The sequence below is a fragment of the Homo sapiens genome, chromosome 6 (assembly GCF_000001405.40).
Source record: "Homo sapiens chromosome 6, GRCh38.p14 Primary Assembly".
Taxonomy (NCBI): domain Eukaryota; kingdom Metazoa; phylum Chordata; class Mammalia; order Primates; family Hominidae; genus Homo; species Homo sapiens.
The window spans coordinates 89,925,302-90,484,556 of record NC_000006.12 but is presented as its reverse complement, the minus strand read 5'-3'; the positions used below and the strand labels follow the sequence as shown (position 1 = coordinate 90,484,556).

The 559,255-nt window shown below is 40.9% G+C and overlaps 1 protein-coding gene, 3 long non-coding RNA genes, 1 other non-coding gene and 1 pseudogene across 7 annotated transcripts, besides 39 other annotated features; 3 read left to right on the top strand and 3 right to left on the bottom strand.

The window, feature by feature from the left end:
* Positions 4,960 to 5,069: a silencer, noted in NCBI's record as "silent region_17399". NCBI's record gives its function as "represses an Ori minimal core promoter by ATAC-STARR-seq in GM12878 lymphoblastoid cells {active_cell/tissue: GM12878}" and the evidence as "EXISTENCE:reporter gene assay evidence [ECO:0000049][PMID:35858748]".
* Positions 58,992 to 59,281: an enhancer, noted in NCBI's record as "active region_24836". NCBI's record gives its function as "activates an Ori minimal core promoter by ATAC-STARR-seq in GM12878 lymphoblastoid cells {active_cell/tissue: GM12878}" and the evidence as "EXISTENCE:reporter gene assay evidence [ECO:0000049][PMID:35858748]".
* Positions 69,856 to 70,797: an enhancer, noted in NCBI's record as "OCT4-NANOG-H3K4me1 hESC enhancer chr6:91123479-91124420 (GRCh37/hg19 assembly coordinates)". NCBI's record gives its function as "activates a minimal SCP1, AML or CMV promoter by ChIP-STARR-seq in primed H9 embryonic stem cells {active_cell/tissue: H9 hESC(primed)}" and the evidence as "EXISTENCE:reporter gene assay evidence [ECO:0000049][PMID:30033119]".
* Positions 70,798 to 71,739: an enhancer, noted in NCBI's record as "NANOG-H3K4me1 hESC enhancer chr6:91122537-91123478 (GRCh37/hg19 assembly coordinates)". NCBI's record gives its function as "activates a minimal SCP1, AML or CMV promoter by ChIP-STARR-seq in primed H9 embryonic stem cells {active_cell/tissue: H9 hESC(primed)}" and the evidence as "EXISTENCE:reporter gene assay evidence [ECO:0000049][PMID:30033119]".
* Positions 72,761 to 73,120: an enhancer, noted in NCBI's record as "active region_24835". NCBI's record gives its function as "activates an Ori minimal core promoter by ATAC-STARR-seq in GM12878 lymphoblastoid cells {active_cell/tissue: GM12878}" and the evidence as "EXISTENCE:reporter gene assay evidence [ECO:0000049][PMID:35858748]".
* Positions 76,538 to 77,074: an enhancer, noted in NCBI's record as "OCT4-NANOG hESC enhancer chr6:91117202-91117738 (GRCh37/hg19 assembly coordinates)". NCBI's record gives its function as "activates a minimal SCP1, AML or CMV promoter by ChIP-STARR-seq in naive H9 embryonic stem cells {active_cell/tissue: H9 hESC(naive)}" and the evidence as "EXISTENCE:reporter gene assay evidence [ECO:0000049][PMID:30033119]".
* Positions 98,247 to 98,841: an enhancer, noted in NCBI's record as "OCT4-NANOG hESC enhancer chr6:91095435-91096029 (GRCh37/hg19 assembly coordinates)". NCBI's record gives its function as "activates a minimal SCP1, AML or CMV promoter by ChIP-STARR-seq in primed H9 embryonic stem cells {active_cell/tissue: H9 hESC(primed)}" and the evidence as "EXISTENCE:reporter gene assay evidence [ECO:0000049][PMID:30033119]".
* Positions 114,491 to 115,690: an enhancer, noted in NCBI's record as "BRD4-independent group 4 enhancer chr6:91078586-91079785 (GRCh37/hg19 assembly coordinates)". NCBI's record gives its function as "activates an origin of replication core promoter dependent on BRD2, P300/CBP, MED14 and CDK7 cofactors, and independent of BRD4, by STARR-seq in HCT116 cells {active_cell/tissue: HCT116}" and the evidence as "EXISTENCE:reporter gene assay evidence [ECO:0000049][PMID:35650434]".
* Positions 124,751 to 124,951: a silencer, noted in NCBI's record as "peak5961 fragment used in MPRA reporter construct". NCBI's record gives its function as "represses an SCP1 promoter by STARR-seq MPRAs in K562 erythroleukemia cells {active_cell/tissue: K562}" and the evidence as "EXISTENCE:reporter gene assay evidence [ECO:0000049][PMID:32103011]".
* LOC105377891 (uncharacterized) lies at positions 126,965 to 187,318 on the bottom strand. Of its 2 annotated transcripts, XR_942778.4 has the most exons (7): positions 186,821 to 187,318; positions 153,125 to 153,193; positions 139,166 to 139,336; positions 138,436 to 138,581; positions 137,767 to 137,900; positions 128,739 to 128,793; positions 126,965 to 128,177 (listed from the first exon to the last, which is right to left on the bottom strand). It is a non-coding gene; the product is annotated as an uncharacterized LOC105377891 (long non-coding RNA). The 2 variants fall into 2 exon arrangements; XR_007059677.1 differs by lacking the exons at positions 128,739 to 128,793; positions 153,125 to 153,193.
* Positions 156,917 to 157,061: an enhancer, noted in NCBI's record as "145 bp 6:91037287 sequence used in MPRA reporter constructs". NCBI's record gives its function as "activates a minimal TATA-containing promoter with rs6919512 allelic activity by MPRAs in C283T melanocytes {active_cell/tissue: C283T}" and the evidence as "EXISTENCE:reporter gene assay evidence [ECO:0000049][PMID:36423637]".
* Position 156,989: a transcriptional cis regulatory region, noted in NCBI's record as "rs6919512 or 6:91037287 MPRA-significant variant associated with a GWAS melanoma risk locus at 6q15". NCBI's record gives its function as "allelic transcriptional activity by MPRAs in C283T melanocytes {active_cell/tissue: C283T}" and the evidence as "EXISTENCE:reporter gene assay evidence [ECO:0000049][PMID:36423637]".
* Positions 157,937 to 158,081: an enhancer, noted in NCBI's record as "145 bp 6:91036267 sequence used in MPRA reporter constructs". NCBI's record gives its function as "activates a minimal TATA-containing promoter with rs7750559 allelic activity by MPRAs in C283T melanocytes {active_cell/tissue: C283T}" and the evidence as "EXISTENCE:reporter gene assay evidence [ECO:0000049][PMID:36423637]".
* Position 158,009: a transcriptional cis regulatory region, noted in NCBI's record as "rs7750559 or 6:91036267 MPRA-significant variant associated with a GWAS melanoma risk locus at 6q15". NCBI's record gives its function as "allelic transcriptional activity by MPRAs in C283T melanocytes {active_cell/tissue: C283T}" and the evidence as "EXISTENCE:reporter gene assay evidence [ECO:0000049][PMID:36423637]".
* Positions 171,724 to 171,815, bottom strand: MIR4464 (microRNA 4464). The gene has a single exon (NR_039671.1). It is a non-coding gene; the product is annotated as a microRNA 4464 (primary transcript).
* Positions 181,337 to 181,481: an enhancer, noted in NCBI's record as "145 bp 6:91012867 sequence used in MPRA reporter constructs". NCBI's record gives its function as "activates a minimal TATA-containing promoter with rs56353819 allelic activity by MPRAs in UACC903 melanoma cells {active_cell/tissue: UACC903}" and the evidence as "EXISTENCE:reporter gene assay evidence [ECO:0000049][PMID:36423637]".
* Position 181,409: a transcriptional cis regulatory region, noted in NCBI's record as "rs56353819 or 6:91012867 MPRA-significant variant associated with a GWAS melanoma risk locus at 6q15". NCBI's record gives its function as "allelic transcriptional activity by MPRAs in UACC903 melanoma cells {active_cell/tissue: UACC903}" and the evidence as "EXISTENCE:reporter gene assay evidence [ECO:0000049][PMID:36423637]".
* Positions 185,500 to 186,001: an enhancer, noted in NCBI's record as "NANOG hESC enhancer chr6:91008275-91008776 (GRCh37/hg19 assembly coordinates)". NCBI's record gives its function as "activates a minimal SCP1, AML or CMV promoter by ChIP-STARR-seq in primed H9 embryonic stem cells {active_cell/tissue: H9 hESC(primed)}" and the evidence as "EXISTENCE:reporter gene assay evidence [ECO:0000049][PMID:30033119]".
* On the top strand, positions 187,714 to 558,029 carry BACH2 (BACH transcriptional regulator 2). Of its 2 annotated transcripts, NM_021813.4 has the most exons (9): positions 187,714 to 188,077; positions 212,616 to 212,708; positions 231,967 to 232,044; positions 277,876 to 277,988; positions 395,448 to 395,596; positions 475,701 to 475,955; positions 532,695 to 534,287; positions 546,207 to 546,413; positions 551,667 to 558,029. In NM_021813.4, exons 6-9 carry the CDS (start codon positions 475,713 to 475,715, stop codon positions 552,147 to 552,149), a joined length of 2,526 nt encoding a protein of 841 aa, NP_068585.1. In that variant the 5' UTR covers positions 187,714 to 188,077; positions 212,616 to 212,708; positions 231,967 to 232,044; positions 277,876 to 277,988; positions 395,448 to 395,596; positions 475,701 to 475,712; the 3' UTR covers positions 552,150 to 558,029. The 2 variants fall into 2 exon arrangements, with proteins under 2 accessions (NP_068585.1, NP_001164265.1); NM_001170794.2 differs by lacking the exons at positions 212,616 to 212,708; positions 231,967 to 232,044.
* Positions 187,801 to 187,850: a silencer, noted in NCBI's record as "silent region_17398". NCBI's record gives its function as "represses an Ori minimal core promoter by ATAC-STARR-seq in GM12878 lymphoblastoid cells {active_cell/tissue: GM12878}" and the evidence as "EXISTENCE:reporter gene assay evidence [ECO:0000049][PMID:35858748]".
* Positions 188,476 to 188,535: a silencer, noted in NCBI's record as "silent region_17397". NCBI's record gives its function as "represses an Ori minimal core promoter by ATAC-STARR-seq in GM12878 lymphoblastoid cells {active_cell/tissue: GM12878}" and the evidence as "EXISTENCE:reporter gene assay evidence [ECO:0000049][PMID:35858748]".
* Positions 189,319 to 189,408: an enhancer, noted in NCBI's record as "active region_24834". NCBI's record gives its function as "activates an Ori minimal core promoter by ATAC-STARR-seq in GM12878 lymphoblastoid cells {active_cell/tissue: GM12878}" and the evidence as "EXISTENCE:reporter gene assay evidence [ECO:0000049][PMID:35858748]".
* On the top strand, positions 189,351 to 193,307 carry LOC124901361 (uncharacterized). The gene is made up of 2 exons (XR_007059676.1): positions 189,351 to 192,074; positions 192,612 to 193,307. It is a non-coding gene; the product is annotated as an uncharacterized LOC124901361 (long non-coding RNA).
* Positions 198,511 to 199,011: an enhancer, noted in NCBI's record as "H3K27ac hESC enhancer chr6:90995265-90995765 (GRCh37/hg19 assembly coordinates)". NCBI's record gives its function as "activates a minimal SCP1, AML or CMV promoter by ChIP-STARR-seq in primed H9 embryonic stem cells {active_cell/tissue: H9 hESC(primed)}" and the evidence as "EXISTENCE:reporter gene assay evidence [ECO:0000049][PMID:30033119]".
* Positions 211,817 to 211,961: an enhancer, noted in NCBI's record as "145 bp 6:90982387 sequence used in MPRA reporter constructs". NCBI's record gives its function as "activates a minimal TATA-containing promoter with rs969577 allelic activity by MPRAs in UACC903 melanoma cells {active_cell/tissue: UACC903}" and the evidence as "EXISTENCE:reporter gene assay evidence [ECO:0000049][PMID:36423637]".
* Position 211,889: a transcriptional cis regulatory region, noted in NCBI's record as "rs969577 or 6:90982387 MPRA-significant variant associated with a GWAS melanoma risk locus at 6q15". NCBI's record gives its function as "allelic transcriptional activity by MPRAs in UACC903 melanoma cells {active_cell/tissue: UACC903}" and the evidence as "EXISTENCE:reporter gene assay evidence [ECO:0000049][PMID:36423637]".
* Positions 212,547 to 212,691: an enhancer, noted in NCBI's record as "145 bp 6:90981657 sequence used in MPRA reporter constructs". NCBI's record gives its function as "activates a minimal TATA-containing promoter with rs45553631 allelic activity by MPRAs in C283T melanocytes {active_cell/tissue: C283T}" and the evidence as "EXISTENCE:reporter gene assay evidence [ECO:0000049][PMID:36423637]".
* Position 212,619: a transcriptional cis regulatory region, noted in NCBI's record as "rs45553631 or 6:90981657 MPRA-significant variant associated with a GWAS melanoma risk locus at 6q15". NCBI's record gives its function as "allelic transcriptional activity by MPRAs in C283T melanocytes {active_cell/tissue: C283T}" and the evidence as "EXISTENCE:reporter gene assay evidence [ECO:0000049][PMID:36423637]".
* Positions 232,873 to 232,962: an enhancer, noted in NCBI's record as "active region_24833". NCBI's record gives its function as "activates an Ori minimal core promoter by ATAC-STARR-seq in GM12878 lymphoblastoid cells {active_cell/tissue: GM12878}" and the evidence as "EXISTENCE:reporter gene assay evidence [ECO:0000049][PMID:35858748]".
* Positions 252,915 to 253,059: an enhancer, noted in NCBI's record as "145 bp 6:90941289 sequence used in MPRA reporter constructs". NCBI's record gives its function as "activates a minimal TATA-containing promoter with rs2021716 allelic activity by MPRAs in C283T melanocytes {active_cell/tissue: C283T}" and the evidence as "EXISTENCE:reporter gene assay evidence [ECO:0000049][PMID:36423637]".
* Position 252,987: a transcriptional cis regulatory region, noted in NCBI's record as "rs2021716 or 6:90941289 MPRA-significant variant associated with a GWAS melanoma risk locus at 6q15". NCBI's record gives its function as "allelic transcriptional activity by MPRAs in C283T melanocytes {active_cell/tissue: C283T}" and the evidence as "EXISTENCE:reporter gene assay evidence [ECO:0000049][PMID:36423637]".
* Positions 261,292 to 262,491: an enhancer, noted in NCBI's record as "P300/CBP strongly-dependent group 1 enhancer chr6:90931785-90932984 (GRCh37/hg19 assembly coordinates)". NCBI's record gives its function as "activates an origin of replication core promoter dependent on BRD2, BRD4, P300/CBP, MED14 and CDK7 cofactors, with strong dependence on P300/CBP, by STARR-seq in HCT116 cells {active_cell/tissue: HCT116}" and the evidence as "EXISTENCE:reporter gene assay evidence [ECO:0000049][PMID:35650434]".
* Positions 266,190 to 266,848: an enhancer, noted in NCBI's record as "H3K27ac hESC enhancer chr6:90927428-90928086 (GRCh37/hg19 assembly coordinates)". NCBI's record gives its function as "activates a minimal SCP1, AML or CMV promoter by ChIP-STARR-seq in primed H9 embryonic stem cells {active_cell/tissue: H9 hESC(primed)}" and the evidence as "EXISTENCE:reporter gene assay evidence [ECO:0000049][PMID:30033119]".
* Positions 289,633 to 289,927: a silencer, noted in NCBI's record as "tiled region #6453; K562 Repressive non-DNase unmatched - State 23:Low". NCBI's record gives its function as "represses a minimal TATA promoter and a strong SV40 promoter by Sharpr-MPRA in K562 cells {active_cell/tissue: K562}" and the evidence as "EXISTENCE:reporter gene assay evidence [ECO:0000049][PMID:27701403]".
* Positions 299,044 to 300,295, bottom strand: LOC105377890 (uncharacterized). Its single transcript, XR_001744258.2, has 2 exons — positions 300,169 to 300,295; positions 299,044 to 300,042 (listed from the first exon to the last, which is right to left on the bottom strand). It is a non-coding gene; the product is annotated as an uncharacterized LOC105377890 (long non-coding RNA).
* Positions 299,077 to 300,276: an enhancer, noted in NCBI's record as "MED14-independent group 3 enhancer chr6:90894000-90895199 (GRCh37/hg19 assembly coordinates)". NCBI's record gives its function as "activates an origin of replication core promoter dependent on BRD2, BRD4, P300/CBP and CDK7 cofactors, and independent of MED14, by STARR-seq in HCT116 cells {active_cell/tissue: HCT116}" and the evidence as "EXISTENCE:reporter gene assay evidence [ECO:0000049][PMID:35650434]".
* Positions 310,679 to 310,823: an enhancer, noted in NCBI's record as "145 bp 6:90883525 sequence used in MPRA reporter constructs". NCBI's record gives its function as "activates a minimal TATA-containing promoter with rs10455168 allelic activity by MPRAs in C283T melanocytes {active_cell/tissue: C283T}" and the evidence as "EXISTENCE:reporter gene assay evidence [ECO:0000049][PMID:36423637]".
* Position 310,751: a transcriptional cis regulatory region, noted in NCBI's record as "rs10455168 or 6:90883525 MPRA-significant variant associated with a GWAS melanoma risk locus at 6q15". NCBI's record gives its function as "allelic transcriptional activity by MPRAs in C283T melanocytes {active_cell/tissue: C283T}" and the evidence as "EXISTENCE:reporter gene assay evidence [ECO:0000049][PMID:36423637]".
* Positions 326,744 to 327,943: an enhancer, noted in NCBI's record as "CDK7 strongly-dependent group 2 enhancer chr6:90866333-90867532 (GRCh37/hg19 assembly coordinates)". NCBI's record gives its function as "activates an origin of replication core promoter dependent on BRD2, BRD4, P300/CBP, MED14 and CDK7 cofactors, with strong dependence on CDK7, by STARR-seq in HCT116 cells {active_cell/tissue: HCT116}" and the evidence as "EXISTENCE:reporter gene assay evidence [ECO:0000049][PMID:35650434]".
* Positions 327,977 to 328,121: an enhancer, noted in NCBI's record as "145 bp 6:90866227 sequence used in MPRA reporter constructs". NCBI's record gives its function as "activates a minimal TATA-containing promoter with rs7774138 allelic activity by MPRAs in C283T melanocytes {active_cell/tissue: C283T}" and the evidence as "EXISTENCE:reporter gene assay evidence [ECO:0000049][PMID:36423637]".
* Position 328,049: a transcriptional cis regulatory region, noted in NCBI's record as "rs7774138 or 6:90866227 MPRA-significant variant associated with a GWAS melanoma risk locus at 6q15". NCBI's record gives its function as "allelic transcriptional activity by MPRAs in C283T melanocytes {active_cell/tissue: C283T}" and the evidence as "EXISTENCE:reporter gene assay evidence [ECO:0000049][PMID:36423637]".
* Positions 397,733 to 398,027: an enhancer, noted in NCBI's record as "tiled region #1684; HepG2 Activating non-DNase unmatched - State 13:Ctcf". NCBI's record gives its function as "activates a minimal TATA promoter and a strong SV40 promoter by Sharpr-MPRA in HepG2 cells {active_cell/tissue: HepG2}" and the evidence as "EXISTENCE:reporter gene assay evidence [ECO:0000049][PMID:27701403]".
* RN7SKP110 (RN7SK pseudogene 110) lies at positions 483,051 to 483,335 on the top strand (annotated as a pseudogene).
* Positions 549,454 to 549,954: an enhancer, noted in NCBI's record as "H3K4me1 hESC enhancer chr6:90644322-90644822 (GRCh37/hg19 assembly coordinates)". NCBI's record gives its function as "activates a minimal SCP1, AML or CMV promoter by ChIP-STARR-seq in primed H9 embryonic stem cells {active_cell/tissue: H9 hESC(primed)}" and the evidence as "EXISTENCE:reporter gene assay evidence [ECO:0000049][PMID:30033119]".
* Positions 556,453 to 556,747: a silencer, noted in NCBI's record as "tiled region #14578; K562 Repressive non-DNase unmatched - State 22:ReprW". NCBI's record gives its function as "represses a minimal TATA promoter and a strong SV40 promoter by Sharpr-MPRA in K562 cells {active_cell/tissue: K562}" and the evidence as "EXISTENCE:reporter gene assay evidence [ECO:0000049][PMID:27701403]".
* Positions 558,030 to 559,255: the final 1,226 nt, after the last annotated feature.

Genomic DNA, 559,255 nt, shown 5'->3' with positions numbered 1-559,255 from the left:
AATGCAACGTGGTAACAGCAGAAACACCATCACACAGCCATCTTACATAGGGCACTGTGGCTGAGCTGTCTCTTTAAATGAAACTTAAAGGATGACTAAAATTCACCCAAAGGACAGCAAGGACATTCCAGGCAGAAGAGATAACATATAAGCACAGGTTCTGGGGTGGAAAACATCATGTCATGGCCTGTGTGTGTGTGTGTGTGTGTGTGTGTGTGTCTGTGTGTGTGATTCTGTCTCCGTAATGAGAAAGCGTCAGAGTGGGTATGGTTCCGGGAGACTTTACTGAATGGCATGGGCACAGGCCCGCTAACCTAAGCAGGCCGTAAAAGAATTCTCTGAGCTTCCTCTGAAGTAGGTCATAAGGCCCTCGTTCCATGGGTGAGGAAAAGATATGACCTTCCCTCCCCTACATTGTTATTGTGGGGTGTGACTTCTATACGTGAAGCAAGGCCAGCCACATCCTACATCATATATCGGTCTGAGGATTCAAAGGTTTACCTTAACAATCCGGAAAGAAATTTAAAAATGATTCCTGCATAAATAAATTAGACTTTGTGAGTGTTTTAAACACATACACCCCTACTAAAGGATTTGCAGATACCTTTGCTGACCCTGGAGGGAAGAATTACCTTGTCCACAGTTCTCCTGTGTAGTGACTTGAGGGGCACTTGCCTACTGGGGGCTAACCCAGGGCTCAGAAGGAATGACTGGAAATCTTGTTAAGATGAAGATTCTGATTCAGTGGGCCAAGATTTATCATTTCTAACAAGCTCCAAGGTGACGCCAGTGCTGCCGGTCTACAGACCACACTTGAACATTGAGATCTAATCCACTCGCTCCCCGCCCTGCCCCCCAGTCGTGATGGCACAGCAACTGAGATGAACCATAGGGATCCACTGCCCTCAACTCCGTGGCCAATGGTGCAGAGGCTGCTAGAAGACTGTCCAAATCCTCCCTGCACCCGAGGCACAGGGTCCCATCCAGCAGGAGTCCAGCCAGGCCCTCAGGGCTGGCAGAGAGCTGACTAGTATGTAACTAAGTCCACGGACCCAGAATTGGAGGGTGAAAGTGGGGAGGAAGGAGGTAGAAATTGTGGGATGGGGCTGGTGCTTGCCCAGATATCTCCTATGATAGGAGCTAAGAAAGATACTAAGGGACATAAAAAGGATGGAAGAGCTTGGGCAAGGGCCCAGGCAGAGCCTCTGAGTCATGGCATCAAGCAATGATTATGTGCCAGGGACTGTTTGCATGCATCACATAGATGTCACATTTCATCTCCACACAACATCCTTGCAAAACAGATTTTAAATCCCTGCTAACAGATGAGAAACTTGAAGTGCAGAGCAGTTCAGCAAATCACTCAATCTCAGCTGGCACACAGTGGAGCCCAGCTCACACCCAGGTCTGCACAATCTGAAAGCCCAGGTCTTTCAAGTACCCCCCACCCCCACTGTGCACTATCTTCATAAAGATGGATGAGACGGGACGTTATGCCCTAGGGGAGGGTCTTTAGATATCTGAATCTGAAAGCAAGTGATATCGGTGGTGACTGAAAGAGGTGCTAGGCCAAGAGAAAGCAGGTCAAGAGAAGGTGACATCTAAAGAAGACCTGAGTATCTGGAACTGGACCACCTTTGGACAAAGTGGCCTGGGCCTTCCTGGTCCTGAAGGGGATTTGCCTTCATGTGAGCCAGCCAGGGATTCATGGTGCCTCATAGTCTTGGCATGCACTGGTTGGTGGGCATCTTGGCAGAAATGGAATATTTACCTGAGATAAAAGAAGATAGATGTATTAGTTCATTATCACACTGCTATAAAGACATACCCAAGACTGGGTAATTTATAAAGGAAAAAGGTTTAATTGACTCATAGTTCCGCATGGCTGGGGAGGCCTCAGGAAACTTACAATCATAGTGGAAGGTGAGAGAGAAGCAAAGTCACATCTTACATGGTGGCAGGCAAGAGAGACAGCAAATGAGTGAAAGGGGAAGAGCCTCTTATGAAATCATCAGATCTCGTGAGAACTCACTCACTATCACCAGCGAGGCCCATGGGGAAACTGTCCCCATAATCCAATCACTCCCCACCAGGTTTCTCCCTAAACATGTGGTGATCCTATGGGGATTACAATTCAAGGTGAGATTTGGGTGGGGACACAGAGCCAAACCATATCAACAGAGAACTAAATGGGAAAGACCATCACATGACAAGGTGTCTAGAACATAGTAAGCAATCAACACTTGGTAGCTGCTATTTACTATTATTGTTGTTGTGGTGGTTGTTGTTGATGATGATGAGGCTCAAGACATGCTACCGCAATACATAGCACCTCAGCATTTAAGAAAACAGAAGCAGGAAGGTCTCTTTGACCTTTTCCTGCCATTCTCCCCTGAAGCAGGCCATGAAAGAATTCTCTGACCTTCCTCTGAAGTAGGTCCGAAGGCCCTCATTCCATGAGTGAGGAAAAGATATTACCTTCCCTTCCTCACATTGTTGTTGTGGGATGCTATTTCTGCACATGCTTAACAACCAGTCAGCAGTATGCTAGGAACATTCTCAGGCATAATTGTATATAAAATATTTCTGAAAATCCAAAGTCTGAGTAAGTCCAGCGAGGTGGCCAAACAAACCAGCCAAAGCCGCATAACTTATTATGAAGGCACATTCACCCCATGGTGTTTTACATCACTTTTATTTAGGTATCAGGATGATGTTAACAGGTGGTCAGTCACTGCTTATCCCTACTTGTCCCTCCTTACTGAGTTCTGATAGTTTAAAAATTGTGTTTCTAGATGGAGGGAGCCTCCCTGCCGAAAGAGTCTCCGCCTGGAATTGAAAGACCCACTCTGCTCCTCACTGATGTGCTCTCAGTCTCCTCATCTGTAAAATGGAGACAATCAAATCACACCTGTGCTGCCCACCTCAGGATCATTGCTGCGAGGACCGAGCAAGATGACGCGTGTGAAAGAGGGGCAAAACTGCCAAGTCCTCCACACATAGAAGTCATGCGGACTCTGCAGACGTCTCGCCATTCTATTCTAATTTGGGAGCTAATTCTTTATTAAAATTTTATTTTTATACCCTCCGTGTTTCCTCTAAATGCCTCAGATCCTCTGAGGAACCAGCTGGCATTTACTTCCATGTGTACCTCCATGAAAGCTTACATGGAACTTAAATGAAAAATTACATGCATATATCATTCATATGTAGATATACGTATGTATACACACACATAATTTTTACATACACATAAAATTTCTTCTCTGTACTAAATTTAAAGGACTACTCGTTAAAGCGGGTGAGACATTTGTACAATCAGTTTAAAAGATTTTTATTTAAAAACGGAAATTGCCCAAAGCAGACAACAGGAAATCATTCCTCACTGCAACTCAGATGGAGGAAGCCATCTAATTCTTGGGAATTTAGACACTCCTGTAGTAACGTAGCACAAAAATGGGCCTGGCTCAATCTGCTCTTCACATTTTGGTAATTTAAAAGGACATAACGGCATTTTATTTCAATGGTAATTGCAAACTCATGCAGAAAATGTAAATGCACATTTCATGATTAGCTTGCAGCATAAACTATGGCTTCTATTAATGTATTCCAATTTGTAATTCTTTTCACAGTATGAGATTTGAAAGCTGTGATTAAAATTAATTAGGTTAAGTAAAGTTTATCCCCCCTGAGCACTGCTATTGGGAACAAGCAAGAGGAAAACGCGAGCTACATCTGGCTCTGCAGGAAGCTGTGTCTTCACAAGAAGTCGGCTGACTTCTTTTCTCCCCACAGAGGTTGCATGCTGCTTATTTGGCATATCTCAACCACCATGTATCTCCTCAAGGAGCTAATTGAACCATTAAACTATTCTTTGCTGGCTCACAAAACCACATAGGCTGTGACTACATCATCTTCAAATAAGGACAGTAGGTGGATCCATCAATTGTTTAAATACAGTAAATCTTGGAGGGAAAAACACATACACCTAGTAAACCTGAGGTAGTGGTGGTTACCCCAAATCCAGTACCATAATTGCTATAGAAGAGGTGCCAAATGAGGGAACAATCATAAAGACAGTAACTAACACCAGTACAGGCCTCTCTGCTTTACACATAACTGTCTCAAACATTACCTCACTGGATCGCCTTAGCAATCCTGACAAGTTCTTATTATATAGTCCCATTTTACAGATGAAGGTGCTGATGTTAAGTGAGGAGCCCAGAATCAAAGGGCACTGGAGAGTAGACCAAGGTCTTTGGAGTTCCTGTCCTATGCTCCTTTGCGCTCACACACCACACTGGAGAAGTTTAAAATTCCCTAACAGTAGGTTTACAGACTATTGACCCTTAGGATCTTGAACCTATCACTTCAACACAACACCCAAATTTTGTGTATCAAGACCTTGGCACATTTTGGGGTAGAGCTGGTGTAACTGTTGCTATGTCAAGGAGAAAAGCACCCACAGAGAACAGGCCCATGTAAGCGTTGTTTGATATTCTTGGGGCAGTTGATTCAAGGGAAAAACCCACATTCCGAAACCAAAGGGTCTCCATAGATAAAGACTACTTCCCTGAAATTCAGAAATTAAAAAGAAATGCAAAGAACGTGTGCTTAGAAGCCAGAGAACATGGGGCCAGGGAAGCAGCATGTTAGAAAGAGGAGAACAAGTGGCTCCACATTTCAACCTCCCAGCCATTTACTGAGAGGTACACTTGGGGAATTAACTTCCATTTTTTTTCCTAGAGAAAACAGAAGGTTTAAGCCACTTCCTCCAAGTTATATTGGGAGTTGTCACTCAAAGGAGCCTTCGAACTCCTAGGCTGGTGCTCTTCACTCTATTTTGACTCTCACAAACTTTTCAGTGCTTTGTGGGGGGAATGATGAAATTAAATTAGGAAATTAGCATGCCAAGTTTTCAATAAAATATTCATCTTACTAAATTTTCATGAGGAAGATGCTAGTGCTTAGTGATTGACTGCACAGCTCGGACTACGGGATCCAGGACCCTTCCCAAAGCGAGCCGTACTTTTTTAAACCACTAGATGGCAGTACAAGCACAGCCTTCCAAGGACCCCTTAACGTTGCCTGCTCACAGCAGTGACGGGAGAGTTTTCCTACCCAGGCAGGGTGAGTCACCGCACAGCTCCAGGGTGTGGTGTCACTGTCAGTGTGTTTGGTAATCTGGAGTTTTCTCTGTGCTCTCCAGCCTCACCAGAGGCTGTGTAGTTTTGCTGGGGAGATACCTACTATGGGATCTTGAATATAGTCAATGAGAGAAGAGCTTAACTGGACTCCCCACTGTTTAAATACCAAGTCATTTCCATCCTTATGAATAAGCAGGGCCACTCGGATCCAGAAGGCGACACTCCAGATCTCCTCAACTACAGAAGCAACTCCCCAGGCTGCAAACACTCCAATCCCTTCCGCGTTGTGACCACCTGTAGAGTACGAGCTGTTAAAACGAAACCAGAGACTCAGAGGTAGGGATTTACTGGCAGCAAATTTCTTCCAAAACATGATGTTTAGCACGCATCTCAAAGCATCTTTTAGGATCATCCAGCCTGCTTGCCTCTAGAAAGGAGCACCCTGCACCAATGTTATTAATATTAGTTAATGCACATTGAACACACAGTAAGTGCTACATTATATACTTTATGTAGATTACCTCATTTAATCTCACAATGGCTATGAGAGGTAGGTGTTACGAATGGCCCTATTTTCAAACAAGAAGGCTGAATATTAGAAAGGTGAAGTGACTTGCCCAAGCCCCAGAATTTGAAATCAGGGCTCTCTAATTGAAAGTTAGAATTTGACTCGTGATATTAGTGTTTAGCACATTGTTTAACAGGGCATAGCATCTCACTTCTCCCATCTCTGCCACAGAAGGTTGCACACCCATGTTCTGGTTCAGAATTCTTTGGTGAGGTCAAGCAAGATGGCAGGAGGGAGAGCCTGAGCTGACCCTCCCTACCAGCCTGGGACCTGAATGCAGTTCCTACAGGCCTGGTTCAGCGGAGGTTCAGCTCAACAGCCCCATCCCTAGGGCCAAGGAGGCTTAGCAATCATCAGTTTTGTTCCTGACAAACAGAAGGCTGAGATGGCCCAGATGAAGCGGGGGGAGGGGTGGCTCAGCAACACACCCAGTACATATGCAGCGATTCCTGTGTGCTTGCCTCATCTTAGTGAGTGTCCTAGTCCATTTCGGCTGCTATAACAAAATACCTGAGACTGGGTAATTTATAAAGAAAAGGAATTTATTTCTCCCAGTTCTGGAGGTTAGGAAGTCCAAGATCAAGGTGCTGGCAGGTTCAGTGTCTGATGAAGGCTCATTCCTTCCTCATAGATGAGGCCATCTAGGTGTTGTCACCTGGTGGAAGAGCAACAGAGGAGTCTAAGCTGGCTCCTTCCAACCCTCTTACAAGGCACTAAACCCTTCATGAGGGTGGAGCCCTCACTACTTAAACACTTCCCAAAGGCCCCACCTCTTAAGACAATGCAGTGCAGATTAAGTTTCAACACATGAATTTGGGGGACATTCAGACTATAGCATGAGTTTTATCAAATGTCAACCCCTGTTTCTTCTTTGTGTCTCTGGATTGAAACTTTACTTAGCTCTTAGATTCATTTTGAAGATAACATAGTGCAAGATCGATTATCTTAATTCCACTCATGGAAACACAACCTGGAATTATAAATCTTCCTCTAGGTTTATTTCCCAAATGCTTGTTCATGATGATTCTTTCACTGGTCTGCATCAAAATGAGCACAAAAGAACAATGTGGTAAGTTTTTCATAAAGCTACTTTGAGATTTACAAGATAATTTCTTGTTTTGAGATTCTGTCCTTCCTATTTCTTCATGACTAAAATGTTTCTCTTAGGGAGGAATGGAAGTTGATTTATATCTAATGATGTCCCCTGGCAAGATAAAAACTTGGCAAGCCAATGGCTCTCTCCTGTTTTCGTTTTCTTTTTCTTTTTTTAAGGCAGGGTGTCATTTCGTTGCCCAAGCTGGAATGCCCAGAGTCTTGTTTTGTTGCCCACGCAGTGTGATCACGGCTCACTGCAGCCACAACCTCCAGGCTCAATCAATCCTCCCACCTCAGCCTCCCAAGAAGCTGGGCCTACAGGTGTGTGCCACCACACCTGGCTAATTTTTTCTTTTTTGTAGAGATGGGGTCTCACTATGACTGGTCTCGAATTGTACTCAAGCAATTATTCCACTTTAACCTCCCAAAGTGCTGGTATTACAGGCACTGGGCCTTCTTTTCCTTTTTAAAAAATTTTACAGATCAGAATCTGGGAATCGCAGCTCTGGGCAGTATTCAAACTTCGTTCACCTGAGCACCTAAGAGGTGTTTTATATACTGTCATCTAGTGGTCATCCTAGCTCACCCTCGCCAACTCTTCCCTTTGAGAACACAAATGGTAGGACTATGGAGCCCCGACGTGTGTGTGTGTGTGTGTGTGTGTGTGTGTGTGTGTGTGTGTGTACATTAAGATGCTGACAGCAGAGATGTGTTAGCGTAAAAAAATGCAGGTTTTGAAGATTGCGTAGAAATATTCAGAGTGAACAAACCTCTGGCACCAGACTCATGTGGGCCGAATTGAAAGCAGGTGCGTGGGATTAGCACTCTATTTTTTCCAACACACCTAGAGGGCAGTAGCACAGAGACATTCATGCTCAGGAGTGTTATCAGCTAATAGGACATGAAAAGTTCTAGAGGAAAAGCCTTCAAAACTGCAACCAAATATGTTCACAATTGAACAACAGAAAATACCCCTTCAAACGCTCAGAAGACCCGTCAACCTTTCAAAAATGGGTAAGTATATATTTCTTCAAGAGCCTGGCACCCTAGAGGCAGGAGGGGGGTGGTGCGGGTTTGCAAGTGTCAGGCAGTCCTTGCCTTTTGAGTATCCTCCATGTACACATGGCCTGTCCACTAGTGCTCCCACGTCCACCTCTGTCCTGCCCTCCAAGGCTGCTGCAGTCTCTGCAGCTGTCTCCCCTCGGTCTCCCATTGACATCCTCCTCCCAGCCAGCCGCTCCCCGTCCAGACAAAGGGGACTCCATTTCTCACTGTTAACTTTTTTTTTTTAGGTGGAGTCTCGTTCTGTCGCCCAGGCTGGTGTGCAGTGGCGTGATCTCAGCTCACTGCAACCTCTGCCTCCCAGCTTCAAGCAATTCTCCTGCCTCAGCCTCCTGAGTAGCTGGGATTACAGGCACCTGCCACCACACCCAGCTAATTTTTGTATTTTTAGTAAAGATAGGGTTTTGCCCCGTTGGCCAGGCTTGTCTTGAACTCCTGGCCTCAAGTGATCCAACCACCTCAGCCTCCCAAAGTGCTGGGATTACAGGCGTGAGCCACCACCCCCAGCCCACTTCTGACTGTTTAATAACAAAGCAGAGAGATGGCAAAAAGCCCCAAGGCTGGGGTATACAGGAAACTGGTGGTTGGCTCTTTAGAAGGCCTGCATGTGGACAGCCCTTCTGAAACCCAGAAGACCACATATAAAAGGAATTTCAACCATGTGGTGTTCTGTAATTCACCTGAGTCATCTTCAATTGAAACACAGAGAAGCAGTTTTTGGACCTTGGTGCACAAGCAGGCAGCATATAACTTGCTAGCAGTTATGTTCTGAAATGCCAAGTGTATTGCTACTATTTGAAATTTGAAACACATTCACACTTAAAACCAGTGAATGACAGTGCTTAGGTTCCCAGGCTAGCTCAGGAAATCCCTTTAAGCTTTTCTGTATTTCTGAACTTTGGTTCTGACCTCCTTCCAGCCACCTGAGCTTTCCCTATGCTGGGCAGAGGGTGGGGATGAGGAGGTTCTGCAGAAACTTAATTGTTAATTCTTTTAATGATTCTCCAGTACAGACCCTTAGCACATCAGAAAAAAAAAAAAAAACAGAAGTAAATAAATCTAAATATCATTAATCACATTTGCCAAGGGGATGTGTTCAAAGAATTCTTAGAGAAGGCAGCAGCCAACCGGTACAGAAAGAAATTCCAAGAGTGCAAACAGAATTGTTATGACGCCCTGGCTCTCCTGGGCTTCTGGACACCAGGATTTACTTTTACTTGTTTCAGTTTTCTCCTTGACTGTCTGCCAGTCAGACTGTATGCTCCAGGACAGCTCTGCACCCCTATGGGTGTGGCTCATAGTAGGTACACAATAAGCATCTAATGTACCGAACTGCCAAAACCAGACATAATCTATTCCTTTCATTCATTCTATTTACATTAATCAAGTGCCTACTATGAAGAAGGTTTGTGCCAAGTACTAGGATCAACAGTGAGCAAGGCAGATCAAGTCCATGCTTTCATAGCTTGTCTAGGCTGAATATTGAGTCCTCCAAAGATGTTTATATCTCAATCCCCAGAACCTCTGAATATGTTAGCTTACATGGCAAAAGGGATTTTGCAAGTGTGATTGGGTTAAGGATCTTGAGATGAGACAATTATCCTGGATTATCCAGGCAGGCCTGATGTAATCACAAAGATTCTTCTGAGAGGGAGGCAGGAATATGGGTTAGAGAGCTGAGGACCACGATCCAAGGAATACAGGCAGCCTGTAGCCCCTGGGAAAGGCCAGGACACAGATTCTCCTCTGGAGCCTCCAGAAGGAACACAGCCCTGCTAACACCTTGATTTTGACCCAGTAAAACTGATCTTGGAATTCCAACTTCCAGAACCGTAAGATAGTGAATTTGTGTGAACCATAAGATAGTGAATTTGTGTGTACTTAAAGTCACTGTGTTTATGGTAACTTGTTACGACAGCAATACGAAATGAATACAAGCTGAATGTAGCTTTAGTTTATGAAACATCTTGCCTCATGTTTAACAGACATTTAAAAAGTCCCTATACAATGTGATAATGGAAGAAATATAGAGTGCCATTAGCTCATTCACCTTATTATGGCTTCGCAGACTGGCTTAATAATTTATTCTTCTCTTTGCCAATCAGAGTACCTACCTATCTGAGGCTATACCTTCCTTGGGTAGCAGGAATCCTATTTGTAGCTTCCAGTGCCAGGGCCTGAGGCTGCAAATACTTATGGAAGTCATTGGGTAATGAATCCTTCACCATCGTGACAGTTTGTACTTAGGAGGAATGTTGTTCCTTAATTTTCAGTCAAGTTCAACTTGGTTTTCCAGTCATGGCACCTTTAAGAAATAGAGGGGAGCTCTTATTTGCATCCCCTTTTTCCAAAGGGGAAACTGAGGCAGCAATCTCAAGTTTCCTTCACCACCCAGTAGCAAGAATATGAGCTCAGCTCTTTGACACCTAAAACAAGGGTGTTCCTCTGGCCTCTACTTATTGTTTCCCAAGGTAATAAGGAGGCAAGAGAAAAGGATTACACTTATAGGAGGAAGGAGATTATCAGGGTACCAGAGGGAGAGGAGAGGAATTTAGGGGAAAAAAACTAATACGAAATAAGAGAGACCTCCGTTTTAAAACTTAAAACCTGGGGGAAAATTTGACAACTGGATGCATTTCATTTTGAAACTTACTTAACCCTAAAAGTCAAAATGAAACTCCAGGGGTGCAAACCCACAACAATCAAAATAAAAACAAGTTTTTACAAGCCTGCTGCAAAGCTAAATATAGATTTTCAGCTAGACCTACTCACCTCCAAGTTCATGACTTTGAACGATTTCAAACGTTATTTCAAAAAAGAATGTCAAACAAAAGAAAAGTAGTTTTATGTAGGAGGTGGAGGACAGGCTGTATAAATATGTGGGAGGTGGATCTCCAAACCGTCGTGATGTTTTCAAATACCATTTGTGGTCACTACACTGGTAATATTTTCTAACTGTGGTCAAAACAAGCTGACTAAAGGTTCATGTATTTGCTGCAGAAGGAAATGTTACTGTCATGTGCCACTGCCTTAGTGCACAGGTGCCTTCTGTCATCTCCTTTATGACCTGGTTTGCTGGTGCATTTGGATGGAACTCTCTTCATTCTGATATGATAAAAAGCAAAATTAAAATTGGAAACCAGGCTGTGCGCGGTGGCTCACACCTGTAATCCCAGCACTTTGGGAGGCTGAGACGGGCAGATCACCTGAGGTCAGGAGTTCGAGTCCAGTCTGGCCAATATGGTGAAACCCTGTCTCTACTAAAAGTACACACACACACACACACACACACACACACACACACACACAAAGAAGCTCAGTGTGGTATCAGGTGCCTGTAATCCCAGCTACTTACTCGGGAGGCTGAGGCAGGAGAACTGCTTGAACCTAGGAGGTGATGGTTGCAGTGAGCCGAGATCACACCACTGCACTCCAGCCTAGGTGACAGAGGAAGACTCCATCTCTAAAATAAAATAAAATAAAAAGGAAACCGAAGTCCTCTGACTTCAGCTGGGAACACTAGGGCCCTTTCCTTTTTCTACTCATCCCACAGCACCTCTGGGCTGAGCAGAAGGAAGAGGGAGGGTTCAGGACTGACAAAGATGAAGGCGTCTCTAAAACACCCTGTGCCCTTGTGCAATCTGTTCAGAATCACCCATGGCCTGAGGGTTACCCGGAACAATGGCCTCAGGTTCCTCGCCTTGTAGGGAGGGCTTTGAACCAGGGCATTTGAACTGCTGAGCAATTTCTTATTAAGGCATGAACAGAGTCAGCTGGGGTTTTAGGCTTTTATTTGTGGTGGGCTGTTTTCCTGCCACGGTTGTTGTGGTTTACCGTCTACCTGAGTGTTCAAAACTGCTTTGCAAAATCCAGTGACTTTGTTTCAGATCAGGCACCTCTCCTGTGCCTGCCCGGCCTTGGTTCCCCGTGATACGCCATTGTCCCATCTCTCGGGCCTCTGTGAGTTACCATCAGGAGAATCAGCTGGTGAACAAGCACTGGCATTCTCAGACCTTCAGCATAATGTGTGTTTCCAGGAATGACAATTTGGGGAAATCTAAGCTGGATCTCCAGACTGCTGTGCAAAAGATAATTTCACAAATTGGGCAACAAAAGCCAATCATCAAACCATGCAGTGCAAAAAGGAATTTTTTGTTTGCTTGTTTGGAGACAAGGTCTCACTTTGTCACCCAGGCTGAAGTGCAGCCCCAGCCTCCCAGGCTCAGGTGATCCTCCCACCTCCACCTCTCAACTAACTGGGACTACAGGGGTGAGCCAACACACCCAGCTAATTTTTGTATTTTTTGTAGAAATAGGGGTCTCCTTATGTTGCCCAGGCTGGTCTCAAACTCCTGGGCTCAACTGATCCTCCTGCCTCAGCCTCCTACAGTACTGGGATTATAAGCACGAGCCACCGTGCCTTGCCAAGAATTGTTAAATTAAAAGGCTTAACATTTTGCAAACCACTCCTAGAGATTTATGCTAAGGAAATGATCATAAATATGTAAAAAACATTGTATAGTCACAAGAGTGCCCACTAGGAGCTTGTCTATAATAACAAAAATGGAAAAAAAAAAACTCCTAAATAATCAATAGGCTATTGGTCAAATAAATGATGTTAACTGTATTATTGCCATAGTCAATAACTAGCATTTATTGAATGCTTACTATGTGCTAGGTGTTATTAATTGCTTTATGTGTATTATTATCACATTTAATCCTTAAAATACCCTGGGGAAATTACACTTAGAGTGTAAAGTACTCAGAGAAGTAAAGTTCCTTGTCCATGGACACAAAGCCAGGGTAGCAAGATAAACAACGGCTCCCCTCCCCCAAATCCATATCCACCCACAACCCAGAATGTGACCTTATTTGGAAATGGGGGTCTTTCCAGATATAACTTGTTAAAGATCTTGAGATGAAATCGCCCTAGATTTAGGGTGGGCCCTAAACTCAATGACTGGTGTCCTTATGTGACAAAGGAAAGAGCGACTAGAGAAACACAGAGACACAGGGTAGAAGTCCATGTGAAGATGGAAGAGAAATTGGAGTCACGTGCTTCCAAGCCAAGGAATGTAAAAGGTTGCCAGCAGTCATCGGAAGCCAGGAGACAGGCAGGGGACAGACTCACTCTCAGACGCTCCAATAAGAACCAACTCTGCCAGCACTTGGATCTTACACTTCTGGCCTCCTGAACTATGAGATTAAATTTCTGTTGTTTTAAGCCACCTGGTTTGTGGTAACTTGTTAGGGGAGCCACAGGAAACGAACACAGCTAGTGAGTGGTACACTCAGGATCTGAACCCAGAGTGACTCCAGAACCAGAGCTCTTCCACCCCACTATGCTGCCTCTAACAGCAGGGCTCAAGATTGCATGTACAATATCACATTTGTATAAGAAATGTGAATATATGCATGGAAAAGAAGTGGAAGAATAGACAGCAAAATGTTTATTTCTGGGTGGTGAGATTCCAGATGGATTTTAATTACCTTCTTTTGCTTATCTCCTTTTTCTTTTTTCAGCACTGAAGTGCAATACTTTTTATCGTGAGATACACTGAAGTATGTACGAGTAAAGCAGCATCGTGCTATAACTTACTTTGAAATCATTCAGACACAAAACTAATAATGTAGATACACATGGAGAGAAAATGATAGAGCAAATGGGGAAATCAACTGTTGGAGAACCTGGGTACAGAGCATGTGGGAATTCTTTGTATTATTTTTGCAGCTTTTCAGGAATTCTGAAATGAGTTCAAAATTTTAAAGTTACCAAATTTTTTTTTTTAATTTTGAGAGTCTTAACATGAAAGGAGTCCACAATTGAAACAGAAATGACTTTATAAACATAAATACCAAGAGGACTGCCAAGAATTAGAAAAGTTTGAGGGACAAAAGAGAATATTTGTGTTATAGCAAAAATAACTTTCAAAGGAAAAAAAAATGCAGAGCATAAGAGAGAGACAAGGAAAGAGGTAACAGAACAAAACAATGCCCAAACGAAGTCCCTCGCTGTTGAATGACACAAAAGGCTGTGCAGCCTCGCTCAGCTCTCAAATATCATTCTTTGCACATACTTAAGACCCTATAACATAGGGTGAGGCCTGGACAAGAAGTCAGAAGATGAGGGTTCGCCTGACCTGCAGGAAGGGAAGAGAGGCCAAGATGATCTTTACAGTGTTTTCAAACTCTGACAGCAGCTTTAAGTCACTGGTTACTCATCCCCCCAGAGGGTGGTCATCAATAATTCTACAGGTGACATTTAAAAATAATATAGATAGAGACAAGCCAGAAGAAGGTTTTGTGGTCGTTAGAAAATGTTAAAGTATTAACAAGCTACTCGATATTTTTATTTTAGTAGGACAGAGATTCTAATTATGTGCCAATTTTAAAGCTCACTTCCAACCAACATGTCTCGTTTACCATCTGGGCAAATACAGGGAACAGTATGTCCATAATTTGGACTTATCTAAAAGGGGAAAAAGTCACATTACTAAATGGCATTATTTCAGATGGCCCATTTCTCTATCACGGATTTCTATAAAAATCTGTGGCCATTACAAAAACTAACCTAATGTTATTGGCATCATTTGACTTGTGTACAAGATATTGTGCAATGGAGCTAGTTCTCATCCATTTGAAGGAACTGCTTGTTCCTTTCATTCCAAGTTGGTAAGGGCCAGGGCTGGGGCTAATGGGCCTTGGGAGTAGTCCCACTCTCACTCTCAAACAGCAGAGATAAATATATGGTTTGGCAAAAGCAGACTGAATATATTATGTGCACTTAGTTGAGTCAAAGAACAATAGGTCCATTTTTATTCTACTCCCAAGTTGTTTCACGTTCAGCATTCCTTCATCACAAAGGTTTGCTAATTGTTCCAATTTGCAGTGCCAAGTAATTTGTGCCTGGTAATTCCATAAACGTTGGCATTTCTGGGTTCCTACAAAGCAATCCTACTTCACAATGCCTCCAAGTAGCCATTTGTAGGGAAATGGTCCCCCAAAGAGCACAGGTAGCGTCCGCATCCTGTCCTGTCATCACGTGTGAGTATTCTGTGTGTCCCTGGAGATACGGCAAGTAGCACAATGATGTATCGGCTGCACAGGATGCCACCCACAGACCCTCCAAATAGAATGACCAGCCAGGGGAAGGGTGTCTGGGCGGGAGGTTTGTTGTGTGTATATGTATTTTTTCCTGATGTATTTAAAACTGGTTTGAAGTACAAATGGGAAGATTTCTTTTTAGCCTGACTTCTTATGGAAAGAAAAGCGGTGTCTTGTTAAGATTCCAGGCCACCAGCCCCAAACCCACTTCAAGCTCTTTTGAACCCTTTTCTTCTGGTTTTATTAACACTTTCTGCTTGGAGCCATCATCATGAGGTACAAAGAGTTTCCCTTTAAGCCACCAACCCTTCTTTTCAAAGTAAAATCTCCTCCCAAAGCCTGTAGTGGTCATGGCATTTTGGATTTTTGTTCTTATTATGTGTGTTACAGCAAAAGCACTTACAAACTTATGCATAATGCACGACCTACTGATCATAATGAACTCTGGGTCTAAGAGCAGTTTTTAAATCATTTAGGTCAGCCAACCTTAACAGATAAATATCTGTGGACCTGGTGACATGATTAAGATGCCTTCATCCAGCTTGGGCCACTAGACCCATAGTCCTGCAGAGAAAGGACTGAAGCCATTTACTGATAAGCTTTTAGTGGATCTGATGATAAAGTTAAAACCTTGCTTCTGGGAATACACTGGAAACAGTGTTATCTTGTCAAAAATTACTAGTGTTTTCATGATTTTGGTTGAGACTGTGTTTTCATATTTGAACTCAGGGCACTTAGCCTACATACATTCTCTGGTCTGTGTTCCTCTAGTCCACTTATAAGGGAGGGAAGAACAAAGTTGTTGCATTTCTTTCTATACTTCCAGGACACAAGGATTACATACATTGTGTCTGATGAATTCCATTTTGTCCTAGAGTCAGAAAAATGGTTTTCTCTGAAGGTTTACACACTGAGTTCATTACGCTTGGGGCAAAGGTATCCTTTATAGCATTGGACCCCAACCTTTTTGGCACCAGGGACCAGTTTCATGGAAGATGATTTTTCCACATATGGGGTATGGGGAAGGAGATGGTTCCCAGATGAAAATCATCAACTTCAAATCATCAGGCATTAGATTCTCATAAGGAGTGTACAGCCTAGAGCCCTTGTATGCACAGTTCACAGTAGTGTTCTCACTCCTATGAGAAATGAATGCTGGTGCTGATCTGGCAGGAGGCAGTGCTCAGGAGGTAATGCTCACCCGCCACTCACCGCCATTACGGCCCGGGGTTGGGGACCCCTGTCGTACAGGGTTACTTATCTCTGAGACAGTGATTCTTGAACCTGCAGTCAGTGCAATGGTCACCAAGCTAGCAAAAGCGCCTTGGTTCTAGGGAGATGACTCACAAACTCCAGTGTGCATAAGAATCACCCATCAGTGATAGAAGTAGTAAGAGTGTGGGCTCTGGATGGGGGTGGTGACTCATGCCTGTAATCCCAGAACATTGGGAGGCCAAGGTGGGAAGATCACTTGAGCCCACGATTTCAAGACCAGCCTGGACAACAAGTAAGACCCCATCTCTACAAAAAATTAAAAAAATTAAAATGTGGGCCCTAGAGCCCCTACCCCAGGTATTGGTTCTGTAGGCTGGGGGAGATTTGAATGTTTAACAAACACTCTGGGTAATTCTAATGCACATAGTTTGCAATGAGAAACACTGTTCTGCAAATTCTGATGGAGAATATTTAGACATGTGCTTTATGGTTTTCAGATTTTCCCTTCAAAATTGTATTATTTCAAATATTTTTCTTAATAAGAAACATTTAGGACATGAAAAGATAACCAACACCATTAGTCATTACAGTTATGAAATTGAATTGAATTATGCAATAGAAAACAGCAATAAAATACTACTACACACTCATTAGAATGGCTGTAATCAAAAAGACTGACAATACCAAACATAGAGGATGTGGAGGAACAGGAACTCTCACATATTACTGATGGGAATGTAAATGATAAAACCACTTTGGAAAGCAGTTTGGCAGTTTCTTAGAAAGTTAAGCATACACTTACATATTACCCAGTAATTGTACTCCTAGCTGTGTACCCACAAGAAATGAAAACATGTCTACACAAAAACTTGTACATAAATGTTCATATGAGCATTATTCATAATCGCTCTAAACTGAAAACAACCCAAATGTCCATCTACTGGTGAATGGATGTACAAAATGGGATATATCCACACAATGAAATATTATTCAGCATTGAAAGAATGAACTACCAATACATGGTACAACATGGATGAACCGCAAAAACATTATGCAAAATGAAATAAGCCTGACACAAAAGACTGTAGATCATATGATTCCATTTAGATAAAATTTCTAGAAAATACAAATCTATAGAACTAGAAAGCACATCAGTAGTTGCTTGGGGCTAAGAGGAAGGATCGACTGTGAATGGCAAAAGGGAACATTTTGGCGAGATGAGATGTTCTAAAACTGGATTGGGGGAATGTAGAACTCTAAAAAGTTACCCCCCAAAATCATTAAACTATACAGCTACAGGGATGAATTTTAAGGTATGTAAATTACACCTCAAAAAAGGGGTTTGAAAAAAGAGGACTCCCCCGAATGGCAATTGAGTGGTAGATGAGTGAGTGAATCACACAATTAAAAAATATTTCAAAGTATTTAGGAGACAGTGTTCAAAGATACATATATCTCTATATGACTAGGTAGTGCTTTCTGCATTTTGTTATCAGCTATGGTCGAATGTCAGTCTCGTTCGTAGGTGGCTCTTTTTCTTTTCAACTCACTCTGAGTCACAGTTTCAGCCCCAGCCTTCACTAACTTATCCACAACTTGCAAGCAGCTTTTGTCAATTTTAATTACCAGGAGGCTCTTCCCCTTTAGGCTAACTAAGAGGCTATTAGGTCCTTTCAGCTTCTGTAACAGCCAGAAAGGACAGTCCACCATTACCTCTGACTCATCTGCTTTCTTTTCCATGTGGCAGGAGAAGAAAAAAAGAGTTTTCAGTCACATTACATGTCTCAGTGTCAGCAATTCAATTGTTCCCTTAGCAACCATCGCTTTTACCGCTGGCTTTCTGAGACACACTGCCTTCTCAAAGAGCTGAGAGTCACAAAATATCTTGGTGCATGCCAGAAGCTGTTTTCTAAAAAGGCCAGTATGTCTTCTAGAGAAAATCCTTTTTAAAACAATGTTCAAACACAGCATACCATTTTTAGACAAGGGTGATAATGGGGACAACGCTGAGGAGATGATACTTCTTAGGGTCATTTGGCTTCCACTGAGATAAGGGGTGTGTGCAGTCACAGACTCCCTGCTCCCATCCCTGCCGGTGGATGTGATGGGTCACAGGGAACTCAAGAGTGGAGTGGAGGGAGAATGACTCTGGGCAGAAGCAATGCAGTGACTTTCCTGCCCATGGAGGGATCGATGGAGACACTGCTTTTGCGTATGAAGCATCCAAATTTACCATTTTCTTATCTGACTCATGGGAATATACTGCCCCTCCTATATTTCTACAGCCAGGTGACAACTAAGAACAAGGGATAGCTCAAAAGTGTGGTTTCCTTTATTATTCCATCCATGATTTATTTTCCAAGAGGACCTTGTGATGGTTAATACTGAGTGTCAACTTGATTGAAGGATGCAAAGCATTGTTCCTGGGTGTGTCTGTGAGCGTGCTGCCAGAGGAGATTAACATGTGAGTCAGTGACTGGAAGAGGCAGACCCACCCTCAATCTGGTGGGCACCATCTAATCAGCTGCCAGCTCAGCTAGAATAAAGTTGGCAAGAGAAGATGGAAGGGCAGACTTGCTGAGTCTTCCATCCTTCACCTTTCTCTCATGCTGGATGTTTCCTGCCCTGAAACATCGGACTCCAGGTTCTTCAGCTTTTGGACTCTTGGACTTACACCAGTGCTTTGCCAGGGGCTCTCGGGCCTTTGGCCACAGACTGAAGGCTGCACTGTCAACTTCCCTACTTTTGAGGTTTTGGGACTTGGACTGATCCACCACTGGCTTCCTTGCTCCTCAACTTGTAGATGGCCTATTGTGAGACTTCACCTTGTGACCGTGGGAGTCAATACTCCTTAATAAACTCCCTTTCATATATACATCTATCCTATTAGTTCTGCCCCTCTAGAGAACCCTGACTAATACCTGTCCTGTAATTAAAAAACAAAAAACAAATATTATCTGTTTACCACTATTTGAAAAGCAAGGACATCTCAGAATACAGAGATCATGTGAAGGTTCTCCAGAAAATATTTCTCAAACACTTTGAACAGGATGTGGAGTCTGTGATAATTCTATTTCACAGGCCCATCTCTAGGAATAAAATATCTTACTAACAACTTGATAGTTTTTTTTTTTTAATTAGTAAGAATAGAGAGGTATTTTAGCACTATTTAAGGGTACCTGTACTTCAAACAATTGATACCAAATCTCTTTAATGAAACTCTGCTAAATATTAATTCTTAAGTACTAGGAATTGGGTAGATTAATTACAAGATTCTGGTACCTGCCTTATTTTTATTTTTTACAACTTGTACTTCTACTTTTCTTTTAAATCAGTTATGTCAGGTCTTCTTTGAGAAGTGCAAATTAAGGAGATTTCCCTATATATAAATATTTCAAAACTGTTAACCCAGTATCTATTGACCCAGTGGGCTTTCAGAAAAGGGAGGAAATCCTCTGCTGTATTTTATAACCTGCAGGAGACTCCTGGCTGGTAACAGTGTGCCCCTGCTGCGGTGTTGCCAAGAATCCCAGCTTTGGGGTATGCATGTCTCCAAATCAAGATGTTTGGAAAGATTGCTTTTCAGGCCTATCCACTTCCTTAGGTTTTCCCAAAATAATACTAAGTTACCAAGAATGAAAAACCCAAACCACAAGATAAAGTTCTGACTCCACTCAGAAGGCTCTGAAGATAAGATCCACGGGCGATTTATCTTGCAGAGCCTATGCATAAACACATTCAACCATTCCCCACCCACAGAAAGACGAAGAACGATTTACTTTTCAGTTCAGAAAAGGAAAAGGGATTCATAACAATTCGAGTTTGCCTTCAGGAAATCAATACAATTTGTGACCGGGTGCAGTGGCTCATGCCTGTAATCCCAGCACTTTAGGAGGCCAAGGCGGGCGGATCACCTGAGGTCAGGAGTTTGAGACCAGCCTGGCCAACATGGTGAAACCCCATCTCTAATAAAAATACAAAAATTAGCTAGGCATGGTGGTGTGTGCCTGTAATCCCAGGTACTCGGGAGGCTGAGGCAGGAGAATCACTTGAACTTGGGAAGCAGAGGCTATAGTGAGCCGAGATCACACTACTGCACTCCAGCCTGGATGACAGAACAAGACTCCCTCTCAAAAAAAAAAAAAAAAAAATTGTTTTCTTATGACAGAAGAAGAATATATGTCTTCTTAATTCCTCTCTTCTTAATAAAAACCATCACTTCTCACTGAAGCAGGCAGACGTGTGTGGGTCTAATCTGTGGTCATTGAGCTACTGAAGAGTGGGGCTTTCCTAACATCTCTGGGTGTATTCCCTCACCTGCAAAGACAGGGGCTAGAATGAATGTCCTCTGGGGTCCCTCATGGCTACGATCTGTGTTTCTATCTACTTCCTCCTGGTGGACTGTGGAATTTCAAGGCCTTCAGCTCGTCTGTCCCCACTGTCCGCACCTTTTCCTGGAGCCCTGTTTCTGGGCACCCAGCAGCTGCCACATGCGATGTTCCTGCCTTTCAGTTGACACAAGCATTTCTTCCCACCACCAGCAAAGTCCCAGTCAGAGATGTGAAAGGGAAGAAGGAAAAAAATAGACACAGACACATACATGTGAATATATGCACATATAAAAATATGTGTTCTAGAGCAGATTCAGAGGACTGGGATAGCCCTGAGTTTAGTGCTCTGAGTCTCATCAAGGTAACTCTCCTTGGCAGGAAGTGACCCAGTGAACATCCTGCCCAGTTACATGGGGCCTCCCACACATCCTGTTCCTCACTGGGGAAGGCTTACCTGCCACCCAGCCTGGCTTTTTAGGCTAGAGTGACTGACCGATTGGGTATCTCCTAACCATTTCGCAGTTTCTATAATAAAGTTGTAGGGCAGCATGGCTCAGGAAGTGGCATGCTACCACCCAACCCCTCAGTCCCAATCTCACACATGTGGCCTTCCTAGTTCCTTAGCAAAACTATATGTTAAGGAGCTGCATGTCCCATGGTCGTTTGCCCTGAGTCAAAGGCTGATAGGAAAGCCTAAAGCTACTCACTTTCTGTTGTCTGCTTATGTAACAAACAGGAGCCAACTATTATTCCTAGGGGTTTTATTTTGGTTTGTTTTTGGGGCAGGGTCTCACTCTGTTGCCCATGCTGAAGTGCAGTGGTGCCATCTCAGCTCACTGCAACCTCTGCCTCTCAGGTTCAAGTGATTCTCTTGACTCAGCCTCCCTAGTAGCTGGGATTCAGGCGTGCACCACTAGGCCTGGCTAATTTTTGTATTTTTTAGAAACAGGATTTCACCACGTTGGCCAGGCTGGTCTCAAACTCCTGACCTCAAGTGATCCTCCCGCCTCAGCCTCCCTAAGTGTTGGGATTACAGGCATGAGCCACTGTGCCTGGCCTATTCCTAGGGTTTTTCACTTTCATTCAGGAAACAAGAAACAAAAATCTCCCCATGCTCTTGTCTCAGGTTTGGTCATCTACTCCTTTCCCCATCAAAAATGGGTCAGAGCCAGAATGATTCCCATGTTAGGTGGAGGCTTTGAGGCTGTGACTTGCTGTCACTTTTTAAAATAAATGAATTAATGATTGACTGCTGTGTGACTGCCAAAGTAGTACTGATGTTCATTGTAGACAATGGCTTTCTGGGCTATCACAGTGGGGACTGGGTTGGGGTATGGATATTGAAGGTGTAGAATGAAAAGGGGCAGGAAGGAACAATCAAAAGAGGAAAAAAAAATAAAGACCACCGTATGAATGTATGTAACTTATGCATATATACATGCATCTATTAAATCATATTAAAAGATTTGGAAAATGTAGAAAAGTTCAAGGAAAAAAATTAAGTCTATAACTTTGCTTTGCAGAGAGGACCCTTGCTAAAACTAGGATTATTTCATGGACCTTATTTTGTTTGTTTACATAAATGTAACATAAGCGTCCATTTCTGTAACCTGTCTTCTTTCCAGCTATTAATATATCACAGACCATTTTCATGGCTAGTAGCTGTGGGCCCCAGGCAAGGCTGAGCTCCTTGAATCATTCCAGGAACCACTGCAGTGATTTATTGCTTATTTTATGACGGAGGATGCAACCTTTGGTTTACCTGGGTTCAGTGATGGACTCACTCAGTCCTCAGAGCCTCAGAATTATAGCCTATGAGAGCTCATGAGTGATCCTGGAGATCAGGCCTCTCATTTCACAGATGAGAAAACTGAGGACTGAATCAGAGCCAAGCACAGGACTAGATCCAAATCTGCCACTCAAGGTCTATTTCACACATGCACATCCAAAGAAGGAAAAGTCTTCCCTTTCAGCAAACAGCCCACAAGAGGACTCGAGGTGGAAAGGGATGTGCAGCCTTGTACAGGATTTTACTTAGTGGTGTGTGCTCAGCCCCACCAAGGGGAAGGAGAGGCCACGGCTGGGGGACGGGGAGGGCGTGGGCTGGGGATTCGGCAGGATACAGTGGATCAAAAGCCCAGCTGCTCCAACACAGCAAAATACACACTCTACTATTCCAGAGAATGGGGCCTCAGGTGTTGGAGGTGTTAGCTCTGCCTTCTTTGTGAAGAACTGGGCCACTTCTCAGCCCTCTCCTCAGCTGCCACCCTGTTCAGGGCCACCTTCTGTCTCCTGGATTATTGCAGGGGCTCCTTACTGGAATTCCTGCTTCCACTCTGCCGACCACAATCCTTAGGCTGAGCTCTTACAAGAGCCAGCCGGACCCTTTTAAAATACAAAACTGCTCGAAACCTGCAGTGGCTTTCTATCTTACTCAGGCCAAAAGGCAAAGTCCTACAAGTATCCACAGGGCTCCACCCTGCTCATTTGCTTCCTGGTCCTCCCACTACTTTTCTCTCCTGTTTACTGGGCCCCTGCCATGTTGGTCCCCTTAGTGTTTCCCAAACTCATCTCCACTAGAATGTAAGTTCTAGGAAGCCTGGGATTTCTGTCTGTCTGTTTACTTAGGCAAGCCCCTTGTTGCTAGTCATAGAAACTAACTACAGCTAGCTTAAGGGGGAAAAGGAGACAATTTACTACAAGAACTCATGAAATCTAAGGGCAGGAGGGAAGCCTGGACTCAAGAAAGGATTGGAGCTCTGGGAAAAGGCTCTGCTCTCCTGTTGGCCTCTGAACCATAGAATAGGATATGACCACCCTAACTCCAATTCATTTATTTAACTATTAACTTTTTTTTTTTCAGACGAGGTTTCATTCTTGTTGCCAAGGCTGGAGTGCAATGGCACGATCTCGGCTAGGTGCGATCTCGGCTCACCGCAACCTCCACCTCACAGGTTCAAGTGATTCTCCTGCCTCAGCCTCCCGAGTAGCTGGGATTACAGGCATGAGCCACCATGCCTAGATAATTTTGTATTTTTAGTAGAGACAGGGTTTCACCATGTTGGCCAGGCTGGTCTCAAACTCCTGACCTCAAGTGATCCGCCCACCTCAGCCTCCCAAAGTGCTGGGATACTACTAATTTTTGTGTATCGTAGTGGCAGGCACTGGCGTGGGTGCTTGGGCTGCATCAGGAACAAAGCTACATTCTAGTAGGAGAGGTAGACCACGAGTGTAACCAATGAGCACTTATAGCTTGTTAGATTATAAGGGTTGTAGAGAAAGAAGGATGGGGTGGAGTAAGAGGGGATCCGGAGCAGGAGGTAGGGGTGCTGTGGGCAGGATGCACTTTTAAACATGGGCAGAGTAAACCCCAGGGAGAAGGTAAGACTTGAGGAAAGACTTCTGGTCACCACAGAGACTGACTTGGAAACCCCCAGGTGTCCACCTCAGGTTCAATCAACTGTCACTAGGGAAGGCAGGGTCCCACGAAGCAAGCATGGTTTCTGGATGGGGTGGAAAGGTGAAAGCCATTCCCAGAGAAGAGGGAGTTATCCTGAGCTGGAAAGACATCTCCAAATGTATCTTCCACTAGGGGATTTAGGGACCCTCTGTTCTTACTGCACATAGAGTGCCTGCAATGACTTTATAGCTTGCTTTTTTTTTTTTAAGTTGTACTCAAATTAAGCTGTTCAGGTGACTCGCCTGTTGGAGGTCTGTGGTAAACCAGACACCTCGCCCCCCACCCTCACCCCGCAGTCCTGCCGCATTTGTGGGAAGGCGGTATGCTGCTAATTTCCTGCTGAATTGCTGAAGACAAGAGGATAGAAATGGTGATATTGTAAGGAAACTTGCTGAATGCATATTGACTCAGAATGACTGAAAATTATGCACCACATCCCCAACTGACAGGCTGTTCCTGCCTCTGGGGCAGGGTGGCCCATTTGCAGGACAAGTGAACTCCTTTCTCATCCCTACCCTAAGGATTTTCTCCTTGAAAGAGCAAAAAGTCACAGAGAATTAAGGGCTTGAGAGGGAATAAGGGATGAGACATATTGGAGGACATAATGGCAAAAGCTATGCGATTTGGGTTATTTCCTTGTAAGGGAAAAACAAAAATAGGAATGGAAAATTTGATAAACCCCAAGTCCTCCACTGCTTTGCAAGAAAAGCCTGAAAGAATTTTGAGTCTGGAGGACGAGCTCAGAGGACCCTCATATATTTACAACCTTATCTGAATTGTTACCCTTTGAAAAGGAGAGAAGTGATAGTTATAAATTGATGAACTTAGAAATGTCAGGGCCCCATTATTAGAAGCAAGTAATGTGAGACTCTTCTGGAGTTTCATGTAGCTTACTATGGCTGTGAGGTCATGGCAGAGCTCTAGGCTGACCTCTGAGTACAGAAATCTCTCCCCTGCACTTCCCGTTTTACAGGATTTGCAGGCAGCCGACACTAAAGTCTTGACATGTGGAACTCCTTGCTGGTGGAGAAAGATGCTGCAGGCAAGGTGGAGACAGAGTGAAACTAAAGGATGTTCTTTGTTTGCCATGGCCAAAGGAAGAGTGTGTGCATGTTTATGGCTCCAAGTCCCCAGGGCGTTTTTATGGGGGCCGCCTGCCCAAAGCCATCCAAACCTGAAAGAAAGTCCCATTCTGGCTCACACCAGCCTAAGGGAGCTAGAGCCTCCTGGGAGCTTGTTGGTAAACAGAAGATGCATTGTCCCTGGGTCACCCATGATTGTCTGCCTCCTGACAGTAAACAATTAATGCATACAATCACAAGCAACACTGAAGATTTGCATGAGTCAAAATTAGGAAAATGTCTTCTGATTTGCCTTTGAGTCTCAAGAGAATACTAAGCATTGACTAGCCTGCAGATCTTGTTATATTTACCTGGGCTTCCCTTCCACGGTTTGAAGCAGATCCCTCAGAGGCTGCCTCCACCCACGTGTGACCTCTGACCACAAGGGACCATATAGCAAAGACTTCAGAAGCATTTTGGAGAATCCCAAGGCCCTGAGAGATTGGTCTGTAAAGCTAGGGGACCTTGGCTTTATAAACCCAGTAGAAAAATATCCCCATAGGTTTTCTGGAGCAGAAGGAAAGATTCCCAAGTGCAGCTGGCTCTCTCTCTACAGAAAGTTCCATCTGAGGAGCCACCGGAAGTTCTGTCTGCTGCACCTTGGCACAAAGCCCAAAGATCAGACTTCAACAAGCCGGTACCCTCTGCCTCAAGTAGGTCCACTCCCTGTGCCGTGCAGAAGCGTGGAACCCAGGGCTGCCAATTTGCCACATGCTGCTCACTGCTCATTTTACCATTGTCCAGTTTGGGCCCCTCCCAGGAACCTGGGCTTCACCTTGCCACTGTAAAGCTGCTTTCTGTAGAAGTAATATGACCATAGCACTTTCGCTTTTCAAACTGTTTGCCTCCCATATTTCCCAGAGACCTCTCTGAGTTCCTGGAAAGATGAATAAGAACCTGCCAAGCAATGCGTCATCCTGTAGATGCACAAGAACACAGGGGACTGCTGTACTCAGGGGCCGGTGGAGAGTCCCAGGGTGAACTGGCTGCCCCCACTCAGTTCCAGACAGCACTCGGGTGATATCTTCAACATCAGGATGACACTTTTTCTCTTAAATGACATCAGGGAGTTGTAAGGGAGCAGCAAGTGAGTAATACTTGAAGCCTCTATAAAAAGAACGTGTAGGGATTATGAAAAATGTATATTCTTTCCTGTGTAGATTACTCCAGCCTATTTTTGTAGGAGGTATAGAGGCAGTGACTCTGTTGGGAAGAGCATAGGCTTTAGAGCCATGTAAACTCAAGTTCAAATCCTAACTCTGTAATTTCCTCATATATAGTCGTGGGCAAATCATTTACCATCTCTAAGCCTCAGTTTCCTATCTGTGAAATAAGGACAGTGATCATCTTGCAGTGGGGATTATTGTAACTGGATTGGAAGCAAGGTAGAAAAGTCAGCTAGCACAATGCCGGGTACACAGTAGGTAGTCAATAAATGGCAGTTGCAGCTTCTGTTGCCATTTTAAATAAAAATAGTGGCAGTAATGAAAGTAGTAAGAAAAAATGGAATGATCTGGGAAGGTATATTCAGACACTTTCCCCAATGCCAGAGAAGCAAGTTAATAGATTATGCAGAAAGACCTACAAAATGTGGTCATCAGTGTGGGCTGGCCTTTCCTAACCCTCATTCCTTTTTCTTTCTTTTCCACTGTGGGGACAAGAAAAGCTAAATAGCCACTTTTCCAGCAAAAGATTGCCATAAGATATAGTTCTGGCCAAAAAGATGTGGGCAAAGAGCTTCTTTCTTGATAAAAACATGGCTAGTGCAACTTTTACTTTCCTTCCTCCTGCCATGAATGGAGGCATGAGGCATGGAGCTAACATGGCCACGTTGTACCCATGAAGTCATGAGCCAACGTGGTTAGGGTGTCAGAAGAGAACGAAAAAAGGCCTTAAGTTCTTACCAACATCGTTGAGCTGTTGCATCAGCCTTGAGCTGCCTACTTTCAGACTTTTGTGTTTTGTTTTGTTTTGTTTTTTGAGATGGAGTCTTGCTCTGTCACCCAGGCTGGAGTGCAATGGCGTGATCTCGGCTCACTACAACCTCTGCCTCCCAGGTTCAAGCGATTCTCCTGCCTCAGCCACCCGAGTAGCTAGGATTACAGGCACCCACCACCACGCCCAGCTAATTTTTGTATTTTTGGTAGAGATGGGATTTCACCATGTTGGCCAGGCTGGTCTCGAACTCGTGACCTCACGTGATCCGCCCGCCGTGGCCTCCCAAGTGCTGGGATTACAGGTGTGAGCCACCGTGCCCGGCCCAGACTTTTTAGTTTTGTAAGAAAAAATACCTTTCTATCTATTTCAGTGACTCAGATGGGCTTTCTGTTGCTTACTGCTGAAAACGTTCTTATCTGATAAAGAGTTTTGTGATAAGCTTCTAAAATACCTTGCTGACGTACCAGAAAAACTCAGTCACTTTGACTTCCTAATCACACTCTCAAGAGCATTAGTTTTGTAGACATTAGATAATCCTAACTATTTTAGTGAAAATGAATATGTATCTATGAATGTGTGTATATACACATATATTTATATAGCAGTTTATTAAATCTGAGAGATTTGCTTTAGATGCAATTCTTGACCTTTAGTGTGCACATGTGCATCATAATCACAGTGGAATCTTTTAAACACACCCATGCCTGGGCTCTAACCCCAGAGCTTCCAGCTTCACACACCTCTAGTGAGGGCAGGGCATTACAAAATTTTAAAGCTCCCCAGTTACCTGTGTACCAAAGGAGAACTACAATGGAGCCCTCCCTAACAGGGACCCAAGCTCAGCAGACTCTGTCTCCTACATAACTAACTCCTCCAAGAGTCAGGTTGGAAAGGTACAATAGCTTTATGGGCAGCCTGGCATAGCTCTACTATTTTAACTCAACAGAATTATTGTACATAATTACAAAAAGTTATCAAGCTTCATAAAACACAGAATTATTGTACATAATTACAAAAAGTTATCAAGCTTCATAAAACACAGAATTTATATGCAACCCTCTACTGTAAATTATACAGGTTTCTACTTTAATTTTACACAGCACATGGTCTAGATTAACCTCATTCAACCTGTGTTGAATTCTGATATTTCTGTGCAGGGACCAGAAATACCAGAATTGCTGCATTATTATCTTATTTTACTAACTCAGTTAACCATGATAGAAATTCATATGCTAGTATACGTCCCATGAGCTAAGCCCAACATAATCACATATGGCAGAGCAGAGCTATCTTGATGATAGGCAGGCGGCTGACTCTTCGCCTTTTGAAAGGTTGCTATAGTGTGTTGCATCCCTCACAATGTAAAGTATCCATATGGTAAGATGAGAATCCCTCACATTGCTGACCCACTGCATGTTTTCCTCTGAATTTTAAATTTTTTTACACTATCTGTAGCTTCTCTGTCAGAGTTACCCCCTTGCTTATATTTCCTGAATAGATTTTAAATGAGACATTTATGTGCATAAAATAAATATGTATAAATATCTGGAGGATTTTTGTTTTTTGTTTTATCCAGTAGCAAAATGTTTGTTTAATGGGACAAATCTGTTGGCTTGTCAATTAAGCTTCAATTCTAATATAATCAGTAGAAGTTATTGCTAAAAAATCTTAGGAGTGACTTATTAATGCCAGTATAATAATACATGGAGACCAGACATGGTGGCTCATGCCTGTAATTCTAGAGCTTTGGGAAGCTGAGGCAGAAAGATCACTTGAGACCGGGAGTTCAAGAACAGCCAGGGCAAATATAGCAAAACCTTGTCTCTACCAAAAAAAAAAAAAGCCAGGAGTGGTAACACACGTTTGCAGTTCTAGCTGTTCAGGAGGCTGAGTCAGGAGGATCGCTTGAGCCCAGGAGTTCAAGGTTACAGTGAGCTGTGGTCACACCACTGCACTTTAGTCTAGGTGACACAGTGAGACCCTGTCTCCAAAAAAAAAAAAAAAAAAAAAACTGTGGAGTACTGTGTTAATTCCTTCATCAGCCCACCTTTGAAAAATAATTAGTAGGATTCACAATATAATATCTGTTGGTGCAATTTATGGCAACCCATCTTTACATTGCATTTTTAGTTTTCACTAGTAGTAATAATGGTATAGCTTCGAAGAGTTCTAACTGTATACCAATGACTATGCTCTATTCTTTATATGAATTATTTTATGTAATCCCCACTACAACTCAGTGGGAGAAGGTACTGTTATTATGACCATTTTACAGATGAGTAAACTGAGTTTGAGAAGTTAAATTACTTGCCCGAAGTCCCAAAGCCAGTAAGTGGTAGAGCCAGGCTTTGAACCTACATGTGGCCGATGCTAAAGTCCACCCTCTTAACCACTGTGCTCTGTTAGCACCATTTATTATCCATATTTGTCAACCATATTTTTCTCTGAGACATGTTGTAAGAATCTTTGTAACAATTATCCTATCATGAATCACCAGCAATAAACCCTCCAGTCACATTCTGTTTCAGCCTCATCTGTCGGTCTATCAAATCCTTTTCTTTTCATTTCTTTTTTTGTTTGTTTGAGACAGAGTTTCACCCTTGTCACCCAGGCTAGAGTACAATGGCATGATCTCGGCTCACTGCAACCTCCGCCTCCCGGATTCAAGTGATTCTCCTGCTTTGGTCTCCCAAGTAGCTGGAATTACAGGCACCTGCCATCACGCCCGGCTAATTTTTTGTATTTTTAGTAGAGATGGGGTTTCACCATGTTGGCCAGGCTGGTCTCGAACTCCTGACCTCAAGTGATCCACCCTCCTAGGCACCCCAAAGTCCTGGGATTACAGGCATGAGCCACCCCACTCCCAGCCTATCAAATCATTTAAAACCAGCAGTGGATCTGAATTACACTTTACTTGTTTCTGTGACTGTATTTGTTGTAAAGTCACTTCCATAGCTGCTGGTGTGATGGAAGGAGCACAGGTTTTGGAGTCAGATGTTTTATGTGGCTCAGGCTGGAAACATAATCTCTTTAAGCTATAGTTTGCACATCTATGAAGGGGAGGTACCTTCCCACACCCGGGGAGTTTATATGATGACTAGACAAGCTAGCGCATGTCAGAAGTGCTCTGAGGCCGGGCACGGTGGCTCACGCCTGTAATCCCAGCACTTTGGGAGGCTGAGGCGGCAGATCACTTGAAGTCAGGAGTTCAAGAACAGCCTGGCCAACATGGTGAAACCCCGCCTCTACTAAAAATACAAAAAAGAGTTAGCCGGGCCTGGTGGCAGCTGCCTGTAATCCCAGCTACTCAGGAGGCTGAGGCAGGAGAATCTCTTGAACCTGGGAGGCAGAGGTTGCAGTGAGCCAAGATTGCAACATTGCACTTCAGCCTGGGCTACAGAGTGAGACTCCATCTCAGATAAATAAATAAATAAATAAATAAATAAATAAATAAATAAATAAAGTGCTTTGAGAGCAGTGGTGTGAGACACACATGTTATTTTTAACTTTCTTTTAACCCAACTTCCTGACAAGTTTCACTAATTCATGGCCACAAATCTCAGATTGGCCTTCAGTGATGCCTCATAGTCCTATACACTCTCCACATCTCTTAACTCTTTCATTCTTCAAACTAACTATTTCACATCTCTCTTCACATTGTCCCCACTCCAATTCTAGCTGGCGACCTTGCCTCACACTTCATCAACAAAACTGAAACAACCAAAAAGACCTCCCTCATCATGTTGCATCCCCACCACCACCCTACGGACCTGATGACCTTTTCTTATTACTAAGGATCAAGTGTCCCACAGAAACCAACCAGCTTTCAGCTCCCATCATCCTTCCCAGGGACTTTGTTTCTCTCTTTCTTCTCTTCAGCATCACCCATTTTACTTTCTCTAACAGATAGTATGATCCTTTACCTCTCATATTAAATAATAGAAAGAAAAAAGATTAACTCTCTTGACCATGTATTCCTGCCCAGCTCCCACCATTTTACTTTGTTCTCCTTCACAGCAAACCTTCCTAAAGTCCTTGATTATTATCACTGCCTCCACTTCCTCACCTCGCATTCTCCCCTCAACCCACTTCTGCTGAGTTCCAGCCCCTTCGCTCTTTATGCTGCAGAGTCCAACCTGCAAGCCCTGTCCTCATCACACTTGAGCTCTCAGCAGAAGTCGGCAGCCTTTGCCACTCCCTCCTTTTAAAATCCTTTTTTCTCCTACCCAGCAACACACTCTCCTGGTTCTGCTTCCCCCTTGCTAATTGCCTCTTGTCCAGCACTTTTGCCAAATTTGCTTCATTTTCCTGACTTCTGATTCTTCAAGTAGCTCAGGATTTGTGCTCTGACCTCTTCTTCGTCTGCACTCATTAGTCTCACTCAGTGTCGTGGCTTTAAATATTATGTATATACCCATCACTCCCTCTCCCTCGCACCAGCTATTTGAACTCCTTGGCACTGCCACATGGATGTTAAGCAAGTATCTGAAACTTGTGCCCAATCAAAATTTTTGATTTTCCCTCCCAAAGTTCCTCCACCAGTCTTCTCTATCTCGATATATGGCACCATCATGGTACCACCAACTGGAGCCATTAAATGGTACCATTTGCTTATGACAAAAAATCTAGAAATTATCCTTGATAACTTTCTTTGCATCACCCTCACATCCAAACCATTGACAAAACTCTCAAGTTCACCTTAAAACATAGGCTGAATCTATCCATTTATCTCCATCCTCTGCCAACACACATTGGTAGAAGCCATTATTACCTCTCCTGTGGCATACTTCAACAACCTACTAACTGATTTCCTTGCTTCATTTTTACTTTCCTATGATCTCTTTTTAACATAATAAATGGAAGAAAGGAAAGCTCTTCCTTATAGTTGAATTCCAAATAATAAACATAGAAGTGATGTATTTAGAAATTCATCAATGGGTGCTAAAACTAGTAAAAGTTTGATGAGCAATAGGATATTTACATAGTCTCAAAGAAACTCCTCAGGAATGACTTATTAATTACAAAGGGAAAATTAGTCACTTTAAAGAGGACAGACTTGGGGAACATGGCCTTAAGCAAGTGATCAAAGCTAACATCACCAGTATTGGGACAAACAATACTCACAGGTCCACATGGCTGGGGAGGCCTCAGAAACTTACAATCATGGCAGAAGGCACCTCTTCACAGGGTGGCAGGGGAGAGAATGAGAGCCAGCAGGGGAAATGCAAGATGCTTATAAAACCATCGATCTCGTGAGAACTCACTCACTATCACGAGAACGGCATGGGGGAAATAACCCCCATGATTCAATTACCTCCACCTGGTCCCACCCTTCACATGTGGGAATTATTACAATTCAGGGTGAGATTTGGGTAGGGACACAGAGCCAAACCATTTCACTGTTCTTGCAAATTTCTTGTAAGTTTGAAATCATATCAAAATGAAAAGTTTCCAAAACACTATACTCATCTGGCCATGTGATTTTTCTGCTTTCTGCCCCTCAGTAGCTTCCTAACTTCTTTATAGTAAAACTCAATGCCTTGCCATGGCTTACATAGCCCTCTGTGATCTGGCCCCTGCCCGCTGCTCATGTCATGCTGTATCATTCTTTCTCAGCCTCCTAAACCAGGTGTCGACAAAAAGAGTCAAACTCTGTAAAATATTTGAAGAGATTTATTTTGAGTCAAATATGAGAGACCATGGCCCATGGCACAGCCCTCAAGAGATCCTGAGAACATGTACCCAAGGTGGTCAGGGCACAGCCTAGTTTTATACACTACAGGGAGACATGAGACATCAATCAAATACATGTAAGATATACATTGGTTTGGTCTGGAAAGGCCTGTAAGGAGAAGGAGGGCTTCCAGATTATAGGAAGATCTGAAAATTTTCTGATTGGCAATTGGTCAAAAGCGTTACTATCAATAGAAAGTAATGTCTGTGTTATGATAAGGGGTTGTGGAGATCAAAGTTTTATCATGCAGATGAAGACTCCAAGTAGCAGGCCTCAGAGAGCACAGGTTGTAAATGTTTCTAATTAGACTTAAGGTCTGTGTTGATGTTGAATGCTGGTCAGCTTTTTCTAAATTTCAAAAGTGGGGAGGGTATAATGAGGCATGTCCCACCCCCTCTTCTTGTCGTGGCCTGAACCAGTTTTTCAGGTTAATTTTGTAGTGTCCTGGCCAAGAGGAGGGGTCCATTCAGATGGCTGGGGGACCTTAGAATTTTATTTTTGGTTTACACAAGCCAGTGTCTTTCTGTCCCTGAAATATACCAACCTCTCTCACCTTAGTGCCTGAGAGCTGTTTCTCTGCCTGGAATGCTCTTCCCCTCAACTTTGTAGATTTGGTTCTTCCTTGACATTCAGACATCAGCTTCAAGGTCACCTCCTTAAAGAGGCCTTCCTTAGCCACACCCCCTCACTCTCTCTCATCCTACCTTAAAGTGGCTTCCATGTAGAGCACTTATCACTCTATGTTTTCTTTATTTACTGATTCGCTTATTATCTTCCCCACCGTGGACCATAAAACCACGATAACAAGCATTTTGTCATATTCATGGCTGCACCTTTCGTGCCTAGAATAGTGCTAGTCCCTACTACATGCTCAATAAATAAGTGCTGAATGCAGCTCGTGTTTTCTATGCATTTTGGTAATGCTAATAAATGACAATAAAATTCTAAGCCCCTCCCACTGATTGAATGGGTCTTCCTCTCAGCCAAGGGGACACAATGAAACCTGAGAATCTAGTTCAGGTCATGATGGAAAGGTGGGGGGCAGAGATGGGGCTGGAGTCTGTCTGACTGAACAGACTCTCTGTAGCCATAAGACACCAAATTTCAACCTCACTATTATACCATCACATGACAGATAGCAGGGCCCTGAAAGAAACTGAAGTTTTTTGACCCTAAAATATGCTTACTTGACACGTTTTGAAATGGCCCTGCAAAGCTGTTTCTTGTGGGGGGAAGTTAGCATTCTGTAGAGAATCTGCTTCCTTTACCAGGTCTCTCCAAACAGTCTGATACCTTTGGTAAGAGACATTCACATCTATTCTCTCTGAAGCCTGGAGGCTTGTCTACATGATAAAAACCTTGGCTTCCACAACCACCACCCCCCAACCCTTACCTCAAGCCGACTTCAACTTTTCAGGCAGAGTTTAACCCTTTCAACTAATCACCAATTTGAAAATCTTTGAATTCACCTATGACCTATAAGCAACCCCTCCCCTCTTCAAGTTGTTTGGCCTCTCCGGACCTAACTACTGTATATCTCACATACCTTGATTGATGTCTTATGTCTCCCTAAAACATATAAAACCAAGCTATAACCCAACTGCCTTCAGCACATGTTCTCAGGAGCTCCTGAGACTATGTCATGGGTTATGATCCTTAACTGGCAAAATAAACTTCTAAGTTGATGGAGATCTGTCTCAGATACTTTTTGGCTTACACTATGTATTATTTTCATATTGAAATAAGTCTTCTGGTAATAGAATCTCCCTCTCACCAGTCATGGATACCCTTTCCTATGTAACTCCAGAGTTTTCAGTTCTGGGCATCATTATGGTTATATTCAGAACAATAGCTATTTTCTTTCAGTTCTTTTTTTCTAGGGAGCCAAAGCTCATTAAGCCCCTTCCCCATTAGGATCCTTGGGGACCAAGGCAATTACTAAGAGGATAATGGGCATTATGTGCTCCCACCCTTCCCAGAAACGATGGCTGCATCTCATAAATGCCAGGGCTTCAGTATGCAGTGATGATTTTTATCCTCATTGTTTTGATACTGCTGATGAAATACCCTCATATGCCAATTCCTACAAGCCATACAATAGCGATAGTTTTCATAAGTTGGGGCCCGGGAGAGAAGTTTGATCCTGCTGTCTTCTGCCAACTCTGAGTGGGGTCTCAGATTTGCCCTTTGAGTTCTCTGTGACAGCTGCTTCCCTTTGAATTTAGAGAGTGGCTCTTTCAACTTTGTGAATGAAGCATGGGGCCTGCAGAATCAGAAACCTAGGCCTCCTTCCCACTGGTAACCTATCTTCACAATCTCCTGTATTAGTTGCATTCATGAGCGGCGGTGAAACTCTAAGGACTGTGTGTTGTAAAAGAGACCCTTGATCTGATCCATAAAATTTATGCCTGTCATCATCTTTCATCCACTCCAGGAGGCCTTTCAATGGCACTGCCCTTCAAAATCGCCTCCAAATACTCAGGAATATTGCATCTCCCTGTTAACCCACATAAAGGCAGCTAACTACCCCAGGGAGTAAGAGAGAAATGCGTGGACATAAAAAAAAAACAAGTCTCTCCTAGTGCCTGTGATCCCTAAAAGATTGGTCCTGCTTGCTGCAGATTCATAGGAACAGATGTGCCCGGTGAGGGAATATTGCTCAGAGGCACCAATGGGCAGATGGATTAATTACACCATCTAATGAAAAGCAGTGATTTACCGTGGCCCAGGGGAAGGAATTTTAGAGGCATAAAGAAGATATACACACTTGGACACTTTCACACACAGAGATGTGCAGACGGAGAAAATGCCATGATGGTCCAGGTGAGAAGATGCTCGTGCTTCTCCCAGAACTGCCAAGAAGGCCCCAACTGCATCCAGTTTATGTTCACATCCACTGCTGCATGGGAGCTTGTGTGACTGGCAGCCTCAAGTTACCATAACCAGCAGTACTAACTGCAAATTAAACAAGCCCACGTTGAAACAATGGCTGGAAACCGGCTGGAGAGGATTTAGAAGGACTACAGTGTGATGGTATCTTGCTTCCTTTTAATTACCAGCTGAGTGACCTTGGGCATTTAATTAACCTCCTAAACCTCAAATGACTCGTCTACAAAAAGGAGGTACAGTTTAAGCATCCCCAATCCAAAAATCCAAAATCCAAAATCCAAAATGCTCTAGAATTCAAAACTTTTTGAGTGCCGACGTGACACCACAGTGGAAAATTCCACACCTGACTTCATGTGATGGGTCACAGTAAAAGAACAGTTGACACTTTGTTTCATGCACAAAACGTTATTTAAAATATTATGTAATATTACCTTTGAGCTCTGTGTATAAGGTGGATATAAAATATAAACGAATATCATGTTTAGACTTGGGTCCCATCCCCCAGATATCTCATTATGTATATGCAAATATTCCAAAATCTAAAACAATGCAAACTTGGAAACACTTATGTGTCCTCCAGCAATTTGGATAAGTGATACTCAACCTGTAATAATAGTATCCACAGCCAGGCACAGTGGCTCACACTTTTAATCCCAAGGAGGGTGGACCACTTGAGCCCATGAATTAGAGACCAGCATGGGCAACATAGTGAGATCTTATCTCTACAAAAAAAAAAAAAAATTAAAACTTAGCTGGGAATGATGGTGTATGCCTGTAGTCCCAACTACCTGGGAGGCTGAGATGGGAAGATCACTTGCACCCCAGAGATGAGGCTGCAGTGAGCCATGATCCAGCCTGGGCCACAGAGTGAGGCCCTAATCAAAAATAATAACATAAAAATAGTACCCACCTCCTGTGGTTAATGTAGGGTTAAATGTTAATATATATAAACACTTAGCACCATGCCTGGCACAGGGTAACCCTTCAATAAGGTAATAAGGATGTTAGGTATCACCATTACTTCCTTTTAATCATTAGGTGCCTAAATGATCTCAATTGTACCCTTGCTGCTTTAATAAAATTCAAACCTTTTTCATGGCTTACACAGCCCTATACTGTCTCATTCCTACCTGTCTCTCAGACCTCATCCCATATCACTCTTTCTTATTTACACTGCTTGAACCAGGCTAGATGTCTTTCTGTCCCTGAAACATATCAAGCTTATTCTCATTTTAGGACATTTCTATAGATTAGAAACAGACTTGAAAGCCATATTCATCTGCTCAGCCAGGGACTTTGTAATAAATATAATGAAGTTTGAATTCCAAGTGCAGGATCCAAAATAATATATTCATGAAAGGAAATAAATATTCTTTGTGTAACCTACCTTAAGAGGCCAGGGCTGTAAGTGAGAAATCAGTTCTAAAAAATGGACAGAACAAGATTATGCTTAGGATCTCTTGCATATAAAGAGAACTATATTTGAATAACCAGCTGGTAAGCATTATTTTGCCAGTGAGAAAACTGAGGTTTAGAGAGGTTAACCTTGCCAGAAACAGCACGTAACTAATGGACCTGGGTCTTGAACCCAGGCCTGACTCCAAGAACTCTTCTCTGTAATTATTACCCTCTACTGACAACATGGGTTCAACATGGGTTCTCCCATCAGTTTTAAAGGCTACTGGGTCCCATTCCACCCGTGGAAAGAGCACTCAAACTAGGAGGGGCCATTCTGATATCTGTACTGATCCTGCACACGTTGGTCTGATACAAATTGCCTCACCAGAAGAATTTCTTAAGAGGGCCAGCCTGGCCTACTCTGCCCCACAGGTCTTGGCTCACCTGGCACTAGATCTGCTTTCTGAAAACCCAGTCCCCCTGCCCTTCAGCCAGCCTCAGGGACCATGCCTCAACTTTCCACCCAGGATCCCTTCCCCAGTCTTTTCTCTCCATACCCCTTGGCCCACATTTTCTTCCTTTACCAAGAAACTCCCAGTAGCCACTGTATCTCTTGCTACTTAAAGGACAGTTCTCAGCATCACCCAGGAGCTTGTTAAAAATGCAGAGTCTGAAGTCCTCTCCCAGACCTGCTCAATCTAAATCTGAATCTTAACAAGATCCTTGGATAATCCATAAGCCCATTAAGGCTTGAGAAGCACTTGTCTTGCCCATAACTTGGCAAAGCCTCCACCAATTCCAAGGGTTATAAATTAACTCCATTGTATCTCTCTGTCTGATTCCTCAGCCTCTGTGCAATCAAGACATCTGCCCCCAAAAGTTCCAATCAGCATTTTTTTAGCAGCTCCACCTGGCTTCTGCTGCTTCTTTCATAAACCCAGAGGCAATTAGTTGGATTTTATGAACAAGAGCAAAATAGAGATGGGAGACCATCCCTTATAACACTTATAGGTGTCATTCCATGCCAATTGGCATGAGTCCCAGCCAGCATATTATTGTTACTGTTGAATAATACGTCATAAATACATATGAGTTCAGCACACTGTCCGAGGATAGGGGAATGTGGTGACTTCCATTTAGGAAATAAACACAGCAAGCAGGGAATTAGATCATAGGCTTCTCCTGCCTGATTCTGATGTTTTCTTGTTAGTTATGCTATTTTTGGCCAGCCCTTCAAGGTCAATGGCTGGTAGAATAATGTGTCTTAAAACAAAGTTAAAATGACTTGCATTTGTTGCATAAAGGCACTTCCAGAAAGGCTAAGTGTATTGTTCCAGACTGCAGTAAGAGTTCATAAGTTTCTTAATTCTGAATCTGTACACAGTCTAGAAGTAGTAGCGATAACAATGATTGAAGTGATATCGTTGCTTTATAAATATTACTGCCAAGTATTAAGTCAGATATTATCTCCATCTTCACCTCCCAGAAAACCAAGGTCCAGACCAAAGACATGGTGATTATGATTGAACTTCAGTAACAGTTCAGCCAGTCAAACTGCTATCCCTCCCACTACATACAGGCACATTGATATTAAATTTGGCTTCACTGTAAAATGGACTAAAAATAAGAACAGCTTCAGTCAAGTGCAACCACATCAGAGATTTCACACTGAAAAAGTCACTTTCAGAAAAGGGATATACTGAAAGGTCACATGGAAATTTCCCCTTTCCCACCCCTAAGTGCCAACACCTCTGTTATTGAGGCTAGGCTCTTTAAGAAGGTGGCTGTGGGCAAGAGTGATCACCCCTCTTGTCTGATATATATAGAAACTGTCTTAAAAAGAAACATGAAAATGAGTGTAAGGATTCAGGGAGGTGGGAGTTAGATGATTTTCCACCATCTGAGGTCAGGTATAGATAATTCAATTTACTTCCCTTGTAAAGTCAAGCAAACTCTCTATAATAGAGAGAAAAAAAAAGGTGTTACTTGAATTACCTCTGGCCTATTTGATTTTTTTGTTCACTTTACCTACTCAAGCCAAACTCTTATCACTTAGAAAAAGTGAAGAGAAAAATTAGACAATATCTTCTCCCTTTAACACAGCCACTAATACTCAGAAAGTCCAAATTTTTTAATGTTCATTCATGTTTCCTTGGTAGTTTTGATCCTGTTAATAAAGTTCAGGCAATAAAAATGTATTTTGAAGTAAACATTAAACTAAACCAACCCACCACTGGGTAGCCATTTCTTTCCAGGAAATGAAATGAATAATTAAAAAATTTAGAAACATTTTCCACAGCCTTTACTTCCTGCTTTCCCTACCTCCTTTCTTGTTTAATTTCCTCACTGAAAGTACTTTTTATGGTGCTGGTTCTTAATGAGGATCCTTATCTCTTGCCCTGAAATAATTGACCAAGTGAAAGTAGTTCTCTGTTTTAATTTTGCCTTTTGGAACATCACCTTTGTCTCTCTTTCTATTCTGTCTTTCAAAAGAGTTGACTGAACATCTCAAATTTGTCATCTTAATATCCAGCAGTAAGAATATGTGTTCAAATAGTTTCATTCTTCCATCTTGAATGAAAGTCCTATCTAACACATGTCTTCAAATGACCATTTTTCTGTATTTTAATATTCAAAGCATGAAAAACATAAGACTAAACCAAATAAGTTTTATGGGGAGAAAAAAAGCACTAGTTCATTCAGAGTCATTTATTCCATTTCTTGTTCCAACTGAACATTCATTGCCTCCCGCCCCCTCCTCTTCAGTGTTTTCATCTCCACGGACTGGATATTAGCTTCGAATGGTTGAGGAAACAGACTTAGGTATTATTTTAGTAACTTTACACTAACCCGACAATGCAATTTATAGCACCTACAAGGAGCCCTCCATGTTCCAATCAATTGTAGCTCTTCTGCTCTGGGTACCAGCACCAGCTGTTATATTTCCCATGAGTCTTTCATTAACACAGCACCAAGGCCCCAAACAGAAACTGAAAAAGCAACAAAGACATAAAGCTTACTTTTTTTTCAGCACTGACTTCATGCTGCTCTAGCAGTAAAGAACAGATAGAAATTGCATGGAGAAGTTGGCTGTCAACAAAGGGCTGGTTCTTTGCGACTGATCTGAGTTTTCCACTTGAGGGCTTTTAAGCACACAGAATGCGATGCAACACCTCAAAGCATTCCACGCAGTGGCCTATGTTCTTAAAGAAGACTGGCCTCTGGGAGCTTTACGTTTCGAAACAAAGCTGGGGCTAGAGGTCTGTGAGGGTCCATGGCTTTGCTGAAAGGATCTTGTCTGAGGTATGTCAGGAGAGAAACTTAAAATGGCCTAGAGAACATCAAGAACCCTTCTCGCTGTTTCAGAATAAGGAAATGTTAGAAGCCCCAATGTCATATTATTTGGAGTTCAGAAAGCCCTGACTGTGGACACTAACACATTTACAAAATAATCCGACCATTCAAATTAAGCTTTTGTTGAATTCAGACTTGAGCCCTGCTTTTTCCATAATTCAACCTGAAATTATTTTTCATTCGATTCTACTTTTCAAAGAAGGGAAGTCTAGGATTTTAAAATGTTACCCTTAAAGCTCTACACAAAAACAAAGCCGCACATTTTACTAAAATGCATATAATCAAGACCGTTCAAAGCTCAAGCTTTGTATATGGGTTAGGGGTACTATCTACTTGTGCTTGTCTAGCTATTTCTGAGCCAAAGCCCTTAGTCCCTGTCACCAAAACACAGGTGGAGAATAGGTATTCTTACCTTTGTGCAAGGAGGACAGGGATCACAACCCAAGGCTAGGGAAATATAAGACATGAAGAAAAGAAAAACTGGGAAAGGCAAATGCCCAATCTTAAACATGCAGTCATATTCAATATACAATCCTTATTTTTAGCACAGGGCTTTAAAATAATAATTAAGCCTCAATTACTGCAGGCAGATAACAGCAATCCCTCTACCCACACAAAATCACACCAAATGCCTTCAGAAGTCATCACTGATTGCTGTTCTTCTGTATTACACACTCCCTCATCCCCTCCAAGTCTTTCTACTTCTTCTTTGGCTTCATTCTTTGTTCCTATTTCAAGACCAACACTATGATTTCACTAAACTTGAATTATTGCACTATTGCCCTCATTTGTCTCCTTGCCTCTAGTTTCTTATCTAATGCATGCTGGATACCATCACTGAGCTATTTTGCTACAACTCCATTATTTCATCGAAATAGCTTCCTGGTAAAGAACCAGCAATGCCTTCCTATGGTCCACACACTTCAGTGTTCGTTCACCCACTGGTTCTGTTTTCATTTACAGCATCCTTCCCTGCCACTCTCTTTGAGGGAACAGCCACCCTCTGATATCCATGAAGATGCTTTTCTATTAAAAGTATTTCAAGTTAAGACTCTGAGTGTTCACCTCTAGTGGGAGGGAGGGGAAGAGGACACCCAAATCACCTGAAAGGGGCTGAGCTGACCTGGGGCTGGGAAAGACCAGCCGTTCCTTGGGCTTAATCCACCAGACATCTTTGTTCTGCACATGAGCTGAAAGTAGAGATACCTACTTCTCAGACTGGAAACAGGAATTCGGTGGGGTGTTCCCTTTGGGCAGAGGTTGAAAACCAAGCCTTCTGTTGACTAAGTGGGGAGTAGGCTTGAGGTCGATGGCTCCATGCTCACACAGTTCAAGAAAGACGCAGCCTGGCTGCCAACCTAGAATCATGGAAACGGAAGCTAGGCATCAACTTAACAAACCGAGTGAAGACACTTCAGATGCAAGGTGGATACCATGACCTCTGGGAAGCCTTCTCTGACCTTATGCCCTTTCTCTGTGATCTCCACTGGGCTTCCTTAGCATCCCACAGTGATGTAAATCATAGATCTTAGCTCATGTAGGAAGTTATTCTCCTGCCTGTCTCCACTACTGAAAGCTTGTTGCACAATGCCTGGTATGTAGAGCAGCTCAGTAAATGAAACCAAGCTGTTCTGAAAGGAAAAGCCAGGGTAAGAGTAGGATGGATTGGAAGCTTTCCTTGTGAGCAGGACTCTGATACTTCTTTCCTCCTCATAACCCAGCTCAGGACTGTGCACAGAAGAACTTGCTTAGTGAGTCAGTCACTGATAAGCTAATGCCATTTTTTATATTCTGGTGTCCCTTGCATTTTTCTTAGATTAAATGCAAAAGTCGAATACTATTACTACTGTAATTCTAAAAGCCTTATATTTAAAACTAATGGTTAAAAATACACCACTCATTGGGGCTTTGATTTTTAAAACTTCTATGTTAAAAAGTATTCAAATTCATATATTTTGTTTTAATCTTTATTTTTCAAGAATGGGAAATTTGAAAATATTGCCTTTTATAATGCCTATTACTCCTTATTTAAAAGAAAAAAGGCCAGATGCAGTGGCTGACACGTGTAATCCCAGCATTTTGGGAGGCCGAGGTGGGTAGATTGCTTGAGTGAAGCAGTTGAAGACCAGCCTGGGCAACATGGCAAGACCCCATCTCTACAAAAACCTAGCCAGGCATGGTGGCATGCACCTTTAGTCCCAACTACCACAGAGGCTGAGGTGGGAGGATCACCTGACCCTAGGAGGTTTAGAATGCAGTGAGCCATATGCATCCTGCACTCCAGTCTGGGCAACAGAATGAGACTCTGTGTCAAAAAAAAAAAAAAAAAAAAAGATAAAAAGAAAAAATTTCCAAAAACTATTTTTAATAAACATTTCTTTAATATTTTTTCAATAATTTTAATTTTTGTGCCAGAGTAGTTTATTAGAAGCAAAAAGTGGTGATATTGTATTGATTGTTCTACCGCCTGCACAGTGGTCTTTTCTTGAAAAGATAAATAATCATGGTCATTTAGTAGCTTTTATAGGCTTGCCAGGTGAGCTTTTAAAAATTAAGTAGTTATCCTTGTCCAGATGGCTGAGTTTACTAGGTAAAGAGTGAGAGGGAGCCATCATTCAGTAATAAAACTTTTAAAGCAGCTGAATTAAGATTAGCAAGTAATTTAACCACATGCATAAATACTGCAAACTTGATCCTGATCAAATCACAACTCTTTCTTTACTCCAAGAGAATGAGCCTGTGTACTACAATGGTGTATTGTAATGCGTAATCATTATTCACACAAATCCCTTTATCTCTTATATGCTTTAGAATGAGAAGATACCCTCCCAAATTTTAATCGCACAAGCCCCTTCTAACTATTTAAAAAGCGTAAATGATCTTGATAAAAACAAAAAAATTGCACCAATCAAATGTGTAGCTTTAGAGCAACTCTCTTGGTGTGAAGGTAGATCTATTTTGATGTTTTACATCATGCCGCAGATGACTTTGGAGCATTTGCAAGGTTGTCTGTGATTTGATCTCCAGATGGGGCTACAGCAGCACCGTGGTAGCTCTCCTAATTGGATGTGTTGCTAATGAGAGAGAGGGGCTTGCAGTTGCCTGTTTTGTGTACATGGCATCTCTGTGATGCACACAAACTCTAATTTAGAGCACAGCTTAGTCTGCCGGTTGGGGAAATCTGGCCTACAGGGTCTGACTTCAAACACAGAAATAAAGAGAATTCCCAATCCTGGTTTCCACTTTGGCCTTAACTAGCTCCTATTGTGCTCCATATGGCAGGACATATGTTTCTCGCGGCAGAAATTTAAAACATCTGAAAATAATATTTTCCTGATTGGGCAGCCATTAGGGATGAGGCAGCGTTTTCTGAGCAAAAGATTGAGTCAGTGGTGAACCTGAGAGGCGGTGTCACAGGGACAGCTGCCACCCCCTCACCATGGCTCATTTCAAACCCAACAACAATCTAAAAGTCCATAGTAGGTTGGGAGAGCAGGTACCTTTCACTGCTGGAGTATGAGCTTCAAAATAAAGAAAAGAACAGACCACACACATTATGCAAAAAGCAGTGCTGAAATATACATTCTTCAATAGATTAATTTTTGTGATCTTATCTGTGTTTTTCACAAAGTCATTTTTAGGCCCTGGACAGTCTCCTGTACCTTGTGGGGAGAAAGAAGGAATACCTTTCCCATCAATTACCCTGAATTGGACTACATCAGGCCTGGCTGGGCCCCAGGGAAACAGAGTTCAGGTGAGGAAATGTTACAATTTTGCTGATGATGTGGTCCTGTAATTCCCTGGGATTCAGGAAGGGGAATTAGTTGGCAAGGAGATTGAGGGTCTCAGGTAGGGGAAAATGAGGTATTTGGAGACCTTAGGGTTATGAAAGGGTAGGATGCAGGGAGAATTCTGGTAAAACCCAAGGCAGCCGGATTAATAATGGAGGCTGAGCCAGGGTGGCCAAATGCCACATCCTGTAACAGGCCTGGGGCGAGGGAGCCTTCTCATGGGATTCCTAATTCAGGGGACGCTGCAAAGTCAACATGCAGTTCACCTCGAAAGGCAGTTTCAACTAAGCTAAGAGAGCTGACCAGGATCCAGACTAGAAAAAGAAAAAGAAAGAGGAAGGAAGGGAAGAAGCAGCAAGTTAGCACTCAAGGTGCTGTAACTTTCCTGCCACCTCCTTCACTGCTGCAAACCAGCCATCCTTCCCTGACAAGCACTTTTCCACTGCATTCATTTGTCCCCAGCCTTCTCCCAGAGGCTCTCTCCTGCCTCTGCCTCTCCAAATCTTGCCCATCCTTCAGCGCCCAGATCACGCCCCACCTCTTCTGTAGATATCTTTGGTCAGAATTAATCTCTCTCCTCTCAGCTCCCCCATCACTCCATCTGGCTTTTTTCCTCTTTTCCATGATTTGTATGAGAGTGATTTGTGCAAATGTCTTTTCTCTTTAACAAGAGGGATTTTTGATCCCTGGAGAATTCATTCATTCATTCCTGAGACATTTATTGATTGTTGCCTATGTGCAGACACTGTGTCAGGCACTGCATTAGGGGGTTAAGTGTAGGATAAGATATATGAAATTCTGGTTTTTATACTGCTTACCTTCAAGACCTGACATTCAAAATGGGTCCTCAAACCAGCTGCATCAGCACCACTCACCTCCTTATTAGAAATGCAGCATTTCTGGGGTCCCCAGACCTAAAGAAACAGAATCTGCACTGTAACAAGCTCTGCAGTTGGGTTCGTGTGCACAGTAAAGTTTGAGAGAGTGTGCTCTAGAGGGACAGATAATGAACAGATAAATAAGTGTATAACAAAAAGTCAGGGAGAACTACTTTAAAAATTAAGCAGGAGGCCAGGCGCGGTGGCTCACGCCTGTAATCCCAGCACTTTGGGAGGCTGAGGCAGGCGGATCACAAGGTCAGGAGATCGAGACCATCCTGGCTAACATGGTGAAACCCCATCTCTACTAAAAAAAAAAAAAAATAGAAAAAAATAGAAAAAATTAGCTGGACGTGGTGGCAGACGCCTGTAGTCCCAGCTACTCGGGAGGCTGAGGCAAGAGAATGACGTGAACCCAGGAGGCGGAGCTTTCAGTGAGCCGAGATCGCACCACTGCACTCCAGCCTGGATGACAGAGTGAGACTCTGTCTCGAAAAAAGAAAAAAAAAAGAAGCAGGATGAGGGGAATGAGGAAAACAGCGCAGGGTAAGCCGGGCACCCTGGCTTACACCTGTAATCCTAGCACTTTGGGTGGTAAGGTGGGAGGATCACTGGATCCCAGGAGTTCAAGTCCAGCCTGGGCAACATAGTGAGTAGAGAGAGTGTGAATAAATTAAACTAAGGCAGCAGAGTTCACGGAACTTGAGGTGGGGTAGGATGCACTGGGGAGAACTGGCTGTGAAGGGAGAACACATGTAAAGCATGGAGAAGTGACCCGGTGAAGGCCTGGAAGGACATCAGCACCCAAACCTGCTTCTGTAGCAGAGTAAGGGCGCCTCATCCCCTCTCCAACACCTCGTGTCTCCCTCCCCTGCTTTAGTTTTTCTAACATACCATCTATTTTTCTTACTTATCTTGTTTTTTCACTCCCCATCTAGAGCATTAACTCCATGAAGATAGGGGATGGTATTTGCTGTGCCCACTGTTCTATGCCCTCTAAAATTGAGTGTCAGGAAAATTGCTCTCATTCCACGCTGCCTCTGACACCCTTGAATTGATGGTGAAGCTACAGTTAAGCAGATTCAGGAGAGATGGGGAAAGAGTTGAGGACTCCTGAGACCTTGAATTTGCGAGGAGAGGCTCCTGTCCCTGAGGAGAGGTGGCTACACACAGCAAGCATAAGCCACACTCAGTGTGCTCTTGGCCATGCTCAGGCTAAACACCACATCACGCCATTCAATTCTCCCAGCAACTCTATGAGGCAAGCACGATTTTTACCCCTTATATTTTACATCATTGAGGAGCAGAGAAGTAAAAAAAAATAGGTTGTGTCCTATGAAAATGTACATAAAAAATTATCAAAGTCAGCAATACTATATGGTTCAACGTAACTGTATGCCCAAGATAATGAACTTCTTAAGTGGCAGAATGCAGATGCAAATGCACGTCCATCTATCTGACCCCAGAGCTCAAGTTCAAGGGCAAAGCTCTTCCTGGAGGAAGGGCACCACGGGGAAGCCATGCCATTAATCCTCATTAGAATATTCATACAATGAGTCCTGGGAGAGAGAAGAGAGGATTGGAAATAATTGTCTCTATGAACTATGGCCATATGGTCATCCCAAAATACCTCAATTTTAAAATGAAATCTCCTAATTCAGCCTTAAAAAGGAATAAAATTCCGACATAGGCTACAACATGGATGAACCTTAAACTCATCATTCTTAGTGTAATAAGCCAGACAAAAAAAAGGACAAACAGTGTAGGATTCCACTTAGATGAGGGACCTAGAATAGTCCAATTCATACAGATGGCAAACAGAGTGGTCATGGCCAGAAGCTGGTGGGAGGAGGGAATGGAAAGATTAGTGTTTAATGAGTACAGAGTTTCATCTGGGGAAGACAAAACTTCTAGAGATGGACGGTGATGATGGCTGCACAACAATGTGAATATATTTAATGCCACTGAACTGTACACTTTAAAGTGGGTAAAATGGTAAATAGCATGCCATGAATATTTCACTACAAAAAGAGGCAGCCCTTGCTTCAGTTCAGACTTGAGTTAATCATAAGCATTGTTGGATACTTCAATGCTAAAAGATGAGGACTATTATTTCAAGTCTGTATCTTTGTGTCATAAAATGCACATATATGTGCAAATATATTTGCATGTATTATATATAAGTAATAATAATAAGGATAGCTAACATTTATTGAGCACTCACCTTGTGCCAAACTCTGATTTAAATATTGTATATGTAGTAATGCACTCAATGTTCACAGTAGCACTATAAAACAGGTATTTTGATTATCTCTGTTTTGTTTCATACCCACTCCCCTATAACGGATATACATACGATCATCCCTTGGTATCTGAGGGCGATTGGTTCCAGAACTCCTGTGGATACCAAAATCAGCAGATGTTTAAGTCCCTAATGTAAAATGGGACAGTATTTACATATATTGTATGCACATTCTCCCATATACTTTAAATCATCTCTAAATTACTTTGTATAACCAATACAAAGTAAATATTATATGTGTTAGTCTGTTTGCATTGCTATATAGGAATACTTGAAGCTGGGTAATTTATAGAGAAAAGAGGTATATTTTGGCTTACGGGTCTGCAGGCTCTATGGGAAACATGGTACCAGGATCTGCTCCTGGCGAGGGCTTCTGGAAGCTTCCAATCATGGTAGAAGGAAAAGGGGAGCTGGTATATCACACAGTGGGAGAGGGAGTGAGAGAGAAAGGGGGAGGTGCCAGGCTGTTTTAAACAACCAGCTCTCACATGAACTAACAGTGAGAACTCAGTCATCACCAAAGGGATGGCACTAAGCCATTCATGAAGAATCCACCCCCCAGGCCCCACCTCCAACATTGGGGATCACATTTCAATATGAGATTTAAAGGGGACACACCCAAACCATATTCCTATGTAGGTCATTGCTACCTCGTATTGTTCAGGGAATAATGGCAGGAAAAACATGTGTACAAGTTCAGTATAGACACAACCATCCATTTTTTTTCTTGAATATTTCCAATGCACAGTTGGTTGAATCCATGGATGTGGAATCCGCAGCTACAGAGGGCTGACTGTACATGTTAGAGTGCCTTCACCTTGTTTTTGTACTATTTGGGGATCTCCTTGAGGGCTTTCAGTACAAAAGACTCTATAATGAAGACTGATTAGAATCAGAGGCTTGGAACAACCTCCGAGTGAAGTCCTTAATAAATTTTCAAATGAATAACAACATCATAATGAAAATTTCTGCCAAAATGCATCCTGATATTTTTACTAAGTGGAAACGTGACTAGATATAGCCTACAAAAGCTGGCCCTACTTAAAAATGGTCTTTGGTTTGTATGTTTCACCCAAATTATAGTATCATAAAAAGGCCTTTTTTAGATGAAGGAAATTTCATGCAATGGTTTTGTGTCATCTCACCATTTCTGTGGATAATATGACCTCCCCCTCACTAGTTTCAACCCTGCCTTATTAGAAGCAGGACGCTCTATAGTTTGGCCACAGAATATTTTTAGTTTCTTCTGACAGTATTAGAACTGGGTGTAGGACAGTCAGCTAACAGTTCTCTCTAATTGTTGCACCTACTGCATAGAAACTGAAAAAAAATGATTGAAGTTCCAGTCACAATTTTACTGGAAAAGGTGTGATGTCTGTCAGCTCTTCAAGAGTTAAGCAGCAGATCTTGCACTTTCAAAGCCGGTTGTTTTGCAAGAAGTCTTAGGTGAAAACAATGAGACAAAACGATGCTTTGTGAAAGACAATGACATCCATTCAAATGCCTCTCACCAGCTCTTTATACTCACCTATTTTGCACAGACGTGTATCCAGAATTACCCTGTTCTATTAACTAGTCTGGTATAGGCTCAAAGGAAAAAAAAAAAAAAGACACTTTTTTCCCCCTTAAATGCAGGGTTGGGGGTGGAAAAAAATGAAAGCAAAAAGACATCTCTTTCAACTCATTCAGTCCCAGCATTCACTGGGTGGAGAGGTTGTTTCTAGTCAAAGTTCCTTTCAGCACTTTATGGGAAGAGCCAAAAGCTTCCCAGAAGTGCAAATTCCCAAGTGCATGCTTCATGGTTTAAAATAACTCACTTCTCTACAAATGAAGTAGCCCCCATGATAGGGGCAAAGGGAAATGTCCTTTTGTTTCTTTTCTTTTTTAATATGTCAACATGATTCATTGCAAAAATCCTGAAAATTGGAGAGGAAAACAGCTTATTAGGTCTCTGGTCCATTTCATGTCTTTCTCCTTCAACACATTTCTCAGAGATTAATCTCATCTTATATATGTTGAAGGAATATATTAATCCCATCTTAAATATGCCCACCACTTCCCGAAGAACTTAGTGCACAATTTATGAGATTCTGTGGTCAGGACACTTAGATTTTTGGTCTGCAGTTCAAGTTTATTGCAGTTCAAGTTCACAGGGCTCAGAGTGTGAGGGAAATGGCTGTCAGGAAGGTGATCTCCAAGCAAAACTACTCATGAGAGGAGAGGACGGTGGAGGGAATGGCCCATCACTGAGCCAAGCTGGGGTCCTGGGTAAGGGTCCAAGGTTTCCTGGGTCAGGAAGGGGCAATCAGGTCCCTCAGGGCAGCCTTTGAGATGCACCTGTCAGGCATCCATCAGACTGAGGAGCTGTGGACACAAGGCGCTTTACAAATTGCATTTGCAGGAGCGAGCATAACCAACCAATTGCAAGAAAACTGAGTTGAGTATAGTGCCCTGTGTGAAGAGGTCCAGGCTGATGAGTAAAATTCTGGCCCTGTCCATTATGGGCTATAATGCCTCCCATCATTACATCTTTTCACTTAAATAGTCAAAAGCTTGCTTTCATCTATGTCATCACTTTGTCCCTGGTTTCACCAACCTGTGAATGCAAAATAAGCCATGTTTACAATTAGGCCTAACTTATAAGGGCCTCAAGCCTCCACTACTTCTGGTAAGAATTTCAGTCTTTTCCAGAATAATTCACTCCAAATATTTAAGAACTTCCTCAGAGTGTCTTGCGTGTATCAGTGAACTAATCTTTACTGCAGTCCCTTGCAGTGGCTGCAGAAATCCAGACAAGGCCCTGTCTACCTGATACCCCAATCATCAGCCTGCTCTGCCAACATTCTATGGCAGGTGGAGCTAGAAGCCCACTATTGCTGAGTGCCAGGCTGAAAATTCCCACACTCCAGCCATGTGGCTATGACCAAGCCATCCATCTGCTGACCCTCTGCCTTGCTGTCAGCACTGTCACCACCTCCACCAACACAGAGCCATCCCCCTCATATACCCCAGTGATGCAGGAGACACCCTACCCATTCAGCCCACCAGGCCATGCTGGGCTTACACACCAGCTCAGCCTGCATACCTCAGCCCACTTTGTTGTAACTCATACCCACACTGGGTGGTTTCTAAGCTCTTGTCCCTCATCCAAGAAGAATGAAAATAGGCTGACAACTGAAGGGTGAGGAAGGCAGACAATAATTTTATTGAGCAATGAAACAGCCCTCAGAGGAGAGGGGACACTAGGGTGGTCAACCACGGGTGGTTTTTCTCTGTTAGTGTGGCTGAGTCCAGGGCTTTTATGGGCTCAGAATAGGGGAGTGAGTGCTGATTGGTTTGTGAATATGCAAAAATGGTTAAAACAAAGGCACCACTCAAAGGTGGGCACAACAGCGGAAAAAACCAATTAGGGAAGGGTAGGCATATGTAAAATAGGTGAAGGATGGGGATCAATCAGAGGAAAACATGCAAAACCAGAAGACAGGTTCTCAATCTGGTCCATGGATTTAGCTTGTAGCTAGGCTTTTAGGCTTTAAAGTGTCTTTGGTTTGGAGATGGGGTTTCACCAGGGACCCACCCCTGTCTGCCTAGGATTTGTCTGCCTCCTGCCACTATGACCAGGAGAGATCTCTGACAATTTGCCCAGGCTGGTGTGGCTTCTTGTGGTAGGAGTGTAGGTGTTCCTTCTTGTGATTGTCTTCAGGTATGACCTACAGCAACACTGCCTGAGCCCAGGCATTACAGTGTTTCAGTTGAATAGCACAGCTCTTTCAATTGTCATGTTTGCAACCATTTACCCCAAAGCTCTCTCATGGCAACAGGTGGCTGCTGCAGCAGTGTTGCTAGTATCTTTCTGAAGATCAGCACCTCACAGCAAAGATGCAAACCCTGGTATTGAGTTCAGCTTACCTCTTCAAGCTCATCCTCTCTATGGTGAAGTTCTTACCCAAAGCCCTATTACCCTCTCCCTCAAACTTTGATCTGGGACACTGAAGGCCATCAGTCATGATTTTATGTTTTCACTTCTCCTTTTTGGGACCAGGGTTGTACCCCTCCATTCCCATGTACATTTGTGGAGGGACAAGGTTACATAAAGCCACAAAAACACATGGCTAGGTTGGAGGAGAGAGACTTTTTTGGCATCTGAGCCCCAGACCCTGAATTAGGCCATATTATTCTGTTATGAAAACAAATTGTATCAGATTCTTCTTGTGCCCATTCAGACAATGGTTATCAAGTGTCTATTACAATTCACTTATTCATTTATTTATCTAGCACCTATTGAACACCTACCATCTGACCATGTGCCAGGCACTGTGCTAGGCTTTGGAAACACAAAGATGAGTAAAACAAGGTTCTTTAACTCGACAAACAGTCTATGTGAAAGACATCTGTATAAATTACTTACAATGTAATGTTATCTTTAGGGCTGTGAGGAACAGAAGAGCAGAGGATTCCTTCTGTCTGGCAGAGTCAAAGTAAACTTCTCAAAGTCAATGATATTGAGGCTTGGTATTAAGGAATGAATAGGACTACCTTAGGAAGAGAAGTGTAAGGAATTTCAGAGAGTCAGGAATGAGCATTGGCCCTGGGGCATGGAAGTTCCTTGCTAACTTAGAGAAGCACTAGAATTAGATGTGGCTGGAGCACATGGCTGAGGAGAGACTGGAATAGCATGAATGAAGCTGGTTAGTTGCACTGGAACAGCTCACAAAGAGCCTTCCCTTGTAAGAACGTAATTTTGTTCGATTTCAAAAACATTTATTAAACACCTACTAGGTTTCTGGCATTCCGTTCTTTGGGCACTAGGGGTGAAAAGATTACTAAAGCATGGCCCCTATCTTTGAGGGGGTTAAGTCATCTGAAAAGAAAAAGTTATGCAGATCATTTCAATTTGATGTTAGGACAGGGCTAAATACAGGATGCCCTGGGGCACCCAACCTGAGGGGAGAAGGGGTGGGGCTTGTCTGGACCAGGTTTCCTGGAAGCATTACTACCAAAGTTTAATCTTGAAGGATAATCTTCCAGCAAAGAAAAGGGAGAAAAAGCTTTCCAGGCAGATAGAACAAAGAACAAAGACATCATTTATTGTTTTCCTTTATTTTGAAGGAGGACATGATAAGAAGCAGCTCAGTACTGCTGAAATATGAAATGAAAGGCTGGAGATGGCAGGAGGTAAGAATGGGGAGACAGGTAAGAGCTAGAATATTTGAGGTTCTGATACACCAGGCTGAGATCATTAGATTGAGTCTTGGAGGAAATGGAGAGCTATGGAAATGTCTCAGTCAGGGGAGTGATGTAATCAATTCTGCATTTTAGATATGTCATTCCAGTGCAGTGGGAAACAGGACAAATCTGGGGGCAAGGAGACTTGGCTATAGCAATATTCAGGCAAGAAATGCTGAATTCTTGAAGGAGGGGGTGGAGGGAGGAGATTACTTCATCTATGACTTGTTTGCCTAGATATCTTCTATTGAGCTAATTTCTAAATGACACTATTATGTTAAATGTGGCACTTCAGGTTCATGGCTGATGCTAGAACTAGACAGAAAGAAAACTCATGCTTTAAAAATGAGTCTGGAACACATGTTTATAGCAGCATTATTCACAAAAGTCAAAAGGTAAAAGCAACCTAGTTGTCCATTGAGGGGTGAATTGATAAACAAAATATGGCATATACGTACAATGGAAAATATTCAGCCTTAAAAAGGAATAAAATTCTACACATGCTGCAAAATAGATGAACTTTGAGGATATGCTAAGTGAACAAGCCAGTCACAGAAAGACAAATACTATATTATTCCACTTATATGAGGTAGCTAGAGCAGTCAAATTCACAGGGACAAAAAGTAGAATTATGGTTGCCAGGGCTCAGGAGAGGGAAGAATGGTGAGCTAACTTTTTAATAGATACATATTTCCAGTTGGAGAAGATGAAAATTTCTGGTGATGTACAGTGATGATGGTTGCACAACAATGTGAATGTTCTTAATGCCACTGAACTATACACTTAAAAATGGGTACAGTGGTAAATTTTGTGTTAAAATATATATTTTAACACATTTTTTTTTAAAAAAAGAGACAAAGCCATGTATTAGTTATGGTAAATATTGGTCTTGTCAAATAAAAAAGAGGTAGATCTGCTGAAACTAGATTCACAGAAATGAAGAAATGTAAGAGGTAAAATGATATATGGTTGAATAATCCAATCCATGGCAATCCATAGCAAAAGCTTTTCAAAACCAAGACTGAATTCTGTAATACATCTTGAATTATGAGATTTATAAGGCTAAAATAAAATCTAGCACCAATTTTTTAAAATAATAAAAATTCTAGACCATACCACCATCTGTTTCTGTAAATAAAGTTTTATTGGGACCTAACCACACTCATTTGTGTTATGCATTGTCTGTAGCTGCTTCCACTCTACCGTTACAAAGTTGACTAGTTGCAACAGAGAATGTCTGACCTGAAAAGATTAAAATAGTTACTGTCTGGCCCGATACTGAAGAAGTTTGCTGAACCCTGTCCTAAACATTTGAATATAAACTTTGCATTAGATAAAAGCCTTGTACCAATGTTAAATTTGCCTAGTGTGAGACTGTATTTTGGTTATTGGTGAGAATTCTTTTGTTCTTAGGAAAGGAGTGCTGAATATTTATGGGAGAACATTCAAATGGTAGGTAGACGGGTGGGTGAATGGAGAGAGAAAGAGACAGAGCAAATGTGGTAAAATGGTAACACTTAGTGGATCTTCATGAAGAGTAGAAAGGTGTTTACATATTCTTCTTGCAACTTTTCTAAAATTTGAAGTTTGTCAAAATAAAAATAGGAGAAAAAAAAACAAATAAATCTACCTTTAGAACCCAATTCCTTTCTGTTCTACTCTGCACCTTCTTGAGCCCTGGTGATTTTATGACTTCTTATGATTGCAGATTAGCATAAAATGTTCAAGTCAGGGACAAGATCATGCCCTCTCTGCCCTGTAAAGGCACAAAACTATTAAAACCAATCACAACCAATTAGTTCCTGGATTCCTTTTGGTGTTTTTTTTAAAATTACTTTTGGATTATTGTGTTTGGGGTTCTCCACATGCTATACAGATAATGCCAGCAAGTTCTCTTGTTGATGGGCTATAAAAATAACAAATGAGTAGCACACTTTCCCTACTTACATTTCTATAGACACTTAGAAGTAGAATGAGTCTACTTATGTTCCACTTGCCACTTTAAGGCACCACTTATCCCAGTGTTGGACCAGCTTTCTCTTCACTGTTTTTTGTTTGAAGAGCTGAAAGTGACCTCACTGCTCACAAGCTAATTAGGGATATATAACATGCATCCAGAAAGAGATACTTGAGAACAACTGTCAAGGAGTATATAGCTTCATACTGTCTCAACAATTCCACACTTAGAATATATTCTTAAGACTTGCTCAGCACAAGCTTTAAAGTGACATGTACAGGATTTTCTTTGCAAGATTTTTGTTTATTTGTTTATGGTGGTAGGGAATTGAAGGTAATCTGGGAATTGATGGAGGAGTGAATAGATATAATGTGGTAAATGCACACCATGGAGTACTTTGTGTCCTTAAGAAGAACAGAGTAGACATGTCCATAGCAACATGTGCACAGCACAAAAACAGTGCTTGGTGAGAAACAGAGTGACAGATAGTAACACAATAGCATTTGAGGAAATTAGAAGAACTTGCACAGAAGACACTGGTAGACATTTTTCAAAAACACTTAAAGCTAAGTGATACACATTAAATACTTTTCAAAGGTTGTTAGCAGAAAAGGGGAATAGAAAGGAATATATAATTAAATTAAACATTAGGAAACTCTTGAAAAGAGAGAAGAGCCTTGCAGCCCCAATGATGAGGTTTAAGGAAAAGAAAAAATAACTTACAAGAAGATCCAAGCAACAACATACAATATATAAGCGATGAATATATGAAGCCAAGAAGCAGTCAGCAAGAGTAGTTTATCAGGGAATCTTCCTGGAAAAGGTGACTTTTAGGCACAATACTTTATCCCTCACTCATTACCATCCCCCACTAATACTCCTATTAATCCCACAGAATAGCTGTGGCCATCATAGAAACTAATAATACTTAATGATAACACTGACTATGTTCTGGATATTTATTTAGTGCCAAAATACAATCTTGAATAATTTACATGCATTATTTTATTTAACCTCCACAAAACTCAGGACATCAGGATTATTATCATCCTATTTCATAGATGGCGAAACTGAGACTCAGAGACATTAATTTTTCCAAGGTGATATAGCTGGAATGTGGCAAAACAAGATTGATACCCCATATGTTTGACTACAAAGGCTGTGCTCTTAACATATTTTCTGGTGATGACACATGGCAGACACTCAAAAAATGCTTGCTTAATGCCAAACCAAAGAAGGCAACAGTGCTTTTAGAGCTTCCTTCCAGATTTGAAGCCACGCAAGTGGCAGCCAAAACAAATTCCTGTTAATTAACATGCTTGTTATGACAGGTAGTCCCAGTCCTGGATCTCTCTAGGTTTATTCATTCATTGAAAAAAAATGTATTTGATGGAGAATGTACATGTGCTATATTGTTCTAAGTGCTGAGGATACAGCAATGAACAATTCAAGCAAGGTTTCTACTTTCATGAAGTTACAAATATGTTGGGGGAGAGAGAAGGGGGGGCTATATTAAAGCTGAGATTATCACCTATCATAGTAAATCAAAATACAATTGTAAAGTATTAAAAGGCAGCAATATACATGTTATTTAAAGAAAATATACTGGTAAACACCAAAAGAAACTGCTATTTTATGTAGTTGCTGCTGAAGAGTGGAGTGGATCTTTGTGTGTGTGTGGCAGTATTTTGTTATAAACGTTTTTAGAATTATTTGACTTTTTAAACTACACACGTGTCACTTTGTTAAAAAAAAAAAAAAAAAAACACACTACAAAGCTACCATTCACCAAACCAGGGATAGAGGGAGATATGACAAATGCATCATATATGTTTAAATTTATTCACAGCCTAGAAATCATCATAGAAACTAATCTTTCCTTCAAATTTTATATCCTAAAATTTCAGCGGACATACTGTCCATTCAATAAATAATATTAGGCTGGGCATGGTGGCTCGCACTTGTAATTCCAGCACTTTCAGAGTCTGAGGTAGGACAGTTGCTTAAGGCCAGGAGTTTGCAACCAGCCTGGGCAACATAGAAAGACCCTGTCATAAATAAATAAAGAAATGGTTTGCAGCCAATAATCATAGTTTTAAATTAGTTGGGAAAATCTGTAGAGTCATAAAGCACATGTTTGCTCACTATTTGGATTACCAAAAAAAGAAAATGGTATGTTCACAAAGACCCATGCTCAAAGAATTCTTAACTAGTTAAAATCACCAACTATCCATAGAATTAAATTCAATGATTACAGAGAAAGGTTTGAAAAATATAGATAGGAATAATAAAACTATACTTATATGAGATAAAGAACTGGCAAAATATTCAGACTGACTAGTAAAGATTCTGGATTACTTAGAAATGACCAAAATAGACTAAAATCAAAATTGAACTTAACCTTTTTTTTTTTAACAAATTATATTCAAAAATCATAACATGATTGGGGAAATTGCTCATGGTATATGTGACAATTATGTAAGGCTTGATATGCATCAGATTCTTACACTGATGTGCTACCTGCTCTAAACTGTTCTCTTAGCCAATACCAGGAAAATACCTGTAAGTTTTTCTTTCTTTTGAGATGAAGTCTTGCTCTGTTGCCCAGGCTGGAGTGCAGTGGCATGATCTTGGCTCACTGCAACCTCTGCCTCCCGATTATCAAGGATTCTCCTGCCTCAGCCTCCCGAGTAGCTTGAATTACAGGTGCATACCACCACACCCAGCTAATTTTTGTATTTTTAGTAGAGACGGGGTTTCACCACGTTGGCCAGGCTGGTCTCAAACTCCTGACCTTGTGATCCACCTGCCTCAGCCTCCAAAATGCTGGGATTTACAGGCGTGAACCACTGTGCCTGGCAAAGTTTTTCTATTTTTATTGCTAGTACCTACTACTATTTTTCTGATTCTTCTGTCTCCAAAACCTCACTGCCATTCTTTTCTATAGTACTTCTTTTTTTTTCCTCTCTCTTTTCTTTTTCCTTTTGTTTTTTTGAGACAAGGTCTCACTCTATCACCCAAGTTGGAATGTGGAGGCTCACTGCAGCCTCCACCTCCCAGGCTCAAGCAATCCTCCCACTTCAGCCTCCTCAGTAGCTGGGACTACAGGTGCATGTCACCTGTTTAATTTTTTTACAAATTTTTGCAAAGATGGGGTCCCACTATGTTGCCCTGTCTGGTCTTGAACTCCTGGGCTCAAGCAATCCTCCCACTTCAGCTTCCCAAAGTGCTGCAATTACAGGCATGTAATCAGCCTCTTTTCTATAAAAATATTCTATTGCAGTACTTGATTTAAGGAGATTGTAGAAAATTTGGGGAAAGGTTCCAAGATATTGACACTTTGGTAAATAATTCTTAAGAGAAAAACCAAAAGAGCTTGATCTATTAAGTCAGAAGTGAGATAAGGAACATAAGGACTTTTTCTTGTTTGTATCCAGACCAATAACAACAACAAAAAACATAGACCTGTGAGCAGCTGACATGAAATTTGTGGTGACTAATTAATTTTTAATTAATTAACTTGTGCTGCCTTGTTCATCTACTAATTTCCAGGTTCCCAATGGCTTACTGATAAATTAGTCCTAATGAAATCAAACAGATCTAAAAGGAACCAGTGTTTCTCTCTCCTAGGATTATCTCCATGTTTCTAAAGACAGACCAAAACCAGAAGGTTACTTCCAAGATTTAATCTGTACCAACCAGTCCAAATATTATTGGTTTTCAAGCATTCGATTTCCCTGCACAAAGAGCATGTACTTTCTTAACAGTGACTTGGCACTAAACTCCGTCTTCAAATTTAGCTATGCAGTCTTGACTTTGAACTAGACAGGGGATTTCCATATTTTCCCCATCTTCATTTTAATAAAATGCCTCAATTTTCTTCAGTACTACTTTAAAAAATTCAGGCTCTGTCTCTAAGAAACGAAAGAGTAGAGTGTTGTAGTTTTATAGAAATTTAAATTTAAAGTTTCATATATTATAGGCACCATTCATAAAACTACATATGGAAATTTAGAACTTAAATTAAGCATAAATATTTATCAAAGAGAGGAGTAGGGGCAAGAAATGCATACAGCTAAGGATATGGTAGCTTGAATTAGGATCATGGTAGTGGAAATGAAAATTGAAAGCATTCAGTAAGCGTTTCAGAAGTAGATGGATAATAATGGGGATGGTGGGAGATGACAGATGGCAAGAGAGGAGGCAAGGATGATTTCTAAGTTTTTAGCTCAAGTGACTTGGGGGACACAGTGCCATTTACTGGGATATGTAGGCTAGAGTACAGGTATGAGAAAATAACCCTTTCAATTTTGTAGACATTTTACTTTTGAGAAGCCTAGTAGACTTCCAGATGAAGATGTCAAATAAGACATTAGATATATGACTTTGGGGCTTTGGGGTGAGGTCAGGGCCATAGGTGTTGATTTGGTGGTCATAGGCATAGAGACAGTATTTAAAGCCATAGTCCCTGATGAAGTAAGAGTGTAAAAAAAAAAAAGAGAGAGCGAACTGGGGCTAAGAAGCTAACCCTCATACATGTCACAGTTTAGAGGTTTTGGAAAGAGAAGACAGAAAATGAAACTAAAAAGATGTGAATAGAGAGGAGGAACACCAAGAGTATGAAAGATGAGACAGAGACCAAGAAAAGAAACTAACGAATGTCGCTGAGAGATGAGTCAAGTGAGGAAAGAAAATGACCTCTTGTTTGGGCTACATGAAGGTCAATAGGTCTTCAATGACCTCAAGAACCTTGACATGAGTCCACGGAGTTGTGGGGAGAAAAGCTTGAATGGAAGGTGAAGATGCGAAAATTGTGTCTGTAGTCAACTCTTTCAAGAAATTTTTTTAGACAGGAGGCCCAGAAGTGGTATGATTGTGAGAGGGGAATGTGAGGTCAAGGGGTTTGCTCTGTCATTGTTGTTGTTTTTATTCCTTTTTACTTTGGAAATTTAACCTACAAACAACCAGAGAATAATATAAAGTACCCTCATGTACCCATCACCCAGCTTCAATAATGATCAACTTTTTTGTTTGTTTCAACTATTGCCCCATTAAAATTGTTTTATTAAGGTAAATTTACAAAAGTAAAATTCACTGTTTTGGGTGTACAGTTCTGAGTGTGTATAATTGTATACAGCCATATATAACCACCACTAAAATCAAGACATAGAACAGTTCAATCACCCCCAAATGGTGCTTCCTGCCCCTTTGTAGTCATCTTCTCCTTTCACTCACAGATCCTGAGTCTTCATCTAGCTCTTCTAGACTCTAGACCTCCATATCTGACTCCCTGCTGGAGAGCTCTACTTGTATGTCTCATAGAAATGTCAGATTCACTATGTTTAAAAATAAATTATTGGAAATGAAAAGGCAAGCCACAGACTGGTATAAAAAATATTTGCAAATCATAGCTTCAACAAAAAACATATATCCAACAAAGACCTTATTATTGAGCTACTGTGATTCAATAATAAGACAAACAGCTCAATTTTTTAAATGAGCAAAAGATTTAAATAGATACTTTAACAAAAAGATATACAGATGGCAAATAAACACGTTAGAAGATGCTCGACATTATTAGTCATTATGGAAATGCAAATCAAACCACAACAAGATAGCACTGCATACCCACTAGAATGGCTAAAATTAAAAAGCTAGACCATATCATGTGTTGGCAAGGATGTAGAGCAACTGAAGCTCTCCCATATACTGCTGGTGGGAATGTAAAATGATATCATCACTTTGGAAAATGGTTTGTCAGTTTCTTTAAAAGTTAAACATATACTTAACCATATAATTTAGCTATCCCACTCATAGATACTTACCCAAGCTATAAATGAAAGCATGCCCAAGAGAAAGAAAAACATCATCTGTACACACAAAGACTTGTACACTCATGTTCCTAGCAGCTTTATTTGTAACAGTCTAAATTAAAAACAACCCAAATGTCCATCGACAGGTGAATGAATAAAAAATTTTGGTGTATCTATACAATGGAATATTACTCAGCAATAAAAGGAAGTGAACTATTGATACACACAACGTGGATAGATTCAAAATAATTATGCTGAATGGGAGAAGCCAAACAAAAAGGAGTAATTCATATAGTATTCAATTCATGTCAAATTCTAGAAAATCCAAACTAATATACAGTGACAGAAAGCAGATCAGTGGTTCCCTGGGATGACAGGGCACAGATGGAGTGATGGATTATAAAGGAACACCAGGAAGCTTTTGAAGATGATGGAAATGTTTATTATGTTGACCATGGTAATGCTTTCATGGGGTACAAACATGTTAAAACCCATTAGATTTTACATTTTAAATGTGAGCTGCTCATTATATGTCAATTAGGTGTCATGAAGCTATAAATAAAACTTAAATTATTTATCCTTCCCTTAAAACTTGCTCATCCTTTGCTATTCCTTCGGTGAATGGCTGTACCCTCTTCTCAACCACCCAAGTCAGAACCTTGAAGTCATCCAACTCCTCTCTTTGACACTCACCCTCCCATTCAGTGCTTACGTCCTATTCACCTGAGCTATTTTCATACAGAGTTGTAAAAAAAACTCTGCTCACCCTAAAGCATGTTTCAGAGAAACTCCCAGAATCCAGAATATATGGGTTTTAAGACGATAAAACCATAGGTAGAAAGGTTAACAGTGAAGAGTACGTTTTTCTCTTAGCAGCCCTATCCCCTACACTTGAAAACTTTTCCTGAGTAAAAGCTTGGGATGATGATCCAATAAGCCTGAGCTTCCTGTGACCCTTTAGAGATAGAAACGTGTCCTGTGTGCTGCCAGGTCACCAGGAGGAATAAGGGAGTTGAGATTTTGAGAAGCCAAGTTCATATACAGAAGGCACTGCTCTTAGTGGAAAACTGTACTAAAGTTGCTTTCATCCTAGTGTGCACATTGTTTGGATCACCATTTGGAAAAAGCAACTCTTAATATTAATAGGTCTTGGATGGGAATACATGCTTAATTGGGAGGAAACAAAGTAAGTAAATTGCTCAAAAAGAAGTGGAAATAATAGACATGGGAAACCCAGGGAATATATAAAATAAACATATATAGGAAAACTTGAAAAGGAAAAACAAAGGAATGAGAGAAAATAGACCAAACCACTAAAACCAAACCAATGTGACAAGGGGGAAACACAGTAAAGTACTAAAAAATATATATATACAAATGATGTGATGCATAGTTTTTATTGCTTTCCTCTATATGCAGTTTTCCTGCCAAAATATTAAACACATGCAATCATGATTTACATGCTGTGTATAAAACCAAACAAAATATACACAGCCTTCAAATAAATGTTCATTGTATTTTACTTAAAATCAGTGATGTCCCATGATAGAGGCACCTGGAATATCACGTCTAAATACTTTTTTATTCAACCTGAGAAAGCATAAATTTAAAAAGATGAAAATATAGAAAAAATTAAAAACATAAATACTTTTTGAAAGCATGACATGACAAATATTCTTTGATATATGTAATCCCAGCAGTTTGGGAAGCTGAGGCGGGTGGATCACCTGAGGTCGGGAGTTCGAGACCAGCCTGACAAACATGGAGAAACCCCATCTCTACTGAAAAATACAAAATCAGCCGGACGTGGTGGCACATGCCTATAATCCCAGCTACTGAGGAGGCTGAGGCAGGAGAATTGTTTGAACCGGGGAGGCAGAGGTTGCGGTGAGCTGAGATAGCACCGTTGCACCCCAGCCTGGACAACAAGAGCGAAACTCTGTCTCAAAAAAAAAAAAAAGAATAGATATCAGTATATTACTCATTACTCATATAAGCCTATGACTTAAAATTTGTATTTTATTTCTAGGACATTTTCAAGTACTGTCCTCAATATACCTCTTAATACATGATGGTAGAGAAATACAAGCTGTTTGAGAATTAATTATAAAAAATTGGAGGGAGTGGGTTATATGGAGTGCTGCCTATTTTTAGCTCCTCAACCCTAAAACTACACATCTGATATTTAAAAATGAAGATCAAATACAGTTCTCTTGGATGCCTGCCCTCAGCTCCTGCCTCACATGTGATCATTTTGGCCACAGCTCTGCTCTCAGTGTGTCTTTGCATGACAGTTTTTTTCTTCCTGTTTTTAAGCATTACTGACTTCCACTGTCTCTCTGGACCCCTCTAGGCATATTGTGGTCCAGCCTTTAGCTCATAGGCCCTTTAATTATGCCATGTGCAGGAAGCAGGTTGGAAAGGATGGCAACTGTAGACATATCTGCCAACAGATGAGTGAAAATGTGCCTTCACTTGCCTTATGCGCTGGGAATATCTCTGACAGAAAAGAAAAAATATATATCTACATATATATATGACCTCTGTCTTGCTGTCAGGGTAGCGAAATCCATTGTGATCTGTTGTGTAGGTGTCAGCTCCACCATTTTCTAGTGCCTGGAGGCAGATTTAAGTTGAGTACTCAAATGCAACCCGAAATCATCTCTCTGAAATCTAAGTGAAATGCACCTATTTTTTCCTTGCTCCATTTATCAAGATTATCTGGAAATTCTCGACTACTTCTATTTATATATTCATTTTCTGTATTTTATCACTTTGAAGTTTCCCCTAATCACCAGGGAATGGCTCAACATATTACTGCTGCTTGAATGTCACTTCTAGCAGGATGATGTTGTCACATTAATGATCCTGTGACCTTTAGGAATAAGAAATATATAAACACCAACTGCTTCCATTAGAAACAGTGGTTCCTTCCACCGTAAAGAAAAATATAATGTTCACATATTGAGTACAGAGTAATGGAAATCCCATTCCAAGCTTAGAGAAAAACTTCCCTGCATTTATGGCTATAATACCTGAAGTTACCATCTGTTGGATTTTTCCATAAAATCCTCTCTGACTGCAGTGGACTAACCAGCATGCTTTCTGAAAATAAATTGGTATAATTTCCAGTAAATGTGGTAGATGGAACTGACAAGTTCAGGCCACTTTCCCACTAGAAACACCTAAAATTGTGGGATAAAATAAAGCAAAATGATTTACTTACTATATAGTTGAGCTCAAACTAAAGAAAGGAAATTTTCCAGGAGCTGGGAAAGAAGCCGGCACCAAAACCTAAAATGGTAAGAATAGAAGTGTTGGGGACCACACAGCCAACAGACCCAGGCGTGGGCCTTCGGGGCTTGAGGCTAATATTTTAATGTCTTTAGAGGAACAGAAGAATTGAGGCTTCAGCTATTCAGAGGCAAGGCATGGCAACAGCATTATTTTTCACCATCTGTGAAATAGGACCCTGGCCAGCTCCTCCTGCAAGCCCAAGGGAGCATCTATCTCCTGGGCACTAGGCAAAGAGAATCACCTATGAATAATCAGAAAGCTAAGCTTGAGCCTTTGTCTGTGGTATCCAAATTTGTGATACCAGCACGATATAGGATTTTAAAAAACTGGTCCGGAACCGACAAGAGTCCTAGAGTCTCTGCAGAGGAAGACATAAAGGAAACAGCTCAAATGAGACTTCCACAGAAAACTTGATTGCAGCTGAGTTCGCAGTAAAGTATTACACTTACGGAAGGAAATAAACTGCTATGAGGAAGAGCGGGGCATGCAGACCCAGGAACTAAGGTAACAGAACAATCAGAAAAAGTCTATACAGTAAATATGATTATAATACTTAAACAGATTTTAAGGGTAATATGGAAAGCAATCAGCTAAGACTTTCCCCCGCAATGAACTAGGATGGGATGAATATGGGTGGTCACAGATACACTAGCTGGTACAATGTCCCAGGCATTGGGAGAGATGAGGGAAATGAACATTATAAGGACTGTGGAATTTAGCCGCTGTTGCTAAGTACCACTGATTGAAGGGTGAAAGAAAATGACAGACTCAGATTTATTAACCACTGAAAGCAAAGTGTGAGAATTAGGGGGTGGGGGCCTCTTAACAGGCTTTAAAGAGACTAATCTTCTGCAGCCAGAGGGCAGAGGACAACCAAAAGATGGGCACAAAGCTTAATCAGATGAATGGCAGAACTTCAGAGAAGACTGAATTCTCAGCCTAGGCCAGTCTCCTATGTCAAAGTCAGGGTCCCCATGGGGAATGAGAGGGATCCTGAGAGCTGGGATGTGATATCTGGGTAGATTCAAATGAGAGCCTTAGATCTCCAGTTTCTTCGGAAACTTCTGGAACTTAAAAAAAAAAGTCCCCCCTTACTACTTTCCTGAAAACTATTTAGAGGCATCAAATGAAGAAGGAGCTTGACCTCCGGGATCTGCTCTTTCCATGGCCACCAGCTTCATACTTAGGATCAAATCTCAGCAGAACCAAAATGGGGAGGAGGGCCTGCTAAGGGTGGAGAGAGATGATGTCAAGGTTGCTGCAGGACCTGGCTAACAAGAAAACAGGAATGGGGGTGATTTGGCAAGAGTGAGGAGGACATGCAAGGAGAGGATTCTCTGGGTACCAGATCAAGGTGAGTGAAACCTAAAGTTAAATAAGGGGGAGTTTACTGATATGGGGGCACTCTGCCATAACCTTTAACAAAATTTAACATCCTCCCAAGGGCCCTAGGTGACGTTTCTAATACTCTGCTTAGATTCCTCTTAAAATCTTAGAAAAAGTGATAGTTCACATTCAGTAAAGTCGAGATGTGATTATTGTAGTGGCAAACTGTAGAGAAACGGATCAAAAGGCTCAGAGAAGAAGACATGCTAGAATGGATCTAATCCTGCTGGCTGACCACTATGGGGTCAGTCCTTCCTGGAGAACAGTCTATTTTCCAAGGTGAGAAAGAGTGCACTGGTGAGGGAATGCCAACAAAGCTCAAGATGCATGTTCTTTGTAAATGAGAGTGGAAAACAGAAGATGCCAATTCATATCTCAGCTCCCTGAAAGCAATGGAAGCAATGGTATCCCAGAGGAGCAAAGGCCAAATGGCAATATCTAACCATCAAACATAAGATGGGTGTGACTTCAATAACAGGCAGCAAGGATGCAATGGCAGCATAGATCTACAGGGATCTATGAAGGTAGCTCAAGGAACATGGTGTTCTTAGGGCAACACAGATGGGCAACTAACAAAGGCATATTTAAAAGAGATCAAGAATATGGAAGGCCGAGGCAGGAGGATCACTTGAGCCCAGGAGTTTGAGACCACCCTGGGAAACATGGTAAAACCCCATCTCTACCAAAAATACAAAAAAAAAAAAAAAAAATTTGGCCGGGCATGGTGGCGTGCCTGTAGTCCCAGCTACTCGGGAAACTGAGGCATGAGAATCACTTGAACCCGGGAGGCAGAGGTTGCAGTTAGCCAAGGTCATGCCACTGCACTCTAGCCTGAGCGACAGAGCAAGGAGAAGGACTCCATCTCAAAAAAAAAAAAAAAAAAAGATACAGAGATCAAGAATAGAGGAGCAGAAGCCTGGAGTCAGCCAGCCCAGTAGAGAAACATGATCTCCTCCTGCTCAGTGCCCAGGCCAGAACCAGTTTTCTAACCAGAACCCACTGACAAAAGGACAGACTGAGTCTCCATGAGGTTGGGCTCTGTACCACCATGGCAAGAATATACTGTATTGATTCTCCCAGTCTTTCCCAAGACATCCTATGGCCACTTGCTCAGATAAACATATATTAGGAGAAGGGGACTACTCAAAGTACCACCATGGCCCTCCCATTGGAGTAGTAGTAAATGGGGAGGTTAGATAGTCGATGGAGTTCTCACCTAGTGCCATCTCACAGCAGGTTTCACTCATGCACAGACCCATCTCATGGTCGTTTCCTTGGTTCCTAAATGCATATTTGGAGTAGGCATACTTAGGAGTTGGCAGAAAGCTCACATTTGTTTATTTTTTGACCTATAAAATAAGAACTTGAGGTAGGAAAAGCCAAGCAGATGCCCCTGAAACTCTCCTCTGACCAGGACAGAAAATCTAAACAATATCAGCCCTGGAGGGGGTGGCGGGATTATTGTCACCCTTCAAGACTTGGGGGACTCAAGAGTGTTGGTCTTTGTTATATATCCCCTTTTAATTCAATAGATTCTCTCTCATATAAATTGAATGGATGAAGGCACTTGATGGTTAACTGCTCTAACTTAACCAAGTAGGAGCCCCAGTTGCAGCTTCTGTGCCAGATGTGGTGTCTTTGCTAGAGCAGATGAACACAGCTTCAGGACGTGGTGTGAGGTCACTGGTCTGGCCTGAAGGAGGATCAGAGGCAGTTTGCATTCACATGGGACAGACAACAATATAGATTTATAGTTTTGTCCAGGGCTATGTTAATTTTCCTGCTCTCTGTCACAACAGAGTCTGAAGGTACTGTTAGGTGACATGAAAGGCTGCTAGCTTTAATAACAAGACAGAGCTCGGTAGCAGGCCCAGACTTCAGCACTAGCAGCCTTGCCACTTGGGCCACATGACCAAAAAGATCTCTCAGCACTTAGAAGTGTCTGTGATGGAGAAAGACAATCTGTGGAGCCTCTGGCAAGTGCTAACAGAAAACATTTAGGGTTCTGGTGCAAGACCCTGCAGTCTACAGCAGAGAACCATAGACCATTTGAAAATCAGTTCCTGACATGCTTCTAGGCCCTGGTGGAAGCCAGACAATGCCAGGCTCAACAAGGCCTAAACTGCATGGGTCTTGAACAAGCTATTGCAAAATGAAAATGGTATATTTGGGATCAGGCTCAAGAGAATCCAGAGGGTACAAGAGCTTGGTTCGTGGGTGGAGTGGCTTTGTAAACTGTTACAAGCTGAAAATGGAATGTTTCCATACAACAGCCCAATTCAAGGTGTCTCAGAAAGAGTGGTGAGGGGAAATCTCTCTGATGAATAGATTCAGATAATGCACATCAGCATCCGTTTTGTGTGGAAAGAGAAGTGACCCAAGATAAAGCTATATGAGGACTCATGAGCAGTGGCAGATGGCTGAAGGAAAATTACAAAGCATATAATTTTCATGTTTACTCTTGATTCAGAAAAATGGTGTATGCTGGCTTCTTTATAATGTTTATATCATTAGAGAAGAGAAAAGCCCATTTCTCGGTGTCCCGAATAAGAAAAGAACAAGTTACAGTTGCATTCCATCTTTGCCAATTATTCTAGTTTATAAAAAGGGAGTTAGGACACCTTCCCTAACTAGGAAACAGTTGCAAGGTTATGTCCGCTGAATGACAGCCTTTGAGTCCACCTTTCTCAAGATGGGGCAGAACGGAGGACTGGCTCTTAACTATGCAGACTTTTGAAATACAAGTAGGAACTTCAGCAGCAGAAGCTGAAAAAATAGCATAGTTAATAGTTATTTAGATCTAATATTATCTTGGTTGGAAAACAAAAAAGACTTGCTTGAAAAATCTTTAAGTTAATTTTCATACCCTGTTTTAATTTATTTCTCACTGTTATATAAAAGAACCAACTAGTGAATTCAGGTATGCCATTGAGAAGAACACTATCCCTGCTCTTGCCAAGTGTTCCTAAGATAGACATGTAACCAGCAAAGCATCACTGCCCAGAGTGCTTGAAGAGCTCCTACAAATAAATAGGATAAAGTAAACCCCAAAGAGAAACCAAGCAAATAATTCACAGAAGATGAAAACCTGAATGGCTAAAAAACATTTAAAGAGATGCTCACCTTCAATACTAATCACAGAAATGCAAAGTAAAACAGTGGCAAAATGTTCATCATACATTACTAAGTATTGGGAAGGTTGTGAGGGAATTAGAATTCTCATTCAGTCCTGATAGAAGGGTAACCATTTTGGAGAGCAATTTAGTAGCACCCAGAAAGTTGAAGTTTGTACACCATACACAGATTAGAAATACTAAGATACAAGTGCACAAGAATAACTACACAATAATATTTTAGACATATTGTCATAGAAAAATAGTGAAGCAACCTAAATATTCATCAACTGGGGATTGAAACATAATTATGATACATTCCTAGATGGAAACTATGTAGTGGTTTACATGTGAATGAGCTAGTTCTACAAGCATCAAAATAGGATAAGTCTTGGAAACACAATATTGAATAAAAACAGCAAAATACTATTTATTTAAACATTGTAACTACCCCAAACAGCACTACAGGCAATATTGTTTGTGGATCCATACATATACCATAAAATTCAAAAGCATGAAAAAGAAATAAGAACCAACTTCAAGAGAATAGTTAGCTCTGGGGTGGAACAAAGAGAAGATTCCAATTCTATCTGTAATTTTTTCATACCTTTAAAAAATCCTACAGGGCATGATGGCATGCACCTGCAGTCCCAGTTACTCGGGAGGCTGAGGCAGGAGCATCAGTCGAGCCCAGGAGTTGGAGGTTACAGTGAGTTATGATTACACCACTGCATTCCAGCCTGGGAGACAGAGGAAGATCCTGTCTAAAATAAAAATAAAAATTAAAAAAAATCTGAAGTAAATATGGCAGAAAGCTAACATTTGTTAAATATTGACAGTGGGTAGTTTTATGTTTGAAATGTTTTGTCATTTTAAAAAAATAATCAATTCATTAAATTAAAACATATGATGCAATAAAGCAGAGGGAACACCAGGCCTGCAGCAGGGCAGCTATTCATTGTGGGCTAGGGCAGATGGGTGGAGGGACTCAGGAGAGCCAATGGGGCCCCCAGCTCAGTGTGGGTTGAGAGCTGTGGCTGTGGAAATGAGAATGGCACAGGAAGCAGGTGAGCTGTAGGGAAAGTCACCTGGCCTGGGTTGGATACGGCCAGGGTGGAGGAGGAAGGGCTTGGGCTGTCCGGGTCCAGCCAAGTCAGGGCAGGTAAAGGGGAGGGCATGTGGGCTGAGGGTCAGAATTGCCCAGCATTAGATGTTGGGGCACCCATGGGGATGCCTCCCTTCCCCCGTCTCCCCCCAGCCCCTGTGTTGCTCTCCTGCCTCCTCTTTTTCCAGCCCCCTTCCCTACACAGAAATCGTCTTTCCCTTTCTCCAGCTATCCATCATGGGCACCCCTCTTTTGTCTATATTATAGTATCTGTGTCAACATTAATTTATTTATCCTTCTGCCTCAGCCTCCTGAGTAGCTGAGACTACAGGTGCACATCACCACACCTAGCTAATTATTTTATTTAAATTTTTAAGTTAAATTAAGTTTTAAAATTTTTTGGCTTCCAATTCCCCCATCCTATTCAGCAGCTGTTGAAGGAAAAAAAGTCTTCCCTTTTAATACTTCCCTTCTAAGACTTTATTTCAGGTCTTTTCTAGTGGGCTCAGTACTTTACAGAAATGATTTCATTTAATTCTCATTTTTAAACAGTAAAGAAAAAGAAATAACCTGATGAGAGAGTTTAGCCCTGTGCTACGGGTTATCTCCATCTATAGATGTGAAACTGAGGTTCAAAAAGGTGAAGTCACTGAAATAGGGTCCACAAAATCGCCCAGTGGAAACTTAAATTCAGCCAGCTTCTAGAGCTCAACCGCGGGGCTGATGGAACCATGGGGCTACAAGGGAAGGGTTGTCCCAGACCAGAAGTCTGAAAGGGGCTCTGGAGCATAATATTTTACTCAGTGTTATAAGTTTTACGAGTCCTGTTTTCCTGTAAATTTAGGACTTTGTGACTTTTCAGTGTAAGTGCTTAGATGATTCAATTTTCTACACAAAACTGAATTTTATTTGGAAGGTGTCACATCATTCTCAAATATGAAAAACTGTATTGTGGAAGAAACATCAAACATCTAATAAACCCATTTCAGTCTCTCTCTCTCTCTCTGTCTCTCTCTCTCTGTCTCTCTCTCTTTCTCTCTCTGTCTCTCTCTCTTTCTCTCTCTGTCTCCCTCTCTCTCTCTCTGTCTCCCACACACACACACACACACACACACACACACTCGCTCACAGGCACCCACACTTCCGGATCTACTAACCTAGATCAGCAGGCTAAAGGGCTTCTCAGAGACTCCCCTCAGCATTAAGGATGCTAATTGCTACTCTAGCAGTTACTGGAAGATCAAAGGCCCGCCCACAGAGCAGAGCTGCGTTTCATCTTCCACAGACCAAACACTAATACTGCCCATCCCCCGCCAGCCTCTCCCCTCTCAAGCTGGCGAGTTGGACCAATTCCCTTTCCTCTTCCTCACATGCTCTCCCCCCGCCCCTAAAATAGCTCTGCGCCAGAAATAAACACTCAAAAATGCTTGCGGAATGAATGGAGAAAGGTAACTTCACTATCGTTGTTTCCCTTCTAATTACCACGGCTTGTCGATGGATGTGCTTGTTTGTTTCTGGTAGCCATTCAGAAACCCATCGCAGGGAATCCTCTCCAGTCCCTCTCCCAGGAGCGGGAACAGGAATTCTACAGCCTCATCATCCTTCCCTCTGGCACCAAAGGCCCTGGGCATACACCACGAATCCCCGTCCCGCACTCTGGGTCCCAGCCCTCGTGGGCTGCGTGGTCACTGGGCTTTCACTCAGGAGGGTTCCAGTTTTGCTGGAAAGCAGCTCTATGGAAAAAGCTTCCCCTTTCCTGGGGCAAGGCATTGCCCTGCTGGGGTTGGCACAATAACAGGAGGAGTGGGGGGCGGGGGGGTGCCACGCATGGCAAAGAGGAGTCGGCACAACCAAAGACGCCCGGTCACTCTGATGATGTCAACTGTCTGGCTCTGAGATGGGATAAATGAGGTGACCCTCCACACTCCAGGGACTTCAGCAAAGCTGTTCCTAGTTCCATGGAGGCGAATGAGACTGAATGGCAGGACAAGGAGCCCCTCAGTGTGGGGTGAAGAGATGAGAAGTCTCAGACAAGAGGCTTCCTGAGGAGCCTGGGTCAAGGGCACTGTGATGGGGCATTCTTGGTGGAACAGGTGTATCAGTGCCCCTCCCCCGCAGATGGATGCCCATGCACTGCAGTGGGTAGCTGGAGTCTTCAGTTAAGAAGCTGCCCAGCACAGAACTGGGTCCCCCTTCATGCCATAGTCTGCTTCCTCCCTGACCTGTGGAGAAGGAGCCTCTTTCCACTGCCATCCCAGACAGTCAGGCACAGCTCTTACAGCTCTAGTCACCAATGAAGAGCAGAGGCCTGGCCCCACATTCACACTTGGCTCCTTGTCCTGGGCTCCTGGAGTGAGCTCAGTTCTGTTCTCAGCTCAGCTCCTGCTGCCAGCTCAGAATCTCTGTGTCCTGAGGGGCCACAGGTTTCCCAGGCCCTCCCCATGATACTGAGCCTCCTCACTCTGTTCCTGGCCTACAGAGATTTCCATGTCCTCTTTCTTTCCTTCTTTCCTTTCTTCCTTTCCTTCTTCCCCCAATCCCACCTTCCTTTTTTCCTTTCCTTTCCTTTCCTTTCCTTCTTTCTTTCTCCTTTTTTAATCATGGTTTTCCTCTAAAGAAGTGTTTCTAAAACCCACGCCCACCCTTCCACATCTAGCTCAGTTCCTTGGTTCAAGGTTTTTCTCCCTGGGCCCATTATCAGTTTCCTAACAATTTGCCATTTCCCACCTCTGCTCTCTCAAATCTGTTAGGGAACGACTGCCAAGTGCAGTCTTCTCCAAAAGTGGTTCTGCTCATTGCATGTCCCTACTTAAATGCCCTTGATGACCCCCATTAAAGACATTACTATTTAAGCTGTGTTGAGGATCCCCAAGTGGAGGTATGTAAGTGAAATATCAATCCAGAGTTCTAATTTGTGCAATTTTTCTCTCTGGGCAAATGCACTTGGCCCACCAGGGTCCAAGTTGCAGAAAAGTCTTAAGAGACTGAGTACAAGATAGGAGATAAATGAACAGGTGTTGGCTTTTGGCCACCAAGCCTGAGAACCCTTAACCCAAGTGACCATTCCTAGGTGAGGTGCTGGGGGAAAAGAATGTATTCCCAGGGGTCAGAGATTCAGGATGCACAGGTTTCTTCTAGGAACAAAGGTTGCAGGATATTTGACTATAATATAGTGCAGAGTCACCTAAATTGTCTTCCATCTAAAATCCCTCAAACCTACCATCCCTTTTAGTGCCAGCTTTCTGGGCTAAAAACTGAAGGGATGAGCAGGGTGTGGTGGCACATGCTTGTAATCCAGCCACTTGGGAGGCTGAGGTGGGAGGATCACTTGAGCCCAGAAGTTTGAGTCCAACCTAGGCAACATAGTGAGTGAGACCCTGTCTCTAAAGTATATATATATATATATATATTTAAGTAAAGGGATAAGAAAGTCAAGTGAAAGATGAGAAACATCCAAGCTGCTCTCGTAGAGGTGATTGTCAGACCCCGGGCGTTCCTTTGCCGCAGTCAGCAAGAAGACAGAGTAGTCCAATTCTCAGCAGCCGGAAGGTGCCTCAGCACCACAAGCCAGGCCCCTGAGTCAGAGGAAAGACCAAGGCTGAAAGGAGAGAGAAGAATGCGTTTGCTGTAGAGTTCACCTGTGAAGCACGCCAGGGAGCCCTTATATGGAAAGGCAAGATTATAGGGAGGCGCTTTTCTAGATGTCAGTTTCATTCTAGTGACAGCTATCCCTCATTTACATATTCAGGCCGATAACCTAAGGGAAGGTAAATTACAGCTGACTCATTTGTAAATTGAACAGAGAAAGTCCCTTCTCCTTAGCCAGCACTCACATTTGGCCCCTAGCCATCAGACCAAGCATGAACTGTTCACCTCTTGGTGAACACACCCTAAACATCTCTGCCATTGCACTTTTGCTCATGCTATAGTCAGCTGGGTGCCCTCCCTTCCTCCACTTCTCTGGCCTTCATTTTAAAAATATCACCCATCCTTCAGGACCCAAGTGAAATGCTACTTTGGACATGAAGCTTTCCGTGATTGTTTCGTCCTAAATGATTTTCCTCTCCTGGGTTCACGTGGCCCTTTCAACTTGCATTTTGTTCATTTTGTTTTCCACCACATCCTACTTTGTGATGGAGCTATTTGTGTGGGTCTGAGGGCACCAGTGACTTCCAAGTGGCTAATCCCTGTCCTTATCTTTCTTGGTGTCTTAAAGGTATTTCTTTCTTTTTTTTCTTTCTTTCTTTCTTTTTTTTTTTTTTTTTTTTTTTTGAGACGGAGCCTCACTCTGTCACCCAGGCTGGAGTGCAGTGGTGTGATCTTGGCTCACTGCAACCTCTGCCACCCAGATTCAAGTGATTCTCCTGCCTCAGCCTCCCGAGCAGCAGGGATTACAGGCGCCTGCCGCCACAGCTAATTTTTGTATTTTTAGTAGAGATGGGGTTTCACCATCTTGGCCAGGCTGGCCTTGAACTCCTGACCTCATGATCCACCACCTCAGCCTCCCAAAGTGCTGGGATTACAGGCATGAGCCACTGCACCCAGCCTTAACGGTATTTCATACTCTTAAATATACTTTCCCTCTTAAAATTCTTATCACTTCGGCATCTGTATAGACATCTGGGATCTTGCCTGCCTGGCTTCTTCTCAGTTTCTTCAGGTAACAGCACCCTGATTTTCTTTTGAGGAACCATTCCTTTCCCAACTTTCAGTCTATGTGAAGTGTGGGTAGAGCTGATGTCAACCTCTAGCTCAGAGATGGGCATCTAGCCTAAGCTAGGCTAACAATAGTCACACCTGGTGTGGTTGCTGGAACCAATCGAAGAAGGACATTTCTTTACTTTGGGTAGGATGTAAACCTGAAGCCTCTGCTGGTGACCCTATCAGGCCACCACATGGGAATATCCACCTGGCAAAGAAGCCCATCCAGAAGGAGACAGAACTGAGAGATGGGGGGAGAGGCTGTTTCCCAAGGAGCTGGATGTTTGAGCTCTTGAACCCAGGCATATCTGACCAGTCCTGATTTCAGGCTATAGGAGCCAATAAATTATTCTTTTTTTGGTTACATCAATTGAAGATGGATTTCAGTAATATGCATTTGAAAGATTCCTAATTCAGCCTCTAGTATACTACACTCTTCTGCCTTTCCACCTACCTAGCTGTTCCTCCTCAATCTCCTCTGCAGACAAATCCCCCTCTCCTCAGACTTTAAAGGTCATAATCCATCAAAGACTGGTCCTAGTCTCCCTTGTTTTCCTGCTCTTTATATCTCCCTTGGCAATTCCAACCACCCATGATTTCAATCACCATCTCAAAATTCACAGCTAATTTAACCCAGGTCTCTCTAAATATGTACATGCATCTGCCGACTCAGCATGTATACTTGAATGGCTCCCCAAACAGCTCTCCTGTGTTCCTAGCATAGCAAAAAACCTGGAGTCATCTAACCTGTTCTCCAAACTTTAGCCATTAATGTAAATTAGATCATTTCTTTTCTGCCCATATCCTTCCAAAACTTTCCCAGTGGTAGTAGCAGCACAGACCCCAAGGCCCTGCTCAATGTAGTTCCTGCCCACTTCACCTCTCAGGGCTCTTCTCCTTGCTCCCTGAGCTCAGTCACTCTGGCCTCTTATTACTTCTTGGAAGGTCGTGTGCTCTCTTCCACCTGAGGGCCTTTGCACTCATTCTTCTCTTTGCCTGGAACTCCCTCTGCCATCTTCACCTAGTTCACCGCAAATCATCCTCAGATCTCAGCTAGAAGGCCCAAGAAGCCTTGCCTTACTCTTCTAGACTAGATCAGGCCACCATTACATACTCTCATAACATCCAGTAACTCCTTCATCATACTCACTATTCAGTTGATTCTTTGATTAATAGATTTGTCTCTCAGGAGACTTTGCTTCAGGAGGCAAACACCATGTCTGTTTTTCTCATTTATGTTTTCTTAGCACTTAGGCCTGCTGTATAATGGGCACCGGGCATCAGTGAATAATTGCAGAATAAAATGATGAATACTTAATGTCTCCTGCTAAGTGAATAAGCGCTTCCAAACATGTGGAAGCAGGTGGGCGTGCAGGAAGGGCGGCCTCCAAGCAGTGGGACTGCCATGAAAAAGGCCAGAGAATGGCAAAGGGAACTTCCAAGGGAAATAGCACTCCCATGGGCAGACAGAGGCCTGGGAGAGCAGCAGCATGGTAGGACTATGCCTGAATTAAGGTCACACTGATAAGGGGAAGTAGGATGAGACATGATCACAGAATGGTGTGTTTGTAGATAGATATTGACTTGGCTGGGATGTTGAGAATGGAGTGGAAAGTCCCAGGTAATGTCTTCTAATACAGATGAATTTTGAGGATAAGCATTTATAATCTAATTGAAGATCTTGTAATGTGTGTGTGATGTGTATCATATATCAAATTAAAGTAAGATGCAAGACCAGGCATGGGGGCTCATGCCTGTAATCTCGGCACTTTGGGAGGCTGAGGCAGGCAGATCATTGAGGTCAGGAGTCTGAGACCAGCCTGGCCAACATGGTGAAACCCCGTCTCTACTAAAACTACAAAAATTAGCCAGAGGTGGTGGCAGGCACCTGTAATCCTAGCGACTCCGGAGGCTGAGGCAGGAGAATTGCTTGAACTCAGGAAGCGGAGTTTGCAGTGAGCTGAGATTGCACCACTACACTTCAGCCTGGGTGACAGAGTGAGACTCCATCTCAAAAAAATAAAATAAAATAAAATAAGATGCAGTGTTAATGGGCTTGTTGTGGATAATTCTGTCAAATAACCTTCAGATGTTTGATATTCATGCTATTGTTGTGTGTTAAAACTTTAGAAGGAAATGTGAACTAGTACTCTTGGAAAATTAAGAAGGTAGGGACAGAGAAAGCATTAGGCTTTGCAAGCTACCTGTGCCAGGAGATTGTTATGTGCTATCAAACAATAGAAGCTGCCTGGACAGGGGTGTCAGGAACAAAAATAAAGGAATTTAAAATTTTTTAAATAAATATTTATTGTACACTTAATTTATGCTACTTTTGCTTTTGCTTCTTCCTAAGTCTATGATCCCATTTAACTTCTTTGTGTCTCAGTAAAACTGGGATAATAAAGTGTGTTAGGAGGATTAAACGAGCTAATAATACATTTAGGGTCTTAGGAACAGTGCCTGGTACAATATAAACAATCAAAAAGTTAGCTGATATTATTTTTAAATATTTCATCATGCCTACATCCTGGGCCCTTGTGGGAGTTCAGTCAGGCTAGTGGGAAAAATTTTAAGATGAAGTTGTACGATATAGACACAAATCTTCTTGGAATGCCAGAAGGTTTTTGCAAAAGTCTCAGGATAGGGTTATGGCTGAAAGCAGCCTAATCCTTACCTTGAATAAATAACTTCGAGTAGATGTATAGGAATGTAGAGGAGTTTATCTAAATAACTTGTTTACTCATGTGGTCCTAAAACTAACTTTTGATCATTCCGGGGCAGGATGGCTCTCTTGGTGGGGAAGGCAACCAGGTTGATTACCCTCTAATGGTGTTGACACAAAGCCTTTGTCATTTAACATGTGCTGAATAAATGCCAGCAGGGCCAGCTAGTCGCGGAGGCAGGGGTGCCACAGCTGCCACTCTTTACAGCACTCTCCTTGGAGTCTGTAAGTGGCCCAGACCCTCAGCTGGACTGACAAGCATAATATCTGTGTCAGTGTACGTTATTCATCCATTGTTGGGTCAGGGTCTGTGGGACAGACCCCCACAGGCCCTTTCTAGGAGCTGAGGCTACAGTTGTGAAGCCAACAGACAAGATCTGACTCCCACGAAGCTTCTATTCCAGTTAATGTGGAGACAAATTAGTAAGTGGTAAACAATATAATCTCAGAGAAAGATTGATGCAAAGAAGGGTGATAAGCGGAATGTTCTGGGGGCAGAGGCCACTTTTAAAAGGGCAGTTAGGAAAGGCCCCTCTGCAGGGGAGGCAGTGGGGCTGGGACCTGAGTGATGGGAGTCCTGCAGACAACCCTAGCCAGGGTGTTCCCAGCCAGATGCACAACGAGTGCAAAGGCCCTGAGGCAGAACTGAGTCAAAGTGTTAGAGGCACAAGAATGCAGTGTGGCTGGAGTGTGGGGAGAGCAGAAGTTGGTATGAGATGAGGTAATGCAATGAGATGAAGAAACCCACCAGCACCAGGCTGGACTGACCTGAGAGCAAGCCAATGTATCCTGCCACAGTTATCATCTTGACAGGGCATGCCTGCTGATAAGAGGCTACAACTCCGCAGAATGTGACCCTGGAAGTCAGCGCACTGGGCTTAGGGAAAAGACAGCAGCAGTGCCGAGGCAGAGCCTTACCACAGCCAGGCCCCAGAGGATACATGGCCTGTAGCAGGCAGGACCTCTCTGTGGGTCAATTATCTCCCCACCTATTCACAATAACAGACACCACTAGTTGCCTGATCAATGGCCATTCATTCCCTCTTTCTTCCTTGCAGTAGAAGCTTGATTTTGTTCATGGTGGCAATAGACCAGCCCAAAGCAAAACAGCATTAGTCCAACCCAATCAAAACACGCCTGCAACTTGAAGCCTGTGACAAAAGAAGTCCCCAGGACTCCAGCCCCAGGGAAGCAGATCTTCTCCTAGGTGTGAGAATCAAGACAATCTACTCCACACTCAGCCTGGGCACCAAGAGCTGAAAGCACTTCTCACTGTCTACATTAACGCGACTTTGCTTTTGCAGGACCGCTGCCCAAACTTCACAAAAAATTCCTCAACCCTTCAAAGGAAAGCATCAGCAGATCATTTCACCCTAAGTTTTTTTGTATCCCTCCTCCCGGAATCCCCACCTTCCTCTTTCCACTGATCTTACTGCTAACAAACTTCCAATTTTCAAGAAATTCTGATGTCACCTTTCTCCTCTGAGTCATTGCCAAAGCTCTGCCTAGATGGTGTTTGCTCTTCTGTACTATGGTGAGTAATACTCTCTGCTTTGCTTATTAAAGGGCTCTGGTGGTAATGTTCAGGAAGCCAGCCTTTGACAGGTCTGTCAGCAGAAACTCTGCTTAGTGTTGTTTATAAGTAAACACACCCAAGTTTTATATATGTGTGCGTATATATGTATAATATATATAAAATATATATAATGTATTATACTTTATATGTGTATAAATAAAGTATATATTTATATAACATATACAACACATATATAAAACATATATTTATATAACATATATACTTTATATATATATATATAAAAAACTAAAGATTTCAATGATGATAAGAGATTTGACATAAAGGAGTTCAGATAAATATGCATCAGCTTTGGATAGTTCTCTGATACTTGTTGAGATGCCTTTTACCAGAAAATCAGGTTATAAATCTAGTGTTACAGAAGTTCTCAAAGATGTAGGGGAGGAAAAGTGCCTTAGATCCCTAAACAATAAAGAGATTAAAAAGAGAAATGCAGCTGGATGTGGTGGCTCATGCCTATAATCCCAGCATTTTGGGAGGCTGAGGTAGGAGGTATTGCTTGAGCCCCAGAGTTTAAGACCAGCCTGGGCAACACGGGAAGACCCTATTTCTACAAAAAATTTAAAAATTAGCCAAGCATCATGGTGCCTTATGGCTGTAATCCCAGCACTTGGGGAGGCTGAGGCAGGCAGATCAGTTGAAGTCAGGAGTCAAGACCAGCCTGGCCAACAGGGTGAAACCCCGTGTCTACTAAAAATACAAAAATTAGCTGGGCATGGTGGCAGGTGCCTGTAATCCCAGCTACTCAGGAGACTGAGGCAGGGGAATCCCTTGAACCTGGAAGGCGGAGGTTGCAGTGAGCCAAGATCGCATCACTGCACTCCAGCCTGGGCAATAGAGTGAGACTCCATCTCAAAAAAAAAAAAAAATTAGCCAGGCGTGATGCATGCCTGTGCTCCCGGCTACTCCAGAGGCTGAGGCGGGAGGGTCACTTGACACTTGAGCCAGGGAGGTCGAGGCTGCAGTGAGCTGTGTTCATGCCACTGCACCTCAGCCTAGGTGACAAGGCGAGACCCTGTCAAAAAAAAAAAAAAGAGAGAGAGAAATGCATGCACATTTGTTTAAGTTTTACATGACACAGAAGTCTTCATAAGGAAATGAGGATCCAAAGAAATGGTTAAATCTGTGTATTTTTATGCTAGGTTTGATAGATAAAGAGAGGACACTTGTGGAGAAATATGATAGGGCAAAAAGGGCAGAATTTAATGTAATAAACTAGGGGACGGAGGGGACTTAGCAAGGCCTGTTTGTTCAGATTCTTCTCTGTGTCCCTGTGTCTTCAGAGATGAGGTTGTTCCTTTCCTCTGGTATAGGGAGCACATCTCTTACATGAGCGTCTTATGACCTGCTCCTAGGAAAGGTCAGAAAATCCTTCAGGGAGGAAGGGCAGGGAAGGCCAGGGAGATCTTTCTGCTTCCGCAATTTTTTTCAAATTCCTTCAGCTTAAAATATTCAATACGCAAAAGTACCATATTTGGGTGTAGCATGTTGAACCCCATCAATGTCAGATGCCACAAGTCCTTTCCAGAAAATATTTTTCTCAAAGTTTGAAAGCATCAATAACTTAGGCTCTTATCTTTCCTAAATCAGGAAAAACAACAACTACCAACAAGTAAAAGATATTACAAATTAATGGACCTTTATTTTTTCTCTGATATTAGGATCAGTAAGCATGTTAGAAACCTGATTTTTAAAAATTATTTCTACATTTGAAGTTCTAGACAATGGCTTGTTATTTATACGTAATTATTCTTTGGTTGATAATAACAAATTCATGAAATTGATTGATATTATCAATGAACAGAGTTCCACTTCCAATTGACTAGGCAGATTTTACATTTCTTTGCAAAATGAAGCAAAGTGTCACCTAATGTCACGTTAAAACAAAACATTCAAGAGTGAAGTCTTGAAATGCTTTTGCAATGCACAATGAACGCATTGTGGTGGAGTGGTTGATTATGTAAGGTGACCCAGCACAATGCTTGGAATGTGTACATGCTCATGAGTGAGAGCTTGGGGGTGGGAAGTGCCCTGCAGGGGCTATGGTTGACCCGCTGCCAGAATCCAGATACAGACCCGGGGATAAGCACTTTATGTGGGTCTTCTTATCATCAACACCTTGTGAACTAGGTACTAGTTCATGTGCGTTTCACAGAAGAAAAATTTAGGCACAGAGGAGTTAAATACTACAGTGAAGATCACACAGCTAGGAAGGGCTGGAACAAGAATTCATGCCAAGGACATCTGTCCTTGCCTCTACGTGGTAATGCCTGTTAGCGGTAGTGGCGTGGCAGTGGCAGAGAAGAATGAGAGGAAGCCAAATGAGCATGGTGTCTGCAGCCTCCGGGGAGCTGGTAGGAGACTGGGAGGCTCACGTTACACATTGCATCAAACTCTAGGCCATGCTGAAAGAGCAGAGATAAGATCCTCCCTTGTTTCCAGCTGTGAGACTTGGGCCAGACCCAGACGCTGCTGCTCTCTCCTCTAGCAGGCTCCTACTGGACACTGACTGTCAAAGAGGTCTTCTTAATAATGCAGACTAGTAACACAAGCAGGATGTCAGCTTTGAAGGGAGGCTTGCCGCGGCCCAGCTCCGCTGCTGAACACATGTGGAGCAGAGCTATCCACGATGCTAGGTGAGCGGAAGACAGCCGCCGCCAGGGGAAAGAACTGTGAATTCTGTTAGTTGTAATGAGGAAGGAAGTCCAAGGGGGCTATGAGGCTGAGGACATGGGATGTGGCAGAAGCCAAGAGACTGTGGGGAAATGTCAGAAATGGGCCACCTACTAAGACGAACTAAAGGAAAGGGCAGAATAGCAAAAAGCCGCAAGTAACTACCAGGAAGGATCATGAAGAAAACTCCAAGCAGAGGAGCAAAGATGACAAGAGGTGATTCCCTTGAGGGGAGAAAATATTTATTACCTGGACATGGAGGGGCATTGGGACAGAAAAGATTCCCCATGGTTCTGACAGGACACATTTACACAGTCATTGGGAGCATTCTTTAGCCACCATTGAAAATGTGGCTGGGTGCCTCTGCGTCCAACATCACTGGCCTCATCTCTGTAGGAACTTAAGCTACAGGATGGCCACAGCTATGATAGGTTTACTCACCACTGTGTTTCCGGGACATAGCACAGTGCCTGGGATGTGGTCCATGCTCAATAATAGTTCTTGAATAAAAGAAAGAACGAAGAGAGGAAGGGAGGGAGGGAGGGAGGAAAGAAAGGTGGAAAGAGGGAAGGAAAAAAAGGAAGAAAGGAAGGAAGGGAGGGAGGGAGAGAGGAAAAGGGGAAGGAAGGAAAAAAGGAAGAAAGGGATGGAGGGAGGGAGAAGGAAGGAAGGAAAGAAGGGAGGGAAGGAGGGAGGGAGGGAGGGCTGTGACCCAGGATGGCATGCTATACTTAGTCAGCCTAGCTGACTTTAGGAGGGCTACATCACAAATCATCTCCTCCCTCTTCCTGCCTCTCCACCTCCTGTCTCAACACACAGGCAGCAGTCCCACCAGCTCACACACACAGGGCCAAACAACCCAGGGCGTGAATGGCAAAGCTCTCAGAAAGCTCTGGTAGCCCACACCCCAGCTCCTGGGCTCCCAGGGCATGCCAGCAGGGTGCTAGGTCAGTCTCTACAGCTGCTTCGGAGTTAGCTTCTGGTCCTGGGCGGTCTTCAAAATTCAACCCAAGTGAGCTGGTTTAACACCTCCCCATAGGTTCTCAACTGCTCAATGAAGCCAACGCCGTGCCAGGAGCTTGATGGGGCTTCCCTCTCTTCTAAGAAATACTGCCCTTTCTCCCCAGGTTGAAACACTCCTGGTATTATGGTCAAGAGGAAGAGGGTGGGGCAGAGAGTGGTACCTTGTTTATCAGGCAGGATAGGCTAGTCTGCGCAACAGTATCAACCCCAAAACCTCAGTGACTGAAAAACAAGGTTTATTTCTCAGTCTCACTCCCTATTCATCACAGTTTGGCTGAAGACTCAATTCTGCATTGCTCTTTCTCTGGCACCCAGGCTAATAGAGCAACCACCACGTTCCTATGGTAGAAGGAAAAACAGGTGTGGAGGTTCTCAGGCTGATATTCAAATACTCCAGTCTGGACATAACATACATCACATCTGTGCACTGTCATTGGCTGGAATCAACACGTGGTCCCACACAGTCACAAAAGGTTCAGTAGTACAATCCTACCATGGGTAGGGAAGGCAAAGAGCTAGAAATAACGACCCCAGTCAGGAAAGGAGCCTTAGAGCTGTGACCCAATTATTCCTAAGCCCTGCTCCTCACGCACTGGTTGCCCTCCATTGAGGAATTGGCTGGTGGCCTAGCCCAGAGAAGCGGGGTTACTTACTAGTCAAATCTGATGCTGAAAAGGTGTCCTGTTTTATACTTTCTGATCAGAGGATTTCCACTTGTCCTTCAGTCGCAGCTCTCCTGAGAGGGACAGTCCTCAATGAGGATGGTGAGTGTCGGGGCAGTCCGGCGGGCCTCCCCGAAGACTCCAGCCCGGGGAGGTTAGCTTCCTCGCAACGGACCGCTGACTCCCACCAAAAGTCCAGCGAGGATAGCATTGAAATCAACAACCGAAACAATGCAGTTGGCTTGAGGATTCATTTTCTTTATTTAAAAAAATATTTTCAGCTGGGCGCGATGGCTCACGTCTGTAATCCCAGGACTTTGGGAGGCCGAGGCGGGTGGATCACGAGGTCAAGAGATCAAGACCATCCTGGCCAACATGGTGAAACCCCATCTCTACCAAAAATACAAAAATTAGCCAGGCATGCTGACATGTGCCTGTAGTCCCAGCTACTCAGGAGGCTGAGGCAGGAGAATCGCTTGAACCCAGGAGACGGAGATTGCAGTGAGCCTAGATTGTGCCACTGCACTCCAGCCGGGTGACAGAGGGAGACTCCGTCTCAAAACAAACAAACAAATGTTTTCCCCTATGTTATTTTAGGAATCAAGCAACATGGGAGGTGTTGAAGAGACAGCACAATCGGGCAGGGAGGAGGGTTGAAGAGCAGACAGGCTCGCTGGGAGAGCAGAGGACAGGGACGGGGAGAAAGGGTAGGAGGGAGAGGGCATCTGAGTGGAGACGATCAGAGGTCAACTGCTGTCCTCAAGCCCTTTTTCAAAGTCATCCCAGCTCTTTGAACGGCTCATTTGCTATGTAACAGCTGTTGATGTTTCTTTAAAAATGAATCTGAGGGTGTGTGGCTGGGCAGCAGGCACCCGCATCAAGAGGAGGACAAACAAGGTTCCTGGGCTGAGGATCCCACCCTGGGCAAAGCCTGTAGTGCAGAGAAGTGGTGGGAAACTTAGGGCTCAAAGAGGCAAACCTACGGGGAGCTGGCCATTTGCACCCACCCTTCCGATCCTAGTCAAAAGAGGGAGCAAGCTGAGGAAAAGTTAGAACTAGGCTTCTTTAAAGTAACAGATTAAGCACTATTTAATTTCTGGTCTAGAGCTCAAAGGAGTTAAACCAGGTGACTGCCACCAGATTTTCTTGATTCTGTGTTTGTTCCATAAGAAGCTATAGGTTCGATCCTGTGCAAGTTCTAGAACCTTCTGGAACCTGCAGAACCTATATGGGCAGTTGAAGTGAGTGGAGAAAGCAGGAATCTCAAGATACCTCAATCTAAAGACACCACTCCTTCCTCTCTCTTCACTGCCCTCACAAAAGCAGGTCCTCCACGCCACTGCTGCCTTCCCAGACCTCTGCACTCACACTAATGAAGCCATTTCTTTCTTGACTTCACTGTGCTCTTGGCCCAGTGACAGTGATCAGAAATAATCAGGCGCGATCAAGCCCATGCTACCCTGGACAGGGGGTAATATTTCCATCGAGGGCCTCCCTAGTGGCTTTCCCTCTCTGAGCAGCGGGGACATGGAGTGGCTGTCAAAACACCAAGGCAGGCCCAGGAAAGATGCTCATCTCCGGGGAGGAGAAGAGGTGACAGCCAGCGTGTCTTCAGCCAGGAAGGGGGATGATAGCACAGGGCAGTCCGCAGGGGCATGGCGGGCTGAGAAATCTTCCTGTGGCTGTGGAAATCTTGATAAGGTGGCAAGCGTGTTGTGCAGCGGTATCCTGAGGGCTGCCCGTCCTCCCACGCACCCATGGTGGGCAGGCAAGCTGCACGCTGTCATCGCCTAAGTCAGCAGCATTGGGCACACTTAATTACGGGGGAAGCAGAATCCAATTGCACTTTCTGTGCCAGCTCCTGACTTCACTTGCATCGTCATTTATTTTCCCTTTTTCATACCTCAGTGGAATAAATCTGAAAGATGTTTAGAGCTAAATTTTCACCAGCAGGTCTTCAGAAATGAATACAGGGATGAGGAATTTCATTCATTTATCCTTGCATTGGCTAAGCAAACATTTAATGAGTGCCTGTTGTATCCAGGTACTGTGCTTGGTGGTAGAGGGATTCTCAGATTTGTTTTCTAAGGTGAAAGAATTGGGATTTGGAGTCACTGATATTTTCCATGCTCATCACAAGGGAGAGGGGAGCTATAATATGTGGACATCATAATGAGATAAACTGGAAGTAATCAGCCTAGAAGACACTGTCTGGTTCCTGGAAGGTGAAGATTGAGATGCAGGTTCATAGGTGGGAAGCTCTGCCTTAGATCTGGGCTTTTGCGTTATTTCCATTAATGAGGCATAAGGTGGAAAGGTGGTGCCTCGCATCTGGGTCTGACAATCTTCTCAAATGCCCTAGAAGAAAGTCTTCCCTCCTATGGCCATTTCTCTTTCTCTTTTCTTTTGTTTGGAGAGCTTGTCAGAAAGAAGATTATACAGAGAAATACTGTTGATCATTGGGTCTCCTATGTCATGAAGGTAAATGATTGAGGATTTATTTTCCCTGCAGTTAGGAACCCCAAGCCAAGTCTGTAGGAGTCCTTTAAAGGATAGGGATTCAGACCCAAGTTTGTGTTTCTCCTAATGATACAAGATTGTTTTGAAAACTGACTGAAATGGATATTCCCGAACTCTTTGTCCTCCTTGCTAGAAAAGTCTACGTCTTCTTTGGCTGGTAAGACTAGGAAAGCAGCTCTCGTAGAGAGTTTGCAGATCATGAAATAACACAGCTACAGGGCTTTTCCAACTGGAGCCTAGAGGTTCCTGAGGTTCAGGGGCTTCTGGAAACATATACTTCCGACCTCTCTCCTGCTTCGCTTAACCAGAGAAGGTTCATGCTTAATATTCTTATATATATTAGTTTTCCTTTCTTAAGAGATCGCATCTAAAGAAAGGGTTTCTATACTGAGAGCTAGAGAGGAGAGAAAGAAGGAAGGTAGGAAGGCAGGAAGGCAGGAAGGAAAGAAGGAAGGTCCAAATCACATATTTAACAGAGGAGGAGACCAAGGCCCAGGAAGGCACAAGACTTACCAGGCTCATACAGCTTCCCAGAGCTAGCACTGGAGTGCAGGTGGACATCCTGCAGGGAACTTCCTGGATGCCAAGGCCTTTGAGTACTTTCACATATTTTTAGAGGGCATTTAATATGCTGAGTGTTATTTACTTTTAATTTAGCAAGTTCCAAAATGAACTTCTGTTGGGCCTCTACTGCTTTTGCTCTCTTCAATAGATTGTTGAGGGACAAAGCTCTATCTAAATGTCCCTATCTAACTGAAGAGAAAGACAATCCTGTTATGTTGAAGCTTAGAGGCTGTGATGAGCACCGCTTGTCACGCCCTTGTGGTGTCCTTGTTTGGAGAGGGGTGTTTGTAGAAGCAAGAGCATGAGAGAGGCAGTACAGTTTGCACTGATACAAACCCCCCTCCTCCACAATATATTAGAAGAAGAGAACCTCTGTGATGGGAGAGGAGGCAGAAGCTTGGACTAAGCCAACATCTATAATGAGAATGTCTCATTGAAACAAACTCTTTCCTTTTCAACACTACCTTGGTAGTCAACTTTTCCGTTGTTGCCCAGCTTTATCTTCCTGTCAGCATAAAAAATACCATCATAAGGTGAAATGTGTATGATATTCCCATAAATGCATACTGTCAGGAAGTTTCACTGCCATAAACTTGCCCTATCATTCCTCCCATTTCCTCCAGCTCTGTGCTTATATTCTGGTGCCTGGCAACCCTGTGCCTGCTGCAGTCACACACACAGGGGCAGGCAAGAGGTGAGAGCCTTGGGGAATCCCCTGCAAAAGGGCAGATCTGCCAAGGGCCGTTATCAGATGAGGGTGAGGGGTGTGAGGTGACTCAGACACTGTGAAAAGGCATTATTCATCTAGAACCCTACTTTCCTTTATGGTTCAGAAAACGTGCTCTTGAAATGCTATGTCTAAACAAAGTTCTGCAAATCAGGTCCTGTGTTACGTGGGTTGGAGAATCTTGCTACTCAAATGATTTCCTACAAAGCACCCTCTATCTACGAGACTTCATCCATTTGTTTGTTTATTTGTCCACTCAACAAATACATATTTATTCGGGACTTTGAGCAGGGCACTGGCTCAGGCATTGGGAATATGGGGGAAAATAAGATATGTCCCTGGGCTTATGAGCTTCAGATCATTACACAACTACTACAAGAGAGAAATCCAGAGGTTCTCATTGATCTTTTGCAAAATTGGATCTTCAAATGTAATTGCTTACAGCAGATTAGTAACTAAATAGAATTAGGTCCCTGGGTCAGCTTCCTCTCCTTCCTAGGCTCCTGTCAGCTGATTCTTCCAGAGCAGAATCTCCCACCTCTTCCTTCCAAAGTTGTAGTTTTAGTTTTACTTTGATCCAAGTTTTCTGTTGCTGCCTATTTGAAGTACAATGTGATCTGTTGAGCTTGGATCACAAACACATCTGGGAAAATTACTCTTTGAAGAAACAGCAGGAGATAAGAGCACCTAGTTTGAGCGAAAAGATCATTAGCAACGTCTCATTAACAAATATGTCTCTGCCTGTTTAGGGTCAGGTATCTAAAATCAGGTAGACAGAGCAATTAGCAGGAGGGAGGAGGAAAGATCAAACACTGAGGTTGATCCAACTGCTACTGCTGTTGCTGTCTGATCTCTCAGCAGCAGAAACAAACCCCAGGGCTGGATAAGATACCATGCCTGGAGGAGACCAAACAAACACTTGGTGCAAGTTGATTATATCAGATCCCGTCCACCTAGGACAAGAGCTGGGGCAGTAATTTGTCCTTATTAAGATTGATATACGTTCTGGGCCTGGATTTTACCTCCCCTGCCCACCATGCCTGGGCCAGGCCCACCATCTGAGTGCTCTCAGAGCTTCTGACTTGTTCACATCACTCATAACATTGCTTCAGACCCAGGGACCCACTCTATGGCAAGGGAGTGCAACAGTGGCTATACCTGCAGGACCCATTGTACTTTTTATATGCTGCACAAGCTGGAGGCTGCCAGCTTGAGAGTATCCAAAAACCCCCAAAAAGGCCCAGTCATCTTTCCAGATACACAGTATACTTTAGATACTTTGAACAGATGGGAAGAGTGGGTCATTTCATCATTACTTCCACTGACTGAGTTAGGGAATTCATGCTTCCTATTCCTGAAACTTTAGGCACAATCACCAGAGGCAATCGGAGCCTGACAAAAACATGGCCACCAGAAGTTCAGATCCTCAGAGGTAAATTTCAGGGTTATTCCACCAGGCAAGCAACCTAGACCAGAAAGCTGCCTTCTGCAAAGATGAATATTAGCCATGGCCTCAGGGCAACATCAAGGATGGCAGCTTGTGCCACCAGCCCACAAGCACCCCTCCTGTAAAGTTTTCCTTTTAAGAAACTGAGAGGAAAACTAAGTGAGAGTGGGGTGAGCCACCATCACCTTCTTGCAGAATCAGGGATGGGTCAGCGTGAATCTAACAGGGCACATGAGTGCATTTAGGCAGTGGAAGGAGTAGACTGCAGCAGAGGCTATCAGTGCCTTGTCCATATGCCCTCAGCGCTCACTGCTTCTGTGCACAACCACAGCCTCTGCAAACACCTGCTGCTAAGTACGTCAGCTGGACTTAGGATAATGCTTGGCCTATGCACAGGGAAGCCAGAGGTGCTGGGAAATTGATGCACCCAGGAACAGGCCTCAAGTGTAGCAAATGGTATAACTGGATAAGGGACCTGGAGAGCATTAACAGGGAAAGCTAAGTTGCCTAGTGCTCGGGAAAGGCCTCTCTGAGACCTGAAGGATGAGTAGGAGTCAGTCAGACAAAGAGCTGGAAGAAGAGTGTGAATAGGAAGACAGGTAAGATGAAGTCATGGCACACACAAGGAAAGGGCAGGAGAGTGGAGTGGGACACAGAGCAGCAAGAGGGACAGGCAGATCCCATAAAGGGTCTTGGGATTCTTGTCTCGGAATCTCAATTTTATGCTCCAACTTATGTGTTGGGAGATCACTGTGCCTGGATTATGAAGAATGGTTTTGAGGGAACAAGACTGGAGACAGGGAGACCAGCATGCCCACTTAGCATTTGGAGATATATGTCTGATGTGCAGAGGATATCACATGACCAGTGATACAGTAATTAAACCCACTGTAGAGGGAATGAGATATTCCAAAGGGAAGCCTTAAAAACAGCCCAGGCCTGAGCCCTGATGGACACAAACATTGAAGAAAAAGATAGAGGCAGAGGGGATGACAAAGAAGATCAAAGAAGAATAGCCAGAGAGGTAGATGAAAAACTAGAATAGAAAGGCACCTAGGGAGCCCTGGGGAAGAGAGTATTTGTAGAAGGCAGGCATGGTCAGCAGTATCAAATGCTGTTGAGAGGATAAGCAAGAGAAGTCTCATCCACTGCTCTTGGCAGAGCAAAATAACACAATCTTTTGGGAAAACAATTAGCCATGCACATCAGGAATCATAATCCAACTCCTGGAAATTTATTCAGAGGAAATACTGAGATTTAAGTGGAGAAAGAGATCTGTTTTTATAACCATGATGACATTATTTATAGTGGTTTTTAAAAACTTGATGGTAAAAACTTTTAATGCCTCTATAGATAATTTACTAAGTAAATTAAGACATATATCTAATGAAATATTTTGCAACCATTAAAATTGTAATTATGGCTACCATGAAGTAACATTAAAATGCATGTAAAATAACATCAAATTAAAAAATGCAAGAATCTACATAAAGAGTAAACATCCACATGGATAAAGATTGGAAGAACATGGAAAATGTAAATACTTCATATATAAGAGAGGTGGAATTGTTAATTTTAAAAATTATTCTCAGTATTTACTGTTATACTACTTACAGATAATAAATTACAATCTAGAGAAAAGAACACAGTGTAGCAACTTTATAATCAGTAGAAAAACCTAGTACAATGCCAAACAACTTGATGTCTTGTTATGATGAGAGAAAAAAAACCATAAAATTTGCCTCCTATACATAAAAATGGGAACACTGGACACTCAGGACTACCAGAGGTGGGAGGTAGGGAGGGAGACCCCGGTTGAAAAACAACATATCAGGTACTATACTCACTACATGGGTGATGGGATCATTCGTACATCAAACCTCAGAAACACACAATTTACCCAGTAAAAAACCTGCACGTATACCCCCTGAACCCAAAATAAAAGTTGAAAAAAAATTTGCCACCTATAACATGATTTTTTTGCAAGTATCTACTGCTTTCTGGACCAAAGAGCCTCAACCAACTTAACATATACTCAGTGATCATCTAAAGAGAATAAACGTCCAAATAGCCCTTAATGTGAAAACTGTTTACACTTAGAAGCTAATGAAAATAAAAGGAAATTAAGTTAAATGCAGCATAATAGTCACTGGAAATATGGGCTTCTCAAAATCATTGATTCTATGCACCCTCCCACCAGTGGGGAAAGGAGAAAGAGAACTAACATATTTGAGTACCAACCTGTGCTAAGAATGATGCTAGTCACTCACATCCATAGCTCATGCCAACCCAGGAAGCATGAGGACCTGCAGCAGCATCAGTAACATTCTCCAGGCAACAAGCATCAGAGTCTTGGAGTCTGGTCCTGCTTTATTCTCCGTTTCTCATGAAGAATTTCAGTGACCGTCTGCACAAGGGAAGCAAGTTAGACCCAACCTAGTGAAGTGATGGCTTTGTTTCATCAACTTACCTACATTTCCAAGTCAGAATTGGATAGTCACTTCTTTCTTTTATATTTAAACACTTCCTTTCTCTCATCTCAGATTCTTCATCATAGCCCTGAAATTCACTTATGCGGGAGCCTACAGCTGAATCTCTGTTGTGTAATGGTCCTTTATTCTAGTATTTAATCTTTTCATCTCACCTACATACCACAGTGTTATGGAACATCGGGGCAATCCCTTCTAATTGACTAGTAAGGAGGATTTCATTTCATCCCTTGGTAATCACATCCTGGGTTTATTCACCCTTCTAATAATTCTATTAGAATGTTTATAAGATGACGTGCTTTTAATTGTTTTCCTGGTCCCAAAGATCCAGAGAGCAAGTTTCTCTAATGGGCTTTGTAACATCCATCCTTTATTTTTATTGCTAATGGACTCTCCAGTAATATAAAATGACTGATGAGTGCAATCAGAGAAAAGCAGAAAAATCAATACCTGTCCAGACTGCATATTAGTTAAAAGCAGGTGAGAAGCTGAGGCTAGCAGACAATAGGATTTTTTCTGCCTCTAAGTATCAGAAAAGGGGGGGAGATTATCTCAGATGGGCTGTGAAGCTCTCTGCAAAGGAGACTACAGGATGTTGAAACAAGGGAGTGCTGAAATCACTTGGTTATTTCTTAGAAATCTGTGGGAACTGCTTCCAGTAGAGGGCAGTGGTGCACACACACGCTGACCCCAGGCACTACCAAATTAATGTTGTCTCTTGCGGGGTTTCTCTCCTCACCTTCTACATCCTGTAGTGAGTCTGGCACAATCGAATTGGAAAGCGCACCCTTGTTCAGACACGGTTATTGTTAGCAGAGCCTCAGCAGCTGCAGGTTCACATTTGATGAGCTAGATTCTACACAGCAGACATGCTAAACATGGTACATGTATCGTCTCATTTAGTCTTCATAACAACCTTATGATACAGGTATTACTATCAACATCATCATCCCCATTTATAGATAAGAAGAGGTTATCTTGCCCAAGAACACCCAAACAGTGGTTCATAGAGCTGAGATTGGAATTGGCTCTACCCCACAACCCAAGAGCCTAGCTACTGCTGCTGCTACTACTACTACTACTACTAGTACTGCTACTACTGCTACTACTGCTACTATTCAGTGGCAGGCCTTACTATCTGTTCCATTCATGTGTACCCTTCATTATCTTACTGTGTGAAATTTCCAAACAGTCAGACCCTAGGTTACTCATACTTCCACCCATTCATAGCTCACAAATAATTTTATATATTTGGCTGGATGCAGTGGCTCATGCCTGTAATCCCAGCACTCTGGGGGGCTGAGGCGGGTGGATCACCTGAGCTTAGGAGTTCGAGACCAGCCTGGTGAAACCCTGTCTCTACTAAAAACACAAAAATTAGTTGGGCATGGTGAGACGAGCCTGTAATCCCAGCTACTCAGGAGGCTGAGGCAAGAGAATTGCTTGAACCCGGGAGGTGGAGGTTACAGTGAGCCGAGATTGCACCGCTGCGCTCCAGCCTGGGTGACAGAGCGAGACTCCGTCTCAAAGAAAAAAAAAGAATTTTATATAAGTGCACAATAAGTAAATAAATTTGAATAATTCATCATTCAAAAGCCCTTTAGATGTCTTTTACTGTACTGTGATGTATAGAGTAAACTCTACGTGCTCCCTACTTTGTCTTCATTTGCAATCTAAGACAAGTAAATAGCAATGATAAAGATGAACCTGTTGAAGACATAGACAAATGAGAAAGAAACTTGAACAAATACCTAAATGGAGGAAATCTTCATATATATATATATATATATATATATATATATATATATAATTTTATACATGTAAATGGAGGAACTAAGTATTCATATATATATAATTTTATATATGTAAATGGAGGAAGTAAGTATTCATATATATATATATATCAAGGGCAAAAGGCTCAGATGTTTTTCTATGCCTGCTTCTTGAATCTTCCCAGTCTGCTACTCCCAGATTTCTTGAAACCTTTCATTCAAGTCCTGGTTAGTTACAACTTCTGATCATTGTCTCCAGGAGTTTCTGCCAGTGGCCACTCCCAGGGAGGGGGAACTTGGGTGGGTTTCTGCACCCAGCCTTTCCTCTGAAGTTTCCAGCCAACCACTAGTCTCCTACTGTCTCTCAGAGCTTACCCCACTCACCCCAGAATACTCAGCCTCATCCTGATTCCTATCAGAGGCAATGACACTGACTCCTGCCTTATCTGTAGTTGATTACCCTTGCTTGTTAAGACAGTATAAATATTTACATTTCAATGTGTCTACGTGTCATATCTTTTATCATCTTGATTACTAACAAGGGTTCATATCAATTATCTAATATAGTTCTATGGCCTTAGAAAATACCTTATGGTTAACTGAGGTCATTGTGGATAAAATTAGGATATATTTTTATAATTTAAAGAATTAGGCCAGGCGCAGTGGCTCACGCTTGTGATCCTAGCACTTTGGGAAGCCAAGGCAGGTGGATCACAAGGAGTTTGAGACCAGCCTGGCCAACATGGTGAAACCCCGTCTCTACCAAAAATAAAAAAATTAGCCAGGTGTGGTGGCACGTGCCTGTAGTCCCAGTTACTCGGGAGGCTAAGGCAGGAGACTGGCTTGAACCTGGGAGGCGGAGGTTGCAGTGAGCCGAGATCGCGCCACTGCACTCCAGCCTGGGTGACAGACCAAGACTCTGTCTCAAAAAAAAAAAAAAAAAGAATTAAAGAACACCATGCTGTAGTGACTCCTGGAAATAGTAATGGGTTTAAGAGTAGATAATTGAATGTTTGTTCTTCAAATTGGGGTTGACGGATGATTTCTAAGAGGCCCTAACTCTGTTCTAGGGGAATGTTTAATTTTGAGTTTTATTATATTTCATAAAAAAAGTAAGCATATTCTGGATTACAATTACCTGTCGAAGTAGAGCGCAGTGGTTAAGAGCTTGGTTCTGAAACAGGCTGCCTAAGTTTACATCCTGGCTTTGCCCCTTACTCGCTCTGTGACCTTGGAAATTCTCAGTACCTCAGTTTTCTCATGTGCATATGGAGTGACTTCATTTGCACCCCAATGCAATGAGGCGGCAATGAGGGTTACATGGATTAAAACACATAAAGCACTTGGAACAGTGTCTGGCTTATATTAAGCAGCTTATAGCTATTAGTCATTTTTATTATGAGCAAGAAATGCCATATGATTTCAGGGTTTGTGTTTGCCTGAGTATTTATAATCAAATCATTGTCAAATAACACTACTTGAACTTCAGAGCTAAAAGAGAAAAGAAGAAGTTCGGATACATAAATGATGTGCTTACACCAAGTAAAGTCCAAATGCTATAACAATGTGCTATGCAAGGATGGATCTTCAGGAGTTTAAATGGAGAAAATGGGTGGGAGAACTGAGTCACTCCAAAAGCCTACAGTGATAAATATTGAACTGAACAGAATGCATATCATAGTAGGCAACACCATATTCCCATTGCAAGAGGCAATTTATTCTCAATAAAACCTCATCTGTCAATATTAAAATCACATAATAATTTATTATTTTAAAATAATAAATCATTTTAATTTTTAAAATAATATAAAGAAATAATTTATTATTTTAAATTTCATTTATGTTTAGTTTTGTTTTTACTTCATTTGAAAATTTCTTTGGAATTGTATAACAGTTTAAAGCATGAAATGTTTGTGTCTCATTTTTGCTTTAGATATCTAAGTAGCATTATCTCAGATTAAGACTGGGACTCCAATGGACTTCTTCCTTTGAAATGACCCTTAAGTTACTCAGGTTTAAAAACACCGCACTGATTGCTACAGCTTTTCCCTCTGGTTTGAAGTTGACTTTTTAAAAAGTTAAGTCCAGTTTTGCTCTGCTCATGTGAAATTCGAATTCTATAAATCCCTGCTCATATGCAGTGGCCACTTGCATATTGTCATTATTTACTGATTTAACTTTGAAGGCACTTAAATTTTAACATTTGAAAATGTTCTTATCACTTAGTTTGTCTTACACACTATATATTCATTCAAATGTGCAAACTTAAAAAACAAAACAGCAAAGAACAGGACTTTTGAGCTCTTTTTATTTCTTCTTTCTGAAGAAATAAAAAATAATCTATACACCCAGCAGCCCCTGTGTTTTTCACGAGAAGAATTCAGCTGCTAGGAAGCCCCCTGAAGAAACCATACCTCAATAAGACATGAGCGTTCAATTGGAGTGTGGCTGAGGTGACATGAGCCAGGTCATGGCCGCCCTGGGTCCCTCCTCATGCATCACAGTTTGGGCCCATGCTTGGAAAGCCCCTGAACATAGAAAGGAATGGGGCCACCTCCATTTTTTATTTTTTGTGCTTTTACTTCTCTTACCATGCCTGCATACCAAGTGTTCTGGCGCTTGCAGAGGAAGAATTGTATTTACAGAAGCCTTGAAGTTTTAATTAACTGGTCTAAACTGTTGAATAAATGCCTGTGTCCCTAGGGATCAAACCCCCATTGAATAAGAGGAAAGAAGCTAAGTGCATAGACTGAGACAAATTCCTAGGTGTAATGTCTAATTACTGGCTCCTTCTTTACCCGAGTAGTAAAGGACTATTGATGTCACCATAACATTTAAGAGTTTGCATGAAATAGTGAGGAAGGTAGATGTGTAATCAGTCATTTTCAGCATGATGAATGCAAGCCAGGAGTGATATTCAAATTAACAACTGGGAGGGAAAGGGGGTTGAACAATCAACCCAGTTTCCCTGAAGGCCCCAGCTGTGCCACATGTTGACCCTTCAGTTGCCATATCATGGGGGTGCTCCAGGTGGTCAGAAGAGAGGGTGGGGAGGGGTGCCCAAGGGGCTCAGAGAACAGCTATTTATCAGCCAATGGGAAAATGTTAGGATATTCTACTATGGCTATGGCTATACTTGTGTGTACTGGCTAAACAGCAGCCTGAATTTACCAGTCCTCATGCCCCAGGTGTAAACAAGTGACTTAGTGAAACACAAAGGCTGATGGTAGACCTTGGCTCAGGTTAGAAAGGAGGGTAGGAATTTGCTTCTTTTCCACTGGGGCATGAGAATGGGAACTCCTTTCAACACTTGGCAGTTTTGACTAATTGTTGAAAGGCAAAGAAAGCAACCCCAACATAAGAGGGTGTGCCAGAATCTACCTTATTTTGAGGACAAGATCTTAGATTTTAGCTGAAGTGAGCAGACAGTAGATTTTCCATTTTAATTGAATGTAGGGTTGTTTTTGCAGTGAGGGTATCCTCTTATATATTCAAATCAAATTTCAAAGCATTTGTTTTGTGGATGTTTAAACTGCATGTTCTCTAGCTACTATCAAGCCAGTTGCAAAAATAAACAATCATTGATGGATGGGTAAATGGTAAAACCGGTGCTTTTCTATTTGCTACAGGCCTAGAAGCCACTGATTTTTCACCTCTCTTGCCAGGAGCAGGTAGGCTTTTGAGTGAAAGAGAAGTCATGCTTTCATGAATGGGAGGGTGGGTGTTTGCAAGATAAGTACTTTGGATCTGAATGATTGAAGGAAATGACTTTTCTAAACCACCCTTGCAAATAATTAAGTCAGTCAGGGTACAATTTCTTTCATACGACATGGTTCACCCACCCATCCCATCCGCAGCTCCCACACTTCCCACGTGGACCCTGCGTCATGCACAAAATAGCCCACACTCACTTTCATGCTGATATCAAATATCAACACATGAGAACACACAAGCTGTCACCAAATCTGATGTGGTAAACTAAAGCTATCATTATTTCACATCTCTCTTCACCTAAATACTTTTCATTCCAGGCAGTTATTATGCTTTCTTAAACTAAGTTCCTCAAGTCATATTATTTGAAGCCGTTGTCCAAGCTTGTCATTTAATGGAAACTCTATGTAGAAAATTGCCAAGATGAGGATCTTAAGAGTCAAGCAGCCCTTTAACCAGAGAAAGGAAAGAGAAGCAAATTCTTCCTATTTCTCTCTTGTGACAGAAGTCTGTCTATGGGGCAGGTTTATTAAGAATATCACTGCTCCCCTCTCGGCAGTTGGGGGTGGGAACAGTGACTTTGGTGTGGACCTCCCCTTCAAATTTGCAGTTTGTTAGAGCTACCTGTCAATCATCTCTACCTTACTGCCACTCCCTGGGAAGGAGGAGGGGAGAGAGGGAGGAGAACACAGCTCAAGGCAGGTGCCTAAACCCAGGTCTGAAAATAGCCTGGTCCAGAACCTTCTGGTGATTGCAAGTGTTGATATTTATGGTCTCCAGAAACAGGTTTAGTTGTCTTCTGGAAAATGGGCAGTCTTGTGTGAAAAAACAGGACAAAGTTATGGTTTCCTCATGCCCTTATCTGGGCTTTGTTTTGCCGGACTTCGTGTGAGCCCTAATTAGCTGGTCTCCACCAAGCCTTTTGTGGGGCTGAGTGAGGTGGCCCACTCGCTGACCTGGGGAGTTGGGAGTGAAGAGCTGGAGCGATTGCTGCGTCTACCCCTTTCTTCTGCGGCAGCTGAGGTCCCCAGCAGAAGGGCTCCCCTGAGAACCAAACCCCAGCAGAGGAATTGTGTGCCTTGACATCCTTTGCTGATGACTCAGGCAGTATGTCATTTAAAAATCCCTGAAGGTTTTTGAAAAGAGAGAAAGGGAAATGGATGTGGAATGAATGCCTGTTCTATAGTGGGCAGTGCCTCATTTAATCTTCCCCAAAGTTAAATTATTTTCCAGGTGAGGAAACCAATACTCACGGAGAAGCAAGATCAATTAGAAAATATGGATTAGGATATAGAGAAAGGAAGCTCCCCTCTCCCTCACCCTCCCCTCCCCCAACACTCCCACCCCTACTGCCCCCCAAAAACGAATGCCGACATCCAGGCAACTCACACCAGAACAAAAGTACTGTGTTTTCCTAGTGGTGCCAGCGAAGCCTCGAGGCTGGCAAACAGAAGCCTATGGCAGCATCCCAAGATCTCCTCCCTGTCCTGTGTCCAGTCGACTCCAATGCTAAAGGGAACCTATGACTCTTATATTCCACGTGGCGTGGCTCTCACCAGTCCTGCTTCTTCCTCACAACTTCTCTCCTCGTGGTCTTCTTATCCTGTGTCTTTTCCCTTCTTAATCACAGTGTTATAGATAAAGGGTCCCTCGCCTCATGAAATCCAGTCCCCAGCTGATTTGCTTGCCTGGCATACAACTTTTAAGTACTCTCCACTGCAGTCTATAAAGCCAGGACAATAACACTCACCCTCACACCTCAGGATTTTGCACATTAACTTGTTAATGGTTTGGCAAACATTAGCCCCACCATAAAGGCTGAGATAAAACTCTGTCTTCCCTTTCTGTTCTTTTTTTTTTTTTAACTAAAGCTAAAAATCTTCTTGTGCATTAGAAAGCTGATATTTTCTTTATGATAACTGTAAAAATCAGCAAGTTGGATGCACTGGGGAAAAAAACCAAATTGCACATACCTGTACTTCACTTTTTATCTAACCAAACAGTGCAATGTTATGGGGACACAGATGCCTTCTCTGTGTAAGTGATCGTCATCTAGAGCTTGACATCCCTCATCCATCACACTGCCCTCTGTGCATTTCAGGGCTTGGAATAAACAAATCTGGGAAGCCATATATGTTCTTGTTGTCTAAGTTCATTTCACAGCACATTGGTTAAAGTGGATTTTTAATATGTCATCCACATTCATGTCAGTAAGCCAGTCTGAGGAGCTAATGAAGGTGTGTCAGTTGAGGGAGGACTGGCTACCTCAGTGCCCTGATTCCTTGATCCCCTGGGGCTCTCTCTCTGCACAATTCTACCCCAGCGTTACAAACACACACTTTCCTGGCCAAACCTCCCTTGAGTCAAGGCTGTCAGTCATTCCCAGCCCAGCAGTAGTTTTACAAAATGCACAAAGGGTAATTACAGAAAGACCACCCCCACTGATTTTCATATGTAATCTTACCTTGGGACTGGAACCCAAGCCCCCACTTCAACTGCTTCCTATGCAACTTAAACTTGGCAAGCACAATACCATATAACTGCTTGGAGGGGGAGAAGAAAGCAGGGGGTGGAGGTGGGAAAGGGGAAGTTCAGATTAGCACAGCCTTGATCTTGAAGATTATTATAAATCCTTTAGCACTGTTGAAACAATTAGATCACTTGATTGGCCTTAACATTCCTCATCCCATAAATTAGCCTGGTGGGTGCCTCCTACTGTTAAGCAATGCATTACATTGTTCCAACACCAACATCTGGCTAACAGAGAACAGACCAATTTTAATTTTAGCTCTTAGAAATTATACCTATCCCAGTCCTTATGATAACCTCTATAATGAATACGTAGAAATGTGGCTTTTGTCATTAACATTTTATTTGAAAAATTCCTTTTGTTCTAGGTATAACATGAATAAAACTTCTAAATGGTGCTCAGTTTCAAAAGTTGTTTTCTTCCTCAAAATTTGCAAGTAGATATTTTCAAATGGTAAATTTCATTGAAAATAGTTTATTTCAAACATCATCTTTTACAAATTGCAAATACTAATACTTCTGAGATGCGAATATTGACACAGCATAAAGTACAATGCTTTCTACCACTATAACACTAAAACAAATAGAACATATGTTCCCTGATTCTTTATAATTCTCCTAAATTATAAAACCAAATAGACATATAAGCACATATATCAATCATTGAACCCACAAAAGTAAAAAGATAGTGTCAGGTTCATCATTAATTTTCACCTATATTTGAGAGAGAGATGAGACGAAGAGTGATATACAGAAAAGAGAAGGTGAGAGGGAGAAAGAGAAGGCAAGGAGAGAGAAAAAAGAAAGTAAAACTTTGCAGGGGCACCAGGGTGGCACTCACTGAGGAGGAGGCACTGCCCCCGCTACATCCCAGGAGGGCAGAAGCAGCAATGGGATCTCACAAGAGGGGGCAAAAGGTACGTGATAGTAATCAGCCCTAAAACAATGCTTTCTATGTGCCAGATACCCTAAATGCATGAATTGCTTTAATCCTCATAACAACCTTATGAGGTTTAAATCCATTTTTGGATGAAGACATTAAGATACAAGGAGGTTAAGTACCTTGCCCAAGGTCATACAGCCAGTAAATGGCAGAGCCAGGATTAGAACCCGGGAGACAGACTCCAAGAGTCCATGCACTCAGCACCATGCTGTACTCCATCCCAAATGTGCTGGAATTTACCCAGCCGAGTTACTGTTGCTCCATCAGACCAGCCGCCTGAGAGGATCTGCCTCCATTCTAAAGACTGTGCCCCTGCTCAGCCTCTGGGTCACTTCCTTTGAAACTGTCCTGAGACCTGTACCACATTCCTTTGCTCTTTAGTGGTGGCAAGTTTTAAACCTCTTGAGAGTGGATACGACTTTTTGGAACTGCCGAGAATCAGAGGCATGCATAGAGAACAGAGTGAGCTCTGGAAAATAATTTTTAGATTATTTTCTAAAATTATTTTTAGATTAAAATTATTTTTAGATTACGATTATTTTTAGATTAAAAACAGAATGATGTTAAAGGTAATAAAGTAGTTTCCTTTGTGGCCCAGGAATTAGCTTTGCTAGTAACAAAAGCATCTTAATCTCCAATTGTATTGGCAATTGTATACGACTAAAATTTGCATGTAAGGATCATCTAGATCTTCTGGAAGTCTGCTTGTTTTGACCACTTTCCAGTCATTTCCAGACTCTGCTACTCACTGTGTCCGAGGAGACTTTCCACTAAGCTGTAATATTTATCTTTAGTATAGTCTTTTGTACCCTCAGCTTTCCTACAAGGGCTTCTAGAGCATTCTTGTCTTTCCTGATAAGCAGAGAAAGTATTAGGTATAATGACATTGGTAGGACTGAAATAGGAATCCTGATCTTTTAAACTCTGATATCTAATGAGAGATATACCAGGAGATAAAACAACTTCAATAGGCAGACTCCACAGGCCATAGTGCTCGGGGAATTCTCAATTCTGATGCAGGGGCATCAGTGTTGCTTGCTCCAAGACTTATTAGTTCATGCAGCATTAATTAATTAGAATCAGGAGAACTGACTCACACTATACACATTAAAAACTGATGTATAAACTGGAGTAGACATTTATTTGTTTGTTTGGGGGGAATTGTCCTTCTCATAACTATACAACCTGTTGTGATCAAGTACAGTGTATTTATCCAGTATGTTAAAACTTATTTCTGTCTTTCTGGATTTCAAGGCCTTTAATCATTGGTTACCGCATCATCACTTAAGACAGTAGATATTACAATGGATTAGGTTACTAATTCTGCATTAGGTTATCTGCATTATCCATTTCCTTGCATTATTATCTGTGTTTGGTCACCTTAAATGGGCTATTTCCCAGCCCATGTGTAACTCACCTCTTGATTTGGACCATCACACGCTTTCTCAGTTGATAATTTTTGTTCTTTACTTGGTTAGAATTCAAGTATATAGTACTAGGCTTAAGCCAAATAAAAGCAAAATGTTTAACTGTTCCCTCCTCACTAATAACAATAACAATAATAGCTGGCATCTGTTGAGTTCCTCTTATTGCACTTTGCAGGTATTAAGTCATTTAACCCTCACTACTACCCTAGGAGGTAGTTTCCGTTATTATCTACATTTCATAGATAAGGAAATTGACCTGAGAAATAACTTTCTCAGGGTCACAGGGTGAGCAAGTGTCAGTAAGTGTCAGAGCTAAAATGCAAAAGCAGTTTGATGCCCACACGCTTAACCACAACACTGAATTACTCTCTTAGCCTCTTTGCAACTTGGGTGTTACTACTACTACTACTAAAAAAAAAAAAAAAAAAAAAAAAAAAAAAAAAGGAAGTAGCTGTTTTTCTCACTTGCCCTGACTCTAGCTAACCGTTCTTGACTTCTTTGCATTTTATCCATGCAGAACAAAGCTATATTTGTAATCGAACTCCAGATAAATAAGTACCTGTTCTTTAGCAGAGTCAAAATCTGAAAATGTTTAGCTGAAGCTGGTAAAATATTTAAATCCAATAACGTCCTGAATAGAATGTAAGGATTCTTTCCTTTGTTATCAAAACCTAAAGGCATCCATAGGTTCATTCCATTCTGCACTTCAGTTGTTTCCTTACAAACTCCCCACCCTCACCCCTACCCCTAGTTTCTGGGGCCACCAGATAGGGACAGCACCTCCTGGGCAGGAGAACGTGGAGCATAGTGGCTGCGCACACAATCAGCAGTGAGTTAGCGGAAAAGACCACAGAAATGTTGGGCATCTGGAATTATAGTTCGTGTCTGACTGAGAAATCTTAGGAAGCCCATTTAATTGTTCTGCCCCCGTTTTCCTCTCTTTGAAATGGTGTTAACAGTACTTGCCTCTGTCTACCTTATGCAGGGACATTTGACCCTCAAGAGGCAATGTTTAGAATAGCACTTTGCCCCCCAGGGTGTATAATCCAAATAGAAATCACATTTGTTGTATTATTTTCTGCTGCTGTATACCTGCATGAGACTATTTTTAAGTTCGTTTCTTTTAGCCTACTTATAGCAACAGATAGATTTTGAATGTTGACCTTTGCACAGCCTTAAAGAACATTATTAAACAAAGCAAATGGCCTCTCAGTGACAGCTGAGATGTAGTGGGAGGACTCCCAGGTGAAGTCAGGGTGTCTGGGTTCAAGTCCTGAGTCCAGGTTCTAGCATCTGAGTTGGATGCCACTGAGGAAGTCACTTACCCTCTCTGGGTCTCAGTTTCTTCATCTGTACAATAGGAGCACTACTTTGGAGTTCTGATGATTGCACAGGGGAATGAATATGAAATGGCTTTATAAAATGTCATAAACCTTCCAATGTTCATACTACCAGTAGGCAAGGAGAAGCAGAAAAGCCTCAGGACTGGAAGAAACATTTTGATGTTAGCATAGATGCTTGGGGCTCTTGTTCAAATGTAGATTCCATTGATCTGGGGGCAGGTATTGAAATCTGACATTTCTAAAATGCCATGGTTCCACAGGCTAACTCCCAGTCTCCTTTTCCCTGGTTTAAAATGTTCATACTATTCCAAGAGAGCTCAAACATTATCTGGTCCAATTCTTTCCTTTTACAGGTCGGAAAACTAAGGCTCAGAGAGGTCAGATGACTTCTCCAGGGTTGACTCCTCACACCTTCTCTATTTTCTCCAACTTCTGAGTGGTTTCTTACAGCAGGGGGCACAGGCTACCTCTGTGGACAAGGAGCTCCTGAAAGAATGGAGGGGGAGTGGGTACTATTTTAGGACACTAGTCAGTTTGCACCTCAATTGTGTTCTCTGTGCAAAGGAGAAAGGTCTATTCTTAGACATCAGCCAGAGCTTGGAAGAAGTAGACTCAATCATTAAAGTAATCCATGCACACCTCGGTAAGTTAATACAGTCATCCATAAAGGAGCTGGGTAGGAAGGAAACAACAGGTACTTTGAAGGGTTTACAAAATGTATTTGTACCAGGGCCATGTAAAAGCCATTTCCAAGCCAAGAGGAAGGGCATTTATTATTTTCATTTAACATTTATTGAATAAAGTGTGTTGCAGAGCAGGCTCTTATAATCTGAGCCCCCTTTGACTGTGTGCATAAGCTTTTCAGATACCTGCAATTTCTTCCTCTTACTTAGAAAGATGATTATTGAACTGCAAGAGGTAAGTAAACATTAGAAGAGATCTTGGAAGAAATCTGTTAAATAGTTCAAGGGCTCTTCCTGGCAGAAGGAATCAGATACCTGACCTTCAATATATCGCAAAAGACTCCAGCAGAAGGAATTGGACCTTCAAATGTTCATACTACTAGTAGGCAAGGGGAAACAGAAAAGCCTCAGCACTGACTGGAAGAAACATTCTGATGTTGGACTAGATGCTTGGAGCTCTTGTTCAAATGCAGATTCCATTGATATGGGGGTAGGTATTGAAATCTGGCATTTCTCACAAGCTCCCAGATGATCTAATACTGGGTTAGTGACACCACTTTGAGTAGCAACTTCATTCTGTATGTATCCATCCTTAGCTATCACTGGACAGTCTGCAAGCCTTTCTGGGGCTAGCATTAAGCAAAAAATGTAAGTTGATAAAGGTTGCCCCTCAATAGAGGAGTAACAAGTATTACCTCTATCACCAAACATAAAATCTGAAAGTCCTAAATAATATTGAGGAATTTGGAATTTAATATGTCACTCTCTCCAGGGATACTTGCCTTTGACTAACAGCTGGCAGGAGAGGAGACAGCTTAACACAATATTCCTCCAGAGGTGCCATTTCAGGTATGAAGGAAGTGCTGGTGAGAGTCCTATCTTAAGGGTCATGCCCTTTCTAGCATCCCACAGTCACTTTTAAATATTCCAACTTCAGAATATGTCTCTGAGTCCTACACCTGAAATAGCCAAAGCAGATTTGTGTACAGCTCTCTGTATCCACGGGTTTCACATTCATGGTTTCAACCAACTGTGGATCAAAAATGTTTTTAAAACAATATAATAAGGCAAAATAATACAAATAAAAACTATATAACTATTTATATAGAATTTATATTGCATTAGGTATTATAATATTGTATATATAATAATGTATTACATATATTCTATATAAGTATATAGAATTTATATTGTACTCGGTATTATAAGTAATCTAGAGATTATTTAAAGCCTATGGGAGAATGTGCATGGGTTACATGCAAATACAATACCACTTTATATAATGGACTTGAGCATCCCTGGATTTTGGTATCCAGAGGGGTCCTGGAACGAATCCCCCACAGATGCCGAAGGACAACTGTATGTGTTGTATAGGCACTTGAGCAAATTTCCAAGTGTAGAATTTTAACCAACTAGGACAAGGATCATGATAGCTTAAGCAGCTCTGTATCTCCTAGAGTACCTAGCGTAATGCCTGGCTTAAAATAAACTCCTAATAAATATATTTGACTGAAGGAGATGGTGAGTAGATATCTATTCATATCTCTGAGGAAATATGGTGATTGGAAAAAATACTATTTAATTGGTTTTCAAAGCAAAATTACAGAATAAACTGGATAACTATTTTTTTCCTCAAACCATCAACTGATTCCATATAATTAAACTGAGCCTTAAGCCATACTCAGGAGGAGTTCAGCTTCAGCCTCTGTTCTACATGGAGAATTTCTTCTGGTGTTAGGGGACTCATATGACAACCAGTATGTCACACAGGACCACAAAAATTCCAATACTCTAAATATAAAGTCTTCACAAGACAGTTGATCCAGTATGACAGTGGATCAACAAGTATAAAGACGAACTGAACTGACACAGAGAGCTGTACAACCATCGAATAAATGGTTATGGGGTTATCTTGATTATGAATAAATTTATTTCAATTTTTCTTTTTGCATCAAATATTTGTTATACAACAAATTCAAAAAACTTATTTTTTTCCAGTTGAAGAAGTAACTTCAGTTTTAAGATAACAGATAAAAAAACATTTTAAATCACAAACTGTGTTAAATATTTGGGGAAATAAGTTAGGCCGACCTCAATGGAAGCCAAACCTAGAGTTATAAAAATTGAATTGTCTCATATACAGCTGAATCACATATATTTTTTCTAATCAGCTTTACTGAGGTGTAATTTAAAGTGTGCTGCTCGTTAAGCTTTGACAAGTGTATACCATAACCAAGTTATAGAACATTTCCATCATTTCCAAATCTTTCCTCATGCTCTTTTATGGCCAGTCTCCATTGCATCCCAAGACCACCTCCCTGACAACCACAGATCTGCTTTATGTCACTATAATTTTGCCTTGTCTAGATTTCATATAAATGAAATCATATAGTAGGTATATGATTTTTTCTTCAGCTTCTTTCACTTAGCACCTTGCCTTTGAGATTCGTTCATTGGTTCCTATCAGTTCCTTTTTATTGTTAAATAATACTTTATTGTATGGATATATCATAATTAGCTTATCCATTTACTAGCTGATGGACATTTGGGTTGCATTCAGTTTGGGACTATTTCAAATAAAATTTCTATAAACATTCAGGTATAGGTCTTTGTGTAGACATAGCTTTTCATTTCTCATGGGTAAATAGGATTGGCAAGTCATATGGTAACTGTATATTTAACTTTATAAGAAATTGCCAAACTGTTTTTCTGAAAGTGGCTGTGTCATTTTGCATTTCCATCAGCAGCAGATGAGAGTTTTAGTTGCTTTACATTTTCACCAACACATGGTGTTGTCAGTGACTTTAATTTTAGCCATCTAGTGTATGTGTAGTGGTGTTTTGTTGTTTTCATTTTCCTAATAACTAGTGATGTAAGTATTTTTAATGTACCTATTGGCCATTTGTATATCTTCTTTAATTAAGAAAAATTAATGGTTTTAGAGTAAAGGTGGCCCCGCTTCAAAGATTGGTGAACTGAGGCCAAGAAAAGAAAGTATAAACTCTCACATTTATTCCACAGAGCCCCTGAGACAATGTCCTTGGGGAAGAAGTGAAAGGTTTTATTAAATAGAATTCATTTAATTAATGGCTAAAATTAAAACTGGTACATGTGAATTTCCACAATGTTATATATTTGATAGTCTATATATGTGTGTGTGTGTGTGTGTGTGTGTGTGTGTGTGTGTGTGTGTGTGTATATATATATATAGTCAACATAATGGAATAATTTTCAAATGAGAATAGACATCTAAATCCTAAATTAAATGATGGGAAGGATAACCCCTTAATGCTAATTCATAATACAAAAAATTCTAGTTTGGGTCAGACATTGAACATAAAGAGAATATAGCACAGTGGTTAAAAGTGCTGGCTCCAAAGTTGGACAGTGTAGATTCAAATCCTGGCTCTGTTACATGTGGGCATGTAAGCCAGGGTGACATATTGAGTTCTCTGAGTCTCAATATCTTGGTGTATAAAATGAAATTAATAGGCTGGGCACGGTGGTTCACACCTGTAATCCCAACACTTTGGGAGGCCAAGGTGGGCAGATCACTTGAGTTCAGGAGTTCAATATCAGCCTGGCCAATGTGGTGAAGCCCTGTCTCTACTACAAATACAAAAATTAGCCGGGTGTCGTAGGGGGTGCCTGTAATCCCAGCTACCTGGGAGGCTGAGGCAGGCGAATCCCTTGAACCTAGGAGGCAGAGGTTGCAGTGAGCTGAGATCACACCACTGCACTCCAGCCTGGGAGACAGAGGGGAGAGTCTGGAAAAAAAAAAAAAAAAGAAGAAGAAGAAGAAAGAAGAAAGCAAGCAAACAAGCAAGCAAGAGAAAATAATAATAGCTACCAGGAAAACTTGTTGAGTTTAACACATGTTAAGTGAGAAGGAAGGAAGGAAGGAAGGAAGGAAGGAAGGAAGGAAGGAAGGAGAAAGAAAGAAAGAAAGAAAGAAAGAAAGAAAGAAAGAAAGAAAGAAAAGAGAAGAGAGGAGAAGAGAAAAGAAAAGAAAAAAAGAAAAAAGAAGAAGGGGAAGGGGAAGGAGAAGGAGAAGAGGAGGAGGAGGAAGAGAAGAAGAAGGAGGAGGAGGAGGGGAGGGAGGGAGGAAGGAAGGAAGGAAGGAGAAAAGAAAAGAAAAAAATAATAGCTACCATGAAAACTTGAAAATTTGTTGAGATAACACATGTTAAGTGTTTAGAATAGTGTCTGGCATGTAATAAATGCTCAATAAACATTAGTCATTGTTATTATTATATGGACACTTAAAAGCACAGAATTGCAATAGGTACATATCAAAGCCTCTGAGCTAAAAACATACACAATTCACTCTGATAAATAGGCCTTTTACAAGCCCGACACTTGGAAAATGTCTATTTTCCATCTCAAAACATGTTTAACGAGGATTCGTTCTGCAAAATCATCCCATGTAATATGCTAGGTAAGTTGTCCTCCTTTCTAACAAGAGCAAGCACCAAGAAAACAAGGCTGAGGATAAGGTTTCCCGAAAACAAACCCCATAATTTGACCCTCTTCAACCCAAATAGTTGGCCAGTGGCTCCTAAGGAGTTTCTTTATGACATCCTGGACATGAGGCCAATGGCTTTTGAAGCAGCAGCTCCTATTCTACAGCTATACAGTAAGGTTAAAAAAATAATAAAAATTTTAAAAATCAAAAACTTTTAAAAAACACTAATAATTCAATATTGCATTTAAATTAATATTTTAATAATCATTTCAGTATCTACATTCTTGTGGAAAATAGAACACATATGTGTCAGATGGTTATTCATTAAATCATTTCCAAATGCTAGGACCCTTGTAATCAGTCCAAGTGCCCCCAAGGTCTGGAGCTCATACATGGTGAAACTCCATGCTAGAACACACATACAGATTTTCTCAGCCATGGCTCTCCTAACAGGATTTTTTCCATGTTGTGTTTAATGATATCCTCTTGCACTAAGATCACAACGTTTTCCCCGAGAGTTTTATGTTTATCATGGGAAGTCATTGTAGAATGTGTGTACAACCCACAGATGACACTGTGAAGGCCTCCCAGCACAAGGGAGACTGATTCCTTCAAATATACCAATTCTGTTTGCGTTCTTGACTGTGGCTTCTGACTTCTTCCTTCTGATTCTATCAGATCCCTTCTGGAGCTGGTCCTAATTGCTTTTCACAGAGGATGCAAACTGGAAAGTTCCTACCTATTCAGCGAAGGCACTCCAAGTCCTGGGCTCTTTTCTCCTCGGGGGCAAAGATGAGACTTCTCTTCTGTAGAGATCACAGGTGCATCTGTACAGGTTGGAGTGCTCCCCCAACCCTGGACCCCTAGGAGCAGCCGTGATTTGTGACACAAGGCCCCACCCGTTGATCTACTCTTCACACAGCCGTGGAGAGCCAAGAACTGGGAGGGAGGTGAGTCAGTGATGAATTTTTCTTGAACAGCAAAGACCAATTGGTGGTTCGCCTTTTTAGTAAATTCCAAGATTCTGGAGTCATTTAAGTCCAAAGGGGAAATTTGTGAGACTGGGGGAAGGGGAAGTAGTGAGAAAATAGAAGCAACAAAAATATGCCTCCAGTGTTCTCACTGCTCATTAGACCAGCACAGAGCCAGTTCTTGTATGGCCTGAATAACTGGTACTTTTTATAAGCAACTGAAGAGCTATAAAAAGCTTAACATTTAAGAAAACAACAAACAGCTGTGGCTAGTGAGCAAGGAAAATCTGAAGAGTGAGCCTGTCTGGGTGGCAGGAGGTCACACTGCTTCATGAGGAAGTACTAAAACATCACTAACATTTGCTACATCAGTGTGTTTCCCTGGTTGGTCACACTTCTCCTTCCCCCCACCTCAGCCCCACTCTCCTATCAAAATAGAAGAACAAATATACGTCACCAGAATGCTCAGCAATTATTTCCTGAAAACAGCATTTCTTTTACATGCGCTTAATCATGTGTTAAGCAGCGGTACACACGAGGGGATCCTGATCAACAGAGTGAGCAAACACCCATGTGTGAGTTTGGTTCCCAATGCATTTGGGCTGAGCCTCACTGACCCGGGACCCCTGGGCTTAGTTCACGTGCACCTTGAGGTTCTGCACAGCTGCCTTTCCCTTTAACGGAAAATGCCATCTGCAGGACCAGAGCTAGCAACAGGCAGCAATAGCTCTCCCAACTTCCTCTCATACTAATCCATAATAAGCTCAATGATAAGGCAATTACCAGTGGGAGGCAGTAAGGTAAAGTGATCAAATATATCGGCTTTGGCTTCTCAATTCAAACTCTAATGCTTACTACTGGGTGACCTTGAGCAAGTTAACTAGCCTTTCTGTGCATTAGTTTCCTTAATAGTAAATAGTAAGTCAAAATTATCTTCCTCTGGCCTTCAGCTGAGTCTTAGGTGGGCTTGTTAGACAATGCTCTAGGCTGACTTTGAGAGGCACACAATCATCTTTCCTTATTTCCAAGCTTTAGATAACTTTTCTTAACAGCACATAATAAATGTCACTTGGGACAAATAGAAAGTGAACAAGAAAGTGGTAGGCCTGAATTCAATCATATCAACAATTACGTTAAATGTAAGTGGACTAAACACTTTTAACAAAAAGGAAGAAATTGTCAGAGTGGACACAGAGCAAAATTCAAAACTAATACATTTCCTATAAGAGATACACTTTAAATGTAAAGATTCCAATCAGTTGAAATCAATTGGATGGAAAAAAGATACGTTATGCAAACAGTCTATATAGGAAGGCTGGAGTGGCTTTCATAATATCAGATAAAGCAGACTTCATTACAGAGTTTTGCCAGAGGAAAAGAGGGGCTTCTCATAATCACAAAAAACATGACAATTACAGATGTATATGTACCTAATAACAGCTTCAAAATACACAAAGTAAAAATTGACAATCTAGACAATTTACAATCACAGTTAGAGATTTTACTCCCCTCCCATAGCAATTGACAGAAAAACTAGACAAAATATCTGTAAAGATGTAGAGGATCTGAATAACACTATTAATAAATATCAGCTGCTATAATTTTCTCTTTCGTTTGATTCACATCTTCAGACATCTGCAAAGCTGCCAGTTCTGGCCCTCTAGACTCTGTGAGGAAGCCACTAAGGCCACTGTCCCTTCAGGAGACACAAACACATGGATGGCATCATGCTGCAGGAGACTTTCAGAGCTTAGTCTATGGAGAAAATGCTGAATGGTGCAAGGCTGCATCTTTTTTCCTCCTGAACCTGTTTCATATGAATCGATTCTAGGATCACCAGTCTGTCCCCACAGTCATCCTGCCATCTGCTAGGCTTGGTAGCTGTTGCCGGAACACTTAGGATCCTTCCCTAAGATGTCTAGAGTGTCGTCACAACAGATGTTTAACCATCAAATTCCACACATGTTGCCTAGGGCAAGTCTTCCATATGAGGACAATGCTGGAGGTCATGTGGGATTTAAGAATCTTTGAAAGTGTCCATAGCAAACGAATTTATTATATTTTGGCTCTGTCTTTTAGGTGAATTCTAAACAAATATAGCCCTCATTTATCTTTATATCCTTTACCAACTACTCTGATCTAATTGAAGTTTGTCTTTGAAGGAAAAAAATAATTGACAAAAAGTTCGTCCTTTTGAAGAGTGTGAAAGATGAGGTTTCTCTTTAGAAATCTTTTCTACCAAGGGCTGTGTAGCTACATTGCAGTATTAGAGCCTCTGGGGAATTATATGTGTGATACAATGGCCTTCTTATCCCAGGTGAATTGGGCAAAGGCTTCCCCAAATAACTTATTTTTCATTCACTTGAGACACATAAAGTTTCAGTTAAAGGATATGCACACAGAGAATTTCACATTTCCAAGTTTTGTGGCTTCTGTATGTTGGCATCTCTAACCACCATCAATCCCCTTTCCAGAAATTCCACTCATCCCAGCAGCCGTTACCAGGCTGAGGCCACAATGGAGGGCAAAAGCTAGGGGGTATGAATGTGGGCCATTAGAGGGGCCTTTGCAAAGGTTCTCTTTAAGATCCATAATTTAAATGGATACCTTTTGTCCATTCAGGCACAGATGGGGATAACAAAAGATCATGGCATTAATGAGGTAGAAAAGCCATTTCTGAATTGCGAGGGCTCTAGTCTCAGGATGGCCTCCTAACACAGCAGCACTCCCAAGAAAGAAGTGCCTACTACATTTCAAACCCTTCAACTTTAATCTCGTCGACAATTTTCATGTTTTCTCCTTAAAAAGCATTATGAGCATACACCTCCCAAATGACAGTACCAAAACCTAGTCAGCTACAGAAAGCTTGGCCATTGATAAGATATATTTCCCCTTCAAGAACTTGTTCACCTGGACTCTTCCTCCATGGATATACCATTAAAAATATACAATTCTAATATTCTCCACTTCTTTAAGAGAGTATTATACTTTACTGACCAAAAGGAGAATCCAGATGAGTATTATGTTTTACTGACCAAAAGGAGAATCTAGATCATCCCATGATTAATCTTTTCAATGCTCTGGAAAGGCAAATAGGTGGCAGGCACAAGGGGAAAGTGCTTACATGAACACATTTTTTACTGGAACTTGTCCTATTGCAAAGCTCTTCTGCCAGATTCCATTAGGAAATTGCAAGCAGATTCATATATCCAAGTGCTCCTCTCTCTCCTACTCATAAATATATAGACATCATATGGCAGGGAGGGGGGATGAAGCTGATTCTCTCATGGCATACCCTTGCACAGCAGACGTGTAGGCAAATGCAAATACCGAACATAGTAGTTCATGCATATGTGCACATGAATATATATCATGCTATTACTACTCATCAATGAGATTCCAAGTAGCTACCAGAGGGGAGAGAAAAGTCACAATCAATATAGCAGTACTTCAGAATGTCAATTAAAGACAGCGATAAGAAGACAGGCAGGCTGCCCCCAGCAATACAAAAATAACAGGAACACCTAATGATTGATTAGGGGCTGGGCCAAATTTCAGGTCTGAACTCATCACAAATTATGCTACGAGCTCATGGGGGAAGGTTCCAATTGGCATTTTTGAGCCACACGTCCCATTCCTTTGATACAGACATCAGGACTGTCTGGGAGATGATTGGAGAAAAAGCCCAAACAAGAAACGAATTCAGGAAGAGCTGTTTCCCATCCAAATGCTTTCAACTTTCCTGAGAACTCTCTCAGATTCTTTAAAACGGGCCAATAGTATTATTCCACTTTACCATTCTGGTTCTTATTGAAGGGCAAAGCCAGCATGCAGAAAGATAAGGAATAGCAAATGAAAATGTCAGTGGGCAGGTAGGAAGGTTGTAACACGGGAGAGTCTTCCATCTGGAATTGTGGATGAAAAAAAAACTATTTTTAAAGGAATACCTTTTAAGATTTTTTTCCATATTCTTCCAGGAACACTTAGGTCTTGTCCTTTTATAAACAAAGACCTACATTTAATTATAGGCATATTGTATGAAATAAAAATGTATAGAACTTCTAGACTCCAAAATATATAGCAGTGGTTCCAGTTTTCATTACCAGAAATAGCTAAAGGAAATGAAAAGCAGGTGAGAGAAGGTTTCCCTGAGCAAGGCCAGGGCTTCATTTTAATTCAGCTGCGTGGATGGCCTGCCATTGCCCCCTGGCCTCACTGCTCGCACACTCAGAGGTCAAGCTATTAAAATCAACCAAAATGCTCAAATTAATTTCTTTTAGACCCCAGCCCTATAATGCTTGCCAACAAAAGAACACTTCACTGACTTCTGGCAGGAGCGGCACTAAATCTCTGCAGTAGGAAATACAGTTTCTTCTTAGATGACACAAAATGTTTGGGACATAAGCTTTGGGGATCTCAGAATTAAAGAGAACATAAAATTATATTTGGGTGGGTGATAGAAATCTAAAATTAGTTCCGTATTTCTTCTATTGGTAAATTAAATTTTAATGGAATATGGTATAATGTGGCTTGTCGATATTAGCAATTGTTTATATCATGTTAATATCTGATAATGTCCCTTGTGACTACTGCTTGGAGAAAAGGAAAAGTGAAGTGGATCTGAAGATGTACCTTTTTTCCTTCTTATAAATAACCCTCATTTGCTTTTTTTATGTTCTTTAAGCAGCCCTTTTAATTCTTTGAAAATTTAGAATTGCCCAAGGATTAAAAAAGAAGTCGTTAGCATCTGCTTTGAATATATATACCAGAGATTAATGCCCACAGAGAAAATATAAGGAATAGCATATTCATTGGACAGGATTCTATTTGAAGTGCCTGTTGTAGGACAGTCCTTTCTTCATTTGCAGCCCTGCTCTGGCACTATCATTAATGGTGATTTCAGTAGAGAAAAAGGATCAGGAAATGGGTTTAAGCCCTGGTTCTGCGACTTATTGGTCGCTAACCTTTGACAAGTCACTTAACCTCTATAGAACTTAATTTCCCTATCTGTAAAATGAGGGATTGAACTAGATGATTTCCAAGGTCATTTTCTGCTATAACATTTTATGATTCTAAGTATCTGGCCCTCTTGGAAAAAGCATATATGGGCTGTGCTTATATGAATTTAGTATACTTCACACTCTAATGAGCTAAAAAGACCTTAAAGTGACAAATGATTATAACTAACAATAAAAGGATAAACATGATGTTAATGAATGAGTTTGCTCAAAATTCATCTTCTTGTAAGAAACATTAGCACAATATTGGTTTATAGCTATAGTAAACTTTAGAACCCAGGCCCTAGCAAAAGAAGTCCCCAAAAAGAGAGATCAGAATCTTACCTTTAGTGCTTAAACTCACTTGCTCCAGTGATCTCACACAGTGAATGTCCCAAGAATGCTGACTCTCCCTTACTAAGCCTCTAATCCAACCAGGAGAAAGGCAATAACTTCATACATGGATGTGCAAAGCTCATGGATGGATAGAAATGAGTCCCTATTAAAGGAATGAGTTCTTACATCAGCTGATCAATTATACCTTCAAGGCCAATATGCTCTTCTTTTGTAGCTGGAGTCAGAGATAAAGAGCTTCAGTCCACAAGGCTGACACCTCCCTAGTACCCAGAACTAACCCAGAACTCCATTTCCTGTGGAGCCATCCTTTCTGCTCATCTTATTCTTTGACTTCAGTGACTCAAGTGAACCTTTATTGCCTAGGTTCATTCTGATTCACACGAGGAACTTTTAAATGTTGTAAACAGCACAGATAGAGATATGTACACTGCACTCACAGGGGTGTGGGTATACATAGCTGTGCTCAACCACGTGCATGCTCCCTTTACAAGGATTGATGTCAAAAAGAAAAACAAGCTCTTTGAGCAACCTCAAAAGCTAAACTGAGTCTTAAAATTTTAGATACCAAATTTACCTTCTAGTCCAACAATTTTGTTAAAATTTCATGTTTTGCACTGTTAATGATGGCATGCTTGTGTGGCATTTGCATTCATAAATGCAAATGTATTTACATGGCATTATACCCAGATGATTAATAAATTGTTTGGTTAACTACTTTGTTTTAGGCTAGTGAGTCTCTATTATTTTTAAATAGTTACTCCTTCTAATATGAAATATATTCAAACTTTTTTAAAACTGAAATTTTCTTCTGGACTTAAAAAAGAGACTAACATTGATTAGCACAAAATTTCAAATGGATCCACTAGTTTTGTAATAAATTAGCTCTGGCTGATATGGAGAAGGCGATGGGTTGAATTCTGTCCCCCTCCTGTCCATTCTTATGTTGGAGTCCTAACTGCCAGGACCTCAGAAATGTGACCTTATTTGGAAATAGGAGCATTGCAGGTACAATTAGTTAACATGAGGCCATACTGGAGCAGAGTGGGCCCCTCATCCAATGTGACTGGTTTCTTCTAAAAGGAGGAAATTTGGAGACAGAGACACACAGGGAGAACGCCATGTGGAGGTGAAGATAAAGAACACAACGGTGCTTCTACAAGCCAAGGAATGCCAAGGACCTCCAGCAAACCACCAAGAAGCTCAGGGGGAGGCACAGAACGAATTCTTTCTCACAGACCTCAGAAGGAACCAACGCTGCTGACGCCTGGATCTCAGACTTCCAGCCTCCAGAACTGCCAGGGAATACATTTCTGTTGTTTAAGCCATTCAGTTTGTAGTATTTTGTTATGGCAGCCCCCAGGAAACTAATACAATAACTAAATTTGGAAACTTTCTCTTGGCTTTTTTTTTTTAATTATCAAGAACAAGTGCCTCTAACAATTTGTATAAGTCTGACTTGTTCATCCTACTAACTACAAACATGCACACATATGACCACGTCCAAACACAGAGATAAGTATCTGGACTCAGTCTCACTGAGCGTAGTTGCTGGGAATGCCCTGGAGAGCATGCTGTAATAGTGGGCGTCAACAAGGATGGTGTTTTCTTACTCTCAGTCTTGAATTAGTAAAAGACGAAGAAAAAAAGCACACTTGCGTATTCGCTGGTGTAGGCCCAGTCATGATTCTTTTAAAGACGCTGCCAATAGATTTTAGTCATTCTCTGGCCAAGGTTTCTCTTCAACCGCAAACACTACATAGTTGCTGAATGAGTCACCACCTTGAGTCATCTAATTCCTTGACCAGTACATGCCTGCTGCTGACAGCACACAGTGTCTCTGGTTGTGTATTTTGTTTTGCTCCCGTCTCTGGATCTTCTTTAATACTTTCTCAAGGGCAGGGTTAAAGATTCACTGTGAATCCTTAGAGGATGAATCTCACTTACTTAGTGGCATGTGCACTGGCTGGTCATCAAGAACCAAGACATTAAGTTTTATTAAGCTTTCTCATACCTGGATCTCAACCTTATGTGGTCTTATTACTGAAAAAAAAAAAACAGTAAATGTAAGCTGAAAATATTTTTCCCCCTTCAAACTGTAAACCTATGCTCAAAAATTCAGGGGAAAACAAAAGGAAAGAAGAATGATGTTCCCAGGAAGGATGCCAGTGGAGCACAGCCCACTAAAACAAATAAACCTCAGAGCTTATTTTTGCATGACTTTTAAAAAGTGTGGCTTAAAGATATTTTCTCTATCAACATAACCACAAGATTCTTTGTTCTTGAATAGGAAAATATTTTATTCTTCAAGGTTGGTAGACTGAAGCATTTTGAATATTTGTAACTTTCTTTGTAATTTCTATCACTTACCTAATTTTTATTTTTCCATGAATGGGTACTTATATTATGGAAATAGAAATTAGAAAAATGGAAAAAAAAGTTCTTTTAATTCATTTCAACTATGCTGCCCTAGCTCCTAACTTTACCAAATACAGGGAGGAGAAAGATACATCTTAAGTTTCTACCTTAAATGGATAGGCTTCCATAAGCTGAAGAATGACTGTTCAAAGGTATTATTCATAACATATATTTGCATGGCAATACACAATTCTCACAAAACCCAATTCATCCTAAAAACGACCCCAAGAACCATATTGAGGAAACAGAAGTCCTCAGGTTATATGGAAGGTGGTGGGGCCAAGGACTCTTGGCTCAGTGCTCTTTGTTCTCCAGCCTGCTAAGGCAAATTGCCCTGGACAGGAGGCACAGCCATCTGCCACGGAGAATACTATAGTTAACTCTCCATCAGACTCCTCTCTGCCTAAGGACAGCAAAGCAAGCCACAAAACGTCTCTGTGCTTCTGTTTCCTCATCTGCAAAATCAGAATAATGTCACCAACCCTAAAAAGATAAGGTGAGAGTAAAATTAAACAAGGCCAGTGAAAGAAAGTTAATAAACCATAACGTGTTGTACACATTTTATACAAATCCCTTCTTAGAAGTTATGTCACAACAGAACACAAATAGCCAAAGCAATCTGAAGAAAAAAAAAAAAGTGAGAGGCATCACACTTCCTGATTTCAAATTATGTTAAAAAGCTATAGTAATCAAAACATGTGGACACATAAACCAATGGAACGGAAGCCTAACCATATATAGTGAGAACAATTTTCAACAAGGCCACCAAAAGGTTGCAATGGGGAAATGTTGGTCTTTTCCATAAATGGTGCTGGGAAAACTGGATCTTCACATGCCAAAGAATGCAACTGGATCCTTATCTTACACCATATGCAAAAAAATCAATTCAAAATTAAAGACCTAAACATAAGCCCTGATACCATAAAACTCCTAGAAGAAAGTGTAGGAGGAAAGCTCCTTGAGATTGGCCTTGGCAATGAGTTTTGGATATCATAACAAAAGCTCAGGCAACAAAAGCAACAATGAACAACTGAGACTACATCAGACTAAAAAGCTTCTGCACAGTGAACAATTGGCAAAATGAAAAGACAGCCTACAGATTTAGGAGAAAATATTTGCCAACCATACATCTGATAAGGCATTGATAATTAAAATATAGAGGGAACTCACATGACTCAATAGCAAAAAAAAAAAAAAAACCAAATTTAAAAATGGGCAAAGGAGCTGAATATATATGAATATATATGCATATATGTATGCATACATATATACGTATATATGAATATATACGTATATATGTATGCATACATATATGTATATATAGAGAGGTATAGATATATATATAGAGGTGTATATATATATATATACTTTATACATATACGATATATATATTATATATCTCTCTCACAATTTCTTCTTTAAGAAGAAGGTATATATATATACACCTCTCTCTATATATATGTACATATAGAGAACATATATGAATATATATAGAGAGAGAGGTATAGATACACATATATATAGAGAGAGGTGTATATATAGAGAGAGGTATGTATAGGTATAAGTGGAACTTATACATATATAAAAACACAATTTCTTCTTTATCCATTCATATATATATATGAGAGAGGGAGAGAGAGAGAGTGCCTATTGAAGGAATGAGTTCTTATATCGGCTGGTTGTGTGTGTGTATATATATATATGTTGTATATATATATGTGTATATATATGTGTGTGTATATATATAGTGTGTGTGTGTATATATCTATATCTATATATATATATATATATATATAGAGAGAGAGAGAGAGAGAGAGAGAGAGAGGGAGAGAGAATGGAATATTATTCAGCCCTGAAATGTAGGATATTCTACCATTTGTGACAACATGGATGAACCTGGAGGACATTATGCTAAGTGAAGTAAGCCAAACACAAAGAGAAAAATACTACATGATCTCACTTACATGTGGAATCTAAAAAAAAGTGAAATACGTATAAACAGAGTGAATAGGGGTCACTGGGTGCATAGAGGGGCGAAGGAGGAATTGGGGAAATGTGGACCAAAATGTAGGCCAAAGGGTGCAAAGTTGTTGTTACATAGGATGAATAAGTCTAGAGATCTAATATGCGGCATGAGAACTATAATTAGTAATATTGCATTGAATATGAAAAATGTGCTAAAAGTTTAGATTTTAGATGCTCTTACCATTAAAAAGGTAACAATGTCAGGTGAAAGATATGTAAATTAGCTTGACTGTAGATATGATTTTACTATGTATATGTATTTCAAAATATCATGTTATATTCCTTAAATGTATACAATGTAAAAGAAGCTCTATTACAGAATGAAGAACGGCACTCATTTGGTGTTTGACCTTAGGCAAATTTCTTAATATTTCTAAGGCTTCATTTCCTTATCAGTAAAATGAGGATAATACTAGAACCTTGCCGATAAGACTGTTGTTGAAGAGTAAAGGAGATAAGCCATGCCTAGCACTTAGCACTGATTAGCGGATGGACATCGCAAGTCCTCAGTAAATCTTGGCTATCATTAGGAAAGCCATCCACATTTGATCCCAGCCCTTTACCGGCTCAGACAAGTAAAAGCAGATGAACGAAGCCCAGAGGGACTCCATATTGCAATCCTATCTGTCCAGGCTCTTTGCTCCAGTGGCAGTTTCAACACTATACTCTCAAAAAACATTTTTGGAAAAGTTCCACTTATACCTTGTTTTGCAAAGTTAACATCCCAGGTCCACAGCAAACATTCAGCCACTGAACATGGGTCACTGTCCGTTTAGCTCTACTGCACTGGATTGCAGGGCTTGGTTGGAAAATATTTACACCCAACCTGACACCAATATCCAAGGAATAAAACTGACCTACTCTACACCTCCATATTCCTCCTAAAAGAGGAACAGAGTGACAATACTACTTCAAAAGATATTTGGCAGTCACAGAACCAAGTTTTATGAACATACGCAAGATTAAATCATCTTATGTACTAACTAGGAAAAGCCAACTCAAGTTGTCAGGGAATAAAGGAATGTAAAAACCAGCAAAATACCTGACATATCATTGGCACTTAAGACAAGCAGGGATGGAAGAGAAGAGTAACATGGAGTATTTCTGATTGGATTTGTGTCTGATCATAGCTTTGAAGAATGTTTTAAAAGGAAAAGGAGAATAAACACCAGCACAAGCTAATCTTAAAATCTCACCAGTCTCTGGCTATGTACACTACCTCTTAATTTAATCAGGTAACTACATTTTTCTGTAACTTAGATCATCTGAATATACATCTTTTCGTATTGCCGGAGGGTGAGATGAATTACACAAAGCAACACACACATGAATGGAAACTGTTTACCTGTCTTAAGGTATGGCTTCAGCATCCGGGCCAGTTCCTCAGGATTGCTTTCAGATAATGTTAAAACCCTGAGAGGCCTCAGTGACTTTTAGAGAGGAGAGGAATGTCAGCTTGGAATGGTAACCACAGATGGATGCATCCTGAAACGCTGGCGTTCTCTTGTTTCCTTACCGTTCCAGAAGCAAATCTGTTAATCTTTCTCAAACATTTTATTTTCCTTAATTATTTCCTCTGGGAGGTCCTAAAGGATCTATTATTCAGATCCTGGACTTCTTACCCTGTCTGCCTTGTTTTTTCAGAATTTAAAAAATTTGAGCATGTGACTTGCTGTTGAATGGGGACCTGATTCATTCAATGAACGTCCATTAAGTGCCTGCTGCTTCAAAGGCATCATACAGGGCAGTGTGGTGGATACTGTAAACCCCCATTCATCCGCAAACACTATTGAGGACCAACTATATATCCACCACTAAAGAGGTGCATTTGAATAAAGCCCAACCCTTGTGCTCCGATTTATAGACTATAGACGAGTGAGGGAGGTAGGCTATACTTGTGTTGTAGGAATTACAATGCAATGTGATAACTGCAGAACAACAGACTTGTGAGGTTCCCCCCTTTGCTGACCCCTCCCACTGAAATGTGAGAACAGATGTGGTGGCAATGCCAGAGCACCCCCAGAGAAGCCGGTCACAGGCCTCCAGCAGCAGTTCATCATCACTCAGCCACGATGGAAATATAAGCCAAGCACTAGAGCCCCTCATCCTCCCACACTCCCACAGAGCTCTTTGGGGTGTTTTTCTTTCTTTCTTATAAAAACTATAGAATTTTCATTTGTCTCTGGGAAGGAAAGCCTTTCTCTGGGGCCCCTCGTTCTTCCCCTCATTCTCTTTCTAGTCTCGTTTTTCTTTTTTCTCATGTCTGTTGGTGTCTCTGATGTCCTTCTCCTCCACGGTTCTGACACCACCATCCTCTCATCATGCTGCCCCCCACCCCTAAATGACACCATGTAAACTGCCAAGTCCTGACTACACAAAAGTATTTCTTTTGCAGTGTGCTGTATATTAAACATTTAAAAGGTTTGACACTACAATATTTACATTTAGCATTTTTAATTGAAAGCAAAAATCTACAGATAAAATCCATCTTCTATTAAGACTATTAAATAATGATCTAAAAAAAAAAACCCAGAAAGAGTTTTTCCTTCATGAATCTGATTCAAATGAAAGCCCTGGAGAAAAGAAAATTGTCTAATTGTGAGCACTTCCTCCCTGTCTCAGGATGTGTACATTTCTGGAAAAATCGAGAAATGAAGAGTTATGTATGAGATGAGCTAAGCCAAGGGTGGGCATCCTTTTTTGTGGCATCTCCGTTGGATGCTGTGGCTTTGGGGTGCTTTGTCTCTCACTGGGTGAGACAAGAATGCCATTGTTGCTTTCACCACAGTTCTGGGAATGAAGAATAGCAATGTTCTTTATTTTTACATCTTGGTATAATCTCTTTATTGAAGGCCTACATTTCAGAAGTTCTCAATTTGAAATGTGGATCTTGGAAAACCCTACCTAGTAATCAGGAAGAAATCCAGGGGCTACATAGGAGATGGAGCCATGCTCCCAGCTGCACTGCTGTGTGGATGCTCTGACCCGGGGCATGAGGCTTGGGGACCGGGGCATGAGGCCCGGGGACCGGGGGTCCAACGCCATGGCTCCAGTGCTGGGAGGTAAGAGCAGAGGCTCTGGAATGTGACTGACTGCAGGTCAATCTTGGCTTTATCACTTTCTAATGTGACTTTGAGATACCGCCTTAACTTCTCTTTGCCTCAGTTTCCTCCCTGTGAAACAGGGGAGATAATAGAGCCTGCCTCATGGCATCCTCGTGAGAGGTGAATGCATTCGTATTTATAGAGTTCTTAGAGCTGTGTTCGCATGTGGTAAGCACTTGTGTACACACTATTATGATTCCCAAGACTCCAGGGGAAATCCAGTTAATGGCAGAATGGTCTTCTTTTTCTGGACATAAACCATGAATTCCTGGCATTTAATACACTTAAATCTCAAGTCCCAGAATTCCAGATCCTGAAGACAGGTTTTTAATAAGGCGCCATTTCATCATAATACCGTAACAAACAGCAAAACAGACGTAACAACGCAATATATAGGATGCTGCGGAGCCGTTTCAAGGCAAAAACAGTAATCGACCAACAGTATTAAGGTTGTGACATTGCCCTTGTGAGACATGCCTTTTAGGATTTGGGTGTGTTTGTGCTTCAGAAAATGGCACCTTTGAGACAGACAGACTTTTTCCTCAGATTCCCGGGTTCAGAGAAACCCACAGTTCACCAAGGCAGTTTGCTCAACTCTAATTAGGAATCTGATTGCTGGTTGGCCTTGCACAAAGGACTTTTAATTAGGGCTGAGAACGCTTAGAAAAATCCACTTGGCAAGTCGACTCCCTCCCTCTATCTCTTTTTTAACATCTTGCCAAGATCATAAGGAAAGGGAGAGCTTAATTACAGTTGGTGTATATATCTTTAAGAAAAAAAATACATTAAGTGCTTTAAAATAGGCTCTCTTGGCTCTGTGATCACAAGGATTTTACTCACTTCTTATCCCTGATTGGTCTCATTCTCAGTTACAGATGAATCAGACACATTTTGAGCAGCTTTAAGATTTGCTTTTCATCCGAAGCCAAGTAGGCAAATGGCAGTGAATTCACAAGCTTTTCCAAATGATCTCATAGGTTCCTCTGGCTCCACTTTGGGGGCCGTTTGCACTCTGCAATGCTGTTATCTTAAACACTCCCTGCCTGTTTGTGTCCAAGGAGAGGCCACGGTGTAGGACAAGGCAAGGCACTTCACTTTTTAAAAGACAAGTTTGAGCCTCTTTCTTTTTTTTTATTATTATTATTTTTGAGATGTAGTCTCGCTCTGTCGCCCAGGCTGGAGTGCAGTGGCACGATCTCAGCTCACTGCAACGTCCGCCTCCTGAGTTCAAGCAATTCTCTGCTTCAGCCTCCCGAGTAGCTGGGATTGCAGGTGCCCACCACCACACCCAGCTAATTTTTTGGGGTTTTTAGTAGAGATGGGGTTTCACCATCTTGGCCAGGCTGGTCTTGAACTCCCGACGTCGTGATCCACCCGCCTCGGCCTCCCAAAGTGCTGGGATTACAGGCGTGAGCCACTGTGCCTGGCCAAGTTTGAGCCTCTTAACATGTGCATATGGTAGCTGTGAATCAAAAAAGAATAATAAAAAGAGCACATGAAAAACCTTGAGCCAGAAAGGTGAGCCTGGAGGAGGTGGGGGTGGAAATACAGCCTTGGAGATGGATGCTGTCCTTAAATCCTTCACGAGAGCATCGTCATCTCTCAATGCCTTGTCCACCCTCTCATTAAGTCTCCCAGCCTGAAAACAGGTGACCCACGCTCCTTTTCAATCCATTTAAACCTGGCCCCAGCAGCCAGTGGCTTTTTAATTATTTATATGAAATACCTGATACTACGTGAAGCAGCGAAACCCAGTATAATGTATGCTCAGGACGACTCTGTGAAGCTCAAAACAGCCACTCTGATACACAAGATTTTTCCGACTGAAGTTTGCTTCTTACCATTCCTTTCGTCTCTGACTTTTTTTCATGTCTTTGTGCCTTGGTGCTAAGGATCCCTTTCATCTAATCTCAGGAACCTGAAGCTCTGCTATTGAATTACATTTCTTCACTTACTATTTATGTTTGATGCAAAAATAAGAAAGCGGGTAGAACCAGAAGATGCTGTCACTTACTTCAGAAAGGGATATGTCGATCATTCTTGAGCTTCATCCAGCTCTTTCACACTTTCTAAATGTGATGCTTCTGTGCACTCTTGAGTTTGGCTTTGTGGGATTATCTTAAAATTCAGGCACACCCTCCCTGTTGAGTTTGAGACACTCGTGGTCAATAGGAATTTTAGTCTTCTGCCTTTTGACTGACTACTGGGTGAGGGGTGTAGGAGGCAGGCTGCTTTGAAATGTTCCCCACCACCTGGGAATATCTGACGGCTGTAGAAGGCTTTCCTATGCAAACGTCTTTCTAAGGTCACTCTGATTCTGCAGTAGCAGCTGCCACAAATACATTTAATTATCTTTACAGTGAATGTCATTGGGCTAAAACCCCTTAATGTCAAAGAAAATATTGGAAAGAGAACAGCTTTCCCATTCAAGACAGGTGAATTTCCAAGATATTTGGCTGATTTATTACACCATACGTATGTCTCTCCTTTACATTGTTTTTACCCTGTCGTAAGAGAGACCAGACATTTATTTGTCATTGTTAGGTCCTTATGCTATTAAAAATAATCAGGTTTATTAGTTACCTTCTTTCCCAGCTGCCAAGAATGCTCTCCAGAATTTCGTGTTAGCTCTTCTGATGAGCTGGAGAAGGAAATATCATTACCCTTGTTTTACAGATGGAGAAATCTGAAGGCCCTGGAGACTGTTTTGCCTAAAGGTGAAAGTGTTTTAATCCTAGACTTTATTTTTATCTCTTCAATTTTCTTCCTGGGGGTAGTAATGAGCTTGGAGGATTCATAAGGACTAAACCTTGTCTGAAGACTTGTTTATAAAATTATTTCAATAAAATCCACAATCAGATTGGCTGGGGCAGGTCTTCAAACCAAGTGGCTTCCCTAATGAGCACACTCATCAAGGTGGCAAAAATCTCATTCCCAGCCAGCTTCTCCCACACTCTGTCAAGGCAGAGGATGGGGGCTGGTGGAAATTTATTAGTAATAAAGACCAAAGCCCTAGGAGCTTTTACACTTGAAGAAAGGAGGTTTCTTTTTCATTTGTTTAATTATTTAAAAAGTTAGGTTGGAAAATGTTTGGGGAGCAGCTAATAATGTGACTTCAGAGAGGGATGGCTTGGGCACATCCTACTCATTAGCTCCAGAGGCCACTTAAAGTTGGACTTTCCTCAGTTTAGTTGCTGTCTCCTCATTTCCCTTCCTTTTAGTTGTGCTATTTTTCCCTCTGACTTCTCCCTGCCTCCCCGACTCAACTCACACACTTATTTACAGGAAAGACTGAATTTTAAATCAAAAGGAATCTAGAAGGAGAAGTTTTATGCTTCAGAGCCCAGGGTTTTTGTATACGCATGTATATCCTGGTACTATATGTAACATAAATACATTGGTAATTTACAACAGGTCAACAGCATTGAATACATAAGGCCAAAATGTGGCCCATTGTGTGACTATGTTGTTAGGAGGCTCCATCACTCAAAGGTGGGAAGGTGCATCTCAGTTCTAAAGATCCAGCATTGCGTGCGCGCGCGCACACACACACACACACACACACACACACACCACCCTCCCCCAGGTTGGCTTAGTTGTCCCTGTGTCTCTGCTGAAATGGGAAGAAGGCTGAAGAGAGTAGGCATCATCATTGACTGCCTTGTGTAATGGAAGCTCAGCAAGTCAGGACTGTTATATAGACTTTCTACTTACTACTTGAAAACTGCATTTGGCACAGATGGACAGTTGTAATTCATTTCCATCCTATTTTTGTTATTTTCAATAACATTTACTGTTTTCTGATAAAATTTCTGATTTGCAAATGATAAAGCAATATATGCTCATTGCCAAGAACAAAAGAAAACAGAACAAAAAGTATTGAGAAGAAAATTACATTATCCATAATTACCCCACTCAGAAAATAAATGTTAACATTTGGTTTAGACCCTTCCCATCATAAAAGACACTTTTTTCCATTTAGGATTAGTATGTATATACAGTTCAGATCCTACTTTTCCATTTCACATTACTTCTTGAGCATTCTCCCATGTCATTGTCTTTGAAAATATGATTTTTACCAACTTAAATTCCATAGTATGATATGATATGATTTATGTACCCATCTCTCTAATGTTGGGTATTTAGGTTGTTCTACTTTTTAGTTATCATAAAGAATTCTGTAATGCACATCCCTTTACAGCAATATTTGCCCACAACTCTATTTTTGGAGGAATAGATTTTTCAAATAGAATGAATGAGTCAAAGCCTGCTAACATTGTAATAACTCTTAGTATCTGTTTTCAAAAAGCATTCTACCAATGTATATCCCAATAACTATATTTGACAGTATCCATCAAACTGAATCTTTATACCACAGTAAATTTTTTTAAATCTTGCTAATTGGATATATATTTACATCAGTAAATGATATCTTACGGACGTTAATTTGTATGTCTGTGATAACTAGCTATTTTTAACAGTTTCATTGAGGTAAAATTTACATACCATAAAAATCACCCAGCTTAAGTATACGATTCTAAGATTTTTTGGAAATTTATAGAGTTGTATAACCATCACTAATTTTAGAATGATTTGCAGAAATTCTAATTTTAGAAAGGTTCCTAGTATCCCCCTCCACCTCTACTCCAAATCCTGTCCCTGTGTAGCCACTGATCTGCTTTCTGACTCTGTAAGTTTGTCTTTTCTGGACATTTCATAGAAATGGAATAGAATGTAGTATTTTGTTTCTGGCTTTTTCACATAGCATAATATTTTTGAGGTTTATTCATGTTTTATCATGCTGTAAAAGCTTGTATCCATATTTAAGTCATTTTTTAGGGTTGAATAGTATTCCTTAGTATGGCCGTATTGCGTTTTTATTTTATTTTATTTTATTTTGAGATGGAGTTTCCCTCTTGTCGCCCAGGCTGGAGTGCAATGACGCGATCTCTGCTCACTGCAACCTCCACCTCCTGGGTTCAAGCAATTCTCCAGCCTCAGCCTCACGAGTAGTTGGGATTACAGGCATGTGCCACCATGCCCGGCTAATTTTTGTATTTTCAGTAGAGGCAGGGTTTCACCATGTTGGTCAGGCTGGTCTCGAACTCCTGACCTCAGGTGATCCACCCACCTTGGCCTCCCAAAGTGCTGGGATTATAGGCGTGAGCCACTGCGCCTGGCCTGCATTGCATTTTTATCTTATCAACAGGTGATGGACATTTGGATTGTTTCCAGTTTGGGTCCATTATTCATCCTGCTACTATGACTTCGTGTTTTCACATGTTTGCATTTCTCTTGGTAGAGTCCCAGGGGTGGAATTGCTGATTCATCTAGTTTTTAAAATGTCCATCAACTAACTTGTGAATAGATAAACAAAATTTGTTAAATTTTAAATTTCACTTATTTTCTTGAATGGTTTCTATAACATATTAAATCATACATTTTCTGAAATTTTGAAGAATTTTTTAGCAAGCCAGCTGGACCCAGAAAGCTTTTGAAAGGAGATATTTTGATGATTTCATAATTTCCTTCTCAAGGTTATTGGCATGTGTGTGTGTGAGAGTGTGTGTGTAAAACTTACTTTGTTTATATATTACTTAATCAACTTTAGCAATTTTCCCCAGAAAAACATCTATTTCATCAATATCTTCAAGTTATTAGCATAGAATGTAATCTTATTAAATTTAAATATCCTCTGTGGTATGTTCATATTCTTTTTCTCACTTCGAATATTGTTGGTTCATATTTTCTCTTTTCCTGGATTCAACAGATAAAAAGCACTTCTATATTGTTAGCCTTACAAAAATTAAAAACACTTGGATTTATCAATTATACTTTATTTTCTGATTATAAATTGCCATATTATCTTTCTTTTCCTTTTATTTCTGCTTAGTTGGATTTTATTCTTCTATTTCTCATTTTTTAGCCATATGCTTTAGTCATATGTTTACTCTCTGGCTTAATAATGATAGCATGTGGGGGCCTCAACGTACCTCTTTTGTACTGATCTAGTCACATTCTATGAATGCTTATATATAACTTTCTGATTTTTATTACTTTCTAAATAGCTGGTGATTATAGTTTTCATTTTCTTTTTAATGCAGTCATAATACATATTTTTTTAGTTTCTAAGTGGTGGAAGGGTGAGTTTTTAAAATTTTATTTACTTTGGTAATTTTTGTCTAGTTTTGTTGCATTTTGGACAAAAGTTCTCTTTGTGGCCTTTATAGTATTTGTTTTGCTCTGGTTTTCAAATAATACATCAGAAAGGCATATTCTTTGTTGCTAGGGAACAAAATTCAATATTTGTCTATTAATCAACTTTGATAATTATGGTGTATCAAACTTAGGTGTCTTTTTTTTTCCTCTGCTAATTGTCAAAGTCTGGTGCTTACGTCTCTTATAACAATTGTTTTTCTGCTGAATTCCCCTTTCATTCCTGTCAAATTTTTGTTTTTTATATTTAATATTGTGCTTTTATTGTGTGACTTTGATCATTATAATATCTTCATCCTGCATTGTACCTTTTATCAACATAAAATGCCCACAAATGGCTCTTTTATTCCAAGTGTTGCTTTATGATGAATTCTACTTTGTCTTATTATTACTGCCATTCTTCTTTTATTTTAATTTGCATTGGCTTGAAAAATAATTGGTTATCATTTTATTCTTTTAACTACTTAGAATTAACTCCAATATTTATTAGTGTTTTTCCTGATTTCGAAGTGAACTCATGTTCATTGCAGAAATCCTAGCAACTATAGAAAAGCACACACATACAAAATCATCCTTTACCCAATATGCAGACTTTTCTCCTTTTTTCTCCCCTCTTCTTTTAAAATTTTCTTTGGTATGTTCAAAGCTGGAAGAGTCTTACACAGGGGTCTGCAGGTCACAGACCAATTAAACTAGAAACTGTATCATTCTACAGACCATAGCGTAGAAGAACAAAGTTATCAAGAAACCAGCTCTTGTTTCTGTTTCATTTCTTGAAATCCAAAACAGCAAAACACATTCCTCCCTTGTCTCCTGTGGGAGCATAGAAACAAAGCGATTAGATTGCCAGGGATTCAAAGCAAGAATGACTTAAATCTGCAGCGGTCCAGAGACCTGAAGCCCAGGCGGCTCCCTTGTGTCAGGAGTTTAGAGAAGGTGAGTCTAGCGGCTGCCACTAAGAAACAAAACCCCAGCTTCAGCAAGGGCCTGGGGTGTGTGTCGCTGTGGTGGGAGTGTGAGCGTGTGCGTGAGTATATATTGCTGGTGGTGGTGTGTGTGCATGCGGAGGGGTGAGCCAAGAGGTCATAGCAGTAGAGAGAGTTCGGCAGCAAGCCCAGAGGTCCCGCCGAGGATAAGCAGATAGTCAACACACCTGAGTCCATTTCCTTGCCGACCTCTCCGGAGGGCGGAGAAACCCGGGGTCTGAGAACTGCCCCAAGTCATGTTCTGGCTTAAAAAAGTAAGGCCCGGAGCTTGAGCAAAAATGTTTCCTATGTCAAAGAATCTGCAAATAGGCTCCCCTAGGAAAGGTGAAAAGGATTGACTGCCTTTAACATAAACGAAGAAAAGACTAAGTGACTACTTAATTACTACCATCAAATCCATGAAGGTGTTCTTAAACAGAGTACTCAATGGTTTTCCACTTTCTCTGGAAGACAAAAAGGGTTAAATGTGATCACTTAACATAATGGAAATGTCAAGGAGTTTCTTAACCCTCAGATTTACACAACATGAAACGTCCAGGTGCGGTGGCTCACGTCTGTAATCCCAGCACTTTGGGAGGCTGAGGTGGGAGGACTGCTTGAGCCCAGGAGTTCAAGATCAGCTGGGGCAACATAGAGAGACCTCATCTCTACTAAAAGTCAGAAGTCAAAAAAATTAGCCCAGTGTGGTGTTGTGCACCTATGGTCCTAGTTACTCGGAAGGCTGAGGCTGGAAGATCACTTGATCCCAGGAGATCAAGGTTGCAGTGAGCTGAGGTCACAGCACTACACTCCAGCCTGGGTGACAAAGCAAGACTTTGTCTAAAAAAAAAAAAAAAAAAAAACCATGAAATGGTCTACAGGGAAAGACAGTAGCATTGCCCTTGTCATCCCCCCAGTGATTATTGAAGAGAGAGAAATAGCCATCCAGAACCAGAATGCAGGGTCTATAAACTCCTGGGAAACAGCACAGGCCTCTGGGTCAGGCAGATCTAGGCAGTAGCTTTGCACAATCTCAGAAAGATTACTTAACCCCTTTACCCTTAGTTTCTTCATCTGTAAAATGGGCATAATATCACAAGTATTTGTTGGATTAAAGCAAATGACATTGTAGGTGCTCAGCAAATTTTACCTTCCTCCCCCTTTCAACTATCATTTGATAAATAATTAATCTTGCACACTGACTACTAAAGAGGATACTAATTAAATTTCATTCTCTAAAGATTTACTGAGCATCTACTTTATGTAAGGCACTAGTGTGAACATTTGGTATTTCTTGGCTCCCCAGTATCCATTCACCCTCCTTTTGATAAGCCTCCAATTTGTGTGTGGATGTCCATCCCACCCTCCCTCTCTCTTGGTCAGTGTGGTTTTGGTGGAGTTTACTGGGGAGCCAGCCCTTTCTTCTCCTAGACCTGAACCTGGGAGGCAGGGGCTAGTGGAGCCATCTCACCTCCTCAAGAGCCTGAGAATGAAAATACACAGAGGAAAGCAGATCTGAGTTTATAGAAACAGGGAGAAGCCAGCCTAACACCTGGACTTTTCAGTTATGTGACTCAATGAATTCTACCTTTTGTTTAAGTGAGTTTGAGTTGCGTTTTCAGTTGCCAAAAGAGTCCAAACTGATTTAGCCTATGGAGGACATGTAAAAACAAATAAGGCTAAAATCTTATACATTATAAAGAAGACGTTTACAAGAATAATAATACAGGGCAAAACATTTATTATGTGCTATTTATCTAGTGCTTACTCAATACTAGTCACTATGCTAACTTTTTGCACACATTGTTTAATCTTCACAACAACTATTTTTATGGAAACAACAGCATTTGACTTTGAACTTGAGAGATGGGCAGAAACTGGACAGGTGCAAGAAGAGGGTAAACAGGATAAATGGAAGAAGGAGCAAATGATGACAGGAAAACTCGGGGACAGTTGGGGAAATAGTTGGTGTTCCTATTCATTGGGGCACAAAGGGCATGAGAGATGGTAGGGGGAATAATACTGGAAAGGAAGATCGAGATGAATGCATGAGGAGTCTGGAATGCCAGGGCAAGGAATTTGTGCTATTGACAATGAGATGTTCTAAGCAAAGCAGTAAGAGACCCCAAATCTACCCTCAAATAGCTTAGATTTATCTGGTGAAAATATTCTTACAATGTAAAGAAGTCGTGATCTTTTCCAAGGTGAATATAGAAGTGGGGAAATTATTAATACATAAGCATTCACAATTTAGCCCCTGTCCCTAGCTTTTAGAGTGACTTTCCTTTGTGTCAGCAGCCAGATGTCCTCAATTGTGCACAGTTTATATAGTGGGGAAACAATGCAAAAACTTTGAAAACCTAAGAGGGTAAGTTGATCATATAAAGAAGGATTTACCTGGTGGACAAGGCAGAGAGACAGAAAGTCTGAGTGTTGAGGCTGAAGAGGTTGGAATTTAACAAGAAAAGAGAGAAAGATTGATTCTTAGGGAGCTGGTGCCATCCATATGGAAGAAGCTGAGAGTGATAAGGAAAGAGCGTTTTTAGAATGTGATGTCATTTGCTTTGTTAAGAGAAAAAAGCAAAGACTTGAGGCACATCGTTGTAATTACTTTTTCACTTCCAGATTGCAGGTGCTGGGATTTATTATCAGTAGGGGGAAGAGCTTGAGTTGATACTTAGAGAAGGGCATGGTGGTGGGGAAGAGGAGAAGCATTTTGTGTTCAGCTTGCAGGGAGATACAGCTTGGGTCCACACAGGGACTGTGCTAGGAAACTGCCTACCTTGAGAAGAGGCGTCAAAAAAGAAAAGTGAGAACAAAGGTGGAGGTATGTCAAAACCATGTGACAGGCCTCTCCAAAAGTTAAAATTACTGTATGATCCAGCAATTCCCCTTCAAAAAGATTTGAAAGGATAGATTCAAACAGATACTTGCACACCAACGTTCATAGCACCACTATTCACAACAGCCAAAAGGTGGAAACAACCCAGATGTTCATTGACAGATTAATGGATAATCAAAATGTGGTATATACAATGGAATATTATTAATATAATATTATATTATTCAGCTTTAAACAAGTAATGAAATTCTGGGGCCAGGTGCGATGGCTCACACCTGTAATCCTAGCACCTTGGGAGGCCAAGGTGGGTGGATCACTTGAACCCAGAAGTTCAAGATCTGCCTGGGCATCATGGTGAAACCTCATCTGTAAAAAAAAAAAAAAATACAAAAATTAGCTGGACGTGGTTGTCCCTGTGGTCCCAGCTACTCGGAAGGCTGAGGTGGGAGGATCACCTGAGCCCAGGAGGCAGAGGTTGCAGTGAGTCATGATCATGCCACTGTACTCCAGCCTGGGCAACAGAGCAAGAAAAAAAAAAAAAAGAAAAGAAAAAAAGAAATTCTGATATGTGCTACATGAATGAACCTTAAAAACAGTACGTAAGTTAAAATAAGCCAGACACAAAATGACAAATATTGTATGATTTCATTTATATGAGGTACCTAGATAGGCAAATCCATAGACACAGAAAGAATAGAGGTTACCAGGGGATAGAGGAGGAGGAATGGGGAGTTATTGTTTAATGAGTGCAGAGTTTCTGTTTGGCATGATGAAAAAGTTCTGGAAATGAATAGTGGTGATGGTTCCACAATATTGTGAATGTACTTAATGCCACTGAATTATAGACTTAGAAATTGTTAAAATGTTAACTTTTCTGTTATGTATGTTTTACTACAATTTTAAAAACCACATGTGATGTAGGGTTATTGATGCCATACCAGGGAGTGGGAGTTTGCCTACTATCCCCAGAGACAAATCTTGATCAGAAGGGAGGGCTATAAAAATGTTGCTCTAAGAAGACTGATCAATAGCCATGAGGCAGAGAAGCTTGAATCAATGCCAGGCACCAGACTAGGGTGTGAACTTTTAAAACAGATAGAATGTGTTAACTCTAAGAGCCAGACAAAGAAAGAATCAGGGGGATTTGTGATTATTGGATGGGGAGAGAGGTACTGGGGATGCCAGCCAGTTTTCATTATTTCAGCTTTTTTCTCCCTTACCAAATATTTGCTACAGTGTTTGATTTGTATTTTTCAACAAGCCAGATATCTCCTTCTTAATAGTACCTAACGTTACCTTTCTCAATTGCTACCATAGTTAGAACTAATCAGCCACAAAGTCTTTAAATTGTCAACCTCAGCCAACAGACAGTATTTCAACCATATGGGAAAAAGTGGGCAGTCATGACTCAGGCTAAGTGATTCTGCTTTTCTGAATGGAAAAAACGTTCCACGTTTTGATCTTGGCCAAGAATGTTACTGAATGCAACTCTGAGGTCTGTAAATAAACTTTTTTTGTGTGGTAATGCAATGTTTCCTATTGCATCAGTATATGCCATGTCAAAGAGGCAAATGTCAAACTCTCGGCTGATCAATATAAAGCTATTTTCCAACTTGTTTTTCAGGATCTTTTAAATTTCACTTTGTATGATTTCACAACCTTACTATTCAAATAATATTTTAAAATTTCAACATGTTAAATCTTTGTACAAAATCCAAAATGAAGTATATTCTTATATAAAAACTTAAATTCCTGCACAGTCAAAAATGGTTTATTGTTGCTTTCTATAAGCCTTAGATACATCTTAGCTGTGTTTTATTATCAGAGGGCCCCTGGTACCTCTTAACCACGAATGAAGTTAAAACAGTTAAACTGTTTACCCCACTAACGCCCCCATCACCACACAGTAGCAGAGAAGTGTCTTCCAACTTCATGAACTGAGGAAAGAGGGAGGTATGTTTTGATAACAAGGAGAGAAGTCCAACACCAGACTAGGTCAGTGCTAAAGAGATCGGCCTGATTAGGTGCTGCAGTGACAGGCTCTGAGCAAACCAGCAGAAACAGAAAGACAGTCAGAAGAGATGACAAGGAAGGTTGGATCTGATATGAGGAATGAGGTCTACTAAACATTACCTTTGCCTCCAGCAGCCCACATGTTACATGTGTAAGGGAAATCCTAGTGGGTGCCAATCAGACTCGATCAGCCTGACAGCTGGAGATGGTGATATTCCTCCTCAAAGCATCTATTTGCATCCACTGATGTATGCAGAACTTTGGGGGCCTTACAGGAAAAATACGTGAACCTTGTTGTATTAGTCTGTTCTCACACTGCTATAAAGAACTACCTGAGCTGGGTAATTTATGAAGGAAAGAGGTTTAATTGACTCACAGTTCCTCAGGCTGTACAGAAAGCATAAAGCATGGTTGGGAGGCCTCAAAAAACTTACAATTACGGCAGAAGGGTGAAGAGGAAGCAAGTATGTCGTCATCTGGTGGCAGAGGAGAGGGAGGGAGGGAGGAAGAGAGAGAGAGTGAGAGAGAGAGCACAAAGAGGGAAGTGCCACACGTGTTTAAACCAACAGATCTCATGAGAACTCACTCACTATCACAAGAACAACAAGGGGGAAATCTGCCCCCATGATCCAATCACCTCCCAGCAGGTCCCTCTTCCAACACTGGGAATCACAATTCAACATGACATTTGGTTGGAGACACAGAGCCAAACCATATCACTTGTCCATTTCAAGCAAATACAGATACATTTATTCCCCAAATATTTATTGAGTTCTTACTGCTGTGCCAGACACTATAGAAGGTGCTAGGAAGACTGAGAAGACAAGGACCCTGCCCTCAAGGAACTTACAATCTTAGTGGAAGAGACAGCAATAAATAGAATAACAAATACATAAGATAATTAATATTGTGATAACTACAATGAAGGGAAAAAACAAGGGTGAGGCCACTTCAGACTGGGTGTTCAAGGATTGCCTTAGAAGAGGGTAATATCTGAGCTTAATCTTCAAGGATGAGAAAGGGCCAGCCAGTCTCCCCTAGAAGGTCAAGCATTCCAGAGGTGGGAGAACAGAAGGCAGAGTAGCTGAAGCTGGTGAGGTGGGTTTGTGGAGCTGGCAGAAGCTAAGTCTTGCAGGGCCTCACAGACCATGTTAAGGAGGGGATCAGAAGCCGCTGAAAAGTTTTAATCAGGGAAAGACATGATATGATTTACACTTCTGAAAGATCATTCTGGCTGCTGTAAGGAGAATGCAGGTAAAAGTGGAAGTAGATTAGTTAGGAAGCCAAAGTGATAGTCCAAATAAGTGATGATGATGGCTCAGACCAAGAAAGTGGTTCTCAAAGTGGGGCCCCTGGACCAGCAGCAGCAGCATCCAGCAACTTATTATAAACGCAAATTCTCAGGCCCTACCCCAGACCCACTGAATCAGAAACTCTGAGAGAGACCAGGCACAATGGCTGGCACCTGTAATCCCAAAACTTTAGGAAGCCAAGGCAGGAGGATCACTTGAGCCCAAGAGTTCAAGACCAGCCTGGGCAACATACTGAGACCCCATCTAGACAAAAATAAGTGTGATGGTTCACACCTGTAGTCCCAGCTACTCAGGAGGCTGAGACAGGAGGATTGCTTTACTCTGGGAGGTCAAGGTGGCAGTGATCCGTGATCTTGCAAATGCACTCTAGCCTTATTTTTAGAGACAGAGCCAGACCTTGTCTCTAAAAATAAGTTTTAAGAAAGAAACTCTGAGGATGAGAGCCAGAGATAGGTATATTAACAACTCCTCCAGTTGATTATCATGTACCCTAAAGCTTGAGAACTTCTGGACTAGGGGTATGGAAATAGAGAAGGGCAGAAGTGAACTGTGGTGGAAGTAAATGTTGATGGTTGAACTTGGTAATGTGTTGAATATGAAGGATGAGCTCACTATCAAAGCCAGAACTAAGGACTCCAGCTTAACCAGCAATGAGAGCAAGAGGCTAACTCAGAATAACAGTGCAGGCATATGAGTCCCTGTCTTGGACTCTTTGAAAGATGAGGAAGAAGCATGATGGAAGTTTGCCTTCACTGTCCAGCATCTGGCCGCTCTTCCTTATTCAGAATATCACCAAGAGTGTAGGTCCTAGTGGGAGACACAGCCCCATCTGTCCCTCTGTAAAAGTTAAAAGGGGCTGAGTTAAACAATAAAAGAGTTAAAATGTCCCCCATTTATTTATTTATTTTCTTTTAGAGACAGTGTCTTGCTCTGCTGCCCAGTCTTGAATGCAGTGGTGCTATCAAAGCTCACTGCACCCTCAAACTCCTGGGCTCAAGCAATCCTCTCCCACCTCAGCCTTATAAGTAGCTAGGTGTACAGGTGCACACTGCCTCACTTGGCTAATTTTTAAAATGGTGATGAGGTCTCACTACATTGCCCAAGCTGGTCTTGAACTCCTGGGCTCAACGGATCCTCCTTCTGTAGCCTCCCAAAGTGCTGGGATTACAGGCATGAGCCAGGACACCCAACCTTGATTTCCCTCCTGTAATTCACTACAATCCAGGGCTTACGAAGATGACCTAGACTCAGTCAATCAGATGCCCACGTAAGACTTTGGCTCTGGAAGGAGTTTATTCATGGCTATGACAGTGGAGTCAAGGGTTCATTGGGAAGGATGGATGACATGAACTTGGCTGTTATTTTCCCAGCCAGTTTTCCCACACTTCCCATCCATGTATGAGCAATTAGATATGCTTCTGATAGACTCCTTTTCTGCCAATTTACTAGATTTTTCATCCAAGCTCTCTGGTCAAAAGAAGAACTCTATGGAGACTATGTGTACATGGGAGCTCAGAGTTCTTAATATCTGGGTGCTAATTTTTATGTGGTGGTATTTTCACTCACAGGCTGCAGCAGCCAGAGACATTTGGGTTGCAGGTAGCTAAAGACCACAGCTTCTGGCAGTTGCTTCCCTGGACACAGTCAACCGGCAACCGAGACTTTAAATAACAGAGATTTCCTTTTCTTTCCAAAGCCTTTTGACCTTATCTCCTCATATTCGAGCCTATTGCCCATGATACTGGTCACATTGTAATGGTCTCCCCATAATCTCTGGCCTCCTCCACTGCAGAGGGTGATCCTAGAGCATGGCCCTGACCATGCCATGCCCTTAGCAAGCACCATTCACACAATGTTCAGAATAAAATCCAAACTATTTAGTTTGGTATTCAAAGTCCTACACAATTTCATTTCTACCTATTTTCCCTAACATACCTTTCTGTACTTTCCAACACACAGCTTATGCTTAAAATAGTTTGGTCTATTCACTGTGCCCTGGGCATGTGTCATGTATTCCTATTCTCCTCTCCTCCCCTCTTTCTCTCCAAATCCTTCCCACCCCTCAAGACCCATGTCCATCCCCACCTCTCTTGGGCAATACTTCTTGCGCTTAGCCACTATGATCTCTCCTCCTCTAAATGTTTAAAACCCATAATGCCCATGCCAGTCATCTGATGCTCAGTAGGCACTGCCTGATAGGTTTTCCTTTTCTTGGGCGTGTGCCTTATTGCATCAACCAGATGATAAACCCATTTAGAGCAGATGCCACACTCTACACAATGACTCCCTGCTATGATTACCCAACTTCTATATACTAGACTAGCTCATGGAACATGATTCAGAACAGGATGGAAACATGGGTCAGCAAGGATATAATAAACAGGTCTCCTTGCCTGCCCTACTCATGGCCCCTTCTGGAGAATCTAGTCTGCCAGGTTACCTAGAAAGAGCATCACTCCCTACCCCATAACCACCCTCCCCATCTCCTCCAACCATGGCTGAGTGTACCAGGGTTAGACATCTAACCCCAAAGCAGCTGCTCCAATGTGAAGCAACACGTGATCTGGACTGATCAGTCTTCTCCTTATAACAATTTGCCCAGGAGACACAGAGACTGTCATCAATTGCCAATGACTACTGGAGCTTGGAAATCATGAGACTAAGGTGGACTGGGAGCTGCGTGGGAGGAAGTGAGCAAGATGAGTATGCAGAGGAAGCAGGTTTAGGAGAAAGGATGAAGATTTTCAGAGACAGAGATCTCTGTAGCTCCTGAAGATAAAGAGAATGGCTTAGCTCCTGGTGGCTTTCTGGTTCTCAGGTCCAATCTTTCACAGGGACTGATTGCATATCCTGTCCATGAGATTTCTCTTTAACATTTCAGGAAATTGGAGCTAGCTTGAATAGCTTTCTGCTCCTTCTCATCCCCCACCCCGCCGCCCTTTTTTTTCCATCAAAGGAACCGTGACTAGAAAGAGGCACCACAGGCTGATAATAATTCTCACCCTCCATTCTTTATACTCTTCCCAGGGTCCTGCCCCTTCTCTTCTCCTAGGGCTGTCACAGCAAAACGTGACTACTAAATTCCTAATGTGGAGAATCAAGAATCAATTGCTCGAATGCTGTCAAAAATGACATTCAAGTTTGAGTGACAATGATGTCTCTGGTCCTGTCCCTATCCACTTCTCTATTTTTAGTTCTGTTCCTACTATCTGAAATTACAATGCCTGGTGCTTAAGCAATTGCCAGGAGTTATTTAACAAGTACCTTACCCTTCTTTGAAGACGATGCTTTGATCCTGAGCTTACATCCTTTTCTCAGTGACAGAGATTTTGGAATGTGCCATTTCACAAAACACCAAGTCTCTTCTGGTGTTTTCTTTGAATGAGGGGCTTGAGTCCATTGGCTGGTAACAGAAATTGGAGCTTGTCAGAAGAAATTTCCTATAACCCACTTCAGCAAGTTACTCCCCATATATTAAATAGGGCTAACATGGCCAGGCTTTCTCAAGGATGCGGTGAAATAAATCAATATAATGGGTTGAAAGTGCTTTGTAAACTAATTCCATATAGTACTATTATTCTTATTGTCAATGCCCATCTATCTTCAGAAGTATTATTCCAGGTGTAAAGGTCATACACAGACCTTTGAATAGCTCAGAGCAGAGCTATTCAATGTTCAGAGCTGTGTGAGGATGCAGAGGCTACATTAGACCTTCAAGTAAATGATGGCTATTTGATGTGCACTCAAGCATGTATATGTATATACTTCACGTTTGAATTTTTTACATTAAAGACGAATTATATCTTCCATCAGAAAAAAAGAATGTCAAATTTTTAAAGCCTATGTGTACAATTTAGGAATCAATTAAGACTAGGGAACTTGAGGAAGGAAGGGACTGGGGAAAGAGTTTAAGTAAGTAAAAAATATATTACCCTTACCCCAAGAATTTATGAAAGTTCATATGAATCTTACTCCAAAGTGTATCTCCATCCTTCAGCATTCAGAACATATTGTCAGGAGTTACAGGTCAGGTCCTCCAGAAACAGATTGGAAGTGTATTTGGGAGGGTCCCTGGGAACCACACCTATGGGAGAGTAGAGGAAACAGGATTGGACAGAAGGAGAAGCTGGACTACATTCAGGCATCACAAAAGCCTCAACTGACCCCCACGGGATGCTCTGAAGCTGAGATGACCCTGCAGAGTTGTTCCAATCCAAATTAAGAGGCAGGGTCTTTATGTTCTCATATGTCAGTCATCGAGTGCAGGCTACCCCCAGAAAGGGGCCCAATGCCTCTCTTCAGCCAAGGGCAATTACCAGGAGGGATTACTCCACTACAAGCTGTCAGCCATCACTCCCAGCAGCTGAGGGAATGAGCACCTCCATCCTGAAGCAGGGGCTATGAGGAGCTGGGGCACATTCAGCATTGACCACACCAGGTCAGAGCTACCATTGTGGGGTTTTGTGTATCAGTGAAATAAGAAACTCCATGAAGAAAATGTGCTCTTCACAATAATATTCTTGTCATTCCACTGGCACACTGTCAGGGACAGGAGCATACCCCAAACTAACTGGTATTTGAGATTCAGTAGAATCTGTGACCAGAGCAAGAAACCCCCACACAATACCCTGCACCTATACTCCAAGCCCAACAAGAAACACATCATACCATTGGCTCCTTAAACCAAGAACTTGCATCCTTTGTCAGTTTCTTAATTCCAAGAGTGAGGGCTCAGCTTTAAACCAGCTGAAAGGATTATTCTTGTTTCTCAAGTTTGCCATCTCCTTGGGCACATACAACTGGGGGTCGACAATATTATTATTTCAAAAAGGCTCATGGCTATTGAACAGAAAATTAAAGAAGTAGTATCAGAAACAATGTGAGGAATTAAAAGATCAAAAATAACATCTAGAATAATTGCAGTCCCCCCATTAAATGATAAGATATGCTAAAATTTATCTATACACAGCTTTGCAGGATTAAAATCCTTCTAGGTTTTCTTTAAAGTTTTATAAATACTCATTGCTTGTAAGACTTGTATAAAACTTACTGAAATATGTTACAAAAAATCTTACCTTAATTTTAATCAAAACTGTATTTTTCTTGTAAGATTTAAGGAAGGAATCTTTTTTCACTCAGTGAAATCTTAGAGTGGCATTTCTAGTTGTCTCTTTGTCCCTTCTTGCTAATTATCTTAGCTCAGAAATTTATCAGTGCAAGAACGTGTATTAGCTTCCTGGTTAATTCAAAGTTCACAGGTGTATGCTGTGATTTTTATCACACCTATCTATAATGCGCAATGTGTCCAGCTTCTTATATCCCAAGAGGATCACCATTTAAGCTTTTCCTGAATGCTCAATTCTTCTTTGTCCATCTGCTAGGATTTTCATCTTCAGCCAAGAAAAAATAATGTACATTGTCCTACATTAATGGTCTGGCAGATTACCCTTACCCGAAGAGTTATGAAAGTTCATATGAATCTTACTTCAAAGTGTATCTCCATCCCTGCTCCCTCCCATCCTTTCTCTTTTTGATGCTCTTCAGATGTTTAAAAATGACTTTAACAAGACCTTTGGGTGCCCCCGATCCATTCCAAGTTATTGTCATACTGTTGATGTACCTAATTGATAGACCAGTAACCATTCATTTTATGTCTGAGTATGAAACCAGTTCCTGTCTTCACTCAATGGTATAGATAGAGTCTCACCAGCATGTGAGGCTATAGAAATTACTCGCTAATAGCATGGATTCTTGAGCTAGATTTTCCAACTTCAAATCCTACCTCTGCCACTTAGCTATGGAAAAATCACCACCTCTGTGTCTCAGCTTCCCCAACTATAAAATGGGACTATCTAGTCATAGGGCTATTGTTAGAAACAGTCAATTTAAAAGCAGTGTCTGATATATTTTTTTAAAAGCAAGTACTATTATTGCTATGCTAGTTTTTAGAATTAATTTTGTTAAAAGAAGTACCTGACACATAAGTGCTATATATGTACTAGTACGATTATTGGTATGCTATTTTTACCAAAAAAAACCCCCACAAATTTAAAATTGTTATCACTTACACAGCTAAATTATGGCATTTTAAAAAATGACTTCACAAAATCTATCGTGAGGCTTTATCATTCTTTTCTGTTATAAACAAGATCGTATTCTATGCCACACTCAAGGCACCAAAAAGATGATATCCAAGCTAATGAAAATATGCCTTCATTTACTCCAAACCATCAGAGTGCTCTCTCTGAGCATGGCCTTGGGCTAGGTGCCAGTGCTCCAGATATGATTAAGCCACGGGTTATGTCCTCAGAGCAATTACCATCACAGCTCCTCCTGGAGGTCCACTAAAACTAGCCCTTTGTGAAGGTGAATCGTGGACTTCCCAGCACATTTTCTTATCTCACATTTATTCTCAAGCAATCTTTGTTAGCAAACGCTTTCATACCCTGGATGTGAAGCTTTCTTTCAGGTAATTGAAAGCTTAAAAGAGATACACATTGCATACTAGAGAATGAGAACAGATTCCAATGAAAAGATTTAGCAGAAGCTATGGTATTTTTCTACAAAATCATTGTGATATCCCTGCCAATATCTATTTCTAGGCAAGTACCTTATTAAGATACTACTTTCTACATATCTGCAATTTAAAAGAACTGATATAGCTAATAGTTCCCTTTCCCTGTAATTCCTTGGATAACATAATTTTGCTCACGAAATTGCTTGTTTAATTTGATGGCTTACTGGTGTTATCAATAGTATTTATTGGGCATATCTATCATTACTTGGGTCATGTGTACTCATTGAATGCTTGTTGTGTGATAAACATCATACTATCCAATACGTAGGAAATTTTAAAATACCAAAAAGGATGTTGACTAAATTTTTAAATTCAAAAATATTAATCAGGGAAAGCTTCAGGAATGTAAATTTCAAGCCAGAAAAAGTTACATATATAGATTGGTGATATCAGAAAAGAGGGTTCTGGTATCCAGCTGGGCACAGAAGAAGGAATTAAGAATTAGAAAATTGGAGAATCGGCCGGGCGCGGTGGCTTATGCCTGTAATCACAGCACTTTGGGAGGCCGAGGCGGGTGGATCACGAGGTCAGGAGATCAAGACCATCCTGGCTAACACGGTGAAACCCTGTCTCTACTAAAAGTATAAAAAATTAGCCAGGCATGGTGGCGGGCGCCTGTAGTCCCAGCTACTCAGGAGGCTGAGCAGGAGAATGGCATGAACCCGGGAGGTAGAGCTTGCAGTGAGCTGAGATAGTGCCACTGCACTCCAGCCTGGGCGACAGAGCGAGACTCCATCTCAAAAAAAAAAAAAAAAGAAGAAAGAAAATTGGAGAATCTTCCTATGGTAACACATCTCTCTCTCTCTCTCTCTCTCTCTCTCTCTCTTTCTCGCTCTCTCTCTCACACACACACACCCCTCTGCCCTTCCAAACCTCATGTTTGCATGAGAGCAAAAACAAACCAGTTAATGAACTTTTTTTATTTTTATTTTTTGTTGTTGTTCATTTGTTTTGAGAAGGAGTCTCACTTTCTCATTCAGGATGGAGTGCAATGGCACAATCTTAGCTCACTGCAAACTCCACCTCCCAGGTTCAAGGGATTCTCCTCCCTCAGCCTCCTGAGTAGCTGGGATTACAGGCGTGCACCACCACACTCCGCTAATTTTTGTATTTTTAGTAGAGATGGGGTTTCACCATGTTGGCCAGGCTGGTCTCAAACTCCTGACCTCATGTGATCCACCCACCTCGGCTTCCCAAAGTGCTGGGATTACAGGTGTGAGCCACTGCACCTGGCCCAGTCAATGAACTTGACAGATGTTGTGGAGTATGTGCCACATGGCTGGACAAGAACCACAGATTCTGTGGTCCTGGATGAGGCATGACCTTTTAAACTTTCCCCAGATCACTGGAATTCTACATCAGGAATCCCTGTGAACCCCAGGGGAGCTCTCAACCATCAGAGGAAAGCTTCAGATCCTATAAGATCTCTATCATTGGACACTGAGTAGTAAATTTAATTTCCTAAACTGTTGCTTGGAGAATGTTTCCCATCAATACAAGTATTTCAGGGCTGCCCAACCCAGAAATCTGTCTCCAAGTAGCTCCTAAAGGGCTTTAAAACTTTCCTCCCATGGCCACAGTATGGAAAAGAATAGACACCAGAGAAACCACACACTAAGAAGGCTCAGGTTAGAAATTCAGAGAGCTAAAGCATCTTGTTCCTGTGCCCACCATTAGCACGCAAAGATCAAGAACTCTCCGGCAGTGATGAGGAGGCATCAAGAAGCAAACGTCTACACAGAAAGACAAGCTGAGGACAAGAACAACACAAACACACCCAAGTATCAGACAGGACTAGCTCTCTTTCTGTGGGTCCGACTATGACTGAGGCTTCCAGTAGCTCCTGCAAGAGGAGAGACTGTGGCCTGACATCAAAATCTATGCCTTTTTGCAATCTTAGGATGGAGAGCAAGTTGAAGCATTTTCAACAAATTATTTGGTCTTCAAAAACATCCTAGGTTAAAGAACCATTTTAGGTTATCACTATCTGCACATACCTAGACCCAATGGACCCTACCTTTTGAATTAAGTTTCCAGTGCTTGGTGCAAAGCAAACATAATGGGCATCTCTCCACTCCCTCTACCCTTAAAAAATTGTTCTGAGAGAGTTACCTGTATTTCTTTGTGGCATACAACACAGAGCAGCTACCCGGAGATGAATCAATCATGTGCCTGTATCAGGCTGCTCTGGGACAGACTTTCAGGAATATTCTAAGCACCTGAACCTTCTCTAATCCTGAACTGTTTCTTCAGGGCTGCCCCAGTCAATCTGGTATGAGAAGAAGGAGAAATATACTCATGTTGGTGTTTCCCCAGCTTTCCTAACTTGAACTCGAGTCTACATTTATTTATTCATTTGTTTGTTTGTTTGTTTAACAAGCTCTTATATCATGTTCACTATGTTCCAGGCACTGTTCTAAGCCTTTTGTAGAATTGGCCTATTTAATCTCAATACCCTATCAACTGTGTACCTTCCTTTACACACACATATCACACATGCACACACATGAAAAACCTCCCTTGCCCCTCATGTGTGTCTACTTCTTGTCTATGCTTTTCATATGATAATGTGTTATGCCCTTATTTATGTGTTTATATCATCCCAACCTGAATTATAGGCAAGAACTCGATGCTGACATTAATCTGAATGCTGTGACTTCTAGGAACTTCTACATTTGTTTCCTCTCTGGCAAACTGTTGAAGAGGTGTCCCACTTGCTGTTGGTGTTGTTTCCTCTCAGGAACATGTCCCTCAGGCTTCCTGAGACTCAAATAGCTTGTTTCCTATATTAATCAGGCTTCTTCAGAGAAACAGAACCAATAGGATATTGTGTTCATCTGTTTTGCGTAAAGGAATAAAGGAATACTTGAGGCTGGATAAAGAAACGAGGTTTATTTTGGCTCATGGTTCTGCAGGCGTAAAAGCATGGCACTGGCATCTGCTCAGCTTCTGGTGAGGCCTCAGGAAGCTTTTAGTTATGGCGGAAGGGAAGAGGAGCTGACATGTCACATGGTAAGAGAGACAGCAAGAGAGAGGAGGAGGTGCATGGCTGGACAAGCTTTAAATACCCAGCTTTCACTTGAACTAACAGAGCAAGAACTCGCTCGTTACCCTGCAGAGGGCACCAAGCCATTCATGAGAAATTCTCCCCCATGACCCATATACCTCCCATCAGGCCCCATCTCCAACATTGGGATCACATTTCAACATAATATTTGAAGAGGATAAATATCCAAACCATATCAGATATATATTAAAGAGAGAGAAAGAGAGAGATTGATTTACTATGGGGATTTGCTCACGCAATTATGGAGCCCTATTATTAATTTCCATAATCTACCATCTGCAATCTGGAGAACCAGGAAAGCCAACAGTATAATTCAACCCAATTGTGGAGGCCTGAGAACCAAGTGAGTTGATGTCTAAGGGCAGGAAGGGATTGGTGTCCCAGCTCAAAAAGAAAGGGCAAATTTCCAGTCCTTTGCCTTCTTGTTCTGTTCAGGTCCTCAGCAGATTAGATGATGTCCATCCGCACTGGGAAGGGTCATCTGCTTTACCAGTGCACAAATTCAAATGCTAATCTCTTCTGCAAACACACTGATAGACACATGCAGAAACGATGTTGTGCTAGCTATTTGGGCATCCCTTAGCACAGGCAAGTTGACACATAAAATTTATTATCACAACTCCACCCCTGTCAACTTGACACCTATATGCTTCTCCTTAAACTGTACTTAATCTCCAAATAAAGACAATAACAAGGTAATAACTCCACCTAACATGATACAACTGTCCTGCATGCAACCAAAAATGCACTAATCCCTTCCCCAGAAGAGGAGGTAAAATCCTTGAGTGATGTTTACTCCTCTCTTGATATCCTATAACTTAAATACCATGATGTAAAATTAACAATACTTAAATATTCATTGGTATAAAGTCATCTTATGTTACAAGATAAGGAAATAAGAGGAAAGAAAACAAAGATATTTGCTTATTATATGTATATATACACACAAATGTATTCATAACAAAATAAGGAGGGAATATCCATGACAATTATATTCCTCATTTCTATAACTGGTCATGTGGTTGCAGCTGGTATTTATAACTACTTTCTTCTAGTATGCATTCTGTATTCCCTTTGCCATAAGCAAGAACCATAGGTGGTCATGGTTCTTTAACTGGTGGGATGACCCAAACCTTCATTTCTGAAAGATCTGGACTATTAATGTTCTTGCCTGGATTCGGTTGTTGTCATTTTCCACTGAATGTAATCACAGGGCCATGGTAATAACAAGAGACACCCTAAGAGATCTCCTGTATTCCAGACATACTCTTTCATACTTCTGTGGTGGAGCAGTAGGAAAATTTCTCCCCTTGGTAGTCAGGATCGATCACCCCAACAACACTGTAACTCTTTTTTTTTTTTTTTTTTTTGCCTGTTGACTCAGAGGCATGGAGGAGCCCCAAAGTGGCCAGGTAGAGTCTTAATTTCCAGTTCAATAGAATTATTGTTGAATCTCCTGCCAGAAGCATTCCTCCCTCTGGAACTAAGACCACTAGGCTAGCGGAACATAACATCTCAGGAATAGGAAGCAAGACTTTTGCTATTGGGTTTCTGGGGGTAATAATGAGTGGTGTCATTCCCATTTCTACCCCCTTGATTCCTGAAACTATGAATCCTGACTATTGGAGAAATAGCATCACATATTGACACTGATTCAGAGCATATTAGCCTTCTGGAGAATCTTGCTCCCACCCTGCAAGGTACTGCCACCTATCTGGTGCTGTAATTGAATTTTCAAAATGCCATTTCACCATTCTGTCAAGCCAGCTGTTTCAGAATGGTAGGGAATGTTGTAAGGCCAGCAAATTCCATAAGCATGAGCCTATTGCCACACTTCTTTTACCATAAAGAGAGTTCCTTGACAGGAAGCATTGCTGTGTAGAATACCATGATGATGGATAAGGCATTCTGTATGTCCACGGTCAGTAGTTTTGGCTAAAGGTAGGAACCAATTTTACTTGGGGTGGGGTGACTTCTTCCACTAGGAAAGACTCATCAGAATTTAGGGGTTCAATGTCCTTAGTTTCATCTGAGTCTTCCCACACATCCCCAATCAACCCACAGGATCCTATTTTTTTCCCTAATCAATGTCTTCACTTTAATAGTAGACATCCTATGAGCCTGGGAGTTCTGCTTGCATTGTAGCTCAGCCAATCACAGGATGAGTTTCTGCATTTGATTTCCAGCCATTTCAGCCCTACAGCTATAGGAGGTAAGTCTCCTTCAGGGCACACCTGGAAGCTCTTAGGTCATTTATGCAGTGCTTCAGCTGAAAATTCAAATCCCTAAGCTCATTTTTTTTTTCTTTCACCACTTTGTACAGTGACACTGGGAGCAACCACCCAACATCATTATATTCTCTAATTTTCAAAAAAATGTTCAAAAATATCATATACAGAGTCACTCAGTTCCTGGCTTCTTAAGATTGATTAGGAGTATCCGATGCAGATATTTTATTTACCTCTCTAAACAGTTCACATGCTATGGATTATCAGTGCTCACTTTTTTTTTTTTTTTTTTTTTTCAGAAGGAGTCTTATTCTGTCACCCAGGCTGGAGTGCAGTGGTGCCATCTCAGCTCACTGCAACCTCTACCTCCCAGATTCAAACAATTCTTATGCCTCAGCCTCCCGAGTAGCTGGGACTACAGGCACCCGCCACCACACTCAGCTAATTTTTGTATTTTTAGTAAAGACAGGGTTTACTATGTTAGCCAGACTGGTCTCAAACTCCTAACCTCTGGTGATCCACCTGCTTCAGCCTCCCAAAGTGCTGGGATTACAGGCGTGAGCCACCATGCCTGGCCAGTGCTCACTATATTACTGGAAATAGATACATTAAAGTATTTGTATCTTTAAATGTAATCAGATTAGATAGCCAACTCCAGAAACCACAGAACCAACTTAGAAAATTCATCCTTAAAAGTCTGTCCCTTTAGAAACATTCTTGGTACTAAAATTTGTATTAGTCAGGGTTCTCCAGAGAAACAGAACCAATAGTGTGTGTGTACCTGCGTGTGTGTGTGTGTAGATGGAGATTTTATTATGGGAATTGGTTCACATAATTATGGAGGCAGAGAAGTGCCACAGTCCTGGTCTGAATCTGAAGGCCTGAGAACTAGGAGCACTGATAACTGAGGGCAGGAGGAGATGGGTGTCACAGCTCAAAAAGAGAAAAATTTGCCACCACTCCTCTGCCTTTTGTTCTATTCAGAGGCTCACAAAATTGGATGATGCCCACCAACACTGGCGAGGTCATCTGCTTTACTCAGTTTACAAATTCAAATGCTAATCTCTTCTTCGTACGCCCTTACAGACCCTCCCCAAAATAATGTTTTACTGGCTCTCTGGACATCCTGTGGCTCAGTCAAGTTGACACGTAAAATGAACCACCACACCTCCCTTTCCTCTTCTCTGAGATGGGGTGGGGGTGTCTGTCTAGACCAGCACCACTGCTGCATGTCCTGCTGCTTTCATGTGCCCCACCCCAACTCAAGTATCTCAGCATCACTGGGAATACCTGGAAGACATCATTTTTCTGTTAAATTGCAGGACTGTGTGGATGAGGGTAATGGCAATAGCAGTTTTCTCCACACCCAGGCCTGTCTCTGTCATGCTCAGCTGTGCTGTGGCTGTGAAACTCTCTTTATGGAGTGCTTAATGCAGCACTCTGGGCAATTAGGGGCTTGACAAATGCTTTTTCATGATGCTGAAGCTGAAGATCAGAGGAACAAAACGTTCCCTAAAACAAAGGATGCATTGTGAGTGAATTCACCTTTCAGAATTGGCTGTCTGGCCACCGGGCCCCTCTATACCCAGCATGTACGGGATCATCATCCCGAACATAAGCATAGGACTGCGCATGCAGGCACTAGGGCCACAGCACTAGACTTCAGTGCCAAGATGCCTCTACTGCACGAACAGAGGAATAATAAGATCTTAAATTTAATAACCAAGCTGGGAAAAACATTAACTGACATAAAGAGTTAGCAACTCACAAACTGGCCTGAGCAAAAACCTCATAGATTCCAAACTCAGTAGCAAGTATTTATTCAAAAACACTAATTAGCAGGTAAAATGCAGGTTCATGAAATAGAGCTCATAAGGAAGTAAGGAATGATGGAGAGGTTGGGAAGAAAACAGTAAGACAATTTCCTTAGTGAGAATGATGAGAGAATTACTTGCTCAAGGGCAAATTTTATGGAAAATCATGATCCAGTGCTAACAGAGGGAGAAATCTTTCCAAAGAGTTAATGGAGCAGTTAGAGAAATTCAGGTTCAGTAAATCATGAGGACTGGGAGTATTGATTTGAACATTCTGGTAGATGAAAATATGGAGCTGAGCTGCTGACCAAACTATATAATAGAAGAGCTCTTCAAAAGTGGCTGGGAATTTTAGTTGCTGAGTTGATGCTGGAGTTTTGCCCATGGAGCTCGCCCTCCCAAGCTGATTCTCTTAAGAAATTCTATACACTCTATCCTAGAGGTTAGGAGGCTCTGGCACTCTCATAATTGCATCTTTTATCTCCCTGATGGTTCCCATATCCAAAATTCCCAGCCAAACCTCTCATCTGATCTTCAGGAGAGTATTTTCAAGTCTTTCCAGGACATTTCTACTTAAGGGACTCACTATCATAGCTAATTAGACACTCATCATCCCCAAGGCCCTCAGCATCATAAATAATGACAAAAACAAAACAAAGCAAAGAAACAAACCACAAGACCATCCAAATTGGTCTTGTGGTTTTCTGTCTTCCAGCCTCGAAAACATGGAAATACCTGTGATTCTTCCCACTTTTCCAGTTCCTCTACCCAATTTACCAAAAATATTAGCACTGAATCTCAGCTAGGTATTTAGTCTTTCTCTGATTCAGTTTTCGCATCTGGAGAATGTGAATAACAAATAGTTGAGTGAGGATTGAACAAGGCCATGCATGTAAAGCACTCACAGTGATATCTGGCTCACAGTTATACACAAGCCATCATTTTTACCAAAACTGGCATTATGTTAAAATCTTTCATTACTTCTTTCCTCTACAGACTATATCAGCATCAAATAGACACCTTCATCACCTCCGCTCTCTATTAGAGTACCAAACTTTTAGAGCCAGGAGACTCTTAAGAGAAGTGAGGACCAGTCCTTGCTACATGCCAAAATCTGCTGGGTGCTTCTAAAAAATACGGAACCCCAAGTCCCACCTCCAGACTTACTGAATTTGAAACTTGGAGAAAGGGCTGCTTAGGAAGTGACAATGGTTTGTCTATGTCCCCACCCAAATCTCATCTTGAATGGTAGTTCCCATAATCCCCATGTGTAGTGGGAGAGACCAGTGGAAGGTAATTGAATCATGAGGGCAGTTTCCCCCATGCTACTATTCTCTTGATAGTAAGCGCTTATGACATCTGAGCCCTCTTTGCTTGGCTCACATTCTTCTTCCTGCTGCCATGTAAAAAGGATGTGTTTGCTTCCCCTTCTGCCATGATTGTAAGCTTCCTGAGTCCTCCCCAGCCCTGAAGAACTGTGAGTCAATTAAACCTCTTTCCTTTATAATTTACCCAATCTTAGGCAGTTCTTTATAGCAGTGTGAGAATGGACTAATACAGTAAATTGGTACCACAGACAGTGGGGTGCTGGTATAAGGATACCCAAAAATGTGGAAGCAACTTTAGAAGTGGGTAACAGGCAGAGGTTGGAACAGTTTGGAGGGCTCAGAAGAAGACAGAAACATGTGGGAAAGTTTGGAACATCCTAGAGACTTGGAGTGCTCAGAAGACAGAAAGACGTGGGAAAGTTTGGAACTTCCTAGAGACTTCTTGAATGACTTCAACCAAAATGTTAACAGTGATATGGACAATGAAGTCCAGGCTGAGATGATCTCAGATGAAGATGAGGAACTTCTTGGGAACTGGAGCAAAGGATTAGTAAAGAGACTGGCAGCATTTTGGCCCTGTCCTAGAGATCTGTGGAACTTTGAACTTGAGAGAGATGATTTAGGATATCTGGCAGAAGATTTCTAAGTGACAAAGCATTCAAGAGGAAGCAGAGAATAAAAGTTTGGAAAATGTGCCACCTGATGATGTGATAGAAAAGAAAAACCCATTTTCTGGGGAGAAATTCAACCCATGCAGAAATTTGCATAAGTAATGAGGAGCCAAATGTTAATCACCAAGACAATGGGGAAAATGTCTTCAGGGCATGTCAGAGACCTTCACAGCAGCCCTTCCTAACACAGGCCCAGAGGCCTAGGAAGAAAAAATGATTTCATGAGCTGGGCCCAGGATCCCCCTGCTGTGTGCAGCTTGGGGACTTTGTCCCCTGTGTCCCAGCAGCTCCAGCTGTGGCTAAAAGGGGCCAAGGCACAGCTTGGGCCGTGGCTTGAGAGGGTGTAAGCCCCAAGCCTTGGTGGCTTCCACATAGTGTCAAGCCTGAGGGCACACCAGAATCAAGAATTGAGGTTTGGGAACCTTCACCTAAATTTCAGAGGATGTATGGAAATGCCTGGATGTCCAGGCAGAGGTGTGCTACAGGGGTGGAACCCTCATGGAAAACCTCTGCTAGGGCAGTGTGGAAGGGAAATGTGGGGATGGAGCTCCCATACAGAGTCTCCACTGGGGCACTGCCTAGTGGAGTTGTGAGAAGAGGGCCACCATCCTCCAGACCCCAGAATGGTAGATCCACTGACAGTTTGTGCCATGCTCATGGAAAAGCCACAGACACTTAACACTAGCCATAAAAGCAGCCAGGGGAGTGCTGTACCCTGCAAAGCCACAATGATGAAGCTGTCCAAGGCCATGGAAGTCTATCTCTTGCATCAGCATGCCCTGGATGTGAGATATGGAGTCAAAGGAGATCATTTTGGAACTTTGAGTTTTAATGACTGCTCTATTGGATTTTGGACTTGCATGGGGCCTGTATCTCCTTTGTTTGGGCCAATTTCTCCCATTTGAAATGGGTATATTTACCCAATACCTATACCTCCATTGTATCTAGAAAGTCACTAACTTGCTTTTGATTTTACAGGTTCATAGGCAGAAGAGACTTGCCTTGTCTCAGATGAGACTTTGGACTTGGACTTTTGGTTTAATGCTGGAATGAGCTAAGACTTTGAGGGACTGTTGGAAAGGCATGATTGTGTTTTGAAATGTGAGGACATGAGATTTGGGAGGGGCCAGGGGTAGAATTGTATGGTCTGGCTGTGTCTCCACCCAAATCTCATCTTGAATTGTAATTCTCTTAATCTCCATGTGTAGTGGGAGGAACCCAGTAGGAGGTAATTGAATCGTGGAGGCAATTTCCCTCATGCTATCCTCATGATAGTGAGTGAGTTCTCACAAGATCTGATGGTTTTATAAGGGGCTTCCGCCTTCTTTCAACTCTCATTCTTCTCCTTCCTGCTGCCATGTGAAGAAAGATGTGTTTGCTTCCCTTTCCACCATGATTTTAAGTTTCCTGAGGCCTCCCCAGCTCTGCAGAACTGTGAGTCAATTAAACCTCCTTCCTTTATAATTTACTCAGTCTTAGGTAGTTCTTTATAGCAGTGTGACAATGGAATAATATAGGAAGTAATATCATTTTTGAATAACTTCTCTATGTCTTCTGCTGCAAAGTCAGGTTTGAGAACCACTAAGACAACTATATTGAACTCCCTCATTTTATAGATGAATAAACTGAGACAGGGAGAGATTAAGAGATTTGATCAAGGCTGGGCATGGTGGCTCATGCCTGTAATCCCAGTACTTTGAGAGGCCGAGGTGGGAGGATTCCTTGAGCCCAGGAGTTCGAGATCAGCCTAGGCAACATGATGAGACCCCCATCTCAAAAAAAAAAATTTTTTTTTAATTAGTTGGGTGTGGTGGCATGCACCTGTGATCTCGGCTACTCAGGAGGCTAAGGTGGAAGGATTGCTTGAGCCCAGGAGGTCGAGGCTTCAGTGAGCTGTGTTGGTGCCACTGCACTGCAGCCCAGCAAAAGCACAAGAGCCCTTTCTCAAAAAAAAAGAAAAAAAAAAACACTTGATTAAGAACATAGAGCTGGGTAGTGGTAGTTCCAGGACCTCAGAGCCCATGATTTTCAACTTAGAGTAATTTCACTTTACCACACTAACTCCTCCTTAGCCCCGTTAGTGCCATAGATTTCTCTATTTGCTCTTTGTCATTTCCAATGTCCCCCCTCTAATTAGTTAGTCTACATCAGCCCCAGTTCCAGAGCCTATAGTGGTTCCCCAGGGCAAGGCTAGCCCCAGAAAGTACAATCCCTAGGCAAATATATTTTACAAGGCCACGTCTATATACATGATTTGATTAGAAAATGAGTTTGTGTGAGGTATAGTGATTTACTGGTAAAAATTTAGAATAATGGGTATTTGTTTATTGCCCAATCAGTGCATGTAAAAATTCTTGTCTTCTTCATCCCTCATAAATAAGTTACCCAAAATCAACCTGTGGAAACCATTCTAGAGGTCCAATGGCATGCAGTCTAACAAAAGAAATAACCTGTTGGTCAGTGTCAGTGGGAACATATTTTCATCAGACTGCTTTCTTGAACGAGGCTCCACCTTGGCCCTAAGATCATCTTACAGGTATGCGGTTCAGAGCTTCTCTGGACATCTGGTCAACCTTACCAGATGGCTAGAGAGTAGGATAGTGCTCTGAAGGAGAGAAATGGGATCTGGCTTGGACACTCCACCCCAATAAGACTGTAGGCCAGGCTTCAAGCAAAGCCATTTAAATCATGGGGGTCCCTGAGGTGTGGGGGCCCAAAGCAGGAGTCCGACCCATTGTTAAAGAGCAATACTGTCTCATCAGCTGGTTAGTAGATTGGGATGCTATGGAAGAGTATTTCAGAACCACTTTTCATAGCTTTATGAAGACATCTGGCCGACTGCATTGTATGTTAAATAAGTAGGAACTTGGATGCATTAAAAATTAATGGAAAATTGTATGAATAATGAATCTGTGGTGGTGTATAAAATGATCATACATTACCTCCAGGTTAGACAATGCCTCCCTGAAATGGTACAGGCTATGTGACCTTACATTCTTTTCACTGGTGGCCTGAGGAGGACAAGAACAGAAGAGAAAGTAAATAAAACCTGGGCCGGTTGAAGAACTTTCAGCTGTGCAAGCTACTTGTGCTTATAAAGCAATGTGCCTAAGGGTCTATCCCTGCTCCTTATTTTTCAGAGATGTGACTTAACTGCAGATGCTACAAACCCCTTGAACTGACCCAGCCCCCTGTAAATGAGAGACCCCTCAGGATGTCAGCAAAACTGATTTAGGTCAGCCATCTTGGAGCCATGCCAGCTAAAGATGTGGCTGCAGGAATTGCACTGATGTGGCTTGGCCCACAGAGGGTTGGGTGGAGGGGCACCAAGAATAAGGCAGTGTTTACCTAGTGCCCACCTTCACCCCATCCTCCTCCTCCCCACCAAGCCCGCTCTGCAACTTCCGGAGAAAAATAGTAAAATCCATGTCTGTCTCCAGCCTCATGGGGTTATTTCCAAAGGTTTGGTAGTTTCTCATGTTTTCCTTTTCATCCTGCCAGTATCCAATTACTTGGTTATGTCTCTCTCTCTCTCTCACACACACACTCACACACAGTGCTGGCACATTTTGACTTGCAAAATTTTAGATAATATGTATATATGTATATATATATACACACACATAGAAACAAAACATATATATGTTTATATATGTTTATATATATACATGTAAACATATGTGTATATATACATATATACATAGATATACATATAGAAAACATATATATGTTTAATATATAAAACATATATATGTTTAATATATGTATATATATACATATAAACAAAACATATATGTGTATATATATACACACATAAACAAAACATATATATGTTTATATGCGTATATATGTGTGTGTATATATGTACATATAAACATATATATATAGATGGAGTCTGGCTCTGTCACCCAGCCTGGAGTGCAGTACGCGATCTCGGCTCACTGCAACCTCCACATCCCAGGTTCAAGCAATTCTTCTGTGTCAGCCTCCTGAGTAGGTGGGACTACAGGTATGTGCCAACATGCCCGGCTAATTTTTGTATTTTTAGTAGAGGTGGGGTTTCACCATATTGGTCAGGCTTTTCTCAAACTCTTGATCTCAGTTGATCCACCCACCTCGGCCTCCCAAAGTTCTGGGATTATAGGCATGAACCACTGTGCCCAGCCAACAAAATATATTTAAAAACAAAATGAGAATCCAAAAATGAGCATTTTCTGACAAATTAAAGAGAGAGGAGCACCTAATAACACAAGTGATGGGACAAAGATTCACAAAGTCTGTCTCCTTACATAGTTTATTTGATTCAATTCTTTCTGGCCCTAAAGGAATTTCATGGTAATGAAATCTGTACTCAAAAACCAAGCCTTCCTAACTAGAGATACCTGGGGCCTGTTTGTTCTCTGCAGTGTAGCTGTGTGTGGCATGACCCTCTGAGTGTGTGTCTGAGAGAGTATGTGTATTGGGAGGAGGGGGATGTTGCTATCAGTGTGTGATGGAGTCTGCTTTCAAAGCTAATCCCAAGGGGTAAAATAAGATATGGATCTAATTTGATGAGACACTAAAATCTTCTGACTTGTCTTATCTAACAGAATTCCGGTGCTTGTTTTTCATTACAAAGATCTGGGGTAATAACTTTATTTAGTGCTTGGATTTCTTCCCCCCTGGACTGCTAGTGGAAAGTCAAAGACTGATTTACAAACAGAGGTTTGTTAAGTACTATTTTTAGAACAATGCTGTACCAGATTTACTAGGGGGTTGGGGGGAACAACTACAGTCACTTTTGAGCAAAGTAGCATTTCACTGCATAATAATGAAGTACTAATTGCTCTTTGTCATCACTTTTTATGCAAATTGCCCTGGAGCATTTGCCCAATATGCATTTTACATTTTAACAAAGAAAGTGGAGTCTTGACAAATAAGAATCGTATACCCAAGCAAAAATAAAAATATCAGCTATAAAATAAACTGCTTAAGGTGCATTCTCTAAGATACAAATTTTTCTATTATATCATCCCCATTATTAGATCTATCTGACCAATAAGATTACTTTGAATTCAAGTTAACAATTTGTGTGTTAGGCAAAAAAAAAAAAGTTTGTGCACAAAACTTGCACATTTTACATATCCTACAATTTATAATAGAAGTTTGATGTGAAAATTATGTTTCCAGCAGAATTTAAATAGACCAGGTCAAATAAGATTGTCAAGGGAATCAAACTGTGTCAAAGCATTTATCACAGGTACAAGTCTCACTATTTTAGAAGTTTCAGTTATTCTAATGATTTCATTTTCATAGAGACAGTCAACATTATAAAAAAAGAAATGTGATTTTCATATAATAAATAAGTACAAAGTTTGAAACATACCTCAAGGGTGTGTGTGTTCAAATTCTGGTCTAGAGACCAATACTGGTCACTATCATACTGACACCAGACAAACAGAAGAGTGAATTGTGATTTTAAAATTTTCCAGGACCTTCAGAGAAACCTAAAATTCAAATCTGGCCTTCCAGGTCATTATGAAGATATATTTGTCAAGGTAAGAGGATAGAACATATTTTATTTAACAGTCTGTTAGCTTGATCTATACCATTTAAATATTTAAACATATTGGTATGTGGGCCTACATTTGTACTCTTGCCCTGGGCTCCACAAATCTTAGGGGTAGGTCTACATCTTATAATTACTTTCTTACTTCCAACTCAAAGCTTCAGTGAAGTCTATGCATGCTTATTCTAAAAATTGAATGAAATTGGCTTTAACGGTTGCTGACTTCGAAGGCTATCACCTCTGCTTTCCAGTAAATCCACACTTTACAAATAGAAAAATACAGTATGTGACAAGGTGCTGTTGATTAAACAGTAGAGGATTTCTTCCCAAATGCACTGAAATGAACTACTGCCTTTTATGAATGACCATCATAGAGAGTTATTTCCAAAGTAGGATAATTCCTTGGAATAATAATAATAAACTGTGAAGTTCGTTTAACTCCAGACTTCAAAGCTGTTTACATCCTAAAGTCTACAGCCCCTTCTTCTAGGTTGGGTCTATAAAGTGTTATACACTCACTTTTACTTTTACCCAATCCCAGATCCAGAATAATACTTCCCTGAGGTCACTGAATGAGTCAGGGGCAAGTGGAGTGTGGAATCATCCATCAGTCATGCTCCCAGGCCCTCTCCATTAGACATCCTGATTATGAGATGAAATACTGGTAAACATGAGCTTCTGTACCCAGGAAATGTACTGTGAAGGGCATAATGAATTACTTATGCTGTGTAGTGTATATATAAATCATATTAAAGCATGCTGAATAGTACATTATCATGTTTCTATTTTGCATTACAAAAGTAACTAATGTAAGCTGCAAAGTGTACTTTTAATCCATTATTCATTTCTAAAAGTAGTCAGACCACTATTCAAGTACCATAAAGGGCTACCAGTATAAGCAAACCTACTTTTCAATTTATGAAGATGAAACAGCAAGATTTTTAAATCAATTTTAAATTAGTCAAGTTGTATTTATCAAAACCTATATTAAATCTATGCATTCCTGTTCAGATGGAGGAATTACAACAAATCATAACTTTTTGCTCAAAGAGTTTATATGTCTCAAGTCCAGAATCAATATAATTACCTTCATTATATGTGATTTTTTAATATTATTTGTTTTACCTCACTTTTAATGCTTACATTGGGTCAAAAATCTGTTTTTAGTTTCCTTTCTCATTTGAGTTCAGCTATGCACATCTGGTTTTCCACCAGTGCTGCCTCAATGGGGTTAGCTTCTCTTCCACAAATGTTTCCCCAGTGCACAAGCAAGGAGTTGGGGTGTGCTGATCTCCCTGGAGCACCCGTCTGCAGTGCCGCTCAAAGGCCTTTCTGATCATAGCTCAAGGTTCAATAACCATGACAGAAAAGGTTGATACAAATCATAAAAAAGCAACATAAGCACAGAATACAAACAACAAACTCAGAAAATGTTTGCAACCTATATCACAAAGGGCTGAGGTCCTTCATGCTTAAGAGTCTTAGAAATTGAGAAAAGTCCAATAACCCAAAGAAACCGAGCAAAGAATGTGAATAGAAAATTCACGGGCCGGGCTCAGTGGCTCATGCCTCTAATCCCAGCACTTTGGGAGGCCGAGGTAGGCAGATCACCTGAGGTCAGGAGTTCAAGACCAGCCTGGCCAACATGGTGAAACCCCATCTCTACCAAAAACACAAAAAATTAGCTGGGCATGGTGGCGGGCACCTGTAATCCCAGCTACTCAGGAGGCTGAGGCAGGAGAATTGCTTGAACCTGGGAGGCAGAGCTTGCAGTGAGCTCAGATCACGCCACTGCACTCTAGCCTGGGCAATGAGAGCACAAGAGCAAAACTCTGTCTCAAAAAAAAAAGAAAAGAAAAGAAAAGAAAAGAAAATTCACAAAGAAATGCAAATGGTCCTCAACCACATGAAAAGGTGTGCAAACTTACTCATATAAAGAGCAATTCAAATGAAAGCTACATGATGACACCATTTCTTACCTATCACGTTGGCAAAAAATTCCCCAAAGTTTGATTAATGCAAATTGTTAACAGGGCTATGGGGAAATAACCACTTACATATGCTGGTGGGACTTCAAATTAGAATAAATCTCATGGATGGCAATAGGACAATCTCTATCAAATTTATCTGCTATGACCCAGTAATCCCATGTCTGGGAATTAATCCTCCAGATGGATACACACACCTACACACTTATGATATGATGTATGCACTAGGTTATTCATTGCAGGGATGGGCATGGTGGCTCACATCTGTAATCCCAGCATTTTTGGAGGCTGAGGTGGGCAGATCACTTGGGCCCAGGAATTTGAGATCTGTCTGGGCAACATGGTGAAACCCCATCTGTACTAAAAATACAAAAAATTAGCCAGGTGCGGTGACATACACCTATAGTCTCAACTACTCAGGAGGCTGAGGTAGGAGACTCAGTCACCTGAGCCTGAGATGTCAAGGCTGCAGTAAGCCAGGATCTCACCACTGCACTCCAGCCTGGGTGATGGGAGTTAGACCCTGTCTCAAAAAACAAAACAAACAAACAACAACAAAAAAACAAGGTTAGGTTATTCATTGCAGTATTTGTAAGAGCAAAAGTTTGCAAACTACTCAAGTGCCCATTAATAAGTATAAAGGTTAATTTTATGTGTTGACTGGGCCACAGGGTGTCCAGATATTTGCACAAAACCCGTTCTGGGTGTTACTGTGAAAGTGTTTTGGGGTGAGATTAACACTTAAATTGATAGGCTAAGTAAAGCAGACTGCCCTAATGTGGCCTGCCCTGATGTGGGCGAGCCTCATCCAACCAATTGAAGGCTTAAATAGAACAAAAAGGTTGACTGTCCCCCAAGTAAGAAAGAAATCCTCCTGCCTGATGACCTTCAAATTGGGACCTTGGCTTTTTTCCTGCCTTCACATTTGAACTAAAATATCGGCTCTTCCTGGATCTTGAACCTGTTAGCCTCCAGATTGGAACTACACTCAGCTCTCGTAGGTCTCCAGGTTGCAGACTTGCTCAACAGACTTTGGGCCTGGTCAGCCTCCATAATCATGTGAACCAATTCCTTACAATAAATCTCTTTCTATGTACAGGTTATGTATCCGTTATCTGAAATGTTTGAGACCAGAAATATTTCATAATTTTGACTATTACAGATTCTGGAATATTTGCATTGCACATGCTGGTTGAGCATCTGAAATCCAAAAATCCAAAATCTGGAATGCTCCATTGAGCATTTCCTTTGAGTGTCATGTCCATTTTCAAAAAGTTTTGGATTTTGGAGCATTTTGAATTTCAGATTTGGGGTTTTCTGATGATCAAATATATATTGAATAATATATGTATTTATCCAATTGGTTCTATTTCTCTGGAAAACTATGACAAATACAATAAAGAATTGATTAAATAAGCTATAATACATATATTAGGAATAGTATAGGCATTCCTCATTTTATTGCACTTCACTTCGCAAATATTGTACTTTTTACAAATTGAAGGTTCATGGCAACCCTGAAGTGAACAAGTCTATTGGTACCATTTTTCCAACAGCATGTGCTCACTTTGTTTCTCTGTGTCACATTTTGGTAATTTTTGCAATATTTCAAACTTTTTCATTATTATTACATCTGTTATGGTGATCTGCAATCAGTGATCTTTGATGTTACTATTATAATTGTTTTCAAGTGCCACAAACTGCACACATTTAGGTAGCAAATTTCACCGATGAATGTCTATGTTCTGACTACTCTACTCACTGGTCATTCTCGTCTCTCACCCTCTTCTTGGGCCTCCTTATTCCCTGAGACACAACAATATTGAAATTAGCCTAATTAAGAAGCATTAAAGTAAAAGGAAGAATTGCATCTCAAAAGCCAAGCCAGGCAAAAAGCTAGGCCTCTTGCGCCAACAATTAGCCAAGTGATGAATGCAAAAAGTTATTGAAGTGGTGAAAGTAAAAGTTATTGAAAGAAATTAAAATGCTACTCCAGTGAACACATGAATTATAAGAAAATGAAACAGCCTTATTGCTGATATGGAAAAAGTTTTAGTGGTCTAGGTAGAAGATCAAACCAGTCACAACGTTCCTTTAAGCCAAAGCCTAAGGCAGAGCAAGGCCTTAACTCTCTTCAATTCTGTGAAGGCTGAGAGAGGTGAAGAAGCTGCAAAAGAAAAGTCTGAAGCTAGCAGAGGTTGGTTCATGAGGTTTAAGGAAAGAAGCCATCTCCATAACATAAAAGTGCAAGGTACTGACATGATCACTATACATTATATGATAACATCACTATGTACCCCATAAATATGTACAATTATTGTAAGTCCATTTTTTAAAATGCAAAGTGAAGCAGTAAGTGCTGATGTAGAAGCTGCAGCAAATTATCCAGATTTAACTAAGATCATTGATGAACGTGGCTACACTAAACAATAAAATTTCAATGTAGACAAAACAGCCTTCTATTGGAAGAAGATGTCATCTAGGACTTTCATAGCCAGAAAGGATAAGTCAATGCCTGGATTCAAAGCTTAAAAGGACAGGCTGGGCCAGGTGCGGTGGCTCATGCCTGTAATCCCAGAACTTTGGGAGGCTGAGGTGGACGGATCACGAGGTCAAGAGATCGAGACCATCCTGGCCAACATGGTGAAACCCCGACTCTACTAAAAATACAAAAATTAGCTGGGTGTGGTAGCATACACCTGTAGTCCCAGTTACTCAGGAGGCTGAGGCAGAAGAATCACTCGAACCTGAGAGGCAGAGGTTGCAGTGAGCCGAGATCGCACCTCTGCACTCCGGCCTGGCAACAGAGCGAGACTGTCTTAAAAAAAAAAAAAAAAAAAAAAAAAGGACAGGCTGACTCTCTGGTTAGAGTCTAATGCAGCTGGTGACTTGAAGTTGAAGCCAATGCTCATTTACCATTTCGAAAACCCTAGGGCCCTTAAGAATGATGCTAAATCTACTCTGCCTGTCCTCTGTAGATGGAACAACAAAGCCTGGATGACAGCACATCTGCACATCTGTTTACAGCATGGCTTACTGAATATTTTAACCCTAATATTGAAACATACTACTCAGAAAACAAAATAAAATTTCTTTCAAAATATCACTACCTATTGACAATGCACCTAGTCACTCAAGAGTTCTGATGAAGATGTACAAAGAGATTAACGTTGTTTTCATGCCTGCGGACACAACATCTATTCTGCAGCCCATGAACCAAAGAGTAATTTCAACTTTCAAGACTTCTTATTTAAGAAATACATTTCATAAAGCTATAGCTGCCATAGATAGTGATTCCTCTAATGGATCGTGGCAAAGTAAATTGAAAACCTTCCGGAAAGAATTCATCATTCTAGATGCCATTAAGAACATTTGTGATTCATGGGAGCAGGTCAAAATATCAACGTTAGCAGGAGTATGGAAGAAGTTGATTCCAAACCTCATGAATGACTTTGAGGGGTTCAATACTGAAGTGGAAGAAGTAACTGCAGTTGTGATGGAAATAGCAAGATAAGTAGAATTCGAAGTGAAGCCTGAAGACGTCAGAGAATTGCTGCAATCTCAAGATAAAGTTTGAACAGATGAGGAGTTGCTTTTTATGGATGAGTAAAGAAGGTGGTTTCTTGAGATGGAATCTACTCCTGATGAAGGTGCTGTGAATGTTGTTGAAATGACAACAAAGGAGTTAGAATACTATATAAACTTACTTGATAAAGCAGCAGCAGGGTTGGAGAGGATTGACTACAATTTTGAAAGAAGTTTTACTATGGGTATAATGCTGTCAAACAGCATTGCATGCTACAGTGAAATCTTTCATGAAAGAAAGAGTCCATTGATCCATTAATTATTTTCTGATTTTAAGAAGTTGCCACAGCCATCCCAACCTTCAGCAACCACCACCCTGATGAGTCAGCAGCCATCAACATCGAGGCGAGGCCCTCCACCAGCAAAAAAAAATTACGACTCACTGAAGGCTCAGATGATTGTTGGCATTTTTTAGCAATAAACTATTTTTTATTTAAGGTATGTACATTTTTAAAGATACAATGTTATGGCACACTTAATAAACTATAGTTTAGTATACACATAACTTTTATATGAACTGGAAAACAAACAAATTTACGTGACTGGCTTTATTGTGATGTTCATTTTACTGAGATGACCTGGAACCAAACCTGCAATATCTCAGAGGTATACACGTACTCCGCTATAAAAAAACAAGTAGAGATGATCTCTATTGACATTGAAAGATCACCAGAACATGTTAAATGAGTAACTGTAAGGTCTGGAACAGGATATCTTGTATGCTAACCTTTGCAGAAAATTGAGGTGGGTGGGTAGATAAGAATATACATTTATAATTGCTTATATTTGCATTAAGAAACATTGAAAAGAAACACAAAAGTATAAAAATAAAATTATCCTATTGGGGGTCAACAGGAACCAGGACATACACTTCTAAATGAATACTTTTTCAATCCTTTTGGGTTTTGAATCATGTGACTATATTACGAAAAAAATTTAATTAAAAAATCAATAATAGGGTCAGGTGCGGTGACTCACACCTGTAATCTCAGCATTTTGGGAGGCCAAGGCAGGTGGATCACTTTGAGCTCAGGAGTTTGGGACCAGCCTAGGCAACATGGCAAAACCCCATTTCTACTAAAAATACAAAAAATTAGCCTGGTATGGTGGTGTGCACCTGTAGTCCCAGCTACTTGGGAGGCTGAGGCATGAGAATCACTTGAACCTGGGAGGTGGAGGTTGCAGTGAGCCGAGATTGCACCACTGCACTCTAGCCTAACCTGGTGATAGAGTGAGGCTCTGTCTCAAAAAAAAAAAAAAACCAATAATGGTGTTTTGTTATCATATCACCCTAACTAATTTGTTTATGGCACTTACCACTATCTGATGTTTTCTTGTTTAATTATTTGTTTCCTTGTTTCCTCCCCTCTGGAATGGAATTCAGCAAATTATAACCCAAGGGCCAAATCTAACCTGCCTATTATTTTGGTAAATAAAGTTTTATTAAAACACATCCATGTCCATTCATTTATATATTTCTGAGGCTATTTTTGTGTAACAGTGGCAGATGTGAGCAGCTGTGACTGAAAAACATATTGCCCACAAAGCCTAAAAATGTACTATCTGTCTCTTACAGAAAAATAGTTTGCTGACCTTTGCTCTAGAATGTTAATTTCTTCCTAGTAAAACGTATGCACAGAAAGTTTATTTGGTCTCCACTCTCTCCCTCACCACCTGGAATAGTGTCTAGCACATAGTAGGTTCTCAATCCATACTGTCTCAAGTTGGGTTCATGGGGAAACGAACTGAGCTGCAGATTAGCGTGCCGGAAGTCCCTTCAGGAACACTCTGAGATCACCACGTGAGCAAGGCAAAGGAGCAGGCCTGGGCAGAGGGAGAAGTCAAGCTTTGGTGCAGTCTCCATGGAATGCCTCACCTAACCTGATGGGAAGTTCTGAAAATGGATGACTCTTCAGAGCCATCTGAATGAGCTGAGGGCTGGGCCTTTGTAGTCCTGCTTGAATCTGTCCTTGAATGGGGGCCACACTGGGAAAGAGGGGTGACCTTAGGGGAAGCAGCTTTCCTCAGCCAAAGCCCCTCCTGAAGCAGCGCTGCCTGCTGAGGGCTGTCTGCCAGCAGCACTCCCAACAGTTGGGGGTAATAAGTCCTTAATTCCTGGGGAGACAGCAGCACAACATAGCATCCATCACAAGTATGAACTGAATCAACGCACAACTGTGTGAGTATGTTTGTACGCACCTGCTCTGGTGATAATTCCAATGCCTTTGGAAGTACCATTCAATACATTTCATTTTCATAATCTTTCTTTGGACTTCTCAGTATGTGTCTGAGTTTGTGTTCTCTCAAAAGCAGATTGAGACAATGACTAGGTTTCAAGTAGTTTTTTGCAAAACACAGGGAACACCAGCGGAGGAAAGAAGAAGTCAGATAGGGAAGGGAAAGCAGTCGATCCTGCTGGCTGTGGGCAATAGAGAAACGTGCTACCCGACATGGGGTTCAGGGAATAGTGCCCATCCAGCAACTGTTTGCCAGTTTGACAACCACTGCATTTACAACCACAGTTGTTATCAATTCCACCTCATTCTGATTCTTGGTTTCTGATCAGAACTAAGCAGATTTTTTTTCACTCACTCCGAATCATTAACTTAAAGTTAACAGCCTATAACTGGACGGAAAATGTATGCTGGTACTTAAGTGCTCCAGAGCAGCTTAGTATAAAAATCCCTTCCCTTTGTTCCCTTCTGTAATAAGAAAACCAAACTACCATATCAAATGGAAAGTGTGGGCTTGCCTTTTCTGATGTCTCTGCTCTAAGAGGCCAAGGGGAGTTAGAGTCATCTTCCCTCACTCTCCTTCCATGCATCACCACGCATCACCATCAACACGAGGGAAGCAGAAAGAGAAAACAGCCACCTAGAACATTTTCACCCATTCAGAAGATTGCAACCCCATGACAATACTGTTCCAATCAGGGGATAGTAATTTTCACATTTTTCCAGGAAAGGTAAGATATTTCCCATCCCAAACCTAAGTTTTTATCCTTTGAAGCTAGAGATTCTATATTTCTCATTTTAAAACAATGGTTCCTATGGGAACAAAGTATCAGTTTCTCTTAGCAACCACTGAGCGTTTACAACATTGATAAAACTTAGTTTCCACATGAAACTACCTTTAGTAAGAGCTTATTGTTACTATAAAACCAAGGTTACCATAGTATAAGTAAAAAAAAAAAATCGAAGCAAGATACAAGATTAGATATAAATTACAATAACTGTAAAAAGTAACCTGTGTAGAAAACACAAAAAGACTTCAAAGAAGCATATTAAAATAGTAACTTACTTTCTTTGCATGCACATTTTCTAAATTTTTGTTTCATGTATAAAATATAGTAGAAAACAGAAAGATAACTAGACACTGTGTAATTGGATTTTAAATTAGAGATGGAGGATGGGAGTATTGAATCGTGCAATAAAAGCTAAGCTGACCAGCAGAGCACTTTTCTTCTAGCTCTGACTTCATGGCTACGTTACTGGGTGGCAGGGCCCAAATCACTTCTTCACGGGCCTCAGGCTCTTCCCATGAAAAAATTAAGTCTACGTTTCTTTTGAACTCTAAAACTCAAAGACTTATAATTTTACTTTCCCACAATAGTTTTATATAGGAGTATTGACCCAATATTGCAATGGTTCTCAGACTTTGGAGAGCATGAACATCACTAGGGGAGTGTTTCAAAAACAGATGCCTTGGTTGCAACTTCATTGATTCTCCACTATAGACTGTTAACCAGACATCTGTGCAAGTCTTGAAGACTTAAGCATTGCCTAATAAAATAAACCACTGGGCACATCTAACACTAAGTGCTACAATTAGAAGTTGGGGCAGTTTTTGTCCTACAATATTTTACTCAGACTCATCTACTCACCCCAGTCACCTTGTTCTGTTAATTTTCAGTCTTGGATCCATTAGTATTTTTTCACATCTTTGAAGCATCACTCTGCACCATCTGTAGCATCCTATATGACTCATCACTGAAACATAACAGACTCCCTTCACATGTAGAGCCTGACTCTCAGAAAATGCATGCTCTTCCAATGGCACTGGAGGCTTGCACGTCATTCTCTAACAGCAGCAGTGCTTTCTCTATTGTATACAACAGCAGCAGATCTTCCACTGGTGGAATGAAAGCTACAACAAAGCATGGGGACAAAAGTAAAAGAGTTTGCAAATTATGTTTAATACTCCATATTCAGGAGTAAATGTCCCATATGTTGACAAATCAGAAAATGAAACAATCAGGCTTTGGCTAGGACCTTTCTTCTCCTGTGAAAATGAACTCCAACCCACTGGTGAGCAAACAAAAAAGTCCTCATAGAGGAGTTTCTTCTTGAAGATAATCAAATTTTAAAAATTCAAAACAGAAATGTCTTTACAAGACATTCATTTAAAAAAGCTAGTTTTAAATTTAATAAATAGGAAAAAGCGGTCCAAAAATTGTATAATGCTGTTTTGATGTGCAGTTTGGGTGGGAGATGCCTTTATAACTTAGTGTTTACACTGTTCAAAATAGGTTCTCTTTAAATGCATCATGGATGTAAGAAAACACAAGCTATAAAGCAAGCGTGGTGGCTCATGCCTGTAATCCCAGCACTTTGGGAGGCTGAAGCAGGAAGATTGCTTGAGGTCAGGAGTTTGTGACCAGACTAGGCAACATAGCCAGACCCTGTCTCTACAAAAAAAATTAAAAATTAGCTGGGTATGGTGGTGCACACCTATAGTTCTAGCTACTCAGAAGGCTGAGGTGGGAGAGTCACTTGAGCCCAGGAGTTCGACACTGCAGTGAGCTATGATCAAACCACTGCCTCCAGCCTGGGTGACAGAACAAGACCCCAACTCTAAGAAAAAAAAAAAAGACACAAGCTATGAAAACCAGAATATATGAAACATAGTGAAACACATTTCAAATTTGTTCTTACCTTTACAAAAATTCTTTACATAAACTTTGAAATAGGAATATCCCATTCAGCATGTAAAAAATCAGTGGGGCCAGGCACTCTGGCTCATACCTGTTATCTCACCATTTTGGGAGGCTGAAATGGGAGGATTGCTTGAGCCCAGGAGTTGAAGGCTGCAATAAGCTATAACTGTGCCGCTGTGCTTCAGCCTGAGCAACACAGCGAGACCCTGTCTCTAAAACAAAAATGAATTAAAATGAAAATATCATTGGATTTACTGGCAGTATTCTTTTTTTTTCTTTCTTTTTTTTGAGACCGAGTCTTGCTCTGTCACCCAGGCTGGCGTGCAGTGGTTCAAATGATTCTCCTGCCTCAGCCTCCTCAGTAGCTGGGATTACCCACCAAAGGGCCTGGCTATTTTTTGTATTTTTAGTAGAGATGGGGTTTCACCATGTTGGCCAGGCTGGTCTTGAACTCGTGACCTCAAGGGATCCACCCACTGCAGCCTCCCAAAGTGCTGGGATTACAGGCATGAGCCACCATGGCCAGCCAGTAATATTCTATTTATTGATCTAGGTGCTGGTTATATGGATGTGTTCACTTTGAGAAGATGTATTGAACTGTGAATTTGTGCTCTTCATAATAAGTATGTTATATTTTAGTAAAAAGTTTACCTAAAAATTCATTAGATTTATAATCCCATATGCATGCAACTTTTCATGGATGAAAAATTGCTGTATCTTTGTAGGTGGTATGTAAGAAAACTAAACAAGGAAGGAAAAAAGGAACAGGATAGAACCAGCTTCTGAAATACATGAATGAGGCCACGTGAGCTGAGAGCAAAGGACCAAGTTGGAGTAAAGCATAACCCAATGTCTATAAGATGGTGTAGCCATCCAATATGACCATTTTTAGGGTAAAGTCAAATGTCAGAGTTGACCATTATTATTAGTCCCCTTTTAAAAGAAGACTAAGGGAGAGGAACTTCACACACCGGGGCCTGTCAGGGGGTGGAGGGCTAGAGGAGGGATAGCATTAGGAGAAATACCTAATGTAGATGACAGGTTGATGGGTGCAGCAAACCACCATGGCATGTGTATACCTATGTAACAAACCTGCAGTTCTGCACATATATCCCAGAACTTAAAGTATAATAAAAATGAAATAAAAGAAAACTAACAAGCCGGGCATGGTGGCTCACACCTATAATCCCAGCACTTTGGGAGGCCGAGGAGGTTGGATCACTTGAGGCCAGGAGTTCGAGACCAGCATGGCCAACATGGTGAAACTCCGTCTCTACTAAAAATACAAAAATGAGCTGGGCGTGGTGGCACACACTTGGAATCCCAGCTGCTTGGGAAGCCGAGGCAGGAGAAGCGCTTGAACCCAGGAGGTGGAGGTTGTAGTAAGCTGAGATTGAACCACTGCACTGCAGTCTGGGTGACAAAGCAAGACTCTGTTTTAAAAAAATAAAAAAATAAAATAAAAGAAGACTAACAGATAAAGATCCGACCTGGGGCATGAAGCAACGTAATTTTTCTCACAAGAAGACTGGAACTCTATTTCCAGAAATAGTGTGAAATCACAGAACCCAGGACTTGGATATAGAACTGGCCACTTATTAGCTGTATGATATTGGGCATATTTAACCTATCTGAGCCCTAATCTGTTCATCTATAAAAGGGAGACAATAAAACCTACCATGTGGAGTTGTGAAGATTAAGCAAATAATATATATGAAGTGCTGATTCACTGTCTAGTTTAAATAACAATAATTATTGTTCCTGTTCTGTCCATTAAGTGTAAATACTTTGAAGAAAAAATATGCCTCTACTTGGAATTATTTAAGTTTGTTTAAAGGCAAAATTGAATGTTTTGGTCAAAAAAATCATTTTATTTTTCCATGGTAGCACTAAACACATTTTTAGTACCAAAAATGATTTCTACATGCTGAAAGAATGTGATTTGGTGTTTTTCCCTTCTAGTTTTTGAATATAATGCAGTACACGTAGCTAAAAGGCTTCTAAGTGGGTACTGACTGTTGATGCTTACGCTCTCCATAGTTAATATAAACCCTGGATTTACATGGGCTTCAATTTCCTTTACAACAGTTGCCTGAGTAGGATTTATCACCCTTGTCCTGGTGCACTCGGGAGGATAGACAAGGTGAAAAGAACAGCCTAGCTAGTTAGACTGTCTTAATGTGAAAGTGTCTTTGAGCAAGCACTAGCTTTAATTTTCCCTCCCAAATCAAAATATGATGCAGTTGTGTTTACACAGGGCTTGCATCTAGATCTTGACTTTACTTGTATATACTTACCTAAATGCTTAAGTATTTGGGATTTCCCCCTATAAATTACCTCTGTGGTAATCATACGCTGTTTGAGTAGCATCAAATAGGTCCACATCTACAAAAAGCTTTGTTAATTTAAGCAGAAGTCTGGTAACATAAAAACCCTTTACAATAACATGGAGCCCAGATGAAACCCACAAATGCAAGTTTAGAGGTTGAGCGATACTCCCTCCTTCATTTGCCCTGCTGCTTTGATAGTTGAGACTCGGTGAACCGGAACCAAATTCACAAGGGGCAAGCTTGCCATTTCCAGTCTCTTAGATTAAATTGAAGTCTTGTTTTTAATTTCATTTCCTTTTTTATTTAAAAAAAGAACTTGTTATTCACTTTTCACAACTATGCTAAAATGTAAGTTAACTGTCCCAGTGTTGCCTCTCTGCCTGGTTGCTCATTGGATAAAACACAAATGTATTATCAAAAATAGCCTTGGTGCAGGCAGCCCAGCACAACCATTACAGTTAGCTGAGGAGGACTCTAAGGAATGACATAACCAGTATCTGGGAATCCCCTACGTGGTGTTATACAAAAAATCATTAACATGTTTATACTCAAGTCCATTTCAGGTATTGGAAAAGAATAGCTGGGGTTTACACTATATTTTAAAGAGAAAATTATTGGGAAAATAGAATTAATCCTTGAGTTGAGCAAAGATTCATTGCCAACAGTTTTCTAGTTTTGAACCTTGACTCTGTTATTGATAGTCCTTGTCATTCTCAGCAAGTTTTTGAGCCTCAATTTTACCATCTATGACACAGGAATAATACAAGCATGCTTTATTTTCTGCAGTTAATGTACCTGTGAAAACTTGTGTGAATTGAATTGTGGAAAATAAAATTACAAGCTTTGAATATATTAGAAAAAATCAATATTTTAAGAAACCTCAAGATGAATCCTTTTGTCAAGTGAAGAATCTTCTTTATACCTTATTTTTAAAAATAAACCCAATTTTAGTATTATATTTTTTAAAACTAGAACACATTTTAAAAGGGAAAGAATGGTGATTTTTGTGGTCCTCATGGCCATGGGCTTCCCTCTCCTCTTGGAAGGTTTCTCAGGAACCACCTTGCTCTGCTCAGCTCCTTGCCGCAGTGCTGGGTTGGGAAGGTAAGGTGGCCAAAGAAGGGTCTGTGCTTGCAGGATGATTCCTCAGGCATTAAAAACACTGTGTGTTACTGAGAGGATTAAGGGAATGGGCAGTAGAAACCAGCGCTGGGGAGATGGAAGGTAAGAAGAATAGGCGGACTTAGGGCTGATGAGGAAGTTTAAAGCAGAACTGGTAGAGTGCTTGATGTGTTTGAGAAACAAATCGTTGCATGTGATTTAGATGTGATGAATGGAGAGTGACTGAAGGTTGGAGGTAGAGGTAAGGGCCAGGTTACACAAAGCCTCATAGACCAGGATATGATGGCTGTCCTTTATCATAACCTCAGTGTGAGACCCTGTAGGGGCTCTGAACAGAGGGGTGACATGACACCATTCACATGTTAGAAAAATCTTTTTACTGCTAGGTGAGTATGGGTTGGACATAGGAAAGAGTGGAAGCAGAGACTGTTTAGGAGCCAGTGCACTTGCAGTAGTAAGGACAGGAAAGTCTACAACCTGGATGGAGATGGATAGCAGTGGACAGGTTCTATAAATGGAATTTGAGGGTAGAATTATCAGGTATGGCTGAAAGATGGAATATGCGGCAGTGAGGGGAGGAGGGAGCCAATGATGACTCCTAGGTTTCTAGAATGAGTGACTGTGTGCCCTTCACTCTTCCCTTATTTCTCTATAGTCTTTTGGATATAATATCATTATTTCTGTTACTCCAGCTGTCACTCTATTCACAGCTATTCTCCAGCTCGAACCTCCCTTCTGAGTTTCAGACCCATATTTCCAACTGCCTGCTGCACATCAAATGCAATATCCCCTTCTTCATCACCCCCGTGCTCAAAAACTATGAATGCTTCCTAATTGATGAAGAAATTGAGAGCAAAGATCCATGTCTGGTACTCAAAATCCTCTGCCACATAGACACCAGCTCATTTTAGGAGCACTGTCCACAGAAGTGGCATGACATTGTGGGAAAGAATATGCAGAAGGGGATGGGTAGCATCCGCTTGGGTTGGACATGAGCACATTGAATATGGGGCTGTGCCTGGATTATCCAAGGAAATGAAGAGCTGCTCCTCTTTAAGAAGGCTTTTCACAAAAATACTGTTCATCTTAGAATCAGACGCATCCCAGTTTATAATAGGTGTCTGAAGGAAAGTCTAGTGGAAATTGGCTGCTTTTGTCTGCCCAACACCCCTCTGTCCCTTAAGATGGAAATGTGCCAGTCATAGTTTCTGTCTCTCTTTCCTTAATGGCAGTTCCATGGCATAAGCATGTGACCCAGCAGGGCCACACAAAGGCCCGCCAGAGGTGTGCATATGGACCCTGGGAGAGGAAGTGTTGTTGCCCCTCCCCAGAGATGTGGAGCATAAGGACCTGCAGTAAGGAGCCTGGAGCTGCTGGTGACCACCTTGCCCTTCACATGGCGAGTACCAGCTTGAGTATGAGACCAGCAAAGAGGAAAATGAAGCTGAGAGAGTGTCAGGGACCCCAGATTTGGCAGTCACACTAGGCAAATAGTGACTATAAGAATGGTGGCTTGGAGGGAAATGTGAAACATTCCAGCCCACTGTCCTCATCACAAGGAGTCAATGTTTCATTTCCCCTAAACCTGCTCCTTGCCTTTGTGGTGCTCCTTGTCCACTGCTATCCACCCCAGCCCTGGGCCTCCACTCAAGCCAGGGTAGGGGCCACTGAGGTTTCCTTACCTCCCACCTCACAGGCAGGCATCCATGTAGGCAGCAGTCCTGGTTTCTCTCTGGCCATTCCATGCATCCCTACCACACTAGGGCTTTGAGAAGCATGCATGACTACTCCACTACCTCTGCCCCCTCAATCACCAAACTGCGCCCACCCTGGGTTCCCAGTGGATTACTTCAATCCTAAACAGAACTAATTATCTAAACATTTTGAGAATTGTTCAAGACAAAATATGGCACCAGTATACCACAGAGTTGGATACAAAACATAACCTTATTTATTGGAGATCAGAAGCAGGAGCATTGAAACACACACACACATACTCCTACTACACACACATACACGCAGCACAAAACTCTGAATTAGTAAGGTTTGGATACATGCAATAAAGTATGTCCTTTCAGCTGTGGACATACTTTATTGCATCTATCCAAACCTTACTAAGGTTCCTGATTTTTAATAAACTTATAATAGATTGAAGCAATTTTTATTTGCTGTTCCTGATTTTTAATAAACTTATAAAATAATAGATTGAAGCAATTTTTATTTGCATTCGATTCCACATTTGGGGCCAGATTCTCTTTGTGCCTTCTTCTTTGAGTGAACATCGAATGTCTTTGGATGAGCACTGGGCTCTGTCAGGCCATTACAGTTACTGTTTTAGAATACTAAATGTGACACTAGTGACCTAGTGGCATTAATGCACCTTTCAAAAGTGCCCAGTTTTCTCCTTGGAAGTAATTTCAGCAGTGATAGGCTACAACTGAGTAATTTCTGATAAGCAATTAGCACATATCAAATCAATGCACATTACTCAAGGTTTTATACTGCTAGTGGAGATATAGCAGGGGTTACCCATTAAAAAGCATCTGTGAAAAACTTCTGCTGTTATTATGGAAGCAGTGGGCAATATTCAAATCGAGGCAACTCAACCATTAAATAAATGTATTTTTAATCATGAAATGTCACTGTTCTACAGACCTGTTTTTCCTATTAACATGTGGGAGATAATGTTAATGAGATTTAGTTAGTGTTTTAAAAGCAATTGAAGTCTTATTATGAAAGGCAGCAGAAAAGGACACAGCAATATTCTTCTAAGCTGTGAATCACTCCATATCTGTGTGAAATCGAATAGTGTAGAAATCTACATGGGAATCATCTAAGCAACAAAAACATAGAAGACTCCCAAACACTCCTACTCTATATCATTTTTCATACCTAAAATGAAATAAGAAAGCACACTACGGTTGGAAATTTTAATGGGGGGAAGGCCCCCATGTTGATATTTCAGAAAACAGTTCATTCTTGAAGTATGAATGTATTTGAGGTATCAGTCATTGTGTTTACCCATCAATAGTGACTCTAAAGAAAGAGTATCCTATGCACAGCAGATGCTGAACGTGAAGGCCTGGGTGACCATGATTTGTTCCTTGGGACACCCCTCCCCTCTCGCCACCCACCTCAAGCTGGTAAATTGATTGGACCAGGGTTGGGCCAAGGCAGCCAATCCATGCCCGGCCTGTGTTAAATCATAAGTGGAGCCAATCAGATTTTTCCTCACATGCATTTGAACTAAGATCTAATAAATAAGAAAATAGGAGTTGAAGCTAAAAGGACAGATATAGAATGGTCATGAAGAGTCATATCTTTAAAAAGGGACACATTTGTTTTTAAAAGTTTTAGAAAACAGAAATTATGAACATAAAGGGATATCTTGGCTGGACCCCAAGCCAATGCTCGAATTGGCTTGTCTGTGAGGTGGAAGAAGCCCTAGAGATCCTCTGTACATTCACAGAACATGCAAGGGCCATGCAATAAGAATCCAGCCACATTCCTCAGTTTTCCTGGGTTTGCACACACCAGCATGTCTGTTTGACAGGCCAGAGAAGGAGAGAAGGAAAGTGACACGGGCTAAATTGCAGGGAGCAACTAACCCCTGGAAGGAAAACCCCCAAAACAATGAAGAAATCCAGTAGGGTGGACTAGAAGAAGGGCTTGGGTGTGGGATGAGAAGAGTGGCTTTGAATACAGTCTGAAGCGCCATCTGAAATCCAGACTTTCCTTCACAATCTCCACTCCCAGGGAGGAGTGGTGTCATCCAACCAAAAGAACTCACACACACATACACACAGCACACCACCCCACAAAACTCCAAATTAGTAAGGTTTGGATAGACACAATAGAGTGTGCCTCTATTGTGCTTCCCATGCTTCCCATGGGAATCATCGTCCCCCACATCACCTAGACCAGAGGAGGCTAGCAGAAGCAGCCATTTCCTTAGGAGGGAGATGCCCGCAAGTGAGCGAACAGAGGTCCTGGGGTGTATTAGAGGTCAGGGTTGGCCAGCACCTCTGTGGAGCAGCATGGGCCGTGCTATCAAGCAACATGAACGAGGGCTGGAGTGGCAGCCAGAACAGCCATGGCAGAGCCACAGAAGCTAACAGAGCCATCTCCCCAATCCCCCACTGAGTCCAGGCAGAGCTGACGTTCTGCCACTTGGCAAGTGGAGACTAGTAATCCAATGGATGCATGGACAAATTACTCCAGGAGACTTACCCAGATGCTCAGTGGATGGGGCTGAGATTCACATCATGACTTCCCAAGTAAACAGAGAAAGCTGGTCAGAAGTTCAAGGAATGGAGCAGAGATACTCAGAGAAAAACAGAACCCCATAGCCCTTGAGAGACGAACCTGACAGCTTTAAAATTCTAGTTTCAGATTGAATCCATGTGTTTCCTTACCATTACTCCCCTGACCTCTTTCTCATAGTGCCTTGGAAAGGTCTCTACTTCTTGCAACAGAAGAACAATCTAATTAAATAAGAAAATTAAAATATCCAAGTACAAATAACCCCATCATTTCTTTGACCTCCAGCAAATCGCCAAGTTGCTAGTGTTTGCCTGTGTGACTAGCACGCTTGTCCTCCTGCTCTGTGCTTCTCCCATTTCCTTCCCTGAGCCTGTCCTGGTAGCTGACAGGTTTACAATCTTCTCGAGCTGGCATGTGCCAGGCTGCTCACCTCTGGTCTGACTGTGGAGTAGAAGTAGCATTACCAAGTTAGTGCTTCTGGGAGTGGGAGAGAGGAGTAGAAAAGGATACATAAATGCAGCAGAGAGGAACTGCACAGGAAGTAGAAGAAAAGAAGCAAACCAAGACTAGATATGGTGGCCGCTAAGTGGTTCCATAGAGATGATAGAGTAAGTGCAGGATATGAAAGCCCTTCAAGGAGAGCCAGAATCCCACCTTGCACCACTCCGCCTTGAAGCTACCTATCCACCATGCCAATCTGGTCCATATTTCCCAATCTCATGCTTACCAAAATTAAAGGCACCACCAATATTAGAATCAAACGAGACACCAAATCTGACAGCCAGTCAAGTCTAGAAAGCAATCTTTGGCATTTTGTCAGCAACAAAGTACAAGTCTCCATTTTTAATTTTGGGAACTTTCATACTGTACAATTTACTATTTTCCCCATAGCCACCAGTGCTATTTGCCATCTACTTGGTATCTGGACCAAACCCAAACATTTGCTGGCAGAGGCAGCTTATACTGGCTTGGGCAGCCTTGCATGTTGGTCATGAGAAGAGGCCCTGGAGCCAGAATTCGTGAGTTCAAATCCTGCCTCTGGTACTTGATAGGGGTATGTCATTAGAAAATCATTTCACTCCTCTCTGCCAAGCTTCCTACTTCCCAGGGTGCTTGGGGTGACCAAACCTCCTGAATTGCCCCAGACTAAGGGGCTTCTTGAGATGTGGGACTTTCAGTGCTAAAGCTGGGAAAGTTCTAGGCAAACTGGAATGAGTTGGTCATCCAGAGATAAAATAAGATACTGCAAGTAAAGCACTAAGAATAATGAGTGTTCAACACATGTTAGCCATTGATGTTACATGAACCTGCAGCTAATGTGACTACTGGAATGGTCATGCTTTCCCCTAGACTTGGGACTCTGGGACAAGGTCCTGGACTTTTCTCAAAAGCAGGACCCCTTCCATTTCTACAAAGTCCTAGTACTGAGAATAGGACCAAGATGAAGGTGGGTGTGCCTGTGCTGATAGTGAAGTCCATGAGAAGATGGAGAGTGAGTCAGACCCCAGGCTCCTCTTCTGGCCCAGAATAATGCTAGAAGCCAACCCTCCTTCACCATCCTCCCCTAGACCTGAGCCATGCTGGCTGTCTGGCAGATCTACAGACAGAATTTGATCTACTGAGCAAAAACGTCTAGTTTGTAGAGTCAGATTGCCTCTCAGAACCCCCTGACTTCCCTGATAGGAGTTTCAAGGAGTTTCTGAAGAATGAAAGGGGCTGGCAAAATCAGGACAACCCTGCACACTCTGTTCTGCCATCCTGGGGGTTCCATTTCTTGCAGACTCTCCAGACATTTTATTTCTGAGGGCCTTGTGAGTTTCCTCACCTGGTCTCAGATATAGAAGCGAATGGTGTACACTTCAATGCAGGGCTTAAGTACTTACAAGTTCTAGACTGCCTGAGTGTGATTGAAGGCAGCTTATCCTTTTTAAACCTTGATTCCACATTTGAAAAGTTGAGATAATAATTATCAGTATTCACTAAGCACTTACTATGTCCTAAGGATCTGACATACAATATCTTAATTAAACTTCAAGACAAGCCAAAAAGGTATGCATTTTAGAAATCCCTTATTATAGGACTCTGAGGCACAGAGAGATTAAATAACTCAAACTCAGACAGTCTGACTCCAGAACTCAAACTCTCAACTCTATGTCTGCCTCACTGGGTTATTGTGAAAAACAAATTAACACATGCATAGACACTTTGTACATCTACATGCTCAATAAATATTAGGTGTCTTTTTAAAATTTTTATTTTACTTTAAGTTCTGGGATACATGTGCAGAATGCGTAGGTTTGTTACACAGGTACACATGTGCCATGGTGGTTTGCTGCACCTATCAACCCGTCATCTAGGTTTTAAGCCCTGGGATGCATTAGGTATCTGTCCTAATGCTCTCCCTCCCTTTGGCCCCCACCCCTCGGCAGGCCCGGGTGTGTGATGTTCCCCGCCTTGAGGTATCACTTTTTAAGAGGGAGGAGGAGGGCTGAAAAGATAGTCAAGGTAAGTGGTTCAGCATCAGTATACCATTTGTTCACATATAAGAATAGACAGTGGGTCTACTAAGCTAATCTAACACTATTAGACAATTTTAACAAGTGTTTATTGAGCACATACTCATTGACAAGTGCTATACAAAGAACTTGGGGTCTAGCTCTGAGCAAAACCAGACGCCGTTTCTACTGTCCTGAAGCTTATGGCCCAGAGAAAAAGATAAAAAATGAGCAGGTGACTCCACTTGAAAAAAGAGGAATAAATGAACAATTCAAAAAGGAAATTTAAGAAAACAATTCCATTTATAATAGCAATAGAAGAATAAAATATTTGGGAATAAACTTAACCAAGGAAGCAAAAGACTTGCATACTTAAAAATTATAAAGTATTACTAAAAGAAATTAAACACAAAATAAATGGAAAGATATCTCATGTTCATGAATTCAGACTTAATATTGTTAAAATAGCAATACTATCCAAGATTATCTACAGACTTAATGCATTTCCTATGGAAATCCCAATGGTGTTTTTTGCAGAAATAGAAAAATCCATCCTAATTCATATGAAATCTCAAGGGACCTTGAATAGCCAATTCAGTCTTGAAAAGGGACAAATTTGAAGGTCTTACACTTACTGATTTCAAAACTTATTACAAAACTATGTTAATCAAAACAGCATTGTACTGGCAGAAAGACAGACATATATACAAGAGAGTCTAGAAAAAAACCTCTCATATATATGGTCAAATGATTTTTGATAAGGTTGTCAAGATCATTAATGGGGAAAGGAGAGTCTTTTCAACCATGCTGGAAAAATCAGATATCCACATACAAATGAATGAAGACAGACCTTTACGTAATACCATATACAAAAATTAACTCGAAAATGGATCAAAGACCTAAACATAAGAGCTAAAACTATCAAACTCTTAGAAGAAAATACAGGGAAAAAACTCCTTGACATTGAATTTGGCAATGATTTATTGGATACGACACCGAAAACACAGGCAACGAAAGTAAAAATAATCAAATTAGACTACATCAAAATTTAAAACTGTCCATCAAAGGACACAATCAATAGAGTGAAATGGAAATCTAAAAAATGACAGAAAATATTTGCAAATTATCTATCTGATAAGGAGTTCATATCCAGAACATATGAAAAACTCCTACAACTCAACAGTAACAACACAACAACCCAATCAATAAATGGGCAAGCTGAACACAGTGGCTCATGCCTGTAATCCCAGTACTGAGAGGCCAAGGAGGGAGAATCGCTTGAAGCCAGGAATTCAAGACCAGCCTTGGCAACAAGTAAGACCCTGTCTCTACAAAAAGATTTAAAAATTAGCAGTTTAAAAACTACAGGTATGATGTGTACCTGTAGTTCGAGCTACTTGCGAGAAAGAGGCAGAAGAATCACTCGAGGCCAAGAGTTTGAGGCTGTGGTAAGCCATAATTGTGCCACTGCATTCCAGCCTGGGCAACAGAGTGAGACCTTGTCATTCATAGATAGATAGATAGATAGATAGATAGATAGATAGATAGATAGATAGACAGGAAAAGGAATGTAATGGACATTTCTCCAAAGAAGATATACAACTGGCCAGCAAGCACACACACAAAATTCTCAATATCACTAATCATTAGGGAAATGCAAATCAAAACCACAATGAGATACCACCTTACACCCATAAGGATGCCAACTATTAAAAAAAAACTAACGTGAAAAAAAATAAAATAAAAAGTATTGGTGATGATGTGGAGAAACTGATACCTAGAGTAGTCAAATTCATAGATATAAAAAGTTAAAAAGTGGTTTTCAGGGGTTGGGGAGTTGTTTCATGTTTTGCAAGATGAAAGGCATTCTGGAGATTGGTTGCACAATATGAATGTACTCAACTCTCCTGAACTGTACATTTAAAAATGATTAAGATGATACATTTTATATTATGTGGATTTCACCATAATTTAAAAAGTAAATTTTAAAAAAGAGGGGGTGGATATAATTATAATAATTGCTGCAAAGGATTTAGGTCCAAGGTACCTATAAAGAGGATCTGACCTGGGTAGTGGTGAAGAAAGCTCCACTTAGCTGAGAGCAGAATGAGTAGGAGTTTGCTGGGGGGAAGAAAAGAGGTAGAAAGAACAATATATGCAAAATCCTTGTGAGGTGAGTGATCTTCATGCACATGGGATGCTTTCTTAGGTATCAACTAAGTATAAACCTTTATTTTCACTTGACTATTTCTGTTTTTAAAAATGGAGACATAACTTATCAACACAGATTGCAAAAACCTTAAGTGAACAGCTCAGTAAATTTAGTAAAACACTTTGAATCCAGTAACAGTCAAAAAAGGTGCAGTTGTGCTTCCTTTATCCCTTCCTGCCCCTTCCCCTAATGCTTCCCTGGGCTGAGGATATGTCAGGGGGAGCTTTCCATACTGAAGGAGACTAAAGAGCTAGCACAACTAACTGTACCCCATGATCCTGACTCAAACTTTGCCCTAGAAAGGAAAAAAGATATTGTTGGTACAGTTGGTGAAATTTGAATAGGGTCTCTGGATTGAGTGGTATTGTTATACTGATGCTTACTTTCTGATTTGGATGTTGTATTGTGGTTATGTACCATTATTCCTTTTGAAAATGTGCACTGATGCATTTAGCAGCTGATGGAGCATCATTGTTGACAACTTACTTTCAAATTATTCAGAAAGAGAATAATGGTAATGGGTGTTTATATTAGATATTTCTGCAGGCATACGGAGAGAGAAAGAGAGAACAAATGTGTTAAAATATTAACAATTGGGATATCTGCATGAAGGAGATATGGTAGTTCTGTGTATTACTCTTGAAACTTTTCCTAAAGTTTAACATTATTCCAAGATCAATTATTTTTAAAAGATACTGTCTATGATGGCAATGGACTCACAGGTGAGGCAGCAGGTAAGAGAAGTGAGATTAGACATAAAGATAAACATTTTATCTGTCACTGAATTTGAAAAAGCAAAGTGTCAGAGAAAAGAATTAGTGTTCACTTAGCGCTTGCCAGAATGAAGTAGGCTATCCTGCAAATAACCCACTTATGGTTATCATAAATTAATAAGCATTCCGATTCAGCATCTGCTTTCATTAGCATAAGTTGGTCATCAGGCTGGGAGCACGGGTTCCTCCTCTAGACAATGGCCCAGCCACCAATCTTAAGACACCTTATATCCCAACCCACTTCCCTAGACCATCCTTTCCAGCTTTAGAAAATTAAGCACCAAGGAAATGTACCAATAGAAGCATGCCTGTTGACAAGACCTGGGAAGAGCTGTAAATCCAGAGGGTGCTGAAGTGCAGCTGGAACAAACACAGCACACCTCCATGTTTTCAGCCTTCTGCAAAATCACCAAAGGCTCAATTCAAGTTGGGGCACGAAACACTGGGTTTCCACACACACCTAACAATCGAAAGGCAGAGAAATTAGCTCCTCAGTGTGTGGTACTGTGGGAGACCTACTTAGAGAGCACCTGGGGAAAATGGAGAAACCGATGACACCTAAATGTCTGTCATTCACATAAGCACTATGCCGGATGCACACACGGGGCACAGAACAGCTGTGCTGACCAGCACATTGCTGCAACCACTGTTCAGGTTGGATGCCCTTGCATAATTATATCACATAAACAGATTTGTGAAAAACAGATTAGAAACTGTAGGTGCCATCTTACATATTCTTTGGGGAAATTGCTATAGGGTTAGTGAACTCAACTTTCTGTGTCTCTCAAAAACTCATAAGCTGAGTTGAGAAATATAATTCAATCGCAAGTATATTTTTATCAAAATAAAAGCATCAAGGCTTTCTTTTCACAGTAATTTAAAAATTGTCAGATTACTTCTGTCTACGACCAAACTTTTCCAAGTTTCTTTAAGCAAAGATGTAATAAAAGCTAAAACTCAGACCACTGATCAAAAACATCTTTTAGAGGTGGGCAGAATAAAGAGATGGACATTTAGTTAATGGAGTAGTTTAGAAAAAACTAGGCATCACAAACCCTGAGGGTAAAAAAAGGGAAGCATTGTTAGAGCTTTTTTTAAAAAAAAAAAAAAAAAGGGAAAAAAAGAAAGTAATCTTGTGATTATTATAAATTTTATTATTATTTTGCTTACCTGAGCCTGACCTAATCACCTCCTTCCCTGTTTCCCAGGTAAAAAAGAAAAATTAAGCTCTTACCCGAAATTTCATGTCTCTTGGCCCTACATCTTATCCTGAAGCTTCAAAATCTTTGCATCATCCCTTTCTTGGATGTCCCTGTAATCCAGACAGTTTTCAGAGGCGAGATCTGAGTGATCCTCCCCCGTCCTGCAAATTCTGTTTAATGCTCATGTTCTGCCTTTCTTCCACCTACCCATGTTTACCCCTGCCCCAGAGTTCTGCATTCTTGCCATTTTTTTCCTCTACATCAGTGCTCCTTCTGTTATCTGCTCCATTACCTTACCTTCTACCTCTTCCTTCACTCAGATTCCTACCTTCCTGCCTTTCTCCATCTTTCCAGGCCCCCACTTCTCTCATTCATTCCCCCCCTCCTCTGCAGTGGGTCTAGAAGCTCCTTGCTGTCATATCACACAGCCCCCATCCCACCAGACCTTTCTTAATCATGGGATGCTATTCCCAGGCCCCTCATTGAAATGCCCTTTTCCTTACCTTCCTCAACTTCCCAGTCTCTGCTTGATTTTCTACCTTCCTGTTGGCTCCATTCCTGTCTTTTTCATAAACTCCTTGTTCTGTGCCCACATCCATCCCCAACCCAGCTATTCCTCAAACTTCAGCATTGAGGAAGTCAAACTTCCCTCCTTTTGACTCCACCCTTTACCAGAGTGATCTTAGCCTCCTCCTGCCTCCCAGGGCCAGTTCCCTCCTAGTCACACAGGCTAGAGGTCTCCATTCCCTCTTTCTCTTCTTCCTCCCTCTCCGTCTCCTCCCACAAGCAAATGACCCCTAAACCATAAGCGCTTCCCAGCCCTGCTCACTGCCTTAACATAGGCTGTAGGACTTGAGCTACTGTCTTATAGTCTCCAGCCTCTTCAGGCCCCTTCATATGGCCAATGCTGTGTTCTTTCCAAAACCAGATCTGATTATGCCTCTTTGGCAACTGGGGATCACTCATCGGCTTTCTACCCATGCAGCCAGGCTTTTCAGTGTTTCTGGGGAAATTAGAAGATAAACTCGGAGCATTTTCCTCAAGTACATCCTTCAGTACTTTGATTTTGGGTGTGGGAGAGGAACTTTTAGTCCTGATCGTCACAAATTGTTAAACTTTTTTAGTAAAATCAACCCATGTACTTCAAAGAGAACAAAAGAAGTTCAGGTGATTTTTTAACATGTAACAGGAAACTGCAAAGACATTTTATGCTTTGAAAAGGCAATTTGGGGCCATGTTCTCAGATCCCTAGGAAGTTAGCATTCCATTTTCTCTGCCATTCTGAGCACTTCACTGGAAAAGTTCAATGAGAATTTTGATCTGTGGATAAAATTACACCTTCATGCTGATTTCCCATGTCTACCTTTCCAGTCCCATATTCCACCACTGGCTGTCGCTGCTAACCATCTCAATTCCTGCACTTTCGCTACTCCAATTTTCCTGCCTGGAATGACCTTCCAACATTTTCTTTTCACAAAATCTCATCCTTCAGAATCCAGCTCTGTTGTCACCTCCTCCAGGAAGCCATCCCACATTCTCCTAAGCAAAGTCACTTGCCAGAAGACTTTTGTCCTATTCAGGCCCTTAGCATGGTGTGCTGTGAGGACTTCTTCACCGGTTCACCTTCCCCACTAGTCCAGGAGCCCTGACTTATGCAGTGTTTTATCTCCAAAAGTTAGAATAGTGCTAGTACATAGGTTGTGTATGCTCGAGGTGTGTCTGGAAAAAAAGAAAACAGGCAAGTAACAGGTACAAGGTCTTGGCCATTGGGAGGGGAAAGAAGGAAAAATCTACATTTTGAAAAAATGAGTCATGATCACAATGGCATTTTGTCACCATGGTACTTCAGTACTCCTTGCTAGCCATGACAGCAGGCACAATCCCCCATACCTTCCACTTCTGACCTATCCTTCTTGACATCACAACCTCTCACTCTTTCCCAACACTGCAAGATATGAATGCTATAGTCAGATGAAAGTGTAACCTCAAGGGGTCCTTCTGCATTAAAAGTCCAGCCACCTTCCCTCCTCTCTGACTCCTTCCTGGCCTTGAGGTTCAACTGAAATTCCACCTTCTCAGTGAAACCTTTTCTGGCTACTTTAACCTTCATAATTTGTTTTTCCTCTTAACATCTACAATACTTAAGTTCTTGTTAGAATTTAATTATGCATATTTTGAATTTTACAACATTTATTGGCTACCTTTATTACAGAAGTAATATATTTATATTACAGAAAATTTTTTTAAAAAGCAAAAGTAAAACCACTTATAGGCTCTTTATTTCAAGAGAACCACTTGAACACTGTGCATATAGCCTTCCAGATTTTTCCTATGCATGCACTGGCAATTTTTTTTCACAAATAGGATCCTATTGTAAATAGTTATACAAATTATTGTTAAACTATACTAACAAAATATTAATATATCAATATACATAAATTTTCATCACTAATTTTTTTCATTATTATTATTATTTTTGGTAGAGATGGGGTTTCACTATGTTGTCCAGGCTGGTCTCAAACTCCTGAGCTCAAGAAATTTGCCTGCTTCAGCCTCTCAAAGTGCTGGGATTATAGGCATGAGCCACCGTGCCCAGCCACCAATATTATTTTTGATGGATCCATGATATTCATATTTTATATATGAACCACCATTTATTTAGCCAATCATTTCCTGTAAGGCATTTGGATTTTTCCATTTTCTTTTTGCTATCATACAAAAAAGATCTGTACATTCTTAATTTTTTCATTAGTATAAATTATAACACATACAATTTCTATATAATTTTAAATATTAATATATAAAAGTAATAAAATCAAATACAAAATTACATTTTTCAATTGTTTCATGTATATTAGTTTTGACTCCTTATGTAGATTTAAGTTCCTTAAGGATACAGTCCAATGTTTCTTAATTTTTCACCTCAACATGTAACAGATGCTCAGTAGTGTATGTTGAAAAATTAGTTTATTTCATATACCATATTTTACTAGTTTATTTCATATAAGCTTTTAGATAATAGTGGCATCAATTCTTTACTATAGAAGAAGATCACTATAGATAGTAATATAAGAACATCACTTTCTTTTAGGGACTATTTCCAAAGTCCTTCTTAGGAACTGAGGCAATCTTTGAGGAGATGAAGATGGGACAGATAAGAGATATACAGTTTGAAGGAAAAAGGCTGCCAGCCAAATTTAACAATAGCTAGAAGCAAAATTTTTGCTTTTCTGGTTTGGATTGCCCTGATCATTTTTCAAAACTTGTGTGAGATTTTGTACAATGAGAAATCTCTTCTTGGCAGTGGTGTGTCCAGAAAGCCCCCAGGAGTGGGCCCCCAAGGTCCTCTGTGCCGTCCAGCAATTCTGCCACATCCCTGGCACTGGTTCACATCTTTTCTCTATCCCCTAAATCTATCCTTCCCTCCTCCACTATCAGTGAACGGTCTATCTTCTTACTCCACTAAGAAAACAGAATTCCTCAGACAACGGCTTCCCATACTTCCTACCATGATATTCCAGCCTCCCTGCACTTCCCCACCTGTGCTGCCCTTCCTTCTGTTGGTTGGGATGAACTGGCCCCTTTCTCTCTCAAGGAAGCTTCTCAGCTTCCTTGTGGGGATCTTTTTTTCTTCATCTTGCTGACCTCTAAATGTCGGAGTGCCCCAGGTCTTAAACCTTAGACTTCTTCTCTTTGCTCCTCTTCTCCACCCATGTTTCCAGTTGCTGTGTTGATGACACACAGATTTCTATCTCTAGTCTGGACTTCTCCCCTAAATTCTAGATTCCCATGTCTGATTACCTGCTCACCTTTTCCACTTAGATGTCTGATAGACATCTGAAATGTACTATATCCAAAACCAAATGTTTCAGCATTTCCCCCATACCTGCTCCGCCTGGATAAATGAACTCTCCATTAATAAGCTGTTCAGTCCAAAATTCAGAATTTCCTTTGACTCTTCTCTCATATCCTACAATGGAATCATCAACAAATCTTGTCCGGTTTATGCTGAAAATATATCTGGATTCCATTTATGGCTGTCATTCTAGCATTCTATTAATAGTTTAAATCACCATCACCTCTCTAATGACTTATCTCAATAGCCTCCTACTTGGTCTCTCTGCTTCCATTCCTGTACTTCCCGTGACCCAGCAGAGTGATCCTTTAGGAGTTGAGGCCAGGACATGTTCCTTGTCTGCAGAAACCCCTACAGCATCCCACTCCATTCACTTTTGTCAGATTTCATTGGATGTTAAATTTGCCCTGCCATGCCTTATTCAAGGTACCACATTTGAAATTCTGTCTACTGTTCTGCCTAAGAAAAAATACAATATTTTCTCAACATCATCAAATCCTGTACAGGGTGCTGGAGAGCAAGAAAATCAAAGGCTCAAGAACTGCCCATGTCTTTAGTCCGTCTTCCTTTCCTCATCTGTTTCCTGTATATTTTAATTTTTCCTGTTTTATTTTCTACAATCAAGAAGATTTCTATTATAGAAATAAAGTTTATTTGTTTCAATGCCATGATACAGATTTATTGTCCCTGGAAATATCATGCTTAGAAATGAATCACAGACAAAGCCCATGCTCTGGATCAACACACATGTGTAATTATGTAGGAAAAAAATGTATATCAGGAAAGGTTGAATGCTCCAGGCATGAGAAATAAATTGACCTCCACTCAACTTACTGCCATGATTATACAGAGGGAAGGACCTGGATCTGTTTCACATCATAAACGCCTAAATTGCCAGAGCAGCACAAGCCCAGGAGTGGCCATGCAAACTCATGATGGAGGTGCTAAGGCTGTCCACAGCCCAACCTCTGCAGCAGTACTGTTAAATGAGTGTCTAGTACTTGACTTACCATTTTAATTTCACATAATTCTGAATGTATTTTTCGGCTTGAATTCAAATAACCCACTTCTAACTACCGAAAATAAAGTAGAAAAATGAACTCACTACCAGACTTCAAAGCTTATCCAAAGCAAAGATTTCGTCTTACAGCCAGAGGTGCATGATTGCAGAGCTGGATGTAACCTGAGAGGCTAACTACTCCTAATTCAGCCTCCTTGAATGACTGGATGATGCAACCTATCACAGGTGTTTTAGGTTTTTTCATCTCTATTTAATGTCCCACCTCATGCTTGAAAATCTCAAAGTGAAAAAGCTCCAGTCTGAGTCTTTGGGCAAGCAGACTAACTGAAATGACCTGTTAGCCTTTGTTGTATCCATCTGACAAGATCAGCTTGTAGAATCCAGAATGGAGGTGGGAGATCAGCTGGCAGCCTCATTTCCCTCCTCAACCACCCCTACGCTGATGTGCCCAACTCCACTCACAGCTGGGCAGCCACCGCTTGCTTGAAAATAAATGAATCTACACCACTCTCATACGGATGCTCTCAAGCATCCCTTGTTGTGAGAAAAACATTTATTGCTGCTACTAAAATGCGTAAAGTTATCTCACAAACACATACTTACAAGAATGAGGAATGAGAAACAGAACCATCCATAAAACTATAAGAAACGGCCTGGCCAGGGCAGACCAGGAATTAGTACTCTGTCCTTGCCAGGGGTCAGGCAGGGACCTCAGAAGCAGGGTGTTTTGTCCTAGGGGGCACCAGACCAGAGGTCAGGAGACTGAGGGCTACTCCTAGCTCTAGGACTTTTCCTTATCTGAAGGCCGGGTCGGTTAGCAGAGAAAATCTCACAGTCCCGTGCCAGACCTCCACGCAGGGACTCTGCAGTGCTGTTAGAAAAATTAGCTCAGCACCTTCAGCTTGCTTTCAGCCATCACTTAGCTTTCCACACAGACATTCCAAATGGGGCCTTTCAAAACTCTGCCCTCAAATGAAGGTAGTTCAGAGCAACACTTTAGATGATATCACAAGACTCCCAGGACGCTTCACTGCTTCCTCAGCATACGCCAGTGCCCGTTTTACAGGGGGGATTTATGATCCTTCTCTCAGTAGAGCGAGCCAAACTTTTATAATATTCATTAAAAATCAGCACCACGTGTAATAATATGGAATACTGCCTGTACACAAGAGGGCCAAGTTATAGGTGTTTAGGGAAACGTGGCAGAATTTTCTGGCCTTGGCAAGAGGTAAAGTTGCAGGCACCAGCACAACACTAACACAACCTTATTTTATTGCAAATGTACATTCAGCCTAAATCCTAATTACCTTCTGTAAAATCCTAACCACCACCAAGCTTTCTTCTGACAGGGCACTCACACGACGGCCTTTAAGGGCAGCAACAACATCCTAAGAGCCGCAGAAAGGAAAGGCAGGGGAGAGTGGCTGGAAGGCAGTAGGAGCTGGGGCTGAAGCCCGGGAGGTTGGCTTTTAATGTCCTCCTGAAATTGACCACTCTCTTTCCAAAAACACTGGCTTGGGGGCTTAAAGGTTCGCTCAGTAGGGCAGGCGGAGGGCCTCCTGAAAAGGATTGAGAAGTCAACATTCAAAAGGCTGCTTTTACTCGCCCGGTCCCCACCCAAAAGGGAGTCCGGTCAGCTTTGTGGGGGCCAGTGGAGCATCTTTTCTTGCCCTTCCGGGAAAACGCTAGCTAACCCTGGGATCCCCGGTCCCGACGTCTGCTCTCCTTCCCCAGGTGCAGCACCTAGGGCTCTGGCCCCCTCCCCACGTGCCACACCAGCCCTCACCACTACTCTCACCCTGCTATGCCCCCAACCCTCGTCTTTCGTGGCCGGGAAGGCCAGGCCGAGCGGGGCGGTCAGCCGGGCCGGGAGGAGGGGGCTCTCCGGGCCGCGCGGCCGCACAAAGCGGGGAGATCTGCTGCTGCGGCGGCATGAGGCGCGCCCCCTCCCGCGAGCCAGCGGAGCGCGCGCGCCCGCCCCCGTCCCCCGCCCCCCGCCCCAGCCCCCGGAGCGCCATTCGCGGAGCGGCTTACGCTAGTCGCCGGGCGTACCGCGCCCCAGCGGCCGGGGAGGTGCGCTGCCCGGCTCCCGTAAAGTTATTGTGAATGGGGAGCGGGTGACGTCAGCGCCGAATGTCAACAATGTAGCGATTGAGAGTGTGGGCGTTCCGGGGAGAGCGCAAGCCGCGCGGCGCGGAGCAAACAGCGCCGAGCCGCCGCCGCCTCAGCAGCAGCAGCAGCAGCAGCAGCGGCAGCAGCGGCCGTGCACGCCCGGGCTGCGGTCGCACAGCGCTAACGTGAGCGGCCGCCGCCCTCGCCACCCCGCCTGCCCACTCCCGCCGCCGCCCCGCTCTCGCTTTCCCCCCGGCCTCCCCTCGCCCCTTCCCCTCCCCCTTCCCGGCGCACTCGGGGGGCTGGGAACGAGCTGCCATGTGATGCGCGTCCCCTCCGCGAGCTTTCGGTGACCCACGAACTGCCCACCTCGCCGGCTGCCGGGAGGGGGCTGCGAGCCGGGAAGACGCGGGGAAGAGGAGGCGGAAAAGGACGCAAAGTTCTCCGGCGAGGTGAGTCCCGGGCCCCGGGCCCCGGGCCCCGCCGCTGGGCGGGGTGGCGGGGCAAGTTTGCGGGGGGAGCGGGCGCGCGGGGCGGGCGGGGAGGCGTGGGGAAACGGCGCGGGAAGGGAGCCCCGGCCGCCGGGCGCGCAGCCGCCCTCCCCGCGCCCTGCCCGCTTTTATGGCATTTTCTAGGAACGGGAAGGGGGTGGGAGCCGAGCCGGCGGCCGCGCCGCGCCGAATGTGTGCTCTCCCTCCCGGCTGTTTACGGCGGCCGAGGCGCATTGTATTTTGCTGGCGTCGAAGGGTGTTTTGGAACAGCAGAGGGAGGAGGAGCAGAGAGTAATAAGTCAGGCATGGGGAGGGCGGGCTGCAGGAGGCGCGCGTCCGCGCGAGCCGCAGCAGCTGTCAGACCCGCGGCCCTGCCCCCGGCCCGGCGAGGCCCGGGTGTCCCGGCCCCCAGCCTGCGATCCCAGCTCCAGGCCGGGCGGCCTCCTCCTTAACCCTCGGCGTGCGCATCCCGGGCTGCTCCGCGAGGACCTTGGCCGCGGCGCCTTTGCGCTCAGCTGTCAGCCGCCGCCGGGTGGCCCGGACCACCGCGACCGGCGGGGAATCAAAGCCCAAGTTTAGGGTCGCAGGAAGAGGCGAGCTGGGGGCCTCGCGGCGCAGACCTGGATCGAATCTCTCCTAGCGAAAGATCGGGTTGTCGGAAAGCGTCCCGCGTAGCTAAGACCTAAGGGCGCCAGGCTTCTGAGAGGGAAACCTTGCACCTCCTCTCCCACAGATCCTCCATGAAGTCAAGGTGCAACACACACACACACACACACACACACACACCCTACACTCCAGTCTCCAAGCCCCAGAAGCTTCACCCAGGAGACTGGTTTATGAAGGGGACACTGCCCTCCCCGTCCCCGCGTCGAGGCGCTCCGTGGCCCCGCTGTGCTTCGCTCACCCGGCGGGTGTTCGGGAGCCCGGCGCCGCTGGAGACGGCGGCGGGCGGCGCTCACGGGCTACCCTAGGTGCCCACGAGGGGAGAGACTGGAGCGAGCATCTCGGCGACCTCGGTCTGGCCAAGCATTTGCAGGAACTCGGACCGTGAGGGGAAGCGTGCAGGGCCGGGAGTGAGTGTGTGAAGGGGTGGCACACTCCTGGCTTCTGGGGTCGCGGGCGCATGGGGCATCCCCAGCACTCTCCCGCGCGTAGGCGAGTTTGGTAACTTGAGGGAAGTTCCGGCGCGGCCGCTGCCGGGGTGGTTTGTCTGTGGCCCGATGAGGCGCGCCTCGCAGCCTGCTCTCCCGGTCACCGCCGTCGCCGTGACCTGTGGCCTCCAGGAAACGAGAGGGACCGGGGCGCCCCACCCGCGAGACGGACCCGCAGTCTCCCGGCGGGCCCGCGGGCGGCGAGACGCGGCGTTCCTGGTTTTCACCTTCGCTGTCTAGTGCTGCAGTCTCTCACTCTCTGTAAATTTCATCTGTTGAGTGTATTTAACTAAAAAGGGTAATTACTTTAGATAAAAATCCTTTCCTGCCTAGTGGGAACCTTGGCGGAGATGATGCCTAATGAGATATTTTGCTTTTGTCTGTTTAGAGTAAAATTAGAGATGTTAACGCTGATAACGGTTTTCTCAGATCATTAAAATGTAACATGTAGGAAAGGCACGTCTTGCTGCAAAGGCTCGGGCTGACATGAAAGAAGCTGAGCGTGAAAGGCTGCCCCTCCTTTGGCGGAGAGGGCTATTTTGGTAAGGCAGCGGGCGTCTTGCTTAAAATGTGAGATCGCCCCACCCTGGTTCTCGGGCACCTCCCGAGTAAACGGCGTTTTTCATTCTTGCAGGTAATAATAAACGTGAGTCAAAATGACATCTTGTTAGAATTAGTCTTTAGTCTGTAAGAGAGATTGCCAAATTACAGTGTTGCGTTCAAACTGCTCCACTGAAAGGTCTGTCAGCATTTCCATTATAAATTCAGTTTTTCTGGAGTTTATAATTTCACCACAAAACTTTGAGTGGCTGAAATGTTTTCCCTTCTAGTATTCTGGTTTTTGAAAGAAATTTATTGATTGCCCATTTCCAACGTTTTTTTTACTCTCGAAACCTGAATATCATTGAAATAGAGCGAAGTCCCAGAAATGGAACACACAACCATGGAATAAAGTATTTTTGTTAGAACATAACTTTATTGGTGCAGAGCCGTATTTTCGTTTTGCATTGCAGGAGGCTTCAGGTTTGCCATTTGGTAATCATGAATGTGTTGAGTAAATTCTTCTGCTGTCTGTCTATTCTGCAGGTGGACTGAAATGTCAGTTGGTAGTGTGTTTGCCAGGATTACATGGAGACACACACTTCTCAGTTAAGTGTGTGTCTGAACTCATAGCTAAATTGTGAACACTCCTGTTAGTTACTTTTTTGGTTCTTTGTATGTTGCATGTCAGGATCTGCTATGAAGAAGAAGGGGTGAGGTGAAAGAGAGGGAGGGGATCAGGATTCACTTTCTGTATTACCAGTGCCTGGGAGAAAGCCATTTATTATTTTCCTATTGAATTATGCCCTTTGACTTAGTATCTTCAGGCAATTCTTTTCCAGTAGCTCACCTCTGGCTGCTGTGTAAGGGGCTTAATTATTTGCAAACTGCCTTGAAATCCCTGGATGAAAGGCACTGAATAAGTGCACAGTATTGTTATTCAGATATGGAATTTAATGATCCATTATAGTTCATCAGGAAAATGCACTTTGCAGTGATGGTAGGAAATGTTTCCACCTGATAGAGGGTAATAATAACTGCTTAAAAGTAGATTCAGATTACAGATGAGACAATTAACTCTAGCCATGTGCTCTTCAATTTGTTGCAATTCATTTTGTGATCAAAGTGAGTCACAGAGGGCCAGATGGTCAGGTTCATGTTCAGATCTCTCCTAGGCCAGCCCTTCACTTCTGGGCCCACTGTCTGCACAGCCGACAGGACTTAGTTATTCATTAGCGCTTGTGAGCTGTTTCTCAGAATTCCTAATCGAGGCTCCTGTGATGCCAACAAAAGGGCTCAAGCCAATCTGTATTGTTGAGAGCAGTTTAATTTTACTTGGATTAACTTTCAGTGTCTCTGGTGTGGATCCAGTCTTAACAAAAAGGAAAGAGACCCTAGTGGCTCTCTATCTCTGCTGTGCCTGGCCCCTCTACTCTAGTTTTTGAACCTCAGATTTCAGGGGTGTGACATCTAGCTTATTGTAAATGCAGGCTTGATTGTTAATGAATGAGAGAATACTTAGATAAATAAATATCTTCCTGTGTGTCCAGGGGGTGAGAGCCAGTACTAGCTTCATGGGCATAAGACCTGTGCAGTTACATAGGCCCCCTTCCTCTTCCCTGCTCAGAAGGACCTCATATTTGGTATAAGGTTCTGCTGTTTTCTTCGGAAATTCTTAATAATTTTTGAACAAAGGGCCCCTCGTTTTCATTTTTCACTGAGCCCTGCAAATTATGTACTTACCTGGTTCTGGTGAGGAGCAGGGCATAGTGTGGAGTGGCAGGCCGCCCCTACTCAACTCATTGTAGACTCTTGCTAGGGAACAGTTGGTAGGACTACTGGCTTTGTGTTGCCACATCATTTGATTTTTCCAGGGGAAGCTGAATATTGGATATTTATGTGGAATTTCCTGATTTTTAAATATTGGCTCAAATCTTTAAAAAATTTTTGGATGAAAGCATATGTAAGAGCTAGTGTCGGCCTGGGGGCTGCTTGTCTCCCACTACTGAACAGACTGAAACATCTTTTTTTGTTTAATATCTTTGTGTGTCTCTGTTTTCTAAAGGCCTGGCATATAGTGGATGATTTGTGAGTATGCACCCAATGAATGGTTACAACTACCTGGAAAATAGAAAGATGCCAAAAAAACAAAACTTCAAATCAACATTGAGTCCCACTCAGGGATTGATCAGCTTCCTTTTTAACAGAGAATTCGACATGAAAGGCCGAATAATTTAATACCATGAGTACAGTGTGATTCCTTGCAGGTGAATAATCCATTACTTTTGAACCACCTGCCCTCTATTTAGTTGTTACTGACCAGATGGGGTAACTTGGCTGGGTAATGCCTGAGGACCTCCATGGGAGTTTGACATTTGAGAACACTCACCAAAATAATAGTTTTGATTTACTGAATCCGCACCATGTGCCAGACCCAGTGCTGACTACCTTGCCTGAATGTACTTCATTGATTCCTCAAAGCAACCCTTTGAAGTAGGTGTCGTGCCTGCCCATTCTGCAGAGTTGGAAGAACTAATCTCATGTTGGAATGAACTTAATCTGAATATAGTGCATGTTTTCTTGAATGTCTGAAGGTTATTTCCCCATTCCATTACACAGTCCAGTCCTGAATCAATGACTGGGCATGGTGTAGGACTGTGACATACAGAGAACATGGTCCCTGCCCTCACATAGAACAGAGAACAATATAAAATGTAACATATTTGTCAAAATCTGCAATTCAGATAGCAGACGCTGTAAATCTGCCTCCCTGTTTTTCTCCTTTCCCTGTCTGGATGTTGAAGAAGTTTCAGCGACATATGACCCTGTCAGAGGTACTCACAGTTCAGAAGTCAATGCTGGTTGCAAAAATTGGAATTTCTTTGGAAAAGAAGACAAGCTTTTGGCAGAGCTGGGGCCACATATGGGAACGCAGCACCAAGGCCTTGGGAATGACGGAAAATCGCTTCTGTATTGTTAATAGCAATATATGACCTCTGCTGTCCTCCTATCTTTAAATTTTATGTAAATATTTACAAACTGTTCATGTCCAAACTGAAACCTGCTATGAACTAAACATTTTGTAAACTCAGTAAGATTGCCCAAAATACAACTCAACTTTCACCTTTTTTTTTTTGTTTGTGATGACATTTAATTTAAAAAAAAAAGACAGTAGTTGCTTTTTTTTTTCTTTTTTTTTGTCAGTTCAGGGTCTTTTAATTTTTTCCCTTTACTTTTTTTTTTGTTAATTTCAAATGTCAGTCTATCTAAAACTGAAACTTAATTTTACTATCAGCATGCTACTCAGCTTCCGTAAGGCTGGAAATGTCCTGCGAATCTTACCACTATGTCTTTTCCAAGGGCCATTTCATTTCTAAAGAATGTATAAATTGAACCTCATCCTGCTAGTGACACTACTTCAAAATTCAGGCAGGAATTTTGCCATTTGTTTTTCCTTGAGCTATTTTTTTTCCAAAATAATAAATCTTCCCAATCCAAAAGCATTTCACATCATCCTTCATTCTAGTCATTGGAACTACAGCCAAAATGCCTCTCAGTCTTCCCCAGTGACTTCATAATCACCGTTTCTTCAGCATATTCCCTGGTTGACTTCTCCTTTGTTCCTTAGCCTCATAATGAATTGCCCTTTGGTTCTGAGATGTGTCATTTTCCTCCCTGACCTTTTTGTTCTTTTCCTGAAGGCTGTAGGACATGCTGCTGCTGATGTGATGAGAGCCGGCGCTTGGTTGCTAGGTCCCTCCTGTCCTTGTGTCAGCTTTCATTGGCTCCTTTCCTAAGCATTTAAATCCTCCACTTTCCAGTCCTCCCATTCATCTCATTATTCTCTTCATGTGTGCCTGAGCCTGTAGCTGGCATGTAGACAAAGTCCCAGTTAGTTAGAAGAAAGCTTTTCGAGTTTCCAAGTCTTCCATCACTCTAGTCTTGGGCCATCTTCTATTCTCCCTCCCCTGTCACTTTCTGCAGATACTTCAGGAATTTCCTCAAGACTTTCCAGGAGTCTAACCCAAAGACAGCTTAGACCTTCACTTCGGATTTTAAAGTTGGGAGATCCCAATGTGATGATTTCCATTCCACAAGTAGGAAACAAAGTGAATGTACATGCTCAGCATCTTTCCTTAGTATTTCAGTATCCATAGATTTTTGGCAATTTTTCTTTTTTTCCTATCCTGTATTCTTCTAAGCAACAGAAGCTCGTGGATAGTGCAAAATGGGCCAAGTGTCCAGAAATACTGTTGCTTAGAGGCAGATGCCTCATTCATTCATTAAACAAATATATACTGAGTATCTCTTACATGGCAGGCATAGTGTTAAGTGACCACAGTGCTAATGGGGAGCAAACCCAGTCCTGGCCCCTGGTCTCATGAAGCACGTCATCTGGTAGGAAGAATGGCACTGATCAGTTAGTAACAGATAACCCACTGCTCGTGAAGGAAAGTATTTCATACACCAGAGTGTCTAATGGGCAGATTTAACCTGGTCGGGAGGTTGGGGAAGCCCTCCCTGAGGAATTGTGGAGTGACCTTCCATCAGGGACAGTCTGAAACTTGAGATTCACTTTTTCTCCAGCTTCCTAATCCTATTAATTCACTACTATCTTTGGCCCTTTGGAGTATTGCCTAAGCCATGCTGGAACCTCTGGGGCCATTTTGGCAAATAATAGTTCCTGTATACAGAGTCCAGAATTGATTTATTTACCTGGGTCTTTAGAACCTGATAAAAACAGAAGTTAACTGCCAAGAGTACTGTTCATTTCCATACTTGGAAAAAATACAAGTTAACATTCTTATTTTGAACATATTTAGGTTGGTTTTGACAATATTTGAATGATCAGAAGCTACAAAGATATTCTCTCCCAGTCAGCTGATGTGTGTAGGGCCTTTGGTGAAAAAGTGAGTCTAAATAGTCTGTCTGAAGTCCCTGGCTACTCCAGAGCAGAGGGTCTCCATCCTCTGTGGCCCGAAGATTATTCCAAGCTTGTCCAACCCATGGCCAGCAGGCCTCTTGCGTGTTGAATGCGGACCAACACAAAGGTTTTTTGTTTTTGTTTTTGTTTGTTTGTTTTTTGTTTTTTGCTATTTTTCTTGTTTCAGCTCATCATGTATCATTAGTGTTGAGTGTATTTTATGTGTGGCCCAAGACAGTTCTCCTTCTTCCAGTGTGTCCCAGGGAAGCCAAAAGATTGGACACGTCTTATTTAGACCATTCTTAGATGCAAAATTAAGGAATTTTGACAGCATCTATTTAAAATAAATTGATTATACTTCATGCTAACACCCCTCTATTTTCTTTTTCTTTGATGATAGTTAACTTGTATTGAGAGCTTCCTCTGTGTGCTGCTCATATTAACTCACATAATCCTCAGAACAACCCAGGGCTAGGTGTGATCACTAGAAGCCGCAGCATAGGTGTCGCTCAGCTAATGAATGGTAGAACTGGAGTTGGACACTAGCTGTCTGATGCTTGGGCCTGTTCTCTTACCATGTTATGGCTCTCCCTTTTCCTTTTCTTCTTCATTTGAAGTTGGAACTCTCTTTAGCAGTTCCCAGAAGTAGAAATAAAGGTCATCTCACTCTAAAATATTGGATGTTTTGTTGACATCTATCTTAAAGTTAAAAAATAATTTCTCAGTAAATCTGAGTGAGTATATCTCCTGTCTTTCACATGGCCTGCTTTCTAATAATTGCATTCCTTAGGTTTTAGTGTCCATTTAGGGATCGGAAAGTAAAAGTGATGCATATAAAGGCAAAAGAAGTACTAGGCATATAACTGAAATACCATGGCTCTGTCTCCAGGGTTTACTTGTAACTCACACTCCTACCCTCTTGTTAGGTGGAGGGAATTTGTTTTTTGCGTTTTGTTTTTTGTTTTTTGTTTTTTTGGTGGGTAGGAAAAGGTAAAAAACTATACCTGTAAGAGGTAGAGTATTCTACCAAGGAGGAAGATGTTCATTCAGAACTAATTCCATCAGAAATCCTAATTAGAAATATTAGCTACCAGTAACAGATAAAAGGAGGTAACCTTTGTTCTCATTCTGGTCAATTTCAGGAAGAGATTATCTTGCCAGATTAGCATGTTGCAACTCTCAGCTGGAGATTTGAATGGTTTTAAAGGACTCAGGCAGTTGGTATGGCAGTAACCCCCAATTACCTCAGGTTTGCAGGGTCACTGTTTAGAATGCTGACTCAGCTCTGCCTGGGCCAGACACCGAAGTTGTCATCTTTAGTCAAGAAGCATCATTCTCAGGAGCCACTTGAAACATTAAGCACACATTTGAAGCTCAATTTGGGAAATGATCAAGTGTATGAATGTATAGTACTGTGCTTATTTTTCAGCATTTAGTTCAAATTTTGGAGAAAGCTAAATGGGAGATGCTTAGTGTGTCAGTGTTGGAGGTTTTAAGTGATTTAAAAAATCAAGCAGATGAGTGCATAAAGATTTCTATGCAAACAATGTTGAGCTTAAATTAAAGCTGCTGATTTAGTGTGAGAATTACTTGCATTGATTTGTAGAATATCTATGTGGGTTCAAGATTCCATATTATGCAAATGAATAAGCCCTGAAGAGTCAAACTGAAAAAAAAATGAAATTAACTGTGAAAGATATTATTACCCATTCAGCAAGAGGAAAATGTAGACAGAGTTAACCCTTCCTTTTCATACATTTTCTTGGGAAGATAAGTGCCAGGGATGATGGTCCGTGTCCCAGATGTAAAGAAGCTAGGCACGGTTTGCAGCCAGTTCCCCCATCCTCCTTCTGTGCTCACTTTTTTGTTTCATGCTCTCTTACCTTTTGGCCACCCAGTCCCCTCAACTAGTCCTTGTCCTTCCCTTCCAAAACCAATCTCAGAGAAAGATTTTATGAACACAGTTTTACTAATATATAAGTAACTGAGCATACTTAATGTGTTACTTTTCTGAAGCATCAGCATGTTAATAGGAGACAAAGCCAAAGAAGTAAAACCCTAAAGATAAAAACAATAGAATTTCGCACACTGGTAACCTGGTGATAGGAGACCATTTCTGAATGGAGAGAGGGCTCGTGATAAATAAACACAACCCTAGGCAGAGAATATAGGCAAATGGATTACAGTATTTAAATCAAAGTAGTATTAAAATACAAAGAGAAGATTATTTTTAATAATACATTTGTCAGTGAGCATTTCCCGCCTTTTGCCGTACATTGGAGTTGATCACATAAACCTCTATAGCAAGATGGTATGTTATTTAACATTTAAACAAAGCTTCCAGGGAAAGCCATTTGGTTTGTGGTTAGGGATTTTTGTTATTCAGTAGCAATGAACCTGAAATTCTATATTATCTTTGCATGTTGAATTTTAGAAGAAAAAAAAAGCAGCGGATCCAACTTCACTTACCTCCCCACCCCAGTTGCATTGATACAAATTGAATTGATAAATTTATTTCAAAATTGGTGTGTCCCAATTTGACATACCACAAGCATAGTGGTGTCAGCATGGTGGTGACATCTGGACATTAGGAGAGTTGGTTGATTAATTAAACTATACTTATTTTAGATAGAGTTGTTGGCAGGTAAATACCTGGCTGTAGAGTCAACGCCCTTCAGTCCCACCTCTCCCCCACCATACCCTTCTCCAGCAACCATGCTATGTTGAGTTGATGGCTCCATCTAGTGCCAGTCTGTGGAACTGTCTTGCAGGACTTCACTGTCACCTCCAGAGCTGGGTATGATGAAGAGTCCTCTTTCTCTGGGAACACACTGTCTAGCGGGGAACTGCCCTCTAGTTCCTACCTCTCCTTTGTTTTTGCAGTTTAGTTATACCTCCGTGTCTTTCTTTGTTCCAGACTTAATTTGTTTCCCTCTCTCTAGTACCCCCTCTTTGTACTTGTTTCTCCTCCTTTTTTGTTTTCCAAGTCTCAATTTTTTTTTTGGAGAACAAAACAGTACTTAAAACCGGTAAGTATAAAGATTTTTTTTCTAACAATACTTTATGCCAAAGTAAGAGAATTCTATGCATTTTAAATGAAACTATCAATTGAAACCATGTTAGAGAACCAGAATGACCCTAAAGTTGAAGTCTGAAAGTGTCACTTGGAAGACTGTGTCCCTTCATCCTCCTGTAGTTAGACATTTCCTCAAACACAGTTAATCAAGAGTATTTTCTTTTAAATGGTTTTGGAACTATCATTGTAGTATCATTTTCTTTTTAGATTATAAATTTAACCTCTCATATTTTAAGTTCAAGACATTTTCACGGACTATCAAGGAATCCTAGCTCATTGGCCTGGCCCTATTTCTGTGGGAAAATGTATTCTCAGTTCCAGACAACCAGTGTTCCTGCAGATTTTTAGGTCCCGTATAAAACGAGAGAACATAGATGAATGAGAGGCATTGTCAGACAAAGCCTGGCACATGAGATCTCAATTAGCATACAGGTTTTAAATTTCCCACATTAAACAGTACATTTTAAATTTCCACTTATGTTAAGCGTGTTGATATTGTGGGTTTGAAAGTAAGTCCCCTCTGAAAAACAGGAACTGTGCTTGTCTGTTACCAGTTCTTGTGGTCGATATGGTAACTATTTTGATTTTTCAGAAGGGAGGAAAAGCAGTTAAATCTAGTTAAAATTAAAACCAGTTAAAATTAACTGGCTCGTGAGATTTCAGTGCAGCTGTTCCACACATAGCAACACTAAGAGTGAGTTGTTTATTACCATGATTAATTATTATTAGTTGTTACTTCTTTTTGAGCAGTGGCATAGATTATTTATATTTTTGGTCTAACCTTGGAAAATAGAAACTGCAAGCGTAGAGAGGTTCCCGTTTGCTAATTTGCATGTACCCTGTTTTTGTTTTTGCCAGGTAGGTGTGTGCATCTCAAGTACACGAGAGTAATTTAGCATGTCAGCACTTTCCTACCAGCAGTGCTTGCTGACTCATGCAGCTGTTGTAGCACTCAGCTGGCCGCACTGTAAACTGCCCATAGTACCAGCACCGCCCTTGGAGAGCTCCGGGCTGCTGGGCTGGTTAGCTACTGGGAGGCTATTTTCAGATCTGTGGTCACTGCTGAGCTGGGTCCTCTTCTCCTGCCAGCAGCCAGACACAGCCTTCTGGTTGCAGGGGAGAAAATTGGACAAATTTCTACCTTTGTAGGGACTGCATAAAGATTCATAGCATTTCTGGATATGCCTCAGGAAAACTTTTTTTTTGCTTCACTTTATTTTTCTGGGAATATTTAAGGGGAGAGGCAAAAGGGGCTGATAATAAATGAAAAGGGAATGTGCTGTTATTTCCTACTAAGATCAGAAAGAGTTTTCATAAACCTTTAACTTAGTTAGGCTTTCTTGGCGTAACTGAAACCTGACCCACTTCTCCCTCAGTGCAAAGCAGTGTGTCCTGAGTAGGGAAGCAGGGGCGAGGGTGCAAGTGACTAGCCTGACATTGTTTTATGTGGCTGAAGTCCCTAAGTGATGACAGCTTTTGTTTATATCCGTTCCCTGTTATTGAGGTTAAAAAACAAAACAAAAAACTTGACCTCAGGTCATTTTAAAGCTAGCATGTATTTTCAGAGATGGTTTCACTGTTTGTTTTCAGAGTTCAGTTTTGCTTATTTTCATCGGAAAGTGTGAAATGTTGCTTTTCTGAGGCTTCTAAATAAACTTCCTTTTGTAGATACAAGTTGATCCAATCATCATAAACTGTCTTGAAAAAGGATGATTAAAGTAAGATCAGCTGGGGAAGGGAAAGCTTTGCACACCCTTGAGGAGTTTGCCTTCTTTTTCTTAAGTTTCAATAAGCATTCTGAAGCAGCTTTGACCAGTAATAAAGAAAAGCCACAGTGACTGTGTGTAACATGATGTTGATGGAAGTTCTTGGTTTCCGCCGATACGAATGACTCATCAGTATCAATAGAATTGTGACTTCTAATAATAACACAGTGCAAGACCTTCAAAACATGTGGTTTTAGCCCTTGCTCTTAGTGAAAGGTTGGAAAATGTTAGTTTGAGCTTTTTTTTTTTAATCTCTTGATTTTGCCCAAGTATAAAGTTGTTTTTTGTAGGAATGATGATCCCCCTGTTGTTTTCTCATCTTACTGTTTTTAGTTTCATTATGATTAAGGAGCCAAACTCAGATCATTTCATCGTTTAGAAATCTCTGCGCTAAGCATCTCCTGTCGGGGCTGTGTTTGAGGGAAATGTGGCTGAAAAGCAAATCCTCCCTGAATGCAGAAAGGAAAATACTGGTGCAGACTACAATCCACTGAGCTGCGTCCCTCCTACACAGCATCTATTGCGGAGGGCTGTGGTATTGCTAAGTAGCCCCATAACCCTGTGAGTCATTGTCAAAGGATTCCAAGAGGAAGGTTAACAGAAAATGCGAGTCAGAGGAAACAGCAGAGTGGAGCAGCTAGCTCAGGAAGAACTGTGCTACCTGCTGAGGGGCTGCCCAGATGTCACCAGGAATTCAGGTGTACGTTCATCTTTTTGCAGCCCATTTCCGTATGTCTACATATGGGGACATTTTTGTTTTTTGTTTAGTTTTGGTTGGTTTTGCTGCAGTTTGGCCAGACTATCAGAGATCACTATCTTAGCTTCGTATCACAGTGGTCTTATCCCAGAGCCTTTGCTTTTTGTATTTTATAGTCAAAGCAACTGAATTTCTAGACTGTAAGACCAACATGTATATTTAACATAATTCTTTTCCTTTCTAAGTGCTTTATTTATTTATTTATTTATTTATTTATTTTGAGATGGAGTCTTGTCCTGTCACCCAAGCTGGAGTGCAGTGGTGCGATCTCGGCCCACTGCACCCTCCACCTCCCAGGTTCAAGTGATCCTCCTGGCTCAGCCTCCTGAGTAGCTGGACTACAGGCACATGCCACCATGCCCAGCTAATTTTTGTAATCTTAGTAGAGATGGGGTTTCACCATGTTTGCCAGGCTGGTCTCGAACTCCTGACCTCAAGTGATCTGCCTGCCTCAGCCTCCCTAAGTGCTGGGATTATAGGTGTAAGCCGCCGTGCCTGGCCAGACCTAAAAAATTCTTATAAAATAGTTCAAAAGTTAAAAATGCATGAGGAGGCCGGGTGTGGTGGCTCACGCCTGTAATCCCAGCACTTTGGGAGGTCGAGGCGGGTGGATCACGAGGTCAGGAGATCGGGACCATCCTGGCTAAAACGATGAAACCCTGTCTCTAGTAAAAATACAAAAAATTAGCCGGGCATGGTGGCAGGCACCTGTAGTCCCAGCTGCTCGGGAGGCTGAGGCAGGAGAATGGTGTGAACCCAGGAAACAGAGCTTGCAGTGAGCCAAGATCGCACCACAGCACTCCAGCCTGGGCAACAGAGCGAAACTCCATCTCAAAAAAGAAAAAAAAAAAAGCATGAGGGGTCTTTCACTTATTGTTGGAAAAAAAAGTGAGTAGGACTTCTGTTCACTGAGTGGTAACTATGGAGAATGAGAAAACAAGCCCAAAGTGGTAAAGACGTTTGTGGCACATAAATAATACTGGTTCAGCACACATGTGAATCAATAAAAAAGCCAGATAACCAAAAAGAAAAATGATACTGTACATTCATATTCTTAAACATGCATTTCACAAAGGAAGAAACCCAATTGGCTAGTAAATATATAAAAAGATGCTCAGCTTCATTAATAAACAAACACATGCAGATTAAAATCATAGTAACATATGATTACACACTCTCTGGATTGGCAGAAATTTTAAAACCTGACAATACCATGTAAGGATGTGAATGAATGGGAGTTTTTGTATTTAGTTGACAGGAGTCTAACTTGGTACAATTATATCGGAAAACAATTTGCTGTTACCTAACCAAGTTCAACCTGCAAATAACTTACAACACAGCCATCTTACCCCTAGGTATACACCTAAGAAAAATGATTACCTATGTGCTTTAAGAAACATGAACAAAACAAAAAATAATTGATGCTGGCAAGGTTATGGAGAAAAAGGAACACTTACACACTCTCGGTGGGAGTGTAAATCAGTTCAGCCATTGTGGAAGACTGTGATGATTGCTCAAAGTCCTAAAGATAGAAATACCATTCAACCCAGCAGTTTCATTACTGTGCATATACCCAAAGGAATATAAATTATTCTAAGACACATACACGTGTATGTTCGTTGCGGCACTATTCACAATAAGCAAAGACATGTAATCAACCTAAATGCCCATCAGTGATAGACTGGATAAAGAAAATGTGGTACATACACCATGGAATACTATGCAGCCATAAAAAAGAATGAGATCATGTCCTTTGCAGGGACATAGATGGAGCTGGGGGCCATTATCCTTAAGCGGACTAACACAGGAACAGAAAACCAAACTGCACATTCTCACTTATAAGTGGGAGCTAAATGATGAAAACGCATGGACATATAGAGGGGAACAACGGACACTGAGACCTATTAGAGGGTGGGAAGAGGGAGAGAATCAGGGAAAATAACTAATGGATACCAGGCCTAATACCTGAGTGATGAAATAATCTGTATAGCATACCTCCATGACACAAGTTTACCTGTGTAACAAACCAGTACATGTGCATACCCCTGAACTTAAAAGAAAAAACATGGACAAACATATTCAAAGAAGCATTGTTCATAAGAGCAAAAAACTGGAAGCAACCCAAATAAATGCCCATCAACATTGAATCGAATCAGCACATTTTGCTGTGAGGTATTTATACACTGTGATACTATTTGGCAATGAAAAATCAACTAGTATAACCACATATAGAAGGGTGTGGAGAGGCAGCATTTCTTGGTGGTCAAGAGGAAGGATTGTGCCTGGGTTCAGATTTTGGTTCTGCCACTTATTGTGTGACCTTGGATGAATTTCTGAACTTCAGTGTACCTTAGTTTTCTCATCTGTACATCAGGGAAAATGATGTCTACCTGATAGTGTTGTTAGGAAGTTTAAATGAGTCAATGTTTGTGACATGCTTAGGAGAATGACTGGCAGACAATACATTCTATATGTGTTTGTTAAACAAATAAAAGTGCATCAAAATGGATGAATCTTACAAACAATATGGAAAGAAAGAAGCAAGATAGAAGAATATATACAGTGTGATTCTATTCATGTAAAGTTCAAAAGCATGCAAAACTAAATATGTTATTTAGGGATACATACATAGATGGTAAAACTATAAAGAAAATTAATATGATTTAATATGATTGTCACAAAAAGCAGTATAACAGCTACCTCCAGAGGTGAAGGAGTGGGTATGATAGAGAAGGGGCTCACTGGGGGCTTCTGAGGTCCTGGCAGTGTTTTATCTCCCAACCTGGACAGTGGTCCCAAGGATATTCTTTCTTCTTAATTGTTTTTAAAAACTGTCTATGTTTTTTATATATGTGTGACCTATTAGTAAACATTTTAAAGGATTTATGTGAGTTGTTATAGTAGCAAGATGACATTAAATAGAAATAACTGTAAATTGCTACATTTTAGTTAAAAATAATTGTTCAAGTGCACATGGGAACACTTGCTTGGTATTATTTCCTCCACAACATTGTGAGCCACCAGTGCAGTGTGATTCTTACAGAAGGCGACACCTCCTTAAGGCCACATTAAGAGAGCTGTCCCCTTTAGATCAGGGAATGTAATGTTCTCACTCAACTACTCTCAGGTCTGGATGTCCCATGTGTGGGATGCTATGTCTTGTCCCAAGGGATTTATTTTAAGAAAGATTTTCACCACAGAGGGAGCATTTTCTGTGATAAAGATGTTTAGGGGTCTGGAAACCTATCAGTTCTAAGAGTGGCCAAAGGAAGTGGGGATTTTCAACATGGAGAAGAGGAGATGTTGGGAGAGAAAGAGTGTCTTCCATCACTAGAAGTGGAAGCAGCCTTTCCTTGTTGCTTCCCTCTCTGTAATATACAAGTCCCTCCCTGTAATGTCTACCCTTGGAGGCAGGTTTCAAGTCCTGGATACTGGAGATGCCCAAGCAGAGGCTGTGGGACCTCCCTTAGACTTGACTGGGGCCACAATACCCACTGCCTGGTCCCTGGACCAGCAGCATCGGCATCACCTGGAGCTTGTTAGAAATGAAGTCTCAGGGCCACCCACACCTACTGAGTCTGAATCTGCACTTTCTCAAGGTGCCCCTGGGGTCTCACATAAACATCAAAATTTGAGAGGCACTGGGCTAAATGTCTCTAAGATCCCTCATGGTTCTTAAGATTTAATGATTTTATAGAATAAACTGTATGTTCAACTGAAAATTATCAGTTCATATGGTGACATTATCAATTTAAAACACCTTGGGATGTTACATGTCCACAGAACCATGTAAGTATTTGTTGCTAAATTAGTTTTAAATGGATTTGTCCAGTTTCCCCCGATGTCAAAGTTAGGTTGCTTATGTATTTGGGCACCTATAAGAATTAAAATATTACATAACGTTGTATTTTCTTCTTTCTAACATACAGGATTAGATTCTTGCTTTAAAATTCTCCATTAATGTCTTCAAATTTTTCTTTTATATTCATTGAAAATTCAAAAGCAGATTAGGGTTCTGAATACCTGTTAAGAATACTCAAAAGGGATATTTAAATAAATATATCTCATTAATACATTGATTTTATATTTAGCATATTTTTTCTTCTTATACATAGTCCATATTTTGACCTTATGGGAACCTTTGAAGTCTGAGTATTTTATAATGATTCTCCACAATACCTCTTTATCTTTTAGATTCTAGATCTGAGATCAGGCAAGTAAAATAGTTTTACCTTTTTCCCCTCAAAAGGCCATGACTAACAAGCTCATTTACTTTTTCCTTAAATATTTTGCTAATTATCCTTTTAACTGATGAAGTTCAAGTGGAATCCATGATTCATTTAATCTTTTCCCCTTTATGTAATTAGTCACTTGTTCTTTTGATGTTCCTAGCAAAACTAATATTTAAAGGGCTAGTCATAAAATTCCAAAATAAAAAGTTCTTAAATGACTTAAAATAAGAGATAAAATATGCTTTACTGTATAGTAAAAATGGAGAAAACGTCTCATGAATAGATGTTCTTTAAGGCTGTGAGTTATTTGATTTAAGCGTGTGTTACCAGGTCTGTGTTCTTTTGGTATATAGGACCAAGAAACTACTTTATGGCTTAATGTTTGCTGTACGTATGTCATCTAGATGAGATAATGTATGACAGAGGGCTTTATAAAATGATAAAGTAGTGTAGACTTTTTTTTTTTTTTTTTGAGACGGAGTCTCGCTCTGTCGCCCAGGCTGGAGTGCAGTGGCATGATCTCGGCTCACTGCAACCTCCACCTCCTGGGTTCAAGCGACTCTCCTGCCTCAGCCTCTTGAGTGGCTGCGATTACAGGCATGTGCTGCCGTGCCCAGCTAATTTTTGTATTTTTAGTAGAGACGGGGTTTCCCTATGTTGGCCAGGCTGGTCTGAAACTCCTGATCTCAGGTGATCCGCCCACCTCAGCCTCCCAAAGTGCTGGGATTACAGGCATGAGCCACCGTGCCTGGCCGTATTCTTTTTTTTTTAAGAGCAAGATTTAGGAAGATTACTGCATATTCCTATAGCGTTTGTTCGATTTTAGATTTTTTCAGAATGGTTTGAAATCACATATTCTAGCTTGAACTCTAAACCTGGTCTGTCCAGTATGGTAGCCATCAGCCACATGTGGCATTTGAGCATATGAAATGTGGTTGAGATGTGCTGTGCAATATACACCAGCTTTCAAACAAAAAGGATATATATCTCCTTGATAATTTTTATTATGTTGATTACATGTTGAAATGATAATGTTTTACATATATAGGATTAACTAGTAAATATTAAGATACATTTGGCCTGTTCCTTTTTACTTTTTAATGTGGCTACTAGAAATTTAAAATTATATGTGGTTCACCTTATACTTTGATTTCAAAGTGCTGATTTAGTCTCTAAAGTCTAGAGTGATTGAGAGCTCTCAGAGAAAAGAAGATCAGAGCTTAACAGAGAGTTTTAGAGATGAGGTGCCACCGACAGAATCCACTTACTTGAAGAAATCCCAGTCTGCACCTTTGCCCTACTTTTAGAGATTACTGCTTTCTTGAACCCACAAAGTAGAGCACTGGGTAGCAAGCATTTAATATCTACAATGTACAGAGCATTGAAGGGGGATTAAAATAAGTATCACACAGGTCCCTGCCTTTAGGGAAAACATATAGTCTACTGGGGAAGCAAGATATGAGCACATGAGTTGTTAAATCATGGCTTGAGAGATACATAGCTGTTCAATGCTCAGGTCCAAGACTGTTGCAAACAGACGGTTGAGGCACTAAAAAAAGTGCTTCAAAGGAAGGAAAGGTCTCCACGGCCTGGAAAGGTCTCCATGGCCTGGAAGGGTGTCCCACCAGAGGAATGCCTTGGCTGGGCACTGACGAGTGGGTAGAATTTCAGTGGGCAGAGAGAAAGGGGGCATGGCCAGGTAGGAGGCAGGGTAGAGTGGGAAGAAGGAGGAAAACATGGAAAAGCACAGAATGGTTGAGAAGTCAGTGAGAAGAAGAGATGGATTGAACTGTGAGCTGTGAGTAGAATCATTCTCTAGTCCACTTATTATTGAAGCTTTAATATTTGACATCGTCTCCTATAATATTATGTATCTTGACACTCTTCCGAAAATTATTTACCAAGTGTCTCAAAGTAGAGGTTAGGGCAGGACACTTTAACTTTGGGTAGAATAAATGTTGCATATCTTTGATTGTTAGGAAGTTCTTTAAATGGCAAAACTGATAATATTATCTTGCCAGTTATGTTTATACTAACATTTTGTGTAGAACCATGTAACTTTAAAGGCTTCTCGGATAAGTACATTATTAGTATTTCAGGCAGTAGTGCTCAGCATTTGTATATTCTTCTTGCTTAAAATGCCTTCAGTGTTATGTCATTTGATCTTTGCTGTTGGCTCCATTTTATAGAACTGGAAGCCAGAGAAGCTAAGATTGAATAATTAATGGTAGAGTCTGGAATTTGAACCTAGCTCTTAAGCTTCTTCCATTTTACTGTGTGAAACACACTAGTTTTCATTCCTGTAAGTCTGTTTCTTAAGAGAAGCTGATTAATTTTATTTCTTTTTAATTGAATGATAATATAAATAGGGAAAAGTATGCATATAACATATATTCATCTTACTGACGAATTTCCATAAAGTGAACACGCTGTTGTAACCAGTTCCCAGATTAAGACACAGCATTATCAGCGCCCTAGAAATCCCTCAGGCTTCCTTCCAGTAACTACTTCACCCGTGGTAGCCACTACTCTGACTTGGGAAAGCATAGATTTGCTTTGCCTGTTTTTGAACTTTATATCAATGGAGATACAGAATGTACTATTTTGTGTCTAACTTCTTTCACTCGATAATATGCACAGTTAACTCATATTGTGCATGACACCATATTGACTATGGTAGTTGATTTTTCATTCTCCATGCTATATAGTATTATATTGTGTGACTATACCACTATTTATTAATTTGTATAGTTTCCAGTTTGGGGCCATTATGAGTAGCAATGTGAAGATTCTAGAACATATCTTCAGGTGAACAACATAATTATTTGTGTTGGGCATATTTAGGAGTTAAATCAGGAAAGCAGTGTAATTTTTAAATGTCTTGTAGATGAGGCTGAAATTTGACTTTGTGACACTCTTCAAGAAAAGAAGTGAAAACCTCAAACTGTTGGTGTCTTGAATAGTATATCAAAATAAATACTAAGGCAGCCATTATGAAAAGGTCCAAGGTAGAGGAATTTTAATGCCCGAACACATTTTTTCAAGGGAGGATGAAAATAGTCAATTCTCATATAGAGAGAATTTGAAAGGGTTAGGATGTTAAAATACTGACGTTATATCACTCAGGTTTCTCTTACAGTTATATTTTTTTTCTTCAAGAGAACTTTTAGCAGGTGATAGTGGAAAACTAAGGTGTGATTGGTACCAAAATGACCATTGTCCCAGGGTATAATAAGGGATGAATAACTGGGGAGTGTATTTACTAGGAAATAAGAAAATGGGGTTGGGTTAAATGGCAGGAAGGTACATTCCAAAATCTATAATGCAAGCTATGGTTCTCAAAATTTTACTGAAATTTCCTCTCTCTCTCACTCTTTTGCTTAGCGTAATCTGTAGGCAAAAGAATTTGCATTCTTTTAAAGAAGGCAATTATAAATACCATAACTTGTTTTTAGAAAAAATCTTAGACGTTTATCCAGAGGCAACCTGTCTGAATGAAAATGTAGTTCTAGGATTTGCCAACACAAAAGACTTCAGTGTCTACCTTTAATGCTTATTAACATTAATGGTGATCATTTAAAGGTGTGTGTTTTATGTTTAGACTTATAGGTGTTGTTGATCTTAAGCAGACTAGGCAGAGAAATCCTTCACATTTTCTGTGCTCTCATTCAGGATGGCCCTAGGCATGTTACATGGGAAATGAGAATATGTGAATAAATACTCTCATACTTTCTTGGGCCTCAATGAAAAGAACATTTGTTACCATTTTTAGTCATAAATTAAAATTATTTCAGAGTAGGAAATATAACATTAATTTAGAACATGGCTGTCATAGATGAAACGTTTTACACATGTATTGCTGTGGTAGACATTCCTTGCATTTATTGAAAGCCTCTCCTTTATAAAGTTAGTGAAGTGTGACTACTCTGACCTCCAAATACTGGGTGTATTTGAACTATGAAAGTAGGTTTAAAAGTTACACTTTTCTTTAATGCCCATTGATGATTTCTTTCTTTTTTTTTTTTTAAGACGAAATCTAGCCCTGTCACCCAGGCTGGAGTGCAGTGGTGTGATCTCGGCTCACTGCAGCCTCTGCCTCCTGGGTTCAAACTGTTCTCCTGCCTCAGCCTCCCAAGTAGCTGGGACTAAAGGTGCACACCACCATGCCTGGCTAATTTTTTTGTAGAGACTGGGTTTCACCATATTGGCCAGGCTGGTCTCGAACTTCTGACCTCAGATGTTCAGGCCGCCTTGGCCTCCCAAAGTGCTGGGATTACAGGCGTGAGCCGCTACGCCCATCCAGAACAACAGGCACTGGGGCCTACTGGAGAGTGGAGAGTGGGAGGAGGGGGAAGAGCAGAAAAAAAAAAACCTATCAGGTACTAGGCTTAGTACCTGGATGACAAAATAATCTGTACGACAAACCCCCATGACGCAAGTTACCCATATCACAAATCTGCACATGTAACCCTGAAGGTAAAAGTTAAGTAAATAATAAAATATTTTACATTTATTTAAAAATTCTAAAATGGTTGTATTTTAAAAGTAAAAACAAATTTTGGTTAGGATTTGAGCTTATTCCATTTTTCTTCTAATTTTCCAAATTAAATGTAAAATGAGAGCATCCCAGGTAGGGGGAGGTAGGGGAGAAACCAAATAATTTTCAAGTCATATTTGAAGAGCAGGTATGTTCTCTCACGATTTACAGTGCAGGTGCATTTTAATTTAACTGCTTTAAATGATGATAAAAATTGTTCAAGTAGAACAAAGCAAAGTTTTAGAAGTGACTTGTAAACAGCCATTCTTAATTTTTTCCTGTTTTCTCTCCACTTATGTGACTTGCATGAATTTCTGAAGCAGTCCTTTCAAATGACACTGCTCCAAACATGTGAATTGCATTCATCAACAAAATCCAGCCTTTTCCTTTGTAGGACAATGTGGGGTCACGGGGCAAGGGGTCTTTTCTTTGTCTAGCCTGGTGCCAAAGCAAAGACTAGTCCTCCCTGCGTTTGGACCCAGTGACATGTTTCCATTTGTCATTGAACACTAGGGGGAGGAACTGTAGCCTCTGAGGTACCCCCATTTGGTCCTCACCCTCTACCAGAGGATTTGCTGCTTCAGCCTCTTCAGTGCCCCAGGTATTTGATGCAAAGATTATGCACTTATGCTGCCAGTTATCAGGGTTGTGTGGGTGTCTTTAGAGGGGTCTCCCCTTAGCATCAGGTCTCAATGACAGAATCTAAATAACACAGGTTACTCATCACGAGTTAAAGATTTTTTCCCTTTTCACATTGATGCTTCTGATATACTTTTATACGTTAGCTGATTGTATGTGCGTACTTTGTGGCTGCAAAGATGCAGCTGGAAAGTGTGTGGGGGTTGTCTGCTTCCTCTGAGGCTGCTACAGGTGGTCAGGTGGGGGCGGCTGTGATAAAGGTACAGCACCCACTTCCGCCAGCTTGTCTTGTGCGCCCTGTAACCCACTGCATGAACCCGAGTGGCACTTCAACCGGATTTTCTTGTTGGCACTTTTATCTTTCACTGCTTCTGACTTGCCTGTTGAGGTTTATGACTAAGGTTGTGATTAAAAATTCCCTTTTTAGGTATGAAAAGTCTTTTCAATTACTTTGTGTTCCTTTTTTTGTTTTGTTTTGTTTTTGTTGTGTGTGGACTTTCTGGGTTTTGTAAAAATGAATCTTAAAAAAATCTTAATATTATGTAAGAGTTAGATAAAGGTTAAGTAGCTAATATATTCTCTCATCAGGGCATAGAATCAACGTATGTTCTTGGAAGATTAAGTGTGTCAAAATGCATTTTATGATGGAAGCACTGTCAGTTGTTTAGAATAGGCATGGAAAAGCCCTTTTCAGAATATTGTCATAAAATCAGACTTGGAAAGGTTTTCGTTTATTCAGTCTGTATTCCCCTATCTGTCTGTTTAATCTCTGCATATTACTGTCCTTGGAGCACGGAGAAACGTGAGCTACCCTTGGAGGTTTATAGTCCCACTGGAAGGGAACTAATGTTTACGCCTGATTATATGATAGGAGCTTTACATGTTCTTATTCAGTCTTTGAGGAAACCTTATAAATAAGATAATAACTTTTTCAGAGAAAGAAGCTGGGGTTCTGAGACATTACCCACTTAGGGGCACCCAGAGGAAAGAGCAAGACCTCCAGCTCCATCACCAGTAATTTCCAGCCTGTGAGCTTCCCTCCACACTCAGTAATTTAAAAAACAACTTGATTTAGGGACATCTAGTAAATATTCTAGAAGTTCAGAGGCAGAAAAGCTAGTTTGCAGCTGAAGTACTCAGATTTCCCACTGGCTGAGTGGGAAATCAGACCCGAGCCTTGACAGTGGGCAGAATTTGTATAGAGGAGCCAAGAGAAGAAGAGTTTCCACACTGTATAAGCCAAATGATGGAAGGTGTAATAACAAAGGAAGGGTGAGCACACAGGTTTAGGAGATGCTGTGTGGGCCAGTCCAGCTGGGAGCCATTACCATTTAACACTTAATGGAGTGCTTACTGTGCTAGGCACTCTTCTAAGTTCTTCACACCTTTTAACTATTCTTATCTTCACAGCAAGCCTTTGCAGGAGATATTATCAAGTCCCTCCTGCCCCCACTTTTTTTAGAAACAGAGTCTTGCTCTGTTGCCCAGGCTGGAGTGCAGTGGTATGATCGTAGCTCATGGTGGCCTCGAACTCCTGGGCTCGAGTGATCCTTTTGCCTTAGCCTCCTGAGTAGCCAGGACTACAGGTGTGTGCCACCATGCCTGGCTAATTTTTTTTCCCCATAGAAACAGGAACTCGTTATGTTATCCAGGCTGGTTTTGAACACCTGGCCTCAAGCGATCCTCCGCCTTAGCCTCCCAAAGTGCTGGGGTTACAGGTGTGAGCCACTGCACCTGGCCTTCATTGAGGGATGAGGAGACTGAGGCACATAGCAGTTAAGTTGTGGAACTGTGATTCAAAGCATGGCCACCAGGATCCAGAGCCTGAGTTCTTAGCTACTCTGCTGTCTTGTTTTCTCTCTACTGGGCAATGCAGGTTGCTTGTTAGAGGGGTGATGAGGATTCTCAAATTGCTGGGGATAGCGAGAGGAAGATGAAAATGGCAGGGGTAGTGATAGAAAGATCAAAATGGCAGCAGCACGCTGGCCAATTTTACAAGAGGAAACATTAGGAAAGAAGAGAAGAGGGAGTTTTTCTCAGCTAAGCAGGATCTGGTCAGTGTAAGTGGGTAGCAAAAGATAGAGGTGAGATGTAACAAATCAAGAGGCCTTGATGAATGACTGGAATTGAAGAAGAGGGAATGAGCAAAAATGAATCTAAGATTTGGAGCTTGGTTGGCTGGGAGGATAATTCTGCTATTGCAGAAATCAATGAGGTCAATAGACAAGCTCATTTTTCCACAGCAGTAGTGTTGCAGCAAGAAATGAAGGCTTTTGAAGAGCATATGCAGTAGAGATACCATATGCAGGAAAAATGGCTCACTGGAGAGTTGAGAATAAAGGAGAGGAGTTCAAGGGAGGGAATGGGGATGATTGGGGGGCTATCTGCAAGGAGAGAATTGATGTGCTGGGAACAGACGATTTCTGAGGGAGAGAGAAAAACCCAGGGCCTTAAAAAGTGTCCTTGGTCAAGAAGCAGAAGGAGAAAGAGGAGCAGGAAACCATAAAAGAAACAGGCGAAGCAGGAGAGAGAGGAGAATAAAAAGAGGAAAAAAAAAACTACTGAACAGTGTCAGACACTACAAAGAAGTCAAGGAGAACAAGAGTGAAAGGGGGACATAAGATTTGACACGGAAGAAGGCCATTTGTACCCTGCACAGTAAGTCTTGGTGACATGAGGAGGTGAAATCCAGTTGCATTAAAGTCTGTGGTATTGCTGAGTTCTTCCTCATGGGCAAGTCCCTGGACCTTTTCTAAGCACTAAATTTGCAGGTAGTTCAATGTCAAGCAGAGAAGGAAGTTGGTTAACAGCACTTGGTTGCATGATACTACGTTTTGTTATAGTGACCTAACTGATCTAACGTGTTTTGTCTTTCAGCGCGTTCGTTCACATAGCTCCCAGTTTTAACATTTCGCCACCTACTGAAGACATCATTTGGGACCAAGCTGATGAGCCCTTGAAGCACAGCAGGTGAGGCAAGGACCTCAGCTTGGTCTTTGTTTCATAAGTTTACACAGCTAGCTTACATTCCCACCAGCAGTGTGAAAGTGTTCCCTTTTTACCAGATCCACGCCAGCATCTATTATTTTTTGTTTTTCAGTTATGTCCGTTCTTACAGGAGTAAGATGGTATCTCGTGCACTTTTAATTTGCATTTCCCTAATAGAGATGTTGAGCATTTTTTCTTATGTTTGTTGGCTATTTGGATGTCTTCTTTTGAGAATTGTCTGTTCATGTCCTTTGCCCAGTTTTTGATAGGTTCTTTTTAAATTAGTTTATTAGCTTTTAATATAAACATGAGAAAAACCACATAAATTGTAGCATTCTTTTCAAAATAAAACTGCAATCAATACTTGAATGAATCTCCAAGCTCTGAACTTCATAAACAATGTTTTTTCTTTTCTTTTTTTTTCTTTTCCTTTCTTTTTTCTTTTTTCTTTTTTTTTTTTTTTTAAATGGGGTTGTTTTTATCTTGCTGATTTGAGTTCCTTGTAGATTCTGGATATTAGTCCTTTGTCAGGTGCATAGTTTGCAAAGATTTTCTCCCACTCTGTGGGTTGTCTTTTTACTCTGTTGATTTTTTAGTTTAATTAGGTCCCAACTATTTATTTTTGTTTTTGTTGCATTTGCTTTTGGGTTCTTAGGCATGAACTTTTTGCCTAAGCCAATGTCTAGAAGAGTTTTTCCAGTGTTCTAGAGTTTTTATGGTTTCAGGTCTTAGATTTAAGTCTTTGATTCATCTTGAGTTGATTTTTGTATAAAGTGAGAGATGAGGATCCAGTTCATTCTTCTACATGTGGCTTGCCAATTATTCCAGCACCATTTATTGAATAGGGTATTCTTTCCTCACTTTATGTTTTTGTTTGCTTTGTCAAAGATCAGTTGGCTGTAAGTATTTGGCTTTATTTCCGGATTCTCTGTTCTGTTCCATTGGTCTATGTGCCTGTTTTTATACCAGCACCATGCTGTTTTGGCAACTATAGCCTTGTAGTATAGTTGGAAATTGGGCAATGTGATGCCTCCAGATTTCTTCTTTTTGCTTTTGTTCTATTGGCTATGTGTACCTTTTTTTGGTTCCTTGTGAATTTTAGGATTGTTTTTTCTAGTTCTATGAAGAATGATGATAGTATTTTGATGGGAATTGCATTGAATCTGTAGATTGCTTTTGTCAGTATGGTCATTTTCATAATATTGATTCTACTCATCCATGAGCATGAAATATGTTTCCATTTGTTTGTGCCATCGATTATTTCTTTCAGCAGTGTTTTGTAGTTTTCCCTGTAGAGATTTTCACCTCCTTGGTTAGGTGTATTCCTAAGTATTTTATTTGTTTATTTAGCAGCTGTTGTAAAAGGGATTTAATTCTTGATTTGATTCTCAGCATGGTCACGGTTGGTGTATAGCAGTGCTACTGATTTGTGTTCATTGATTTTGCCTCCTGAGACCTTACTGATCTAGGAGCTTTTTGGATGAGTCTTTAGAGTTTCTTAGGTAGTACAACCACTCTGGAAAACAGTGTGGAGATTCCTTAAAGAACTAAAAGTAGAACTACCATTCCATCTAGCAATCCCACTATTATCTACCCAAAGGAAAAGAAGTCATTATATGAAAAAGACACTTGCACATGCATGTTTGTAGCAGCACAATTCGCAATTTCAAAAATATGGAACCAGCTTAAATACCCATCAACCAATGAGTGGATAAAGAAAATGTGGTATATATACATCATGAAATACTACTCAGCCATAAAAAGGAACAAAATAATGGCATTCACAGCAATCTGGATGGAATTGGAGACCATTATCCTAAGTGAAGTAACTCAGGAATGGAAAACCAAATATAGTGTATCATAAGAATGATATAATGGACTCTGGAGACTCAGAGTGAAGTTCCACTAGGGAACTTATCCATGTAACCAGAAACCATATGTTCCCCCAAAACTATTGAAATAAAATAAAAATTAAATTAAAATTTTAAAAGTTCACACAGCTGCCCAGCGTGTGTCCCACTCACCGGGGCCATCAGCTTATTCTGTGTATTTCTAAGCATCTTATGAACACACTGATTGTTATAAGGAATCCAAACAATATAGCACTGCCACACTTGGGGCTGCTATTTGTTTTAGGGCTCTTTTATTATGGAAAGTCCAACCGATATGAAAATAACCTAAATTTTCTCTGACTTCTCAGAAATTCTCAAAACATCAAAATGTGCCCTGTCTTTTGATGCTGGTTACCCCTTGGTGGGAATCCAGGATTTCCTTATTTCAGTGTCACAGCTGTGAGTTGTAAAGCATTTCATTCACCACAATGCTAGTTACAGTTGATTTTATTTAAGCTGCCAGATTTGGAAATGCACCTCACTATAGCATTAGTTTAAAAAATTTAGGAAGGGGAGAAGAAATTTGTATGTACAAATGATATTTTTTACTTTTGGACTGTAAGTATGTTTTTTGGTTCTTTATTCTTCCCACCAGTTTTTCTGGGTAACTGTAACTTGGTGTATCAACTTTTAGAAAACTCAGAAGACTTAGGAGTATGTAAGCTCTCTCCCTTCCCTTCCCACCCCTCACCCCCAGCATAGAATATTGGTAGGTGAAACTTTATTAAATAGAATCTGCACGGAGTAGTCAGACCTTAGCCCCACCTAACCCTGCCACTTGTCTCTGTTACTGTTTTCTGTTGCTATTAGCATCTTCATTCAGAAGGACGAGAGGGGAGAAAAAAATGAAAATGAAGTTAATTTTGTTCAGCAAAAGTTAAAGTGTCTGGCTGAACTCTGGGTAGCTGGTTTTGGAGTTGTATGGGGTTTCATTTATTCTCCAGGTCTCTTAGTCTTCACTTGAAAATAGAAACTAGAGTTCATTTTTCCTGACAAGAATGAACTTAATTATTTACCTAGAATGGTTAGTAATCTGTTCTTATTACCAGAAAGCTTTCTTCTGATCTATTTAGTATCTTTTTTCATAAGAGTTTGAATATATTAGCATGTATTCTCAATAGAATCTAATCTTTCATTATTAAAGTTCCTAAATATCTTATATTACTATGTTTTATCATTATGAACATTGACTCTCATTGTTTAGAGTTTTGCTTCTCTAATTATCTTGGGTGAAGGACCAGTTTTGTTTTTAATTTCCAGTATGTCATGGATTGATAATTTTATAAAATACAATAAAAATGATTTACTAGAAAAATGAAATACTAGAAAAATGAAATTTAAAGAAACTAAAAACATAAGCCTGATTAAACATTTATTATTCTTATAGTCAACAGACATAAAATTACTCTGGCAAGCTGCTGTAAAAAAATTCTAAAGGTCTACTCTCAGTTTCTGTGCTTATTCTGGGACTAGGGCTGGTCTGCAGAGTCCAGTTCGAGTTGCACTGTTGGACAGAATATATACAACTTAGGAGACTGAAGTTCAGTAGATACTAATTTCAGAACATATCCTCAAAGTGGGTTTTTGGGGACTGTCCCCTTCACATTTCTTGCATGTATAAAAGGCAAGTGCAGTTCGGGTACAGTGGTTCATGGCTGTAATCCCAGCACTTTGGGAGGCCAAGGCAGGCAGATCACTTGAGATCAGGGGTTTGAGGCAAATTTGGCCAACATGGTGAAACCTCGTCTCTAAAAATACAAAAATTAGCTGGGCATGGTGGTGTGCACCTGTAATCCCAGCTACTCAGGAGGCTGAGGCATGAGAATTGCCTGAACCCAGGAGGCAGAGGTTGCAGTAAGCCAAGATCATGGCACTGCACTCTAGCCTGGGCGACAGAGCAAGACCCTGTCTTGAAAAAAAAAAAAAAACAAAAAAGGCAAGTGCAGAAAAAAATGCTGTTTACTTAAACTTTTTCTATTTTAAAAAAAATTGTAGGACAATGCATAAAATAATATTTAGGTGAATATAGAAAAAGTTGATTGTCTTTCTCCCACTCCTCTGGTTCTTTTCCTTTCTCTATACATCATATACATACATACAAACATATACCTTTACATGGAGAAGGGACATTTTTTCTGCTATGAAAATGGCATCATAAACAATACTCTGCAACTTTCTTTAATATTTTGTTACAACATTTATCCTTATCAAATATGAATCTAGTGGCTCTTTTTAACAGTTGCATAATATCCTATGGTATCGTTGTACCATAGTTTATTCAATTATTCCCCAGCTGATATACCTTCAAGAGCATTCTAGGTTTTTACCATTCCTAACAACACTGCAGTTAAATTCTTGTACATATATTCATGTGTATCTACTTTGATATTTGAAGGATAGATTCCTAAAAACGGAGTCAGTGACTCATGCATGATGTCAGATGATACTCCAAAAAAGTTGCATTGCTGTAGAGTCACACCTGCAAAATATGAGAGTACCTGTTTGCCTCACCCCTGCCAGGTGTTAGGAGTCTTTTTAAGTGTTCTCTCTCTGCGGTGTAAAGTGATCACTAGCTGTTTTAATTTGAGTTCCCCTGATTGCCAGCAAGAGTGTGCTTCTTTTCATATGTTTAAGGGCCTGCTGGATCTTTCTATTCAATTTGGGGGCAACAAAACTTGACAGATTTTATTTTATTAGGTCTTTTGTGTACCAAGTTTTCTGTCTGTGGTACACTCAGTGGTTGGGGTTTATATTATTTGTTCGTTTTAGTAGGGTAGAGGACATGGGAAAAGAACAAAGATACAGTGTTGAGGGTTTTTTGGTGGGGGGGAGATGTCTTAGTTCTGATTTTCTTTGTCTAACATGTTTTTTTTCTTCAAGATCAGCTTACAGGAAATCCGTCCCTATTTGTGTGTAATGTAAAAAGGGCACAGGGTGGGGCATCTTTATAGCTTGGCATAGTGTATATCGTTATTCAAGATTGCTCAAAGACTATGCGTTGCCATGTGTACTTTTAAAAAATTGAGGTAAGTTCATATAGAATTAACCCTCCTCAAGTGTACAATTCAGTGGCATATAGTACATTTACAGTGCCGTGCGACTGGGACCTCTATCCAGTTCTGAAACATTTTCCTCACCCCAAAGGAAACTCCGTCCCCATTAAGCAGTCACTCCTCATTCCCCTTATCCCTCAACCCCTGGAAACCACTTCTCTGCTTCCTGCGTCTATGGTTTCACCTTTTCTGGATATTTCATATAAATTGAGTCATGCAGTATGTGATTTTTTATGTCTGGCTTTTTTCATTTAGCATAACATTTTTGAGGTTCATTTGTATTGTTGTGTGTATCAGTACTTCATTCCTTATTGTGGCTGGATAAAATTTTATTGTATGCTACAATATACAATAATTTGTTTATCCATTTACCAGTTGATATTAGGGTTGTTTCCACCTTTTGGCTGCTGTGAACAATTGCCCATGTGCACCTAGATGCCAAGTTAAGTCATAGAGAGGCATGAGGGAAGAAGAAAGACAGCTGAAAAGAACCTCCCAGGGAGCATCTTCTGTCTTCTAGAGCCTTCCTCTCTCTGTAGTTGGTCATCTACAGGCTCTTTAGGAGGCTGGGTCAGTCGTGGGGCCAGATTTGGGATCTGTTTTCACTGGCTTCAGTATCTTCGTTAAACCAGAGATAGACCCTCCATATCACACCCTCTGGATTTAAAAAGGAATTTACATCCCACCCTCAGGGCACTAGGTCTGCTCTAGCCTCCATGGGTGCAGTGGCCGCAAGGAACATTCATGGCTATTCCTCCATGGTTGTTGCCTCTACCTTTAGCATCTGGGTTGGAGCTTGTAGAATGTGGTGATCAGGAGGAATTGTGCCCACATAGTACCTGGGCATATGACAGTATAGGCTCATTTCCCATCTCTGCAGCCTTAGTCCAGTTATGTATCTCTCAGTTTTCTCCCTGGTAAAATGGCATTACTAATACTTACATCATAGGGTTGTAGAGATAGTTACATGGGATAATGTATAGAGAGCACTGTTACAGTACCATGTGGTAGTACTTGATAAATGTTCATTTCTTCTGTTCTCAGTGCTTCTCTGTCCTCTTCTATCTGGTGCCCAGGACATTACATACTTCACAAGGTAGTATTAAGTTTAAAATGAGTTGATAATGCAGAGGAAGTCTCTTAGCACCATGCCTGCAACGTAAGTCAACACTCACTATAGATAGAAAGGTACCTTACCTTGCAGTTAGGATTTCTCATTGGGAAAATGCCATCCAATTGATTACAAGCCGTCTAAAGTGTTTTAAGTGGTAAAGATTTCACCTGGGTATATTGAGTTGTTCTGCAGCGTGGTGTTTATTACCATAGACACATCGGGCTAATTAAGACAGCCATGTTCAGGATAGATGCACTATCACTAAGATCCTGATGTGTGAGTTGGGCATTTCCCATCATGTTAGCACAAATATATTAAAGAAAGTTACTTTTATATCAAAGTGTTTGCATCCCAAAGAAAATACTTGTACAGCCTAAAGTTCTCTTTCTTGTGGAAGCTGACAAGAGACTTCTGTCTTGCCCTCCAAAGTGGTTTAGTATCCTATTTTGAGCACTCTTTGGGTGCTGTTATTTAGAAATTCTATTTTAGAGCAAATGGGAAGGATTTTATAAAAAAGGGAGAAGCAACTGTCCTCCACCATGCTCTCTCTCAGCTGTGTAACAAGCCTCTCTGAGGGTGAAGTGGATCCCCATAATGTGGGCCCCATGTGTGAACCTTTTACAAGGTTTTCTTGTTGTAATGGCTGATATAATTAAAGGAGAGAGTTCATGTTTTGTCTGAAATGGAGCATGCCTTGAGTTACAATGTTTTGTTTTTCTCACCAAATATATCCTGACTATAATAGCAAACAGCTTGTATAAGATTTTTACATAAACATTTGAAAAAGCATTCTTGTCTTCACTGAAATTTTGAAAGCCTTTTAAGAATATTTGTAGCACTTATGTTTTTAAATGTACAGGTCTAACATGCAGTTGTTTATTTGGTAAATTCATTCCATGAGGGTGCTTTGAATCTACCTCCAACCTCTCACGGGTCTCCCAGACTTCCCAGGAACCACTGCTTGACAGCTGGAGAGACAGCAGGTGAACCAGGGTCTCACTGGGAGGGAAAGACGAGGAAACCCCAAAGGGACAGCTTTCTGGAGAAAAATGCCTGGCTGTGAATGCCTCTTCACCTCCATCCCAGATACACACTTCCAGGATGTGCAAATTGAGTCAACATCATGTCTGTAGAGGACAACAACATGTCTTTTGTTAGTCTTGACATTTCTTTAGCCCTAGGCCTCTCAAGTTTTGGATATGTGATGCTCAAGAAATGCATTTACAATTTGAAAACCTGGTGCTCATTAAGTAATTCTTTTAAAATTTTTTTCTTTTCCTTTTGAAAAATTCAAACCTAGAGAGGAGATGAAAGAATCATATGAAGAACATTTATATACCCTTTGTTTATATTTGCCAATTATTAATATTTGTTATTTTGTCTCTGAATTTATAGTTTTGTATGTGTGTTGGCAAGAGGGGTTCATTTTTTAGAACTATTTAAAAGTAAGTTGCAGACTTACTTTCATGACATTTTTCCCTGAAGACCTCAGCATCATTTCTGAAGAATAAGAACATTTTCCTACGTAACCACAATCCTGTTATAAAGTAAGTCTTAATTGAAAACTTCAGACAGAGGACAAAAGAGTAAAAAAGGCAGAGATTGAACAAAGCTGTAATTGAACTTGGAAAGTATAAGGAGAAGAAATATAGGGAGGTAATTAGAACTCCTGTTTGGTTCCTTAAAGGATAAATTTTGTATATACCAGCAAATCACTCAATGAATGCAGATTTTCTTCAAATATTTACTTTATCTAGTCCAAGGAGTTTCTCCTGGTGCTCTGAAGTCAGTGTTTTGGCCAGGGTTATAAGCTTTTCAGCCTGTAAATACATTTCTTCAGCATCATCAATCTAAAACCTGAGTGACCACATCCTACTTAGACTTGTGGTTAGGAGCAAATTTTCAAGGGATTTTGCTGGTGCCATTACCTTGAGAACATGGGACCTTCAGTTATTACAGTCAGAAATGTTTACTAATGGGCAGTTAGTGTAAACATGGGAGTCCTTTCCTGACATTTAATTTAGGTTTGAGTAAAAGCTGATGTGTTAGCACACTATTTTGAGAAATAATTTTACAGGCTTGGCAAAATGTTAAGCTTGATGTCATCACAGACTTTTGCAGATTTAGGCTTCAGGAGTCAGCGCAAGAAAAAATGCTACTCTTATAAAGGCTGAACAGCAGGAACAAAGTTAAGTGGATGGCATGTAGATGCATCACTAATTTGTCTATTTTAAAACAAAGATATACATTTTCTTGATACCAATAGCTTATAGAACATTAAACAAATTAAAAGGTTTATTTGGACTGTTTCCCTGAAAGCCTCCTTCTTCGGTAGGATTTAATATTTTGCCAGAAGAATTATGTTTGGGGATTTATTTTTCAAATTTTTTAAAAAAGCTATTTTCACTAAGCTTTGGGAGGGGAACCATATTAAGCTGTCTGTCTAACTAAGCACATCAGGCATCATCATGTCAAGAATGAGAAACTATGTGTTTCCTTTAACAGCAGTGTATGTCATAGAGATGTTTGACCCATGATTTTTCATGAAAAGGTCCATTTTCAGTAAACTCTTGTGCTTACCTAGTGTCTTCAATGTGATAACTGGCTTCCCACTGATCAGGGGTGAGATGCATCACAGAGAGTTTGAAACTACACATTTTGTCTTTTATTTCCTTTTTCTTTTTACTCTTTCAGCCTTCAGTGGCCATGGAGATTTTTTATTTTAAATTCCAATTTTACATATCAAATTTACAAACTGTGACTTTTAAAATAATTGTTGTACTCTTTTCTGTGAGTGAATTTTAAAAAGCATTTAATGTAAAATGCATGTGTAGTTTCTTGTGTATCAAAGCCATGCTTTTCCTTAGATCAGCTTAATCGTCTCCTGTTTCCAATTTGTGTTAGAAAGTTCTGTGTGAAATGTGAACTCTAGTTTATATACTTACTAACAGTTAATGCGTGTCCCTTGGGATAATAGCTCTTGAGCTATCTTTGTGGCTGTCTTACGTAGACCATTTGAATCTTTCTCCTTTAATGCCAAGTATCCACTTTTCACGTGTAAATTGGAGATGTCACTACCTGCACTTGGACACCAGTGTGTGCATGTAATGTTGATTGGTGTCATCATGGTTTTTGGCTACTCTGTGATAATTTTGTTTTTCAGAGGCAAATTTTGTGAGGCCAAACTTCGGAGATTGGGTCTGTACATCATTCATTCTTTCAGTCAGTAAACATCCATTTAGTGCCTACTCTGTGTCAGTGCTAGTCAAAAAGGAACAGGGCAGGATTGCTGTCCTGGAATCATGTGCACGCATGGTACCCATGAATGGGTACTAACAACACAACAGCCACTTGAATGGCCTGGGAATGGGGCGTGGGGATGGGAAGGGGCTCCACAGATAGGTGAATTGGTCTGTAAAAGTCATCGCTGTACAAATGAATCCCAAACCAAACATTGAAAGAATGCACAGTAGATTCCCCCAGTTAGGGCAGGGTCATAGAGCATTTTGGGCAAAGAGCCCATACAAGGCCATAGAAGCATGAAACATATGCCACATTGTATGAATTTCAAATAACTTCATATAATGAGAGTTTGGGAACATGGAGAAGGTAGTGGAGGAAGATCAGACTAAAACTGATTATGAAGGACCTTACGTACCATGCCAAGGAGGCTGGCCTTCATCCTGTAGTCAGTGGGGAACAACTTCAGGAATCTCAATGCAGAGGTTTCATGATGAAATTTGTGCTTTAGAAATATTCTCTTGCAGCACTGTGGAGGTACAGATAAGTAGGAATGGAATCCAAGGCGAGAGGGTCACTCTGCTCCTACAGAAGTTCATGGGGCAGTGGCAGTGGGGAGATAAGGAGATGATGGTGCTGAGAGCCAGTTAAGAAATAGAATCCTCAGAACTTGGTAACTGATTGGTTATGAGTATTGAGACTACATGGGTGACTACATGAGTGATCTCATCAGTATATAAGTATATAAGTGCTCAATTAGATCGTGAGATCAAGGGGCGATATTAATGTAGGAAACAGAGAACAGAGAGAACCAATGATATAAGCCCTAGGAAGTGGACTTTTAAGGAGGAAGCAAATAAAAAGAAGCTTTAGAAGGAATGATCTGAGGGTATGAGGAAAACCTGAGGATAGGGTGCTCCACGAACCCAAAGCAGGAATCTGCAGAAGGAGGGAGTAGTCAAGAATGTTGAATACTTCAGAGGGGTCAAGCAAGGGTTCCAGGATGTGTCAACTGGTAGGTTCAGTAATCCTAGCAAGAGCAATTAGTGGGTGGTGAAAAATAAGAAATGAGATGGTTCATTTATACTACTCTTTCAAGGAGCTTAGATACTAAGGGAAGGAGAGCAAGAGTTGTCAAGGAACATTTTTTTAATATTCTTTTTCAAGGTTAAAATCTCAAGCAAGTTTACATCCTGGAGGATAGATATAATCCATTAGACAGGAAGAAGAAGGAGATAACTGATGGAATAATGTCTCTAAGCAGATCTGATGGCACGTAAGCTAGAACACATGGCAAGATTAGCTTTGGGCTAGACAAAGGACAACTCAGTTTTTAATAGATGGGAACAAAGGAGGAAAGACTGGGTGTGGATATGGATAAGGGATTGTAGGTCTTGAAAGTTGGAAGTTTGAGGGGTGTAGTGTCCATGAAAATAAGTGCTTAGATCTACAGCTAGAAGCGTAGTTGACTGATGGCCCAACTGCTGCCCCTCTGCAGCCACCCTTGCATTGTACTAAACTACAAATTGCCACTAGCGTCTCCCAGTCATGACCAAGCACAATAGGGGCTCCTATTTCAGGCTCATTCCTGTGGGACACAGGACTTTTCCAGTGGGCCAAATTGGCTCAAGAACTCCTATTGGCCTGAGCAGACCTTTCTTGGAACTGTGTTGGAATCCAAGACTTCCTAGCCATTCCTTCTTCCTTTCCTCTCCATGTCCATAGGTGTGGTTTGAAGGACCTCCCACATTCTGTGGCTTCCTTTCTCAATATATCTTTTGTATTTCTAGTTCTATCTTGGTACTTGCTTCTGGGTAGACCCAAACTAACATAAAGAATTTGGTCGAAATGTGTATATTATTAAGGTAATGCTAGCTGCTGTAAAAATAACTTCTCAGTTCAACAACATGTACATCATTCAGACAGAAAATTAGTAAGAAATGCAGGACTTGAATTGCATTTTTGGCCAAATGGACCCAATAGACATGTACAGAATTTTCCATCCAACAGCAGCAGAATGTAAAGTTTTTCTAGAGTATACATAGAACATTCTCCAGGATAGACCATATGTTAGGCCACAAAATTTAAGATTGAAATTATGTCTAGTATCATTTCAGATATAACTTCAAACCACAGTGGTATAAACTAGACATCAGTGACAGGAGGAATCTTGAAAAATTCACAAATATCTGGAACATAAACAACATGCCCCAGAACAACCAATGGGTCAAAGAAGAAATTAAAAGATAAATTTAAAAAATGCCTTGAGACAAATGACAACGGAAACACAATATACCAGAACTGATGGGATATAGGAGAAGCAGTTCTGAGAGGAAAGTTTATAGCAATATATGCCTACATTAGAAAAGAAGAAAGATCTCAAATGAATAGTGTGACATTACACCTCAAGGAACTAGAAAAAGAACAAACTAAAACCAGATTAGTAGAAGGAAAGAAATAAAAATCAGAACAAACATAAACTAAATGGATAATAGAAAAGCCACAGGAAGAATCAATAAACTTAAGAGTTGGGTTTTTTTTTAAGTAAAATTGGCAAACCCATAGATAGTCTAACAAAGAAAAAAGAAAACTCAAGTAAAACCAAAAATGAAATTGAAGAAATTACAACAGACACCTCGGGAATAAAAAGGATGATAAGTCCCTATTACGAACAATTATATGCCAACAAATTGGGTGGCCTAGAGGAAACAGATAAATTCCTAGGAAAATACAACCTACCAGGATTGACTCAGGAAGAAATAGAAAGCCTGTAACAGACCAATCACAAATAGATTGGAGAAGTAATGAAAAACCTCTCAACAAAGACAAGCCCAGGAACAGATAGCTTCACAGCTGAGTTCTACCAGACATTCAAAGAATTGATACCAGTACTTCTTAAACTCTTCCAAAAAAATAGAACTAGAAGGAATACTTTCAAACACATTTTATGAGGCCAGGATCACCCTGATACCCAGCCAGCCAAAGACATCACAAGAAAAGAAAATTTAAACCCAATTTCTCTGATGAATATTGGTGCAAAAAGCCCCAGTAAAATATTAGGAAACCAAATCCAACAACACATCAAAAAGATTACATGTCATGACTAAGTGGGATTTATCCCTGGCATACAAAGCTGGTTTAACATCTGCAGATCAATCAGTAGTGATACATTGCATTAACAGAATGAAAGATAAAAATCACATGATAATCTTAATTGACACAGAAAAAGCATTTGACAAAGTCCAACATCCTTTATTGAGAAAAATGCTCAATAGTGTATGTATAGAAGGAAAGCTTCTCTGTGTAATAAAGGCCATTTATGAAAAACCCACAGCTAACATTATAATACATGGGGGAAAACTGAAAGTTTTTCCATGAAGGTCTAGTATCAGGCAGGCATGGATGCCCACTTTCACCACTTCTATTCAACATAGTACTGGAAGTACCAGCAATAGTAATTAGATAAGGAAAAGAAATTAAAGGCATTGAGGTCAGGAAGAAGTAAAGTTATCTCTATTTGCAGATGGTGTGATCCTATATTGTAGGGGGGGAAAAAAGCCCCTGCAGATTCCACACAAAAAAACTGTTAGAACAACGAATGAATTCAGTAAAGCTGTGGGGTGCAAAATCAACATGCAAAATCAGTTGCGTTTTTTTTCATACCAATTACAGTCTGTTTGAAAAGAACATGAAGAAAATGGTCCCACTTAACAAAGCATCAAAAAGAACAAAATACCTAGGAATAAATTCAACCAATGTGAAAGATGTGTACACTGAAAACTATAAAACATTAATGAAAGAAATTAAGCACAAAAAAATGGAAAGATATCACATGCTCATGGATCAGAAGAATTAATATTGTTGAAATGTCCATAGTACCCAAAGCAATATACAGATTCGGTGCAATCTCTATCAAAATTCCAGTGACCTTCTTCACAGAAATAGAAAAAATGCTTCTTAAATTTGTACAGAACCATGAAAGACCCTGAATAGCCAAAACAATTATGAAAAAGCAAAACAAAGTTGGAGGTATTATACTTCCTGATTTAAAAATTATATTACAAAGTTATAGTAATAAAGACAGTATTATACAGGCATAAAAACAGACACATAGACCAGTGGAACAGAATAGAGAGTCCAGAAATAAATCCACGTATATATAGTCAACTAATTTTTGACAAGGGCACCAAGAAGACACAATGGGAAAAGAATAGTCTCTTTGATAGGATGTTAAGAAAACTGGATTTCCACATGCAAAAGAATGGAATTGGACTGTTATCGTATACCACATACAAAAATCAACTCAAAATTGATAAAAGACCTAAACATAAAAGCAGAAACTATAAAACTCCTACACAGGAACATAGGGGAATAGCTCCTGGACATTGGCGTTGGTAGTCAGCTTTTGGATATCACAACAAGAGCTCAGGCCACAAAAGCAAAATTAAATAAATGGGGGCTGGGCGCAGTGGCTCACGCCTGTAATCCCGGCACTTTTGGGAGGCTGAGGTAGGGGGATCACAAGGTCAGGAGATCGAGACCATCCTGGCCAACATGGTGAAACCCCATCTCTACTAAAAATACAAAAATTAGCTGGGTGTGGTGGCGCACACCTGTAATTCCAGCTACTTGGGAGGCTGAGGCAGGAGAATCGCTTGAACCCAGGAGGCCGAGATTGTAGTGAGCCGAGATGGCGCCACTGCACTCTAGCCTGGAGGACAGAGTGAGACTCCATCTCAAAAATAAAATAAATAAATGGGACTACACCAAACTAGAAAGTTTCTGTACAGTAAAGGAAACAATCAACAAAGTGAAGTAGCAGCCTACAGATTGGGAAAAAATTCCAATCAGTATATCCCAATATTCCAATGTACATCAGATATATTGTAAATCATGTATTTGGTAAGGAGTTAGTAGCCAAAATTTATCAGGAACTCATACAACTCAATAGCAAAGAACAAACGAATTACCTGATTTATAAAATGGGCAAAAGGCCTGAGTAGACATTTTTCTAAAGAAGACACAAAGATGGCCACAGGCATATGAAAGGGTACACAACATCATATCAGGGAAATGCAAATCAAAACCACTGTGATTTACCTCCTCACAACTGTTAGGATGGCTGTTATCAAAAAGTCAAAAGATAACAAATGTTGGTGAGGATGTGGAGGACTCTTGTCCACTGTTGGTGGGAATGTAGATTGGGTATAGCCGTTATGGAAAACGTTATAGAGGTTTCTAAAGAAATTAAAAACAGAACTACCATATATGACCCAGCCATTCCTTTTCTGGGCATATACCCAAAGGAAATGAAATCACCACCTCATAAAGATGTCTGCACTCCCATGTTCACTGCAGCATGATTCACAATAACTAAGATATGGAAACAACCTAAGTGTCTGATGATGGACAAATAGAGAAAGAAGTGGCTGTAAGTATACCACATTTGGTTTATACAAAATGAATATTATTCAGCCCTAGAAAATAATGAGAGCTTGTCATTTGCCACAACATGGGAAAGCCCATTGTGCTAAGCGAAATACGCCAAAGAAAGACATATTATATGATCTTACTTATATGTGGAACCAAAAAAATTTCAAATATGCAGAGAGAATACAACAGTGGTTACCAGGGATATGGGTTGTGGGCAGGAAATGGAGAGATGTAGGTCAGAGGATACAAAGTAGTATGAACAAGTATAGAGATCTAATGTGCAGTATGAAGACTATAGGTATGGGATTCATGCTAAGTGAGATTTTAGCTGCTCTTAACATAAAAACAAAAATAGGGTAACTGAGATGATGGATATGTTAATTTGCTTCACTACAGTAACCTTTTTACTATCTATATTAAGCCTATAACATCACGTTGTATACCATAAATATACGTAATAAAAATTATTTTTCAAAATAAAAAAATACAAGATAACTTCTCAACATTTCACTGTTCTAACACAAGTTTCTTCCTTATTCACATGAGGTCTTAAATGGGTGTTGATGAATGGTAGGTGACATTTTCCTCCTGGAAATCCTTCAGGAATTCAGATTCCTTCCATCTTGTAGTTTCTCCATCTTCACCATGTGACTCCCAGAGTTACTGTGCTTGTTTGCATCACATCAAGAGAGGGGGAAAAACATGGCAGGTTACACATGGAAGGTTTTTATGGAGTAGGCCTAGAAATTAGCATAGAAATTAGGCCTAGAAATTAGCATAATCACTTTCACTTATATTTCGTGGTAGAACTCAATCACATGTCACCAACTAGCTGCAAAGGAGGCTGGAAAACGTGGCCCAGCTGTGCACCAGGAAGAAGACACTATAAGTTTCATGGAATAGTCCCTGTGGGAAGTGGGAGGACACAGCTAATGCTATGAGGCCTGGATTTATCACACTGTACGTTTTATGTGAGATTTTTTTTTTCCCCAGGAGCTTCAACATTGAGTTCACTGGTGAAGTTGCTGAGAAAGCAGGTGGTTGAGTTTGAAATTCAGAATTTGGAGGTTCAAAACTGAATAGTTTTAAAAGGAAAACTTGGGCAAGTCTCCGTTGGAAAATGTCTTTTCAGTGTTTCGGTACATTTTGGGGTTGATATGAGAAGGGCATAGTCACAACATATGTCACTCTGTGTGTTGCTGGTTTTGGGTCCTGCACCTGGACAACCAAACAGGACTGGCCCCTTCGTTCCTGCTTCACGTTGGACCCTTCAGTCGGAGATAGTATGACTTACAGAGGGAGAGATGTTTTCAAACCCTGTGAAACCACCCATTGTTCAGATGAACCATTTATCTTGCACTTTTCTCTAATACAAATGAATGAACCTTGCTGCTTCTAGCTAGTACCCTTATTCACCTGCTCTTCTGGTGGTATGCAATGCTCATTACATTTTTTGCTTTTGCAAATTTGTCTCATTGTGTTTCCTTTGCTTAAAGTTGGCTGTTTTCTTCTTCCCTCTTCTCTTCCCTTAAATCATTGTCAATCCAAATCCTGGACAACCTGTCCTCTCAGGCCCAACTCAAATGCCATCTCCTCTGTCATTCTCCCCATTTACCACAGTTGAGTGCCTCCTGTCTTCCTGACACTCTTTGGGTCTCAGTTTCACCACTCAGGTGGCCCATGGCTGCCTTGATACTTCTGTATGAGTCTTTCACCTACTAGATTTAAAACTTGATGATAGAACTGTGACTTCCTAGTACTTACTTGCTCTTAGCACAATGTCTTACACACAGTACATTTTTAGTAAACAATTGTTGAGTGAAAATGAATAAATATTGCTTATTGTGGAGCAGATAGAATGAAGTTCAGTTTGGAGAATCAGTCTTGTGTGGCCACAGATCACATGAGGAATGTAAAAATTAAATAAATAAAACAAGCCTAAGATAATGTGTTAGAAGGGGAGAAAGGCCTGTACCGATTTTTTGCATCTCTAATGATCATAGAGATATGATTTGTATTATTTATGTGGGCTAGAAAAGGGGATCTCTATTAGGGCTCTGAAGTTTGTGAAGGCTCCAGCCACCCATCTGATGTTGAAAAAGTCAATTGATTGAGAACCCACTGTATTTACAATCTTGACTTATTTTGGAGCGTTAATGGAGGCAAACTGAGATTTGGGTTGGTTGGTTGTAGGGAGTATAAGTTATATCAATGCTCAGGGGAGTAGTTTTGAGTTTGAAACATTACAATAACTTCTTCAGGCTTTTAAGATGTACATAAAATACTTGTAAGTGGATGATAATGAATTGACAAGAGACCTCTTTATACAGCTAGAATATATCAAGTTGTTACTTTTCTACAAATCTCCTTATAGATTGGGTTTTGCTGGTACTGTTTTTATGGTTGTAGTTGTTTATTGTAGGATAAAAGTCCAAGAGGAAATGTCTCTTAAATATAAAATGTATATTCTAAATATAATATATAGATACTATGTATAAGCTATTTTTCTGCTCTAGGTCCTTTTTATTTTCTTAAAGCCAAACATATTGTGTGTGATTCAAACAGGTAGAGAGCAATTAATTTAAAAGTGGCCTAAAACCCACCTTCCTCTACTACCTTTGAGGGGCATTATACCATTATATGATCCAGGATTTATATAGCAGATTATTTTATCACTACTCCCTTAGAGCAACCAATCAATCAGCTTCATTTTATTAGGATGCTTTAATATACCCATTTTAAAAATGTTTATTTAATATTTTTAAGTAATTTTTGAAAAGATCTAGGAAGATTCACATACTCATTTTTTCATGAACAAATTATGCTGTATACTTAATTGAGTCTGTCTGTAGGGATCATTTATTTCTATTCATCAACTCTTTACCAAGCTTCATACTAGATATTGAGATGATAGTCTATTGATTTTGTTTCTCTCTCTCATGTTTTTCTAGTATGTCTTATCTTTTGGGGTTTATTTCTGGCCCTGGAGATCATTCTTTTATGTCAGTTCTCAGCTAGTTGTGATTTGTTGCTAAATTACCTGCATTCAAGTTTTTATAAATGAATGTAGATATTTTGAAAACTATTTCTTTTAGGATACTAAACAGTAAGACAAAGATACACTGCACAATTGTGTACAAAAGGTCTTTTGGAATATGACTTCTTTGTTAAAAGCAATTTGTGCCATGATAGTTTAAAAAAAATAGTTCGGCAATGATGTTTTCATTTATGACTATGTACATACTGCATTTGAGCAGAGAGAAGTTTTTTATTATGACTAAGGCCTCTGTGTAACCAACTTCAGGTCAAATATGAAATATATGGTGTAACAAGTGCTGTGTTTTCTCTTTAAAATACACTTGGATTCTTCCACGAGGTATATTAAAAATGCTTTGACATCATTATTTCATCTTGAGTTACCCTTTCATTCACTAGCTTGGTTGGAGAAAATTAACTCTTCAATACATGATACAGAAAATCTGTTGATGCAGCCTCCCTCCAGTTCTTAGTATTTAATTTCATGAGGGACATAGCACTTTTCCCCATGTAATTACAGATTGGTAGAGTTGAGCAAGACCTTAAACATCCTGAAGTTTAACACCCATCAAATGCAGATACCTCTTCTAAGGTATCCTAATTTCTATATCGAAAATAATTCTAATTATCAGTTTACTTGGCAAATCTGCCATAATAAAGTCTTTTTCAAAGTTATCTATGCCCAGTTCCCCTCAATATTTCTCATAATATTAGTTCCACAGTCATTCTGATCTCACTCCTTTTTGCTTTCTCCAGTTTATCAGAAAGTTCCTTAAAAGGTAGTGGACAAATTATAGAAGTACCTCCCTTTTTTTTTTGAGGCAAGATTTCACTCCTGTCATCCAGGTTGGAGTACAATGGCGCAATCTTGGCTCACTGCACCCTTCACCTCCCAGGCTCAAGCAATTCTCCTGCCTCAGCCTCCCAAGTAGCTGGGTCTACAGTTGCATACCACCATGCCTAGCTAATTTGTGTATGTCTTGTAGAGACGAGTTTTGCCATGTTACCCAAGCTGGTCTTGAACTCCTTACCTCAAGTGGTCCGCCTGCTTTGGCCTCCCAAAGTGCTGGGATTATAGGCGTGAGCCACTGCACCTGGCCCTAAAGCTACTCTTTCTGAGCAGTTTGAGAGGGACTGTGGCTTATCTGGCCTTGAGAACAGTGTCTTTATTAATGCAGCCTAAGAGTACATTTTTGCAAACCCATCACACTGCCTGTATTGAATCAAGAGGCTGCTGGACCTCCATGTACTGACCATACAGGACCTCACATTTGAGCCTAGTAAACTTGACTATATTCATTTTGGTCTATTTTTAACCTTGTGAGAACTTTTGTAATCCTGTTTCTGGCATCCCTGGTGTTGTGTTTTTGTACCAATACAGCTTCTGGATCATTGTCTCAATCATTGATAAAAATGGGCAAATACAGACTTTCTGTCCAGAGTGATAATCATATCCATTACTTTTGCTTTAGATAAGAGTGTTGCTGTTGATCATCTTTGCCTGGGAAGTTGAATGATAAAGCCAGAAGAAAGCATGCTTTCTGATCATTGTAAGTTTTACTTTTAAGGAAAGAGACTAAAAAAATTTAGCAGGAAATTTAAATTTTATTAATATCATCTCATATACTTTAGAAGATCTAAAACTGTTAAAAGAAACAAAATGGTTTACACTGGAGCCTGGTTATAACCTTTCTTTGGTAGCCCATAGCTGTGGGGCCCATAGCTTTGGGGCCCAAAGCTCTCTTTGATTTGAGTCAGAGACCTTCCCATGTGCCCAGGAATTTTGATTATGGCAGGTGATATTATCAAGTCTTCATCAGATTTGGCTGGAGGGAAAAGCTGTCTGTCACCAAGTTGTGTGAATCTTTGTATTGCTAAAAAGGATACCCGGGCAGTCTTAAAACTGGTGCCTTATGTTATTTGAACTTTAAAATATTGTGATGTTCATGTTTGCTCAGGCTGGCTACTCCAGTTTTGTTACAACATAGTGCTGCTCAGACCATGGTTGAAAGTTTGATGCTAAAAAGCACAGTGTATTTGAGCATAGTCAATTCTAAAAAAAATTTTGTTTTCTTTCTTCCTTCCTTCTCCTTTCCTTTCTTCTTTCTGTCTTGAAATCTGTGGATTGAACTTTCCCACCCCTGGAAAAACAACTCAGAAAGTATATCATGTGTCATCACTATCATCTTCCTTTTATCAGTGCAGGTTTATAGAAAGTGTTCTCATATCATCCTGAATCATTTCTACAAACTATAAAACAAAATTAACTTTCCATTACAATCCTAACAATTGTAATAAATGCTCCTATTAGAAGCTTTTACTTCCATCCTGTGAAGTATATCATGCTGAGGGGAAAGTTGCATCTTCATTAGTCACCCATGACTTACTCCAGGTGTTACCCTCTAAGTTAGAAAGAGAGAGGGCAAAATACCCTGGTGACACATACGTTTTTTAAGGGAAAAAATTCTGAAAGCAAAAGGGTTCTCTCTTTTTTTAATATGACTAGCAAAAGAGTGTTGATTAAGATGTGTCAAGCAGGTGCTGGGTATGTGCTAAACTAATGGTTTTCAGAGTACTGAGTGGCTATTTTTAAATGTTTCTATATCATTCTCAGTTAAGCTGCTGGATGAAAAGTACAAAAGGCTAAAAATATTTACAGTTTCAGTAATGTCTGTTTTAAAAGAAACCATCCGCGTCTATGGCCACACCACCCTGAACGTGCCTGATCTTGTCTAAAAGAAACCATCCTGTGTGATTTTTCTTTATTTCCATTTGAAGGAAAAGAATATTATGGCTTACAGAGAAGTGGTTGAAAGCAGTTTGTTCAACACTGAGGTTTTTAGGAAAAAATGGCCATCAAAAGGACAGTAAGTTGGGTTACAAATCATCAGGATTAAAAAAAAAAAGTTGATTATTATTCCTTGTACTATATTATTATTACTATTTTTGTATTATTAACTGTAGTTCCAACTGAAAATAGTATTATCTTTGAAACTTTTTGTATGGAGTTAGGAGACAAGTTGCTGGTATCAGATTACTTGGGCCTATATCTCAGCTCTATCCCTTGGATATGTGATCCTGGATAAATTGTTTAACCTCTTTGTGCCTCAGTGTACCCATCTGTAAAACAGAATAATAATAGTGCCTTCCTGCTAAGGTTGTTGTGATTAAATGAGATGATGCTCTGCCTAACATGGTAAGTACTCAGTAAATGTTTGTTATGCTTATTTTTTTCATTTAAAAAAATTTTTGGTTAAATGAACACATTTATTCTCTTAACCATTTTTGAGTATATAACTCAGTAATATTAGCTATATTTACATTGTAGTGTAACAAATCTTTAGAATTTTTCATCTGGCAAAACTGAAATGTTTATTATGTTTTAAAAGCTCATTTTTCTTCAGAGTCAGTTACACAGCTGTGTGGACGTAACACAGGAATGCAAGCACCATTGGGGCAGGGAGTTTAGACTCTTCTGTTCACTGCTGTATCACAAGTGCCACAATCAGCATCTGGCCCATAACAGGGCTCAATCAATATCTGTCGAATGAATGAATGAATGAATGAATGAACAGTGAGGCTTCATTTGACAAACTACATGTGTGTTTGAAAATTATTTCTTAAATGGTAAATCCATTTTTATGAGTGATTTTAAGTATACATGGAAAGTTGACTCCTTTCGGAGGGTGAAGTGATTTCTAAAACAACTGTTTTGTAATTATTTAGCAGTTCTGGCTTTGGTAGGTCAACTTTTCTTAAACTGGAAAAAAAAATAGTATTCTTAGTGTAGATTGCAAAAGGAAAGAGGATATGTTAGATGATTTGCCCAAAATTTAAACAGGATTCGCTTTTTAAATTCAAGCCTTTTTGCTTTCATTCAGATCTGGTCACCAGACTTACTTTTTCCTTAAGGCATATATGAATCATCTTGTTCTTTCATTCAGAAATCAAAAGTTCAGGCCTAGATCAGTATTTACCAAAACTGGTGGAACACTACCTTTCCACTGAGAGTGCATTACCTTTTTTTGAGTCTTTGAAAAGAATGTCAGCTGAACATGGTCTGGAAGTGGCCAAAACTCTGTGGGTGGGGAGAAAGGAAGAAATAACCTATCTCCCATTTAAAAACCTACCACCTATTAAATAAACGGCAGTCTTGTTCTGTGGAGTATTCATTTGGGTTATCTATTCTGATGAACAAATACAAATTCTTGGTAGGGTTTTCTTGCTTCTGGATAAAATGCTTAGTGTTGCTTTTTGTTGTTCAATCTTAGGTTTTGTTTCATTTTGTTTTTCAGGGTCTCACTCTGTCAACCAGGCTAGAGTGCAGTAGCGCAATCATGGTTCGTGGCAGCCTCAGCAGCTCCCTGGGCTCAGGTGATTCCCCCACGTCAGCCTCTCGAGTAGTTGAGACTATAGGCACGCACCACCACACCCTGCTAATTTTTGTGTTTGTAGTAGAGATGGGAGTCTCACCATGTTGCTCAGGCTGGTCTCGAACTCCTGGACTCGAGTGATTTGCCCACTTTGGCCTCCCAAAGTGCTGGCATTACAGGCATGAGCCACTGCGCCTGGCCTGTTTTTATGATATGTATTGAAATGCTCCAATAGCATTTTATTTTTATTTAAACATTGCTGTTAGGTAGTTGGCACAAAATGTGTCTTATGCCAAAGTTTACTTCCTTCTACCAAGGAAAGGGGACTCTGTCTCCTGGACTTTGCAGTTATGGGAGGAAGATGACAGGAAGCTACATCATCTGCCAGGATTTTTATGGGGCCACATCACATACAGTGCCTGTCTGTAACTAAGAGCAAGAGCACATCTCTCCTTTCAGCTGATGTTTAGCAAACCCTCACTCTGCTCCCATGGCAAAGACAGTCACTCATCTTCCAAATTGTGGTATCTTGAGTCATTTCCATTATGACTTGTCTTCTGAAAAGTGATAAAGGAAAATCATCTTACCTAGTCATTTTTTCCCATTCTACAAGACAAAGTTTATCTCTGAATCAAAGAGCATAAATCTCTGTTGCCTCTCTGAGATAATAAAATATTTTTATATTTAAATTTTCTGTTAACAGGAAAATGTATAAAACCTTCCCAAATTTTTAACTCCTTCTTTTGATTCTATACCTACATAGGTTTTTATTTGGATTTGAAACCAAATAAAAGACCGTTTCATGGTCTGGGCCCTTGGGACAGGGTAGTAGTGAAGCAGCCAGTTCATTTATTCTTCATCTGCCCTGCCATGGCTTCCTGTTGCACTAAGAATCCAGCCTCCTCCCCGGAGTTGGTGGGAGTCTGCTGACCTGGCCCCAGCCAGGCTCTCTGGCCTCATGCAGCCATTTTCCCTTCATTGACCCCATACCACCACTGTGACCAGGTGCACCAGGCTCTTCCTGAGGCTGCTTTTCTCCCTGAAATGCCCACCCCACCTCCCACTTTTCATTTTTCTAACTCTCGTTCATCCTTCACTTGCATTTTAACATCACATCCTCTGAGAAGCCTTCCCTGATCTCCACCCTTAATGAGCACCACCCAGTTGTCCATACTTTGCTTTCTCCTTTCTTTCCCAGCCCTTATTAGAATTTTAATTTCATATTTGGCCATACATTTGTTTCTTTAATAGTTTTCTCTCCCATTAGTCTATGAGCCCATTAGGGATCACGGCTATTTTGTCTGCTGTATGTAATATCCACTTCCTAGCAAGCAGGACACACTCAAGGAAGAGTTATTGAATAATAATTTAAAAATATTTTTTATTAAATGAAAAATATAAATATCCAATTCTAAGAATGTGCAATTCTGTCAGGAGTGTTAAGTACTGAAAAAACGACAGCAGATTAGTTAATTGGTTGATTTCACAAACATCTGTAGATTGTTGACAGTGCACTATGATGTGCTGTTCTAGGTGCTGAGTACATGTGGACGGGTTGTTGCCTGGCTTTGCAGAGGTCTCACCTTGGGGAGATAGCAAAGAGACACAATGAGGAATAAAATTAGTGCCTTTCTCTCAAGGAGCATATGTATTCATTCATGTAACAAACATTTGTTGAGCACCTATGATATACTCTAAGCTAGAAGACACTTGAATGTGATGAGTATAACATATAAGAGAGTAAAATTAATCTCCAAGAAAGATACAGAATGCTGTAGGGATGAAGATTAAGAAATGCTGTCTGATTAGGGACATCAGAGAGCATCCTGGATAAAGCAGAGACCGAAGTGCTACTTGAAGAATGGGTTCAACTTTGACAGCTGAAGCTATGAGGGAGGAAATTCTAGGCATGGGAACCACTTGGGTAAAGGCATGGAGATGGGAAGACATTCCAGGGATAGCTATTAACCCTTTTTAACTGAAGCATAGGGTGGATGATGGTGAATAAGAAGAAATTAGACTAAAAAAGTAGGTAGAGGCTATACTTTAGGGGAGTGAAGAATTCCTCTAAGTTTAGAAAAAGTTGATTTTAATTACCTTAAATAAGGCAGTAATGGTACTAATATTGCTGTTTGGTAGCCCTTAGGAAAATGATACTTGTGACTTGGTACAGTGGCTCACACCTGCAATTCCAGCACTTTGGGAGATTGAGGTGGGAGGATTGCTTGAGGCCAGGAGTTCAAGACCAGCCTGGGCAACATAGCAAGACCCCATCTCAAAAAAAAAAATAACTGTACATGGTGGTGCATGCCTGTAGTCCCAGCTACTAAGGAGGTTGAAACAGGAGGATCACTTGAGCCCAGGAGTTAGAGATTGCAATGAGCTATGATGACCACTGCACTCCAGCCTGGGTAAGACACCATCTCTACAAAAAAAAAAAAAAGAAGAAGAAGAAAGAAATTGATACTTGTTTAAATATATTACATGTCAAATGTACTACAACAGTCCTCTCCAAATGAGAATATAAAGAGCTTCATCCTTGTAAACTGCAGTCATGTTCTCGTTATAGTGGTAGTTAGTATGCAGGTCAATAATTTATATGTGGTCTTTAGCTTTGTCTTTTTCATTAAACAGTAAAAACGGTAACCTGACATTTGAAGGTTTTTTTTTCACATTTGTAATATCAAAAACTTGATTCGTAACAAGTATCGTAAATTTACAAGTATGTTTTTCATGCATATTTTAAGAAAATTTTCATAGGACTTTAACGTCAGGTTTCTTTTGAATACTTCCACATGCTCTACCTAACAATTTTAGTGTAAAGTTTCATTTTCCTTATCAAATTCTATGTAAGTGAGACATTGGTGTTTTAGCCAAGGTACCCTGCTTTATGGAGTATCTGTGTTCCTAGAAAATTTGTTTTGAAATATGATTTTGTAAATCAGATTGTATTGTAATATACTTGGTGACCTTTTGCTTCAAATCACCTTAAAATAAATTCATTTATATTATCTAATTCATATTTTATAAATCCTAATTTTTATATGTACTCATTTTTCTTGAATTGGGGGTAATTCTACAAACAATAAACAAGGTAAATGATTTTTTTTTGCCAGTTTGTACTAAGAGAACATGTTATTTTGTTTCGGGTGAATGTATGTATCTTAATACACTGTACTACATTAGACATCAATAGGGAGGAATGTAACGCATTTTTCTTTTGTATGGAAATCTGTTGAAACCTATCTTAAAGAGTTTTGAGCAGAAATTGAAGGATGAGCCTGAGGTTTTCTGATTAGTTGGAGAATATTGTTTTCAGTAGACAACAGTAAGAATAAAAGTGGAAAAATTGTATTTAAAATTGATGTTTTATAACTTTCAGAAGTTGATGTCTCCATTTTACACATTATACTTATAAAAGTACAGTAATCAACTCTGCTTTATAACTGTTTTGTGAAGATTATTTAAAGGTCAAGGGAGTGTAGTAGAGGCACAGAAAAACAGAATAAAATTGGAATCCTAGAGTTTATGTGCATTTAGGTTAATTTTGACTTAGTGGCTCCTGGCTCTCACCAATCTGGGTTGAGTGAAGGACCCACTGTTCATTGTGTTCCAGCAGTAGTCACTCAGACCCAGCTTGCCACGTTATCAGTCCAACTTAACTTCTGCCACGTCCCACTCCTCCTCCCTTGATAGCTTCTCTTGCTGACATCCTTTCCACCCCTTTGTGCTGCATTCCTCTGGCACTGCCAGCCTCCTGTCATGGAATGAGGGTCTGGGCCAGGAGACCTTTGGAGAAAATTCCTGGAGAGCAAGTTTTCATAGATTTTTGTCCAATTTTTTCTGTTTCCACCCTGTTACAAATATTTTAATCCAAATATGAAAAATCTTTAAATTCAGACTTCTCTTGTTTCAAATTCAGACTTCTCTTGTTTCAAATTCAGATTATTTCTGATCACCTCATAGCTAGTTCTTGAAGTTCATCTTAGCAGGAACAGAGCTAACTAAACTACTGAATGATGTAAATGAACATATAAAGGCTATGTTTACCTACTTAAGAAATTGCTTTTAGCCAGTTTAGAAATGTCTGCTTACTCTTTTGTTTTTAAATTTAAAAAATTCTTCAGAGATGGGATCTCGTTCTGTCAACCAGGCCGGAGTGCAGTGCCACCGTCACAGTTCACTGGCTACCTCAGCCTCTGGAGTAGCTGGGACTACAGGCACGCACCACAACACCTGGATAATTTTTTTAAATTTTCTTGTTAGAAACAGAGTCTCTCTATGTTGCCCTGACTGGTCTTGAACTCCTGGCCTCAAGTGATCCTCCTGCCTTGGCCTCCAAAAGTACTGTGATTACAAGTGTGAGCCACTGAGCCTGGTTGAAATGTCCACTTACTTTTAAAAATGAATTGTATTTTAAGGAAGAGTTTGCAATGCTTAAATAATTTTCATCAGTTTACTTAAAAAGTACTAAAGCCTTTTTTTTTTTTTAAGACAGAATCTCACTCTGTCACCCAGGCAGGATTGCAGTGGCATGATCTCAGCTGACTGTAACCTCTGCCTCCCAGGTTCAAGCGATATTCTCCCACTTCAGCCTCCCAAGTAGCTGGGATTACAGGCACCTGCCACCACACCCGGCTAATTTTTTGTGTGTTTTTAGTAGAGACAGGGTTTCACCATGTTGGCCAAGCTGGTCTCGAACTCCTGACCTCAGGTGATCTGCCCACCTTGGCCTCCCAAAGTGCTGGGATTACAGGCGTGAGCCACCACACCTGGCTAAAGCCTATTTTTAAAGCATAATTTATATTAGGTATTGTTAATCCTTCACGGTTCTTGTTTGGTTAATTTCAGCAGCTTAAGGAAGATCACTTGGAGCTAGAAAGGCCCATGAGGGTGATGATGGCTCAGAGGGGGCAATAGAAGCAGCTTTTAGGGAGGAGTCAAGTGCAGTAGGTAAACATGGGATGTGTCAGATATGATACCAGCCAGTGGTCCCCATAGCACAGGCAGCAAGTGTGAGGCACAGCACAGAGCACATGTACACGAGTATTTGTGTGCGTGTGTGCGCATGTGTGCGCGTGTGAAGGGGGGAGGGGGTGGTTGCTGTCAGGTGAGCAATATACCCAAATGGAGACCCCAGAAGCAGCTGATACTAATCCATCCAAGTAGGCAGCAGTGTCTGTCCATGAGAATGTTGGGCCCAGCCATTATCCAAGGATTCTAGACCAGATTCTGGAGAGATCACAGCAGAGTTTCTGCTTGACTTCACTGAGCTTCAGTGTTTGAATCTGTAAAATGGAAGCAGTAATAGTAATTACCTCAAGGGGTTATTTTGATGGCTAATTGAAAACATGTATGCGAAGCCCTTGAATACCATCTGGTACATAGTAAGTATTTAGTAAATGTTAGCTATTACTGTATTACATGAAATTGGGAAGACAGTATTTCTTTTTAAATGTCCTATAAATAACCGGGTGCAGTGGCTCATGCCTGTAATCCCAGCACTTTGGGAGGCCCAGGCAGGCGGATTGCTTGAGGTCAGGAGTTCAAGATCAGCCTGGCCAACATGGTGAAACCCTGTCCCTACTAAAATTGCAAAAATTAGCCGGGTGTGGTGGCACATGCCTGTTATCCCAGCTACTCAGGAGGCTGAGGCATGAGAATCATTTGAACCCAGGAGATGGAGGTTGCAGTGAGCTGAGATCATGCCACTGCACTCCAGCCTGGGCAACAGAGCGAGACTCTGTCTCCCAAAAATAAAAAATAAAAAATGAATGTCCTATGACTGAGGTTTATTGCTCCTCAATTGAGCTATTCCAATCAATGAAATTTTACTACATAAAGGTAGATGCCTTCTAATGGTTTTCTTCCCACAGGGATGGTGGGGTGAGATGGGGAACTGTTCAGGTAGTAGACCTGTTCATGAGGAAAAAAACTATTTAAATGCTGAGAAAAGGATGCTAGCTTTTTTGGATCCATCATCATTTTTGCCAAATTCATAGAATTTTTGGCCAGTGGTGTCAAACTTTAAAATTCATAGGAAAAAGAGATTCAGTAATTACTCTGTAATATTAGGGAGGGTGTGGAAATAAGGAATGAACGTTATGTAAAGACCATAATGCTAGTCAGAGAATGTTCCAATGGAAAACTGATGTTTCCTTCTGCCACCAGGACAAAACTTTTGTGATCTAAAGGCAAAACAATAACAAAAACAGCAACAGCAACAAAAACCAGCCTAACAGTCCCAAGTGGTCTTCACTGTCATGATTATTAAGCATTTTCTCCAAAGTCTGAACTACAGTTTGTTGAGGTTTCATTGAAAATGATACTAAAACAAATTTGCTTAAAAGTAAAATGGAGTTATTGGCATCACAAAGATCATAGTCACCTTCTTAAGAATTGCATAACCTTTAATGACTGTAAAGGATTTTTAAAGACGATCCTTGCGACTAGTTATTAATACATTTTTTTGAGGCTGTGGAAATCAGATAATTTGGGCCGGGCACATTGGCTCACGCCTGTAATCCCAGCATTTTGGGAGGCTGAGGCGGGCGGAGCACCTGAAGTTGGGAGTTCAAGACCAGCCTGACCAACATGGAGAAACCTTGTCTCTACTAAAAAAAAAAAAAAAAAAAAAAAAAAATTAGCCGGGCATGGTGGTGTATCCCTGTAATCCAAGCGACTCGGGAGGCTGAGACAGGAGAATCGCTTGAACTCGGGAGGCGGAGGTTGCAGTGAGCCAAGATCACGCCATTGCACTCCAGTCTGGGCAACAAGAGCTAAACTCCGCCTCAAAAAAAAAAAGAAATCAGATAATTTGCCCAAAGTCAACAGCCCAAAGTCAACAACTCCTGAATTTTTTGATCACATTATCTTTCAAGTTTAGTTAGAACCTGAAAGTTAACTGTCCTTCACTTAGGTAGATCATAAATAATGCACTGGTCACATTGTGTAGATATTAAGTTACACTTTGGTAGATGGATTTTTAGATATTGAAAATGATAGATTGGTACAACTGCTTTGAAAGTTTGGCAGCTTCTTATAAAGCTCAAGATAGGCTTAACGTACAATTCAGCAACTACGCATCTAGATGTTTACCCAAATGAGTTGAAAATTTATGTCTGCAGAACAACCTGCATGCGAATCTTGATAGCAGCTTTATTTATAACTGTCAAAAACTGGAAGCAACTAAGGGATCCTTCATTAGATGAATTGATAAACTGTGGTACATCCAGATAATGGAATATTATTCAGCACTAAAAAGAAATGAGCAATGAAGCCACAGAAAGACACAAAGGAACCTTAAATGCATATTGCTAAGTGAAAGAAGCCAGTCTGGAAAGGCTACATACTGTACGATTTAAACTATAGAAAAGGCAAAAGTCAAAACCATAGAGACAGTAAAAAGATCAGTGGTTGCTAGTTCAGGGAAGAGGGGACAGGATGAACAGGTGGAGCACAGTGGATTTTAAGGGCTGTGACACTATTCTGTATGATATTGTAATGGTGGATAGATAGGTGTGTCAAAACCCATACAACTGTGTAACATAAAGAGTGAACTCTTATGTAAACTATATTGACTGTTATGACTAGTTAATCCTATATCATCATTGGCTCATTAATTATAACAGATGTACCATACTTGTGCAAGATGGTTAATAACAGGGGAAACGGGGAAGAGGGAACTTTTGGCTTAGTTTTTCTATAAACCTAAAACTGCTCTAAAAAATAGTCTACTAATAAAAAAAAAAAAAGAAAATCAGGATAGATTGTAGCTTAGAAATAAAAAAACAATACTCCAAGACAAAACAAAACAAAAGCCTTGTATAATGTCTTTCATATAATATTCCCCACCTTATTTCTCTAGTTGTTTTTTAATTTTTTTTTCATTTATCTTATGTGTTATCTCATCAACCTTTAGTAACGGGCAGTTAAAAAAATAAGCAGTTTGGCAACTTCCTGTGGCATACATTTCAGATTGTGAGCAGAGATGCCCACCATGTGACTGGCAGGTGTCCCTCTCCCTAGCCACACCCTGTCCCTCTTTTCCACCTACCCTAGCATTAGTTGTCTCCTACCTTGCTTTTGACAACAGACAGGGTGAAAATGTGGGCTTGTGGCCATTGTGCTAAATGTTTTATTTCTATGTATTTTTTAATCCTTACAGCAGTTCCCATTTTGTAGATGAGGAAATGAGAGCACTGGAAGAGAGGAAATTCCTACCCTTGCAGTCTGACTCCATTCTGATCCTCTATCAGGCTAATGTGAACACACGTGACTCTCTGTCCCAGCCTGCCCCCTGTTGAGTAGGTGGGAGGGGGAGCCATTTGGAGGATTTGGTCCCAGTCCAGGTGCTATTTAAGTGAGCGGTTGATTTTAGCTGTGGTGAATACCACCACCCTACAGGCTAGTGTCTGCCATTGAGAAGTATCATCTCATCATTTTCAATCTATTAAGTGATACATTATCACATTATTATTATACATATATATTATTATATATTATCTGGAAACCATATAACTATAATTTTAGTCAACTCTTTTTTTTTTTTTTTTGAGTTGGAGTCTCGCTCTGTCACCCAGGCTGGAGTGCAGTGGGGCGATCTCGGCTCACTGCAACCTCTGCCTCCCAAGTTCAAGCGATTCTCCTGCCTCAGCCTCCCAAGTAGCTGGAGACTACAGGCGCACGCCACCACGCCTGGCTAATTTTTTCTATACTTTTAGTCAACTCTTAATTTCTAGCCTCATATTGACAAGTGATAGGGTTCAAAAGTAATATCTGTTGGCTTTGGAAATAATATTATATTTAGTATTATATTTAATGGAAGTTAGCAGATTTAGCTTCTTAATAATGTTTGGCTGGAGGCAGTATTAACCTTTGGTTGCTGTCTTGTGGCCTGCAGATGTTTGTAATGCAAGAGATAGGAATTTGGTCCCTAGGAGGGTAAAGCTAAGGTTCACTCTAAGAAAGCCACAAAGCAGACAGTCTACATGTTGAGGATTAAATGTTGATTTTACGTGGGTCATCATTTTTAAAGTCCATTTGCCTTCTTATTTTGTGATGAATATTTAAGATTTTGAAGTACATCTCCTCTTATTTGCTTTGTAGTTCTTATGAGGAAGAATTCCCATTATAGTGGGGCTGAGGAGATAACCATTATTTTTCGTTATGCTTGTTTTCTTAATATCGTAAAGCAGACAATAGCAGGATATTTAATGAAATACATCATGAATTTAATCCTAGACCAAAGCAAAGTATTTTCAAGTATTTTTCATTTTCACATAAATTATATTAAAATTCATATTTAAGTTAAAATTTTTGAGACAGTTTACTTGAAACATAGTAGCATTCTTCACTGATGTTAGAATTACTTTATAAGTTATTTTGCATTTCTTAGGAGGCAAAATAGGTTTTCAAAAGGATTAACATGTGTTAAACTTTTTGATATTTCATTAAAAAAGATAGTATTGGAAAAATGCAGTATTTTTTCATTTACTTCCAAATGTTTTGTATTAAACTTTTTTTGACCTAGTAGATGACTAGTACAAATAGAACTTTTAAAGATTAGGATATACCTGTTACTTGTAAGATGAATTTTTTTAATGCTTAATTCAAATAATAAAATATATCTGTTTTTGTATTTTCTGTAACAATATAGAAGTAGTTCTCAGATTTCTTTTTCTATAAGATGAATTTTTAGATCTTTATTTTACTTGGCAAGTCTAAAATAGTGGTGGTTCTGGGGTTGATTCATGTGTTCGTTTTTCCTACTGTTTGGCTAATTCTTGTATGTGGTTTTAATTTTTTTAATAGCAAATATATATTTCTGTATGTGAATAGTCAGCGTGTGTGTGTGTGTGTGTGTGTGTGTGTGTGTGTGTGTGTGTGTGTATTCCCCCCCCCTTACTATGGAGATCATGCATGTCAGTGCTGAGCTTGGGGAAAACAGAAAAACAAACGTGACCTTTGATCCCTTCAGAGATAACATAATCTCTTAGTCATATAAAGATAAGGTCCATCTCTTAGTCATATAGACGAGATTTATATCTTAGTCATGTATGGCTATATACATAAATATGTGCATATTGCCAGAGATTATTAAAGCATGTACATGCATACATAAATAATTTTTAAAGTGAAAAGAGAATCCTCCTATAACACCTTACAGGGTGGCTATGTTCTTTTAATGTTTCATGGGGACCTTGCTGTAATTTTAGAGCCAGCACCTGGCTCAGGTTCACCCATGACATTTTCAGCTGATCTTTCGCTTGTTTTCTAGTTGACCTTCAAACAGAAAGTTCATAGCCTCTTCTCAGCTGTTAATGTGATTTACTTCTTATGTCTGGGAAGTCAAGATTGTTGCTGAATTCATTGTTTTAAGGGGATTGAGGTCCTTGGTTTAATGCCAGGACATTCCCAGCTGACAGAAAACTAAATCCGCCAACCCTAATTTCAAAGATTACCAGGTTTGTGGCTCGTGGACATCTTAGATCCTAGGTCGAGCAACTCTTAGGCTGTTCCTGGCACACCACATACATATGGGGTTGTGTATTGATTTTAATTCAAGTATCATTTTAGCATTGATTGGCAAACACCCTAGTGGCTTTCAGTCAGTAAAATTCAGTGCAGCAGCTAACCTGCTGCTGCTCCTGCCTTAAAATCAGTATTTGAGTTAGTGGTCGTTTAACTTTGCAATTTTGACTCTGTGTTAAAATGTATACTTTTTCTTAATTTTCAAAATAGGAAGTGAGGTGTGCTCTTCAGGTTCTTGGGCTCACAGCAGGGAGGTTATGAAATATAAATGAAAGGAGACACTAGATGAGCTCCACACAAGGCAGTATCACAACTCACTCCCCCAAGAAGGAAGCACATCATCATTTCTTACACCGTGAGAAACAGCCATCTTGTCACAGGAAAATGAGATTGAAGAATTAGTCTGATTAAAAACAAATTACCAGAGTTGCTGTTCAGTTAGGTGGCCTGCAGAATATTAGCAGCTGTGGTTGGAAAGCCATCAGGAGTTTCTCTCAAGCAAGACCAAGCTGGTTTCCTTAGATCCCTGTCTTGTGTCCCAGCCTGTTTTATGCCTTCACCACCCTCACTTTAGCTTTTTCCCAGTAGGAAACAATGGCAAGGTAGAGGAAGAGTTTTTAAATTCATTCTTATTAGGAGTGAGTTTTTTTCTTTGTAGATATTAGTAATCTAAAAGTAGAAGTAGTGTAAATATTTTTTACAGCATATAATTCAATTGCACATCAGCAGTTGCGCTATCTGTATATGCAAATACTCTAAGAAATTTAATATTTTATCAAAAGCCACAACTCCAAAAATGAAATCTAATGACTTGTTTCTATGGTAACCACTATCGAAATATGTCTAGCCAGTGTGTGTCTTCCCATAATTTTTCTCTAAGAGTTTCAGGGAGTTCATTAAATTTGCTTTCCCAACATAGATAGATGATCGATCGATCGATAAGAGAGAACAGATACATTTTTCCCCCTAATGGGGTTATGAGACTATTATAAAATTCTCTTTAGCTTCGTATAGAGTATGACTTCATTCTTAGACATGAATGTATTTGGCTAAGGGACAAGCCTATTGTTTTATAAATTTAGTTTAAACCAGTAATAAAGCCAGGTTAGTAATAATTTCTAAAACGAGATTAATCTTGCTTCATAAATATTTTCTGGTATTTATATATGGAACTGTTGGATTGCACACACATTGATTTCTAGAATGACCCATGTCCTTTTAAAATTGAAATTCATTTGCTGTTCCTTTGAGACCTTGTTAGATTTCTTTATTGCTCGTCCACCGTTGTCTTTGTTATCTACCAGGGCGTTGAGTGTCTGTCCACCTTGATGGAGTTCTGACCTGGATTTGATCAACATCCCCTTGTGGCCTTTCTTCCTTGTCAGAGGTTGTGTGCTGCAAATACAATGAAAGTCACAACTTATTTATTTAGAGATCTTGACATTTCCCAGCAGGTTCATTCAGAAAAGCTGACTACAGTGTTTCCAGAGGTACAGAAGAGATTCCATTGCATTTTACATTTAAGAGAAAGTAAACTATTGGTTTGGTAAATTTTTCACCAGTCTCAAGGCCTGTCATGTCACAAAACAAACAGATGTGGTCAGATATTCTAGTGATATAAGTGTGCATTCACCGTGAGTATTAACATTATGGCAGGGTTCATGGAATTCTCTGGTTACATTCAAAGGGAAACATTTTGTAAAGTAAAGTGGCAGGAAATAGATACTGAGGAAATAAAACTACACTGGGTCTGACAACCTGGAACTTTCATTTAGCCTACAAAGTTGACAGACAGGCTAGGATGTCTCTGAACCTGTTAGATATGGTTGGTCATAATAACATTTAATTGTTTGTTGAGGAGGGATGACTATTTAACTTAAGGGCCCTTCCTCTGTACTTTCAAGCTCTCCCAGATTTCTAAAACAAGAGCACTGGGCTGGGCGCAGTGGCTCACGCCTGTAATCCCAGCACTTTGGGAGGCCGAGGTGGATGGATCGTGAGGTCAGGAGATCGAGACCATCCTGGCTAACACAGTGAAACCCCATCTCTACTAAAAATACGAAAAATTAGCCGGGCGTGGTGGCAGGCGCCTGTAGTCCCAGCTACTTGGGAGGCTGAGGCAGGAGAATCGCTTGAACCTGGGAGGTGGAGGTTGCAGTGAGCTGAGATTGCGCCACTGCACTCCAGCCTGGGCGACAGAGAGAGACTCTCTCAAAAAAAAAATAAGAACATTGGCCTTCCTGAGTCCTGGAGAATGGGTTTGTACAATTTCACAGTGGAATCATGGACATAGTATAAGTGCATGTAGTTTTCAATTTTAATTTGTAGTCTCAGTTCTTTCAAGAAGTAGCTGAACAGTGACAGGCACAGTTTTCTATACAGTGAGCTAAAGTAAGATAGCTTCATGGAATCAGGTGGTTTCATATCCTGAAATCCCAGAGACTCTCTTTTTTGCTCCCTCATCTATTGCCCTGTGTTCAGGCTTTACCATTTCTCTTCTGGACAAACACAGGAAACTCTTTACCTGCCTCCTGCTTTGCACATATGGCCAGCCCCTTGGTTCATCTTCCATACTGCCAACCAAATGTTCTTTCTAAAGGCAAAACTAAACATCATGGCATGACTTTGCTTAAAATCTTCCGAAGACTTCTCTTCCTTTGCAAGGTGTCTAAATCCCAGAATGTCTCAGACCTATGTATCTTTCCAGTCTACTCTTTCTGTGCCCTGGGTAAACTGTTCGCTTCCCAAGTGCTTTGTGCTAATTGTGTGAACTCTTTCTGGGTCCCACCATGCAGGCCTGAGGTCCCTCATGGCTCAGGTTTGTCTCTGGCCTAGCATACTGTTTCTAATCGTTAGTTGACGTGCCTTCCTCACTAAACTCTAAAAAGCATTTTGAGCACTGTTTATTGCTTGCTTTTGCTTAACAAATACTGAGCCCAGCACCTGGCACCTAGGTGGTGCTCAATAAATGTTTCTTATATGATTGAATAAATGAATGAAGGAATGAGTTAGTGATATCACACAGGAAGCAGTGGTGAAGGAGACACTGCATTTAGTTAGTAAAACAGGCTTGAGCTGCAATTAACAGATTTCAGCAAGAGTGAGGCTGGTTGGTTGCTGGGTGGCCCCCATAAGGGCATAGCCCTGGTGAATAGCCACAGGACCAAAATCAGTTTTATTAGTTCTTTTTGAGAGATGTGACTTGCAAGAATTGACTTATAGTTAAATTTATGAGAGATTAATTCATAATTGATATGCTCATGTATTCTTGACAATGAAAAGAGGAAGGCCAGGCAGCACAACTGACATGGGTCATTTGCTCAGGCCACATCCTGCTGGTCAGTAAGTTCATTCAGGAGGCCCAATATTAGAACTTACTAAATTCTGAGTAAATGCATCCTTTCTAATTGTCTCTAAGGGATTGTCCATCAAGCTGGATTACCCAGAAGAAGGATTATTTTCTTTTCCTATTTAAAAATGTTTTTAAATTTAAAAAAATTTTTTAGAGACAGGGTCTCACTATATCGCCCAGGCTCAAACTCCTTGGCTGAAAGGATCCTCTTTGCCTCCACCTCCCAGGTAGCTGGGAACTACAGGCTTGTGCCACAATCCCTGGCTTTTTTAGTTGAAGGGCATTTCTCTATAGATCACTGACTTTTACAACATCCTTAACAGTAATCAAAACAGTTCTACCTTTGTAATAATAATGGCTAATTCTTGAATGTTTACTGTGTTGGGCACTGTTCTAAATGCTTTATCTACTTTGACATAATCTTCACAACCCTGTGATGTAATTACTATTATTAGCTCTGTTTTTACAGACTGGGAAACCGAGAGCAAAGATGTTAAGTGATTTATCTCTGTTCTAAGGGGTGCTGGAATTTGAACCCATGCAGATGGACTCAATACCTTTGCTTTTAACCACACACTAATCTTCCTTTCTATGAATGCAACCAGCATTTCTTGTGTTTGCTTTGTGTGACTTCGTTTAATGCTCCTAGCAACTTCTGCAAATTAGGTGTTAAATCTCTTTTGCTTGCAGCCGAAAAAAGGTCTTGGTTTTTTGGTTACAAGCAACGGACTAAAGCAAAAAAGATTTTACCATGTCTTATACCTGAGCTATCTTTAGGTCAGGTTGCTGACTATGATGATGGGTGCCCCAGTTGGTATGGGGAGGGGCAACTTTTCACAAAGGAAGGGGAGCCAATGATGGAGAAACAAAATCACATGAAGAAATGGAAGTTTAAATGACTTGCCCAAGGTCACCCAGCTAGTGAGTGCCAAAGGTGGGATTTGGCCCTAGGCTGCCTCTAGCACCATCTGGGTTCACTCTGATTTGAGTGGACCCTTTGCAAACTGTACATCCTGCTGCTGCTGTTCTTTCATCAGCAGGTTATGCTATCATAACCATAACATGTATCATTTTCTTTATTCCATTCTGGTTCTAAGAATACACTGTGACCACCTTCTTTGAACCTGGCTGTTTCCCAAATGTAGTGCACATTGTTTTATTTAATTCTAAACTATCTTTTAGGATAGTTGTATAAACAGTTTAGTTCATCTAAAATTTTAACTAAAATTTGTACTGCTTTCCACTTCTGAAAGTGACCTTTTTTTCTGACCTGGCTGCAAATTCTGGAGAAGGCTTGACTGAAGCTCTGTGAGCAGACCAGAGCTTTTTCAGGCTAAGGTTTATACAAAACATTGACCTTCATGGAAATTCTGGTTCTTGATCACTTGGGTAAGCAAGTAAGTTCATGGGAATGCCCATCTATTCACTGTCAACTCACAGCCCTACTGTACAGGTCCTTGCTGGGGAGCATGCTCTCTGGAAAGTGGCTTATACTTTGCACTTCTGAATCTGTTTGTGAGGAAATGACAGTATTTTTCCGCACTTGCACCACCGACTGAAGCGCTGATCCTTGATGTGTTTAGTTTTTACCTGTGCTCATCTCTACATCAAAAACAGAGGAAGCCACAGGAAATTGCTGCCTGTATTTCCAGGAAACTTAACTACATCATCGGCTCCCCAATCCGCACAGCCCAGAAGACCCTGATGCTGGCCTCAGTGTTGCTGATGTGGGTGGTGATAAGGGGCCGAGAGTGTTCTCATCCTGTGGCTCTGCCAGTGAAAGCCTAGAAGAGATGAAGCACTCTTCAGACTAACAGGAAAACCCTGAGTCTGGTTCTATAAGCACTTAGTCTCTGAACATGCCGACAGTGAGGGTGAAGTGAGGGATAATTCTATCCCAAGGCTAGTGGTCCTCTTTCTTTCTGCTCAGGTGTGCTATCTTGTCCCTGGTCCATAGGGCCGTGGCTGGCATTCTCTCTGATCGCAGAAAATTGAAATGATCCTGGGAAAATTGTCACATGAGCCTGTGGATGGGGTCAGGAGAGATAAAGACCATAGGATTTACACTGGCCACCAGCAGTTCCTCAAAGAATTATAATAACATAATTGTAATACCAATCGCTGATATTTATTGAGCATTGACTTTGGTGTGCCAGGCATTTTGTCGAGGACCCTATGAGCATTAATGTAATCCTCACATAAACCCCAAAAGGGACTCTTTATTATTCCCAATTGTCAGGCGAGGTACCTGAGACTCATAGAGTTTGATACCTTGTCCAGGGTCATATAGCCATTAAAGGATGCAAAACTTGAACCTAAATCTGTGTCATTCTAAGCCAGCACTATACATAGTCAAGTAGGTTTTACTGGAGGGTGGAGTGGGGCTGGCAGCCTGTGTGCACAGGCAGACGGAAGCAGACAAGATCCATCCAAGGCAGGCTGAAGACTTATACCCAGAGAAGGCTTTGGTGTACATCTGCCAAAGTGATATTCTCATGTAGAAGAAAGGATTGGGTGATAGTCCAATAAATACTTTACCACAGGGAACTTATGTGTCTTCTGGGGTCTGGCCAAAGTCATGAGTGCAAGCTCCCAAATAAAAAAAAGGTGGCTTCTCACCTCCTCATGATCCCAGCTTCCTAGCATAGCACTCTTCTCTATTTTAGCTTATCAATTCCAAATGTGATTGAAACAAGTATGAGAAATTGATGTTGCTTCAGCTTCTCTGTGAACTGAAACAAATTCTTGTTGAAACATGATATCTCCTGCCTCATGGATCAAAGAGGGATGGTCTGGAAGAGAAGCCCCCATAAATATTTGAGGCTTAATGAAGGCTATCTGTTGAATAATACACCTGTATTATTGTAAAAAGTTTTAATTTGGCCTCAGAGATACTCCCCACTAAAGCAGACAACAAAAAAGTGAGAAAATGAGGCTAGGAATTAATAAAAGATGTCAAGAAAGACCATTTAAGGACTTCTTAGAGACAGGCCATAAATGTGGTTTTGAACTTTTTGGCAGCTATTATGAAGACGGAAAGAGAAGTGTCATGGGAATCAATTTTCAAAACTTAAAAGTTCTCTTAAAATTCTAGCAGAAAAATAGTTTGCAGCTCTACACAGGTATTGGCTAGCATTAGTTTAAAGTGGTTGACATGCAGCCCTACTGCACACCTCTTTATATTCCCTTTGTGTTTAGGATTAGAAAAACTCACATAGTATGATCTATCATATGTCTACTTCTGGATTATTTCAAGATTGATAATCTGGTTTGTGTATTATCTTGGTCTTCATTTCTCTTTCCTTCTGGGCCTGTTGTTCATCTACTGGACATTTCTTTTCTTATTAACATTTCTGCTAAATTTTAAACAGAGAAAAGAAAAATAAATACACAATTCCAGCTATTTGCAGAGGTGATTTCAATGCTTTGTCAGCTAAAGGGAATTTCAAGAGAGATCTTTCTACATCAGTCTACTCATAATAGAACTCCTGGCTATCTTGGGTTGAGCCTGCCTGCAGGTGTGCTTAACCTGGGCCACAGATTAAGGCAGGTAAGGGAGAAACACCTGCAGAGGTAGGTTTTGACCCCATTATACCTAAGATGAAGGTCACTCCTTGTGAATTGATATAGAATGTGAAAAGGGTAGAAACTGCTGATTAAAACAAAGTGTTTTGATTATCTGGATTTCAGTAATAAGTGTTTTCCTCTCTTCCAGTTATAAAGAGTTGAAAACCTTGCAAGGCACTCTTGTATAATTGTGTCCTTAAAAGGTTTAGATAACGGTTGGGCTTCTCTCTCTCTCTCTCTCTCTCTCTCTCTGTCTCTCTCTCTCAGACCAAATATATCATGTCTATTGAAAGTCTGAAGATCAGTACATTTCCTCCTGTTTGGAAAATAATAATGCCTAGGTTTCACTAGAATTCTTTTTATCTCCAAGGCTCTCTTAAATATTGACTAATTAAATAAAAACTAAGGAAGTCTAGCTAAATAGCCTCACTTTGAGGACCAGCCCAGTGGACTTAGAATACACAGTGATTTGCTGTATCTCTGAAACAAGCAACTAGAAATCTTTTATTATTGGCTATAATAGCAAGTGGCATCTCTTATTATGTTTGGCAGCTGACATTTCAAATTGCATTTTGGTTGGTTGTTATACATGAAATAGTAGGATATGAGTAGACTAAAAATGAGAATTTGCAGCCCAGGGATGACATGAAATATCTAACATCTAGGGGTTGCCATGACAACTCATCAGAAAGTTGCTTTGTAATCTTTTGGATTAGGCTCTGGCCCAGGGTCACTGGATTGGAGTTGGAGAACGCTTTGGTAACAGGATGTGAATGTTGTACCTTTACTCAATGGCATTTGAATTTGCAGTTTGGTCATGTTGCTAAGGTCAAGTAGAAATGACATTGAGGGAATTTTTAAATTCCCGCAGAACCTAGACAAGGTCACATTTGTCAGCAAAAATACTCAGATGGAATAGTCTGAGACTTAGCAACTGAAAGACAGGATTTCCTGTCCTTGATAGATAAAAAGTATGCACATATCCATTTATATATGCCTATCTCTAAACAGTTGTATGTAATGAAAATTTGGGAAATTAAACCCTTTTCATAATTGTCTTCTGTTATAAAATTGGAACTGAACACCCCTAAGAAAACAGTTTGGCCACAAACAAACCACAGCTGCTTTCTAGTGCTCTGTGTCCTCCCTTTCAGCTGGAAATGGCCTGCAGGGTGTGGAATTTGGACCAGGGAAGGGAATTCGGCAGAGAGAGGAAGGAAGCAATTGGGAAACAGGGTACCACATTCCTCATCCCCCACATTGGCCTTGACCACAAGGACAGCATCTTCCACATGATAATGCACCTCTCAGGCATGCTTCTCACCAGGGATGATCAATGGAAGCAACCTGGAAACTAAAGAGCTCTGTTCCTAAGTCTGATCCCAGTTCTGCCACTCACACTGTGATCTTGAGCAAAACACATTTCAACTCTGGGTTCCCCTAGGAAATGAGGGGGCTGAGTTTCCTCTGGCTGTCAAGTTCTGCTATTTATCATCATGTGGGGGCAGAGCCAGGTCTCCACATCGCTTTTCTTTGCCATTAAGCCCACATTCCCATCATAACTTTGCAGTAGAAGTACCGTTCATTGTTAGTGGGACCTCTTAATAATTAAAAGAAAGAGAAAAAATGATTTATTCTTATCCCCATACCTTTTAAAGTTGTGGTTTTCTGAAGCAAAGGCTGCCATGCAGTGAGGAAAGGATGAAATTCCAGACAGAAGACAGTCAGTTGCAATAAGTTGTCCTACGACCAGTACTGTCAGCATCAGCTCAGCTTATATTTACTGAGTATTTTCTATATGGAGACAGTGCTAAGCCCTTTATATGCATCAAACTGTTTAATCCTTAGGACATATTCACATGTACACATGTATAGGTATGATGCATGTGATTAAAATTGAACATTTGCTATGTACCAGGTGTTATGCCAAATCCGTACAATAATCCACTGAGATCAATAAATGGATTCAGTCAGTCAAGCCTCACAACAAAGGAGGTGTTATCAGTTATCTCCGTTTTTACAAATAAGGAAACTGAGCCATAGCTAGTAACTAGTGGAGCAGGGATTTGAACCCACGTAGTATGGCCTCAGCATCCTTTCTCAAAACCTCTCTGCCTGTGGTTCTCCTCACTCATATGACATAACCACACCTGGGGAACTTTAGAAATATAAGGATCTTGGGGCCCCATTCTGGATCAGTCAGAATGTCGGGGATTGCGTCCCAGACCCAGGTTTGCTAATATGCAGCCAGGGCTGGGAACCACTGCCTCAGATGGAATACCAGGGTTATGTTGTTGGAGAGTTGCCTGTAGCTCTACAGCCAGCAGATGACTGACCTAGGACTTGCATCCAGGCTGTAGGCTCTCAAGCCAAATATCTCGACGGCACAATGGGCAACAATTCAGTTGTTATCTGGGCTCATATCTACCACCATGCCTAGTTTCTCTCTCCTAGTCTAAATCGCAAAGCCGCAAGTTCATTTAGGGCTGTTTAAAGACTGTATGCTACACCAATTATGAGAATCAGAGCACAAACTTCTTGTTGCAGCCAAAGCAGTGATTTCCTACTTAAAAGTTTCAGAGGTAACCTTTGCTTTTACCTGTCACCAACTTAAATGTAAGTTATCGTGCTTTTTCCTCATTGAGCAAAATCTTGTACTGACAGAGTCTAGGACAGTGGTTCTAAAACTCTGATGCACATTAGAATCTCCTGGGGATCTTTAAGAGCTACAGATGGCCTGGCTTCCACCCCAGACATTTTTTTTTTCTTTTTTTTTTTGAGACAAAGTCTCGCTGTGTAGCCCAGGTTGGAGTGCAGTGGCATGATCTCTGCTCGCCGCAACCTCCGCCTCCCAAGTTCAAGCAATTCTCTGGCCTCAGCCTCCAGAGTAGCTGGGATTACAGGCGCTGGCCACTGCACCCGGCTAATTTTTTGTATTTTTAGTATAGACGGGGTTTCACCATGTTGGCCAGGCTGGTCTTGAACTCCCGACCTCAGGTCATCCGCCTGCCTCGGCCTCCCAAAGTGCTAGGATTACAGGCGTGAGCCACCGCCCAGCCTCTGATTTTATTAGTATGGGATGTGACCTCGGCAATGGGAGTTTGTAAAGCTCTCCAGGTGATTCTGATGTGTAGCAGAGTTTGAACAGTGGTTTAAGAACTTGGTCTGTGAGTTCACAGATGTGTTGACTTGAGAAGACTGTGGAATCACCTCATGGATAGAACTCACTTTTTAACTCTCTGACAGTGTCTCTTGCGTTTCAGCTGGCAGGATTAATTTGAGTTTAATTCCACCCATTTCACTACCTGACTTGGAATTGTACCTCACTGTCAAATGATGGTTTCTCCCCAAAGGTTGTTCTTATACTTAGGCTCATGCAGTGATATTGGCGACATGTCTGTAAGATCCCTTTGTAAAGTTCTCAGCCTCATTTGACTCTCTTATTTCCACTATAGAATATTTCTTTTTATGTTGTTTTACCTTTTAAAACTGTTTTTTCTTGAGACAGTGTCTTGCTGTCACCCAGGCTGGAGTGCAGTGGTGCCATCTCGGCTCACTGCCCCCTCCACCTCCTGGGTTCAAGCAATTCTCCTGCCTCAGCCTCCAGAATAGCTTGGTGTGCCACCAAGCCTGGCTAATTTTTGTAATTTTAGTAGAGACAAAGTTTCTTTTCACTGTGCTGCCCAGGCTGGTCTTGAACTCCTGGTCTCAAGCAATCCGCCTGCCTTGACCTCCCAAAAAGTGCTGGGATTACAGGCGTGAGCCACCACGCCCAACCTAAAAACATTTTTATGATTTTAATACATGTTGCTTTTTTTCTTCCAGGAGCAAAATAAACACCTCTTCCACATAATGCATTATAGTAATAATCCACCTATGGTTCTTTTCCCAAAATGGCTGACCATCAGCCTCACTATTGGGAGACAGCAGCTGATGTGCCTGTAGTGTTTAACGGCTGATAGCGTCTTACAGATAGATAGTGATATGGTGGAAAGTTGGAGATTATGTAAAGAAGAATTGACTCAGACTTTATCCTCAGAGATTTTAGTAAAGTCAGATTAATGTAATCAACTGGAAAATATAGATGGATTATAAAAGTATATTAAAGCAGAAGTGTAAATTTGTTGGCAAGTTTGCAAATGTACTGGATTAATCTAGAAATCATTTTTGCAGTAAGTCTTAAATAGATTTTTAAACAGAGATGTTATTTTGTGGATAAAAAGAGACAGGTAATTTACAAGTGGAACAATTCTTGATAAAGGCTGGGGATGGCAAATGGAGTGTTGCAGGCCACTAGGCCAGCTAGCTAGGCTGGTATGAAAAGTATAAACTGGGTGTAGCAGTTAATGAGGAAGGATTGCTGAGGTGGATAGAGCTAGCTATTGCATGAGATTTAATACCAAGAATACTTTGGAAGAGCTTTTTTTTTTTTAAAGGGATATATCAGGAGTTTCTGTTTTCCTTTATGTGGTTGTTGAAGTCTAGTTGATTTCTAGTCTGTAATTTTGTTGATATTTCAGATCACCAAACAAGGCTGGTAAGATGGGTTAGTTATGCTTCTCTTGAGGATAAAGCTTTTGAAATTAACTCTGCTTCTTTAGGTTTAAGAATTTCTAATTCTGTCTGTCTACATCTTGCTGCTGTAATCTCCAAGAAAAGAAAAAGGGGTTAGGATGCCTCTCTTTTGAAATGGAGGGGTCAGAGCAGGCAGGGGGCTGTCACTGTTGTTTCTCTTTGTTCAGAAATTAGAACATGTGAGCAAGTGGTTCCACCCCTCATTTTGTGAGCTGTTTTCCTCTGATATTTCCTAATTTTTCCCATGACGTTTTAGCCTGTTTCTTCACAAGATTGTAAGGCCTGAAAGACCCCATTGTTTGACAGGAGTGCAGGCTTGTGCACATTTGCTGATCTGGCTGCCCGGGGTCTGAGTGTGGGTGGTATACCGCCCGAGGGATCATGCAGACGGGAGAATGCGTGGAGCAGACTCCTGGTAGTTGCAAACACTTTATGTGTATTAAGAGTTCATAGAATGTCTTTTTGTAGACAGAAGATGCTGCACTTTGAAAATGTTATTCACAAACTGAAATCTCATTGACAGAAGTAGGGATATTCCATTAGGCTAAGAAAAGTTTCTTAATGGCAAATCAAATGGATGAAGGCCTTATTCAAACTTCATTTCATCTTCAGATAGATTCAAACTTTTATTCTTGCAGTTCACGCACATTCCTTGATGGCCTGTCTTGGATTTATGTGAGCCTTTGGAGCAGCAATCTCACATACTATGCATGGCAAATCCTAGTCAATGCATACTTTTTGAGAGTGCAAGATGTTAATTGTAGTAAGAGAAGAGAAATTCAATAACAAATGTTTTTGAATAAAGGAAGCTGAAATTTAATACTAATGGTGTTTTCTCTAAATGAAGTTAATATATTATTGTTGTATTAACTTTTCAGGAGTTTGAGGCTGCAATGAGCTGTGATTGCACCATTGCCCTCCAGCCTGGATGACAGAGTGAGACCCTGCCTCTTAAAAAAAAAAAATTCTAAGGACTTGGGCTCTGTGTTTGATTGACAGTAATAGACCAATAGAAGACATTGCATTTATATAGACTTATAAAATAGCATTCACATTTCCAATCAGATTTACAGAATTCTCCCTTATTTTTAAATGTTCTCAGTGGTAACAGTGACGTTGGGACTAGAGTCAGTATTGTGAGTCGTTTATGCACATCTCTTCACAACTCCATGTTCAGTGAGTCATACTGGCAGCTTGAAATCAGCCATGGTGGGAGAGTTTACACCATGGAAATCAAACACTACAAATTGGTGCTCCTCACCCTCAGAGTCTGTTTTTAAACATTTAGCAGCATACCACTGCCCAAAATGGAGTTGAGCAGTCAGGGAGTCTCCTCTTGAGGCAAGTCATGCAGTGCTTCCACTCAACCAAACAGCCAACATGAACATTTTGAAATGTAGGCTGTGTGGCTCCTGAAGAAAAGTCCTTCATAGCTCCACATTTTTCTGAGCCAAAGCCTTGCTGTGATCATAAAGCTATTCATGCTGTGGCCACCACCGTCCGTCCTCCTGGCTCTCACCTCCAGATGCCTGGTTTCACCCCTTTTTCTGTAGAACATCCTAGACCCACTCCTATTTTAGGGCCTTTTCTGTAGGGCAGTGGTTCTCAAACTTTACAGCACATCAGAATCACCTGGAGAGTCTGCAAAAACAGACCACTGGGTGCCTCTCTAGCATTTCTGAGCTAGTGACAAGTTTCAGGGTAATGCTGGTGGCCTTAGGACCCCGCTTGGAGAACCACTGCTTGAACTGATGGCCTCTTGGTTTACCTCTCCCCTCCAGATCTCTGATCCTCTTTTTCTTTCTCTCAGTAAGGCACACCCTGACTATCCTATGTAAAATTGCAGCCTTTCTCCTCCACCACAGTTCTAATTCCTGACTCCAATTTTTATTTATTTAAGTTCCAGGATACACGTGCAGGATGTGCAGGTTTGTTACATAGGTAAATGTGTGGCATGGTGGTTTGCTGCACCTATCAACCTATCACCTAGGTATTAAGTCCCAAATGCATTAGCTATTTATCCTGATGCTCTCCCTCCCCACCCCCCTCTAACAGGCTCCAGTATGCGTTGTTCCCTTCCCTGTGTCCATGCGTTCTCATTGTTCAGCTCCCACGTATAAGTGTGAACATGTGGTGTTTGCCTGACTCCCAATTTTTTTCAGTGCACCTGTCACCTGTTACCTTACAACAAGTTTCTTATTTGTGATTATCGTCTGTCTCTCCCCACTAACTCTAAATTTCACAAAGATAGGGAATTTTGTCTGTATTTTTTTAAAAAACAGGGTATCACTCCAATTATCCAGACTGGAGTGCAGTGGCATGATCACAGCTCACTGCAGCCTCGAACTCCCGGGCCTGGGCTTGGGTGATTCTCCCCCATCAGCCTCCCGAGTAGCTGGGACTACAGGCATGCACCACCATGCCCAGCTAATTTTTTGTATTTTAGTAGAGAGTTTTGCCATGTTGCCCAAGCTGGTCTTGAACTCCTGGGCTCAAGTGACCCACCCGCCTCGGCCTCAGAAAGTGCTGGGATTACAGGTGTGAGCCAGCATGCCCAACCTTGTTTGTTGTTGTTGTTGTTGTTGTTGTTGTTGTTATGATGTATTTCAAGCCTCTAGAACAGTGCCTCGTGGCAGGTGCTCAGTAAATTGTTGAATGAATTAATGGATGAACAACATTGAGATATGAATAATGTATTTCAAATTTTGGTCCCAGCCTTTTAAATTCTAACTCACCAGAGAATCTGAAAACACTTTCTGCAGTTTTGTTTCTCAGCTTCACTGCTCTTAGGATAATGAGGAATGGTTTCTGCCCTGGGCTGAAGTTTGGGAATGACTTGATGAGCCTTAAAATAGCAGGTGCACCAAATTGTTGTTCTTCCATTTACATTTTAACCTCAAAGTCCCTAAGCCAGTGATCTTCAAACTCTGGTCTGCAGAAGTTCCCTGGAGATACTTCAGAGGCTCTGCAAACATCTAATTTGCATTTCATTTTAATATATTTTAAACTATGTTTTATAACTATAATAAAAGAAAATGCACACAAATGTGCTACCTACCAAATTTTAACACATTAGGACCACCAGCACATTGAATTGGACTGCCAAGTCAACCTTGAAATAGTGTTTTCCACTATTTTGGCTTACATATTTGAACTTCTTATAAATAAATGAATCATTGATTAGGAACTTCCATCCCAGTATTTTTCATATTCCAGCCTGATCATAAATTGAACAGGCAAATTCCTCTTGTCACACATATTCAGCACACTTGATGACATGCCAGGCAGCGTTTCAGAGCCTCTGTGGGATGGAGGCTTCTGTGTGGATTAATGGCTAGTTGTACAATAAGTGAACACCACACACATCACTTAGTGATGTACATTCTGTTAGAGGATCATGTCTACCCACTCTACATTTTGGATACTCTTTTACCTTAAATAGTTGTCAAATTATCATTAGTGATTAAAATTTGAAATAAAATCTTGACTGCTGCATTTTCTCCAAGCTTTTAGATTAGTTTTGAGGCATATTATGAGATTATCAAATGAAATGCTAAAGAACTGTTATAATTTCCAATACAACTGTGCCTTACAATTCAAATCTGCTCATTTCCAGAATTCAGGTGCCAAAATTTCCCATTGTAAATTCCAGTGCAAAGGAATTTGAACTTGTTATGTTCATGTCAGCTTCGTTTCTCAGTTTCAGATAGTAAGTAGTAAGAGTAGCAAATAGCGAGAGATTTGTCTGAAAATTTGAGTTTTGAGAGCAGAGATTCAGATAGTGTTATCTGTATTTAGGAGTATCAGGATTCTCTTAATACAGTGAGTGCAACCAAATACAGACACAGAAGTAAATCATATTCTGGATCACTTTTAAAAATCAATTGAGGCTGAGCCTGGTGGCTCATACCTGTAATCCCAGCATTTTGGGAGCTCAGGGCAGGTGGATTGCTTGAGTCCATGTTTTCAAGACCATCCTGGGCAACATGGCAAAACCCTATCTCTACTTAAAAAAACAAAAAAAAAATTAGCTGGGTGTAGTGGTGTGCACCTGTAGTCCCAGCTACTTGGGAGGCTGAGGTGAGAGAATCACCTGAGCCCAGGAGGTCGAGGCTGCAGTGAGCTGAGATCACGCCACTGCACTCCAGCCTGGGCAACTGCAGTGAGGCCCTGTCTCAAAAAAGTCAGCTGATAGAAGCCTTACTATCTGAAAGCCCCACTCCATCTCACAAGTGCCATTGAATACATTATATGAAACAGTTCTAAGTTATACATTATGGAACATTTTGTAGGCCTCTTTGCATATCTGTTTATTAATTTACTTAATGCTCTGTTGTAATTTGTTTTGTCTCCTACACTGTATTTGAGCTCTTTGAAAGTAAGAATTATGTCGTAGCTTTGCTTCCCCAGTGCCCAGCGTTGCCTAACATGTGGTGGGTACTCAGCACATGTTTATTAAGTGTTGGAAGTAAATGCTCGGTGCCACCAAGTGAAAATAGCACCCAGGCAAAAGTTTTCTCAGCAAGGCAATTTGCTTCTATAGAAGGGTGCGTCTCATGGATGGAGCAATGGCGAGAGCACACTGGACAAGGAAGGGGAAGTGGGTCTTATCCTTAACGCAGCTAGTCCCTACTGCTGTGTCTTTCCCCTATTGGCTAGGGTTGGACCACACAGTCTAAGCTAATTCCGATTGGCTGTTTTAAAGAGAGCAGGGGTGCGCGCCAGAGTGGCGGGTTGAGTAGTTTCGGCAGGAAGGACTGTTTGAGAGCAGGTGACAGAGGATGACTAAGGACAGTGCAGGTGACTAAGGATGACTAAGGACAGAGCAGTTGACTAAGGACAGAGCAGGTGACTAAGGATGACTAAGAGCAGATGATAGAGGCTAAGAGGGGGTTGTTTACTGAAACTAGGGGCAAGGAGACATAAAGAACGAGGAAGTTTTAAACTTTAAAATGGAGAACAAAGAACAGGAGAGCTGAACATGCTGAACGTACCATATTGGTTCTTTGAAGAGGAATTTACTATATCCTACATAAGTGACACTGCATTCTACTGCAGAAGGAAGCAAGCTCAAAAGGAACAATGAAACTTCATATTAAATACACAATCAGTGAGCTTTCATTCTAAGCACAAATTTCAGCATGAAAAAAATGTAATGGTTCTGTGAGTCCTTCACTTGATCCCTCACATACAGTCTTCTAAAGTTTTCTGAATTCCTTTTACAAGTATCTTCTGACTCTGACTCTTCCATGCCATCCTACTTGCTCTGAGCCTTGTTCTTCTCTGTGTCCCTTGCATGGACTGTGGAAGCCACCTCAGAAGCCTTCTCCCAGACCCAATGTTTCTGCTTCTTCACATTGTTGCCATTGTCTCATGAAATAAAACCAAGCATATCCTTTGGTCTGCACTGCCTGCAAAATAAGGGCTAAACCTGTGCTTTCCAAATATAATAGTCACTAGCCACAGGTGGCTGTTGAGCTCTTAAAATGTGGCTTGTCCAAATTGAGATGTGCCGTAAGTGTAGAATCCACACCCTGTTTCAAAGACTCAGTATGAACAAAATTTGTAAAATAGCACATTAATACTTTTTATATTGATAGCATGTTAAAATAATACTTTTTTCTATAATATTAAGTAAATTTCTCTCTTTTTATTTGTTTAATGTGGTTATTAAAAAGTTTTAAATTACAGGTTTAGTTCACCTTGTGTTTCTGTTGGCCAGCACTGGTCTAAGCTATATCATGACATTTAGAGTTTCTTATAACCTGGACTCAGTTACCTCTTTGGCCTCATCTCCCAGCCCTTCCTGTCCCTTGCAGAATTTCTCATAACCCCCAGACTCACCAACCCTGTTTATACTTACGGGTTTTAATTTTTTTCACATTCAGTTTCTTCTTTCTGAAATGTCCCTCCTTTTTTAGGTGTCAAAAATCCTGCTCACACTTTTAGGACCTGACTTAATTGTCCCTTGCTGGTGATGTCACGCCCTATTTCCTCAAGCAGAATTAGCCACTCCTTCCCATATAGTGTCTCTCAGCACCTCCATTATTGCATTTGTCTTGCTGTTCTGCCATTAGGTGTCGTCTTAAGTAGACTCCTCAAGGGAAAGGCTGCAACTTATTTCTCTGATGACCACAGGGCAGTACCTCGTGTGTAGTAAGCACTTAATGGATGTTTATTACATTAACTTATGAACTAATTTTCATCCTGCTATACACACTGCTATTTTTATATACATCAGACCTTGATCATCTTAACCATTGGCCATGGAAAAAATTAGATGCTGAGGTGTATAGGACTGGACCTTTCAGCCTTAACCTCAATTTCAGGTTTTGTGTTCAATAAAATGGCCTCCTTTTTCTCACTGGGTGGCTTATGATTAAAAAATTATAACTTTGAACTTAAAAAATCCATGAATATTGTACAGACTAAAAGTATAAAAGGACAGTATAAATTACTGCTTTTTACCTATCTTGCTTATAGGGATTTCATATAAGATTTTGTTTGATTGAAGATTTCACTTCAGAACAAGTTTGGAAAGCTACTGTTCTATTCCTAAATTTCATTTACATTTCTATACCAAAGGTTTCATTTTTATTTTGATGAGATGGTTTCTACTATCATGTTAGTTCACATAAGGCAACACTTCTCAACTTTAGTTGCACAAAATTGGGAAGCTTTTCAAAAATACCTCCCCACTCAGGGATCCTTGTATAATTGAGCTGGAGGAAAGGGGCCCAGGCACCAGTATTTATGAAAAGCACAAATACCTGTAATAAAATGATTCTGCAGTGCTTAGAAAACCAGGTAGTTAACTATGAAAATACTGAAGTTTTAAATTGCTAATTTTTCTTTCTTTTTATTAACTATGCTGTTATTGTTTTTCTTGGCAGTCAAGCTAATGCAATTTAAAGTTTGTATTATGGTTTTGAGACCTCAAACAGCATTTAATAGACGCCATCATCTGTGGACAATTTTCCTAAGGCTTCTGAAATTAAAAATTTCCTTTTCTGTCACTCTCTAAAAACCTACATGCAGCAGAATTTTAATGTCCCTTATTGATAGAAATAGCTAACACAACACCTATTTCAGATCATGGAAATGAGGACTGACAAGGGCTGTGGGTTTAAGAAGTTTACATAGGTAGTGGCCTTCCTGGCACCCTTGTTAGCCTGAATAAACAGTCCTCCCCTGACAAATCCTCTGTAGCTCTGCCACATTGATAAAATCTGACATTCTGGTTAGTCACTTTTTAATGATATTCTTTCTTTTGTTCTTGATATGTTAGAAACCAGCCCTTATTTTTTTCAGTGTGTGGGAAAGAATTAACTTTAATTTCCTAATTCGGTAAAATGGGCTGCTAATGCAGACCTTATTCTTAGGGGGACAGGAAGAAAAGTGACCTAATTTCTATATATCAAATACATCTTCCTTCATACATTTAAAAATGTATAGAGTTATAAAGGACCTTAAATCCTGTAGCGGAGAAACTCTGGGGTAAATACTTTGGAAACATTGTGAAAAAATTCTATAAATTCTGATAGTAGGTTCCATTTCATTGCTGTGTACTATTAAAAAGTGCAGATGTAAATAAGCATAAGTTTTGCAGGTTGTCAATTTGTTACAAGCGGCTGCATGTTCTTATTCTTCTGAAGTGTCATCTCTTTCAATGTGGGCTGTTTAGGCGGAAAAAAAAAAACTCAGAAAAATACACACTTGGGATCAAACCCTTAGTGCAGAAAAAAGAATCAAAACCTGTAGTTAAGTTGGTTATTTGCAGTGGTGGTATGTCATCCTGTGTGAGACTGACGTCAGGCAGATTGAATGCAGAGGCAAACTTCGGGAGCGTGTGTGTGTGTGTGTGTGTGTGTGTGTGTATGTGTTTTAAAGCCCCACTCCCAGAATATGAAGTGAGTATGAAGGGCACCACAGCAACCCCTGGATCTCTCAAGAATGTACCTGTTTTTAACATGCTGGATCAAGTGTCAGCACTCAGTAGATGAGGAAGGGGTAGAGCCCGACTTGTACAGATTCCGCGGATGGTAAATGGCCCTCTGGCGTGTTTACAATACAGCTGTGCATTCTTAATGGCTCTGCCGCTGCCATGTCAGGTAAAGTTTTCTTTGTACGTGATGAATGGCAGAGAATTCTTTAGCAGAAGGAACCAAAGGAGCTGGGAGGAGGAAAGGGGAAGAGAAGAGCGGAAAAGAGAGAGAAAAAGAAACACACAGCTCCAGAGGGACATAGCCTGTGCTTTGCAGTTGCTTGTGTGGATAGAAACCAGATGGTAAGCTGGAACACCCGCTTGGCTATCTGAGGAGCCAAACATATGGTTAATGGTCGGGAGAAATAGCTTTCAGAGCCAGGGCTTTGCTGACTGCCTCATATTACAGATTGTTACAGTGTGTCATTACATTGCCAACCTAAGTGCTTAATACCCACTGCAGGCGCTGGGCATACACTTACAAGAAAGACTTTTAGCTCTTTGCTGGCTCTAAACAGAGAAGTGACATCATAGGGAGGCTGAAAATGTCTGGTGTTGGAGGTGGGGAGAAGGATAATTTTGTAGTGGAAACAACAATTTTTTTTCTTTTTTTTACAAGCCTTCACTCCACTGAAGTCTACTGTTTTCTGAGAACCTTTTAATACTAGACTGGTTCTCTCACTCTCTCAATCTCTCTTGCGTGCACTCTCACTCTCTGTGTCACACACACACACACACACACACACACACACACACACGGAAAGGAAACCGAAATTCACAGCCCAGGCCATGTCCCCCAACTCCAGTGGATTTGACAGGCCTCGTTCACCTGGAAGCCACATCACTGACTCAGAGGCCCTGCATTTGAAGTTTCTGTTTGGGGAGCTTTGGGCAACAGCAGGCCTGTGTTATCTAAGGAACTGCTGAGCCCATTCATCTGCTTTTCACGGCCCGTTTCCTTTTATTTTTAGCCAAATCCGTCAGGCCTGACAGGCGGGTAATTCGAGCCAGAGAAAGGGCAGAGCTCCAGGTCCTTTCCACAAAGCAATTCTTCTCCTCCCTCCTGGGAGGGCTCCAGACTTGGCCTGCTTCAGGCAGATGGATTTGTTGAGTCATGTGAGATCATTTACACAAAAACACAGTGAGGCAGTGGAAATTAAAAAAAAAAAAAAGAAAGAAAAGAAAAAGAGGAGGGTGGGGGAAGAGGAAAGAGGGGAAGCCAGGGGAATGTGCGCTGCCCTGCTGCTGAGGAGCATAGGAATTTTGCAGTGAGGCAGCTAGACTGAGGAATGCCTAGAGTCATTTGTGTATAAGGTAATGTCTAGTTTACAGAGTGGGGCGGGCCAGGCGAGGACGGCGCCTCCAGCAGCTTGCCTCTGTTTAAAAGAAGAAGGTGTTGGGAAACTTTAAAAAAATTTTTAGAGCAACACCCACCAAACAAAGACCACACTGTTGACAGCGTTGGGTTCCAGTAGCGGTAAACTACCAAGGGGCTGGTTTACAGAAAATGAGTTTGCTCTGTGATGTCATACAAGTTTGCTTTGTCCTGACGCCAACATGACACTGAGGCAGCAGAGGAGGGAGAACAGGAAAATTGGAACCGTACTCTTAGTTAATGGTTTCCAGAGATTATTTAGCAGGACTTGAACAGAGGGAGGAAAATATTGTGAAGGATTGCTGCGAGGTGTACCATAATTGCGGTAGGTAAAACAAAGTCATTACTATGGTTTTCTTGCTCAAGAAGGATTGAGCAATGACTTCAAAATGCCAAGTAAGGTATTATTTTTCCCTACCACAGTATTTATTTTCCTTTAGCTTCTGGGGCATTAAAAAAAAAGACCAACTCTCACATCATGGCAAACAGTATTAATGTTAGTGAATCAATTTTGTTTACTGTTTATACCACAAGCCTTTAAAACATTCCATTAAAAAATTGTCTCCCGCTCATTCATGAAATTCTTTTTTTCCTTCAAATTTGCTTACATGCATTAGCTTTGTTTGGATAGGGACTTTTTCCCTTTTTGGCTGGAGTAAAAGAATGCATAAAAGAATAGTGAGTAGATTATCTAAATGTACATTCTTACAACAAATGTAATGAAAATATGCCGCGTGGATGAGAGGGAATATTTGAAAACAGAAAGAAAAACAGAAATGGGGAGCATTTCAAAATAGTCACCCTGATTATCTTTGTTATGATGCATTTCTTCAATTCTGCATTTATTTAGAACCCTATTGTGCAGCTATTTCTTTTAGCCACCCTAGATAGAATGTAGGTCAACATCAACATTGTTCCTCATATTTTGTTGGTATTTTAAAAGTTGAAACATTTTGCAGTTTTTTCCAGAGCTAGATATTCTTAGGTTATTTAGACGGTTTTAGTGACCATAGAACTTCACGTATAAACTCCTTCTGTTAATAGCTACCACTGAATTTTGATAGTAGACACTCAGATCACACCTTGACCTGGAGTAAACAAGGCACTGATGATATTGATGATAACATAGTCCAACACTGAAGCTGTTCCACTTCTTCCAGGCAACTCTGATGGTCTTACTCTGTGTAAGTTACAGCTTTTACTTCGCTCAAGGAGAGAACTGGTAAATTTTTATGGTTGTTAATTGTTTACATTTTGGGGACCCCAAGTTGCATGGTGCCACATTATTATAATGTGATTATGAGTTGGCATGATTTTAAGTCTACCCATATCCTTGAATGTTCCCTCCCCGTCAGGATTTCCCAATCTCAGCACTATTGACATTTTGGACCAGTAATACTTTATTATGGGGTGTGTCCTGTACGTGGTAGGATCTTCAGTAGCATCATTGGTCTCACCCACTAGATGCCAGTAGCACCCTCCCCCGGGTCATGACAACCAAAAATGTCTACAGCATTGCCAGATGTCCCCTGGGAGACAAAACCACTCTGGTTCAGAACTTCTGCTCCACATTTCTTACTCTGGTTTAGAAGCTCACGCTTTACGTCATGAGCTGGCTGCTCAGTTACTTCTAAGATTGAATTAAAGGATATGAAATAATGTTTTAAGTTGGAATTCCAAGTTAAGTAAAGTTTTTGAAGGTGCAGGCAAGAGTACTTTTGAGTATGGTTATGCAGAACAACCTCTCTCTTGGAATTGCGACCTTAGCAGGTGGATCCCCTCAGGACTCCCTTACAGTGAGTTTCCCAGTGCTGTTTAAGAGGAAATGACCCCACCGTCTGAGCCGAGGGAAGTCGACATTAGCAGAAAGGGAACTTCCCCTCAGTCACCTGAGCAGACAGCCTAGGCCCCAGGCTCGCTGCCTGTATATCCAGCCCCAGAAAGAGGGCAAGGCAGCAGCCACAGTTCTTTCTTGGGAGCACAGCTGACCTCCTCCCCATTCCAGCGGCTGTGGTCTCAGAAGCTGAAACTCTCGTTAATAAGGAATGTGGAGCTTTCCACAGCTAAGGCAAGCATAAATTTCCTCTGTTTGTTTTGTGAGGACTAGTGTCAACTGCTGTAATGAGATCAGAGAGGACCCCAGGGTCAGCTGCTGGAACTGCTTTCTGTGGCTGTTCTCTTGGCTGCTTGCTGTCGGAGAACGCAGTGACTCCCTGCAGACCTCCCTGATGTGTTAAGGTGGTTGTGCCCTTGTTGCATTTCTTGCTGTCTTTGCTTCTCTCATTCTACTAAAACATCAGTGTGCAGTCATCCAGTTCTAAATTATGGAAAAGTTAATGGAAGGCAGATTCCTTTCCACAGAACTGAGGGCAGACTTGGGTGTGGAAAATGCAGCCTTGGGAAGGAAGGTGACCTGTTTCCTTGGGGTAACTGCCTGGACCTGCTGCTTCTGGCTAAGGGTAGGTTTCTCAAGGCCTGGGCTACCCGTAAGCACTTTCTACCCCCAATGGCACTCTGTAATGAGGATGAGTTAGTGAAAGAGTCACAGCAATTAGCTTAGGCTACAAAGAACATAATTCTAGTTGTAGCCTAAATGACAGCTAGAATTGGCTACATATGGAACCTAAATATGGCAGAATTGCATTTAGGGAACCCAATTCTGGCAGAATGGTATACTGAGCTCATGCAGCCTGGCCTACTTCTGACCACCCACCCCAAAAAGTCCTAAGCCTGGCCTACTTCTGACCACCCACCCCAAAAAGTCCTAAGGTATTATATTGGTTAAATATTTTCAAGTACATACGAGCTTTAAAGCAGGACAGGGAAATTCTTAGGTGCCAGAAGACATTGATGCCACTGGCCTTAGAGTGTTTCAGACCCAGCTGTAGGCTCTAGGCTCTAGGGGCTATGGTGTCTATACTCACACAGGAATTGCTTGTGAAAGGGGGGCAAGAAGATTTTCCCCAGTCTGTTTGGGGCTTTAAGTCTGTGTGTTGGGGCACAGACCAGGGGGATGGAAACCCAGGGTTACACTGTTTGAATAGCTCTGGGGTTCATAGTTACACTACTACCTGCATGGTATAACTTCAACTGTTTTGGCAGAAACTGGTTTGAGAGCATTGAACGCCCTCAGGCCATAGTGGAGGCAAACACTAGATCCCTGTGGAGAGGCTTAACAACCTGGGACATGGTACTCCCTCAAAAAGAATAAGCTGCACTAAGGAGATGCTGATAATAAGTACAGAATATGGCCAGATACAGTGGCTCATGCCTGTAATCCCAGCAATTTGGGAGGCCAACACAGGAGGATCACTTGAGCCCAGGAGTTTGAAACCAGCCTATGCAACATAGCAAAACCCTGTCTCTACAAAAAATTATCTGGGCATGGGTGGTGCACACCTGTAGTCCCAGCTACTTGGGAAGCTGAGGTGGGAGAATCACTTGAGCCTGGGAGGTTGAGGCTTCAGTGAGCCAAGATGGCACCACTCCACTCCAGCCTGGGCGACAGAGTGAGACCCTGTCTCAGAAAAAAAAAAAAAAAAAAAAAAAAAAGGAACAGAATCTAAGCCCCAGAAAAGCAGAGGTTAACAGTGAACCTTCAGGCCAACTAGAGTTTTCTTCTGCAGATTAATGAAAGTTTCTTCTCAAGAGGAACAAGGCATATAACCCATTCTGGCTTGCTAAGCAGTTTCAGTTGTAAGCACTAGCCCCAATTAAGGTAACATCCTACTTATAGCTTGTCCCCAAGATCTTCTTGAGAATATTTTAGTTCCTTAATTAGAAACTTTTTATTGGAGAGATAGCTGGCCCCCTTAACGCTTCTTTAACAGTGCTCCCATTGCAGTGGATCACTCTGAAGTAACCCATCAGGCTGTCTGTTATTTCAGTTTCTCACCAAATCATAGGAAATATGTTTGCCTGAATTGTACAGCAACCCCCTCCCCCCGCCCCGCCAAGGGAGAGGGAAGTTGAAATTATTTGGAGGGGTCTGGGATTCTTTCAGCATAAAATCAAAGAAACCCAGGTAAATAAGACATGGTTAGTAAACATTTGTTCTAGATGAATATAATTCAGCCTTCTCAATCCAAAGTGAACAAATGGATCAAGAGTTGCCTGGAATAGCCACTGTGTACTCCCTTTGCAGTGACGTGCACTATTGGCAAACATGAGTTGAGAATGCTAAACTTAATGCATGATTCCTTAATTTATTAATAGGACAATGAAATCTCTTTTGTTTAGTTTTTTTTCTTCTAAAGTGCGCAAAAAGCTGTCACCAGTAGTACCCAAATAGTGCCTTGCTGACCTAAAAGTGTGCCATGCTTCTTAAGAAAAAACTTCAGTATTTATTCTTAATTTGGACTTCTATAAAGTTTAATTTCAAAATATTCTGACCAAGCGAGAAGTAGATATGAATATTGACATTAAAGCATCAGAAGAGGAGAGAATGAAAGGAAATAGGTTCAACTGGTGCCAGACTTACAGGAGATCTTCCCAAACATTATAATTAAATTTGGCATATATTGAGTGCCTACTGTATGTATGTAAGGCAGCGGGATAGGTGCTGGGTATTTGGGTACTAGTACAAAATAGACAAGATCTCTTCTTGTGAAATGCTCAAAACAATCCTCAAAAGAATCTCCAGAGATATAAAGAATTTCCCCCAGCTTTAGGGATAAAGGAACAGAGACTGAGAGAGAGCCAGTAACTTGCCAAAAATCACATTCCGAGAGGTGGAGTTGATATTCAGACTGACTTGGCCCCTATCTCTCTTTGCCTACTCTTCTCCCTGGCTTTCTGTGGGCAGTGAAGCCCTAGCAGTACAACCCAGAGGGGCCAAGAGGCAGGTAGAGAGTTTTCTCTCCCGGAGGTTTACAGGAACAAAGAATCCCCTGACTGACATGGAAGGTGTGCAGTAGAAGAGGCAAACTAGCCAACCAGACCCAACTCCTACAAAATTTCCAAAGTATTAGCATGAGTTTCCAACATTAAAACAGCAAATTATTTTACACAGTCTCTCAACTCCGTTTCTTGAGTATCAGAAGCTCTTGGCACATGGGGCTTGTTCCTGCTTTGCTGGGGCTAGAGCTGAGTAGCAGACTCCCCGGATGCCCCATTCCTCACTGTCTTCCCAGACCTGACCTTTCACTCATCTCATTCTTTCTTGACCCTTGCAGTCATCTGAATTTGTGACCCCTGGTTTAAATAGTCACTTAGGCAAGGGAAGTGGGCCAGGCCAAGTAACCTCTTGGGGGCTCCTCTGTGTTGTGCCTTTAAATTGAGATAGTCCTAAATCACTGGAGACTGCGATTTACATTTTACAGTGATAGCCCTGAATCTAAAGATTAGATATCCTGACTTATCATTTGACCAAGTGCAAGAACCCCCTAGCCTGTGTGCCAGAAGTGGGTGTATGAAAGTGATGGACCCTCTACCACTTGTCACTCTTGGCCCTTCCTGGCCTCTGTTTCTCCCCATCTGGCTCTCAGACTATTTGTGTGCGTGTGTTACCAACAATGTGTCTCTCTTTTATAATTTATAATCCTCTTGTTTCCTCCTCTTTATTACCATTTCCTATTGAACCATAACTCATATATTAGTTAAAATTTCAGAACATTCATTTTCAAATTACCTAACCTATCCTTGGGGAGGAAGGCTGTTGTTGATGCTTGATGGGAAGATGCTCTTGTTGTTCTGGCTTAGAATGTCTGTTTTCCATGGTATGCTGTGAAGGCAGCGCACAGGGGAGCAAAGCAGAATGGCAAACGTCTGGTCTCTTGGGGCAGAACCATGTTATAGTGTGTTTGCTGCCTCCATGTGGGGTGGCGAGGACACTGAAGTCATGGAGAACCACAGCCACACATCTGCTGTAACTTTGAGGATGGAGAGGGACCTGCAGGAATCTCCTTGGCAAGCTCCACTCTGTTCCTCTTGCCTCTTCTTTAGGAAGCAGGGAATGAGCCAGCCACTTGGAAAGAAGGTGTGTATGCATTGGGGGAAGGGGGCAGGAGTCTAGTTTCTTTGCCTTTGGATCCTTCAATCCCAGCACCATGCCCCCTATGGTAGAAGGGAGGGATTAGCTTTCTGTAATAAAATGACCTTATATTTTTTCAGTTGAAAGTCTCCAGTTGAAGATTGTCCAGACTTAACTTCAAAGCCATGTGAATTACTCCACCCCTTAAAATAGAGTAGAGGAAATTTGGGATATTGCTCTCACCTGTCCATCTGATTTCCCAAGTTTCTAAGTCCTAGATGCAAGAGCATTTTTTTCTAGACTTCAGAGCCGGTTCACCTTGTATTACTTCACTTACTCCTTCTCCAAAAGCTCTTGGGCCTGGCATAGGCCCTCATGCCCCAGCCCTCTGCCTAAGCTGCTGGGCGTGGTGGTGGGAAGGGTAGGAACAAGAGTCCATCCCACAGACTGGCCTCATGGTACGTTATGTCTAAAAGCTAGTGAGACCTTTAACACTGCGAAGAGTGACCTGCTTGCTCTTGTTGGCCTATCTATCTCCCACAGGAGTGCCTGAGCTACCCAGCTTTGACATATATTACTGAAGGCTTCTAGAATGGACATCATAGAAGGGGGTGGGAGTTGGAGTGGGGAGAAAAGCCCAACTCACCATATTCCATTCAGTATTTGGCAGTATTAGTTGCATTTTCAAGGGTCAGGAGAGCACACACACACACACACACACACACACACACACACACACACACAGCCCTTGACACTTTTAAGCTTCTCTTTAAAGAGCATAGGATTAAAGGTGGCTTATGTTATTCTCAGCATACCTCTATACCACATTAACAGTGATCCAGGTAAAATAGGCTTCTCTCCATGGTAGATGGAGGTTGATGGTAAATAAATAGTGGTGAATCAGGTACGCCTGGTGTTTTCTCCAACTCCCATTTGCTGACACCCAAGACATCAGAGTATAACCCTCAGAGAAGCCATAGGATGTGGAATTGTCACCAGGAGCCCAAATCTCTGGGTCTCTTCCATAGCGAGGACCTGGCTGGTGAGGGGCACTTGGCCATGTTACCAAACCTATCTCTGAGTGTCTTTGTTTGCTTGCCGCCCTTTGTTTTTCTCCATTCTTTATATCTTTCATCTTTTCTTGTCATTTCTCTCTTCTTCTTAGACTTACTTTGTCTCTGCCTTTTTTTTTTTTTTTTTTTTTTTGAGATGGAGTCTCCCTCTGTCACCCAGGCTACAGTGCCTCTGCCTCCTGGTTCAGGCTATTCTCCTGCCTCAGCCTCCTGAGTAGCTGGGATTACAGGCCTGCCCCACCATGCCCAGCTAATTTTTGTATTTTTAGTAGAGATGAGGTTTTTCCATGTTGGCCAGGCTGGTACTCCTGACTTCAAGTGGTCCACCCGTCTCAGCCTCACAAAGTGCTGGGATTCTGTAATTCTGGACCACCTTTCTTCTTACCCATGCTTCTATCCACCTGGAAAGACAAATTATGTTTCATTAACCTTTTAGAAGTCTAAGATTGACCATTGAACCAACTGTTAGGATCAGCTGAGTGGAAGTCACACGGGCTTATGGGATTAACTTTCTCAAGGCACCCTTTAAAGACGTCTGTAGTTTTCCTTTTGTTCAGTACTAGAGGAATCCAACTTCTTAAAACAATAAAAAGAAACATTGAATAATAAACTAAAAAAGAAAACATTCTTGATTCCACCATGGTAACTCAGGTATCTTTTTCCCTAATGCTTTATATTTAAGATGCAGTCTCCTTTTTTAAGCTGTAGATTTTGCTAAGCTTCTTCATAAACTGAATTGGCTGCAAAACAACCAGGTTCCCTCGATTTCAAAGGAGATGGAAAGTACTTGATAGAACAAGGCCAGTCTTTTTGGTTGCTGTCCAGAAGTGAACTGACCCAGTTTCTAAAATTGTCATCTGTTCTCTGAGGCGTTTTCTGTTAAATGGTGGTCTTGGTGTGTGCATGTGCGTGTGTGTGTGTGTGTGTGTGTGTGTGTGTGTGTGTGTTGTTTTGGGGTGTGTGTTGTGTTTATTTTTTATTTCTGGTCTTTCACATGCTTTATTTCCATAGCGTCTTGAAATGAAGTCACTTCTAGTCCAGGGTCTATTGCTTATTATAGCAAGAACCAGGAAAAATTCTTTTACCTCTCTGTGTCTGGTTTCCAAATTAGGAAAACTACCACCCAGATTGGTATTAGTATTAAATGAGAGTATTAATATATAAAAGTGCATTGTACAGTTTGGGGTACTATACAGTTGTATGACATTCTTAATATTTTTTAAAAGATTTACAACCCTGGCATTAAGAGGTTTTCCTTTTTAAAAGAACTCCAAAGGCAGCTGCAACAATTATTAACATTGTTTTTAAGACCCCACACTTAAGAGTCTGTATCATCCTAGGCCCTGTGAGTGACAGCAAAGAAAAAACTATCGTAATATTTATTTTAAAACGTTCTGTGTGTCTGATGTTTCCCTCAAAGGGTTTTTAGCCTGTTTCGGTTGTAAAACAACATACATGAAAATGACATAAGAACAGTTGGGGCGGGGGCAGGAAGGGATCCGTAATCAGTTTAGTGCAAGCTATTTATCCAAGTTCTGAGAGTACGGGGATTGTGGCATGATTGGAGCTGGGTGGGGTTCCTCAGGGAAATGATGTTCAAGAATCCTTGTCTGTTATTATCTTCTTGTGCCCACATTTCCTGTGTTGATACCAATGTGTACATAGAAATTGAATTGTGACATGAGGCATCTCTGCTAGGCATTTGGGCAAGCTTTCCAGTTAAGTGCTAGGCTGTAGTTTTTACATGGATGGATACATACATTGAAAAGGAAACAGCATGTATAAAGTTCTACTTTAAAACTAAGAAATTTATTAGCACATGCTTCTGGAAATTGAAAGAGTAAAAGTTACATGCATTATTTTTTTCAGTCACTTTAAGATCAATTACAATTAGATATTGAATTTTCTTGACTTTGAAGCCATGATTACCCAGGCATCATGTACATGTGGAGATGTTTGGATGTATTCGTACTACAAAGTTGGAATTCCAAGATCTGTGTTGTACATTATTGTTAAAATATGCTATTGCTATGACTGAATGTGGTATTTTCTTTTTTATTATACTTTAAGTTCTGGGATACATGTGCACAACATTCAGGTTTATTACATAGGTATACATGTGCCACGTTGGTTTGCTGCACCCATCAACTCATCATTTACGTAAGGTATTTCTCCTAATGCTATCCCTCCCCCAGCCCCCCACCCCCCGACAGGCCCTGGTGTATGATGTTCCCCTCCCTGTGTCCATATGTTCTCATTGTTCAACTCCCACTTATGAGTAAGAACATGCGGTGTTTAGTTTTCCCTTCTTGTGTTACTTTGCTGAGAATGATGGTTTCCAGTTTCCTCCATATCCCTGCAAAGGACATGAACTCATCCTTTTTTATGGCTGCATAGCATTCCATGGTATATATGTGCCACATTTTATTTATCCAGTCTATCATTGATGGGCATTTGGGTTGGTTCTAAGACTTTGCTATTGTGAACAGTGCTGCAATAAACATATATCTGCATGTGTTTTTATGGTAGAATGATTTATAATCCTTTGGGTATATACCCAGTAATGGGATTGCTGAGTCAAATGGTATTTCTAGTTCTAGATCCTTGAGGAATCACCACGCTGTCTTCCACAATGGTTGAACTAATTTACACTCCCACCAACAGTGTAGAAGTGTTCCTGTTTCTCCACATCCTCTCCAGCATCTGTTGTTTCCTGACTTTTTAATGATCACCATTCTAACTGGTGTGAGGTGGTATCTCATTGTGGTTTTGATTTGCATTTCTCTAATGACCAGTGATGATGAGCATTTTTTCATAAGTTTGTTGGCTGCATTAATGTCTTCTTTTGAGAAGTGTCTGTCTATATCCTTTGCCCACTTTTTGATGGGGTTGTTTTTTTTCTTGTAAATTTGTTTAAGTTCTTTGTAGATTCTGGGTATTAGCCCTTTGTCAGATGGGTAGATTGCAAAAACTTTCTCCCATCTGTAGGTTGCCTGTTCACTCTGCTGATAGTTTCTTTTGCTGTGCAGAAGCTCTTTAGTTTAATTAGATCCCATTTGTCAATTTTGGCTTTTGTTGCCATTGCTTTTGGTATTTTAGTCCTGAAGTCCTTGCCCATGCCTATGTCCTGAATGGTATTGCCTAGGTTTTCTTCTAGGGTTTTTATGGTTTTAGATCTTACATTTAAGTCTTTAATCCGCATGTGGTATTTTTTTTGGAATCTGTATTTCAAATAGCCAAGGAGTGATTTGCAATTTCCTCTCTCTATCATCTGATTTATAAAAGGAACGTAGTAATATTATGTTCATAGAATAGTAATGTGCATGGAGTAGGAGTTTATCTTTGAAAATGTAAATTGCAAAATCATTTTCTTAGCAGTGAAAGATGTTAATATGGGGAATACAGCTTTGGAATTCTCCATGTCCTGGACTTAGTTAGCAGACATGTTATTCTCCAGTGTAGACAAAGGCTGATTACTAAGAACTAAAGATGGTTATGGTGGGCTTGTGGGGTTATAAGTACCTTTTTCTTTTCCTGTTGAACATTTTCTATAGTCTTAATATATTATAATTAAAAATAGTATATTTTTCATTTTTAAAAGCACTGCAGTTCCAGTTAAACCTCCGATTCCATGTATTATGGGAAGGTGCAGATATATAAATCCCTCCTAGATGCAACTTAAAAAAATAACACACAAATTGAGTATCAGGAACCTTACAATATTTTGCTCTCCTCTCAGTTCCACCTGTAAACACCTTTCAGAGGAAAAGGCTACAAGTCCATTTAAGTAATTGAAGTCATTTTTAAAATATTTTCCCCTAATATTTGACAAATTAACCTTGAAACTGGCCAGGTATGGTGGCTCATAATCCCAGCATGTTGGAAGGCTAAGGCAGGAGGATCACTTGAGCTTAGGAGTTTGAGACCAGCTTGGGCAACATGGCAAAACCCTATCTCTTCAAAAAATACAAAAATTAGCTGGACATAGTGGTGCACGCCTGTAGCCCCAGCTGCTTGGGAGGCTGAGGTGGGAGGATCACTGTAGCCGAGAAGGTTGAGGCTGCAGTGAGCCGTGGTCATGCCACTGCACTCAAACCTGGGCAACAGAATGAGACTCTATGCCAAAAAAACAAAAACAAAAACAAAAAAGACAAAGAAGAACCCTGAAACTGTACAATGACCCTTTTACTCTAAAATGTAATTCATATGAATCAAAAAACGCCATGTAAAGAATAAATAGCATGAATGAAAACATGGTGGGGGGAATTGGACTGTTTGGGGGGAATTGGACTGTTTAGTTCATTTGGCCCATGGAAGACTGACCTCCTGAATTCCCTTATGGTACACTGCCTTTCTAGGAAATCTGTGAAAGTTCTAGCTGTTGAGTCCTGGCAGCCCCCGTTTGCACTAGCTGCTTTTCAAGTGCTCAATAATAGCCACATCTGACTAGTGGCTACCATGTTGGACAGTGCAGACTTGGATCATTGCCATCATGACAGCAAGTGCCACTGGACATGGCAGTGCTCTATGCCTTCCTGGGCACCAGCTGATGGATTTCTTCTTTGTTTATATTCACAGTGCAGCTGTCTGCTTCAGAAAGTGAGGGCTCCAGGAATGAGGAGAATCTTCAAGAACTTCCTCGCACTGTGACATGTCTGATCCCTTGCTCCCATCCCTGCAGCATGAACAAGGTAAGAGGTACTTTGAGGAATCAGCACTTGTATTTCCTTTACGGTACCATGATTTTCTGGAGTACATATGTCTTTCCATGATGTGAAGAGGTTGCTTCTCCTGCCAGAAGCATTTCAGAGTTGGAGAGTCGTGTGATCCCCCACAAGCAGGGTCACAGGTGCTGGTGGCTACTCTGGCTGCGTAGTCCTCTGGAGGTGTCATTTATACTTGCCAGGGGCCTCTGAGTGGCTGAAATACTGGGTTTTAGTGTAACTGCCTTGGCATGAATATTGGAATATTGAGACTCTGGGGCTAGATTTCCTGGGACTAAATATCACTTTTTTGGGATGCTAGTGTCAGTGACCCTAGACAAGTGGCCTGACTTCTTGGTTCCCCAATTTCCCCATCTGTAAAATGCTGATAATAATGATACCTACCTGATAGGATTATTGCAAGGATGAAATGAGTTACTGCGTATACCAGTGCTTAATATGGTACCTGTCCACATTACAAGCACTTGATACATATTTACTGCTGTTGTTTTTAATGTTGGGGACACTGTTATCCCTTAGACATAGTTCCAAGAGAGTGTAAGGTGCATCTTTTCCATTTTGATTTATTCCCTGATTAAATTGGTGAGTGGTGATTTATTACCAGATGGGCCCTATGGGAATAAACGAAGAATACAACTTGAGATGCCTTTAGCGTGTGCAGACTATCTTGGGTCAACATAGTGAGTATGTTCTAGCAAGGTGTGTACCAGAAGCTTTGGAGGCACAGAAAAAGGAACATCCAACTCTGGGGAATCTGGGAAAGACAGTGTAGAGGAGGTGACATTTGAGTAGGATCCTAGATGGGAAATGGTAATTTCCTGGACAGGGAAGGTGGGGCAAGGCATTCCAGGTAAAGGAATGTGTTTAGGCACAAAAGCATATGAGAAAGCCTGGTGTGCTCAGAGAACAGCAAAGAGTTTGGTATGGCTGGAGCAGGGATTCTCAGCCTTGACACTTGGTATTTGGACCAGGTAATTCTTTGCAGTGAGAGACTGTCTTCTGAATTTTAGGATTTTTTGTAGCATCCCCTTCCCTTCACTCTAATTGTGACAACCAAAAATGTCCCCAGATTATTGCCCAATGTCCCATACGGGGACAGAATTACCCCTTGGTTGGAAACTGCTGCACAAGTGGAAGGTGGTCAAATATAAGCCCAGAGAAGGAGGCAAGGGCCAGATCCTATGAGCCACTGAAGGATTTAAAACAGGGGAGAGTTGTTTCCGGAGCCTACAAAAACAGGTGTGTTATTGTGGGCCTGTTGTATGGATTGTGGTAGAGTTGGACAGCCCTGTTCGATGGTTTGGTTGTGAAAAGAGCATATGGAATCTCTAGACTTTAGAAAGCCCATTTCCCTGTTGAAATTCTTCTACTAAAGGACCCTCTTCCAGTGGTGACTTTTCTCATGGTCATTTACTCAGCCTTCTCATGGGCACGAAGGGCCCTGGGCAGCTTCAGGGGTGGGAGAAAGCTGGAAAAGCCCTCTGTGCACTTACCCTCTTTCCCTAGATGCAAGTTTTATGGGAGACTCTGGCCGCTTTATCCTATCTGAAGAGACCAGCAAAAAAACAAGCAATTGTTTTTGAGGAGTTTTTGTTTGGCTGAGCTGAGCCAAAGAGAAAGAAACCAGTGCTGAGTTTTCCCGCTTCAACCCCACCCCAGCTTAAACACTTGGCGTTAAGCCTCCTTTGAGAAGTTAGCTGCTAGAATACTGGAAAGTAGGCAGGTGTTCTGCCCCAGGGTCATGACTGGAGGTGGGGATGAGGGGAGATCCATGGCTGCAAACCTTTTTTGGCTCCTAGTATTTGGAGTTTGGTGTATTGAAAAGCTAAGGCAACTCGGGAAATCTGTTATCAGCAAATGCAGTTTGCTGTGACAGCTCCGCCCTAAGTTTCTCCAGGGCAACCCAACATCTAATGTCATGGATTCACTCTCCACACACAGCTGGGAACCAGACTCCTCGGAAATGTCAAGTCTCAGTAGGTGTGTCTGTTGCTTGGGATATTATGTTCTGCCTGAGTGGCTCAGTACGTTCTTTATTTTATATTGTTTTAATTGAAAGTAGTGATTAAGCATGATGTGTCACCTTCATAGGTCAGCATTTTTCTTATGGCTTTCTTGGCATAAGACAAAGAATAGGTCACTCTCTGGGGAGGAAACAGCTCTTCTCAGCATGAATAAAACCAGAGAATCTCCTCCTCAATTATGGTGTTAGTTGGAGTGCTAGAAATATTGTTGTGGGTGTGACTGACGTTCTAAGTGGATTTGTTCCTAGAAAGTTGGAGACATTCGAATTGTGCACTCTCCTCTTCCTCAGACACACACTGTAATGCTCTCCTTTCTTCCTAAATCCCAGCTCACTGACGGGGCACTTCAGTTAGGGAGGTGTTCGGATGGAGGGTGGCCCTGGCGTTCTAGGGTCCTTGTTATTCCTTTGAAGTGCCAGGGCGATGCTGATTGCAGTTAGACATTGACAGCTCTCTTTTGAATCCATTAGAGACCATCCCTCTAGAAAACACAGAATCCCCCAAATCCCGTGCCACAAAAGGATTAGCAGTTGGCCGCACTAATTTAACAGGACTACCCTGATACCTCATGAGTTGCTGTCCATCAGGTAGGGCCTTCATTCCTCACATTCTTGAACTCCTATCTGTGCCAGGGTCTGAGGAAACACCAGAAAGGGGTGTACTTTGGGACTTTGGATAGCTCGCATGTTGGTGTATCAGTGCCAGCTAAAAAGAGAAGCAGAGGGCATTCCTGCGCATAAGGCCCATCAAGAATCTGCTGTCATCCCTGAGGCCAGTCTACAGGGAATATGTTAGTGTACGTGGAATATGATAACAAACTCATGGGTTTACACAGAGTAGACAGCCTCATATTTATTTATTCACCTTTTAAATATTGTAAACAGGCATTAATGGTTGTAAATTCTGACAACCATTGTAAATTCTTACATGTTAAAGAAATTGTGGGGCACATATTTTCCCAGGGTGTGCATTCTCCCAAACCCTCATGCAGACTTGACCATCTTTCCAGTGTTCATACATTCTTCGCAGCTTTTTGCAAGAGCTGACTTTCCAATCTTTATGTTGATCAAAAACTTCATAATTAGAATTTAACTCTTTTTTTTTTTTTTTTTTTTTTTTTGGAGAGAGAGAGAGAGGGTCTTGCTCTGTCACCCAGGCTGGAGTGCTCAACCTCCTGGACTCAAGCAATCCTCCCACCTCAGCCTCCTGAGTAGCTGGGACTACAGGTGTGTGCCACCATACCTGGCTAATTTTTGTATTTTTTGTAGAGATGGGGTTTCGCCATGTTACCCAGGCTGGTCTGGAACCCCTGGACTCAAGCAATCCTCCCATCTCAACCTCCCAAAATGCTGGGATTACAGGTGTGAACCACCTCACCTGGCCAAAATTTAACTTTTAAATTCTGTCAAAAGTATTTCTACTACTTTCTTGGTTATTTTCTTGCTAATATGTGTAAATATATATTACATATAGTATATTTGCCAGTAAGAAAAACCAACATTTCTGGTTTATCTGTGTTACTGCTGCATTATCATGCTATAGAGAAAGGATTTCAGTGTGTCACTTAAAAGCCATAGCCAAATGGGAAGCCAATTGAACAGGATTCTGTAGAGGCAAATTGTGCAGGATGGTGTACGTTCAGTGCATACTGACCACTGTGTACATTCACAGAAAACACACTAGCAAGAAAAGTGTTGTTCTTCTCTTGAAAGATCTTTCCTTCTTAGTAGCAACTTTGGGATTATGATCCTTTACTCTTCTCCCTCATGGTCATTGTTTTTTATGAAGGCATGTCACATGCTGTTCTGTGCTTTAAATTTATGAGGACACTCCATCTGATTGAAAAATAATTGATTTTTCCATTATTATACAAAATGACCCTCTCTCTTCCCCCATCATGAAAAAGGATCTTCTTGAGAACTGTTTCTTCCTTGTTATGTTCAGATCAAGCTGGATCTGATTTTTATTGCTTTGGACAAATGCCAAAGCATCCAAATGAAGTAGAGTAGTGCCCCTTGTCTCTTTTAGTGGGTGGATGCCACTGTTTTGCTTAATGATCTGCCCAGCAGAATTTTTTTTTCTCTGAATATTTTCCAGTATTCAGCACCACATCCTACTGTCCCAGGTCTGAGGCAGTTTCACGTTTACACGCAGATCAGTATCTCTACAGTCAACTAAAAAGTAAAACTGAAATTTAGTTTCTACCTTCATTTGGAGTTTTTCTTTCATTGCACCTCCTTCATATGAAGCTGTGAAGTCCAGACTTTATTATCCCTGCCTCTCTCACCCCAAACCTGGCATATACAGAGCTCTAGTTGGTAAAACATCAGCTCCAACACATATTTGTCAAGTGCATACTATATGCCATGCACTGTGCTTGCAAGAAATACATTATGAACGTAGCAAAGGTATTTTCTATCTAAGACAGCTGCTGTTCTGGCAAAGGTAAGAAGAGTCATCACGCCCACTGGTTTAATATTTTAACATAAACCTAATATGAACACTTTTTTCATTTTAAACTTCTTAAAGAGCAAGTTAACAGAGCTACTGGAGGTTGTGTAAGGAATTGGTGAATAATAAACATAAAAGATCTCTCTCCTTTCCAGGACACCCTCAATGGTTTGTTTCACCAAATGTCCAATCTATATTTAATAAGCCTCAACAGTCATTTTTCTGAAGGCATTGGCCAGGTCCTCCTTGTGGCAGACTTTGAAGAGCTATTGCAAGGTCTAAACTTGTGACATGGAAGAAAATACAACTAAAAATTAAATGATCTTAGAATAAAGAAGGCCTTATTAATTTCTAGTGTCAGAAATTATCAAGGAAGAGAATGTACTTAGCTATGTAACACCTCAGAACTTCTTTCAATCAAAAGACATTCTGAACTATTCTGAAAGATAAAAGACAAGCTGGGGCAGTATTTACCCATGTATGAGAAAGAGTTATTAAGAGTTCTTACAAATTAATATAGATTTATAACATAAAGATAATTACACTAATAGAAAATGGGCCAAGAACAGAAAGGTAAGACCAACAAAGAAAGAAATATGATCAACAAAATAGAAGAAAAATGTTCAACCTCAACAGCAATCAAAGAAATGCAAATTAAAATGATGAGATAGTATTTTTCACCTATACAATTGATGAAGATTTGTAACATTTACCCAGTGAAGTTGGGAGTAGGGAACATCAGGCTCTGTCATACACAGTTAATGAAAGAACACCTTTCTTAAGGGGACTTAAATAAGGTGTATCAACGCCTAAAAAATTGACATACCTTTTGTCCCAGAATTTCCATTTCTAGAACATTAACTCAAAGAGAACCGCCATGGATGTGTTCAGAAGTTTAGCTAAAATGTTCATCACAATATTCTTAAAATAGTAATTTTTGAATAACCATAGTACAGCCATATAATAAAAATGCCAAGGAGGGATTGAGGAATACTGAGTGACATAAAAAGATGTTCTAAATAAATTGCGAAGAAGACAAGTTATATAACAGCATGTGCAGTCTAATCATTTCATTTTTTAAAAAAAGGTACAGTATGCACACAGAATAAAGATTGCTTATACACATCAACATATTATGAGCATTATCTTTATTTTGCTTGTATGTTCTAGATTTTCTTAAGCAATGTGCATTTCTTTCATACTAAAAATATTTTTAAATAAAATATACTAATTATCTTTAAAATATGAACTTCATTGCATTTTTAAAATATACATGATAAAAAGACCGGAAGGCTATTGCCCAGAATGTTGACCATGGCCTTCCCAGAGGGTGGAAACATAGGACACCTTTCTTTCTTTTTTAAAAAATACTTTTTGGTATTTTCAGCTTTTCTACAATATTTGTGTATTTCATTAACAACCAGATTAGTAACCAAACATTTAAAAAATAAGTACTATTTTAGCTGTTTTGCATTTGAGGTGCAAATGGATGAAGATATTTAGTGAGCAGATAGAAAACAGAGAGTGGTCAAAACAGAGATTTGGACCTAGGGTCATTCTGCTTGGCATATTACCAGGAAGGATCATTTTAATTTACTAATGGTTTGGGGGCAGTAGTGAGTAGAGAAATGCTCTAGAAAAAGATGCCATCATTTGATTCAGTGCCTCAATTTTTAAAAATTAACAGTACATCCTCTTACTCGGTACTGTGCCATTTCTTCATTTACGTGTTCAAAGACACTGCCGATGTGTACAAGTTTGAACTAGACCAGTGGTTCCCAAACTATGGTTTAGGGACCCTTGGGAGGGGCACCCTTAGACCCTTTCAGGCTGTCTGCCTGCAAGATAAAAGCCATTTTTATAATAATACTAAGATACAATTTACCTGTTTCACCCTTTCTCTCTTGACTATACACAACGGTGTTTAAAGAGACTGTGACATGCAATGACATCACTTCTGGGATGTGTGCCTGTGTCTTCATGTTGCAAAACTTTCTTGGGTTTAACCTCCAGTATGGTAAACACTGATAGAAACAACTCACATAAACAAAAGCTCTTTAGGGTCTGCGATCATTTGTGAGCCTGTAAAAGGGCCGTGAGATGAGTTTGAAAACGACTGAGTTAGACTGTGCCTATGTCTTATATGTGGCAGGCTTTCCTCTAACAAGAATCTGGACCCTCAGTCCTGGTCAGTGAGTGCCCTTGGACATTGTAGCACTTCTATTCTCACTTTCTACATTTTTAAGGAATAATTTCCCTTAGCTCTTCAAAAAACTTCATTTTTATAGAGTTTGTGAAGCCAAAAAGAAACATTGCTGGCACCAGGCCACTGTAGCCCCTCTGTTACGTGTACATTGAGTCCTGTCGAATGTGAGGTGCATGGAAATGTTAAAGGGCAAGTTAGACCTCCAGACTCTGTCTCCACCTGCCTTGTACTGGGAAATTCTGTGAAGTTTCCGGAAGAAAATAGCACTATAACTCCCTTCTGAGAGGTATGGAAGTGCAAATTTAAAATACAACTTACCATGTAATTGAGTAGAGGGTCGATTTGGCATGAAAGAGAGATAAGATAAATTTAAAATAATTAACTGAATATGTTAACGCTCATTTGTCTTTAAAATGCGTGCATGCATATAATGTGTGCGTGTGTGTGTAAATATGTATGAAACATATACATTCCAGAGGATTGCTTCCTAAGTTACGTAGACTTCTCTTTGTACACAGTCATCTTGACTATGGAACTATGGTAATGCTTCTACGTCAGTCCCATCTCTTCTCCTCCTTTCTGTCTAACCAGAAACACATTTCCGTTGTTCTCTCTTTGTGTGCATGGCTCACCACCAAATCTCAGAGCAGTGTGTGGTGAAGCACTGGCTGGTGTCTACTTCTCCAAGAAGCAGTCTGCATTAGCTTGTTCTCACACTGCTAATAAAAGACATACCTGAGACTGGGTAATTTATAAAGAAAAAGAGGTTTAATGGACTCACAGTTACATCGGAGGCCTCACAATCATGATGGAAGGTGAGGAGGAGTGAAGTCAAAGTCACATCTTGCATGGCAGCAGGCAAGAGAGAGCATGTGCAGGGGAACTCCCCTTTATAAAACCATCAGATCTCATGAGACTTATTCACCGTCACAAGAACAGCATGGGAAAGACCCACCCCCATGATTCAGTTAACAATTACCTCCTACCAGGTCCCTCCTATGATATGTGGGAATTATGGGAGCTACAGTTTGAAATTTGGGTGGGGACACAGCCAAACCATATCACAGTCTTCATGTTCCAGGGCTTATGCTGAAAATCTGAACCTTTTTGTACAGAGAGTTTGAGCATCTGATGAATGATTGTGTTGGAGCACCTCAAAGTGAGCTCTAGCCCTGAGACTCTGTGCACCCACTACCGTGTCATATGGATATGGCAATGCCTTGTCTTGAGTGAAAGGGTCATGTGGCCTGACTTAACATCTGATAATGTCAGAAAAGATGAAGGAGAGTCTGAAGAGGTAGGAGGTAAATTAAGTCTTCGGAATAGAAAAGCTGGACTTTGTGTTAAGACCCTATAGGCCCCAGAGAAGAAAGGATCTGTTTTGACATGACTGTAATATAATTTCAAGTCTGAGAGGCCTAGCTGTGAATCATGATAACTTCTTTGAAATATGGCTGCAGCTACTGACCATCTGTCGGGTTCTAACTGAGGTCGGAGGAGAGTCGGTGGATGAGTGGCAGGCAGCTGAAAGACCAGTCAAGGAATCATGGGGGCATTTCAACATGGCTTTATTCTCTGGACACACGGGAGCTGTGGGTGCAAGCAAGCCATGGGCACAAGCAAGCCATGGGTACAAGCCTGAGGATGAGCCACAGGTGCAAGCCGTTACATACAGCATTAGCAGGGTAATTATACCTTTTACAGACAATAGTGGCTCCGAGTCAAGCATGAGCACACATGAGTGGTTACTTAATGCACCTCACATGGCATGGTTACATAACAGGCAGAGCTGTGTGCCTGCACTCCAAACTCGCTGAGTCATGCTGGACTAGATGTCTGCCTCGGCCTATTCTTGACCACAGCTCATCCATTTTCCTTACACCATCAAACAGGTTTCATTTGTAGGAAAGCACATATTCAGTCCCACTTCATTCTTGTTGCTGGTACTTTCACACACATTGTGATTGTTGGTTTTGGAATCTTGTTCATCCTCATTTTTTGAGGATTTAAAGAGGAGTGCCTAGTATTTTCTTAATTAAAACAGGCTTTGCTTCTCTGCGTCCCCTGCCCCAAACCAATGGACTGCCCTGGGCCGTCCTTCATCAGGAGTTTTAATTGCATGTTGATTGAACTGGTAGGTTCTTGTCCTACATCATCATGTTGGACTAAGCCCACAACAGCCATGCAGCCTCAGTAAAGAGGCCCTTTGGATACTCAAAGTGTGCTGCTGCCTTTTTCTTTGTGACTGGTGATGGCTGGGTTCCTACAACAACGGCCAGGGGATTCTGACCTTTATGAATCAGGCAGAGGAATGCTTCTGTCTTCTTTCTCCAAGTCCTCAACTCTGCCCTTTTTCTGTCAATTAGTAGGCCTTAATAGATACAATTAAGAGAATTCTACTTAGTTAATTGGTGATTGGAAACATGATTATTTAGGTACTTAATCTGTGGTTTGTCCATCTCTAGAATATTAACAATTGATTTTTGCCTGATTTTACAAAGGTATCATCTCAGTGGGATTGCTATGTATGAAAGGAAATTTATAATGGAATGATTGCTTCCAATCCAGTTTATTAATTTAAGTACGTAATACTTTAGATTGGCTTTATTTTCCCTTCATTTTTGTGATACAGAGGCCTTATAACGTATAGCTGTTTGCTGGTATTCTTCCCAGCTTCCTATTGTCCTTTGTCTTCGTAAAATAAGCCTAGCAGTATTTTCTATATTTTCAGAGAATCTTGTGCTTTTGAATATATGTACATCATTGGCTTTGTTTTTAAAAAAACTTCATACTGTGTGATAAAATTAATGTAATAAAAAGGTAGAGATGCCTATTTACAATTTGCAGAATAATTTGCAGAAACTCCTCAGTTACTGTTCAGAAGACACATATTTCTAGTCCAGTAGACATCTAGTAAATGATGTTTACTTTTAAATGCAGAGATTTGATTTGACTAATCATAGTTTATATGTTCTTCTGGTTTATTTGGTTTTCTTTTCTATTTTTTTTAATGGAATAGTTTTGTAATTTCTTACCACTCTCAAACTTTAATAAAGTGGCATCTTGAGGCTAGTTTCAGTTAAATATAAATATAAGCAATTAATTAAGATAACCAACCCTAACCAGAGAGATAAAGTATCATCGCGTGTCATAGTGATCAAGGAGCACCTGTTAATGAGAACTGTAGGAAAACTGCAACCAATCATGAAAAAAAAAGTGTTGGGTGAAATTAACAATGTCTGTGTTTCTTGTTATTTCTTAAATCCAACCCATAAACAATTTGCTGTGACAGCTCTAGGCTGGGATTACGGCATTTGGGATGAGGTCTGATTATAGCTAAAAATAGACACGTGTATTGAAGATAAGAAAAGGAATATTAAACAATTGAAATTTTGTGAAAGACTGATGCTGTTTCATTGTAATAATTTCCCCAAAGGCACATTAGTAATGCTGCTAAATACAGACTTTAATAGACTTTAATAATGTGTACTTTAGAGGCCTGATACACAAAGGAATAATGTATAAAACATTCATTATGAAAAATTGCTACCTTTTTTATTTAATAAGAAATCTGTTGAAACAAAACCTATGGCATTGTGTTCTTGGCTATTAGCAGGCTGAAGAATAATTGCTACCTTCTTTTACATTTTTTCACCTATTCTAATCAAGTTGCAATCATATTTTCTTATTTGTTCCATGAATGAAATGGAGATTAAAAAAAAAAAAAGTACTTGCATTGAATGGACCCTTGTTCAAATTGTGGCTCATTCTCTCGCTACCTTCATGATCTTGGGCAAGTTACCTAAAGTCAAAACTCCGTTTCTTTATTTGCAAACTGAGGATTGTTCTACCTATCTAACAAGGTAGGAATAAGTTAAATGTTGACACAGTGGAGTCCCTATGTAACAGACACTCAGCAAATGCTTTCTATTATGATTACTTTCTACATCTCTTTCTCTTTATGTTGCTTGTTTCTTTGAAGGACTGTAGTGGAGGAGCTGGAAGGGGGTTGAGAGTAGGAAAAAGCAATTAAAAAGATACCTTAGCTGCTCTGTAGCCAAGCCTTGCATTGGATTTCAATTTGATTTTAATGTGCTGCTGCTGAGAGCCATGCTGTTGAAAAAGAGAGAAGAGTAAGAAGCAGATGCTCTTAGAAGAACAGTGGGGCATTTATCTCTTTTAATGAGATAACATCATTAGAGTGACAAAGTGCAGCGAATCAATACTCGAAATGGACTGGCGCTATCTTCCCAAAGTGCGCTGATTGTTACACTTCACAACCTTAGAATCCGCTGAATCACGAATTCTGTCTTATCTGTTATTAGAGCCGCTGGCTTTGATCTCACAGACTAGATCCACACCTTAGGGATCTCCAGAGGAACAGGAAAACAGACTAATAGGATAAATGAGAAAAATCCAAGGTGATTTATAAACTGCCCTGTAATCAAGGAACCTCAGAGAAAGGTGGTTGTGCTTGTTTTTTCCTTGGACTTCTTTAAATGGCTACTCATAACTGCCTTCCCCTCTGCTCGCTCTCCTTGCTCTCTGTCTGCTTCTTGGTGTAATGTCAGAAACGCTAATCATGTCAGACTGTGACACTGACAGCCCTGACATTCACAACAAAGAGACAAGGAGGAGAGAGAGGAAAAGAGATGGGGGAGGGGGGAGGTGAGGAAAAGCAGCAGGAGAAGCATTTTTTTATTGCACATAAAATCCATAGCTGCAGAATCACCCACATCTGGACATGTCATATCCAAGGAAAATCAAGGAAGGCACAAGGTGAATTCCAATAGAGATTGAAACTGAGCTGGGGATTTTCCCCTCTTCTTTTAGATTTCATTGTGTAGTTTATATTAGAATTACTGTGACTATGATTTCTTCTCATCAAGAAAAAGGGCATTTACATTTATTTTTCCTTTTTCTTTACTACAGTTTTTCTCTTCGAAACAAAGCAAAGTTAAACACAGATCTTAGCAGGAAGTGTGTGCTGTCAGAGGTTTTCCAATTTATTACCAGATTCCCATAGTTTAATCTGAACAATAGCCAGTTCAGGAAAGAAGTCATGGGTGAGGGATGTTTTCTGACCATGGCAAGGCTGAATGTCATGACAAAGCTGTTCAGTGTCATCCTCAGGCCCTTGGCTTCTGCGGCACCTGCTTAAAGCTGCTGGATGCAGAAAATGCTGATGTTACCTGTTCCCTAACAGTTTGGAGTGGGCTTCCAAATACCTTTGAGACTTCTGTTTCTCTCAGGCACTTTCTCCATTTGGAATAATGCTGGTGAGTGGTCTGCAATCTCTGTCTTGGATCAGTCATGACCTGAAAATCGGCTGCCACATCTCACATGTGTTTTGAATCCAGATGCTATGATCTAAATTGAGCTCTGAGCTCAGGCTGAATCATCCTAGCTTTTCTATAAACATGAGAAGCCAGCTGCCAGCTCGGCTTTTGAGGTATTTTGAACTATAACTCTAAGTCTTACCGAAGATAGTTATCATTTCATTTTTTCTTCATGTCAGAAAAAAAAAATCAAAAATGGAAAATGGTATCCAGTATTTATTCTGTATCAGTTACCCTGTCATAAAAGAGGGTACATTTTTTGTCCATATTCAAACAGAAGGTATTCTGTACCTAGTGACTTCTTTTCAGATTGATTATAAAAATATTGAGAACTTTGGAAAAGGCTGATAACTCATTTCACAGTGTTCTCATCTTTAGTACCCAAGTAAAATTTTACATACTTGGGCTACTTGATAGAAATGCTCCACTTAATTTCAAAAAAAAAAAATTAAGTGGATTATGTGGCGTAGTTGAAGTTCCAGCAACTTTGACATTGTGACTTGTTTAATATTCTTGAGGAAATTCTACTTCTATTGGCAGAAGAGAGTAAATTTATACCCTATGGAGGATTTGAGAGAATTTACCCCAAAATATCTTCCTGTAAATTCAAATTTTCTTTGAAGTGTTTTTAATCCTAAAATTTTACATGGATTGTTCCCTGTGATATGTGATAGGTCCATGTTTGTTTTCATGTAAAATAATTTAAAATTACTTGCCACTTAAATTAATTAGGTCCTATAGTAGGTAATGACAGCTGGTATAACAGATAAGCCCTCAAAATTGAATGGTTTGACACAACTAGTTTCCTTTCTTGCTCAGCTCTCAGCCCAGTGGAAGTATTTCTGATCAGTGAAGTGCTTTTATTGAGAGGTGATTCAGGAATCCTGAACTCAGGTGCCTTCCGTCTTCTGGCCTCACCATCTATTTTGTCTGCTCAGGCTGCTGTAACAGAGTACCACAGACTGGGTGGCTTAAACAACAGAAATGTGTGGTCACACAGTTCTGCAGACTAGGAGTCGAAGATCAAGGTGTCAGCAGGGTTGGTTTCTTCTGCGGACTGTGAGGCAAGGATCTCTTCCAGGCCTTGCTCCTTGGCTTGTAGAAGGTCACCTTTTCCCGAGTCTCTTCACATCATCTTCCCTCTTTTCCTGTGTGTATCCAAATTTTCCCTTTTTATAAGGACACCAGTCATATTGGATTAGGGGCACACTCTCTTCCAGTATGACCTCATTTTAACTAATTACATCTGTAATGGTCCTATTTTCAAATAAGGTCACTTTCTGAGGTACTGGGGGTTAGGACTTCACCATGTGAATTTTGAGGGGACATAATTCATCCTGTAACACCATCTTGCAATTGTCTGCACCTCACTTCTTAATCACAGTCGCCTTGAAGTAAAGCACCATCTTTTCTCATATTCCTTTGTTGAGCACTAGTCACGTGGCTGCACCTGGAGGTGAAGTGGCCTGGGAAATGTAGTCCCGTGCTGAATAGTGATTGTGCTAGATGGCCACATGCACACACAGGAGCCACCCCATCTTTCTCAGAATGTGTATCAAACTCTCCTGTATCTTCCAGTGCTTCTGAGCACACCTGTCCAGAGAGCTCTCAAAAAGGTAATCAGTGTTCAAGTTTGAGAATCCTATTCTAGCATGGCTAGGAATGCTTTTCAGTTAACACCCTAAGGATTTATATGTAAGTGAGTGCCTAAGGTTGCTTACTGTTTTGTTTTCTTAAGAATCTAATATATTCTCAAGGGAATTTTACTTACACTAGGGTTAATCACTTTTTCTTCTTGTGAAACTAGTGAAATCCAAATGAATGAAGTTTAACTCTTAGCCAAAAACTTAGCTTGTGGTTAGAGTGATTTTCTACAGTACAGTAACTTTTTTTGTTACATGTTCTACTATTGCTGAAAAATGATATATTTCCAAGAGGGAGAAAAGGATATTGTGAGTGCAGAAGACGGTTGTATAACCTGCTTTGCTTATCTCAAATGGCTAGACTTTAGTATTTAATTAAAGAAGTCTTGCCTCTCCTATCAAGTTAGTCATTATTTTGAAGGTTGAACGTGGGTTTTGTAAGTGACTAATTGCTTTGTATGTTCCTTTTCAATTACAATAAGAAGTTATGAATTCTCTACATTTAGAACTGCTAAAAATTATTTAGATTTACCTGTTGAATAGGTTTATTCTTTAAAAAAAAAAAAAGGAATCGAGAAAAAATTTCCACTGTAAATTTTTGGATTCTCCAAGGAATTTGTAAGAAATCTCCCATGAAAAAGAGAGTGATAGCAATTTGAAAAGGATAAGTAGTTGCAGTCTGAAAACTCAGTAGGTAGTGTGAAAGCACATTAATACTGAACCATAATATGTAATGTAAGATTTTAGTCATTAAGAAACCACTATATTGCTGTCTTATTGTTCTGTTACTTTAAAACACAGTTTTTACCTAAAGACTTAAAACCCACCAATGGTATTATAAATTTCCTTTTGGTCAAAAAACTGACAGTTGTACTGTAGCAAAGCTAGTCATTTGAACAGTGGCCTTTTCATTTATAATGGTTATAGTTTTTAATATGTCAAAATCTTAGCAAGTATTCGAGTCATTTTAAGAATGAATTAAATCCTCATTCATTTTGATATTATGAATTCAGATTTTAGAGAAGGGTCTAGGATGAAGTTTGTCCTTTGTAGATATTTGATAAATAATCATTATTTTAAGTATTACCATTTTATGGAATCCCTGTTTGCCAGATACTGCATTAGCCTCTTTACAATAGACTATATTATTGCTAATTTTCAAACCCAATTTGCACAGTAGTTGGTATTATTCCCACTTTACAGATGGGGAAACGCAGAGACCCTTAAGTAATGAGCCCAATAATCACGTGTCTAGATAAAGCAGATCCAATATTTGAATTTGGATCTTAGTGACTCCAAAATCCATGCACGTTTCCATTCCGTCACATTGGAATGTCCTAAGCGTATTTGTTGAATTGAATTCGAAATATATTGAGTAAATTTGCAATGAACTAAACACAAATACAAAATCCCAGAATGAATGTTTTAGTTCTTAAAAGAATGAGCCATTTGCAAATGTGCGGATGAATGCAGTAGTTGAAAATTTGTTCCATCTAATCATTAAAGCAAGTCTCTAGGACTTTTACTCGGTGACAGTTTAGTAGACTGCCACTTCCTTAAATATGTGAGCAGTGTTTGATTCAGAATACTTCTTAAATATCCATTATGTGACCAAATTAGAGTTCTTTAGAACTCTTACAGTTCCTTAAAACTGGTTTCTACTTCACACTCTCACACTTGCCCTCCTTTCTGAATGTGGCCAGGTTATGCAGGTCTTACTGATTTACAGAAGCAAACACAAGAAAAGGTAGCCTTAAGTCACGGATGGGCCTGGCCCGAAGGCAAGATGAAGAAAACCAGTGAGAAGCTCAACCAGAAACCTAAAATGAAAGAAAGCTCTCCTCTTGAAACACTTCACCTTTTCTCCTTTCCTAGCAAAATGATAGGCCTGATTTGTGATGGTTCAGAGTTGCTATCTGCATCATTTTCAGTTTCATCCAGTTTACTTTCTCATAGTTTCTGCCGAGCAATTATGGCCAAGCCACATCCCCTGTTTGGAACTTGGTGTCTCCATATGTGAAACAAAGCAGTGGAATTAGATCAGAGTCGTTGGTCTGGGGTCTTAGCCTAGGTTGGCTTCAGGGGTTGTCTCTAAAATGCTGGGAAGTGAATACAATATTTGGTATGCATATACATTTTTCTGGAGGGAGAATGGTTCATAGCTCCCATCAGATTCGCCAAGGGGCTTCAGCTTACAAAGAAATCAGTGGGCCAGATTATCTTTGAAGTCTGTAGGGACTCTAGCATTTTAGTTTTCTATAAATTTTATCGTACACAGACTATCACAGGCAAGATAGTTGAGAAAATAAATGGGTTTTGTTTCCTTTCTACAGTGTGACATGTAAGGGAAACTTGGAGTGTTTTTACTATAGACAACTGCTTTTCTGTTCTGTAAGATAAGTGTTCTGGAATGTTTGTGGATAGTGACAAAATTCTGTTATTAGCAGAAGAGCAGAAATAGTAAATCAATTAGAAGTGATTCACATTTTGGTGATGAATGAACATTTTTTCAGGCCTGAATATTTCTTACAGTTATCTGTAATGGTAGCTTAAAGAGTCATTTAAAATAGCACTTTCCTATTTGGAATCTCAGACGCTTGGAATGTTAGTGCCTAAAAATGCTCAGAGTTGGCTGCTTGCGGTGGCTCACGCCTATAATCCCACCACTTTGGGAGGCCCAGGAGGGCGGATCACAAGGTCAGGAGTTCAAGACCAGTTTGGCCAACATAGTGAAACCCTGTCTGTACTAAAAATACAAAAAGTTAGACGAGTGTGGTGGTGTGCACCTGTAATCCCAGCTACTCGGGAGGCTGAGGCAAGAGAACCACATGAACCCCTGTGACAGAGGTTGCAGTGAGCCGAGATCATGCCGTTGCACTCCAGCCCAGGTGACAGTGCAAGACTCCATCTTTAAAAAAAAAATGCTCAGAGTTAATAGACCAATTCCTACCCCAAAGAAGCAGAGGCTTCAGAGGGGAGATGATATATCTTTGGTTCTTTCACTGCCATAGTCTCTGTTTGGAGAGCATACTGTCCTGCCAGAGAACCTTCTCATATGTGTCATGGCTCAGCAGATTAACCAACCTGAAGCAAGATCCCTATTGCTCAGCAGATAAACAGATGAAAGAATAAAGAAAAATACTTGAGCACCTCCTCCTTCTGGTAGGGAAGAAAAAGAATTAAGTAGCATCCCCTGTCCAGCTGTTTAGTTTGAAGCCAAAGGAAGCCCACTCTTTTTTTTTTTTTTTTTTTTTTTTTGAGACGGAGTCTCGCTCTGTCGCCCAGGCCGGACTGCGGACTGCAGTGGCGCAATCTCGGCTCACTGCAAGCTCCGCTTCCCGGGTTCACGCCATTCTCCTGCCTCAGCCTCCCGAGTAGCTGGGACTACGGGCGCCCGCCACCGCGCCCGGCTAATTTTTTGTATTTTTAGTAGATACGGGGTTTCACCTTGTTAGCCAGGATGGTCTCGATCTCCTGACCTCATGATCCACCCGCCTCGGCCTCCCAAAGTGCTGGGATTACAGGCGTGAGCCACCGCGCCCGGCCGGAAGCCCACTCTTGAAGTGTTAACTTGCACATTCACTATACTGAAACAACATTTTACTACTCTCCAGGAAATCCTAGTTCAATTTAAACAAAGACTGTCTCTTAGATGTTTAGATATGCCTTTTAAACAATCTGTGATCTTTACCTACATTGTTGCTTCTCTCCAAAAAATGTATTTGTTTTTTTCTGTTGGTGAATTTTAAGAAGTTGCTTTTAGACCAAATGTAAATATACAATATAAATTTCTATATGTGTATGTTTCACAGCCATTTACTCTCTCTGTTTCTGTTTAAATTTTAAGCATTTTGGCTCTGTTTTCTTAGGAAACTTTGTAAAAAGAGAGTAATTACGGGTAGGCTGCACTAATATTATTTGTCTTCAAAGTTGCTATGTATAATTCACTATTAAGATTTATTCTCCAGGGTGAGCCCACAATTTAAGGTCAAGAGGAGGCAAAATGTTCAGAGCTAGCCTTTGGAAACTGATGTTGTTTTTTATTTTTTTTTAATCCAATGCTAAAAAACGTAAATACTCAGTCCCCTTTCGCTTTTTTTTTTTTTTTTTTTCATTTTGGGGCCACCAGACCTTATTACTAGATTGGTAGTATGAAGTAACTATTAAGATGTCCAGTTTTTCAGTAGGAGCAGAAAAAGTAAGTATAAAATATTAGCTATATTATTTTATTCAGTTTACTAGAATAAGCTTACAAATGATCAGTGTCTTTTGGTCATGAATGAGTACACAGTATGGCACACAATTTTGTACCGTGTATACTTGTATATGTATTTTTTTTCTTTTTTTCTTCGTGTTTTATTTTTGTTTTTATATATGTATTTTAATAGATATGAATAAATCAGTGCCCGGGTACCAAATAATGAGCACCCTCAAAATTTGAATTTCAAGGAACAGTGGCAGAAAATATCATTTGAAACTGAAACTATCACAGATCAACAGAAAAATGACTGAAGTTAGCTATGTATAAAATTCCCATAAGTTAACCCACACTTAAACAAATTCATGGTGTGTCTACTGACATTCTATACAAATTCATGGTGTGTCTACTGACATTCTATCAGGAAAAATAAAATAAAATAAATGTAGATAATTAAACTTTACATTTTAGAAATTAGAACACATTTATATCAAAAGCAAACAGCTGGCTGCTGGTCTGTATGACAGTCACCAAAAGGAGTTGGGGAGCCTGAAAGTTTTAGGGATGTTCCTGATTATGACAGCCCAACTGGCAGCCATATGTCACCAGTGCATTTTAAGTCTTTAGGCTTGATGACAGCAACCTATGACCACTGGGCTCCCTTGCCAGCACCTTCTGAACTTTGTGATTTTCCGCATAGTGAGACCCGTAGCCTCAGCACTGGGGCACTTGTGCTCTTCTGGGAGCTTTGCTGCTCCTCTAACTGCATGACCTCAGCAGAGTTCCTCTGCCTCTCCAGGCCACAGCCTCTATCTAAAATGTACTTAAAAAGTACTCACACCAAAGATCGGTTGTGAGAGTTAAATGAAACCACTAATGTAAAAGTGCCTACGACAGATCCTGACCCATAGTAGGTGCTCAGGAAATGTTTTAATTTTTTAAAAAACAGAATAATCTGATCCTAATCCTCTGCTCTTCTGGGAAATTCTGGTTCTCAGATTGGTTGATAAGCATTTCAGTTAATCTGTCAGCCTGGCTTTTATGAGTTTGAGTGGAATGACCCGTCTCTGTGAACAGATCCAGATGATTTCTTCATCATGCAAAGCAGAGTCCTCAGTGAGCCTGCGCTCCTGGTGACCCATCACATAGTAGAAGCAGATTGCAGAGAAGACCCTACCAAAAGCCTCAGCTGGCTCGCCCTGCTTCATGACTGCACGGTGATGTTAGTCCTTGTCAGAGTTTTATAGATTGGGCTGAAAAGTTGTTTGTTTCTTTTTTAAACAAGACAATTAAACTAAGTATATTCGTGTACCATAGTAAATGAGAGAAGTATGCATCTCACTCACAATATATTTTTTAGATGCTGTTACCCTGATTTATTTTTACTTTGACAGATACTTCCGTTTAGGGGGTGCTTTCCACAGATAGATTCTGTTGTGCAATAGAATATTCGGTACATTTTGCCTCTAGGTTTCCTCCAGATCTGTCAGGTGGCCACACCCAAGCCTCTCAGTATTGCCGTGTTCTCAATAAGACACTTGATTTATTTATTTAGTAGATGTTCTTAGTTTCCCTCAGGAGGTTTTTGTTGGCAGAATTTCTAATTTTTTATAGGGCATCCTTCTTAATATAGAGGAAGACCAATTATGTATATGCAACAGACTCAAATTAAAAGTGGCATAATTGCGATTATTCATTGCTTTTGATTTCACACTTAATTAGCCCTCTGAAGTGAACAAGTCCTTAGTGGTTAAGAGTTTGCACTCTGAGAGTTATCAGACCTGGGTTCAAATTCCAGCTCTGACACAGAGGCGTTGTGAGACCTTGGTCAAGGTCCCTAACCTTTTCCTAAACCTATCATCTGTAAAATACTGATAGAAATGCTTACCTTCCAGAGCTCTTTTGAGTATTATGTTACATCATGCAAGTGAAGCACTTAACACTCAGCACCTGCTGAGAGCACTTGGTAAATGCTACCATTGTCACGGGGGCAGGGGAGGGGCATGAGGACCGAGCTCTCAAAAAGTGACTTCTCCAGTTTAATTTAATAAGCACTTGGGATTTCACATTTCCTGCATATTTTACGATAACCTTGAAAGGAACAGACTTAGGCCAAATTTGATAACACCGTGTTTTAAATTTCTAATAAGAATACCACCTGAAACCACACTGACAGTCATTTGTAACTTCTTACAGCCACCGTACTAAAAAAACAAAAAGCTACTGTTTATTGATAGGTACATCTTGAGAGTGACTTCAAAAGTTACAGTAACCTTGGTTATATTTTAGGGAATATAAGAACTCTGAAAAGAACTTTGTGGGGTCTGGAAAACACTGTAAATGGAAGCCGCTTCATTGGATATTACTCTAGTGTTGTAAGAGTGGTTTGACTTAGGGCTGTTTTGGTTTCTTAAGTGGAACATTTTTTGTGTGTGTCTCCCTGTATTTTATATTAATTCCAGGTCTGAGTCAGTGGCGAGTCCAGTAATTGAATTAATATGGAAATCAAACTGTAAGCTCATCCTTGGAATTACATTCATTATATAACATGGAAATGGGCTAAAACAGAGAAAATTACAGTACTGTTTTACTTTCTACTTTAAATATGGTAGAGGATCGGTCTCTTCTATGAGTGTATATGCTGCAAAAAAATTTTTTAAAAGTAGCCTATTAATACACTATGATTTTAAAGGGGGAAAACAATGTATGTTCTTATTCTGTGTCACTGTCCAAGCATCAGTAACACTAAACTGGCTGCCAGAGTGAAAAAGAACCAACTACATTTGCGTAATCATCATAAAAATTATATTCTGTCTACATTTTTAATTGAGCCAGACATTGCACAGAATTAGACACAGCCTTTGCTCTCTGGGAGTTTACAGTGTAAGACAGAAGATACTAATGTGTGTAGACGTGAAGACCAGTTGAATTTAACATTTTATAAACGTGGTTGGTTCTATTTTATGCCTTTCTGGCCTTCCCCAACCCTCATAACCCATCATCAGATGTCGTTTCATCCACAGGTAATTTTCTTCTTAATTTAAGTAACCTTATTTCTTAACTATGAAAATAATATATGTTAATTTTAGAAAAATTGGAAAGTAAAGTAGAAAGAAAAAACAAAAATCATGTATAATCCCACAACCACAAAAAGATCGTGTTATATTTTAGTGACATTTTTAATGTATCATCTTAAATGTATCTATATATTTTACATAATTGGGTTCTATAAATGCAGTTTTGCCCTGTGCTTTTTTCACCTAATGTATCTTTGCATGTTTTACATATTAAGAATTTTTTTAAAACACCATTTTAGTGATTTTATAATATTAGGATAATTGGAAAATTGAGAATCCAGCTTTCGGTCCCCTGAAACAGACATTTAATGTGTAAAAAGTCAAAGGATCATTCCAACTGTTCACCAGCCCATCCAGACCTGTTTCCGAGACAGAGCTATTGTTCACCTAAAGTGGAAGCTCACCCGGCTCTGCATATTTCCTCAGGCTGGTTGGCTGTTCCGTGTCTGTCTCCCCCCATTGACTTATCAGGCTCTATGCATACATGCACATTTGTTTATAGCAGTCTTCCTGATACGCAGCCACGCATGGGTTTTGGAAAATTGCCCAGCTACATACCATTCATACCGGCTGACATTCAGCTTCTGGTAGCTAAACAGGTACTCTTAACTCCTTCAGTCTCTAAAGAACTCACTCTACAGTGCCACAGGCCATGGAGCTAACATACTATCCTCTGAGAGTTTCTATTCATGGACACAAATGAAAAGAGAAGTAATGGCGCAAGTATTGTGAGAGGTTACTTGTAAAAATCACCAGCCCTCTGTTTGCCACCCCCTTAGCCATACCATAGGCAACTGCTTGAGTTTGTCCTCCTTCAACCTTAAGGTGATGTTTCCTGAAGCACTTGGAAAGCAGGTAGAGTCTGCAGGGACTTCCCAGGAGTGACAGAGACCATCCCTGGCCTCCTAGAGGATGGGTGTGCCCCTGGGCTAGGGCTTACCCCTTGTATTAGGAAGAGTTGCCTCATCATCCCTGAAGCCATTTCTTTCATGAAACTTCATATGGTCCTCCACTTCCCCCGGGAGCCTGCTTGTCTTCTTACCACTTCTGTTTCTTGTGGAGCATCAGAGTAGAAAGTCCAGTCTGGGTGAGTGGCAGGAAAGCAGCAGTGAAGGGGTGGAGGGAGGAAGGTTAGCCAGAGAGGTGAGTGAGATTGCAACAACTGTTGATGAGGTTCAGAATCTTTCTTTTACCTCTGCCAGCTCTTACCTTTTTTTCTCCAAAAGTGATTTTTACTCTCTTTCATCAGTCTTCCTTGTATGCAGGAATCTGAAGAGGAAATATTCACAATAATAGCATGAGGAAGGAGGACCCTAGATAAAGAGGAGATGTTAAAATGGCGTTTATTCTAGCTACAAATATCTCCACTGAGCATGTTTCAGTAGTTAATCAGAGCTTTCTTGCCTGGCACTTTTTTAAATGATATCATTATCTGGCTTGCTATTTCAGCAGTTCCAGGAATACCTTGCCTGTGGGTCAGGGTACTTGGTTTCACATAAACAACTCATAAGAACCCTTTATAATTTCAGAACGACAGACAAGAGAAGAAATAGCTATAGAGGTTATATGGACAAAAAATAAATTGGCAACATTCCTCACCTGTCTAACATAGACACTGAGAAAAGACGTCCTTTGCTACCTCTCATGGTTAAATGTTGTTTATTGTTTCCTTTCAGACCACACTGAATTTAGTTCCTTGGTAGACTAAGGCACCTTTGAAATTCCAGTGGGAGATCATGAAGTACATGCCTAATTGCTTCATGGCTGATATGAAGTCCTGGAATGAAATCCAGCCATCACTCATTAACTAACTCAGCTTAGTAAACCTTGACAGCTAACAGAACCCAGTCAAACATCCTTGATTACCAGCAGCTCACAGAGCCTGGGGAGTAGATCAGGAAGAATGGTAGAGTAGAATGAGTTATTCCAGTAACATCAGCTTCATCTGTTTGAACTTCTCTTCCTGAAATCTGAGGGTGACAGAAATAGATTTGCCAAATGCTTTTCCTGCTTTCACTGGTGGCAGTAGGAACAAATAAATGACCATTGTCTTAATTGGGATACTATTCACGGTTATTGACAAGCATAATCAGTTTTTGTTAAAACTTTTTGCCTGGCTTAAATCTATGCTAGATCATAAGGGAATAAATGTTATTAGGCATGTTAGAATTTCACAGATCACACTTCTCACAGCAGGAACCTACAGCCAGTCAACAGTTTTACTGACTGTATGTTATATATGGACATTTGGTCAAGGCATAAACTCGGTTACTATCTACTGCAAAATCAGTGTAAACATAATGATAAATCTGGTTGATTGATTTGCTTTCTGCTTCATACAACAAACCAGGTAATGTCTCTGAAAGCAAATACATTCTAAGTTGTATATAAATATCAGTCATTATTATTTCAGTAGATAATCTCACACTGAGGAGGTAAAGGTTGGTCTGAATTAGTAAAGAGGCCTTCCGTGCACACACACAATACACATCTGTCACATTCCAGCTATGATTTCACACTGAATGCCAGCATTTGAGAGGGAGTGAGAGGATTTTCCCTTTGTTTTATAAAAATGAAAACATTATGTGGTGTGTTCTCAAAATATTAGTGCAGTTTTAAGTTCAAAATATCAAAGGTATAATTGCTATACCCAGGTAACAAACCTGCACATGCGCCCCCTGAATCTAAAATAAAAATTGAAATTATTAAAAGAATTATTATTCCCATAAACTTACAAAAGAACTTTTCATAGCTTGTCCTGCTGTTGCTGAGTTGGGGAAAGGCGAGAGTGAAGATCCGCTGTGTGAGGTGTAGCCTCTTTCCTGGTAGTGATTTGGTTCATATTATTTAAAAGCAAGGGATTCTTGGCCTTGTGCATGGAAGATTGCATGTTCATTTGCCTCAGTATTGGACCTATGACTTATTTACCTTGTGAATTAATACGTTCTCAATCTCACAGTTTCATGGAACCAATATTTAATTGAAGGCTATAATGTGCCAAGCACCATGCTGGCCACTGGAACAAGGTGAGAGTGAGACCATACTCATGAGGTCTCCAGTGGAAGATCAGTCCCTAAGCCCATAATCAAAGCCTCAGTGAGCACTGCTAAGAGAAGCCTGTCCTGATTCTTGAGGGCATGCAAAGGGTGAAGCAGTTCTGCCTGGATGAGGTAGGAAATCCTTGACGGAGAACGTGATATTTGAGCTGCAACTTCAAGAATATGGAAGGGTTTTCCCAGCAGAGGAAAAAGATGAAGGACATTCCAGATAGAAGGAACAGTATGTGATGGGCCTGAAGGAAAAAAGCACACCACGTGTTCAGGGATTGACAATATGTTTCCATTTTTAATTTACTTGAGAGAGAGAGAGAGAAAAGTGTCTTTGATTCTGAGAAGAACAAATCAATAAGAGTTACTTAGCAGTGGTGATTAAAATTATGTATCTGTGCAACAGAGGGTTGCTATCAGCATCAACCAAAAGCCTCATGTCTGCAGCATCTACCATGCTATCATGCTCCACCCCAGAAGTGAGAGGTTCAAAGGACGATTGGTTGTTTTGAAAGCAGCTCCTGAGATTGACGAATAATGGTCAGGAACTCCATGCTGGAGAGGCCAATTGCAGGGCTAGTGAGTCCTGCCTGTGAATCCATAACCATCCTAAATCACAGTGTAATCCTTCAGGGCTCAGACTGCAGAGTCAGAGAGACCTAGGTACAAGTTCTGGTTCTTCTGCCATTAGCTTAGTATGGGACTTGGGGCAAGTTTCTTTCCTTTCTTAAAAAACAAAATAATAATAATAAGCCTGAGCAACAAAGTGAGACTGTGTCTACAATCAATGAATCCATCAATCAGTAGCCAGGCATGGTGGTGCCGTAGCTGGTCCCAGCTACTCAAGAGGCTGAGGTTAGAGGATTGCTTGAGCCCAGGTGATCGAGGCTGCAGTGAGCTGTGATTGTGCCAGTGCAATTGTAGTTCACTGCACTGTAGTTCAGGTAACAGAGTAAAACTCTGTCTCTAAAATAATAAAATTTAAACATGTAATATTATATAGCTGTACAATACAAATGATTTTATATAGGTACATAAATGTGATAATAGCATATACACTTTTTGGTTCCCCATTTTTAAAAAAAAAACAACAACTTTTCCTCTTTTGTCTGGATCACTCTCCTCCTCTTTTCCCTTCTCCCATTTTAACTGCACATATAGCCTTCCATTTTTCCCCTGTTTATGTAAATGTACAATTACACACACACACACACACACACACCACACAGTGGGAGTGAGGGGACTGTTATTTTGTTTTTAAAAAACAAAAACATGTTATAGAGTGTTCTCAAAGTGTTAATGCATTAAAACCACAACAACATACCACCTTACCCCAGCCAGAATGGCTATAATGAAAAAGTAAAAAAACAATAGATATTGATGTACATATAGTGAAAAGGGAACACTTACACACTACTGGTGGGAATGTAAATTGGTACACCCTCTGTGGAAAACAATATGGAGATTTCTCAAAGAACTAAAAGTAGATCTACTATTCAACCCAGCAATCCCACTACTGGGTATCTACCCAAAGAAGAAGTCACTATATAAAAAGGACACCTGCAGGTGTATGTTTATTGCAGCACAATTCACAATTGCAAAGATACGGGTTCAACCTAAGTGCCCATCAGATGATGAGTGGATAAAACATGTGAGGAATGTGTGTGTGTGTGTGTGTGTGTGTGTGTGTAATACACATAATTCCATTTCATTCTGTTTTATGGCTGAGTAGTATTCCATGGTGTGTAAATAGAATGCATTCCATTCCATTGGACTGGTGTGTATTCCACACCACACATTCCATTCACACAGTATGGAATACTACTCAGCCATGAAAAAGAATGAAATAATGTCTTTGCAGCAACTTGGATGGAACTGGAGGCCATTATTCTAAGTGCAGTAATTCAGGAATTGAAAGCTAAATACCATGTTCTCACTTATAAGCAGGTGCTAAGCTATGGGTACACAAAGGCATACAGAGTGGTGTAATGGACATTGGAGACTCAAGAGGAGGAGGTTGAGAGGTGGTTGAGGCATGAAAAGCTACCTGTTGGGTACAGTGTACACTACTTGGGTGACAGGTACACTAAAATCCCAGGATTTACCACTATACAGTTTATTCATGTAACCAAAAACACTAGTATGCCTAAAGCTATTGAAATAACATTTTTAAGTATTAGTGCAATTTTAAGTTCATAATTTTAGAGGTATAATTGCTATAAACTTAGAAACATTTAAACATTTAGCTATTTATATTTCTTTTATACTTATTTAACTTTGGAATTTTGAATAATAAATTTTACTCTTAGTTTTTTTGTGCATAATAGTTTTTATATTGATTTTAATAAGTAACATCAATATTTTAAAAAGTTAAATTTTTATTTTTCATATATTGTTTCTTGAAAGTGTATAGCATTTATACTTCTGAAATTATTAAAGTTTAAAATGCACTAAGACTTTTAGAATTCCCTGTTAAACATTCTTTTTTTATGTTTTGCTCTTCTCAGAAAACTGTGTTGAAATCTCTTCATTCAATTGATAAAGCTCTAGAACATTCTTTTTAATGGGTGCATAATATTCCAGTGGGGTAACTATTAGAATTTTTTATTCTACAATTGCCCTACTCATGGATATTTACTTTGGTCTCAGTTTTTTTGGCCATTGTCCACACTGAAATCATAAACATCTTTGTATTTGTTCTTAGATACAGTGCTATTAGTTCTATGGCATTGGTTCCCAGGAGTGGGATTGCAGGATTAAAGAGTAAATGTAATTTTAAATTTAATAGATGATACTATAAATGGCTTTAATTAATCATAATACCTTAGATTTTAGATTCATTGAAAATAACATTCACATGCATTATTTCTTTGATGCCCACAATAACCTTTGAGGTAGATAGAGTGGATATTATTCCCATTTTTCTGATGAGAAGATGGAGGCACAAGATGCTTCATAGTTTCTTATAGTTACTCAGTTAGAAAGACCTTCACTCCAGTCCAGAACTAAGCCTTATCCTCAATAAGCTCCATACAGTCTTTCTTTACCTACATTTTTTGTTTTGGTAGATCAGTTAGAAGAAAACCTTCCAAATCCATCAAGTTAAGAAAAAGAAAGGTACCTTTGGTTATGCCACCAGGAGGGGGCAGTAGTTGAAACACATTTATTTTTCTAAATATTAGCACCCCAGCCCCTTTTAGGGGTTGTATCTTTGTTTCTTTGATATTTGTAATGTCTTAATTTTAGTTTTAGGTTACTTGTTTCGTCATTAAAATCTTCATTATGACAGATGGATACATTTCATTAGTGATCAATTTCTTCCCATTTTTTTTTTAATTTATAGAAATACACACTAGAGTGTCTCCCAAGGGTTGTAATGCACATTGTTTCCTTGGTTCCCTTAAAGAACTCCTTCACATATTCGGAGTCTGACTGACTGTTCAAATGCCACTTTTGCAAACTTACTGGCAATGTGATTCGGGGCAGTTCATGTAGTGCTCAGTTTCCTCATCTGTAAAAAGGGGAGAACATACCTTCCTCCTAAGTATATTTTAACGAGTCATAAAAAATGTAAACCATTTAGCACAGCATGTATCCCAGAGCACAGGCTCAGTACCTACATGTGCATATGTGGTCCCCTGCGGAACCAGGCTAACACTGCTGATAGTAACATGTTGAGTCCAGCCATGTCTCCCAGGAACACACTGGGTGGTATGTATTTTTTAAATACTTTGCATCTGTGCCATTCTCAAAATGCCATCAAGCTCCTCTGCATTTTGTGCCCAAAGCAAGTATTGATGCAGCACAGCTCCTTAAATAAAAGTGAAATTATAGGAAGTCTCATGGCATTTCTGGGTACTTTTTTTTTGAGTGACAAGTGTTTAAACCACAGTGAATACTTTGGTTCCTGCAAGGGTTTGATTGAGAGGAACAGCAAAAAGAAATTTAGTTTCTCTTCCTCCAAGTGAACATTGTTTTCTTAGCTGTCTTTTTTGGGAGTTGGGAAGGAGTGGTTACTGAAAACTAATAGTGTGTGTAAATAGGAGCGAGGAGTACAGTTAGCGTTTACGCACTATTACTAGTAGACACGCCCCAGAAATGGGCTCAGGAGACATCTGGGAACAAACAGATTTTTTCCCTTCAAATATGTTAAGAATCTTTTTGTTTCTAGTGGGAACAGCTGTAGGATTCAGCTGTTTGTTTGTAATCTGATGTCTGAGTGAGGGATGATGTTTAAGATGTAGTATACTAATATACAGAATGTCATCTTAGGTAATAGTGAGGTGGTGAGGGAAGTGGAATGAAGCTGGGAAATTCAGTGTTAGAGCTGACATTTCATTCTCTCCGAGGTTTGTGAAAAGGCCACAGCAAACTTTGCATTTCCCCAGGAAGGAGGGCGGAGGTTCGGTTGGTATCACACCCTGCACATTATTTAAACACTAGCTTGTTGATTTTCTCTTCTGTGAAGAGCAGTTATAGAAAGCGTGTTTCTGGCTGACTTCATCCTGGTTCCCTGCTATTTTGGTCTACAGCACTTGGGAACAGGGAAAGTCCGGGTACCTGCTCTGTGCTGAGAACAAAAGTGGACATTTTCTTGACCAAAAGTGGCTTCTGGCATCCTTTTTCAGAAGCAGTTTTTCAGTGAAGGAAGAGATGTTTCAAGGCCAATATCTAGAAAGAGTACCTAGGTTTATGATTCACAGTACCTTCTTATCAGCTTTAGAGGTCCTTAAGAGTGAGGATATGACATGGGATCTGTTAAGGATGGCATTTCCCCCATGAGGAAAGTGAAGCCCAGAGAAAGCCTGCGACAGCCCAGAGTTGAGGTTAATCAGTGGCAGAACCAGAAACCCCATGTCCTAATGCCTCCTCTAGCATTCTGCATAAGCTTCACAGCCTTCAACCCAGGGTGTAAGTTGGGGGAGATTTCATACGATCCGATCCACATTTCGTGCATTACGTTTCACCAGAGGCCCAAGGAGCTAACGTAGGCAATGGTGTCAGAGACCCAAGTCCTAATCAGAATTCTACCACTTACTAACTGGAAGGTCCTGGGGATGTTAACCTCCTAAATCTCAGTTTCCTCGTTTGTAAAAGAGGTAATTATAAATAGTTCATTGAGTTGTTGTGGGAACTCACGTCATAACATTTGAAAAGCTTAGTATGGGATCTGCTGTACGGTAGGTGCTCAATAGATGATAGTTTTTTTATGGGTCAGGTGCTGTGCTACCCACTGGAAATACAAAGAAAAAATAAGATACCATCCCTGCCCTCAAGTAGTCTGCAGTGTAGTTGGGAAGACAGACATACATGTGAATAAAATAGTGTGCATTGAATGTAATGAGAGCAGCAAGGTGGTCCATAAAGCGAGCAGACTGCAGTTGTTTGAGGAGGCTTCAGAATGAAGTGTTGCACAGATTTTTGAAGATGAATAATAGTGTTAAGGCAGGCAAAGATTCTTCCTTTCAGAAGGAGAAAAGAGTACATAATGTGCTAATACCTGGACCCATGAAATAATATTTTAATATTAACATATTAAATTAACATATTAACATGGAGTTGGAATCAGTTTACAGTGCTGTGGTCTAAAGTCTCCAGCCAGAGAAGCCAGAAGGACGGCAGAAAGGAGGACAATCTAAGTGGCTTGGAGGCTACTCTGGGTGGATATGGGTCAATCCTGAAAGGTTTTTAAGCTGGGAAGTAATATGGTGATATTTGTGTTCTATAAAGATTACTCTGTGGCTACGTGAAGCATGAACTGGAGGAGGCAGGAGCAGGAGGGCTGGTAAGACATAATGAGGGCATTGCATCTGGTTTGGGCAATTGGACTCTGTCACCAAAACTGATTTGGAAGTGATGATGTTGAGCAGTTCTGACGCTTGTAGAAAAAGTGGAAGGAGGTAAGGGTAGGTGGGGATACACACACATTTTTTGGATGGGCCCCTCTTTTCTGCCCCTACATCCCTCTCCTCCGGTGTGTCGTTTCCCTGATCTACTTCAACCTGCAGATCTATCTAGCAGGCACCTCACTTGGGGATTTGTTCCCATACCAGCAAGAAGCTTATAAATTCCTCTGTTAGGCACCTTAAGCTGGTTGAGGTTGTCCAGGTGCCGTGAGGTGCCTCAGAGCTGCCCCTTCCCAGTGTGCACTTTCCACAGCTATCTCCTGTTTTTCGACCACTGAACTCTCAAACTCTCAGTATTTGCATATTCTTGTTTCCTGTAAATTTGCTCCCTCCTTCACTAATCTCTGCTCGCCCTGAGCTCCAGAATTGTCATTCCTGGAGACCTTGGTTAACATCTGAAACTCCTGCTTTGCTATGTGTTTTAAGAATGTACATGTTGGATATGTGATAAAATCAGTACAGCCACTGAAGGGGAAATGAGAACAGGGCTTGGAAGGAAGAAATTTGTTACATTCACAGGTCCCATAGAGGCGTGTCACCACATGCTACGCAGGGCCACAAGGGAAAACACCCGTGTTAGTCAGGAGGCAGAAGGCAGGAGCCAGGGGAGAGCTTGGGCCAGCCACAGCCTTTATTGGAGTTTCCAAGGGAAAGGCAAGGCAGGGCAGGGTTAACAGTTTAGAATTGCTAGTTGAAGTAGTTTGGTTAGGCTCCAAGCTTTCTGGGTGGTCCCTGCTTGCTTGGTACCTGGCTGTGGTATAGTAAAGGCAGAGAAATATTGCCTCTGAGGGCCAGATAGAGGAGGGGTGTCTCTAGATTGGTGAATTTTCTTGTCAAAGGCATGCTACCAGCCGGGCTCTTTGTTATCTCTGAGAATCGGCTAGCCTTGAAAGAGACAGTCTCTCTCTAGCCAGAAAGGTAGTTTTAAGATGTCAAAACATCTAATATGCAGAAAATACAAAATATGTAAAATACATAATGATACCTTCTATTCTTAGTCAACCTGTTTGCCTGTTTATTGATCTGAGATCTGATTTCCCAACCCCCAGCCACTCACCCCCCACCGCCCCAACACTGAGAATTTTGAAAAATTCTCTTTCAAAAGAAGGGATTAGGTTTTTTCCACCAAAAAGTTGTTTTTAATATGAGAAGTCAAGCCTTTTTGACATTTCTTATTAGTTAATATTCTTTCCTTACCAGTTAATTGTTCATTTGTTGTTTTTCTTCTGTCTTATACAGGCAGTTGTGAAAACAAAATGGTTGTATAATTTACCTTTAAAACCTACCAAGAGAGTTTCTTATGATTTCAGTGTAATAGGAAAACCATTGTATAAATGAGAACTCTCAACTTTCCTAGAATAAGGAATAAGAAAAAATAATAAATATTAATTTCAAAACTTAGATATAGAAAAAGAACTTCCTAAATGCCTGTGTTTTCCAACTTGAAGTAACATTGACTTTAAAATGCATTTCTAACAAAGTTCACTCAGGTTCATTTACTTCTTTAGATTATGAAGTATATCATACATGTGGAAGGGAATATATAACATGTAGATACACTTTAAAGGATTAAATAAAGAAAACATCCACATTTCTGCTACTCATCTGAAGAACATTATCATTGCTACTGAAACCCTTATGTACCTCTCTCCTATTGTTTTCTCCTCTCCCCAACTACTTTCCTGGATTTTGAGTTACTTACTGTCTTGTTTGTTTGCTTTTTTTTTTTTAGTTTTACTACATATGTACCACATATAATTTTACCATATATATATCCCAAAGCAATATACTATCTCATTTTAGCTTTTATGTAATAGAATCATACTGATTATTTTGTGACTTGCTCCCCACAAAACACAATGTTCTGAGTTTTATCCAGGTTGACCTGTGTAACTTTAGTTCATTCATTTTCATTGCTATAGAATATTTTATTGTGTTTATTTTACTGTAGTTTATTTAGCCATGCCACTGTCAAAGGGTCCTACATTTTATCATGTATATGGAAACCTTATTGGCTTCCTTATTAATAAAAGTAATTTGTAGATTCTTTATATCATTTACAAGTAATGATAGTTTTTTTTCCCTTTCCAACCCATAAAATGTTAATTCTTTTTTCTTGTCTTACTGAACTGGCAAGAATCTCCAATGTTAAATTAAAATAGTGATAGATAAAACTTTAACTTTTCATTTATATTATAAAGTATGGTATTTGTTATAGGGTTGCTTTGTGATATCCTTTATCCAGTTCAGGAAGTTTCTTTCTATTCTTTGTTTTAATCATGAATGATGAATGTTGTATTTTATTGAATGCTTTTTCTATATTCTTTGAGATAATCATATATTTTCTTCTTTCATCTAGTGAATAACACTGATTGATATTGAAGCAACCTTGAATTATGGAATAACCCAAATTTAGACACATTATTTTTCTTTGGAAATTATTAGATTTGAATTACTAATATTTTGTTCAGGATTTTTGCATTTATGTTCATAAATGAGACTGTCTTATGGTTAGTTTCTCCTTGAGGTTCTTTTATTTTTGGGTTTATATATTTTTGAAGATACATTATTAGGAACATATTATATCTTCCCAGGGAATTAAATATTTCTATTAATATGTGATGGCCCTTTTTATCTCTTTGCCTAAAATTAACTGTGTATGGGTTTAATTTAGCTACACCAGATTTCTGGGTTATTATTTGCCTACGCAGTTCTTCCCCCAGCCTCCTTTATTCAAAGACACAAAAGGCTTTAGATTTGTGCTTTGTAAATCACATAATTGGAATTTGTCTTTTTACTAGCTTTATTAAGGTATAATTTTCATATGATCAAACTCACATATTTTAAGTGTACAGTTTGATGAATTTTGGCAGGTGTGTATAGTCATGTAACCACTACCACAATAAAGCTATAGATATTTCCGTCACACCAGAAAGTTCCTCATGCTTTTTTGCTATCAGTTTCCTTCCCTCACGTCTGGCATTAGGAAACTACTGATCTATTTTTTATCACTATGTTATTTTGTCTTTTCCAGAAAGTCATACAAATGAAATCATACAGTAAGTAGACTTTTGTGTTTGGCTTCTTTCACTTAGTATAATGCCTTTGAGATTCATTTATGCTGTTACACATATCAGAGTTTCATTCCTTTATATTTTTTCAGTATAATTTCACTGTATGGATATACCACAGGTTTTTCGTTTGTTTGTTTTTTAGCTATTCACAAGTTGATGGATATTTGGGTCATTTCCAGTTTTTTCAACTATTGTGGATAAAGTTGCTATGAACATTCACATGCAAGTCTGTGTGGACATATGTTGTCTATTTTTTAATTCAATCAGTCATTGTCTTTTAAGTAAAATATTCAGTTGATGTATGTTGTTTAGCAGATTACACTAATTATTGATTGCACTAATGCATTTATATTCATTTTGACCATATTATTTTTTGCTATTTGTCCTGCTTTTCCTGAGCCTTATTTTTTCTTTATTGCCTTCATTTGGATTTTGCTTTTGTTTTTTTTTTTAAATATAGTTCCATGGTTTTTCTTCTACTAATTTAACAGTTGTACACACCATTCTCTTTTTTCCACGCTTACCCTAGAGATGTTGGCATCCTATGTAACTTAATAAAGTGTTACACTAAACAGTATTCATTCTTTTCTCAAACAGTTCAGTAACCTTAGAGTTCTTTAATTTGGATCATTCTTTTTCAGCCTAACATGCCATGGTTATTTGGTTTATAGTTTTATATTATTTTTTATATTACACATTATTACAATTTGTATACAGTAGCAGCTGTTTTTTATACTCTATTTAAACATAGTCATGTATTTACTATTTTCTTTTCTCACCATTTCTTCTTCTCAGATCATCGCTGTTTTCTGAAGCATGTCCTTTAGAAGTACCTTTAATGAATGTTTTTGGAAGTAAACTTTCTTATTTTTTGTTTGATTGAAAATACCTTCTATTCATGCTTTATTTATGAAAGGTAGTTTTGCTAGGTATACACTTACATATTCAGTATTATTTTCTTTCAGTGTTTTAAAGACATTTTCCCCAGATTTCCCCCAGAGCTTTTTTTATGATGGTCTTCTACAGTTTTACCAGGCTTTGTCTGGGTGGGCATTTCTTTTATTTAACATCCTTGGGATGCATTTGGCTTTCTGAATTTGATGATTACTAGTTCTGAAAAATCTCAGAAAAAAAAATTATTTTGAATGCTGCCTTTCCCACATTGTCTGTTTTTTCCTTCACATTCTGCCCTTTACATCTCTAAATATTTCTTTTATATTTTCCTTCTGTATGTTATGTATAATGTCTTTTTTTTTTTTTTTTTTGAGATGGAGTCTTGCTCTGTCACCCGGGCTGTAGTGCAATGGCATGATCTCGGCTCACTGCAACCTTTGCTTCCCAGGTTCAAGCAATTCTCCTGCCCCAGCCTTCCGAGTAGCTGGGATTACAGGCGCATGCCACCACGCCCAGCTAATTTTTGTATTTTTAGTAGAGGTGGGGTTTGCCCATTTTGGTCAGGCTGGTCTCGAACTACTGACCTCGTGATCCACCTGCCTTGGCCTCCCAAAGTGCTGGAATTACAGGCGTGAGCCACTGTGCCCGGCCATATAATTTCTTAAACGTAAGATTATATTTTTCATTTTTGTATAAGTTTATGTACAATTTCTTTATATCTGTTTACCAAATCACTCATTCCTACTTCAGCTGCATCTATTTTGGTATTGGACTTACTCATGTGAGTCTCTAAATATAATTATTATATTTTCATTTCTAGAAGTTATTTTTGGCTGTTTCTTAAATCTGCCTAGTCATTTTTGAAATCTTCCTTGTTCATATTTTAAGATCCTGTTTACTTTTTTAAAAATGTTAAACACATCTATTTTATATCTGTGTTCAATACATTCAATAGCTAAAGCCTTTGATGATTTCATTCTGCAGTTTTGTTTTTTCTCATTCATGTTCATGACAGCTTGATTCTTTGTTTTGTGATTTTTGATTGTGAACTTAATTACTTGGAATTCTTATGAAAATCTCTTGAAACTTAGATTTAATATTCATTATTCTAGAGAGGCTTTGTATTTGCTTCTGCTATGTGTTTGTAGTCATTTCCAACTCAGGACTTTTTACCCTATTTGGATTTGGAAAGGGCACATGGATATGTAATTTCTGGGCTTTGTTTTTGTTTTTTTGTGGGGTTTTGTTTTTTTTTTTCTTCTTGAGACAAGAGTCTCACTTTGTCACCCAGGCTGGAGTGCAGTGGTGAGATTTCAGCTCGCTGCAACCTCCACCTCCTGGGTTCAAGCGATTCTCCTAGCTTGGCCTCCCAACTAGCTGAGACTACGGGTGCACACTACCACACCTGGCTAATTTTTTTGTATTTTTAGTAGAGACGGGGTTTCATCATGTTGGCCAGGCTGGTCTCAAACTTCTGACCTCAAGTGATCCTCCTGTCTCGGCCTCCCAAAGTGCTGGGATTACAGGCGTGAGCCACTGCACCCAGCCTGGGCTTTGTATTTTTTGAGGAAATTTTCTTCTTTTTTCTCCTCTCCCATCACCAAGACTTATTCTGTCTTCTATTTCTGGGAAGATTTTTTTTTTTTTTAATTTACCCACTGAGGATTTCATCTTTCAAGGGTATTGGCTTTGACCTTCCTGTGTGGACATTAGGCTGTCCCTTTGTCTCTTAATATCCCCATCAGGGATTGACTTATGCAGGACTTACCTACTTACTTCTCTAGGTTCTAATTTCCTTGTCATTTTCAACTTTTAACAATTGCTGTTACTTTCTTGCTGCTTAGCCATATCTTTAAAAATATTTTTAGTACTCAGCATTTTTAGGCATTCCACATGAATTTGCCATGCTTGACAATCAGAAGTCCTCTTTATTTGAAAGTTGAAACATTTCCTGGAAGAGGAGCAATAGTAAATTAGTTAGATCCTTGCCATTCATGGATTTCACTACAGTCAAAAAGGTAACTTTACATCACAATAGAATCATATTTTACCTACAAAAAGTAGTATTTGGTTTGTATAAATATTAATGTTCAAGATTTTGTCTTTTTTTCTTTGGTCTTCTAAAATGGAGTTACAAAAAGGTCTTTAAGAATCAGTCACTCATTTACTGACTTTTCAACAAATACTTGTTGAGCCCCTACATTTTAGGTGCTGGAGACAAGATGTATCAGTGATTAAAGCAGACAAAAATTCTTGCTCCTACTGAGCTTACATTCTGGTTGGAGGAGATGGACAGTTAACAAGATAAATAGGTAAAGTGTATAGTATGTTGAAAAGGTGATAAGTGCTGAGGGAACCCTGGGGCAGGTAAAGGAGAATTGGGAGCTGTTCTCATTATTCTTTTTAAAATAATTTTATCCCAATAGTAAGCAATATTATTTATTTTTTAAAGAAGATATTTTAAAAGTAAGACCTATATTAACTGAAGTTTATGCAGAAAGTTCCTTTAAATATTCTACTACAGCATTATTCCTAAACTTGTAAAGGTTAAGTTGCAATTGATGTATACATTTGTAGAAGTTTCTAAATTAGAAAAAAAAAGTGTTTTATAATTCCTTGGACACTTGTTTAGTAAGAAAGTAAATGAATAGAAATATTGATCACAATAGAACTTCAACTATACGATGCCAAAACTTGTAAAAAATCCTCAGGTTTTAAAAATAGCATGAAACTGGAAAATGTTTTTTTCTGCCCACCAATTCCCACAAAGGCAAAAACAAACAAAATATCCAGCAACAACTGACTATCAAAGGGGGCTAAATATCTGTTAGACTTAACTCACTAGGCTGGTTCTGAAAGTCCCAATTGGTGAAGGTATAAAAGCCCATTCATTTCTTTAGTGCAAAAACTGACAAACAGGGCAAAAGTAACCAGAAGGGAACAAAGAGAGCAGTGGAGACCTTTAAAGACGGCAGCAGTGTACACCAGGGTGCAAAGCAGCAGGCACTGTTTTAAAAGGAGCACCGTTAATCCAGAGACTAAAGCTCTGCAGACCAAGAGCAAAGCACCATTTATAGCTCAGTTCCCACAAGGGCATGACCATGCTCTATTACAAGCACATCAGCTGAGGGACAGAGAGTCTATTATTAAACAATTGTAGTGGCTACCCGCAGGAAGTGGGGTGAATGTCTGGGTTAGTGTCCTGACACCAGTGACTTCATTGATCCAACCTGTGCAAGTATCAGGGAGGGGGTCAGAATAGGAGGAGTTATTGCAGAACGTTATTCATGAGGGAGTTTTTCATCATTAAGGCATCATCCAAGACTCCATTTTTACTGTTGTTTATGCTTAGACTTTTCTTCACAGTAAAAAATTGGGGAGACTCTCCATCTTCTTGTAAAGATAAAGAACTCTGAAAAATACATAAATCACTTTAGTGGTTTTTCTAATTGTAAAAAATAACAGATGTTTATTGGGAAAAAGTTCAGAAAATCTTTTTTTTTTTTTTAATCACCAGTAACCTGAGAGAAAGCAACTGTTAACATCTTGTTATATACCTGCAGCTCCAAACTGTGTGCCAAGATGCTCTGGGGCACCACAGCAAATTCTGGGTGCAGCTCTAGGGTTGGCACAGATACTTTCCATCATTAAGGGAAACATCGTACAACACTCTGCCAACTATTAGCTGGAGATAGTTCACAGTTTCAGCATTAGATCACACTACATTCCTTTTGATGACATCATATCTTTACAAAACCGAGTTTTCAGTGATTGCTGAGTGTTTAGTGATAAAAAGTGTATCACATGAAAACCAGCGTGGAACAGGAAATAAGGTAGTGGTGTCCAGCGATTCCAAGATTTAAAGTTATGCAGTGCCCAACAGGTGTATACATTCTATAAACAAGTTATAACAAAGTTACTTGAGAAGGAAATAGTAGTTTTCATTTATGTGTGTTTTTTTTTCAGCTGCTAAATCATTCTGACATAAATAGTTATTATGTTGTTTGGATCTAACTACTTAACAGACAGCTCTATTAGGTATTTGTTTGGGCCTGGAGGCATTGTGAAAAATTACTGAGACTCTAAGGGCTACCAGAATCATTTGGGAACCTCTAATACAGATCCTTTCGGACCTTCCCCTATATACAACCACACATATTTTTGAAACCTATTGTTTTCTTTGGGTTAACAATATATTGTGGAAATCTTTGCATGTCAATAATATGTGGATCATTATTTTAAAATTTTAATGGCAGAATAGTTTTCCATTGTTTGAATTTCCATGTTTTTTAACCAATCCTTTAATGTTAGAGGTTTAGTTAAACTTCACTTTTATGCCCTGTTGCACAGGCTGGAGTACAGTGGCATGATCATGACTCCCTGCATCCTCTGCCTCCTGGGCTCAAGCAGTCCTCTGGCCTCAGGCTTCCATGTAGCTGGGACTATAGGCACCACCACACCTGACTAATTTTTCTATTTTTGTAGAGATGGGGTCTCACTATGTTGCCCAGGCTGGTCTCAAACTCCTGGGCTCAAGTGATTCTCCCACCTTGGCCTCCCAAAGTACTGAGATTACAGGCGTGCAGCACTGCACCAGGCCTACTTTACTTTTATAATCAGCGGTGTGGTCAGCCTCTTTGCACATCCTCTTTGTTTATATAGCCAGTGATTCCTTAGGCTAGATTCCTAGAAAGTGATTTTCTAGGTCAAAGAATATGTACTTTTTAATGACTTTTACATCCATGTGTAAAATACAGGGAGAGAGAGCCCAATTGTCTTTTCAAAGAGGTTACACCAGTTTCTTTTAACCAAGTTTACAAGCCTACCTCAGCAAAAAGAAGTGAAACATTGGAGAACTCCCAAACATCTAAATTCAGATTTGTGAACTGGCCAAGCATGTTTCTCTTTCTCAATCATTGAATAAAGTGAATGAAAGCTGGGGAAATGTGTACTTTCCAGGAGCGCCTGGGAGCCCTTACAGATGAAGCTCCAGCTGAAGTCAGAGGTAGCTGATAGCAGGCCAGGCGCAGTGGCTCATGCCTATAACCCCAGCATTTTGGGAAGCCAAGGCATTTTGGATCACTTGAGGTCAGGTGTTTGAGACCAGCCTGGACAACATGGTAAAACCCTGTCTCTACTAAAAATATAAAAAATTACCTGGGCATGGTGGCAGGTGCCTGTAATCCCCAGCTATTTGAGAGGCTGAAGCAGGAGAATTGCTTGAACCCAGGAGGCAAAGGTTGCAGTGAGCTGAGATCATGCCATTGCACTCCAGCCTGGGCAACAAGAGCGAGACTCCATCTCAAAAAAAAAGAAAAAGAAAAAAGGAGGTAGCTGATAGCAACATCCAAAATGACACCCACCTAGGGAATAGGAAAACCATTTGCAAGGAAACTTCTCCAGCCTTGGTTCACTAACTAGTTTTTTAAAACATTTTACTCCTTGCAAAGCCATGCTCTACCACATAGCTTCACTCTACCTCTGTGAGGAAGAGGCAAATGATACAAATAGGAGTTGACATCAGGAATTTTTTGAGAGGACAAATTTCAGAATACTGTGAGGGTCAAACAGACTCCTTCCTGTTCCATGGTCCACAGCACATAAATTTATTATTATTATTATTATACTTTAAGTTTTAGGGTACATGTGCACAACGTGCAGGTTAGTTACATATGTATACATGTGCCATGTTGGTGCGCTGCACCCAGTAACTCGTCATTTAGCATTAGGTATATTTCCTAATACTATTCCTCCCCCCTCCCCCCACCCCACGACAGGCCCTGGTGTGTGATGTTCCCCTTCCTGTGTCCATGTGTTCTCATTGTTCAGTTCCCACCTATGAGTGAGAACATGTGGTGTTTGGTTTTTTGTCCTTGCAATAGTTTGCTGAGAATGATGGTTTCCAGCTTCCATCCATGTCCCTACAAAGGACATGAACTCATCATTTTTTATGGCTGCATAGTATTCCATGGTGTATATGTGCCACATTTTCTTAATCCAGTCTATCGTTGTTGGACATTTGGGTTGGTTCCAAATCTTTGCTATTGTGAATAGTGCCGCAATAAACATACGTGTGCATGTGTCTTTATAGCAGCATGATTTATAATCCTTTGGGTATATACCCAGTAATGGGATTGCTGGGTCAAATGGTATTTCTAGTTCTGGATCCCTGAGGAATCGCCACACTGACTTCTGCAATGGTTGAACTAGTTTATAGTCCCACGAACAGTGTAAAAGTGTTTCTATTTCTCCACAGCCTCTCTAGCACCTGTTGTTTCCTGACTTTTTAATGATTGCCATTCTAACTGGTGTGAGATGGTATCTCATTGTGGTTTTGATTTGCATTTCTCTGATGGCCAGTGATGATGAGCATTTTTTCATGTGTCTTTTGGCTGCATAAATGTCTTCTTTTGAGAAGTGTCTGTTCATATCCTTTGCCCACTTGTTGATGGGGTTGTTTTTTTCTTGTAAATTTTTTGGAGTTCTTTGTAGATTCTGGATATTAGCCCTTTGTCAGACGAGTAGATTTCAAAACTTTCTCCCATTTTGTAGGTTGCCTGTTCACTCTGATGGTAGTTTCTTTTGCTGTGCAGAAGCTCTTTAGTTTAATTAGATCCCATTTGTCAATTTTGGCTTTTGTTGCCATTGCTTTTGGTGTTTTAGACATGAAGTCCTTGCCCATGCCTATGTCCTGAATGGTAATGCCTAGGTTTTCTTCTAGGGTTTTTATGGTTTTAGGTCTAACATTTTAAGTCTTTAATCCATCTTGAATTAATTTTTGTATAAGGTGTAAGGAAGGGATCCACTTTCAGCTTTCTACAAATGGCTAGCCAGTTTTCCCAGCACCATTTATTAAATAGGGAATCCTTTCCCTATTTCTTGTTTTTCTCAGGCTTGTCAAAGATCAGATGGTTGTAGATACGCGGCATTATTTCTGAGGGCTCTGTTCTGTTCCATTGGTCTATATGTCTGTCTTGGTACCAGTACCATGCTGTTTTGGTTACTGTAGCCTTGTAGTATAGTTTGAAGTCAGGTAGTGTGATGCCTCCAGCTTTGTTCTTTTGGCTTAGGATTGACTTGGCGATGCGGGCTCTTTTTTGGTTCCATATGAACTTGAAAGTAGTTTTTTCCAATTCTGTGAAGAAAGTCATTGGTAGCTTGATGGGGATGGCATTGAATCTATAAATTACCTTGGGCAGTATGGCCATTTTCACAATATTGATTCTTCCTACCCATGAGCATGGAATGTTCTTCCATTTGTTTGTATCCTCTTTTATTTCATTGAGCAGTGGTTTGTAGTTCTTGAAGAGGTCCTTCACATCCCTTGTATGTTGGATTCCTGAGTATTTTATTCTCTTTGAAGCAATTGTAAATGGGAGTTCCCTCATGATTTGGCTGTTTGTCTGTTATTGGTGTATAAGAATGCTTGTGATTTTTGTACATTGATTTTATATCCTGAGACTTTGCTGAAGTTGCTTATCAGCTTAAGGAGATTTTGTGCTGAGATGATGGGGTTTTCTAGATATACAATCATGTCATCTGCAAAGAGGGACAATTTGACTTCCTCTTTTCCTAATTGAATACCCTTTATTTCCTTCTCCTGCCTAATTGCCCTGGCCAGAACTTCCAACACTATGTTGAATAAGAGTGGTGAGACAGGGCATCCCTGTCTTGTGACTGTTCTCAAAGGGAATGCTTCCAGTTTTTGCCCATTCAGTATGATGTTGGCTGTGGGTTTGTCATAAATAGCTCTTATTATTTTGAGATACATCCCATCAATACCTAATTTATTGAGAGTTTTTAGCATGAAGCGTTGTTGAATTTTGTCAAAGGCCTTTTCTGCATCTATTGAGATAATCATGTGGTTTTTGTCTTTGGCTCTGTTTATATGCTGGATTATGTTTATTGATTTGCGTATGTTGAACCAGCCTTGCATCCCAGGGATGAAGCCCACTTGATCATGGTGGATAAGCTTTTTGATGTGCTGCTGGATTTGTTTTGCCAGTATTTTATTGAGGATTTTTGCATCAATGTTCATCAAGGATATTGGTCTAAAATTCTCTTTTTTGGTTGTGACTCTGCCAGGCTTTGGTATCAGGATGATGCTGGCCTCATAAAATGAGTTAGGGAGGATTCCCTCTTTTTCTATTGATTGGAATAGTTTCAGAAGGAATGGTACCAGCTCCTCCTTGTACCTCTGGTAGAATTCAGCTGTGAATCCATCTGGTCCTGGACTTTTTTTGGTTGGTAAGCTATTAATTATTGCCTCAATTTCAGAACCTGTTATTGGTCTATTCAGAGATTCAACTTGTTCCTGGTTTAGTCTTGGGAGGGTGTCTGTGTCGAGGAATTTATCCATTTCTTCTAGATTTTCAAGTTTTTTGCGTAGAGATGTTTGTAGTATTTTCTGATGGTAGTTTGTATTTCTGTGGGATCAGTGGTGATATCCCCTTTATCATTTTTTATTGCATCTATTTGATTCTTCTCTCTTTTCTTCTTTATTAGTCTTGCTAGCAGTCTATCAATGTTGTTGATCTTTTCAAAAAACCAGCTCCTGGATTCATTGATTTTTTGAAGGTTTTTTGTGTCTCTGTTTCCTTCAGTTCTGCTCTGATCTTAGTTATTTCTTGCCTTCTGCTAGCTTTTGAATGTGATTGCTCTTGCTTCTCTAGTTCTTTTAATTGTGATGTTAGGGTGTCAATTTTAGATCTTTCCTGCTTTCTCTTGTGGGCATCACAGTACATAAATTCTTATCTGTGACCAAATTACCTAGCACATTTTGATCTACATTCAATTTGTACACATGAGCTGGTGTCTTCAATTATAAGTTATTAAGGAAAAAGTATATTATGTGTCTTAGACTGTGATCGTGGAAGCACAGATATATGGTACATTTTAGAAATATTTCTATTTTAAGAAAATTTTGGAGCCCTTCAGCTCTCTGGGAAACTAAGCTGTATAGAACGCCTCATTCCCAAAGTATCCTGAATGGATAAAATTTGGCTGTAATTTCACAGGATGGGAATGTATAGTATCTTTTTCTTTTTACAATGAAGATATCATCTACCTTTAGTCTTGATTTAAAATATTTTTAAATCAATTTTATAATTTTATAAAATAGTCTAGATTAATGCTTTTTGAAAAATCAGGGCTTAGCTGCTTCTGAAAAGATGAATGTACTCTTAGGGGTCCACATTTGACTTTTTTCCAAATTCAAATAAAAATTAGTGGGGCAGGATGTTAAGCAGGATAACTCTACTTAAAGCAGAAAATCTTTAAAATTTTGGTGTAGATAAATTAAATCTGTGTTGTAAATACTTATCACTTCATTGTTTTTACCTGCCTTCCATACATAGTACCAAGGACTTATTTTCACTTATATCAGAGGAGAAGTAAAAAAACGCCACTGTGGTCTGTTTATCAAACAATTGCTACAGAGAGGGCCTTTCCCCTTTTGTGTAGAAGGAGAATGTCTGAGCTGTTGGAAGTCTTCATGTGACTCTCTACTGCCACGAGATATTTTCTTTTAAATCTCCGCTAGAGAATTCTGCCAAAGTCTGGTGTGTTTGTATGCATCATCTTTAGAGAAGTTGACTGTATTGAGAGAGGGGTGATTTCTGCCTTTATCTGAGATGGGTACACTTAGGAAAAATAAGCTTTTCGGGAACTTAGGAAAATTTGAAGGCCATATCAGTTATTTTTATTTGAGTAGCAAAGTTCTCTTTATCATCTTTAAAAAACCAACTACAAGTCCGCTTTCAGAGCACTAGATGTGTTTGCAGATTTCGGAGACACACGCCAGAGTGTGTAGCGTAATTACTTAATCCTCATCTGTCATGCCCAGAGCAGTGTTCCTTCAAGATAAAAGAATGGGCAGCATCAGAGATGTCTGGGTAGTTCCTTCACCCCTGGATTTTAAATTCAGAAAATCATGATCATTCTTTGCTTGCTTGTCCTTAGAAAATTAAAATGCATATTAGTAGACAAATCTCTGGTGTCTGAATTTTTTGTTTTTATTTTATTTTTTATTTTTTGAAACAGGGTTCTTGCTCTCGTGACCAGACTGGAATGTAGTGGCATGATCACAGCTCACGGCAGCCCCAACCTCCTGAGCTCAAGTGATCCTCCCACCTCAGACTCCCAAGTAGCTGGGACCACAGGTGTGTGCCACCACGCCCAGCTAATTTTTAAAAAATTTTTTGTAGCAGCAAGGTCTCACTATGTTGCCCAGACTGGTCTTGAACTCCTGAGCTCAAGCAGTCCTCCTGCCTTGGCCTCCCAAAGCGCTAGGATTACAGGCATAAGCCACCACACCTGGCCCTGGTCTCTGAATTTTTTGTGATAATCAGGAACTTTCTTTTAACCCACACCATTTTAATTATATATTCACCGAAAGAACAAATTTTCTGATAGATGAGAGCACTAGTAATTTAAATAAATTTAGTCCTATGCTCATTGACTTATTCAACATTTATAAAGCTCCATCAATTTATAAACATTGTCCAGGCACAAGACAGTATGGCTCCTGCCCTTAAGAAGTTTGATCCTATTGGGAAGCTTTCAAGAAAGCCAGTGTCCAAAAATCGTGAAGAAGCTCTGGGGTGGAGTCTGAAGACATTCTCTGGAGCAGCATTGTTGGGTCCGGCTCAGGGCTCAGAGAAGCTTCTCTGAGGAACTCCTGCTCAGTCTGAATCTCAAAGGTTATGTGGAAGTCAGAGTACTAATAGCCATGAAATCCAAATAAATTCATCGGCCAGAGGTTCCGCTTCTTTTAGTACACATTTTCAGACCTATAACCACCATCGAGACGCTGGTTGGTACCATTGTCTATTTGAATGGTGCCTTCTAATGGTTCCAGAGCCATCCATCCTGTCTGTGGTTGGCACTGGCATTGTGGGCCACTGGCCGTTGTCTGTTACAGGTTGCAGTGGAAAGGTAGGATGTTAAGCATTCTGAGTTGCTAAGCATTCTGATATTTTTTTTCCCCAGAATAATGCCAACTGATGGTACTAGGCCTGTATTACCTAGATTTAACTTGATTGGTTTTTAAGTGAGACCTTGAATGACTTTCTAATCAGTTGCTTAACTATGCCTAATCATGATGCTTTGTATACTCACACATGCAAATAAGCACATGTGTACTTTATTGTTTATATTTATTTAAAATAAATTCTGATGTTAGTCATCTGTGATTTGGGGCAAATCATGAATAGTGATATCAGTATTACCATTTGTAAGATGTGGTTAAGAGTAGCTGTAATTTACCTAACAGGGATTAAATACTTAATGTTTGTAAAGTGCTGTGTTTCATTAGAAAAAATATCATTATTATGGTCATTAATATGATTTGCAAATCATTAGTACCAATCACAGATAATACACCTGCAAAAATAATCACATTTCTATACAAACCTCAGTTTAGATAGCTTTAACTTTTTTTAATCCCAAACTTTAATTGCTGAGTTTTTTGGGGCACAGTGCCTAAAAGTATATCTTTTTTTTCCTTCCAGTTAGATCTGTCCCATTGTAAAAGGGCTGTGTAATGATTTGGCTTCTTTAAGGGCAAAAATCCTTTTTTTTTTTTTTTTTTGAGACGGAGTCTCGCTCTGTCGCCAGGCTGGAGTGCAGTGGCCCGATCTCGGCTCACTGCAAGCTCCGCCTCCCGGGTTCAAGCAATTCCTCTGCCTCAGCCTCCAGAGTAGCTGGTACTACAAGCGCACGCCACCACGCCCAGCTAATTTTTGTATTTTAGTAAAGATGGGGTTTCACCATGTTGGCCAGGATGGTCTTTATCTCCTGACCTCGTGATCCACCGGCCTCGGCCTCCCAAAGTGCTGGGATTACAGGCATGAGCCACCGTGCCTGGCCCAAAAATCCTTTCATAAAGACCATAAGTGGTTTAAGTGAAGACTCCAACTTAGATGTCGTCTCCATGGGGTTCTTTTGTCTCAAGAGAAACCAAGTCTGAAGAACCATATAGTCTGACTGAAAATAGTGTGGCCTTTTTGGAATGCTTTACAGAAATTTCTAATTAAGAGGTGGTGTTTGTCTTAGGTATACAGACACTGTTTTTGAAAAGTCTGCAGTACAAAATTCCCATTTAGTTTATTTTTAGCTTGAGTCTACTCTGCTAGTAAAAATAAAACTATTTTTGTACGTGCTGCTTCTAGTACTTAGATCCTCATTTTAAAAGAATTCACAGAAAACAGTCCATAGTGATAACTGTGTGCACTGGCCAGATTGTTATAGAATTGTGTTTTAAATAAATGTTATGATGGCTGCATTTTAGCTGCATCACAGGATCCAGCTCACATGATTCCTGTCCCCTACAGCCCACACATGCACATACACAAAGGGCCTCATCCCCGCCTTGCTTACTTAGAGTAAGGACTTGGCTTATCTAATTTCTGTATTTGTCCAGTGTGCAAGTGCTGACTGTCCTTTGTGTATTGTCTAAGGCCTCACGTGCACAGAGAGATACTGAATACATGTCTGTGATGACGGTTCCCCTTAAGAGATGATGGACTGCTCTTTTAGGGAGTTGTGTGTTTCTATGGTAACTCCCTTTTGAAAACTTCAATTTTATCCACATATATTTTGCAGATACTGAAAGCAAGCTTATGTTGAATTTAGAGAAGCTTTAAGTTTTTAGGAGGAAACTGCAGCTTATCAGCAGATGTCAAGAGCATACATACTTTGAAAGCTCGTTGAAAAAAATTATGATTCCTTTTGTGCTTGACACTTACCAAAAACCAATGTTCCATTCAGATAATCTTTTATTGTCAGTTTTTTATGCTCCTTAGGGTAAAAGTCACAAATATATACACAATTTGATAAAATTCAAAAGGAACAAAATAAGCACTATTCCTCCTTTGGCCTGTATCCGCCTCTTTCCCATCCCCAGTTTTGTACAGTACAATGTCACTAGCTTATTGAATTAGATTTACTTTAATCATCCATTTCCTTTTCTCCTGGTTACCACAATAGCTATGGGCTCTCAGTTAGCCAGCTACATCTGATCTAGAGAAAATAGGTTATGTCCCTATTTTGAAAAGAGAATTATCTGCATGGCTCAATGCTTTGTGTATTTAATAGTTAGAATTCTGGAAGAGATGTGGACTTCCTTCCTGAGCAATAAAATATATGTATAGTGACCATTTCTTAATTCTCTAGAGAATGCAGACAAAGGGATTTGTGTAGTCTATGAGGTCTGCGTATATAAAAGTTTTCCTTTGCCTTTAGTTGCCTTATTTTACTTTTAGGATGTTTTGTTTCTTTTCTTATACTTCCATATATTTTCACTCTTTTCCCTTTCTTTCTGAAACACATATTCAGTTGTCTTAAAATCAAATCAGCTGTGCAGTGGATACTGTATTTGGCTTTTTCCACATGTGTTAATTGTTCTGTTGGCTTGTTTTGTTTACTGTTTTTGCAGACCTGATTTGCCATGGTCCGTGCCTTTCATTCTACTAGACCACGTAGTTGATTTCCCAGTAGGGAAACGATTCTGCTGTCTTACCCAGTAATTAGTTATCTCATTTCAAAAGAGACAAGTTTATCTGAGAGGACTTTGTCACACGTTAAATGTCTGCTTTAGAAGATAGAGCCCATTTAGTTACTTGCCCATCCATGTGGTAAAAGAAATGCATAATTAGTCACCATGGAAATTAAGTATTTGAAGGGCAGAAGATGGTTAATTCGACCATTTATACTCAGCTATTGAGAGATTATGATGTAGTTTATTAGTGCTAAGAAATCAAATTAAGAGATGATATTTTTCAGCCCCATGAGGGAGTGGCAGTGTTGTTTATTTCTGAAGCATATTTTCATTTGCTGAGAGAGGACTTTGTGGCACTTTCCCTTGAATAGTTTTGTGTAACCTCTTGCTATGTGAGTAAGTGCCCCCCCCCCACCAAAAGAAGACACAGAGGGAGACTGAGTTCTGCCATCTCCATATCGTTACCTCCCTAGAATAGGAGAGGGAAGTAAATTCTGGACTCTGCCCTGTGCTCCTGGGTCTTTTCCCATCCCCCAGCTCAACCACCCGTCTCTCGTTACTTACTACACATCATGAAGCCCCTGCCCAGGCCCCTGATCCTGTTCAACCCTGTCTCAAAGCCACGCTCTTCCTGATGTCCCTTTCCTAGCTTGGCCTCTTTAATTATTTTCTTCCTGTCCCAATCAGTTATGACTGTGTGGCTTCATCTTTCAACCCCGCTCCTGGGTCTACCTGTGCCTTGCCTCCCACACCTGCCTTTCTTCTCGATGAGATAGTGTAAGTGAAATGGCTAGAAGTATGCATTTTGCAAGGAAGGGGAATGGCCATTTGATAGTCACACTACATTGTGCACCAAGGCATTTTAGAGCTTTTGTTTGTGTAAAACTTTATGTGAACAAATGGTCTAATATTTTTAAAATTTAAAAAGATGTTTGTTAATCTTATCTTCTGTTGTATACAACTCATATGGACTGGCTCCTGCCTACCTCTTTAGCTCCGTCTTACTCCAAGCTCACCCTCACTGTCTTCCATCTGGGGACAGTTTTTGAATGTGCCATACCCCATCCTTCTACTTGGCCACTGCTTGTGCTCCCTTTGTCTGAAATGTTTCTCCATGCCCCTTCCCCAGCAGCTCCATATCCCTTCATCAGAGAGGCATCACCTCCCCCTCAGTTAACGCTCTCATGACACCACATACCTTTCCAACATCGCACTTAATACAGTTGCAATTTTATCTTTATTTGTATAATTATTTCATTAATGTCTGCCTTCCTCATTATTGTCTATGTGCAGGCAGTTCCTGGTCTCTGTGTTTCTAGTGATCAGTACAGGAGTGGACATATAGTAGGTGCTCAATGAATACCTTTCAAATGACCATCGTGGATATCTCCAGGGGCTCACTCAATGGCCATTAGCCCCTTTCTAGCTGGTGCAACCCTGATTTGGTTGGAGTATTTCCTCTCCTCTAAGCGGCCATCTGCTCGGGCAGCTGGTCCCAGCCCCAGTTCCTGATCCAGTGGGTGAATTTGTTGTTAGATATACAAGATCTGGTCATCAGCTTGGCTCATGCACAGCGGTATGGGTTTCCCTGGAACCTACAAAATAGGACCGAAAGATGGAAAGAACCCAGGCCCTCGAGGATATCAGTGAGCTGTGGGCTAAACCAGTCCTGGGTTGGCTTTACTTCCAGGCAACTCTGTCGTGTAAAATAATAAATTTACTTACTGTTTAGGTCAATTCAAAGTTTTTTGCTTCTGAAAATAATCTGATGCAGAATATCATGAGTGAATGAATAAATTAACAACCCAATCTCACTTCTTCACAAATTTTTGTGCCCTTAGAGTTCCTTTGTAATTGTTTTCTCTTTTCTCATTTCTGTGAAGTGTTGGTCTACCAAGTGAATATGTTGATTGGCATTGAGCCCAATGCTAAATCCCAAATAACTCATATGTTTCGAAAAGTGTTTCCTTCCACTAAATGCCCCACACCTGGAATGTGAGCTCGTATTCTTCTTCACCTCTTGCCCTTTGGCTCTGCACTTTGTTCATACCTTTTTGGGGCAAGCTCTTCTCTAAGGAGGTTGAGAGTCAGGTTAAGTCATACCCAGCAATTTCCTGTTTGTGAGCCTTGAAGCTCTTGAAGAGTGCGGCAGGTTTGACAGAATCTGTAGGTGTTGTCAGACGTGAGCTGATTCATCCCCTTTGGTAGTTAATTCTCCAAAGGTCTCATCTCCCCAGCTACCATCCCTTCTTCTCTCTGGATGCTGCACAGTTCTTCTTTGTGTGAGGATGAGATTTTCAGGGCCGCCTGGGTCATGTATTCCATGTCTTTTTTGGGTTTTGGTGCATGTATTTTAGACCCTACTTTTCTCCATTTTTATGCAAGAGTTACTCCGTGTTGTTTCATAGCATTTTTGTTGTTGTTGTTCCTGCAGGGCTTTGAATGGTCCCTGTGAAATCTGCTGCCTTTCTTTTTCATAGTCCTCCACCTCAGCTCAATATAACACAACTTAGCCTAAGAAATGCAAGGCCCTAAGTAAAGACCACCTGAAATGCCTACTTGTTTGGTAGTAGAAACTTTGGTGTTCTCTCATTATTTTCTTTATTTCCCAGCATATTGGCAATGAAAACTAGACAATCACCCATTTTTGTACAATGCTCCCCTGAAGTAAACCATGAGAGTGGGGCAGCTAAGTAACCCATCTTTGAGAATGTTATTTTTGGCCATGCCATGTAGAAAAAGGACTGAATTTGTAACCCAAAAACTTGCATTCTTAAACCAAAATAGGAACAGTCCCACTTTGGCCAACCACCCTGGGCAAGTAGCACACTCTCCAAGATTCAGAATATAATTCTTACTGCCTACAGGGGTTGTTATGAAAGTAGAGTAAGATGCAGTGGAAGTGTTGCTTATGCCTGGGAAGTGCTATACAAAAGTATTAAAATTGTAAGGCTATAAAGAAAAACTCTTGTGAAGCGTTTTTTTTACACCACTCGATACCTACCTCAGTTTCCCTCCCCACCTTCAGATATGCAAGGCTGGTCAGGAGGTTGGGCCCCATGCACATTGGGATTAGGTCCCCTGGAACTTTTCAGGTGAGTCACTGCTTCATCAGATAGCGGAACTCCCTCACTAACCTTGGAATTCCAATCTTTTTTAAAACTTTGGTGATTTCCATTGGGGAAAAAAAATCTCTTGTAGTTAGTGATGAGGCCACCTCAATTGTCATCTGAGAATAGGACTTTATGCAATATTGACAACCCATCCATGACTTTTTTTAGTCGGCCAGCATTTTTGCACACCTGCTTGTGCCAGGCATTGTTCTCAATGCATGGGATGTGTCTGTGAACAAAACAGACACAAATTGCTGCCCTCTTAGAGCTTCTATTCTATTGGAGGAAAACAGAAAATAAGCAATAAACAAGCAAATTATAGTAAGTTAGAAGGTGGTAATTGCTAGGAAAAAAATTTAAAAACAGAGCAGGAAAGAGGAGGGCCAATTTGGGGATAGGAAGAGGCTGCAGTTTTAAATTAGGTGCTTGTTGTAGGCCTCCTATATTTCTAGTCTTTTGTTATTGTTGTTGTTTTTACAGAATGTTGTGATGATTTACTATTGCAAATGAATCATCTCTGTATAAATTAAATATTGCATGAAATGAAAGGAGTTCAGCTAAAGGCGAAACCTGATTGCTAAATGCTTGCAAAAGGATGGGAAGTTGCTCTAGCCCTTGCATGGCATTCTCAGGTTATCTATTCTTAGTTTAGTTTCCTTTTCCAAAAATGATGTTTATTATATAGTCTTCGAATGGAACATATCGCTGACACCTACTGCCATGTGTTTATAGTTAAACATAACTAGCCTCCCTTCTTACAAGACCAAGAGGTTCATCCAGAATGTTTCCCTTTAGAAGTCCTAAGAAGGCTCTCCTGGTTGGCTTTCCAGCCCATAACAGTGATAGATTTTGCAGCCTTCTTAGTCTAGCCATGTGGAGAAACCTGATGTTTTGGGTAATTCACCCCTTTAAACATGTGCTTTGTGTTTTGGTGGTGGTTGTTTGGGGCTGCGGTGTCTTAGGCATGGAGCTTATTATATCCATATAAATTACAGATCGCAGACACTCCGCCTCAAATAGCATTGGATTTATGATCCCTAGCTCTCCCTTTGCAGTGCCCCTTCTCCTCATGTCTGCTGTGCAACCTGACTTATGGTTGAGCCTGCTTCAAGTTCTTCCTGCCAGTTTGTCCCCTTTTCCGCAGTCTGCCTTGGTAGCTGACTGGGAGGGGCCAGCATGTGGGTTATCCCATTGTCTGTGGCTGTACACAAGAGGCTCTCAGTGGGTCTCTTTCTACGGACAGGACCCTGCCAAAGTAACACTTGTGCTTCCTGTCCAGTACTGACTAACGCAGTGCTATTCAAAAGGCAGGCTAGAACTAGGGCCATCAGAATGAACACGTTTTGAGCATTGGCAGATATACTTCCTCCCTTCCTGGCCTGTTGTTCCCCATCACTCACCAGATTCAGAAGGTGCAGTGCTCCTTGGGAGCAAGGCTGGGGCGCTTAGAGAGAGGGTCCCTTAAAGAGGAAGGGGGCTACCCTGGCTCATTATGAACTTTTTGGGTTCTGAACCTACCACTCATTATTCTGAATTGTGCAGCACATGTCTGTCACCTCCTAGTATAGAGTGGCCTTGAGAAAGTCACCTACTCCTTCTAGGTCTCAGTTTCTCATCTATAAAAGGAGTAGATTACTCTTCAAATGACCTTCAAAATTGCTTCCACTTCTAATTTTGTTTTAAGACACTATTGACTACACTTCTCCTAAAAATTGATCTTTTTGACGTGATTGGGCTCTTGAGACTTTTTTACCCTTTGTCCTGATCTGATTCTCTCCATGAATCAATTTTGTTCATCTCATCTGTCACTCTTCCTCTGTATGCTTTGTAACCTGCATTTCCTCTACTTCTGGCACTTTTTTGCCAATGGAACCTGCAATTCTACTCTGCAAATAGCTAGGGTTGTTTCCTCCCTCACTCCCAGCCAAAATACAGCTTTTATAGTAGTATCTCTGAGTAGGGAGTTGGGCTATTGAGAAAAACATGCTATAGCCCAAAGTCCCTATTTTAAAAGAGATAGAGATTGGAATGATATGTTCTTTTTAGGGTGTGGATGTTTTAGGCTCCAATGACCATAATCAAAATAGATCTATAACCAAGCCGTAAAAGGGTAATATATGTGAATTTTCTCATAATATGAATCCTAACACAAAAGCAGTTACAATACTTTAAGCGTAAATTACATAGTCTGCACCATGATTTTTTCAAAATTTGTCTTACGAACCTCAAGGAGGAAAATGTACCCCACTGGTTAGGAAAGAATTATTTTCTCTAGGTTCCATAACATAGAAGGAGTGTTTTATTTCCTCACTGCCTTGTGCCTGGGAATACTGAAATGATAGATTCAGCCATGTTTTAATAAAATTCCTCTGTAAGAATATTAGCATGGAGAGAGATTGGTATAAATACATGAATGTGCCTGGATTTTGAAGGTAAATCCTATAGCTATCAGATTGCTATTCACTTAATTGCCACAATCTAAAATTTATCTGTTAGTGTTTCTTTTCTAATTGTTACTAGTGTGATAAAAAGAAAAACTCTTATTTATATATAGATTATTTGTTTCAGGACATTAACTGAGAATATAGTATTGAAATGACTTGAAATTGAAGGAATCAGATTTTCTACTGCTTATTTATTCAGAATATAACTTACCCAACAAGGTCTGATTTAATTTATTTTGAGGAGTAGTATTTAGAAGCAGGATTACTCTTATTTAGGAAAAGAATCTGGATCTTAGATATACAGTGACTTGCCCAGAGTCACCTAGTAAATGAAAGAACTATAAGTCACCACTTGGGCGTGTGATTCATGATCTTGACTATGAATTGATACCAGTACTTTACATGAAATGGCCATACTCTGAAAATTATATTTTTAGATATAACCTTAATAAATATACTTGCCTTTCACAGAATATTAGAACCAATTCCTCCTTATCTTCATGGAGGAGCATACTTAATGATATATGTACTGATGAGATTTCGTCTTATTTTTAAAAACTTCCAAGAAAGAATGTTTCATAGCTCCCTTCATTCATCTACTCTGGTGCTTAATTAGATTTGATACGAGAACGCTTTCTTTCTTATCTAACTTGAATCCCTCATGCTGTAGCTTAAGTCTGTTTTCTCTCACTCTGCCTAGGATGCCAAAAGCAGCTAATCACCATTATCCATAGTAATATTCACAAAGTCCTCCTTATGTTTGAAATGTTAGCGCTATAACTGACAGTAAACATAACCCCCAAGTATCAGCAAATTATAAACTAGAGAAGAGGGACTAGCTTGTAGTAAATATAGATGACATATTAGTATTTAGTTGTGATGAATGAATAACACTAAATAACGTGACTTAAGCATTAAGCAGACTAAATGAAAGGCATTCTTCTGTTAACTCATTCACTTAAATATTTATTAGGCACCTACTTTGTGATGCTATGCTACATTCAAGACTTTCAATGAAAATGATTTTTAAAAAGTAAAACTTATTAAGTATATTTCTCAGAAATGTGAATGTACAATAGCCTAATATTAACAAGATAACCCTGTGCCTTATCTAATCATCCTGTGGAATTTACCCATATTTTGGAGGTGGGGCTGAAAAATAGTCTGATTATTAGAACATTTGTGTTTATATTTACAGCTGCCCTATTACTAAAATATGCAGTTGGCATCAAAATTTTACCATACACAGTCACTGAGCCCTTCACCTGGAAGCCTCTTTATTTCAGCATTACTGCTGAAGAGTTACCTGTGTCTTTCTGTGTGCATTTGAACATGTGTGAGCATGCAGCCAGTGTAGCACTACAAGATGCTTATCGCTAGAAATAAATTATAGAGTCGTGCAGCATGAAAATTATATGCCCGGGAATGCAGAACACAGGGTTACCTTCTGCCTCCTTTCTTTGTCATGGACAGCAGAGGCAGAAAGGAGAAAGAGATTTATTCTAAAGCCATTTGAAGCTGACCAAGCAATTTATAACAGATGAAATGCTGATTTATTGCTGCAGAGAAAATAATGGGTGTTCTTGCTAAAATGCCATTAATAGCTTTATTGTTTAAAGTGCAAATTATATTCAGCAATTTGTTAGTCCTCTTTTGAGGCAAAGTTGAAGTAATTCAATGTAGGCTTTTAGCAGAAAAAAGGACAAAGTAATTAACAAATCGTAAAAGAATTCATTCACCAAGATTGGCTGATAGTTGAATTCTCTGTCTGAACTATAAAGACATAGGGAAAATTTGCACTTAAGAAATACAAGATGACTCAAGTATTTGTTTAAAACTGAAAAGCCATAAGGAAGTTGGAGTTGGGACACTACAGATTTAGGAGTATGCCTTCTGTTGGTGTCCACTGTGTCTGCAAGATGTGGTAGTCAACCAGAGAAAAACTGAAAATCACATAGTTCCTACCCTTACAGATCTTACTGTCTTATGGCAGGAGCAGATAATATAAAATTAATTAAAATATATAGCAGAGGCTAGATGTGGTGGCTCATATCTGTAATCCCAGCACTTTGGGAGACCAAGGTGGGAACATCGTTTGATCCCAGGAGTTCAAGACCAGCCTGGGCAATGTAGTGAGACCCTGTGTCTACAAAAAAAATTTAGTTTTTAATTAGCCAGCCATAGTGGTATATGCCTGCAGTACAAGCTACTCAGGAGACTGAGGCAGGAGGGTCAGTTGAGCCTGGGAGGTCGAGGCTACAGTAAGGTGTGATTGTACCACTGTATTCCAGCCTGGGCAACAGAGCAAGACTCTGTCTCAAAAAAATAAAATATATAGCAGGAAAGGGTCAGTATTTCAGGAAAGGGACACACGAAATGATTCCAAGGAGGAAAAGACAACATTCAGAAGATGACATTTGTCAGTTTTAAAACGCATAGGATTTCTGTAGCCATGGTGTGGGTTATAAAACTGTTCCAAACTGATAGAATGCCAAAAAGTGGAAAGATCTATGCTAGTCAACACTGAGTAGGCCCTTTGATGCATCTGTTGCCATAGAGTGACAATAAATTCTAGTTTGCCTAGATGGACCCTGGTTCTACCTGTCTGCCTCGTGTAATTATTGATAGGTCCCTCTTCTACTCTTAAAAGTGTCCCAGTTTAATGGTGAATTATACAGTGACTGTGGTGGCCATGAAAATGCACCGCTCAGCTCTCTTGCTTTAGGCAACACCGCTGACTGACTGACTGACTGACATCCCAACTGCTGCCCCTCTGAACCCACCACTGTTTTGGCACCAAGGCTATGCTTCCCAAGGGCTACTCCCAGCCATTGACCATGCATGGTGGGGGTGCTAAGTAAGGCATGCCCATTCCAGCAACACAAGGGGTCCTCCACTGAGAAGCTTGGGCTCAAGCACTCCCCATTGACATGGCTAAACCCTTCTCGGAACTATGCTGCACTCCAAGACACTTCACAGCCTATCCTCCTTCCTTCCTCCTCTCCTTCCCAGGGGCCAGACCTGCATCTCGATCTGAAGGCTTTTCTTGCCTCCTCCTGCACCCTACCCCAAGAAATCTCTAGCACATCGAATCCCATGTTAGTGTCTGCTTCTCAGGACATTTGAAGTAATGAAGTGGCCGTAGTAATTGATAAGTGTTAGATAGTAGATGTGAATAAGACTAGAAAGTAAAATTGAGACTATATTGCAAGCAACTTTGAAAACTGCATGGAAGAATTAAAACTACCTTTAACTCAGTAGACTCTGAGGCTCCATTGAGGAGGGTTTATCCATTGTAAAATAATTATTATTTGGTCTTGCTGATGATGTAGAAGGGTAATTGAAACAAGGAGACCAGTTGGGAGGGTACAGCAATTGTCCAATAAAAGTCCAAACTAGAGTAGTGCATGTGATTATAAACACTGGCACGGGCATGAGAGACGCTGCAGGGGTGGGCTTGGTTGCTTATCACTGTAGACAGGGATAACTACAGAGAAGGCTCTGGTGCTAATCAAACCCCTCGGAGATGATCAGAACAATAAGAAAGGGAAGAGGAGGAGACCTAATGTTTTCATTAACCCTGCAGTGAGAAAAGTACTGGGGGCTTGAAGGAGAGTAATCATGTCTTGGTTTCTGCAAGTAGCTAATAGGTGATTAAGACCTCCCATTTAATGGCATCTGGACTGTCTGCTGCCCATTTCCCAGACCAAAGAGAGGTGATATTGCAGTGCCTGCTCTTATGCTCCTCCCTAAATGATAGCCAGGATAGCAGCAGCTCACTGTTAATGCTAAGGACTTCTGGCAGTTCAAGGACAGACTAATTGGAACCCAGTGAAAGATGCAGGCTGTGTTTTAGAAGGAAAGGACCCCACATTTCTTGATACCTTTAGAGCAGGATGAAAAGATTTTCATCTGCCTATATATCCAGCAATTGGATTTTTGTAATACCACTCTTCCCTTCTCTCCATCATGCACAGGGGGAGCTGGCCTTTCCAGTTCCATGAATATATCCTTTTGAATGTTTCGTTTATGCTGGATTTTACAATGGGCATCCCCCATGTTATTGACTCACCAACTGAGATGTTTGATGCAATAGAAACTCCAGATGCCTCAGCTGATAAGTAACCTGTATGAATCGAGATATTTCTCTCAGGAGATCAAACAGAGGAGACAATGTGTAGCACGGTAGGAAGAAGATGGACTTTGGAATTTATCCTGAGAGCAAATGATAGCTCTGTTACTTGCTAGCCCTGAGACCAATGCTAGTTATTTTAACTTCAGTGTCCTTAACAGTGAGTTGGGAGTACTGGTATTTTCTGAGTTCTTTTGAGCATTACATGAGTAAACATGAGCCTTTTACATAGAAGCGCTGGAAAAAAATGTAGGTTACTTGCCCCTTATCATATCTCTGTTGTCCTAATTTTCTTACGTTCTTATTTGTTCTTGTTCCCAAGCCCAGCATCACCTTGGACTCACACCTCTGTTGAACTCACACTCTCAAATCATACATCCGCATCACTTCCACTCCACCTACTTACTCAGCCCTGCTGGGGCAACCCTTAGCAGCCTGTGTCCCTCTCTTGTTCTGCCTGCTGGGATGCCTTGCCTAGCTTTTCTGAGGTCAGAACCTTCCCACTCTGGAAGCATTTGGTTCTTCGTCTCTCAAATGAGAGAAGCAGCTCAGGGAGCCACAAGGCCCTTCCAGCCCTGGTGTTTCATAGGTCCCTGTACACGAGACCACCACCTGATTGTGTTCCTTTTTCAAAACCTATTACTGATTTTTCTCTTTATCAAAAAACAACATGTTTTTATAAAAGATGTTTTCAAAAAAAGGCAAGTAAGGAAAGAATCAAAACACTTATAATTTTACCATTCCTGAATGTGTCTTACAGTCCTGACTGTAGGTGTGCGTGTATGCGTGTGTGTGTGTGTGTAAAACAGACACTTAACCATTACATTCCCACTTTTTGGTCACATCCTTTTAAATGTTGTAATCTCTTCAATTTTTACCATGTCACTTGAATATTCCTCTAGAGCATCATTTCAAGTATCTGTCTAGAATCCATGTATGAATGCTTCATGGCTTATTACTGGACATTTTTCCACCGTTGTCTAGTTTTTCCACTGTTGGAAACAAGGCAGAGCATTATGAAAAGTGCAGCAAATAGCATCTTCTGTGTATCTATCTTTTCAGATATCCTTGAAATGGAATTACCAGATCGAAAGGCATGCATATTTTTAATGTGTTTGGTACAATATTGTCATATTTCCCAGCTGAAAGGATGGACCTGTTCATTTCCTCCCCTCTGGGCATCTGAGGCTTTGACCACCTGGTTTCTGATTAGATCAGTAAGTCCTACTTGGGTACGGGAGAGAAAAAAATAACATTTTTCCTCACTTGGGTGGATGTGGCTCCAAGTCTCCTATGTTTTTAAACTCCTTGAATGGAAAATCTTCCTGGCTAGTGCACGATGCTTCACTATTTGTCAGCCATTAGCTCCTCTGCCTCCTGTAAATTGCCACCTTTAAGTCAATGAGGTGTTCCTTTAAAGTTGGACTGTTTGGGAAGAGCCTCTCTGTACCTCTGTCTCATCAAACTAGAGGATTTCATCTGTGTGTCTTTCTGTAATCTCATCTCATTTTGCAACAAGATTTTCTATTTCCTCTGTTATTGGCCTTTTGATTTAATGTTTTAATTTGGCATGTAGGTTCTTTGTATTACTGTTTTGGGTAATTCATGCCATTCTAGATAGAGTATTCTGTAAAAATTTTTTGAAACATCATTTTGTGAAAGATGTCTTACAGACCCAAATTATTTATTTGCAGAAACAAAAACAAGATGAAAAGCTGTGCACTTGTGATAACCAGATAACTTTATTTTTTCAATTACGGTGCTCAGGAGAAAACTGCCTGTTCTTTTATACAACAGGAAGAAGACAAGCACAATTTTTTTTTCTAATTGACTATCTGGCACATGGGTTGTTGCTTAAACAGGTTGATCATAGCACATTTCCTAATTTTTAGGGATGTGAACCCATATGCTCCTTAGAAGAAGACTAGGTGGGTTGGCCTTGCTCCTTCTAGACAATGAAACTACTGTTGTAGGGTACCCTCGTGCACCCGGGATCCAGGATACCAGCGAGTGGCTGCCGCGGAACGGCTCTCCAAGTGTACTGTTACGGCAGCATGTGGGAAGGCTTATGGTATAGTGATGTGACAAGCTGCGAACAGCAGATCAGAGAAAAACGTGAGATAATTTAATTGAGGAGTTTGGAGAGAGGACAGCTGAAGAGCAGAGAGCAGGGACGTGGCAGAAAAAGGCCATCTGAGGAAGGGATAAATTATGAAATAACATTCTGAGGACAGGGTGAAAAGGGTGCTTCCTCATTCTCTGGCAGTTTGGGTCAATTTCCTACCCTCAGATACTTTGCAATAAGGAAAATAATTTATTTTTATTACTGCCCCTTCTTGCAGTGGCTTTTTTTTAAATATTGCATATAGCAAGTTACCCATTTCTATGTAAGAAACCAACTTCCTCTTTTTGCTGGGTTTGGTACTTACTGTTTCTGCCATATTCTACCCTTTCGGGAAAAATTTTTTTCTTTTTTATTTAAGTAGCAGTAGAAATGAAAGAGTAGGATCGAGCTATGATATGTTCACTTTGACTTATCCTACGTCTCCTGGAGGCTACTGCAAGATTTTTTATTTCTTCACTGTCATTGGCTCTAATATCTGAAATGAATAGTTTTAATCGTCATTCACAAACCACTTGTAAAGTTAGTTTTAGAAGTTATTTCTTATAGTTTACTCCCAGAGTTTCCTTACAGGACAATTGTTAATTTAACATTATCCTATCTTTTAGTAAATCTTAATCCTAATATCTGAGTGCTTAAGAAACAACAAAGAGATCAAAAAGAGTTTACCTAGAAGTATTAATGTATTTGATTATTCACATTGAAACAATTCACCTACTAATTTTTCAATTTTCTATTTTGTGTGTGTGTTGAGACCAGTCATCTATTTAAGTATGTGTGATCATCTGGTTTAGAACAAGGTCTTGGAAGAGTTGACCATCAGTTATGGGTCATGGAGTAGTTACAGCCATTTCAGACACTTCTGATTTTATATTTCATTTTAGAAAACTTTCATATATGCCAGTGACAGAATCTGTGCCTCAGAATCGTATAGAATAATCAACTTTGGTCCTTGAGGACAGACACCACTGGAAAACAAGGATGAATACACAGAGCACACGCACGCAAGAGAGAGAGTGCTAAATAAATATACTTTGCTTTGTGTTGTGCTCAATTAACAGATGTGGTTTGTCCAAAAGGCAAGCCATAGGAATCAGAGTCATGACCTTGGTCAGTACATTATGTCATAGAGTTCAACAGAGTCAGGTAACATCACTTCTGCGGGTCATCTTTGGTCACACGTGGTGATGAAAGACTATTGATTCTAGCTTAGATTTAACCCCAAACCTCACTACCCCTAAATTTAATCTTAAAAATAAATTATTCATCTTTCACATCTTCAGAATTCTCTTTCTGTGCACATGCACATAAGTCTATACATAGAATTTAATGTAAAAATTTTAAAGCAAAAATTCTAGCTTCAAACTCTTATTGAAGTTTAATGTGTTATTGGTTACACAGTTGAAAATATAAAGTGTGGTTGGAAGTCAAAGAGAAAAAGTCACAAAATGACACTGCCAGACACACAAGGACATTGTCTTCCTCTACCGGTTTCTCCCCAGCTGCCTTCTACACTGTCTTCTCTTACTTAAACCCATGTGTTTTACCTCTCTGTGCAAATCCAATCATGTACTTTCGGAAGATGATATCCTACTCTTTGTAGTGGAGTGGGTCAAGATGTCCAAATTCGTCAGAGGGAGACTTAATGCGTTCACATATTATAATATGAATGATTTGATTTAAAGACCTGGCACACCAGTCATATTTGGGAGAATGTCACTTCACACAATTTTAAAGGATATATCTGCAGAAAGAGACCCTCGAGGGAGCTTCAAGAAGCCTTGTCAAGCATTTTTCCATCATTCTGGGAGAGCTTTGATCCTATTTTAAACTCTTCACTGAAAAGTTTATATGTGTGTGAACTAGTTTCTAAAAAGCTGACTATGTACTAGTTTTGTAAACACTTTTTCTATTCACTTGCAACCCCCACATCTTCCTAAGTTTATCTCCAAATGCTTTATATTACCCAAGCACTTGAACAAGATTGCAGACATTTTCATCTAAGCTAGTAGCAGTTAATTACCTATCTTTGTCTGTGTTTCAGCACTTAATACTATTTTGACAGGGGTTGCATACTTTCTGTCTTTCTGGATTTTTTTAAGTGCTCTTATGAGTAATTTGAGAAATTCCAAGTACAGATTAGATGAGCTATTCTTTCCTTTGTTGCTTTTTTCTACTTTAAACATTTAAAGAGGACCCACTATGTGTCAGGCAGTATGCGCTTGTCTCTCCCACATACAGTGTCTGATTTAGTCTCTTCTTACCCTGAAACTGCATCTGCAATCACCACCATAATCTCAGTTTATATGTGGTTTATTTGGGGGGTGGGAGGGAGTGTTTGAGAGAGTGGTACAGAAAGGTCACGATCTCTGGGAACTATATCCTTTTTTATTAGTGATTTCGTCTACAAGGATGTTGCTGCTCCCATCTTTATTTGTCTCCTTGGTAAAATCCAGACAAATAAATGGAAGAGAAGTTGGTTAATGGAAGAGAAGTGTTTTACAATCACGGATGATCGCTCTCTGGGATCTTTCAACATAAGCATGTTTCTGTTTCTTTTGAAAAACTTGTGTTTACTCACCTGCATTGTAGGTGAATAGGAAGCCTAACTCCCCAAATGGAGTGTGTCAGGAAGGATTACGAATTTATTTATGTTTGCTTCTAGAATATTTGTAAGAAATTGGTTTTATTACTCTCTTCAGTGGGGCTTACTCACCCAGTCATTGTTTAAATATCTCAGGACTGTCATTCTGAAACAGTGGTGTTCCTGAAGGTGCTTTCCCGAACCTGAGGAGTGAAACCTGCCTCAGATGCGGGCAGGCCCAGCCAGGATCTCCCTTTTTTGGCTCAACCCCTGCTTTCCTCCTCTGGGGCCAGACCCATGGCAGCTCTGCCAGTGCCTTACTGGCCTCAGGGATAATGCTCTGTCTCTTCCAGCTCTTCTCTTGGCTCCCAAACTTTTCTCCTTCTCTCCTTCCTCCCTCCCTCCCTCCTTCCCTCTGTTTTTCCCTCCCTCCTTCCCTCTGTCCTTCCCAATCCTTCAAAAAACATTTATTGAGTGCCTACTGATGACACAGCACTGTATAAAGTTCTAGGGATCCAGAGCTAAATAAATAGACTTTTCTTTGTGTTGTACACAATTAACAGATGTGGTTTTCCCAAAAGGCAAGCCATTGGAATCAGTTTTTTAAATAAAGGAAAAAATATCTCTAGATGAATCATCTCTATATTCCTATTTAGAGTTGCCATCAAAGTAGTTGTAGGTGAGCATTTTCTAGCATGAAAATTTTTCAGGATGACATTCATCCAACGAATACTTATTAAGTGCTTGGTGTGACAAGTTCTGTGCTGGACACTAGAAACATAAAGACAGGTAAGATCAGGCCCCTTTCTCCAAAGACTTTCCTTCTAACAGGGGAAAGAGTTCTATAACATATATAGTAATGTCATAGCAGATCTCCACAGGGATGCTGAAGAGTTCATGATTATGAGTGTTGAGCAGGGTCGGGGCAGGAGTTTCATTCACTGCTGTATTTAAAGTGCCTGAGACAGTGCCTGACACATAGTAGGCTCTTAATATTAGTATTTGTTGACCAACCAATGGGGGCAGCCCTCAGTCAGGGCTTATTCAAGGAGCTGACGTTTCAGCTGTTTCATGAAGGATGAGGAAAACATTGCCAAAGAGGAGAAGCACATTCTAGATAGATAGAATGCCAGCAAAAGTGGAGGATGTGGAGGTGCACAGGGGTTCATGGAATGGCCTCAGGGTACCTCAGAAGGAAGTGTTGAAGAGATGCTTTCAGAAAGGCAAACTGGGGTCAGAGTATGAAAGGTTTGAAGGCTTTGGCCTTTTTCATACTGCTCCTACCAGGGTGGGGAGGTGTGGTTCAGGTAACCTTGTGGAGTGGAAACTGTTTTCCTTATTCCACAGATGAGGAAACCAAGGCACAGAGAAGGGAAGTAACTTGCCCAGCGTTGCACAACCGATAATGGGCAGAGGTGAATTTGAACCAAGCAGGCAGGCAGGTTCTAGAGACTGCATTCTTAACTGCAAGCCACACTACCTTCATATTGTCATCGATGTTACTATTAATTTTTCCTTCATTGTACCATCTCAGTCCTATTCCCCAGCTCTCTAGCTGCCAAGACTTTATGGGGAGTAGAAGGAAAGGGGTGTCTGGTGCCTGACCTTTCTGATCATCTCTCTTCACATAAAGCAGACCTATCCCTGTCACTGTCTCGTTCCCTCCAGACCCTGTCTGAGGCTGGAAACGAATTTGATAAAGGAATCTGCAGTGAATGGAGGATAGTGGATAAATGAGTTAGCCTTCTAAGAAACACATCTACATTTTAACTAACTTGCAACTGGCTGTCACCCAGAAGAGTGACAAATTTCATGCCAATAGGGAATTCTTTTTAGCTGGAATACCTTAAATCACACCCAAGGCTAGCTTAGCCTGCCTCTAATCATGTCCAATGTATTATTTGTATAATGTCTCTTCCTTTTTTTTATTATTCTTAATACTATTTCCCTAATTATCACAGTCACTCTTACTCATTGAAACTTTAGAAAATAGAAGCAAACAGAAGAAAATTTAAATCTTTTATAATGATCTTCCTACCCAGCAGTAACCACTGTAGACTTTATAGAGATTTTATGTCTATAATCTTTTTTTCATTGTGTATACATGAAATATGTCTGAATATAAGGCAAGAAGGGGGTTTTGTTTGGCCAAACATTATCCTTAAAGTGGGCATCATCTTATAATCAACTCCCTGTAAGTCTCAGATTATGGACACTCCTCTATTATTTTATTTTGAATAACAAAGTACTGTTTGGGCAAATAGTCCTGAAATTATCCTGAAATCACCTCAATCAGCTTGAGTTTTGGGTGCTTATAGAGGTCACTTGATAGAATTGCTGTAAAAATAAGTGTTGAAATTCAACAGAAACTTGGCCATTATAGCTAAAGATGTGACCCCATAGCCTAGGATTGGATGCCATGCTGAGCAAGTCTTTTTTATATAGAGCACTTTTAAGAACAACACAATAAGTGATGCAATGGCAGAGATCACATACAGCCCAAATGATAACACCAGCTTTCTTAATATGATGGAAATGGATGTTTCCCACTCAGGATCAAATATCCAGTGACAGCATCACATACTAAGTCAAAGATTCTATCTCAGACAATGAGAGGTGTTAGATGACTCGAAAGACGTTCTAACAATGATGAAGACATTGAAGATGAATGTGAAACATTTGAATTAAAAAAAAATTTTTTTTGAGACAGAGTCTAGTTCTGTCACCCAGGATGAAGTGCAGTGGTGCAATCTCAGCTCACTTATAACCTCGACCTCATGGGTTCAAGTGATTCTCGTACCTCAGCCACCAAATAGCTGGGATTATAGGCATAAGCCACCACACCCAGCTAGTTTTTGTATTTTTAATAGAGACAGGGTTTTGCCATGTTGGCCAGGTTGGTCTCGAACTCCTGGCCTTAAGTGGTCTGCCCTCCTTGGCCTCCCAAAGTGCTGGGATTACAGGCGTGAGCCACTGCACACAGCCTGAATAGAATTTTTAATAAAATATGATTTCAGAAAACACTTACAAATCAACCTATTATCATGTGTAAAATCTAATTTGAAGTATGTATATACAACTAAATAAATTAGGTATCATAAGAAGATGATTATTTTATCACATTCCTCAGAGTTTATATACTCAAGTTAGCAAAGCTGTTTGTCTTTGTTATTGTTGTTTTGTTTTGTTATTTTGTATTCTCATTGGTAAAATGGGAGATCATTTATTGAGGCTACCTTATATTCAGGTATATATGGTAATATAGATTCATTGGTTTAAAAAAAAAAAAAAAAACGGGATCGGGGCGGGGTATGGTGGCTTACACCTGTAATCCCAGCACTTTGGGATGCCGAGGCAGGCGGATCACTTGAGGTCAGGAGTTCGTGACTAGCCCGGTCAACATGGTGAAACCCCGTCTCTACTGAAAATACAAAAATTAGCTGGATATGGTGGCATGCGCCTGTAATCCCAGCTACTCAGGAGGCTGAGGCAGGAGAATCGCCTGAACCCAGGAGGTGGAGGTTGCAGTGAGCCGAGATCACGCCCCTGCACTCCAGCCTGGAGGACAGAGCAAGACTCCATCCCTGGGTGGGGGAGCAGTTGGAAAAAAAAATGTATCACGCAATACATTTTATTTTATAACCTACTTTGTACATTTTATAAAATTATGACTATTTTCCATGCCTTAAGTTTCTTAACCTTATCATCCTTATCATTTGTAATGGCTGCACTAGAATTTGTGGACTAGCATCTATTTAGCCAGTCCTTTCTTGTTAGATATTGAAGGTTTTTTCATTTCCTTACTATGATAAGTAACCTTGATGAATATCTGCATAGATAAGTCTCTAAGTGTATCTATGGCTATTTTTCTTAAGTTAAATTTCTAGAAATAGAATTGCTGAGTCAGGAACTTGCAGAATTTTAAAGTATTTAATATAAGTTGCCAGGTCGCACCAACCAGGAATACTTTCATTGTATCTTAGGGAATTATTCAATTATCATTCCCTTGTGACAGTGTCTTAATTAATTCAAAGTAACTCTTTAGCATGATCATTTTATTGCTGTAGAATATGTTTGTTTTATCTCCCTTCTTCCTCCACCTCATATGTCTGAATTAGTATTAAATACAAGTTAGAGGATTTCATGTCTATTTCACTGTCCAAACCTATTGATTGAAAATATTTGCTACCACCTGGGCTCAGCCAAAGTGTTTCTGTAGTACCATGTGGTATATTACCCTTTTCCTGTGAATGACATTAAATCATTAGAAAGTATCCCTGTGTCTTTTGAGGTGGAAAAATCTATCATTTTCCTTCAATTCAATGGAATACTATTACTATAGTTTACTGTAATTGTGTTCTTTTTATTCCCATTTGTTGCATATGTTGCTAATCTTCCCATTATACAGCCTCAGAAGATAAGGAAGCTTGCAAAGCCTTCATTATGGGAGACACTGCTAGTTTGACACCAAGTAGCTTTCTTCTCTTTGTCTACCAATTAGCAGAATCCCTTGTATAGTTGAGCTGCTAACCAAAATTGTGTTTCCCAGCCTCACTGGCCATGCGACTAAGTTATGGCCAATGAGATGTAAGAAGTGTGCGTCAGAGTTCTAGGAAGTCTTAAAGGGATGGACTGCACCCTTCTTCAGCCCTTTTCCATGGGGTTCCTTGGAACATGAGTGTGATGGCTGGAGCACCAGCATCATTTTAGACTTGGAAGAGGAGGAGGACTGTATCCTAGAACTGGTAGGAAGGAAAACTGGCAGGAGCTTGGGTCCTGATGAATGAGGAAGCTCCGTATCATCCTGGACTGCTTGCCCCTGACTTATTTTACATGAGAAAAATAAACTTCCATGTTATTTAAGCCCTGATTTGGGGAGGGTGTCTATTAGCTGGAGTCTGGCTTAACCGTCTGAAACAATGATCTTGTAGATTTTATGGCCACTTATCTTCCTGTTCCCTTTCCTACATTTTACTTCTCTAGTCTCATTAGCTAAAAGGGATTTCTTAGTTGAATTAGAGGACCTCCACCCCCACCTGTGTGGAAGTACAACTGGTAGTGTTCAAATGGAAGATAAGGACACATCCGAACACTGTTACACAATCACGCTTACCGTGTTCATTCACAAATACTGTTGAAGGACTGTTGGTTTGTTGAATATCCCCAACCCCTACCCCTCCTCCCCAGAAAAAAAAGGGAGGGAGATTATTGCATAAAGAACTAACAAATGAACTCTGCTCTATCAGAAAGTAAGTGGGGCGTGGCAACCTAGAGGTGATGAGGCAGCAGCTGGTCTATAAGCGAAGACAGCTCCACGTAGTCAGCTTGAGTGTCTTCAGGGAGCCAGTCACTGTGCATGCACACAGCCTGCAGGGGACCTTTCCCCACCTTCTCCCTCACTTTTCTTACTAAATTATGATCACGTGTTAGGTCTGTCTGGCTCTTCCAGCAAACAGCTCAAGGCACACCACTTTTTACATGGAACATTAAATATTATAAAACATAATCATGAGGAACATGGCAGAGGATGACTAGAAGACGTAGAGAAAGAAGAAAAGGGTGGAGAAAGGATAAAAAGAGAAAAATTCCAGATTTTAGCCATGGGCATATAGAATCACTGTAAACAGACTTTTTAAAAATCTGGTGATGGATTCATAAAGGCCTTTGATGCCTTTTTTTTTAGTGAAGTCACCCTGAGAGCAAACAAGGAAGTCAAGTAGGCATATCCTGTTTATTCTTCTTGCTAAAGTGCATGTGTACGGGAAGATGATGAGGCGGAAAGGACAATCCTTCAAAAAGATGAACCTGGCTCCCATTCTGATGTGTCCTACTTGAGGCCCGCAGGTTTAACTTCACCCCAGTCTCCTTCCCATTCCGCTTTCTTGTTACAAAACCATGTGGTACGTGAATTAATACATACATACAGACATTAAAGTGGGGTCTTGGTATTGAGTTTACTATGCCCCAGCTCATTGTGTTTGTTTCCATTCCTGATAGAGCTGTTGGGAGTTATTATTTAGTGGCAAGAAATCGGTAGAGCTGGAGAGGTGGGCCTGGAAGATGTCTTCTCAGTTTAATATGTTCTATCTCCTAGGATGTGTCCTTCGGTGGATTTAATGAATTCGCCTCAGTAATTCATATTGGCTTGTCATCTCCAAGCTATTATAGTGATTTTTTTCAATGATTTTTTTTTTAAGGAGAAGACTTACATGGATCCTTTTTCTACCCACTATTAGATTTGTCTGTATCCCCCTGCTGGTTTATTTTATTTTTTATTTATTTTTTTGAGATGGATCTCACTCTGTCACCCAGGCTGGAGTGCAATGGCACCATCTCAGCTGACTACAGCCTCTGCCTCCCACAGGCGATTCTTCTGCCTCAGCCTACCAAGTAGGTGAGACTACAGGCACACGCCACCACGCATGGCTAATTTTTGTATTTTTAGTAGAGACGGGGCTTCACCATGTTGGCCAGACTGGTCTCGAACTCCTGACCTTGGGTGATCCACCCGCCTCGACCTCCCAAAGTGCTGGGATTACAGGCGTGAGCCACCGTGCCCAGCCTCCCTGCTGGTTTAAATGGACTCTCACTGTCCAGTTCGTGTCCATGTTTCTCCCATTTGTATCTTTGATTAAATCTAGAATGAGCCTTTGGTTATGAGAAAACATATCAGAGAGGGAGAGAGAGAGAGACTGTGTGTGTGTGTGTGTGTGTGTGTGTGTGTGTGTGTTTTATGATTAGAATAGTCATGATCTCATAGAGTATTAGGGCTGGGAGAATCTGCGAAGTCATCGCTGTCACCACTTCTTATGTTTTATTGTTGCAAACCCAGAGTCCCAAAGAGGTGAAATCACTTGCTCTGATCACACAGAGTCAATCTAAGCCTAGTCCCACTCACTTCATCCAGCTGTCCCACACTGCCTGGCTTTGCAAGACAGCAGCCGAATCTTATTAGAAGTCTGGGCATCGAGTCCTCCTTCTTGGTTTAGAATTGTCTTGGAATAAATCATCCTGGTTGGGGAGAGCACCAGAGAATTATAGAATCCCACAGGCTTCTCAAAGATAATTCACTTTAAACTGTTCTCCGTAAAAGCCACATAAAAATGTCCAACAAATCATAGAAAAATGAGCTCATGGAGTTAACCACAAACTTGAATAAGAATGTGTTTGTCCAGAGCTAGAAGTATGTAGAAGATGTTTTCAAAAGTGTGGCAAGTAGTAAAAATTGGGAGAAGAAAGAGACTGGAGCCTGGTTTGGTTCTCATTGTTTTTCTGGGAAAGAACGGAGAAACTAGTTAGATCCAATTCTCCTTGCCCCACCCTAATTTTTGATGTTCTCAGAATTTGTTTCTTTGAAGTTCAAGCTAATAGATTTATGGCCTCTTTAAGCAGTTGAAAACCATCACATTACACTCAAATGCACATGTTTTTTCTCACTCCAGCAGAAACATCTGAAAGTTCTGTTTAGGTATTTGCAAAGAACTAGTATGCCTCTCAGATAGCATATACTTTAGGCAGAACTGCTCTTGTCTAACTTATTTCATGTGACATGCAGTGGAGGGATTGTTGAATGAAATGTTAGTGTGAGTATTCCTTAGGTGTTATTGTGTCTTGGGTTTAAAAATGGCAGATGGAGTCAAGACAAGCCTGTCCCTCTTTCTGTCTGTGTCAGGCTTTGCCGTCTGTTCTCTTCCTGGCTTCACTGGAACAGACATTTTTTTTTATGTATGTGCACAGTGCTAGTGTCACAGGATGACATGACATGCTACCAGGACTGCCTCACTGTCAGGATGGGTCCAGTGACTCTACAAGTTCCTTTTTGAAATGGGAATCTGGTCTAGATTTTTGCACATCTGTTAGCTTCTTCACATAAGTCCAAGTCTTTCTCACATGCTAATTTCCTTGTATCCTATTTCTTTGTAGGATTTAAAAAAAAAAAAAGAAAGAAAAGAAAAATAGCATGGTTTAGTGCTCATTATTGTAGGGCCTGGCTGTTATGTTCACATTTGGTGACCACTGCTTTTTGCTGCTCCTGTGGAATTAATTTTTGCCTTTTTTTCATCTTAATCTGTGCAATTTTATGATACACCAGCCCTGGTAATATTAAGTAGCATTTGTAGTTAATCTGTTCATTATTATTAGCTTTGCTTAATTTTGCCGGTGATATCCCCTCTCCTTCCTAACAGTTCACTATAGCCATTTTCTGCATCACATTTATAAGGAGAAGGTAAATAGTGGGCCAGGGGAGGGGTGTTTCTAGGGTGCCTTCTATGTGTAAGGCATTTTATATATTGAATCCTTATCAAAATAAACATATGAGGTAATAATTATCAGTCCCATTTTGCCAGTGTGGCAGCTGAGGCTGAGAAGAACTTAAATGATTTGTCAGAGATTCCGCAGCTACTGCTGCAGTTGGCAAGGATTTGAAATCAGATCTCTCTGACTCCAAAACCAGGCTCTTTCCATAATGTTACATTCACAAAGCAGCCACCAGTGTTAATAGTCCTATTTATCCATAATAGAACTGACCCTGAAGTTTATAAAAAGAAGAAGAAAGTCAATTATGTAGGTATCTCTGGAGATAAAGAAACTCAGCCGTAGCAGTGAGCAACAACAAAACAGCGCAGAGTCACAGCACAGGATTGTGCTCGTGGGACTGACTGATCACAGGAAGGAGAACCCTGGTGGCTAGGTGATGTCTGAGGAAGGGTAACTGGCCTTGGAGAAATTCAGGAAGCTTGGGTGAAGTGACAAAAGAGAAAGAAGGAAAGAGGCAGAGCAGTAGAAAACAAGAAGCAGCCAAGATAAGAAGTAGGGATGATGAGCTGGCCGTGGCAGAGTTGAGAAACAGCAGTGGAGGTGGCCACAGACCTGGCGGCAGTGGAAAGGGTCAGAGACGATGATAGAGGCTCAGTGTATCATCCACATTCCGCCAGCCATGAGACCTGAGTCAGCATATGATGTGTGCCCAGTGAATGTCTGGTGAGTGAGGAAATAAGTGGGAGGAGGGCTAATGCAAAGAGAATACAAGGCTCCTAGTAATCTTGATCATAGTAGGGTCTGCTCTTATTAGACGGAGTCTTGCTCTGTTGCCCAGGCTGGAGTGCAGTGGCATGATCACAGCTCACTGTAGCCTCAACCTCCTGGGCTCCAGCAGTCCTCCTACTCAGCTCTCGAGTATCTGAGACCACAGGCGTGTACCACCATGCCTGGCTAATTTTTTGTGTTTTGGGGTAGAGACAGGGTTTTGCCCTGTTGCCTAGGCTGGTCTCAAGCGATCCATCCACCTCAGCTTCCCAAAGTGCCGGGATTACAGGTGCGAGCTACTGTGCCCAGCCTAATGCTTTACTTTAAAGGTTGTTTGTGAACAGAATTCTGATCAATGTCAAGCATTCAGTAAAACTTAGGCGAGAAGTGTAGCCGAGGGTTACTGGTGCAGAAGCATCATAATCTAAAGTCTTGGTGCAGATTCTCAAAATGTGAGCGATAGATGGCAAGGTGTAGGTAACAAGGAGGGAACATGTTATGATGAAGCTAGAGATAAGGTTTTAGTTGGCTGTGTCAGGAGGGAGGACAATGGTAGCAACAAGTACAGAAAATGTTTGTAGGATGTGAAAACTACTTTGAAGAAGGAGGACAAGGCTGCCTCAGTTTCATTCTCCATTCGGAAGAAAATGGCTTTAGCATGCTGCCAGGGAGGTGATACTGTTGCACGGTCATCACTCCATTGGGGCAGGAGAAAAATTACTCAAGGAGGCAACTGAAAATTATTCCAGGAGTATAAATCTCAGGGCCACTGCTAAGGCTGGATCTGTTCATCCCATGTTTCCTGCCATCTGCTCTGCCTGTATCTGCCATGTAGATCTCAATAACTGTTAAAGACTCAAGGCCCCAGAGACAGGGAGGCATGACCCTCCTAAGTTGATGGGAAGGAATTGCCCCAGCCCTGTCAGACCCTCTCCCACAGAGGCTACCTGCCCTGACCAAAGCACATGCCAGTTATTTGCACAAGGCTTCAATTCAACCAGACCATACAGCTCTCCATTTAGACATAAATACCAGCTCCTCTAGCAAATACCCTGACTTTTGGTCAAGAAGACTGGGCACTGTGAAAAGCCTCACTCTGGAGGCTGCCATTCTGGAGATGGTCACCATTCAGATTATTCTATGCACTGCCTGTTTCTGCTGCATAATTATTACCATCCCAGTGAAACTTGCCCATAGGCCCCTGACCACCTGAACTATACATCCCATGATTCCAGCTCTACCAGGTGCTCCAGGCTACTCCTGCCTCACTAACCCCATCCGACCAGGAAGGACTCTTCTCATCCATCCTCTTGTAAAATGTCAGCCTTCATCACTCTTCATGCCTAGGTTGATACTACAAACAGGGCACTGATGTACATCATCAAAATATTTCTATACTGTATTACAGAAATATTTCTAAATTAAAATGGATTAAAAGCGAAGTCATGTGTTTGAAGTGTTTGGGCAAAAATGCATTTCTAATGCAAATCAAAACCACAATGAGATACCATCTCACACCAGTTAGAATGGCGATCATTAAAAAGTCAGGAAACAACAGGTGCTGGAGAGGATGTGGAGAAATAGGAACACTTTTACACTGTTGGTGGGACTGTAAACTAGTTCAACCATTGTGGAAGTCAGTGTGGCGATTCCTCAGGGATCTAGAACTAGAAATACCATTTGATCCAGCCATCCCATTACTGGGTATATACCCAAAGGATTATAAATCATGCTGCTATAAAGACACATGCACACATGTTTATTGCAGCACTATTCACAATAGCAAAGACTTTGAACCAACCCAAATGTCCAACAGTGATAGACTGAATTAAGAAAACGTGGCACATATACACCATGGAATACTATGCAGCCATAAAAAATGATGAGTTCATGTCCTTTGTAGGGACATGAATGAAGCTGGAAACCATCATTCTCAGCAAACTATCGCAAGGGCAAAAAACCAAACACCGCATGTTCTCACTCATAGGTGGGAATTGAACAATGAGAACACTTGGACACAGGAAGGGGAACATCACACACTGGGGCCTGTTGTGGGGTGTGGGGAGGGTGGAGGGATAGCATTAGGAGATATACCTAATGTTAAATGACGACTTAATCAGTGCAGCACACCAACATGGCACATGTATACATATGTAACAAACCTGCACGTTGTGCACATGTACCCTAAAACTTAAAGTACAATAAAAAATAAATAAATAAATAAATAAAATAAAATAAAAAGAAAATGCTTTTCTAAAGAGGAATTATTTTCTTTCTTCTTCTCCCTTCCTTACATACTGAATTATATCTCAAAGCCTGAGTTTAAGATTACCTGATTTAACGTAGGTGAGGGCATTTGGCAGCATTGAAGATGTGCTGGCAGCAGATGTACTCAATTCTGGGTTTATTCAATTCTGCTGTGTCTTCCACCCAGAGGGGCCAGTTACATCTCTGCTGAGTTTACTCTTGCATTTCACTTCAATTTCCTTCCTGGTTTCTCCTTAGGACACAGATAAAAATAAGTCCTTATTTAATATTATGATTGCTACATGGGTTTTGAAGGAGGAGGAGAAGGACAAAGGATGAGGTGGGCAGAGAAAATATAAAAAAGTAGAAAATATAATCTTCTGGGAGCTATGATAAATCTAGTTGAAGAGACAAGAAATTAACTAATTTGCATTTGAATAGCCATCAAAGCAGTAAGTGCTATAAAAGAGATCAAAAGGAAGTACTCTACTTATCACCAAGTGAGTGATCCAGATCTGGGCTGCACGTTCTCAGGAATGACCAGAGCTGTCTTCCTGGAGGAGATGTGGTTTAACTGGGTCTTGGAGCGTAACTGGACAGAAGTGGGCACTTTGGGTGGGAAAAGATGATATGCAAATACAGGGAGTGGGTACAGTGCAGGGCTCAAGAAGTGGTTCAGCCAGGCAGAAAGGGGAAATAGGATTGGAAAGACAGGCTGGCACCAAGTTGTTGGGGGCCATGAATACAAGCTGAGTTGTGGACTGCCCTTTTGTAAGCCCAGGAAAACCATTACAGTGGCTTAATGGTGGTGTCCCTGACAGGTTGCTGGGGCACAAACCAGAGATGGAAGACCAGTGAGAGGTTCTTGTAATGGTGTAGCCACGGTAGGGGTGGGAGGAGGAACCTGCACAAAAATGATGACTGTAAGAGTAAAGAGACAGAGATGGACTCTGGGCACATATCAAAGGAGTAATCTGTGAGATGTTGGTGAAAACTGAATATGAATATTGGTGGGGCCAGGACAACAGAGGAACCAGAAAGATAAAATCAGAGAAGACCCTGAGGCTCCAAGTCTAGGAGCCTGGAAGTATGATTGGTAGACATAGGAAGGTGGGAGGGGTGGCTGGTATGTAACCCAGGCTGGTTCTGATGCTTGGTATATAACCCAGATTTGATCAAAGCTGTTTAGGGGGTATGACCAGCCCTGTTGCATGCTGGAAGGATAATGTTCTGCCTTAGGAAAAAATAGACGAAGACCAAGTCAGGTTGACTTACGTAATGCTACATTGCTTGCAAGTAGAAGTCGTAGCCACTTGGCAGAAGAGCGTGGTTTACACTCTTTGGATGAGTCTCTAGGACTTAGATAGCTTCCTCTCTTAACATCTACCACATTGTTGTATCCATTTTTACTGCTACCTGATTCACAGTAGTGTGTGTTTTCATTTACTTTTTATTAGCCAGCAGTGGCTTCTAAATGGGATAAGCCTGGATGTGGTTATGTCCATCATCAGCAAAAGTAACAGCCTCTTGACCTCCTGGCATGAACATGTAATACTAAGGAGGAGCAGTCTCTGAAGCTCTGTTTCCACTTAATTTAGGAATGCAATCACTTTCATTGGCTGGCATAACAATGGTGAGCTTAATTTTTTAGTTGTGAGTGAAAGCAGCTTGCTCAGCTTGGCATTCTCTTTGCCGTGGCAGCTGGCCCACTGACCTCATCATTTGGGTTCCCTTTCTTATGGTGGAACCAATACCACAAAATTGAAATGCTGTATTTTCCACAGAGTCACGCTACATGTGATTGTTTGTTTACAATGACATAATGCTTTAAACTTTAGTTCAGCCCGCCCAAAAATGGACATAAATGTGGTATTTGAAGGGTGAGCTCATGTGTAGAAAAAGAATTGAGATTCGCCATAATAAAGGGTTACGTTAATGACCACAGTCTGTCCTTCTGGAGCTTGCCTATCTATTCAGAGGCTTTCGCTGAGATTTGGGCCATTAGAAGCAGGAAGTTTGGTATCCTGATGGCCTCCCCTGGTTCTCAGCAGGTTGGTGTCTTTGAACTACTTTGGGAGAAGCTACTGCATTTTGGAATTATTACAAAATGAGGAGTCAACTACACAAAGGTGACCCTTTCTTTTGAAGCCAGCCGGCAGTGTACAAAGGCATAAGTGTAATCACCAACAAGAAAATGATGCCTCCTACTCTGATTCAGCAGCTGACACAGGACTTGAAGCAGGCTGTGAGTGTGGAATTTCTGAATTCATTGAAAGTTCATGTTTCTCATCCACATGTCACAGAATTCATCTTGTGTTGTTTTTTAGGGTCAAACTTCACTATTACTAGTAAATGCCTCTGATAACTGGTACATGCTTCTACTCCCTTTTCCCCAGTGGTCCTCCAGAGAGCCCACTCCTGGATTTGTCAGGTGGGGTAGGTGATACTGATGTGAAAGTCAATCTTCCGCTCTCAGGAGTGACTCTTCCCACTAAAAGACCATATTAACACTAATAACATCTAAGAGTTTATGCTTCCCAAAACATTTTGCATGTGTATTACCTTATTCAGTTCTCACAAACAACTCTGTAAAGCAGGTAGTATCAGATGAATTTTATAGATGGAAAAAACTAAAGTTCACAGATTAACCGCAGGTCTTAAAGCAAAGCAACAAACAGGGCCAGGATTTTAACCAGATTGTTTGCCTTCAGATTTCATGCTCTTCTAACTTCACCACCTTCGCGTAAGCAAAGCCTCTGCATCTGCAGTATGGCCTCTAGCTGTCTTAGTATTGTCCCATGGTGAAGCAGGGGGTGCTGGCCTGTACCAGCTGTTCACAATTGATGGTTCCTATTGGGATGAAACCACTGGAGGTAGATAGAAGTCCATGAGCTCCAGACAGCTGGCTTTCAATTCCAGTTCTGCTATTCTGTTAGCATGATAACCATAAGCAAGTTATCTAACCTCTTCAAGCCTCAATTTCCACCTTGGTAAATGAGAATGCTAAAAGTACTCACGCTCAGGGTCATACTCTACTGAATGATAACCACATTTGTAAAAGCATGTGGTACATATGTTACAGTGCCAGGCAAAAGAGAAAATGCTCCTTCGGTGTTAGCTCCTGTGTCAGCATCACCCTAATCAGGTAGGACCAGTGCATCCTAGCTGGTGGCTGCATTAACACCTGTATCCTAGGTCACCTGTATCCTGGGCATGGGCCTATACTGATCAAGGAGACCTCCTCTATCTTGGAGGATGTCTTACGACTTCTCACTGCATCTCATCACACCAGCAGGAATTCCACCAGTCAACGGTGTACTCTAACAAATCCCAAAAGCTGGCCAGGCACCGTGGCTTACTCCTGTAATCCCAACACTTGGAGAGGGCAAAGCAGGCAGATCACATGAGGTCAGGGGTTTGAGACCAGCCTGACCAACATGGTGAAACCCCGTCTCTACTAAAAAATATAAAAATTAGCCAGGCACAGTGGTGAGCACCTGTAATCCCAGCTACTCGGGAGGCTGAGGCAGGGGAATTGCTTGAACCCTGGAGGTGGAGGTTGCAGTGAGCTGAGATCGCGCCACTGCATTCCAGACTGGGTGACAGAACGAGACTCTGTCTCAAAAAACAAACAACAACAACAAAAAAAAAACTTCTTGAACTGATAAGCAACTTCAGCAAAGTCTCAGGATACAAAATCAATGTGCAAAAATCACAAGCATTCCTTTACACCAACAGTAGGCAAGCAGAGAGCCAAATCATGAATGAACTCCCATTCACAATTGCTACAAAGAGAATAAAATACCTAGGAATACAGCTAACAAGGGATGTGAAGGACCTCTTCAAGGATAACTACAAACCACTGCTCCAGGAAGTAAGAGAGGACACAAACAAATGGAAAAACATTCCATCCTCATGGATAGGAAGAATCAGTATTGTGAAAATGGCCACACATTCTGCACATGTACCCTAGAACTTAAAGTATAATAATAAAAAAAAAGAAAGAAACCACATGGACACAGAGAGGGGAACAACACACACCATGGCCTGTTGGGAGGTGAGGGGAGGGAACTTAGAGGACATGTCAGTAGGTGCAGCAAACCGCCATGGCACGTGTACACCTGTGTAACAAACCTGCACATTCTGCACATGTACCCCGTTTTTTTAGAAGAAAAAGAAATATGTGACAGAGAAGTAGGAAACCACTTAATGAAGTTTTTAGGGCTCCAGTAGTCTGGGACAGTGGTTCTAAAACTATTTGATATCCAGAACCCTTTATAGATTTTTTGTTATTATACTTTAAGTTTTAGGGTACATGTGCGCAACGTGCAGGTTTGTTACATATGTATACATGTGCCATATTGGTGTGCTGCACCCATTAACTCGTCATTTAGCATTAGGTATATCTCCTAATGCTATCCCTTCACCCTTCCCCCATCCCCACCCCACAACAGGCCCCAGTGTGTGATGTTCCCCTTCCTGTGTCCAAGTGTTCTCATTGTTCAATTCCCACCTATGAGTGAGAACATGCGGTGTTTGGTTTTTTGCCCTTGCGATAGTTTGCTGAGAATGATGGTTTCCAGCTTCATTCATGTCCCCACAAAGGACATGAACTCATCATTTTTTATGGCTGCATAGTATTCCATGGTGTATATGTGCCACATTTTCTTAATCCAGTCTACCATTGTTGGACATTTGGGTTGGTTCAAAGTCTTTGCTATTGTGAGTAGTACTGCAATAAACATATGTGTGCATGTGTCTTTATAGCAGCATGGTTTATAATACTTTGGGTATATACCCAGTAATGGGATTGCTGGGTCAAATGGTATTTCTAGTTCTAGATCCCTGAGCAATCACCACACTGACTTCCACAATGGTTGAACTAGTTTACAGTCCCACCAACAGTGTAAAATTTTTTGTTGTTGTTGTTGAGACAGAGTCTCGCCCTGCCACCAGGCTGGAGTGCAGTGGCACGATCTTGGCTCACTGCAACCTCCGCCCCCCAGGTTCAAGCAATTCTCCTGCCTCAGCCTCCTGAGTAGCTGGGACTACAGGCGCCCGCCATCACACCCAGCTAATTTTTATATTTTTAGTAGAAACAGGGTTTCACCATGTTGGCCAGAATGGTCTGGATCTCTTTACCTCGTGATCCACCCGCCTCGGCCTCCCAAAGTGCTGGGATTACAGGCATGAGCCACGGCGCCTGGCCTATAGACTCTTACCACCAAACAAATTAAAACTGAGGGAAAAAAAATCCCCAAAGCCTAGTAGGATGAATACCTTAAATTGTCAGTCATTTGCATCTTGATATGGATTCTTTCCTCCACTTCCTTCCCAAGACCAAAAGAAAGGAGAGTTTGGTGCTGAGGAGGAATAAGAGGGAAGGAGAAGCATAGGCCAGGATGGGGTAAGGGGCAAAGCCAGAAGAGCTCTTTGGGCACCTGTGGACCATGGCTGGGGAAATGGAGATGGGGGGGCATAAGGGAAAAGTGCATGGGAAGGCTGTGAATCCTGGTCCACAGTTTTCCTTGGGGTTAGCTCCATGCAAACCTTACTTTCAATAGATACTTACATATCACCATCTAAAGAAAGTCCTTGCACTGCGTAGTTTTTACACATGTGGCTACTTCCAATTGCCAGAAGCACCTTTAAAGTGTCAACGGTCTTCATTTTTCAAGTCCCGTGACTTCTCAGAGAGGACGCTGCTCAGCAGGAACTGTTCAAACGCAAGAGCCTCACACCACAGCAGATCGCCGAGCTGAGCCAAAGAGTCTGTACAACATCTTCCACATGAGGCCAAATACTAGCTGTCCCACCTGGCTTCTTTTTTAACTCTAAACATCTCAGGTAACTTGAGATAATTAAATCACACTACATTCTTTCTGATTTTTTAATGTAAATCATTTCTGAGCAAGAAAGTCACATCTTCCCAGCCTCCCAAAGCCATTTTAAGTGCAGGGTTATTGTTTTTTAAAGGAAGAGGAAGATGAATTATTTGTGTCTCAGAAAGCTGTTATCCTGGCGTCTCCTTTTCTGCCAAGGCGGTATAATAAACAGCTCTACCCCACTTCCCACCCTGGTGCCTGAGGCTTGCCCTAGAGGGAAATGCCTTTGAAGGAAAAACCACCAGCAAGGCCAGTTGTAACAGAGGCCGGGGGAGAGGCTCGCAGCCTTGCTTCACCTCAAAAAGGGGGTCCACGTCTTCTCATGCCTGCAGCCATCAACCCCGGAGCGGAGCGGGAAATCCTTACCTGGAGGGTGGCATTTACAATCTCAGACGCATTTCACAGTCTCTCTTTGGAGCAACTTCAGTGTGTATGGGCTGGAAAAGAGGGTAAGTGTGTTACTTTTTTTTATGCAACAACGTATAACTGTGTCAACACATAAGACAGTCTGTCAAAGCTTTCTGCTGGTGTTGCTGCTGTGAATTAATTTTGAGCGTCACTTGTGAGCAGTAAACACTTTTGCAGTGTGAACAACTCTTTTGTACAGTAGGAGTTGTCAACAGCTTGCCATCCCCCCTTTAAAGGGAGGAAGGAAACAGAGGCTGCCTCCTCCCTGTCAAGTTAAGTTGGCTGGAGTAGGAGGAGCAGAAATTTGTGGCACTCCCATTTTGCAGTTTTATCTTTTCTTTTGACCACTCGGCTGTTAGATTTTCAGTGAGACTGGAGGATAAATGTAGTGTGTAGAATTAAGAATCTGATTAAGCCACTGGGCATCTGGCCACTTCTTGCTGTTTTAGAATTGGTTCTAGAATGTATGGTCTACATCACTTTTGCCCTTAAATTTGTTAGAGATACCACCATAAAGAGCAAGATGCAAAAACACAACACATCTGCCAAACACTGACTAGAGAGAGATGCTTCTCAGTGTTTTACATTTTATTGCTGTTATGTTGAATATTTAATTGAACTTTATTTACACAGTTAAAACATAATCACTTCACTAGGGTTGACACTTCATGTAGCTCTATGTTCATGTTCACTCTTTTGTTTCTTTTTATTTAAAGGTCTTTGTTCCTTCTCCCCTCTTCATCCCGTAACTAAATATTGAAGTCTACAACTCTTTGTAACTGTGGCAGACCCAAAGCTTTCTCTTCTGCCCGTGCCGTATCTGCCAGTAGCACTGAGAGCATTGTTGACACTGTAGCAGCAAGCTTCCTTGACTCTGACCCACATTTTTGAGATGTGTTCCCGAGTCCCTATCCCTTTCAAACATGTTAATAATCTATTGTTCCCATTCTAGCAGCTACTGAAATACGTTTTAGCATGCACAATCCTTAAGGTATATGTGCTTTGTGTGTTTACATAGAACCTGTTCTATAAAGTCATGCTTCTCCTTTTGTCCTCAAATTCCTTCCTTCAGGTTTTGTAATGGGACCTGCTTGTTCTAACATCCTAAAATATGTTTATTAAAGACCTTATTCCACCTGTTCATATCCCACAGATCGCAAAGTGGAGCCTAGAGACTTTCTCTCTCCACGCTTTCCTCTGTTTCCCTGCAGCCGGCCCTCCTGGCCACCTGGCATAGTGCTCTTGCTGTACTGTATGCAGAGAATGGTCAGCAAATGAGGATGACTGATTTGTCTCAATTCACAAATAAAGCAGCAACTAGAGGGTGGCAGGGGTGGATGAGGTGGGTTTTCACCCATTTGGCGTTGTCTTATGGGTTGAAAGAGTTCCAGGGGCCCTGTGAGAAGACCCCTGCCACTTGTTCAGTAGAGAAGTTGCGTGTGCTGGGTATGGAGCCCAAGGTGGGTGCCTGTGTGACAAAGCAGGCCTGAGGTCACCCTGGGGGTGTGAGGGATGCATGTGCCCGGTGGAATGGGCATGGTCTGCACATGCCACTGAAGTCAACCAGTACACAGCATCTGACCCGTCCCCCATTTTTTTCCATTGGTTCTGAGCAGAGAAGCAGTTTTACACCCAGTGAAAAGGATGCAACTGTTCTCTTTCCTAAGATGTGAACGTTTGGAGAGGATTGGTCTTTTTCAGAGGCAAACGTGCTGTTTCTCTTGCCTACCTGGGAGGGTGGTTAGCTCACCCCATTCCTGACGGCAGAGGATAATCCATATCATGAGAACCTTCAAAGGGTTAACCAAGAAGGTTTTTAAAATGGAAATCATCATGAAATATATGTAACATGAAAGGCAAATGCAAAATACTTAAATGACAGGTGGCATCATTTGAAAAGGATGTAGGGGCTGATCCCAGAGCTGTGATCATACACAGCTGCATTAATTTGCCTAATCACTGGATTGCTGTAACTGGTGTCTATAAATAAACACACAAACTAATCTTTTGATTATCTTTTTTTATGGCACATTTTCTTCTCTCTTCCTTTTTTTTCTTCTCCGTGTCTTTTCATTGTGACTAAACCATATTTCTAAACTCTGTAATTCCACAGATTCTTTTATAACTGTTATTTTAAACAACCAAAATAACTTTGGACAGTTCACAAAATGAGAAATACAGATGGCCGATAAATGTATGAGAAGCTTTTTTATTGCTTTTGGAAAAATGCAAGGAAAAAAATCAATGAAGTGTCATTTTTAAGTATCAGATAGACAAAGGTTAAAATTATTAGAAAAATTCCAGTGTTGGCAAGAGTGTGAGGGAACAAGCATTCGTGTGCAAGGTCACTGGGCATTCTTGCTGGTGTTCTGGCATTAGGTATCAGAATGATCAGTGTGCGTAAAATTGCACACTGGTTGACTTCTAGGGATTTACCCAAAAATAATAATGACAAAACAGAAAGATACTTTCTCAAGGATTTTTAGGTGAGCATTGTTTACAATGGTGGGAAAAATGGGAAACTAGAAATGATCATCAAATGAGAGCTCATTAAGTAAATTCTGGTACATAAAAGAATACCGTACATATATTAAGAAAGATCATAAGGTTTGTATTTATTACCAAGGACAGAGGTTACAATACATTACAGTGTGGAAAAAGCAAGTTACAAAACAAGGGATATAACATATTTGCAGTTTTAGTACATCCTGCTGTGTCAGGGCCCGAAATTCTGAATTGTTAACAATTTCCTTAGTGTTGTCAATGCTGCTGGTCTGTGGACCACACTCTGAGTAGCAGGTTAAAGTGTACACAGACATCTCTGTGTGAATAAACACTTGGAAATACACGTGGAAAGTTTCCTGAGATGGTGAATCTGGATATTTACTTTTGTCTTTGTGCTTTTCTGTATTGTTTAATACTTCATAATGCATCTGTATCAAGCTTTACATAAACAATAAAGCTGGGTTTTAAATAATAAATAGCCTGTTGGACACGTTTTTTTAAAAGTTGGCTGCAGCTGCAGATCTGCTTCTCAAACACTGAAAGCGGGAGGGAGCAGACCACCTGGGCCCATCATTTTTAAGGATGGAAGATCATTAGAATCACATGGGAGACTTTGAAAAACATGGATTCTCCAACCTGACCTCTAGAAATTCTGACTCAGCCACCCTTAAGTGGAGATATCAGTTTTTGACAAAAGTTCCCCTGGCGACTCTGACTCACACTAGGTCTGGCCCCATGCAGCCATCGGGTTTCTTCATCAGCTTTGGGGCCCAGGCCTGCATTCGGAGGAGAGTCGCACCCTCCCTCCTGCTCCCCTCAGAATCATTGTGCTTTGGGGCATCAGGAGGCGATTTTGGTGTTCTCACATAAGATTTCTATTTCTAATAGAAATTTCTTTATGTTTTCCCACCGGTCTTCTTTTTTTTTTTTTTTTTTTTTTTTGAGACGGAGTCTCGCTCTGTCGCCCAGGCTGGAGTGCAGTGGCGGGATCTCGGCTCACTGCAAGCTCCGCCTCCCGGGTTCACGCCATTCTCCTGCCTCAGCCTCCCAAGTAGCTGGGACTACAGGCGCCCGCCACTACGCCCGGCTAATTTTATGTATTTTTAGTAGAGACGGGGTTTCACCGTTTTAGCTGGGATGGTCTCGATCTCCTGACCTCGTGATCCGCCCGCCTCGGCCTCCCAAAGTGCTGGGATTACAGGCGTGAGCCACCGCGCCCGGCCCCCACCGGTCTTCTTATAAGCTGTCCTAGCCTTCAGTGTTAGTGTCCTAGGTCTGCTTAACAAATTATCACAAACTGGACAATTTAAAACAATGTTTATTCTCTCACAGTTCTGGTGGCCTGAAGTCCAAAATCAAGGTGTTTCAGGGCCACACTTCCTCCAAAGGCTTCAGGGCAGAATCATCCCTTGCCTGTCCCAGCTTCTGGGGAGGCTCCAGGTGTTCCTCAGCTCATGGCTAAATGACTCCAATCTCTGCCTCCACTTCTGTCTTCTTCTCTTCTCTTGGCCTTCTCCTCTGTCTTCTCTTCTGTGTCTTCTAAGGACACCTCCCCTTGGATTTAGGGCCTACTCAGGTAATCCAGGATGATTTCATCTCGAGATTCTCAACTTAATTACATCTGCGAAGGTCCTTTTCCAACATAAAGTTTCATTTCCAGGTTCTAGAAGTTAGGACACCTGTATTGTTGGGGACCTCAATTCAACCCCCTACTCCTTCTAAACTATTCAACAACAGTTTTGAAGTTAAGCAAAACATTCTAGATTTACCATTTTACTTTTCTCTGCCGTTAAGTTCTCCGGTTTTATGTCTCTTTTTTATGTGTAACTATAGGAAGGTCTCCCATGAAAAAAATAGAACCATTGCCATGGGCAGTCAGTAGCTACACTAGCAATGTGTCTGCCCTGTGAAGCTCAGGCTTCTGTCCTGGTGGGTCTCCCTCTTGTCAAGCAGTTTTCTCAGCCATCAGAGGGGCTGGGAGAGCCAGGCCTCGCCAACACTTTCTCTGAACACATTCACACTTCTTGCCTGTGCTCTTCTTTGCCCAGGCTCTCCTGGGATGCAGAAATCAGGGAGGTGTTTACTGAGGAATAAAACTAATGTCTCAGTAGAAATTTTTTTAAAATGTCATAGTAAGTCTATTATTGATTGTGTTCAGTTGGACTTTGAGCAGATTTGGGGCCACTTTCCCCATCCCAGCCCTCAAGGAGAAAGAGAAAAGACAAGACTAAAATGAGTGTGGCCATGTATCCCATCTTACTGCCTTCAAGAAGTCCTTTCCTGTAAACCTTTTTTTTGATTGTTCTTGTTGTTCTGGTAAGGGAGGGCGAACTGGGTTTGATTCTGAGACTGCCACAAGCCTGTCTCTTTTTTTGTGTTGTACTGACTCGATCCTTGCTTCACGCTACAGATTTCTCACAGTGGGTATTTTTAGTTGAGGAGGAGGTTTCTCAAAAATACTTTGCCGATGTCTGGTCATGCACAACCCCTGGGCATCCCCAGTGAAGTGCTTTGAGTCATGGCCCCTTAAGGGCAGAGAGGATGTGCATTTGGCCCATGGTGTGCTTTGCCTGGACGTGTGTCATTTCCCAAAATATACAGGAGGAGAACCAGATTAGTAAAAGGAAACCTTGTCACACATGGTAGGGTTCTGCTGCCCCAGAATCAACCTTTACAGCTGGAAAGGTTCAGCCTTTCTTACTTGGAAGGGTCATATTCATTGAACTGCAGTTAAAACAGTCTTACCAATAGATAGGTAGCCTCACACCAGAAATGGGGGGCAAAAGGCAGAATCACTAAACATTTAAGCAACACATGAGTAAAAATATTTGGCCTCTTTTTTTCTTTGTTTAAAATATGCAAAGGTGGCCGGGCACGGTGGCTCACACATGTAATCCCAGCACTTTGGGAGGCCGAGGTGGGCGAATTACCTGAGGTCAGGAGTTCGAGACCAGCCTGACCAACATGGTGAAACCCCATCTCTACTAAAAATACAAAAAATTAGCTGGGTATGGTGGTGGACGCCTGTAAGATCCCAGCTACTCGGGAGGCTGAGGCAGGAGAATTGCTTGAGCCCGGAAGGTGGAGGTTGCAGTGAGCCAAGATTGTGCCACTGCACTCCAGCCTGGGCACAACAGAGTAAGACTCGTCTCAAAATAAATTAATTAATTAATTAATAAAATGCAAAGGCTTTTTGCTCCAAGATAGCTGAAATTTAGATATATATCTTTTTATTAAAATAGTTTTTATTTAAATAAGCAAATAATAACCGTTAAGAAAAGTTAGAAAATTTTAAAAATCAGAAAAAACAACAAGAAGGAACCCTATCTACCTAGAGCTTCCCAGGGTTCCAGGCTGGTTACAGAGTCAGAGCCCTCTTAGCTAACCTGACTGGGTGTTTTCTCATTAGTTGAAAAATCAATTAAACAGTGAATCATTTTTTAAAAAGATACTACATAGCCTAAATCATGTATTTAACCTAAAGTTGCAAATGAACAGTTATTTGCCAATCTTTTGATGTGGGCTCGAGGCCTTTTCTTCGAGTTTGGGTCTGCTGATTGGAACTTCATGTAATCTTTCATGCACATTATTGCATGATTTCCATTTTCAGTCTCTTTAAGTGAGGAATTTTTTAAGACACTTGCAACACAGTCTGACTGCAAAGTCATTTTAAATTTTTATTATTTCCCCAATCTTTCACAGTTGTCTCAATCATATCTAATTCAATGGCAGATTTCCTCTAGTGACTTACTTTCATTTCTTTAATTTTACTAAATTTTCATACAAATAACTATTTTCACACTCATATTTTATGGGCCAACATAATATTTAATTTCTGTAATTACAAAGCAAGTATAGCTGACATTAACAGTTTATGCAGAGAGAGCTGATGTGCTCCAGAGTTCGAGAGAGAACATTCAGTATTCGTTTGACCACAGTATTGGTCAGTATATTTTATACAGGGGATGGAGAATGCTGATTGATCCATCCAGTTGATTAGGGCCCATTGGTTAAAAGACTTTCTATTGGATAGGTTCTGAACTCCTCCCAAAAATTCATCAGTAAAAACCCGTTCAAAAAGCAGGTAGCTTTCAGATGATTTGAACGGTTCTGCCAAACATAGATAGGGACCCACTTTGGCAAATTAAGATCATGACAAGTCTCAAGATATTTGAAGGAGGCTTATGGTTATGCAAATATTTGGCTTCCTCTGAAGGGCCATTAAACATATCCATGAAGATGTTTGTGAACTAGGCAAGCTTTGCTCTGATAACCTTGTACTTATTTGATTTTCCTAATGGTTTATTTTAATAAAGTAGGGTTTTTTATTTCAAATTTGTTTAACACATTGTTAAATGCCCACAGAGTTTGGTACCTGCTGAAATAGAGAAAGCAGGTGTTGTACTCATGTTCTATGAATAAAGAAACGAAGCCAAAGACATTTCATCCCATGAGAGTGGTGACCATCATGGACCTCTTCCTATGATGTTTGATTTAAACTTCTTCTCAACTCTACGGTCCTCTCCCCATTTTTAGGGTGCTGGTGAGGCCTTAATGAATAAGCTTTGTGATATGTGATATGTGATATGTCTGTCTTGTTCATTGATGTCCCCAGCAGCTGGCATGAATAGATGAATGAATGAATGAGACCAGTCACACTGCTAGCAAGAGCTAAAGTTGGGGTGAGAGCCAGGTCTTCTGACTCTTGATCCTGTGTCTTTCTAGTACATCAAAATCTCCTAGTCCTTTGCTGGCTTTCCTGGGTCCTTAATGGTCCCCTGACCTGAGCAAGACCCATTGTCTCGTCACAGATTGTGACAACACAAACCAAGAGCAACTCTCTGATTTTGATAGATTTGGCGTTTTTGAGCTTCAAAATTATCTAGAAATGTCCCAGTCAGCAGATTTTTTTTCAAGGTGGATGAACGTTATGTTTAAAGAGATTGTTTTTACTAGTAACTAAGAACTTCTAAATATTTGTTTTATTTAAAATATTTTTACCCCCTAAGAATCTTCAGTAAATGTTAATTATATCCTTTCAACAACTTTTGCAGTTACTGGGTAATATTAAATTCTGATTTTTTTCAATAAATAATTGCTTTTTTATGTGCTGGGTAACAGTATATATTTTTATAAGTTTGTTTCTGCAGCTGTTCAGCTATTCTGTATATTCAAATTTCAGGCTTTTAAGTTTAAATTAATAGCTCAGTAAACTGACACCACAAAGCAAGTGGAAGATTGAAGATAAGCATTTCTCTATAATGTACAGGGTATTTTAAATAATGCATTTCTCAACATTATATTAGTGTGTGTTTAAGTTGATTTTTGGTATATGTGAATTACTCTCATTTGTGTTCCTCATTAAGTCTTCGTATTATAGTTGTCGATTGAAACTAACATAATTAGGTAAAGACAGAGCTGGGCCCACAGGAGACCCTGGAAGAATCATGACTGAATCATTTTAAAATGTAGCCACATGGGCATGAGAGGTATAAATATGAACAGTTCCTACAACATGCAGATAGAAGTTCCCAAATGTCATAGGCACATGGAAGCTTGCAAGTGCCACCTAAAGACTTGCATATAAATAAAGTCTTCATTTTATATGATATCATGTCACATGTTTGTGCAAAGGAAGGTGGATGATAACATATATTTAATTTAGGTAAAATATTCTGAACATTTGATAGATAGTTGAGACTGGGCTCAAATTTTACTTTATATGTATTGTCTCCTTTAATCATCATAAAAATCTTACTTGGTAAGTACTATTATCTCCATTTTATGGTATTGGGTTTAAAGGAGGTCAGGAACATTTTCTAGATATAGGTAGTGAATGGCAGAGCTTAGAACCAAACCCAGGTCTGGTTAGACCCCAGCTCCCACGCCTTAATGACTGTACTGTACTGTACTGTGCTGCCACCTTCTTGGATAACTGCAAATAACAGATGTTCCTTTGTTTATTCCACTTTGACATCAGATACTTACAATGACCCTGTTGGCTTAATATGGTCAACTTTTCTTAAGAGCGCATCTTGGTCTTTCCATGACTAAGGCATTTTCATTCATCAAATGCATGTCTCTTGAATTACTGAGACAATATGAACATGAACAAGTCAATTCTAGCTCATGAGTACTGATCATTGATATGCCTGTATTAACAAGAGGTACATATAGATAGAACAAAATTATTTATCAAAACTCTTACCAGCTGAGAGGCTGGATCTTTGAAAGGAATAAACTCTCCCAGTGAGACTAGCAATGTACTTAGATGCAATAAAGTGGGCTTCCAGAGAGCTGTTTTAATCACTGGAGAGCAACTTTTTTTCCTAACTTGCAAGCCATCTGCTTAAAAAGGATATTTACTTGTGGAGTATCAAGATCCTTTCATCCTGTTTGTATTATCCACAGAGCAGAAAAAGCTAGTCAGTAGCAAAGAGAAGTCAGCTGTGTGAAGCCATTGTCCCTGTTCCCTTAGTATGAATAATAGATGGTTCCCCTTCAGATTTCTTGGTTAGTATGACATTCCTGAAGGATGTCCATAGGAGACGGCTTTGCTTTAAAGCTTATTATCTTAAATTTTAATTGCTTTTGGAACTTCAACTTTAAGGACCCTTACATTCTCTATTAGACTTAAGTGTCTTTAACATAGCCACATAAATGAAACTATAATGAGTCATAAATGAAAAATATTATAGTCAATAAACACTGCAGAATACTTTATAAGTTAGATGCTTGTTAATATGGGATGAAGTAGAAAATAGTGAAAGCAGAGAAGGTGAAAAAGACTTTAGAGGAAAAGGGCCTAAACTTAGGTAAGGTAAAGTTTATTCTCGCTTGGTACGAAAAACACAAAATAATGGAGAAATGTATATTGATCCAAAACATAAGTAAAAGCTAAACAAGAATGCTGAAAATCAAGCACAGGAACTAGGAAGAAGCAAAGACATTAAAGAAAAAGGAAAAGCTAACCACATATACACTCTCTAGAATTACCTGTTTTGTCTTTGATGGGATTCATGGATTAGTTCCTTTGTTCATAATTCCATAATTATTTTTGAGCACCTGTTGTGTCTTAGGTAGCAGTCTAGGTGCTAGGGCTCAGTGATGCACAGGGGAGCAGAGTTCTTGCCCTTAAGGAGCTTACAGTTGAGTGGAGGAGGCTATAAATGAGCATTCATCATAGGAATGACAAATGCTGTGATTGCAGAAGTATAGGATGCTATAGAATTACAAAAAAAAAAAAAAGTCAAGCTAACAGTAAAGAAGTAAATGAGACAGGAAGAGTCAGAAAGGTTCTGAGGAGAAGTGCTCTCTAATCTTACACCTAAAGGTTGCGTTAGCCAGAGAGAGGGAAGAGGGAAGAAGGAATGAGCCTGTCAATCCCAGATGAGAAAAGAATTGAAATTCAAGATGGCTGGAGCAGAGAGCAGGGTAGGAGGAGTGGTGAAAGATGAAGCTGTAGAGGGAGCAGCGTCCTACTCATAAACAGCCTTGGAAGCCATATTTGAGCTTCATCCCAAGATCAGTGGGATGAAGGGAAGTGACATGATCAGATTTCCATGTTGAAAGATTATTGAGAGTGCTGGGCGCATGCACCTTGAGAAGTTGGCCAGAGAGACGAGAAACACCCAACCCTTAGTGCTTTCTTCTGAACAATGGCTGAATTCATAGACAGTACTTCAAGTTAGTGTGGGAAATATTATTCATCTGTGCCAGAGAAAGAAGGAGCAACCCATGTCTATCATTTTCACAGAGGGAAGTTGAAGCTGCACATGTACTTGGACATAGGGAATGGTCAGAGAAAAGACAGAAAAAAGACATCCCTTGGTCCTGGAGGCATCTATCAAATATCAAAGCGTGCTCCAGAGGCATCCCAGCCTAGTGAGAACACCTCTACATAGAAGTGTATCCAGGGACCTATTCTGTCACTGTAGGCGCAAATTACTTAACCAAGAAGACTTATGTGGTAGCAGTTGATTGTAGACAAAGTGTGGACCTGGTCTTCCCCATATGGTATTGACCATCACTGCCATCACATCACCTTTTTTTAAGTAGCAAGAATAACACCACTGTATGATTCTCTTTTTTTAATTTTTATTTTAGGTTTGGGGGTAAATGTGAAGGTTTGTTATATAGATAAACATGTGTCACAGGGATTTGTTGTACATATTATTGCATCACCCAGTTATGCTACTTTCTCTCCCACCCTCCTTCCTCAAGTAGACCCCAGTGTTCATTGTTTCCTTCTTTGTGTTCATAAGTTCTTATCACGTAGCTCCCACTTATAAGTGAGAACATGCCATATTTGGTTTTCTGTTCCTGCATAAGTTTGCTAAGGGTGATAGCCTCCAGCTCCATCCATGTTCCTGCCAAAGACATGATCTTGTTCTTTTTTATGGCTGCATAATATTCCATGATGTATATGTACCACATTTTCTTTATCCAGTCTGTCATTGACGGGCATTTAGGTTGATTCCATGTCTTTGCTATTGTGAACAGTGCTGCAGTGAACATTTGCATGCGTGTGTCTTTATGGGAGAATGCTCTATAATCCTATTAATGGGATTGCTGGATCAAATGGTAATTCTGCTTTTTGCTCTTTGAGGAATTGCCATACAGCTTTCCACAATGGTTGAACTCATTTACAATACCACCAACAGTGTGTAAGGGTTCCCTTTTCTCTGCAACTTTGCCAGAATGTTATTGACTTTTTAATAACAACCATTCTGACTGGTGTGAGATGGTCTCTTGTGGTTTTGATTTGCATTTCTATAATCAGTGATATTGACCTTTTTTTCACATGCTTGTTGACTGCATGTATGTCTTTTGAGAAGTGTTTGTTCGTGTCCTTTGCCCCCTTTTGAACAGGGTTGTTTATTTTTCTCTTGTAAATTTGTTTAAGTTCCTTACAGATACTGGATATTAGACCTTGGTTGGATGGGTAGTTTGCAAATATTGTCTTCCATTCTGTAAGTTATCTGTTTACTCTATTGATAATTTATTTTGCTGTGCAGAAGCTCTTAAGTTTAATTAGATCCAATTTGTCAATATTTGCTTTTGTTGCAATTGCTCTTGGTGTCTTTTTCATGAAATCTTTGCCCGTTCCTATGTCCAGGATGGTATTGCCCAGGTTGTCTTCCAGGGTTTTTATAGTTTGGAGTTTTACATTTAAGTGTTTAATCCATCTTGAATTGATTTTTGTACGTGGTGTAAAAAAGGGGTCCAGCTTCAATCTTCTGCATATAGCTAGCCAGTTATCCCAGCACCATTTATTGAATAGAGTCTTTTTCCCGTTGCTTGTTTTTGTCAGCTTTGTCAAAGATCAGATGGTCATAGATGTGTGGCCTTATTTCTGAGCTCTCTATTCTGTTCCATTGGTTTATGTGTTTGTTTTTGTACCAGTACCATGCTGTTTTGGTCACTATAGCCTTATATTGTAGTTTGAAGTCAGGTAACGTGATTCCTCAGGCTTTGTTCTTTTTGTTTAGGATTGCATTGGCTATTTGGGCTCTTTTTTCGTTCCACATAAATTTTAAAATAATTTTTTCTAGTTCTGTGAAGAATATCATTGGTAGCTTGATAGGAATAGCACTGAATCTGTAAATTGCTTCGGGCAGTATAGCCATTTTAATGATATTGATTATTCCTATCCACGCGCATGGGATGTTTTTCCATTTGTTTGTGTCTTCTCTAATTTCTTTGAGTAGTGTTTTGTAATTCTTATTGTAGAGATCTTTCACCTCACTGATTAGCTGTATTCCTGGGTATTTTTGGTGTGTGTGTGTGTAGCAATTATGAATGGGATTGCCTTTCTGATTTGGCCCTCAGTTTGGTTATTGTTGGTGTATAGGAATGCTAGTGATTTTTGTACCTTGATTTTGTATCCTGCAACTTCGTTGAAGTTGTTTATGAGCTGAAGGAGCTTTTGGGCCGAGACTATAGGGTTTTCTAGGTGTAGAATCATGTTGTTTGCAAACAGAGATCGTTTGACTTCCTCTCTTCCTATTTGGATACGCTTTATTTCTTTCTCTTGCCTGATTGAGCTGGCTAGGAATTCCAGTGCTATGTTGAATAAAGTGGTGAGAGAGGGCACCCTTGTCTTGTGCCAGTTTTCAAGGGAAATGCTTCCAGCATTTGCCCATTCAGTAATATGTTGGCTGTGGGTTTATCATAGATGGCTCTTATTCTTTTGAGGTATGTTCCTTCACTACCTAGTTTATTCAGAGTTTTTAACATGAAGAGATGTTGAATTTTATCAAAAGCCTGTTCTGCATCTACTGAGATAATCATGTGGTTTTTGTCTTTAGTTTTGTTTATGGGATGAATCACATGTATTGATTTTTGTATGTTGAACCAACCCTGCATCCGAGGGATGAAGCCTACTTGGTTATGGTGGATTCATTTTTTGATGTGCTGCTGGATTTGGTTTGCAAGTATTTTGTTGAGGATTTTTGCATGGATATTCATCAAGGATATTGGCCTGACGTTTTCTTTTTTAGTGTATCTCTGCCAGGTTTTGGTATCAAGATGATGCTGGACTCATAGAGTGAGTTGGGGAGACATTTCCTCTCCTAATTTTTTGGAATAATTTCTGTAGGAATGGTACCAGCTCTACTTTGTACATCTGGTGGGATTCAGCTGTGAATCCATCAGGTCTTGCGCTTTTTCGGTTGCTAAGCTATTTATTGCTGATTCAATTTCAGAGCTCACTGTTGGTCTGTTCAGGGAATCAATTTCTTCCTGACTCAGTCTTAGGAGGGTGTATGTGTCCAGGAATTTATCCATCTTGTCTAGGTTTTCTAGTTTGTGTGTGTAGACGTGTTTGTAATCGTTTCTGATGGTTGTTTTATTTCTGTGTGGTCAGTAGTAACATTCTCTTCATCATTTCTAATTGCGTTTATTTGGATCTTCTTTCTTTTATTCTTAGTCTAGCTGATGGCCTATCCATTTGATTAATTTAAAAAAAAAATCCTGGATTCATTGATATTTTGAATTTTCATGTCTCAATATTCTTCAGTTCAGCTCTGATTTTTGTTATTTCTCATCTCCTGCTAGCTTTGGGGTTGTTCTTTCTAACTTTTTGATGTGAACATTTAGTGCTATGAATTTCCCTCTTAACACTGCCTTAGCTGTGTCCCAGAGATTCTGGTATATCTTTGTTCTCATTATTTTCAATAAACTTCTTGATTTCTGCCTTCATTTCATTATTTACCCAAAAGTCATTCAGGAACATGTTGTTTCATTTCCATGTGATTGTATGGTTTTGAGCAGTTTTCATTGTGTTGACTTCTATTTTTATTGTGCTGTGGTCTGAGAGTATGTGGTTATTTAACATTTGTTGAGGATTGTTTTATGTCCAATTATGTGGTCTATTTTAGAGTATGTGCCTTGTGGAGATGAGAAGAATGTATATTCTGTTGTTTCGGGGTGGAGATGTTTGTAAAGGTTTATCAGATCTGTTTGGTCCAGTGCTAAGTTTAGGTCCTGAATATCTTTGTTAATTTTTCACCTCAATGATCTGTCTAATACTGTCAGTGGAGTGTTGAAGTCTCCCACAACTATTGTGTGGGAATCTGTATCTCTTTGTAGGTCTCTAAGAACTTGCTTTATAAATCTGAGTGCTCCTGTGTTGAGTGCATTTATATTTAGGATATTAGGATGTTCTTGTTGAATTGAACATTTTACCATTATGTAATGCCCTTCCTTGTCTTTTTTGATCTTTGTTGGTTTGAAATCAGCTTTGTCTGAAATTAGGATTGTAACCCCTGCTTTTTTTCTGTTTTCCATTTGCTTGGTAGATTTTTCTCCATCCTTTTATTTTGAGCCTATGAGTGTCATTAAGTGTGAGATGGGTCTCTTGAAGACCACATACCATTGGGTCTTGCTTTTCTATCCAGCTTGCCACTCTGTGCCTTTTAAGTGGGGCATTTAGCTCGTTTACATTCAAGGTTAGTATTGTATGTATGAATTTGGTTATGTCATTGTGCTGTTAGCTGATTATTTTGTTGTCTTGTTTGTGTGGTTGCTTTGCAAGTAACACTGGTCTGTGTGTTTAAGTGTGTTTTTGTATTAGCTGATAGCAGTCTTTCCTTTCTATATTTTGTGCACCTTTCAAGATCTCTTGTAAGGCAGGTCTGGTGATAATGAAGTTCCTCAACCTTTGTTTATCTGAAAAGGATCTAATTTCTCCTTCACTTAGGAAGCTTAGTTTGGCTAGTTATGAAATTCTTGGTTGAAGACTTTTTTCTGTAAGAATGTTGAATATAGGCCGTGAATCTCTTCTGGCTTATAGGGTTTCAGCCTTAGAGGTTCACTGTTAGCCTGATGGGGATCCCTTTGTAGTTGACCTGCCCTTTCTCTCTAGTTGCCTTTAACATTCTTTCTTTCATTTCAACCTTGGAAAATCTGACAATTATGTGTCTTGGGGATGATCTTTTTGTGTACAATCTTGCAGGAGCCACTATATGATTCTCTCAAAAAAATAAATAAATAAATGACATACATTGCAGAAGATGGCCTGGAGAAGAAAAGGATTAACAACAGGGAGACCAGTTTGGGGAGAGACAAAGAGATCTTGGACTCTTATCTTGTTTGATCTGCAGAAAAATAGTCAAGAAGGTAACACTAATAGCCTGATAATGTTATCTATGACTTAAATTTGACATGGCAAAGTATGTACTAGTGACGGAGAATTACAAGTTGTAACACATCATTTCCCTTACCTTACATGTGTATATTTTGCAGTATGCAGAGAGCTTTCCTGCATGGTATCCTACCACCCATTGTCACTCACAGAAGCATCCATTCAGCAAATACTAATTAATCACCTGATGTGTTCCAAGTATTGTCTTAGATGGTAAGGATATGGCATAGCACAAGATTCAAGATTCCTACCCTTGTGGAAACTCACTTTCTGTTTTAGAAATACAGACAACAAACCAGCTGTCAAATTAGTGAACAATATCATTTCAGAGAACGATGAGAGCAATCAGGGTAATAAATGGAGCTATGTAATCCAGAGGAGGGCAGTGTATAGGAAGATGTGTATGGGCAGGTTGAGTAATGCCTAACACAGGAGATGAGACCTAAATGAGGAGAACCCTACCTGCTAAAACCTGGGGGAGGAGCCTTCCAGGCTGGAGCACACAGGATAGGTTTAAAGAGATCCACAGGTCAAGTGACTGGAGAAGGGGAAAGAAAAGGAGTACAGGCATGAATGAGAAAATAGGGGCAGCCAGGGCCTTGCAGGCTTGGGCCTGCACCTCAGATGCTATTCTATGAGCAATGGGACATCTGAAGTGGGAGTTTTAAGCAGGAGAGCGATGTGATCTGACATACATTTTTAAAAGATTATCTGGCTGCTCTGTGGAGAAGGGCTTCTACAGAGGCAAAAGTAAAAGCATAGAGACCATCAAGGAGGCTTTTTTGCAAGCCCGGGAGAGAGATGGTGGTGGCCTGGACAGAAGATGGCAAGCTAGTGCCACAGTTCTCAAAGTGTGGTCTGTGGGTTCCTGGGGGCCCGCAAGATCTTATCAGGGAATGCAAGGTTAAAACTATTTTCACAGTAATACCAAGATGCTGTCTGTCTTTTTCGCAGTATTGACGTGCACTGCTAGTGAAATGTAATGGTGGGGAAAACTGCTGGCACCTCAGCACGAAACAAGATAGTGGTACCAAACTGCTAGTTCTTCACCAGCACATGCTTACAATAGAACAGAATGCCAATTTCACTTCAGAATATCCTGTATGAAGCAGTAACAATTACTGTTTTTATTAAATCTCAACTCTTGAGTGATGTCTTTTTAATATTCTGTGTGACAAAATGGGAAGGACACATAAGCCCTTCTACCGTATACCAGAGTGTACTGGTTATCTCCAGGAAAAACCCGTGTGCAGTTGTTTGAGTCGCAAGCTGAACTGGCTGCTTTTTTCATGGAATGCCAATATGACTTAAAAGAACAACTAACAGACAAACTCTAGTTACTCCAATTTGGGTATTTGTTTGACAGATCTTTTATCAAAAATGAATGAAGTGCCCTGATACTTCAAGAAAAACAACTGACAGTATTTGTTGCCAATGACAAAATTTGAGCTTGAGACAAAAATTAGGATTTTGGAAAACACATAGCTGCTACTGTAGAGCTTGATAACTTCCCAATACATTAAGGACTTTTTCTGACGAGATTGATGGTGATATTAATGAATGTGGAGAATTTGGTATTGGATCATGAAATGTGAAACATTCAAAAGATCTCAAAGATCTCCGAACTTAGTGAACAAGTATTTCCAAATGACCAAATGGGTAATGTTATAAAATTATGCACAGGTGAAAAATCCATTCAAAGCGCAAGATAGACCAATAGATTTTAATATTAACAAAGTAAAAAAAGTTTATTGACAGATTTTCAGGTACCACATTTCAGACTCCACATTTAAAAGCTACCACTTGTTGATTTCTGGTGTAGAATCAGAGAATATCCACAGTTATCAAAAGATGATGAAAATACTTCACCCATTTCCAACTATGTATCTGTGTGAGCTAGATTTTCTTCATGTCCTTCCATCAAAACACCATAGAGCAACATATTGAAGGTAGTACCAGATATGAGAATCCAGCAGTCCTCTGTTAAGCCAGATACTAGAGAGATTTGCAAAAATGTAAAAGTGTTAATTCTCTCACTTATGTTTTGTAAAATGTATTAATTTTCATAAAATATGTGATTTGTGTTAATATACAATGTTTTATTGTATTTCAAATACAATGAATTCTATTTTTTTAAAGTTTTGTTTTAATTTCTAATATGGCACATATCAATAGCTATAACCCACATAATCAAGAACTCTTTGGAGATTTTATTAATTTTTAAGGTTGTAAAGGAGTCCTCAGACCAACATGTCTAAACACTGAGCTAATGAAAGTGGTTCATTTCAAGATGTATTATGGAGGCAGGGCAGATGGAAGTCTATATATTCTCTTTGATTCATCTTCAGATATTTGTCCCAAGCAGCTGTGATGAAAAAGACTGGAAAGAAGCAGGTTTGGAGGGAGGATGGAAACAATAATTGTTTTTTTGGCCATGTTATACTTGAGATGCATGTTGAATATACAAGTTCAGGTGCTGAGTAGGAAATTGGATATGGAAATTCAGGAAGAGGTCAGGGGCAACATATAATAAATTTGAGAGACTTCAGCATATAGGTGACAAAAACCACAGGCCTGGGAGTGAGTATAGTTAGAGGAAAGAGAAAGTCCGTGGATGGAGCTCCAAGATAACGCCAGCATTTAGATGGGGAGCAGAGGAGGAGGAGCAGAGGAGGACTCTGCAGAGGAGGGAGCCACAGGTGAAGCTGATGAGAAGCCAGGACAGTGTGGTGCCCCTGAAGCCACAAGAAGAAGTGGTTTCATGGAGGAAGTTGACGACTGAGTCAAGTGATGGTGAGAAGTCTTGTAAGATGAGAATAGAGAGTTGAGCATGGACTTGGCAAGACGGAGATCATCACTAACCTTCATAAAAGCAGTTTCTCTGGAGTGACAAAAAAAAATCTACAACAGGTTAAGGAAAGAAAGAGAAATGAGGAAATAATGGCAGCAAGTAAAGACAACTATTTTGAGGGTCTTCCTTCAGAACAGGGGCAGAGAAAGGGATTGGTTCTGGAGGAAGCGATGGCATCAAGAAGGGATTTAAGATATGCCAGTGGAAATGGTCCAGGAGAGAGAAATTGATGTCCCAGGGACAGTGAAGGTAAATTCAGAAACAGATTCTCTAAGTGAGAGAGAGGGGATGGGATCCAGAGCTCAAGAATAGTGATTGATTCCTGAGGAGGGGAAAGAGCAAACAGAAAGCCCAAGAATGGGGCAGGTCATCCCTCTGTCCTCAATAAAAAGGTTAACTGGGGAATAGCTAAAATTGAAGAAAGTTCCAGAGGATGTAAGACAAGAAGGGCGTAGATTCTGTATTTGGGTTGTTGGTTGGTTTTCACTATCTTAAGTCTAGAGCAATGATAGACATTCTCCACTGCCCCAACCATTTGGTTCTCTTCCTCTGGGCTGCAGTAAGCAAAGAGCCCACCTGATAACCAGCTTGTGAGGTAGCATCCTCTGTCTGATCTCAGGCTGATCTCAGGCTGTTTCCCAAGCTGGGAAGGAAGAAGGGAAGAATTAGACAGAAAGTGCTTTGTGATTTCTTTGGTAGTTCACTTTCAGTAGGAAGCCATGGAAGTGTAATGCAGCGTCCACTAATCTCTAACTAGATTCTTCTTGACCTCTCCTTATTATGTCAATTGGAAGAGGAGATGGCTCTGGAGTTAAAATGTCTCTTTTCGCCTTTTGAGACAATAGGGATTGACAGCTTGAGCAGGTAAGCTTAGTCAGGGCTGTATTCCATCCCAAGCACATGCTGTCCACCTTCCCAGGAGGGTATATTAAATATTATTATTACTAATGATAATTAATACCAATCATTCCCTTGAGATCTCAGGTTAGTGATACATAACTAAGTCTGTGTCATTTCAAGACATCTCCCAGGTGAGGGGGTGGTTTAAGAAACAAAAGGAAGTGAACTGTGTCTGGTTTCATTATGAGACTGGGACTTGTATCAGTCCTCACGCCCCATGGGCAAGACTCAGCGGAGAGCAAAAATCCTGAAATCTGTTTCATCATTTAACATCCTCTTGTCTTATATAGTTCTCAGTAGGAGAAATAAATAGATATGGTAAATATTTATTCAGAGTTTCCTCTTGGAATTTACCAAGCAGGATTTGACACAGCATACACACTGAGCCAATTCCTAAAGGGTATTGTTTACTGAGTTAGTTTTCACCCTGACTGCCCACTGCTTTGTAAGCCTTGTACAGTTCCATGATAAAAAGAAATTCCCTTGAGCACAGTTCTCTTTCATGTGCTCCTTTGCCACCGAGTGAATAGACAGAAGAAAGAAGAAGAAAACAAGGGACGAGACCCAAGTGAGTTGACATTTAGTAATAGGAATAAGTGCCAAGACCTGCAGTTGTATCCCACACCCCCACTAAAAAAAAAAAAAAAAAAATCACAAATAGAGAATGTGGGAAATAAAACACAATAGCAATATGTGAAGACTCCTTGGGGGTTTCATTTCTGTAAGCTCAATCCTAGCCAGAGATGTGATGTAGCTGCCCAAAGCATTAATGAAATCATGGTCTGCATTGTAGGACTAAGAAGGTGAAAGATAGTTCTATGTACTCTTCAGTAATAAAATTGTGCTTTATTTGAGATCACATTTGATAGATATATTGGCAAATGTATTGTTGGCTATAACATGGGGTGTTTTTTTTGTTTTGTTTTGTTTTTTTGTTTTTTTTTGAGACAGAGTCTTGCTCTGTCTCCAGGCTGGAATGTAGTGGCACGATCTCAGCTCACTGCAACCTCCGCTTCCTGGATTCAAGCAATTCTCCTGCCTCAGTCCCCCAAGTAGCTGGGACTACAGGCGCACGCCACCACACCCAGCTAATTTTTGTATTTTTAGTAGAGACGGGGTTTCATGATGTTGGCCAGGATGGTCTTGATCTCTTGACCTCGTGATCCACCCGCCTCGGCCTCCCAAAGTGCTGGGATTATGGGAGTGAGCCACCACACCCGGCCTATAATGTGATTTTAAATTGAAATGATGATTTTTAAATTTAGAACTTAAATATTTTTAAAGGACAGTGGCCCAAGACAGTGATAGAGAACCTGAAACCATGTCAAATAACATTTGAAGGAACTAGAAACAACTATCCAGCGAGAAGACTTGAGGAAAGAGAGGAGGCGGAGCCACCACTTACTCCCTACCATGTATGTAGGTGTTATCCTTCCTCTGGTTGCCCTGTAGGGCAAACCAGTGTTTTTAGGCTACAAGGAGGCAGATTGGCCTGAGAGAGAACTGTGTAATGATGTATGCAGTGATGTGGTACATAATAATTTTCCAAAATTGACTTGGCAGTACCTTTCTTCTCATTAGAGGTATTTAATCAGCGCCACCCACTTGGTGGTCAAGACTTTGATGACACATTGAACTAGCTGATCCCCAAAATGCCTGTCACCTCATAATAGCACAGTCATTCATTGCTTAACGATAGGATGCATTCTGAGAAGTACGTCATTAGGCAGTCTCATCATTGTGCAAACATCATAGAGTGTACCTAATGCAAACCTAGATGGTATAGCCTACTGCACAGCTAGGCTGTATGGTATAGTCTACTGCTCCTAGGCCACAAACCTGTACAGCATATTACTCTACAAAATACTATAAGCAGTTGTAATACAGTGGGAGGTATTTGTGTATCTAAACATAGAAAAGGTACAGTAAAAATATGATGTTAGAATCTATGGGACCACCATTATATATGCAGTCTATTATCAACTGAAATGTCATTATTCAGCACATTACTTTATTTACTTCATGGAAAGTGTAAGTTTGCTTTTCATTAACCATCTACTTGATTAAAATAATGAGCTATGAAGGCCAAATAAAAAGAGGTGGCCACTTTTCCAGAGCTACTTTTGGTACCTGAGGATAATTTTATGGAATAAATATCTTTGAATTGTTCTAGCTTTTTTGAAACTTCAGCTTTAAAATATGAAAAGGCCCTTTCTTAGCAGTCCTTGTCTCAAAGAGAAAAAGAAAAATGTATTGAATGCAGACTGAGGTCAGCAAACCCCTCTGCCCTGTTTCCTTCTTCCCTCTTCTGAAGCTCAGTTGCTTTAGAAAGGAGCTTTGGAGAGAACAGGAAACAAAGTTGATGCAAGAGGCTCACTAACTCTAAGAAAACTGTTGGTGCAATCTGTAGTTGTAATGTGGGATAAGTCTTAAATAATTACTTTGAAGCTTAGAACCCCAAATTTTAAAATTTAAGGTCTAAAAATTCAGTCTTTTAAAGCAGATTTTGGTGACTAAAACCAGGAAAATGGCCCCATCCTTCACTTTTCTTCTTGTTCATTTGGTTAGCAGTAGAATTGCCACCCCCATAAACAGATAAAAGTACTGAAAAACAGGAAGCAACATCAAATAGTTTTAAATTACTTTGGGAAACTCCTGAAAGTGGGTGTAATATGTGTGGGCCTTTAAAAAAGAATCATATTTATGCATTTGATATACAGCTACTTAATTATGTCTTACAGTTCAGCCTAATGTTCATTGGTATTTTTATTTTCCTGCCTATGTTTTGGTCCTTACTTGCCGTGTATAACTACTGCTGGTTTGTCTCCCACTGGTACACCAAGTTGTTCAACTAGCTGCTGATAAACACATTACAAAGTATGTATGGAATAAAGAAACCACAAGAGATGAAAGTGTTAGGTAATTATTTTTTGTAAAAATTATGGTTTGCTTAGTTGGCCTGTAGCAAGACCCTGATGTATTTGGCTGCAGCCAAACAGAGAAATATTTGGCTAAGCTGTCTTCAGCACAGTGTTCCCAAAACAAGTGAAGGAAACCTTTGTTGTGTGAGCACCTTGATATTCTGGAAATGCCTTGCAGCCACCTCCACTTTATCATCCAGAGGGTCAGTGAATGCAACATGGGGCTTGTGTAATGCATAACTGCACATCTGCAATCTGAAGCCTTCCCAGCCCTGATCCACATGGCTCTGGACAGGTCTGGCTGTAATATTTGTAGGGCTCCAGACAAAGGCACAATTGAAGCTCATATGCTGTATGCTTAAATATTAAAATTTATGAATCAGGCTAACAAACTGGTTGTATAAAATACATTCTGTCCTTCTGCCTTGATGTAATGACCTTTCGGAAGGCCAGATTTAAATTTAGAATTATCGGTCTCCTTAGAGTTCCAAATGGGAACATGGTAGTATGGGGGAAACCAGCATACACCTACCTGCTTCCTTCTTTCCTGCTCCTTCTCCTCCCACTCCCCCAGTCCCCCATCCTACAGGGGTCTTGAAACATGCACATGGACACCCCAGCCCACATGTCCAAGATACATGCATATCTCTGTAAATAGCTGCCCTTGGCCATTCTCTCACCCTTCAGGTGGTGTAGCCCACCAAAGGGAGGAAGGACCGAGGGAAAGGGCATACACTGACCCTGGGAGCTCACTTGGAACCATTTGGGTGGGAAATTCTGGAAGAGTTTAAGGGAGAGATCATAAGGCAAGATGGGGAACAATGCCTCCCTGGCCTAACTGAAGGAGAACAGAGTCCTTCCTTGCCTGGGTCTAGGGGCTGTGCTGTCTGTGGGCATTTAAATAAAATCTGCAGCATCTCCCATTTTTTCATGACAGCAGTTCTTTCTCTTCACACAGAAACCGCTCCTGCCTCAACTCCAAGGGCCAGAGCGAGTTGGCACACCCTCCAAGAGGAGCACCTCGCTTCTGGGCACAGCAGGAGCAGCCTCACTGTTGAGGTTTCAGTAAAGTATTTTGCCTGAAGTCCTCTTGTTGGTTCAGCCTCTCCTTCAAGCTTTGTTCCTGTTCCCTCTGAACACCCCACCTCTCCACACACACCTAGATCTCTAACTTGAGACCTGGACAAAGAAACTGCTCTTTTGGGGGATACATCACTCAGCCCTAATATTTGCCTTCTCCAGAATCAGTGATCTCAATAAAATTGTGAAGGATTGTAACATCTTTTTGGAAATAATATCAGGGGACCCTTGATACCTGCGGATTTTATTTGGTGCTGATTAAGGGTCAGTATGTCCCTGTGATGCATTTGGCCCCCTCTTTGCCACTTTGTCGGTCACTGACCAGGCCACTTCACTTCTCTACACTTCATTGTCTGCATCTACAAAAAGTGAACAATAATTCATGCCTGTTTCTATTTCAAATGGATGTTTTCAGGACAAATTTGTAAATACATATATGAAGAACAATCAAAATATCCAGTCAGTCCTTTTTCCAGTAGAACTTCATTTAACTCTCCAAGAGCTTTTGTATATTACCAAGAAATAGGATTCAGACTTCCCTAAGTTGACAGAAAAGCATGAAATCTGTTTCTAACAGATGTTCCCCATGATCCCCCAAACGTAAACATGTTTTCAAGATGATAGTGAGACAACCTGTTTACACAAGGAAGTACTTTAAAAAGCAAACAAAAAAGCATCACCCAGAGCAGTCATCGTGATCAAAGTGCCGTCAATTATTAGGGCGTAAAGGGAACTGATGACTCAACTTAGCACCACCGCGGTCTCCAGATTTCAGTTTCGTAACAGAGTTTCTTTTCAGGAATATTCTTCATTTACACACAAATCCGATTTTCTTTCTAAATTGTTTCTCGATTTTTGTCAAACCGAAATACCAGGATCTCTTCAAAAGATGACTCCGATAACCAGATAATGCTGAGATGAGCATCACACGGACACACTTCGCCATGGAGAGCAGGGTTGCTACTCCCTGGGATCTTGGTGCCTGGGAGGAGGGACAAGGTCTTCCACACAGCAGCTCCTGGCTCTCTCTGCTCCCACACCTCCCCAATTAGTCAGATGCAGCATAGAAACTCTCAGACTGCATGGTGGTAGAAAATAACTTTCTAAATCAATCAAAGTGTGATATTTTGATCCTTTCACATGCCTGGGTATTCTGGGCAAATGCATGCTCAAATCAGTGACTCATGGATCAAGATGCAAAGTAGGTCTCTGAATGCTGGCTAGAAATCAGTTTTTGAACCTGAAGCAAAATATAGTCTGGTAAAAAAAAAAAAAAAAAAAAAATATATATATATATATATATATATGTATTGTGTCAAATTTAGCAGTTTTTGTGCAAGGTAACTACCACTGCCCCTCAAAGTATTGTATATTAGGAGTCAGCCCTGAGTTGGAAAGAAGAAGTAGGTTAGCAGAGGTGTCTACATAAAAGCCCATAAGAAGTCCTAACTGAATGGAAGGTCCTTTTATTTTTATTATTATTATTATTATTATTATTATTATTATTATTATTATTATTATTTGAAATGGAGTTTCGCTCTTGTTGCCCAGGCCAGAGTGCAATGGCGCAATCTCGGCTCACTGTAACCTCTGCCTCCTCGGTTCAAGTGATTCTCCTGCCTCGTCCTCCCGAGTAGCTGGGATTACAGGCACCCGCCATCATGCCCAGCTAATTGTTTGTATTTTTAGTAGAGACAGGGTTTCACCATGTTGGCCAGGCTGGTCTTGAACTCCTGACCTCAAGTGATCCACCAGCCTTGGCCTCCCAAAGTGCTGGGATTACAGGCATGAGTCACCACGCCCAGCCCAGGAGGGCACTTTTTGAAAGGTTCATTCAAAACTCCTTTAGAATGTGGTTTTTCATTGAAACAAACCCTTTAGATTCCCTTTGAGAATGGCGAGGCCAGACCCTGTGGCATCCTCAATGAATGATACCCCTTTAAACAGACTTTAGGGATAGGCTGGAAACCTGACCTCTTTTTATAATACCACTTCTATGGAAAATAGATTCGTGTCTCACCATGTATCCTGGAGTCCCAGGAACTTTTCAAATCATTATATGGGCTGTCAGCAGCAGTAGGAATGCCACCAAGACCATAACCCAAAAGCAGGATCATTACCCAATGCCACAGGAAGGGGACAAATAATAGTATGAGCTCCTTATATTTATAGTGAAGTTTTAAGTCATGGGTTTTTGTGCCAGGATATTCCTGTGATTCAGAATACTTAAAAATACTTGACTGCAATTCATTAGAAGAAAAAATAAACCACACACGAAAAAACCTATTAGAATGAATAATAAGATCATCAGTTTTGCAGGATGAAAGTTCAGTCTACAAAAATCAATTTCTGTACCCTAGCAAGAAAAATGAAATTACAAAAACAATTCCATTTACATAGCATCAAAAATAATTAAATATTCAGGAATAAATTTAAGAAAAGAAGTGCAAGACTTGAACACTGAAAATTACAGAATACTATAGAAAGAAATTAAGGAAACATAAATAAATGGAAAGACATCCAATGTTCATAGATCAGAAGACTTGTTAAGATGGCAAAACTATCCAAACCTATATAGTCAACACAATCCCTATCAAAATTGCAGCATTTTTGCAGAAATTGACAGGCTGATTTTAAAATTCATATGGAAATGCAAGGGACCCAGAATAGCTAAAACAATCTTGCAAAAGAGGAACAAAATTGGAGGACTCACACTTCCTTTTTTCAAAACATCCTATAAGATAGTGTAGTCTTGAATACAGTACACGTATGCTCAAAGTTTTCAACAAGGGTTCCAGAACAATTTGATGAGGAAAGAACAGTCTTTTCAACATATAGTGCCAGGACAACAGGATATTCACACACAGAAGAATGAACTTGGACTTATACCTTACACCATATACAAAAATTAACTCAAAATGGATCACAAAAATAAATGCAAGCAAAAATTCTAAAACTCTTAGAAGAAAATATAGGGATACATTTTTGTGACCTTGCGTTAGGCAGTGGATTCTTAGATATAACACCACAAGTACAAAAGACAAAAGAAAAATTAGATAAATGGGACTTCATAAAATTAAAAACTTCATGCTTAAAGGAAACCATTAAGAAAGTGAAAAGATGGTCCACAGATGGGAGAAAATACTTACAAATCATGTATCTGACAAAGGATGTGTATCCAGAATATATAAAGAATTCTTACAGCTCAATGCTCAAAAGACAACCCAGACAAGTAATGGACAACTAAAATATGCATTTCTCAGAAAAAGATATACAAATGGCCAGTAAGTGAATGAAAAGATGTTCAGCATCATTGGTCATTAGGGAAATGCAAATCAAAATTATAGTGAGTTACCACTTTACCCCCACTAGGATGGTTAAAGTCTAAAAGACAGTAATAAGTGTTGGTGAGGATGTGGAGAAATTGGAACCCTTATACATTGCTGGTGGGATTGTCCTGCTACAGCCATTTTGGAAAACAGTTCCTCAAAATGTTAAATACAGAGTTACCATTTGTCCCAGTATATTAGTTAGGGTTCTGCAGAGAATAGAACCAATAGAGGGTGTGTGTGTGTGTGTGTGTGTCTGTGTGTGTGTGTGTGTGTGTGTGTCTGTGTGTGTGTGTGTAGAGAGAGAGAGGAAAGGGACAGATTTATTTTAAAGAATTGGCTTACATGATTGAGGAGACTAGCAAGTTCAAAATTTGCAGGGTAGGCCAGCAGGCTGTAGACCCAGAGAAGCATCGATGTTGCAGTTAGAGTCCAAAGGGAGTCTGCTGTCAGTATTCCTTCTTCCTGGGAGAGGTCAGCCTTTTTTCTTAAGGCCTTCAACTGATTGGATGAGGCCCACCTCATGAAGAGTAATCTGCTTTATTCAAAGACTACTGATGTAAATGTTAATCTCATCTAAAAAACACCTTTGTAACGACACCCAAACATGTTTGACCACAAGTCTTGGTATGGTGACTTAGCCAAATTAACACATAAAATTAACCATCCTACCTAGCGATTTCACTTCCAGGTATATATCCAAGTAAATTGAAAACATGTCCAAATATGTCTAACCATACAAAAATGTTCTTGGCAGCATTATTCATAATAGCTAAAATGTGGAAACAATCCAAATATCCATCAACTGATATAAATGGATAAACAGGATGTGGTAGATGAATATAATTGATTATTATGCAGCCATAAAAAGGGATGAAATATTGACATTTGCTACATCAAGTGTGAACCCTGAAAATATGGTAAAGTGAAAGAAGCTAGACACAAAAGGCCTCATAATAGATGATTCCATTTATACAAAATGTGTAGAATAGGAAAATCCACAGAGACAGAAAGTAGATTGGTGGTTGCCAAGGGTTGAAGGGGAAAGGAAATGAAGAGTAACTACTATGGGTGTAGGTTTTCTTTTTTGGATGATGGAAATGTTCTGATATTAGATAGTGGTGATGGTCGCACAACTCTGTGAATATACTAAAAAACATTGAATTGTATATTTTAAAGGTGTGAATTGTATGATATGCTGATTATATCTCAATAAACCTGTTAAAAAATGCCTAAGCCTCCAAACGTAAGTGGTCCTGGCCACCTAATAGAAAGCAGCAGGAGTTGCTTCTAAAATATAGAATGTATGCTGAATCCCATATGTGAAGAGTTAGAAGGGAATGAAATGATCATCACCATTTACTAGATACCTTCTGTGTTTCAGAAGCTGTGAACATATCAGCTCTCTTAGTCTTCCTTAAAAAACAAAAACAAAAAACATAGCCAGTTTTAAGGGCACACACCTGTAGTCCCAGCTACTCAGGAGGCTGAGGCCGGAGGATCGCTTGAGCCCAAGAGTTCGAGGATGCAGTGAGCTATGATCACGCCACTGTACTCCAGCCTGGGTGACAGAGCAAGACCCTGTCTAAAAAAAATAAAACAAAAGCATATGTTGGCTTTAATCTTCCTTGTTTGTTCACATCAGGAAACTGAGCCTTTGTTCAAATTGCTTGGCCAAAGTCAGCTATGTTGGGACTAGACCTGGGTCTCTCTGACTTTAGGCTTATTCCTAATTCACTGCCCCACACTTCTCCTGGAGGAGAAACCCTGTCCCGAACTGAACAGAGAGTGGCACGACCTGCCACTTAGAGAGGTGGGCAAAGTCTTCCCAAGAACAAAGGTATGAAGGCTGAAGTATGCTTTTGGAGAAAAAACAAAGGAATTAAGTGCAAACGGGAGGCCGTTGCTTTTATGATAAAGAAAAAAAAAACAGGTTTAATTTTTAAAACAAAAGTTCCACAAGGACCACAAGGAAAGTGACAGGAAGACAGAAGGGACCACAGGATCCAAGATTGCCAATTGAAAAGCAAAACCTAACACTGGGGTAGAGCCAGCATGTCATGGACCAGTAAGAGAAATGAACGTTCCCAGAGTAGCCAGCTGAATTGGGGAGAGGCCTAGCCGTGTTGACAGTCAGTTGGACCAGAAGCCACGTAGGGGTGTTCCGGAAGCTGAAACAAGTCGTTTCTCATCCAGAGACAAAAGTGGCCCCAGAAGAAGTTACCCTGGATGCTCCATGGATCAGGATCCAGTACAGGGGCTTGTAGACAAAGAGAAGTACTGGAGTTCTTTTACAAGAGATTTTAACCTGAGGTTTATGGATTCTTAGGGGGCCTACATCGTCTTCAAAGGGTCCTTGAGCTCTTGCTATCATGTGGAAATGTTTTGTGTCTATGCGTCTGGTTCTGGGGAGAGAGTCTTCAGGTTTTTAAAGAATCTATGTCAGGAAGAAGATATTTAAAAGTTATTTAAATGTTTCTCTTAAAGCGCTAGGCTAATTTTCTGGCTGTGTGATAGATTGTGTTAAATGGTCTGGCACTCCTAATTTTTGGAATAAAAATGAATTCTTAGTGAATGATCTCACAGCCTGCAGTGCTGTCTGATTCTGTCCTGGCATTTGATAGAACTTGTTAGGGGATTAGGTAAGACAGGATGTTGGTACATTTGAGGTCATTAAACCAAGAAGGGAAGGGTGGGGGTTGCGGGGGGGGCAAAGAAATCTTGCTAAATATATTGTGGAGCTGAACTAAATGCTGAATAGCTAAGGGACATTCTTTGTGTTCTGTGCCAAGACTTTAAAACCCTGTTTAGAAACAGACTAGAATGATGGAGACAGCTCCATCTAGATGCAGTGCATTGGTAAATGCCTGTCTTTCCAAGAAATACTATTTTACTTGTCCTTTTATGGAGGAGGCGTGGAAGGCTGTGATGTACTGGGTTGTATAACATTTTTGTAAGCGGATACAGCTAGTATAGAACCTAGAGAAACAATAAAAGCCGCCTTTTCACATGGTGTCTCACAGTTCCCGTTTCATTACTAGGAAAATAATGAATATGTCACAGAGAAGCTAATTCGTATGAAAGGTTTTTGTCAGCTGAAATGCATGCCCAAAAGTTTATTTTCTACCTGTCTTTTCTTTCTACTTCTTTTTTGTTTCCTTCACTCTTGTTTTGGATGTATAGTTTTAGAAAATACTCACTTTAAAAATGTATTGGATGGATAGTGGTGAAGGCTGTACAACGAAACAAATGTACTTGGTGCCACTGAACCGTATACTTAAAAATGATTAAAGTGGTAAATTGTACGTTTTGGATATTTTACCATAATTTTTAAAAAGTATATCGGCTAATACAGAAGGAAAACCCACTTACCCTTTGAGGCAAGAATTCCAAGTATCTTTATGTGGTAAATGCCACACCCTTTCCCACACGTGGTATGAATATGTAAGTCGTAGGGCAAAGTGTGTATGGGGTAGAAGTGCTCATTTAAGCATTGCATGGTCCCCACTCTGCCACTCACTGGCTATGGGACCTGGGACCCTATATCCCAAAGCAGATGTTAAGCCCTCCACAAATGCTGCCTTCTTCCTCCTCGGTCCATTACTCACATGTTGGTTTTTCAACAGTACAGTGAGACAGTGGGACTCAGTGATCTCCAAGGTCCCTTTCAGCTCTGCTGATCCATAGTTTAAACTCACTATTTTTAAAAAAAATCTATAGAACACTATGAAAATTCTCGTGGACAGATGTAGTCCACGGGCTTCCCATGTGGACACACAGCAGCTTTTGCTGCTTCTGACTTTCTCTCTCCTCTGTTCCACATTCTTTCTCTTCCCCAGCCTGCCAAGAGTCATCCATGAGCTTGGACCTGGGAAGAGAGGGCAGACAGGAGAAAGAAGTGAGGTGGCTCAGGACAGAAGGCTGGGAAAGAGCCTGGTGCTGGATGTCAGGCTGGACTAGGGATGCATGCAACAAGCCAGGAGTCAGCCCTGACAGTGCCACATGGTTATGGGTGTGATGGAACCCAAGGCCGTGGCCCCAGATTATCTGAAGGGTATGTGACCACAGGAGAAGTAAGCACGATTGATTTTTATACGAGGTGGATGGTGGTGGGAATGTAGAGATTAGATCCAGGGAGAGAAGCTGAGCTCATCGTGTGAGGAAGAGCCTCTGTTGGGGAAGAAGAGGCTATGTCAGGAGGTGCAGCAGGAGAAGAGGGCCAAGGGCCAAGTGCAGGTGTATGCTCAGTCTCCAGGCAGGGTTCAAGCTGAGAGCAGATGAACTCTGGCCTAGGACTCGAGGGCTGGCAAAGGCAGATCCCCAGGGCAATGTCTCTCCTCTGGTTCCTCTATGTGTACCTGTCACTGTACTCTGCAAACACTGATCTTCATTCATGTATTGGTGTAGCCATTCATTCAAGTTTGTGCCAGGCACTATTCCAAGTGTCAGGTATCAATGGTTAGCAAGAGAAGCTAGGTCCCTGCTGCTGTGGGTCTTACATGGACCAAGAGAGAAGATAGGTAATTATACAGTAAATAAACATGTGGATTTTGGTTATCCCTTGATGGAAACAAGCAGGGCAATGCCTAGCTGTTTGGGAGAGGACAGAGCACATTAAGGACAGTGTCTCTGCAAGTGACATATTTGAACTAGACCTAGTGAAGGAGAAGTAACCAGCATGGCTAAGGGTTGTGGGAGGGAATTCTAGGCAGAGAGAGAAGCAGGTGGCAAGGCCAGGCAAGGGCTTTGCATAGTCAAGGGACAGAAACGACACTGAAATATATAACAAGTAAGAAATTATGCTTCATGAACTATAACCATTTTAGCACTAAAACTCTTCATACAAATAGTTAAATTGCTGTGGGACCTGCAGCCTTGTCAGTTTACTTTCATGTTTTACTGGTGGCACATGGGAAAGTGGTCATGTTTCCTTCGCAGAAGAAGGATGTAGTCTCCCCACATTGTAGAGGAAGGCAGTGTTGTACAGGAAAGGAGGTAGCCTTGACAGGCCAGCTTGGATTCAGATTGCATGTTGTCCTGTCTCCAGCAGTATGACCTTAAGCAAAACACGTTGCCTCTCTGAGTCAGGGTTCTCTCATGTACCAGAGAGGCTAATAATTCCTGTAAAATTTCTAGCACAGTTCCTAGCAAATAGATATTTTCAGTAAATGGAGATGATGAAGGCGGCAGTGGTGGTGGTGGTGGAGATGATGATGATGATGATGGTGATGGTGATGATGTATCAATACAGGCTAGTATTCCAATTTTTATGTATAAAGTCTGCAGAAATCCAAGAATTATTTCAAATTATGTACTTTCAACACATTTCTATCACACTTTTTATTTTTCTGGCTTGTTAGTGGCAAGTAGTTCTGCCTGCACCATCCTTTTATGATAGAAGTGAAAATCTGATAACCTCTTTGTTGTATTTGGGAACTTAAACACCTTGAATGTCAAATAAGTGAATTTTCTAGCTTTGGTTCTTCAGCTAGAGTCCCAGAACCTGAAATGTTGAAGTGGAAACTTTCAGAGCTGTTTAATCTCAATTAATGTTCGCCATCCTGTCTGAAATAACTGCATCTCCCTCCCCACTTCTTTCTCTGTTGCAGCAAAAAAGCCCACTTTCTTTCATCACCTTTCCATGCCAGTAGAATAAAACACAAAAGCCACAAGATCTGTGGTTCAAAGGGGTTCTGCCTTATACAAGTGTCTGTTTAAATTCTGTTTGAAAGATAAGAGTTTAAAAAAAAAAAAAACTTCATCTCTGAATTTCCAAAAAATTAACAATTAACATCAATTGACCTCTTTCCTTTTGAACCCCTTCAGCCATAAAATGGCGTGCGACTACTCCACTTAGTGTTTCTGAATATAAATAAGGATTTCAGGGCCACTCTCAAGATGTTTGTTACCAAAGCTGTCATCAGATTTTCAGTAATATTTTTATATAGCCTGGAACCAGCTGAACGTTTGAGATTTGACCTTTTTAAAAAGAAGATAATGGTATCTAAATGCAATTTGTATTTTTAGAACTAAGTTTTGAAGTCTTATTTTGTTTTCTAACCATTGTATTAAATTGTCTTTCTACTCAATCCAGAGGGGAAAAAAGTGTGTGTGTGTGTGTGTATAGTTGTGGAAGAGTCACTTATTAGCCCTAAAAATCAAAAGTCTGACTTAGGGCAGGGGAACCAGAAGTGGCATGGTGAAGCTCGAAAGATTGGCTGACTGGTGTCATTCCCATTGAGATGCTGAACATGATCCCCTTGGGATGCTGAGCAAAATCAGATTGTTTTATTTGGTAAATTTTTTACCTCCAGTGATAATATTAATACAATGGAGAGAATTAGCTTAAAAATTCTGTATCCCAACATGCAGTGTCCCGTCCTTGAAGTTTAGGCAAACCTGGATTCAGTTCAAACCTGAATATCATGTTTTGTGTTTTTTCTGTCACTCCAGATCCCAATAAGGTAGGAAGAGGTGATTAGGATAGGAGAGAATTGACAACAGGAGGACATTGAGAGCAACACTGGAAATCAGATCATTAAACCACTTTTGTGTTTCTTAGAAATTATGTTCTTGGTATTAGATTTGTAATGTAAATAGAAATATTTTCACCTGTAGTTTCCTGGGGACAGGCAAATGGGGCTTTCCTCATCAAATCCCATTAAAGCCACTAAGAAAATCCTAGCTAAGAGTTGAGTTGGGATAAAGAATTCAATCAGCCTTACTTATACAAAAAGTACCTTCTAGAAAACCTGATCATTTCACAACTAATTGGTAAGAACACTCCCTTGCCCACCATTTGCAGCTGGAGACCCACTTGTACTTTTTCTACGGCTGTTGCTGTAATTGAATACCATTTACTTTTCTTAGCTTCAGAATGCGGTTCCTCGGACTTTTCTTTTTAAGTAAGGTTAAGATTATGCAAGAGGTAGTTACCTACAGATAATTTCCCATATCTGGGATATGTTACTTTACTTGTAAGAGAATGAATAGTAACCATTCAGATACCTCTTTTTAAACTTTCCCCCAACTTCTCTAACAGTAAATACGAAGAAATGAAAAAGCAGTGCTTTCATGCTTAGTGTAGCATTACCATATCTCCTCACCCACCTTTTCCTAAGAGCAGTCTGGTGAGCTACTTCAAGATTTTGTGAGGTCTTCGGAAATCAATCTAGCCGCAAAATGCCACAAGGCAGGAAGTGTCCATGGTACTCTTATTCACCATTGTTCTGAGACACCTAAACATGGCCCAGCACCTAGGAGAAGGGCAGTGAATACCTATTGAAGGACTATATTGGGTATTGTCCTGTGGGCTTCTGGAGTCTGAAATAGGTCCAAGAAAACTAATATGTGAAGCCACCTAGGGCTGCACTGTCCAATCAGCTAACCACTAACAATATGTGGCTATTTAAATTTCAGTTGATTTAAATTGACTAAAGTTAAAAATTCAGTTCCTCACTCTCACTAGGTACTTTTCAAGTGCTCAGTATCCTCATGTGGCTGCCATATTGGACAGCAGAGATATTGAATATTTCCATCATTACAGAAAGTTGTGTTAAACAGTGTTAGTAGAATAGCATTAGTAGAGGCCTAAGTTAGTGTCTTTTTAAAGTCAAATTCCCATGTGACCCTGATGTGCACTCATAATACCAAAAAGAGCCCTCTTACACATCTCCCCCCATGCTGTAGGAACTTAGCCAAGCAAGGTGGTTGGCCCTCAGTGGTGGCCGTCTCTTTGAGACTGATAGACAAACAACAGTAAAACTGTTAGCAAGACTGACAGCTGGTATATACTTACTTGGCTATACCAGTTGTTAAAGTTATAAAATACCTGTACCAGTTAATAAAGACCTGCTGTCCTAAGTTTCTTCGGTATTTCTTTCCAATGCCCAAGACACCCTGGCCATTCCTTTAGGATTCCACCAACCTCCCCTCAGTCCAGCAAAATGAGTTAGTTAATGTCTGTCTCATCTCTGGGAGTTGGGGGCTGCTCAAGGACTCTGCGCCAGCACTGCAGGCCTCAGATTGATGGATGCTACCTTTGGCCTCATGGTTCCTTGGCCTCCAGGAGGGATTACTTCCTAAGGCACTCCCATCACTACCATGGCCACGTCCTACATCACAGATCCATTGGCTTCCAAAAGACCTTACAGTCATTTCATCCAACCCCCTTGTTTTACTGAAGAAATCAAGTCCCAGAGAGTCAGGCAGCTAGTTCGTAGCCAATTTAGAAATAAAACTCAGATCTTCTAACTTAGTACTTTTTTTGTTACATCTTCTTGTGTTCTTTTCCAAACTATGAAATGGCGATTAATATCTTTATGCCTCACAAAGTTGTTTAGTTTAAAAAAAAGATACCTAATATTTTATGTATGTCTTATAATCTGCAAAAAAAATTCTGTATACATTCTCATGTGATCCCCACAAGAACCTGTGAGAGGTAGTAGGCTCCGAGGCAGTGAGTGGGGTGCCCAGCATAACAAAGCTACTGTGAGTGGGAAAGTCTGTATCTCTGTGGCTTGGAAAACTATAAACTCTTTTGTAAATGTAAGATAATATACCATGTGGCATTACTTGCTTTTAGCTTGCGGTGTTTTGCAGTTCAGGATTTAGTGACATTGAAAGTAATAACTTTGTTCAAGTGCAAGTGATGCAATGTGTGTGTGTGTATATATATATATATATATATATATTTTTTTTTTTTACTTTGACAGTGTGCCAATTGCACAGACTTTGGTTCAGCATTGAAACAGAAGTGGGTTGCTTCGAAGTATATTTTTAAAATGAGAGAATCCAAATTTGTAATTAGCTTTGCAATGATAGTTGTACAGTTTGAGTATCCAAGGAGTGTCTGGTAATCGTTTGCGTTATTAATGGTGGTTTGTTTTTTGTATTTCCCCTGAAGCAGTTAGGCCCTTTGGAAAAAACAAAGTATACTCTTTGAGGGTTTATTTCTTCTATTACCATTTTATTTTTCACTCCCTGTAGCTCTGGTCTGCTTAGAAACTTAGGCATATACCTGAATGTGGCAAAGAAAAATCATTTATAAGCTATTCTATCTGCGTTGACACCTAATTATCAGGAAAATGATGCTTAAATTATGAAGTAAAGCCACAGTGAAGGAAATGGTCCACTTCTCTTTGGTCTTTTGATCATTTTGATAGAAACAATCCTTATTTTTAGATAAGATTGTTGGGAAAGATCAATTTAAATCACTCCCAAAATAGGATTGAAATTTTTTGCACCCCCCACTCCTCAAACCATAACCATCTTATAGTATTAGTGGGTGCAGAAATTTGAGTTTATACATAAGTGAAAGAGTGAGGTTATTTCATTTAATATAACAAACAAACGTCACTTCAGTTTGCTTTTATTAGCATATGAAAATTGTGGCATTCTCTATACCAGTTATCCTGTAAGGTTAAATATACATAAAGGGGAAAGAGAAAGAGAGATTATTAGAAAAAGCTATAAATCTAAAAGAACCTGGGGCTGTAAGACCTGCTTTAGCATTCCTAATTCGTAGCCACATTTGGGAAGAATGTGTTTGTATGTTTCTTTTTTCAAGTGTGTATTTTATCTGTGTCTTCATGTCTTTCTCCATGTATAACCTGTTTTGTGTTATATAACACTCTTACCTCACACTTCTCTATTGTGCTCAAAGAGCTATAGCCTTCCCCGTGTCAATATAGGACTTTCAAAGGGTTTACTATTGTCTAGAATTTTCTTAGACTTTCTCTGCTTCGTTTAGATGCTATAGATGGTACTGACCAAAGAGTGGAAAGATCAAGCTTGTGATATATAGCTAGGCAATGAGTCAACATAGTAATGAGACACTAGGCTTGAATACATCTTTGGAATTCTGAAGCCCAAATTCCTACAAACTTATTGGGGAATAAGGAGGACCAATGAGTGGGCACATACTTTCAAACTTGCCAGCCACCAGTTTTGTTACCAATGCACTTGGCGTTAAATGAGATAATACATACAAGGACCTGGCATTGGAGTGGACACACTGTAATCATGCATAAGGGTTAGCCATTATTATTAGCTATTCTGATTTGATTTTGTCTTTGCATCTTTTTCTGCTTTTTGATGCCATCCTGAGGAAGAGCAAAATGTCCAAGAAATAGGAAAACCCCAGAAGGAAGGAAAATACAAGGCCTCACTACTCTAGAAGATGAATTATCAACCCACAAATAATCAGTGGTTTTTCTTCTCACGATATTATGGGAATTATTTCTGAATTCTCTCACATGCTTTTCCATGTGGAGACCCCATGGACAAGTCACAGCTCCCCCACTGTCCACATCTAACTCAGTCTGGCCTAATGAGGGTCATTTGATGGTAAACTAAAATTAACTCCATTTCTCTCTTGCTATGTCAAAAACAGCAAGCTGTTCACTATCTTCTGTGTAAGGAAAACAAAAATAAAATATCTTACATTTGATCATCATTGATTAGAATTTTGTTAAGTTGCGTGAGGAGCAAGTGTATTTTTCTCTGTCTGTGATAAGGTTCATAATTAACCAGGCATTCATGCTGCTGAAAAAAAATATAAATTGGTGCAATCTTTCTAGAAAATCAAGACTCTCAAAGTTTATGCCCTTTCATGCAATAATTCCTTTTCTGGGAACCTGCGTAAGAAAATGTTCAGAAATTCAAGACAATCTGATATTCAGAAATATCCCCTAAAGTGTTATTTACAATAACAAAGAAAAAAACAATCTGCAACTCCAAAAATGAGGGAAATAAATACATAAGATGTATTTCTATGGGGTATAATACACATGAACATTCAAAAGCATGTTTTGAATAATTTTTAATAACTTGGGGAAATACTCATATTCATATAACTCACATTTTATTTCAGAATTGAATGAAAAAGTAGAAGCAATACTTTGAGTATGTGCATGTATCTGAAAAGAATACTGGCCCACAATCCCTTATCTCTAATTCTAAATCTAAAAGTTTTCAGAAATCAAAAGGGGTTTTGTTTTGTTCTATTTTTAGTAACTTCTTTGGTAGGAAAACCTGGCCTGAACAAATGTGAGGCTCTATTTTACCCCCACTTAATAAGAATATGCATCTATTTTTGTGCACAAATATTTAATGTTTAATATTTAATATTATAGGGTGCTGCTCCATACTCTCACAAGATACTAATGTAATAAATGGTAGCTGCATCTCTAAAATCCAAAAATTCTGAATTCTGAAATATATCTGGCCCCAAGAGTTTCGGTGAAGGAGTTTCAGACCCATACAACAAAACATCATTAGTGATTTATCGGTGTCAAGGTTACCATTGATCTTTATTTTTTTCTTTATTTTTCTGTATGTTTCAAATGTTCTACAATAAGCATGTATTAAGTTATCTGAAAAAATAAATATTAATTTTAAAACGAAACACATTTGAGGCATCAGGGAATCATCTCATTTCGGTCAGAATTCTTAAATCATTTGCTTCCCAAATCTCTTCTATTTACAATGGCCACATGTGTCTTTTAAACCAAGGTGTTCTGATTTGCTGACAGAAAACGTGAGATGAAATATAGAAGGTGATAACTTACTGGACATGGACCTATCTCCTAGGCTGCATTTGGATTCAGGAGAGCCCCTCGTGAGGGCTGCTCACCTAAAGGAGATACCTCAAGGAATAGGGCTTCTAGTAGGCAGAGCCCAGGCGTTTCTACCACGGGCTATGGTGTCTTATTCTGTTCATGAGGATTGGTCAAGAGGCCGACAGCCAGAGACACAGACAGTTGTGTGAGATCATAACAAGCAGAACGGAGTATGGCGAGATAGCAGGAGAGAGGGGGAAACATTCACATGCATACTTTCATCTGCTAATGGACAACTTTTCCTTCCCAATTAGGTGGACACTCACTGACCTGTCACAAGGTTGCCCCACAAAACTTTGGGGTCCATGTCTGAATGGATTGCCAGAGCCTTCTCATCTCTCCCTTCGCCCAGTTCCCTGCATCCTAAGACTCGAAGGCAGCACAGGACCTGGAAAAATTACATGTAAGTTTTGACCAGGGTTTATTTTCCTTAATTAAACAATGATAAATATTTTCTTAGGTGATAGTAACAAATAGCCCAAGCACACATGAATTACTTTTTTTTTTTAACAAAGGAGCTGGAGAGTTATCATTGAGCAAAGGTTGGAATCTGTATATTGGTGGTTCCTTAACTCAGTGGCTCTTAAATTTCAGCTTGAATCAGAATCACCTGGAGGGCTTGTTGAAGTACAGCTTGCTGGGCCTCAAGCTCAGATTTCTGATTCAGTAGATTTGGTACAGGCTAGGAATTTGCTTTTCTAAGAAGTTTCCAAGTGAGGCTGATGCAGCTGGTCCAGGGACCCCAATTTGAGAATCACTGCTTTAACTCATGTGCTTGAAATAATGAAAAAGGTAGAAAACTGTATATACTTGAGTAATAAATAGCATTAAATTAAGAAATTTAATGCTTTGCTTAATACACTGACTTATGTCTCAGAAAAGAGTTTTAAGGTTCACTTAGCACCTTCACATTTGGAAGTCCAGCCCAGTTGATGCCATTATTCTGTGCCAGCTTTACCCCAGAGCTGCTAGTACCAGCCATTCTTTGCCCCTGGTTTTCAACAAGTGTGACTAATAGTGCTGTTATTAGGCTAAAACAACAGCTACAGTCCTTTTGCAGGTGTGCTCATCATGCTTTTAGACACACTCAAAAGAGAAAATCTTTTTTCCCCTGAGTTGGGAAATACATTGTTCCCTTTCAGAGTGAGTCATCATAGCATTATCCCTCCCCTCACACACTTAAATGTGATTTGATTTACAAAACACATGTGGGACAGAAAGGCAAACATCACATGTTCTCACTTACTCATGGGATCTAAAAGTCAAAACACTTGAACTCCTGGACATAGAGAGTAGGAGGGATAGCTACCATAGGCCAGGAAGGGTAGTGGGGGTTGGGGGCAGGGCATGGAGGTGGGATAGTTAATAGGTACAAAAAAAAAAAAATAGAAAGAATGAATATGGCCCACTATTTGATAGTACAGTAGAGTGACTATAGTCAATAATAACTTACATTTTATAGTAAAATGTGTAATTGGATTGTTTGTAACTCAAAGGATAAATGCTTGAGGGGGTGGATACCCCATTCTCCATGACGTGCTCATTTCATATTGCATGCCTGTATCAAAACATCTCATGTACTCCACAAATATACACACCTACTGTATACCCACAAAAGTTAAAAATAAAAAAAAAACACACACATGGGAAGGGAAGCACACCTCCAATGAGTAACTCAAGCCAGCAAGTCCAGGTTTTGTGAGATTCTAAGTTCTCAAGACTGAAAAACTTTGTGAATCATCATGTTGTGGTGTTAGCTTTCGAACAGGCCCGTTGCCTAACTGCTGAGGACAAGAACAATTTATTCCACGTTAATAGAAAAAAGTAGAAGAGTTTGACTAAACAAATGTACATTTGGACACATGTAAGCATACATACAAATGTACATGTGTACCTGTGAATAGATATATGCATTGTATATTTCTGAGCTTTGACTGTAGGAATTTGAAACAGCATTTTTTCTTTTGTTTCATTGAGTCGATGTGAGTGTAAAAATAGTATGAGTGATACTGTCCAGGAAACATTTGAGAAATTTCTGGGCATTTTAAATCTGTGGATAAGCACTGTGATTTATAACATTTTACTTGGATATGGTAGATGTTATCATTCAGAGTAGCACTTAGGATTTACAGTTCTCTTATTATAACTCTCTGGAGTTGAGAATAATCACTGTTAATAAAGCAATTGCCAAGCAAAGAAAGAACATATGTATTGCCTCAACATTAATAGAGTCAAAAATCCTGGAGATAGACTTAAATGTACAGTAGGTATATGTTAAAATGTTTAAAATAAAACCCCCAATATCAGAAAAATAAGACAAAAACCAGTAAGTGTTAAAAGTGATCTATAATGGAATTAACCCAGAGGTGCCTTCTGGGGGCTGCCCAAAGGGTAACAGGGCTGGGATTAGGGCTGATAGAGTTGTGAGTGATGTAATTATTATTACTCCACCCTCAAAAATATACCATCTCCAACAAGCACTAGTTTATTCTGCACTGCATTCCTGGAAGGAAGGTTATCAGTTTATGAGACATCTTCACCATAAAGTGAAAGAAGGAGGTTGGATCAAATGCCCCTTAGCGCCCTCTCCTGCTCTGCCACTCCGCAGATCTCCACGTTTACACATCCAGTGTTCCTGTGGGATGACCTTTGCTGTCAGTCAGTTTCCTGTCTACAGGTCAGGAAGGAAAGAAGTTGTCATGACTCCTTAGGTGAATCATGGCTTCAGGCTCCTGCTGGATCTGGCAGGACCTGCCTGGATCACTCCCCATGTCTTTGGACGAGCGTTCAGTCACCGAGTGAGTAGGGTGCCTATAAAACTGAATCTTGTGGGGCAGAGGGCGACAGGGGGCATGTGGGAAACTTCTGTACTTTCTGGTCAGTTTTACTGTGAACCTAAAACTGCTCTTTATGATAAAGTGCATATATTTAAAAAATTAAATACTAAACAGTACGACAGTTCCTCAAAAAAAATTAAACAGGATTACCAAGTGATCCAGCAATTCCACTTCTGGGTATATACCAAAAAAAGTGAAAGTAGGGAATTGAGCAGATAGATGTGTGTACAACCATGTTCATAGCAGCATTATTCACAGTAGCCAGAGGTGGATGCAACCCAGGTGTCCATCTACAGGTGAATGGATAAACAAAATGTGGTGTATATTAATACATACAATGGAATATTATTCAGCCTTTAAAAAGATGAAATTCTGACACATGCTAACGACATGGAGGAACCCTGAAGATGCTAAGTGAAATAATCCAGACACAAAAAGGCAAATATTAAATATCTCATTTATATGAGATACCTAGAACTGTCAGATTTACAGAGTCAGAAAGTAGAATGGTGGTTGCCAGGGGATGGGAGGATGGAAAAATTGAAAGTTGTTGTTCAATGGATATTAAGTATCAGTTTGGGAAGATTGGAGAGTTCCGGAGATGAATGATGATGACAGTTGCACAACAATGTGAATGTATTTAATGCCACCGAAATGCACACTTAAAATGGGTAAAATGGTAAATTTTATGTTGTATATATTTTACATAATTTTTTAAAGCTTTCCTCCTAAGAGTGCTGTGCAGAATCACTAGCTAGTGCTTGATAGGGATGCTGCAGTTTGTGAGGGTGCAGGAAGAACAGATCATTATGTCTCTCACACCTCCCTCATTCCTGTTACCCTTTGGGCAGCCTTTAGAAGCCAACAAAGGTAAGGGATCCACTGAATGGTATATACTTCAGTCCCAGGAATGAGTTTCCTATCAGAGTAAAGACACAGTTGTCAGAAGCCATCAAGGGAATTTGCCTTAAACAACTGTGGTCTCTACTAAAATGCCATTTACACATCTAGAAGACCTGCTTCACTGGGGCGAAGGAAAGCGTGAGCCACCCATGCTCCAGCAGTGGGGCTGCTCCAGTTCCTCCAGATGGGTGTTTGTAAACCAGTCCATGCACAGAGCACAGAGAGAGTCCCAGAGCTGTGTGCCTCACTGTGGCTTCTGAAAGGTCTTAATCAGCGGAGGTGGACATGGAGGCAGGAACCAGGGAATGCAGACTTCCCGTAGATTCCAGCGCAGTAGAAAATGAAAGCTGTGAGAGGAAATCCACAGCAGATAGTTCTCCCGCTGTAGGGCCTATGATTATTATGATGCCTGTTTTACATTCTCCAAGTGAAGCAAGATTTATCCCCCATCACCAAATCTCTGTACTTATGGGTATTATTGTACCCGTAAGTCACAGACAGGTTAGTGAGTGGCCGGTAGTCCTGTGAGGAACACACAGGATGGAACTCACTAGGTTAGTCCATTGTACCCTACTTTTTTTGGCTTTTGTGTTTTATTCTACATTTCTAGAAATTTGGCTTTGAAGAACAATCAACAGTTTTATGGGGCCCAGTAGCCATACTTTATTCAGGTCGTCTTCACTACCTTTACCCTCTACCCCTAGGGCTGACCAGGGGTTAGAATTCCTGAAGAGTCATCTATAAGGATCCATGGTTTCAAAAAGTTCACAAACTGCTATCCTAAATTATCCTACTATCTCCTTAAGATACCAGTATATATATAGTCTGTTACAGAGGCCCTATAGCAGAACCATTATATATAATTTTGCTTAAGGAAAAGGTGTAACTGAAAAGAGGTAAAATGAATTTGTTAAAGTACAATATATATAAATTAGTCCACTCATTCTCACGCCAGACTTTCCAAACCTGCTTAGAAAGAAACTCTTCATGATTTTCACTTAGGTATTGGAAAACAGGGCAAAGGAAAAGAGGTTTCTGAGTCAGTTGCTATGGGGAGCCGCTGAGATACCAAAAAAAAAAAAAAACTGGAATTAAAGATTTTTGTAGAGGAGAAAATTCAGGTCAGCAAGTCTAAGGGAGAGGAAAGTAAGGGCTTATTCATCTTTGACATCCACCCTAAGCTTGAGTTGAAAGGGCATGGATATGGAATCTAATCAAAATAAATTCCCCCCCCATGAGTTCATAGACCAGAATTTTTAGATAGACACACTGACACATTTTCCACAGAGAAGAGCATCAAACCAGCAGTCACCGAGACAAAATGACATAAAGTAGAGAAGACCAACAAAGACAGACCCTAGTGGGATCTCCTTGTGTCCTTGTCTCATCATTCGCAGGAATCAGATGTGCCTGGTTCCAGACATTGAATTTGTGTTTACTGACGGTTTTGCTACCTGGAACCCAACTAGCCAGAACCCTGAATTAGCTAACCTTCATACTTCCCCACCCCCTCCCCTTCCCTCCCACACACCCCACCCTACCGCACACACCACACTTCCCTTTTTCAGCGATGAAGAAAACAAGATAGCTTTGGTTTTGAGTAAAGGTGGGGTGTAAACCCTGGAGGATACTTGTAGCTGATGACATTGACCTGCTGAATCATTGAGAATGGTTAGATGTTTTATAAAGAGGAAAAGAAACTGCTTTGGAAAAACTTCAACAAAAAGCATTTTGTAGTTGTCAATTAACCAGAAAATCAAAATAATAAAAAATATTCTTGTCCTCAAATAGTCTAATTAACTGAGGTTTTAGTATACCTATTTCCATGCTTTAATAATAATCTAAAAATTTTGACTGAGGACAGAACAATATACCATTCATTTTTATCCTTCTCGAGAAACTGCAAGTTTTGGCTTTTACCACCTTTCCAGTGCCAGAGGTTAAATGTTGAATGTTCTGTTTATGTTAAGCACTCTAAAAGTTGTGATATTACTGGTTTTAAAACTAATATATGAAATCATTTTATGAACCTATGTATTTAGCTCCTATAGTCATTGGGAACCAACGGCATACTTTTGAAGCCAATTCTGTTTCTTTTTAAAAAATAAAAAGAACCTATGATATGATTATTTGTAATATTCCATTTCAGATTCAGATTATGTTCTGCTCAAGAGATCATCAAAATTAATTTTCATTCTCTGCTAATGGTACAGAGAGGAGTGATGTTACCAGCATGGTTGTAAACATTAATATATAAATCAAAAATTTCAAAAGATAATTCTCTGAGTCGTGAGTCTCCAAATAATCTATGTTTTATTATAAAGCTGCCTGCCCAGTGACATCAGTTGTAGTACAAATTGTTTATCAATTTATTCTAATAGTTTCCAATCTGTTGATTTTTAAGAAATGGTTTGTGTGCTCTTTTTTGGATGCACCTGTCACTAGTGAAATGATGCCTCTCTGTGAGCCCAGATTTAACCCAGGGCATTGCAGCATGTTTTTCCAAGGATGTCCCATTAGCTAGATCTTGTAAGAGTGTGTGCCTGCAGCCTTGTGGCAGCTGGAAGTTGCACAGACTGTGCGTCATGAGGAGGAAAAGCACTTCTGCTCTTCTGCCCCAGAACAGTATTTACAAAGCTTTGCAGGATAGCAAGATTTTTAGAGTCCTTGCGGTGCTTAATTAGAAGCTATAATCTGTTATTTCTAGCATGTTTTTCCTGTATTCTGTGCCTTACTTGTCATCAGTTCAGTTCAGATTAGTATGCTGGGTCCTTGATTTCTTGACAGAAAGTGTCAGAAACTTATTGATGAAGTGTTCTTGATTTCTAGACAGAACCACAATCAGAAAATAATTGTTTCCTTTTATCTGAACAGAAGTAGCTTTGTTTTCCTTATTATCAAAGTGATACATGTATTCTACATAATTTATAAAATAGCAGAAAATTGAATAAAGGTAGAGATAAATTACCTATAATCTGGCTGCCCAAATATAACCTACCTGTTAACTCATACTTTTATGTATTTTTCCAGACTTTTTTCAAGAAACTAATTAACTAATTCCAAATTTACAAGCAGTGCTCTAGACTGATTACATCCTACAAGCTGGTGGCACTTAGGAATGATGCCTTTAAGTGTCATCTTATAGGACAGTGATCTCCTTGTTACTTTTTTTTTCTTCCTTCTAATTATATTAATCAGCTCTTATAAGAACAGATAGCTGTGTGGACTCACTAGTATCTTTATCAGGTGGAAATTCCTGTCAACCAGTATTTTCATTTCTACCTTCTGTCAGTCAAAATGATAGTGAGTGGCCCTGTAAGATCCTAGTGGGCCTCTGGAATCATAAAGGAAGATTCAGTTATGTACAAGATGGCTTTGGTGTTAGGTCAACTGATTGTGTTCTGATTATTTAGAAATTAGTAATCACTGTACTATAAGGCAATTTGGCAGAAATGGGAAAGGTTGAGTTAGCCAGATCTTCCCATTCCGCATTCACAATCCAAACAATATGAACTCCAATCAAATTCTGATTTTATAATTTTGGTAACAAAATTTCATTCAAATATATGCCTTCTTGTGCTGTGAACAGAGTTTTCCTTTAACTTTGCATCCTTTATCCCCCTTTAAAGATGCATCTCTTCCGATTGCTGTGGTGTGATTTTATAGCTCCTTGAGTTGTGCTGGTATCTCTGTGCTTCCCTTTGGAGAGTACTAGGCCTTCAGGTTAGGATGAATCCTAACACTTGGCCAAGGTTAGGAAGGGCTTTGAGCACTGAAAGAAAACCAAGGTAAAATTTAAGGAATTGTTAGAAGATTCATCTGAGAAATGTAGAATTGTAATCCACAAACTTTATGTCCGTAGAATAGGAAGTATTTAGTAAGCAGCTAGCTGCTAGAAGGGATTTTGTTTGTTTAAAAAAAAAAGAAAAAGTCTGTCTTTGACATTGGTTATATCTAGGTTTTATCATCCCGTGTAAAGGATTCTTAAGTTCCTTGAAAGCAGTGACTTTGAGAGCATCCCTTCATGTCCTCTGTGTCCTTGTATGTAATAGGAACTCAGTGTATATTGGATTAATATTTCTGTGGCTCTTCAGTGACAGATGAATGAATGTGCTCAATTCAGGTAACTACATTTGACCTTTTTCCTACAGCAATTGAAGGGTGTTTGGGTAGCATCTGCGATTGTGTTGAATGCCCTGGTTGGTTACGGGTGTGGGGAAGTGGTATACAGTACTTTGATCCTCCTTTGGAGAAGGAGATGCTAATGTGGATAATGAGAATTTGGTTCTTTATCTTTAGTTTCGATTTGGCCGCCTTCCTTCACTGAGTCACAGTGCTCACTTGTTTAGTGATGGGCATGTCATTTAAGCCTGAGACTGTCCCTCAGACTGTTTATGACATTGGATCTGAATTTCCCATTAGATGAACAGCCAGCATTTGTCATATAAATTCAAGAACACACTAAAAGTTTGTTGGCTTTGTAGTTGACATTGAGATTAACTTTCTCTAACCTAAACCAGTGAAAACTAAAATGCTCCTCACCACATAAAAGTTTTGCTTTCGCTGCGTTCAGACCCCTCCTACCTTGTCACAGCACAGTCATTTGGAGTCTGATTTGGGGGCGGTGTGGTTGTCTCAGTGGCGTATGACCCACTTTGTGTAATACTTAATTGCCTGTGTTTTTACAACACAAGTCAGAAGTTCTGGCGATAGTGGACTATCACCCAAAAAAGATTTTCTGAGACATCTCATCAGAGCTGCTCGAGTACCGCGCATGAAGACGGTGTTAGCTCTGCAGGGCATGTGCTAACTACCAGACGATGAAAGAACATTTCCTCTAGTTTCTGGATAATGAGCAGGCACACAGGTAAAGATGCCTTTCTCAGGGTTGACGCCTTTTGTTTCCTAATGATTCTGATGATTTTGTTGAACTAGACTTTTAAATATTAATTGTTACCTGCATATGTTTGCTGTTGTGGTTTGCAGAGGGCTCAGAGGAACAAGCATTTTAATTGGTATCCTGGGACTGTAATAACTTTTTATTAAAAGTCTGGAAAGATAGTAATCAAAAATAGACTCTCATCTCTATCTTCTCTGTGCCCCTGGCAAATATCCTCTTCATCAATTTTGTTTTTATTATTTGCCGTCAAGATGGTTATCTCTAAATATCAGATGCTTCAATCCACAGTGATAACCATGTGTGAATTAATGCTTGATAAGCTTCAGGTTATCAGGTGGAGAAGTGTGGTTAAGGCATACAGAAAGAAAAAATGCACAGAAGGAAAGGGATAGCAAGGGGATACTGTGCCTTGGTAAGCGTGGTGCCACCGCAGACTAAAAGCAGATATAAGTCAAGTGCTACTGACTTAAGTTTGGCAAAATCACTCCTCACAGCCCGCTCTGTTTTAGAAATGTTTATATTTCTGATATCACTTTTGTTAATTTGAAGAACTTTTAAAATACCATCATTGTTTCAAAACAAAATGTGGAAGGTGTGGATCACCTTCCTGAATTTACAGAAAAGTTTTTGGGTACATTTCTTTGCGGAAGATTGGCTGAGATGTGGTTCACGGCAGGGTGGTGCCCGTGCCTTGCGGATCACGTTGTCTGTACACTGACTGACATACCAACTTAGAGTCTTTGAAAATGCCCATTGGTAAGTCAACATTGTTTTCCCTGAAAGTCCTGAGACAGAAAAAAAAAAAAAATGAAAGTACAAACACTAACTGGAAAAAATGTCACACATTTTAGCCACTTTGCATCCCTTGTTAGGACAAACCCTGGTCTGGGTTTTTTTACATTTTGAAGTTGTGTGGTAGGTGGGGCAGTGTGGGTGGCCCAGAAAAAGTAGCGGTTAGAATAAGATTTTCCATTTATTGCCCTTTGTGCATGGCTAAAAATAAGAGTCATACAAATCAGAATATGTAGTGCAAGCAAAATCACTCTGTTAATTCTGATGACTGGTTTGCCCACATCTTTGCATCTGTCTGGTAAGTGGTATATTGGGAAATAATTTGTCTCTGTTTAAATAGCAAAAGGCAACCAAGTTTTTGCGTTGTGTGTCTACACATGATAGTTTATCAGCACTTTTCTCTTCCGAAGGAAGAAAGATCCAACTCATACATAAACAAATTGTGTTGATGGAAGGAAGAAAGAAGCGTGAAACCCTTGAATCTTTTTTAAAAAGGAATTGCCTTATTTGAAATGCAGTTTTACAACATCCATCTTCTTGGCTTATTGTTAGAAAGTTATTTCTTGTAAACTCATAGCACAGCAAGGAAAGGATATCTTAATGGTGTTGCCCTAGAGATTGGAAAACTTTTTGTGTGTTTGGTTGGAGGAGGGAGAAGGGACAAGGATGAGCACACGCCTGCCCTGTAGTATCTTCTGTAGACACAGATGTTGGAGGGACAGTTAACCAAGTAAAAACTCCCCTGCATCTGGCTGCTGAGTCGAATGCAACCACAGTAAGTGATAACGTGTCCGTTTGTGGCTAGAAGAAACACCAAAGAGAGGCGGCGCCAGCATTCACAGGGAAATTTGTGCCTTCGCAATCCCATTGATGGTGCTGTCCCATTCCACTGACTGAGTGGTTGTGGCATTTCCAAAGAATGAGAATGTCTGCAAGTGTTCTGAGCCTTTCAGTCTGATGAGCTTTGTAAAATGGATGAGTCAAGAGGGCAGTTCCAGAAGATTCTGAAAAATGAAGACTGCAAATCACATTTTTCTTTGGCATCCCCAACTGTGGCAGACAGTGTGGCACAGTGGTTACAATGAGTTGAGAGCTTTAGGAGGAAAAAAAGACTCCGGATCAAATCTTAGCTTAGCTACTTGTTGACCTTGATCTGTTAACCTCTCCTAGGCCTGGGTGTCTTTATTTGAAAATGGGAACAGAAGTAGTACTGCCTGCCTGAATGAGAGGGTGGTTGTGGGGATTCAGTGAGATGACGTACATAAAGCACAAAGCCAGCACTCCACAAAATGATGTTGGTGTTATCGTCATTTGTGCAGTTGCATCATAAAATGTGTTGGAGAATTTGAGAGCATTTGGGAGTTCTCCTCTATTCTTGGAGTACAAATTTTGGAATTAAATGGACAAAAGATCAGCCTCTGGTTCAGTGTTTCAGAAGAATACAGGCATTTATAGAGTGGTTTGCTTCTTCTTAGGTTACTAATGCCAACTGGGGGATTGTTGTTTTTTTTATTTTGCTGTTAAGTTAGCACAATGTAAGCCTCTCTTTCCTTTTAAGATTAGTGCTGTGTTGAGCATATTCAGTAATTTTTACCTTCTCCCTGTTTTTTATTTAAACATGGATGTTCAGTTCTAACATCTGTGCATGTTAATTGTAGTACCTGCTGGTGTACGTTATGAAAGAGAGTGCTAATGTTGTAATCAAGTAAGGCTAAAAAAATATTTCAGGTGGAAATGGGCAAAACTTCAGGAGCAATAGCTTCCATGGTGGTGTAATTCCCCACAGAAAATATTGCATCTGTTATAATTCTGGTTACTGAACAATCTGACAGATTGACCAGATGCTGACAGGTAGAAAACAATTGCTGTTGCTTTTATTTTTATTTTTTATGCTTTGCAAGTTATTTTCTGTTTAATACAATGTATACCTGTCCTTCTAGAGTCCTTTTCCACCCACCAAAGTTTTGCATTATAAAGTGTATTGTGTATTTCACAGTACAAAGTCATAATTGTGGACATAACTTTTTTGTTAGCCTTCAGGATTAGATGCTGAGACTTCAAATCAGTCTCCCTTTAACCTCCTCCAGGACTTTCCTAGAATGCTGTTTCTTCATTTATCAAAGTTAAAGAGAAGTTATGACTGTATCTTAACTTTGCCTCACCTGAGACCTGACAAGAAGTGATGAATTAAACCTATAAGCTAAGGAATTAAAATACAGGACAGATATAAAACAGTGGTGGCTTAGTTTTCTTAATTGTTGTATTTTGCTGGGTTGTTTTTCAATCCTCTTCAAATTTTCCTTTTCTTAGTCTGTCCTACCATCCCTGTCCCAGATACAACTTGTGACTTATAATTTATATATTAGTATTCTCATCAGATTTTTGGTTTTTGTGTTAGGAACCATCAGTCTGGAATAAAGACATTTCTCAGGTCAACTCTGCCAGGGAAATCTGTCTTGTATTAAAATGATACCCGCTTCTCCAGTGTCTCCAGACAATGCTGCTTTCTCCACTTTTCTCTGTTAACGAAATGGAAGAATGCTTTTCAGGCCGAGCAAATCATTCTAGGTGACTTTCAAAGTTCCTGGCATTGCAGATACAGCTTCTGTTCCCTGTACACACTCATATATTCCCCATTATCTTCGCCGTCCCTCTTGCCCTTTGCCATAGACCGAAGTTTCTGTAAAAATAATAGGTGAGAGAAGGTGATAAATTAGACTCTGGCTGTGATTCCCTCCCACGCTTTCATAAGGAATGACAGATTCTGAAATGCATCCTGTGGATACACTGTGTGCTCCTTCCTGCAAAACTGCCAGTTTTAACTTATCCTTCATGTGCAGTTTGAGGGTACTGGCCAGGCGGGGCTCATTATTCCTTTGGTTGAATAGTGTAAAGTATTTGCAATGGAGATTTTCTCTAATGATGTATTTTAAGTGCATGTCCGCATTGCTGGTTTAATGCACTCAGTCACAGAATGCTTTAAAGTTTATTGCTAATGGATGAATCCTCCGGAAAACGGGAATTTTCAACAAGATTGACATTTGGAGTGTGAAATATAAATCTAATGAGAGTATTTTAACCCAGGTTTGTAATTAGGGCTGAGTGGAGTGAATGTGTACGTGCACACCAGAGAAGGGCACGGAGGAAGGTGAAATTGCATGCTCTCCTCTGAATGAGGGATGAAGGCGGATGGATCAGTGTCAGGCCACGACACGGTGGAGTATAAATGATACTGTCACCAAGTACTGCACAGGGTACCGAGGGAATTCCACTCTAGTAAATTACATTACTTAGACAGACCTGAAGGCATTGTGTCGGAACAAGCAAAGGGAAAGGGGGCTGTTGGCACCATGCAGAAGATATTACAGTACAACTAGCTTCAGGGATGGAATTCACTAGTTTCCATTATACCTGCCTATTTTGTATTCTCCTTCGCTAATTAGTTTACAGAAAGTTACAAATGTGTACATGTGAAAGAACATCATGTGTGCTTGGAGTATGGGTTACCATGGACCATAAGGGAATAAGTATTAGTCAATTTGTATGAATTGGTCAGAGTGAGATTCTTTTTCTTTTATTCACAGCTGGGTGATATTAGGTGTTCAGTAAAAGCTTGCCCTTGTTTTATTTTCTTTTTGTGAGAATCTGACATGCATTATGAAGATTTAATCCTCATTCGCTCGGTAACATAATGCATTTCTTTTCCACCCTTCCTTTACGTGTCTTTAAATCTCACCTATCACTGGTCTCCCCTCATCACCTTCCATCCCTAAGGGAAACAGATTGTATTGTCACATAACATTTCATTTTGTGAAAGAACTCAAAGTTAACAAAGGTGATTCCTAGAGTGGGACTTGTAGAGAAAAATCATTTTTTTCGCTTCTTCTATTTTCTTTTATCCCTCTGCAGCAAAGTGAGGCCAGCCTTTTTGGGTTTATCTGTCTCTTACCATCTCTGGATCGTCTCTTACCATCATCTAGATCATTGCAGATGTGCCAGTCACCATTTTCCAGTTTGACTTCAAATGCTCATTCTTGAAAAAGCCAATACCAGGTGCTCTGGAATTAGTCACAGTCATTTTTTAACTAAAAAGCAAGTGTCTTCTCCTGAATGGATAGAGATCCTGAAACAATATCCATCCTTTCTTAAGTATATGTCATATTTTGTCCTTGGTGAAAGAAACCTGAGAAGTATCTCTGATCAGTTAACAGAGAGAATACATAAGATTCTGAAAAATGTCTCCATAAGGCTTCCAAATGGCAGGTTTTCTGAAACAGGGTCACAAGTAGATTGCAGTTACGATAATAATATCTTGGATTTGACTTTTTTTCTTTCCAAAATAATACTCTGTTGGGGTCAGGGTATCGTAATTTATTTTGTAGCCATAGTTAACAGTCTTATTTTATTCATCCAATCATAAAATAGTAAAGCCAACACACTTGGAAAGCCAGGTTTGAGTGTGGACAGGAGAAGCCTTGGTTAAAAAGAAGATACATCTATTTTATGCCGGGTACCTCCACCTTAAAAACGCTTTTAGTTTATGATTCTAAAATAATATCTAAGTGTAAAAGGCATCATGTAAAATGTTTTTGTGCCATATATCATCCTCAGCATAGAAAGGCTGTGCTTACAGACTTTGCTTTATTCACTGAAGTCCTACAAAAGTCAGGGACTCTGAGTTGTGTGAGAAATGAGGGTCTCTCCCTACATAAACTCACTAAAATCTTTCCTTTTTGTATTCTGTTTACTTTAATGGTAGTATGTGCCTTATATCTTATATGTTCTTTTCGTCCATGACATGCACTGGGAAATAACATTTTGTTGTTTGCCACAACATTACACCTGTGACTTCTTTCTTTCTCCTGTCCTCTTGATGCAGCATGCTGTCAAACTGTATCTTTTGAGTTGTTCTAAATTGAATCCTGGTCAAAGGGATTTAACAACATCTAAAACGGAACTAGCTTAGATTCTCTTCCATTCTGTAGAGGTTCCTTTGTTCCTGCTTACCTACCCATGTCTGTCTGTATTCTATTCTTTTTCTTAGATTAAAATTGGAAAGGGAGAAAGGGGGAGCTCCTTAGGAGAAATAGGTCTGTGGAGAATTGTGAGTACTCATTCAGAAGCTATTCTTAGTTCTAAGGAATATAATGAACTTGAGCTTTGAGTCCTACTGAATCTCCCATTAATGATCCCGCCATCGCTTCCACCTCCCATCTGATTATGTTCTCCCCAAAGGCTACTGATATTTTTCCCCTAATATTCTGAATGGAGTCTCTTCCAAGGAAAGCATATCTCGAAAGGAATTGAGCCCTACTGCAGTAATAGTGTACTGGATGATTCTTAATTATTCTATTAAGTACTTCTGTTTTTGCATTACCATAATGTCTGCTGTAGCGGAAACTTTTCTGTAGACCTTGACTTGTCAGAAGTCAACCCCTTAATGTGAGCACTTCACTTACATTATCATTATGGTGTTTCCAACTGACAACTGCTGCCACACTGCCATCGTCCCTGAGTTCCCAGCGCTTCAGTAAAAGAGACTTTTGTTCTGGCTTGTTGAGGGGAAAAATGCAAACAACAACACTAGCTCTACCACCAGAGATCCTATAAAGACATGTTCAAATGAACAATAAAGTCATTTGTTCACATATGACATAAGGCTATAAGAATTTAAACAATAAGACCTCTTGTGAAATGTGGCAAAATATGCACCACAAACATTGTGAAGTTCTCTGTCTTGTGGAAGGCAGTTTTTACATGGGCTTCAAAAAACCATTAACTTATAAACTACCCTTTTAAAAAAGAAAAGAAAATCACTTGTCTCACTATAACATTAAAGCAATTTCTGTTCTAAGGAAAGCTTAAATGCATTCATTTATACAAAGTGCATGCACTATAATTTATAAAAAGCACAGTATTCTATCAGGAAATGCGGCACCTCTTCCCTCCTTCACCTGAAATGGGAAATTCCTCCGTTTTTGTCAAGTCCCTTTTTTCTTTGAGTAATATTGATTTCTTCAAAATGAAAGAAAAAAATCCTTTAAATCACTTAGATTCAAGACGAAGTTTTAAGGCTTGATAATAATTCTCTAAATACTTCTGACATGGGTGGAGCATGGAGAGGGAATAATCCTGCTCTGAAGGGAAATTTTAATTGAATTTGCTTTAATGTGAACCCTATCCTTTTTTGCTTTGAACCTTTAAGGAAAACTTGTTATATTTTCAGACCTCAGCAAGGCAGAAAAATGCAGAGATTTCCTTGTCCGCTCATGTCAGGGTGTCTGGCAGCACCTTAAAATTGTTCCGATTTTGATGTTTGAAATGTGACCTCCCAGGAAAAGTGGGAGGAGAGGAGAGCATGTGTTAACTGGCCAAAGGTGTTTCATTGAGCTGACTTAGTATTAACCTCTAAAGGTTTTCAAGTATTTGCAGATGGATATGTACAGCATCCTTGCAGAATTCTCTTAATTGAAGAAATGTTTCATCTCGATCTCTGTTGACAGAAAAGATTGCCTACTGATAATTGCTTTCCTTAAGTGTCTGATAATATGCCAGGAATGAGAGCATTCTGTGTTAGGTCATCTTTAATTATGCATGTACCACCTGTCAGCTCTAAATCAGTACCAGATTAGATTCTCGCAGAGTCAGTTTGGGGAGGTTCAGAGGGAAAGCTGAGGTGATCTCTTTTAGAAACAACAAAAATAGACAGTAGTAAACATGCCTTCTAACCTGAAGCTTTTTAAAGGAGCCTCATCTTCATTGTTCTCGAGCAAGAATACGCCATTGGTACATCTGAAAAACGTTTGAAACCTCGCCCAAGCGGGGATAACTTACTGCGAAGATGGATGACTGTGAGCGAGGATGGTAGTACCTCCTCCCTCAGTACCATCTGTTGCATTTCCTTTTTGCTCCTTCTCATCGTTGTAAATGAGCCAGGGAAAAGCTCAGAAACATTTTTATAAGCTATGTGAGGACAGGAAATATGTTAACGATGTTAGATTTCATACATTTCAGGGGTTTTTTCAGTAGCGGGTTGGTTTTTTTTAGAAGGACAAGTGTGGGTTGGAAATAATGCTTGTTACCCTCTGTCAGCTTTTGGTAGTTTTATTCTCACTTTTCAGGGTTGTTTGGGACTTTCTGGTGGGATGTTTAGGGTTCTTTACTGAAGGCTCTGTTCTCTCTTCTTCTATCCCTTGATAGAATGGATTTGTGAAAGGTGTTTTTCTTTGTTCACCTGTCAGAGGCCTAAGAAAAGCCTTGAGTCATTGTGCACTTTTCACAGAGGCGGGGTTGGATGACTGAGAAGCTAAAGGCAGAGAAGGGACAGGTAAAAAAATAACAGATGCGTGAATTATCATGTGGAGGGTTTCTCGAGCTTTGACCTGCAAAGGTGAGGCTCTGAGCCTGTCTGCTAACCAACCTGAGAAAACTGCCTTGATAAGAGTTTGTGACTAACAGCCTTAGAAATAGTTTGGAAATCCTAAAATATCTCATTTCAACACTGCTGGCTGGAGGCATTGAAGGGAAAAACAGATCAGCTCATAATGGGGCAAAGACCCTGGAGCACTGTGGTCCAGCCTGTGGCCCTGAGTGACCTTTGGCTGCCTTTTGATACTTAGGGTACCATTTGCTTTTCTAACCTAATCAAACAGTTCACTCAAGTAGAGGCACAACCTCCAAAACTACTTATTATAGTAACATTGCCAGTGCTTTGGCTATTTGATGCTCACTTAATACAGTAAACAAGTTGAAGAACTTTCAACTCCATGCAACAGATACTTCTTAAAACAGGAGAACATAGTACAATTAACCCTTAAACAACACAGGTTTGAAGTGCGTGGGTCCACATATACGTGGATTTTTTTCTCGATAGAAGTTACACTGAGTGTACCTGCCTCTTCTGCCTCCCTTCCACCTCCTCCACCCCTTCTGCCTCTGCCACCCCTGAGACAGCAAGACCAATCCCTCTTCTTCCTCCTCCTCAGTCTGCTCAATGTGAATACCGTGAGGATGAAGCCCTTTATGATGATCCACTCTCACTTAGGAAATGTATTTTCTCTTATGATTTTCTTAATAACATTTTGTTTTTTCCAGCTCACTTTATTGCAGGTATATAATACATATAACATACAAAATATGTGTTAATGGACTATTTATGTTATCAGTGAGGCTTTCAGCCAACAGCCGGCTATTAAGTTTTGGAAGAGTCAGAAGTGATATGTAGATTTTCGACTGCGTCGGGGATCGGCGCCCCAACCCCTGTGTTATGCAAGGGTCTTCCCAAGCCTTAACTGAAAAGAACATCCGAAAGTGAAGCTAAGTCAGAGAAAGGCTGAAGAAAGGAATTGAAAAGAGAAGCAATGGGGAAGAAAAGGCTGTACTGCCATGTTCTCTCACACCAGCTCATCTTTGTAAAATCTTTTCCATCTGCCTGGAAAGACCTTCCACTCTCTCCACCTGGTTTACTCTCACTTTGAGTTGTTCTTCAAGTGTCATCTCCAAGAAGGCTTCTTTGTTCCTTTCTGGCAAAATTTGCTGTCCCTCCTCTGTGATGCCATAGCCCACTGGCTGCCTCCTTCGCAGAACTTATTATGCTGTACTGCAAGAGCTTGGTGACTTAGCTTTCTCCTCCACAAAGTGGCTGCTGAAAAAGTTAACATTATCCTAACTGTGACAAAAGAGGTCTCATGCCCACAGAAGGAAGAGTCATGATTTCATTAGACTCTGCAGTACTTAGATCACATTAGGAGTATTATACCAGTACATTTGAAAAGGAACATAAACTGGACGTGGTGGCTCTTGCCTGTAATTCCAATGCTTTGGGCAGCCAAGACGGTGGGATTGCTTGAGACCAGGAGTTGGAGGCTGCAGTGAGCTATGATCATGTCATTGCACTGCAGCATGGGTGACAGAGCAAGACTCTGACTTCCCCCCAAAAAAACAAACAAAAAACAAAGGAAAGAAAAGGAAAACAAACAAACTTGAGTGCTTTATGAACACAGCATGAGGAATGGAGAGGGTGTCAGAGACTGTCTTGTAACCAGTGGTTGAAGGAACAGAGAAAGGTTAGCCTGGAGAAGAGAAAAACAAGGGGAGACACAAAAGCTGCATTTAGATATCTGAAAGACATTTGTTATTCTAGCAAAAGCAGAACTAAAAGAAATTATAGAGAAAGAGATTTGGGCTCAAAACAAGAATTTTCTTCCAGATACAGCTAGCCCACAGTGGAACCTGTGGCTTCATTTAGTAACAGTGAACCTCTGCTACTGGAATGAGAGTCATTGTCTTTTTAGGCTATGTTTGGGGGCTGCTGTAGACAAGACTGCTGCACTGTGTGGGAGCACGAACCAGATAGCCCTAAGATTTTAAAGAATCAGAGTCCTCACTCCATGCAGAATTACAGTCAGGAGGACCGTGGGACATCAACCCCAACCGCCATGCTGTGTCTGCTTGGCCTGGTACTCAGCACTCATCTGGCCACAGGCTACAGGATAAAGCTGAGGATGGGGTGAAAAGAAGGGAACCAGCTACTTCCTCAAGGAGGCTGTTTAGTGAAACAGAAGGAGCACTGGATCAAGTCCCAGTCCATGTGCTTCCTGGTCTCTTGCTAGCTGTGCGAGTGGCTCCCTCAAAGCCTGCATTTCTTGCCATGCAAAATGGAAATGATATTGTTCACTTCACAGAATTGCCTGAGGTTTAAGGAAGATGAAGGAGTCCTTTGTGGATGGCAGTGTGCTGTCCGTAGGTGGGTGCTTGTCCAGAACCCCTGCTCCTTGACCAACAACCTCTAAACTCAGTTTTGTCACCAGTACAATGGACATAATTTCCTTCCTTGCAGGTGGCTTTGAACTGGATGATTAAATAAAATGTTATATATAAAAGCCCCCAGCAGAGTAACTGCCACAATGATCGTGTTGTCAGCCTCATTCCACCCTCTGGAGCTGAGGAAGACAGGAGAGGAGTGTCCTTTCTCACCCACCTCTGCCAGTCAAGTTCTCCGAAGGTTCTCTTTTACCTGCCCCCAGACCTGACCTCATGCTCACATTCCTCTCCTGCTTCCCTGTCACCTTAGCATGGAGTCTTCTTCTCTGCTTTTTCTTCTTCCTTCCTCCTCTGCTTCCATCTTTTCCTAAAACTCTTTTCTTCTTTATCTCCTACTAATTTCCCTAATCGCCTTCTTGTCTGCATTCTGTAAAGGATTGTTCTAATGAATACAAAGTTTAGAATAATATTCTCCATAACTTCCTTGTTCAAAACAAGATGTTATGTGTAGCATTTTGGGGAGGGAGTGGTGAGTCCTTTTCCATTTTCCTCTGAATTTGCTTAAAGTCTTTTTTTCTACGTTAACATTTTCCCATTCTTGCATCCCTTGGGCTTGTAGTCATTAACTTGCCAGACACACAGCAACTGATTGTCTTTATGACGTTGCTAAAGTTAGGAGAGTGTCATTCACAGGGAACTTAACCCATATATTAACTCAGACATAGCAAATTGCTAAATACGTGCCTTTAAATAAAGAGCTTCAGAATGCCAATTTGATTCTCTTGTTCACATCCTCTCTCATTGAAAGGGGGTTGCTGAAACAGAAAAAGCAACGGGAAGGGGAGGATAAATTTCAACTGTTTTACTGAGTCAGAAATTGGAACACTGCCATCCGGATACAGGCATCTCATCCATCCTTCCATCCATCCACTCAGTGTTCAGGAACCAAGTCCTTGTCTCAGACCCAGCAGCGGACTGTGGGGCAGATACTGAAGTGAATGATAGGATCCCGTCTTCAGGCTTCCTCCCATCCTAGTCTGCTACTCAAGCATCAGGAACTGTGGCTCATTCATCTGTGGATGCCCAGGAATCCTTATGAGATCTAGTTCAGTAAATGTGGGAGTAACAGTAAAAGCAGAAAGACAGAGGGAAGCAAAGAAGGAAGGAAGGCAAAATAATCAAAGGAAGAAAGGAAATTGTATTTTACTTAGTGCCGGGGTGTAAACTGGTACATGCTGTAAGTGTGATGTAATGATTACGGCGCGAATCCAGGGGAGCATTGCTGCATGTGGAAATTTGAATACAGTTTACAGGAAAACGATGCTAATTATCCTTGTCCATATAAAAGTCAGAACAGAAGCCACACACTCTCCAGGTGCATCCCTTAGAACATGTTGAATTTCTTCTGGTTTTTCTCCCACTCAGCTATGTTGCTTTTTACTTAGCAGAATAACTTTACCGCTCCAGTCATTTCTAATTTTTAGGTCAGAAAACTGAATTTCTTCCCTTCCAAGAAAACAAAAAAAAAAAACAACAACAACCTGTTTCTCCCCACCTTTTATGGAGCATGGTGTTTCTCTGGGAGCCACTGACTACTGGAAAGAGCATGGCTCTTGACTCTTGGGTCAGCTTATGACTCACCAGCAGCCCTGGGCCTCAGCGTCTCCATGGGAGGTACAGGAAGAGAAATGCTTGCCTTGTGTACACCCCCGCATTGTCCTGACATTCACATGAGAAGAGACATATGCAAAAGCACTTTGAAAACCAAGGTGCTAACTATGTAAGGACTTTTATTGTAAAATATAAAGACCTTTGAGGACAGGGATTTTCTGATTCATCACTACTGTACTCAGTGGTGCCTGAGATGAGCTTACAAATTAGGTCTTCCTAAATGGTTGCTTGAGTGAATATATTCTGTACCATGTCATGTTTAATTTCAATCTCAAAATCAATACCACAATTTTTTAAAAGCTCTGAACTTAATTCCATAATGGGATGTTTGATACTTTCACAATAAGTATCTTTTAACTCTGGAGGAAAAAATACAAAGAAATGCTGACTTCAATTCTACAACATAATTAGAATAAGTGCAGTGATTTTGTTTATGCTTTGGGTGTAAACTGAATGCACAGAGATCTCAAGGAACCTCAGAAATATTTGTTATATTCACTGATATATCCCCATTGCCTAGAACTATGCCCAACATGGAATGGGTGCTTAATAAATATTTGTTGAGTGAATGAATGAGTTTAATAAACATTGAGCATCTAGTATATGTCAAGTCCTGTGGTATACTCTGGGGACTAGCTACAATGATAAATACACTGTGACCACACTGCATGCATAGTCTTTTAGAAAGAACGTGTGTGTTTGGTGACACTCCCTGGCCTGGGGAGAAGCAACCATGTCTTGTGCACAGCCGATTACCACCATTTAGAAGTGTTGAGCACATAACAAACAAAGCTCAATGGCAGCTTAACTGAATGAACCAATGAGTCAACCAGTCAGTCTATGTTCTCATTTCATAGTGAACTTCACCTCCACCCTCTCCTTCCCGACCTTCACTGTTTCCCAATGTGGCCAGCTCGTCCTCTGCATCCTCTCTCACATGCCCTCTCCTGCCGTTGCTGTGGCCAATCCCTGGAAGGGGCATGCCTCACCTTGTTCCTGCCCTCCTTGCATGAGTGTCTCCTGCCTCCACACCACTCACAGTGCCACCTGGGGTTTGATCGTGTCACTGGCCCACTCAGGATCCTTCAGCAGCACCTCACTACTTACTGCGTAACATCCCAGCTCCCCTTCCTGGCATTCAAGCCACTCTGCTGTCTGACCCTAACCTGCTTCCCAGCCTCACCTTCCACCTTGCAACAGCCAAACTAAATTCCACCACACTCCACAAGAGGGGCTCCGTCTTTTATCTCTGTTCCCTTCCACAGAACGTTTTCTTTTCCTGGAACGACCTTCCCCTTCCCCTACTTGTCAAAATCGTCCTCATTTTTTGCCACCAGACCACATGCTATTCTCACTCTCAAATCCAAAGTGACTGTCCCAGCCAAAAGTGATTTTTCTTTCTCTGCCCTATTACAGCACTCAGATTATACCATTCATGTGTTCCCTATTACATGTTGCTTTTATTGTAATTGTGAATCATACGAGTGCCTGCTCTATTCAGGGACTGTGCTATGCACGTCACCCATCCTTTCTATAATTCTCAACCAGCCTGCAAGATGAATACCATCATCAGTGGTGTTCATGGTCTGTCCAACATCGCACAGCTAATAAGAATGGAGCCCGGCTCTAAGGCTGTGTGTGTCACTGCAAACCTTGTGCCCTGCCCATTCTAGCAGTTGCCTCACTCACAATTCCTGGTTGTCTTGTGCTTCTCCATGAGTATAGTGGTGGCCTTGACCTTATGTATCTTGGTTCCAAATGTAACATAGATCTACTTAGTGTCTTCATGGGCTCAGAACACATGACTTAATAATACCTTGTACTCAGTAAAGGTGGCATGAAGGAATGCCTGAGATGTCTCTCTTTTCTTTTGTAGTTTATGCTGAAGCACATGATCAGCTCTATTTGGTGTTTATCAGGAGCTGACACCTTGATATTCCCACCATCTCCCAGGCTAGTTGCTCCCTCGTTCCTGGATTAGTAAATTGTCCTAACTATTCTCCTTGCCTGGAATCCACCCTACCGTCTGCCACCAAACTTATCTTCATAAATGTCAGCTAGGTCACATATTCCAGTAACATATAGCTTCAAATCCCTGAAAGTCAGTGTCCTTCATTTTGCCTCATCACCCCCACCCCATGACCCAGAGTCACATGGCCAGCTATAGCTTCTACTTACCCCAATCTCATTCTTCTCCCTGAGCCACTGGTCACCTCTCTTGAATGCACCACGTGAATTCCTGTGCAGTGTTCTTTGATCATGAGGTTTGGTTTTTCCACATAGATGCTCTTTCTCCTCTCCACCTGTGGACTTATTGGTTTCTTCAGTAAGTACATACTGAGCCTGGCTGTGAACCAAGCACTGCACTGGACTCTGGGAACCTAGAAAATAGAAAATAAGACCTTCCCTCAGGAGGCTCCCAGTCTGCTGGGGTACATAGACATAAAAGTAGGCAGCATAAAGAAGGGCAGTGAAAAGGAAACAGGAATCTTTAGGGAACTGTCATATTCTACCCATTCTTTATGAAATGCTGCCCAAGTTTTTTGTGTGTCCAAACTGATTTTTCCCTTTTATAAATCCTTATAATTCTAATTCTCCTGCATCATTCATTTTGACATTTAGTCACATACTGCCTTCTATGGTTATTTAAATGTTTCCCACACGTGTCGTGCTTCCACAGGTGGATTTTAAGTGCCTTGAAACAGGGTGTATGCTTTATGTGTTTTATACCATTTTCATCAGTTAGCATTAGCTGTGTAACAACACTTCCAAATTTAGTGGCTTAAAACAACAAGCATTTACTATTTCTCACGATTCTGTGAGTTGGCTGGGCAGTTCTTCTAGTTTGGACTGGCTCGACTGGGGCTGAATAATCTGGGATAGAGGTAGGCGAACCATAGCCCACAGGCCTGCCACCTGTTTTTATAAATAGGGTTTTATTGGAACACAGCCACTCCCATATCGTCTATGGCTGCTTCTGCACTACAACAGCAGAGCTGAGTATTTGGAATGGAGATGATCATATGGCCCACAGGCCTAAAGTATTTCCTGCTGGTCCTTTAAGAAAAAGGTTGTTACCCCCCATTCTAGGATGGTTGGTCTGGGGAGGCCTCCCCTGGGATGACTCATCTCTGTTCCACATGTTCTCTCATCCTCCAGGAGGCTAGCCTGGAATTCTTTATATGATGCCCTCAGGGGTAAAAAAAAAAAAAAAAAAAAAAAAAAAAAGTGGGGGCGGCAGGGGGTGGGGTGGCAGCAGGACCTACTGCTTTACACCAAACTGCCTGCTGGACATGCCTCAAGGATTTCATATTCAACCTGTCCAGACTGGAACTCGTTAGTTTATCAATGTATAGGCTTTTTTTTTTTTCTCCAAGTTTCTGCTTACCTTACGTTTTCTGTTATGCCTTTGGTAAAAGCAAGTCCTATGGCTAAGCCCCGAGTCAGCTTTGGAGGGACCACCCAAGACTCTGTAAGGAAGGAATTCTTGCAGCCATTTGAAAAACAGTCCACCACATCAGCCCATTCTTCCCGACCCCAGTGTCCAGCATCAAGCACGTGATAGGTACATGCTTGCTGAATTGAATTAAAAATATAAATGGAATTTTTGGAGGAAGGGAGTATATTAAATAGTTATTGTGTAAGTACCATGTACCAGGTGCTGGGATACAATGATGTACAAAGCATGCAGTTCCCATCCTCAAGGAGCACACAGTCAAACATCAATTCAGTGCATCCTTTCTATCCATTTGTGGAATGGGCTTTCTCTCTAGGATTCTCATTAAGGATCTTTAGCGTTTAACTATGGCTCTACCATCCATTTGTTATTTCCTGTCTACCCCTACTACCCACTTATTAGCTGGACTTTTCAAGCCTGCACAAGGCCTGCTTTAGGATGCCCCTGCTTCCAGCCTCTTCTTAACTGGTCCCCCTGTACAGGCTCCTAATGCCCCACTTTCATCAGGCTGCTCCTTGCTCAGGAGCCTAACCCATTCACCAAATTGAGCCCAGATCTCTAATATCCTAGAGCAAGCAGCCCATCATGGTCCCCATGCTCCTTCTTGTCTGGACCGCTTCTTGTCTGGACCATATTCCTCAGAATATTTGCTGTGCATCCTATGTCCATGCCTCACTTGTCCTTTCTGCGTAGGGTATCTCCCCTTCCCATATGTGCCTGTTGAGATACTACGCATCTGTCAAGGCCAGGCCAGGTGCCACCCCCTCCATGCTGCTTCCTTGGTTGACCCTACTGAAAGTTATTTCCTCTTCTGCATTCACAAGGTGCCAAGTTGTGAATGCTACTCAAATGGCACATATCACATTCTGTTTAGCATTTGAGTTATCCTGAGTCATCCACTTCGTGCATTGCACTCTTCTGGAGATTAAGGACCCAATCTTATTCATTTTCATTTTCTTCTGAATGCCTTGCATAAGGGAGACTTTTGGTAAAATTTCGTTTTATGAATAAATAACTGATATTTGCATAGCACTTTTGCCATTTCCCAACTCTTTCATTTGCCATATTTCTAAGAGGCCATTGGTTTAAATATATTATGTACCACCAAGAAAGAAAGAGTTAATTAAAATATAAGCCACCAACTATAAGATATATCCTTATTTCTGAAATATCATTAGATGAAAAAATGTACAGACTGGAATCTGTGACATACAGAATATTAAATCCAGTTCAGATATCTATCGGTATCCAATTAGACATTTATAAAACACCTAAATATGCCAGGCATTAGAATCTCACAACAGCCATATGAAAGAGGTAGGGTGGGTAGTAGTATTCCCATTTTACAGAGGAAAAAATTGAAGTTCAAAAGGGCTCCAATGCTTGTTCAGAGTGAAACAAATATAAGTAAAAGAGCCAAAGCTTATGGCATTAATCTTATGGTTAAAACAAAGCTGCCTTCCTAAAATCACCTGTGGGTATCAAAACCTGTAAGTCACCTCTAAGTCTTATTATCAGTGTGCACCTTTTTCTTTCTTTTTATAGCACTACCTACCCAAAATTATATGCACATCATTTGGCCTTTCAATTTGTTTTTTCCAGCTGTATTGTTTTGTCATGTTTACCCCAAGAACATCCTGTTACTTGGCATAACATAATGTAATGTGATGTGATATTTCATGCTTCTTAGGAAAAATTAGAATGATTGTTGGATGCTTAGATTTTTCTTGGGAAGTAATTAGCAGGCAGAATCTCTGTCACACACACACCCCCATAGGAGTTTCTCAACCATCATTAGCCTCAAAATAGTAGAAGGCTTTCCAAACCCAACACTTCACTTAATTAATTACCTCATCTGAATACTTGCTTTTGGATTTTAAGAAATACTTTGTGGAATATGCAGTTGAGAGACAAAACATTTTATTGGTATATTCAGATATTTGTTACATTTTAGAAGGAATTGGTATGTGCACATTTTGACTTTTACATAAAGCTCAAGCTGATTTTAAAGAATAGGTACACTAAAAACTCTTTTCCCTATACATCTGGTTGTATTTTCATTTTATTCAAATTGCCAGGTAAAAGAAGAAAAACGCAAGTGGAAGAGACTTCTCAGATCAGCAGGAACTGGAATGTGTTCAAGTCTTGGCAGAGCCAGGTCAGCCTTTCATCTGTCTAAAGGAGACGTGTTGAAATACCCACACTGCTCTCAGGATTATTCAGACTTTGTTTGAGTAGTTTGTCAATTGCTGGTCACTACACTTTAGGGAAAAAAAAAAAACAGTTGGAGAGAAGGGAAAGAGGCAAGATTAGCCAAATGATACAAGATAAGATCTGTAAAGGAAAATCAAGAGAAAGAGGTTGTTTGGCTTAGAGAAGAAAAAGTAAAGTTAATTTCTAATTTCAAATACATAAAGGTCTTTGGGTGAAGAAAATTACAGTTCAGCTGTATCCTATGACCATTAATCACAAAACAAGAGGAAATTGCTATTTGTGCTAAATACGTGGCATTGTGACAGCATCCTAGAAGTAATTCCCAAGGGATAGTGAGGTGTCCATTCTAAGACCTTTAGGATTCAGTTGCCTAAAGTGGATACGAGACCAAACTAGAAGTCCTCTAAGACCTCTTTAGCTGTATATTGAGTTAATCACCTACTTTTATAACTACCCAAACAACTTTCAGATCATAATTATCAGATATATTCTTTAGCTTCTACCACTAGCCGTTGTGACATGGGTAAATTTGAAGCTAGGGTGGAGTAGACCTCATGAGAACTTGGCAAATAAAGATTACTCAGCTCCCAAGTCCTTATGTAATATAGGTGTCCTAGCCCTTCTGTCTTGTAGGTCATATGATGGCTCACGCCACACACATGTTCCACGTCACCTCTTAAAGACTTGTGGGTGCTTAATCTTTGAAGAGTATTTTCCCTGAAAATATTCCCTTTCTTTCCTGCATGATCAGTTTCTCCCTTTGTACTAAATCTTTCCCATTGGCATATAAAATCTTTAATACTGCCCCAGGAAAAAACTTCTTGTGTCACATTCTCCTTTAGCTTCTACTCCACTTTACTGCTCCCTTTCACACAAAACACTTCGAACTTCTTGTCTATAGGTATTATCTAGACTCATCTCCTGTTATCCTTGACACACTCCATTAAAGTCTCTGACACCACTGCTTCACCAGAACTGTTCAGATCAAAGCTACCAATGACCACCTTGTTGCCGCATCTTCCTCAGCTTCTCAATAGCTTCCAGCACAGTCAATCACTCCCTTCTTCCTGGAACCCACTTTTCTCTGAGCCTCCATGACAGCTCCTCTCGTGGATTTTTTTTTCCTTCTCAATCACCACTGCTGTCTCCTCCTCTGTTAGTTTCTGAATTGGTGTGCCCTGAGGCTCAGTCTGTCCCTATGTTTTCTCTCTGCACTCTCACTTGTTATCTCCTCTGCTCCCAAACCTTTATGGCAGCAACTCCCCAATTTATATCTTCAGCCCAGCTCTCTCCCCTAAATATCAGACTTAGATACCCAACAGGGTACTTGACATGTCCACTTGGATGTTTGATAATCATTTCAAACTTAACATATTCAAAACAGAACTCTTAATTTCTACCCACGCCCTAACCTACACAAACACTGGAAACTGTCCATCTCCCAATTATTCTTATCTCAATAAATGAAATGACACCACCAGCCATCAACCAGGGATCCTGTACCTCACCTTCCACATCCAAACTATCAAAAGCTCCTCCTGTTTTATGCCCAATCAGATATCGAGTCATTTCACCTCTTTCTGTCTCCTCTGCTACTTCTCTCAGACATGTTGCTTCAATTTCTCACCTGAACTACTACATTAGCCTCCTACCTGGCTCTGCTTTCATTCCTGCCTCCCTGCAGTTCATTCTTACAGAGAATCTAGAAAAAGCTCTTCAAAAGCAACAATCAGATGTCACTCTCCTACTTTCTAAAAACTTTTAAAGAGGACCTCTTCTTCTGCCAGTATAACAGACTTTGTACTCCAAAGGATATCTCTGTTGCATTTTAGAACTCCTAGGAAGTAATGAAAATATCTAAGAAAAAAAATACAAGTAGCTAAGTGCATATATGTCAACAGTAAACAAGCCAGAAAAGGCAGAATTGGCCATCCCTTGTGTTTGTGTGTGACGGTCATGTGGGGGTGCAAATGGGGACCGTACTGCAACTCCCAGTTTAAGCCTGGGATTCTAGAAGGGAGATAAAATAGCCCAGGTTGGTAGTACCACTAAATTCCAGATAAAGCAAATGTAATTTAGGCTTCTAGTTTTTTTTCACAGATTGGGATCTTGAGCTTTCAAAAAAGATTATCAAACAAGGAAACAAACCACCGTGAGTGAAAATCAGCAAAACTAGCGTTAATATATTAATTACTCCTTCCCCACCAAGGGCTTTAGATGTTTGAAGTATCAGATAAGAAGAAACTAGACTACCTTATATAAAGAAAAATTAACTTAAATATAGACTACAAAAATGGTGAATGGTGAACAACAATGGTCTCTCACAATCACCAGGCACTTCTGAAAAAGAGCTAAAGAAAACCTTCAGTAATAAAAAAAAATTATCAAAAAATTTAGTGGATAAGCTTTTTTGTAATGGACTAATTAATGAACTGGAAAATAAAACTAAAATAGTTTCATGCAATGGAGCACAGACAAAGAGATGGAACTATAAGGAAGAGAGGTTAATAAGTTTGGAGGGCAGAATAAGCAAGCCTAACTAAAGCCTATTTAGAGCGTGAAAGGCAACAAAAATATGCAGAATGGAGATGAGACAATGTTTAAAGAGATTGTGGCTCAGAATTTTTCTTTTTTTTTAAGTGAAGAGTTTTATCTTTTGTGTTTTTTGTTTGTTTGTTTTCTTTGTTTTTTTTTTTACTGTTATTATACTTTAAGTTTTAGGGTACATGTGCACGACGTGCAGCTTCGTTACATACGTATACATGTGCCATGTTGGTGTGCTGCACCCATTAACTCGTCATTTAGCATTAGGTATATCTCCTAATGCTATCCCTCCCCCCTCCCCCCACCCCACAACAGTCCCTGGTGTGTGTTGTTCCCCTTCCTGTGTCCATGTGTTCTCATTGTTCCATTCCCACCTATGAGTGAGAACATGCGGTGTTTGGTTTTTTGTCCTTGTGATAGTTTGCTGAGAATAATGGTTTCCAACTTGATCCATGTCCCTACAAAGGACATGAACTCATCATTTTTTATGGCTGCATAGTATTCCATGGTGTATATGTGCCACATTTTCTTAATCCAGTCTATCATTGTTGGACATTTGGGTTGGTACCAAGTCTTTGCTATTGTGAATAGTGCTGCAATAAACATACGTGTGCATGTGTCTTTATAGCAGCATGATTTATAATCCTTTGGGTATATACCCAGTAATGGGATGGCTGGGTCAAATGGTATTTCTAGTCCTAGATCCCTGAGGAATCACCACACTGACTTCCACAATGGTTGAACTAGTTTACAGTCCTACCAACAGTGTAAAAGTGTTCCTATTTCTCCACATCCTCTCCAGCACCTGTTGTTTCCTGACTTTTTAATGATCGCCATTCTAACTGGTTTGAGATGGTATCTCCTTGTGGTTTTGATTTGTATTCCTCTGATGGCCAGTGATGATGAGCATTTTTTCGTGTGTCTTTTGGCTGCATAAATGTCTTCTTTTGAGAAGTGTCTGTTCATATCCTTTGCCCACTTGTTGATGGGGTTGTTTGTTTTTTTCTTGTAAATTTGTTGGAGTTCATTGTAGATTCTGGATATTAGCCCTTTGTCAGATGAGTAGCTTGCAAAACTTTTCTCCCGTTCTGTAGGTTGCCTGTTCACTCTGATGGTAGTTTCTTTTGCTGTGCAGAAGCTCTTTAGTTTAATTAGATCCCATTTGTCAATTTTGTCTTTTGTTGCCATTGCTTTTGGTGTTTCAGACATGAAGTCCTTGCCCATGCCTGTGTCCTGAATGGTAATGCCTAAGTTTTCTTCTAGGGTTTTTATGGTTTTAGGTCTAACATTTAAGTCTTTAATCCATCTTGAATTAATTTTTGTATAAGGTGTAAGGAAGGGATCCAGTTTCAGCTTTCTACATATGGCTAACCAGTTTTCCCAGCACCATTTATTAAATAGGGAATCCTTTCCCCATTTCTTGTTTTTGTCAGGTTTGTCAAAGATCAGATAGTTGTAGATATGCGGCATTATTTCTGAGGACTCTGTTCTGTTCCATTGATCTATATGTCTGTCTTGGTACCAGTACCATGCTGTTTTGGTTACTGTAGCCTTGTAGTATAGTTTGAAGTCAGCTAGTGTGATGCCTCCAGCTTTGTTCTTTTGGCTTAGGATTGACTTGGCGATGCGGGCTCTTTTTTGGTTCCATATGAACTTGAAAGTAGTTTTTTCCAGTTCTGTGAAGAAAGTCATTGGTAGCTTGATGGGGATGGCATTGAATCTATAAATTACCTTGGGCAGTATGGCCATTTTCACAATATTGATTCTTCCTACCCATGAGCATGGAATGTTCTTCCATTTGTTTATATCCTCTTTTATTTCACTGAGCAGTGGTTTGTAGTTCTCCTTGAAGAGCTCCTTCATATCCCTTGTAAGTTGGATTCCCAGGTATTTTATTCTCTTTGAAGCAATTGTGAATGGGAGTTCACTCATGATTTGGCTCTCTGTTTGTCTGTTATTGGTGTATAAGAATGCTTGTGGATTTTGTACATTGATTTTGTATCCTGAGACTTTGCTGAAGTTGCTTATCAGCTTAAGGAGATTTTGTGCTGAGACAGTGGGGTTTTCTAGATATACAGTCATGTCATCTGCAAAGAGGGACAATTTGACTTCCTCTTTTCCTAATTGAATACCCTTTATTTCCTTCTCCTGCCTAATTGCCCTGGCCAGAACTTCCAACACTATGTTGAATAGGAGTGGTGAGAACGGGCATCCCTGTCTTGTGCCAGTTTTCAAAGGGAATGCTTCCAGTTTTTGCCCATTCAGTATGATATTGGCTGTGGGTTTGTCATAGATAGCTCTTATTATTTTGAGATACGTCCCATCAATCCCTAATTTATTGAGAGTTTTTAGCATGAAGCATTGTTGAATTTTGTCAAAGGCCTTTTCTGCATCTATTGAGATAATCGTGATTTTTGTCTTTGGTTCTGTTTATATGTTGGATTACGTTTACTGATTTGTGTATGTTGAACCAGCCTTGCATCCCAGGGATGAAGCCCACTTGATCATGGTGGATAAGCTTTTTGATGTGCTGCTGGATTCAGTTTGCCAGTATTTTCTTGAGGATTTTTGCATCAATGTTCATCAAGGATATTGGTCTAAAATTCTCTTTTTTTGTTGTGTCTCTGCCAGGCTTTGGTGTCAGGATGATGCTGGCCTCATAAAATGAGTTAGGGAGGATTCCCTCTTTTTCTGTTGATTGGAATAGTTTCAGAAGGAATGGTACCAGCTCCTCTTTGTACCTCTGGTAGAATTCGGCTGTGAATCCACCTGGTTCCTGGACTTTTTTTGGTTCGTAAGCTATTGATTATTGCCTCAATTTCAGCTCCTGTTATTGGTCTATTCAGAGATTCAACTTGTTCCTGGTTTAGTCTTGGGAGGATGTATGTGTCGAGGAATTTATCCGTTTCTTCTAGATTTTCTAGTTTATTTGCGTAGAGGTGTTTATCATATTCTCTGATGGTAGTTTGTATTTCTGTGGGATTGGTGGTGATATCCCCTTTATGATTTTTTATTGCGTCTATTTGATTCTTCTCTCTTTTCTTCTTGATTAGTCTTGCTAGCAGTCTATCAATGTTGTTGATCTTTTCAAAAAACCAGCTCCTGGATTCATTCATTTTTTGAAGGGTTTTTTGTGTCTCTATTTCCTTCAGTTCTGCTCTGATCTCGGTTATTTCTTGCCTTCTGCTAGCTTTTGAATGTGTTTGCTCTTGCTTTTCTAGTTCTTTTAATTGTGACGTTAGGGTGTCAATTTTAGATCTCTCCTGCTTTCTCTTGTGGGCATTTAGTGCTATAAATTTCCCTCTACACACTGCTTTGAATGTGTCCCAGCGATTCTGGTATGTTGTGTCTTTGTCCTCGTTGATTTCAAAGAACATCTTTATTTCTGCCTTCATTTCATTATTTACCCAGTAGTCATTCAGGAGCAGGTTGTTCAGTTTCCATGTAGTTGAGCAGTTTTGAGTGAGTTTCTTAATCCTGATTTCTAGTTTGATTGCACTGTGGTCTGAGAGACAGTTTGTTATAATTTCTGTTCTTCTACATTTGCTGAGGAGTGCTTTACTTCCAACTATGTGGTCAATTTTGGAGTAGGTGTGGTGTGGTGCTGAAAAGAATGTATATTCTGTTGATTTGGGGTGGAGAGTTCTGTAGATGTCTATTAGGTCCGCTTGGTGCAGAGCTGAGTTCAATTCCTGGGTATCCTTGTTAACTTTCTGTCTCGTTGATCTGTCTGATGTTGACAGTGGGATGTTAAAGTCTCCCATTATTATTGTGTGGGAGTCTAAGTCTCTTTGTAGGTCACTCAGGACTTGCTTTATGAATCTGGGTGCTGCTGTATTGGGTGCATATATATTTAGGATAGTTAGCTCTTCTTGTTGAATTGATCCCTTTACCATTATGTAATGGCCTTCTTTGTCTCTTTTGATCTTTGTTTGTTTAAAGTCTGTTTTATCAGAGACTAGGATTGCAACCCCTGCCTTTTTTTGTTTTCCATTTGCTTGGTAGATCTTCCTCCATCCCTTTATTTGGAGCCTATGTGTGTCTCTGCACGTGAGATGGGTTTCCTGAATACAGCACACTGATAGGTCTTGACTCTTTATCCAATTTGCCAGTCTGTGTCTTTTAATTGGAGCATTTAGCCCATTTACATTTAAAGTTAATATTGTTATGTGTGAATTTGATCCTGTCATTATGATGTTAGCTGGTTCTTTTGCTGGTTAGTTGATGCAGTTTCTTCCTAGCCTTGATGGTCTTTACAATTTGGTATGTTTTTGCAGTGGCTGGTACCAGTTGTTCCTTTCCATGTTTAGTGCTTCCTGCAGGAGCTCTTTTAGGGCAGGCCTGGTGGTGACAAAATCTCTCAGCATTTGCTTGTCTGTAAAGTATTTTATTTCTCCTTCACTTATGAAGCTTAGTTTGGCTGGATATGAGATTCTGGGTTGAAAATTCTTTCTTTAAGAATGTTGAATATTGGTCCCCACTCTTCTGGCTTGTAGAGTTTCTGCCGAGAGATCAGCTGTTAGTCTGTTGGGCTTCCCTTTGTGGGTAACCTGACCTTTCTCTCTGGCTGCCCTTAACATTTTTTCCTTCATTTCAACTTTGGTGAATCTTGACAATTACGTGTCTTGGAGTTGCTCTTCTCGAGGAGTATCTTTGTGGCGTTCTCTGTATTTCCTGAATCTGAATGTTGGCCTGCCTTGCTACATTGGGGAAGTTCTCCTGGATAATATCCTGCAGAGTGTTTTCCAACTTGGTTCCATTCTCCCCGTCACTTTCAGGTATACCAGTCAGATGTACATTTGGTCTTTTCACATAGTCCCATATTTCTTGAAGGCTTTGTTCGTTTCTTTTTATTCTTTTTTCTCTGAACTTCTCTTCTTGCTTCATTTCATTCATTTTGTCTTCCATCACTGATACCCTTTCTTCCAGTTGATCGAATCGGCTACTGAGGCTTCTGCATTCGACATGTAGCTCTCGTGCCTTGGTTTTCAGCTCCATCGGGTCCTTTACGGACTTCTCTGCATTGATTATTCTAGTTATCCGTTCGTCTAATTTTTTTTCAAAGCTTTTAACTTCTTTGCCATTGGTTCAAAGCTCCTCCTGTAGCTCAGAGTAGTTTGATCATCTGAAGCCTTCTTCTCTCAACTCAGCAAAGTCATTCTCCATCCAGCTTTGTTCCATTGCTGGTGAGGAGCTGTGTTCCTTTGAAGGAGGAGAGGCACTCTGATTTTTAGAGTTTCCAGTTTTTCTGCTCTGTTTTTTTCACATCTTTGTGGTTTTATCTACCTTTGGTCTTTAATGATGGTGACTTACAGATGGGTTTTTGGTGTGGATGTCCTTTCCGTTTGTTAGTTTTCCTTCTAACAGACAGGACCCTCAGCTGCAGGTCTGTTGGAGTTTGCTAGAGGTCCACTCCAGACCTTGTTTGCCTGGGTATCAGCAGCGGTGGCTGCAGAACAGCAGATATTGGTGAACCACAGATGCTGCTGCCTGATGGTTCCTCTGGAAGTTTTGTCTCAGAGGAGTACCCGGCTGTGTGAGGTGTCAGCCCGCCTCTACTGGGGGGTGCCTCCCAGTTAGGCTCCTCGGGGGTCAGGGACCCACTTAAGGAGGCAGTATGCCCGTTCTCAGATCTCAAGCTGTGTGCTGGGAGAACCACTACTCTCTTCAAAGCTGTCAGAGAGGGACATTTAAGTCTGCAGAGGTTACTGCTGTCTTTTTGTTTGTCTGTGCCCTGCCCCCAGAGGTGGAGCCTACAGAGGCAGGCAGGCCTCCTTGAGCTGTGGTGGGCTCCACCCAGTTCGAGCTTCCCTGCCGCTTTGTTTACCTAATCAAACAACTAACTTGGCAGTGGTGGGCGCCCCTCCCCCAGCCTCGCTGCCGCCTTGCAGTTTGATCTCAGACTGCTGTGCTAGCGGTGAGTGAGACTCCATGGGCGTAGGACCCTCTGAGCCACGTGCGGGATATAATCTCCTGGTGTGCCATTTTTTAAGCCCATTTGAAAAGCGCAGTATTAGGGTGGAAGTGACCTGATTTTCCAGGTGCCGTCTGTCACCGCTTTCTTTGACTACAAAAGGGAATTCCCTGACCCCTTGCACTTCCCGAGTGAGGCGATGCCTCCCCCTGCTTTGGCTCGTGCACGGTGCGCTGCACCCACTGTCCTGCACCTACTATCTGGCACTCCCCAGTGAGATGAACCCGGTACCTCAGTTGGAAATGCAGAAATCACCCATCTTCTGCATCGCTCACGCTGGGAGCTGTAGACCGGAGCTGTTCCTATTCGGCCATCTTGGCTCCTCCCCACCGGCATTCCAGAATTTTTCAATGAGAAATACTGATCCAGAGATATAGGAAGCAGTGTATCTAAACAGACAAATAAAAAGGCCTTCACAACTTTTTATACCGTAGTAAAACTGTGAATCACTGAAGACAGCTCTCTTAAAAGGAGCCATAGGGAAAACAGACCACATCCACAGAGGAACAATACTTAGACTGACAGCAGACTTCTCAACAGCAATGACTAAATCCAGGAGATGATGAAATATTTTCAAAGTTCTGAGAGAAAATGATTTTCGACTTAAAATTGTGTTTTCAGCAAAAATAACCTTCAAAATGAGAGTGAAGTATTTTCTTCAGACGTACAAAACCTAAGGGAGTTTACCACCAGCAGACTTACACTGAAGGAACTTGAAAGAATATACTTCAGGCTGGGTATGGTGACACACACCTGTAATCCCAGCATTTTGGGAGGTCAAGCCAGGAAGATTGCTTGAGGCCAGTTCAAGACCAGTCTGCACAATACAGTGAGACCCTAGCTCTACAAAAATAAATAAATAAATTAGCCAAATGGGTGGTGTATACCTGTAGTCCTAGCTACTCAGGAGGCTGAGGCGGGAGAATCACTAGAGCACAGGAGTTGAAGACTGCAGTGAGCCTTGATCACACCACTGTACTCCAGCTTGGATGACAAAGTACAACCCTGTCTCTAAATAAAAGAAAAAAAAAGCGTATACTTCAGAAAGAAGAAAAGAGATAGCAAAAGGTCTGAAAAATAGAAATTGTAAGCAAAGAAATTGGTAAACATGTAGGCAAATCTAAACAAATATTGCTGGTTTAAAATACTGTGTAAAACTCCCTATATATGAGGAAGGAGATAATCAGAGTTTGCATTATAAGTTCCTTTTGTTGTTCTGAAGGGGTTAAACTACTAACTTTGGATTTCAAGGGTAACTGCTAAAAGAAAAGAACTAGTGTATAACTTCTAAGCCTGATTTTTAAAAATCAAAAAAGAAAGAAAAAATACATAAAGCATAGGAAAGTAGGACAAATAGAAAATAATATTATAAAAACAAATGCAGATATATCAGCAATCACAATATATGTAAATTGCCTAAACTTTCTGGCTAAAAAATAGAGTAAACATTAAGATTTTTTAAAAAATATAATACCAATTCAGCTATACAGTGTTTAGAGAAATACACATTTAACAATTCGTATTCGAGCAAATACCAATCAAAAAGGAGCTATGTAGCTTTGTTGATATCAGTCAAAATAGACTTTAAGGGCTGGGTGTGGTGGCTCATGCCTGTAACCCCAGCACTTTGGGAGACTGAGGCAGGCAGATCACTTGAGGCCAGGAGTTCAAGACCAGCCTGGCCAACATGGCGAAACCCTGTCTCTACTAAAAATATGAAAAATTAGCCAGGCATGCTGGCCTGCACCTGTAATCCCAACTGCTCGGGAGGCTGAGGCATGAGAATCGCTTGAACCCAGGAGACGGAGGTTGCAGTGAGCCAAGATCATGCCACTGAACTCCAGCCTGGGTAACAGAGAAAGACCCTGTCTCAAAAATAAATAGATAGATAGATAGATAAAAGACTTTAAGGCAAAAAAAAATCAGGATAGAGAGAGCACTACCTATTGATAAGGTTTTAATTCACTGGAAAGGTATAACATTTCTATATTGCATCAAAACATGTAAAACAAAAACTAATAAAACTATAGAGAAATTTCATGTTTCTCCAAGATATTGCTTGGTCAAGCACATAACAAATAATTAGTAAAGAAATATAACATTGAAGCAGTACAACTGAATAGTTTGATTCATAGAATCTTGCATCAAACAAATAGAATATATGTGTTCTTCATATGGAAGAATTACAAAACTTGCCCTCATACTATGCCCCTAAAACAAGTCTCAACAGATTTCCAAGAATCAGTATAATGACCACATTATCTGATCATAATACAATTTAATTAGAATTCGGTAACTAAAACATAAACTCCCCAAAATTCCCCTTATATGTGGAAATTTTTTAACATTTTAAAATAATTCATTGATCAAAGATGTAATAATGGAAAATTTAAAATACTTAGAATTGAATGATAATGAAAATATGATATATCAACTTGTGGGATACAGTAAAAGTTGTACTTGGAGGAAAATTTATAGTCTCAAGTGTTTTTCTTATTTTTATTTTTTATTTTAAGTTCTGGGATACATGTGCTGAACGTGCAGGTTTGTTACTAGAAAAGGAAAAAGTGAAAATTAAGAAGCTAACTTTGAGAAGGTAAAAAAAAAGACGAATGAGAAAGGAAGGATGAATAAAGATGAGAACAGAATTAATTAAATTGAAATTGTAAATACTATGTAGGGTATCAACAGAGCCAAAAGTTGGTTCTGTGAATGGAGTTCATAATACAGGGTTTGGTAAACTTTTTTTGTAAAAAGGCATATAGTAAATATTTTTGACTTTGTGGGCCATAGTCTCTCTCACTACTACTCAACTCTGCCACTGTAGTGCAAAAGCAGCTATAGATAATACGTAAATGGGTGGATAGAGCTCTGTTCCTATAAATTGTTGTTTTAAAAACATGGTAGACTGTATCTAGTCTACAGGATCATAATTTGCCAGTCCTGTACTAACAGTAAGACTGATGTAAAAGAGTAAGTCCAGTGAGAAAGTTTAGCACAGTGACTGGATATAAGATCAATATACAATATATATCAATAAAAATTAATTGCCTTATATACCAGTAACACAGAAAAGTAATGTTTAAAAAGTTATTAATGATAATAACAAAAATTTAAGTACCTCAGAACAAATCTAACAGAACTTATGCAAGACCTAAATAAACTAAAATTGTATTGTTTAATATGCTCAGGTCAATTGTTCTCAAAATTTTGGTTTCAGAATCCCTTTATACTCTTAAAAATTACCAGCCTGTAAAAGCCTGTAATCCCAGCACTTTGGGAGGCTGAGGTGGATGGATCACCTGAGGTCAGGAGTTCAAGACCAGCCTGGCCAACATGGTGAAACCCCATCTCTACTAAAACTACAAAAATTAGCTGGGCATGGTAGTAGGCACCTGTAATCCCAACTACTTGGGAGGCTGAAGCAGGAGAGAATCGCTTGAACCCAGGAGATGGAGGTTGCAGTGAACCGAGATCGCGCCATTGCACTCCAGGCTGGGCGACAGAGCAAGATTCCATCTCAAAAAAAAAAAAATTACCGAGAACCCCAAAGAGCTTTCGTTTATTTGGGTTTTATCTATATTTACCTTATTAGAAATTAAAACTGAACATTTAAAGTATCTATTAGTTAATTTTAAAATCACAGTAATAAGCTCACTACATGTTAACATGAATAACATATCTTTATGAAAAAACTATATTTTTCAAGATAAAAGTGAAAAGAATTGCATTGTTTTGTATTTTCCCCAATACCTTTAATGTCCAGCATACTAGAAGACATTTAGATTCTAATATCTCTTTTAGTGTTCAATCTTGTGATATGTCATTTTTGTTTCATTATATGAAAAAATTCAGCCTCACAGATGTGTATTTGGACAAGGATAGAGTTAATAGGTTTTTCAAATATTGTGGGTGTTCTTCTTCGATATTACGTTAAAATTTGACAAGTGGTAACTTCTTAAAAGTTAGTTGCAATATGGAATCTAAAGCCATATCAATGAACTTTTCAAACTCCATTATATTAAAATTCATTACTCTGCCTTGCACATCAAATCTTTTACCAAGTATGATTTTGTATGATTGGAACATGTTGCTTTATCAGCTTACACAGATCTTCAAAATGATGACACTATTTTAATGTTCAAAAAAAATCACCTATTAATGTTATTATCATTCTTAACAGAAAAGCCTCTCAAATTTGGGGAAGCTGCCAAGCTTACAGTAGGAAATACACATTTTCCAAAAATCACGTTTTTATTTGAAAGCTTAGATTTTATCAGTGGCAACAAATACTGTCAGTTGTTTTCCTTGAAGTGACAGCTCACTCACCTTGTTCAATTTCAAGAAAATGTCTCCCAAATGCCCAAGTCTGAGTAACCTTAGTTTGTCAGTCATTCTTTCAAGTAAAAATGGTGTTCTCTGAAAACAGTTACTTGTGCAGCTTGCCGCTGAATCCCACAAATGCTTTTCCTTGGGATGACAATCTTACTTTGGTTTGCAGCAAAAGTACTTTATGAGCACATCTCATTTTGTCACACAGAGTGTTAAAATGTTATGTGTTGAGATTTAGTACAAATAATAATTTTTACTGCTTGATCAAGTCCCTTTATAAGTGAAACTGTCACCCTGTTCTATGGTGAGTATATGGTAGTGAAGAACTGATAGTTTGGTGCCACTGCTTTGTTTCATGCTGAGATGCCAGCAGTTTTACCCACCATTACGTTTGCACCAGCAGTGCTCATGTCAACACTGTGAAAAAGACATACAGCATCTTAGTATGACCATGAAAATAAAATTGACTTCACTGGCATTCTGAAAGGGTCTCGGGATTCCCAGGGGTTCCACAGACCACACAGAGATTCATTGCCAGAGACCCTCCTGTGGCTCTCTTCTTCGCGTCATTGAGATCTCAGTTTAAATGTCATGACCTCAGAGAGGTCTGTCATCCGTAGTCACCCAGTGACTTCCTATCATAGCACCCTATTTTGTTTTTATAACACTTATCACTACTTAGTAGTTTATTGTTTACTTACATACATTTATTGTCTGTTTTTCCCAGCTAGAATATAAGACCTAAGAATGTAGGGACTTTGTCTGTCCTGTTCAATATAGTAACTGTCTACAAAACTTAAAATAATAACTTGGCATCTGAGCACTCAATAAAAGTTTATGGAATGATTGGATCAGATTGAGATGGTGCATATGGAGTTGGTTTTTCATCATTTCTCATCAGATGGCCTCATAGCTGCAACTAGCTATTTTTTGCTTACTCTGGATTCTCTGTATAACAACAAAAGGAACTTTTGAGTTCCCCATTTTGCTTACATTAACACAATCCTCACTAGAACCCTGCAAGTTGGGTTCTGTTTACCCCTTTTTACAGAAAAAGTATCTGAAGGTCAACAAGAGCTGTTACAAATCTAAAGAGCTAGTGAGTGTTAGAGCCAAAAATTTAACTTACATCCTTCAGCTTCTTCCCAGGCAAGCAGTAACTCAATGGATACACATTAAGACATACTCATAATTATTGCTCAGAGTGCCAAGGTTTCAAGAGTTGGCTGCCAAATGATGAGGCAGTAGTCATTCAGAAAGTGTGCTTGTTAGAGGGAATTTTTAAAATAATTAAAATTGAAACTCTGAAGTTATAACAAATGAGCAGCAGATTTTCAAAATTAACTTTTTTGCACATTTTAGAAATGTTTACCTCAACCCTCAATTCCCAAGAAACCATTATATTTCTTCAGCCTTTTGCCCAGAAGTTCTTAGGATCTTTCCTAGGAACTGCCACAATGGCAAATTAACATAAAGTTTTGTATTGCATTGACACCAAAGACCTTTCCTTTGCCCTGGTTCCTGGTTGAAACAAGCGTGAAATACCATGTCTGATGACATGCCATGGCAGCATGAAGGCTTAGGCCCAAGGGATACCAAGGCAGGAGGATTGCTTGAGGCCAGGAGTTCAAGACCAGCCTGGGCAATATAGTGAGACCCTGTCTCTACGAAAAACACAAAAATTAGCTGCACATGGTTATGCACACCTGTAGTTCTAGCAACTCAGGTGGCTGAGGCAAGAGGATTCCTTGAGCCCAGGAATTCAAGGCTGCAGTGAGCTATGATCACACCACTGCACACCAGTCTGTGCAACAGAGTGAGAACCTGTCTCTAAATATATAAATAAAAAAAAAATAGAAAGACCTAGACCTGAAACTAATCTCGGTTATTATACCCTCACTTCATAGAATATGCCACAGAAAAGCTACGACTGAATTTCTAGGTGTCACAAGTCAGCAATAGAATGGAATATGAATCAGGCCTCTTATCATCTAGACAGGTGCTCTGTTTGCTTCAGGTTTTATTTGAAATCTTTAAGGAGAGATTTACCAAGAGACTTTCAGGGGAGCCCCTAGATTAGCCCTTTAGACACCAGATGATTTGAGACCTTTGAGAATCAATTGTCTAGGATTGTGTTTGCCAGCCCTGAGATCCATAACTTGGAAAATAAAGTGGAGTGCCAACCCAAGTTCTGGTTTTGGGGTTTGCTGGAGAGAACTCAGGCCCCAGCATACCCCAGGGTTTGATGGTGTGACTCTACAGGAGGCACTGACAAGGCCTTTCTTTACCACAATTATCCACTAACTTAACTCACCCTCAGAATATAAATACTCCTAGGAACGTCAGGATGGGTTATTATAAGACAGCCACGGCTTTCAAAAACTGCGGACACTCGAAGGTGCTCAGCTTCATCAAGGATACTGTATGAGTAGAGGAAAGAAGTGATTCGGGGAAATGGGGCATGAAGTATAGGTTCTGTTAGCAGAAGAGCACTGACATCCAAGAGAATGAACGAGGTGGGGTAGGGCATCTGTGGAGAAGCATTTGCCTGCCTCAGCCTTTCCAAGGCCTTTCCAGGACCATGGACGTGCCAGTATAACTCTAGCTGACATTGGATTCTCACCAGCAACCGGAAAGGAACCTGGCTGTACAGCACAGAACAGTTACATTATAGGCCCCTGCCACCTCTGCCCCCCATCCCTGATAACTTCCTGAAAGCACCAAGAGGATAAAGGTTTGTAGAAATAACATGGGCAGGACAGGCACAGTGGCTCACGCCTGTAATCCCAGCACTTTGGGAGGCCAAGGCGGGCAGATCACCTGAAGTCAGGAGTTCGAGACCAGCCTGGCCAACATGGTGAAACCCCTAAAAATACAAAAATTAGCCTGCGTAATGGCAGATGCCTGTAATCCCAGCTACTCAGGAGGCTGAGGCAGGAGAATCGCTTGAACCCGGAGGCAGAGGTTGCAGTGAGCCAAGATCATGCCATTGCACTCCAGCCTGGGTGACAGTAGTGAATCTCTGTCTCAAAAAAAGAAAGAAAGAAAGAAAGAAATTACATGGGCAATTGGCCTGGGCTTGGCCTCTGTTAATGAGTTGCTTGGGCATAAGAATATGGTTTAGCTTCATCCTTCCCTTTATTCTTGTAATTACAGTGTTAAAAAAAAAAAAGTCACCAAATTCTAGTAGCTCTGATGCATTCATTTTTGAATGCTCGTAAACTTGAACTTGTTTACAAAAGCGTCTCTATAGGTCTGTGGAAAAAACATCTGAAAGAGCCCATGGAATCAACTCTCCAGTGTGCTCCTGCCTTAGTACCTTCCATATTGATATCACCCACAGGTTCACCCAGAAAAATCGGATGCTGCTTCTGGCTAGCTCCTTTGAAATTTCAAAATAGCTACTATGTCTTTTGTCTTCTTTTGGGGAGGAGGTGTACCATATTCATCTTTGTATACCTAGTACCAGGCTTACAAGGGAGAATGCAGTTAGGGATCCACAAATATTAACTGATTCTCCCTCTGTGCCTTCCCTTAGATAATTTCTGTTTTGTCCTTCAGAATTCAGTTTAGGCATTGCCATTGCTGGGAAGAGTCTCATCTGTCCTTGATGGCATTTGTCTCGTTAGCCACTATATTATGAGCTCCAGAGGCTTGTGTTTGTGACCCAGCACTTAGCAAAGTGGCTGGCATGTGGTAGACACATACTAAATGTTTCTTAGATGCTTAAATGACTGAATCTTTCCATGTTTCCAAGTTTCCACACAATTTTGCTCTTTTTTGAGTGTGTTTTCGTTCATCCATGTCAACGTATCCAGAGCTCTCATTGGCAGCCAGCAGTCATTCTAAAACAGAGCTTTCACTCTTTCAGACGTGGATGGGACACTGGGGAAGACATGAGATACTGAGGCTTCATTTTGGGGTCTTTATTTCCTGTTTTGAGTATTACACAGAGATACAGAGGAATATCTTTGATCATAGTGGAGCAGGGGAGCAGATATGAACAGAGTCCTCATGGTTTTTAGGGGAGAGAAGCCTGTAAGACTATGGGAATGAATGGAAATTTTAAAAGTCCATGGAAGCTGGCACCTTTAAAAATGTGCCAACTTTTAGTGCCTCATGATTAAAAAGCAAAATAAGTGGCAGACAAAACCCTGTGTACTTGGAAAGAAATATTAATTTTAGAAAGTATGCAAAAGGAATTTTTCACAGTGGGATACCTCTTGCATCACCATCCTTTTAGTGTTTTTACATGGGATGAGAGTCCTGTGGGCCTGAGAAGTTTTTGGTATTGGTAATATGATATTTGAAGTAACCAAAAGAATTTGGTGAACCCACTGACTTGGTTTTGACTTTTGAGAAATACAGCTTAACTACCCCAAATTCAATGCAACTTATCTCGGACTTACGGCAAAGATTATTTTATCTTAGTTGTGGAAGCTTACCTGCCTGTTTCTTCAATAGAGATGACAAGTTGCACGTACAGTGTTACAGATGTTGTATTTGTGATCTTCCCCCCACCTTTATTAATTTGAAACGTGTTGTGTACATCTGTTGATGTCGTTTCTTTCCTGAAGGACTCACTCTCATGGGTTCCAGCCTGCACAACATGCTGTGATAAGATGCTCACCCAGAAAAGTGCTTAGTTACCAAGACGCCTGAAGTAGGCTGACACACCTTGCACACAAGCCAAGCAGTGGAAACTGCTCCACAGAGTCATGCGGTCTGCTTTGTCCTCAATAATTTAGGATGCAGGCTTTTCTGCGCATGTAAGGGAAAAGTCTGGATTAGCCATCTAGACATGGAAAAAAATTAATTCTGTGCCCTTTCATCCCTGTGTTTATTATCTATTTGTCCAGTCTCTGTAGAGTCAGATGTTATCAACCTGATAACAGTTTCCTTCCTGAGCATAAACTTGCTTATTCATTCATTCAGCCCACATAAGCTTACTCCCTGGTGATCTCATCCAGTCTTGTGGCTTTTAAATACCATCTGCATACTAATGGCTCCCAAATTTATCTCTCTAGAATCAGGCTGTGTTCAGTTGCTTACCTCCACAGGGCTGTCTAATCAACTCCTCAAAGTTGTCATATCCAAAACCAACACTTGTTCTGCCCTCATCCCCCATACCTGATCCTCCTCTGGGGTTTCCTCTTTCAATAAATGACACCCCCATTCATCTGGTCACTTAAGCTGAAATCCTTGGTGCCATCGTTAACTCTTTCCGTTCTCTCACCCCACATCCAATCCACTAGCAAATCCCGTCAGCTCCACCTGTCAAATCCAGGCACTTTGTCACCACTTTTCTGCTCCTTCCATAGTTCAGTCCATCATCATGCTTACCAGGACTGCTGCAGGAGCCTCCTAACATGCTTTCTTGCTTCCAGTCTGACCCTACAGCAACCCATTTTCCATATGGAAGCCAAAGGAATCTTTTAAAGTGTAAATCAGATCCTATCACTTGCCTACTCTGGCTTCTCATAACACTTAGAGTAAAACCCAAACTCCTACCTCGAACTGCATGCCCTTCACTTCCTGACTACCTCTGCAGCTTTCGCTGGCCACTATCCTCCATGCACTCTGGCCTTTTGAGTCATCAGAGCATCAAGCCTACTCCTGCTGTAGGGCCATTGAACCAGCTGTTTATTTCTGCCAGGAAGGCTCTTTTCCCAGATATCTGCATGGTTTACTCCCTCACTTCATTTAGAATCTGCCTAAATGAGATCTTCCACGACTGCAGTATTTAAAACAGGACCTCACCGCCCACATCCTTCACTGCTCTTGCCCTGCCTTATTTTTTTCCTCTACAGCACATTATTGTAGATTCATTCGTTTGTGTGTATATTGCCCTTTTCTCCAATGGAATGAAGGCTCCATGACAAGCACAACTTTGCTTTGTTCATTGCTATATCCTCAGGTACCTAGAACAGTACATGGCATCATGTGTTATACATGGTAGACACTCCATCAATATTGATGGAATGAATGAAAACACTTATTGAGTAGCCATCTTTGTTTCAGGCATTGTGCTCCAGGGAAAAAAGAAGAAAAAAGCATGACTTCTGTCCTTGGGGAACTTAACCAGGTGACAGAGACAGACACATAAGCAATTTTGTGAGACTGAGATGGCTGGGAGGCTGGAAAGCTCCAGCATGAATCTCCCAACTGTGCCTGCAGGAGTCAGAAAGGTAACCAAAGGAGCTGACATTTGAGATTATTCTTGAAGGATGAGCAGGTGTTTGCCAGACAGAGAAGAGTAGGCAGGACACTTTGGGTGGAAACGGAACATGCAACAGCATGGAGCTGTGATAGGACAAAGGTCAGTGACACTTGAATATAACCAACTTATGGGAGAGGTGAATGAGATGAGTGTCTTAGTTTGTTTTCTGTTGCTGTAAGTTAATATCTGAAACTGAGTAATTTGAAAAGAAAGAAAGGGAGTGAGGGAGGAGAGAGAGGAAGGGAGGGAGGAAGGGAGGGAGGGAGAGAGGAAGGGAAGAAAGGAAAGGAAAGGGGGAAGAGGAAAAGGAAAGGTAAGGTATTTTCTTCCAGTTCTGGAGGCTGGCATCACATGGTGAGGGAGGTTATGAGACATGGCCAAAATGGCTTTTATAAAGACCCACTCCTGTTATAACAGACTCACTCCCTCATTAATCCATTAATGAAGACAGAACCCTCATGACCCAATCACCTCCTAAAGGTCCCACCTCTCAACACTGCTGTCGCAAGGATTAAGTTGCCAACACATGAACTTTTGGGGGACACATTCAAACCATAACAGTGAGCTTGGATAGATGAACTACCAGGAAGCAACAATTTATTTCAACCCCAGCCCCCAAACATGATCCTCCCCTGGAGTTTTCCCTTACAGTAAATGACACCCTCATTCATGTAATTGCAGAAGCTGAAATTCTCAAAGTTACCCTTAACTCTTTTCATTCTCTCTCACCCCACATCCAGTCCATTAGCAAATCCTATCAACTGTACCTCTCTGTACCTTTGAAATTCATGCCAAATCAGGCCGTGGTTGCCACTCTTATGCTTCCTCACTAGTCCAAGCCATCATCATCACTCACCTAGACTGTTACAAGAGCTACCCAACAAGCCTTTCTACATCTCTTCTGACCCATATTCTATGCAAAAACAAATATTGTTATTGTGAACTGCTTTTAAGTTGGAAGAGCAACTTAGGTCAGTATAAATTAAATGAATGCCTATTAAAGATTATAGGTATGTATGTTTTGAGCAGAAGAAGGGAAATTATTTTATGTGAAAGTTTGTATCTCTTTATGGTTTGTATGACTTGTCCTTATGTTTCTGTGATATTGTATATGTGAGTATGTGTTTTTATGTGCTCATGTGTGGTTTCCTTACTGATGGAAAGACAGAGACCCCTTCATGTTTATTCTCACAGTAGCCCACACTGTGCCTGGTGCACCTGGTCAATACACCATGAATGGCAGCAAAAGGATTATTCTTGGCTGGGCACAGTGGTCGTGCCTGTAATTCCAGCACTTTGGGAGGCCGAGGTGAGTGGATGAGCCCAGGAGTTCAGTCAATACCAGCCTGGGCAACATGGCCAAACCCTGTCTCTACCAAAAAAAAAAAATACAAAAAACTAGCTGAGTGCAGTGTCCCGTACCCATAGTCCCAGCTATTCGGGAAGCTGAGGAGGGAGAACTGCTTGAGCCCAAAAGGCGGAGGTTGCAGTGACCCATGATTGCGCCACTGCACTCCAGCCTGGGTGACAGAGCAAGACCCTGTCTCAAAAAAATAAAAATAAAAAGAATTATTCTTCACCCTACAACAGACTTACTGCTGGGTTCCTTTAGTGGTCTTTTCTAACATCTTTTTAAATGATCAGTTTCCCATAGTTTATTTATATGCAATGTTTAGGTAAGTATCTGTGTCAGTGTGTCAGTGTGTTTTTAGCAGAATCCAGGAGCTGCAGCTTAAAGCAGTGGTCAGAAGAGAAGCCGTGGCCTAAAATATTTATTTTGGCAAATAAGAAAAATAGAAATAAATGAATTAAGTGTCTAACTCAAAACGTTAGAAAAGAATAATAAAACAAACTTAAAATATAGCAGGAAGGAAATAAAAGTATATCAAAAAATCCTGAATTCAAAAACTGAAAAATTGAAGAATTAATAAATGCAAAAGCATGTTGTTTGAAAACCTCAACACAATCAAGGAAACTTTAGCTGACTTGATTAATAAAATAGAGGAAATAATAAAAATAAGGTAAATAAAAGATTACAAAGGAATCATAAAGCCTGTTTTACTCAACTTTTTACAGATAAATTTAAAAATCCATAATTGTCTAAGAAAATATAATTTAGTCACTGACTTCTAAAGAGCAGGATAATCCATCAGACCAACCACCATAGAAGAACACAATTGTAAAATTCTAAATAAAATATTAGCAAACAGAGCCTAGCACCATTTTGAAAGAACAGTGTACCATAACCAAATGAGGTTCATTCCAGGAGTGATAAATATTGGAAAAATCTTTTAATATAATTTATCATATTAATAGATCTTTAAGGAACACTTATTTGATCATGTTCATAGATGCTGCAAAGGCATTGATGTAATTCAACATCTATTTTCATTAAAAACCACTTTATAAAATCAGAAGTGATGGATACCTCCTTAACATAAAATTATTATTATATATATTATTTATTATAAAATTAGCATCACGCTTTAGTAGATGTAGTGTTTATGGGATTGCAGAGTCAAATTAGCTACCATTTGGCCCAGCAGTCCCATTACTGGGTGTATGCCCAAAGGAATATACCCAGTAATAGGGAAACACCAGAAGCCATGTCAGAAACAATGAAGACAAGGGCGCCCATTGTTATTTCTTTAACATTGTTCTGAACGTACTTAGCCTGTGCAGTACAAGAGAAAGAAAGTAGAAGTGTAAAAAGTCAAAAGGACGAGGTTAAACTAATGTTTGTTATTTGCAGATGATATGATTGCACACTTGGATAGTATGCTTTCTTCTGTGAATCAGCTGGAAGATGGTGGTAACAATAACAACCCATTATGTACTAATGGATTATGTAAAACTAAACATTCTTCATATATGTGATCAACAGCTGATTAGAAGATATAATGGAAGTTAATATCCTATTTACAATAGCAAAAAAGAAAAGTTCAAATAAAATATATACACATGTGTATATATATATATGTAATGTGTATAAATATAGGAATTGAACTCAAGAACTCCTTAAGATGTAAATCTTTATTCTTGTAAATAAATGAAACTGTTTTAAAATCCTCCTGAGATGAAGAGAAAAAACAAAGATGTGAATAAATGGAAAGACAATCCATGTCCTTGGACAGAAAACCTCAACATCACAAATTTAATGTGAATGCAGTAAAAATACCAACAGAATATTTTGTAACCAAACAAGCTGATGCTGAAGTTCATGTAAAAAAAAAAAATCAAAAATAGCCAAGAATAAAAAGAGAGAAAATTGCTCTTTAGATATTAAAATATACTACAAACGTACTCATATATTTGAATTGGCATTAATGGGCAAGTCAGTGGCACCTTATAGAGTCCAGAAATAATCTCAAATACATTTGAAATTTTAGTTTACATTAAGGAAGCATCTCAAATCAGTGTGATAAAAAAGGATGTTCAATAAATGGTGCTGGGACAATTAAATAGCCTTCTGGGAAAAAGAAAGTTTGGTGGTTCATATTTACACCAAGATAAATCCTAAATGGTTCCAAAACTTACTTGGGAAAAAAATTTAACCGTAAAAGTTCTAAAAGGATTCAGGAGAAAATTGTTTATAAGTTGGGAAGGCCTTTCAAAGTATGACAAAAATCCAGAAACCACAAAGGGAAAGTCATAAAATGAATTCAATGACACAAAAATCAAAAATTTCTGAGCAGCAAATACCACCATAAACCACGGCCAAAAAAAAAAAAAAGTGACAAAGAAGGAAAAATATTTTTGCAACTCATCTAGAGATAGAACTGATTTCCCTAATATTTAAAGAGCTTCTCCAAGGCAGAAAAAGACCAACAATGCAATAGGGGAAAAAAATTAAAAGAATAGTAAGACTATTAACAATTTACAGATGTGGAAATATAAATAGCTGTTCATAAACATGAAATATATCAGTGTCATTTATTAAAAATTAATGCAAATTAAAACTATAATTAAACGCTGTTTTTTACTTGCCAAACAGGCAGGGGTTTTTTGTTTTGTTTTGTTTTTAAGTTTGGTAATATAATCTATTAGCAAGACTATGGATAAAGAAGTACTCTTGGCCAGGCGCAGTGGCTTATGCCTGTAATCCCAGCATTTTGGGAGGCCGAGGCGAGCAGATCACGAGGTCAGGAGATAGAGACCATCCTGGCTAACACGATGAAACCCCGTCTCTACTGAAAATACAAAAAATTAGCCGGCCGTGGTAGCACGCACCTGTGGTCCCGACTACTCAGGAGGCTGAGGCTGGAGAATCGCTTGAACCTGGGACGCGGACATTGCACTGAGCCAAGATCGCGCCTCTGCATTCCAGCCTGGGCGACACAGTGAGACTCCATCTCAAAAAAAAAAGTACTCTTGTACATTGCTGGCAGGAGTATAAATTGGTACTGTCCCAATGGAGGACAATTTGGCAGTATCAAAACTACAAAGTTTATATCCTTTGATCCAGTAATTTCACATTTAGGAGAATGTATGGATATGTGTACAAAATTACAAGATTACACGTTACAACCTTGTTTATAATAACACATACTGACTACAACCCGGATAGCTGCCAATAGAGAATTGGTTATATAAATTGTACTATGACCTTCTAGTCAAGTATTATGAAACCATAAAACAAGAATGAAGAAACTATATTTTTAAGTGAAAGCAGGGTGCAGATCATGGCTTAGTATGTAAACTTTTTTTTTTTTTTTTGGAGACGGAGTTTCACTCTTGTTTCCCAGGCTGGGGTGCAGTGGTGCAATCTCAGCTCACTGCAACCTCTCCCTCCTGGGTTCAAGTGATTCTCTTGCCTCAGCCTCCTGAGTAGCTGGGATTACAAGTGTCCACCACCACACCCAGCTAATTTTTTGTATTTTTAGTAGAGAGACAGGGTTTCACCATGTCGGCCAGGCTGGTCTTGAACTCCTGACCTCATGATCCACCCACCTCAGCCTCCCAAAGTGCTGGGATTACAAGTGTGAGCCACCATGCCCGGGCCATATGTAAACTTCTGTGTAAAAAAAAGGACAAAGATCTATCTATAAATATATATATCTTTGCTTAAATAGGCATCAGTTCTCTCTGGAAGGATACACAAGAGACACTCGTGGCCTCTAGAAAATGGAACTGGATGGCTGGGAAGCTGGGATTGGGAGATTTTTGGAGAATTTCAGTATTTACCATTTTATTCATTTTAGGAAATTTGAACCAACCAAAGCAAAACAAAAGAAAAACTTAATGATATTTTTCAAACCATCTTTAGAAGAAACCACTCTTATACACAACAACATGGATGAACCTCACAAACATAATGTTGAGCACAAGAAGCCAGACACACAAAAAATTATATATTATTTCTTTAAAGTTCAAAAAGAGAAAACTAAGGTGAAGGAAGTTAGAATTAGCAGTTCTGTTGGTGGAAATAACAACTGGGATGGGGCATGAAGGAGAATTCTGGGGTGCTGATAATAGTCTTCATTTGGGTGGTGGTTACATGAATGCGTCTACTTGAAAGAAAATCATTGATTGTGCCCTTATGGTTGGTATACTTTTCTGCATGTAAATTACACTTTTGTTTAAAACAATTACCAAAAAGGGGAAAATCTTCTTTAAGGTTGTTCTAGTTTCCTAAGGCTTCCATAACAAAGTACCACAAACTGGATGCCTTACAACAGAAATGTATTGCCTCACAGTTCTAGAGGTTAGAAGTCCAAAATCAGGATGTTGGCAGGGTCATGCTCCCTCTGAAACCTATAGGGAAGAACTCTTCCTTCCTTCTTCCTAGCTTCTGGTGCTGACCATTCATCTTTGGCATTCCTTGGCTTGTAGCCACATCACTCTCACCTCTGCCTCCATCTTCACATGGTGTTGTTCTCCCTGTGTCTCTGTCTCCATATGGAGTTCATTTTAAAAGGACACCCATGATATTGGATGAGAGGCCTACCCTACTCCAGTATGACCCCATCTTAACTAATTACATCTGCAATGATATTATTTCCAAATAAGGCCACATTCTGAGCTACAGGAGGTTAGGGCTTCAACATTTCTTTTGGAGGGAGGGAGAATATTGTGATTCAATCCACAACAGGGGTTAATGAACTTTTAAAAGAGTATCAGAGTTGCTGTAGGAGAGCCTTTTAATGCAGTTTTAGTGACTGATATGTGAAGCGTGCTGTTGAGCTCTTGCAGAAAGAGGTAGGTAATCCAATGCTGTTTCCACCAAGAGTGTTAGCACCTTGACAATAATTCAGCTGCTGGAAAATGAGGGCCTAATCCACACTGACTACTGTAGTTAAGTTTAAAGAAAATAAATGAAGAGCCTTTTGGCTCCTTTACTAGCCTCCTTCATGATTTTATAGTTGTGTAAAACTCGGGGCTGTGTCTTTGTAGGTTACAGGCTTGGCATGTTATAACAGTTCATCTTCATCATAAAGCGATGATATTGGTTTGAAGATGGGCTTTTTTAAAAAGCCTCCTCATTTTTCACACTTAATCCAAGGATCCTGCATAGCCCCATTTTTCACTGGGCATGGGTATGGATTTTAATTTACTATTGAAGAGTCAGCAAGTTTCCAAATGAGTAACAGCCGCAGGGTGTGGTATGTGTCTTCCCTTTTGGTTGTGCATCTAAATTGCCCTTGAAGTATAATGAATCCCATGGTTCTCACCACCATGGAAGGTATTTTCCTAATTTAATGGAATAATTATTTTGTTGTTACTGGCTTTAAGTGTGTGTCTCGTTTTAGGTGCTCAGTTTGTGTTGACTGAAAGAAGAAAAACAGAACACTTAGCTACTTAAAGTTTCAAAATTCAACTGTTTTAGGGCAGACAATTAGTCTGTTAGACAAACTGGAGCACTGATTGCCTTTGGAGGAGGGGAATGACTGGGATGGAGTATAAGGGATCTTTCTGGGGTGATGGTTATAGTCTATAGATTGATAAGATTTGGTTTACATGGGTATATGTATTTGTCAAAACTCAATGAATACACACTTAAGATTTGTACATTTCATTGTATGTAAATTTTGCCTCAAAAGAAAAAAACTATAAACTAATCTTAAACTCTAGCAAGTAATATCCTGCTGAAATGTTTAGGGGAAAGTGTGCTGATTTCTGCAGTTTACTTTGATATGCTTTGAAAAAAATCTGATGGATATAGATGGATGGATGTGTAATGAAATAAGCATAATAAAATGTTAATCGTGGAATCTAAGTGATGGGTATGTAGGTGTTCACTGTAAAATTCTTTAAATGTTTCTGTAAATTTGAAATTGTTCATAATATGTTAGAAAAAATTCAAAGTACAAAATGATACAGGACCTTGCAAATGTGGGACCAAAGTCCACTTGCCATTTTTATCCCCTGTTACAAGCTTGAATGTCTGCTACTTTAACAAGGGAACAATATCACCTGCTAGGGGTCTACTTCTGAATCCAAGAGCAAATTTGCAGGGATATGCAGGGAGCCTGTTTTACTGCCCTGCTGGGAATAAAAGGAAGTAGGTGAAAAAAGGTGAAGGGAATTTATATCTAGTGTGGTGTCCTACCATATGATCTTGTGCCAACTGCCTGCATGTAGCCCAGAAAAAAAAAGCTGATGAGAAGCAATGCCCTGTTTTAGAATTATTTTTGTGACTCAAAGGAAACCCATTTTATTTTCACTTAAGGAAATACATGAAGAGCTACAGTTCTATGGTGTTCTCTTAGAATGGTTCTTCCTCTACCCACCCCCAATCTTACACATAACCCCTTCGTAGAAATGAAATGTAAGTAAATGGGCTTAATTTTAGAACAAAAATTGTCTCCATATGCTGCTCATCATGCCCCTTCTCCTTGGGTATTTTCTTTAATAAAATATAGTGGAAACCTGGGATTCAGACATGCTTGAGTTTTTCTTCTGTTATTGTTACTAAATGGTTCTGCGACCTTGAGTAAATTGTTTAATATCTTTGAGCCTAAACGTCTATAATTTTTAAAAGAGCATATTCAATCAGATGATCTACAAGTTCTTTCTACCACTGAAATGAAACTGTTTTTTCACCCTGTCTTCCTTTATCATCTTGTTGGGGCCAGCTGTAATGAAATCTTGAATTCAAACCCTGGCATACTCCAGAATGAGGAACCCCCGGTCCCAACAAGACACACAAAAGACTCTGCAAGGAACTCATTTAAATAATGCCTAAGATTTTAGTCCCGGTGAATTTTCCATCTGTTTCTCCATATTAGTTGAACATGAAGTTAGTCAGATACTTAAGGCATTCAAGAGAGTAAAGCCAAGATGTCTTACAAATCTCCTCTCTAAAAATAGCGAGAAGAAAGAGCAGAGGAGAAAGTGATTTTTATATCTGTGGAACTGTATGTTTAGTTCACTTGGGCTCATCCCCAGGTGAAAATTCTCATTTAAATACTGGTTATGGGAAGAGGCCATAAATTTCTAGCTAGGTTTTTTCCCATGGAATGCAAGCAGAGCAGAGTGAGTATTTCTAGCAGCTGAGTGTATTTTCATTCTCAGGATGTAATAGAACTTAAAGGCAAGAGTAGTTTGGTGTGTCATAATATGTTAACAACCCAGAGAGGGTAGTTAGATAAACTTTGTATTTTTTCATGTGCTATTTACTCAACTGTGTTGCCAGAGACAGAGATTTACATTATGTGTGTCCCTTGACTTGGTGTTTAATTATCTAAGGGGTAATTATACAGGTATACATATATGTGTATTCATGGTCAGATATGTCACATACCAAATGTGATTGTATCCCTGTAACTTTTCTATAGGTTATGTTTCTATGTTTGCATATTTTGGCATGTATTCCTACATATTGTCTTTCTTTGATTAGCTGTAAACCAAATGTGTGTAGTAGGACTAGTTAAATAATATAAGAGGCTAATTATCAAGGACTTTACTAATGTTCTCAGATTGGAGATGTTTTAGGTGAGGAGAGCATGGGCAAGCCATCTGATTTGGTCCATTATTATATTTTCAGTTATCTTTGGTGCTCAAAGAGAGACATTAATATAGCTGAGGATGACATAGCAAATTACCACAGCTCTCTAACCTTTTAAATTGCTAACACTGTTGTAATCTGTAATTATAGAAATCAGTGTGAGAATTGTGGCACTGCATAATTATCTTTCCTGATACTTTATTGCTGAATGAATTATTAATCAGAATCAGTCTTGTATATTATTTTCAGCAACTCAGAAGAATAATGTATAATTAAATTTCATTATTCCTATTTTTGTGCTAATGTTTTATGATGTTGTAATTGATAATTAATTGGCCAAAAACTCACACAATACTTGGGAGTTTCAGGTGGCTGGAAAATGTACAGTGTGCTGAGTTCATTAAGTAATGATCACTCTGTGAAGACTACAGAGTCTAGTCCAGTCTGTACAATAAAGCTTTTGAAATTGTTATATTAATCATTAAGCATTTCATGTTGCCTTAAGAGAAAGCAGTGACTATGGGCATATAAGAATAATTAAGAGATTTTAATAGATTTCAAATACGGTCAATTGTAAGTAATCAGATGCTAGTTGTTAATATCAGGCTAATACATTAGATACGGTTGGTATGCTTCTCTGTGTATCAGTTTTCCATTCTAACTAAATAACCAGCAGTCACCATATAACTACAGTTTCAAAAAGAGAATAACAGCCATTTCCTTCAGCCTTTGATGAGGGTAACCCAGGGTGTAGCACAACTTTATAGACACAGTGTGGTCTAATCTTCTTTTCCAGTTGTCTAAAATACTAAATGGTTATCCTCCTCACAGACACACAGGATTTAAAATCTGAAAGGATTATGAACTTTTCCTTGACTGGCATTCTAACTAAGAATTCCTAGTGTCTCTTTTGGTATCATTTGCAACCTAGGTAACCAGTAAAAGCTCTGAATCCAAGCATGTCTTTTAGTCAGCTTGAGTTCTATTGAAAAGAAACATTGTCGGGCATTTTATGTGAACTTCTGCTGTGCCATTTTGATTTTTTTTTAAGAAGGTGATGCTCCTTTCTGGTTTTCAAGTGTCTCCTTTAGAAACTTACGTTTTTTTTTAACAGGTGAGCATCTTTTTCTTTCAAAGAATTTTGAAAGCATTGTAATAGGGAATTTAACAACGCATATGCTGTTATTTAATCAATTCTTTGCTAAGCTGCTCAGAAAACCATCCACAGAAGACTGTTCCTATATAAATGCACCTCCATTTTCCCAGGAAGATCATGAGTGGTTTGTTTTTACATTGGTTGTGTTGGGTCCAATGTCTTACAATTCCAAATTATAAGTTATTAAAGAGGACTTTGTCATCAGACCACTGTGAGTAGAACTAAAGCACATTCCTGTGCGTGAGGAAAAGTTGCTCTGTGGCCTTCCTGCTGGTCTGATTTTCTTTTTTTTTTTTTTTTTTTATTTAAGTTTCAGGGTACATGTGCACAACGTGCAGGTTAGTTACATATGTATACATGTGCCATGTTGGTGTGCTGCATCCAGTAACACGTCATTTAACATTAGGTATATCTCAAAATGCTATTCCTCCCCCCTCCCTCCTCCCCAAAACAGGCCCCAGTGTGTGATGTTCCCCTTCCTGTGTCCATATGTTCTCATTGTTCAATTCGCACCTATGAGTGAGAACATGCAGCGTTTGGTTTTTTGTCCTTGCGATAGTTTGCTGAGAATGATGGTTTCCAGCTTCATCCATGTCCCTACAAAGGACATGAACTCATCATTTTTTATGGCTGCATAGTATTCCATGGTGTATATGTACCACATTTTCTTAATCCAGTCTATCATTGTTGGACATTTGGGTTGGTTCCAAGTCTTTGCTATTGTGAATAGTGCCCCAATAAACATACATGTGCATGTGTCTTAATAGCAGCATGATTTATAATCCTTCGGGTATATACCCAGTAATGGAATTGCTGGGTCAAATAGTATTTCTAGTTCTGGATCCCTGAGGAATCGCCACACTGACTTCCACAATGATTGAACTAGTTTACAGTCCCACCAACAGTGTAAAAGTGTTCCTGTTTCTCCACATCCTCTCCAGCACCTGTTGTTTCCTGACTTTTTAATGATGGCCATTCTAACCAATGTGAGATGGTATCTCATTGTGGTTTTGATTTGCATTTCTCTGATGGCCAGTGATGATGAGCATTTTTTCATGTGTCTTTTGGCTGCATAAATGTCTTCTTTTGAGAAGTGTCTGTTCATATCCTTCACCCACTTTTTGATGGGGTTGTTTGTTTTTTTCTTGTAAATTTGTTGGAGTTCATTATAGATTCTGGATATTAGCCTTTTGTCAGATGAGTAGATTACAAAAATTTCCTCCAATTCTGTAGGTTGCCTGTTCACTCTGATGGTAGTTTCTTTTGCTGTGCAGAAGCTCTTTAGTTTAATTAGATCCCGTTTGTCAATTTTGGCTTTTGTTGCCATTGCTTTTGGTGTTTTAGACATGAAGTACTTGCCCATGCCTATGTCCTGAATGGTATTGCCTAGGTTTTCTTTTAGGGTTTTTATGGTTTTAGGTCTAACATTTAAGTCTTTAATCCATCTTGAATTAATTTTTGTATAAGGTGTAAGGAAGGGATCCAGTTTCAGCTTTCTACATATGGCTAACCAGTTTTCCCAGCACCATTTATTAAATAGGGAATCCTTTCCCCATTGCTTGTTTTTGTCAGGTTTGTCAAAGATCAGATGGTTGTAGATATGCGGCATTATTTCTGAGGACTCTGTTCTGTTCCATTGGTCTATATGTCTGTCTTGGTACCAGTACCATGCTGTTTTGGTTACTGTAGCCTTGTAGTATAGTTTGAAGTCAGGTAGCATGATGCCTCCAGCTTTGTTCTTTTGGCTTAGGATTGACTTGGCAATGCGGGCTCTTTTTTTGTTTCCGTATGAACTTTAAAGTAGTTTTTTCCAATTCTGTGAAGAAAGTCATTGGTAGCTTGATGGGGATGGCACTGAATCTATAAATTACTTTGGGCAGTATGGCCATTTTCATGATATTGATTCTTCCTACCCATGAGCATGGAATGTTCTTCCATTTGTTTATATCCTCTTTTATTTCATTGAGCAGTGGCTTGTAGTTCTCCTTGAAGAGGTCCTTCACATCCCTTGTATGTTGGATTCCTAAGTATTTTATTCTCTTTGAAGCAATTGTGAATGGGAGTTCACTCATGATTTGGCTCTCTGTTTGTCTGTTATTGGTGTATAAGAATGCTCATGATTTTTGCACATTGATTTTGTATCCTGAGACTTTGCTGAAGTTGCCTATCAGCTTAAGGAGATTTTGGGCTGAGAAGATGGGGTTTTCTAGATATACAATCATGTCATCTGCAAAGAGGGACAATTTGACTTCCTCTTTTCCTAATTGAATACCCTTTATTTCCTTCTCCTGCCTGGTTGCCCTGGCCAGAACTTCCAACACTATGTTGAATAGGAGTGGTGAGAGAGGGCATCCCTGTCTTGTGCCAATTTTCAAAGGGAATGCTTCCAGTTTTTGCCCATTCAGTATGATATTGGCTGTGGGTTTGTCATAGATAGCTCTTATTATTTTGAGATATGTCCCATCAATACCTAATTTATTGAGAATTTTTAGCATGAAGGTTGTTGAATTTTGTCAAAGGCCTTTTCTGCATCTATTGAGATAATCATGTGGTTTTTGTCATTGGTTCTGTTTATATGTTGGATTATGTTTATTGATTTGCGTATGTTGAACCAGCCTTGCATCCCAGGGATGAAGCCCACTTGATCATGGTGGATAAGCTTTTTGATGTGCTGCTGGATTTGTTTTGCCAGTATTTTCTTGAGGATTTTTGCATCAATGTTCATCAAGGATATTGGTCTAAAATTCTCTTTTTTTGTTGTGTCTCTGCCAGGCTTTGGTATCAGGATGATGCTGGCCTCATAAAATGAGTCAGGGAGGATTCCCTCTTTTTCTATTGATTGGAATAGTTTCAGAAGGAATGGTACCAGCCCCTCCTTGTACCTCTGGTAGAATTCGGCTGTGAATCCATCTGGTCCTGGACTTTTTTTGGTTGGTAAGCTATTAATTATTGCCTCAATTTCAGAACCTGTTATTGGTCTATTCAGAGATTCAACTTGTTCCTGGTTTAGTCTTGGGAGGGTGTATGTGTCAAGGAATTTATCCATTTCTTCTAGATTTTCTAGTTTATTTGCGTAGAGGTGTTTATCGTATTCTCTGATGGTAGTTTGTATTTCTGTGGCATCGGTGGTGATATCCCCTTTGTCATTTTTTATTGCGTCTATTTGATTCTTCTCTCTTTTCTTCTTGATTAGTCTTGCTAGCGGTCTATCAATGTTGTTGATCTTTTCAAAAAACCCTGCTGGTCTGATTTTCATTCGAAAATCAGAAACCTTCCTCCTACCATCTTCTCTCAAACCCAGGCCTTCCAGAGCCACGTCTACTCCCAGGGCAGCAGAGGCCTGGGCTGTGGTCGCTGTCACATTCTGAAAGCATCATCCTGAGGGTGCCATTGAGGGTCCTGTGTGCTGGCTGTTTTCCTGAGGGCTGCGGAAAGGAAGGGCATAATTGGTCCTCTGTTTGGCAGTTTGAGATAGGCCGTGGACATAAGGGGGTGGGATCAGAGCCATCTCTTAGAAGCAAGAGCACACAAGCTTTTACCAGGAGAGAACAGCCTAATTCTACTCTGCAAGGATCCACATTGTATAGAGCCAATGGGCAATGTGTTTCTGGATTTGTGAGTATTTGAGCACAGAGAGCTTCAGAAATAAAGCACACTCAAGACCTTCTACTCAGCATCTCTGCAAATGGGAGCTTTTCCTTCACTGTGTCAATCTAAGCCTTTCTTTTGCTTTTGTACCATCCCATTATCTTGGCTGTGTGTCTTGGAGGTTATATCATTAGTTTTCTCTAACGGTCGCATTGCTTAGAATGGAGTAAGTTTTCTGTGGATAAATGGATAGGCAAGGCGACCTTGAGGCCCAGAAAAGACAAGCAGCTCTGGAGAGCGTAGGGATATGTGTGAAGAAACAGGCTGGAAGGAGACCTCAGCAGAAACAGAAGTGACATATGGACCTGTTGGGATTAGGAAAAGTCTTTTTTAGTCACTTTCTTATTAAGTATGTATTGAGTGTAGCACTTTGAAGTTCTGCGGCTTCAATGGTGAGCAAAACAGGTAAAAATTCCTGCCCTCAATAGAAAAATAGGTCATTAACAAAATATGAGTAAAATATAGTGTGTGTGAGATGTGAAAACGTTATAAAGAAACATAAACAGGGAGGGAGGATGGAGAGTGAGGTGGGAGGCTGGGGTTGTGGTTTAAACGGAGCAGGGTGGTTAGGGAGGCCTCACTGAGAATGTGATGTCTGCACAGAGACCTGAGGAGGCCAGGGATTGAGCCATCACATTTACATCTCCTAACAGTCTCTCGGGAGACAGTCTTTATCTTCATTTCACACATAAGGAGACTCTAAGGACTTAAATAAATTGCCCAAGTCCCCTCGTTCTTGGAATGGCAGGGCGGGGAGTCTTAGTTTGTAGGGTTGTTTGAAATCAGCTGTCATGGGGTTAAAATGCAGATCGCTGAACCTGCTGTGGTTACCCTAAATCTATGCAGTTAGAGAACTATTGTTATTTCCAGAGATAGGAAGCAGGCCGGGAGAGTCTGGGTGTTAGGTGGGCAGGGCCAAAAGCAGGAAATACTTACGTGAAGAAAAGGCAAGCCATTGTCAAACTGGAAATGAAACGTGAATGGGGAAAATTGGCATGGTTGGAAAAGAGGAGCTAATTTGATGGACCAGTTACTATATGTTAAATTGGTGAATTAATGAACAAACAAACACGTAAAATATTTTAATCCTCACAGTTCTATGAGATAGGTGCCCTTTATCAGGTACTTTTAGTACAGATCAGGAAACTGAGGCACGGAAAAGTTAAGTGTCTTGTGCAAGGTTTTGCAGCTAGTGAATGACAGAGTCAGAATTCAAAGCCAGGTAGGCTGGCACCAGAGCCTCCATCCACAACCACTGCACTACCTTGCCTCTGTAGACCATCTTTGTATGCAGTATCTAATGGGTGCTTACTATTCTCCAGGAGTCATTCTGTTTCCCACGTTTGTGTTTTAAGTTGCTTACGCCTTGTGACCACTGGATTACAGATGAGAAATCTTTACAGAGAGCTCACGTGGTTTGTCTGAGGTAGCATTGTGGTCATGGTTCAGATGCAGGCAGGCTGGCCCCAGAGCCTGACCTGTCACCACTGCAGGATCCTGCCCCTCATGATGAAAGAGGATTCTGATTTGGGCAGAACATACATGCAAAAGGTAGCAGAGAGAGAAAATAGGAAAAGCCCGTAATGGGAGGATAGAGTATCCAAAGCACGCACTTTTAACAAATCTGAAGGAATGGAATCTTTTAGGAAATGTTATCAGATGAGAATCAATACAAGTCCCCCATCTGCCAGATGCCTTCTTTTGGCATGAGAGTGAACTATATCAGGGCTAAGTGCCCATAAGAGCAGACATTCTTTATATAATTATGTGTAGGATTAGTCAAATAGTGGTGAGGATAATTCCTGATGCGAGCAGAGTACTCTGCACTTCTCAGGGAGGTCTCAGATCTGTTGCCTTATTTGACCTTCACAGTCATCAAGGGATGTTGCAGAAGGAAGTCTACATAGTGTCATGGCCGAAGTTGCCAGCAAGTACCAGAATGCACACCTATCCCATCATTCTCTTGCAGGTCTTGGATGGAAATTAAGCAAATTGGCCCTTCCCCAGGTTTAAGCAAGAGAATCTGGCAAACAAAAATATACATTATTCTTCATGCAGTCCAGATTTGCCTCAATATAAGAAATTTTCAGCATATGTAGAATTACAAGTGTATATAATGTGCAAAGAAATTAACTTTCTTTTCATAAGAATAGCTTTTATTTGTGTTTACTGTAAAACAAGGACCATCCTAAATACTTTATTGCTTCATCTCGTTTAATCCTCACATAAGTATTTTGTACATAGAAAGACCAAGGATTACACAGTCTAACAATGGCCCCAAAGCCAAAGCCATGCAGCTAGGAAGCAGGAGAGCAGGGATTCAAATGGAGCCCCTCTATCTAAGGATGGAAGGAGAAATGGAAAATAGGTGCATTTTAGAGTCAAGAAAGTGCGAAACACTGTGTCTCTCCGGTACCACCTGGCCAATGAGCCCTTGTGGCACCCATTCCTTACCGTTTGGAGAGGGGGTATTGTCTGCCCCCATGGCAGTACAATTCTGACTTTTTATAATGAGTGAATTAAAAAAAAATCTCTTCCTTAATATACTTGGCTTTATCTGAAGCATATTCTGTGAGGTGAAATCGTGTGTGAGTGGCAGTGGTATAGGCATATAAGACCGTCTGTATCTTAAACAGTATACTAAGTGTCATGTAGCATGTGTGTCACTACCTTTTGGTCACAATAATCGTCATTCTGAGAAGCTGCCAAGGACAGGACAGGGACTTGGAAAGCTCCAAGCACATTCTTTTTCTCCCATTCCTTTTCACTGCCTTTTCCCCGTGTTCTCTGAAGGGCATTTGACCTGCGTGTTAACATTCCAGTTCCATTTGACCTCCTGCTTGGTGACAGGTGGTCCAGATGCTTTTGTTACTTGATATGGGACTTAACAGACTGCCAACCAGTGGTCTTAGCCTCATGGTTTTCATCATTTTTAAATGGAAAAACAGGAGTGGGTTTCAGGTGTGCCTAGGCTCCAGTGGAAATCAAACCTTTCTCAAAACACTACCTGAATGACCCTCAAGCTAGATGACTTTCACCCCATTAGATGCTGCCTGCCTTTGGTCTTGAATTTCGATTTTCTTAGTTACCGGGTGAACCAACTTGCAATCTAAACTTCATTCGTTCTAGCCTGCATCCCTGCAGAGATGATGTTTCAGAACAGAATCATTTTGTCCAAAAGACCCCCATGCATGAAAGGAGCAAGTTTCCTTTTATTAAGAATCTTTTCTGTGAAAGCTGTATTTCTGCCAAGCCTCAGTATTCACTTCTGTTTCCTTTCCTACCTGTAAACCGCGTGCCCTCTTAGGAGCTGGGGCAGGCAACAGTAGAGATCAGGCGGATGAACAGCTGTGAAACTATAGATATTCTTTATGTATAGGCAGACAAAAGTGTGTCTGGAGGTAACCCCCACCCCCATTCCAAGAAGGAGTTAGGTTTGACAATCCAGTCTCTTAACATCATAATCCCTGGTCAGATGAATCTAACTTTGGCAGGTTATACATATTAGCATCTATAAGCAATACCTGGCCTGGGAAACATACTAGGAACAATGGCATGACTAATATATTGCTTCTTGACTTCACATGGAAACTCAAGCCCAGCATTGTCACTGACCTGGTGGGCAAACTTCTGACAGTAATTATCATTGGAAAATCTTGCAAAACTAATTTAAGAAACACAATTATTTAATTATAGCACTTTGATAGCGTTCTCCTCTTTCCTCTCTCTCCCTCCATTCCTCCTTCCATCTTCCCCACTCCTTTATGACATCTGAAGTCCACTAATTACTGAGCTCAATTTTCAGGCTGTGTCTTAGGTTTGACAGAAATGCTAAAGTTGAAATTAGACTTGCAGTCTCCCCTCTTTTCGGCATTTGACTATCTGTTGTCTTTTCTTAGTCTTGATTCTCTGTTGTGAGTTTTGACTTGGTTTTTTTCTAAGACAGAATAATTTCTGTCAGGTTCTGGGAACTCCCCTCCCACCCGATGAAGAAGTTTTGGGGAGGAGTTATGAGCCCTGTGTTGAACTGTGCACTAGGTACAAATCTGCAGTGCCTTCTATTAAAATGTAAAATGATCCGTTGAGTCATCCTCCCTCTGGTTTGACTCAGATGCTTTATGGCGCACTTTGCATGTCATTTCTCTGTAATGATTTCCCCATGGAGAAGGGTGTCTGATAGAATCCAGGCAGACTGAAGATTGCTCTGAGTCAAATGGATCTGTTATTCTTTTAGTATTAACCCTTATCTCTCAGTTTCCCATCCTCGTATTTTCCCTGAAGGAACTTTAATGAAGTAAATAGGTTCCACCACCCTCATTTAGCCTCCTAATCACTGTTCACAATTTCTTCTCACATTAGCAGCGTGAAGCTCTAGGGTAATATTTCTCTGGCTACAAGGGGAGGGAAGGGGACACTGGGAGAGAATATTTCACACAGATGCCCTGATAAAGAGAAATGCAGAAAAGAAATGACTTTTCTCTGTCCTCTAACTCCTAATAGGCATGAAGCACATGCTAATAGGAAGCAGAGATTAATGTATGAGAAGTGAATATAAATGGAGAACATAGACACAAAGAAGTAATACCAGAGACAAACTGGAAGTGACAATATAGAAAAGAAGGCTTGCCAAGAGTAGAAAATGACCTATCCCAGAAGAATAGATGGAGGCTTTGGCTTTACTCTTAACTGGGGGGTTACACAAAAGAAGCAAAAGCAAGCATCAACATATAAAAAAGACCAGTGCGATGATCACAAAGCTGCATATCCAAATCTGCCCATGGCTAAATTGCACATTTTCTCCCTGGTCCACACACCCACTGCCCCACCACCACCAACCACCACTAACAGTAATCATGCCCCTTGGATGGCCTGACATGGGCTCCCTTTCACCCGCTGATTTCATCTCCTTTTTGAGATGACAGTTTATGCACCATGCTATTGTTAAATCCCAGTTGTAGCCTTCTCTCTGGCCCGCTAAACGGGGTAGTCTCATCTGACATCGCTGGGTGGAGACAAGAGGAGAGGATGGACACCCCGCTTAATTCCAGAGCCACATACCTAAGACGGCTTTTGAGGGAGACGCTGACCTGCACACCAGAGCACTGTTTTGGCCATGGAAAGAGAATGCCGAACTATTGCTCAGTACTGATGGGCACTGTGTTCCATTAATGTGTGAAAGTTGACCTTTGATTCATCCTTTGGGTTGACTCTGTTTATAAGGGGGAAAGTTCACACTGTTATTGGATGGGTCTTCCCCTCTTCTTCATCTCTCTCAAAAGTTATGTGATGGCATTTTTCCCTTCCAGCCAGTTGTGTTCTTTTGAGCATCTCTAGCTTCCTTAAAAAGTCTTCTCAGGAACCACAGTTAGAAAAGCTCATGTTTCAGGATTTTCCTAAAGTTCCTATACTTTCATAGAACCATAGAAACTAGAACTAAAAAGTCACCTAGTTTATTTCCTCCTTGCATAGATAAGGAAATAGAAGTGCATGAAGTGATTTGGTTTTAACAAGAGAGAAGACAAAACACGAGATCTCTGAAAAAAGTTTTACTGCAAAGCAAAGGCCTGGGCTCAGATTTCTTACCATCTCCCAAAAGGCCTCATCCCTGTATTTGGCCCATTTTTGTAGATTATTACTGAAAACGTACAACTTGGAATTGGTTAGATTTGATTGCCTTTAAGGACCTTCCTGACCATAAGTTGTAGGATTTAAGGTGTGGGTGTGTTTTTTTTCATTTGAAGCCCAAAGCGCACCCTAGGACCTTTGTGATTAAGTCACAGAACCTAAAGGAGGTGCTCAATACTTGAGTTGTTAACATTCTCCTACAGTCTTTAATTTGGGGGAGCTGGGATATATATATATATAGTAGATGTAGAAAAGTGCATAAAACAAATGTATAACTTAAAGTGGGAATATGTTTACCTGTCACTCATGTCAAGAAATAGAGCATGCAACAGCACCCCTGAAACCCCACGGTGTCCCTTTCTGGTGAACACTGCCTCGCTCTAAATGGAGCCTCTATTCTGAGTCTTTTCTTTATAGTTTTGCCACCTTTGTATATGTCTTAATTCAGGCTGCCATAACAAAGTACCATAGGCTGGGTGGCTCAAACAACAAACATTTATTTCTCACAGTTCCGGAAGTTAGAAGTCTAAGATCAGGATGCCAGCATTGTCCAGTTCTTGGTAAGGGCTGTCTTCCAGGTTTGCAGACAGCCATCTTCTTGTGTCCTCACATGGCAGAAAGAGAGTAAGAGGGGTTCTCTTATAAGGACATTAATCCCATTCGTGAGGGCTCTACCCTTATAACCCAATCACTCCCAAAGGCCCCACCTCCAAATACCATTATACTGGGGATTAGGATTTCCACATACGAATTTTGAGAGGACACATTTACTCCATGTGTTAGTTCTCACACTGCTATAAAGAAATACCTGAGACTGAGTAATTTATAAAGAAAAGAGGTTTAATTGGTTCATGGTTCTGCAGGCTGTACAGGAAGCATGGTGGTATCTGCTTGTGGGGAGGCCTCAGGAAACTTACAATCACAGTGGAAGGCAAAGCTGGAGCAGGCGTCTTCATGTGGCCAGAGCAGGAGGAGGGAAGAGAGGAGGGGGAAAGTGCCACACACTTTTTAAACAACTACGTCTTATGATAACTCACTATTGAGGCAACAGCTCCAAGGGGGATGGTGTTAAACCACGAGAAACCTCCCCTATGATCCAGTCACCTCCCACCAGGCCCCACCTCCAGCATCGGGGATTACAATTGAACATGAGATTTGGACAGGGACACAGATCCAAACCATATCACTCCATAACAGTATATATCCCTAGATGTTTTTTATCCATTTTTGAATTTGACATACATGAAACCAGATTGTATGTTATTATCCTGTGTCTTGTTTCTGTAGCTCAGTATTCAGCATTAGGTTTGTGCAACTCCTCCACGTTGCTGCATGTGGCTCTAATTTGCTTTGTTCCGTTATATGAATATATAAATATATCTCAGTGTATTTCTGCATTCTGCTACGGATAGACATGATGTTGTTTCCAGTTGGGAGTTATTCTGAACAATTCTGTGAACACTCTTTATACAGAGTTTCTGTTACAGATATCCAGGAGTATCTCTAGGGTATAACCTAGGCATGGAATTATTCGGTCATAATCTATGCATATCTTCAACTTTGCTAGATAATGCCAAACTGTTTTCCAAAGAAGTTGATCTGACCATCAATGCACTTGATATTGTCAAACTTTCTTATTGTTTCTAGGTTAGTGGCTATATATCTTTAATTCTTTATTACCTTTGGACCAATACATACAGTCTGCTACCAACATTCTAATATTTCTTCCACCTCAGTTTCCGTATCAGACTGTGACTCTCCATTTTGGTTAAATTCGTTCATTCGTTCATTCATTTTTGAAACGGAGTCTTGCTCTGTCGCCCAGGCTGGAGTGCAGTGGCACGATCTTGGCTCACTGCAACCTTTGCCTCCTGGGTTCAAGCAATTCTTGTGCCTCAGCCTCCTGAGTAGCTGGGATTACAGGCATGCACTAATATACCCAGCTAATTTTTGTATTTTTAGTAGAGACAGGGTTTCACCATGTTGACCAGGCTGGTCTCCAACTCCTGGCCTCAAGCAATCTGCCCACCTCGGCCTCTCAAAGTGCTGGGATTACAGGCATGAGCCACCGCGCCTGACCGATGTCGATTACATTTAAATATAGGAAAAGTGCTAGTAGTTGCCACAAGTTTATTACCAGATATTTTGGAAATTTGGGTTATTTTTTATTTTGGCCTATTTGAAAGAATAAACAAGCAGCAATAATAACAAAAATTAGCAAAAAAAATTGGGACTTGTTACAACTGTTCCTTTTTAAAGTTTTTGGTATATTTTTCAGCAGTGCAGTAAAAACCATTGTCAGTTTTTGAACATTGAACTTTCCCCTAGAAGGTCAAGGAAAATAGAAGTTTATACTGAATTACGAGAACCATTCAGAGCTATTAAGGATTTGATGATACAATTGCAAGTGCTTCCTCCTAACAACAGCCTTAAATTTCAGTTCCCTTGGCACTAACTAGGATGCAGGCAGATGGAGTGTTTGAGTAAATAAGGAACACAAAACGTTTTAGCTGCTCCATGTCAGTCAGGGCCCTTACTTTAGCTATCTAAGGCATTAGGGACATTAAGTGACAAGCACTGCAGTTTTCCATTAGAAAATACTGAAATTGGATTGCTTTTCACTTAAAGTAAGAAGTTTTAGTCTTGATGCATTAGAAAGTGTTTCCAATCCAAAAGTAATAAGTAAGTAATTTTTATAGCACTGTGCACTCTAAAATGTCTATAGACTTGAAAACTTTCTTTTATAAGAACTAACCCTTACAGTTTTACAGTAAATAACTTTTTTTAAAAGCATGTTTTATAAGAGCAGGAATTTACTCAGCAATTACTAAATAATTTAGTGTTTGATTCACAGAAGTATTTACTTAATGCACTGTTTCTGGGAGAAATGTAGTTTGAATTTCAAGTGAAATGGTTTATAATTTGGTCTTTTTCATTACCTGCAAGGCATATTCATTTCTTTTCATCTGAAGCACTCTAGACATGACAGGTTGTCTGAAAATCTTAACATTCTACTTTTTTGTGAATTGCAGCTTTTCAGATCCCACTGTGATTTTTTTGTTGGTTTTTTTTTTTTTTTTTTACTTTTTTGCTTTATACTTTTACCTGCAGAACTATTAGACATTTTCATTTCTGAATATGACCCGATAATGAATGAAGAGTCAATGAGTGAGTTAATGAGTAAGTCTGTATTCATTAATACTATACCTTCGAGTAATAAGAGTTGTGGTCTGTGTAGCTTCTTAAGGGGATGAATATACTATGATAAAATAATAGTGATTTACTTTTACTGCTGAACCATATGATGAGATGATTGGGGTATATGTGTATGTACATGTGCAGCTGGGTTTTTTGGCCTGCAAAAGGAAGAATGAGATCCAGCCAAAACCCAAATCAGAACCTTTGGAAAGCTTCCTTACAATCTGATTTCAGCTAATGTCTACATACTTTAACACGTTGTCTAATGCTTAAAGACTGGCTGTCATACTCCTCCATGCTATTCTGGGTTCTGTTACTCACTATAAACCATTTCATTCTTAGATCCCATGGGTCCTGCTGCAGATTTCAGGATTTGCTGCATGGAGGAGTGGGGGGCGGAGGGGAATGTTGTTTAATATTAGCAAGGCAAGTGAAAAAAGAAAACCTAGTGGAAACAGGAGAAGCAGAATTCAGTTTGGCATTGGCCAGTCAAAAGCAGACAAATTGGAGGGAGTTCATAGAAGAGCACCTGTCTTAGCCTGTTTTCTGATACTCTAACTGAATACCTAAGACTGAGTAATGTATAAAGAAAATTATTTCTTACAGTTCTAGAGGCTGGCAAGTTCGAGGTCTAGGGGCCGCATCTGGTGAGGGCCTTCTTGCTGATGAGGACTGTCTGCAGAATCCCAAGGTGGCACAGGGCATCACATGGTGAGGGAGCTCATGAGAGAGGGCCAAAGTGACTTTTGTAACAAACCCACTCTCATGATAACTAATGCACTCCTTCAATAACCCATTAATTCATTAATCCATGAGGGCAGGGCCTTCATGTCCCAATCATCTCTTGAAGGCCCTATGTCTTAATGCTGCCACATTGGGGATTAAGTTTCAACATGATTTTCATAGGGGACAAACATTCAACCCATAGCAATGCACCCATGATAATTGGAGGTTGAGAAGGGCTGACTGATTTTTAAAGAAAGCAGAAAGGTATGTTCCATTATGTTTGAAGAGGAACCAACAAGGAGGGGTAGGTAAAGGCCAAGGGGAAGAAAGTAATACTGACATGGCATAAAGAATTATTATCCAGAAATAATGTAATATATTCAAGAAAATCTTCAGTCAGGTTAGTCTAACAACAGCTCCACGAAAGTGATATATTTTAGATTATACCATTTGATGAACAAAACTAATACTTTTTCAGTGTTTTCCAAAGCTCTCAAGTAAGTTTAGCCCAAAAAGCAGATGCCCATGTTTATGTGACTGTCACAGCCTATTTCATCAACTTGGGATGCTTATGTTGCTGTATCTTTGTTTTTCTAAACCTGCCCTGTTAGCAGAATATGGAGTCTACTCTTGAGAACTTCAACCATCTTAGAGCCCAGAAAGAGCAGGGGTTTGGGTCCTAGTTTCTACTCTCCCAGAAGGCTGTGGTTTCCTTGTATATTTGTTGTCCACCCCATTCCCTGTAACCAGCTCTGCAGGGGCAGTTTTGTTAAGCCATGCAACATCAACAACAATATAACGGCACAAAATGGTCTTTAGAAGGTCAAAGAAAACTAGCTTCTCTCAGTTAAAAAAGACAGTATCCCGCTCTTTGTGATCAATCAGGTATATTTCTTTTATAGACTCATAGAATTGTAGATCTGGAAGAACACTATTGGTCTTCTAGTTCATGCTTTTCATTTTACAAACATGGAAGCAGGCCCCTAAACAGTTAGGCAGTTTGTCCAGATCCACAAAGTTGGTCAATGCTGGAGCTAAACCAAAAGCCCCAAACATGCCTGGTCCACTCCTGTTTCCACTGCACTTCACTTTCATTTCTCTTTTTATTTTCTTTCATTTCATGTTTCATTAAAGAATTTATGGCTTTGTTTCTTTCAACACAAGCTTCTATCTTGGTGTAGGCACATTAATATGTATTACCCATAAATGAACTGGAAAAATGAGATGTCCCTTATAAATCTCCTACTTTTTATGAATTGAACACACCATCCGTGACCTAGAACATTAAATGCTCCACCAAGTTTTGAGTGTTTCCTTATACATGCAAGCTATTATGATTTTTAACTCAATAATTTCTATAGACTAATTGAGGAGACTCAGTGTGGTAGGAGAAAGAATAATAATTTGAAAACTAAGAATGGAGAAAACAAATCAGAATTGAGACCCTATATGGGAGATAAGAAAATCCTGAAAACATTCCACGAAAATGAAGGACTAATAAGAAGCCAGAATAGAAAATATTTGTCTTCTTACTAGATAATAAAGAATTTAGCAGCAATTTCCTAGTCATTGACAGAAGCCAGGTGAACTCGATCTTACCCCGTGGCTTAGGGTCATTATAACTGAATTGTGTTATTTAGAATGCTATTCTAATTCCATTTAAAAAATGATTCCAGATAACAAACCTCACAAATATTTTATCTTTTATTGGAATACCAAAGAACTAATAATTCTTCACAGAGGCATCTTTGTAATTGGGTATTACAAACCATTATATATAGCAGAGCAAAGTTTATACTATGTGGTTTGCATTGTGATAAGTTATTGTTTATAAAGTGTTTGGAGTAGCTGTAGCATAAAAAATAAACCTATGGCTTTTACTTTCAGCCAAGATGGAGTAATAGGTTCTAGATTTACCCTTTCTCCTAAAACAACTATAGAAACAGATAAAATATATGAAATAATGATTTTTAAGACATGGGACATCAGGAACCAAAAGATAGTAATCCCCAGGAAAGGAAAACAAACTGAACTCAGCATACTGCTTTGAGAGTTTCTAGGCCATGGCACAGGAAGGAAGAACCAAGGAAGAGCTGGCTGACTCTTCAGTTGAAGAGACAGCACTAAGAGTCTGGAAAGATGATAATAGAGTTCAGAAAGCAAGGTAGCAGAGAAGAGAGAGCTGCAGAGAGAGAACTCCAGAGATCTTCAGAGAGTTTCCCTTTAATATTCTGCAGAGTACTGATCAGCAGATGCAGGTAAGAAAACTACCCAAGGATGGAGAGACAGCCACCCAAAACAAAGGGAACTCAGAGAACTGGGAATAACATCATTTCCTACCAGCCAGACTAGAAAACACATATATCAGGGGTCATTAGATAGAGTACTCAGAAGTGTCTTGAATCAGTAGTAGGGAGTAATGAACCCTAGACTAAATGCTGCTTTTCCTATCTAACAAATCTCAAAAGCAAAACCTGAAAGGATCAAACTGCTTCCAGGTAACTCAACTGTGTCTTAGAACAAAGCTCAAGATTATTTATGGGAACACAAAAATATCCAGCATTTAACAAGGTAAATTTTACACTGTCTGGCATCCAATCAAAAATGTTCAGTTATGCAAAGAAGCAAGGAAATATAACTCACAATGAAGATAAATAACAATAAAAACTGAACCAGAAGATGTTAGAATTAACAGACAAGGACATTGCAGTAGTTATTATAACTATATTCCAAGTGTTCAAAAAGTTAGAAGAAAGATTGAACATCTTAAGTAGAGACATGGAAGATTTTTTATAAAAGACCAAAGGGGACTTTTAGAGATAAGGACCACAGTGTCTGAGATGAAAATTATGCTGGAAAAGATTGATGGCAGATTAGACCTTGCAGAAGAAGAGATTAGTGAACTCGAAGGGTTAGCAATAGAAAATAACCAATGTGGCTAGGCATGATGACTCAAGCCTGTGATCCCAGCATTTTGGGAGGCCGAGGTGCGCAGATTATTTGAGGTCAGGAGTTCAAGACCAGCTTGGCCAACATGGTGAAACCCTGTCTATACTAAAAATACAAAAAAATTAGCTGGGTATGGTGGCACACACCTGTAATCCCTGCTACTTGGGAGGCTGAAGCAGGAGAATCACTCGAACCCAGGAGACAGTGGTTGCAGTGAGCCAAAGTCACACCACTGAACTCCACCTCAAAAAAAAGAAAAGAAAAGAAACTATCCAATGTAAAATGTAAGAGATTTCTTTAAAGTACCAAAAGAAAAAAAAAATGGGCATTTGTGAGCGACGGGACAAATGCAGATGGTCTAATATTATATGTAACTCCCCAAGGGAGAAGAGGGGAGAAGACAAAAAAATTGTGGCAAAAATATTTGAAAAAATGATGGCCAAAATTTTTCCAAATTTGGTTAAAACTATCCACGTATCCAAGAAGCTCAAGAAACATGAGGAAAACTACACAAAGGCACATCATAATCAAATTGCTCAAAACAAGTGATCAAGAAAAAGTCCTAAAGGCAACAGAGGAGAAGAAAAGACATTACATACAGAGGAACAAAGATGAGGATGACAGATTTTTCACTGGAAACAATGCAGGTGAAAAGACAGTGGAATGACAATTTTCAAAGTACTGAAAAGAAAAAAAAAAAACACCTGTCAACCTGGAATCTATACCCTTCAAAGATAACTTTCAAAAATGAAGGCAGCAGGCTTTTACAGAGAAAAGTTGAAATAATTTATCACTAGTATACCTGCACTGCAAGTAATGTTACCTCATTATTTATATCTTTTTAAAAGGTAATTGACTAAACAAAAGTAATGACAATATAGTACAGGGGTTTTAACAAGTAACAAGTAAAATGTATAATACAATGGCCAGGAAGGGAGAAATGGAAGCATACTACTGTGCTTTACACGACATGGTATGATATCACTGGAAGGTAGATTGTGATAACTTAAAGAAGCATATTATGATATCACTGGAAGGCAGATTGTGATAACTTAAAGAAGCATATTATAAATCCTAAAACAACCAATGAAATAACAAAACAACATGCCAATAATTGAAATGAAATTGAATCATAAAAAAATAGTTAACACAGAGAGTCAGAAGATGAAGGAAAAGAGAATAAAGAACAAATAGAAAACAAGTAGCAAAATGGCAGATCTAAACCTAGCCAAATCAATTGTCACATTAAACATACATGTTTTAAACACCAGAATTAAAACTCAGACGTTTTCAGATTAGATTTTTTTAAAAAGCAAGACCCAATTATATGTTACTTACAAGAATCACATTTTAAATATAAAAACACAAAAAGGTTAAAAGAATAAGAGTAGAAAAAGATATACTGTGCTAACACCAAACAAAAGATGGAGTGACCATGTTAATATGAGACAAAGTAGATTTCAGAGCAAAGAATATTTCCAGGAATTAAAAGGTGACTTCATAGTGATAAAGGAATAAATACTACAAGAAAAAATAAAAACCCTAAATATATATGCATCTAATAGGATTTCAAACTGCATGAGGCAGAAACTAATAGAATTACAATAACTGACAGACAAGCCTACAATTGTAGCCGGAAAGTTTTAGTACTCCTTCTCAATACATGACGGAACCTATAGACAAAAGATCAGAAAAGATATTAGAAGACTTGAACAACACTCATCATACAACTTAACCTAATTGATATTTACAGGACATTCCAGCCAACAACAGAATATACATTTCAAGTGCTTATGTAGTATTTACCAAGGTGGGTCACATTCTGGGACCCAAAACAAGTCTCCATAAATTTAAAAGGATTAAAGTCATATGAAGTTTGTTCTGTGACCACAATGGAATTAAATCAGAGAGGATTAACAAAAAGATAACTAAAAACTCCCCCAAATATTTGGAAGCCAAAAAACACGTGTGTAAATCATTTGTGCATTAAGGAATAAATCAAAAGGGAAATTTTAAAGCATTAAGAATTGAGTAAAAATTAAACATTTCAAAATTTGCAAGATACTGCTAAAACAGAGTGAAATTTATAGCATTAAAGCCTGTGTTAGAAAAGACAAAAAAGATCTCAGATTAGTGGGCTCAACTACCACCTTAGGAAACTGGAAAAGAAAAAAAGACCCAATTAAACCCAAAGTAAGCAAAATAAAGGATATAACAATGAGAATAGAGATCAGCAAACTAGAAAATAGAATAATTTAAAAAAACTAACCAAAAACTAGTTATTTGAGAATGTCAGTAAAATGGTTAAGCCTCTAGCCAGACTGATCAGAAAGAGAAGACACAAATTTTCAGTATCAGTAATATGAGAGGTGGCATCAGTACAGATTCAACCCATATTAGAAGGAATATTTTTAAAAACTATATATGGGCTGGGTGTGGTGGCTCACGCCTGTAATCCCAGTGCTTTGTGGGGGCCAAAGCAGGAGAATCACTTGACACCAAGAGTTGAAGACCAGCCTGGGTATCATAGTAAGACTCCATCTCTTACAAAAAAAAAAAAAAAATAGCTGAACATGGTGGCACGGCCTATAGTCCTAGTTACTCAGGAGCCTGAGACAGGAAGGTCACATGAGCCCCAGGAGTTTGAGGTTGCAGTTAGCTATGATCACGCCACTGCACTCCAGCCAGGGCAACAAAGTGAGACACTGTCTCTTTAAAAAATAAAAAAAATAAAAAGGCCAGGGGCGGTAGCTGACGCCTGTAATCCCAAGACTTTGCGAGGCCAAGGCGGGTGGATCATGAGGTCAAGAGATTGAGACCATCCTGGCCAACGTGGTGAAACCCGTCTCTACTAAAAATACAAAAATTAGCTGGGCATGGTAGCGCACACCTGTAGTCCCAGCTACTCGGGAGGCTGAGGCAGGAGAATCACTTGTGAATCCAGGAGGTGGAGTTTGCAGTGAGCCAAGATTGCACCACTGCACTCCAACCTGGCAACAGAGCAAGAATCTGTCTAAAAAAAAAAAAAAAAAAAAAAAAATATATATATATATATATATATATATATACACACACACACACACACACAATTTTATGCCAATAAATTTGACAATTTAAAAAAATGAATTTATAGTTAAAGACTATCCCAGCTCAGAAGTCTTCACAGGTACATTCTACCAAACATTTAAGGAAGAAATAAAACCAATTCTACAAAAAGAAAAAAAAAAAAAAGCTTTTAGAAAATTAAAGAAGAAGAAATACTTCCCAGCTCATTTTATGAGATCATCATTACCCTGATGCTAAAACCAGGCCAGAAAAACTATGTAAGAAAACTACAGACAAATCTCCGTATTGAACATAGATGAAAAATTATTAACAAAATGTTAGCAAATTGAATCCAACAATGTATAAGAAGGCAAACACAGGGCTGGGCACAGTGGCTTACACCTGTAATCCCAACACTTTGAGAGACCAAGGTACGAGGATTGCTTGAGGCCAGGAATTCAAGAGCAGCCTGGGCAACATAGCAAGGCCTCATCTCTACAAAAAAAAATAAGAAATAATTAGCCAGGTATGGTGGTGCACACCTGTAGTCCTAGCTACTCAGGAGGCAGAGGCAGGAGATTGCTTGAGCCCAGGAATTCAAGGTTGCAGTGAGCCATGAGTGCCACTGAAGAAAAAGAAAGAAAGATAGAAAAAGAGGCCGGGCACAGTGACTCACACCTATAATCCCAGCACTTTCAGAGGCCAAGGCGGGGGGATCACAAAGTCAGGAGATCAAGACCATCCTGGCTAACATGGTGAAACCCTGTCTCTACTAAAAATACAAAAAAAATTAGCCTGGCATGGTGGCGGGCACCTGTAGTCCCAGCTACTTGGGAGGCTGAGGCAGGAGAATGGCGTGAACCCAGGAGGCAGAGCTTGCAGTGAGCCGAGATCGCGCCACTGCACTCCAGCCTGGGCGACAGAGCGAGACTCCATCTCAAAAAAAAAAAAAAGAAAAAGAAAAAGAAAGGGAAAACAAGGGGAGGGGAGGGGAGGGAAGGAAGGGGAGGAGAGAGGGAGAGAAAGAAATAAAACTTCCTCAGCTCAAAAGGAGCACCTATGAAGCATCTATAGCTAACGTCATACAAAATGGTGAATGGTTGAATACTTTCTTCCTAACATCAGGAAAGCAAGGATATTTAGTCTCATCACCTCTATTCAGCATTGAACTAGAGCTTCTAGACAATGCAGTAAGGTAAGAAAAAGACATTAAAATTATCCAAATTGGAAAAAAAGTAAGAGATCTTTATTCACAGACAACATAATCTTCTATGTAGAAAATACCGTGGAATCTACCAAGAAAAAACAGGCTATGAGAACTAATAAGCAAGGTTTCCAGATACAAGATCAAAATACAAAAATTATTTGTATGTATATACTAGCAGTGAAAAATTAGAAATTGAAATTAAAAGACTGCCATTTACAATGGCATCAAAAATATTCATACTTAGGTATAAATCTGACAAAAGAGGTATAAAAGACCTATATACTACCATAAAACGTTGCTGAGGGCCCAGTGTGGTGGTTCACACCTGTAATCCCAGCACTTTGGGAGGCCGAGGAGAGACCAAGAGTTCGAGACCAGTCTGGCCAACCTGGCAAAACCCGTCTCTACTAAAAATACAAAAATTGACCAAGCACGGTGGCACATGCCTCTTTAATTCCAGCTACTCCGGAGGCTGAGGCAGGAGAATCACTTGAACCCAGGAGGTGGAGGTTGCAGTGAGCCAAGATCGCACCACTGCACTCCATCTGGGTGACAGAGTGAGACTGTCTCCAAAAAAAATTTTCAATTAAAATATTGCTGAGAAAAAAATTTTCTTTTTTTTTTTTTTGAGGTGGAGTCTTGCTCTGTCGCCCAGGCTAGAGTGCAGTGGCGCAATCTCAGCTCACTGCAACCTCTTCCTGCTGGGTTCACACAATCTCCTGCCTCAGCCTCCCAAGTAGCTGGGATTACAGGCACACGCTACCATGCCTGGCTAATTTTTGCGTTTTTAGTAGAGATGGGGTTTCAGCATGTTGGCCAGGCTGGTCTCACACTCCTTACCTCAAGTTATCCACCTGCCTCAGCCTCCCAAAGTCTTGTGATTACAGGCGTAAGCCACCATGCCCGGCTGCTGAGAAAAATTCAAGATGATCTAAATAAAGAGACTGTGTTCATGGGTCAGAAGATTCATTATTGTTAAGATGGCAGTTCTTCCTAAATTCATCAGTAGATTCAGTACAATCTCAGTGAAAATTCCAGCAGACTATTTTGTAGAAATTGGCAAGCTGATTATAAAATGTATATGGAAATGCAAAGGATCAAACTAACTTTGAAAAAGAGCAAATCAAGACACTATGATAGTAACATAAAAGTAGATATAGAGGCTGGGTACAGTGGCTCACATCTGTAATCCCAGCACTTTAGGAGGCTGAGGTAGGAGGATCACTTGACGCCAGGAGTTTGAGACTAGCCTGGGCAATATGGCGAGACCTCATCACTCATACACACACACACACACACACACACACACACACACACACACACATATTTTTTTTTTTGAGACAGAGTCTTGCTGTGTCACCCAGGCTGGAGTGCAGTGGTGTGATCTCGGCCACTGCAACCTCCGCCTTCTGGGTTCAAGCGATTCTCCTGTCTCCGCCTCCCAAGTAGCTGGGATTACAGGCACGTACCACCACACCCAGCTAATTTTTGTATTTTTAGTAAAGACGCAGTTTCGCTGTGTTGGCCAGGCTGGTCTCGAACTCCTGACCTCGTAACCTGCCTGCCTCAGCCTCCCAAAGTGCTGGGATTACAGGAATACAAAAAATATTTTTAAATTAGCCAGATACGGTGATGCACACCTGTAGTGCCAGCTACTGCTGTGAGCTATGGCCATGCCACTGCACTCCAAAGTGATACCCTGTCTCCAAAACAAAACAAAACAAAAGTAGACAAACATAAAAATAGTAAAAGACAGAGTCCATAAATAGATTCATAAATGTAAAAACAACTGATTTTCAGTAAAAGTACAAATAAGCAAGGTTTGTCTCCAAAAAAAACAAAAGTAGACAAACATAAAAATAGTAAAAGACAGAGTCCATAAATAGATTCATACATGTAAAAACAACTGATTTTCAGTAAAAATACAAAGGTAATTCAGGAGAGAAAAGAGTATTTTTAACAATGCTGCGGGAATGATTGGATATTCCTATGCAAAAGGAAAAAAAGAACCTCAATCCATACCTGTTACCTACACAAAAATTAACTCAAAATGGGCCATAGACCTAAATGTAAGGGCTAAAAAAATAACACTTCTAGCAGAAAACAAGAGAAAATCTTTATGACCTTGGTTTAGTTTTTTAGATGTGACACCAAGATGGTTTTTTGGCTTCATCAAATAAAGACTTTCTGTTCCTTGAAAGACACTTTTAAGAGAATCAAAAGACAAGCTACAGACTGGGAAAAAATTTTTACAAGTCATGTATCTGATAAAGGACTTTTATTCAGAATATATGAAGAACTCTTAAAACTGAAAAATAAGAAAACAACCCAATTAAAAATGGGCAAAGAATCTAAATAGACATTTCTTCAAAGAAAATATACAGAGGTCAAATAAACACATGGAAGATTCTCAACAACTTCAGGCATTAGAGAAAGCAAATTAAACCCAAAAAGAAATATGATAGACCTATTACAATGTCCAAAACTAGAAAGAGTGACCATACCAAATGTTGGCAAGGATGTGAAGGAACTGGAACTCATACACTGCTGGTGGAAATGTAAAATGTTACAGCCACTTTAGAAAACAGTGGCAGACTCTTTAAAAGTTATGCTTACACATACCATATAATACATTCTACTCACAGGTATTTACCCAAGAGAAGTGAAAGCATATGTCCATCCAAAGAATTGTATGTGAATGTTCACAGCAGCTTTATTTGTAAATAAATACTGGAAACAACCCAAATATCCACTAATAGATGAATGGATAAAAAAAAAGTTACGCTATATTTATACAATAGGATGCTAAGTAATAAAGGAACAAACTTGATATATGCAGCAACATGGATGAATGGTGAAATAATTATGCTGAATAGAAGAAGCCAGATATAAAAGAATATGTAGTTTATGATTCCATTTATATGAAACTCTAGAAAATGCAAGCTAATATAGAATGTCAGAAAGCTGATCAGTCGTTGTAGCGGTGGGGTACAGAGAGGTACAAGGGAAAAATTATTACAAGGGCCTTAAGGAGACTTTTGGTGATGATGGATTTGTTTACTATCTTTATTGTGATGATGGTTTCACAGTTACATACACAATCAAAACATCAAATTGCTCACTATAAATATGTACAGTTTATTGTATGTTAAAGCTGTTTTAAAAAAATAAGAAAGCCAAAAAGAAAGTAGGACTCGCTACTGGAATTCTTACTACTCTAGCAAACATTACAGAAAAACTATGTAACTATATAAATTAATTACAGATACTGTATTTTAAAATACCTCAGCGGGGCCAGGCACAGTGGCTCACGCCTGTAATCCCAGCACTTTGGGAGGCCGAGGCGGGTGGATCACCTGAGGTCAGGAGTTCAAAACCAGCCTGGCCAAGATGGTGAAATCCCGTCTGTACTAAAAATACAAAAATTAGTTAGGCACGGTGGCACATGCCTGTAATCCCAGCTACTTGGGAAGCGGAGGCAGGAGAATCACTTGAACCCAGGAGGTGGAGGTTGCAGTGAGCTGAGAATCGCACCATTGCACTTCAGCCTGGGCGACAAGAACAAAACTCCCTCTCAAAAAAAAGAAAAAGAAATATTTCAATGGATATTTTTTAAAGCAAAGAACCTTTTGTAAAAGTAATCTTGACTGTTGAATGCATCTTTTTTCATGACTGCTATTGTGATATATTGTGTTTCCTTAAAGGGGATGTACATCAATTCAGCTGGGATAACGACAGCACAATTCCACATCTTTCTAAGAGCTGAGCAACTATTGCATTATGGCAATTGTGCTTTGCCTTGAAGTGGCAGAGGGCAGATGCAATAGCTGACTCTACTGAGTCTTCAGTGTGCAGACAGTTTGGTTCACTTGTTAAATATGTATTGTGATTTGATGTTTACTCTACTTGGCATCTCAGCCAAATTTCACCTTAGGAACTTACATATACTTCATCAAGACAACATTACAAATACTTCAAAATGATTCATTTCCTCTTCACACAAATCTAAGTTAGTCCTTGCATAGAGGCTATTTACATGTGAAATTTCTTTTTCAGCCTACTAACAAAATCAGAACCACCAAGTTTTAAAATACCAATGTGTTTTAAATGTTTTAAATGTTCTATTAAAAGATCTGGCTTTGTTACCATGGGGTAAAAGAATGCGGTAAGTAGGAAGCATAAAAGTCAGCTGTGGAACTTGACTTTACAGATATGTTTCCTGAGCTCATTGTACAGAGTAAGCACAAATATGCTGATTGGTAATTCCCCTCCTTCCTGCCATGCTCATGGCAGTGGGACACAGGAACCATGATGTTCTTTCTCACCTCCTCTCTCTGATCCTACAGCTGTGGTGACTCAGCCTTTCTTTCTTTCTTTCTTTGTTTCTTTCTTTCTTTCAGGGTGTGAACGGCATGTCTGTGGATGAGAAGCCTGACTCCCCCATGTATGTGTATGAGTCCACAGTCCACTGCACCAACATCCTCCTGGGCCTCAATGACCAGCGGAAAAAGGATATTCTCTGTGACGTGACTTTGATCGTGGAGAGGAAGGAGTTCCGGGCCCACCGGGCTGTGCTGGCCGCATGCAGTGAATATTTTTGGCAGGCGCTGGTTGGACAGACAAAAAATGATTTGGTGGTCAGCTTGCCTGAGGAGGTACAGTAATTTGGTTTGTGTGATTGTTAATGAATGTTTATTGACTTACAGAAAACTGGCTGACTAGGAGCTAGAAGATGTACTAGGTGCCATGTCCCCACTCAGGAGTTGATGTCCAAGTCACATGTTAGGTCTGTGGCATAGTCAGTTTCTATTTGATACACTTAAAGTCTCAGAGGCACAGAATGTGAATATCTTTCTTGAAGGGAACTGAACCTCACCTGTGGCTCAGTCACTTGTAGTTTCTAGTTCACTTACCCTTCAGGTTTTGAGTGGTTCAGCCTAAGTTTGGCACAGTCCTAGATGTGGGATCTGAATCATTGCTATGATTTCTGTCTTTCAGATGGTGTAAGGATCACTAGATTTCCCTTGAGAGTAAAAGATCGAAAGCATTCACAGCACCTTCTTTGCTTGGGGGAAAAATAAAAGCAACTAGTAATTTTCACCATTAATTCAGTAAGATTCTAAGAAGTGTAAACTTGCTTTTCTCACCGTTGTTGAAAACAGCCCACTCAGGTTTCTTAATCACATCAGTGAATACGGTTATTTTGGCACTTTGGGAACACTAGTAGCTGGACCTGGTCTGTCCAGAGATGACATTTAATTGGATGGTTTAAGTTGTAGGACCCCAAAAGATGGGCTTCACAATGGCAAACCATTAAATGGTCATCCTTTGAACCATATATACACTACCTCTTGGTTCATCATCCTGACTTCCGTCATTCCTATGGGACTAAGGATAATACTTTGTGTTCGGGCAGAATCATTCCCTGTGTACCACCAGCGCGGTGTGCATCTCTTGGGCCACCACCAACAGTTACACAAGCTTTGTACTTTGTAACTCCCAGGAGTACAACTCACATCCATAGTTTTTGCAAATAGATTCCCTAGAGTTGTGTGGTGTTTGACTAAGCAGCTCTTCACAGTGATCTTAGGAGAAACCAAAGACCCCATCACCCAGATATGATGCTGATGGTTACAACCAGTATTAAATCACAGAAGTCACAAACCAGACGCCTTCAGGGGCCTGGCAAATAATATAAATGAGTGAAGTAGGTTGTATATAGGACAGTAGGAAGTGATGGGGCAAGCACCTGCTCCACCAAAAGGCATCTAAATTCAACAAAAAACAAGAAGCCAGGTGCAGTAGAGTGCACCTGTAGCCCCAGCTACTCAGGAGGCTGACACAGGAGGATCCCTTGAGCCCAGCAGTTCGAGACAAGCCTGGGCAACATAGCAAGACCCCATCTTTAAAAAAATAATAACTTGGGAGGCCGAGGCGAGCAGATTATGAGGTCAGGAGTTTGAGGCCAGCCTGCCCAACATGGTGAAACCCCATCTCTACCAAAAATACAAAATATTAGCCAGGCATGGTGGTGTGTGCCTATAATCCCAGCTACTCAGGAGGTTGAGGCAGGAGAATGGCTTGAACCTGGGAGGCGGAGGTTGCAGTGAGCTGAGATCACGCCATTGCACTCCAGCCTGGGTGACAGGGCGAGACCCTGTCTCAAAAAAAATAATAATAATAATTAAAATTTTAAAACACTATTTGTGTTTGTCTATTTGATAGACAAACAAGATATGGGTAGTGGAGGTTTCTTCAAATCCCAGACCCTTGTTAAGCAACATCTGCTATTACCCCTGCTGAGCAGGAAGGCAACCAGCTGATAAAAATGAGGACTGGGGCCAGGTGCAGCAGCTCACACCTGTCATCCTGGTACTTCAGGAGGCCAAAGCGGGAAGACCACTTGAGTTCAGGAGTTCAAGACTGTCTTGGGCAACATAGGGAGACCCCCATCTCTACAAAAGATTTAAAAATTAGCTAGAGGTGGTGGCACACACCTGTGGTCTCAGCTACTCAGGAGGCTGAGGAGGGAGGATTGCTTGAGCCCAGGAGATCGAGGCTGCAAGTGAGCCATGATCACACCAGTGCACTCCAGCCTGGGTGACAGAGTGAGAACGTGTCTCAAAAAAATAAATAAATAAATAAGGACTGCATAAGCACTAGCGTTTTCACATTCGTATCCTTGTTACATACTCAAAATAGAATGCTCCATTACCACTCCACATACCACTAGCAAGTAGGTAGCTAGAGAGATCCCAACACTAGAAGCAAAAGGACAGATCAGCTAAATGACATACTGGGGCTGGGATAAGGAGTGGGGACTGGGTACCAAGTAACGGGAAGGCCGAGGAATGGCAGCTGCACTGTAGCCAGGGGATCCTGAGCTGGCCTTTCCTTAACTGCGCTGTTGGGGACATACTTAACTAGCTGTCCTGCCATGAGGACTAGGTGAGATGATAAATACAAAAATTCTCAGCACAGCCCTTATCCTCTAGTAGGCATTTGACAAACGTAAGTCTCTTTTTAAAGGTGGAGTCTTGCTCTGTTGCCCAGGTTGGACTGGAACTCTTGAGCTCAAGGGATCCTCCTGCCTTGAATTATTTACCAAAAATACAATACCAAGGCAGTAAAGTGTAAAGGAAACTGGGATACAAATGTATATGACATAACCTTAAAGTTTCTTTTTAGATCAAATCCCTGATAATTGCTTATTTCCATGGCATTGGAAAAGGCATTTTAAATAAGAGGCACACTGTATAGACATCGCACAAAAATCTATTTGGCCTTTTAAGTGAGAATTTGCTGTGTGTTCTCATTTAAGTGAGAATTTGCTGTGTGTTGATTTTCTTTCTTCCTCCCCCTGTAAAATGATTATCATCCCTGCATCATCTACATCCTCGAAACCATTGAAACATTCTGGTTGCTCACGTATCTGAAATCTTCAGGTAGAACTAGATCCTTTTTTTCTTATGAAACGCAAATTCATACTTTCAGTAATCCAGCTCTAAGTATCTTGTTGATGGAACATGCAAGCCAGCCCCAGTGGCATTTTCTTTTGAGGCTCTGTCATTGTTTCTGAGGCCTCCTTTGAAGAGCCCTCCCCCTCTGCTCAGGGCACCTGCCTGTGGACCCACGTGCTGGGCATTGTTTTCCTGACTTGCTGTGTGCACACTGAAATGTCCCTGCAGGCTCAATGGTAATTGTCACACTTAGCTCAGTGAGTGATTTCATAAAATTTGAATTAAGTGGTAAATAAGCAGACATTCTAAATACTACCTTAGAAAGTAGCTTTCTGGAACTAATCGGCATTTGGTTCATAGGATATAAGAAAAACCATTAGATTAGCTCCTTGGAAATCTTTAAACCTCATCATAATCCTATCGCCAAATTTGAATCAACTTCTGGCCCTGCCCTCCTCTTAGTCACATTTGACCCATCTACACTCCCTTGGCAGCCAACCGCTGTGCTCCTCAAGGGGGCCAGCACAGCCAGGCCTGAGAGTTCCTCCTAGGAGCCTGAAACTTCCGAACACAAACTGCCACTCCTCCCCCCAACTCCCCATCCACCTTAGGCCAAACCCAGATCTGCCGTCCAGCGACTGTCCAGTTGTGCAATTCCACCCCCAAATCCCAATTCCTGATGAGCCACGCCATTACCAGCACATTAGAGCCACTCACAGAGCCCAGCATAGTCTCTAAACTGAAAGACAGACAAAAATAGAGGGAGGCCTCCTTCTAGAAATCAAGGAATAATTGAATTATCTTGCGTTTTTAAAAAAAAACAAATGGCAATCCCTAGGATTTCTAGGACTTGAGTGTTTGTTCCCCACTGAAAAACACACCCAGGTAATTGTGTCAGCAAATAGTAGGAGATAAGCCACTGTACTTAGTACTTTCATTACATAATAAAGCAGATCATTCAATTTTATAATGAGTAAGTATATGTTTTGCTAAGAGATGAAGAGAAAGTAGTTGATGTGCTAAGCATTGCAGGGCCGTTCTTCCACTGCTCATTAGTATGACACCTCCTTAGCTATAGTCATGGAGGCCATTTCGGGCTGGATGCCAGCCATGACGGAAGTAGCATCACAACTATGAAGTTCAGTCTTATGGCGTGTCAAGTTCAGAGGACAGGGAGGGGATGTGCTTCCTTAGAAGATGCTCAGCCCACAGTGGGTTTGCACATCAACACTATTCTTACGTGGCTGCCTGGCTCCTTGACAGAATGCTAGGGGAAAAGTGGCTGTTAAAAGGTTACTGCCAAGGTCTCACCACCTTTCTCTGGCTTGCTTCCTGTGTCCTTGTACCCTCTAGAGAAGGGGACGGGTTCATGCAGGGAACAGCTACAGGCTGGGGGTGAGTATGGCCCCTGCAGGTAGACCTTATGTTTTCCTCGGTATAAATAGATTTCAGGTTTGTGCTCGCTTGTGCTCACTATCTTTTGCTTTCTCTCTCTCACTCAACATTTTGGGGCAAATCTCACTTTTCAGTGCTATACAGGAAAGAAAGCTGACCCAGAAGGATTCTAAAGAAAAGGCATTTGTTGTTAAGTCTTAACCACAGGCTGCAATAAAGAACATTCCTGCAGCAGTACTGCCAAGCACAGATGCCAACAAGGAAATTATGGAATCTTCTTGTCTGGAAGTTTTTAGAGGATATGAAAGCTGTTAATGTCTCTGGGATGGTTTAGGTTCAGTCTTAAGGAAGCAATAAGACAGTCATGATTATCTTTGGGCAACCCTTTCAGTATGTAATAGTACAGAAAGTAGTTAACGCCACAGCACAGGGTGACAACAGCATTCTGAGCCTGAGGGTGAGGACAAGGGAAGGTGGAGTTTTGGTGGGAAACAGGGGTGAAGTCTTTGGGAAGTGGCATGACCAGGATGAGAAGGGCAAAACACTCACTTAGCCCAGAGCACAGAGCCTGCCCTTTGGCCTCACCCCATTCACCTAAACAAAACTCTGAAGAAGACACCACCACTCTTTACCTGAAAAAGAGTAATGGGCAGATTTTTTTAAACTAGGATCATCAGCCTTGAGGGGCTGGGAAAACCACACTCTGCACCTTGGTATCACTGCATGTGAGGTCTTCAGCAAACTAGTCTTCCTCTCTGGGCTTCTGTTTCCTCACTCATTTATTTATTCATTCAACAAATATTTGTCAAGACCCTGCTATGTAACCAGGAGACATCATTCTAGGTGCTAGGCGAACCTAGCTCACATTCCAGTGGGGAGGAGGAGGAAAAAGAGGAAATTAATCAGTGTTAAATATACTTTGTTAGATGCCATTGAGGAAAATAAAACAGAGAAGGGAGTTAGGATACAAGTATTACAATTTTAAGAAGAGTGATCAAGAAAAGCCTGTTCAAGGGGGTGACTTTTGAAGAGAGACCTGGAGCAGGTGAGGGAGCTGGCTGTGCTGATGTCTAGGGAAAGGGTGAGCCAGACAGGAGGAATCACAAGGAGGCTGTGGTGGGCAGGGCGTGTTTGCCACCCAGGAGCAGAGTGAGCCAAGGCAGGGTGGGGAGAGGTGAGTCAGAGAGGTGATGGTCCAGACTGTGCACCTCACTGAGCGATTGGTCTTTTTTTGGAACGAGCTGGCCACTGGAGAGTTTCACAGGTCATTTTGAGTGCCACGTGAAAATAAATTGAAAGAGGGCCAGGGCAGAAGCAGGGAAAAGACACAAGAGGCTAAGACAGCAACCCAGGTGTGACCTGATGGCCTACACCAGGGTGATAGCAGTGACATGGTGGTTGGTGTCAGATTCTGGTGATATTTTGAAGGTAGAGCTCATGGGAATTTCTTATATGTTGGATACAAGGTGGGAGAGAAAGAGAGGAGTCACAGATAACATCCAGGCTTAGGGCCTCAACTATTGGAAGAATGGAGTTGGCATTAACTGAGATGGGTGAAGCGAAGACTGAGAGGAGTAGGATTGGGGACTCGGGTAGAATTGGGAGTTTTGTTTATTTTTTTGTTTAATTTTTGAGACAGAGTCTCACTGTGTTGCTCAGGCTGGAGTCCAGTGACACAATCTCAGCTCGCTGCCACCTCCACCTCCCAGGTTCAAGCAATTCTCCTGCCTCAGCCTCCCAAGTAGCTGGGATTACAGGTGTGCACCACCACGCCTGGCTAATTTTTGTATTTTCAGTAGAGACGGGATTTTGCCATGCTGGCCAGGCTGGTCTCGAACTCCTGACCTCAAGTGATCCACTTGCTTCGGCCTCCCAAAGTGCTGGGATTAAGGCGTGAGCCACCATGCCCGGCCTTCTATTTTGTATATATTAAGTTTGAGATGCCTGTTGACATCTAAGTAAAGATGTCTAGTATGCAGTTGGACTTACATGGCCAGAACTCATGGGAGAAGTCTATCCTAGAGATAAAAATTGTAATACCAGAATATTGGGAATACTAAAAGCAACAGGACTACATACGATCACCAAGGAAGTGAGTGGAGATAGAAAGGAAAAGAAGTCCCAGGATTGAGCCTTGGAGCTTTCTCGAATTAACAGGTCAGGGAGATGAAGAGGAGCCGGCAAGGTAGACCAAGAAGGAGCAAGCCTGAGGTGGGAGGAAAAGCAACAAAGCATAGTGCGTGGTAAGCCAGGTGAAGAAAGCATTTCGAGGAGGAGAGAGCCATCAACTAGGTCAAATGATGCTGACTGTAAGCTAAGATGAAGGCCAAAAACTGACCATCCGGCAATTTGGAGGCCATTTGTGATTTCGTTGAGCACTTTTGGGGGAGCAGTAGAAACAAAAACCAATTTGATTGTGTTCTAGAGAGAATAAGGCTTTTTGAGTGAAAGGGAACAGAGAAGTAGATCAGTAGCTGGAGGGAAACGGTGTCAAAAGAGGTTTCATTTGGTTTTTTATTTTAAGTAGGAAGAAATCCCAACATGTTTGTACTCTGTGGTGAAGATTACCATTGCTCACCCACACCCAGTTTTCCTCTTTCCTAGACACACAGGAAGACTAAATTTGTAATCAGGTAGGCCATATGACTAGATCTAGCTGATGAAATGTGAGGTGAGGACTCTGCTCCAAGGCAGTCAAAAGTAGGTATAAGCTCTTTATGCTTTGTCCCATCCACTTAGCTGGTGTCAAAGGACTCTAGAGTGATGAAGCTGTAGCCTAGGTCCCTGAGTCACTGTTGGAAGAGAGCCAGCAAAATCCATCTGACTCAAATCAGACTCTGACATGATGAGAAATAAACTTTTAAGTTAATTAAGCACTCAAGATTTGGTGTTTCTGGATGTGAAGGCAATCTGGCTGCAACATCTGTCACCCCAACATCGCCAGGTTGATTGGGCTGATCTGGCTGGCTCAGTGGGTGTCGTTTCCCTCCCTCACTGCTCCACGTGTGTCCCTCCTGAAGCTGCAGGCTTGGTTGAAGAGGACGACCTTCCCTGATAGAGGAGGACCGTTCTTCATTCACAAGTATATACATAGCTGTGCTGCCTGCTAGAAGCTCCAAACAATCTCTCAAGATGTGGTGTTTTATCTGTTAGCACAGCAAAGCCTAACCTGTCCTAATACCTGGGCTGAAGGGAAAGTTCCAAAAGAGAGAGAAAACTTGATGATACAGGAGACAGAAGTTCAATTGCCTTCAGTATGCAACAGAGGATGGGATCTACTAACCAAATGGCCAGACTCAATAAGTCACATCCTAATCTGAAAATGATGGATTGGGGCTGGATGATCTCTGAGATCCTAGCCTATGTCACACAGGTTTACAGTCCTTGAACTTGGCTAGCTTCCTGTTGGAGGAAGAGAGAAAAAATCCTGTTGGTCAGGAAGAGTGGAGGGATGTTTGGATTGAGAGGTAGGGAAAAGCCATAAAGATGGGAGGCAAACTGGCCAGGAAGGGAGAGAACCACAGGACTCCAGAAGAGGCACAAGCTCAGTTCTCCCACTTTTATGACTTTTCCCTGACTTTTCAGAAAGGGCCTTCCTTACAGGCATTCACAGGAGATGACAGCTAAAGAGCGGAAAGAGACTTCTGGGCTATCTGATCACCTAGAACATAGGCGGATCATGGCTCTTTAACCATGTCAGAAGGTGTTAAGATTTTGAGAAAATTAGTTCACATTTAATGACCTCAATTTCAATATGAGTGTACAAGGAGTAACAATGCTAGTTACCAGTTTGACTTGCAGGGCCGCTGTTCAGATAAATGAAATGTGATGTGTTAAACTTCTTGGAAGGATGGTGCTATAGAAACAGTAGGTGTTATTATTCCCCTAAAAGGAAAGAACAGTCTTCTCTGATGAAATGGCTGTTACCTCAGAATCCTCATTAAAAGCTGTGGTGCAATTTTCCAAGTTGCGTTAGTAAGACTTGGCAGCAGATGAAAAAAAAGCAAATAAATAAGAAGTCAAAATATTTCAGGTAACTACTTGCTGGCAAATGAGAAGTTTTCAAGTCCTAGAATCATACTGATAATTTTGAAATGCCTAAAGGCAGAACTTATTTATAGTAACGCAGAGGTGACTGCTAGCCCTGAAATGTGGTCCTCAGTCTCGGATGGAGTTGCGGTAAGGCAGCGCCACAGAAAGGGGAGCTAATACTATTGTGACTCCAGCCCTGGAGGCTGTGGTGCTGATACAGAGGGAGGGAAATCTAGTGTGAAAATAGCCACAGCAATAGCTAATTTTAAAACTGAGACACATAAGCTGTTTCCAAACCTCTTACATTTTTTAAATCCTGAGGCCAGTAAGCCTATTTAAAGAAACTTATGCAGAAATGTGTTCCTCTTTTGGCATAGTAGTAGGAGTTGAGTAGACAAAAACCTAAGACATATCTAAAAATCATTTTAAGTGACCTGATTTCAAAGCCGTTTTTAAGATTTCTTTTCACTATGTCTATTTATCCCTATCTGATGTAGGATGACCACAATAATCAACATTTTGAAATAGATTTATGACAAGGCCTCTGAAAGTAAACTTGTTTGCATCAATTTTTTTAAAATAGTTACCGGCGTATCTATTCATTTTTAAACTCCTCTGTATATGAACAAAATATCCTTCATGTTTCTTTCTTTCTCCCATTATGGAGTCTCTTAGCTATTTCAATTAAAATTAATAATAGCTTTAAAGACAAAGTTCAGAGCTATAAAGTTCCTCACTTGATCAGTCATCATAACTATTATTTTGTCGTAGTTAATCATAGAACCCGGGCCTTTACCAAGGTACTTAATTAAACTTTTTAATTTATGATAAGAATTTAAATAGCACTTGTGAGAGTTTTTCAAAATTATTTCTACTTCCCATCCAGATTACACCCTACACCCTTGGAAAAAAAAAAAAAAAGGTGTGACAAAGAGACATCATGGCTGTCAGCCAAGGGTATTGTAGGTCACGCCAGCACGAACTGGCAGCAAGCCATTGTCCAATTAGCATGGCTTCATCCTTGCAGAGTAATCACTCTTTGAGTAGATGGTTGAGTCACTCACGATGCAGTGGTGCTTCACTTGAGCCAGTCCTTCTTAGAATAGGTTTCCTGTTCGCTGTTAATACCTGTCCTCATTTGCCAATACAAGTGCAGGATCATTTAGGCTGAAAGCTGAATAGAAGGCAAACATTGATTATGTATCTCATTTCTCTTGCTTCCTGAAAACTGAGATTGCAGTTAAACAGTGAAAGCACGGTGTGTTTTTTAAGTGAGTTACAAGAAAACACAGTTTCCACACCAAAATACTCAGAGTTAGAATCCAAGAGTCAGTTTTTGTTCTGTCTTTTCTTTGGCAGCTTTAACATTTGGCACAAATCTGAGGATATCAATAAAGTTACCTAATAATCTTAATGGATTCGCATTCCATTCAAAAATTTGGAATGTCACCCAATGTCTTCAGGTTTCAACTCCATTGTTGGGGTGTTCATGACATTTCTGGTGGGTGTGCAGTTATAAAAGCAGACAGCTTTTGAAAGAGGCCCTTCTTATGGTGAGAACACCTGGAATCTTGGTTGGATAAGCTGTAAGCCAGGAAATTGATTCAGGAATTTTTTAATAAAATGGATCATACCCAGGCATTGGAGTGATGCATGGTGGTCAGTTAAAAAAAAAAAGGGAAAAAAGAAAGAAGGCTGTTCTTAAAAGCACAAAGAAAATAGAATAAAATTGTGGGCACTAATCAGTTAATACTTTTATTTTCTTGTTTGTTTGGGTTCTGAACCAAATTGCAGGCTAGAAAAGAATTGGCTTGTTTTGCTTTGAGGAGTGGAGAAGCAATTAAATAATAACACTTTTGGTTTCCTAGGATCTCGGAAGTGTTCTTTTTTGCCATTAATTTGGTACACATAGTAAAATTCATCACTTTGCCATAGACTCCTAAAATATGTTGACAGTCTCTGTAACTGACATTGGCATCACCTCCAAGCCAGCTAGTAATGCGGTGAGCTTTGCTGAGATGGACTTTCGTGTGCAGCCTGGCGAAGGCTGTTTGTGAAAAAGTTAATGCATTCCACACCCTGGGTGGGATGGAGCCAGGCCTCCAACGTGAGCACATTTTTGACTGACTGGCAGCAAAGAGAAATACTGGCAGCTGTTCCCAAGCAAGGCCAAAAGTTGGCCAAGGGAGGAAAAAAAAAAATGCTGGGATTTAGCCAATGAAAGATTCCTGGGCTTAGAAGAAAACCAAAGGAAGGATACAGAAGGTCACAATTACAGGCCTCCAGCTTGTTGAAGAAATACCTATTTCATTTTATCTTCTGTTTTATAAAGGACAGCTATTAAATGTCATTGTTACTCATTTTTTCCTGATTATTTTTAAGCCATCATTTTCTATTGATTTCTTTAATTTTTGTATTCTTTATATGCAAAACCAAATGACAGCTTATTCTTCCCAAAAGTGTTACATAGATGACATCATTCCTGGAGGTGGCATTAACAACCAGAACTGGGTAGGGCAGGGCAGTCTATGAGCAGTGGCCACACCCTTGGGTTTATCAAGCCAGGTTGAGTGGCACCAGTCAAATGGAAGGTTTATATGGGTCACTTTGAAGATCTATCCAGAGAAACCCTTCTGATGCCTCCCTGCTTATCTGTTTTTCTTGTTTTGTATGATAGTTAAGAAAAGAGAAGTGTAAGGAAAACAGGAAGTTACTAAAAAGGCCAGGAGAATGGCTGTTAACAGACAGGACCCTCAAGCGTCTTGCTCTATAAAGATGAACACTCTACTACCATGAGAGGCGTTCTGATGTGTGCACTGTTTGTTTCCCACTGAATGCCTTAGTCTATGTGGGAGTATTCTTTGTGTTTCTTATATCTGCCAAGTGGATCTGTAGTAGCACAGGAATTGAATTGTACCCTACAAATAGGAAGGTGGAAAGATTAAAAATGTGGAACACCCAGATTCAGGGTAAGAACTTCATAGTTTGGGAAATCAGGGAAGATAACTGAAGTTACTAAGGGAAGATAATTGAAGCACAGTTTTCGTAACTGGAGATTTTTTTGGATGAGTTAAATGCATTCAATTCACAAGGTGTTCATGTAGAGAAGTGCAGTAACCTTTCAAAGTTCTGTTTAACAAAGTCTTTCCATTCCTCCTATTTAAGGCTGCTTTAGTAGATGTTGACCAGATGTCTCATTCACTGACAAGAAGAAATAGCATCCCAACTATACAGGAGGGATTTCAGCTATATTAAAGGAGGATTTTGTAACAGTATAAGATGCTAGACATGGGAGAGAGGCACCAAAAAATACAGAATTACGTTCAGAGGAGCATGCATGTGTGTGTGTGTGTGTGTGTGTGTGCCCGTGTGCATGTGCTTAAACCAGATGCTTAATAAGACAAAATCCTTAAGTACAACACTTCATAGAAGCAGAGGAATGGACCACAAGACCCCAGAGGTCATTTCTTTGGGGGATTAACTTAGAAATGTAAAGCAAGATTACCTCCTTCAAAGAACCCACAATACAGTTGAAGAATCAAAAGAAAAACATAGAAATCAAAGGTGAGTGATTCAAGAGTATTCATTGTAGATGGCAGGGTACTGGCAGTTGTTTGTGCTGCAGAGGTTCAGGTGGAGGGAAGGACAGGATTTTTCTTCCATCTCTTTCATGAAGTTTATCTCACCTAAAATCAACACCCACAGGATGGACAGGACTTCACTAGGGAGCAAGTGGGGAGAGACCCTTCAGGAGAGGACACTGGTGTGGCAAAGACCCAAAAAGAGGCACTTGCAGGACTTTGAGGAGGCATCTTTTATCAGCACAAATGAGAGATTTGGGGAAATAAGTCAAAATATGGTCTCACTACATGGGGCCTTACTATGGAAGAATAAAATTTAGACAAAAGAATTTAGACTTGACCAGGTAAGCAATAGGAATTCATGAAACATTGTGAACCAAGAAGTGACATAATAAAAAACAGTTTAAGGAATATCTGTCTAGCAATGGAATGCATGTTGGATGGCAACAACAACCCACCACAGACAGAGAGCACAGTCAGGAGACACAGCCTGAGCCTAGCATAGGTGAGGAAGGTCTACACCTGGGTAAAGAACTGGGAGAATGAGGGGGCCTTTCAGAGATACCAAGAAATTGGGTAGGGAGCACATGGATGGTGAAAGAGGCCATCAAGATGGCCTTGATACGTATCCGTAGTGCTTTACATGTGCCTAAGGCACTGAGATCACAGAGCCAAAGGTATAGACAGATAGGAGGAACACCAGCATAGGCAATGACTGGAAACACTAGAAATCGCTGACCCCTTTGAGAAACAGGAAAAAAAAGGGGCAGGGGCTGAGATTGAGCTCCAACATTTAGGCTCCATGGCTGGTTCCTCCACTAAGAACAAGGTTTACTCCGAATTGCTGGTGTTAAGTTTATCTTCATTTATTTGGAACATATTTAAGCCCCAACAGTTTATCAGACTGAGGAATACATATAGAGTTGCTCCCTAAATTACCTTTTAAGGGGTATGCCTCCCAAGTGATATCGCGAGCATCAACTCTTACTTAGCATAGGTGAGTGCAAGATCCTGCAAGGGGATGCTAAATTTCTAAAGGACAAAGCACTTGTTCTCAAAGCTGTTTGTAATCTAGTGCCACGTATTGTTTTAAATGCCATGAACAAATTCAGGTACAGGTGATCACTCGGGGTCAAAGCCATTAAGGTGAATGTTTGATGGACACTATTATTATACCAAAACAACACATGCGGAAACAAAGTAACATCACACACACTCTTTTCTTGTCACAAGCGATAAGTCAGAACTGTGCATTAAAGGATCAGACTGTCTTCACAGTAACCCGGGCAGGGGTCAATCTGAGCCTGGAGTGTCAGCCAGGTGTTAGGTATCTTCTGATCCAAATATTCATGAAATACAATACCCTTCGCTGACAGCCATGATGTCTCTTTGTCACACATCCCCACTGGCGTAGTCGGTATGATTTGACCTTATAAAGCTTTGAGATATAACTTCCAGTGAGAGGAAAATAAAGGATTAGAGGAACAAGCTTACCAACACCATGAGGAAGCAAAGGGACAAATCTGGGGTCGGGGGATGGTGGTGGGGTGGGAGGGTGAGGGTAATTCTACAGGACAACTTCTTGCAGGCCTGATTTCTTCAATAAGTCAGTGACATAAAAATGGACTGCGCTAAGTTAAACAAGATTTAAGAGCTTTAAAAACCAGATGTAGTTCATGGTCCTGGAGTGGTTACTGGTTTACACAAACCAGTTATAAAGGACTCTGGAGTGGGGGAAATTGGAGAAACTCAAATATGACCCAAGTAGTTGATGAAAGGTGATGATCAGAAAAAGTGGTTGGAGGAACGATATGCCCAGTATGATCTCACTGTGGTTAAAAATACAAATGTGAGTGCAAGTGGTGTGTACATACGAAGAGCCATGAGAACGTGTGCAAAGTAAAAATATCAACAGGGTGACCTGTGAATGGTAGAAATGTAATGGAGTTCTTTTTCTTTGTGTGCATTTTCTAATTTCTTACAGTGTACATTATTACATTTCTATAATGAAGAAAGGGTTATTTGAATGGGTAGGTGGATGAAAGGGAAGGAAGATCAGGAAAAGGATGGGGCATAGTACTGGAACAATGAAACTCTGTAGTATGGCTTTGCTTGTGATTTCAAAGGTTCTGCATGCCCCATGGGATTTCTCTCTAAAGCCACCAGTGGGACCTAAGGGGACCAATGCTTCCTGGTCCCTTCCGTCCAACTCGGGGCTCTTCATTCTTCTAAGAACCAAAGTCCTAAACTTTGGCTGAATGGGCTTTCACTCACAGTCTCATTGGTTAAATGAAAATCCAAAAAGCAACAAAGGAACTCAATTAGATTTCTTCCATTTCCTTCTAATTTAAAGTTAGAAGACCTTTTCCCATATTTAAATTTGCCCCGACCATTGAAACCTACAGATGCCTTTGCATTCCTGTATGTTTTCTGGAGTTACATCTCTGGAAATGACTAGTGTCATTTTCAGTGGAAATAACTCGTATGTTTTTCCAACTGTCTGACTCTATGTCAGACACTGTATCTGACAGACAAGGAAATTCTTACCTTCTGATCAAATCTTGTATGACTGTGAAGGAAGCAGGGAGTGTGAGGAAAGGTGTCTCTCCTTTCCCATTCCCTTGGTATACACATACTGAAGTACTGAAGTTGAAGAAAACAAGACTGCTTTCGTGGTTATTTTCAAACAAATATAAATGTCTGTAAGCGTGTGCTTTGGTAAGTCACTCAATAAGCATAATGTACACTTTAGGCTCTGGTTGAGTATGGAATATCTCCAAGTAGCTGCTTCTTCAAGGATATATCACAATGTTCAGTAATAAGGGCATGTTTTCATATTAATCAGATGAATGATGACATTTTAAAAACTAATAGTAAAAGAGGCCATTTCCATCCTCAACTGGGTTTTATAAAAAAGAAGACATTTACCTTCTGAGCCAGTTTATTCAAGTATGAAATATAGAAAAAAAATTCAAAAAAAAAAAAACATAAAGTCACCCTAGATCCTGGAAGTCCTGGGCCCTGGTGTCCTTGGAGTTCATGCCACCTTCCTCCCTATCCACATGTCACTTGAATTGGAGTCTGGGAACCATTTACTGTGGACCCTGTGGTAATGAGGTGGTTTCCCTTCATCATGCCTAAGATGTAGAAGAAGACAACTTAATTGGTGTGTGACTGAGACTTCAGAAGAGTGAGTCAGAATAGAAGGTGATGCTATAATGGATCTGCACCTGTAAGGCTCACGCTAATGTTTAAAATGACTTCACGCAAACTACTCGGTGGTCCATGGATTGCCAGGGTTTTCCTTGCTTCCTTCTCAGGAGCCTCCAGAAATATCTTTTATCTTTTTTTCACTTTTTTATCACTTTTTTTAAATCACAGTTTATCAGACTGAGGATACATATAGAGTTGCTCCCTAAATTACCTTTTAAGGGGTATGCCTCTCAAGTGATATCTTGGGAGACAAGTTTTTAAGTTTTATTAAGTTAAGTGATTTTCTCTTAACTCAATCCTTAGCTTGTTTTCATGTGAATCTACAGCATTTAGCTCTTCTAATACATGTATATTATTAGTTCACTCAGGCTGCCATAGCAAAATACCACAGGCTGGGTGGCTTAAACAACAGAAATTCATTTTCTCTTAGTTCTAGAGGCCAGAAGTCCAAGATCAAGGTGCCACCAGGGTTGGTTTCTGTTAGAGGCCTCTCTTTGGGCTTACAGACAGCCGCCTCCTTGTGTCCTCACATAGCCTTTCCTCTGTGCGTGTGTGGACAGTGCTCTGGTGTCTCTCCTTCTTATAAGGACATCACTTCTATCCAATTAGGGCCCCACCCTTGTGACCTCATTTAACCTTAATTACCTTTGTAAAGGCCCTGCCTCCAAATAGAATCATACTGGGGATTAGGGCTTCAATATGTGTTAAAGAGTAAACTTTATAACAACCTACTAAAAAACTCTATAGCAACCTATGAAAAAATAGTAGATTCGTGCAGATACAAAACAACATGTGCACAAAGTTATCCACATACAGCCACACAATCAATCATGTACTGTGTAGCCATAAGAAAGAAAAAAGTTCTCTGTGAACCGATGTGGAGTAATTTCTTTGTTTTTTTTTGTTTGTTTGTTTGATTGTTTTTCTTTTTGTGTGACAGAGTTTTGCTCTTGTTGCCCAGGCTGGAGTGCAGTGGCACGATCTCAGCTCACCACAACCTCCACCTCCCGGGTTCAGGTGATATTCTTCTGCCTCAGCCTCCCAAGTAGCTGGGATTACAGGCATGTGCCACCACGCCCAGCTAATTTTGTACTTTTAATAGAGATGGGGTTTTTCCATGCTGGTCAGGCTGGTCTCAAACTCCTGACCTCAGGGGATCCACCCGCCTTGGCCTCCCAAAGTGCTGGGATTATAGGCATGAGCCACATCGCCTGGCCCCAATATGAGTAATTTCTGAGATATATTTTTAAGCAGAAAAACAAGTTGCAGAGGGATATGTACACTATATATGGTATGCTTCCTTTTGTGCAAAGAAGGGAAAATAATACATAATTGTAACACATAAATATATATGTGTGATTTATAAATATATACTCATGCATACATTTGCATACTTTGTAAAAAGAAACAGAAAGGATAAACAGGAAACTAGTGGAAAAGATTACCTATAGAAAGTAGGTGGCAACAGAGTGAAAGGTTTGGGATAGGAGTGAGACTCTGTATCTTTTTGTTCAGTATTGACTTTTGAACCAATTAAATGTTTTAAGTAGTCAAGAAATTAAAATCTAATCAACAAAGATGAAAATCAGCAGACTTAAAAATTTAAAACAAACAAAAATGAACTCACCGTATATTAAAATAATAAACTAAAGAACAAATAGATTAGATTAACTTTTAAACATAATGCTATGACTAGACATCCTCTGTGGAACATTCTTTAAGACAACTGGCCTGAACTTTTCAAAAATATCACTGTCATGAAAGACAAAATGATGGGGGGATTGCCCTAGATTAAAAGAGACTAATGAGACCAAATGTAATGAGTGATCCTTGATTGGCTCCCAGATTGAAAAAAAAAAAATCTATAAAGGACATCCTTGGAGCACTTTGGAGAATCTGAATGTAGACTATATATTAATTTATAATATTGTATCAACATTACTTTTTTTAGGTGGAAAAATGGTATTTTGGTTATGTAGAATGTTCTCGTTCTCAGGAGATATATGCAGAAGTATTTAGTGGTTAAATGTCATGGTGTCTGCAATTTACTTCCAAATGGTTCTGGGAAAACATATGCATGTGTGTGTGTGTGTGTGCATGCGCGTGCACGCTTACGTGAACAGGACTGTATAGATATACATTGAGAGAAGAGAGCACACAAATTTAGCAAATGTAATGATTTAACACAGTCTAGTTCCTCCCGACATTCCAGATTCACCCCCAGCTGAATCCAGACTAAAAGTAGGTGGATATATGATTCTTCCATCTTTTCTGTGGATTAGAATTTTCAAGATCAGGAAAGTTGGGGAAAATAAATAATGGATTTTGATTGGTTTTGTCATGAAGGTTCTCCATTCATTGAAGAAGTATTTACTGAGTACCTGCTCTGTGTTAAGCCGTTTTAAGTGCTAGGGTTATAGCAATGGATAAGACAGAGTAAGTTGGAGTTCTTATGGGCCTACAAGTATTGTGGAGGGCAAATAAGAAAACAAGACAGTTTAAATTATTGTAAGTCCTAGAAGCAAAGTAAAGCAGAGTGATGTGATAGACAGTAATTTAGGGAAGTGCAACGTTAGATGGGATGGCCAAGGAAGGCTTCCCTAAGGAGAAGAACTTTGTGTTGAGACCTGAATGACCAGAAGAAGCTGTTCATTCATTTAACAGATTTGCATTGAGCATCTACTGTGTGCACTGTTGCGGGTACTAGGGATACAAAACAGGCAAAACTCTGAGCTTTCACAGAGCTTATATCCCAATTAGGGATGACAGACAGTAAGCAGGAATACCTAAGTTAGTGATCAGCAACTTAAGAGAAAATAAATCTAGGAGGAGGGGAGTAGTTAGGGAGGACAGGAGTTGGAATTTTGAATACAGTAGTTAGGACAGGGCTCAGTGAGAAGGTGACATACGAACATGGACCAGAGGTTGGAGGGGTCGGTGGGGGTGGGTATTGGGAGGAGAGAGACCAGCCAAGGTAGATGGGTTGCCTTCACAATTTTAGTTTTTCTTGCAAACTGATTAGAAATGGGATGTGAAATAAAGAAAAAAAAAAGCCAGTATGACTATGGATTTTGGCCTGAAGAAGCAGAAAAGTGTCTGGGAGAGGAGACACAGGGTTGGGTAGGTGGATGGCAAGATGAGTAGGTGACCAGCAGCCATGAAGAAAGAGTCTAGTGGATGAAAAAGGCAAAAGCTTAAAGTTCTGTTGAGAATTTCGCAGCAGACTTGTGCAAGGATAATTAGGAGTTTGCCTTACAAAAACTCTTTCAATAGAATTTTTTCATTTACAAATTAACCTATTGGTAAGTTGAGCTCAATCAGCTCCAATGAAAATGTTAACTCCCAGTTTGCACCGACTCCTGTCTCTAAGGGTATAGCTCCCCACATGGAGCTGCTGTAGGAGGCCTCCCTTGTTCTTGGTGCTGGATGGAAGTTTTGGTGGGAAAGGGAGAATATGTGGTGAAGATGTGGCCCTATTCACAGTGACATATGAGGTGGCATTGTGGGAGTGGCCCCGCAAGGTTGAGCTGGAGTGTAACAGTGGTTCCCAGACATTTTTTGCCAGTGATCCCTCTGACATGTGACTAAATTTCACAGACTGTCTTTCAGTTTTGAAGCCAAATTTCTCTTCCTTCTATGCCCCACGCATGAGTCCATGAGGGACACACATTCTAAGCATATTTCGTTCCTCAAGAGCAGGCTCTGGCAGCTTTGAGACTATTCATTCGCATTCCATTGCCTCTTCTGCTCTCCCTCCAAGATTCCTACAGAGACTGCTCTTAAAATAATGCAGCCTTATTTATTCAGATTCCTCCTCCCCCAGGAAGATGCTGAGAGCATTTCATGAGAATTCTTCAAGAATTGCTGAGGTTCTATGGACTTCAGAGAATGTATTTGACATGGGGACAACTTGGGCCCTTAGTAGATGCTTCTTGATGGAGGTGATGAGCCTTGAGCCCACCTGCCAGGAGGACCTTCTCCTGCAACTATAATGCATGCTGCCAACATGCTCCACGCCCGGAGGATATCCCAGGATACTCCCTTTCTGGCCACCACCTAAGCAGAAGGGAGGTGGATTTGCCCTCTCTCTCTCGCTCTGTATGCCCTCCCTTCCCACCTCCCTGGGTTTATTTTCAAAGCTATATTGAAGAAATAAGCCCACCGCATAAAAAAGTTACTAAATGATTCCATTTATGTGACATACCTAAAGTACTCAAATTCATAGAAACAGAAAGTCAAGTGGTGGTTACCGGGGGTGTGAGGAGGTGGAAAAGGAGAGTTGTTGTTTAATGGGTATAGATTTTCAGATTTCCAAGATGAAAAGGTTCTGGAGATTTGTTTTACAATAGTGTGAATATATTTAACACTACCAAACTGTGTACATTTCTAGGTCACATGAAATATTTGTGAAAAGAGTATGATTGTCTTAGCATACAGGGCCTTCTTTCTTGCTCCATCTTGGAGAACTGGAGGGACATGCTCTGTGCCAGCACAGCCATCTGTGATCAGGGGCCATGAGAGGTCAAGAGAAGGTCCTTCCACTGCTCAATGCACAGCATGACACCTTGGTTCGATTGTTCACCTCAAATTTGTGTCTAGAGTTCGACCTAGATTTGGTAATTAAATCAAGGTTGCAGACCTGAGGGAACTACCCAAAAAATTTTAACCCAGAGTCAGGTGCTAACCATTGTCACAGAAAACAGATGGCTAAACAGGAGCTCTAGACAGGGGACCTCCAGGAGTTAGGCAGTCCCATCATTGCATGAACTTCTTTTTTGCCTTTGCCTCCAGTTGCTCATAAGAAACGATTTTCTTTCCTAATTTTTGCCCAGTCTTGATAAATAATAGATATGTATTGGATATCGACCATGAGTAAATGCCAGTACTTGCAGCCATCTTTTAGAGTATGTTCTTCACCCTCCTCTCCTTATTTCATTGTCTTGCGTCCTCCAACTCTTCTACTTGTAGTCAGATCTTCTGCTTTCTTTTCCATTTGTTAGCAAAGATTCTGAGATTACCCGGTTCTGTCCTAAAACCTGTCTAAGGAGCTATTAAGGAGGAAAGGCTTTGAGCTATTTTCTCCTGCCATTTTAGGGTGTATAGAATGGCAGGGTGTGTACAATATTTATAACTTTTTTGATGGCTCAGTTATTATGTCAAGCCCAAGAAAATACAAGATGGGGCAGGCTGCTGTCCATTCAAACAAAACTGTGGGTCTGTGTGACTGACTACCCTTGCTCACCTGATAGGCCTAAGTAGAAAAAGCTTATTTTTCAGTGAGGGAAACTCATGCCTGGAAAAATGCTGTATAAATGTGATGAAATTCAGACTGCTGTGGTCAACATTTATTTAATTTCAAGCTTCTGCAACAGTACAGATGGATTTGTGTTGAATAGGAATGATGGTCTTTGAAAACTTACATAAGAAATTATTGACTTGATTTTTTTAAAATACTGCCTTCTATTTCATCCTATCAATGCTCCCTGTGTTTCCTGCAAATTGTTCATGATCTCAGCAAACTGGTTGGACTAGGCCAGCATTCCAAACTGAAGTAGATCGAAGTAGGTGTCATTCATAGACTTATAGGAGACTTGGAGAAGTTCAAGAGAGCTCTCTTTGTTTTGCTAGTGGTATCCAGAGTAAATGAAAATACTATCAACCTTGTCTTTCTTCCTGGTCAACTTTATGCTGAGGGAATACTAAGAACCATAACACGTGTTGGGCTGTTGTGCTATAAGGGGAGAAGCATCAAGGATTGGAGGTTAAAAAATAAGGCATGTTAGAGTCCAGGCCCCATCCAATTTGGAATTTTTTTTTTATAATAATGGCATAGGTACCTCTTCAGCCTCTGCTTGAACACATGCAACAATGGGGAGCTCACCACCACTGAAGAGAGCTCCTTCCTCCATTTTATACAACCGTGACTACTAGCAAGTTCTTCCTTATTTGTGGCAGAAATCTATCTTCCTTAAAATTTCACTCATGATCCCGTTTACACCCTCTGGCATGAAAGAGAACAAATCTAATCTCATCTTTACATGGTAGCCTGTTAGCTCTCTGAAGGCAACTCTTATAGGGTGCCCATGAGTCTGCCTTTCTCAGTGTTTAATGTACTTCTGCCATTCCACATGCCACCTGGGGCATGGACTCAGTGATCAGTGTGATCCCTCACACACAGCCAGGACTAAGTTCGACAGCCTCCATCTGATTTGAGTGGTAAAGAGCAGAGCAGAGGCGTGACTCGCTTTCTGCATCACACATCTTTCAGTGTAGTTCAGGATCATCAGGGTAAGTTTCCTGTCACCTGTGTCACCATACTGACCCAACTCCTTAAGCCAGGACTCTCCCATCCTCTTCTTACAAAGTTGATTTTTTTAATCCTGATACAGGATTTGACATCTATTTTTGTTAAATCTTTCTGCATTTAACACATAATATCAGCCTGGGTCATCATTTGGGATCCTGATTCTATCTCCTGGAGTAGCTCACCAGTTGCCACTCACATCTTTTCTAAGACAGAGAGACAAGTTAAGTGTGACAGAGTAGGCGACGGAAGGCTGGGTCACATCACCAGACACTTCTCTTTGAGCTGCAGTTAACATTGATCCATCAAGCAGCTACTCATTGCTCAATTTTACTGTCTCCAGACCTCATTTTTTCGTATCATTCAAAGAGTGACCTAAAGATGTCAGCTGACATACTGAAATCCTGGGATGCTATTTCTGCTGCATTCTCTGAGCTGTAATCCCATCAAAACCAGAAATGAAGTTATTTTGGCATGACTTGTTCCTAATGAAGCTTGAATCATCTGCCACTTTCCTGTCTAGGTTCTGAGTGGGTGATGGTTTGTTTGCCAAGCTCAGAAAGATCAAGTATACAATTCAGATGGAGGTGGTGTTGAAAGACTTTGTTTTACTCACCAAGAGCATCAGAACATTCAGAGAGCGGGTGGAAAGGTTTTTTAAGTGCCACCTAAACATTCAAATTTAGTGACAGGGAAAATGTCAGAGAAAAGAATGCTCCATTATGTGTATTCATTATAAAAATTAAAAGAAAACTTTAAAAAAATCATTCACTACAATTCTTGGGAGAATGGCTGAAAAGATTGGGATATTATTAAAAACCAGAAATGGAAGCTGGATATTAGGGAAAAAACAAAAACTTTGAATCCCTGAAGCCCACAGTGCTGCAAATCTCTATTACAGAGAAAGCAAGTTGAACAAAAACGCAGTAGGAGGCAGCCTCTTTCAGGCAAGGCCAGCGATCCAGGGCCAGCGTCCCTAGGAGAAATATGCCCACAAGGATTCTGGACAATGGAATGAGCTTGTAAACCCCACAGGAAAAAAAAAAAAAAAACTCAGACTTTAACACACATACCGAAAAAAGCCATCCTTACAGAGCTCCCCCATCCATGGCCCAGGCACTAACAGCCCATCCCCTCCACAGGCAGGGGGCTGAGTTCAGTTCGCCGCCGCCACTATCAGTCTCCCCAGCTTTGTCTTTCCATTCTCTGGTCTCTGCCTTTCTCAGATGCAAGGCTTAAGAAAGCCTTACAAGTCCGGCTATAACAGGGCCAGGGAGCACGTGGGCAGCAGCCCACACCCGCATCCCTCCAGCCCCACACTGTCTTCCCACAGCTGTACTTTGGTTTCTCAAGCTTCTTTCCAGCATCAGAAATGACTGAGTCCTGAAAAATGCCACTGTGGAGTGATTGTTGGCTCCCTTCCTCCTAGCCCTGGTGTCTGCCTGCTCGTCCACAACCATTGGCAGCTGTTGGAAGGGGCTTTCAGTTGCCTTGCTTCTCACTGAACTGCTTTAACACCAGTTTCCTAAGAGCTCAGCTACACAGAAAAGGTGAGAGAAAAATGGCAGAAGAGTTACAGAAATCCCCTTTGTTTGAGTATTCCGATTTTCCCCCCATTTTGCAGGGAAACAGCCTCTGACAAAAGCTGCAGAGCCCCTGCCCAGCTGAGGCCCTCTGGAGCTAACCAGTTCAGATGATCTCATGTGTCTGCCCCAGGGGCAGCCCTGTGTCACTCTCAGGGACATGACCCAGGAGTGCCGGATGGACGGATGTCTGTGCATTGTTAATGTGAGAATCTTAGTGTCCCGCCCCCACTGGACTGCTGCCACCTCCCCACAGCATCTGGAGTTGTGAACTAGACAGAGAGGAGATGGCCTGTCACCACAGAGGCTGGAAGCTGCCGCCAGGGCCCCCTGAGGCCACCCACAAAACCCAGACTCCCACCAGCCCCGCCAGCAGATGAGAATCCCAGGTGGCCACCTCAGTTGTTTACTTCCCTGCAAAGGATTGAGAACCACAGTAGATGCTTGGAAACTTCTGTGCTCTCCTAAACATTAATCCGTTAATTCTCACTAGCCCCAGGAAAGATAGCAGTGCTGCCACTGCTGTTGTTGACTGATGATTAATGCTTCGTGTCTCCAACACTTTGCTACCTGTTAGTACTTCACCCCTGCAAGCACCCACCGCCCACCACACGGAAGTAACTCACAGTCCTATCCCTGGAAAATAGGAAAGGCACGGCCAAATGTCTCCTGCCCGAGGACTCAGCCAGGATAATTGTTTGGGTTCCCAGTGTTTCCCAGAATAGGAATATGTACAGCATAACCTAAAAGTGAAATGACTTCAGGTGGTATATGGAGAATTTTTTTCAAAATAATTGTGTTTATCTTAATATGTATTGCAGAAAGTATGATTCGTGTGTTAAACTTGAGATTTTGCAGATATTGCTTAGGACAAGTTTCTTTTTAAACTATATTTAAAGAAGAAAATGAGTTGCAATTAGAGAAAATATTACAATTCTAACAGTGGGTCCTAAGTACCTGTAGTTTGGGAAACAAACCATAATTCAGTACTTTTTCAGTCCACCAGCCCTGTCTGTTTTGTATAATCTCTACTCAAAGAAAACCACAGTGGCATCTTGTCAGGAGCACCTATTATCCTAAATTGTGTATAGAATATAGGAATAGGCTTTTAGGGTTCAGTACCTGTAGATGAACACACTTGTGTCTGCTTCTTTCACTCACCTATTCTTGGTTATCTGATATATTTTTTCCAAAATATCCTAGCTCTTCTGCTTGGATTCCCTAAGCATCTGTCCAGCCTCCTCACCTATTTCTGTAGCCCTCTTTATGGTGAGGGTAGAGAATGACATTCTAGCTTACTAGTGCTTTGTGTGGCATTACTTGTTTAGGACTAATTTAGATAATTTACAATAATCCTCTCGTTTCTCTGTGACCATATCTTCCCTCCTTTTCTCTTTTCTTGTGTTTCAGTTCAATGAAGTTATTTAAAAGGTCTGTCTGTTTGACTTTTGTGGACATCTTGTAATTGTAGATATTCTCCTACAGAATGGATGTGGAGGGCAGTGGGCTTGATATTAATAACCCCGCTTTCTGTTACTAAATTGTAGTTTATGGAGAGGACATGGTGGGAGAGAGGACAGGTCCATTGAGCCTGATTTAAACGAGCCTTGAATGCCATGCTTGAAGGGCTTAGGTTTTATTCTGCAAGAAGCAAAGAGATAAAGTCACTGTCATCAGGAAGGTCAGTCAGGCACCTATACAAAGGAAGGATCGGGGAAGAAAGAGACAACAGCCAGGTTGTTGCAACGGACTAAGCAAGGAGTAATAAGACCATGAAATAAGCATGTGTGTTATCCCCTATAACTGTATAACCATTCTAACAAAGTGGCTCTAACACATTTTCTTTTCCCCACTCCTGCTAGAATATGTTTTCCATTTTGATTACTCTTACATGTTTCAATACCGCTAAGTAGCCTTTTCTGTGATGATGGAAATGTTCTTCTGCACTGGCCAATATGGTAGCCAGTAGCCACGTGTGTGACTAAGGAACTGACTTTTTTATTTTATTTATTTATTTTTTGGACGGAGTTTCACTCTTGTCACCCAGGCTGGAGTGCAATGGCGTGATCTCGGCTCACCGCAACCTCTGCCTCCTGGGTTCAAGTGATTCTCCTGCCTCAGCCTCCCGAGTAGCTGGGACTACAGATGCCTGCCACCACACCCGGCTAATTTTTGTATTTTTAGTAGAGACAGCGTTTCACCACATTGGCCAGGCTGGTCTCGAACTCCTGACCTCAGGTGATCTGCCTGCCTCTGCCTCCCAGAGTGCTGTAATTACAGGCATGAGCCACCACGCCTGGCTATTTTACTTAATTTTAATTAGACAACATGTGACAACCCTATTGGACAGTGCAGGACTGGAGTACAAGTTCCAAGTGTCATGCCTGCCTTTTCACAGAGCTGAGCACATAGTAGGTACTCAATAAATATGATGGAATGAATAAATACAAAGAAGCACTATAAAACAGAAGCAAGGATGATGTCCTATTCAAATCCATATACTCCTTTCAGGAGAATTTTGGCACCTGCTTAAAGAAGGAGGCAGAGGATGGGGATTTCCTATAAACATTTAGGATATTCCCAGATTTTAAACTGAAGCTCTCAGCACCTGCAGGTGGGGTCAAATCAAGGCAAAGGGAACCAATGAAACTGGGTGATGGGCAAGGCCAGGGTCTGTCCTGTGGTCCCTGCCTTCTTGGTCTCTGTTTCTGGGTCTTCCAATGCCTATGCTTTTTTGAAACATGTTAAGGGTAATCATCAAAATGAAAAACATTCTGCAGGAATGGGGAAAAGAAAACATTTGTTAGAATGGCTGAAGAGATATGGGGGAGATTGTGCGTAATTTGGAATGAGGGGCTCAGAACCCAAGACCCGGCCCTGCTTGCCATGGCTCTGTAACCTTGATTAAGTTACTTATACTCTCCAAAACACCGTTGCCTAGAAAATGAGAATAAGAATCATAATACCTCATTTACCGAGTTGTTGGGAGGAACAAATAATAGGAAAATCGTGTTTTATAATCCATAAAGTATTGTTCAGATATTTATTATGGTACACACAAGCTGGAGTGATATCCGAACGTACTCCTAAAAAGCACAGCTATATTAAAATATAATTCTTATATGTGCCTTTCAGAAAAAGAAAAATAACTTATCAAATTCTATCTGCATCCAAAACAGAACCTAAACAATCCAAATCAGACTTTTATCTCTTTTAATATTAAAAACCCTCTGAGAAAGCTGATGCCACAGCCTTTTTCTAGTACCTTGTTATGATTCAGTATGCGTGCTGCCAGGATGTTCCTTGTGTCTTTCCATCCCATCTCTGCCCTTTTAGATGCAGTAGTGACCTCTCTACCCCACCCCCACGTGCCCAAGACCACCTCCCACTTGCCACTGTAGCCTCTTCACTCTCTTCTCTCATCTTCCCTGCTCTATATTTTACCACCTGCCTCAGGCCCACTGTTTTAGACTCTTTTCTCTATGAGCTGACCTCCCTGAACTTACAAATTCTCCTGCAGCACTTGTCACCTTTCCTTAAGAAATATCTTTTTGGCCAGGCACAGTGGCTCACACCTGTAATCCCAACACTTTGGGAGGCTGAGGTGGGAGGATTGCTTGAGCCTGTGAGGTAAAGGCTGCAGTGAGCAGTGGTCTCCCCACTACACTCCAGCCTGGGCGACAGAATAAGACCTTGTCTCCAAAAAAAAAAGAAAGAAATCTCTAGCAACCTGCATCTCACAGACCCATCACTTCCCCTCCTGCCCTACCCCCATATCCCTTTCTTCAGTCTCTGTAATTATAGCACAGAGTTGGTTATCAGGAGCTCCGTATAACTCTGTCAAATAATATATTGCATTGATTTAGGTGTATCAAATCACACGCTTCCTCTAGGTAACTCCTTACAAGAAAGGCTCAAAGCTTTGCCTGTGTGTCAACTTCTCATGCTGTTCCCCAGACCCAGGATTTTTAAAGAGAATCCACTTGAAAATAATGTTACCACTAGAATTATTTTCTCGCTAATAATTCCATTTCTCCAAGACTTTCTTAACTTTGACCTCTTTTCTGATCTTTTTATTTTTTTCTCAGTTTTAATATGCTTAAATAAGGAGCCATAAACTGTAGACAAATAGATGCTTGTCAATTCAGGGAACATGAATATCGATTGGCAGTTTTTGTCATTATATTCCCCAATACTTTCTCTCACTGAGAATGTGTTCTCTCTTTAACTCTGTTTAAAACAGGAATCGGCCAGGCGCGGTGGCTCACTCCTGTAATCCCAGCACTTTGGGAGGCCGAGGCGGGCAAATCACGAGGTCAGGAGATCGATACCATCCTGGCTAACACGGTGAAACCCTGTCTATAGTAAAAATACAAAAAGAAAAAAAAAATTAGCCAGGCATGGTGGCGGGCACCTGTAGTCCCGGCTACTGGGGAGGCTGAGACAGGAGAATGACCTGAACCCAGGAAGCGGAGCTTGCAGTGAGCCGAGATCACGCCACTGCACTCCAGCCTGGGCGACAGAGCGAGACTGTTTGTCTAAAAAAAAAAAAAAAGCGAATCACGATGAACCCTATTAGTTTTTATCATCTTTAAGCTAAAACAACTATTGTCTATCTTGCATTTGGGTTATATTTTTTTTCTTCCCAAAATACCAATATCTAATTAAGCCTAATCAGAATTTAGACCATTTGTCATCTTTAAACTTTAATTCAAACGTCTCTTTGTGGTTAATACACAAGGAAGAAGAACATTCTAACCCCATTCACTGGTTAAAAAAAAAAAAACTGAAAATTAACACCATACACAGTCAATAGTATGACACCTGATTGTGATGAGAACAAAAGGTTAAAATGGTAAATATGCTAAAACTACACAAGATAAACAGAAAGAAACCAATACATTTCAGAATCCTATGATATTAAGAAATAAGAAGTGTATGGACTTCAGAAAAGACTCAACACCTTCCAGTGGAGGCCAGCAGGGTTCTGCAGATCCACTGTTAGGTTATTAATAGACCCAAAGTCTTCTCAGGTGAATGTCCTCAGGGCCAAAAAACAGTAAAGAAAAACCACACCTAGCCCTTCTCCTCCCTCTAGATGGTGGCCACTGAGGCACTGTACCAGGTCATAACATTAGCCCTTGTGGTCTAGCTATGTCCCTGGACCAGCCACTGTGGGCAGCCTCACTTGATGATTGTCATCATAATGGCAATAATCATAACAATAGATTAACCTAGGGCACTTACTTATAATGCACTTTTCTGTACAGAGCAGCACATGGCCAAACAGAGCCCCATGCTCATGTGTGTGTCCAGGTGTGCTTTTCAGTTTTCATTTTACCAAGGATGATGTGAAATGAGGATCGTCCCCTAAAACAGATTTTTTTTTTTTTTTGAGACAGAGTCTTGCTCTGTCACCCAGGCTGGAGTGCAGTGGCACGATCTCGGCTCACTGCAACCTCTGCCTCCTGGGTTCAAGCAATTCTCTTGCTTCAGCCTCCGGAGTAGCTGGGATTACAGGCGCACACCACCACGCCCAGCTAATTTTTGTATTTTTGTAGAGATGGGGTTTCACCATGTTGGCCAGGCTGGTCTTGAACTCCTGACCTCTCAGGTGATCCGCCTACCTCAGCCTCCCAAAGTGCTGGGATTAAAGGTGTGAGCCACCACGCCTGGCCTCTAAAACAGATATTTTTAATACACAAGTTATATGACTGTAAGAAGAATCTTCAGTTCATATTTGCACTACTTGAAACATTTCCATTATCTCATGCATTTGGTTCATGCAAATGCAGGTTACATTTTCGGTAGCCCAGTGTCTAAGGAAGGAAGATTAAACAGTTTGGATAAATTACATTTCAAAAGTTTGTAAAGAAATTAGTTTGAACCCAGAATGTATTTTTTCCTAGAAACAGGTTATGAGTAATGGTTAGTTTCCTAAGTCAGCTCCCAAACTCATATCTGTATAGCATTTCTTTTTTGTTTCGGTTTGTTCAATGAACAGATATTTATCATCAATGAGAGACAGAAATTAATCCTATGGTCTAGGTATAAGTGAAGGGCTATGAAGGTACAGAGCAGGAACACGTAATTCTAATGAGAAGATGAGGGACTACATCGTGGAGAGGGAGATGTGGGTAGAATTTCAGTAGATGGGAAATGGCCATTTGGGGTTTAGTGTCCCTCTGCTGTATGTCTGTAGTACCTTCTCCATATTTGTCATAGCAGCTGTTACACTGTATTGTCATTGAGTTATTGCTTATCTGTCTTCTCATTTGGACAGTTAGTTCTTTGTGCAAGAATTGGAGGGGAGTGTTTTCGGTGTACAAATCTACCCTATATATCCAGGCCAACACAATAGCCATTTGGTGAATGTTTGTCAAATAAATGAAAGAGATCATTTAGCAAAGTTCTAGAGGCAGGCAAGTATGTGGTTTGTATTAGGTGAGAATGAGAGGAAGGATTGAAACCAGATCACTAAGCCCTGAAGCCTTGAATGCCAGCAAACATGGTATCATTGGAGAAAGAAATTCTGATGCGTTTTTTTCATCCACACTTCTGTCCATACAGTTATTTTTTATGGGAAAATCTCTTTGGTGTTCCAGCTAAGGAACCCATCTGCTTCCAGTATCAAGGAAACATACACTTTCCTTAGGGAAAGGCAGAGATCACAAGGCAGCAGTAATTTATCTCTATAGATTGGTATAAATGAGCTAGCGGCTCTTTCTCCACCAACCCCCTCGGAGTTCACAATTGGAGAACAAAGGGTAGTTGCTCCCACGAGCTTTCATGAGGACTTGCCTGCCATTCGGATTTAAGTACATACAGCTTATTCAGAAAGTAGGGGATGTTTATAAGTCAGGGACAGCGTGCATTTTATAAAAATGTTTTCAGTCTCAGATTCTCTTTATTTGTACCACCCACAGAAACATACATAGAAAATTTTGTTCAACTTTTCTTTGCATTATCAATTTATTTCTCTCCCTCCTCCACTTTAAAGTCTTAAGCTAATGTTCTGCTGTTTATTTTGCTTTTTTTTTTTTTTTTTTTTTTTTAAAGCCAACACAACCCAGTCAGAAAATTTAGGTCAGAGTGGCACTCACCCCAGCTGATGGCAAACAGCCTTGAATCAGAGCCTGAGCAGCCTTCTCTGGCTAACTGCAGAGTTCGCTCTCTAGGCTTCAGTTTCACCACTGTAATTATGAGCGAGAAGCCTATAGTTAATTACAATGCATGAATGGGAGATATTCCTGGACTTATTTGCATTCATTACTTGCTGGTAGTTTCTCTGTTGAGGTCTCCATCCTTGTTTTTACAGAGCTTTTGGCAGTGTTTCTGCAGTTGGTGTGTGAATTTTTATGATCTGTTGCATGTTATTCATGCAATTTCCTGCCCTGTAATGGTATCAGTTTTCCAGACGCAGAGGAATACAGACTAAAACCCAGGAGCCTGTATTAGCATAAAATGTCCCAGTTCTGTCAGTTTGATTAATTTGTCTCTTTGTCTCCACTCTATATGATAAGTGCTATTAATGGTTGCAGCACTTCATATGTCAAAGTCTTTCTTCCTAATGACTTGAAAATGCGGTTTATTTCCCCCCTTTTTGTATTATTTTTCTCATTTAGCATTCCACTCAAGTATAGATTTATGCCATGCTCTTTCATTATCTTACTGGTTGCAGCACTGGAGTGATTACATATGGTGTAGAGTATGCGTAAAGATGTGATCCCAGGGGCAGCAGCTGCTGATGCAAGCTGAAAATAGATCCAGCGTACGCTCAGCACTTTTCCCAGAGGCCTTTTATTTATTAGTAACAGTCTTCGTACAGGACAGCTTGGATCCTCATTTAGCAAGATGACTTTTTGCCTTTCTGAACACTGCAGTGACTTTGCTCTATTTACTGACACTGCTGTGTAATTTTTTTCAACCGCCTTGTATCTCAGCAATGACTTAACCTAACATAAATTGTAATATAATCTCGATATATAATGAACTCAAGAAGCGATAGGCTCCATTTGAAGTAATAGAGCTTGACAGATCTAAGGTTTAAATTAAATAATCCTATTTGTAAGACAGCATTTGTACATGGTACACTGCTTTAAAATGAATTTCTATTCTTCTCCAGTGGTTCTTACACCGTTTTTAGTATTCTCCCTTTCAAAAGGACTTTTCTTCAGAAAGAAATGGATTGCAAAGCCAGCAGCTCTTTCATAAGGAAAGAATAAGATGAAATGTTTTTTTACCCAGTTCAATCACTGAACTGGAACCAGCATCATTAATGATTTGAAATGGGTAGTTATTAATCCAAGCTGGCAAATCCAATAGCTCAGACTTCTCTATCAGCACAGTACATCTGTGATACAAATATAATAGCAGAATTTAGGATTAAGATAATAGCTAACCTTCTGTACATGGCTTTAGGTTCAAATATATATTTTTTCATAAATTTGAAAAGTCCCAATAATGAATATATGTATTCATTTTTCAAATAAATCCAAGAAGGGCTCTTATTTTGTATTCTTTTTGAGAGGTGTACTTTCAGTAGGATAAGGAGAAAGTTCATTGTATATCCTAGCAGATAGCATCTAGATAATAATTTCTCACTGCATGATAAAATTTGCCAAATTGCAAAAATGAAAAAGTATTAACATTAAAAGTTTACAGACAAATGACAAATTGAGAGTATTACTTATCGGCAGGACCTAGTCATATGAAGAAGCTTTAAAGAAAAGTGAATTTGTAAATAGCGAGCAGACCTTTTTCTGGTGAAGTAGTAGATAAGGGAGGCAAAAAGCTCAGGCAAGTTAATAAATTTGCTTTTTGCTATTTTATGTGTGATTTTTTTTACCTGCTCCAGAGCCAACGAGGTATCTGGACAATTATCTCCTAAAATCTGTTATTGCCTTTGGGCTAGTACCATGAGTTTTTTCTCTTTGGTAATAGAGATTTTATATGATCAAACAGGGCTAAACCCATGATTTCCTGCTAGGTTAGGTTAAAAATTAAAACAGTGATTCAGGATAGAGACATAAAGTGTGATTGTTTCGTTTTAGTGGGTACGTGACCCATAATGCTGTTGAAGGAACAGTCATTCAAACCGTTTCTAAAATAAGCAAAGCAAGGGACATTTGAGTTGAGTAAAAGAGAAGACCCCCTTTTCCTGCCCACACACACAATTGCAGGAGCAAGTATAAGGCCACAGCATATTGTCGGCTGTGATCATTGTGGTTCATATATCTTTCAAGTTTGTTTTGGAGTTTAGACTGCTAGTAGCCCACTGTAATGAGAGCAGCAGCTTGCCCCTGCCTTACAGATGCCCCCTAAGGCAGTAGTGAGATGGTAATAATAGGATAGAAGGCAAGCGGGAGCTTGCCTGCGGCTAATGTGCCTGCATTTTTACGCTTTATTTTTGTCTTCCTTTCTTTCTCTCCCATCCGGCTTCACGCTCTTGCGTACAAAGAGCACCCAAGCCAGTTCTCCAGACTCATCCCTAATTCCCTCCTTGTGACACAGTAATGTTATAGCTGATTTTATTCTCTGTCTAGTGGCCTCAGAACAGCGGGCGATCTTGCTTGCTATAGGAGAAGTGATACTCAGGCATGACAAGATGGATTCAGGATGGGGTTTAAGTATTAACTCTTAATTTCCTAGCTCTTGTGGTTCTAAATTAGATTCCATGTTGTTATAACTGTGAGAGAATGTGAGCATTTATATGTATGTGTGTCTGTCGCTGACACAGTGTTTGATCAATTGAATTGACCTTGTTTTTCTCCTGAAACACATAGACTGTATTATGAAGAAAGCAGTCCAAGTGAAGAAAAACATTTCACATATCTTGTCAAATATTTTATTGGGACCTCTGAAAGATGGTATTTCGTTTCTGCCACCAGATCCAAAACGAGAACAAAAGCACTTCATTTTGATAAGTGGGACTTTGTTTTTCTCTGCAACCTTATTTCCAGGATATCTTAGGAGAGTTATCTCTGTTTGGGCTGAGCTTCCCAAGAAATGATGTAAACTCTGAAGGAGGCTCTTGGAGCCAATTATTTAACAAGTAGTTTGTAAACCAAAAAATAAAGGAAGAAGTACATTACCAGACAGCGGCCAGGCAGAGGAAGAAGGAAGAAACCAACTTTATTGAGTACCTACTGTGTGCCAAGTGAATATGAAGGTAACTTGAGCAAAATTGCAAAGATGTGAGAGTCTGAGAAACAAAAGAAAGCTGAGGGACTTTAATGGAAACACTGTATTTTGCAGAAGTGTTTGAATAGAAGAGAGAAAATGGAAAAAGACAAAGAAAAAAATGAAATTGTTAAAGTCTATCTAAAAAAGTTAATAAAGTGAAAGGCTTCAGCCACTAGGACAGAACAGTATCAGTCGAGTTCCATACCAAGATAGTTGCTAGCAAGTAGAAATACAATATTCATTTTTATCCCTGTATTCCATTAGCAATTTCTGCCTCTTCAAATTCCTTGGAAAATAAAAGAAAAAATCTGCATCTGAAGCTTTGCTTGGCTCTCAATCTAAGGTCTGCCTCTCCCAGAAAACATCATCATGAAGCCCAAAATCAATGGGATTTTTTTCAATGGATAGTGCAAGCCAATTTTGAGTCTGATTTAAAATTCACTGTATAAATTCATCCTGGCTCGCTACAGCTGTGAGTGTACTCTATTTTCTGTTGCTGACTCTTTCAGTAAAACATGCATCCACTCCACTTTCCGCACTTCAGATTTCAAGTGGAGGACAGCTATTGGAAGGCCTGCTCTCAAAACTGACTTGTTAGACCTTGTAGAACTTGCTTTAAAAGCTACCATGAAGATACATACGTGTCTACTTTTTGAAAATGATCTTTGATCCAAGAAAATTATAGCATTTGTATTTATGGGTATGCAATTATGCATTGAGCTCTTTTAAGGGACGGTTGTAAACAAGCTGGAGCCCATATACCTCTAGTTTTGGCTATCCCTTGTCCCACGAAAAAGATACATATGCCTAATTAAGTTAGGATTTATTAGCGAGGCCAGAAGGTGCTAATGGGACAGTAATTTTTACGTATCAACTTTGACTTGGTGCCCTTTAATTGGCAGCAAGGAGAAATGTTAAAAGATCTTGCTAACACAGCATGATGCATGGAACGTGTGAGGACATCAGGGCGTTTTTTCTCCCGTGATATATGGGGAATCGTAAAACCTTAGTCTTAAAAAATTATCTGACCCAGCACTAAGAAAAGGACTCTGTTTTATCTTTTGCATATCCCTTGTGTCTAACACAGTGATGATGATGATGATTTTTTTAAATAACCTTTACTGAGCATCCAGGGTATGCCAGGCACTGCCCTGTGCACTTTACGTGTTTAACTCATTGACGCTATGGGATTGCTACCATTATTATCTCCATATGGCAGGTGAGGAAACTGGAGCAGGAGAGGTTAATTAACTTGCCAAAAGGTTAGCTCCTAAGCAGAGGAGCCAGGACTTAAGGCCAGGCAGCCTGACTCCAGAGCCCAAGTTCTCAACTCCTTGCTTCAATGACAAGAGTAAGACTCACTAAAGATGCAAATGTCTGTGTTTTTAACAGGTGGGAAACAGGTCCAGGGTCACAAACCAGTCAGCGGTAGGTTTGGAGACTCAGTGAGTATCTCCAGCTCTAGTTCAAGTTTCTCTGTACCACACAGAAGTCACCATGAACCCAGCACTAGAAATTTGCCTTTACACAAGAAATAATAGGATGCTGAAAAAAAATTGCAATGTAAAGTGATAACAGAGAGAATATCTGAAATCTGAAATCTGAAATAAATTTTCATCATTTTTCTTTCACTTTATCCATTAATGGCTCTCCTCAATTTACGTCAGTTGATCACATGAAGACATTAATGCCTGCATCACTTTAACTTACATAAGAACCTACCTTTGCCAGGGAACTCCTCTATTTTGAGACACCGAGAGAATAAGACTCCTCTAGGCAACCAGCTAGGCAGATTTTATAACCCGGTATAGCAGGCAGGATACTGGCCCCCAAAGATACCCATGTCCTTATCCCCAAAAACCTGTGAGTGTGTCATGTGACATAGCAAAAGGGACTTTGTGGGTGAGATTAAGTTAAGGGTCTTGAGGTGGGGGAGTGTCCTGAATGATTACAAGGGTCCTTAAAAGAGGGAGGCAGGAGGGTCGGAATCACAAAGTCCACTTTGAAGTTTGAAGTCCACTCAAGTGTTGAAGAAGCTTCTAAAGGTCCAAGTGGAGACCCTGGTCATAGAACTGGTAGGTTTGGTAGGTTGCTCCACAATTATCATGGAAATCAACAAACAGGTCCTGGGAGGAAAGTCAACTTTCCCCTGCCTTTTCCCCGTTTCTGACCATGGCTGTATGCAGCATCATCTCACATTATACTAGCTCATCTATTTTCCAATCACCTTTATTTTTTATATTTTCTTATTTTTTTATTTTCATTCTTTAGAGATGGGGTCTCAGTGTTGCCCAGGCTGGTCCTGAACTCTTGGGCTCAAACGATCCCCTTCCCTCAGCCTGCTGAGTAGTTGGGATTACAGGCCCAAGCCAACACGCCCAGCCATCTTTGTTTTTGTTGTTGTTGTTGTTTTGAAATGGAATTTCGCTCTTGTTGCCCAGGCTGGAGTGCAGTGGCACAATCTCAGCTCACTGCAACCTCTGCCTTCCGGTTTCAAGCGATTCTCCTGCCTCAGACTCCCGAGTAGCTGAGATTACAGGTGCCCGCCACCATGCCCAGCTAATTTTTTTGTATTTTTAGTAGAGACGGGTTTCACCATGTTAGCCAGGCTGGTCTCGAACTCCTGACCTCGTGATCTGCCCACCTCACCCTGCCAAGGTGCTGGGATTACAGGCTTGAGCCACTGCACCCAGCCCGTCGTTTTTTTTAAAGACCCTTTACATCCTGTGAGAACTTTCACCTCTTTCTCATTGCCAGATCAGAATGACTTACTGGGAAAGTGTGCTGTTTTTAAAAATCCTACATTAGGCAGAAACTGAAACAACAGACTGACATCAAAGGTGTCCATTTAAAGAAAGCCCCAGGCTACAGAATTCTGAGCCCTATCCTCCTCCAAAATTTATGACTCTGAAACCTAAACTGCCTTGGGTCTGCCTGGGAACCTGTACATAATTCCTATTACACACTGTAAAGCGTCCCAAATAGCTTCCAAAGATACCTTGTTTTCGTCAATGGGGTATCCAGGTTGTGGCTTTGGTTAGTTAGAAGCAACATGATGCTTTTTTTAGTCGTTCTCAGTCTTGAATTGGCCTATACTCTCAGACTTCGCCAACTCTTCCTCCTAATGGCCTCTCTCATCTGTCTATATTTCCCTTCCCAACACCACTGCCTGTATCCCGGCCACAGTGGTGCTTGCCTGGACTTCTGTGACTGGCTTGCCGCCCGTCTGGCTTGTTCCCCAAATGCAGCCAAAGGAGTCTCCCTCATACTCTCCTGCGCAACAGACTCCAGTGAGGCCCCTGGGCCAGCCTCGGCGGCGGACACGGAAGGACCTTCCCAGCCCGTCCCCTTGCTCCCTTCTCCAGTTTCACCTGTGCCCTTGCCCCAGCTGCTGCTCCTGCCACACCACACTGCATGCTATGTTCTCTCTTAGGTCTTTGCACATTTCATTTCTTCCATCTGGAACACCAGCTCCCACCCAAAACCTAACTAATCCTCCCTCAGGCTGCAGCTCATTTGTCACCTCCTCAGTTAGATGCCCTTCCGCCAGCAGCTGTACTTCCCCTGTGACATGGTTTGGCTGTGTCCCCACCCACATCTCATCTTGAATTTTAGCTCCCATAATTCCCATGTGTTGTGGGAGGGACCCGGTGGGAGATAAACTGAATCACGGGGGCGGTTTCCCCCATACTGTTCTCCTGGTAGTGAATAAGTCTCATGAGATCTGATGGTTTTATAAGGAGTTTCCCTGTTCGCTTGGCTCTCATTCTGTCTTTGCCAGCGGCCATGTAAGATGTCCCTTTGCTCTTCCTTCATCTTCCACCATGACTGAGGCCTCCCCAGCCATGTGGAACTGTGAGTCCATTAAACCTCTTTTTCTTTATAAATTACCCAGTCTCAGGTATGTCTTTATCAGCAGCATGAAAATGGACTTACACACCCTGTAAGTAAGAACCGTACTGACAGTTCTTATCATGGCTGTGTTGTGATTACCTGTTGACTTGTCTCTGTCCCAATAGCCTAGAACCTCTCAGACCAAGTACCGTTTCCTTCATATTCATTGTTTTATGCCCCCAGCACCTAAGACACAATAGAACCATGCAAAGTGGTCAGTATGCATTCGTTAAAGGGATAAGGTGATTTGTATCTTATATTGAAAAGGTGCCCACCAGTGACATCCCATATTGTGAATTCCTGTGGAGGAGAATGCCTGGTGTCATTACCTTGTTCTCAGCCTATAAACTTAATCCAGCTAAGTGCTGTAGTGTCACTGAAACTCACTGATCTGTGCCTGGGGCTGCATGCTTGTCGTCTGACGCAGTTGTTCCCATGTTACTGTGTGGCAAAGGTGAACTGAAACACCTAGGGGAAGGCAGCTAGCTGTGGAGTGTTAATAATTGCTGACAGATTTGGCAGTTCATAAAGTAATGATATCATTCAGGACAAACTAATAAATAAAATAGCCTTTATTCTGCATTAAATATAATTTGCTAAAAATGTATTCTATGTGATGAACAAACCATAAGTTCCAAATTCCCTTTTTATTGCACCTAAAAAATACACCGTTAAGATCCCGCATATATTTTTTGAGGCATTTGCTTCTCTTTGCCTTGCTCTCTTTCTGTGACTTTCCCTGCGACCCAGATATAGAAATATCTTGTGTTCTTGTGCTCCCTCTCCTGGTCTTTTCTGTCTTTCAGCCAGAGCATATTCCTAGAATTGCGCACCACCCAGGTGGGGGCCTGGGCATATGAACAAAGAAGCCAGCCAGCTCGGCAGTGCTTGTTGTAAGATCTGGGGGGGGCCAGAAACAAATTTCCTTCTTCATTGTTTGCAGTCCAGCTTGACTAAGTGAAAAAGGGCCGTACAGGTGCAGAAAAGAAACATGCCTGGTATCCTTTCTGAGAAATAAAATGTTCTTTAGAAAAACACACATACACACAAACATTATAATAAAAAACACCTGATATTATGTTTTTTTGAAGCTATGCCTCCCCGGAGATATACAAATGCATGTATAAATGTGTCCAATCTGTTCTGTTAATAGTGCTAATTACCTGATTATCTGGTCAGGTACAGTAATAAACCCCTTTGACATTCTGTTCCTTCCATATGCTAGATAAAGTGTTCTAATATCTGGTCTGTGACTGTATGCTCTGCCCGCCAAGAGTCAGGAGGTGGAAAGATCATCAAAGCCTGTCGGCGGCGCTTCACTTCGGGGCACAGAACTGGGAACAGGGCACTGCCAGGCCCTACCTTGAGGTGGCAGGACAGCACTGTCCTTACTCCTCACGAGGGTGGCCTGTACTTCACAGGGCCTCTGTTGCCCTTCACATCCTCCGAACTCTGACCCTGCCCACCTTCTTTCTCCTGTTGGAGTTGCTTTTAGACACTTTATAATTTCACCTATTTATCTAACATTCTTCTTTTTTCCCCATTTGACTTTCTGAAATGCCTTCTTTGCTAACTCTGTGGTCTTTCCTACTTTAGTGTAGAAGAGGATTTTTATTTTTTCCAAGCTGATCTAAAAGACAGTCATCCCCCAACCCCCACCATCTAAAATTCTCTTACTCTAACTTAGCAGGTTAAGGATGAACCAGTTTTGCTCACTCAACTCACCCAGCCTTCATTTCCAAGCCAGCTTGCAGTCTTTTCTCACCATCCTGCAGTTCCAGCAGGACTGGTATATGTGTCCTCTTCCATCTGTTTTGCTCCATGGTTTTCCGAGCACTGTCAGCCTCTTCCCAACAGATCGTTTCTCTTCCTGTCATGTCATTCCCTTTTATGAGCCCCATTTGAAGTTTCATTTAGGTGGGGTGGAGGGCACTGGTTTCTCAGGTAGAGAAGGGTGTTAATCCCAGGTGCATATGGCAGAGCCTTTCCTAGAAAGCATGAGGCTGCCAAGGTCAGGGTCACAATATTTGAAGGACAAAGGCTGACTCCTGTTGGTGCTGCGCTCTCTGTCCCCCACCTGCTCCCATCCAAGCGTAGTGGTAGAGTGGTGGCAGCCCACATCCGTCCCTTGTCTCTCATCTTCTGCTGCACCAGGAGTCTCAACAATGGATAGGTCAGCATCAATTATTCTCCTATTTGATTGTGATACATTGTGAGTTCCTCCAGGAATTCTTACCTTCTTAAGACTACATTTTTGCTGGGCACGGTGGCTCACACCTGTAATCCCAGCACTTTGGGAGGCCGAGATGGGCGGATCACCTCAGGTCAGGAGTTCAAGATCAGCTGACCAACATGGAGAAACCCCATCTCTACTGAAAATACAAAAAAATTAGCTGGGCGTGGTGACACATTCCTGTAATCCCAGCTACTCGGGAGGCTGAGGCAGGAGAATCGCTTGAACCCAGGAGGCGGAGGTTGCGGTGAGCCAAGATCGCACCATTGCACTCCAGCCTGGGCAACAAGAGTGAAACTCAGCCTAAAAAAAAAAAAAAAAAAAAAGACTACATTTTTAAGACACATTCTTTTTTTATTATTTTTCGAGACAGAGTCTCATTCTGTCACCCAGGCTGGAGTGCAGTGGCACAATCTCAGCTTACTGCAACCTCCGCCTCCCAGATTCAAGCAGTCTTCCTGCCTCAGCCCCCCAAGTAGCTGGGACTACAGGCATACGCCACCACACCCAGCTAATGTTTGTATTTCTAGTAGAGATGGGATTTCACCATGTTGGTCAGGCTGGTCTGGAATTCCTGACCTCAAGGGATCGGCCAGCCTCAGCCTCCCAAAGTGCTGGGATTATAGGCGTGAACCACTGTGCCCAGCCCAAGACAGATTTTTAAAACTACATTTTTTGCTTCTTTCAAGTTCACTTCAGCATCCAGCACAGTGAATGCTCAAGTAAATTTTTTGCATTGATTATTTAGTAACATTTATGCAAAATGCCTCATATGTACACAAAATACTTATGGCTTTAGCCTTTCTGTGATCTAATGATGTTTTATCAATTTAACTTTTCTTAAATACTGTCATCCAACTAGCATGAAAACGTGGACTTTTGTTAATTCTTTCTAAACATGTAATGTTATTGCCTTCTTAAAAAAATACACTTTCATCACAATGCAGATTTTTAACAGATTTTATTAGAATTTATGCAGAGGACATGTAAGAAGTGTAAGACTTGGTCCTTGACTTTGAGGAATTTCTAATCAAGACAGGTCCAGTGGAATATTCAGATAACAACGCAAAACAGCCCTCCTGTGATTAAATGCCCAAACTGATGGTCTGTAAGCAAGTGCTGATTGTCCAGGTCATAGAAGGGAGGGTCCAGTTTAATTGCCACCTCCTTTGCCAGGGTTTCCCCTGGCCCTTTCATTCCACATTGGTGGATACCATCTTCCCTGTCCTCCACAGTTTTCATATGTTGGAATTTTACAGTTGGAATTGGTGAAGTAGAGTCAGCAGTGCATCTAGGCAGTGGTCATGGCTTGGGCAAATGCTAGTAAGTCAAAGAAAAGGCTAGGAGTCAGGATCAAGAGGATAACTGGAGATGAGACTGAAAAGGGAGTAGATTTGGGGGAAATTTGGAAGGCCAGGCAGGAGAGAATCAGGTTTGCTTTCTAAACCAGGGAGTTGCTGCTTGAAACATAGTCCATGTCAGAAGCATTAACTCAGAGACTCTCCAGCCTCCCTTTGATTGACTATCCAGAGAGATCATGGAGGGGCAGGAGAGAGGAGAGATGGCATCAACAGAGAGGAGAGTTCATGAGCACAGAAGTGGGATATAAAAGCAGTATTAGTTTTCCCTTTTGCTTTGAGTCTCTGTATTTTTACCACAATGGTGCCTCTACCTAGAGATTCTTAAGCCCTGGCCTCCCACGCTTGTTAAAGAAAGAAATGACGATGCCATCCAGACACCTGCTAGCTTAGTTGAGGTTTTCAAAGCTACGCTTCTCTGGGAAGGTGCCATTAAACTACTGTGGATGAGCTCTATGAATCCTCCCTGCCATGAACCAGACATTTCTTGCTATAATAGTGCAAGGAAACTGGAGGGCTTATTTTTCCTTAAGGTTTCTTAGGTTTCTGATTTGCAACCTCGGTGACTAAAATTCCATCCAAATACTGGAACACCCGGGATGCTGTAGGTGTTTTAACTCACATCCTTAAAGGTAAACTCAGAAATAGTTTGATTCACCCAGAAAAAGAACACCTGGTGTTCTTGAGACTTGGTATTTGTCAAAAACCAAAGGTTCATTTTCAGGAAGTTTGGATATCTTTATTTCTAGGAGAAAAGGTGTTTTCCCAGTTACGAGCTATAAATAATGAGGTCTTTCATAACAGTCCCAAGCCATGTTCAAAATAGATGGCCCAGAACAGCCTCCAAGGTACCATTCTGAAGCACCTGTGACTTACTTCCTTTTCTTACCATCCCCTGTGTTGGTGTGAAAAGCGTGTTTCAGCCCCACAGAAACTGGACACAACCAACCAGTCATTGTTAGAAATTTCTTTCTCCCCTGCCTCAGCATCTCTGCTGCTGCCAGAGATGACACCATTGTCAAAAATAGGACCCTACCGGCCTATAATCCTAGCACTTTGGAAAGCCAAGGAAGGAGGATTGCTTGAGCCCAGAAGTTCATGACCAGCCTGAGCAACAGAGTGAGACCCCTAACTCTACAAAAATTAAAAATAAATAGGACCCTGCCTTCATGCCCCAGCAACCTGAAGTCCTGGACACACTGCTCTTCCCAGCAAAGGCTTGCACCCAGTCACTGTCAATGTCATTTATATGCCTGGAACCCTGGTGTCCTGGGGGAAGCTTCAGGACAAGAACCCAATGGCTTCAGGTAAAAATGGCACCCATGGCTGTGCTGATAGATGGTATCGGCTCCCGTTTCATTTCCTCCCTTGACAGACAGGAATAACATATAGAAAAGATTCAAACTCAGTTAAGAAGCAGGGAGGGGAAGTGGGTGACTGACAAACCTGACTTCATGCTCTTATTCAGGGGCGTGGGTGTTGGATCATAACAATTTCTGCATCCCTAAAAGCTACAGAGTGGTATGTTCTATCTGAGAGTCCTGTAGCTTCAGGGCAGCCATTGTCCAATTCACATATGGGGTTTTGTGTTAATGGCTGCTGTTTAAATCCTCACAGAGCACAGATGGTGCCTGCATTGCATCAGCATTAACTGTTCTCCATTGGCAGAGCCCATTGCAGAAGCACAAGAAGGGAGGAGAAATCAGAAGTGTATCGTCCCTTTGGCAAAAAGTCTGGTTTCCATGTATGATTTTTATCCCAGCTTACTGTACAGCTTTGAGTAGCCCAGTCAGCATATCTCAGCTTGTTACATGATGGTTGGTAAAGGACTTAGATGAAAGAGACTAAAGACTGTAGAAATACTATCATTGCTGCTGTATCAACCATGCTGATAAGGCATACTCTGTAGCTTTATTCCTTCTGTAAGCCACAGTAACACCATTTCTATTGCCAAGGAAAGGGCTCTGCTTGAGAAGCTGATACATACATCTTCAGAATTTTTAGTACTTTTCTCTCAAAAGCCTTTCAAGTATATTAACTACCTACATGTCTTCAGCTTGTCCCTATTTATTCCTATTTTGCAAATGAAAGGGACAAATGACAGCAGGTATCAAGGTCAGATTGCTTTCCCTGCTAAAGACCAGTGGGCCTCCCCTGGTAGCACCTGGGTTCTCAAGGCTATTGGAGGATTAGTGGTGTGTCAAGCTACTTGCTTCCAGAGGCAAGAAGAAAATAATATTTTCCATAAGAGACGTGTGATCTGTCAGTTCTTCAGTTCTGATTTCAGGTGGAAAATATGACTTCAGTTCTTGAAGAAAAAATTCCCTAACCAGGTATGACAGATGTCTTCAAATATGTGATGGATTGTCATGTGAAAGAGGGATTCAAATTGCTTGCCCAAGTGGGCAGTACTAGGGCTAGCTCGGTTTAGTTCAACTAATAGTTATTGAGACTCTAGGGTGTACAAGGCACATGCTTTCAATTGAAAGTGATGGAGTGGGGAGGAAGAGAGAAGAATATCTTGCTTAACTCATAATACCAATTAGGTCAGAACCCAGCAAGTTTGATATTGGTAGGAAAGTAAAATATTTGGTAAATCATGGGATAAATCAAGAAGTTACAGTCTCCAATGTCTATTCATGGTTGAAGCAGGAGTAATGTAAAAATGGACTTGGAGATTATTGCCACAGTGATAAATAGAATTTCTCAGAGAACCCAAGTAACCTGGTAAGCAGAAGGACATCACAGTGAAATATGGCTATGGGAAGGAATTCCATATTCAAAATAAAAATGTAACCACTGGAAAGACAAGCAGAGCCAAAAGTATATCTAGGCCAGTCACTGTGGCTTATGCCTGTAATCCCAGCACTTCAGAAGGCCCAGGCGGGTGGATTACTTGAGGTCAGGAGTTCGAGACTAGCCTGACCAACATGGCGAAACCCCTTCTCTACTAAAAATACAAAAAAATTAGCCAGGTGTGGTGGCACACGCCTGTAATCCCAGCTACTTGGGAGGTTGAGGCACGAGAATCGCTTGAACCTGGAGGCGGAGGCTGCAGTTAGCCGAGATTGTGCCACTACATTGCAGCCTGGGTGACAGAGTGAGACTCCATCTCAAAAAAAAAAGAATTACATCTAATAAGGTCTGTAAGCAAATCTAGAAACATAGGGCAGGGGCCCTCTGAAGAGCACTAGGAGATTAGAAGAGAGAGGAGCAAAATTGATATTGTAGGAGTTTATGGGTCCTATTGTCAGGACAATTAAAGGTTCCATGTTCCTATTCCCATGTACAGAATTAGGTCAAATAGCTACCAGAATTCTCCTCGACCAGTAGTTGAATACCTGAGTGGTTATTGATTTGCCACATTGGCAATTCCACCTTCCAGAAAGTAGAAGATGCAAAGGTAGAACTGCTATTCGGGTCGTAATCTGGCTAAAAGGAATTAATAAGAGTACACATGAGAAGATCTTTAGAAGAAAGCGGCAGTATCATCTTAAAGAACATGAAGTCAAAGAAGATTTTGTACGGTCCAAAATATTTCAAGACCTTTTTTATTGTGATTTTAAAAAAAATAACATAAAATTTACCATACATGTTTATGTGTACAGTTCAGTAGTGTTAAATAAGTTCAATACTCTTAAGTATTCACATTGTTGTGAAACAGATCTCCAAAGTTTTTTCATCTTGGAAAATCCAAAACTCTGTACTCATTAAACAACTCCCCCTCTTTTTCTTCCCCCAGCCCCTGATAAACGCCATTCCACTTTCTGTTTCTATGAATGTGACTACTTTTCTTTTTTTTTTTTTTTTTAATTATACTTTAAGTTTTAGGGTACGTGTGCACATTGTGCAGGTTAGTTACATATGTATGCATGTGCCATGCTGGTGCGCTGCACCCACTAACTCGTCATCTAGCATTAGGTATATCTCCCGATGCTATCCCTCCCCACTCCTCCCACCCCACAACAGTCCCCAGAGTGTGATATTCACCTTCCTGTGTCCATGTGAGAATGTGACTACTTTTCAATGCCTCATATAAGTGGAATCACACAGAAGTTTCTTTTTATGATTAGTTTAATTCACTTAGCGTAATGTCCTCAAGGTTCATCCATGTTAGAACACGTGACAGGATTTTCTTCCTTTTAAGGCTGAGAGTCCATTGTATGTATCTACCACATTTTGTTGATCCAGTCACTCATGAATGGAAATTTGGGTTGCTTTCACTTCTTGGCTATTGTGAATAATGCTGCTGTGAACATGAGTGTACAAACACCTCTTTAAGACCCTGCTTTGGATTCTTTTGAAAATATCCCCCAAACTGGGTTTGCTGGATCATATGGTAGTTCTATTTGTAATTTTTTAAGGAACCTTCATACTGTTTTCCATAGCAGCTGCACTATTTTGCAATCTCTTCAACAATGCACAAGGGCCAAATGCAGTGACTCACACCTGTCATTCCTGCACTTTGGGAGAACGAGGCAGGAGAATCACTTGAGCCCAGGAGTTCAAGACCAGCCTGGGCAACATGGCAAGACTCTGTCTCTACAAAAATAAGAAATTAACCGGGCATGACGGTATGTGCCTCCTGTCCCAGCTACTTGGGAAACTGAGATGGGAGGAGCACTTGAGCCTGGGAAGTTGAGCCTGCAGTGAACTATGATCATGCCACTGCCCTCCAGCCTGGGTGAGAGTGAGACCCTGTCTTAAAAACAAAAACAAACAAGAAAAATAAAAAATAAAACAGTGCACAAGGATTTCAATTTCTCCACGGCCTCGCTGACACTTGTTACTCTGTTTTTTTGGTAGTAGTCATCCCAGTGGGTGTAAGGTGAGATCTCATTGTAGTTTTAATTTTTATTTCTCTGTTAATTAGTGACGTTGAGCATCTTTTCATATGTTTGTTGGCTATTTGTATGTCTTTGGAGAAACGTCTATTCAAGTCCTTTGCCTACTTTTAGTTGGGTTATTTTATATTTTGCTGTTGGGAGTTGTAGGAGTTCTTTAAATGAGAGTTCTTTACATAGGGGTTCTTTATATATCAACCCTTTACTAGGTATATGATTTACAAATATTCCCTCCCATTCCATGAGTTGCCTTTTTACTTTGATTGTATCCTTTGATAGAATCAGATTTTAAGTTTGATATAGTCCCATTTGTTCATTTTTGCTTTTGTTTCTTGTGCTTTTGGTGTCATATCCAAGAACTCATTACCAAGTCCAATGACATGAAGCTTTTCCCCCATGTTTTCTTCTAGAGTTTTATAATTTTGGGTTCAAGACATTTTTAAACAGATTTTTATGTTAACAAGAAAAAGGTAGAAATTATGCATCTGTGGGGAAAGATGATTCAGGAGGGCTAGAAGTGTCCAAAACAAAGTTCACATGAGGACCCTTTTCTTGAAAAAGGAGGGTAAATTGTGCCAGCAGTTGTGTTTCATTCAGAGTTTTATTTTAAACACTGGAAAAACACGAACAACTATGGGAACATGTATGGAACCACAAATAAGGCGTTCAAGAAAACTCAAGCCCAAAATGAGTGGAGACCTTTCGAAGAGGACCACAGAAAACAAAAATGAATTTGTGGTTCTCTTTGGAGCGTAAAGATGAGGGAACCAACAGCTGCTCATTGGGGCTGACTGTGTAGTACTGAGGATGGCAAAAAGCCCAGAGTTAATTTTATATTGTGCATCAAGGAGAATGACTGAATGAATGACCATAAGACTGAAAAGTGAGAAAAAACTTGGAAAAGGGAAAGGAAGCCCTAGGTAGATGAACAAAAAGAAAATGCTAAGCTCCCAGACTGGATGAAGTAAAGCCCCCAAACTGCAGGGGGAATAATATGATTATGATACAACTTGCTATGGTCAAAATCTTTCAGGGACTGTGGAGCTAAGGAAAGTGTCAAAAGACTAGAGATCAGAAATTGCATCGTAATTTGCAAAACAAAGAGAAGAAAGTGGATCTTTAAAAATTTGACTGAATAGTAGTTTTTATAATAGGAATGATTTCTGAGTATCTAGACAAGTACACACTCTTGGGTCAAAAATTTGATTTTGCAAGGTTAAAATGGACACATGGCTTATCAATAGATACTGGGAGGAAATAAGCTCAGAGATGTTAATTGTAAATAATAAGTGACAGTGAAATCTGAGCATTTCTAGAAAATAGGATATAGACAGAGAGAGGTGATAGTGTGTCCTCTGTACCAATGATTGGAGCATTTATTCAATCCAGATATCTGCCAGGGGTGTAGTCGCAGGCAGTGTGGTTCAGAGGAGAGTAACAAGAAAGGTGTAAGAACTCATAACTGACTAAGCCAAAACTTCCATTCCTGAAACTTAACATGAAGAACCATTAGAAGGTGCTAATGAGGGGCCAAACTTCTCATCACTGGAAGCCTTCAAAAATGTTTTGTATTTTCTGGTTGAAGATCAAGTGGTTCATAGTTGGTTTGAAATGACTAGAGGGGTTGAGAGGGTGAAACCAGACCTTGAGTCAAGAAATTCTCGCCTAGGAAAATCACTGGTTTCTGGAATGGGAAGAGGGTCATTTAAAATGGAAATTAGGTAATTTTTTCTAAATCTTCTTTTTAAAAATAATTTTCTTTTGGAGGCAGTTTTTCGAATGAAACCATAAACCTTGATGCAGGTTTTACTACTTCATTACCAGTGAGTGGGATGCTTTTCACTTTTATTTTACACTGAAAAACGTGAAACATTACTACTATTTCATATCTATTTTAAGACCTACACTTATATTGAAATTGGATTTTTAAAAATTATTCTGTGAACTTCATTTTATAATCTTTCAGAAGGGAGATTTTCTGTTTTCACCGTATGCTTTTAGGGTAAATATGAATATAGTTCCTTGTATCTGTATCATATATGACTTTTGCCTGTCACTAACCTAGGAAATATAACCATCTATACCTGAATGGGAAAATTATGAGCGCCACATATGAAGGAGGTGAGATGAGATGGGCAAAACCACCCAGTTGAAACGAAGGTTCCACATACCCAAGGTGTCGCCAGTTCTCAGGAAAGACAATATGGAATGTTTGCTTTTGGGACCTTCTCCTGTTCCCATCAACCTTGAAACAACCAAAGAAATACCTAAGGGGCAGTTTCAGCCATTATATAGCCCCATAACCATTCTGAGCCGACTATCACAGAGAGGGGACACGTAACGCTCCCCCTAGACATCAGCTTCATCCGACTGCCATTCCACTGTGGAACAAAGCTCTGGTGCCATGTGGCACCCCGCCAGAAGGGCATTTCTGCTTTGTCTTCTAGATTCTAAGGACCAATACTTAGCTAGGCCTGATAATTTACCAAATCCCCATGTGGTAAAAGGGCTTCGTAGGATTTGCAGAGTTTCATTGAGCAGGAAAGGGACACAGCAGTTATCTTCATCCTTCAGGAGGAATGCAGACACTGGAAAAATAGAACCAATTATGAGATTCACCTTCTGCATACCAAAAGATGTACTGCATCCAATTGGCCAGACTTCTTTGGATAGAGCTATATAAAACAATATTTTAGAGAGAGTAATAAAATTTACAATAACATGTTTCCATATGAAATAGCATTTCTTTCCTAGTTCACTTCAGAGAAACAGCAACAGGTAGAAAGGGAGCATGAGAGTTGAACTCTGCGGTCGGAAGACATGAGTTTAGCCCTGGCCAGGCAGCCCTGTGACTTTGGGTAAATCCCTTCACCTTTCTGGGCCTTGGCCTCCTTGTCTGTAAATTGGATTGTTAAGTCAGGGAACTAGAAACCATGCCAGGTGTTTCAAATAGAGGGGCTATAAAACAGGAAATTGGTTACACAGGTGTTGGAAAACTGGAAGAACAGAAAAGGGAAGGAGAGCTAACCTAATGATTAATGACCGCAGAAAGTATCTACCACTCCTAGGGCTGGAGGGGATGAAAGGGACCTGTGAGCATGGTGGAGGGGCGGGTGCCTCGGGAGCTGCAGCTGTGGGGCAGACAGCCCCTTCCGGACACTCCACCACAGAGTCAGGGATGCAGCCACTTCCAGAACACACCGCCAAGAAAGGAAAGATAAACAGAGCAAGAGACAGAAGGAGCCACAGCGTCTTCATGCCTCCCACCTTCTGAGCTCACCCACCTGTGCACCTGTTGGCAGGTCCGATAATAAGTTAACCAGCAAAAGAGCCTAGGAAACAAGAGTTTTTGAACTCCCAGCCTCAGCAAGAGGGAAATATGAGAAAAGTGGATGTGAGTCCGAGAGACAATAGTAAATAACCAACATATGAGTTTACAACATCAAACTAAAATTCAGTCAAATAATAGAAGTCAAAATTAGTAGTTGGTAAGGACTATTTCAGTTTTCCGGTTATGTTTGTATTAAGGTAGTTAAGTTGTATTAAAGTAGTGTTACAGAGATACACACGCACAGAGAGAGTGATAATAGTTTTGGTTCTGGCCTCAACAGTTTCTGAATAATTTTTTTAGGTGTTTTTTAATTTAAAAAGTTTGTATTGAGTCATGATTTAGGAAAAAACTACAAGTACATTTCGGAAAACCCTGTGACAGGAGAAATCATAGCAAAAATGTGGGTTATGGTAGGGTCTGTCCTCAAGAATTCCTGAGAATAATTGCAGGGAGTCTGAGTCTGTTAACTGATTCAAGTCATGACTCTCTATCATGGGGATTCGAGTCAGGCCTTTGCTCACTGAGCCTACATGATTTTCCTTTTTTTACTAATCAAAAAGTACCTTGGTGGGCTGACCATGTTTTTCAGCCCAAAGTTGAAGTCAAATGGTGGTCTACTGTTTGACCTCCACCCTGGGATGCCATCACCCCCTCCTCAAATCAGGGAGTCCATTTCAACTGCAGGGAATAGGTAACTGTGTGTGTGTGTGTGTGTGTGTGTGTGTGTGTGTGTGTGTGTGTGTGTGCACTTGTGCATGCATGTGTTATTGACAGGGCCAGCTTCATGAGCATAAAACCTGTGCAACTAATTGCACAGGGCCCCATGCTCAGAGGGGTCCTGCACTTTGTTTAATGTTCTCTTGTCACTTGAAATTCTTAATCTCTGAACAAGAGGCTAACATTTTCATTTTGCACTAGGCCCTGCAAACCATCTAGCCAGTTCTGGTTTTGTGGTAGGGGAGGGCAATTGTGAATAGAGGACCAGGAAAGGTCTCAGTGAGGAAATGGCGTTTGAGGAAAAGCCGGAAGATGATGAGGGAGTGAGACATGCCTTTCTTTTACTTATTCTGAAGAACTTCAACTCAGCCCTCAACACTTGGCAAGTGTTACCTCCTCTAAGTAGCCTTACACTAATTCCCTTAGCAGTTACTGCTCCAGCCCTGTCCTCCCAGCATCCTGCAAATACCTCTGTTACGTACTCAGGTGACACTGTAAACATTTATATTGAACATCTGTCTCCCCAGTCACTTGTTAGCTCCTTGGAGAAAAAGGTGGTGTTTTATTCATATTTGTAGCAACAGCAATAATACTGGTTGTTACTTAATGCCAGGTCCTGTTCCAAAGGTTTTACTATAAGGCAGGCACTGTCAGTATCCCTGTCTTACAGTTGTAGAAACTAAAGCATAGAGAAACTAAAGCACAGAAAGGTTAAGTAACCAGCCCAAGTGACACAGCTGGTAGACAGCAGAGCTGAGACTTGAATCCAAGAAAGTGGAGTCCCCAGACCTTGCATAGTACACAGTGAGTGCCTAGCACATCGTTGGAGAATGAAAAAATGAGTATGGATGGACACAGTGGCTCATGCCTGTAATCCCAGCACTTTGAGAGGCTGAGGCAGGAAAATGGCTTGAGCCCAGGAGTTCGAGGCCAGCCTGGACAACATAGTGAGACCTCATCTCTAAAAAATAAAATAAAATTAGTAAACAAAAAAATTATAAGTGACTGAATGATCAGATAGAGTCTCAGGAGTAAAACTTACAAATAGGGGAAGGATTTTTACATTATGGCTGCAGATCCAAGTTCAAACCTGCACAGGAGAGAAAAGACACTCCGTTTATGTTTTAAGACATATTCACTAAGACAAATAATGATTTTCTTTAGCTAAAAGAACCACCATATGAAATGATATATGTATAAATCAATTTCAATGTTGATTTAGTTTTTATATTATTACCTTAGGAATAGAACACAAAATAAGCTCTATCTAAAATTCATAATAAAATTGCCCAGGCACAATGGCTAACACTTGTAATCCCAATACTTTGGGAGGTCAAAATAGACGGATTGCTTGAGTCCAGGAGTTTGAGACCACCTGGGCAACATAGTGAAACCCCGTCTCTACTAAAAATACAAAAATTAGCTGGGCATAGTGGTATATGCCGATAGTCCCAGCTATTCAAGAGGCTGAGTTGGGAGAATCACCTGAGCCCCAAAGGTTGAGGCTGCAGTAAGTGGCAAGATCATGCCACTGCACTCCAGCCTGGACAACCAGTATGAGACCCTGTCAGTAAATAAATAAATAAAATTAATACGAGGCCAGATGTGGTGGCTTACACCTGTAATTCTAGTACTTTGGGAGGCTGAGGCAGGAGGATCCCTTGAGCCCAGGAGTTCAAGACAAGCCTGGGCAACATAGGGAGACCCTGTCTGTAAAAATAGATAAAATAAAAATTAATACTAAAATAACCAGAAGCTTTGTTGAAATAGTAAGGTGAATTAATTTGACAAATACTTTCTAAATGTCTAGCATGCTGCTTTGGAAGAAGAATGTGATAATGTGGATATGAATTATAGAAAATTAAGATGAGGAGTGATGCCTGATCACTAAGTCAGTTTTCATCCTGCAGAGTGGGTTGCAGTGCAGTAAGAGAGTGGGAAGGGAGAGTTAATTGTCACCAGCATTGCTTTCATCATTTGACAAGTGCCTTGCTGTGCAAATACAACCCAGAGGGGTTGTCAGTGGTCTAGCGTTTTAAAAAGCCCTTGGGCAGGGGTTCATTACCTTTATCTTCCTGGTTCCTGCAGTGTGTAAGAGATTCAGCTTCATCAGGAAAGTGTACATGGTGTTGCTGAAGATGTAAGTTTCCCTTTTTTGTGAAGTTGTGATTAAGGGACCTTGAGAAGCGTGCCAGCCCTCTCCCAGGGAGCAGTCACCTGTCCTCCGGATTCATCTGATCAGCCTTCTGCAGATGGGCTCAATGCTACAGCCATGTGTATATACTGCCAAAACCAACTGGAGACACCTTAGTCATGTAGCTTATATAGAGAATGATGTTCCAAGTCTCAAAAATCCTCAAACCCTATTTTCAATAAATGCCTGAAGGCTGACTGCCTCATCCCTATCATAGTCCAGAGATGGAACTGTTGTAAGTATCCTCATAAACTCTGTCCTGCAGCAAAATGGATGTCTCATGAAACACTGAGCTCCCCAAAACACTGAGCTCCCCAAAACACTGAGCTCCCCAGCTTTGCAAACAGTGCCCAAACTTTCTCTACAAATTGAGTTTTCATCAGCCCATCTTCCTTTCAGCAGAGAGATGATATGTTAGAATCCAATGTAATGAAGGATTAAGGGTCATAGTTACAGTGGGTCAAATTTCAACACATTGTCAGCATGTTGACTTGCACCATCGGACACGGTACCCTGGCCTTATTTCTTTCAGGGTTGAACCAACTATGTGCCAACTGCTAGCTGAGGTCATCACCTCCTAGGAAGCAGTCTGTGGGAGGTTGGAGGGTTAACTTTCTGCCTTCTCCGAGGTCTCGCCCCCACATGGCACACTGTATTCTGGCCCCAATGTGTGATCCCATCTCATCTGTATCAGAATGAGTATTGCACAGTATGAGACCAGGTAGTTACATATTTAAGTGCAATGAAAAAATGTTCTTCGAAATGAGGCATTCAAAATATTTTCATTCAAAATGCAAGACTGTTATCCCAAGTTGTCCCTAACACCATATTTTGCATTTGTTTCTCATACCTTGAGGCCACTGCTGACCAGTGGATTTTAGTCTAGATGGGTCTGCTTAGAGCAGAGGGATGCAACTCCATTAACATCAGTGAGTTGGAACTATTCTTCTATTTATAGCCACTTCATTCCATTTTAACTTTATGATCATTACTTTTTAAAATACCATTTTATGAGTTGTTAGTTTTGCGTGTAATTCTCCACCTCCCACCCCCCTCTTATTTTTTCCCATTATTAGAGCCTTATTTGTTAAGAACAAAAAGTAAGTAACAATGCAGACTTGTGGTCACAGTTTCATGAACATACAGCTTTTCACTGGTACCTGAATATTTGCCTTCTGAGTATAATGAATGAATTTAAATGGTCCCTAAAAATGGGTAGACAGTGCCACCTTCTCAAGATGGAGGCTAAGCCAGTATTTAGAAAGCCTCTGCCTGTTGTAACACTTGCTGGCAGGTGTGATGGGCACTTGCTTTCTGTTTTGTGTATCTGGAGCGATTACCACTGCCGAAAGTAGACCAGAGATGGGTTCCTGGGAGGGACCCTTGTGACAGTTCCGAAAGTAGCCATCGTATCAAAGCAACCCTTGACCTAGAGCAGACACTCAAGGCGTGCTGATAAAAGTGTTCAAGGGGCCCCCTTGCTAGTCCCCTCAGCCTCAGTAGTCTCCTATCCTGAACTTGTCTGGATTTCTCAGTTGACAACTACTCATATAATCTTGCAATGGCTTTTCCATTGTTGACTTGCTTACATTGTTACTTAGTTAACTTTTCATCATTTGTACCTCTTCTACAAAGCTAAATCTTAGATCTCTTGAGCACAGGCCTGAGTCCTACACATATCCTTCCCTCACACCACTAGCACAGAAGAAGAAACAGACTGGACTTGGTTTGGAATCCTAGCTCTCCACTGACTAGCACTGACCATGGATAAACTCCTTCACCTCCCTGCTTCATAGTTTCCTTATCTACAGAATAAGGGCAGTCATGCCTGCCTTGCAGGGTGTTACAAGAGCACAGTGCTGGGCACTAGGAGATACTTGGTAAATGGTCATTCTGGCTCACCAAACAAAGCCTCACACACAGAAGCTGAGCAAAATCTTGCAGACTTAAATATGACAAAGCAGGACTGAAACCAGAATGGGAGAAGAGCTAGTTATGAGCTCTTGAACTTTCATGGTGAGGACACCATTTCCTCTGCCCTTGGGCTTAAGTGACAGTTTACAAACCAGATTTTTTATCTATGACTCTTTCATGACCATATGACGATCATTTCAAGCTCAGGAAGTTTCCTAAGCCTCAGTGATCTAAGGAGTGCCATTGATTTGTGATGTGGAGACTTTGCTCATTCACCTCCTTGGTCCAATTCATACATTTAAGCATCAGCTCGTCCCTGAGCGGAGATGCTTTCTCCAGCTCCTTGCAGCCATGTGGCAGAGGGTGACTCCCAGTACTGCTTCCTGATCTACAGATCCCCATGGATGTCCCTGGCTTCTTTAGAAATTTTCTTTACAAGAGGCCACAGTGGAAGATAGTGGTAAGACTTACTTAGACCTACAGCATCAAAAAAAAAAAAAATGGTGATAAGGATGGGAGTATGAGAAAAACTGTGTGAACACTCTGGGGACTGTTGTGGGGTGGGGGGAGGGGGGAGGGATAGCATTAGGAGATATACCTAATGCTAAATGACTAGTTAATGGGTGCAGCACACCAGCATGACACATGTGTACATATGTAACCTGCACATTATGCACATGTACCCTAAAACTTAAAGCATAATAATAATAAAAAAAAAAAGAAAAACTGTGTGAACAGTATAAATAGCATTGAAATTAGTTTCCTACATTTCCCATATAGTGAGCACCTTTGCCAAAACTCAAGAAGTGTCTTATCCACCCTTTTGGCAACTGGCACATTACAGAGGAGCATAGGATCATTACGAGGGCAGGGGTCAACTCTGCATTGATTTCACCATTTCTTTCTTTGTGGTGGAGCCATGTGGCAGTAAAGGAATAGGTCATGTGACATTCTTGTCATCTTCTTCAGTTACCTATAAATACACATTTCCTTGCTTTTTTACTTTCTTTTAAAGATTCTTGGAAGAAAAGGACATAAAACAGATGTATTGTCAGTACTACATTTGCTGAACCTATTACCATGTCAGCTTAGCAGGATACAAAAGTGTCGGTCAGACCTCCTTTTTAATACTGGTACTGTGACACGGGGCAAACAAAGACCCTTGCCTGCCTGCCTTTGATCAGTTGATCGGTTCAGTTAGTTGGTTTACATGATGCCTTGCTCCAAAAGTAACTTGAGACAACACTCTCTAAACATACTGTGTTGTCACCTTGCATACACAGTAGTAGTATGTTAGGACACAGTTTGACTCATGACATATTTGGTAACATACAAGCTTTTAACAAGTATTTACCATGTGAGAGACCCCAGGTTAGATTAGATGCAAGGTTACAAAGACAGACAAAACCATTCCTGATCTGAAGGAGCTTGCTGTCTTATGGTAGAAACAGGCACAATTAGGTATAATAAAAGGGAGATGGCACTGATTGCCCATATAGAATTTATAATGTGGGTCTAGCAGTCATGGCTTTTTGTTTTGTTTTTTTAACCAAATATCTCTGGACTCATCATCTGACAGAAAAATTTAATGTGGAATCTTACTTGAGTACTTTAAAAAGATTAACAATTAAAATCCCGTTCAGTTACATGTCTAAGAAATTTCCGTTACTGGAAAGAATGCAATGATATGAAATCAGTGCTGCCCTGGAGAATCCAGCACGTCTCCTCATCTGGCTATGAGAGCTGAGAGGACAATGTCATTCATTCTCTCTAAGAGGACTGGAGAGCACTCCCAAAGGAGTGAATGTCCAGGTTGAATCTTGAACATCAATTACAGGTCCTTGCAAGAATTTTGGCTCTGTATGCTGCGGTGAGTTTAATACACACAGAAGTCAGCTACAAAGTTTACCAGTTCACCTTGCTGTGCACTCACTCCCCCCGCTAAAATTTTGTATCACTGCTACCATAGCCTCTAGCAAGGACCCCATGATTGCTGCTTTCATTTGATTTGTACAGGATTTGTAGACATGCGTCACCTTCCTGTGTGGTCAGCAGTGCTTGCAAGAACCTAGAGGATGTGTGGTTTTATGTGCAGGGTAAGGAAGCTTACCCTGATGAACACCAGCAAGTTTAATCCATTTCCATCTGAAAAAACAATTGGCCTTAGGCAACATATTCTTAATTGTCTAAGTCATTGTGTGTGAGCAGGCATGCGTGTGGGCACACACGTGTTTGTGTGCATATGCAAGCTGTGCATAAATAGCACACTTTCAATCTTTGTAAAATATAACAGATAAGCAGCAAATGACAGTAGGCTTAGCCCCTGAAGATTTACCAGGAAAAAAAGACAGCTGCATGGCAAAGCTGCTGCTAATAATTAGGGAAGGAATAGCCCATACCCTGTGCCACTCAGCAGCTTCAACCATTTAAATGAGAGCCGGTTTGTTTAACTCTGCAACCCCCATTCATTATGGGCCAGGGGTTGATTTCATCTTGAGCACACCACTTTTGATTGTTGTCATCTCTGGTGAGATAATGAGATCATCATCATCATAAGATCAGGTAGACATGATGACCGAAAGTCTCAAGTAGAAACTGTGATGGATGAGCAAAACAGGAGTTGTTTTAATGTCTCTTTTAACATTGTAAGTGAGGAAAACCTATTTTTACAACTCCCTGGAGTTAGTTTTTTGCAGGGTCACATTGCCATTTTTGTGGTTGACAAGAAAACGTTAAGGCTCTCTTGGGCTCCAGCAAGCTGCAAGAAGTGTCACAACACTCCCCCCTCGTGTAGAATGGCTCTCAACAGGACTGATTGGGAGGGAAATTAATAGGCTCCCCATTGTCACCGTGCATTTTTGCCAGGATATTTCATTAGTGTAAACACTGAACCCGTTGTCATCTTGTTTAGCCACTTGACCCTGGTGATTTTCAATTCTGCCTGTGCTGTGATGGAGTACAACAGTGGCATGCACGAGACAGGCACTAATTATTGGAAGCAGAATCATTGCTGACCCAGTACTACAAGATTAACTGCCCCTTTGCAGTCTTTATTCTGGGACATTAGCACTGTCTGGTTATCTTGCTTCAGTTGAGGGATTCGGGACAATAGCAGTGCTGATGGTAATGTTGGCGATTTCCCTGTTTGTTTTGCAGGTCACAGCCAGGGGCTTTGGGCCGCTGTTACAGTTTGCCTACACTGCCAAGCTGTTACTCAGCAGAGAAAACATCCGCGAGGTCATCCGCTGTGCTGAGTTCCTGCGCATGCACAACCTGGAGGACTCCTGCTTCAGCTTCCTGCAGACCCAGCTCCTGAACAGTGAGGATGGCCTGTTTGTGTGCCGGAAGGATGCTGCGTGCCAGCGCCCACACGAGGACTGCGAGAACTCTGCAGGAGAGGAGGAGGATGAAGAGGAGGAGACGATGGATTCAGAGACGGCCAAGATGGCTTGCCCCAGGGACCAGATGCTTCCAGAGCCCATCAGCTTTGAGGCCGCCGCCATCCCCGTAGCAGAGAAGGAAGAAGCCCTGCTGCCCGAGCCTGACGTGCCCACAGACACCAAGGAGAGCTCAGAAAAGGACGCGTTAACGCAGTACCCCAGATACAAGAAATACCAGCTTGCATGTACCAAGAATGTCTATAATGCATCATCACACAGTACCTCAGGTTTTGCAAGCACATTCCGGGAAGATAACTCTAGCAACAGCCTCAAGCCGGGGCTTGCCAGGGGGCAGATTAAAAGTGAGCCGCCCAGTGAAGAGAATGAGGAAGAGAGCATCACGCTCTGCCTGTCTGGAGATGAGCCTGACGCCAAGGACAGAGCGGGGGATGTCGAGATGGACCGGAAACAGCCCAGCCCTGCCCCTACCCCCACGGCCCCAGCTGGGGCCGCCTGCCTGGAGAGATCCAGGAGCGTGGCCTCGCCCTCCTGCTTAAGGTCTCTGTTCAGCATAACGAAAAGTGTGGAGCTGTCTGGCCTGCCCAGTACATCTCAGCAGCACTTTGCCAGGAGTCCAGCCTGCCCTTTTGACAAGGGGATCACTCAGGGTGACCTTAAAACTGACTACACCCCTTTCACAGGGAATTATGGACAGCCCCACGTGGGCCAGAAGGAGGTGTCCAACTTCACCATGGGGTCGCCCCTCAGGGGGCCTGGGTTGGAGGCTCTCTGTAAACAGGAGGGAGAGCTGGACCGGAGGAGCGTGATCTTCTCCTCCAGCGCTTGTGACCAAGTGAGCACCTCGGTGCATTCTTATTCTGGGGTGAGCAGTTTGGACAAAGACCTCTCTGAGCCGGTGCCAAAGGGTCTGTGGGTGGGAGCCGGCCAGTCCCTCCCCAGCTCGCAGGCCTACTCCCACGGTGGGCTGATGGCCGACCACTTGCCAGGAAGGATGCGGCCCAACACCAGCTGCCCGGTACCAATCAAAGTCTGCCCTCGCTCACCCCCCTTGGAGACCAGGACCAGGACTTCCAGCTCCTGCTCTTCCTATTCCTACGCGGAGGACGGGAGCGGGGGCTCACCCTGCAGCCTCCCTCTCTGTGAGTTCTCCTCCTCGCCCTGTTCCCAGGGAGCCAGATTCCTTGCCACAGAACATCAGGAACCAGGCCTGATGGGAGATGGAATGTACAACCAAGTGCGGCCCCAAATTAAATGTGAGCAGTCTTATGGAACCAACTCCAGTGACGAATCCGGATCGTTCTCGGAAGCAGACAGTGAGTCGTGTCCTGTGCAGGACAGGGGCCAGGAGGTAGGGAACCCACATAAATTCAAGCATGTGACCCACTCTCTAGGCCCTTTATCTGGACTACTCCCTGCCCCCCACCACTCCCACATTGTTCTTACGTGCTAAGATTAAAGATGACAGTAGAGAGACTGCCTTCCCCATCCACAGAGGCAGGATGCTGAAGGTGATTCCACATTAACCACTTCTGTCCTAGAAAAGCACTTGATATTTGATCTGGATCTCAATACTCGACAAGCAGAGGCAAGCTGCTGAGTAAAAATATACTGAAGTCTAATGCATGAAGTACACTGAGGCACTCCAGACCCCCCTCTTTCTCCTCCCTCTCTCCCCCTCCTACACCTGCTTTGAAAGGATGCCATGTTCATCACCCTCATCCTTGCCCTTCACCCGTTCAGCGTAAAGGAAGATATAGAATCTCTTTCCAGATTGATTGATTGAAACCAAATAGATCAACACTCTCCCAGCACCTTTTAGATTTTCCTTGTCAACAGAAGACCCCAGGGCCATCCCATGTCCATCACAGTGAAGGTGATGGAAGCCTCACCGTTTATCCCGGTCCTGGGGTCATCACAGAAGCACCCTAGTCAGCCACACATAATGTATAATGGATCATTTCCCAAGCTCCCTCAAATGCTAGGAAGACATTTTGAGAAGTAGTGGGGTAGAGTAGCAGTTTCATCCACCCTGAAAGCAATGTACTTGCTAGGAAAAATGTCCAGAGGCTCCATGTGTGTCTTACCATTGCTGGAAGAGGGGAACAGGGGCAACAGCAGCCACATCGTGAGCAAGACTCACAAGACTAAGGAGAGGAAAGAAGAGGCCCCTGCAGAGGACCCACCTCCCCAATAACATGAACATTCCCTAGAAAGACCTGAGAGAGTCTGTGTCGTGACCTGGCGTTCACTGCACTGTCTTGCTGATTGACAAGGTACCAGCTTGAGACTGCTACCTGTGTCTCAGACCCCCCTCAGGAGCGGGATTGAACAAACCCAGTGACAAGTCCCTTCTCAGAGCTGTGTATCCCAAAAACACAGGAAGAAATGAAACATGGTCCTCCTGAGGCCGGCAACCTTGGTACCCATCTGTGCTCTCTGGATGTTACCAGCCTCTGTAAGGCAGAGATGTTAACCCAGCCAGAAAGCAGAAATGCCATACGGGATGAGGTGGCTTTTCACAGAGCCACGTGCAGTTTATTCAGCCTCTGCAAGATTGGCGAGAAGCACATGAGGTTTTAGTTTGGGCGTGTTTTGAAAATAGATGCCAAAGGCCCCTGTGCCAACTGCAAAAATGCCCTGTGGTCACTTTCTTTGCTTGCTAGCCTGGTTTCTGCCCCTCTCTTAACTGCCTAGCAGACATGGAGAAAGAGAAACACTGCAAGGATTTAATTTAAAATAAATTAGAAAGGAAATATGAATGGGAGCTATTCCCATGCGAATATACCACCTCCCCTTAGGTTTGGGGTGGTGGGTTGTGCCCAGTGCCCCAAGCCAGGCTCACATCTGTGTCCCTGACATTGGGAAGATTGAGCTTTCCCGAAAATAGTGAAAGGCTGTGTTTTCTCTCTCCTCACTCATTCTTTCCCTCTGACCTCTTTTGTGAGGTTTTCCTTTTGTTCTGAAACCGTGAATGAGCGTGCCTGATGTGGAAGGCAAGTCACTGCGTCCACCTCATCCGCATCATGGCTTCCTACCAAGGACTGGTGGAGGGAGAAGAGCACAAAGGCCTGCAGTCTTTGTTTTTTGTCTCTCCTTTAAGAGGAGCCTGGGGCCGGGCATGGTGGCTCAGGCCTGTAATCCTAGCATTTTGGGAGGCCGAGGTGGGTGGATCACTTGAGCTCAGGATTTCAAGACCAGCCTGGGCAACATGGTGAAACCCCATCTCTACCAAAAATATAAAAAAATAGCCAGGCGTGGTGGCTCGTGCCAGTAGTCCCAGCTACCTGTGGGACTGAGGTGGGAGGATCACTTGAGCCCAGGAGAAGGAGGTTGCAGTGAGCTGAGATGGTGGCACTGCACTCCAGCCTCGGTGACAAAGTGAGACCCTGTCTCAAAAAAAAATAAAAGGCTGGCCATTAAGCTCAAGGGAGGGTGGTGTTTTTATGACATTTGCATATGTTCAAAGAACTGTCAGTTTCAGATACATCTTCTTTTGTGTCCCCCCACCCTCGCCGCCAATATCCCAAAAGAGAGCTTAAAGTCTTGGGGCCACAGCAAGAACACATTTTTTGTGTGTATGTTGGGACCATGTCAGTTGTTTACTTTAGAACTAAAAATATTAACTCAATTAAAAGGAGGACTCATTCAACCTGTAAAATAGTCATGAACAGGACTAGCCTTCCCCCCTTGAGAAATACCGCTACTTTTAAAAATACTCTTATTTTTACCTTTAAAAAAGGAATCCATGGCTGGGCGCGGTGGCTCACACCTGTAATGCCAGCACTTTGGGAGGCCGAGGCGGGCGAATCACAAGGTCGGGAGATCGAGACCATCCTGGCTAACACGGTGAAACCCCGTCTCTACTAAAAAATACAAAAAAAAAAATTAGCTGGGCGTCGTGGTGGGCGCCTGTAGTCCCAGCTACTCAGGAGGCTGAGGCAGGAGAATGGCGTGAGCCCGGGAGGCGGAGCTTGCAGTGAGCCGAGATCGCGCCGCTGCACTCCTGCCTGGGTGACAGAGCGAGACTCTGTCTCAAAAAAAAAAAAAGAAAGAAAAATCCATCTTCTGCATTCCTGAACAGTGAAAGAAGAGACATTTACCAAAGCTCTATGCCATTTTGGAAAACATAGCCCCTCTCAGTGGTACAGTTTGGACAGGACAGTTACAGTAAAGTTAAGGTTTTTCCCAATTTGACATCTTAGTTTTCCTAGAGTAGAGGAGGTTAGGTTTCCAAGAACTGTCTCAGGGACTTGCCATGACTGCTGCTCGAGGAGTTGATAACCTGCTTTAGGGAGTTACTTTGACCCTGGTTGAAGTATTATCCCCAGTAATAGTGCTCAAGGCAGATCCTTCTCCACAAGTCAAAACTTGTTTTCCTGAACTGATCCAGAAGAAGCCAGCATCTATTGGGCTAATTCTGCCCTGCCCTGCTTTCATATGGGATCCAGGTGCCTTCTCTTTCAAGTGAACCCCACGGAGACACCAGAGTCAGAAATCAAGACAGGAGTTTCCACCCCTTGCCAGACGCCAGTGTAATACTTCGCGTGTGTTTTCCCAATCTGTCTTCCTCCACCCCGTAGGGAGCCAAAACGTTAGACCAAAAGTGAAGTGTTAACATACCTTGTATTCTGTAAGATGTTGTAGTTATACCGTGTTAAGCAGCCCTTCCATCTCACAGTCGTTGGCTTCTCCCATCCTTTTTAACTGTTCCCTGGCTTCGAGAAAGATCAAATTAGCGCAGTATTATCCTTTATCAATAATCAGCTTTTTAAAATGACATTCTTTTTTAAATTCTAGAACACAGCATACCCAGCCCCAAACATACCAAATTTAACAGGCTTTCTCTTTGCCTACAACAATATACAAATATATATTCACCTCTCTATGGGTTTGGGTTTTATTTTAATGGCATTATGTTGTAGAGTTAGCAGCTTCCTTTTTTCACGTAGCTGTCTACCATGCACGTGGCTGTAGGTCGATCACACAGGGCCAAGACATGTTTCTCCAATATCTCTCGTTCTCGTAAATCGTAGTTCATTCAGCTGTCACTTATCACCAGACATTTCAGTTGTTTTCAGTTTTTCCCTCTGATAAACATTGCTGCAATAAACATTTTGTGACCCTACTGTTAGTAGTGGTGCATTTATTTTTGTGGGTTAGTTTCAAAGATGGGCTAAAGGTTGTGCCCATTTATTAAATACTACCTAATGACCTACCCAAAATGTTGTAGCAATTCACATATTCATCAGCAACTTAGAGTGTCCAATTTCCCCTATTCTTGCCCATACTAGTTGTCACCAGTCTTTTTAATTTTTGCCAATTTGATGGGCAAAAAAATGGTGACTACTAATGAGGCTGACATCTTGTTTTATGTGTATTGAACATTTATATTTCCTTTCCTGTGAATTGCTGGTTTACCTCTTTGCCTATTTTTCTTTTGTATTGTTTAACTTTAAATCAACATGTAGGAATCTTAATCCCTAATATTAGGAATATTAACCCTTTCTCATAAATGTTGCTTAGATATTCCCTTAGTCTGCTTCTTTATTTATTGTACCTTTTCCCATATAAAAAAATATTAGTTTTATGTAGTCAAGGTATAAGTCTTTTTCTTTATGACTTCTGGATTTGCTATATTCCTTAAGAAGTCAGGTTGGGAATTTTTCTCTTCCAGTAAAAAAAAATGAACAAGTCACATAAGTGAAAATCACAAAGCAGTATGCACAAGGTCCTAGTTTGTTTCCTAAATATACACACCATATAAATAAAATCAGCATAGAGAATAAGAAAAAACTGGGAGCACCGTTGGAGAGGAGTGTAGGGAAAGTTTCATTTCTATGTATGTCTGTAATGTTTGAATTTTATGTATGTCTATCTTGCACAGGTTTATTTTTTAAATTAAGACATAATTCCCATATCATAAAATCCACCCTACTAAGATGAACAATTCAGTGGTTGTTGATATATCCACAATGTTGTACAACCATCACCACTATGTAATTCTAAAACATTTTCACCACCCTAAAAGGAAATGCTGTACCTATTAGCAGTTACTCCTCATTGCCCACTCCCCTCAGCCCCAGGCAACCAGTAATCTACCTTCTATCTCTGTAGATGTACTTGTTTGGGGCATTTGTATAAATAGAATCTTGCAAGATGTGGCCTTCTGTGTCTAGCTCCTTTCACTTTAGCATAATGCTTTGAAGGTTTACCCTTGCCATTGATGTACTCACCAGGTATATTGTCATGTATTAGTACTTTGTTGCTTTTAATTCCTGAGTAATATTCCATAATGTTGATCCATTTTGTTGACTAATACCACATTTTGTTGTTCATTGGTTGAGGGCCATGTGGGTTGTTTCCACTTTGGGGCTATTATAAATAATGCTGCTGTGAGCATTTGAGTACAAGTTGTTTTTAAGACATGTTTTCAGTTATTTCCATAATATTCCTAGGAGTGGAACTGCTAAATCATATAACTTTGTATTTAACCTTTTGAGGAGCTACTAGACTGTTTCCAAAGTGGCTATACCATTTCAAATTCCCACCAGCAGTGTATCAAGGATCCAGTTTCTCTGCATCCTCGCCAACACTTGTTATTGCCCATCTTTTTTGTTAGTGCCCTCTAGTGGGTGTGAGTAGTTATGGTTTATCTCATTATGGTTTATAGGTTTGTTTTTAGATGTTGGAAATTATAGAAAATTACAGTCATTTTCCAAAGTAGTAAGCCTCTTAGTAAGACAGCTTTGTAACTGGACCATTTCTACTTAATTGTAGATTTTAGTAAAGAAGCACCACAGAGAGTTTCTTTGCACAGTCAAAAGTATGGATTTTTGGACTTGCTTTATTAACATGTTTTACACTGAGAGAGATAAAAGTGTATGAGAGTAAGAGAGTGTGTTGGGGGCAGGCAGGGGGCGGGAGAGAGAGAGAGAGAAGGGAAGAGAGAGATAAAGTCCAGAGAAAACATGGAAATGGTACAGAATAGAAGAGCCATCTGACTCTAACTCTTCCCACCCCAATGCTGACTTTGAGACACATGTTGTATGTAAAATTTTCACAATCATTTTTGTGGTTTGGTGAATCAGGCAAGTTTTTAGAAGTGTCTGTAATTGGTCTGCTTAATAAAAAGAAACCTTGCTGGGCAGCATAGAAATCAGCCATATTTCTAATTAAAACAGTGTTTTTATGTTGTCTAGAACATTGTAAGTGTCTGGAATTCCAAAGCACATGTCTGTAAGACGAAACCATGTGACAGAGATAGATAGGGCTAATAAACAGAAATAATAATACCTTGTATCTATCAGGCAGTTGAAACTTTCCCAGGCACTTTCTCCACCTGTCATCCAGTTGTATTCTTCATAGCAACCCTGTAAGCTAAGTAGGGCAGGCGTTATCGCCCTGTGACTCCTAGATCCTCCAAGAACTTTGGGACAGACAGAATGAAGACTTGCCTGAGATCACACAACTAATTAATTGACGTATCACAACTGAATCCCAGGTGTCCCATATTTGTGCTAGAAACTGGACCATGAGAAGAGGGCGTGGAAGGACAATTGCGCGAGAAACATTTCTTCACCTGGGAGGGGAGATTTTGTCATTGCCATCTGCCCAGCACTGAGCTGGCTGTCCTGGTTCCAGCAGCACTGGAATCATCTCCAATGGGCATATTGCTTCCTCCCTCGACAGCTCCCTGGGATCTGAGGGTCTCCTCAGAGTACAGGCGTTAAAGACTTCGGAGAGCTGACCACACCATCAGTGTCTCAGGGTATCATGCTAATGTGACCCTACTCCCATGGGTTTCAATCAACATCTGGTAATAAAACCAAGAAATGAAGTAGGAAAAAATATTAACAAACTAGTCTTCCACTGAGATTTCTACAGGAAATATTTGTTTCTGGCTTTTTCTGCAAAATTTGCAGCTACTTTCCTGCTTTTCCAGTAAACTTCACCCAGCAAAGCAGAGACACTAGGCAAGCGAAATGTTTGTTGGGTGAGATAGATACAGCACCACTTGATTGCAACTCCTAAAAAAGATGCAGAGAAAACAAAGATCACGGGGAAATCTACCAGAGCAAGAGAGTCATCATTTGGGGATGAGAATTTTTTTTCCCTTCTTTTGTCTTATATTTTATGAAAGCTATATTTATATAATATGTAATTTTTATATAATACTTACAGAATAATCTATAATTATATAATACTTATATAATTTTTCAATGTTTCCTTTTAACTGGGAGGAAGGGGATGATGGTTTAGGCTGAAGAATGGTCGTGGCTGTTGGCAGGGAAGAGAAATAAAGCAGCCGATTTCTGTTTGGTGAGAAGGAAGCACCGGCATTCCAGGGCCCAGCCTACAGCCTCCCCTCTGCCTCGTTGGTGCAGACAGCATGCAAGGAGACATATGTAGGTTCCATGCACTGTCCAGATGTCACACCTGGACCTAAGAATCCCTGGACACACTGCAGGGACTATCCATTTTACTGACTGCTCAGGAGCTGGAGCCTAGCCAGGCGTGGTGGCTCACTCCTATAATCCCAACAGTTTGGGAGGCCAAGGAAGGAAGATAGCTTGAGGCCAGGAGTTTGAGACCAGCCTAGGCAACAGAGCGAGACCCTGTCTTTAAAAGAAAAAAAATGTGTAAAGCTGGAATCTCCAGAAGAACTAACCCTCCTATAGCCGTGCTTAGCAGGACAGGGCAGGTACCGTGCTAAAAACCCACCTCGGTCCTGCTGCTCCTGTCGTGTTCCAGAGGGGGAAGAGTCAACACTTTGCTGGGCTGAATAAAATCAACAGCAGCTTATTGTGCCAACTGTGGCACAGGCCTCTGGTGCCCTGTTTGGCCCTTGGCCTGCTGACTCAGTGGCTGCCCTGATTCTCCGATTCTCCACTGAGAACCAAAGTGGTAGACCCCTGGCTAAAGAGTGGCGCCCATGAATCCCTCGTGCCCTTCCCCTTATATGCAGCCTGTGTGTCCGGAGCTGTGTGTGGGTGGCTGAGTATAACTAGTGGGGATGGCGACAGTCCACAGGACTCTTCACCTCATCACATTGGCTGTTGGGACTCTTTAGGAAACCAAGCCACTGCTGGGAAGTGAGATCCTGGAGGAGCAAGTGTGTGGAGGGACAGTTAATAAGATGTTAAGCCCAACTGGGCCTGTTTGGCTCAGAATAATTATCTAGAAGGAAAAGAGGTGGGCCTCAACCTTCTTGATGTGTTTCCGCTTTCCAAGGTCTGTTGGCCTTCTCTGACTCCTCAGCCCCATTTGAGGAATGTTTTGAGTGCCGAGAGCCTGGGAGAGGCATGTCCTCCACGGGACCAAACAGTCAGTGGCTACTCCTTATTTCCAGACAAGATGTTCTTGGCTTGGAACTTATTACTCAAGAAACAACTTGGATGTGGTCAAGTTCCCACCCACCCCGACCCGGTGCCTGTCTGAGAACACCTCAGAGACCCCCGCATGTCAGTGAACATAAGTCCTCCCTTGCTAGAGGGGGAACCAAGACTTGTAAAGAGAAACAAGAGTGAGTTGGGGTTTTTTTCACCTGGGAGAAAGTCTATAGTTGACCCATTACCTTTTCCTCTGACCCTCTTTAAAAAGCAGATTGTGTTGCAGCAGCTCTGCTGAAGTGTTGTATGGCTTTTTGTCTCAAGGACTTTGAAACTAGCATTGGTGATTTTTTTCTTTTTCTTGGCAACTCTCCCTCCTATTCCCCTAGTGTTTTATATTCACTGTCTGGATGATTTAAATACAGTAGCTCTTGGTATAGACATCCTTTTGACTTTCCCTGTGGCCTGAACTATAGGGATATCTTCTTTCTGAGAGTAAGTAAACACATTTAGAGCAGAAGCAGAATGGCTTTGTTGTCATCAGAGGGAAAACTCCACAAGCCCCCAAAGCGCCACCACCTCTGCTGTGTTGGAACATCCACATCTCCAACAGACAGACCTCTGTGTTCCGGAGACACCGTGCAGGATCTGAGTGTGTTTGTTATCCAACGGGTATAAGAGGGAAATCAAACATTCTTTCATATCATTAGAAGCCCTGTGCAAACACAGCCCCGTGCACAAAGGCCTTTCCCGAGCCCATAACAAGGAACTGTTTGTCCTGGCTGCCTGTCTTTAGCAGTCGGAGCAGGGCCAAGCCGACAGTGGTGTCATGGGCCCTACTGCGATTTTGCTTTCTTGGACCAAAATTTTACAGGTGTCATGGGACAGAGCTCACCAGGTAGAAGTTGAATCAGATCACCTGCTGGGAACCTTCAGTAAATGCCACACTGCACAAGCTCGGAGCTGTGATGGAACCTGACAAAGAGCTTGCACCCAACCACAGAAAAGTCAAATGATCATTTTGTACATTTGCCTTTGTGCACGGGAATTGACTAGCCACACATGCCGGCAGCCGGGACTCGTGTCTGCCTGCAAATGATGTAACCAAAGAGAAACCTGGGCTCAGGATCAAATGTCTTCATCCTCACTCCCTTGAAGAACACAGACTTAACCCTGCAGCATCTGAACACTATCGAGGGGTTGGTTTCTTCACCCAAGAGCATTTTGATCAGTTCAGCCCAGACCCATATGTTTTTCTGGCTGCTGGGATTCATTGAGTCCATTTATTCTGTCTCCTAGAGTGGCACTGTCCAGTCCATTTGCCTCATGCTGCACGTGGCTGTTGAGCCCCTGAAAGTGGCTAGTCTGAATTATGATGTGCTGTAAGGATAAAATGTGCTTTGGATTTGGAAAGTTTAGCACAAAAAAAAAAAAAACTGTAAACTATCTCATTAATAATTATATTAGCTATATGTTGGAAGTATTTTTATCTATTGGGTTAAATAACATACAGTATTCAAACTCATTTCACCTGTTTCTTTTTACTTCTTTTAATGTAGCTGCTGGAAAATTTAAAATCACAAATGTAGCTCGTATTGTTTGTATTAGACAGGGCTGGGCTAGTGCTTGAAGGAAGTTTAGGTTTGTAGTGCCATCTGCTGGCTCATCCGGAGCAGACGTGAATGTAAACAAGAATGAAGCAATCTGAGCTAACCCACACGTTGTCTCTTAGCCTGGCAGCACACAACCTTTTTATTCCAGGAGCTTCTGAAGCAGGACCAGACTGAACCCAGAAGCTGCTGAATCCCCAAGAGCCTCGGGAAGGGGAGTGACAAACTGCTCAAAGGTGCAAGCCTGTGTCACCTCATGGGTGCCAAGGAGGCTCTTGAGATAGAGTAGTGGTTTGCTGCTCACCTTCCGCACTTGGGGCTCTTTCATGCAGTCTTTTTCACTGGTTGCTATTCTTAAGAAATATTTCAGGCCAGGCACCATGGTTCACCCCTGTAAGCCCAGCATTTTGGGAGGCCAAGGCGGGCGGATCACTTGAGACCAGGAGTTCAAGACCAGCCTGGCCAACATGGCAAAACCGCATCTCTACTGAAAATACAAAAATTAGCTGGGCATGGTGGTGCACACCTGCAATCCCAGCTACTCAGGAGGTGAGGCAGGAGAATCGCTTGAACCAGGGAGGTGGAGTTTGCCGTGAGTCAAAATCGTGCCACTCTACTCCAGCCTGGGTGACAGACCGAGACTCCATCTCAAAAGAAAAAAGAAAAGAAATATTTCAGGCCAGGAATAGTGGCTCCCACCTGTAATACCAACACTTTGGGAGGCTGAGTAGGGAGAATCACTTGAGCCCAGGAGTTTGAAACCAGCCTGGGCAACATTGTGAGACTTCATCTCTTTTTTTCCCCTTCTCTGTGGCGCAAGACCTCATCTCTACAAAAAAAAAAAAAAAAAAAAAATTTAATTAACTGGGCAGGGTTGTCCCAGCTACTTGGGAGGCCAAGGCAAGAGGATTGCTTGAGCCCAGGAGGTTAAGGCTACAGTGAGCTGTGATCATAACACTCCACTCCAGCCTGAGTAACAGAGCAAGACCCTGTCTCAAAAAAAAAAAAAAAAAAAAAAAAAAGAAATATAAGCAATCATTTAACAACATAGTAAGGATACAAACCCATCCTTCAGGAGACTGCTGTCCTCGCTTTAGATAATGCTTATTTGCCTTGATTTGTCAAGAATTGGAATTTGTCAAGATTTGGAATTTTGCTGGCAAGTACCTGCATCCAATGTCTATTGTTGCATAATAAATCACCCCAAAACTTAATGACCTAAAACAATAGTAATCACTTAACACCTCTTACAGTTTCTATGAGAAATGTGAATGTGAGTCAGGAATTCAGGAGTTGCCCATCTGAGCAGTTTGGGCTGAAGATCTCTCATAAGGTGAAGTCAGATGTTGGCTGGGGCTACACTCAACTGAAGGTTTGACTGGGGCTAGAGAATCTTTCCAGGGTGGCTTGTTCACATGACTGGCAAGGTGATGCTGGTTGTTGACTAGAGGCATCAGCCCCTCTCCACATGGGCCTCTCCACAGAGCTGCTTGAATGTCCTCGAGGCATGGCAGCTAATTTTCGACCTAGCCTCAGAAACTATACACCATTACTACTGCTGCATTCTGTTGGTCAAAAGGCAGGAAAAATGCATCTCACCTTTTGATAAAGGAATGTCAACATTTCATTGTAAAATTGGAAAATAAATTCCCAAAGTGCCCAACACTTGTATAGCACTGTACGGCTTTTTTAAAATGCCCTATTTTTCAGATGAGGAAATTGAATCTCAGAGAGGTGGAGTAGCTAGCCTGAGGTCTCATGTCTGGTGAGAAGGATGAAAGCCCGGTTCTTTTGACTCCTACTATATGCTAGTGAAGCCTATCCAAGTTATCTCCTCCTATCTCCCATATGCTATTGTAACTAAGAATCACACTGGGTTTTTTGTGTCTCCAGCATTTTCAGGATACATGGGGCTCTCTTCATTCAGGGGCTTTAGATATGTCCTTATGTGGTATCTCCCTATAACTTGTCATTTTATTGAGTTAGGCTGTAGGTCTTATGGAAGTACATTTCAACTAACTAGAATCTTTCTTACAAAAGTGCTACATCAATGAAAAATGACACATTTTCCAATATTGTTCATGTCATTTGCTTCAAAAATCTCAGAGACAATAACATTGCAATATATGTGTTCTTATTCTGTTTGATTATCCAGGTATTATTACATCTTATCTGTCTTTAAACAGGAAATAAGTAATCACTGCTTGCTTTCAGTAGTTTCCATATTACTTGGTCATCATAAAAAGGAGGTTTTATCATTTTTGATGTTCCGCCTGCCAGAATTAAAATCCAGCTGCCATAATCATTTTCTGTTATTCTTGGTTTCAGGTAAAACTTCCTTTTCCTGTAGATCAAATCACAGATCTTCCAAGGAACGATTTCCAGATGATGATTAAAATGCACAAGCTAACCTCAGAACAGTTAGAGTTTATTCATGATGTCCGACGGCGCAGCAAGAACCGCATCGCGGCCCAGCGCTGCCGCAAAAGGAAACTGGACTGTATTCAGAATTTAGAATGTGAAATCCGCAAATTGGTGAGTTGACCCATCCATTGTGATCAGCAACCTGAAGTGACCAGGACTAATGTAAAGTAACAGCAATGAAAGTTGGAAAAGTAGACAGAAGGGTCACCCTTTGCGGAAGTTTGGGTTTATTTTTTAAGAAGTTTCTCAACAGAAATAATAGCTTTACATCTGTGCGTGTGTGTGTGTGTGTTTGTGTGTCTGCACGCGCATGCATGCGCGCAGGTGTGTAATAGTGTGTCAATATTTTATATCCTTCAGTCATTATTCATATAGAGGTAGTTATTTTTTATTTTCCATCCAACATGTGAAAATAACTGATGTTGGCCAGATGTGGTGGCTCACGCCTGTAATCCTAGCACTTTGAAAGGCCAAGGCGGGTGGATCACTTGAGGTCAGGAGTTTGAAACCAGCCTGACCAACATGGAGAAACCCTGTCTCTACTAAAGATACAAAAAATTAGCCGGGCATGGCAGCACGTGCCTGTAGTCCCAGCTATTCGGGAGGCTGAGGCAGGATAATCACTTGAGCAGGGGAAGTGAAGGTTGCAGTGAGTGGAGATCACGCCACTGCATTCCAGCCTGGGTGATAGAGTGAAACCCTGTCTCAAAAAAAAATGAATAAATAACTGATGTTGATTATGAGCATCTATGGTCCAGGTATTCTTCTAAACTGTTTTTATGGATGATCCCATTTAATCCTCACATGAACGCTATGACTCAGGCACTCCTTTATCCCCATTTACAGAGGAGGGAACTGCAGAAGGGCTGGAAAACTTCCCAGTACTTGGTAGAACTTGAATGCAAACCCAGGTGTCTGATTCCAAATCGTGTCTTGTACCACTGCTTTCTCCTGCCTCCTGGCAGAAGAGAATGGAATAGAGATAGGACGCCTACCTGCAGAGGGGCCATTGCTCAGGAGATGATCTCCTGACATTCTTTGCAGGCCCAGGGTCCTTTCTTTTGCAGTTCTGCCTCAAGGTGGCTGTCATCGCCATCCCTGTGCCTGAGAGTGTTTTGTCACAGAAAACAAACTCCCGTCTCCCAGGCTCCCCCATACTCAGAGCTATGTGCCCCCGCCCCTTCTCCTTGATAAGCAACCATAAACTACAGAAAGTAAATCCAGGTGACCTCTGGCTCCTGACTGTAGCTTTGAAGACAACCAACTCAACCTCCTTCAGCTCCACCTTTCTGCCACCAAATAACAGAAACTCATCTCAGGTGCCATGTCTGTGTCAGGCTGAAGAAGAGGGAGGCCACATGGTATGGTCATGATCTAAGTGTGGCTCCTCAGACTGTTTGCAGCACCTCCTGGCCTCATGGTGAGCCACCAGCTAATGAGAACGAAAGCACAAGGATGAAATGTTAGAAAAGCACAGGATGTTATATGTTATCAAGATAGCCCTGGACGTCAGGGTTTTTTGTTATTGTTGTTGTTGTTGTTTTGTGGGTTTCTTTGACACTCACCACCAGGGAAAATGTCTGTGTTTAGCAGCTCCCATCACCAACAAAGAAAGTCCAAGCTTCTTAGTAGGATATCTCCTGCCATTTGTGTTCCAGTCTGTAGCTACCTCTCCAGTGTCACCATCCACTCCCTTCCTAGGACTTGATCCCTGATAAAATCAAACTCTGCACTTGTGCCTATGCCACTTCCTCTCTGCCTTGGACATTCCTCCACTTTTTCTATCTCCTTTGTTCTTTAAGAGTCAGGTCATGGCTGGGCACCATGGCTCACACCTGTAATCGCAGTACTTTGGGAGGCTGAGGCAGGAGGATCACTTGAGGCCACAAGTTTGAGACTAGCCTGGGCAATATAGCAAGACCCCATCTCTAAATGAATGAATGAGTCAGGTTATGCATCACCTCTCTAGGAAGCCCCTTTCCTGAGTCCCCAGTTAGGCTGGGCACCTGCCTGTGGAAGCCTGATCTGACCTCTGGCTTAGTGCTTATCACTTACTCTTGAGTTATCTATACATTTGTCTGTCTCCCCAGCCCTCAACTGTCAGTTCCTCAAGGACAAGGACAGTGACTTGATCATCTCTGAATATCCAGTGTTGGACCCATTGCTGGCGCCCAGAAAATGTCTATTGCCCTAAAATTCGCTGGACATTGTGACTATTCAGTTCAGGGGATTATGAGTTTCTTCTTTCTTTCAAATATTGCTTTAACATGTTTAATGTCGTTAAACAACAAAATTTAATTTAAATCACATAAGGAGACGACATTCCTGCTGGTGAGTGTGGGTCTTCTGAAAGCCTGCTGGGCTTAGGTAGTTAAGTCCACTGGGTGTGAGTCTACAGGGGCCTAGGCACATGTCTATAGTGCCCTGCACTCCTCTTAAGGTAGTAAAATAACTTCAGTCACCCACATTTGAGAAATGCCTGGTTTTGGTAATTTGCATTCTGCTTAGTGTAATTTTGTGATACTGAACAAATAAATTCCAAGCCACAGACCAGGCAGATATCTAAAGCGCTTTGCTAGCATTTTTCAACCAAAAAACCAAATTAGAGCATCATCTAGTTCTCCAACCACTTTTTGGCATCCCCTTAAATAACACGTTGTGTTTCAGTGCCGAATAAGAACACATTCATCAGTGTACGTCTGTGACTGAGAGCTTCATGGTTTTAACCAAGGCATGATTTGCAATGCCTTCCCCTGCTGCTGTCACACGCGGCACCTCATTTTCTTCCCCCTAGAAAGTGGCCTGGAACATTTAACAGATGAGTAGGCCTGGAGGGGTCCGTGCTTTGGCCGGGGTAATGTGGCAGAATGATCCTGGGGTTCCTCTCCCAGCGCCCAAGCAGTATTGCCCCTCACATTGCAGATTTCTGTACTAAAAGGGGAGAGCTCCAGGTTGCACAGCCACCCATATAAGTTTTTTCCCTAAGGAGACATCCCAGATGTGTTTTGTTTCTTATCTGCCACCCTGTGGTGAGGATGCTATGTCCTGACAGGGATGGCGCTGGTGGGCGGAGCAGCTTCCACCTCTCCCCAAGTCCCTCCCTGCCCTGCCCGGTCCCCAGCAGGCCCTGCACTCACTCCCCACTCCCACGCCGTCTCCCACACACCCGCCACTCAGCTGTTGCAAACTCGCATAATGTATTTCTCTCAAGTTGCACTTGTACATCTGTTTATTTTTCATTTTTAAAACATATTTTCTTGATAAATTTATAAATATTTTAGGAGGTGCCCTTTCCCGGTGTAAATCTCTCTTTCCGACACACATGCCCACGCCGCCTGCCAGATTGCATTCATGTTACGGCACATGCAGCTCCCGTGTCGGAGACCTGTTCCTTGTGCGTGTCGCATGCCTGCTCCTCCCTTTCTCCTCTTCATTTTCTCTCCCGTCCTCTTCTCCTGCCTGCGCTTGCAAAGGGTTGGTGAGAACTGACTTCATGCTGCTTCAGATGCCCCTTTTCTTCATCCACTTCATTGTGTGTGCCTCATGGAACCCCATCTCCTCCCCTCACCCTCACGCAATTTTTTTTTCTTTTTTTTGAGACAAAGTCTCGCTCTGTCGCCCAGACTGGAGTGCAGTGGTGCAATCTCGGCTCACTGCAACCTCCACCTCCCGGATTCAAGCAATTCTCATGTCCCAGCCGCCTAAGTAGCTGGGATTATAAGCACGCACCAACACACCCAGCTAATTTTTTGTATTTTTAGTAAAGACAGGGTTTCACCATGTTGGCCAGGCTGGTCTCGAACTCCTGACCTCAAGTGATCTGCCCATCTCAGCCGCAAAGTGCTGGGATTACAGGCATGACCCACCATGCCCAGCCCCCTTCTCACAAATGTTGATGGTAAAACCTTAATTAGTCTCCAGTCTGCTGCTGAAGTCACCTCTCTATTGGGATGGTGAATTTCAGTAACACAGGAGCATGTGTAGGATTTTGTTTAAGGAGAAGAACATCTCAGAACCTTGGGCTAGTACTCAAGGGTTCAGGCTCCATCCTTACTTCTCCCTTCCCAAGTCGGGGAGAATCGCTGCTCCAGACTGCACTTTTCCCAGCTGTCCTAGGGAGGGTCCCTCCTGTTCAGTCTGCTCTGCTACCAAGGCCAGAGAGCCTGCTGATACTGGGTTCTATATGAAACTCCGTATGTTAGGCAACGACAGGAAATTGTTGATGACTTTTTTTTTGTCTTTTTTTTTAATAAACTTTTTTTTGGTGCGGGGAGACAGGGTCTCACTGTATCACCCAGGGTGAGTGCTGTGGCACCATCTCGCTCACTGCAGCTTCCACCACCCGGGCACAAGTGATCCTCCCACCTCAGCCTCCCAAGAAGCTGAAACTACAGGCGTGTGCCACCACACCTGGCTAATTTTTGTATTTTTTGTAGAGAAGGGGTTTTGCCATGTTCCCCAAGCTGGTCTCAAACTCCTGAGCTCAAGCGATCCGCACAACTTGGCCTTCCATAGTGTTGGGATTATAGGTGGGAGCCACTGCACCCAGCCTGACTTACTTTTTTAGGAGCAGTTTTAGGTTCACAGCAAAACTGAACACACTATACAGAGAGTTTCCATATGGTCCTGTTCCCACACACACAGCCTCCCCCACTGTCAGCATCCCCCACAAAGTGGTACATGTGTTAGTCAATGAACCTACACTGACACATCATTATCACCCAAGTCCATAGTTTGCATTAGAGTTCACTCTCGGTGTTGCACGTTCTATGGTTTTGGACAAATGTATAATGACATGGATCCACCAGTATAGTGTCATACAGAGTGGCTTCACTGCCCCCAAATCCTCTGTGCTCCACCTGTTCAACCCCTTTTACCCCTAACAACCACAGATCTTTTTACTGCTTCCATAGTTTTGCTTTTTTCGAAATGTCATACGGTTGGAATGGTAGATTTTTGCCTTTCAAAAATGGCAACCTGATACATTTGGGGGAGATTTTCAGTCACAAGATTGGGACTGAGAGTTTTTCATTTAACTCTCTACAAACCCCAAATTCCAGGAAACCAAAACATGGACTCTGAAGTTTTCTGATTCGTGACGATTTTGCCGGTTGTTTGCCCGGGCCTTGGAGAGGGATGAAGAGATGTCCTGGGGAAGGTGTTGGCATCAGATGGAAGGTGTGGCAGAAGCCTGTGTCTGGGCCCCCTGAATATGTATCTTTAAGTTTCTAGAGCCTGACCTAGTCATTCTTGAGTTACATTATAATGGAGGATGCAAAACAAAGGCTGGAAAACCTGAAACGAGGCCTTCTGTCCTCCAGTTCAGGCTTGATCAACCCTTCTCTTTTTTTCTCTACTGTCCAGGTGTGTGAGAAAGAGAAACTGTTGTCAGAGAGGAATCAACTGAAAGCATGCATGGGGGAACTGTTGGACAACTTCTCCTGCCTTTCCCAGGAAGTTTGCCGAGACATCCAGAGCCCCGAGCAGATCCAGGCCCTGCATCGGTATTGCCCTGTCCTCAGACCCATGGACTTGCCCACGGCCTCCAGTATTAACCCTGCGCCCTTGGGTGCTGAGCAGAACATTGCGGCCTCCCAATGCGCAGTGGGGGAAAACGTGCCCTGCTGCTTGGAGCCAGGCGCGGCTCCCCCCGGACCCCCCTGGGCACCCAGCAACACCTCCGAGAATTGTACCTCTGGGAGGAGACTAGAAGGCACTGACCCGGGAACCTTCTCAGAGAGAGGACCTCCTCTTGAACCCAGGAGCCAAACAGTGACCGTGGACTTCTGCCAGGAAATGACTGATAAGTGTACAACTGACGAACAGCCCAGGAAAGATTATACCTAGTGACTCGGCTCTGCCTCCCAGTCCGCACACCTCTCCCATCCAGGCGTTCTTCAGTCAGCCTGTGGCACTGTTCATCTGCTGTCCCGAAGAAACCGAGAACACATTTGGTGCACACTACAGCGGTCTTAGCAGCAATACTGTTCCGAAGTATCCTCTCCTCTTCTCGAGCAGGAGTGATAGTTACCTTCACAATGGTGCTACCCCTTGCCCAGGCAAGGAAAGACAGCAGTGATGACACTGTCTGTCTGTGGCTCAATTTCAGTCTTCACAGGGATAGACTACAACACCTCTAGGCCCCAACCACGGATTTTTTTTCTCAGTGGCCCATGTCACAAACCCTATCTCAGGAATTTCTTCTGAATGTTCAATTTTTTTCATTGAAGACAGCTTCTATACACATCAAAGTTTTATAGCTAGACTGTACATATTATATATAATATATATATAAAATATATATATATATATATATATATCCATATGCAAAAGTCCTGCATGCCTCAACTTTCTCATCCTAAAACTGGAAACTTATTTCTCATTTAGAAACAGGTTCCAACATTCCTCTTCTTTTGTCTCTGATGCTAGAACTAGTTTGGTAACTGTTAACATGGTCATTTTTCTTGCTTCACAGTTCAATTTTCAATTCGTACTTATTTATGGACAAAATTCAGTGTTGGAAGCTTTTTCCCAAGGTTTTATTTCAGATTTCTTTTTCGTTTGGTTTGGTTTTGGCACCTCCAAGTGGTGTCATTTGAGCATTGTAGGTTTGTTTTTTGTTTGTTTGGGGGGTTTTGTTTGTTTTTGTTTTTGTTTTTGTTTTCCTTGCAGATACTGTACAGTAATGGTCAACTTTGCCACTTGCACTGAGTTTTGGGTCAAACCTATTTTCTTAAATGAAGTTGTAACTTCGGTATAACTCAAGTATACTGTATATTCTTTGCTTTTAGTTAAAAAAGTAAAACATTTTAGCTAATTAAAAAGCACTCAGGTGATAATTATGTAGGAAAAACAATCTTGCCAAATAATGAATTCATCCTAGGATGTGTAGACAATAATCTGCTTGAATATTTTTATATTTCACCTCCTCCCCACCTTTCCCTAAGCAAAGTTTAAACGCAGATAGAGAGTTCAGAGTTGATGCTGGATGTTCAGATTCCTAAGTGGGGAGAGAGTTTGGACATCTCACTCAAAAGTACATCAGAAAAACAGGAATCCGTGATTTTATACCAGAACTCAGCAGGCATTGGCTCCTAGAAATCAAGTTAGAAAGTTTTCACCCAGGGAGTAAGTCCCATTCATTTCAACACGTCCTGAGGCCTCGGCTTGCTCTTGGAAGTGTTGTGCAGTAGGACCTGCTCCCCTGAAGGACGGGGCCAACCAGCCACTGGCTTTCCTGCCCAGGCTTGGCCTCCCAGGACATCTGGCCTGAGGGGATTTGAATCACAGCCCCGAAGGTCCTGCCTTCACCCCATTGGGAGAGAGCAGGGCATCCTGGCATCTGCGATCCATCCCTGACACAGGCTGACACATTCTTTCTCCTTTCCTTCTCCAAAGGCTTGGAGTTTTCTTCTGAGGTTTTTCTGCCAGTGTCTTGTCTGAAGGCAGACTTCATTCTGAGGCTTTGGACAAGCTATCACCGGGAACCCTCCCTGTCCCCTTCCCGAATCACACACATACCCTACCCTCACCTGATGATAATTTTCTCTTCTTGCTGCAAAACTGGTTGGCTTGCAACCCAGAGAGAGCAGCTTCCCTTGGCTCTGGGGCCGTGTTGGCCCCAGCCACGTTTACAGGAAGGTGTGCCCCAGAGGAGGAGGAATCAGCTCCCTCGCTCCAGTGGCCTTGGGTCCGGGTCTCACTGAGCAGCCCGAGGGCCACTCCAGCCCGGCTGGGGAAGAGAGTCCTGAACGGTTTGATGTGGGGATGGGGTGGTGGGCAGTGGGGAATAGATGGTTGACTTTGTTTCTTTATTTGTGCCATTGTTTGGACAATATTAAAGCTGCATGTAAAAGGGGAAATTAGTATATGATGTAGGCTAAAAGTGAAATCATAGTAACATATGTTTTAGTATTATTAACTTTTTTCTGTACAAATATTAGCACTAAATGTTTAAATATGTATGAATGCCAGAAATTTGTCAGTTCATGCAGTAGGATAAAAAAAAAAAAAAAAAAAAAAAAAAGGCTTTTCTTTTTAAACAGTTCCACTTTTAAAACCTGCCTCTGGGTTTTTGTTTTTTCTTGTTTGTGTGTGTGTGTGTGTGTGTGTGTGTGTGTGTGTGTGTGTGTGTGTGTGTCTGAAACAGATCTTGATAAAGCTCTGTGTTGGAGCTGCTGGTTTTTGTTATGGTTGTTGGAATTTCTTGGCCTACTAGGACAGTTCTGTGCTTCACCATGAGGTTTGCCTTTGTGGAAAACTGGTGACAGTGAGAATATAAACTCAATGTGAATCACGTGATACTTCGCAGGCGTGTGTTACAGTGGAGTCAGCTGACAGTATTTTGCTTTTTAACTCTATTGTTGCCTTTCCAAGTGACCTCTCCTCTTCTTTTAAAAAAAGAACACTTTCTGCTCATATCATAACCAGGTCCAACCCAGCTTCTTGGCATGAGGTTTACCCTGGTAACAACTCATGTGCAACTGGTAGTCTTGACCACATTCCATCCATTTCCTCAGGTTTCTGTGGTTCAGTAGCCCAGACCTGTTTGGCAGCCATTTCTAGCAGGGGCGGGGCCTCTTTATTTCTCTCCACCCTAACTCAGACCTCACCTTCCTCCCACCCACCCCTGCCTTGCTTTTCTTCCTCTTCCCCCAACCTAACTTCTGCCATGGGAACTGGTTAAAAACACTGCTCTAAAAACCATCTTCCAATTTCATAGAGATTTCTCACAAGTTATTTCATTCATAATCCACCATGAACAGTGACTAGCTTCGTGCAGTTGTTCATGTGATGTGTGTGTGTCTTTTCCTATTCAGAACTATGTGCTTGTCAAAATTATTTCTGGGTTGATTCAAAGGGAGGACTTGCTGGGGACCAGAATCCAAACGGCCTCAAGTGGAATTTTAAAACCTAGCCTGTCTCTTTTCCCTGGGATCCCTCTGTCAACCCCACGCCTTTTAGGAAAAAGAAAAGTGAGTGAACAGCAAGGAAGAGTGTTTGCACAGTACAGTAACATTTGGTTGTTCTTAAGGCTCTTTTCTTACAAAAATAAGAGACCCTCCAACCACGGGCTGTTTAGGAGGATGCCTGCTTGGGTCTCCAAATGGCTGGGGTAGGAATGGTTGTTGGGGCAGAGCCAGTGGAGGTGAGTGACCCTGAGACTAATGAACATCCCACCTAAATCCAGTCCTCCCCTTGGATCTGCCTTTGTCCTGCTTGTGTATCCAGGCAACCTCTTTTCAAGTTGGTCAGGCTTTGGACAGGTGAGTGATTTGCTGTATGTGTTTGTTTCTCTGCGTTACCTGGGGGTGCCTTGATTAAAATCGAACTTTATTACATACTGATTCTGGAACAAAACAGTTAGAAAAACTTTAAAAAAAAAAAAACCGACAAAGTTACGAGGCCATCCTGCTATTTATCTTCTGAGTTCCCAGCAATGACTCAGGCATCAGAGATGATGCTGCAGTGGAAAACCTGACTCTGTGTGTCTGCAACTGAATGTTGTGCGAGTAATTTATTAACTGTCTTTCTAAAGGTTTGCTGCTTTTAAGATGCACTATAATTCGGGATGTAATCCTTACATTGCTTTTCCAAGGAAGGGAACAAAAGTCTAGTGATTAGTATGCCAACTGCCACTACTCCTTCAAAAGGAGCCAGGACCAGCGACAAGACTCATGAGAGGACTGGCTAAAGTGAAGTGTGCACAGTGTGAAGTTTAATGCTGTTGTCAAGAGGCCTAAACCCACATTTTCTCTTTTAATATTTTATGATTGCCATCAAAGAAGAAGAAAAAGAAGGAACAGACAAAGGTTTGAAAATGATAAGCCTGTTAAGACACCAAAAACTCCTGTCCCGTGAAGCTGCTTGACATCCTGTGGAGTAGCATAATCCTCTCAAAATGAGGAAGAGCTGCCTGCAAAGCTTTCTCAAGTCCCTATTTGGCTACCTACTTCTCTACATTATGCCCCATTTAAACTAGGAGCTGTCTTAGAAATGACTTCAAACTGCTTCACTATTGCTTACAGTTTAGGAGGAGTCTCAGATCCAGAAGGAGCAAGAATCAAGTTTGGTCCTCAAATGACTGTAAATAGACTAAAGAACAAGGTGTTTTTTGTTTTTGTTTTTGTTTTCTAAGAATAAAGCTGTTCGTTGTATCATGAGTTAGTGTTTCTTCCCCAAACTGAAGACTGTGTTGGAAGTGCAATTTCTGGTGAGTCAGTCCACAATACAATGCCCTGTGTGGAGTTGGTATTCATACAGGAAATCTGTGTGCACGAGGCATTGTGTGTTGAAAGTGTATGTTTATAGTACTGCCTGAGCCATCTCATGACCCCAGCGTCCAAAACCGATGCTGTAGAACAGAACATATCTGTACACAAATAGTGTGTGCAAATAGCATTTGTACATAGAAAAGTCTCATTGTGGCAGATTGAGCATAAATTATTCAACTGACGGTGCAAAAACATTACTTGCAAAGAAAAGTTTATAGTATTTTCCTACACTCCACCCTGGGAGATGATATTTCTATCAAATGAATATCAGTGCATTTTAAATGTAATATGAAAACGATGCTGCCATTTTGTGAAGAATACCCACTTGGTTGCAGAGGCCAACTTTCATAGCTTTGATTTAATGTTGTGACACGGTGTATGCATTTTGCTGTCAAGCAATGGATAAACAGCTCTGACTTTCATTCTCATTCCAGTTTATTGACCTCAGATAAAACACTGGCCCTTCTTAGAAGCAGAAGTGTGCACCAAGACCATTCATTTCAGGTAGACTCACATTCAGTGCCAAGTGCTCCCATGGGAATAATCAGACGCATATGTTGCGAAAGAGTGAAGGGACTTGGACAAAGAGGGGTTTTCCTACAGATGGATGCTCAGTCTTCTACCAAAACATGTTTGGAGGCAGAACTATGACCTCCCCTTAAGTCCTAACAATGTATTTTGTGTGTGCAAATCCTGGGATGCCCGTTTCACGCTCTGACATAAAGACATGGCACCTCTAGTGAGTGATCAGGAAGATTCCATATGCATTTGGGAGCTTCAGGTGCTTGTTAGACACAGTGAGCCATTCAAGGCAAGCACCACCTTTGCTAGTGAGGCCAAGAGAGCCTGTGACAATTTGACAATTTGTTCCAGAACCAGTCTGATGCAAGTGCACCTCTAATATATGCCTTACAAACTCCAGAGGCCATATTCAAAACAGGGTCTTCTCAGTGTATGCAAGGGGCTGCAGCCCCTCTTCTCTTCCTCCCCAGGTTGAACAATACGGACAGTTTTCACACATATCTACCTGTATAACCCTCTGTACCTCTCATAACTGGTCAACGACTGTAACAGGTTACATCAGGTGTTTTTCTACATACTTTTTACACAGATTCTATGCGATTAATGTAATTTAATTCAATGCATCATTTTATTGTACTAGTTCTTAGGCTTGTCCTTATTTTTTTCTAAGTGATTGTGGTTTTTCTCGTGGTTTTTATTGTAAAAAATGAAAGGCTGTTGATGCTTATTCTCTGTAACTAAGAATTTTTACCTTTTGGGGGAAAAAAGCATTGCTATGAACTAATGAATTGAAACTTCATTTACTCATTGTAAATACACTATTGTGCAAAAAAAGTTTTCACTCAATTGAATTGCTAGTGTTAACTGAATTTTGTCTAGACACCATTTCTGTTGATGAAATAAAGACATATCATTATGCATTGTAAACTGATTTTCTCTGCCTCTGATCCCTATGTTCCAAATTACAGAGTGAGAAACCTCAGGAAATCTTTTTTCCTAGAGGCCATTTCTCTTCCTCTAGTTTGGACCCTTACTTGCTACCTGATTAATCTGATTAGGAATCTTTAAAATTGGATAATATTAATGTGATTCCTAAACTCTGAATTTTAAAAATCCCTAGTGCCTGTGAGAGTAGATAAAAGGCTTTAAACCCAATTTCTCGGTTTTGATATTGTGCTATCGCTATGCAGAATGTTACCACGGGAGAAAACTGGGTGATGGGTATCATTTCTTGCAACTGCATGTGAATCTGCAATTATATCCAAAATAGGCTGAATTTTTTAAAAACTAAATGAAAGTAAATGAGAAAGAACATTAAGCCAACACCAAGATGCAGTGAGTTGCAAGGAAAGATGTTTAGAATTGTGGTTGAGGAATCCATACAGTCATGCATTGGTTAGTGAAGGGGGTACGTTGTGAGAAATGCATCCTTACGCAATTTCCTATTGTGAGAACATCAGGGTGTGCCACACCAACCTAGATGAGAAAGCCTATGACACACCTAGACTAGATGTTCCTAGATTGCAAACTTGTGCAGCATGTAACTGTACTGGATATGGTAGGCAATTGTAACACCAGGGTAAGTAGTTGTGTATCTTAACATAGAAAAGTTGCAGTAAAAATAGGGTTTACAATCTTATGGAACCGCTGTCATATATTCGTCCCATCATTGACCAAAACATGGTTATGCCATGCATGACTGTACAGTTTAAAAGTTGTATTCTAAAAGTGTATTTGATAGTTATGTCTTCGATTTTGATGTAAAGAGAAAACAAGATATCAAATGGTGGGCAGGTCGAGTGACCATGAGCGAACACTGGACTGGAGCTCGGAGGTGAGAGAAAGCCACTAGAGCAGAGCAGGGGGGTCTGAGCTGTCAGCGAGGCTGTAACCAGTGCATGCGCATGGTATCCGGGCAGGGCAGGGCTGTGCTGCCGAGATTCACGCTTCAAGGAGTGCATGCGACCGCCAGATGGGAAAACGGAAATTAAAAACTGCCAAGTTCTGCTCCCTCGGGCGAGTCTCCATGGGCACCTATGGAGTCAAGGAAGGCTTCCTGAGAGCAGGTCATGGGTTTTGCAAATGTGTGCTGCTGTGACAACGTCGCAGTCATAACATTTTCGGTACAAGAGGCGGATTACCTACGCCTGAAGATGT

Excerpts from the sequence above, each read along its gene's own strand:
- BACH2 (NM_001170794.2), top strand. The coding sequence starts at position 475,713 with ATGTCTGTGGATGAGAAGCCTGACTCCCCCATGTATGTGTATGAGTCC. Across the intron at positions 534,288-546,206 it reads TGCAGGACAGGGGCCAGGAG|GTAAAACTTCCTTTTCCTGT; the intron begins GTAGGGAACCCA and ends TCTTGGTTTCAG. Across the intron at positions 546,414-551,666 it reads AATGTGAAATCCGCAAATTG|GTGTGTGAGAAAGAGAAACT; the intron begins GTGAGTTGACCC and ends TCTACTGTCCAG.